Raw genomic sequence first — 576716 nt, forward strand, 5'->3', positions numbered from 1 at the left:
TGCGGAGCCCAGGCTCCAGACGTGCAGGCCTAGCGGCAATGGCTCACGGGCCCAGCAGCTCCACAGCATGTGGGATCCTCCAAGACCGGGGCACGAACCCATGTCCCCTGCATTGGCAGGCGGACTCTCAAACCACTGCGCCACCAGGGAAGCCCTAGGCCATTATTATTTGGGGTTTTCTGGCATGCGTAGCTGAACCTAGTCCTAGATGTTCCAGAAGTATAATATCCTATGATATCCCTCTCTTCCAGATGAGGAAACTGAGGCAGAGAGTTTCAGCCACTGGTCCAAGATTTCGCAGCTAAGAATGCCAAATAGTTTTCCACCCAGGTCAGATGTACCACGTGTGGTCCCATACCTAGCAGTGGCATTAGGATTCATTAAACTGACTCCAGTCGTTCCAGTTTTTGTTTTAGTAAGGCAGAATTTTAGAACTTAATGTAGAGATTTCTCTCTCTTTATAATATGCTAAGAACACAAAAGTAAAAACATAGGATTAGTATTATGTATCTGAATAAAACCTACTAGTCACTTGAGGATTTTAGACTGATCTATCAGAGGTTTTTCTAAAATGAGAGAATTTACTTCAGGAGGTGTATGCGGAAGAAATAGAGGACATCAGAACACGACTTTCGATGCTTTAAGCGCTTTTAATTTCTCTTACATACATAACTTAAACTTGCTTTCAGTTACTACCTCTGGGCCATTTCCATAAGCAATCTCAGTTTCCCGTAGGAAAGCCAAATTCTGAGAAACAAAACTCCCTCAAGAAAAAAGCTTTGATTTGTTTAAATATTTTTATTTTCTGGGAACAAAAATCATTTCTTAGATAAAATATATATTTTCAAACCGAGCCATACCGCCAACCTCAATTCCCATTTGAAATCCAAACAGTAGCTTGGTACATGCAATTTCTTTTCTCCAAAACAAAACAGACAGAACATACCGGCTCTGTACGGACTGGACCTGAGCCCTGGGCGTGCGTTCCGTTGCCACATTCTAGGGCAGCTCCTCTTCTTTTCTCATGGACAGCAAACCCTCTGGCTCTGCAGACGTCACCTGGAATCTTCCTTGACTCGACCTGTCTTGTCTCTTTGGTGCTTCTCAACTTCTGGAAGCTGCCTGCTGACGTCAGTGCCACTCATCCTGACTTCAGAGCCACAGTCGCCCCCATCACATCACCCCAGAGTGCCTGTCCCCTCAGTCACCTCCCTCCTCCCCCTTATCCCTGGAATAGGCCATCTCCCCTCAGGTGCCATTTTCCAGCCCTGGTTCCCACTGGGAAAGATGTGAGGAAAGGTCTTGGGAGAGGTAAGCGGATGGGGTCACCTACTCAAAGCAACGCCCTGTCTTTTCTAATTCCGAGGCAGGAAGACAGTGTGGCAGAAAGCCACTTCCATGCCCTGGTCCAGCGCCTGGTGCTCTCGTGAGAGGAGGGCAGCCTGAGCTCCAGGGGGGCCTGGAGCTGACCTGTGTCACCTGTGGGCATGCCTGTCAGCCAGGCTGCAGGGCACACGGGTCTTCACCTGAAGGGCCTGTGCTCTTCTTCCCAGAACTGGCAGCTTTCACACTGCAGGGGCAACCAGAAGTGGGTGACGTCCTCTTTGGAAGCAGCTAAGGCAGGACAGTTGTGCCCTGACCGAGCAGCGGGTGGTTAGAGCCCAGGGTGGTAGGTGGACTGTGTGGCTGCCCCCATCATACTGGTTCCTTGAGAAAGCTGGGGAAGCGTCAAGATGTTTGCCGGGAGGGCTGTCCTTCCCTAGGCTTTGGTGTGACTGAACCTGACACAGTAATTGAGCTAATTTTTCAAAACTTTGGTTTCCAGTTAAAAAACAAAACAATTTTTTTTAATATGGTCAGTTCTTCTCAGTACCGCCATCTTCCCAGAAGCATCTGGTATTGCTATGGCAACAGAAAGCAGGCCGCGTGCTTGGCCGCACAAGCAAAGGCTAATGTTGATGGAATTCAGAGATTTCCCTCTTGTGAATGTCATCCGTGGGCGAGCAGTATGCTTTAGTTTTGCAGAAGGCAGAGGTGGATGGAAGGAGCAAGAGAAGTGAGACTCTGGGCCGAGTGGAAACACACAGACCCACACCTCCAGTTAGGACAACGTGGAGTCACTTCTTCGTGATCTGTGCCCTTAGCTTCTGCGCGGGCACCACGCACACTCACGGGCCCTTCCCACCTGTGAGCTTCTGCTTCCCTCTCATCTGTCTCCACATCTCTTCCAAAATGCTCGTCAAGGTGCAAACCGCGTCCCTTTTCTGCTTAAAATCCACTGGTTCTTCCCTTTCGCCCACGAGGAAAAGCACTGCCTTTGTGGCTCCGCGTGCAAGGCCTTTCTGATCCTGGTCGCAACCTACATTTACTACATCGCCTCTGCGCCGTCCCTCAGGCACCGGCCCAGCCCCACAGCGGGTGTCCGGGCCCGGCTTCCCCGGGTGGGTCCTGCCTCTGCAGCTCCGCGGAGCCGCCCCCAGGTCCTCAGCCCTTTCCTCCGCGTTGGGCTTCCAGCTGATCCTCTTCTCCAGCAAATTCCCGGCCGGTGGGCTTTCCACGCCCCGTAGTTACGGCTCAGCGCGCCCAGCTGCGCCCACTCGGGCTGGGCTGCGGGGAGTGGGCTCTGCAGCCTGGGACGCCCCCTGGCTCCTCCCTCCCAAGCCCTACGTGTGACGGCGGACGTAGCTTAAAACCAGCACGGAAGGGCCAAGGTTAGAAAAGCCTCAATGTTGGTGGCGAAGAAGCGGGAGCCGGGAGTGCGGAGGCCAGAGGAAGGAGGCCTGTGCCCCGGGGAGCCGGAGGCCGTCTTCCTTCTTCCCCACGGGGGGCCACAATGTCACGGTCAGCTGCCCGTGAAGGGGCTGCCCCGAAAAGAGGTGGTTTGGGGCTGGAAAGTGGGGATACAGCCCACTCCCTCCCTGGCATCTTCCGAGGGCCGAGAACCGGATCCGTCCAAGCCAGACGCCGTGCTCCCTGGGTCCTCCGCTGTGAAGAGACTGGAAGGCCGTCCCAGGTGAGTGTTGACAAGCCTTGTCACTCTTGATTCTGGGGGCCTGTCCTGTGCGTCGTAGGGTGGTCGGCAGCACCCTGGCGCCCACCCACTAGACGCCAGTGGCACCCCCCAGGACCCACAGTGGTGGGACTCCAAAATTGTCTCCAGACATTCCCAGCTTTCTCCTGGGGGCAAATCCCCTCTGGTTGGGAACCCGGGAGACAGAGTTATTGGTCGCCAGGATATGGGGGATCCTCTCTGCCGGCGGGGGGGAGGGACTGGGGGAGGGGGAATCAAGGGGGCGAGCAGGGACTCAGCGCATGCGCAGTGAGAACGCCGCCCCGCCCCACCCCGACTCCGCGTGATCAGGCCTCCAGGTGCGCTGACACCCGAGAGCCTGGACGCGGGAGGTGCTGGCAGCGGCACTTCAAAAAGACGCCAGGGCAGAATTTCTCCTCCTTTTTTGGTAGCACGTGGCCTTTTGTTGCAGATGAAAATTCCACACACCTCCCCCTCCATCCTGATAGGGCCCTGGGGCACAGTAAGGGTTTCCCACCAGCTAAGAGCTACTGAAAGACAGAGGTAATATCTTTGCATTCCTTGCATTCAAGCACCAGCGTCTGCAGAGCAGGTTGGAGATGTTGGTAGGAGCTGCATAGCAGAGCCCCGTGGCCCCCGGTAAAGGGTTTGCGTTTTATTTAATGCACCTGGAATGATCTGTTGACTCTTAACAGGTGGAAATGCAACAGGGATACATGTAAATTCGTCCTTGAGTACAGAGTATCAATCGCACAATCTAGAACGGGGCTGCGTGGCTTGGCATTTGCACACGTTTGTCTTTTGCTGACACCCGAGAATGAACTGTGAAGTCCTGTTGCTCAGAATCTAATGCAGTCCTGGGGAGCTCGAATAGGAACCGGATCTTCAGGCTAAGAGCGGGAACCTTCTCACTAGGCTCTGCCTGGAGCCTTTTGTTCAGATTTCAATTAAAATACACCGTCGTCACCTGCTAACTACCTTTATTGGGTTGAACTATTGTTCTGGTGAGCACACCTGAGTCAGGCCCTCGGTTTCCCCGGCTTCCTTCCTCACCCACGTGTCTGCAGCTTCTGGCTCCTTCATCCCTGCTGTGGGCAGCACAACTTCTTCCAGAAGTCCCACAACTAAAAATGAAAGGGCAGCAAGTTCCTGGTGAGCAGAGGTGGGAGACAGGGCTGCCCTCCACAGATTCACACCCCCGCTGGTGGGATTTGAGTTCCCAGGGGATTCCACCAACAAATACCACAGACGGGGTAGCTTAAACAGCAGACATTTATTTCCTCACATTTCTAGAGGCTGGAAGTTGGAGATCAGGGTGGTTGGGTTCTGGTGAAGGCTCTCCTCCTGGCTTGCAGATGGCCATCTTCTCAGGTGTCTTTTTTTTTGCGGTACGCGGGCCTCTCACTGCTGTGGCCTCTCCCTTTGCGGAGCACAGGCTCCGGACGCGCAGGCTCAGCGGCCATGGCTCACGGGCCCAGCCGCTCCGCGGCATTTGGGATCTTCCCGGACCGGGGCACGAGCCCCTGTCCCCTGAATTGGCAGGGGGACTCTCAACCACTGCGCCACCAGGGAAGCCCAGGTGTCTTTTTTTAAATTGAGATATAGTTGTTTTACAGTGTTGTGTTAGTTTCTACTGTACAGCAAAGTGAAGTAGATAGAGTTCCCTGTGCTATACAGCAGGTTCTCAGTTATCTATTTTATACATATTAGTGTATATATGTCAATCCCAATCTCCCCATTCATCCCACCCCACCCCCTTTTCCCTCTTGGAGTCCATATGTTTGTTCTGTACGCCTGTGCCTCTATTTCTGCCTTGCAAACAGGTTCATCTGTACCACTTTTCTAGATTCCACCTATATGCGTTTATATACGATATTTGTTTTTCTCTTTCTGATTTACTTCACTCTCTATGACAGGCTCTAGGTCCATCCGCGTCTCTACAAATGACCCAATTTCATTGCTTTTTATGGCCGAGTAATATTCCATTGTATATATGTACCACTCTTCTTTATCCATTCGTCTGTTGACGGGCATTTAGGTTGCTTCCATGACCTGGCTATTGTAAATAGTGCTGCAGTGAACATTGGGTGCATGTGTCTTATGGTTTTCTCAGGGTATATGCCCAGTAGTGGGATTGCTGGGTCATATGGTAGTTTTATTTTTAGTTTTTTAAGGAACCTCCCTACTGTTCTCCATAGTGGCTGTATCAATTTACATTCCCACCAACAGTGTAGGAGGGTTCCCTTTTCTCCACACCCTCTCCAGCATTTATTGTTTGTAGATTTTTTGATGCTGGCCATTCTGACTGGTGTGAGGTGATATACCTCATTGAAGTTTTGATTTGCATTTCTCTAATAATTAGTGATGTTGAGCATCTTTTCATGTGCCTCTTGGCCATCTGTATGTTTGCTTTGGAGAAATGTCTGTTTAGGTCTTCCACCCATTTTTTGATTGGGTGGTTTGTTTTTTTGATATTGAGCTGCATAAGCTGTTTGTATACTTTGGAGATTAATCCTTTGTCCGTTGATTGGTTTGCAAATATTTTCTCCCATTCTGAGGGTTGTCTTTTCCTCTTGTTTATGGTTTCCTTTGCTGTGAAAAAGCTTTGAAGTTTCATTAGGTCCCATTTGTTTATTTTTGTTTTTATTTCCATTACTCTAGAAGGTGGGTCAAAAAAGATCTTGGTGTGATTTATGTCAGAGTGTCCTCTAAGAGTTTTATAGTATCCGGTCTTACATTTAGGTCTTTAATCCATTTTGAGTTTATTTTTGTGTATGGTGTTAGGGAGTATTCTAATTTCAATTCTTTTACATGTAGCTGTCCAGTTTTCCCGGCACCACTTGTTGAAGAGACTGTCTTTACTCCATTGTGTGTTCTTGCCTCCTTTGTCATAGATTAGATGTCCATAGGTGTACAAGTTTATCTCTGGGCTTTCTATCCTATTCCATTGTTCTATATTTCTGTTTCTGTGCCAGTACCATACTGTCTTGATTACTGTAGCTTTATGGTATAGTCTGAGGTCAGGGAGCCTGATTCCTCCAGCTCCACTTTTTTCCCTCCCAATTGCTTTGGCTATTCGGGGTCTTTTGTATTTCCATACATATTGTGACTTTTTTTTCTAGTTCTGTGAATAATGCCATTGGTAGTTTGATAGGGATTGCATTGAATCTGCAGATTGTCTTGGATAGTATAGTCATTTTAAGAATATTGATTCTTCCAATCCAAGAACATGGTATATCTCTCCATCTGTTTCTGTCGTCTTTAATTTCTTTCATCAGTGTCTTATAGTTTTCTGAGTACAGATCTTTTACCTACTTGGGTAGGTTTATTCCTAGGTATTTTATTCTTTTTGTTGCAGTGGTGAATGTGATTGTTTCCTTAATTTCTCTTTCTGATCTTTTGTTGTTAGTTTATAGGAATGCAAGAGATTTCTGTGCATTAATTTTGTATCCTGCAACTTTACCAAATTCATTGATTAGCTCTAGTAGTTTTCTGGTGGCACCTTTAGGATTTTCTATGTATAGTATCATGTCATCTGCAAACAGTGACAGTTTTACTTCTTCTTTTCCAATTTGTATTCCTTTTATAAATCAGATTTCTTCTCCGTATACTGTGGCTAGGACCTCCAAAACTGCGTTGAATAAGAGTGGCAAGAGTGGACATCCTTGTCTTGCTCCTGATATTAGAGGAAATGCTTTCAGTTTTTCACCATTGAGAATGATGTTTGCTGTGGGTTTGTTGTATATGGCCTTTATTATGTTGAGGTAGGTTGTGTCTATGTCCACTTTCTGGAGAGTTTTTATCATAAATGGGTATTGAATTTTGTCAAAAGCTTTTTCTTCATCTATTGAGATTTGATTTGTGGATACTGAAAAATTCTTGCACTCCTGAATTTCACTGTCAAGTGGGATACATTCCACTTGATTGTGGTGTATGATTCTTTTAATGCATTGTTGTATTGGTTTGCTATTGTTCTGTTGAGGATTTTTATGTCTATGTTCATCAGTGTCATTGGTTTGTAATTTTCTTTGTTTGTGATATCTGTGTCTGGTTTTGGTGTCAGGGTGATTGTGGGCTCATAGAATGAGTTTGGGAGTGATCCTTCCTCTGCAATTTTTAAAAATTAATTAATTATTTTTGGCTGCACTGGGTCTTCGTTGCTGCACACAGACTTCTCTCTAGTTGCGGCAAGCGGGGGCTACTCCTCATTGCAGTGCACGGGCTTCAGTGGTTGTGGCACATGGGCTCAGTAGTTGTGTCTTTTGGGCTCTAGAGTGCAGGCTCAGTAGTTGTGGCGCACAGGCTTAGTTGCTCAGTGGCATTTGGTATCTTCCCGGACCAGGGCTCAAACCCGTGTCTCCTGCATTGGCAGGCGGATTCTCAACAACTACCCCACCAGGGAAGCCTCCTTCCTCTGCAGTTGTTTGGAATAGTTTGAGAAGGATGGGTGATAGCTCTTCTCTAAATGTTTCATAAAGTTCACCTGTAAAGCCCTCTGGTCCTGGCCTTTTGTTTGTTGGAAGATTTTTTTTTTTTTTTGTGGTATGCGGGCCTCTCACTGCTGTGGCCTCTCCCGTTGCGGAGCACAGGCTCCGGACGCGCAGGCCCAGCGGCCATGGCTCACGGGCCCTGCCGCTCTGCGGCATGTGGGATCTTCCCGGACCAGTGCACGAACCCGTGTCCCCTGCATTGGCAGGCAGACTCTCAACCCCTACGCCACCAGGGAAGCCCTGTTGGAAGATTTTAATCACGGTTTCAATTTCATTACTTGTGATTGGTCTGTTCATATTTTCTATTTCTTCCTGGTTCAGTCTTGGGAGATCGTACCTTTCTAAGAATTTGTCCATCTCTTCCAAGTTGTCCATTTTATTGGCGTAGAGTTGCTTGTAGTAGTCTTTTATGATGCTTTGTATTTCTGCGGTGTCTGTTGTAACTTTTCCTTTTTCATTTCTAATTTTATTGATTTGAGTCCTCTCACTCTTGATGAGTCTGGCTAATGGTTTATCAATTTTGTTTCTCTTCTCAAAGAACCAGCTTTTAGTTTTATTGATCTTTGCTATTGTTTTCTTTGTTTCTATTTCATTTATTTCTGCTCTGATCTTTATGATTTCTTTCCTTCTACTAACTGGGTTTTGTTTGTTTGTTTGTTATGCTTTCTCTAGTTCATTAGGTGTAAGGGTAGATAGTTTATTTGAGATTTTTCTTGTTTCTTGAGGTAGCATTGTATTGCTCTAAACTTCCATCTTAGAACTGCTTTTGCTGCATCCCATAGGTTTTGGGTGGTGGTGTTGTTGTTGTCATTTGTCCCTAGGTATTTTTTGATTTCCTCTTTGATTTCTTCAGTGATCTCTTAGTTATTTAGTAGTACACTGTTTAACCTCCATGTGTTTGTGTTTTTTACATTTTTTTTCCTGTAATTGATTCCTAATCTCACAGTGTTGTGGTCAGAAAAGATGCTTGATATGATTTCAGTTTTCTTAAATTTTCCAAGTCTTGCTTTGTGTCGCAAGATGTTATCTATCCTGGAGAATGTTCCATGTGCTGTTGAGAAGAAAGTGTATTCTGCTGTTTTTGGATGGAATGTTCTATAAATATCAATTAAATCTATCTGGTCTATTGTATCATTTAAATCTTGTGTTTCCTTATTAATTTTCTGTCTGGAAGATCTGTGCATTGGTGTAGTGGGGTGTTAAAGTCCCCCAGTATTATCATGTTACTGTCAATTTCCTCTTCTACAGTTGTTAGCATTTGCCTTATGTATTGAGGTGCTCCTATGTTGGGTGCATATATATTTATAATTGTTATATCTTCTTGGATTGATCCCTTGATCATTATGTATTGTCTTTCTTTGTCTCTTATGATAGTCTTTATTTTAAAGTCTATTTTGTCTGATATGAGTATGGCTACTCCAGCTTTCTTTTGATTTCCATTGGCATGGAATATCTTTTCCCATCCCCTCACTTTCAGTCTGTATGTGTCCCTAGGTCTGAAGTGGGTCTCTTGTAGACAGCGTAAATATGGGTCTTGTTTTTGTATCCATTCAGCCAGTGTGTGTCTTGGTTGGAGCATTTAACCCATTCACATTTAGGGTAATTATGGATATGTGTGATCCTAGTACCGTTTTCTTAATTGTTTTGGGTTTGTTTTTGTAGGTCTTTTTCTTCTTTTGTGTTTCCCACTTAGAGAAGTTCCTTTAGCATTTGGTGTGGAGCTGGTTTGGTGGTGTTGAATTCTCTTAGCTTTTGCTTGTCTGTAAAGCTTTTGATTTCTCTGTTGAATGTGTATGAGATCCTTGCTGGGCAGAGTAATCTTGGTTGTAGGTTTTTCCCTTTCATCACTTTAAATATATCCTGCCATTCCCTTCTGGCCTGCAGAGTTTCTGCTGAAAAAATCAGCTGATAACATTATGGGGATTCCCTTGTATGTTATTGGTTGCCTTTCCCTTGCTGATTTTTAATACTTTTTCTTTGTGTTTAATTTTTTAAAATAAATTTATTTATTTATGTTTTGGCTGTGTTGGGTCTTCATTGCTGCATGCAGGCTTTCTCTAATTGTGGCGAGTGGGGGTTACTCTTTGTTGCGGTGTGTGGGCTTCTCATCGTGGTGGCTTCTCTTTGTTGCGGAGCACAGGCTCTAGGTGCGCAGGCTTCAGTAGTTGTGGCATGCGGCCTGCAGTAGTTGTGGCTCACAGGCTCTAGAGTGTGGGCTGAGTAGTTGTGGCTCATGGGCTTAGTTGCTCTGCGGCATGTGGGATCTTCCCAGACCAGGGCTTGAACCCGTGTCCCCTGAACTGGCAGGTGGATTCTTAACCACTGCGCCACCAGGGCAGTCCCTGTATTTAATTTTTGATAGTTTGATTAATATGAGTCTCGGCCTGTTTCTCCTTGGGTTTTTCCTGTATGGGATTCTCTATGCTTCCTGGACTTGATTGCCTATTTCCTTTCCCATGTTAGGGAAGTTTTCAACTATAAACTCTTCAAATATTTTATCAGACTCAGGAGTCGAGTCCTAGAAGGGCATTAATCCTAACAGGAGGGCCTCACTCTCATGACCTCATTTAACCTTCATTACCTTCCAGAGGCGCCCTCCCCCCACCGTGTACCATCATGTTAGGCATTTGGGCTTCAACCCATGGACTTAGGAGGGACACCAGTATTCAGTCCATAACAGTTCTGGCCTCTGATACTTGGAATTCCACCACTGGATGCTCGACCCTTTGATTAAACATTGCCATCTTCCTATAGCTCTAAGGTGATAAGAGGGAAACATGAGTTTTCTAGTGCTTTAGTTTATCACTTTCCCCCAGATAGGAATGATGAGAGGTACTGAGTACTTCTGAAAGGGAGGCCCTGAAATGAGTACAAATGCCACCTGCCTCACACATTCATCCAGGGCCGTGTCTGCGTACCACTGGTGGGTTGTACGTTTGTACACCCGTGGCCAAAACTGAGATGAAGGAAGTTGGATTTAGTGAAGAGCAGGGCTTGCAAGTCTCTTGGAGGAAGTTCCAGAAATGACCACCAGGTGGCAGCAACGCTGCTGAACTCGGAGGGAGTCTTTAAGCTCTGGATGACATGGAGAGGGGAAACTATATGAGCCTCCCAGCCCCCTTCCACCAGGTTCCACAGAAGAGCATCGGCCTTCATGGTTTTTAGTAGGTCCTGCTGATCTTGGGTGGCCTTGGCCTGCAGTGGTTTGAAGCAGGATTTTGGTTCCCGGCCAGAGATTGAGGTCAGGCCATAATGGTGAGAGCGCTGAATCGCAGGCACTAGACTAATGACCAGTGACATTATGCCCTGGCCCTCCAGCTTTGCAGAAATGAATTCCCACAAAGACAGAAAGTAGTGAAACAAGTAAAGTGTTTATTAGGAGAATAGACACACGGGCGGACTCAGAGAGAGTCGTGTCCTCGTGGTAGTTTAAATCACTTCTATGGGGCATTTCTTTCAGGTTTCCTTGGCCAGTCATCTTGCTTTGCCTGGATCTGAGTCTGTACTCGGAATATCTCAGGACCCTCCCGTGTGTGCATGCATTTCTTAGCCAAGATGGACTCCAGCAAAGAGGCCTATGGGTAGGTTGATATCACTCCCCTTTTGACCTCTGAGGAGCTTTTCTGTGCATGTATAGTCAGGAAGGTCTCCTTGACCTCAAGAATGAGAAATATGTGGTCTCTGTCTTTTATCTGTTTAGCGTGGGGCCCCTCTATCTCCTGCCTCACTGCTATGGGCCTCTCTGTGTGTATGGATGGACCTTAATCCCTGTACTTCTTAAATTTTTACTGACTACTTCATACCACTTGGGGGATTGTCAGCTCTCCCAAGGATTATGCAGGAGAGGGTGCTCATAGCAGGGGTCCTGATCCAGGCTTCCTGGAGAGAATATTCCAGGCAGAGAGAGCAGCTTGTGGCTCAGGCTTGTCTCATGGACACAACCTACGGCAGGGCAGCTGGAGCAGAGGGAGGGATGCGGCCGATACTCTGAGCTGAGACGAGGGGCAGGTAACAGCCAGATGCCCTGGGGCAGGAATGTCCTGGGAGTGTCCCTGGAGGAATTCTGGACAGACGGGGCAGCAGGAGGGCATCGCCCCTTTCTCTGGGGTCACTCCATGAAAGGACATCCTTTCTCTGGGACCTGGAAGGTGTGTCAGCCCTGGCCAGACCCCTTCCGCTGTGTGATTCTATTCATTTGCGGAAATGAAGATGTCTGATTGCAGCCACCATACAGTGACCTATTTATTCCTGAAAGTCTCATTCCCTGACTCCGTCTTCAGGGGGGTGAACTCTTTCTTGCGTGCAAAATATTCTCTCTTGACTTGGTTTACCCGAGCTGATGGCAGGGGTAAAAAAAAAAAAAACCTTCTCAAGATACAGGAGGTGTTCAGGGCCCTCTGTTTCAGAAAGAGCAGGCCCATACGGCTCTTTTCTGGCTTAGAGGAGGCCCGGGGTGTGGAGGCGAGCGGCACCGAGGCCCCAGACACTGGCAGTGGTGTGTGTGGTCCAGTGATCGCAAAATCAGAAAGGGGGAAAGACACTCAAGCAAGGAGACCGAACAGCTCAAAGACAGACTTCATCTTCCTTACAGATCGAAGGAAGCTTAGCCCTCTAATCTGCCTATAATCTTAGATCTAATCTGCCTTAAGAGGTGGCACTGAAAACCACTTTAAGAGGTGGCTCAAAGAGAATATGATTAAGTAACTGCTATGGAGAAGCACTTAACTAATGCAGGACTGTGTTGGCCTACATTTTTTAAAATTTTTTATTTTATATAGGAGTATAGTTGATTTACTATGTTGTGTTAGTTTCAAGTATACAACTAAGTGATTCAGTTATACATACACATATAGCCATTCCTTTTCAGATTCTTTTCCCACAGGTTATTACAGAATATTGAGTAGAGTTCCCTGTGCTAGACAGTAGGTCCTTGTTGACTATCTATTTTATATATAGTAGTAGTATGTATATGTTATACGTAGTATACGTATATGTTATATATAGCATGTATGTGTTATATTGTATGTACGTGTATGTATATGTCATGTATAGTAGTAGTGTGTATATGTTATACGTAGTATATGTATATGTTATATATAGTATGTATGTGTTATATTGTATGTATGTGTATGTATTTGTCATATATAGTAGTAGTGTGTATATGTTATACATAGTATATGTATATGTTATATATAGTATGTATGTGTTATATTGTATGTATGTGTATGTACTTGTCATATATATAGTAGTGTGTATATGTTAATCCCAAACTCCTAATTTATCCCTCCCCCTCACCTTTCCCCCTTTGGTAACCATAAGTTTGTTTTTGAAGTCTGTGAGTCCATTTCTGTTTTGTAAATAAGTTCATTTGCATCGTATATTTAGATTCCACATACAAGTGGTATCATACGGTATTTGTCTTTCTCTTAGTATGATAATCTCTAGGTCCATCCATGTTGCTGCAAATGGCATTATTTTTATTCTTTTTTATGGCTGAGTAGTATTCCATTGTATACATATATCCCACATCTTCTTTATCCATTCATCTATCAGTGGACATTTAGGTTGTTTCCATGTCTTGGCTATTGTAAATAGTGCTGCAATGAACATTAGGGTGCGTGTATCTTTTCAAATTATGGTTTTCTCCGGATACATGCCCAGGAGTGGGATTGCTGGATCATGTGGTAGCTCTGTTTTTAGTCTGTGTTCCTACTGCCCTGTATGGGTTGGTAAAGGTGCAAGTTGGTTCCTGTTGCCCTTCATCATAGAAAAGGGACTTCATCTCTTTGTTTAATATGGAATATTAGTAGGTAAAGCCTTTTTTTGTTTGCTTGTTTTTTTGCGGTACACGGGCCTCTCACTGCCGTGGCCTCTCCCGTTGCGGAGCACAGGCTCTGGACGCGCAGGCTCAGCGGCCATGGCTCACGGGCCCAGCCGGTCCACGGCATGTGGGATCCTCCCAAACCAGGGCACAAACCCGTGTCCCCTGCATCGGCAAGCGAACTCTCAACCACTGAGCCACCAGGGCAGCCTGGTAAAGCCTTTAAATAAAGCCACAGATGGGGACTGAAGGATGTGCACTGGGCGTGGCAATATGGAGGCTTGGGTACCACTGTAAGGATCCATTCCAGAGCACAGCGTTGTGGGAGCGAGGACAGGGCGCTGGAGGCCCAGACAGGGCTCCGCAGGAGGTCTTCTCTGAAGGAAAGAGAGAAATTGGGGGCTGAGCAAGGAACTGGCCAACCCCTCTACGTGCTGAAGGAAAGGACTCCGGGTGAGGAGGATGTGGGAGAGGCGGGCAGTGGCCAGCTGGAAGAGCTGATCCTCTGAGGACTAAGGGGAGGAGGAGGGGCTCTTGGAAGAGTCTCGATCCCACCTTCCCCACCTTCTTACTCTGTAAGGGTGAGGTTGGAGAGAGGCTTTCTCCCGCCCCGTCTTCCTCTGCTTACTGTGCACGTCTTTGTTTCTGAACTCTCCTGTCCTGTCCCCAGACTCCACGTCACCTGAATAGTTTTCACGTCTACATGAGCCACTTTCCCACTGGCCCCCTCCCCAGGAGAAGTTCCCCACTTCTGATTTTTGGCTTTCTACATTCATAATATGTCAAACAGAGACCCAGATGCAACATTTGAAATAATCACTAAAAAGATATTCACCATCAAGTGGGGCCTCTGTAACAAATGCACTTGAAATGTCTTATTTAACCAAACCCAGGGAACCATTTTGGGGACTTCCAGGATTTCCAGAAGCTAAGCAGGGGAGCTACATCTGGATTTTCTTTAAGTCAGATCCTGAAATTACTCCAGCTCCAAAGGCACTTGAATACTGTACATGTTAGCTACCTGCAAACCAAACAAGCTGTAAGTTCAGCCAGTGTTGACAGACCCTGACTGCACTGGAAGCATCAAAACATAAGAAAAACTCTAAAAAGCACCAGAAGACAATATCTGCTGGAAGGGGGAGAAAAAAGTCTATAAATTCAAATTGTTATTTCTTTTTAAACAGTTGGAAAGCTTGAAAAACATCATACTTCCCAGGGATGAATATGCTGCCATGTGGTAATGGTCACCTTTTATTTTTAAAACACAGCATCTTCTCAATACTCCTGGGGCCACTGCTTTCCTAGTGTAAGACTGTGATTCTCAGCCCTGGCTTCCCCTTAGAATCACCTGGAAAGATTTGACAATCCCCATGCACAGGCAACACCTCAGATCCCTGATTTAGAATCTTTGCAGGTAGGACCCAGGCCTCAGCATTTTAAAAAATAATTAATTAATTAATTTTTGGCTGCGTTGGGTCTTTGTTGCTGCACACGGGCTTTCTCTAGTTGAGGTGAGCGGGGGCTACTCTTTGCTGTGGTGTGTGGGCTTCTCATTGCGGTGGTTTCTCTTTGTTGCGGAGCACAGGCTCTAGGCACGTGGGCTCAGGAGTTGTGGTTCGCAGGCTCTAGAGCGCTCAGTAGTTGTGGCTCACGGGCTTAGGTGCTCCGCAGCATGTGGGATCTTCCCGGACCAGGGCTCGAACCCGTGTCCCCCGCATTGGCAGGCGGATTCCTAACCACTGAGCCACCAGGGAAGCCCTAGGCCATTATTATTTGGAGTTTTCTGGCATGCGTAGCTGAACCTAGGTTCCAGAAGTATAATATCCTATGATATCCCTCTCTTCCAGATGAGGAAACTGAGGCAGAGAGTTTCAGCCACTGGTCCAAGATTTTGCAGCTAAGAATGCCAAATGGTTTTCCACCCAGGTCAGATGTACCACGTGTGGTCCCATACCTAGCAGTGGCATTAGGATTCATTAAATTGACTCCAATGGTTCCAGTTTTTGTTTTAGTAAGGCAGAATTTTAGAACTTAATGTAGAGATTTCTCTCTCTTTATAATATGCTAAGAACACAAAAGTAAAAACATAGGGTTAGTATTATGTATCTGAATAAAACCTACTAGTCACTTGAGGATTTTAGACTGATCTATCAGAGGTTTTTCTAAAATGAGAGAATTTACTTCAGGAGGTGTATGCGGAAGAAATAGAGGACATCAGAACACGACTTTCGATGCTTTAAGCGCTTTTAATTTCTCTTACATACATAACTTAAACTTGCTTTCAGTTACTACCTCTGGGCCATTTCCATAAGCAATCTCAGTTTCCCGTAGGAAAGCCAAATTCTGAGAAACAAAACTCCCTCAAGAAAAAAGCTTTGATTTGTTTAAATATTTTTATTTTCTGGGAACAAAAATCATTTCTTAGATAAAATATATATTTTCAAACCGAGCCATACCGCCAACCTCAATTCCCATTTGAAATCCAAACAGTAGCTTGGTACATGCAATTTCTTTTCTCCAAAACAAAACAGACAGAACATACCGGCTCTGTACGGACTGGACCTGAGCCCTGGGCGTGCGTTCCGTTGCCACATTCTAGGGCAGCTCCTCTTCTTTTCTCATGGACAGCAAACCCTCTGGCTCTGCAGACGTCACCTGGAATCTTCCTTGACTCGACCTGTCTTGTCTCTTTGGTGCTTCTCAACTTCTGGAAGCTGCCTGCTGACGTCAGTGCCACTCATCCTGACTTCAGAGCCACAGTCGCCCCCATCACATCACCCCAGAGTGCCTGTCCCCTCAGTCACCTCCCTCCTCCCCCTTATCCCTGGAATAGGCCATCTCCCCTCAGGTGCCATTTTCCAGCCCTGGTTCCCACTGGGAAAGATGTGAGGAAAGGTCTTGGGAGAGGTAAGCGGATGGGGTCACCTACTCAAAGCAACGCCCTGTCTTTTCTAATTCCGAGGCAGGAAGACAGTGTGGCAGAAAGCCACTTCCATGCCCTGGTCCAGCGCCTGGTGCTCTCGTGAGAGGAGGGCAGCCTGAGCTCCAGGGGGGCCTGGAGCTGACCTGTGTCACCTGTGGGCATGCCTGTCAGCCAGGCTGCAGGGCACACGGGTCTTCACCTGAAGGGCCTGTGCTCTTCTTCCCAGAACTGGCAGCTTTCACACTGCAGGGGCAACCAGAAGTGGGTGACGTCCTCTTTGGAAGCAGCTAAGGCAGGACAGTTGTGCCCTGACCGAGCAGCGGGTGGTTAGAGCCCAGGGTGGTAGGTGGACTGTGTGGCTGCCCCCATCATACTGGTTCCTTGAGAAAGCTGGGGAAGCGTCAAGATGTTTGCCGGGAGGGCTGTCCTTCCCTAGGCTTTGGTGTGACTGAACCTGACACAGTAATTGAGCTAATTTTTCAAAACTTTGGTTTCCAGTTAAAAAACAAAACAATTTTTTTTAATATGGTCAGTTCTTCTCAGTACCGCCATCTTCCCAGAAGCATCTGGTATTGCTATGGCAACAGAAAGCAGGCCGCGTGCTTGGCCGCACAAGCAAAGGCTAATGTTGATGGAATTCAGAGATTTCCCTCTTGTGAATGTCATCCGTGGGCGAGCAGTATGCTTTAGTTTTGCAGAAGGCAGAGGTGGATGGAAGGAGCAAGAGAAGTGAGACTCTGGGCCGAGTGGAAACACACAGACCCACACCTCCAGTTAGGACAACGTGGAGTCACTTCTTCGTGATCTGTGCCCTTAGCTTCTGCGCGGGCACCACGCACACTCACGGGCCCTTCCCACCTGTGAGCTTCTGCTTCCCTCTCATCTGTCTCCACATCTCTTCCAAAATGCTCGTCAAGGTGCAAACCGCGTCCCTTTTCTGCTTAAAATCCACTGGTTCTTCCCTTTCGCCCACGAGGAAAAGCACTGCCTTTGTGGCTCCGCGTGCAAGGCCTTTCTGATCCTGGTCGCAACCTACATTTACTACATCGCCTCTGCGCCGTCCCTCAGGCACCGGCCCAGCCCCACAGCGGGTGTCCGGGCCCGGCTTCCCTGGGTGGGTCCTGCCTCTGCAGCTCCGCGGAGCCGCCCCCAGGTCCTCAGCCCTTTCCTCCGCGTTGGGCTTCCAGCTGATCCTCTTCTCCAGCAAATTCCCGGCCGGTGGGCTTTCCACGCCCCGTAGTTACGGCTCAGCGCGCCCAGCTGCGCCCACTCGGGCTGGGCTGCGGGGAGTGGGCTCTGCAGCCTGGGACGCCCCCTGGCTCCTCCCTCCCAAGCCCTACGTGTGACGGCGGACGTAGTTTAAAACCAGCACGGAAGGGCCAAGGTTAGAAAAGCCTCAATGTTGGTGGCGAAGAAGCGGGAGCCGGGAGTGCGGAGGCCAGAGGAAGGAGGCCTGTGCCCCGGGGAGCCGGAGGCCGTCTTCCTTCTTCCCCACGGGGGGCCACAATGTCACGGTCAGCTGCCCGTGAAGGGGCTGCCCCGAAAAGAGGTGGTTTGGGGCTGGAAAGTGGGGATACAGCCCACTCCCTCCCTGGCATCTTCCGAGGGCCGAGAACCGGATCCGTCCAAGCCAGACGCCGTGCTCCCTGGGTCCTCCGCTGTGAAGAGACTGGAAGGCCGGCCCAGGTGAGTGTTGACAAGCCTTGTCACTCTTGATTCTGGGGGCCTGTCCTGTGCGTCGTAGGGTGGTCGGCAGCACCCTGGCGCCCACCCACTAGACGCCAGTGGCACCCCCCAGGACCCACAGTGGTGGGACTCCAAAATTGTCTCCAGACATTCCCAGCTGTCTCCTGGGGGCAAATCCCCTCTGGTTGGGAACCCGGGAGACAGAGTTATTGGTCGCCAGGATATGGGGGATCCTCTCTGCCGGCGGGGGGGGGGGACTGGGGGAGGGGGAATCAAGGGGGCGAGCAGGGACTCAGCGCATGCGCAGTGAGAACGCCGCCCCGCCCCACCCCGACTCCGCGTGATCAGGCCTCCAGGTGCGCTGACACCCGAGAGCCTGGACGCGGGAGGTGCTGGCAGCGGCACTTCAAAAAGACGCCAGGGCAGAATTTCTCCTCCTTTTTTGGTAGCACGTGGCCTTTTGTTGCAGATGAAAATTCCACACACCTCCCCCTCCATCCTGATAGGGCCCTGGGGCACAGTAAGGGTTTCCCACCAGCTAAGAGCTACTGAAAGACAGAGGTAATATCTTTGCATTCCTTGCATTCAAGCACCAGCGTCTGCAGAGCAGGTTGGAGATGTTGGTAGGAGCTGCATAGCAGAGCCCCGTGGCCCCCGGTAAAGGGTTTGCGTTTTATTTAATGCACCTGGAATGATCTGTTGACTCTTAACAGGTGGAAATGCAACAGGGATACATGTAAATTCGTCCTTGAGTACAGAGTATCAATCGCACAATCTAGAACGGGGCTGCGTGGCTTGGCATTTGCACACGTTTGTCTTTTGCTGACACCCGAGAATGAACTGTGAAGTCCTGTTGCTCAGAATCTAATGCAGTCCTGGGGAGCTCGAATAGGAACCGGATCTTCAGGCTAAGAGCGGGAACCTTCTCACTAGGCTCTGCCTGGAGCCTTTTGTTCAGATTTCAATTAAAATACACCGTCGTCACCTGCTAACTACCTTTATTGGGTTGAACTATTGTTCTGGTGAGCACACCTGAGTCAGGCCCTCGGTTTCCCCGGCTTCCTTCCTCACCCACGTGTCTGCAGCTTCTGGCTCCTTCATCCCTGCTGTGGGCAGCACAACTTCTTCCAGAAGTCCCACAACTAAAAATGAAAGGGCAGCAAGTTCCTGGTGAGCAGAGGTGGGAGACAGGGCTGCCCTCCACAGATTCACACCCCCGCTGGTGGGATTTGAGTTCCCAGGGGATTCCACCAACAAATACCACAGACGGGGTAGCTTAAACAGCAGACATTTATTTCCTCACATTTCTAGAGGCTGGAAGTTGGAGATCAGGGTGGTTGGGTTCTGGTGAAGGCTCTCCTCCTGGCTTGCAGATGGCCATCTTCTCAGGTGTCTTTTTTTTTGCGGTACGCGGGCCTCTCACTGCTGTGGCCTCTCCCTTTGCGGAGCACAGGCTCCGGACGCGCAGGCTCAGCGGCCATGGCTCACGGGCCCAGCCGCTCCGCGGCATTTGGGATCTTCCCGGACCGGGGCACGAGCCCCTGTCCCCTGAATTGGCAGGGGGACTCTCAACCACTGCGCCACCAGGGAAGCCCAGGTGTCTTTTTTTAAATTGAGATATAGTTGTTTTACAGTGTTGTGTTAGTTTCTACTGTACAGCAAAGTGAAGTAGATAGAGTTCCCTGTGCTATACAGCAGGTTCTCAGTTATCTATTTTATACATATTAGTGTATATATGTCAATCCCAATCTCCCCATTCATCCCACCCCACCCCCTTTTCCCTCTTGGAGTCCATATGTTTGTTCTGTACGCCTGTGCCTCTATTTCTGCCTTGCAAACAGGTTCATCTGTACCACTTTTCTAGATTCCACCTATATGCGTTTATATACGATATTTGTTTTTCTCTTTCTGATTTACTTCACTCTCTATGACAGGCTCTAGGTCCATCCGCGTCTCTACAAATGACCCAATTTCATTGCTTTTTATGGCCGAGTAATATTCCATTGTATATATGTACCACTCTTCTTTATCCATTCGTCTGTTGACGGGCATTTAGGTTGCTTCCATGACCTGGCTATTGTAAATAGTGCTGCAGTGAACATTGGGTGCATGTGTCTTATGGTTTTCTCAGGGTATATGCCCAGTAGTGGGATTGCTGGGTCATATGGTAGTTTTATTTTTAGTTTTTTAAGGAACCTCCCTACTGTTCTCCATAGTGGCTGTATCAATTTACATTCCCACCAACAGTGTAGGAGGGTTCCCTTTTCTCCACACCCTCTCCAGCATTTATTGTTTGTAGATTTTTTGATGCTGGCCATTCTGACTGGTGTGAGGTGATATACCTCATTGAAGTTTTGATTTGCATTTCTCTAATAATTAGTGATGTTGAGCATCTTTTCATGTGCCTCTTGGCCATCTGTATGTTTGCTTTGGAGAAATGTCTGTTTAGGTCTTCCACCCATTTTTTGATTGGGTGGTTTGTTTTTTTGATATTGAGCTGCATAAGCTGTTTGTATACTTTGGAGATTAATCCTTTGTCCGTTGATTGGTTTGCAAATATTTTCTCCCATTCTGAGGGTTGTCTTTTCCTCTTGTTTATGGTTTCCTTTGCTGTGAAAAAGCTTTGAAGTTTCATTAGGTCCCATTTGTTTATTTTTGTTTTTATTTCCATTACTCTAGAAGGTGGGTCAAAAAAGATCTTGGTGTGATTTATGTCAGAGTGTCCTCTAAGAGTTTTATAGTATCCGGTCTTACATTTAGGTCTTTAATCCATTTTGAGTTTATTTTTGTGTATGGTGTTAGGGAGTATTCTAATTTCAATTCTTTTACATGTAGCTGTCCAGTTTTCCCGGCACCACTTGTTGAAGAGACTGTCTTTACTCCATTGTGTGTTCTTGCCTCCTTTGTCATAGATTAGATGTCCATAGGTGTACAAGTTTATCTCTGGGCTTTCTATCCTATTCCATTGTTCTATATTTCTGTTTCTGTGCCAGTACCATACTGTCTTGATTACTGTAGCTTTATGGTATAGTCTGAGGTCAGGGAGCCTGATTCCTCCAGCTCCACTTTTTTCCCTCCCAATTGCTTTGGCTATTCGGGGTCTTTTGTATTTCCATACATATTGTGACTTTTTTTTCTAGTTCTGTGAATAATGCCATTGGTAGTTTGATAGGGATTGCATTGAATCTGCAGATTGTCTTGGATAGTATAGTCATTTTAAGAATATTGATTCTTCCAATCCAAGAACATGGTATATCTCTCCATCTGTTTCTGTCGTCTTTAATTTCTTTCATCAGTGTCTTATAGTTTTCTGAGTACAGATCTTTTACCTACTTGGGTAGGTTTATTCCTAGGTATTTTATTCTTTTTGTTGCAGTGGTGAATGTGATTGTTTCCTTAATTTCTCTTTCTGATCTTTTGTTGTTAGTTTATAGGAATGCAAGAGATTTCTGTGCATTAATTTTGTATCCTGCAACTTTACCAAATTCATTGATTAGCTCTAGTAGTTTTCTGGTGGCACCTTTAGGATTTTCTATGTATAGTATCATGTCATCTGCAAACAGTGACAGTTTTACTTCTTCTTTTCCAATTTGTATTCCTTTTATAAATCAGATTTCTTCTCCGTATACTGTGGCTAGGACCTCCAAAACTGTGTTGAATAAGAGTGGCAAGAGTGGACATCCTTGTCTTGCTCCTGATATTAGAGGAAATGCTTTCAGTTTTTCACCATTGAGAATGATGTTTGCTGTGGGTTTGTTGTATATGGCCTTTATTATGTTGAGGTAGGTTGTGTCTATGTCCACTTTCTGGAGAGTTTTTATCATAAATGGGTATTGAATTTTGTCAAAAGCTTTTTCTTCATCTATTGAGATTTGATTTGTGGATACTGAAAAATTCTTGCACTCCTGAATTTCACTGTCAAGTGGGATACATTCCACTTGATTGTGGTGTATGATTCTTTTAATGCATTGTTGTATTGGTTTGCTATTGTTCTGTTGAGGATTTTTATGTCTATGTTCATCAGTGTCATTGGTTTGTAATTTTCTTTGTTTGTGATATCTGTGTCTGGTTTTGGTGTCAGGGTGATTGTGGGCTCATAGAATGAGTTTGGGAGTGATCCTTCCTCTGCAATTTTTAAAAATTAATTAATTATTTTTGGCTGCACTGGGTCTTCGTTGCTGCACACAGACTTCTCTCTAGTTGCGGCAAGCGGGGGCTACTCCTCATTGCAGTGCACGGGCTTCAGTGGTTGTGGCACATGGGCTCAGTAGTTGTGTCTTTTGGGCTCTAGAGTGCAGGCTCAGTAGTTGTGGCGCACAGGCTTAGTTGCTCAGTGGCATTTGGTATCTTCCCGGACCAGGGCTCAAACCCGTGTCTCCTGCATTGGCAGGCGGATTCTCAACAACTACCCCACCAGGGAAGCCTCCTTCCTCTGCAGTTGTTTGGAATAGTTTGAGAAGGATGGGTGATAGCTCTTCTCTAAATGTTTCATAAAGTTCACCTGTAAAGCCCTCTGGTCCTGGCCTTTTGTTTGTTGGAAGATTTTTTTTTTTTTTTGTGGTATGCGGGCCTCTCACTGCTGTGGCCTCTCCCGTTGCGGAGCACAGGCTCCGGACGCGCAGGCCCAGCGGCCATGGCTCACGGGCCCTGCCGCTCTGCGGCATGTGGGATCTTCCCGGACCAGTGCACGAACCCGTGTCCCCTGCATTGGCAGGCAGACTCTCAACCCCTACGCCACCAGGGAAGCCCTGTTGGAAGATTTTAATCACGGTTTCAATTTCATTACTTGTGATTGGTCTGTTCATATTTTCTATTTCTTCCTGGTTCAGTCTTGGGAGATCGTACCTTTCTAAGAATTTGTCCATCTCTTCCAAGTTGTCCATTTTATTGGCGTAGAGTTGCTTGTAGTAGTCTTTTATGATGCTTTGTATTTCTGCGGTGTCTGTTGTAACTTTTCCTTTTTCATTTCTAATTTTATTGATTTGAGTCCTCTCACTCTTGATGAGTCTGGCTAATGGTTTATCAATTTTGTTTCTCTTCTCAAAGAACCAGCTTTTAGTTTTATTGATCTTTGCTATTGTTTTCTTTGTTTCTATTTCATTTATTTCTGCTCTGATCTTTATGATTTCTTTCCTTCTACTAACTGGGTTTTGTTTGTTTGTTTGTTATGCTTTCTCTAGTTCATTAGGTGTAAGGGTAGATAGTTTATTTGAGATTTTTCTTGTTTCTTGAGGTAGCATTGTATTGCTCTAAACTTCCATCTTAGAACTGCTTTTGCTGCATCCCATAGGTTTTGGGTGGTGGTGTTGTTGTTGTCATTTGTCCCTAGGTATTTTTTGATTTCCTCTTTGATTTCTTCAGTGATCTCTTAGTTATTTAGTAGTACACTGTTTAACCTCCATGTGTTTGTGTTTTTTACATTTTTTTTCCTGTAATTGATTCCTAATCTCACAGTGTTGTGGTCAGAAAAGATGCTTGATATGATTTCAGTTTTCTTAAATTTTCCAAGTCTTGCTTTGTGTCGCAAGATGTTATCTATCCTGGAGAATGTTCCATGTGCTGTTGAGAAGAAAGTGTATTCTGCTGTTTTTGGATGGAATGTTCTATAAATATCAATTAAATCTATCTGGTCTATTGTATCATTTAAATCTTGTGTTTCCTTATTAATTTTCTGTCTGGAAGATCTGTGCATTGGTGTAGTGGGGTGTTAAAGTCCCCCAGTATTATCATGTTACTGTCAATTTCCTCTTCTACAGTTGTTAGCATTTGCCTTATGTATTGAGGTGCTCCTATGTTGGGTGCATATATATTTATAATTGTTATATCTTCTTGGATTGATCCCTTGATCATTATGTATTGTCTTTCTTTGTCTCTTATGATAGTCTTTATTTTAAAGTCTATTTTGTCTGATATGAGTATGGCTACTCCAGCTTTCTTTTGATTTCCATTGGCATGGAATATCTTTTCCCATCCCCTCACTTTCAGTCTGTATGTGTCCCTAGGTCTGAAGTGGGTCTCTTGTAGACAGCGTAAATATGGGTCTTGTTTTTGTATCCATTCAGCCAGTGTGTGTCTTGGTTGGAGCATTTAACCCATTCACATTTAGGGTAATTATGGATATGTGTGATCCTAGTACCGTTTTCTTAATTGTTTTGGGTTTGTTTTTGTAGGTCTTTTTCTTCTTTTGTGTTTCCCACTTAGAGAAGTTCCTTTAGCATTTGGTGTGGAGCTGGTTTGGTGGTGTTGAATTCTCTTAGCTTTTGCTTGTCTGTAAAGCTTTTGATTTCTCTGTTGAATGTGTATGAGATCCTTGCTGGGCAGAGTAATCTTGGTTGTAGGTTTTTCCCTTTCATCACTTTAAATATATCCTGCCATTCCCTTCTGGCCTGCAGAGTTTCTGCTGAAAAAATCAGCTGATAACATTATGGGGATTCCCTTGTATGTTATTGGTTGCCTTTCCCTTGCTGATTTTTAATACTTTTTCTTTGTGTTTAATTTTTTAAAATAAATTTATTTATTTATGTTTTGGCTGTGTTGGGTCTTCATTGCTGCATGCAGGCTTTCTCTAATTGTGGCGAGTGGGGGTTACTCTTTGTTGCGGTGTGTGGGCTTCTCATCGTGGTGGCTTCTCTTTGTTGCGGAGCACAGGCTCTAGGTGCGCAGGCTTCAGTAGTTGTGGCATGCGGCCTGCAGTAGTTGTGGCTCACAGGCTCTAGAGTGTGGGCTTAGTAGTTGTGGCTCATGGGCTTAGTTGCTCTGCGGCATGTGGGATCTTCCCAGACCAGGGCTTGAACCCGTGTCCCCTGAACTGGCAGGTGGATTCTTAACCACTGCGCCACCAGGGCAGTCCCTGTATTTAATTTTTGATAGTTTGATTAATATGAGTCTCGGCCTGTTTCTCCTTGGGTTTTTCCTGTATGGGATTCTCTATGCTTCCTGGACTTGATTGCCTATTTCCTTTCCCATGTTAGGGAAGTTTTCAACTATAAACTCTTCAAATATTTTATCAGACTCAGGAGTCGAGTCCTAGAAGGGCATTAATCCTAACAGGAGGGCCTCACTCTCATGACCTCATTTAACCTTCATTACCTTCCAGAGGCGCCCTCCCCCCACCGTGTACCATCATGTTAGGCATTTGGGCTTCAACCCATGGACTTAGGAGGGACACCAGTATTCAGTCCATAACAGTTCTGGCCTCTGATACTTGGAATTCCACCACTGGATGCTCGACCCTTTGATTAAACATTGCCATCTTCCTATAGCTCTAAGGTGATAAGAGGGAAACATGAGTTTTCTAGTGCTTTAGTTTATCACTTTCCCCCAGATAGGAATGATGAGAGGTACTGAGTACTTCTGAAAGGGAGGCCCTGAAATGAGTACAAATGCCACCTGCCTCACACATTCATCCAGGGCCGTGTCTGCGTACCACTGGTGGGTTGTACGTTTGTACACCCGTGGCCAAAACTGAGATGAAGGAAGTTGGATTTAGTGAAGAGCAGGGCTTGCAAGTCTCTTGGAGGAAGTTCCAGAAATGACCACCAGGTGGCAGCAACGCTGCTGAACTCGGAGGGAGTCTTTAAGCTCTGGATGACATGGAGAGGGGAAACTATATGAGCCTCCCAGCCCCCTTCCACCAGGTTCCACAGAAGAGCATCGGCCTTCATGGTTTTTAGTAGGTCCTGCTGATCTTGGGTGGCCTTGGCCTGCAGTGGTTTGAAGCAGGATTTTGGTTCCCGGCCAGAGATTGAGGTCAGGCCATAATGGTGAGAGCGCTGAATCGCAGGCACTAGACTAATGACCAGTGACATTATGCCCTGGCCCTCCAGCTTTGCAGAAATGAATTCCCACAAAGACAGAAAGTAGTGAAACAAGTAAAGTGTTTATTAGGAGAATAGACACACGGGCGGACTCAGAGAGAGTCGTGTCCTCGTGGTAGTTTAAATCACTTCTATGGGGCATTTCTTTCAGGTTTCCTTGGCCAGTCATCTTGCTTTGCCTGGATCTGAGTCTGTATTCGGAATATCTCAGGACCCTCCCGTGTGTGCATGCATTTCTTAGCCAAGATGGACTCCAGCAAAGAGGCCTATGGGTAGGTTGATATCACTCCCCTTTTGACCTCTGAGGAGCTTTTCTGTGCATGTATAGTCAGGAAGGTCTCCTTGACCTCAAGAATGAGAAATATGTGGTCTCTGTCTTTTATCTGTTTAGCGTGGGGCCCCTCTATCTCCTGCCTCACTGCTATGGGCCTCTCTGTGTGTATGGATGGACCTTAATCCCTGTACTTCTTAAATTTTTACTGACTACTTCATACCACTTGGGGGATTGTCAGCTCTCCCAAGGATTATGCAGGAGAGGGTGCTCATAGCAGGGGTCCTGATCCAGGCTTCCTGGAGAGAATATTCCAGGCAGAGAGAGCAGCTTGTGGCTCAGGCTTGTCTCATGGACACAACCTACGGCAGGGCAGCTGGAGCAGAGGGAGGGATGCGGCCGATACTCTGAGCTGAGACGAGGGGCAGGTAACAGCCAGATGCCCTGGGGCAGGAATGTCCTGGGAGTGTCCCTGGAGGAATTCTGGACAGACGGGGCAGCAGGAGGGCATCGCCCCTTTCTCTGGGGTCACTCCATGAAAGGACATCCTTTCTCTGGGACCTGGAAGGTGTGTCAGCCCTGGCCAGACCCCTTCCGCTGTGTGATTCTATTCATTTGCGGAAATGAAGATGTCTGATTGCAGCCACCATACAGTGACCTATTTATTCCTGAAAGTCTCATTCCCTGACTCCGTCTTCAGGGGGGTGAACTCTTTCTTGCGTGCAAAATATTCTCTCTTGACTTGGTTTACCCGAGCTGATGGCAGGGGTAAAAAAAAAAAAAAACCTTCTCAAGATACAGGAGGTGTTCAGGGCCCTCTGTTTCAGAAAGAGCAGGCCCATACGGCTCTTTTCTGGCTTAGAGGAGGCCCGGGGTGTGGAGGCGAGCGGCACCGAGGCCCCAGACACTGGCAGTGGTGTGTGTGGTCCAGTGATCGCAAAATCAGAAAGGGGGAAAGACACTCAAGCAAGGAGACCGAACAGCTCAAAGACAGACTTCATCTTCCTTACAGATCGAAGGAAGCTTAGCCCTCTAATCTGCCTATAATCTTAGATCTAATCTGCCTTAAGAGGCGGCACTGAAAACCACTTTAAGAGGTGGCTCAAAGAGAATATGATTAAGTAACTGCTATGGAGAAGCACTTAACTAATGCAGGACTGTGTTGGCCTACATTTTTTAAAATTTTTTATTTTATATAGGAGTATAGTTGATTTACTATGTTGTGTTAGTTTCAAGTATACAACTAAGTGATTCAGTTATACATACACATATAGCCATTCCTTTTCAGATTCTTTTCCCACAGGTTATTACAGAATATTGAGTAGAGTTCCCTGTGCTAGACAGTAGGTCCTTGTTGACTATCTATTTTATATATAGTAGTAGTATGTATATGTTATACGTAGTATACGTATATGTTATATATAGCATGTATGTGTTATATTGTATGTACGTGTATGTATATGTCATGTATAGTAGTAGTGTGTATATGTTATACGTAGTATATGTATATGTTATATATAGTATGTATGTGTTATATTGTATGTATGTGTATGTATTTGTCATATATAGTAGTAGTGTGTATATGTTATACATAGTATATGTATATGTTATATATAGTATGTATGTGTTATATTGTATGTATGTGTATGTACTTGTCATATATATAGTAGTGTGTATATGTTAATCCCAAACTCCTAATTTATCCCTCCCCCTCACCTTTCCCCCTTTGGTAACCATAAGTTTGTTTTTGAAGTCTGTGAGTCCATTTCTGTTTTGTAAATAAGTTCATTTGCATCGTATATTTAGATTCCACATACAAGTGGTATCATACGGTATTTGTCTTTCTCTTAGTATGATAATCTCTAGGTCCATCCATGTTGCTGCAAATGGCATTATTTTTATTCTTTTTTATGGCTGAGTAGTATTCCATTGTATACATATATCCCACATCTTCTTTATCCATTCATCTATCAGTGGACATTTAGGTTGTTTCCATGTCTTGGCTATTGTAAATAGTGCTGCAATGAACATTAGGGTGCGTGTATCTTTTCAAATTATGGTTTTCTCCGGATACATGCCCAGGAGTGGGATTGCTGGATCATGTGGTAGCTCTGTTTTTAGTCTGTGTTCCTACTGCCCTGTATGGGTTGGTAAAGGTGCAAGTTGGTTCCTGTTGCCCTTCATCATAGAAAAGGGACTTCATCTCTTTGTTTAATATGGAATATTAGTAGGTAAAGCCTTTTTTTGTTTGTTTGCTTGTTTTTTTGCGGTACACGGGCCTCTCACTGCCGTGGCCTCTCCCGTTGCGGAGCACAGGCTCTGGACGCGCAGGCTCAGCGGCCATGGCTCACGGGCCCAGCCGGTCCACGGCATGTGGGATCCTCCCAAACCAGGGCACAAACCCGTGTCCCCTGCATCGGCAAGCGAACTCTCAACCACTGAGCCACCAGGGCAGCCTGGTAAAGCCTTTAAATAAAGCCACAGATGGGGACTGAAGGATGTGCACTGGGCGTGGCAATATGGAGGCTTGGGTACCACTGTAAGGATCCATTCCAGAGCACAGCGTTGTGGGAGCGAGGACAGGGCGCTGGAGGCCCAGACAGGGCTCCGCAGGAGGTCTTCTCTGAAGGAAAGAGAGAAATTGGGGGCTGAGCAAGGAACTGGCCAACCCCTCTACGTGCTGAAGGAAAGGACTCCGGGTGAGGAGGATGTGGGAGAGGCGGGCAGTGGCCAGCTGGAAGAGCTGATCCTCTGAGGACTAAGGGGAGGAGGAGGGGCTCTTGGAAGAGTCTCGATCCCACCTTCCCCACCTTCTTACTCTGTAAGGGTGAGGTTGGAGAGAGGCTTTCTCCCGCCCCGTCTTCCTCCGCTTACTGTGCACGTCTTTGTTTCTGAACTCTCCTGTCCTGTCCCCAGACTCCACGTCACCTGAATAGTTTTCACGTCTACATGAGCCACTTTCCCACTGGCCCCCTCCCCAGGAGAAGTTCCCCACTTCTGATTTTTGGCTTTCTACATTCATAATATGTCAAACAGAGACCCAGATGCAACATTTGAAATAATCACTAAAAAGATATTCACCATCAAGTGGGGCCTCTGTAACAAATGCACTTGAAATGTCTTATTTAACCAAACCCAGGGAACCATTTTGGGGACTTCCAGGATTTCCAGAAGCTAAGCAGGGGAGCTACATCTGGATTTTCTTTAAGTCAGATCCTGAAATTACTCCAGCTCCAAAGGCACTTGAATACTGTACATGTTAGCTACCTGCAAACCAAACAAGCTGTAAGTTCAGCCAGTGTTGACAGACCCTGACTGCACTGGAAGCATCAAAACATAAGAAAAACTCTAAAAAGCACCAGAAGACAATATCTGCTGGAAGGGGGAGAAAAAAGTCTATAAATTCAAATTGTTATTTCTTTTTAAACAGTTGGAAAGCTTGAAAAACATCATACTTCCCAGGGATGAATATGCTGCCATGTGGTAATGGTCACCTTTTATTTTTAAAACACAGCATCTTCTCAATACTCCTGGGGCCACTGCTTTCCTAGTGTAAGACTGTGATTCTCAGCCCTGGCTTCCCCTTAGAATCACCTGGAAAGATTTGACAATCCCCATGCACAGGCAACACCTCAGATCCCTGATTTAGAATCTTTGCAGGTAGGACCCAGGCCTCAGCATTTTAAAAAATAATTAATTAATTAATTTTTGGCTGCGTTGGGTCTTTGTTGCTGCACGCGGGCTTTCTCTAGTTGAGGTGAGCGGGGGCTACTCTTTGCTGTGGTGTGTGGGCTTCTCATTGCGGTGGTTTCTCTTTGTTGCGGAGCACAGGCTCTAGGCACGTGGGCTCAGGAGTTGTGGTTCGCAGGCTCTAGAGCGCTCAGTAGTTGTGGCTCACGGGCTTAGGTGCTCCGCAGCATGTGGGATCTTCCCGGACCAGGGCTCGAACCCGTGTCCCCCGCATTGGCAGGCGGATTCCTAACCACTGAGCCACCAGGGAAGCCCTAGGCCATTATTATTTGGAGTTTTCTGGCATGCGTAGCTGAACCTAGGTTCCAGAAGTATAATATCCTATGATATCCCTCTCTTCCAGATGAGGAAACTGAGGCAGAGAGTTTCAGCCACTGGTCCAAGATTTTGCAGCTAAGAATGCCAAATGGTTTTCCACCCAGGTCAGATGTACCACGTGTGGTCCCATACCTAGCAGTGGCATTAGGATTCATTAAATTGACTCCAATGGTTCCAGTTTTTGTTTTAGTAAGGCAGAATTTTAGAACTTAATGTAGAGATTTCTCTCTCTTTATAATATGCTAAGAACACAAAAGTAAAAACATAGGGTTAGTATTATGTATCTGAATAAAACCTACTAGTCACTTGAGGATTTTAGACTGATCTATCAGAGGTTTTTCTAAAATGAGAGAATTTACTTCAGGAGGTGTATGCGGAAGAAATAGAGGACATCAGAACACGACTTTCGATGCTTTAAGCGCTTTTAATTTCTCTTACATACATAACTTAAACTTGCTTTCAGTTACTACCTCTGGGCCATTTCCATAAGCAATCTCAGTTTCCCGTAGGAAAGCCAAATTCTGAGAAACAAAACTCCCTCAAGAAAAAAGCTTTGATTTGTTTAAATATTTTTATTTTCTGGGAACAAAAATCATTTCTTAGATAAAATATATATTTTCAAACCGAGCCATACCGCCAACCTCAATTCCCATTTGAAATCCAAACAGTAGCTTGGTACATGCAATTTCTTTTCTCCAAAACAAAACAGACAGAACATACCGGCTCTGTACGGACTGGACCTGAGCCCTGGGCGTGCGTTCCGTTGCCACATTCTAGGGCAGCTCCTCTTCTTTTCTCATGGACAGCAAACCCTCTGGCTCTGCAGACGTCACCTGGAATCTTCCTTGACTCAACCTCTTGTCTCTTTGGTGCTTCTCAACTTCTGGAAGCTGCCTGCTGACGTCAGTGCCACTCATCCTGACTTCAGAGCCACAGTCGCCCCCATCACATCACCCCAGAGTGCCTGTCCCCTCAGTCACCTCCCTCCTCCCCCTTATCCCTGGAATAGGCCATCTCCCCTCAGGTGCCATTTTCCAGCCCTGGTTCCCACTGGGAAAGATGTGAGGAAAGGTCTTGGGAGAGGTAAGCAGATGGGGTCACTTACTCAAAGCAACGCCCTGTCTTTTCTAATTCCGAGGCAGGAAGGCAGTGTGGCAGAAAGCCACTTCCATGCCCTGGTCCAGCGACTGGTGCTCTCGTGAGGGGAGGGCAGCCTGAGCTCCAGGGGGGCCTGGAGCTGACCTGTGTCACCTGTGGGCATGCCTGTCAGCCAGGCTGCAGGCCACATGGGTCTTCACCTGAAGGGCCTGTGCTCTTCTTCCCAGAACTGGCAGCTTTCACACTGCAGGGGCAACCAGAAGTGGGTGACGTCCTCTTTGGAAGCAGCTAGGGCAGGACAGTTGTGCCCTGACCGAGAAGCGGGTGGTTAGAGCCCAGGGTGGTAGGTGGACTGTGTGGCTGCCCCCATCATACTGGTTCCTTGAGAAAGCTGGGGAAGCGTCAAGATGTTTGCCAGGAGGTCTGTCCTTCCTTAGGCTTTGGTGTGACTGAACCTGACACAGTAATTGAGCTAATTTTTCAAAACTTTGGTCTCCAGTTAAAAAAAAAACAAAACTATTTTTTTTTAATATGGTCAGTTCTTCTCAGTACCGCCATCTTCCCAGAAGCATCTGGTATTGCTATGGCAACAGAATGCAGGCCGCCTGCTTGGCCGCACAAGCAAAGGCTAATGTTGATGGAATTCAGAGATTTCCCTCTTGTGAATGTCATCCGTGGGCGAGCAGTATGCTTTAGTTTTGCAGAAGGCAGAGGTGGATGGAAGGAGCAAGAGAAGTGAGACTCTGGGCCGAGTGGAAACACACAGACCCACACCTCCAGTTAGGACGACGTGGAGTCACTTCTTCGTGATCTGTGCCCTTAGCTTCTGCGCGGGCACCACGCACACTCACGGGCCCTTCCCACCTCTGAGCCTCTGCTTCCCTCTCATCTGTCTCCGCATCTCTTCCAAAATGCTCGTCAAGGTGCAAACCACGTCCCTTTTCTGCTTAAAATCCACTGGTTCTTCCCTTTCGCCCACGAGGAAAAGCACTGCCTTTGTGGCTCCGCGTGCAAGGCCTTTCTGATCCTGGTCGCAACCTACATTTACTACATCGCCTCTGCGCCGTCCCTCAGGCACCGGCCCAGCCCCACAGCGGGTCTCCGGGCCCGGCTTCCCTGGGTGGGTCCTGCCTCTGCAGCTCCGCGGAGCCGCCCCCAGGTCCTCAGCCCTTTCCTCCGCGTTGGGCTTCCAGCTGATCCTCTTCTCCAGCAAATTCCCGGCCGGTGGGCTTTCCACGCCCCGTAGTTACGGCTCAGCGCGCCCAGCTGCGCCCACTCGGGCTGGGCTGCGGGGAGTGGGCTCTGCAGCCTGGGACGCCCCCTGGCTCCTCCCTCCCAAGCCCTACGTGTGACGGCGGACGTAGTTTAAAACCAGCACGGAAGGGCCAAGGTTAGAAAAGCCTCAATGTTGGTGGCGAAGAAGCGGGAGCCGGGAGTGCGGAGGCCAGAGGAAGGAGGCCTGTGCCCCGGGGAGCCGGAGGCCGTCTTCCTTCTTCCCCACGGGGGGCCACAATGTCACGGTCAGCTGCCCGTGAAGGGGCTGCCCCGAAAAGAGGTGGTTTGGGGCTGGAAAGTGGGGATACAGCCCACTCCCTCCCTGGCATCTTCCGAGGGCCGAGAACCGGATCCGTCCAAGCCAGACGCCGTGCTCCCTGGGTCCTCCGCTGTGAAGAGACTGGAAGGCCGGCCCAGGTGAGTGTTGACAAGCCTTGTCACTCTTGATTCTGGGGGCCTGTCCTGTGCGTCGTAGGGTGGTCGGCAGCACCCTGGCGCCCACCCACTAGACGCCAGTGGCACCCCCCAGGACCCACAGTGGTGGGACTCCAAAATTGTCTCCAGACATTCCCAGCTTTCTCCTGGGGGCAAATCCCCTCTGGTTGGGAACCCGGGAGACAGAGTTATTGGTCGCCAGGATATGGGGGATCCTCTCTGCCGGCGGGGGGGAGGGACTGGGGGAGGGGGAATCAAGGGGGCGAGCAGGGACTCAGCGCATGCGCAGTGAGAACGCCGCCCCGCCCCACCCCGACTCCGCGTGATCAGGCCTCCAGGTGCGCTGACACCCGAGAGCCTGGACGCGGGAGGTGCTGGCAGCGGCACTTCAAAAAGACGCCAGGGCAGAATTTCTCCTCCTTTTTTGGTAGCACGTGGCCTTTTGTTGCAGATGAAAATTCCACACACCTCCCCCTCCATCCTGATAGGGCCCTGGGGCACAGTAAGGGTTTCCCACCAGCTAAGAGCTACTGAAAGACAGAGGTAATATCTTTGCATTCCTTGCATTCAAGCACCAGCGTCTGCAGAGCAGGTTGGAGATGTTGGTAGGAGCTGCATAGCAGAGCCCCGTGGCCCCCGGTAAAGGGTTTGCGTTTTATTTAATGCACCTGGAATGATCTGTTGACTCTTAACAGGTGGAAATGCAACAGGGATACATGTAAATTCATCCTTGAGTACAGAGTATCAATCGCACAATCTAGAACGGGGCTGCGTGGCTTGGCATTTGCACACGTTTGTCTTTTGCTGACACCCGAGAATGAACTGTGAAGTCCTGTTGCTCAGAATCTAATGCAGTCCTGGGGAGCTCGAATAGGAACCGGATCTTCAGGCTAAGAGCGGGAACCTTCTCACTAGGCTCTGCCTGGAGCCTTTTGTTCAGATTTCAATTAAAATACACCGTCGTCACCTGCTAACTACCTTTATTGGGTTGAACTATTGTTCTGGTGAGCACACCTGAGTCAGGCCCTCGGTTTCCCCGGCTTCCTTCCTCACCCACGTGTCTGCAGCTTCTGGCTCCTTCATCCCTGCTGTGGGCAGCACAACTTCTTCCAGAAGTCCCACAACTAAAAATGAAAGGGCAGCAAGTTCCTGGTGAGCAGAGGTGGGAGACAGGGCTGCCCTCCACAGATTCACACCCCCGCTGGTGGGATTTGAGTTCCCAGGGGATTCCACCAACAAATACCACAGACGGGGTAGCTTAAACAGCAGACATTTATTTCCTCACATTTCTAGAGGCTGGAAGTTGGAGATCAGGGTGGTTGGGTTCTGGTGAAGGCTCTCCTCCTGGCTTGCAGATGGCCATTTCTCAGGTGTCTTTTTTTTTTTTTTTTTTGCGGTACGCGGGCCTCTCACTGTTGTGGCCTCTCCCGTTGCAGAGCACAAGCTCCGACGCGCAGGCTCAGCGGCCATGGCTCACGGGCCCAGCCGCTCTGCGGCATGTGGGATCTTCCCGGACCTGGGCATGAACCCGTGTCCCCTGCATTGGCAGGGGGACTCTCATCCACTGCGCCACCAGGGAAGCCCAGGTGTCTTTTCTTTAATTGGGATATAGTTGTTTTACAATGTTGTGTTGGTTTCTACTGTACAGTGAAGTAGGTAGAGTTCCCTGTGCTATATAGCAGGTTCTCAGTTACCTATTTTATACATATTAGTGTATATATGTCAATCCCAATCTCCCCATTCATCCCACCCCACCCCTTTTTCCCTCTTGGTGTCCATATGTTTGTTCTGTACGCCTGTGCCTCTATTTCTGCCTTGCAAACAGGTTCATCTGTACCACTTTTTTAGATTCCACCTATATGCGTTAATATACGATATTTGTTTTTCTCTTTCTGACTTACTTCACTCTCTGTGACAGGCTCTAGGTCCATCCACGTCTCTACAAATGACCCAATTTCATTGCATTTTATGGCCGAGTAATATTCCATTGTATATATGTACCACTTCTTCTTTATCCATTCGTCTGTTGATGGGCATTTAGGTTGCTTCCATGACCTGGCTATTGTAAATAATGCTGCAATGAATACTGGGGTGCATGTGTCTTATGGTTTTCTCAGGGTATATGCCCAGTAGTGGGATTGCTGGGTCATATGGTAATTCTATTTTTAGTTTCTTAAGGAACCTCCCTACTGTTCTCCATAGTGGCTGTATCAATTTACATTCCCACCAACAGTGTAGGAGGGTTCCCTTTTCTCCACACCCTCTCCAGCATTTATTGTTTGTAAATTTTTTGATTCTGGCCATTCTGACTGGTGTGAGGTGATATACCTCATTGAAGTTTTGATTTGCATTTCTCTAATAATTAGTGATGTTGAGCATCTTTTCATGTGCCTCTTGGCCATCTGTATGTCTGCTTTGGAGAAATGTCTGTTTAGGTCTTCCACCCATTTTTTGATTGGGTTGTTTGTTTTTCTGATATTGAGCTGCATGAGCTGTTTGTATACTTTGGTGATTAATCCTTTGTCCATTGATTCGTTTGCAAATATTTTCTCCCATTCTGAGGGTTGTCTTTTCCTCTTGTTTATGGTTTCCTTTGCTGTGCAAAAGCTTTTAAGTTTCATTAGGTCCCATTTGTTTATTTTTGTTTTTATTTCCATTACTCTAGAAGGTGGGTCAAAAAAGATCTTGGTGTGATTTATGTCAAAGAGTGTCCTCTAAGAGTTTTATAGTATCCGGTCTTACATTTAGGTCTTTAATCCATTTTGAGTTTATTTTTGTGTATGGTGTTAGGGAGTATTTTAATTTCAATTCTTTTACATGTAGCTGTCCAGTTTTCCCGGCACCACTTATTGAAGAGACTGTCTTTACTCCATTGTGTGTTCTTGCCTCCTTTGTCATAGATTAGATGTCCATAGGTGTACGAGTTTATCTCTGGGCTTTCTATCCTGTTCAATTGTTCTATATTTCTGTTTTTGTGCCAGTACCAAACTGTCTTGATTACTGTAGCTTTATAGTATCGTCTGAGGTCAGGGAGCCTGATTCCTCCAGCTCCATTTTTTTCCCCTCACAATTGCTTTGGCTATTCGGGGTCTTTTGTATTTCCATACAAATTGTGACTTTTTTTTTCTAGTTTTGTGAATAATGCCACAGGTAGTTTGATAGGGATTGCATTGAATCTGTAGATTGTCTTGGATAGTATAGTCATTTTAAGAATATTGATTCTTCCAATCCAAGAACATGGTATATCTCTCCGTCTGTTTCTGTCGTCTTTGATTTCTTTCATCAGTGTCTTATAGTTTTCTGAGTACAGGTGTTTTACCTCCTTGGGTAGGTTTATTCCTAGGTATTTTATTCTTTTTGTTGCAGTGGTGAATGTGATTGTTTCCTTAATTTCTCTTTCTGATCTTTTGTTGTTAGTTTATAGGAATGCAAGAGATTTCTGTGCATTAATTTTGTATCCTGCAACTTTACCAAATTCATTGATTAGCTCTAGTAGTTTTCTGGTGGCACTTTTAGGATTTTCTATGTATAGTATCATGTCATCTGCAAACAGTGACAGTTTTACTTCTTCTTTTCCAATTTGTATTCCTTTTATAAATCAGATTTCTTCTCTGATTACCATGGCTAGGACCTCCAAAACTATGTTGAATAAGAGTGGCAAGAGTGGACATCCTTGTCTTGCTCCTGATATTAGAGGAAATGCTTTGTTTTTCACCATTGAGAATGATATTTGCTGTGGATTTGTTGTATATGGCCTTTATTATGTTGAGGTAGGTTGTGTCTATGTCCACTTTCTGGAGAGTTTTTATCATAAATGTGTATTGAATTTTGTCAAAAGCTTTTTCTGCATCTATTGAGATTTGATTTGCAGATACTGAAGATTTCTTGTATCCCTGAATTCCACTGTCAAGTGGGATAAATTCCACTTGATTTTGCTGTATGATCCTTTTAATGCATTGTCGTATTTGGTTTGCTAGTATTCTGTTGAAGTTTTTTTGTGTCTATGTTCATCAGTGACATTGGTCTGTAATTTTCTTTTTTTGTGATATCTGTGTCTGGTTTTGGTGTCAGGGTGATCATGGTCTCATAGAATGAGTTTGGGAGTGATCCTTCCTCTGCAATTTAAAAAAATTAATTAATTAATTTGTGGCTGCACTGGGTCTTCGTTGCTGCACGCAGACTTTTCTCTAGTTGCGTGAGGGGGGGCTACTCTTCATTGCAGTGCACGGGCTTCAGTAGTTGTGGCACGCGGGCTCAGTAGTTGTGTCTTTTGGGCTCTAGAGCGCAGGCTCAGTAGTTGTGGCGCACAGGTTTAATTGCTCTGTGGCATGTGGTATCTTCCCGGACCAGGGATCAAACCCATGTCTCCTGCATTGGCAGGTGGATTCTTAACCACTGCACCACCAGGGAAGCCTCCTTCCTCTGTAATTTTTTGGAATAGTTTGAGGAGGGTGGGTGTTAGCTCTTCTCTAAATGTTTGATAGAATTCACCTGTGAACCCCTCTGGTCCTGGCCTTTTGTTGGAAGATTTTTAATCACGGTTTCAATTTCATTACTTGTGATTGGTCTGTTCATGTTTTCTATTTCTTCCTGGTTCAGTCTTGGGAGATTGTACCTTTCTAAGAATTTGTCCATCTCTTCCAGGTTGTCCATTTTATTGGTGTAGAGCTGCTTGTAGTAGTCTTTTATGATGCTTTGTATTTCTGCGGTGTCTGTTGTAACTTTTCCTTTTTCATTTCTAATTTTATTGATTTGAGTCCTCTCACTCTTGATGAGTCTGGCTAATGGTTTATCAATTTTGTTTATCTTCTCAAAGAACCAGCTTTTAGTTTTATTGATCTTTGCTATTGTTTTCTTTGTTTCTATTTCATTTATTTCTGCTCTGATCTTTATGATTTCTTTCCTTCTACTAACTGGGTTTTGTTTGTTTGTTTGTTATGCTTTCTCTAGTTCATTAGGTGTAAGGGTAGATAGTTTATTTGAGATTTTTCTTGTTTCTTGAGGTAGCATTGTATTGCTCTAAACTTCCATCTTAGAACTGCTTTTGCTGCATCCCATAGGTTTTGGGTGGTGGTGTTGTTGTTGTCATTTGTCCCTAGGTATTTTTTGATTTCCTCTTTGATTTCTTCAGTGATCTCTTAGTTATTTAGTAGTACACTGTTTAACCTCCATGTGTTTGTGTTTTTTACATTTTTTTCCTGTAATTGATTTCTAATCTCACAGTGTTGTGGTCAGAAAAGATGCTTGATATGATTTCAGTTTTCTTAAATTTTCCAAGTCTTGCTTTGTGTCGCAAGATGTTATCTATCCTGGAGAATGTTCCATGTGCTCTTGAGAAGAAAGTGTATTCTGCTGTTTTTGGATGGAATGTTCTATAAATATCAATTAAATCTATCTGGTCTATTGTATCATTTAAATCTTGTGTTTCCTTATTAATTTTCTGTCTGGAAGATCTGTGCATTGGTGTAGTGGGGTGTTAAAGTCCCCCAGTATTATCATGTTACTGTCAATTTCCTCTTCTACAGTTGTTAGCATTTGCCTTATGTATTGAGGTGCTCCTATGTTGGGTGCATATATATTTATAATTGTTATATCTTCTTGGATCGATCCCTTGATCATTATGTAGTGTCTTTCTTTGTCTCTTATGATAGTCTTTATTTTAAAGTCTATTTTGTCTGATATGAGTATGGCTACTCCAGCTTTCTTTTGATTTCCATTAGCATGGAATATCTTTTTCCATCCTCTCACTTTCAGTCTGTATGTGTCCCTAGGTCTGAAGTGGGTCTCTTGTAGACAGCGTAAATATGGGTCTTGTTTTTGTATCCATTCAGCCAGTGTGTGTCTTGGTTGGAGCATTTAACCCATTCACATTTAGGGTAATTATGGATATGTGTGATCCTAGTACCGTTTTCTTAATTGTTTTGGGTTTGTTTTTGTAGGTCTTTTTCTTCTTTTGTGTTTCCCACTTAGAGAAGTTCCTTTAGCATTTGGTGTGGAGCTGGTTTGGTGGTGCTGAATTCTCTTAGCTTTTGCTTGTCTGTAAAGCTTTTGATTTCTCTGTTGAATGTGTATGAGATCCTTGCTGGGTAGAGTAATCTTGGTTGTAGGTTTTTCCCTTTCATCACTTTAAATATATCCTGCCATTCCCTTCTGGCCTGCAGAGTTTCTGCTGAAAAAATCAGCTGATAACATTATGGGGATTCCCTTGTATGTTATTGGTTGCCTTTCCCTTGCTGATTTTTAATACTTTTTCTTTCTATTTAATTTTTTAAAATAAATTTATTTATTTATGTTTTGGCTGTGTTGGGTCTTCGTTGCTGCATGTGGGCTTTCTCTAATTGTGGCGAGTGGGGGCTACTCTTTGTTGCGGTGTGTGGGCTTCTCATCGTGGTGGCTTCTCTTTGTTGCGGAGCACAGGCTCTAGGTGCGCAGGCTTCAGTAGTTGTGGGATCCGGGCTGCAGTAGTTGTGGCTCACAGGCTCTAGAGTGTGGGCTCAGTAGTTGTGGCTCATGGGCTTAGTTGCTCTGCGGCATGTGGGATCTTCCCAGACCAGGGCTTGAACCCGTGTCCCCTGAACTGGCAGGTGGATTCTTAACCACTGCGCCACCAGGGCAGTCCCTGTATTTAATTTTTGATAGTTTGATTAATATGAGTCTCGGCCTGTTTCTCCTTGGGTTTTTCCTGTATGGGATTCTCTATGCTTCCTGGACTTGATTGCCTATTTCCTTTCCCATGTTAGGGAAGTTTTCAACTATAAACTCTTCAAATATTTTATCAGACTCAGGAGTCGAGTCCTAGAAGGGCATTAATCCTAACAGGAGGGCCTCACTCTCATGACCTCATTTAACCTTCATTACCTTCCAGAGGCGCCCTCCCCCCACCGTGTACCATCATGTTAGGCATTTGGGCTTCAACCCATGGACTTAGGAGGGACACCAGTATTCAGTCCATAACAGTTCTGGCCTCTGATACTTGGAATTCCACCACTGGATGCTCGACCCTTTGATTAAACATTGCCATCTTCCTATAGCTCTAAGGTGATAAGAGGGAAACATGAGTTTTCTAGTGCTTTAGTTTATCACTTTCCCCCAGATAGGAATGATGAGAGGTACTGAGTACTTCTGAAAGGGAGGCCCTGAAATGAGTACAAATGCCACCTGCCTCACACATTCATCCAGGGCCGTGTCTGCGTACCACTGGTGGGTTGTACGTTTGTACACCCGTGGCCAAAACTGAGATGAAGGAAGTTGGATTTAGTGAAGAGCAGGGCTTGCAAGTCTCTTGGAGGAAGTTCCAGAAATGACCACCAGGTGGCAGCAACGCTGCTGAACTCGGAGGGAGTCTTTAAGCTCTGGATGACATGGAGAGGGGAAACTATATGAGCCTCCCAGCCCCCTTCCACCAGGTTCCACAGAAGAGCATCGGCCTTCATGGTTTTTAGTAGGTCCTGCTGATCTTGGGTGGCCTTGGCCTGCAGTGGTTTGAAACAGGATTTTGGTTCCCGGCCAGAGATGAGGTCAGGCCATAATGGTGAGAGCGCTGAATCGCAGCCACTAGACTAATGACCAGTGACAAGGCCCTGGCCCTCCAGCTTTGCAGAAATGAATTCCCACAAAGACAGAAAGTAGTGAAACAAGTAAAGTGTTTATTAGGAGAATAGACACACGGGCGGACTCAGAGAGAGTCGTGTCCTCGTGGTAGTTTAAATCACTTCTATGGGGCATTTCTTTCAGGTTTCCTTGGCCAGTCATCTTGCTTTGCCTGGATCTGAGTCTGTACTCGGAATATCTCAGGACCCTCCCGTGTGTGCGTGCATTTCTTAGCCAAGATGGACTCCAGCAAAGAGGCCTATGGGTAGGTTGATATCACACCCCTTTTGACCTCTGAGGAGCTTTTCTGTGCATGTATAGTCAGGAAGGTCTCCTTGACCTCAAGAATGAGAAATATGTGGTCTCTGTCTTTTATCTGTTTAGCGTGGGGCCCCTCTATCTCCTGCCTCACTGCTATGGGCCTCTCTGTGTGTATGGATGGACCTTAATCCCTGTACTTCTTAAATTTTTACTGACTACTTCCTATCACTTGGGGGATTGTCAGCTCTCCCAAGGATTATGCAGGAGAGGGTGCTCATAGCAGGGGTCCTGATCCAGGCTTCCTGGAGAGAATATTCCAGGCAGAGAGAGCAGCGTGTGGCTCAGGCTTGTCTGATGGACAGAACCTACGGCAGGGCAGCTGGAGCAGAGGGAGGGATGCGGCCGATACTCTGAGCTGAGATGAGGGGCAGGTAACAGCCAGATGCCCTGGGGCAGGAATGTCCTGGGAGTGTCCCTGGAGGAACTCTGGACAGACGGGGCAGCAGGAGGGCATCGCCCCTTTCTCTGGGGTCACTCCATGAAAGGACATCCTTTCTCTGGCACTGGAAGGTGTGTCAACCTGGCCAGACCCCTTCCGCTGTGTGATTCTATTCATTTGCGGAAATGAAGATGTCTGATTGCAGCCACCATACAATGACCTATTTATTTCTGAAAGTCTCATTCCCTGACTCCGTCTTCAGGGGGGTGAACGCTTTCTTGTCTGCAAAATATTCTCTCTTGGCTTGGTTTACCCGAGCTGATGGCAGGGGTCAAAAAAAAAAAAAAAAGCCCTTCTCGAGATACAGGAGGTGTTCAGGGCCCTCTGTTTCAGAAAGAGCAGGCCCGTACGGCTCTTTTCTGGCTTAGAGGAGGCCCGGGGTGTGGAGGCGAGCGGCACCGAGGCCCCAGACACTGGCAGTGGTGTGTGTGGTCCAGTGATCGCAAAATCAGAAGGAGGGTAGTACACTCAAGCAAGGAGACTGAACAGCTCAAAGACAGACTTCATCTTCCTTACAGATCTAAGGAAGTTTAGCCCTCTAATCTGCCTATAATCTTAGATCTAATCTGCTTTAAGAGGCGGCACTGAAAACCACTTTAAGAGGTGGCTCAAAGAGAATATGATTAAGTAACTGCTATGGAGAAGCACTTAACTAATGCAGGACTGTGTTGGCCAACATTTTAAAAAATTTTTTATTTTATATAGGAGTATAGTTGATTTACTATGTTGTGTTAGTTTCAAGTATACAACAAAGTGATTCAGTTATACATACACATATAGCCATTCCTTTTCAGATTCTTTTCCCACAGGTTATTACAGAATATTGAGTAGAGTTCCCTGTGCTAGACAGTACGTCCTTGATGACTATCTATTTTATATATAGTAGTAGTATGTATATGTTATACATAGTATATGTATATGTTATATATAGCATGTATGTGTTGTATGTATGTGTATGTATATGTCATATATAGTAGTAGTGTGTATATGTTATACATAGTATACGTATATGTTATATATAGCATGTATGTGTTATATTGTATGTACGTGTATGTATATGTCATGTATAGTAGTAGTGTGTATATGTTATACGTAGTATATGTATATGTTATATATAGTATGTATGTGTTATATTGTATGTATGTGTATGTATATGTCATATATAGTAGTAGTGTGTATATGTTATACATAGTATATGTATATGTTATATATAGTATGTATGTGTTATATTGTATGTATGTGTATGTACTTGTCATATATATAGTAGTGTGTATATGCTAATCCCAAACTCCTAATTTACCCTCCCCCTCACCTTTCCCCCTTTGGTAACCATAAGTTTGTTTTTGAAGTCTGTGAGTCCATTTCTGTTTTGTAAATAAGTTCATTTGCATCGTATATTTAGATTCCACATACAAGTGGTATCATACGGTATTTGTCTTTCTCTTAGTATGATAATCTCTAGGTCCATCCATGTTGCTGCAAATGGCATTATTTTTATTCTTTTTTATGGCTGAGTAGTATTCCATTGTATACATATATCCCACATCTTCTTTATCCATTCATCTATCAGTGGACATTTAGGTTGTTTCCATGTCTTGGCTATTGTAAACAGTGCTGCAATGAACATTAGGGTGCGTGTATCTTTTCAAATTATGGTTTTCTCCGGATATATGCCTAGGAGTGGGATTGCTGGATCATGTGGTAGCTCAGTTTTTAGTCTGTGTTCCTCCTGCCCTGTATGGGTTGGTAAAGGTGCAAATTGGTTCCTGTTGTGCTTCATCATAGAAAAGGGACTTCATCTCCTTGTTTAATATGGAATATTAGTAGGTAAAGCCTTTTTTTTTTTTTTTTTTTTTTTTTTTGCGGTACACGGGCCTCTCACTGCTGTAGCCTCTCCTGTTGCGGAGCACAGGCTCCGGACGCGCAGGCTCACTGGCCATGCATGGCTCACGGGCCCAGCCACTGCGCGCCATGTGGGATCTTCCCGGACCGGAACACGAACTCGTGTTCCCTGCATCGGCAGGCGGACTCTCAACCACTGAGCCACCAGGGCAGCCTGGTAAAGCCTTTAAATAAAGCCACAGATGGGGACTGAAGGACATGCACTGGGTGTGGCAATATGGAGGCTTGGGTTCCACTGGAGGGATCCATTCCAGGGCGCAGTGTTGTGGGAGCGAGGGTAGGGCGCTGGAGGCCCAAACAGGGCTCTGCAGGAGGTCTTCTCTGAAGGAAAGAGAGAAATTGGGGGCTGAGCAAGGAACTGGCCAACCCATCTACGTGCTGAAGGAAAGGACTCCGGGTGAAGAGGATGTGGGAGAGGCGGGCAGTGGCCAGCTGGAAGAGCTGATCCTCTGAGGACTAAGGGGAGGAGGAGGGGCTCTTGGAAGAGCCTGGATCCCACCTTCCCCACCTTCCCCACCTTCTTACTCTGTAAGGGTGAGGTCGGAGAGAGGCTTTCTCCCGCCCCGTCTTCCTCTGCTTACTGTGCACGTCTTTGTTTCTGAACTCTTCTGTCCTGTCCCCAGACTCCACGTCACCTGAATAGTTTTCACGTCTACATGAGCCACTTTCCCACTGGCCCCCTCCCCAGGAGAAGTTCCCCACTTCTGATTTTTGGCTTTCTACATTCATAATATGTCAAACAGAGACCCAGATGCAACATTTGAAATAATCACTAAAAAGATATTCACCATCAAGTGGGGCCTCTGTAACAAATGCACTTGAAATGTCTTATTTAACCAAACCCAGGGAACCATTTTGGGGACTTCCAGGATTTCCAGAAGCTAAGCAGGGGAGCTACATCTGGATTTTCTTTAAGTCAGATCCTGAAATGACTCCAGCTCCAAAGGCACTTGAATACTGAACATGTTAGCTACCTGCAAACCAAACAAGCTGTAAGTTCAGCCAGTGTTGACAGACCCTGACTGCACTGGAAGCATCAAAACATAAGAAAAACTCTAAAAAGCACCAGAAGACAATATCTGCTGGAAGGGGGGAAAAAGGTCTATAAGTTCAAATTGTTATTTCTTTTTAAACAGTTGGAAAGCTTGAAAAACTTCATACTTCCCAGGGGTGAATCTGTTGTCATGTGGTCATGGTCACCTTTTATTTTTAAGAGACAGCATCTTCTCATTACTCCTGGGGCCACTGCTTTCCTAGTGTAAGACTGTGATTCTCAGCCCTGGCTTCCCCTTAGAATCACCTGGGAAGATTTGACAATCCCCATGCACAGGCAACACCTCAGATCCCTGATTTAGAATCTTTGCAGGTAGGACCCAGGCCTCAGCATTTTTTTTTTTAAAGAAACTGCTTTTTATTTGTTTATTTATTTATTTTTGGTTGTGTTGGGTTTTCGTTTCTGTGCAAGGCCTTCTCTAGTTGCGGCAAGCAGGGGCCACTCTTCATTGCGGTGCACGGGCCTTTCACTGTCACGGCCTCTCTTGTTGCGGGGCACAGGCTCCAGACACACAGGCTCAGTAGTTGTGGCTCACGGGACTAGTTGCTCCACGGCATGTGAGATCTTCCCAGACCAGGGCTCGAACCCGTGTCCCCTGCATTGGCAGGCAGATTCTCAACCACCGCGCCACCAGGGAAGCCCCCCTCAGCATTTTTAAAAATAATTAATTAATTACTTTTTTGGCTGCATTGGGTCTTTGTTGCTGCGCACGGGCTTTCTCTAGTTGAGGCGAGCAGGGGCTACTCTTTGCTGCGGTGTGTGGGCTTCTGATTGCGGTGGCTTCTCTTTGTTGCGGAGCACGGGCTCTAGGCACGTGGGCTCAGTAGTTGTGGCTCACGGGCTTAGTTGCTCCACGGCATGTGGGATCTTCCCGGACCAGGGCTCGAACCCGTGTCCCCCGCATTGGCAGGCGGATTCCTAACCAGTGCGCCACCAGGGAAGTCCCAGCCTCAGCATTTTTAAAGTCTCCCATGTGATCCCAGGTTGCAGCCATGTTTGAGAACCTGAGTCAGAGTTATCCCAAATGCAAGACTAGGCTGCTGGGGTGTAGTCCACGGGCCACCACCTGGTTCCCTATCTTTTCACATTAAGTCAGAGAGGAGATAGTATCTGTAGCAGGGTAGGGCCCTCATTCTAAATGACAGAGCCCATTTTTAAACCCAGAGGCTCAGCACTTAGAAAAGAAAAATCCGTTCCCACCCACCTTCCCGAGATTTCCTATCCCTCTCCTCCTTATGGTTGCTTTCAGGTTGGGTTTCTTTTGTTGTTAATCACTTGCTCTTCCAGGCATGAATGAAAGAGCATAAGTGCTAATATGGGTGGAAGCATCATGGGAAAGGTCCAGAAAAGGCGGAAGGACATTCAAGTGGGCCCGAGCTCTGCGCGTGGCCCCTAAGTGCTGTTATTTTGTGGGGGAGGTGTCTCGGGCTGGATCCTCACTGCTGGATGCTTGTGCCTTTGGGGTTGGCCCTGCCTTTTTCAGTAGTGGAGTCTGTTCCTTATTCTATGCCAGTGGTTCTCAGCCAAAGCAGCAGCGCCCTTTAGAGGAAATTTGTGGTATTTGTGAGAGGTTGTTTTTTTTTTTTTTTTCACTTGTCACAGTGATGGAGGCAAAACTGGCATTTCATGGAGGCAGGCCAGGGATGCTCGATGTCCTACAGTGAGCTGCTGAGGAAGAACTGTCCCCTCCAGCAGGACCGTGTGATGTCCCACTGGACATTTACGTAGGGAAAAACCTGTTTATAATGATCTGAGTCTAGAGGTCAGTTCTGTTTTACAAATAAAAAGCTTTTTTTTTTTTCTTTGCATTCTTAAAATAGGCAGTAAAATTTCCAGGAATGTGTAATACGAGGAAGAATCGTACTTTGCTTTGTTTGAAGCTTTAAACAGTGTCGTTCACTATTTTGGAAAAGTCATATCAGCAAACATGGGGTTTGTCTCCAAATGCAGCAAAAGCATTTGTTGCTGAATTCTGCTTATCCGTGCGGGCGTGTGACGGGTTCCTTATATTACCGTTAGTTAGGGCATTATATTATGTTTTGCTTTGGAAACTAGGAGAGTAGGTAGGATATGCCATCAGCATTTTATCTCTCGCAAAACATCTGTAATTTAAAAGCAAGCTTAGGATCTGATAGGATTGAGACCCTCGTCCTCGCATTTCAAAGGCTCTCACCGCGCGGCTGAACTGCCCACTCACGTCTGTGCCTGGGGAGCCTCAGGAAACAAATCCCTGAGAAACGTCTTTTAGGGGCCACTTGGGAGCCTCTTACCCTCAGGGCTGGAGAAGGGGCAGTTCAACCAGGTACCAGGAGGATCGAGGGCCGCGGGAGAGGCGTGGCCTAGAGGGCGCGGCCGCAGGGGTTGGGCAGAGCGTGGGAAACAGGGGGCGTGGCCTGGTCGGGAAGGGCGGGGCCTTTGGTGTCAGGGGGCTGGATTTCTGCGCTTTGCCCCTTGCCCTTCGGGTTTCAGCCCTCCTGGGGCTCAGGGAGAAAGGAGTCACGATCTGAGTTACCGACCCAGATTCACTTGCCTTCCAAGGATGCAGGATGGGACTTAGTCCCCTGAGCTGAGCGCCTTCCTGCCTACCCCTTCTTTTGAAGGTGAGGCAGCCGAAATTTGCCGTCCAACAATCCCTAAACGGACGACTTTCTGAATGAAGCTCATTCGTTTGGTTCAGGAATGAAAAACCGTCCACTCTGAGCAAAATGGTCAAGCCTCATCCCCAATGGCCGTCCTGCACTTTACGTCTTTTACCCCAGCCTGTGTATTCCGCAGCGGGATGGGGAGGATAACGGCAGGAACTTTCTCACAGGGCTTTTGTGAGGATTAAAAGGCAATATAAGGCTTCCCTGGTGGCGCAGTGGTTGAGAGTCCGCCTGCCGATGCAGGGGACGCGGGTTCGTGCCCCGGTCCAGGAAGATCCCACGTGCCGCGGAGCGGCTGGGCCTGTGAGCCATGGCCGCTGAGCCTGCGCGTCCGGAGCCTGTGCTGCGCAACGGGAGAGGCCACAACAGTGAGAGGCCCGCGTACCGCAAAAAAAAAGGCAGTATATGCAGAACACTTTAGCCCACAACGCAGCCCATGATGATAGGCGACAGATGGCAGTTATTGTTGACGTGTCCACAGACATGAGGATTCAAGACTCCCCCATGTATTCAAGGCCATTAAACAAATAAAGCATTTTGTGTGAATCTAAGGTCTGCACTGTAAGCTCCCCCGCCTTCTTGGTGGGGTGTGTGGAGTATAACTTGATCTTCCTGCCTCCTGGGTGAGCTTGGCTCTGGAGCTGGAGGGCCAGGAGCCTGGGAAGAAGTCTGGGGTTCTCTCCTCAGAAGCACTCTTGCGATCACTTTCTTGCTTTTGGACAGCCTCCCGTCAGGAGCAGAGATCAGAGAGTGCGTGGCTGCCTGTGGTCAGTGGTGTGTTTTCCTGGATGATGTCACCTGGTTACTTCTGCAAAATTAACTTTTGAATTTGGAGTTGAAGCCGTTTTGATTCCTTGACTCCCTCCACAAAAGCTTCCTGGTTGCTCTCAAATGCGTTTGCATTTACAGAACCACGGAGAGGGAAGTTAGTTCTAATTACAAGGCGGTTGGTGGAGGCGGTCTGGGTTTGCCGTGAATCTGGCTGTTGGAGGGGCATGGCCAAACCTGCTCTCGGTCCCCAGTGGATGTGTCCACTTTTTCTCATGGGACTTAGCTCAGGGATGGCCACCAGCACCTGTCACCACCCAAGGCATCTGGGTGGGGTGATTTGAGGGCACCTTCTCCCATGCCTGAAAATGGAAAATAGATCTCACCAAAGTACCCCTTTTCTGTAACCACAATTCCAGGGTCTTGGCTTGGCTTCTCGTCTGTGTACATATTTGTTTACATTGGAAAAAATTCAGTCTCAAGCAGCATTAAAATAAAAGCAGCCTCTTTAGTGCTGTGACACTATTAAAAGTTCTGTATTGTACCTCACTGCCAATGACATCACTCTTCTGGACTCCTCCGGCCACAGTTCGACTTGTCTTACTCCCTGGGTGTCCGTGTTTGTGCCACCTCCTCCTCTGCCAGACCAGAAGCCTTTTAAGGGCAGGGACAGTGTCCAGTCATAATTGCAGCAGTGACAACCACCACCCTAACTAACCTTTATTGAGTATGCTACATGTCACGTTCTGTCTTAAGAGTTTTCTGTACTATGTCACATTTAATCTTCTCAACAATCCTGTGAGGGAGGTTCCAATACTATTTTCTAGTAATAGATGAGGAAACCAAGACAACTCCAAGGTTGAACAGCCAGTAAGTGGCGCTGGTTGATGGATTGATTGGTGAATGAATCTGAGAAGCCCCCCATGGTTTATTTCTAAGAATCTGTTTTCAGGTGCAACCATCTGTTGGTTGAATGACGAGCTTCAAATAATATGTAGCGAGAGTCCATTAAGAGTGGTTTAATAAAATCTGAGAATCCAGGAGCTCACCCAACCTAACATCACCCACTTTACTTTTTAAATTTTTATTGCAGTATAGTTGCTTTACAATGCTGTGTGAGTTTCTACTGTACAGCAAAGTGAATCAGCTATACGTATACATATATCCCCTTGTTTCTGGATTTCCTTCCCATTTAGGTCACCCCAGAGCACTGAGTAGAGGTCCCTGTGCTCTACAGTAGGGTCTCGTTAGTCATCTGTTTTATACATAGGATCAGTAGTGGATATATTTCAGTCCCCATCTCCCAATTCATCCACCCCACCCTTCCCCTTTGGTAGCCATATGTTTGTTCTCTATGTCTGTGTCTCTATTTCTGCTTTGCAAATAAGATCATCTGTACCATTTTTCTTAGATTCCACATATATGCGTTAGTATATATTTTTCTCTTTCTGACTTACCTAACTCTGTATGACAGTCTCTAGGTCCATCCATGTCTCTACAAATTACCCAATTTCATTGCTTTTTATGGGTGAGTAATATTCCATTGTATACATGTACCACGTCTTCTTTATCCATTCGTCTGTTGATGGGCATTTAGGTTGCTTCCATGACCTGGCTATTGTAAATAGTGCTGCAATGAATATTGGGGTGCATGTGTCTTCTGGTTTTCTCAGGGTATATGCCCAGTAGTGGGATTGCTGGGTCATATGGTAGTTCTATTTTTCGTTTTTTAAGGAACCTCCCTACTGTTCTCCTTAGTGGCTGTATCACTTTACATTCCCACCAACAGTGTAGGAGGGTTCCCTTTCCTCCACACCCTCTCCAGCATTTATTGTTTGTAGATTTTTTGATTCTGGCCATTCTGCCTGGTGTGAGGTGATACCTCATTGTAGTTTTGATTTGCATTTCTCTAATAATTAGTGATGTTGAGCATCTTTTCATGTGTTTGTTGGTCATCTGTATGTCTTCTTTGGAGAAATGTCTGTGTAGGTCTTCCACCCATTTTTTGATTGGGTTGTTTGATATTGAGCTGCATGAGCTGTTTGTATATTTTGGAGATGAATCCTTTGTCCATTGCTTCATTTGCAAATATTTTCTCCCATTCTGAGGGTTGTCTTTTTGTCTTGTTTCGGTTTCCTTTGCTGTGCAAAAGCTTTTAAGTTTCATTAGGTCCCACTTGTTTATTTTTGTTTTTATTTCCATTTCTCTAGAAGGTGGGTCAACAAAGTTCTTGCTGCGATTCACATCAAAGAATGTTCTGCCTATGTTTTCCTCTAAGAGTTTTATAGCGTCTGGTCTTACATTTAGGTCTCTAATCCATTTGGAGTTTACTTTTGTGTATGGTGCTGGAGGCAGGCAGCGCTTGGCTGGGTCTTGGGCAAGGTAATGCTGGAGCCATGCTGAGCTTTTCCTTACCTGGCAAACATGCTCCAGTCTTTATTCCACTGGCTGAAACTGACCATCATCCTGGCCAGAGCTCTGGTAAGTCTGCAGGTCAACTGAAAACTTTGTATAGCTGCTCACAAAGAATTCTCAGCTTGTCCACACACAGGAGCAAATAAACTGACATGAACAGCTAGCTTGTGTATATATTTTAGCTATATTATATTTTATGTATACATCGTAATATATACATTATAATTTATATAATATAGTTGAGATTATGGGACATGATTGAAATGTTGGAACCTTTTATACCTAAAAAGTATAAGATAATGGCTTCCTATTGCTTTAATTTTGTATCTATATAGGATGATGGATTTTCACTAAACTTATTTTTTAAGTTTTAAAAAATTTTATTGAAGTATAGCTGATTTACAATGTTGTGTTAATTTCTTCTGTACAGCAAAGTGACTCAGTTATACATACATATATATGTATTCTTTTCCATTATGGTTTGTCATAGGATATTGAATATAGTTCCCTGTGCTATACATTAGGGCCTTGTTGTTTATCCATCGTCTGTATAATAGTTTGCCTCTAATAATCCCAAACTCCCAATCCTGCCCACCCCCTTGGCAACCACAAATCTGTTCTCTATGTATGTGAGTCTGTTTTTGTTTCATAGATATGTTGGTTTGTGTCATATTTTAGATTCCACATATAAGTGATATCATAAGGTATTTGTTTTTCTCTTTCTGGCTTACTTCACTTAGTATGATAATCTCTAGGCCTATCCATGTTGCTGCAAATGGCATCATTTCATCCTTTTTTGATGGCTGAGTAATACTCCATGGTATGTATGTACCACATTTTCTTTATCAAACATCTGTCAATGGACATTTAGGTTGTTTCGATGTCTTGGCTATTGTAAATAGTGTTGCTATGAATGTAGGGGTGCACGTATCTTTTCAGATTATAGTTTTGTCTGGGTATATGCCCAGGAGTGGGACTGCTGGATCATATGGCAACTCTATTTTTAGTTTTTTGAGGAACCTCCATACTGTTTTCCATAGTGGCTACACCAATTTTCATTCCCACCAACAGTGTAAGAGAGTTCCCTTTTTTCCACACCCCCTCCAGCATTTGTTACTTGTAGACTTTTTCATCATGGCCATTCTGACTGGTGTGAGGTGGTACATCATTGTAGTTTTGATTTGCATTTCTCTTTTAGTGATGTTGAGCATCTTTCCATGTGCCTGTTGGCCATCTGTATGTCTTCTTTGGACACTAAACTTATTGTGCTCATCATTTCATGATGTATGTAAGTCAGATCATTACGCTGTACACCTTAAACTTATACAGCACTATATGTCAGTTATACCACAATAAAACTGGACAAAAAGGGGGGCAAAAAAGATAATGACTTTCCTGAGTGTGCCCTGAAATATGTGATTACAATTAATATAATGAGTAGAGACATACTAACATATTACTAGTGAAGGCATCCCAGCTCAGTAAACCTGAAGTTTGAGAACATTAACAATCACGTGCTGGGCTTCCCTGGTGGTGCAGTGGTTAAGAATCCGCCTGCCAGTGCAGGGGACACGGGTTCAAGCCCTGGTCTGGGAAGATCCCACATGCCGCGGAGTAACTAAGCCCATGTGCCACAACTACTGAGCCTGTGCTCTAAAGCCCACGTGCCACAACTACTGAGCCTGAGTGCCTAGAGCCTATGCTCTGAAACAAAGAAAAGCCACCGCAACGAGAAGCCTGCGCACCACAACGAAGAGTAGCCCCTGCTCGCCATAACTAGAGAAAGCCCACATGCAGCAACAAAGACCCAATGCAGCCAAAAAATAAATTAACTAACTAAATAAATTTTAAAAAAATCAGGTGCTAAGGTAATAGTAATATTTGTACTTTTCATGAAGTCAAGTTAAATATTGGGAGGGGGCAAAAAATAATGATAAGCAGGTTCCTGAGATTTCTTACAGTCAATTCATAATCTTGGTATTATTTTCACTAGCTTTTCTCCTGATTTTTAAAATGAATACATATGGTGTAATGTTAGCTAGCATATTTCCCTCTAGACCAACAATATTTTTTTAAAATTGAGAACTCAAAAAAACAAAAACAAAAAAACCTAGTGATAAAGGCATTTTATTTCTATTTTACTAATACTGGAAATTTTAAAAAGAAAGTAATAAGAGCCTGTCTGGTAAATGAGGGTGGTGGAAACTGTATCTGGTTTGCTTGCTGTCAGCCATGGAGAAGAGGGTCAGCAGGTTACATGGGAAGGCACCATACTTGTGACGAATTTATCAGGAACTCACCATGCATCATCCCAGAGCTTTCAGAAAAGCAGAGCTTAGGTTGTTTCCATGTCCTGGCAATTATAAATAGAGCTGCAATGAACATTTTGGTACATGACTCTTTTTGAATTATGGTTTTCTCAGGGTACATGCCCAGTAGTGGGATTGCTGGGTCGTATGGTAGTTCTATATTTAGTTTTTTTTTTTAATTAATTAATTTAGTTTTGGCTGTGTTGGGTTTTCGTTTCTGTGCGAGGGCTTTCTCTAGTTGTGGCAAGCTGGGGCCACTCTTCATCACGGTGCATAGGCCTCTCACTATCGTGGCCTCTCTTGTTGGGAGCACAGGCTCCAGAGGCGCAGGCTCAGTAGTTGCGGCTCACGGGCCTAGTTGCTCTGAGGCATGTGGGGTCTTCCCAGATCAGGGCTCGAACCTGTGTCCCCTGCATTGGGAGGCAGATTCTCAACCACTGTGCCACCAGGGAAGCCCCTATAGTTAGTTTTTTAAGGAACCTCCATACTGTTCTCCATAGTGGCTGTATCAATTTACATTCCCACCAACAGTGCAAGAGGGTTCCCTTTTCTCCACACCCTCTCCAGCATTTATTGTTTGTAGATTTTTTGATGATGGCCATTCTGACTGGTGTGAGATGATACCTCATTGTAGTTTTGATTTACATTTCTCTAATGATTAATGATGTGAGCATTCTTTCACGTGTCTGTTGGCAATCTGTATATCTTCTTTGGAGAAATGTCTATTTATGTCTTCTGCCCATTTTTAGATTGGGTTGTTTGGTTTTTGATATTGAGCTGCATGAGTTGCTTGTAAATTTTGGAGGTTAATCCTTTGTCAGTTGCTTAATTTGCAAATATTTTCTCCCATTCTGAGGGTTGTCTTTTTGTCTTGTTTATGGTTTCCTTTGCTGTGCAAAAGCTTTTAAGTTTCATTAGGTCCCATTTGTTTATTTTTGTTTTTATTTCCATTTCTCTAGGAGTTGGGTCAAAAAGGATCTTGCTGTGATTTATGTCATACAGTGTTCTGCCTATGTTTTCCTTTAAGAGTTTGATGGTATCTGGCCTTACATTTAGGTATTTAATCCATTTTGAGTTTATTTTTGTGTATGGTGTTAGGGAGTGTTCTAATTTCATCCTTTTACATGTAGCTGTCCAGTTTGCCCAGCACCACTTATTGAAGAGGCTGTCTTTTCTCCACTGTATATTCTTGCCTCCTTTATCAAAGATAAGCTGACCATATGTGCATGGGTTTCCATCAACAGATGAATGGATAAAGAAGATGTGGCACATATATACAATGGAATATTACTCAGCCATAAAAAGGAATGAAACTGAGTTATTGGTAGTGAGGTGGATGGACCTAGAGTCTGTCATACAGAGTGAAGTAAGTCAGAAAGAGAAAAACAAATACCATATGCTAACACATATATATGGAATCTAAAAGAAAAAAATGGTCATGAAGAACCTAGGGGCAAGACAGGAATAAAGATGCAGACCTACTAGAGAATGGACTTGAGGATACGGGGAGGGGGAAGGGTAAGCTGGAACGAAGTGAGAGAGTGGCATGGACATATATACACTACCAAACGTAAAACAGATAGCTAGTGGGAAGCAGCCACATAGCACAGGAGATCAGCTCAGTGCTTTGTGACCACCTAGAGGGGTGGGATAGGGAGGGTTGGAGGGAGGGAGATGCAAGAGGGAAGAGATATGGGGACGTATGTATATGTATAACTGATTCACTTTGTTATAAAGCAGAAACTAACACACCATTATAAAGCAATTATACTCCAATAAAGATGTTAAAAAAAAAAAAAGAAGAAAAGAAAACACAACTTTTAGAAAAGCAGTTTGCATCTGGTTACATGTTCACTTACCATGCCCTCAGAGCCAAAAGCTTTCAACTTGGTAACAGTTACGGTTGTTCTTTGACTAGGAAGTAGTTATAGGGACAAGGTACAAAAAATAATAAGCATGCAGCCCTTTATTTAGTTTTGCAAAGTCTCTGCTTATAGTTCTGTATATTACATAACTGTGTTGTACAAATACATTTATTTACAAAAACACTCTAGCTGTGCAAACTTGTTGCTTTTTAAAAATGTCCAGGAAGTTCCATTTCTGCCCATCCCAAGATATATTTTTAAAGCATGCATAAAAATTAACTTTGGTGTGGGAAAACTACTCTATGTGCTGTCACATACAGTATTTTTGGTGTCTATTTATATATTTACAAAAATTGATCAGTTTACACAACCGTACAGAAGTGTACATTCTAAAATCCACAATGCAATAGTGTGGGTTACCAGGTCTCAGAAAACGAAGGAAGGATTTAGATACTGCAAAGAAAACAACTAGAGAATCCCAATATGTTAGAAAAGAGAAAAAAAGAAACAGAACAAAACTAGCTTGCTTGGGCCGGCAAATTATTATACATAATTTTCATGGCAGTGCAGTAGGGTTGATAACTGCCTTCTACATGTGCCTCTGTGTTGGCTTGTGTAGAAGTTCATTGGCTTATTGTCTAGCACACTACTTTCAAATGTACAATGCTACAGTATCAAAATGTTTTGGCAAAAAAGATCTCGAAAGGAACCATAAAGTTTTGACAAAAATAGAAATCTGTAATAAAGCTAAATAACACTAAAATAAAAGGAAATATTATAGTATCTGTTTTACAATTTGTATAGTCACACTTGTGTATTTCTCTGTTCACGTCTAGTCTCCGTAATGAAAAATATTTTTATACAAAACATACTAAAATTCTGCAATCATACATGTTTTACATGCTTAATACATTTTTTTCTTCTCTCACCACACCCTTCTCTCCTGCCATACTCTCTTTTGGTAACACATGCTTACTTCATTTAACAGGTATTGAATAGAGACAGTAAACACTGTGTAATTATAACAGCAACAAAGTAAAAAAACAAGTTTTACTGAAATCTGTTAATCCAGTATTTAGCACATACTTAGCATTAAACCTCAAACAGTACAGCAATACGTTACATTCTCTTGTGAAAACACTTGTCGAAGACTGTTAAAAAAATTTTTTTTTCTTAAATGCAACTCCGACTCGTGCCTAATAGTATTTGGCCTTTAAGAGGTTTCCTTTGCTGTGGACTGGGTGGCTTTGCTTGAACTTCCGCTCTGTGCCTTGTAGCTGGTGAGGCTAGGAGTATGGATGGTCCTGATGCTCTTGGCACCTTGATTCAGTGAAGCTGGGGAGGCAGGGGGGGGCGGGGAGGAGGAGAAGGAAGGAGGGGCTGCTCGGCCATTCTGAGTCTGCAGTGAGAATGAGAGATGGTGACCTTTACCTGTGTGAGCGGGGCTCTGAAACTTCAAGGAGCCATTAGAGACAGAGGGGATGAGGGAGGCAGAGGGAGCAGATCGTCCTGTTTGGGGGCTGAGAGGGTTAGAAGGAACCGATGGTTTAGTAGCAGGTGCATTAGGGAAGTTAGAGCTGTCACCACTAGAAGAAGGCAGGGAACTGCTTTTCCCAGAGCTGGGAGAAAGGGCTGGAATCTTAGAAGCAGGTAAGGAGGGGAAAGTAGGCTTACAGTCCCCACCAGCTTTCTTAGCACTTCCATTAGCCTGCAAATAAAGATGGCGGGAGACAGTTTGTCAGAAAGCTGGTAACACCATCAATCCACAGGGTCTGGCAACACAGCCCTTCTGAGAATCATTAAATCAAAGACACCAAACCAAACCAGTTCAAGGCCTGAGCTAAGTCTTGTCGTGCTGTACTGGACCTGGGAGAAACCCCCAAAGTGCAGAGCAGAGGATGTACAGAACAGGGAAGAAGGAAGAAGAGTGTTTGTGAGAACAGGCACATCATTCTCCTACCGTCTCCGGGTGCTGGGTGGAGACGTGAGGGTGGCGTGAGGGCTGTTATTGGGGCGGGGCTGAGGCATCGTGATGGAGTGTTAATGGGCCTCTAGTGCAATGCCGTCCACGTACACGTTAGTGCTGGTGACTTTCGGGGCAGCTTTGTCTGTCTCGGTTTCCCAAGGTATTCTGATGAACCACTACGCTCCCCCAAGGAAAGCCACCTGGCCCGCCACCTTGTGTTAACAGGTCAACTTTGGAGTCACAAAGTAAAAGATGTTTTATTGCAAGCATGCAAAAGAGTGGTGAGAAATTCAACAGAGGCTTTTAGACTCTCTTCATGCCCCCAGATCCAGGATGTCTACGTAAACCGTATCTTACAAAGAAAAATGCAATATTTGGTATAAACTAAGTCAGTGACTTGCTTCTTAAGCGCAAGAGTGTCCATCCAATATTGGGTTTAAGGTAAAACTACCTGACGATATTGGCGTGGATCCTGCAGTTTGGACTGCTTGCCAGGTTTGTCCAGGCTTCCGGGTCTGTTCTTGGAACTCATGGGAATCGGCATCCTGCTCGTCTGAGGGGTTCCCGTGGAGCCCTGAGGGGAGGAACAGCAAGGGGGGGGCAGAGAAGGGACGCGTGTGAGCGGCTCATCCCCGAGGCCGCCCCACTGTGCGCAGAGAAGCTCAACGTGAGAAGCCACAGCCCTACATGCAGGACAGATCTAGGAGACGGACATCAGGAGACACCACTGGGGTTAATTCGAAGAATCAAACAGAATAACACTGCTCCACTACTGATCAAACGGATTTTAATGTGAGTATCAGAGCAATCACTCCAACGGCAAATGGCCGACCCAGCGTCCTTGCGGTTTTCCCAACACCAGTCAGCAACAGAGGTAAAAACAGAATCAATTAGCTGTTAGACACCTAGTTGTTGTTGTTCTGAAGGCGAGGGAGAAAGTGTGAGAGAAAGGATCATTGCGAACAGACAACGAAACAAAACAAAACGAGCCACCTGAAAGGAAGCAAGTAAATCACAAGACACCTTTCGCTAATGGTGATTATGGCAGATTTAAGAAAGCAGCTGGCTCTTTTCATTTTCCGTCAGACCAAGATACCTTACGTGAAGCTGAAGGTACAGACGAGGGGGGCTCTAGGGCAGTGGGAGCTTCATCCAGGACTAGCAAGGACTGGGGACAGACCTCCTGGGCCATGTGGGATGAGCTTGCAACAGACTCTCTGTTGGAGGAACAGGAGGTATCAACTAGGGCTTTGGGACTCATCTCACTGATCGTATTTTCCAGCTGTTTGATGGTCTGCTCCAGGCTGTCCAACGTTCTGTAGGTATTTTTTCTGATTTCATCAGTTCTCGAAATCGGAGCTGTGCTCTCCAGACTGGGCTGCTCTAGTCTCCTGAGCATACTTTTAGGGGTGTCTTCGGATTGAGACCCACTGATCTCGAATCGCTTGGCTTCTCTGTGCTGCTTCAAAGTGCCGTCCTCTTCCTCCTCTTCATAGACCACCACCTGCAACGTCTTCTTCCCCGTCTTGGTTCCCGTGCGAATGGCCTGCGTGAGAGCGGCGAGCTGCTTTTTCGGGAATTTGAATTTGAACTTTTTCTTGGGGCTTTCAAACTGGTCATCGGTTGTGTCACCCTGGCTTTCTGAACTTGGAGAATCGGCTCGGTTGAACTTGCTCTGCTCGGTTTTATTCACTTTCTGTCCTCCTGACATTCTGGTCTCCGCTGAAAGGAAGTGTGGCTGGAGTTTACTCTCAGCCTCCCGCCCTGCTCCGAGGTTGCCCGAGGCCCCCTCCTTGGGAAACTTCTGGGAAGTGTGATTCTGGACCACAGTGTCTCCGTTCTCTTCCTCTTCCTCTATCTTTTCCTCTGTCATCATTCTCTCCAGTTCCTCATCGCACTCCTCAAATATGGTTGAAAGTCTCTTGTATGCGGACCGGATGTCCATGGGTTCATCAAAAATGATGATCACGGGTTTCTTGTCCAGGCACACGACCGGCTCTTCACTGTCAGTGCCTTCTTGCTGGGAAGTTGTCTCTTTTTTGGCGTCAATGTTGACCGTCTGTACATCTTCCCCCTGTTTGCTCACTATATCGCGGACCTCCCCACTGGAGAGAACTTGGACCGCGGTTCTGGTGATCATGAAGGCAATGTTGTCGGTGGTTGCATTGTCCTCAGTGGGAGAACCTGGTGTTGACTCCCCGTCCTCATCAGGCGTCACGTTAGTGTGCCTAGCTCCCTTCGGTCTTAGGACAACTTGGTCAAACTCTGTCACGGGAACCTCTTGGTCTTGAGTTTTGACATCACGAACAGTCGATTCGGTTGATCTAGTGGGAGAGGGAAGGTGACACTTATCTGTATTTTCTTGTCCTTGCTGACTCACCCCCTTTGTCTTCCCATAATTCATCTTCTGATTCTCAGTATCAGATACAGTGTACAGCAGCCCTGAGATTTTAGGTCCTTTGTTGATTTCATCTTCTAATGAACTAACGCCAGAGAAACTAGAATTGACCCTAGACACATTTTTCTGGGAATAGTTTCTACCATCTCTAAGTAAACTCTTAGTGGATATGGAACTTTCCTTCATGAAGATGTCAGTTTTGTATTCTGATGTTCTTGCTGCATCAGAAATACTATTCTCCATTCCTCTTTCCCACTTAGGATGGTCATTAGGTATGGAAGCCCCTGCGGTAACCTGGGAGGGAGAGCGGAGGAGGGAAACCACACAGAGTGATCAGAAATGGATCTGCAAAGGAAGGGAATTAATCTGCATGGTATCAGTTGGAACACAGATCTGGTGGACTCACCTTCCAGGATTCCATTTGGGGGCCATTTTCATATTCAACATCAGATTTCCGTACGTCTTCATGGAAAAATTCCAAATTCTGGTAGAATAGTGTAGGACATGTTACTCCACAAAACCACACCCCCCCAAAGTGGACTACAACTAGATCGTTTCTTTAATTACACTTCCAAAACATGCGGGCCAAGCACATTCGTTACACACCAGTCCAAAGCCTACAGCTCTGTTTACCTTGGGTGGCTTGGTTCTCCAACTTCCAAAAATGCCCTGTGTTTGCACAAGATGAAAATCTCAATTAGCAAAATATTTCAAGGAGTTCAAATTTTGGTGGGAGGAGCAGTTAAGAGAATAAAGGGACCAGTTCTGGACCAACACCTCCTCTTTTCAACACCTGATTGTGAGCTTAGCCGACTCTCAAACCAGAAGAGTGGCATGGCATCATAGAAAGCACAATACATGAGCAGGCAGATTTTGATTCTAACCCAGATCTGCCACTTAACTGTGTTATTTTAGGCAAGTCATTTCACTTCTGTGGGCCTCAGTTTTCTTGCTTATAAACCAAGGAACTAGACCAGGAAAGTTTTCACGTCTCTGCCAACTAGTTATTTCATATTTCAGTCTCATCTCTGCTTCTTGTTTGGGGATTGTCCTATAACGACTCTGCATTGCTTGGGTATGGTACTTTGAGATGGAAAAAAAACATTTTTCCCTGGTCAAATCACAGATTTGAAAACATACTTGCAGTTTGTACTTAAACTTGCCAAGTAAAGTGTCAAAATAACCTTCAAACTAATCGTAGCCAAGATGATCAAATCCTAGTTCAGAGTGACAGTGCTACCAATGCTGCCAAGATGTCATCTAAACATTTACAAAACAGATATTTGAGGCTCAAGTGGTGACTATGACATCATGATTCAGCTTTTTCTTGAAGAGACAAGAATTTTTAATATAATACCCATTAACAAAGACTCTAGCTTTCATCCATGAAGATCTGGGTACTCTACAATTTTTCTGCTTGGCCCTTTGGCGGTACAAACAAATCAAAACCCTTTAAAATTGTTTCTGTTTGACCTAGAAATTTCAATTCTCATTTCTGGGTATTTATTACCAAATAGGTAATCAGGTACAATATTTTAACTACATGATTCAGCTTTGATTCTCTGTATGCTCTGATGCAGAGGAAAGATGCACTTCTGAGGTTCTCACCAAGATTCAGAAGGTAAGAACCCAGCAGTGAGAACCGGGTATGGAGAACGCTCCACCAGGCATGGGTGTATCGGTAGCCTCGGGCCCTGCCACTATGCTACCACTAGCCATGCCTTGTCACTTCCAAGGCACTGCTGTCCTTTCATCTGGCTGTAGAAGCCCAAGAGGAAGAGGTGATTAGAACAGGATGGGACACGATCCCAAGAAGCCTGTTGGGTTAAAGTAATGACAACATAACGAAGTGCAAGAACCCAGGCCCCACCAAAGACAACCTAGAACGATCCTACTGCCTGGTTAAAACCAGAAAGAACGTCTGTACACATTCAAGCAATAACGCACAGAGACAACAAAGTCAGTATTAATCACATGGAAATATGACACGGGATCCAAGGTGCATTAGCCACCAAACACCTCCTGTTTGACTTCCCCTCAGCTGCATCAGGCCCCAAACAAGAGCAACGAGATTCAGCTGCTACAGTGGAACGATATAATCTCTTTGGTGAGATTTTAAATTTAGAATCAACAACTAATGCATCAAGTAAACGTTGCAAGAAGAAAAATAAATGAGGTTTCAGCTTAAGGTTTCAGCTCCAAACAGGGAGTCAGCATATCATGCTAGGACCTGAGTGCGACTTTACCCTTGAGTCAAAGGAGGAATTGGCATCTGCAGGGCTGCTGTTCTGCTGGCCTCATTTACTGGGGGGTTAGGGCTGGCATCTGTTCTGATTGGTCAGGGCCCATGTCATACCCATCGTTAAATATTTCAAATGCCACCCAGCAATATATGTATTTTAAAACAGATCTAGTAGCAGGAATCCTCCAGTGGAAAGTCACTAAGATAAAGATGTCAAGTGTAGGTTTCACATGACCTAGCATTTTTGGCACTGGGCTAGAAAATGAAGGCATGGATCAAAGTAAGTGCATCAACTTTGTCCAGGGTAACTTGTTCACGGTCGTCATGTAATCTCACAACGATATCTTAGGTAGTCTTAGATAGTCAAGACTCTGCAGGAAAGGTAGTTAAGCCTCATTAATATCTGTTTTGGGGCCCCGAGATTTGGGTTGTTCAGACAACTGGTGAAGCAGGGACCATATGCATTTGGGCAAGAAACCAAAATTAGAAACCTAAGTTATAGAAAAATTGCATGAAAGTACTAGACTAGCACTTCATAATAAGAGGAAAAAAGCTTTAAGAAACATTTGAGTTATAGAAGGGTAGATGAACAGCCCAGGAAGAGGTTAATAATGACAGTAATTTGGGGACGGGTCTGATAGTCACGGTTATTATGGAGTAGATCAGTCTACTGAGTATAATTATCCAGAAAAAGCATCTGTAATTAAACCTAGTGTTTAATGCCCTGGTGTTGGGCATTCAGTACAGACCTGCTTAGTATGTGATGGACCTTGACTGAGATCGTGTGATCGATGGAATATGGATTTCTAACTGCAGGGCAAGAAATCCCACGCAGCTTTTTAGCACATTAGCAGAATTCTACAACGAGATGATGATTGTCTCCAGAGGGACTTTCGAGAAGCTCCAGGTCAGTGTTTAAAAGAAATGGTCATACTGGCCCAAGTACAGCACATAACTCAGGACCCGCCAGGACCTTCTGTGAATTGGCTTTAATAATAAGGCCACAGAAGGAAAGTCCACAGACTGAAGAAGCAACGTATTTCCAGTGTGATAATTATGGGTTCAATTCCCATTAATAGGAGGTTTCCCTCACAAGAAGGATTTATGAAGACAATCTCCTAATCTCCCCCGTGCCTAGAGAGCCCCCATCCCCATCATCTGGTTAACAGCTTCACTTGCCAGATCCGTGGCACGTGGAGTTTACACGAGGGCTCTGGGATGGCTGGGAGCCAGGGCGGAGCAGGCACGGCTGAGAGCCGTAAGCCCCAGGACTGCATCTCTTGAAGGACTGTGCTAGAATAGCCCTCCGATTGTGTGATCCTGTATCTCTTTCACTGAGCTTACTTATTCCTGGACTGAGGTACCTATGCGGAGTGACTACTGGGCTATATATTATGGCTGATTTGTTTGACTTTATTTAAAGGCCGCTAGAACTTTGAATTCTAAGATACAAGTTCCTGGCAAAAAATGTTAAGACTTGAGTTGGTCATGATAAGCTTTTTACCCTGAAATTTAGACAGAGGCTTCATTTAAATAAGATGGCTCTATTTCCCAAAATCACAAAAGCTCCAGATTCAACTTACAAAGTTGAAGTTCAAATATGCAGGTTAATCTCCTCTCCTTAAAGTTCTATGTCATGAGTAGTGACCTTTGTTTCAGAGCCTGGACGTCTGTTTGGAAGCCATGAGAATGCCACAAAGTTTAGTAGCACTAAGACGATACTGAACTTACTGTCTTGGAAGGTACACTTTGAGAATTTCTAAGAGTAACAAAAACTCTGTTTGGCATCCTCGAACATGTGTGCAAATACATGTGTGTATGTTTCCATGGATACACCTATGGATGGCAGGTAGACAGCTCTGCTATGCGTTCTCTTCCTGGAATCTAAAGCTTTCACCTACTTTTAATGTAGATGTCTTTGGTCCAGAAGACATGATACAAATTAGACAAAGTGCTACCTACTTGGTTGATGTTTCCATTTGTCCCACCAGCATTGTTCTAGAAAATCTTGAAAGGTGTATGTATATCTTTGGTTTGGGAAGATAATGCCTGAATTCTGCATATACTGTTGTGTGCTGTGCACAGGAACACAGCGTCCACTCAGGAAACCTGAGCCAGAGATCTCTGGTGAAACCCCAAGCTGTGTCTCCATTAGTTTAAAAAAAAAAAAAGAAGGGTGAGGAAACGAGAAGGTACAGGAGCTCGAGCACAGAGCGGTATTAGTGTCAGAGCAAGGAAAGAAGGATGGCCCACCGGGTGGCCAACGTGTAACTGCCACGTTACCTTCTTCTCCTTGGGCAGGGCTGTGGCCCCCGGCCTAGTGTCTTTAACGTGACTGTCAGCCCGGGACTGCTCAGCGTGACTGTTTGAATTTACATCCATAAAGGAACACTTCTGGAATGCCTAAGGAATTAAAACACTGAGTTAACAGGGATTCGAGTGCAGCAAGGAGGTCAGAGGGAACAGGCAGGGAATCCAGCGGATCTCCCGGCCGAGACCCCGGCCCGGTCCTACAGGCGGCTCACGCCAGGGCGTCAGCGCCCTGAAAACCGGCTCCCCGTCTGACATCAGGTCAGCAAAGCCCGGGCCAAAGGCTTCCTTATTTTCTGGTCCAGGCTAAGGTTAAATGGATAGAGCCTTTGAAAAGAAGGCCCCTTCTGCCTGTCCGGGGTGAACCTGATTTGCATTTAGTAGGGCTTCTTTTAAAGGGCTCTGACCTTTAAAAAATGCTGAATATGTAAATGACTTAAGAAGAAGCTATCTTTTTTCCTCTTCATTATAAAAGGGCACAAGATATTGCAAACCATTAAACCTTGAAAGGAAAGTAATCCTTAACAATTCGTTGTCTGCAGTAGCAACAGACTCCTGTGCCCTGGGTAGTTCTGACTCATGTAGAATAAAGCAAGCTCTTTAGCTCGCAAGTGATTCTGAGCGGCCTGGGAGCTGCCTGACCCCCAAAGACTTGTCTCTGCAAACTAATGATGGATCGTAGTTATAGGAGCCCAGGGCCACTCCTGTGAACACTGAGTGAGGGAGGTCGGTTCTCAGAGAGAAAGCATCTGCTGTGTCTATAGGGCAGAAAAGAAGTCACAATATATATGATCGCGAGAGCAGGAGACACGGTAACCCAAGCAGCGAAATGTCCTGAAATCGGTGGTTCTCGATCAGGCTACATGACTTCCAGTTGAGAAAAAATACTGTTACCCAGGCCTCACCCAGGGCATAATTAAATCAGGCTCTCTGTAGGATTTTTTTTTTTAACTCCTCAAAGTATTCTAATGTGCAGGCAGGATTAAAGAGCAGTTATTGAAGTGAATAATTTCAACTGATCGCCTCGTATTTCCTTAATGTCAAACACTGTCATTTGGAAATAACTGCAGGCACATAGAACACCCCACACCTTCCCCAGGTGAACATTCCAGCACAGGTTTTAAAATGGTAGCGGAGCGGATGCCTGGGACCTTCCCCGGCCTGGTCTTCCATTGCTCTGCTGGCTCAAGGTCCCTCCTGAGACACCCACCCGGTCCTCGCAGGCCCTGGAGGTGCCCGGGGCTCTGCTTGCTAAGGCCACTCGGCATTTCCGTTGGGCTGGTAGACCCTGGACTCGGGAGCCTGTGGTTTCTTCTGATGCCTGGTGACGCAGAGCAGGAAAGCTGTTCCGTGATTACACTGGGGTGGGGGGTGCTGCAGCTGCTCCTTCCTGCCTCAGAGGGGCTGGCGGGTGGGGGAGGCGCCTAACTCGAGAGCCTGCAAAGGCTCCAGCATGGCCGCTGGCCGACTCTTTGATGCAGCAGGCTGGCTAATGAGGTTTGGTTACCTTAGGGTCAGAGTACTTCACTCACCACTGTTACCTGACCACCAATAATATAACAAGAAGTCAGAGACTCTGCCTTTGTAAAGCTTTCAGTCAAAGAAAGCATTAAAGATATTTAGATTTCAGTGGAGGGAAATATCCTCAAGTGATGGGCTCTAAGTGGCTAGAACAAAAATTACTTCTCTCGGGGGCTAGTGCAGGATTATTCACAAGCTTAAAAGCCTCACTTCTTTGATTATTAGTGCTTGTTGTTCACCTTTCACAAATTAGAAGTTATCTAGTGCTTAGTCATCCATTTGAAACAAACCACGTCATGATTTATTTATACCATGATTTATTTATACTTTATTTAATATTGGAGTATAATTGATTTACAATGTTGTGTTAGTTTCAGGTGTACAGCAAAGTGACTCAGTTACATGTATACCTATTTTTCAAATTCTTTTCCCATTTAAGTTATTACAGAATATTGAGTAGAGTTCCCTATTCTATATAGTAGGTCCTTGTTGATTATTTTATATATAGTAGTGTGTATATGTTAATCCAAAACTCCTAATTAGTCCCTCCCCTGCCGCCACCTTTTCCCTTTGGCAGCCGTAAATTTGTTTTCTTAGTCTCTGGGTCTGTTGCTGTTTTGTAAGTAAGTTCATTTGTATCATTTTTTTTTTGATTCCATATATAAGTGGTATCACATGGTATTTGTCTTTCTCCATCTGAGTTACTTCACTTAGTATGATAATCTCTAGGTCCATTCATGTTCTGCAAGTGGCATTATTTCATTCTTTTTTTATGGCTGAGTAATATTCCATTGTATATAGGTACCACATCTTCTTTATCCATTCATATGTCCATGGACATTTAGGTTGCTTCCATGACTTGGCTATTGTAAATAGTGTTGCTATGAACATTGGGATGCATGTATCTTTTTGAATTATGGTTTTCTCCAGATATATGCCCAGTAGTGGGACTGCTGGGTAGTATGGTAGTTCTATTTTTAGTTTTGTAAGGAACCTCCATACTGTTCTCCATAGTGGCTGTACTAATTTACATTCCCACCAACAGTGTAGGAGGGTTCCCTTTTCTCTACACCATCTCCAGCACTTACTGTTTTGTAGACTTTTTGATGATGGCCATTCTGACTAGTGTGAGGTGATAGATACCTTATTGTAATTCTGATTTGCATTTCTCTAATAATTAGGAATGTTGAGCATCTTTTCATGTGCTTTTGGCCATCTATATGTCTATTTAGATCTTCTGCCCATTGTTTTTTTTTAAATAAATGTAGAGTTTACAATAAATACTATCACGTGTTGATTAATCTTTATTAAGACATCACTAATAATTAATCAGTTAGAGAAAATAACTACTTGTTGGAGAAGGAAAGCAACAGTAAATACCCTGGTGGGATTTTGGAATTTTTTTGTCTGTGTGTCTTATCAGGATATTTGTCTTTCTCTGTCTGACTCACTTCACTTAATATGATAATCTCTATGTCCATCCATGTTGCTGCAAAAGGCATTATTTCATTCTTTTTAATGTTTCTGCCCATTTTTTGATTGAGCTGGGTTTTTTTTTTTTTTTTTTTTTTTTTGATAGTGAGCTGCATGAGCTGTTTGTATATTTTGGAGATTAATCCCTTGTTGGTTGCTTCGTTTGCAAATATTTTCTCCCATTCTGTAGGTTGTCTTTTCATTTTGTTTATGGTTTCCTTTGCTGTGCAAAAGATTTTAAGTTTAATTAGATCCCATTTGTTTATTCTTGTTTTTATTTTCATTACTCTAGGAGGTGAATCCAGAAAGATATTGCTACAGTTTGTGTCAGAGTGTTCTGCCTATGTTCTCCTCTAAGGGTTTTATAGAATCCAGTGTTACATTTAGGTCTTTAATCCATTTTAAATTTATTTTTGTGTGTGGTGTAAGAGAATGTTCTAATTTCATTTTCTTACATGTAGCTGTCCAGTTTTCCCACTTAATTGAAGAGGCTGTCTTTTCTCCGTTGTATATTCTTCCCTCCTTGGTCGAAGATTAACTGACCATAGGTGCATGGGTTTATTTCTGGGCTTTCTATCCTGTTCCATTGATCTACTGAATATATTTCTCATTTTGTGCCAGTACAATACTGTTTTGATTACTGTAGCTTTGTAGTATTGTCTGAAGTCAGGGAGCCTGATGCCTCCAGCTCCATTTTTCTTTCTCAAGATTGCATTGACTATTCAGGGTCTTTTGTGTTTCCATATAAATTAAAAAAATTTTTTTTTGTTCTGTGAAAAATGCTATTGGTAGTTTGATAGGGATTGCATTGAATCTGGAGATTGGCTTGGGTAGTATAGTCATTTTGAGAATACTGATTCTTCCAATCCAAGAACATGGTATATCCTTCCATCTGTTTGCATCATCTTCGATTTCTTTCATCAGTATCTTATAGTTTTCAGAGTACAGGGCTTTTGCCTCCTTGGGTAGGTTTATTTCTAGGTATTTAATTCTTTTTGATGTGATCGTAAATGGGATTGTTTCCTTCATTTCTTTTTCTAATCTTTCATTGTTAGTGTATAGGAATGCAACAGATTTCTGTGTATTAATTTTACGTCCTGCAACTTTACTGAATTCATCAATGAGCTCTGATAGTTTTCAGGCAGCATCTTTAGGATTTTCAGTGTATAGTGTCATGTCATCTACAGACAGTGACAGTATTACTTCTTCTTTTCCAATTTGGATTCCTTTCGTTTCTTTTTCTTCTGTGATTGCCATGGCTAGGACTTCTAAGACTATGATGAATAAAAGTGGTGAGAGTGAACATCCGTGTCTTGTTCCTGATCCTGGAGGAAATGCTTTCAGCTTTTCACTGTTGAGTATGATGTTAGCTGTGGGTTTGTCATATATGGCCTTTATTATGCTGAGATAGGTTCCCTCTATGCCCACTTTCTGGAGAGTTTTTATCATAAATCGGTGTTGAATTTTGTTGAAAGCTTTTTCTGCATCTACTGAGATGATCACATGGTTTTTATTCTTCAGTTTGTTAATGTGGTGTATCACAGTGATTGATCTGCAGATATTGAAAAATTCTTGCATCCCTGGGATAAATTCCACTTGATCATGGTGTATGATCCTTTTAATGCACTGTCGTATTTGGTTTGCTAGTATTCTGTTGAGGATTTTTGCGTCTATGTTCATCAGTGATATTGGCCTGTAATTTTCTTTTTTTGTGATATCTTTGTCTGGTTTCGGTATCAGAGTGATAGTGGCCACAAAGAATGAGTTTGGGAGTGTTCTTTCCTCTGCAATCTTTTGGAATAGTTTGAGAAGGACAGGTGTTAACTCTTCTCTAAATGTTTGATAGAATTTGCCTGTGAAGCCATCTGGTCCTGGATTTTTGTGTGTTGGGAGTTTTTAAATCACAGTTTCAATTTCAGTACTTGTGACTGGTCTGTTCATATTTTCTATTTCTTCCTGGTTCAGTCTTGGGAGATTGTACCTTTCTAAGAATTTGTCCATTTCTTCTAGGTTGTCCATTTTATTGGCATATAGTTACTTGTAGTAATCTCTTATGATCCTTTGTATTTCTGTGGTGTCCGTTGTAACTTCTCCTTTTTCACTTCTAATTTTGTTGGTTTGAGCCTGCTCCCTGTTTTTCTTGATGAGTCTGGCTAAAGGTTTATCAATTTTGTTTATCTTTTCAGAGAACCAAATTTTAGTTTCATTGATCTTTTCTATTGCTTTCTTTGTCTCTATTTCATTTATTTCTGCTCTGATCTTTTTATTTTTCCTTCTACTAACTTTGGGTTTTGTCTGTTCTTTCTCTGTTTTAGGTGTAAGGTTATGTTGTTTGAGAGTTTTGTTTCCTGAGGTAAGATTATATTGCTCTATACTTCCCCTTTGAACTGCTTTTGCCATGTCTCATAGGTTTTGCATTGTCCTGTTTTCATTTTCATGTCTCTAGGTATTTTTTTTAAACATCTTTATTGGAGTGTAATTGCTTTACAATGGTGTGTTAGTTTCTGCTTTATAACAAAGTGAATCAGCTATACATATACATATATCCCCTTATTCTCTTCCCTCTTGCATCTCCCTCCCTCCCACCCTCCCTATCCCACCCCTCTAGGTGGTCACAAAGCACCTAGCTGATCTCCCTGTGCTATGCGGCTGCTTCCCACTAGCTATCGGTTTTACATTTGGTAGTGTATATATGTCCATGCCACTCTCTCACTTTGTCCCAGCTTACCCTTCCCCCTCCCCGTGTCCTCAAGTCTATTCTCTAGTAGGTCTGTGTCTTTATTCCCTTCCTGCCCCTAGGTTCTTCATGCCTTTTTTTTTTTTTTTTAGATTCCATATATATGTGTTAGCATATGGTATTTGTTTTTCTCTTTCTGACTTACTTCACTCTGTATGACAGACTCTAGGTCCATCCACCTCACTACAAATAACTCAATTTCATTTCTTTTTATGGCTGAGTAATACTCCATTGTATATATGTGCCACATCTTCTTTATCCATTCATCTGTCGATGGACATTTAGGTTGCTTCCATGTCCTGCTATTGTAAATAATGCTGCAATGAACATTGTGGTATGTGACTCTTTTTGAATTATGGTTTTCTCAGGGTATATGCCCAGTAGTGGGATTGCTGGGTCATATGGTAGTTCTATTTTTAGTTTTTTAAGGAACCTCCATACTGTTCTCCATAGTAGCTGTACCAATTCACATTCCCACCAGCAGTGCAAGAGTGTTCCCTTTTCTCCACACCCTCTCCAGCATTTATTGTTTCTAGATTTCTTGATGATGGCCATTCTGACTGGTGTGAGATGATATCTCATTGTAGTTTTGATTTGCATTTCTCTAATGATTAATGATGTTGAGCATTCTTTTATGTGTCTGTTGGCAGTCTGTGTATCTTCTTTGGAGAAATGTCTGTTTAGATCTTCTGCCCATTTTTGGATTGGGTTGTTTTTTCTAGGTATTTTTTGATTTCCTCTGATTTCTTCAGTGATCCATCGGTTGTCTAGTAGCATATTGTTTGGCCTCTGCATGTTTGTGTTTTTTTTTTCTTTTCCTTGTAGTTGATTTCTAATCTCATAGCACTGTGGTCAGAAAAGATGCTTGATACGATTTCAATTTTCTTAAATTTACTGAGGCTTGCTTTATGGTCCAGTGTGTGATCAATCCTGGAAAATGTTCTGCATACACTTGAAAAGAATGTGTATTCTGCTGCTTTTGAATGGAATGCTCTATAAATACCAATTAAGCCCATCTCCTCTAATGTGTCAATTAAGGCTTGTGTGTCATTATTGATTTTCTGTCTGGATGATCTGTCCATGGCTGTAAGTAGGGTGTTAAAGTCCCCCACTATTATTGTGTTACTGCTGAATTCTCCTTTTATGGCTGTTAGCATTTGCCTTATATATTGAGATGCTCCTATGTTGGGTGCATATATATTTACACTTGTTATATTTTCTTCTTGGATTGATCCCTTGATCATTATGTAGCGTCCTTCTTTGTCTCTTATAACAGTCTTTAAAGGCTATTTTGTCTGATATGAGTATTGCTACTCCGGCTTTCTTTTGATTTCCATTTGCATGGAATACCTTTTTCCATCCCCTCACTCTCTGTATGTGTCCCTAGATCTGAAGTGGGTCTCTTGCAGACAACATTTTTAAGGGTCTTGTTTTTGTATCCATTCAGCCAGTCTATATCTTTTGTTTGGAGCATTTAATTTGTTTACATTTAAGGTAATTATAGATATGTATTCTTACTGTCATTTTGTTAATTGTTCTGGATTTGTTTTTGTAGGTCTTTTTTCTTCCCTTCCTTTTGTTCTCTTGTGATTTGATGACTAACTTTAGTGTTGTGTTTCGATTCCTTTTTTGTGTGTATTGTAGATTTTCAGTTTGCGGTTACTATGAGGTTTTGATATAGCAGTCTGTATAATATATATGAGTGTTTTTAAGTTGCTGGTCTTTTAATTTCAAATGTATTTCTAGTATCCTGCACTTGTACTCTCTCTCCTCACGACCGCTGGTTTTGATATCACATTTGTGTGTGAATGATTTCCTGCCTTCACTGGTGAGCTTTCCCATTTGTAATATTCTTGTTTCTAGTTGTGGCCTTTTCTTTTTCACCTAGAGAAGTTCATTTAGCTTTTGTTACAAAGCTGGTCTGGTGGTGGTGAATTCTCTTAGCTTTTGCTTGTCTGTAAAGTTTTTGATTTCTCTGTCAAATCTGACTGAGAGCCTTGCTGGGTAGAGTAATCTTGGTTGTAGGTTTTTCCCTTTCATCACTTTAAATATTGATATATCATGCCACTTCTTTATAGCCTGCAGAGTTTCTGCTGAAAAATCAGTTTATAACCTTATGGGGATTCCACTGTATGTTACTTGTTGCTTTTTTCCTTGTTGCTTTTAATATTTTCTCTTTGTCTTTTTGTCAGTTTGATTAATATGCGTCTTGGTGTGCTCCTCCTTGGGTTTATCCTGCCTGGGACTCTGTGCTTCCTGGACTTGGGTGACTGCTTCCTTTCCCATGTTAGGGAGGTTTTTAGCTATTATCTCTACAAATATTTTCTCAGGCCCTTTCTCTCTTTTCTCCTTCGGGGACCCCTATAATGCAAATGTTGGTGCACCTAACGTTGTCCCAGAGGTCTCTGAAACTGTCTTCATTTCTTTTCATTCTTTATTCTGTTCCACAGCAGTGAATTCCACCATTCTGTCTTCCAGCTCACTTATCCGTTCTTCTGTCTCATTTATTCTGCTATTGATTCTAGTGTATTTTTCATTTCAGTTATTGTATTGTTCATTTCTGTTTCTTCTTTGTATCTTCTAGCTCTTTGTTAAACATTTCTTGCATCTTCTCGGTCTGTGCCTCCATTCTTTTTCCAAGATCTTGGATCATCTTTACTATCAATACTCCAAATTCTTTTTCGGGTAGATTGCCTATCTCCACCTCACTTAGTTGTTTTTCTGGGGTTTTATCTTGTTCCTTTGCCTGGAACATATTCCTCTGCTGTCTCATTTTGTCTAACTTTCTGTGATTGTAGTTTCTGTTCCACAGGCTGCAGGGTTGTACTTCCCATTGCTTCTGGTCTCTGCCCCCTGGTGGATGAGGCCTAAGAGGCTTGTGCAGGCTTCCTGGTGGGAGGGGCTGCTTCCTGCCCACTGGTAGGTGGAGCTGCATCTTGTCTCTCTGGTGGGCAGGGCCTTGTCAAGGGGTGTGTTTAGAGGTGGCTTTGGGCTAGGGCTGTGTTCCCACCCTGTTGGTTGTTTGGCCTGAGGCATCCCAGCACTGGAGCCTACAGGCTGTCAGGTGGGGCAGGTAAAAATGGAAGCCTCCCGGGGAGCTCACACCAACGAGTACTTCCCAGTATGCCCCCACCAGTGTCTTTGACCCCACAGTGAGCCACAGCTGCCCCCCAACCTCTCCAGGAGACCCTCCAAGACTAGCAGGTAGGTCTGGCCCAGGATCCTATGAAGTCACTGCTTTCTCCCTGGGTTCCAGAGGGCACAAGACCTTGTGTGCGCCCTCCAAGAATGAAGTTTCCATTTCCCCCAGTCCTGTGGAGTTCCTGTGACCAAGCCCCACTGGCCTTCCAAGCCAAATGCTCTGGGGTCTCCTCCTCCCAATTCTAGACCCCCAGGCTGGGGAGCCTGATGTGGGGCTCAGAACTCTCACTTTTGTGGGAGACCCTCTGCACTATAATTATTTTCCAGTTTGTGTGTCGCCCACCCAGTGGGTATGGGACTTGACTTTGTCGTGATTGCGCCCCTCCTACCGTCTCATTGTGGCTTCTTCTCTATCTCTGGATGTAGTGTATCTTGTTCTGGCAGGTTCCAGTCTTTTTTTGTTGATGGTTGTTCAGCAGTCAGTTGTGATTTTGGTGTTTCTGTGAGAGGTGAGCTGACGTCCTGCTACCCCACTATCTTGTGCTTTCTCCCTCCATATTTGTTATTTATACCATAATCTGGGGGCAAATGCTACAATGAATGGCCCCAGCATCTGCCTACACATCTTAGGAGAAGCACCAATGCCCAGCAACATGTAGCCTTGACATACCAGTGCCTTAGTCAGAGGCCCTCAGTGGATAACTGATGGAGGCCTCCACGCTCTCAACTGTTTCATGAGTCAGTAACTTTATAAATCTATGGTTCCTATGAATGAAATTCTCTGACCAATCTAAAAACCTGTAAGCAAACTGTTTGATGGAGGGGATGTCTCAGGCCAGTCTGAGTTTTAATGGGGCTGGACAGGGCTCACACACGTGACAAGTAAACCAGCAGCCCTGTTTTCCCTGGAAAACCCAAGGTGCCTCATGTTGGCAATTACTTCCATGGGCAGCAGAAGAGCTGAGGTGGAAGTGACACGGTCAGGATGTTCTCCCTCCTCCCAATGAAGCAGGCAGATCCCTGGGCCTGCACAAAATCATCGGTACCTTAGTGAGCATGTTCTGGAGCCCGAAGGAGGTTGTGACCTGACCATCAAATGGGCAAAAAAACCCCTACGTTAATTCATGGATCAAAATGAAATACTTTATGAACAGACTGTGGTCTAGGAATTGTGTTTTATGACTGACTAGACAAGTTCTTAGAATGTACACCTAGGGCAGATTCACACCATGATCTGAATGTGGGATCGGCTTTGGGTGTAGCCCTGTACCCGCTCCTTAGTCCTAGGAGTAGACTGTGGCAATTAGTTAACACATAAAAATCTAAAAATAAAGTATTTCTCAAATAGAACAAAGAAGACGGGAAACAAAATTATTAAGCTTTTTGGAATATACCTAAAAAGAAGACATTGACACTGACTGGAAACTTGGTATGGAGGACAGACGGCCACATGATTCCAGGCCTGTCATTCTAAGAATTAAAGCCAAAGAAGGGGACACCACTTGAAGGGGGCTTTAATCAGTCCTTGGGAAGACAGGACAATGGCTGGTATTTCTAATCCCCATCTTAAGTGCTTTTAAAATGAAGCAGGGACTATTTTCACACTGAAAGAAAGGAAAGGAAAGGCAATCCTAGCAGCCAGAGCTAGGAAAGCTTGGAATTGATTTTTTGGTATAAACTTTCTGAGTTGTTTTGTGCAATGGTCATTCCTTACACGTCTTAAAGATGCCTGAGAGCCTAGTTCAGTGCCACCTTGGAAAAGTGGAGGCCAAGGCCAGAGATGCAGCTTACATGGCCCAGGGCCATGGGGCTCTTCCCCAGCCCTCTCTAGCTAATGAATTGGTGACAGATGCAGCCAGAGTCCCAGATGGGAAGGGCAGGCAGCCACGTCAGTTACCTCATCCACATACCTGGAGTTCTGCCATGATTTTGTCTCCTTCTTCTTCCTCCTCATCCTTTGAGGAGGAAGTCGTGACAGGTGGTGGTGATGGGGCCCAGGCTGAAGCAGGCTCCTCTGCTGGACACTTTGTGGCTCTAGCCTGCAGGCTTGGTCCAGCATCTTCACTGCTTGCCTGAGAAAGATTCAAACCACAGATACGGGCTTAACACCCCCAGGTGCTGGCAAAAGAGGGGCAGATCGCAAAAGAACACACGTTCTCTCACTGCCTGGTGCACTGGCTTCCTAGCTCTTCAAATCAAGCTGAAAGGCTGCTTTGTCTACGTGCATTTAGTTTGGGTTTTTCTTTGCCCAAGGTGTCATTTTGGCAAACGGATTGAAGAGTTATAATAAGATTGTAACTTAACTTCAGTGCCTTTAAGAAAGGCCCTCCTTGGAAATTGTATTTTACATTTAACATACATGACAAAACTTGCCAGGTTAAGTGGAAGTTAAAGCTCTCTCAACCTCCTTCTGAAGACTCCCACAACTATGTTAGCTAATCTCAGTTACCTTTGTAAGATGATCTTTCTTTTGCTTGCTGCTCGGGCCCCCGTTTTCAATCTTAGTGTGCTTTGCTGGGGAAGTAGCTGGTGATTTGCATTTCACATAGTTACAGCTAAAGGTCAAGTAAGGATAAAACTCCTGGTGCTGAGTCCTGTAGCACTGGCTGACATTTTCCCATCTGTGCAATTTTGTGCAATGGTCATTCCTTACACATGTCTTAAAGGTGCCTGAGAGCCTAGTTCAGTGTCACCTTGGAACACAGTGCCACCTAGTTCAGTGGCACTTCCTTGGAGACCTAGTTTATTCTCTACTTCTCTGCCTCACTACATTTCATGTTCTAAATGAGAGCAGAGAAGACTTTGTCTAAGGGCAGCATCTGAACCCAGAGACCACTTTACCAGGGCTTCACCCATCAGACCTTTGTGGTGGCATTCTCCTTCCTGCTGGTGTAGACCACATCGCCGGACCTCGTGGTGGTGAGCCCCGATCCTGGCAGGTAGCTCCTCCGTGGAGGTGGGGGAGGACGAGGCGGGGACTTAGCCCCCAGCTTGTCCAAGTCCTGTTCTGAATTTGGAGAGTCTTCTGGAAAACAGTGTGTCATTGCAAAATTATCTTTCGAGATAACATCCAGAAAGTCCAATGTATTTCTAGAAACTCAGTGCAATCTGACTTAAAAATTTCTCTATTCTCTCCATAGTGCAACAACTGAAAATACAGGCCCTGAAGCCTGACTGGCTCTAAGTCCCAGAAAGGCCCTTCACAAGTTAATTAACCTCTCTCTGCCTCAGTTTTCCCATCTGTTAAACAGGTATTCTAATAATATCATCTCCACCAGGGTGTTGTGAAGATCAAATGGGCTTGATATACATAAAGCATTTAGAAGAGTGCTTGGCTTATAGTAAATGCTATGCAAGTATTACCTCTTATTATTAAACAAATCTCTTGTTACCCCAAAAAGTTGAGTGTTACTTGGAGAGATGAAGGTTCAGAGCTCCCTGCATGGCTTCCAGAGCCTTCATCCCTGAGTCTGGAAAGCAGTGTTGGCAGGAAGGATTCATGTAGAGGAGGTTAGAGTAGAATCTGGCCCAGGAAGAGCCAGAGGCAGATGGGGTCAGAGGACAAAGTCAGGGAGAAAGTGGATCTTTTTTTGGTCACGGTTATGTGGTTAGAAAAGGTTCTCTGCTAAGAAAAGGAGGCAGCAAATGCAGAAATGAGAGAGTTATAAATCAGTATTGACACCAAAGGTTGGGAGATGAAGCTGTCTGCTGAGCTTTTCCCAGAAAAATGCCCCCCAAAAGGCATTTCTCTCTCAAAACGCAAAGAGCTTCACTCCTGCCCTTTACCAACATTCTTCACTTCAGCCTTTTACCAGCACTCTATCTAAGAGCTCACAAAAGTGGTAAAACAAGAAATTTGGGATCAGAGCTTCCAGCTGGCCTTTGTCCCAACTCTGGGGACACACAGGCCTGCCTGGCCTCCCAGGAGTGTGTGTGTCTTTTCTGAGCAACTGAAATAGAGTTGTTTAGAGGAGGTGCTTGAGGACTTCCTACTGAAAGTTGTAACGAAGATTTGGCTAAGTCATCAGGGTGACAAGCCAGTGATTATTTGTAGTGGGCGGTTCCTGTCTTATGCAGAGGGTGCCAGGTTACAGGCCACCAACACCACTGGGACATGTGTCTTGTCCTAGGCCTGGCCTCAGGATGGCTGCCTCTGGGGACGGGCACAGGCTGATGGGCCCTGGAGGTGGGCTCTGGTCTCCCTCTCATGTGTAATGACAAAGGCTCCCTCTTTGACCAACTTGAGATACACTGGGCTGCAAGTAAAACAATGTCTTTGTCCGTAATTTTAAGATGAGAATAAGGCACACAGTTTGTAATTGGTTGAAGATTTAGCAGGTTGAGATTTTTAACAGCTTTTTTATATTATTATTGACACACTGATGCTTAATTTCCATAGTTTCAGTTGGTTAAATATACCATCTAATGGTTTTGATTTAAAAAATGTGATTTCTCCTTGTGATCTAATATCCCTCTGGGAGCTCATAAAAGCTGACGTTTTCTAAGAAAACCTCTCAATTTAAACGCAGGTCTCATATTCTCCCAGCTGGTGCTGTGAAGGGTCATAAATTCGTAGGAAAGGCAGAAACTGGGGAGCTACATTTTTCCTTAGTGAGCATTGTTCTAGATTCCTAACGCAGAACACAGTTTCCCTACTATGTTTATAACTAAAAAGTAGTAGTCAATAGAAAAACAACAACAAAAACTAGTAGGGAGGCTCTAGGGACACCTGGGGCTTGTTTTTCCAATTATTTTTTTCTTTTAATTTATAACGTTTTTAGGAAGTGAGAGATTGGTCCCACTGGCCAGCATGTGCCTATGTGGGTGGCACCACACTGACCCAAGGGTGAGCAGCCCACAAAGCTCTGGTAGCGCCTTACCTGAAGGTTCTAGCTTGTCCACTGGAGTGTCACCCTTTGGCTGTGGGCCCGAGGCTGGTGGCATCTCCAGGTTTGGAATTGACTTCATAATATTGGCCTGGGCTTCTTCTAGAAGCTTCTCAAATTCTTTTCCGTTATAGTGGTCCAGATTTTGCCTTTTCTCTTCCCATTTCCTTTCTGCTTTCTGAAGGACAACAGCAAGTAAAGAAAGTTTTGAGATTTCATGTCAGGGTGGGAGGAAGTATAACACAGTTAAAGTGTTGGTAAAGTGATGCTCTGGTTTCTGTGTCCAGGGACACTTCTGCACATCAGACAAACCTGACCCTTGTGCTGTCTGCTACATGTTTTAAACAGGCTGCCACTGAAGCCCAAGTGGTATTTATTCACAGAGAAGCAAGCTCAGAAACCCAATCATTCATTCATTCAATTATTACTGAGCACTTACTACATACTCTGCCAACACTCATGGCAGGGACACAGGGATATCAAAGGCATGTATCCCATAACTAAGGTTTTGTTTTTCTACACTTAGTTTTCATTGTAGAGGAGATGTTCAAAGAAACAGAAACAAACACCAAAACACTCACTAATCCTATGTCTTAGTTCCACTGCTGTCAAAGAATTGCTATATGATCTTCTGGGTCACATTCTCCTGTTTACAAAATGAGGGGCTATTGAGATGATCTCTAAGCTCCATCAGGTTCTACAGGAGGAAGAAATATATAAAATGCATTTTTAAATACCCATACAGTTTTTTTTTTTTTTTTTTTTTTTTTGTGGTACGTGGGCCTCTCACTTGTGGCCTCTCCCATTGCGGAGCACAGGCTCTGGACGCGCAGGCCCAGCGGCCATGGCTCACGGGCCCAGCCGCTCCACGGCATGTGGGATCTTCCCGGACCGGGGCACGAACCCACGTCCCCTGCATCGGCAGGCGGACCCTCAACCACTGCGCCACCAGGGAAGCCCCCCATACAGTTTTTTAAAGAGCATTTTCCTGGGATTTTGAGATGCCACATTAATCATTCCAGGAGGACAGAGTGGAAATGAGCACCAGGATTAGTGGAACCCCATAATGTCAGAATTGGAGAAGACCCAGGAGATCACAGAATCAATGTATTTCACACACGAGAACACTGGGGCCCAGTGAGATGAAGGATCTGCCCGAGATTCACTCTCTATGAGTAACAGCCACCACCGTCACCATCCTTATCCTCCTCTATTTTTCCTTCGTAGCATTTATTATCACCAGAGCCTGGGCTTGGTCCCTTCTGTTCACTGCCAACCCCAGAGCCTATGAAGGCCTGGCACATACTAGGACTCAGTAACATCTTTTGAGTGAATGAAGCTCCGTAGCAGGGCTGTCAGGAAGACTCAGGCCTCCTTATTGTGGATTAGAGCATTTCAGAGATGACTTGTAAGTGTGCCGTCAAAACTTACTTAAAATATACACATAACAATGGTAACTATGCCTAGTGGGTTCTCAATAGACATTTTTAAATAAAAGAATCATCCTACTGACATGCTTTAAATCTAGAGATGTTTGAGGTGGCAGATCCACTAATTTTCAGGAGGAAATGTGTTTTTGGTCCCCTCCCTGACTCTGACAGGCAGAATCATCATCAGCCAATCACATTCCACCCCACCGTATGCATTCTGTAAGCAGCTAACTTGGATTAGGGGGCACAGCCACTGACTCTGGAGCAGAGAGCAGCTACCTAGTGTTCAGAGGCCTGGCGGCCGTGACTGTGGCCTGAGTGGTTTTAAGAGGTCATCTCCTCCTGAAACCAGTTATCCACTGCTGACTTGCAAGAGAGGCAGGAATGCTTGGGACCAGGTGGCTAAGGACACAGTAATGAGTGGAGGAAACATTTTAGGGAAGAGGAAGGAGAGAGCCAGGGAAACGCAATGTGCTGCTTGAGCACCTACACCAGCTCTTGATGAAAAGAATATTTAAGAACACAGCAAGTTTTCTCTCTATATCGTGTGACCTTGAGACCTTCTTTCTCTTTCCTTCTGAGACTTCTGTAACAACTTCCTATCCTGCACCCTTAAGTCGAGACCCCCCTACCTTAATCTATTCTGCATATTGTTTCCAGATTAATTTTCTGAAGACGCCATTTTTTATCACTGGTCCAAGCTACAGCATTTCTCTGATACCCATGAAATGAACCTTGGCCCCATAGGAATGGTGAGTAAGCTGCCCCAAACCAGCTTCCAGCCTGTTTTGCCAGCCTTATCTCCTCTTTCTTGTTCCACTTCAACTGGTTTATCCAACGTCCAGCCTTTGCCCCAGGATCCCTCTATCCTAGAATGTTCTTACCACCCTCTGCTTACCCAGATTCTACTTCATTTTCAAGGTCACTGGCAAACCCTCCCCAGCTCACACTGGCTCGGGAGGGCTGACTGTCACCCTTCTTCCCACCAGCACGGTCACTGATGTCAGCAACGGTGGGAGTCTTTCCACCACAGAAACTGGCAGATACTACAAATCGGGCTTCTCCCATCAGAATGCCGGTTGTTAAACACTTAACAGCACACCACTGCCTCACCTTCCTACAGGTTGGGTGCCTGAGCCTTGTCTGAAATCTGATGGCTTCTCTCTCAATCTGGCCATTGAAACCCATTTACAGTTTTAAAAAACCGATATGTATATAAAATAGAAAGTTATATATATTTTTGATAAAAATATAAAATTACATTTTTGATAAAATATATATTCGATAAAAATATATCTTTGATACATATATGCATTATCTCCACAACCAGACTGTACACTCTTGGAAGGAAAGGACCACATCCTTTCCTCCTTTATGGAATTAACGAAAAATGGAAATAGGACTCTACCTCGATAGACACTGCCCTGTTCTTGGCACTCACACTGTGGATTTCGTCCACGAACAGGCTCTGCACGCAGGAACCATTCCCGGGCATCTGCGGGGACTGCAGAGCTGAGGTCACCTCCTGTGTGACAGCGGGAGGGCTGGCCGGGTGAGGCCCAGGCCCGCCTGGCAAGTGCTGGGCAGGGTTCAGCAGCGCGGAGGAGAGCTGGGACGGCTGGATGACCACAGGAGAGCTCTGGGCGTGGTGAACCGTCAAAGGCACCACTTCCGACTTCACGTCGCCGGGGACGCCCGCACCGGGGAGGGGCTGGCCCGAGGCGCGGGGAGCCTCCTCCTGGGCCCTCAGGACTTTTGCGGCCGTGGCCTTTTCCATCACGACATACTGTGCGGCCTGGGCTGCATCTGTGCCTTTCAAGAGCCCATCAGTGACATGCCTGGGAGAAACCATGCACAGCAGCATGAACTGGTGAACTAGGTAACGTGCATTTTAGTTGTATGGTATGCTTGAGTGCTGTGTCATCCCAAAGCCAGGCAAGGTGGTGTTGCAAAATTAAGATTCTAAAACCGGAAGTAGCAGCTTAGAGTCGAGGGTTCCCATAGCAACCTAACTGCCTCCTAGTTACCTCCGGCAGCTGCTTTCCTACTTTTTCCCTCAGGACATGGTCTGTCTTTCCCTTTCCACGTGCACTGTTGTGTCCAGACTGATGCAGTCCTGTCACTGTTTGTGGGGTGGTGACGTCAAGTGGACACATGATTCTAACAGTAACTCCTGCACCCGATCCAGGCCCGGGCAGCTCTCACCGATGCTCAGTTCTAACCCAAAGCTTCCTAAGCCCTCCATTCTGTCCTTTCACTGCTATACATCTTGGGAGGGTGGTTTATATGCCAGTTCCTTTTGCTTTGCTCTTCCTACAGCTCAGCCTGGTGCCATCTGCCTGCCCCACCTGGACTTGACCAGCGTTTCTGCAACATCAAGAGTGACTTCGAATCTAACCGCCGGGTTAGTCCTCCTCTGCTTTGTGGGGTGGGGTCATTTGATGCTGTCTGTCCACCTCCACCCACGGTCCAGTGGAAAAGACATGACCTTCGGGGTCAGACAGGCTTGTGTTTGAGTATCAGTTCTACCACGTTCTAGCTCTGTAATGCCGGGAACTTCACCTTTGTGAAGCCTCAGGTACTTTTCTGGAGATTATAATAATGATGGGGACGATGCTGGTGACAGTGCTGTTCAATGCCTTCCTCAGGGCTGGGTGCTATGATCAATGTAGTTACATGGAAGACTTTGTCACACATGGTAAATTAGTCCCTCACTCCCTTCTTAGCAAAATGCTCTTTTTTTTTAAATTTGAAAGAAGACCTTGCTTTCTACGACTCTCCTCTTGTATTCACTTGTTTCTTTTGCTCTTTACCTACGCCGTCCCTTCAATCCCAAATCCCTAAGCATCTCTTTCCTTCTCATTCTATCCCTTCAATCCCAAATCCCTAAGCGTCTCTTTCCTCCTTTCCTTCTCATTCTATCCCTTCAATCCCTAAGCGTCTCTTTCCTCCTCATTCTATCATAGTCATTGCTTCCGTTTTCAGTAATCATCTTCATGAAGGCCACTTCCAACTCCACATCTCTCCTCCCTCCGAGTTAGGCAGGGACTCCCCTAACTCTGCCTCTTGAACTTCGGTCCACATTCTAAGTGCCTCATGGGCAGCTCTGTTTTGCTATCCTTCCAGCACCTCAAATTCAACACATACCAAATCCCTTCAGCATCTTCCCAAGCCGCTAAGTTGCTCTGAACTGTGACTGTCACCTGCTCTGTCTTCTCTATCAGGCACCAGGACGTGTGCCTGTCCTCGGGGGTCGTGCATATTCCTACCTTCCTTCTTGTGTCTTCCACAGTGCTGAGTACAGCATGTTACACAGGAAAGATACCAAGGAAAGATTAATAGTATAAAGGCCTGTGATGAGCAGCTTGATGGCAGCTAATAGTTCTTCTATTTTTATTGTTAAAGTTACTTAACTGGCTTTATCTATCATTCCCACCACTGAGCATTTATGGGACAAAAAGTCCTATAACATTCAAGACACACAATCCCATCTTTTTTTTAGATGGAGATAAGACAAATACTTAGCTGCATCTGTGCTGGCTCTAAAATTTTTTTAAAATTGTTTTTCAGGGAACAGGAGGGAGGGTGGGCAATGTTACCAGCCAGCCTGCTCCCTCTTTAAACACTTAATAAGGATGGTTTGTTTTAGGCTTTGTGGGTGGGTTACCACATTTAGGTAAGAGCTTAATTAAGAATTCTTTGACATATTTTTATCCTACTGGAAGAAAAAGTTCACTCTGGTAATTTAAAATGAGTGAACCTATGAGAAAATGCAATTCAGGTACAATTTCTTCCTGTACCCAGGCAGACGAGGTCTCTGCAGGAAGAGGCCATTGTTGTTTTAATTCAGATTATTTTTGGCATCCTGGAACTTACACAGGTGATTATAGCGTGCTCTGTAGTGTTAGCATCTCAAAAGAGGTTCTTTTTGAGGTCACTGTTACTAGAAAAATCTCACTTGCTCCCTTATAGTTAATAATTCATCTAAAAGTCAACTGCACATTTAACATATTTCTCCTACAAACCTGATCACAAGATTATAGTGATTAAAGATTTAGTGATTAAAATTCTCCCAAGAATTTATATGTTACTTCTGCTTGTGACCTGCTCTCAAATCTGGTCCAAGATCTAAAGGGTAACATCTCTGTAATATCCAAGTTCTACTTAAGAAAGATAAAAGGAAAATTCAGGACTGCCACTACTGGGAAGTGGTTCATGGGTGGTAGTCGTGTCTTTCCCACGTGGGAAAGGAAGTTTGATAAGGGCAGGGGTCCTGTTCAGCTTATTATTATATTCTTGACACCTAACATCACCAGGGCTGGAGCAGACGGCTGACTGCTTGGCTGTGAGATCAGAACCAACAAGAAGTCTGGCGTCAAACTATCAGTTCTCACCCCAGCCCCGCCCCCCGCCCGCCCCGGAAGCCGCGGTCACCTGCGCAGCATGGTCAGGGCGTCGGTCATGCCGCGCACTCTCTGCAGGAGACTGTCCAGCCTGTGCGGCTCCTCCTTCAGAAAACGCACGGCCTCCACTTCTATGCGCAGGATGGCTCGCATCTTGTTTTGTAAGGTTGGAAATTCTCCTGTGGGCCAAGAGCAGCCAGTGAGCTGTAGGAAAAAGCCAGAGCAGCAAGCCCCGACTCTGGACAGGGTTGAGAAGCGTGGGGTTCACCCACCACAGGGCAGCTCACGTGCCCTGAGGCCAAGCTGGGCTCAGCGTGACCTGGGCCAAGGCAGAGCCCCAGGCCTCATTTCCTGCCTGTATGTCTGGGATAAGCTCACGTGGCCCTTGGGTTGTGTTTAATGAATCTGGTACAGGTGCCTGGTGCACTGTAAGAGCCCAGAGAAGAGATGATTCTTAAGAGTCATTCAGTCCTAAATATTACAGCCACCACTAAAATATCAGCTCCCAGAAGACAGGGATGCTCGCGTGTTTGTTCAGTGATGTATCCCAAGTGCCCAGAACAGTGCCTGGCACACGGAGGTGTTGGATGAGTACCTGCCCATGTGCATGAGTGAATCCTTCACTGTCTGATGGATTTTCAAACACCCCAGGAAAGAGGTTTCAGACTCCCCCCTCCCCCGCAAGGAGGACACTCACCTTTCAGGGAAGCTACTGCCTCTCCCACCTGGTGCAGGAGGAAAGCCCCGTCTTCCACGTCTTTTAGAGTAACCACGCGGCTGGCCAAGGCAGAGTCCTTCTTTAAATCTTCAACGAAGTCTTCCAGGTGACTGGGGGGAGTGCAAACCACAGATGGAGTGAACACTGCGGCCTTCCATAAGGACAGTGCCGGAGCAGAGGGACCCCTGAGCCTCACAGCCTGGCCGCCCCTCCTGCACTGCATCCTGGCCGCTGCCTCCATGCCCACGGAGGCGACGGAAGCAGCTGGTACAGGAGTAGCTTGGTTTGGCTTAAGATATTCTGCTGAGGTACGAGGCAGGTGCGAGGCCGTTTTCCCGGGGCGGCCCAGGTTGGCCGTCTAGCTGACCAAGGACCCACTCTTCGTTTTCAGTGTTGCTGATGCCAACTAAGGGAGGGTGTGTGCACTCTGTGATGTGACAGAGGAGAAAGAGGGACAGAGGGGGCAAAAGGAGGAGCCCGGACTGCTTTAGGTCCGGCTTCTCAACCTTGGCACTTGGCCTTTGGGGTCAGGTAATCCTTTTCTGTGTGTGTGGGGCCTGTCCTGTGCACTGTAGGATGTTTAGCAGTGCCCCTGGCCTCGACACACTAGATGCCAGGGGCAGCAACCATATGCCGACAAATTGGACAACCTAGGAGAGGTGGACAAATTCTTACAAAGGTACAACCTTCCAAGACTGAACCAGGAAGAAACAGAAAATATGAACAGACCAGTCACAAGCACTGAAATTGAATCTGTGATTAAAAAACTTCCAACAAACAAAAGTCCAGGACCAGATGGCTTCACAGGCGAATTCTATCAAACATTTAGAGAAGAGTTAACACCTATCCTGAAACTATTCCAAAAAATTGCAGAGGAAGGAACACTCCCAGACTCATTCTATGAGGCCACCAGTACCCTGCTACCAAAACCAGGCAAAGATACCACAAAAAAGAAAATTACAGCACTGATGAACATAGACATAAAAATCCTCAGCAAAATACTAGCAAACCGAATCCAACAGTACATTAAAAGGATCATACACCATGATCAAGTGCAATGTATCCCAGGGATGCAAGGATTCTTCAATATCCACACATCAATCAGTGTGATACACCACATTAACAAATTGCAGAATAAAAACATATGATCATCTCAATACATGCAGAAAAAGCTTTTGACAAAATTCAACACCCATTGATGATAGATGCCAGTAGCAACCTCCCCTACTTGTGTCTGCAGGCACTGTTAAATGTCTTTAGGGGAGAGGAACGAAATTGCCCCTGACCGAGAACCTCTGGTTTATACCAATTGTCCTGTCAATAAGGATTGAGTGTCCTCTCCAGGCTACAAAGAGAAGAAATTATCACAGATCTGATTTCTGGGGTGTGTGTGCACACACTTACACACACCTCTTAGGGTACTGCCAGTTCCAACAGAACTAAATTAAGGTCTCCTACTTCAGACAAACACCAATAATAACATCCTGTTGCCTCGGCCCATTAATAACCCCACCCTAGATGGGGTGCATCCTTGCAGTTTGCCTGTAACTCCAACAATAGAAAAACCCCTCTTAAAGAAACAGGAAAAGAGCTTTGATTTGAAGAACCACTAGGTGGCAGTAAGCGAACATCTAGTCCACTACCAGAGCCTTGAGTGTCCTGGGGTAGGCAGCAGGTTGAGAAAAGTACCAACTTCCAGTTATAAGATAAATAAGTACTCGGGGGTGTAATGTACAACACGATAAATGTAATTAGCACTGCTGTAGGTTATATATGAAAGCTGTTAAGAGGAAATCCTGAGTTCTTATCAGAAGGAAAAAAAAATTTTTTTCTGTTTCTTTAATTTTATATGTTTATGAGATGATGGATGGTCACTAAACTAACTGTGGCCATAGTTTCAAGATGTGTGTAAGTCAAATCATTACGCTGTACTTAAACTCTTACAGTGATGTATGACAATTACATCTCAAGCTGGAAGGAAAAATAATTTGGCAATTCCATAAAAATATTAAAAGGCTATGTTTTTTTTTTTTTTTTTTGCGGTACACGGGCCTCTCACTGCCATGGCCTCTCCCGTTGAGGAGCACAGGCTCCGGACGCACAGGCTCAGCGGCCATGGCTCACGGGCCCAGCCGCTCCGGGGCATGTGGGATCCTCCCGGACCGGGGCACAAACCCGTGTCCCCTCCATCAGCAGGTGGACTCTCAACCACTGTGCCACCAGGGAAGCCCTAGGCTATGTTTTTTTAAAAGAACTTTTCAAGAAGAACCTTGAGATGTAGTTGTAGACAATCGGGCTGTCACAGAAATGTTTCAGACAAGTAATAGCCTTTTTACCTCATGGTGGGTGATTAACTGTCTGTCTATAAAGGCATGAACTAAATAAAAATTTAGAACTAAATAAAAATTTAGAGGTTACTCTTGAGATGATGCACAGTCGTCAAATTTTCTTCTTCAGGAAAATAATAACTCAAACTGATTCCTTCCTCTAGACTGAGAGGGGTATTCTAATTTTAATCAGGCACATTGGGTTGGCATCTGAGGTGACATAAGCTACAGCTCAAATATCAAATAGCTGATAGAGCACAGTACTCTCCATCATGTTGGAGGCTTCTGGTGATTCTGGTCATGAAAAGAATTTGGAAGCTGCTCCCTTACAGTCCCATTTTGGGAGGTTTAAGCTTTCCAAGAAACAACAGAATTACCTATATACAATGGAATACTACTCAGCCATAAAAAAGAATGAAATTTTGCCATTTGCAGCAACATGGATGGACTTGGAGGGCATTATGCTAAGTGAAACAAGTCAGAGAAAGACAAGTACTGTATGGTATCACTTATATGTGGAATCTAAAAAATACAACGAACTAGTGCATATAACAGAAAAGAAACAGACTCACAGATACAGAGAACAAACTAGTGGTTACCAGTGAGGTGGGGAGGGGGGGAATGTGAGGGTTGGGGAGTGGGAGGTACAAACTAGTGGGTGAAAGACAGGGTACCAGGATGTATTGCACAACATGGGGAATAAAGCCAATATTTTGTAATAACTATAAATGGAGTATAACCTTTAAAAATTGTATAAAACATTTAAAAAATAATTTTTAAAAAAAGCCTTTATGAAACTCAAAAAAAACCAACACTAGAAGAACCCACGCAAATGATTATTCAGTATACTAAAAGGTGAAATTGTTCTATGATAAATCTTCATCGCATAACAAAACATACATTAACATAAAAGATGGGCCTGCCCCAGTGACTGGGGCGTAATAAAACTCTGCTCATTTCAATAGTGGGACTTGATAGATGCTTTCAATAAGAACCTCACAGAAGATGGGTAACATACAAGGAAGCATCTTTCATTCTGGATCAGACATACTTTACACATTTAAATTCTTCTTTTGTGATTTTAACTACCGTTGAATAATAGGAGGATAATTTTGGCGCTGTGTTATTTTGGCTATTAGTTTTAATTTATTGAGATTAAATGCAGACTTCCCATTTATCATTGGATTGTGCCACTGGCTCCTTTTAATTTTAGGCATTGCCAAGCCCTATAGAACAGTGTGATGCTCCGGCTTCAAAGAGACTAGCTCAGACTCCCAAGGATTGTTGAATTTCCTGGGCCTGGATGGAGGGGCACTAGCTAAGTGTCCATGGATACCCAGAACCAGCAGAACTCTAACTGTACACAGTAGATGCTCAATAAAGAAAGAGGCTGAGAACACCGTCTAGGAAGGGCCTCCTCCTCGGCAAAGACAGGCTTGCCTTCCAGGTTGAACAGCTAAGCGCGCAACAAGGGACCACACTCACCACAACTTCCGGACGACCTTTTCCTCTTCGTGCAGGTATTTCTGCCTCTCCTGTTCCACCAGGACCCGCTGTCGCTGCACAGGGTCCTCCAGTCTCTTCAACGTTTCAATCACTTTGCTGCTGATTTCCTGCTCAGCCTTCCTCATCATTGCCCTCAGCAGCTCCTGGTTCTGTAGCTGTTGGGCAAAAGAAACCACCCTCCGTTGGCTCTGAGGGCTGACAGGGGTGCCGGAGCTGCCTGACAGGCTCCAGGCGTGGGTTTGGATAAACAGCCCCACAGCTGAATCTCTCTTTATTTCAGTGAGAGAGGGAAGGGAGCACAGACCGTATATAATATTGCGGCTTCAGCCAACGTCCGAGTTTTAGAAGCCAACTGACAACCAGACTTCCAAGTCCCTGTCTGCAAAAAAAAAAATAGGGTCCTTTCTATATGCTGGTAGTGCATCCTGGCAATGGGTGTAAAGTCTCACTGACATGTTTTCCTAGGGAGAGCCAAGAGTACCAGCTCTGGAGCCAAGCTGACTTTGGATCATACCCTAAACCTTCTCCCGGATGCACTGTGAGACTTTGGGCACATTCCTTATCTCTAAGGATGGGGATTCACTTCCTTTGCCAGGGCTATTCTGAAAATTAAATGAGATACTGTTTGGTACAGAAAGATACACAACGAAAGTTGATTGGAGTGTGGACTATTTCAGCGTATCAGTTAGAAGAGAATCTGTGTCCCTCTTGTTAATGGGTCCATGGACCAAATGCCCTGTAATCACAGACCATCAAAACACAGTACTTGAGGATGTGGCAGAGGGAAGGACTGGGAGTGTGGGATTAGTAGATGCAAACTATTCAATATTATACACAGGATGGATAAACAACAAGGTCCTACTGTATAGCACAGGGAACTATATTCAATATCCTGTGGTAAACCATAATGGAAAAGAATATATTAAAAAAAGAATGTGTGTGTGTGTGGGTTACTGAGTCGCTTCGCTGTACAGCAGAGATGGGCACAACACTGTAAATCAACTATACTTCAATAAAAAAATAAAATAAAAAACTCCCAAAACACAGAACTTGATGTTGACGGTGGCAATGATAATTTCCAGACGAGCCCAAGGCTCTTGGCAATTAACTAATTTCCCTGGATTATACGTAGCTTGCTTGCAAACATAAGCCCACAATTTCCATATAATTTTCCGTGTAGTTTCCAGAGCACTCTTGTTTCTCACCCCAGACTACAGGATGTGTGAGTTTGAATCCAGGCTTCACAACAATCTAGCCAAACACTTGAGTCCTGTTTCCAACAAGGCGTCAAGTGCTTTCCCGGGGCAGGACAATTTTCTGACAGCACATACATCAAGTGAGTTCATTCAATCAGCCTCAAAACCAGTAATTATATTATACCTATTATATTATCTAAAGTTCCCCTGAAATTTCAATTAGCCGTTATTGTTTTCTTCGTTTTCTGGTATCGTGCACTGTGTATCACCTCATAGGAATAATGATGCCTCTGTCAACTGTCCATCATCTGTGCAAACAGAGCAGAAATACCATCTGACCATGTTACTTACCACCCGCTTGAAACCTCATCATGGCTTCCATTTTCTCTGAATAAAAATAAAACGTTTCAACGTGAACCACTCAAGCAAAACCACCATCATGTTCGAACATCAACATGGCACCACAATCAACTGGCCATCCAGAGAGAGACTGCCTGGGTTCATTTCCGAGTTTTCCCACTTAGTAGAGATTAGTGCTATTATGTTACAGTAAGTCCCCTACACACAAATCTTCAAGTTGTGAACTTTCAAAGATGCGGACGTGCCCCTGTATGCCAACTGTTGTACTGGACTACTGTACTTTTCAAGGTACTGTACAGTAAGATTAAAAATGTTTTCTTTATTTTTTGTGTTTTTTATGTATTATTTGTGTGAAATGTATTATAAACCTATTACAGTACAGTATTATATAGCCAATTGTGTTAGTTGGGTACCTAGGCTAACTTTCTTGGACTTACAAACAAATTGGACTTATGAACGCACTCTTGGAACGAAATGTGTTCGTATGTAGGGGACTTACTGTATTAATCTCCCTGTGTCTCTCCAAAACAAAAAAAGGGATAGTAATAGTTCATATCTCACAGACTGGTAATGGAGCTTCGAGAGGCAATAAAGTGCTTGCAGTCATGCCTGGCACAAACCGAGCTCTCGGTGCAGATGACCTGTTGTTATCAGGGGGCATCACCCTGGGGGCGGGACCTGCTGGTCTGTCTGGGAGGGAACCAAATAAAAATGTGCTGCCCTTGGGTTACCTCCTCTGTATGAGTCATGATCGTGGTCTCACACTGTTCTTGCTAATAATATCTTTTTATTAAGGTCTTAAAAACAGTCAATCTACTGCTGAAAGGCAACACGTTTGGAGACGATGCACAGATGGTGACGTCCCCCCACGCTCTCTGCAGCTACAGCTCTGCCCACAAGGTGTGGGGCAGGCTGGCACTTTCCCACATCGCCAGCCTCCTTGCACTGTGTGCAGCTGGCGCTCTCTCTGCTCTAGCCACAGGGCCATCCTTTCATTTCTTCTGATTGCCCACCCTCCTTTCTGCCACAGGGACTTTGCATGTGCTACTCCCTCTACCTGGTTAATTTCTCTCCACAGAGTCTCCAGGACACAAGTGCTGGCACATGGCAGGCATTCAATAAATATTTGTTGAATGCGTGAACTGAGTTAAGCAATAATGTTGGTAATAACAGACAATGTGTATCCAAAATTCTTTCCCGGATGGTAGAAATGTGGGGTGACCCATGGGCTCAGCTATGCCTTGAGCTCAGTTGCTGATGTCCTGACTTGCTCTGACTGCAGTTGTTAAATACACACAGTAACATCAGCTGTTATCAAAATGGTACGCTCAAGTTCAATGCCATGTGTCAGATCCCACAGACCTATTTCCTTTGGGGGTTGAGGGTGAATGGTAATGGATACGTAAGGCACAAATAAGACAATTAAATGTGTCCAAAAATGAATGACGCCGAGTTCCGTCCCTGAAAGCTTCTGACTGGTCTGAGATGCAGCCTTGGCACCGAGAATTTTTTAAACCTCTTAGATGATTCTGATGTGCCACCAAGGGTGAGCACTGTGGTCTAAGGGCTCAGGAATGGACAGATGACGTCACTGTGCCATGTGCTGTGTGGCACGGCCCTCTGCACCGAACCCTCCTGCCCAAGCCTCACAGACAAGCTCCAATGAAGTTATGGTCCAATCAGCAGTGGATATTGACAGTGGCTGTGAAGCCAGAAATTATTGCTAGAATATTTCAAATTCTTAAAATTGAAATTTGAAAGATGGGAGAAGTGAGGCCCTGAGAACTTAGGAGACTTGTTAAGAGTCACTCAGCAGTTGCAGGGGGGCAGAATCAGCCTGAGAACTGGGTCTTTCAAATTCAACCCAGTAATTTTCCAATCGCCATCTGCTAGACGCAGTAGTACTACATAGCAATGTCTGCTTTATTCCCAGCCACAAGCAGTTTCTGGCACACAGCAGGTACCCAACACATATTTGAGGTATGAATGACAATACAATTGACCCTTGAACAACGCAGGGGTGGGGTGCCTACCCTCCACGCAATCAACAGTCCGGGTATAACTTTATAGCCCACCCTCCATAGTCACGCTTCTGCATCCGCAGGTTCAATCAACTGTGGATCATATGTATAACGTTTCTGAGATGCCTACAGCCATATCAGAAGAACACAACTGCATGTAATATTCAAATTATTCAACTGGTAACAGGGTCAGATCACACTTAAATTATTCCACTCAAAGCGGAGGCAAGGAGAGGCTTGCCTCGAGTTCCAGGCTGTATGATCTTCCTTCCCAGAAAGAGGGGCTTCCTGGAGCCAGCTAGAGAGAGACTAAACAGGGAATTCCCGTAGCACACTGGCTGGCACATGGGCAACAATGAGTTAATCATGAAGGAATAAAGACGTACACAGGTGCTCTTTCCACTGTCCCCTGCCCTCCCTGCCTGGAGTCCTTACCACTGTCTCTAGGACTTCCAGCATGTGTAAAAAGCAGTGCTGAAGGCAGGAAGTGTGCCTACATCTCTCACTAAATGCTTCGAATAAACTAGTCACCAGCACTTTAAAACATGACATTTAGTTTTGCTTAGCAGGGATTCTAAATTCCAATTAACTTTAAAAAAATCTATTTAAGGTACAGTTTACAAACTAGAAAATATACCCATTTTAAGTGCACAGGTCAATGAGTTTTGACAAATGTATACACTGATGGAAGCATCACTAAAAAGGGAGACAACATTTGTTCTCACCCTAGAAAATTCCTTCATGACACTGCACGCAATCTCCTAACCCCCAGCTCAAGGAAACCACCGATATGCATTTTGTCCCTCTAGATTAGTTTTTCCTGTTCTAGAATGTCATACAAATGGAATTGTACACTATGAAGTTTTTTGTGTCTGGCTTCTTTCCTTCAGGATATTGTTTTTGAGATCCAGCCATGCTGTTGAGAGTTTTAGTAGTTCATTATTTTTCATGCTGAGTGGCATTCTATTGTATGGATTTAGTACGTTGCATGTACTAACATTTTAATGTTTTTACATATTGACTTGATTCTGGTGATCTTGTTTATATTCACTTATTTCTGGAAGCATCTTTTTCTAAAATTTATTTTTGGCTGCGTTGGGTCTTCGTTGCTGCACGTGGGCTTTCTCTAGTTGCGGCGAGCAGGGTCTACTCTTCATTGCTGTGCAGTGTGGGCTTCTCATTGTGGTGGCTTCTCATTGTGGAGCACGGGCTCTAGGCACGTGTGCTTCAGTAGTTGTGGCACATGGGCTCAGTAGTTGTGGCTCGTAGGCTCTAGAGCACAGGCTCAGTAATTGTGGCACACGGGCTTAGTTGCTCCGCGGCATGTGGGATCTTCCCGGACCAGGGCTCGAACCCGTGTCCCCTGCATTGGCAGGCGGATACTTAACCACTGCACCACCAGGGAAGCCCCTGGAAGCATCTTTTTTGATTTGATATTACACAATCATGATTGTGATTTGCGAGTAATGCCAATTATAGTTTTAACTTTCCCATCCACGTGCCTTTTTTTCCCTTTTCCAGCCCTACTGCACTTGCTAGGATATTCAGTACAGAGTTAAACAGAAGTGAGAGGAGGCTTCTTTGGCATTGGTCCCGATTTTATGGAGAATGTGATAGTGTTTCACCACTAACTATAACGTTTTCTGTAGGATTTTCAGACATCCTTTATCAGGTTAAGAAAGTTTCCTTCTACTCCAAGAGCGCTGAGTGCTTTTATCATCGGTATTGAATTTTGTCACATGTTTTTTCCTGCACTTACTGAAATGATATGATTGTCTTCTTTATTCTGCTAAAAGGTCAAATACATTGACTCATTTTTTTCATATTAAAACAATCTTGGACTCCTGGGATAAAATCCAGGATAATGTATTATCCTTTTTATATATTGCTGGATTCAATTGCTCATATTTTGTTAAGGATTTGTTACATATATTTTCATGAGGCATATTGGTCTGTGGTTTTCTTTTCTTATAATATCTTTGACTGGTTTTGCTCTTAGTGTAACTCTGCCTTCGTAAAATGAGTTGGGAAGTGTCCTCTCTTTTCTGAAGGAGTTTTTTACTTTCAGTGCTTTAAAGATGTGATTCCATTGTTTTTTGACTTAACTTTTGTCTCTGAGAAGTCAGTGTTCTTATTTATGTTTCCCTGTATGTAATGTGTCCTCCAACTCCCCCTGGCTGCTTTTAAGATTTCTCTCTTTATTCTTGGTTTTTAGCAATTTGCTTTTGCTTTTGGTGTGGTTACATTTGTGCTTATCCTTTTAGGAGCTTATTAAGTTTTTTGGCCTGTAGATTTACAGCTTTCATCAAATTTGGAAAAATTTCAGCCATTGTTTCTTCTAGTAATTTTCTCTTCCCCCTTGACCACTTAATATTGTCCCAAGAACCATTAAGTTTCAGTTCATTTTCTTCAGACTTTTTCTTCTCTACCCTTCAGTTTGGACATTTCCATTGCTATCTTTTCAAGCTGACTGGTATTTCGTTTCAGCAGTGACTAATCTTCTATTAAGTCTGTTGAGATATTGTGTTTTTCAGCTCTTGAAAGTTTTACTTAGAGTTTTAAAATATCTTCCATTTTTTTGGTCTCATTGTGTTCATGTTTTTCTTTGAATCCTTGAGAATAATTATCATAGCTGTTTTAAAGTCCTTGCTGATGACCTCATTATCCCTGTCATTTCTGATTGGTTTCCACTGACTGATTTTTCTTAAGCTTATGGGTCACATTTCTCAGCATCATCACCTGTCTAGTAACTTTTGACTGAATGCAGGACATGGAGTTCTGGATTTTGTTGTTTTCCTTTACAGATGTTAGACTTCCTTTGGCAGACAGTTTAGTTCCTTGTGGACCATTTTTGTTCGTTAGAAGCTGGTGTTTAAGCTTTGTCAGGGTGAATCTAGGGTAGCCTTTACTCTAGAGCTAGTTTAGTCTTAAGACTGAAGCATGGGCTTCCCTGGTGGCGCAGTGGTTGAGAGTCCGCCTGCCGATGCAGGGGACATGGGTTCGTGCCCCGGTCTGGGAAGATCCCACATGCTGTGGAGCAGCTGGGCCCGTGAGCCATGGCCGCTGAGCCTGCGCTCCGCAACCGGAGAGGCCACAACAGTGAGAGGCCCGCGTAACGCAAAAAAAAAAAAAGACTGAAGCATGGCCTTTCTCTGATTGCTACCGAATGCCCCAGGTGATTAATAAAACCTCTTTGTGTCTGCTGGTTAAGACATAAACATCTCCCTGTGTGAGCTCTGGGAAATTTCTGGTGTACAGCCTCCCACTCTGTGTCTGGCTTAGTGGCCTTTCACAATACACAGGCTTGGATGACTAGCAGACAACAGATCCACAGATTTACGTAATTCCTTCTCCACAGACCTTCCCTTTATCTGGTACTTTGCTCCACAACTTCTAGCTGCTTCAGCTCTTTACCCTCAACCCAGCTGGATGGTCAGTGCTCTGTTTGGGTTATCCCTCTCTGCGTCACAGTCTACAAAGTGTCCCCAGACAGAGAGCTGAGGAAGTTATAGGTTTCACCTCCTTTCCTTCCGTCCTCCTAAGGATCACACTCCTGTGTTGTCTGTTGTCCAACGTCTGAACAGAGTTGTGTCACCCATTTATCTATGTTTCAGTGTCCTAGTTGTCACGAGTAGGAAGGCAAGTTCAGTGGTAGTTGTCCCTTCATCTCTGGAAACTTCAGTGTATTCTGTGCCTGGACGTTTCTATAAAAATACTCAGACAGAAGTAACGCTCTTCGCTATTAAACATTTAAGTGGACCAAATAAGTTATCCATATCAGCTTTACTGAGAAGCTAGAAAACTGCCTAAACCTAATTCCACCCACCTCAAAATGGACATGGACCTCACATACTCATGATTTCTCAGGTGAAATGTAAGACCAGCAGTCTTGCCAACAGTGTAGTTTAATTGAACTGATTTGCTGTCCAGCAGTGACAGTAAACAGTGGCTGTACAACAGATCAGGAAGCTTCCTAATAGCCAGACCCCAGAATGACTCCTGACCACCCAGGTTAGCTCCCCAGGCTGTAGGGAACCAGGTGTAGGATGCCTTGTCACAAGCACATGTTATCTGGGAGATGTTGCCCCATCTTAGACAGCCTCTGTGTGCAGGTCTATCTAGGGCTTGATACATTGTATGGCAGCCTGATTGTCAGCTCCTGTGCTAGCTCCATTTATTATTTCTGCCTGGTGGGGAGAAATAGGCCTGCTCAGCATGGGCCAACCTCTCGAGTGCTTTTCTCAGGGACACACGTTCCCATGACCGTTATTTTGAATGTCAGAAGATAAATGAGACTCTGGCACATTTTTATGAGGCACTATCTTATAAAAAGACACCTTAAGATAACTGGGCTGAATTATATCATTTCAAATACAATGGCTCTGTGTCCTGCTATGTTTCTTTTTTATGTTGATGTTTTACCTCTTCCCTCTCTTGGGAACACACAGTAAATTCTCAGTAGTCTTAAAAATGGAACACTAAGTTCAGAATCTAATTTTTAGTTTATCGGGAAGCACAAGGAAGAGATAAGGGACAAAGAAAAAAATTGTGGGAACTGGAGAAGGAGGCCAAGTCTCATCTGCGCCCCCGCCAAAGGAACTTGAACGCGCTCTTCCAGAAATTTCTCTCTCCCCTCAAGCCCACAAAGAGGAGCAGAACTGCAGCCACTCCTGTGGATACTGGCTGACCTTAGTAAAACCCAAGTATTGTGGCATTTTGGAAAGAAGATGTAGCTCATCACTTTTTTTGTTTTTTTCCTAAATCATACCAGAAAAGGTAATAGACAAAGACAATCATCTTTTGCAGGGCACATTTATGAGGTGCCAGACCTTCCCCTGCCTCTTTTTCCATTGTTGCCAGCTAACTGCAGGTGCAGCTTTTACCTGGGAGTGGGACCATCACAATATAAAAGTTCCATATAGCTCTTATCATTTATGACTAAGCAGAGAACATGTCTGATTAGCCACTGGGAATGAGGCGCATTGATTAGAATCAGGGCTTTGAAGTCACTGGGTGTGTTTTTCATGCTTACAGGGTGTTTCTGCTTCACCCCTTGTGATAGCTGGCTGAGACCTCAATTTCCAAAAGGCATCTCAATGGACTGAGAGTTCATAATATCTGAGAGCAGTAGTTCTCACCCTGGAACGTTCTAGAACCACCAGTGCTTGGCCTTTGACCCATACCAATGAACTCAGACTCTGGCAGGGGTGTTTGGGTATCAATATTTTTGTGAAAGGCCTCAGGTGGTTCTAATGGGTAGCCAGGATTAAGAACCGTTCTCTGGGGCTTCCCTGGTGGCGCAGTGGTTAAGAACCTGCCTGCCAATGCAGGGGACACGGGTTCAAGCCCTGGTGTGGGAAGATCCCACATGCCGCGGAGCAACTAGGCCCATGAGCCACAACTACTGAGCCTGCGCGTCCGGAGCCTGTGCTCCACAACGGGAGAGGCCACAACAGTGAGAGGCCCGCGCACTGCGATGAAGAGTGGCCCCCGCTCGCTGCAACTGGAGAAAGCCCTCACACAGAAACGAAGACCCAACACAGCCAAAAATAAAAAAACATAACAACAAAAAAAAAAACCCGTTCTCTGAGACTGGTAATTCACACGAGACTAGTGAGCAGAAAGACGGGAGCGAAGTTTTCATGTTTTCTGTGATCATTTCCTCAGGCTCCTTCACCTCCCTCAACATTGTTTTTGCCCTATTTAAATCTACACGCCCCACAGTGCCTGCATCAGATTTCTGCTGTGGAGAATAATCCATCAGTTCTGCAAATGAAACACTCAAATAGACTATGCTTGACGGTCTGGGATTTTCCCATTGATTTAATTATCTAATTACTGGAGCCGGCTGCCAAGCACAAACAGATTTCATTCGTTTTCACTATTTTATAACACAGTTTAAAGAACGTTTGAATTTCTAATTCAATTTTTGTTCTTTTGAGACTGTTCTGGAGTTTCGGAGCTCTCTCATCATAGCTCCATTATTGGGCTTATGATCATTTTGGGGGGTTGAGCTTTACTTTTGGTGTATAATACATGTGCTGAGGGGGACTGGTGCTGAGACAGCTTAATTATTCTAAACTGGTTTTGTCTCAGATAGACTCCCCTTAAAGCTGATGGGGGCATGGAGGATGCCAAGACCGAGGTAGAAATAAGAGCATCCAGGTTAGGAAACAAAGTGCTTCTCTTTCCCCACGTGCCTGTGCTTTAGAACTGTACCAACGTCTCAGCTCAAGAGCACACCTGCTCTGTGTCCTTTACCCAGAAAGCCAGGAAAGCTGAGCAGCTCTGGGGCAATAAAGAAAACTGCGTGGTTAAGATAGTGTCCCGGACTTGACTATAGAACCTCTTTGTTTGAGAAGCTGTGATTTTGCAACTGAGCCTCCCCAGTTCATGGGTTACAAGGAGTGGCAAGTTGTGGGAGACCCCTCTCTCCTGGCCAGAGGACCAAACACTGCCGGCCACCAGCAGGGTGATGCTGCAGCCTCACACATCACGGCCTAGGTATCAAATTCGCCACACTTCAGGGCAATTCCACCTCTGCCCCAAACCAGCAAATGCTCACTTTTGAAAGCAGTAGGAACTACCATACCCACGACGCATTTAGGAATTTTTTTCTTGTGAGGGTCCAACTAGGAGTGCACAATTTCCAAATGACCAGCAGGTGGCACTAAAAGGCAGATGCAGCTCAAGATGGGGACTTAACCTCCGTAACCCCCAGGTAAGAACCTGGGAGCCCACAGACCCTCTCTGGCCTGCACATGTGTCATCTGGCCTGCAGAGTACGAAATAATTGATTTTTAAATTACCTTCCAACATTTTTAGAACGAGTACAGGTATTTCCTATAAAACCTCCAGATTCTCTTGAAATACTGAAACATCTAGAAACAATGGACACTCATTCTCTACCAGGTCAAGAGCTGCCTGGAGCTGAGTGGCGACTGTCCTTTAGAGGGGCCAACTTGTCACTGTCCCTCGTCCACTCACTTAAGTAACCGCCAGACACTGTGGGCACTGGATTTTGGCACCCTGCGCACACCCTCAGCCCAACCTGTACACTTCATTTCACTGCAAAGTGTCTTTAAAATCACAAAGCAAGGAGAAGCAAACGTAAAGGATGGGGAACTTACCCGGTGACGCAATTCAGAAGAGGATTTAAGCGAATTTGCATGGGCTGTCCAGGAGTCTGGGACGTTGCCTGAGAGGCACAGTAGCCTTTGGAGACCTGAGCATGAGCAGCCTGGTCGGTGACGGGACCTCAAGGCAGGCTCTCAAGCTACCTTCGCCTTGTGTTTGTTCTCCAGCAGGTAGAGGGTAAGGGGAAATCATCTTCTAAGCTTTAATCAAGCTGTGGAAAATGCAGGACTCACGCATCGGCGAGCTGAAGGGAGAGAGCAGCTGTGCTCTGCAGCCCCTTCCTTCCTGGACTCACCAGCACAGGAGCCTGCACCCCACTGAGGGCACCACAGCTGTGTGGCTGCCCCTGGCTACGTGTGCCTTTTACTAACATTTGGACTGTGAGCTTCTCGAAGTCCAGGAGGATGCCTGGGTATAGACTAAGCCAGCACTACATCCACATTCATCAACCTGCCACCAAGGGCAGAGAGGTGTGAGACTGATCCGTGGACAGACAGATGATCTCATAAGGATACACCCTTCCCAGTTCCTCACCACCCTGCCTCGTCATATTTATGGGGTTTGTTCACCAAGACTCGTGACACGAAGGGTCATTTTTCCCTGCCCTTTGATTCCTGTGTAGTTCATATATTCCTAACAATGCGAATGAGTAAGGAAAATACTGTGGCGCACACACACTATCCAGATAAAATGCAGGTGTTTTCCTCAAGTCATCCACGATGGCTCCTTTTCCTTATGAATTCACCCTCCGGTCCGAACTCCTATTTCTAAGTACATCATAGCTCCTTGCAAACAACCTGAGCTGCCCGCAGCACCTTTGCACATGCTCAGTGGGGAAGAGCAAAGAGCCGAACACTGTGAAGCAGGAAGTCATAACTGGCTGTTAGAATGCCCCACGGGCTCCTCTGCTTTCAGCGCTCCTCCAGAAAACAGAGGCTTAATGCTCTTTTCATGTGTAAAAGCACACACAGCTTAAAGAAGTGGCTGTAGACAACCACTGCAGTGGAAGGCTCTAGACCAAGATTATGGGTGTGGGAGAGGAGACCACTGCGGAATGGCGCCTGCATCCTGGTCCTCAGTTATCCCTAGAAAGGATGCTGGAAAGAACCCCGAGAAGCTGCCATGGGGCCAGGAATGCGGAAGGAGGCGGATGGGAGGAGGAGGAAGCTGACTGCGGGGCAATTAAGTCAGCGGACACCATCCACAGGGAACGTGGTCTGTACCTGGAGCTGCCGCATCTGCTGGAGCTGCAGCCTGAGTTCGGCCACACTCCTCTTCATCTCGAGCAGGCTCATGTGGGCGGCGGAGGTGCCGGCAGGCGGGAGCTGGCTGGGTGGCCCCAAGGACTCCAGGGCGCCAAGAGGCTTCCCGCCGGAAACCTGGGGAGTTCCTAGGAGAAAAGAGCAGCAGAGTCGCTGAGAATGGCAGGAAGGAAAGGCTAAGCTGCAAGTCCCATCCCAAGAGACCACCGGTAACTCTGGAAATGCCTATTTCCTTCATGATGAAAAAGTGACATTGGTTCTCTAAAGGGCAAAAAGAGGGGATCGAATTTAAATAGATGAAGGAACGTGCATGCAGTGGTATAGCGTGTAGTCTGTAGAAGTCATGTTCTAGAAGTTTGGTGCTATAGGAAGGGAGGTCACAGAGCGGTATGTACAACATGATGCCACATTAAGGAACCTAGCTGTCTGTCTATCCATATATCTTCTTTAAACACACGGGTTTGCACAGAAAAAAGACAGAGGTACATACAACAAAGCGTTAATGGTAACTCTAGCTGCTGGTATTCTGTGAGTTTCCTATTTTTGATATCACTACTTTTTGTAGTTTAAAATTTGCATAGTGAACATCTATAATTTTTTTGAGGGGGGCTGCATCGCATGGCTTGTGGGATCTTATTTCCCAGACCAGGGATCAAACCCACACCCCCTGCAGTGGTAGCACAGAGTCTTAACCACTAGACCACCAGGGAATTCCCTATAGTTTTATAATAGAAAAAATAACTTAAAACGCTGGGCCCTAACACAGGCTGCTTACTGTGACTCTTCCCTACAGGCAGATGTATCCCAAGAACACCCACTTAGTTCTGGGCAGAGATCTGGCCGATCACCAAGGGGAAGCTAATAGGAACTGGGTACTAATCCCTTCGGGTTTCCAGCCCAAAAGAAGCAGGACCTCTGCATACATCTCCTTTAGTGAGAAAATCAGGCATGATGCGAATATTCTTTAGAAGAATCAAAAAAAAAAAAAAAAAAAGGCAGCAGAGAGAAACTCTTTCTCAGCAGTTTTGTTGCTGCCATAAACTTTTGCTCCCTGAGTGCAACTTAAATCATCCTCACGTAGTTCCTAAGTCCACCTGGGAAGGGCCTGATTTGAGCAAGTCTGTTTTAAAAATGTCCCCCAAAGGATCCAAGTAGCACTCACAGGATCAGCAAGGTGTGGGAATCAAAAGGAGATGCTATTTCCTTTTTAGGACAATGCAATTCTGTGGAAGAGGCTTCAAGTAGAGAGTAGACAAGGAATCCACAACACACAGACACACACACACTCACTCACACCTGAAGGGGCTGTTCAGCTCTCTTTCCTGTAAGGGACAAAGTGGAAGGTTTGCTTAGTCCAGGCCGGCCTTGCACGGCACGACCCTCTCGCTGCTCTGTGTACCAGGAGTGCTTAGAGCACAGCGGCCTTTCTTTCCATCTAGGCTCAACAGCCATGGAAACCCGTCCTTCCCCAGAATGCACAGCCCCGCAAGCCTCCCAGAGCTGCTGCCACGGCTACGGATGGTGCGCCAGTGAGCAAGGAAGTGCCTCGAAACTGTCCTCTTACTTGCGTGGCCTCAGCAATGCCAACGGAGAGCTGATGGAGCACCAAATTCCTCACCCCTGGGTGCCCGTCCCAACAGAACTGGTCTCCCAGCTCTCATGGCCCCCTTGGAGAGTCGGGGGAACACGTGGGAAATCATGTGAAGGATTTACAGAGGAGACCCAGCAGACCAGACGGTGAGCTTTTTGTTATCTTTATGAGCCCAACTGGCCACTTGCGTCATCACCAGTCATGACTCTGACCGACTTCTGACCATCCCCCAGATCAAAATCACCCTCGAGGGCTTCCCTGGTGGCGCAGTGGTTGAGAGTCCGCCTGCCGATGCAGGGGACACAGGTTCGTGCCCCGGTCCGGGAAGATCCCACATGCCGCGGAGCGGCTGGGCCCGTGAGCCATGGCTGCTGGGCCTGCACGTCCGGAGTCTGTGCTCCGCAACGGGAGAGGCCACAACAATGAGAGGCCCACGTACCACCAAAAAAAAAAAAAAATCACCCTCGAAAGAGCAAGATTTGCCATCTCTGTAATTATTCCAAAGAGTGTCCTCTAACTGTGAAGGTCCTCAGTGAAAGAACATCCAGTAACATTTCCAATAATAGCAGCCTGTCCGAGTTAACATAGCACCTTCGAGAACAAGTATTCTGAGGGGATGACAATGAATTGGAAGTCTTCCTTTAACACTCAGTCAAGTTACTTTATCATCACTCCACATTCTCAGGCATAGGTGTGTGTGTACACGTGTGCAAGCACACCCACCTACCCTCACCACACAACTTCATCTGTACAAATAATGACACCCTCGAGGTGTTTCTCCAACAAAAGTGACACTGCGCTAGCCAGCTACTCCTGTTCGGTTATGAGAACTGTCCTGCTAATTCCTCAGCCAAATGAAGGCACATGTTCCCTCAACAATCGTGCTTCTCCTCGTATATTCTGATGTCACCGTTGCACCTCGCCGACATCCTCCATGGAGGAGAGGCTCAAGTTTATGTGCCAGCTGCGAGAACTGAGTACCGATAACGGGTTTAAAATATATCTTTCACAACCGAGTTTCTTTATGGAATCTATGCTCATGTATAAAAGTTCCTCATCTATAACCGCTTAATCCACTAAATCCGGTTTCCAGCTCCATCATTCACTGCACTGGCCCTTTAGAAGGTGGCCAGTGGTCAGCTGTCAATCCAACAGACGCTGGGCTGCCATGATGGCACCCTGATGTGAGGCTGGGCTTTGTCAGTCACTCCTCTCCTTCTCAGTAACTGAAACTTTCCTTTCCCTCGTCTTCTTCCCTCTCCACAGCCCACTTGGTCAGCCTCGTTCCTGATTTCTTCCTCGGCCAACCTTCTGAATCCTGGCCTGCTTCTTCTCTCACTGGACATGACTTCAAGGGAGGTCACTTCCACAACGCCACCCACCAAGGTCCTCCACATCTTTGCCTCCAGCACACAATTCTCTTTACATCCCCATCCCCATACCTTCATGTTGCTACAGGACTTTTCCACAAGCAGGTTGAATTCATTATTTGTACTCATTTCTCCCAAATCTCTTTTGAATTCATTTTAGCCAATGGCACTATTATTCACTCAAGTATTTAAACCAGAAACCTGGAAGTCATTCTCAGCATCCACTTCCTAGTTGTGTGACCTTGGGCAACTGACACTCTCTCTCTCTCCCCCCCCCCACCCAGTTTCCTCATCTGTAAAATGGGTGTAAGGGTGATTGTGCAGGATGATGGAATTCACACATATAAACTGTTCCGCCTGGCGTCTGGCATAGAAGGACCCCACTGTGGCTGGCTGTGATTATTATTTTTTTAATTTTTTTAAAAATTTAGTTTGTTTATTTTTGGCTGTGTTGGGTCTTCGTTGCTGCACATGGGCTTTCTCTAGTTGCGGTGAGTGGAGGCTACTCTTCGTTATGGTGCACGGGCGTCTCACTGCGGTGGCTTCTCTTGTTGCGGGGCACGGGCTCTAGGCACACGGGCTTCAGTAGTTGTGGCTCGTGGGCTCTAGAGCGCAGGCTCCGTAGCTGTGGCGCACGGGCTTAGTTGCTCCGTGGCATGTGGGATCTTCCTGGACCAGGGCTCGAACCCGTGTTCCCTGCACTAGCAGGTGGATTCTTAGCCACTGTGCCACCAGGGAAGCACTGGCAGTGATTATTTCTCTAAGCAGAGTGAGGGGGAGGAGCCCCACCTGGAGTGGCAGCAGGTGGCAGTGGTGACAGGCTGAGAGCTATAGGCAGGTGCCCCAAAATCTATGGACGGAGCTGGATCTGGTGGGTGGGGACCCCGAGTGGTAAATGAGTTCCACTTCAGATTAGTCACGGGACCTGGGACCCGCTCTCCGAACCCACATGTGGGGTGGTCACATTCTAGTCCAGGGAGGAGAGTCAGCAATCAGTTTATCCTCAGAACCTCCCTTCCCTGCACCTCCCCCTCTCCAGGCAACGGCCTCTTCTTCCTCCTACCAAGGCCGCTCTTAGGTAACTTACTTCAGTCAGGTATATCTTAATATAAATCTTATTAAGTACACATTTGATGGGAATTTAATGGGTTTGGGGTTGGCCAGACTGGCTGCGAATCTTACTAGCTCCACAGCTAACATCTTCTTTACAGGGTTATGTGTTTAAATGATATAATACACTATAAAACACGTGCTATGACTGTGAAATGGGAAGTTCCTTCTGTTCTCTTATACCCACGGTACACCAAATATTCCTCAAGTAACAGGAAGTCTGGGTTTCCCTTTTTCATGTACCTTTGGCCAAATGAGCTTCCTTGACTTACTACATAATTCCGTGTACTTGTCTACAGAACAGCAATAATACTTCTCGTCGCTAACTTGCTAGGATTCTGGAAGAATATATTTTGCACATCGTACAAGGCTGCTATGGCAACGAAAGCCCTGTGGACCACATGTAGCCCTGACAGATTAGAATGAGAAAGACCAACCTCAGCAGAGACGCAGGGAAGCAAACCCACGTGTGTGTTGCCAGTGGCATCGAAAATTGGCCCAGCCTTTCAGAAGAGAAAACTGGCAGTGTGTCACCAGTGCTACTCAGCTGTTTGTCCCTTTGGATTTATTAATTCCACTTTGGGAAATGCATCCCAAAGAAATTACACCTGCTCCTTCCCCCATGCTTCAAAAAAGACATTTGCAAACTTTTTCAAAATGAAGAAATGAAGCAACCTACATTTCTTTAAAGGGACTGGGGCACCTTAACACAAAAGGATGAGGTATCATGACAGGTTGGTGGAGCATGTTGATGTGTGTCATGTGTGTATGGATGTGTGTTCAGTGTCCTCATCTGGAACATGGGAATCATGAGTGTACCTATCCCATGAGGCTGCGTCAGCGGGTAACAAGTTCAGGTTAGAAAAGCACTTAGAACAGTGCCTGGTACATAGGAGACTTCACTAAATGCTTCCTATTATTACTATTAATTATTATTTTACCAAAAGGGAAAAGGAATAAAGAAGAATACACAACAGCATGTACATATCAATTAGAACAATGGTATTGGATATGAATAATTTCTAGAATAGAATCCAGAGGAGTAAAATGTTTTAGTGTTTGGTAGCTTCCTCCTCCCAACCCCCCAACTTTATTAGTTACAATTGACATGTAACACCATACAACTTTAAGGTGTACAATGTGTTGATTTGATACACTTACATATTGCCATATGATTATTATCTAACTCGCCCATCCTGTCACATAATTACCATGTCTTTCTTGGGGTGAGAACATTTAAGATCTATTCTCTTGGCAACTTTCAAGTATATAGTTCAACACTGTTATCTATAATCACCATGCTGTACCTTAGAAATTATTCATCTTCTAACTGGAAGTTGGTACTTTTTGACCAACATCTCCCATGTCCCCCACCCCTGGCAACCACCCTTCTGCTGTTTCTACGAGTTCAGTAAGTGCCTTTTTTTCTGTAGGTTCATAATAGATCAGAAAATAGATGAATAAATATCTCCAAAGCAAACTGGCAGTTGCTATGAAGACAAGCTCAGCAGTTTCCATGAAACAATTCTCTGGCTGCCACCAAGGTCACTGACTGATTTCTAAGTAAACCAACCAATGCCATGAGGACTGGGAATGCTGGAAGAGCAGCCCTGCTGGCCTTACGGCTGAAGGGCCTGAACTTGGCTGGCGCGGAACCAGGACCAGTAGACGCGTCTCAACTTAAGTCTCCAGTTCTGTCTATTCTACCACGTGGCACTACACTCTGTGGCTTCCTCCAAATGGGGGGTTTCACCCAACTCGCCACATGCTTACTGAGTAATTCAGTAGCCAAGCATGTCCCTGGTGACGATTTCTATTTCTAACCCAAGGGAAGGGAAGACTTCATATTCTTGAGAGAGGCCCACCTTGAGTCCGCAGGATAAGATGGACATCAAATATACCTGGATACTAGTAAAGTGCACAGGGACTGTAACTGGGGTCTCTTTGAGGGGATGCTGGCATTTGAAAGCAGGCCCTGGTCCAAGTATGCCTTTTTCTCCTGCCTTGACCCATGGGGGCTCCCTATCAGCTCGTGCCCCTTTCTCATCCGGCCACATCCTGCAGCTGGGCCGAGGCCCTTCCCCACTGTAGAACCTTCCACTGCCTTCCCTCTGCACTTAGAGTAGTATCTAAATTCCTCACCACAGCATCTGTACATGCTTTGCTCTCTACTTGAATGCCTCTTTCCTTCTGTCCTCATCCTTTTGGCCTCAGTTTATTTTACTTCCTCAGGGAAATGGCCTTGGCTGAGGCCAGCTCTCTTGGGTAAACATTCATCCTGCACTTTTCCTTAACACTCAGCACACATATAATGACCTGTCACAGATCCATTTTCTGCATCGGATTAGGGAGTAGGGAGCCCTGTCCTAGTGATGTCCACTGTCCTGGTCCAGTATCAGGCATAGAAGCATTTGTTGGATATATGGCCTCATAAATGAATAAATGAATGAGGAAGTGAATAAATGAATGAAGACTGAAGGGAGAGGACTAAAGACTCCCCCCTGCAAATTAATGACTCATCTGGAACTTCAGCATTCAGCAGGGAAGGGGTGGTGTAGGGAGTTACCCCAGAAGCCTCTGAAGTTGCAGCACATAGGTGACCTGGGGAGAGGTTAATACATCTGGAAGCAAACCAGGCTCGTCACAGGCCGCCTCCAGGCCTCCTGCAGGTCTGGAGAACACTCACCTGCTCCATCTGTGTGGTTCTTATTGGTTGTAGTTTTCATCATTTTCTCGCTGAAGGAAAGAAAAAGAGAGTCAGCGATACAGTGTCCCAAATGTGTTTCCCCCCCTTCCATTCACTATTCTAAGCAATCAGCAGCAGCTAGTGAGGGTATTAAGCAATGAAGGTATTTCAGCATCAGCACCACTATTGGCCGCGATGGAAAAGGCTTCCCAGGTGTGCAGCTGAGGCACGCTCATGGCTCTCAGATGACGGAGGATGTGGATACATGTGGATGGTGGCGGCAGGCACTGCACAGTGGTCCATGAAGCCACATGCACTGGGAAGCCCATTTACCCTTTTGGGCCAAAGAATTACCAGAAATAGACAAGCAAACAAACAAACCATGATTCATAGAGATGTGGATATTTTCAGCCTTGAAATGATTACAAGAAAACGATTGGAATGAATGAATGATCTTAATCATTAAAGAGAAACAGATTGAATTACTTTGAATTGGTTTGCTTTCTTTTTTTTTTTTTTTTTTTACCTAGATGCATCTTTGCTATTACTTGTAAGGGGCCCTTTAAAAAGCGCAGACTGAACAAGGCCAGTTAAACTGGCAATCTGCTTCTCCATGGCTTGCATCCTCTCTCTGTAAAACAAGAGAATTGTTTGTTAAAGCTTATGTTGACTTTCAGACTGGTTTGTCTAGGTGAATGATCATCTGAGGGTTATAAAAGTTCCACTTAGCAGGCCTCCAAAGTTCACCCCAACCTGGCTTGGGGAAGCTAACGAGCCTGCAAATTCCCACTGAGCTCAAGATTTGATGGTCAGAGTTTAGTATTAACCCGATGACCTTACTGCAAAGACACTGGACAGACCAGCAGAGGCCCCATGGAAAATGGAAAAGCTTGGAAATAATTCTCTTTGCACATCTTTGTGTTTTTGAGCCTTTCTGCCCTTCTTTTACTACTTGACCTCTGCACCAGCGGGGCCCTAGGCCACTTCTGAGCTGTGCCCCTCCCCGCAGCTGGAAGGCTGCTGACTGATTTTGGTGTAAATGATGGAGATGTTCGTTGTGTGTTTGGAGTAAAATTTGTTGTAAAGCCCAAAAGCAACACAAAGTGAATGTCTCTTACGAACATGGAAAAGTGTGCTTGAAATCTATGTCTTCCTTGAGGGTAGAGGGTCCTCAAATCAATGTCATAGGAACCTGGGGGCTTTTACAGGATCAAAAGCAGGAAAACAAATACCCCTAACAAACAACTTGGTTAACTCAAGACCTAAATAAAAACTCTTCCCAATTTTGATATTATGCACAGATACGACACCTCTCTGTTCACGGCTCTACAGTGCTACGCACGATTCATGTAGCTTTTGAAACTGGCTCACATTTCTGTACCTCAGACAATGGCGGTGCCATGGAACTATTACCAGTATTCCCAACACATTATCAAATCACCACCACAGAGTGACCTCTGCTAAGGACAGCTAACACACATGCAATGGCATGTGAATTCAGTTATACCTACTTGGTCGTTCAAGACAATAAGAGAGAGAAGGGAGAAGAGTTAGAACAGTGTGGACACCTGGACTACCATCGTATCCCATCAGCAAGTGTCTAGTCCCAGCCTGAGACAGAAAAGGGACCCCATTCTTCAGTGGGGCTCTCAGTCCCATGGGCCTCTTGTAGTATGAGCAATGGTGATGATTCCTGGGCTACAAACAGCACTTTCAGACACTGTGGCTTTTAAATACAAGCCAACTACTTTATCTGGTACCCAACAGAAAGAGTCATGGTGGGCTGTTCTTTCACTAGAACAAAATAACTGGCTATGCTGGGCTTCACGAGAGACGCTGTATCTGTATCTTGAACTTCATGGCAATCAAGAGGACTTTCAAGGGTGATTTTGTTCATACACAACTTTTTGGTCTTGCATTTTGCCTTTGGAATACAACTCTTAGTGCCGTAAAAAAAACATTGAGATTCATTTCACAATTGCAAGCTTCTGACTTCAGAATTCCATGCATTTTCTTTAGTTTAAAATGGATGGTTGTGTCACAATATTGGGTTTCTTGAATGTAAGTCATGCAGTCTGGAGAGTTAATGGTTGTCAACCCACTGGGGGGAAAATTAAGTATTAATAGTATGATCTCTTGGTTCTAATAGTGTGGAAAGAAGAAATCTCAAACAGCGAGAAGAGAAATGCATCTACTCGGAGTGACTTTCCAAGTGTTTCCAGGCATAGCTGTGAACGCTAAACCTCTGAGGTGCGGAGCGTTTTCAGTTATACGTGTATTCTTGGTGGCCTGTCTACCATTAAGCAGTGCATGGCCAAAGAGAAAAATAAGAAATTCCACTCAGGAAAGCAGGTTAGTAAATACCCATTGGAGATCCCAAGTTTATCAGACCCAAGTTGCATGGCACCTCGGAAACGATGGGGTGGTGGCTGGTCTCCATGTGTCGGGGGTACAGACTCACACAAATGAGCTCTTGGGAAATGGACCACTTCTGGGGGGACCTGCTGAGCTCCAGGTAGAAGCTGTCCAGAACCCCCATTCTTCCCACAGTAATGCCGGAAGCCAAACTCAAGACCCTAAGAGCGGTGGAGAGCTACCCCTAGATGTACGAGTTTACTGCTCTTATTCACTCCTAGGCAAATGCAAAGGATTTCATTTCTTTTAAAATGGCAGGACATTCTTAGGGTCTAGACAGCTTTGGTTAGGAAGAGGCTTAACGGGTTCTGTGAAGCTGTAGTGCCGGATACAAAGGTGCTGAGACAGACTAACTACACTCAAGAGACAATCATATTAAGAAATGTAAACAGTAGGTAAGTCCACAAAAGCAGAGAATAAGCAAGAGTCTGGTGGGGGAGAAACGGCAGATGGATTCCAGTGCTGGCCTAGGCACGGTCCCGATTAGGGCTAAAGCAGTGTACTCTCTGCTCCCTCTCTGGTCACCAGCTTTCATTAACTGGTCTAACAAAGGAGGGCAGCAGCATTAAAAACCGAAACAAAGCACGAGAATCATTGCAGATTCAAGACCTTGACCGTCAACAGATTCATCACCGTGGTGAGAACTGCCGAATGGGTCAGCACAGGTGGGTCCTCTCAAAGGGGTGTCCACAGGGCTTCGTACGTGCCTTTGGCATCCTCCTTGGCTCAGCAGGTACTTGGCTTCTCACCCATCTTCCCCTAGACAACGGTTTTAGGATGCAGAGAAAGAAAACCCACAAACGGCACCCCACTCTCCTGACTACCCAGGGATGATGTGGACGTAGGATGAGGGTCTGGAGGCTGTGGAGCAAAAGCCCTACGTTTAGTCCAGATATCCACACACTTGTTCTCCTTTTTGTATCTGTGAGGACAGGACTGGATGCTCCTTGGGTGGCCTCCTCCAGGCTATGTCACCAGTGGGGTCACCAGGAAGGAGACATGATGTGTCAGAACCTTGAGAGTTCAGTACACTTGAGCTTGACGGGCAAGGGAGAGCGATTCTCTCCCCCTGCTCAGGAACCAGTGCATGCCCCAGGCGCTGTGCACACGGATGGCACATGCGTGTTCCACCGTCTTGGCCAAATCCACTTCACAGAAATACAATTCTTTTGACACATGGTAATGAGAAAACTTTTTCCCTCCTGTTTAATCATCAAAGTGTTTCTGGTTTCAGGATTCATTTGAGGGAGATTATCTGACTTATAAATTCATAAATAAGATTGTCTTTCCATTTCATGGTTGGTAATCTGGAAACAATTTTATGGTTTAACTAAATTTCAGCAACTGGAAACTTAGGCAGACTTCTCCCATGATGAAATGTTATGAAGTATGTTTTAATGGAAAAGGAGAAAAAAGAGAAATGCAGTGGAAGAAGAGAAATTAAAACAACCCTGTCATTTTACTGCAGTGGCAATTTTGTACGATAATCATCAGAATACTAAAGATGTTTAAGTTAATCCTTGCCAGTATCACTTGGTTTAAGGTATTCCAGGGGCAGGTATAATTACTGTTGAAAAGATGGTTTAAAAGTGATTTCATAAACCATTTTATATCATTCCATAAACCATACTTATGTGATTAGTATGTATGGTTAACTAGTCATTTAGTGTCATAAGTCAGGCTGGCTGAATGAATTTTCTCGGGGTCCAAGCATAATATTAATAAAAAATTCAAATCCAATCCAGAGAATGTGCTGATCCCAGTATTAAATTCCTGTTGCTACAACCAGCTTTCCTGTGAGCCCCATGTCTGCCTGTGAAGATGAAGCTAAACCCAGTCTGCTCGTGGTCTGCTCTCTGTCTGCAGAGTCCAGGGAAGGAAAAAAAAAAATCTGCGTTTGGGGAGATATTTTTAGCCAGTGAGTCCATTCATACGACTTTGATTTAAGTTTTCACTTTCAATGGTTTTTGACTGGGGACTTGTCTTTGGACTGACTGAGGCCTCCTTACGCCTGAATTAAATCTTTATCATTGTGTATCTAGGTAAATTAATGGCTATTAAAAAACTAGTAGTGGGCTTCCCTGGTGGCGCAGTGGTTGAGAGTCCGCCTGCTGACGCAGGGGACACAGGTTCGTGCCCCAGTCCGGGAAGATCCCACATGCCACCGAGTGGCTGGGCCCGTGAGCCATGGCCGCTGAGCCTGCGCATCCGGAGCCTGTGCTCCGCAACAGGAGAGGCCAAAACAGTGAGAGGCCCGCGTACCGCAAAAAAAAAAAAAAAAAAAAAAATCGTAGGCAACAGTACTGCCTGGGTACCACTGCATGCTGCTTAGGGATAACAGCCACGTCTTGCACCTTTTCTTGCATCCTCAGTCCTTAGAGGAGGACTGGGCACACAGAGGCTCATGAAGTATCATCTATAACCCTGACCTTGAAGACTGCTATCTCTCCCCCTGCCCTCTGCTCATGGAGAAAGGAGACTAGGGCTGTTCTACCTTCCCATTGCCACTTCAATCCGTCATCGGTCCAAACGCTCAGCATCTCCCCTGCTTCTGAGTTCTGAATTACTCATCCTTAAGTTCCCTACCAGCATCCAGGAAATTCCCTCACATCCTTGGATGACCTCAGCACAGGAAGTTGGCCTCCTGGCTGCCACACCCCAGGCCATGACCTTTTACAGCTTCAACATCCGCACCAATAACCCTTTCAGAAATTTGGCACTAAGATCCCCAAACTCTTCTTCAGACGTTCTCTGACCTTAAATCCTTACTTGATACAGTTTTACGTTCTAGATCTGAAACTCCAAAATCTCCTTTAAGAATAGCAATCTTTGGTTGTCTTCTGTTCCCTTATTCACACAAACCAGCTCTTTGCCTGCATGCTGGCCTTACCTCCTTCATTGCCAGCCATCAATACCGTGTGGGGGGCTTCCCTGGTGGCACAGTGGTTGGGAGTCCACCTGCCGATGCAGGGGACACGGGTTCGTGCCCCGGTCTGGGAAGATCCCACATGCTGTGGAGCGGCTGGGCCCGTGAGCCATGGCCGCTGAGCCTGCGCGTCCGGAGCCTGTGCTCCGCAATGGGAGAGGCCACAACAGTGAGAGGCCCGCGTACCGCAAAAAAAAAAAAAAAAAATACTGTGTGGGAATTCCTTTTAATTTTCCTGCTCCTTACCTGGTAGACCCCCTCACATACTCTCCACTGTCCTGACCTCTTTCTCAGCCTGGCTGTCCCTCTGCTGGTATGACTTTGCCCCTGAATGACTGAGGAGCAGAACAGATGAGAAGAAATTGACTGGTGTGGTGGCAGTGAGGTCGAGAGCAAGGGCTGGAGTCTGGGCATCTTCGGATACAGCTCTGATAGCATCCTCTGCTGTCCCATGTGGAATGTGAGAGACAGCGTCAATGAGACACCAAGGCTTTTGGCCCAAGTAATGGATGAAAGAAGTAGTCATACCCGAGATGGGAAGAGAGGAGTTCGTTTTTGGACATGCTGAGTTGACCAACAGACACTCAAGGGGAGATACAAATCAGTGCTCATAAATCACTGCATGTCTCTGAGTCTCAGTTTCCTCAACCATCAAACTAGGATAACAACTGCCTTAGCTGTCCCACAGGGCTGTCCTCCTACAGTGACATGGGGAAGGAGGGCAAAGGAGAAAATACATGCACCAGCACATTATAACAGGCAAGACCTTATGGGTACGTAAGGCTTCCTTTTATCCCTTCAAGTTCATTCATTCAGCAACGATTCTTCTGGCATCAACTATGCCAGACACAATTCTAACTGCTGGGGCATTAGTGATGAATAAAACAAAGGGCTTGGTGGAGTCAAGGTGGTGGAGTGGGAGGACACAGCGTTCACGTCTCCCCACAACTAGGGCACCTGCCAGATGCTGGTGGGGGACCTCGACACTCAAGGAGACGGGAGGAACACCCGAGCGACTGGGTAGGACATGGGGGGGATTGAGGGGGGAGGAAAAGTGGAGGCCGATGGGACCAGTGCCCCTGAGGGGTGTCTGGGAGGGGGGAGAGGTTCCCACACCTGGAGGGACCCTCGGGGGCTCGGAGGATCAGGGGAGAGTGCAGCTAGCATTTCCCTGCCCAATCAGGCCCCGGGAAGCCTGCTGGGTCCCGGGCTGGGTTCTCTGCCTTCTGGGGCCCTCTCCAGCCATGCTGGTCCTAGGGGCGTAGGGAGGGAGAGAAGAGGAGGAGAGGCAGACAGGGAGGGGCCCTCCAGGATCGGAGGATCAGGGGAGATGCGGCTAGTTTCCTCAATCCACCTGGGCCCTGGGAAGCCTGCTGGGCTTCCGGGCCTGGTCCCCTGCCTTTCAGGGTCCCCTCCAGCTGCATGGGTCATGGGGCCAGCTGGGGGGTGGCAGGCAGTGAGAAGAGGAGAGATGAACAGGGAAGGAGCCTCCAGAATCAGAGGATGGGGGGAACGCACCTAGTGTTTCCCCACCCACTCGGGCCCAGAAAGCCTGCTTGGGTCCTGGGCCTGCTTCTCTGGCCTCCGAGGCCAGAGGCACTCCTGGGCCCCTCCAGCCATGCTAAGCCTAAGCACCCCCCCAACCCCAGGGCCTTTCCCAACCGTGCGGGTTCTAAACCTAGACCCTGCCCCGGCCTAAACCTCGCCCCTGCCAAAGCCCTGCCCCCCATAGCCAAGGCCTTTTCCAGCTTTTTTTTTTTTTTTGCTATTGTGGTTCTGTTTTACCTTCTGGCTGTTCTTTCATCTATATTTTTATTTTTTCTAACATATCTGTTAGTTTTCTCATCTTATTTTATTTTTTACTCTTTGTTATTATTCTGCTCCTTTTTTTTTTTTTTTTTTTTTTTTGCCACCCCGTGCAGCTTGCAGGATCTTGTTTCACATGCTGGGGGTCGGGCCTGAGCTCCTGTGGTGGGAGCTCTGAGTCAGGACCACTGGACTAACAAAGAACCTCAGACCCCAAGGAATATTCATCAGAGTGAGATCTCCCGTAGGTCCTTATCTCAGCACCAAGACCCAGCTCTACCCAACAGCCTACAAACCCTAGTGTGGGAAGCCTCAGGCCAAACAACCAGGAAGACAAGAACACAATCCCACCCATTAAAAAAAAAATTGAGATGACAAAAATATATGTTACAGATGAAGGAACAAGGTGAAAACCTACAAGAACAAATAAATGAAGAGGAAATAGGCAACCTACCTGAAAAAGAATTCAAAGTAATGATAGTAAAGATGATCCAGAATCTTAGAAAAAGATGGAGGCACGGATCGAGAAAATACAAGAAATGTTTGACAAAGATCTAGAAGAACTAAAGAACAAACAAACAGAGATGAACAATACAATAGCTGAACTGAAAAATACACTAGAAGGAATCAATAACAGAATAACTGAGGTAGAAGAACGGATAAGTGAGCTGGAAGACAGTAAGGTGGAAATAACTGCTGAGGAGCAGAATAAAGAAAAAAGAATGAAAAGAATTGAAGACAATCTCAGAGATCTCTGGGACAACATTAGACGTACCAACATTTGAATTATAGGGGTCCCAGAAGAAGAAGAGAAAAAGAAAGGGTCTGAGAAAATATTTGAAGAGATTATAGTCAAAAATTTCCTTAAGTGGGAAAGGGAATACCCAACCAACTCCAGGAAGCACAGAGAGTCCCATACAGGATAAAACCAAGAAAAAACACTCCAAGACACATGTTAATCAAACTAACAAAAATTAAATTCAAAGAAAAAATATTAAAAGCAGCAAGGGAAAAGCAAAACATAACATACATGGGACTCCCCATAAGGTTATCAGCTGATTTTTCAGCAGAAACTCTGCAGGCCAGAAGGGAGTGGCAGGATATACTTAAAGCAATGAAAGAGAAAAACCTACAACCAAGATTACTCTACCTGGCAAGGATCTCATTCAGATGAAGAAATCAAGAGTTTTACATACAAGCAAAGTTAAAGAGAATTCAGCACCACCAAACCAGCTTTACAACAAATGCTAAAGGAACTTCCCTAGGCAGGAACACAAGAGAAGAAAAGGACCCACAAAAACAAACCCAAAACAATTAAGAAAATGGTAATAGGAACATACATATCGAAAACTACCTTGACTGTAAATGGATTAAATGCTCCAACCAAAAGACACAGACTGGCTGAATGGATATAAAAACAAGACCCATATGTATGCTGTCTACAAGAAATCCACTTCAGACCTAGGGACACATACAGACTGAAAGTGAGGGGGTGGGAAAAGACATTCCATGCAAATGGAAATCAAAAGAAAGCTGGAGTAGCAATACTCATATCAGATAAAATAGACTTTAAAGAATGTTAACAAGAGACAAAGAAGGACACTACATAATGATCAAGGGATCAATCCAAGAAGAAGCTATAACAATTATAAATATATATGCACCCAATATAGGAGCACCTCAATACATAAGGCAAATGCTAACAGCTATAAAAGGGGAAACTGACAGTAACACAGTAATAGTGGGGGACTTTAACACGCCACTTACACCAATGGACAGATCATCCAGACAGAAAATTAATAAGGAAACACAAGATTTAAATGACACAATAGACCAGATAGACTTAACTGATATTTATAGGACATTCCACCCGAAAGTGGCATAATACACTTTCCTCTCAAATGCACACAGAACATTCTCCAGGATAGATCACATCTTGGGTCACAAAGCAAGCCTCAGAAAATTTAAGAAAATTGAAAACATATCAAGCATCTTTTCCGACCACAATGCTGTGAGATTAGAAATCAATTACAGGGAAAAAACTGTAAAAAACACGAATACATGGAGGCTAAACTACTAAATAACCAAGAGATCACTGAAGAAATCAAAGAGGAAATAGAAACATACATAGACACAAATGACAATGAAAACAGGATGACCCAAAACCTATGGGACGCAACAAAAACAGTTCTAAGAGGGAAGTTTATAGCAATTCAATCTCACCTCAAGAAACAAGAAAAATCTCAAACAAACAATCTAACCTTACACCTAAAGCAACTATAGAAAAAAGAACAAAGAAAACCAAAAGTCAGTAGAAGGAAATAAATCATAAAGATCAGAGCAGAAATAAATGAAATAGAAATGAAGAAAACAATACCAAAGATCAATGAAACTAAAAGTTGGTTCTTTGAGAAGATAAACAAAATTGATTAACCTTTAGACAGAATCATCAAGAAAAAAAGGAAGGGGATGCAAATCAATAAAATTAGAAATGAAAACAGAGCAATCACAACTGACACTGCAGAAATACAAAGGATTATCAGAGACTACTAAAAACAACTATGTCAATAAAATGGACAACCTGGAAGAAATGGAGAAATTCTTGGAAAGGTACAATTTTCCAAGACTGAACCAGGAAGAATTAGAAAATATAAACAGACAAATCACAAGCACTGAAATTGAGACTGAAATTAAAAATCTTTTTCCACAAACAAAAGTCCAGGACCAGATGGCTTCATAGGCAAATTTTAGCAAACATTTAGAGAAGAGTTAACACCTATCCTTCTCAAACTCTTCCAAAAAATTGCAGGGGGAGGAACACTCCCAAATTTGTTCAACGAGACCACCATCACCCTGATACAAAAACTAGACGAAGTTATCATACACACAAAAATTACAGACCAATGTCACTGATGAACATAGATGCAAAAATCCTCAACAAAATACCAGCAAACAGAATCCAACAACACATTAAAAGGATCATACACCATGATCAAGTGGAATTTATCCCAGGAATGCAAGGATTCTTCAATATACGCAAATCAATCAATGTGATACACCATATTAACAAATTAAGGAATAAAAACCATATGATCATCTCAACAGATGCAGAAAACACTTTTGACAAAGTTCAACACCGATTTATGATAAAAACTCTCCAGAAAATGGGCATAGAGGAAACCTACCTCAACATAAAGGCCATATATGACAAACACAAGCAAACATCATTCTCAATGGTGAAAACCTGAAAGTGTTTTCACTAAGATCAGGAACAAGACAAGGATGTCCACTCTCACCACTCCTATTCAACACAGTTTCGGAAGTCCTAACCACGAGAATCAGAGAAGAAAAAGAAATAAAGGAATCCAAATTGGAAAAGAAAAAGCAAAACTGTCACTGTTCGCAGGTGACATGATACTATACATAGAAAATACTAAAGATGCCACCAGAAAACTACTAGAGCTAATCAATGAATATGGTAAGGTTGCAGGATACAAAATTAATGCACAGAAATCTCTGGCATTCCTATACACTAATGATGAAAAATCAGAAAGAGAAATTAAGGAAACAATCCCATTTACCACTGCAACAAAAAGAATAAAATACCAAGGAATAAACCTACCTAAGGAGGCAAAAGACCTGTACTCAGAAAACTATACTGATGAAAGAAATCAAAGATGACACAGACAGATGGAGAGATACACCATGTTCTTGGATTGGAAGAATCAATATTGTGAAAATGACTATACTACCCAAAGCAATCTACATATTCAATGCAATCCCTATCAAATTACCAATAGCATTCTTTACATAATTAGAACAAAATATTTTACAATTTGTATGGAAACACAAAAGACCCTGAACAGACAAAGCAATCTTAAGAAAAACAGAGCTGGGGGAATCAGGCTCCCCGACTTCAAACTATACTACAAAGCTATAGTAATCAAGACAATATGGTACTGGCACAAAAACAGAAATATAGAACGACCAAAGATAAACCGATGCACATATGGTCACTTAATTTATGACAAAGGAGCCAAGGACATACAATGGAGAAAAGACAGCCTCTTCAATAAGTGGTACTGGGAAAACTGGGCCGCTATATGTAAAAGAATAAAAATTAGAACATTCCCTAACACCATACACAAAAATAAACTTAAAATGGATTAAAGACCTAAATAAATGTAAGTCCGGACAGTGTAAAACTCTTAGAGGAGAACAGGAAAAACACTCTCTGACATAAACCACAGCAAGATCTTTTTGACCCACCTCCTAGAGTAATGAAAATAAAACCAAAAATAAACAAATAGAACCTAAGTAAACTTAAAACCTTCTGCACTGCAAAGGAAACCATAAACAAGACGAAAAGACAACCCTCAGAATGGGAGAAAATATTTGCAAACAAAGCAGCGGACAAAGGATTAATCTCCAAAATATAAACAGCTCATGGAGCTCAATATCAAAAAAACAAACAACCCAATTACAAAATGGGCAGAAAACCTAAATAGACATTTCACCGAAGAAGACATACAGATGGCCAAGGGTCACGTGAAAAGATGCTCAACATCACTAATTATTAGAGAAATGCAAATCAAAACTACAATGAGGTATCACCTCACACCGGTCAGAATGGCCATCATCAAAAAATTTACGAACAATAAATGCTGGAGAGGGTGTGGAGAAAAGGGAACCCTCTTGCACTGTTGGTGGGAATGTAAAGTGATACAGCCACTATGGAGAACAATATGGAGGGTCCTTAAAAAACTAAAAATTGAACTATCATATGACCCAGCAATCCCACTACTGAGCATATACCCTGAAAAAACCATAATTCAAAAGGACACATGCACCCCAATGTTCATTGCAGCACTATTTACAATAGCCAAGTCATGGAAGCAACCTAAATGCTCACCGACAGACAAATGGATAAAGAAGGTGTGAGGGCTTCCCTGGTGGCACAGTGGTTGAGAGTCCGCCTGCCGATGCAGGGGACACGGGTTCGTGCCCCGGTCCGGGAAGATCCCACATGCCGCGGAGCGGCTGGGCCCGTGAGCCATGGCCGCTGAGCCTGCGCGTCCGGAGCCTGTGCTCCGCAACGGGAGAGGCCACAACAGTGAGAGGCCCGCGTACCGGGGGAAAAAAAAAAAAAAAAGAAGAAGATGTGGTACATATATACAATGGAATATTACTCAGCCATAAAAAGGAACAAAATTGGGTCATTTGTAGAGATGTGGATGGACCTTGAGCCTGTCATACTGAGTGAAGCCAGAAAGAGAAAAAGAAATATCGTATATTAATGCATTTATGTGCGATCTAGAAAAATGGTACAGAGGAACCTATTTGCAGGGCAGGTATAGAGACACAGGCATGCAGAAGGGACATGTGGACCCACTTGGGGAAGGGGATGGTGGGACGAATTGGGAGATTAGGATTGACATATACACACGACCATGTGTAAAACAGAGAACAAGTGGGAACATGCTATGAAGCACAGGAAGCTCAGCTCGGTGCACTGTGATGACCGAGATGGGTGGGATGGGGGGGAGGTGGGAGGGAGGGGATATATGTACACACATAGCTGATTCACTTCATTGTACAGCAGAAACTAGCACAACACTGTAAAGCAACTATACTCCAATAAAACAAACAAACAAACAAACAAATAAATAAATAAAACAAAAGGCTTACCCTAGTGGAATTTACATTCTAGGGGTTGAAAGTAATGGTACAACATACTAAATAAGTTAAAAAAAATAAAAATAAAAATAAAAAAATAAAAATAAAAAATTTATATATCTATCACTGGCCAAAAAGTTCGTTCGGGTTTTTCCATACAATATTGTGGAAAAACCTGAATGAACTTTTTAGCCAAGCCTATATATATATATGTATATAAATATATATAAATATACAGATATTACTTATTTATAATGTAATAATATATTATTTGTAATATCAATATACTAATTAGACGGTTATGTGTATGTGCATAGGTACGTGTGTAGGTGTGCCTTGCTGAGCTGATGGCCTTCGGGTGAAGCCCTGACGTCAGGGAGGAGCCATCCAGGTAGATGAAGGTGGAAGGAAGCACAAGGCAAAGGAAGAGTAAATGCAAACTGCCAGAGGCAAGAAAAGTCCCAGGAAGTTCAAACACAGGAAGCCAGTGAACGAGGTCATGGCAGGAAACGTAAGAAACTGAATGAACTTGACACACAGAGGAAACAGGGACCACCTTCCCCCACGGGGCTCCCTTGTTAAACAGAGGCGCCCCTTCTCTTTACCCCCATAACCCAAGGAGAACCGCATCCTGCCAGCTGCAGAATTCTAGACTCACACAAATGTCTAGTTAGGGGGAACTTATTTTAGACCCCCCGGGTTTTCTTTCCATTCTGGTCTTGTGATCTTGACTGAAGACAAAAAAAAAAAAAAATGTGTGGCAGGCCCAGCAGGCTGGGCAAAGCTCAGCCACACCCGGGCCTGTGCTCCTGACGGGCACAATGGCTGACTTCGGTGAGGGGAGGTTTCTGCACAGCATAGCAATTGCACCTGGAAAAACTCCAGGTCGCCTTTAATCTATTTCACAACCTACTGTCTGGGAGGGCTGTTCTGGCTGAGACCAGAATGCGGACCTAAGCCAGCCTCTGGACACACAGTGCCTCAGACACACAGTCTCCAAACGGCCTGTGCGCTAGTGCTCCTTTATGCAAAGGGGCTATGGCCTCACGGTGTTATGTCATAAAGTCTCTTATTTATGGAGAACTTTCCAGTTCACAAAGCGATTTTACACCCGTTTTCATTTCAACAGAACCCGCAGGAGGTCCTAGTTACCATCCCCTGGTCACAACAAGGACACCGAGGCTTACTGGCAAGGCAGGGTCTAAGGAAACACAGCCGGTCATGCGTACCCCCTCCCCGATCCAGGGCTCCCAGCAGGGCTCTGGGCCACCTCCTGTGACTCACCCACCATCTGGGGTGAGGCTCCACTTCCCAGCTGACGAGAGCCTTCGCTCCCCAGGGCAAGCCTACACCCTGCCTTATGATATCATCTGCTTTGCATTTTCTTCCTCTTCCCTGAGGGCAATTTTTAATATTCCTGCTCTGGAAGTGACAGAGCTTTTTTTTTTTTTTTTTTTTTTGGTGCAGGTACAAACCAGTATGAATAGCTGTCTGTTCATGTTCTGGCTACTTGAATACAGACCTGTATTTGACCTTCCAATGAGTGAAGGTATCAGAGGATACGGGGTGATGGTCTCTTGAGTGATCCTACGGGGGCTGCAGAAGGAAGCTCCCCACTCCCACCTTTTTTTTTTTTTTTAATATATTTATTTATTTTTGGCTGCATTGGGTCTTCGTTGCTGCACACAAGCTTTCTCTAGTTGCGGCGCGCGGGCTTCTCATTATGGTAGCTTCTCTTTGTTGTGGGGCATGGGCTCTAGGCGTGCAGGCTCAGTGGTTGTGGCTTGCGGGCTCTAGAGCACAGGCTCAGTAGTTGTGGCACATGGGCTCAGTAGTTGTGGCTCGCAGGCTCTAGAGCGCAGGCTCAGTAATTGTGGCACAAGGGCTTAGTTGCTCCGCGGCATGTGGGATCTTCCTGGACCAGGGCTCGAACCCGTGTCCCCTGCATTGGCAGGCAGATTCTTAACCACTGTGCCACCAGGAAAGCCCTTCCCACCTGCTTTTGATCCACAGATTCTCAGGGTGGACTTCAAAGAGATAAGATAATGATTCCTAGGGAAAAGAAGGAAGGCATTTCCTATACTTGGTCTCTCTCATGGGTTTCTTTTCTTTCTCTCTCTCTTTTTTTTTTTTGGTCTTCTTAGATCCCTGTGCTTGTTCCAGGAGTAGGGACACACTGCCTTTATTACAAAGACAAAAAACAACTGAGGCTGCATGATAGTGAAAACATCATTTGACCAAAGAAGTAGCAATCATTGGTCCTTTGGAAAGTGTCCTGTTTCTCCTTCTAAAAGTCTGCAATTAAGAGATCGGGGGCTTCCCTGGTGGCGCGGTGGTTGAGAGTCCACCTGCCGATGCAGGGGACACAGGTTTGTGCCCCGGTCCGGGAAGATCCCACATGCCACGGAGCGGCTGGGCCCGTGAGCCATGGCCGCTGAGCCTGCGCATCTGGAGCCTGTGCTCCACAACGGGAGAGGCCACAACAGTGAGAGGTCCACATACAGCAAAAAAAAAAAAAAAAAGAGAGAGAGAGAGATCGGATCCCTTCATCCTACATTGTTGGTGGGAATGTAAATTGGTGCAGCCACTTTGGAAAACAGTTAAAAAACTAAAAATAGAGTTGCCATATGATCCAGCAATCCCACTCCTGGGCATGTATCCAGAAAAGATGAAAAGTCTATTTCAAAAAGGTACATGCACCCCAACGTTCATAACAGTACTATTCACAATAGCCAAGACATGGAAACAACCTAAACGTCCACTGACAGATGAATGGATAAAGATGATGTGTTACATACAGACAATGGAATACTACTCAGCCACAAAAAAGAATGAAATAATGCCATTTGCAGCAACATGGGTGGACCTAGAGATTATCACACTAAGTGAAGTAAGTCAGACAAAGACAAATACCATATGATATCACTTACATATGGAATCTAAAATATGACACAAATGAATTTATCTATGAAACAGAAATAGACTCACAGAGAACAGACTTGTGGTTGCCAAGGGGACAGGGGGTTGGGGGAAGGATGGATTGGGAGTTTGGGATTAGCAGAGGCAAACTATTATATATAGGATGGATAAACAACAAGGGAACTATATTTGGTATCCTGTGATTAAACCATAATGGAAAAGAATATGAAAAAGAATATGAATCACTTTGCTGTAGAGCAGAAATTAACACAACATTGTAAATCACTATACTTCAAGAAAATAAACTTCAAAAAAGAGATTGCATCCCTTCAGCTCTGAAGATGGACAGGGAGAAAGAGTAGGTATTACTGGCAATACATGTTGGCCCTGTAAGAGTCAACACAGACTTTTTAAGACCCACAATTTTTGGAAGTTCAAATTAATGCTTAGACCTGGCTATATTTTTGAATCACTTCATTCATGAAAAATCAAGTCCAAAACTCAAATAAGGACAAGTGTAATCTCTGTAAACTCCACCGGAGAGCAGGACAACTAATCACAAGAGGGGTTAAATGGTTGGGACACCACGGCAGCCCTAGATTATTCAGCTGTTGGGCCGTCAGGCTATTTAGATGAGCCCCATCTTCAGGTTGGGTCATAGTCACACCGATTCGGCAGTGAGTTGATCTTGCCAGGCTGAACCTGTACCTAAACATTTATTCCTCTTCTCTTTGAAGAAAGACGTTTTAGTTTGCAAGGAAAGGGGCTTATCTGAATCTCACAAAATTTAGGTTGTTCTGACTTAGTTTCTGGTTTCAGACCTAAGGCGTCTGATTGACAGCACCTCGTGAATATTCAAAGGAGATATAGGGGTGCATTTTAATGTCACCTAATTAGTGACAGAGGATGGCTTTCCCTTTTGAGAAACTGATTTGTTCAAAGTTAACACAGAGCTTGTGGCAGTCCTTCCGCCGGTATTTTTGATAGAATATCCCTTGGATAAGAGTAGGGCTATCTTCAGACATTTGTCAGTTGGTTGAGTATCACGTTTATCAGACAGCTCTTGAATGAACTCAGCAGCCTAAAGAATGACTAGCAAATATTACTTAACCATAAAGTTATATTCCTGTGAATGAAATCATAATTCAATTTATCAGCACCTATGTGCTCTGAGACTGCCAAAACACCATATCTAGATGTCACTTTTATAGGAAGCATAATGGTAGAAATACAGCAAATTTTGGATAGAGATCAATCTGTCTTTCCAAATGGTATCTTTTCATTCCATTATGTAAATTCCTTAAATGCGAGTCCATCCTGGCATTCTCATGAAGGCTTCCAGCCCAGCCTAAGTTCAGGAAAGTGCTCCCGTTTCTGAACTCACAGCAATTACTCTCTGTATCACTCCTTTGGAATTAATTATGTACAAGCCGTCCCCAAATTATGGTAGGCTTGTAACTGCAAAGTTTTCATCTACTTTCATTGTTTAGAACTTGGAATAAAATGGTGGATTTCCAGCTGGCCCATGGAAGCCTCTTTAACCTACAGTGTATTATTAGTCCTTTCATTGTTCCTCATTGTTTTCAAGGAAAACGTGTCCTGACTTTCCAGCTGAACTTGGGAGATGCTGGGAACAGATCTCCCCCTGCAGCTCCAGCCTCAGGGAAAGGCACCGTCCCCCTTAGTGACCTGTAAAGCCTCCTCCCTGCTCTCCACTTCACCAGGAGACACTGCCACTCTTAGGGTGACAAGAAGATCATCCCTGGGCAACACCTATGAGTGAAATCCTATTGTTGTGGTTGTTCTTAAAAACCAGTTATTTAATAAGCATTCGTAGCTCAGAAGCTTCCTGCACTTAACTGTGGCATAGCTTACACGTTCGTATTATGCTTTTAATGTTTTATGACTGTCTTCCCGGTTCGTATTCCTTGCAGGTGGGGACACATCTAAGTTTCTTTGTACCCTGCAAAGCAATCAGTCCCCAGCTAAGCACACAAAGAGGAGCTCAATAACCGTTTATTGATCCCTAATTAGAGCTACCCAGGAAAGCAATTCAGACAATAACTGAATCGGTCAGGCACTGTTAGGCATCAAAACAAGCATCAGATGACCTAATAATTTCAGCGCTACCTGGTTAGGCGTTCTTATCATCCGTCATACAGCTCAGGCACAATTTTAAGAAGATGCTGTAATCCTGGCTTGTCTCTTGGCACCTGGTCCCAAGACAATGTACGAACCCCACCATTCTCCTGATATGCACTGAAAAGTGGCTTTGATAGTCTAAACATTCTCATTTGGATCTTTCCTCCCACCTAATTCCATTCTCTGTGCACATTTACTTTTACTCTCTCCTGTATCCGCCCTCCCCACACCCCCCCGCCCACCTGCTTTATATTTTTCCTAGCATTATAGTTAACAATTATGTCTCCCTGCTTCCTCTGGCACAGTCCTTGTTCTAGCCATTTCTGTGTATTCATCTCTGGGCTTAGTAGCATTTAGTGGAGTGCTTTGTTCAAAGTAGGAACTCAGCACTTACGCTACGCCAGGCATGGCACAAGACACTTAACTGTAATGAGCTGTTCCATCCTATGAGGTAGGTGCTATTATTATCTCTGTTTTACAGACGAGCAAGCTGAGGCAGAGCAGGACTCCGTGATCTGTCGAAGTTTACGACGGCTAACAAGCGTTAGAACAGGCACTTGAACCCAGGCTCTCTGGCTCTGGAGACCATGTTCATAAACATGGCACATGGGCTTCCCTGGTGGCACAGTGGTTGAGAGTCCGCCTGCCGATGCAGGGGACATGGGTTCGTGCCCCGGTCCGGGAAGATCCCACATGCTGCGGAGCGGCTGGGCCCGTGAGCCATGGCTGCTGAGCCTGCACGTCCGGAGCGTGTGCTCCACAACGGGAGAGGCCACAGCAGTGAGAAGCCCGTGTACCACAAAAACAAACAAACAAACAAACACATGGCACGTGACTGCCTCTCAATGAATGACTGATCACAGGTTGATTGAACCAAAGATAACAGCAAGTTCTAACAATAATGAAGCTGCTTTACCAAGAGAGAAAGGGTAAAACTGAGGTAATCATCATCAAGATCCACGTTTTGGATTTGACAGCATTTGACAATGTCTGGAGACACACATCTTCGGTTGTTGCGACTGGGGCAGCATTTCCGGGGAGTTTGCTACTGGCATCTAGTGGGATGCGGGGAGGCTGGAGATGCTGCTAAACACCCTAGAATGCACAGGACAGGCCCCAAATACCAAGAGTGCAGAAGTTAAGAAACCTTGCTCTGGGAAGATCCGAAGTCTAACTACATACGAGATGTCTGATATGGCTCCCTTTTGACTATACAATCAGGAAAAGGAAAAAAAATTAACCATTCTTTTTCAGAATCACCTCTCTAACAGGATATCTAACATAGTTTAGAAAATCTTCAAAGGCATGCCAGGCACTGTGAACATTTTAAATGACACAAATATGAATTCAGACTTTCAATTAACTAGTAAACCAAGGATGCATCCTATTCCTCAAAGCTACCAACACAATAATACTTAATGCTCATAAAATGAGAAAGCGAAGTAAAATGATTAAGAACAGACCCAAGCTACCAGTTAGCATGCAGGCTTCCTCCTGTACATAGAAATTTTCCTTCCCTTTCATTCTAAGGCGTGGGATTCTACTTCTCTAAATCTGCGATGCCTTAGATCACAGCAGATGTCACGTGGCTTCTTTTCCTCCACATACAAGTGCCCAGACAGGCAAGGATTTGCTCCAAGTGAATTCTTGACTAGTTTGTTGAATTTAGCTACTGTAGGTGCAGAAGAGTGTAAAAATTATGATCTCAGTTCAAGTTTACCATGTCTTGAAAAATACTTTATTAGGGGGAATCTGTTATACATTTGGAAGGAGAGCTATTAGTCACTTTGCAGTGAGCACCCTTGAAGTTTGAGTGTTATTTCGATAGAGATATTTCACATTATATGAGCCAAGCTATAAATACAAAATAGCAAAACATAAATGTCCTAGAGTTTTACAATTCTTAACGGCTGTTTTATGTGTCATGGATAGGGACGATGATGCTGTTTAATGAAGTACTTTTATAACCCTGGCAAGACAGAGCCTCACGCCTGCAGTCACCTGTCACACACTGTCTCCCTTGCACAGGGCCTCTTAGTCACATGGACCCACTCCCTGCCTGGAGGCCTTGTTGAAAGGAAATCATCTGGGTAAAACCACCTCAGCACTCAAGGTCATTTTCCTTCTAGAAGCTCAGACTTGAGAATTACAGTCGGCCCTCCATATTCGCAGGTTTTGCGACTTCAGATTCAACCAACGGCAGATTGAAATTTGCACATTGGTTGAATCCGTGGATGTGGAACCACAGATATGGAGGGCTGACTGAACTATGCCCTTTTAAATAAGGGACTTGAGCATCCATGGATTTGGGTATCCACGGGCTCCCGGAACCAATCCCCATGGAGACTGAGAGGCGACCATACTACTCTGAAGGTCAAAGCAGTTGTAATCCACTTTCCTACCCCAAAGTCCATGGCCGTCTTGGGAGGAAGATGCTACCACCATATATATTCTACACTATTTTTTCCAGATCTCCTGTATATAATTTGTCATCGCTAGATGCTTTGTGGAAGCATCTTTATAAGAAAAGAGATGCCAAATTCATTAAATCAAAGCACATGAGCTAAGTACAAGACCAAGGTGAAACTACTTTGTCTTTAACTCATTTTCAAGTCAATAGAGCTATTACAAAATTGCGTTAAAAAAAAGCTACTGTTGGAAGTTTCCTGAGTACAGATGAGAAAGAAAATTTTTCTGATTTCAAACACTCTGCAGTTAATGGGCTATTTCATAGAAGTGGTCTTCTGAAGAGTATATGAATCCAGCAGTGCCCCAAAGAAAGCATCTCTACAGATTTCTCAGTCTCCCTCCTGTGTTTTTGTAGCTTCACATCTTAGATGTAAAATTTCACTTGAGAGTTTCATGTAAAAAACACTCAGATTTGCTTTTTAATATTATGAAATTGCAACAGAAATTGGTTTGGCACCTTATAGGACCCTGTACTCATGAAGTTACTTTTAGGGGATGAAGCTTCTTTACAAATACTTGCACAGACTAAATATATCTAAAAGAGCACCAATGTATAGGTGTAACAATGGATTATAATCTTGTGCTTCAGTAATTGTTTCTGGTGATCTTGTTTTTAAGATTTTCTTTGACATGGTACTCACATTCATTTCTTTCAAAATGAAATCTACCAAGAATGTTCTCTTCTTTCTTCCCCTATTTCTGTATAATTGTGCTAATATACTAGCTGGGACAGTTATATTTTAAATGACATGTATATATTTAGCAGCATAATTATGCAAATTCTACCATGTTGATGATTGTAAATATCCTTTCAGAGCAGCTACTTAGCATTTTGTCTTGGTTGAAATGCTTAGAATTCACTCTCAAATTCACTTCTCTGCTGGGTGAAGGTGGGGCTCATAGTTCTCACCCACCAGGCAGAATACTGCACAGTGGTAAAAAGTATGGATTCCTTAATGTACCTGGACATTCTATGCCACTTACTGGCTTTGTGACCTTGGGCAAGTTACATAACCTCTCTGAGCTCTGTTTCTGCATCTGTAAAATAGGGATGATCATAGTACATACTGCACTGGATCATCATGACGATTACATCATATGATGTATGGAAACTACTTAACATCGTGCTTGGTCCATAAAAGACCTTAAATAAATGATAGCTACCGTCAGTGTTCTTATATTACCCAGCAGTACTACATTTCAGCCTAGACATCAAGCTTTCCAGGAGTTTAGATTTGCAGCTGAAAAAGAGCAAGTATGGCACATTCCAACCTGTCTAGGTAACAGTGGGGTGGTGGGTAGCAGTGTTAGCAGCACGATGTCCAGACTCAAGTTTTTACGAGAGAATCATTCTTTACATACTTTTGTCATGTGCCTGGGTTGAGTTAGTGGGAATGCTTAGGTGTTTCAGTAATACCAACTCTAAATGTAGACGGTGTGTGTGTGTGTGTGTGCGCGCACGCGCGCGTGTGTAGGGCTACAGGAGAAGGGAATCTAGCCTGTGGTGAGGAATCACCTAAGCAAGATGTGAGATAAAATTCCTCCTCTGCTATTTCACATTTACAGGAATGAATTCAAAAATGTAAAATTATATTCTGAATTACAACCATATGTCAGAATACGGCAGTGATCATGACAGTGTATTTTAGGTGAACATTAATCTTTAGTCAACTTTCCTAATCCTTGTTTTTCTAGAAATAAGAACTTGGATTTTCTAAAAGGAGTTGCTAACACATAAGACAAACCCATAGCATTTTCTGAGCTTTGATAAAAAACAGAAACCTCTGAGGAAGCAGAGGCCCTGAAAATATACTGATGCTACCGAAGGCTAAAATTCTTCAAGACTCTGATCAGGAAGCAGTACAGAGGCAACTCCACATAGCAGAGGGCCCTTCAGTTTGGTCCCACCATAACCCAATCCTGGGAACTGGGTTCAGTGATGTTCAGTTATATACACGTGGTACCCACATGCATGACGATGAACTAGGTGCTGAGCGAGAAGCCAGACGCCATCGTTGGCCAAAGTGTGCCTGGCACTCAGCAGGGTGCACATGGCTTGATGTGGAATCAAGCTCACAATCCTCTCATTCCCACAAGGTGGGTCAGCAGGGTGGTGGGGGAGGATGGATCCTGGCCCTGGAGATGGATAGTTCTTACTTTTTCCTGGACTAAATTCTTATGACTCCAAGTCCCTTCCTATCAGTGACACACATTTCCCAACCAGCCACTCACAGCCCGCCGGAGCAGATGTGTTACCCTTTCTTAGAAGCACAGGGCGCAAGCTCCCTAGCCTTAAGGCACGTCTTGGTAGATTTCCCTCCGGTTGTGACACTGGTCTGTTCAAAGAGCCTCAGTGTTTATCTCACACCCCTCAGCTTTCTATGGTCATGGGAGGCATCCCTTTCTTTGATTCTTAGAATTTAACTTCCTAAGGACTTTGGAAAGGAGAGAATAAATACCTTTTTCTGAGTCTTCATTTTTCTTAGTCCTGCGTAATCAAGCCTGTCACCGTTTTGTTTTGTTTCCCATGCCGCAGATTTTTTAATAGGAACTATTCTTGGAGACAGTTTACATCAACTCTACCCACTTGCCATTGGCCAGAACCCACTCGCATGGCCACACTTAACTGCAAAGGAGGCTCGGAGATGCAGATAGTTTTGAGCCCCAGAGGAAAAGAAAACACAGTTTGGTAACCACACAGCCTCGTCTCTGCCACCATCCACCATCTACTCTCCTGTCAGCAAAGACCTGCGTCATCCCTCTTTCCACACAAAGAATATATACCCTCCCTCCACAAGGGAGACAATGCAAAGTCTCATTCTGTCATGGAATCCAGCACCATGTACAGGATCTCTGGGAAATGTGCAATCTGCTCCATCAGTATCAGATGTGGCTCCTGGTGACCTTGCAAGCAGTTAACTAAAAAGCCAAGTTATCTGTAGCCCTTACAACCAGTACTATAGCAGCAGAACAAAGACGATTTGTAACCTCTTGTTCCTTGAATATTTGGTAGCTCTTGTCTATAAACCACTTCACTCTAGTTCAAGCCAGTCACTGTTGCTGGTTTTTTTTTTTTTTTTTTTTTTTTTTTGCGGTACGCAGGCCTCTCACTGTTGTGGTCCCTCCCGTCGCGGAGCACAGGCTCCGGACACGCAGACTCAGCGGCCATGGCTCATGGGCCCAGCCGCTCCGCGGCATGTGGGATCTTCCCGGACTGGGGCATGAACCCGTGTCCCCTGCATCGGCAGGCAGACTCCCAACCACTGTGCCACCAGGGAAGCCCTTTTTTTTAAAGCTGTGTAGAGAGGGTTAGAGCTTTTTGGTACATTGATGATCCCCCAACTTCCAGGTTTATTCTCTTTCCATCTTCCTGGAATCTTTCTTCTGGAACCAGATAAGAGACGGCCCTTTCATGATAAAATTCTGCCAGTTGAGGACAGAGCTTTCCGATTTGTGTGATTAAGACCGTGATATACTATCACATTCCAGTCACAATTTTGGCCTTCTTTTTACAAGGTTATGTAGTAGAAAGTGACATGATCGGTTTTGGTAACGAGGAGGGAACAGTGGTTGCAATAAGGTACTGAGTGGCTGAATATCGGAATTTTATTTCTCACGCCCCTTCTGAATTCCCATATGACAACAGGTCAAATGCTTAACCTCCTTTGGACTCAGTTTCTTTGACTAGATTTTTATGATTATAATTATTATGTTGCCTTCTGTCAACCCATTCAGGGTAGAGAAATTCCCTCTATCAAGAGTAGCTTTTCTGGGGCTTCCCAGGTGGCGTAGTGGTTAAGAATCCGCCTGCCAATGCAGGGGACATGGGTAAGATCCCACATGCCACGGAGCAACTAAGCCCATGCGCCACAACTACTGAGCCTGCGCTCTAGAGCCCACAAGCCACAACTACTGAGCCCGCGTGCCTAGAGCCTGTGCTCCGCAACAAGAGAAGCCACCACAGTGAGAAGCCCCCGCTCGCCGCAACTAGAGAAAGCCCGCGCGCAGCAACGAAGACCCAATGCAGCCAAAAATTAAAAAAAAAAAAAAAAAGATTAGCTTTTCTATTACTCTACAAATTTGAGGGTTTTCAAGATGTAGTATGAAGGTTCTGGGCTGGTAAATTATAAACACATGTAAACTTAAAAAGAAATTTAAATATCTGGAGTGTCACATCCACTAGAAAAATTTTGCTGATCTCTGTACCACTCCTGAATGAGTATTACATTAACACCATCCTATTTTTATGCAAATTCATATTTTTATCACTCGGGATGACAGACAGTGACACACCCTTTTCATTTCTCATAACCAGATGAGAAAACAAAATTGCACTTCACAAGAACACACACTGCCATTTCAAACAGTTAATGCTTGAACCACTCACTCATTTTCAGTGGTAGATCAGTTATGATCAGCTTTTGATGATTTGTCTGAATGGTTTCTGAAATCGTAATTTTCTTCTGAATTATTCAGATTTACATTAATGATGCTGCTGTTAGATCCACACTCAGGAGGCCCGTTCTGACCTCTCTTGCTGGGGTGCCTGCCTGCCTTTAGCCCGGCTACTGCCCAGCCTCACTCGACCACTGGATTTAGAAACTCTTTGCTGACGACAGTCCTCTGGTTCTACTCTTCCCCCCCTCCCCACCAACGGCCAGTACCCACAGGGCACAGTGCTCAAGGCTGGCACTCAGCTGACCACTGTTCTCTTGGTTTGACTTCTGTAAAGCAGCCCTCAAAACCAGCACATGGGCATGGACCACCCTTGGCCACCCTCACCGCCTTACCTGGTCTCCCTGTCTTTGGGTATCGTAGCCGTGCTATAAGCAAACACTTGCTTCTCAACTAGAGGAGGGCCGAGGTCCACAATTCCGGCTAATCCTGGAGTGGTCCGTGGCTTCTCAATGTACACCAAGGTGCCAGGCTCCTTTTTGAAGGCCTGGCGGCTGGGTGAGACCCGGTCTGACTGCATGGTGTGGGAGGGCCCATGGGCGTTATGGAGACCGTGCATCTCCACCATCCTCAGGTCACTGACTCGGTGAGGAGAGGCCGGGGGCGTTTTGGAGCCCAGAGTAGGCAAGAGGCTCTCCGGATACTTCCTTGACTTCTGTCTGTACAGTGACTGCTCCATGTGCATTTCCGCTTGCAAAGAAGGGCTGCAGTAAGCACTGGCTGAACGAACTGCAGCGCGGTGATACCCGATGCCGTGATCAGGGACATCCAGCGGGTGCCCGCCGTGCGAAGAGGCTATGCTCATCCTCCCCTCGTGATAAAGGTAAGGATCGGCGTAGAAACCCTCGTTTCGGTACATCGCGAGGCTCTTGGCGCTCATGTCTTCATCCGGCTTCACGTCTCTTCTTTCCAAGATGGCGCTGGGGCTGGGAGAGATGGATCTGGAGACCGGCAGGCTGGAGAGTCTGTCCCTGGGGATGGTGGCGTTACCAGGAATGACCATTGGCCGGGTGCCTCCGTAAGGGATTCTGGATGGAGAGGGAGGCATGGAATGTGGCACAAGAGTGGACGGTGGCGAATTTGGGATGGTGTGGGGTAGGAGAGCCGTGGGTCCAGGTCGAGAGGCACCAGGGCCATCTCCTCTTGCATAAACGATTTCTCTCTGCATCTGAAAAGAAAACAAGAAATTAGAAAATCTACTTTGATATTCATGTTTTTAGAGACATCTCAGTGTGGTTTCCCTGATGAAGCAGGCTGAATAGTGGCCCCTGCAAGATGTCCACACCCTAATCCCTGGAACCTGTAACCATGTCCCCTTACAGGGCAAAAGGGTCTTTGCAGATACCCCCCCCCCGCCACCGTTAAGGATGTTGAACTGGGGAGATTATCCAGGTGGACCCAATGCAATCACAATCACTTATGTGAAGGTAATGCAATGCATTCACTTATATGTGAAAGAGGCAGGAGGGTCAGCGTCATGGAAGGAGATGTGATGACAGAAGCAGAATCAAAGAGAGAGAATGGGAAGATGCTGTTACGGAGTCCAAGCTCATACTGCTCGCCCCACAACAGGCCAATAAATCGAGAGATGAGGCGTTGGGGCACAAAGAGTGACTTTATTTGGAAAGCCAGCAGACAGAGAAGATGGTGGACTCATTCCCCAAAGAACCATCTTGCCTGAGTTAGAATTCAGGCTTCTTTTATACTAAAAGGGGAGGGAGTAAAGTCAAGCATTTCCTGCTTCCGGTCAGCCTCCAGAGGGGAGGTGTTAACTTCTTTCTCTCTGCAGAAAGAAATCACAGGTGGGCCTGGTCAGGATGTTTCCTGTGAGCTACACAAAGGTATTTTTAGCTTAATGCTTACTACCTGGGAGTCAGGGTTCCCAGAGATGGGCCATTATGTATATTTTAAGCTTATAGGCAATATCCCTTTAGTGACTAACTTGTAATAGAACACAAAAGGTTCTTCCCTATAATAATTCCCCATTGTCAATGTCCATTCCACAATCTTGTGGGAAAAGGGAGGAAGACCACTCTGGCTGGTTACTTCCTGTTGAACGGAGGTGACGAATATTCCTTAGAATCTTCTGTCAGCCTTTGTTTATCTACAACTATTTGAACCCGATGAAACCTATTAGCACTTTGTTGTCTAATTCATAATTGAACTCGGGGTTTTGGTTCCAGTTCCTAATACATATAAATTCCTGTGCTATTTATTTGGACACAATTAAAGAAATTGGTTGCCCCTTCTCCAGCTGCAATGGAATTCCCATCTACTTCAGTTGGATGGGCAGACCTGTTGGAGTGAAACTCATGAGCAGAGGTCAGTATAGAGTCTGAAGTTTTAATGTAATTGGCAACCGCTAGGTCTTTTAGCATTTATAGATTCTCCTGCCTGGGCACACACCTGGAATGGAGTACCATACAATATTCTAAAGGTGTTTAATTTAAGCCTGCTTCTGGGAGCCACTGATCTGCAGCATGACAACTAGCAAGGTTATCCCAAGTTAAATGTCTCCTGACATTTTAGCAACATTCCTTTCTGATATATGATTCATTTTCTTGGTTTTTCCCGTTCATAGTGGTCTCTAGGATGAATGCAGTTTTAATGCCTTCATCCAAATCAGGGGATAATTTCGCTAAGGAGGGCTTTAACCGCTTCAGAGAGTTTCTGTCCAGGTGGGATATGCTTCCACCGATCCTGAAAAGGTGTGCACACAAACACTAGCAGGTATCTGAGATTTCCTGAGGCTCGAGGCCTTTGAGTAAATATTTGTCAGTCCTCGGTGGGGCAGGTTCCTCTGTGTTGAGTCCCCACCTGGGAGGTCTGACAGCAGTCTCTGGGTTATGTTTAAGACTCTGGGGTAAAGGGCTTGGTCTCCTTTTCCGGGATGTTCATGAGCATCATCTGCTGGCTTAAAGCATGTTCTGGTGGGACTCAGATGTCACGCTACTGTGCTGAAAAACTTCAGGGTGAGGCCTATCAGAAAGTCAATCAGGTCATCCCCCCACTGTCAATTTCACCCTGGGCTCCTGTGGGGAGTTGGGTGCCCAAGGCCAAGGGAGTCCCTGGGTCTCTTCATTCAGAGCGTTCCTCTCTACCGTGAGAGGCTCCCATCTTCTATTGTTCTTCTGTTTCAGCAGAGGGCAATCTGTTTTCCACTGCTGCTGCCCCGCACAATAAGCATATTGTTCCTTCCCCAGTGGTGGCCTACCTCTCTCCGGGTTACTTGCCTTCCGGGAATCCAATGCCACTGCCAAAAAAAGTGGCGTTTCAGGGCTTCCCTGGTGGCACAGTGGTTGAGAGTCCGCCTGCCGATGCAGGGGACACGGGTCCGTGACCCGGTCCGGGAAGATCCCAAATGCCACGGAGCGGCTGGACCCGTGAGCCATGGCCGCTGAGCCTGCGCGTCCGGAGCCTGTGCTCCGCAACGGGAGAGGCCACAGCAGTGAGAGGCCCGCGTACAGCAAAAAAAAAAAAAAAAAAAAAGTGGTGTTTCGTTTTGCATCTTTCTTCTGTTGTTGTTCCCTCAACACTTTAAAAGCAACATCTACCAATTGAGAAGGGTTCATTCCAAATGTACCATCAATTTTTGCAATGTTCTCCTGAAATCTGAGGCACTTTGCCCCAAAAGGTCAAATTTACCATTCTAATATTTGCAGGGGCCTCGGGATCTGCATTAGTATGATGTGTGTAGGCCTGATAAATCCCTTCCAAAAATTCAGAGAGGTCTTCATTTGTTTTGCTGAATTTCTTGAATTTTGTTCCAACTCTTGCCTTGGTTTCCCGTTTCAAGGCCCTGCCAAGATGCACTAATGAGTAGTGCTCTCATATGGGCCTTCTTCCCTCACTGGGGTCTCCATTTGGTTCAGCCGTGGGTGCTGGCAAGTGGGCTTCAGGTGTAGAGCATCCTCTCTAAAAGGAGGGCTGCAATCTTTCCAAGTAAACAAGTTCGAGAAACCCAGCCAGCTGGTCATTTCCATTTAGGCCCCCCATGAGATAACGGTGTAAGGAAAATAGCCCTGTCCCAGAAGTGGCTCCAGGCCCAAATTGGGTGCCCTGTTGGGTCTTAGATGGCGATTCCAGACCAAGTCCCTGTGCCCCAGAAACTAGCACAGGATTTTCTTGTTTTGTTTTGTTCTTTTGGCCACGCTGCACAGCTTGTGGGATCTTAGTTCCCCGACCAAGGACTGAACCCAGGCTACTGCAGTGAAAGTGCCGAGTCCTTAACCACTGGACTGCCAGGGAATTCCCAGCATTTTCTAATTGATCCTATAAGGAGGTAAGTGCTGAGCCCCAGTGTCAGGAACTGGGCCTGGATAGGAATGGAAGGTGGTGTAAGGGTTGGATATACTGGCATAACGGCCAGAGCAGCTGGGACAGCCAGCTCAGCCAGAGGAGTTATGGTCTGAAGCAACATGTCCTCTCATTCCCTTCCTTATTTTCCCTGGGAATAGTACAAATGCTTGCACATAAAGGATTTCATTATTCTGGCCTGTTTCTTCACAAAATAGCTAGAGTGTCATTCAAAAGCCCCTGTAAAACTATAGATAGCAATTGATCATCTAGCCATTAAAAGGATGCCTTTTTGCCTCGGCTTCAACCACCTGGGATTACAGTGCAACTGAATAGAAAATTGACTACTGCTGTGGCTATGACAATAAGGTAATTACTAAAATTATGACTGATATCATTTACCAGGATGTGCCAGAATTTTAGGAGTTCCATATAATTTCTGGAATATATATGTTAGTAACATTTACCCATACAGTACAACCTAAGAAGTTTTATCACCACCCATTTGACAATGCCTCCCACACACTTCATCACACCAAATAAGCCCAATTAGTTTAATATTCCTCTCTGAGATGGAGAGAAAACAAGTAATTTGAGATGTTGCAGAGACCCTCCAGAAAACCCCAACGTTAGCCAGAGGTCAAATGAATCCCACTTAGAACTTGATCTTTGGGACATTTGTCAAAAATATCAAAAGTTTTAACCAGCAATAAAAGATCCCAATGGCAAATACAGGTCACTTAAACAAAAACTCATGATCTATTACCAAAAGGAGTTCAATATTTTAAGAAAACTTTGTCCTCTTAGAGAACCAAATTCAGATTTTGTACCACTTTACCTTCAAGATTTATTTTCTTAATTAAGTTCAATCTTATCTTAGAACTAAGTTCAGTTTCAAGGTACGAAAATCTGGAGAGACTATTCCAGACAGACATTTCCAGAACATTATTCCCAGAGAGTTTACCCAAAACTCTTCACTTCATTTACCTTTAATTTACTTAAAAGCTTTGTCACATTATTTTTCTTGCTGACAAACTTTTTAACAGGAATAATAAGGTCTCGTTTGATTTCTAGTAAACCCAGGTACAATGAAAGTATTATACCTAATGTTGATGGCTCTAATGACATACCTGTATCAATCCAACAAGCTTAAGCTAACTTTAACACCAGATATTAATTCAATACTGAATATTTCCTAGATGACGTGAGCCTGAAACTCATTCTGGACAGTTTCTTTTATATTTGAGTATTCACTTAAGCACTTAATTTCCTTTAAGCCAATTAAATAGAGCTCTTTTACAAATTATTTCTGGCAGTGCAACACATCTATAACACGTGTACAAACACACACAGGGACGTCACAGTTCCCATTCCAAAATTTTAGCCATGAATCAGGTACAACAATGTAAAACCCATCAGTTACAAAAGATTGGATGCAGATGGGGTTTCTGGCAGATGGGACAAATCAAGGTCACCTGTACAGATAGCTAAACCCTTTTTAGTAATATTTATGGAAAAGACTTATTTCTATTTGTAGCTTTTGGTGATTTTACGAACCAAGTGGAAACTTTCTCTTCCTCGGAATGTCCCACTCTTGGACAAGAGCAGACAGGTTTTTTTCCCCTGTTCCCTTTCTCCATTTGACATCAGTAAAAGTTTCAAGTATCACAAAACTGATTTGGCTGTAAACGGAGAAAATGGTACCAAACAAAATGAAACCAAAAACCCAAAGAACAAACAGAAAATCCTAAATAAACCTTCAAGTTTGGTCTTGGGTTTTTACATATACCAACGACACAGGAGACCATAAATGACACAATTAACACAGCAAGGGTAACAGTACATGGTGCACAGGGCCCCAAGATAACCCTGCCTAACCCCCCTGTAGAGATCCTAACAGGTACTGTGGCTACATGCTATTATAACAAAATATCATCTTCCTCTGACACATGGGTTCAGAGCTGTAATCAGATCCCTTACCCAAAATGCACCTCAGAGAACTTTCTTTAGGAATAATTGAAACATTCCCCCCCCCTTTTTTTTTTTTTTGCGGTACGCGGGCCTCTCACTGTGGTGGCCTCTCCTGTTGCGGAGCACAGGCTCCGGAAGCGCAGGCCCAGCAGCCATGGCTCACGGGCCCAGCCGCTCCGCGGCACGTGGGATCCTCCCGGACCGGGGCACAAACCCGCGTCCCCTGCATCGGCAGGCGGACTCCCAACCACTGCACCACCAGGGAAGCCCGAAACATTCCCCATTTTTAAAGATAGAAATTCAAGACAAACAAAACACAAATGGCACACACACATGCTAGCATCCAAAGAAACAAACAAACCAGTTGACAAATAGGGTAGAAGCCCAACAACTCTTTCCTCTCTCCAACAGGGTATCCCACTCAAATACAGAACAAATTGGCTTATCCCGGAGAAAAGGCCCCAAATGAAGAGGAAGCAGAGTTCCCGGCTATACACACTGGAGCGACTTACCCTACTGTATGGAAACGGTCGGCTCCCAGATGTCAATTCCTTGCTCCAGCTGCCAAGTGCTGGGGCAGCCGGTGCTGCTTCGAGGAACTCTGAAGGGAAGACCCTCAGGACAAGTGGTCCCGGCAGCTGCTAGGGCCTTACTGGAAAATTCCCCAACCGGGGCCGGCTGGCCAGGAGCAGCAAGGCTGGCTGCCCCAGATTTGTCACTGAGTCCAAGCTCATACTGCTCTCCCCAGGCCAGGCCAATTAATCAAGAGATGAGGTGTTGGGGTGAGGACTGGCGACTTTATTCGGAAAGCCGGCAGACCGAGAAGACAACGCACTCACGCTCACCCCCTCCAAACAGCCGTCTTGCCTGAGTTAGAACTCAGGCTCCTTTTATACTAAAAGGGGAGGGAGTAAAGTCAAGCACTTCCTGTTTCCGGTCAGCCTCCAGAGGGGAGGTGTTGATTTCTTTCTCCCTGCAGGCATTCACAGGTGGGTCTGGTCAAGACGTTTCTTGTGAGCTAAAAAAAACTATTTTAACTTAATGCTCCTTACCTGGGAGTCAGGGTTCCCAGAGATGGGCCATTATGTGCAATTTAAGCTTATAGGCAACATCCCTTTAGTGATTAGCTAGCTTGTAACAAAACACAAAAGGTTCTTCCCTATTACAAGGCTACACTGCTGACTCTGAAGATGGAGCAGAGAGCCATGAACCAAGGAATGCAGCAGCCCCCAGAAGCTGGAAAAGGCAAAGAACGGGATTCTCCCCTAGAGTCTTCGGAGGCAGTGTGGCACTGCCAATACCTTGGTATTGGCCGGTGAAACCATTCTGTATTTCTGATCTCCACAACTGGGAAATAACAAATTTGTGGTGTTTTAAGCTACTAAGTTTGTGGTATTTTGTCACAGCAATCACCAGAAATGAATACACCTGAGGTAGAGCTCAACATCATGGAGTCTGAGGGAAAAAATAGTGCAGTGGTTTAAATACTGAGGTCATAGCTTCTTAGAGACACTAAGAAACTATGTGGGTCTAATGTACCAAAAGGGCTAAACTGTCTTCTAAAGCTCATCTTGGGCACATTTTCTGAGTGGTAGCCCTGGAAAGTAGATAGTAAGCATCTTTCCCATCTTTTCAAGCTGATACAATATAGGGACATGGCCAGAGAAAGGAGATGCATGGGCAAAGTTTGGAGGGAAGTTTTACTCATTTGCTGATGCCTTACTATGAGAAACAAGATCTGAGAGGTCAGGAGGAAATAATGATTCAGGAGATGAGTGCCATTGGAGGCAAATTCAGAGTAGGGATGGCAAGAGATAGAAGAGGGAAGGGAACCCCAGGCATGGCGGGGAGGAAGAATGCTAACAGTACCCCCCCTGGGGCTGCCACGTGATGATGATGAGCATGCTGGCAGAGGTCGTCATAAGACCCGCAGTACTTGCCCAGGCAGCAGTGATTTCTGGGCTGTTTCATTACCACCCAGTTCAGGAGAGTTAGGACTCTCCCACTAGCTCTCCTTTAGAAGAAACAACGACTAAAGAATCAATGACTCAAGAATCATAGATACAGAGAACAGATCAGTGGCTGCCAGATGCAGGAGGTGGGTGCCTGGGGGGCTGGGGGTATGTGTGTGAAATGGGTGAAGATGGTCAAAAGATACAAACTTGCAGTTATAAAATACATTTGAGTCCTGCGGATGTAAGGTCCAGCATGGTGACTGCAGTTAATAATACTGTATTGTATTTGGAAGTTATGAGAGTAGATTTTAAAAGTTCTCATCACAAGAAAACAATGGTTAACTGTGTGTGGTGATGGATGTCAACTAGACTTAGTGTGGTCATTTTTTCACAATATATGCATCTATTGAACCATTATGTTGTACCTCTGAAACTAATACAATGTTATATGTCAATTAGATCTTAATTTTAAAAAAAGGAAGCAAGTTAATGGCAAAAGAGGAAACTAATTTGCAAGTGCACTATTGTATTTAGCAAGGGGCAGAATCAAAAATACCAATGAATTCAGGATGTGAATAGGTGGTACTTTTTGTTTTGATCAAAGCCCAAGAGGGTCATGCTCACTGAGATTCTCCAAACGGCTACAGGGAGGGGACGGACAGCCAGTGGCACCTCCCAAGCCCTGTCTTCTAGTTTGATTTGTGCTATCACAGAAGCCACATTTCCATTTGGACTTCTCAGAGATGTGACAGACAAGGAGGGTATAAATGATTGGAGGGTGGGTGAGGTAGGGGCGTGAGGAGAGAGGAGATGGACTCAAATGGACGAAAATCAAGATAAGCAGCTGAGAGACCCATAGTGTGGGTGAGAGGAGACATAGAAGAGGGAACAAGAAGAAGGTTGAAAAGGAAACAGAGCCCAATGCCCTGAATACATATTGATTCCTTACCTTATAAATTCATTCACTTAGTAAACAATGTTTACCAAGCACTTGCTAAGAACCAAGCATGATTCTAGGACACAGCTCTAAACAAGCCCGTAAGTTCCTGCCCTGGAGGGGAACTTCCTGCTCTTGAGAGGATACATTCTTACCTACATCTGGTCATGAGGATGCAGGGGATGGTCTCCTACAGCTTCCTCATCTTGTCACTGGAAGGACCCAGCAATGCAGAATCCCTGACCCGGGGAGTTTTACACATTATGGTGGATTTCATAATAGAAATGACTGACAAAAAAATGAAAGCAAAATGCAAATATTAGCAACCAAGAGGAGCTCTTTGAGGGGTACATTGTCCAAGCACTATTGAATTGGCTCCTGAGCCCCCTTAGGGGATCCCAGAGTATGCAGGCTCCTCACTCGACATTACAATTTTATCTCCACTACCCCTGCCTCCCCAACACACACACACACACACACACACACACCACACACACGCACACCACACGCACACACACCACAGCAGACAAGTCTGTTCTCCTCCTCTAAACCGGACTTGGGATATCCTCAGGCTGTCCTCACCCCGGGACCCTCACCCCAGTTCCTAGCCCTTGGGGAGTCACACCTAGGGTGAGGTCAAGGTCAGCCTCCAGGTGTGTCCGCTCCACCACATGGCCCAGTCCTGATGCTCCAGCCCACGCACTCTCAAGGCTCAGGGGCTCAGGGCCATAGACCAGGAGGGCATTCCCAAGGTCACTGTGTGATAATATACCTGATTCCCATTCCAGAATGGCTGGAGCAACCATATAACCAAAGTTTTGTATTAGATCAACATGGATCCTCTATAAATACCTCTCCCACCCTGTCTTCCTCAATGCAGGGCTCAATGAAAAGAAAGGTCAGGCTCAGTGGTAAGCAAGGCAGGGCTTCACAGGTGATAAAATACAAGAGGGACTGGCTCAGGGCTTCCCTGGTGGTGCAGTGGTTGAGAGTCCGCCTGCTGATGCAGGGGACACGGGTTCGTGCCCCAGTCTGGGAAGAGCCCACATGCCGCGGAGCGGCTGGGCCCGTGAGCCATGGCCGCTGAGCCTGCGCGTCCGGAGCCTGTGCTCCGCAACGGGAGAGGCCACAACAGTGAGAGGCCCGCGTACCGCAAAAAAAAAAAAAAGAGGGACTGGCTCAGCCGGCAGTGCATATTTGGCCAAATTCCCCACCCAATCAGACCACACAATGCAATAATCAACCCAAACACACGTAAAGATATATTCAAACATGCCACTGTGTATAAAGCGTCACATGGTGCTCAAGGTCAATCAGGTGCAACAAATAGTAGGTACTATTGTCATTATTGTTATTCATCCCCCCTCCCCCCAAAGAATAGGGTTTCAAATGTCTAGAACCCACTTAGGATGAACAATAATCCTAACGGGGTTAGTCACTACTCCCTGTCCTCTCTTTCCTCCTCATCCGGCTTCATCTGGATTTGGGGGATCCTGAACCAAATGAACACATAGAGAACCCCCCCTTTTCTGGTAAGAGAGCAAAATGAGACATCAGTATTCCTAGGAGTACAGAACTGTCTAGAAGAATAAAGAGTATTAATGAAAGGAAAATATAAAGTTAATTTTAATTAATAAAAATTTGAGTAAATTTCTTTTAAAACAACAGAGATGCCTGGATAGGTGTTTTAAAAACATGTTTGGTGATGTGAAAAGAAATGGCTAGGAGGCACATTATATAACTAAGTGAAATGAAGTTATATAAAATTTAAAATAAAACACATGCAAAAAAACTCATTAGAAAAATCTCTTAGACTTTCTGGACGCCTTGTGCAGATGAATTCAGAAAGAAATGTAACAATTAATTAACAAGAATTCAGATACACTGTGCATTCATATGGGAAATGCAGGTGATAGTAAAAATATTTAACATCCAACAGCCAGTATCACATGAGTACCAACCAGCCAGAATGGGACCTCAGCCAACGAGGATGGATCGTAGCCATAAGCAATCAACATTACGTACCTGATGGTAATGCTGTATGTCAGCCCTGTCTTGTCTACTTCAAAATAATCCTGCCTTTATCCAACAGGGTCACTGAATGAATCACTGTCCACCTGAGTTATCCACAGTGGAGGTGAATACAAGCATTCTGCTATGCCAAAACAGGTAATCTAAGGATGAATGTCTCCATCAATATGGGTGCCCTAGAGGTTGGAAGCCTTTGGCAAAATTCTTCTTTTGGTTTGCCAACCCAGGACTGACTTTCCAAGACTGAGTTTTGAGAAGAATCTTGATAATTTCATTCTTGGCTCTACATGGAGCCCAAGTAGAGAATGACATCATCTTCCCATGATATAGTAGGGAAATGTTTTAAACCTGCCGCTTGAATAAACCCTTAAAATTAGATAACTTGGGTTCACACACTAAAGGATACAGAGCAACCAAAGGCAAATCACTGTTAGGATGAGGCAGAAGGTATGGGGAGACAAAAAGAAAGAATCTTTCTGAAGTCTTCAGTGTGATCTTCCAAGGAGTCCACTTGCTAGTCCAATAAAAAGTGGACTTTAGGGGCTTCTCTGGTGGCGCAGTGGTTGAGAGTCCGCCTGCCAATGCAGGGAACGCGGGTTCGTGCCCCGGTCTGGGAGGATCCCACATGCCGTGGAGCGGCTGGGCCCGTGAGCCATGGCCGCTGAGGCTGTGCGTCCGGAGCCTATGCTCCGCAACGGGAGAGGCCACGGCAGTGAGAGGCCCGCGTACCGCAAAAAAAAAAAAAAAAAAAGTGGACTTTATGCATAGGAGATATGCTCATTGCCTGACTGACTGAACCAGGATGACAGTTAAGATTCTATAATTCATAGTTTAAAAAAAATCCCAGCCCTTTGTATTAGTGTCCTTTCTATGGAGGTATCTTCCTAGAATCAGGCACTTGCATGGTCTTGTTTTGTTTTGTATTTTAACTGTGTTTTGGCTAATGAGTAAAGAAATGACATTAAATACATGCTAGGTTTTTCCTATACTATTACTCAAAGTCAGACCTTTTAGGAGAAACTTATATTAAACTTTAAATGTAAAATAAATAAGCAAAACACACACATACACACCCATGCCCACAGTTGCTATTCACCTTAATATACCTGAATCCTTTATTCTCCCACCAGTTCTTCTGATGGTCACTAATCTTCTGTATCATTTCATCGCTCTTAGAAAGTTGAAAATATCTGATATGTTATATCACTGACACTTTTAGCTCAGAAAATTTCAACCCTAACGTCTTTATATGAGCTTTAAAGAATTTCATTTTACAGCAAGAAAGAGATGACCTAAATACAGAAATAAAGATTCTTTTAACACCTCCCCAGACAAAGAAAAAATTCATTTATTTGCACTAGATATATTGGCAACGCATGAATGAGGCTGTTCCTCATCGTTCATCTGTTTTGTTGGGCATTGTCTCCCTCCTTCCATTACTGCCCAAGCTACGGCCAGCTCTTGGTTGAGTGAGTCCTTCCAATTCTTGTAAACAGCATAGTTTCTTCCAGAGCCTCTGCACCGTGGCCCCAGCTGAGAGGCCGCTGCCCTGCTCATAGCACATGACTCAATACACTGCTTGGCTTACCCTCCTTAAAGACCAGAATGAATCTGGGGCAGTTTCAAATTAATCTACCTGAAGTCTGAGGTAGGAATCCTAACATACCTATATTTCGTTTCCCCCCAAACACCGTAAGTTAAATCCAATATTACTCATTTACAAGTTTCTCGAATATAAAAGAGGAGGAGAAAAAACTTACAATGGCTTCTGGGAAAAAAAATAAAATCTAGCATGAAAAATGTTTCTTTCAAATGATTTGGGAAACTGTCTCATGTAATCATGTCTCTTTATGGAGCATTAAAAAATATATATATATATATATACTTTGCGGAAGGGAATATCATGTACAGTTTATTGTGTTTCAAACCCCACCCTTCCAAGTCTAGAATGTGTAAGCACACCACTCAATCAGACCATACAATGAAGTCACCAGACAAAACTGCAAATGGCTCTTAGGAGACTCTTTCATCCTCAAAGAATTAAAGCCACTTACTTTCTCTTAAGGAAATCACCTGAACAGCTAACGCCGGGAAAAAGCACATTGGCTGAGCTCTCAGTCACGCGATTCCTTTGTTTGCTGGCTTCATCTCAACCCTCGGTTCCACACGTGGATATTTTAGACAGCTTTCTCTTCAGAGAAGAAATCACACACACAAAAACACAGATCCTAAAATGTACCCTGGTGTTCACAACCAGTAAAGACCATTCTGTTTTACCCCGGTCTTCTGAGCGAAGCTGCCACAGGCATGGATAAAAAGACGTCCTTCTCATGATAAGCCAATTTCTCCTCCCCTTGGATATTAGTCACTGAATAACCTCAGCCCACATCCAACCACAGGCTACCGCACGGGTGACTCAGTCCTCTAACAACTGCTCGCACGGAAAACACACACCAACAAATGAACTCAGAGAGGCCTAGGTAAATGGGGTTAACAACGAAGGAAATATTACAAGACAGATCTTACTAAGGCGAAGAGGGTCACGGACACAAGCAAACGACCAGCCACCAACAAACTAAATCATCAGAAAACCCAACATGCTCAGTTGCCCCAGGTCCAACTCTCTGTGTCCTGCTGCAGACGGGGGGCTCCTGAGAAAACCCAGATGGGCCAGCACCCAGTGCCCATTCTGCTGCCAGACTTCTCAAGCCCGTGGGTTGACAACCGAAAGAAACGTGAGCCTTTCCCCCTGTTTTATAACACCGGAGGGTAAACACGAGGGTGACAGAGGAGGCTGTCTATTAATTAACCAGGTTGTACCAAGCTGAACTTTGAGTAGCAGCCAGGAATCAGACCTAGGCAGCACCAGGCAAGCGAGTGCAATCATTCTGGAAAACATACCTGAAAGGGGTGGGAAAGAGACAGAGGCCCAGCCAAGGCCTAGCAAAGAGGGTATCTGGGAAAGGGAGCCCGAGTCCTCCTGCCTTACCCTCGACAAGACAGAGGAGGGGGAAGGCCGGGGCAGTCTCCAGAGACCCCCGTGGGCAACCGCTGTCAACACAGCTCTTTTCTTCCAGAGGAACAGGAGCTAGGAGGGCTGTGTTCCCAACAAGAAGTGGCTTGTGCAGCCCTCAGAAGAGACAGGTATTAACATAACACCAACAAAAGGTGAGAGCGAGGAAGCATTTCCTTAGCTCCCAGGCAGGCCCTATTTAATCACCATCATGCTTTCTGAGCCCTCGGGGACTGAATGGGGCAGAAAGCCATTCCCGTGGGAACCCAGGGACATACAGCTCCGAAGGCTGGGCTGGAGGCCCTGCTGGCCTTACGCCACACCCCACAACCATGTGCATTTTTCAAACAGTTTAAGGCCTTTAGAGGTCGTTCTTGCCGACCAAAAGAATTCCATGATGTTTCTTAAGTTCAAATCCAGTCAGTGTCGCAGGCTCTCTCTAAAAAAAAACCTGTTTACTGCTATCAAAAAGCTCTGATTAAAGGAAGGAGAACATGGAGCCCATGACATTGCTTTCCTTCTAAGATGTCTCATTTGAAACAATATATGGATGAAGTTGTTGTAACAGATGCCACCTAAGAGGTCGGAGAAGAGTAGACGGAATGTGAAAAGCCTTGTTTTGATTTTTAATCTAATTGGCAAGAGTTTGTTATTTCTCACCAGAGTATGGGAAGCACACTGTCTTGGCCCCTGACACATCTGGTATACATTTGGCAGGTCTTGTTCCCTCAGTCAAACGCGTGCTTTCCAGGAAGGGGGGTGGAGGTGAAGCTGTGGTCCCACCCCGACTGCCTCCCCAAAGCCCCAGTTGTAGGGCATAAGATGTCCTACCCAGCAGCATTCTTGTACGAATGCACCTGGCTCTTCGTATGTGTAGGACCGTTAGGGAGGTGAACGAATGTGGAGTGTCTGGGTTCTGCTGGCCCTGCCCCCTGGCCCAGAAGCACTGAGCTGTCACTGCTGTTGGCCACGTGAACCCCGCCAAGCTCAGCACGGGAGTCCACGTCTGCCGCTTTAGCAGCAGGTGGCTTCTGTGGACCTTGCTACCTTGAGAGTCGGTGGGTGCAAGGTGAGACATGGTCCCGGTCACCTCTCCCATCTCTTCCTTCCTGCCATGTTCAGGGCAATTTTCTTTTACACTCAAACTGCTTCAGGGCACCGTCTGGGCAGGAGAGGCATGGCTTGGTCAGGACTAGAGCAGTAATCCACCGTCAGGAGTGTGAAAGCTGGCACCATCCCGTGGTGAATCGGGATGAGTTAAATGCTCTCTAGTAAGGATTCAGAGCCCAGCTCACCCAAGAAAGAGGGGAGTTCAGGAACCCAGTGCCGGCTGGGGGATCAGGCAAGGTAATTTCCTAAACAGGATTCTGGTGCCACAGAACTCGGCTTCACCTGGGTGGCCTATGCCCTCCAGAGAATGGCTCTTACAGGACAACTTACTGCAAAGTTTGGCTTATTCTGGGTGAACCCAATCACCAACATCCCACGCTCTGGTTCTGTTACTTGGCCAAGTTCTCAGCTGCCTAGCTCGGATGCTACAGCCCTTCTGAACCTGCACTTCCCAGCAGTGTGTTAAGTGTCCTACTATTCATTCTCCCTGTTCCTTTCACTGACTGGCACTATAGGCAAAGTGGAAGCAATTTATTTCTAGTGAGTATTAAGAAAAGACATGCTAATAAATAGTCAGCATTACCTCAACGGGAAATACTTTTTATGCTCTGGTAAGGCTAACGGTCTTGTGAAATTTATTCCTATTTCCCCTTTCGCATTCGCTGCTTTATTGGCTTTTTTAAAAAGTACATATGCTAAAAGAAAATCTAAACCACTCTTATAAACACAAAGATGCTATTGTGAAGGGGAGTGATTTTGATGCTGGAAAAATTTCAAATTCATCTTTCTTACACTGTTAAAATTGGAAAGATGGTCCTTTGGAAGGTCTATTAATGTTTCATTTGGTCATAAATGGAATGGTTCCCAGACACGAGACATACAGACTGTTGCCAAAATTATTTAATTCTCAGGAAAGACACGGTGAGCTTCTGGCTATATTTAAGATGAGTGTTATTCCCACAAATATTTTGACACAGCCAACTCTGCTGAGCCCTCCTGCCCCAGACCCGCTGGCTGACTTAATACCGTGCCCAGTGGTGACTCAAGATCTCAGGATGGAAATGCATAACAAGTAACGTGAAATAAATCATGTAACTTCCAAGCCACAATCAGTAACTGTGCAGAGCTGCAGCACAGATAAAAGAACAATGTCCTCATACCGACCTTCAATCTTCTGTTGGGATATTCAGGCAAGGACAACCTCCTTTTATATCTAAAATAGTTACAGTTTGTAAAACGATATTTTCTTGCTACCACTTGCAACGGATGGTACAAAGAACTCCCATTATTTATCTCATCTCTGCACATCCACCCCTTTCCTGCACAATTACTTTTATACACAACTCCCTTTTGGTGCTCTGAGATAAGTCATCTCCATCACCCAAATACAAATGTTCAGTGCCTTAGATTTTGTTTTTCTTTTTAGGACAAGTCTCTAAACTCCTATTTCACTGGTCAACATAACATCCTACAGTATATAATATACTGTTTTATTTATTTATAATGTTTTTTATTCTACGAAGGATTTTACTTTTTTTCCCCTTTTTTGGCCGCATTGCAAGGCATGTGGGATCTTAGTTCCCCGACCAGGGATTGAACCTGTGCCCCCTGCAGTGGAAGCGCGGAGTCCTAACTGCCAGGGAATTCCCCTCTCCTCCACTTCTCTTATCTTGGGATGACAGCCAAGAAAAATCTAGATAACTCCATGGGGTGAAGGTACGATGGAAGATGGCTACACACACACACCATCATCATCATCATCATCATCCAGCAGTTTGCTGTTTAGACAGTGCTTTCAATGGTGATTTTATTTCACGAGCCACAGAACGAAGTGAAATGCATGGGTCAGGAGGTCTGGTGTCACTCTCCACATGTGAATGGTGAGAAAATGGAAGTGTGGGGAGATAAGAACCTTGTCCAGCTTCACAAAGGACTAAGTAGCAAAGCAGCAAGAATCCCCATCTTCAGCCTCAACACTGTCACTACTTCCTTCTCTGTTTAAGTGTGAAATCTCATGTCCTTCAGGTCGCTGAGGAGCTGTGCAAGGACTCATGCTCCCAAGGTCTTCCCTACAGAATTACTGAGGGTTAATGCACTTGAGTTTTGACCATGAGCGGGCAGTCTGGTGAACTCCGCTCGAGAAGTACCTCATTTGCTCGCCTTTCAGGTCCAGATTTTCAGGGCAAAGGAAAAGAGTAACAGGACATCTCAGTGGCTTTAGGATATAATGATACAGGTACTCTCTTGACTTACTATTAATTTTTACCTTCCTGCCTCAAAATTAGTTATATAATTAATTATACATTGTATTTAACTAATATACATATTAGTATACATTATGCTTATATATACTTACATATCCTCATATATTATATACCACTAGTTAATTCTCACTATATGGGTATCATTACATCACCAATTACATACGTGTAAATACGTGTATGTACACATATACGTATATGTATACACACATATATATGTCTTCATTAATCACAGACACCAGATTGCTTATGGGATAAAATATCTGGGCCTCATCTGATTAACATTCTTTACCATTAGGACCCCGATTCCGCTACTGGGTGACATTCCTGGGACCACACCTCTCAGATGCGTTCCACCTCTGTCACCGTGCCCTATGTCCCACTTACCTTTCATTCAGGAAACGGATCTAGGTGATTATGTTGTAAGTGAAAGAAAGCTGACACAACATTATATAGCTTTAGGATGCTCACAACAATGTAAGAATTTTTTTAAAAGTTTAGTTTGATGATACAACATATCATCGCCGTATCCAAACCTAAACAGCGAACTGACAACGATCTACCTAGACTTTTACGCTCTACAGCTACAGCTTAAAGGATAGATATTCTTCAGAGACCATTGGAGAAAATGCTGGTAAACAAACTGATGGATGGATGATGCCAAGTTGGAAAACAAATGGTCTTTTATTCTCCGTCTGCCACTGCCCTCTCACAATGTAGCTACTCAAATCGCCATCAGCCCCTTTCTCAGGGCTTCAAACAGCCTCGGCTTCTTAACACCAAGGGTTCCCTGGTAGATTTAACCCCTTCGGGCCCGCTTCCTGTCCCACTGCCCCTCTCCCCTTTCTTTCCTCACAACTGTTCTGGAATCAACTCTGTGCACCTGGGTCATAACCGTGGCCCTTCTATTGGAATCGTCCCGTTGCCTGCATTCTGCTCTGTTTTCATACTGATCGGGGTAGGATATGTGCTGGTTCTATTACCAAGTGATAGAACAAACAACACAATATAAGGTGAGCTATGTCAGCAGAGCCAGTTTTAAAGGGAATTTTATGGATGGCTTCTGATGAAAGGTGTTTTAGCCGTGCCATTATTCTTGATCCTCAGGTGCACAGTATTAGCCAGTGTCAAAATTTATATGAAAAGAAAGGGTTGTGTGAGCGGACAGCCCCAGAGGATAACACTGAGGGACAATAATTCAACAAACCCACCAAGTTCAATTTTTCCCTCAAAATAAACATGAAAGAACAATGATGGCGATCCAGATCAAAATAACCCTTGTGCATATTTTTCCTGGGTTCAGAAGAGCCACTTTCTTTCTACTCTTAACAGCAACTCTTGAAACTAAAAGAAGTTCCATGGGTGTCCCAGGTATACTGAGTATGTGAACTGGCAAAATTCTCTCATGTATGACTGGGAATAGATGCCATTTGTTATATAATTATATAGGCTTGTGAACTTTCCCAGTTCTCATTAGTTATGAAAGAACTGAAAAGGTTCCAGGTTTATAAATTACATGAATATATGTTTGAAGACCCATCTGTTTTCCTTGGGTTTAGCTGGAGTCTGTGGCAGCAAACCAAGGACATCTGCTAGTCTGGACCAGGCCAGTGGCCCCGAGTGTCCCAGTCAGGTGTCTCTCACCAAGTCAATGCAGTACGTGGAGAAGGAAGAACACCAGACCGGGTATCCTGGAACCTGACTTCTTTTTTTTTTTGCAGTGCACGGGCCTCTCACTGTTGTGGCCTCTCCCATTGCGGAGCACAGGCTCTGGACGCACAGGCTCAGCGGCCATGGCTCACGGGCCCAGCCGCTCCGCGGCACGTGGGATCTTCCCGGACCGGGGAACGAACCCATGTCCCCTGCATCGGCAGGTGGACTCTCAACCACTGCGCCACCAGGGAAGCCCCGGAACCTGACTTCTGATCCAGGTGTTAAGATCCGGTTCTTTACCTGTAAGCAAGAAGTCTGATCTCTTGTTGTCTCTCAGGCCCATTCCAAAGGCGACATTTTGTGGGTCTGTGAAATATGTGGGTAGTCATTATGTATGCAAAGCTATGCAAAGCCCAGGGTTAAGGCTGAGGAAGGAAAAAGAATCTTGAAGCCACAGTTCCTACCTTTTAAGAGTAGAGAAGATGAAGCATGGACATGAGTAATAAAAATAAGACAAAAAGCAAGAATAACTGTGGCAAGTGTCAAATAGGTGCAACAGACAAACCCTCTGGAATCTCTAGAAGAATAAGATTTTTCTGGCTGGGATAGTTGAGGAACACTTTCCTGAAGAGGTGAGATTTAAGTGAGTCCACAAATTATGAGCAGAATTTCAGTAGGGAAGAAAGAGTTTCCTTTCTTAGGAATTCCAGGCAGGAAGAAAGGCATGGTCTTAGACCAGAGGTGGGGAAGTGTCAAGTGTCCTCGGAAATGACTAGACCTCTGATCCGACCAGCAAATTATTCTAGGGCAGTGGTTCTCCAAATTCAACGTAATTCAACAACATCAGAATCCCCCAGAGGGCTTGCTGAAACACAGATTAATGCGTTCCACTTCCCATTTAACAGGACTCGGGTGGGGCCTGAGAATTTGCCTTTTTAACAAGTTCCCAGATGATGCTGACCTGCTGGTCCAGGGACCACTCTTTGACAAAAACCGCTCTAGGGAGTAAAGGGGAGAGGCAAGCTCACATCCAAATCTCCATTCTGTTGTGGGCTTGGTTAAAGCCTAATTCAGAAAGCTGACCTTACTCAACTTTGGGTGACAATCATAATTACCTAGAGTTTCTCCATCTGTAAATATTGGCAATTAAATCTGCCAGGAGAAGATGGAGATAGGGAAGGGAAACTAATATTTTTGGAGACTTCTTACTTATCAAATGCATTTCCATTTAATTCCTAGCACACTCCCATCAGATAAACAATATAATCCCCATTTGACAGATGAAGGAACAAAGTCAAATACCAGGACCAGAACAATCTCAAACTCTAGGGTTAAGAAATCAGTGTAGAGACCTGACTTTCTCTGAATGGTTCAAGGTTCAAAGGAGGGCAGTGGTTCAAGAATCACTAAGGTCAGTATTATTCCCGTCTAAAATCAGGTCCAGAAATACCTGAATGAAGTCATCTGGATTGAATGTTGCAAGAGGCATGAGAGGAGAGTAACACAGATCAGACCATATTACTGTTATCTACAAATGTGGGTAGATAACTGCCTTCCAAACATTGACTCCAGGGCACCCAGGAGCCCCATGAGAGTGCTCCATTTCAAAGGAACACCTTTGTGTTTTCAGTTCAAATATCAAGTCAGCCAACCAGCCAGCCAGTGGACAAGGCTTGGAATCTGAGATGGTCAGCAAAACCACTGCCTCTCCTTATGTGGATAAATAACAGCCTCAAAGACAACCAGTCTGGGAGTCGAGCACACCCTGAGGCTGGGCTTGGCGTGCTTCTCTGCCCAGGCCTTGCCAGGCCTCACCCTGTATTGACAGTCCCTGCTCCCCGCTAGGTTCTGACCAGGCCAGGAGCCTCCCTGCCAGACACAAGAGCTGCTTCCCTGCATCCAGGGACACACTGCTGAGCCTTTGAGCATTCCTACCCTTGAGCAATGCGCTGCATTCCTGACTCGTAGTAACCACGGGGAACCAAATGGACAGCTACCGGCCCCGTATGTAAGGAAGTCGCGTGCCACGTGACAAAATGCCCACCTCAGGCAAAAGGGCAGCCCCGATCTAGCTGTGTTCCCCCCACCTCCAAACACTGCCCCCCTAAAGGAAAGAATCCTATGACACAGGAGGTGAGGCAGGTGACAAAAATGCGTTGTCATCTACGGGATGCCTTCCCAAGTTCATGATTATCAGGGAGAGCTTGCAACTCCCTTCAAAGAGAAACAGGCTCCAGGCTGACCCCAAAGTAGCTCATCCTCCCCCACTGCCCAAGCCAACCTCCAGCTTTCTTTTTCTTCTTCTTTGTATTATCCTTTCTCTCACTTTTCTTCCTTTCTCCGAAAAGCAACATTGGGGCAAAATTTCTCCAACAGGCGACAGGAAGATATGGGTCGATAAACAGACAAAGGGAGTTTCTTAAAATTAGAAGACGTTGTCTTGATTCCAGACGTTGTCTTGATTCAACTCTCAACTTGTTCAATGTGCTGAAGCCCACAAAGTAGTTTCCAAAGTTTTTTTTAAAAAAGATTTAATCATCTTCCCTCTTTGATCAGTACCCTTCTTCACCATGATACAGAAGGACAGCAGGGTGTGGTGGAGAGAGTGCTGGATTATGAATGAAAAGACTTGGTTTCTGTTCCCGAGGACCTCCTTGGGCTGTGGTCTCAGGGCAGTGACTGTGGTCCTGACACTGGTTCTGCTGCTAAGTGAGTTCGGGAACACCCTCTGTACTTACCCTGCTGGTGCTGTGAACATCAAATGAGCTGAAGTACCCTTATATGACTTTGCATGCAGAAGAGCATGGTCCACACACAGCATGACGAACATTCACGGGCTCACCCCATGAATTGTGACAGTGACACGAATAGAATGGCTAATCCCCACTTTAACACATGCACAGGAGGGTAAAGAGAATGATACACTCTCTTCTTGAGATACAATAGCTCACGAAAGAAAGAAGATTCTGAAAGCAGCCAACACAAGAACACCATGCTATATTATATTCCAAAGATCTCATCCTTGAGACAAAAAAAGTCCATTCATATGCAAGCAAATAACATTTCAAGGAGGCGCTTTTCCTCATTCCCATCCCCACATGAATTGGTGATCCTGACCCCAGATCAGGAGACATAAGACTCTCCATCCACTTGATACTGTTTCAACTAGCAGATTCAAGTATTAATGACTTATAAAAATTGTGAGGGCTTCCCTGGTGGCGCAGTGGTTGACAGTCTGCCTGCCGATGCAGGGGACACAGGTTCGTGCCCTGGTCCGGGAAGATCCCACATGCCGCGGAGCGGCTGGGCCCGTGAGCCATGGCTGCTGAGCCTGCGTGTCCAGAGCCTGTGCTCCGCAACGGGAGAGGCCACAGCAGTGAGAGGCCCATGTACGACTAAACAAACAAACAAACAAACAAACAAACAAATAAATAAATAAATTGTGAGATGGGTGATGACCCACATCTTTGTTTTGGATCCTTCTTCTTCCCTTCCTATTTTATCAGCAGGGAGAACCTCTCTTTGGGAATGAAAAGAGAATCCATGTCATCACTTGACTGTGGCTGGAATAAAAGCTTTGGTTGGTGAGGAGGAAGCTGAACCAAGTAGCTAAAGGCAAGCTTTTGGACGTGCTCAGAATTTCAAGTATACAGTCCATTTTAGTCTGGTCCCACATTAAAAACAGGGACCCATGTGCTTTAGAATACCTCTTGATAGAAAAACATTTACCTTGTGGTATTGCTCAAAAAATGATTTTTGACCTTTCTTTTTTTTGGTATAGTAAAGTGTGGTGATTCAAAGCAAACGTTGAAATTTTTGTTATTGGGAATATATGTGGAGACGGCCTTGCATGTATATGCACTGTCTCTACATTTAAAATATAAAAGTACATTTGGGTAGTTTTCATATTATTAAGATGCACTGTGGGGGCTTCCCTGGTGGCGCAGTGGTTGAGAGTCTGCCTGTCGATGCAGGGGACACGGGTTCGTGCCCCGGTCTGGGAGGATCCCGCATGCCACGGAGCGGCTGGGCCCGTGAGCCATGGCCGCTGAGCCTGCGCGTCCGGAGCCTGTGCTCCGCAACGGGAGAGGCCACAACAGCGAGAGGCCCACATACCGCAAAAAACAAAACAAAAAACAAACAAACAAAAAAAAAAGATGCACCGTGTATATGAGTACATATCTGTAGATAAAAATTCTCTGCCCAAATTAAAAATATCCAAATACCACGTTTGACTCATTTTTATGCTCTAGGCACAAAGTGATACTGAACAGAAACTTATTAGCATTTCACCAAGTTTCTTCAGATCATTGTTACGAATAATAAAAAATACAGAAACATTTTAAAACAACGTATTTCAGTCTTAGAATGGTCAGATTAACATAATTATAGCCTTAAGTTGCCAACAGTGGCACATTTCTCATTTTCATGAGAATGTAGAGGTTCTAGTGGATCGCAAGCTAATAGGTTCCTTGGTCTAAATATATACAGTAAAATCTGCAGCAAATTTCTGAAGCATTAACATCTGAACCCTGGAGATATCTAGTGAGTAATCTGCGCTGGAGTAGAGCAGATTTTTTTTGTTTGGTTCTGCAGTTACACAGCTGCTAGGAAACATATTTTTAGATTTGCTTTTCAAGGCAAGCAAAAATGATACCCACTTTGTGGATATGGAACCAGAATGTTCCCTCAGTCCCTCTGGCAAGGGAGTAGGGACCCACCTACAGAATGTTCCATTCAGTTGCCTTCCTCCTCGGAAGGGAACACAAGGAACAGCCCCAGCCGCTCATCTGTATGAAGCCTTCAGACCCTGACGGTGACACCCAATGCCTTAGAGGCGTTTGCTTTGAAGTTTAAGTGCCTTATAGATCAGGTCCGCACTATGTCTCATCATTGGCTACCTCATCATTGACATCATTACCATTTCTTGTTTCGATTTTCCTTTGGCAGCTCTTGATACCATATCAAGGGACAGGTTCAAAGAGTTTAATCAGAACAAGGGAAAGCATGACCTTTGATCTCACAGGAACAGAAAAAAATAATAAGGGCTTCCCTGCTGGCGCAGTGGTTGAGAGTCCGCCTGCCGATGCAGGGGACGCGGGTTCGTGCCCCCGTCCAGGAAGATCCCACGTGCCGCGGAGCGGCTGGGCCCGTGAGCCATGGCCGCTGAGCCTGCGCATCCGGAGCCTGTGCTCCGCAACGGGAGAGGCCACAGCAGTGAGAGGCCCGCGTACCACACACACACACACACACACACACAAAAAAAAATAATAATAATAAAAAGAAAGAAATCAAGTACATGTGGCGACCAACCAACTGAGGGAAACAGTCTTCGTATTTCAGGAATATGGGGTGAGTTAGTGCAGCCTGAGCAAGGAGCAGTGGTCCTCCAGCTGGAACGATGCACTCGGCGTTCACACCTTTCATCTGGACAGGTCTTAAATAAATAAATCTGCACGAAAATGATGTACTGAACGGCTTTTCTTTTGGGCCAAGTAACAAGACAGCGGAGGTCCTGAGGACCCTTCAACAAGACTTGATTTTACTCTGACATCACCACGGCTCACGGCTGTCAACTGCATAACCTTTAATGACGTTTTGCCCTGTCCCCTCCGTGTTTTGGGCTTTACCTCAAAGCCTTGGTTTCTACACTTTGCTCAGTTACAAGACACTATCACCATTTCGGCCACATCCTCACACCGGCTGTATTATTTACTCTTTAACGCTTTTCTTTTTTAAATTTTTTTAATTAATTTTTTTTTTTTTTGCAGTACGGGGGCCTCTCACTGTTGTGGCTTCTCCCATTGCGGAGCACAGGCTCCAGACACGCAGGCCCAGCGGCCATGGCTCACGGGCCCAGCCGCTCCGCGGCATGCGGGATCTTCCCGCACCGGGGCATGAACCCGTGTCCCCTGCATTGGCAGGCAGACTCTCAACCACTGCGCCACCAGGGAAGCCCTAACGCTTTTCTTGATGTCAGTGTTAAACTGACCTTTTCTTTCTTACCTAGTTGTGATGAACGATCAGATTCATTCACTCTCAGGTTCTTTGTGCTACTTACCTTTCCAATACTCCATACAACAACATTATATAATCATTAAAATGTAGGAATCTGTTTTTCTATGTGCTGTCAAAAATCACTGGTTCCAAGTGAAGAACAACTTTCGAAGTCCTCTGAGTAGGGAAATGTGGGAGTTTCCAACAGGGTTATCATAGGAGCCATTGCTTCAGCAAAGAGGCTGACTTTTGCAAATAATGCTATAATACTTCCCAACTCTTTTAAGCCAAGATTGCTTCATTCAAAGCATCTCATAATTTGAAGCAGCTGCTGTTTCTTCAGTTGACTTGATGGCCTATTCTCTTTCAATAAAAATATTGGATAATCTAAATCTGGTTAGCTCAAAATCCGTTTAATTTTTGGGGCCAGGCCCATGCATTTCCAATTAATGAGCTCTGGTCCCACTGCAGGGCTGGGCTGCTATCTGAACAGGAAGCGGGGACCTGGCTACACTTAACTGCAACACGGACGGCTCAGGGAAGTCAGACGTAGAGTCTTTTCCTAAATCAACCAAGAAAACACACCTTGGGGGACCCAGCGGGGTGAGAACTAAAGCAGGGGGGCACTAGAGATGGAGAAAGAGCTGGTCTGAGGTTTTTGTCACTTCCTAATTTTGTGATCTGGACCAAGTCACTCCATCCACGCCAGGCCTCCGGAGTCTCAACTGAAAGGTGAAGGGTTATAAAAGATGATGTGTAAGACCCTCTTTCCACCTCTGAAACTCTATGATTCCAAGTCAGCCAGGCCTGTTTCTTGAGGTAACATCAATGACACAGATCAGGTGTATTTCCCCAGCCCCCAGTCTGGAGTAGCAGTTCAAGGGTCTCAGGAGCAGATGTATCGCTCCTGCAAATTACATGCAGACCCCATGGGCAAAAAGCAGGACAGAAAGGAAATGGCTTAGCACCAGGTGATTTATAGCTTAAAAACTTTTTCTTCCCTCTTAAGAAAAATCAACATTTGCTTTTCCCCCTACAAATACATATATAAAAGTAACACGATTTATATAAAAGCATTTATATAAAATGCTGAGAAATTTAAGAAAAAGTGTAAAGAAAAGAATGGTCCCCAGATACACACTACTATACATAAATTAGATAAGCAACAAGAATTTGCTGTATAGAACAGGGAACTATATTCAATATCTTATGATAACCTATAAGGGAAAAGAACCTGAAAAAAAAATGTATGTAACTGAATCACTTTGCTGTACACCCAAAACTAACACAATATTGTACATCAACTATACTTCAACTTAAAAAAAGAAATAAAAGAAGAATGGTCCCCTGGAAGCTCTCTACAAATTAGGATCTTGGACCAAGGGAACCTGTGCTGAGGTGGCCGGATGCAATCTCCTATAGTCTGGGCTTCCCTGATGGGGACCCACGGAGAAGACAGAAAAACAAAACCCCAGGAAGAAAGCAACATGTGGGTGCAAAGAATACAACCTGAAAATACCAGGACTTAATAAACTCCCCGTCAGAGGCAATTTCTGTGAACATCTGTATTTACAAAAGCCAAGCAGAGAGATGCGGTTTGGATATCAAAGGGCAGAGGGTGTGGCGTAAACCCCTCCCGATCTCCCCAGCAGTGGCTAACAACCCAGCCCGTGCTGCAGGAAGAGGGAAGTCCTGTTCTGATCCAACGTGCTGGTTGTTGGCCAGCCCTAGATTTTACACAGCCATGGAACTGGAAGCAAGTTGCCTTGATCCTGCAGCCCAAGTTCAGGGCTGTGATGATCAGCTGCATCCCTGTTGATGCTGTCGGCAGTAATTACTTCTCACTGCAAATCACCAGGATGTTTTTGCAGCTGAGTGGATGTCTCAATCTTCGGGCAGTTGCGGGGTAGGTGTGTTGAGGAGAGCAACAGTCCCTGCCTCTGGGGTGGCTTGGCTAGCTGCCCTGACTCCAGAACCCTCCACCTCTGATGTTCTGTAACTTTCTTGCTGTCCTTCTCCTAACAGCTCTGCCAGGAGCCTGAAAGGGCAGCAGGCAGGCACATGTAGGCAAATCTCCATTCCAAGACACTTTCTCACTTCCAAATCAGGCTCATGAATCAGCTCCCTGCCCTATCCCGGGAAGCCGGTTTTTATGAGTGACGCAACACATGAAGCAAAGAAGGAAGCAGGAAGGAGGAGAGGGTAGTTCACCCACAGTGCTTTTTGCAATCCCCACACGATCTGACTTTCACTGTGTTCTTCTTACTCCAAGTAAGTTGCAACCAAGTCCCCGGATAAACAACCAGTCTGATACTAGGGTTTTGGATGCTACAGATCGAACCAAAAACATCCCCAAACTGTACAAAATAATTTCTCTTGAAGCCGAATAAGCATTGCTCTTTGATAATTATTATTTTCAAGATAAGTTATCTGAATCTGACTGCAGACTGGGAGTGCTTAGCTACTGGTAAGGAAGGGTGTGCAGTGTGGGATTTAAAAACAGGGACTATAGACACAGTCAGCCTGGGGCTGAGTCCCAGCTTTGCTCCTTACCAGTGTGTGATTTGTCACTTAATCTCTCTCAGCCTCAGTTTTCCAACCTTAAAATGGGTATAAAAGTACCTATGCCTTGGGGTTATAATGATGACTAAATGAAATAATATATATTAATTGAGACCACATTGGTTAACAACTTCTCATCCATAACAACTTCTCATCCATACTAACTCATCTATAAATTGAGATAAAGATAAACAGATCCACGCACACATGTACCTTTAAAAGGAAACAGACTGCCTTAAGAGGACATTGCTCTTATTAAATGGCTTTAAAAGAAATAAATACAAAACATTGTGACTGAACTATTACAAGAATAAGACAGAATAGTTATCTCAAGTAAATATAATTTCTGCCAAAGATTTTTTTCCAGGTTTTTCCATTAAACCTGATAATAACAGGCTTATATCTGTTATATAAAAATTGCAGACATTTTTAATGTTATACATAAAGCTTAAATTGATATTTCTTAAAGAATTTTTTAAAACCCAGATAAAAAAGCACTTTATATTTTATTTATTTATTTATTTATTTTGCAGTAGGCGGGCCTCTCACTGTTGTGACCTCTCCCGTTGTGGAGCACAGGCTCCGGATGCGCAGCCTCTGCGGCATGTGGGATCTTCCCGGACCGGGGCAAGAACCTGTGGCCCCTGCATCGGCAGGTGGACTCTCAACCACTGTGCCACCAGGGAAGCCCGCACTTTATATTTTAAAATGTAAAGTGATGTTCACAAGGAAAACACAACAAATAACGTTTTCCTTGAATGTTGAAAGAAGCATACTAATCCCCCCTCCGCTCCCCCCAATTTGTACCATGCCTTCAAATGTTCATTTGTCTCAGAAACCGAAGGCAAGTCAAATACCTTTGTGAAAACACTGAAAATTGTCACAAAACACATACATCAATGAGATCTGTACTAGCAAACAAGGTTGACACTTGAAATCCTTTTCTAAATTATAAGGTTAAACAGAAACTAGATCATGAGATTATAGATTGGAGACAGCCCAATGTAACTTAAGTGGATTTTAAAAAACAGACTAATGCCAATAACAAAGAAGTTTCCTTCTAAGCAGTGTGCAAGAAGTTAAAATAAAAACCCAGCATTTAAATTCCACATTGCATTGAACTTGAATACAGAAAAGTTAACTCAAATGGAGGTAAGTGTGCTACAGCAGGACCAAAAAATTCTGAAAATCCTATTTGGTTATAAAGGCACAGTTCTTACCTTACATCTTCCACGAACCGTTCTCTTCTAGAAGAAACTTTCTAGACGTGCAGAGACCCTGAAACCACCCATCTCTCAAACGCTTCCAGCTCTGCCTGTCTTGATGGTAACTAAATGCCAGGCTTGGGTTTTTTACAGAGGGAAGTTTTAGTCAAAATATGTGGTTTAAAGGAGCTGTATCCACCCTTGTTAAAACTATTTCACGGACATTCAGAGGTTTTGCTTCTCCTCTGTGAAAGTTAAATCTGAGTAGGAAGGCATTTTTCCTGTCCCGGAAATCAGCATAACTAAAAACCAATGCTGAGTTAACAAGAAATGTTTCTTCCATGTGTTCCGTCTGGCAGAAACGGCAAGCCATATCAAGGGAACACGTGATGTTTATAAATACAATATGGCTCATGTTGTCATAACCTCTCAACGACCAAAAAAAAAAAAGTGCAAGGAAAAGCAAGCAGCCACACAGCAGGAAGGATGAGATTTGTAACACTTGGAAGCTGCCTATCAGATATGCATATATTACTCTTTCTTGCGTCTTAAAAAATAAAGCTGGAAGCAGGGAGAAAGGAAGAAAATACCTTCCTCTGGATAGCCACTGTATTAAAATGTGTTTGCCCAGCTCATCATTTCAGTAAGAGTAACTCCTTACCAACTGCAACAGAAACATCTTTTCGCCTGTCAGAAAGACACGTCATAAAAGGGACACGGTGAGGTGCATCCCTCGAACGCCAGTTCCATAGTGTTAACTCCAGCACATAATAGGATGAAGGCAAGATGGCACATAGCCTGTAATGGATGTGACAATTACAGATGTCTGTATCATTACTGATTACTGACTTTCTGATCTTCTACTAGAGTGGAAGATCTGTGAGGGCAGTTACCATACTTGGTCACTGTTATATCTTCGGAGTCTTGTACAAGAGCCTGAACCACTGGAAGAACTCAATGCATAAGAGTTGGGTGAGTGGATTAGCGAAGCTTCACAATAACGGAAGTAGGTTAACTGTTCCAAAATCATCATCCCTACTTGATAAGTTTGGAGGTATTTGAAATACTGATTCCCATTCAGTCTAAAAGCAAGATCTGTCCTGCTGAGTTATAAATACAGTAAACCAAGATCTGTCTTATTTAATTCGTTATCCAGAGATTTGCTTACTTTCTACCATGGGTGAATTTAACTCTTGAAAATAAAATGCAGGTATGTGTGCATTTCTGACAATCACTTAGTTTAATCTGACAAATCTGTTACTCTCATCTTAAATTATAGGGTGATTAACTGTGATAAAATTATATTTATAGGATGGGTAATTTTGTTAGAATAGACATTCTTAGTTCTCATTTTGGTCAGGAATTATTCCTGGGATAAACAAGGGGATGTGCTGTAAATCTCAAATGTTTACATGTGCAAATCACTGTACTGGTCTTGGCAGAGCAGGTATTAACTAAAAGTTTGTGATATGAAAAGTGCGGACATGAGCCCCTTTTCCAACCAGACATTTAATGAGAATTTCCTCAAAGCAGGACATTTTCTCAGGGAAACAGAGAGTGTGAAGATGAATGGAATAGGGGCTTTGCCCCCTGAAGCCTGGAGTTTAGAATAGAATTTAAGATGTGCACATCAATAACTACAATGCAGACAGGAAAAGCTGAGGGTGATCAGAGGCGGGGGGGACAGGTGAGGTTCTACGGAATCAGAGAAAGGACAGTAGCGAGTGAGGCTTGGAGACGAGAGGAGTAAGGAAAGGCTTGAAGGAGACAGTGGCTGTCGAGTTAGGTCTTCAGAAATGGGCAGCACATGATGTGGAGAGAAGGGAACCCTCGCACACTGCTGGTGGGATTATAAATTGGTGCAGCCACTATGGAAGACAGTATGCAGATTCCTCAAAAAAATAAGAATAGAACTGCCATATGACCCAGCTAGTCTACTTATGGGTATTTATCCAAAGAACACAAGAACACTAATTTGAAAAGATATCTGCACCCCCATGTTCACTGCAGCACTATTTACAATAGCCAAGATATGGAAACAACCTAAGTGTCCATCAGTGGATGAATGGATGAAGCTGTGAAATGTACACATGCATATGTGAAATGTACACATGCATAAACATACACACATACATACATACAATGGAATACTACTCAGCCATAAAAAGAAGGAAACCCTGCTGTTTGCAACAACATGAATGGACCAGGAGGGTATTACGCTAAGTGAAATAAGTCAGACAGAGAAAGACCAATACCATATGATTTCACTCATATGTGGAGTCTAAACAAAAATAAAAACACCAAAAATCAGTGAACAAACAAGATAAAACAAAACAAACTCACAGATACAGAGAACAGATTGGTAGTTATTAGGGGGAAAGGACGTTGGGGGAAGGGTGAAATGGGTGAAGAGGATCAACTGTATGATAACGGATGGAAACTAGATGTGTGGTAGTGATTGCTCTGGAGTCTATACAGATGCCGCCCACCTGAAACTTACATAATTAAAAAAATGGGTGGCCCGTGGACATTGATGATGAAGACAGCAGTGTGGGGAAGGACAGTAGTGAGCACTGTAGTGGTAAGAAGGTCAGTTCTGGGCTTCCCTGGTGGAGCAGTGGTTGAGAGTCTGCCTGCCGATGCAGGGGACAGGGGTTCGTGCCCCGGTCTGGGAAGATCCCACATGCCGCAGAGCGGCTGGGTCCGTGAGCCATGGCTACTGAGCCTGCGCGTCCGGAGCCTGTGCTCCGCAACGGGAGAGGCCACAGCAGTGAGAGGCCCACGTACAGCAAAAAACAAAAAACAAACAAACAAACAAACAAAAAAAGTCAGTTCTGGAGCTGGCCTGTCTGGCTCCGAATCTAGCTCCATCTCTGATGAGCTGTGTGGCTTTGAGCAAGTTCCCTAACCTCTCTGATTCACAGTTTCCACATCTGAAACAGGGGATCATAACAGTTCATCTCACACTGGGGTTGTTTTGAACAAATGAGAGTGATTATGAGCACAGAGCTCAGGACAGGACTCGGCACAGAGTGTTTCATGACTGTTAGCTATTAATATTGCTGCCACTGTGTGAGTGCAGGGGACACCAGGGTGGCCAGGTCAAGGAGGATCTTGAGTGGATGAAAGAAAATTAGTTAGGACTGGTTTCTGAAACTTCTATTTCTAAGGGATTCTCCTGTCTTCCATTTCTGTAGGATTACTTTATCCTTCCCCAAATCCCAAATACTTCTTCTCAACCAGAGCACTGCCCTGTAGAAAAGAGGGCTCTGAGCTCTGTGGAAGGGCCATTTCAGACATACACACTCAACGGTTCATACTTCTTCTTTCTCTTTCTTCCATTCTTTCTCTGTTTTTTTTTGTTTTGTTTTTGTTTTTGGTGGGATATCCTTTTAGCCCAGTCAGAATAGAATAGAATGAAGCATGTTCAATATAAAAAGATGCCAGGAAATAGACACATAACAGAATTAAGAAGTGAGACAAATATTTAAAAAGGATATTTTACATGTTCTAAAATCTTGTTAAGAGCATCATTTCAAAACTTGCAAAACCTGAATGGAATGTCAAGGAAGGGAGGCTGTGGGCTGAGTACAAAGAGTCAGAAAGAACTGGGTTCAAATCCCATGTCTGACATATACCAGCTATTCGGGCCTGGAAAAGACGTCACTGGCCTCAATTTTATCATCTGTAAAAACTGAGTCAGTTTACATGCTTTCTAGAGTTGTTGACTAATTTAAATAACATGTGAAGTATTTAACACATTGCCTTCTACGTGGGCACAAAAAGGTCTATTATCATATCTAGAAACACAATGGTATAGAATGAATACTACTTTTTAAAAGAAAATTTAATTAAATTAATTAATTTATTTTTGGCTACACCGCGCGGCTTGCAGTATCTTAGTTCCCCGACCAGGGATTGAACCCGCACCCTCAGCAATGAAAGTGCCGAGTCCTAACCACTGGACCGCCAGGGAAGTCCCAACTGAATACTACTTGTAACCTGACTGATTCCACAAAGAAATTAATAGAGTTCACAGAAATCATTACAATTTTGCACCCCCCGAAAAAGTCAAATTGGAATGTATGACAGAAAGAAGATGAAAGTAGGAAAATTAAAAATAGAGGCCAGGCACGAAGCCAGCACACCACCAACACTCACGCTGTAAATGCCTGTACGCTAGCTGTGGGTGAGCCATGAATTTAATTCTAAGCTTTAGAGTAGCAACACAAAGAGGGAAAATGATCACTTACAAGATTCAAAATGTCCATATGATAAAAATAAACCAGGAGAAGCACAACTATTTCTGGTGATGAGAACAGAGAGATATTTTTACAGTGGGTTCTCGTTAATGACAGAAAATGAATAACACACCAGTTGTAGCACCATGACTCTAGCACTCAAAGCATCTGCTTAACAAGCATTTACACTCGCCACGGATGAGGCACCAAGACTGGCTTTCATAGATGAACACGAGCTGGTGTGTGCCCTCGGAGAACTTACAATCTTGTGCGATAAGATAAGCATGCACCTAAAGGATTGAAACACCAGGAGAATGTATAGCATGCCTCCCCAAAAAGGAAAGATTAAATCTGACAGGAAGGCTTCATAGGGTAGACGGCCTTTTATTTGGCCTCTAAAAGCAAGTTTTTACTTTTTCACATTTTATTATGGGCATTTCCACCATAAAATAAGTAGAGAAAATAATATAATCAACTCCCATCATCCAGCTCTGACATTTTTCAACATTTTACCAATTTTGTTTAATCAATTGCCACTTCTTGGGTTTGTTTTGCCGGAGCATTTTAAAGCAAACCCCAGCAGTCATGCTGTTTTAGCCTGTAAATACCTTAGTGTGTCTCATTTTTTAAAAAAAATAACCACCAAGCCATTATTATACCCAACAGAATTACTGGTTATCCCTTAATATCATCTGATTCCTAACACATGTTCAAATTTCCCAAATGGCTTCAAAGATGTCTTTTACAGTTGGTTTGCTCCAATCAGGATCCAAACATGGTGCACACATGGCCTTTGGCTGTTAGGGGATAGAAGAGACCTGAGAAATAGAACAGTGTCCCCTCCCACCCTTTTTTCATGCCAGCAGCTTGTCGACATAATTGAGCAATCATCTTGTAGTATGTTTGATGCGTGGAATTTCAGAAGGTATAGACAGTAAGTCCCCTACATACGAACCTTCAAGTTGCAAACTCAAAGATACGAACGTGCGTTTGCATGTCCAATCACCTAAGTTAGTTCACGTGTCTGGCATACATTGTCAGGTGTGTGCATCTCCTACAAATGGCTGTGCTTTTGTGTACTTTACTGTACACTACTGTATAGAGTACAGTAATCAGTATCTTTATTTCAAGCCCAGGATGTCCGGAAGCAAGCATAAGGGCAGTGGCGATGTAGCTGGTACGGTACTATACAGGTGATTGTGTTAGTTGGGTACTTAGGCTAACTCGGTTGGACTTAACGAACAAATTGCACTTAACGAACTCGCTCTCAGAACGGAACTCATTTGTATATAGGGGATTTACTGTATGTGAGGAAGGACAGTGCTTTTCAGAGACTCGGAGCAAGAACTGAGGGGACTCAGGTTGGCTGTTGGGATGGAGATGATATCGACCATCGCCTGTGATATTCTTTGCACAATGGCAAGTTGCGCTCAGGGACCTGACTTGGCAAATAGCTGACTGACTGGAGTAAAAAGAGCTGGGGAGGCCGGTTAAAGGCTGTTGTGTAACCGACTGATAGAAACATAAAGAACGCCAGAACTACAGCATCAGAGCGGTGCTGCTAAGAGCCTGGGATCTGCAGCCAAGCTGCCTGGATCAGATCTCAGCTCTGCACTCTCTTGCTGTGTGGCCTTGGGCAGGTGTCTTCAACAGACCTAAGCAACTGTTTTCTGAGCTATAAACACAAGGGCTTGTACCAATACCTGCCTCAAAATGGCGCCTTGAGGATTTACATGAAATTACCCGTCAACATGCTTCATCAATGCACAAAAAAGTTAGCTATCGTGAGAGTAATGGTGCAGGCCAGGGCGGCAGGATGGTGTGTAAGAGTCCTTGCAGAGTGAAATGGATGGGCTCTGGGGACTGGTGGGATGGGGTGAGAAACAGGAGTTAGGCCATTGAAGACTCACTGATAACTCAACTTCTTAAATCTCTTCTCTCTCACCCTTCAAAACACACAGGCACATGCACACACATACACACCATGCACAGTCATGTACTCATTCACAAAGACAGAAGAACAAGGAGGAAAAGGCTTGGGGCTAAAAAAAAAAGATTAGGATTTTTTTTTCTTCTACAGGATACACTGGAAACACTGGAAACACTGGAAGAATAACCATGTGGAGACAACCACTTGAAAGTTGAACATTGGTCTTGAACTCTAGAGAAATGGCAGAGTTAGGGACAGAGTTTTAAGGGACACCTACATTGACCTAATGGTTAAATCAGTAGTAAGACAAAAATGACAAATGAAAAGGTGCAGATGAAAGAAAAAAAGCAAATTAAAACACACACACACACACACACACACACACACACACACACAGGTGAAGGCTGTCTGAAGGCACTGAAGACCAGGTAGAGGGCAAGAGGAAGAAGAGTTAGTAAATGAAGGAGGCTGGGGTGTGTTTGCATGTAGGCAAGGGATTTAGAGCTGGCAGTGTAATGGGAACCAAGGTTTCTAAGGAGACCACCCGTCAGAGTGAAATGCAGAGGTCAGATAGAAGAGGTCTGGGGGGCAGTGAGTGAGTTGGCCATTAGGAAGTAATTTAAGATGCAGGGCAATTCTGGGGAATGCATTCTCTATGCAAATGTGGAAGCTGTCTTACCTGCAAGTAAAAATTAAAGACATACAGGAAGGAGAGAACTGACGGACTGGAGCAAAGAACCTTGGGAAGTAATCTCAAAGCACACAAGAACGTGGAAAAGCCTGAAAACTGTGGAAAAGCCTGAAAACTGTGAAAAAGCCACTAGGTTCGGTGAACAGGAAGTCCCTGGTACCCTCTGAGAGCCACGGAATGGAATAGCTCATCTTCTGAGTTGTACATGTGTGAATTACAAACCCATTGAGTACATATGTAATTTTGGCAAAAGGGCCCGTTCCATGTGGTGAGCTCAGCCCCTTGGGAACTTAATTATCAAAGCTACTATCTAATGTGATGAAACAAAAGCCAGGCGATTCATTGAGATCCGGGTGATGTGCACCTACATGTAAAGAATCAGGGGATGCTCAGTCCCAGCAGAGAACCACAAGTCTCATTGGATAGACTAGCTTCAAAAATGCTCAGCTCAGGAAGAAACGAAAACTCTAAATTGAAAAGATACATGCACCCCATTGTTCACAGCAGCACTATTTACAATAGCCAAGACATGGAAACAACCCAAGTGCCCATTAACCGATGACTGGCTTAAGAAGATGAGGGGTGTGTGTGTGTGTATGTGTGTGTATACACACACACACACACATATATATATATATATATATACATAATACACACACAATGAAATATTACTCTTCCATAAAAAGAATGAAATATTGTCATTTGCAGCAACATGGATCGACCTAGAGAATATTATACTTAGTGAAGTCAGACAGAGAAAGACAAATACTATGATATCACTTATATGTGGAATCTAAAAATATTACAAATGAATCTATATACAAAAAACAGAAACAGACTTACAGACATAGAAAACAAACACTTGTTTACCAAACGGGAGAGGGAGGGAAGAAGGGAGGGACAAATTAGGAGTATGGGATTAATAGACACAAACTACTATACATAAGATAGATAAGCAATAAGGATTTACTGCATAGCACAGGGAACTATATTCAATATCTTGTACTAGCCTATAATAGAATATAATCTGAAAAAAATAACTGAATCCCTTTGCTGTACACCTGAAACTAACACAATATTGTATATCAACTATACTTCAATTAAAAAAATAAATCAATTTAAAAAATGCTCAATGAAAAACTCGACACGTGTTTTCCCCACCAAACATCTATTCCACGCACGCCCTGAGGCCCAAAACCTCGGCGTTAATACTTTAGTTTTCCATGCTTCATGACTAACACCACTACCATCACTGCTCTGATAACTGACCATTTTGGATCCGGAGTCTCACATTTTCTCTTCTCTCACAGGCAAGATATTAAATTCATTGTCTAAGGAAAGACTCCGAGGCCACCACAAAGTGCTGGCATTGCCGCTGTTGTACCTCTGCCTGGTCCCACCCATGTTTTCCGAGACACGCATGTGTATTGGTAACGAGTGGGCAGCTGGGAGGTCTGGCCCAGGCTGCCTCTGAAGGCTGGTAGATGAAGACCAGTGACATGAGGTGCAGGGCTGCACAACTGCCTCAGGTGAGCAGTTATCATCAAATTCCTTCCCGGCCACGTGCGTGCTGCAAACACACGAGAAGATGGAGCTCTCCACCCACCATGCAGCTGGGTTTAGTCTACAGCAGTTGATCCTTGCTCTGTTCTCTATTTCTGTTCTTTACCATGAGCAGTGGGCTTATGCAGCTGCGTTCCTGGCAGGACTCAACACAGCTTCCTTTCCTTTAATAGCAAGGCAGCCACCTTCATCAAGAAGGAGACAGAATTCCAACCCCCAGAGCCAAAAGGTGAGGCAGAAGGAATTCCAGGTCTTTTAGCTTCTGGAATCCATCAATAGGGGCCAAGTTGCAAACTGCAGGCACGATCACACTGAGTTGGTTTTAAAACTGTGTTCTATTTCTCATTTCTAAGTCGTCTTCACTGAAACCTGAAAGTTTTTCTGTGGGTTGGATGGTGAACATTCGTTTCTCCTCCTCTAGGGCAAACAGTCTGACTTTCCTCCAGAGAACACTGCTGTCTAAAGCAGGCTGTGGGCCACTCGGAAAGTGACCCACAAAGGTCTCGTCTAAAAGTAAAAACTGAACAACTCTACTGAAACCCAGAGCCAAAGTTCTGAATCCTAATAGACTCTGTCCAGATGGTTAATACTTGATTTTCTCCATGCTCACTGCTGCTCCTTACAGAGATACCACATCTGCTCAAGAGTTAAAAACAGGTGTCCTCCCCAGCCATAAACAAGATATTCAGAGGCGATTCTGGGGCCCCTATGTGGACTGCACGTAGCAAAAACAGAACTCTGAAACTCATGAAACTTTGAAGGCTAGATGTCTCACAAAGTAAGGATCTCCAAGGGAGCAAGGACTCTTATAATGTCACTGAGAAAGAGAATGAGGTCATGAAAAGCAAAGTGTACCATAATATTCGGCGCAGGCTTCGTGAATAGAGTGATTCCATCGGTCTTCACATGGAGCTGGTTTATATACTGAAAGTGTAATGCCTAAAAGCAAACCTCCAAATCCTAACTTTCCTGAAGTAGCAGCACAGCCTCCACTTCAAATCACAGATTATTTCTGACATAAAAAAGCAGCCGTGGAGAATGTAAGAGGCCTCTTCCTCCAAAAGTGTATAGGCTCTGATCCTACAATGTCATCACCACTCATCTTCCAGTCCAGAACGACATGGAAATTCTCCCAGCACTTTCTGTTTCACCTCCTGGCCTCTTGGTCCTAAACTCACAGACCCTGTGTGGTAGGCAGAACAAAAATGTCTTCGTCCTAGTCCCCAGAACCTGTGACTACACGGAAAAGGGGATGAAGGTGGCCAATCAGCTGACCCTAATACAAGGAGATTATTCTGGAGTATTGGGCCCAATGTTATGACAAGTGTCCTTAACAGAGGAAGAGGGAGGGCTGGAGGTGTGAGGAGGGAAGCAGGGTCAGAAAGATGCTATTTGGCTGGGTTTAAAGATGGAGGAAAAGGGCTACAAGATGAGGAATGGGGGTGGCTTCTAGAAGCTGGAGAAAAAAAAGGAAACATATTTTCTCCAAGCTTCTGGAAAGGAATGCCAGTGACCTCTTGATTTTAGTCCACTGGAGTTATGTTGGACTTCTGACCTCTAGAACTGTAAGGCAGTAAATCTGTGTCATTTTAAGCCACTAAATATGTGATAATTTGTTGCAGCAGCAGTAGAAAAACTAATACCCACTGTCAGGAAGCACAGACCTTGAAGAACACTACTGCAACTCCAGGACAGACAGTGCCTGGGTTTCTTTGGCAATAGAACCTACTCATTTACTTTTCTTCTAGTTTAACTCTTTTCAGCATCCAGTGCTAATCCTCAGAAAGGATGATATAAAATGGCGAGGCACCTTCTAAATTTGTGTGGGGCGACGGGTTGGGGTAGGGGGAAGGTGCATCTGGAGAAGTTAATCTTTTTTTCTTCTCATTTTTACTGCAGAGGAATGTAGCGCTACTGTTAGAAACTCAATCCCTTTCTAATGGACTTGCATTAGTGTGATTTTACAATCTGTCTTTTCAGTTTCCCTGTTCTTTATTCTTCAAAATATCCCTGTGTGCTTTGAATGTTTGGATAATCTTCTACGATGATCTAAATCTAGAGAACTTTAGCTCACAAAGCATGCAGATTTTTGTACTTTGCCCTCAACACAATTCAGGTGACATTTGATCATATTTAACACTATTTGCTGTTATAACAGCAAACAGTCCTGAATTAGGAGGTGAATAATTTAATTAGGCTGCTAGGACTTGGAATAGCAGATATAAGGATATTAATAGATTCTACATGCAGTTGTGCACGGGCTTTGTTGTTGTTGGTATGTTAGTCTTGTTTTTAACTGGAGAAAAAACAGCAAGAGATCCTCTGAGTAAGTTAATGTATTATGGACCAAGAACCCTTTCATGTACAGATTTTCAGGACCCCCCTGGAGTAAGGACATAACTAAACTCCATTCTTAGAGATGAATTAGGATGTGTGAAGCCCTGTTTCAATCCTTTTACTCCAAATGATCAGGAGATCTGATTTCTCTACCAATGAACAAATAATGAATTATCAGACAAGAAGAGCAGTAAGAAGCCCCCAAATCTGGTGTTTGGGTGTGATTACACAGGGACCAAATGCCAGAAGGAGGGATGGTTCAACCCACAGAATTAAAGTAAAAATAGAACAGGGACACTTACCCTCACGTCTCCGTTCACAGTTTTCGGTGTGTGGTTAAATGCATGGGCAGGATCCTTGTTGTACACTTTGAGAAGGGATCTGTCCTGAATGTTCCTGGAATCAAAAACATCAATAACTATGGCAGATGAAAGGAGCCTTATTTTGGCCATTTCCTTCGTCTGCCCGTAAGAATCAGGTAAAAGACATCCCCAGACAATCTAGCCGTTGTGTGCAATCAACCAGGCAAAAAGTTCTTTTACCATAAAAATAGACAAAAATAAATAAGGCAAAGGAGAAAAATGACTTCAGCTTTTCTTTCCTTTCCTTTTTTTTTTTGGTTCCTCAGGAAAGTATTATTCTTTCTCCGTAGTTCTCAGCCCGTAAACATCGGGGAGCATAAACCTTCTTTCAAGATTCTGGGCAATGAAAGCTAACACTTTAAGAAACAATAAAGCTCCCATATTTACAATACATTCAAAGGGATTTGGTTAATATTTAAATATTTAATTGTTTACTTTGCCCAGACACCTGGTTTTCTGCTTATCTCACGAATACATGCAGAGGAAAAATGCTTTTTTTTCCTTCAAACACCTTAAGCAAGGGAAAGAAAATGTATTTGCAGTCCAGAAAAAAAAAAGTACCACAAAGATCAAAACTAGTATCTTTACAATGCCTTTTTTTCTTCCATAGTGGATTTTTTAAGGCATTTAAAAATTTTATTGGATTCTTCTCTCCAGAGTGGATTTTTAAAAATACTGTTCTACATACAAGTTGAATTACAGGAGAAGCAGCGGATAAATTCTTCCACTGGTCTGTCTCTCCCTCTGAAAACACTTAGAATCCTGGAGTCACCCTGGAGTCCCTCGTACTGCTGCAAAGGACAGAACCACAACTCGCTAAGAGCCTACCTCCAAATTATTTAAGAGCTTAGGAATGTCTACGAAGTCCTTCGCCCTCCATCTGCGGCTTTCATCAGCAGAAGGCACACCCCCAGGAACGTTTAGCCCTGTCTACACTGTGATTCCTGCCAGTGGCAGCATGGTGAGCTCAGGGAACCCTGTGCAGGAAGACATGTTCCTTTCCTCCATCTGCAGCCACATGTTTTGTGGGCTGATCGCAATCACTGGGATTATTGGGTTGTGTTTCTGTTTTCAACGAAGTGGAGCATCCTTGGACGAGGCTTGCTTCCCTCCACCAAATATCCGTCAGTGGTTGCTTTAAAGCAATGACTAGCCCCGGCTTGCATGGTTGCTCCAAATTTCAAGCAGCTCATTAGAAGTCTGCTTAAGGGGAGGCGTGTGGTCCTTGTTATTAGAAGTGACTAAGTTACTAGGAGGGGAAGAGGTTGCGGAAGAAAAGGATGTGGGGATTCACTGCAGGAACTCACCCTGTGGCTGGGAGGAGGAGGGGGCAAAGTCCCAAGGGATGATGTAAAGAAACTGAAAACCTGACTTGAGCCATGAAAAAAACTTAGTGTGGGTCTGAAGGTACTTAAAACACAGGAGGTTGATTTATTAATTTAGAAACATGTTCATCCAAGATGAACCAACACAACAGTAAAGGCCCAGCTTGCGTTTACCATGGCAACATTTACAACACAGAATTTCAGCCTAAACTCTCTGTAGCATTTCCCTAAGGAAAAGATGGAGAACCCAACACCATGATGAAAGAACCAAATGTTTAACAAATATACCGTCGCTTCGAAAATACTGGATGTGAAATGAAATTTGTCTCTGGGTTTAGAAAGACTAAAGCCAGTGTCTTCAGGTAAAATCTACACGCTACATTTTTTTTTTTTCTTGCAAGGAGCAAGATTCTATTTAATGCTGATGGTGAAATAAAATAAAATAAAATATACTTGAGGCATTTTATGCATAAAAGCAAAGAATAATAATTCTTTGGAAAGGACATACATGTGATCATCTCACATAAATATGATAATCATCACCACATAAACACATTTTATCCACTTAAATATTTTTAGATCCACTTTTTATATGTAAATCAAAACACTGAAAAGTAAAATTATAGACAGATTTATAAACCAATGACTTTCCACTTAAAATATTTTAAATGAGATTTTTAAAAGATCAGGCTATCAGTACCGCAGCCTAAGAATCAAGGAGACCATCACTTTTGCAAATAGAAACAAACTAACTGAAAATTATTATTGTTTAAAGTGATCACTTCTCTCAAGCTCTGCTTTCATTTATTGGGTTGGCCAAAAAGTTCATTCAGGTTTTCCATGACATCTTACGGAAAAGCCAGAATGAACTTTTTGGCCAATCCATTATTTTATCAACTGAATTTGCATCAAGGAGGATCATCTCAGTTTGGAAGTTCTGGGTACCTTTTCCTCTTTGCCGTCTCTCCCATTTCTCTTTTTGTGACTACGTCACAACATTCCCAAAGAATGTGTGCAGAAAGTCTTAGCAGTCATACTCTGAGGCTTGGGAAAGCCTCTAGAAAATCATGACTCATTGTAATACAAAAAAAAAAATTTTTTTTTTTTAGATGTAGGGGGTAGGAGTTTATTAATTAATTAATTTATTTTTGCTGTGTTGGGTCTTCGTTTCTGTTCCAGGGCTTTCTCTAGTTGTGGCAAGCAGGGGCCACTCTTCATCGCAGTGCGCAGGCCTCTCACTATCGCGGCCTCTCTTGTTGTGGAGCACAGGCTCCAGACGTGCAGGCTCAGTAGTTGTGGCTCACGGGCCCAGTTGCTCCACGGCATGTGGGATCCCCCCAGACCAGGGCTCGAACCCGTGTCCCCTGCATCGGCAGGCGGATTCTTAACCACTGCACCACCAGGGAAACCCTGTAATACAAAAATGCTTGCACGGGCTGCAAGACAGTGGGGTCCAACTGCTTACAATAATCTCATCAGCCTTGAGCTCCACAGTCAAAAGTGGCCTTGTGTAGTTTCATATGTATTTATCATTACCATAGCCCTCAAGTTCTATAACTGCAAAACGCAGAAATTCAAGAAGATGACTGTCCATGTTAAAATACTACATGAGATTATATGACTGTGAACATACTCTCTAAATATCATGTGATTACTTCATGTTTAAGTTTATGTTTTGTAAATTCAGGACTTTTTTGGTGACAGCTCGATTAATAATTTATTTCAAAAAACAAAAGTAAATTTTCTGAAACCCATGAATATTTAAACGTTTTTAAAAAGCAGGAAGGTTGGGTAACAGATATAGCACCTATACCTTAGGGCACGTGTCGAACATTGAAAGCTCTCAACTACTCATATGCTTTGGTACATGCCTAAATATGTCATTTCAGATCACTGTTAGATATTTATCAGTTTACATTTATTATGCACTAAAGGCATATTTTTTAAAAGTAGTTCCTATTAATTCCATGATGAAGAAAGAGGAAAGTCTGCTATCCCCACAGGGAAGGGATCCAGAAGTCCAACTTGGGGCCCAGATGAGTTGAGGGGAGAACATTCTGAGGAAATAAAAAATTCTTGGCCAAGAATATGGACAGTCAGGTTTGGGTCTGGGCTTAGAAATTAATTGGCTACATGATCTTGAGTAAGTCTTACTTTTATGCATCAGAGGTTCTGGTCCCATCAAATGAAAGGGCTGGATGAGTCACTCAATCATTTTTTTCCACTCTAGAATGTTCAGCGGCTATACTAGCGACTGCTGCTTGTGTTGATTTAAGTCCTGTTTCTCAGGCTTGTTTGGCTGGAAGAGCTCAGATGGGTCCCTTCTGTTCTATGCACAACACCACTGCGGTCGATAAAGATGTTTCTCTTTCCGTGCCACCTGCCACAGCATGACTCCATTTAGCCTCGTTTTAGAGTACATTTTACTAGAAGCCCAGGAGAAAGCTCACCAAGAAAGTGGGATCCTTTAGGAAAGGCCAACTATTTAAGAAACAAATGGAAAAGGAGAATGCTTCTTAGCCTCCTTTCTTGTGGACAATAGCATAGAATCCACTGCTTTTATTCTAACTTGTTCGTATAAAGAAAAAAAAAAAAAAAGAATAGGCCAGTGAGATCATTACCTAAAATGTCTACAGGCTCTGTCTGTGATGACAAGAACCCTTGAGAAGAAGTTGGTTAAGATCCACCTGTAAGTATAACCTTCAACTCATATGATCTTTCTGGGCCTTAGTTCCCCTAACTCTTAGATAAACAGCAGACTGGCTCCTTTCTTCCATTCCTTTCAGATGTAACATGCAAAGATCTGTGTGGGAGAAGTCTGTCCTCACCTTTGTAAACCAAACTTTGTCAATGAGTTCTAGAAAACCAGATAGTGGTTTCACACCTGGGTAAAATAAACCTGCCCATCAGGACAACAGGTGTGCTTTCTTCACTGGAACACAAAGAGATAAGGGGTCGGTACCAACCCTCAACGCAAGATGGTGGACACACGCACACGAACAAATGACGTAACTGCTTACCTGACATCATTTAACTCATAATAGACATTTCTGCTTTCATCTTTGATGTAAATGGCGACACTGGGCGACTCCAGCATTTTCATGGTGAGCTGCTGTGGAAAGGCACTTACGAAGAGAGCACGGATTGTGTCTGCACTTGTAATTTCGTTCGGCATCCTGAGCTGCTTGGTTTCATCTCCATACTGGAGATAAAGAACCCCTGCACACAAGATGGACACAGTTATCAGTCACAGACCAAGACTCACACAACACACAGCACAAGCTAAGCCACTTCTGCCCTACCACAGGCAGGAATGTTCTGGACACGCTTGCAAAGCACGTCACAAGAGACATGTGTTTGGAATTTCCAAGAAATGCGCTCTCTGGTTATGATGTAAATACCCACTTTTATTCTTTGGAGTCTGGGCAGGTGTTAAAGAGGCTCATTTTCAACTATTTTAAAACCAACAGGACAAGAAGCTAACCTCTGGTAACCTAAGGCAAAAGACAATACTCAATTCCCTTGAAAGGTATATTTAGGAATTTGACCCCATAGGGTGAATTTTTTCCCATGTCTTTCACTAACCAGGAACACAATCATTATAGCAATAGGTAAATGACATAGGTTATATCTTTATGTCCATTCAGAACTGTTTTAAGTGGAAATGCTACAATATTTCTGTGGCTCTAATACATATTAAATGTTTATATCAAATGAAAATATCTACAGTACAAGAGTCTGGTGCCCCAATATGTCAGAAAGAAAATGGAACAAATCAGTTACACAAAGAAGCACAGGATCACAGCATTTTAAACTTCCAGGGGGCATGTGGCTCCCCATGAACCATGCCTCCCAGCCATCATGGCCCTGTGGAGTGTCCCTTCCCACATGGAGTCTGGGCTTGGCCATGTGACCTGCTTTGGCCAATAGGACACTAGCAAGTGTGATGCAAAATGGAAGCTCGATATGAGTTTGCACAAGGGAGCTTGGCTTCGTGGTGAATGTGGTCTTGGACGCTCCCTCACGGAACCAAGCGTCCGTGGAGCCCAACCAAGGCCACATTAAGAAGAACGGAAGCCCTGACTGGCGGCCCCCGCTGAGCACCCATTCTCCAGCCAGGACCACTGGCCGGTCATGTGGGTGCACCATCTTGAGAGGGGAACCCTCAGTCCCAGGAGAGCTGTCCCAGCCGATGTCCCGTGGAACAGAAATGAGATGCCCCCTCCAAACACTGCCCAAATGGCAGAATCATGAGCAAATAAACAATTGTGGTTGTTTTAGGTCACTATGTTTAGGGTCACTTGTTCAGAGATAGATAACTGCGCCGGGATGGAAGATCCTGACATTTCATTTGATTCCTACTTCTTGTGAGAATCTCCTGAGGCACTCTACCAGGACCAATAGGGTAATTTTTGGCAGGAGAGACTCAAAACAGAAGAGAATGTGACTTGTGCTTAAATATGGCAGTTCAGGTAACCAATTTATGTCCATCTCCTTCTGAAATTCCATTCAGATGACAATGAAGAATTAAAAAAGCATAAATCAAAGAATTAAGGGGAGGAGAGAGGAAACAACAGCAGACAAGAGAAAGCTGACACCTAGGCCTTCAAGCACAGAACTCTGCATAACTGCAGGGCCAGGGAAGTTCAGGAAAAGAGGCACCAGATCCTTCTGAAGCTAAGAATGCAGAGTGCGTGGGAAGCATGAGGGCCGGCTGAATCCTTGTAACGGTGCAGCGAGCTTCCTCCAGCCCCCCGTCTACCCCATTCAGCCAAGCGAGTCCCCAAAGCCACAGCAGAACCACTGAAGATGTTGAACCAACGGACTGGATTCTGGGTCACGAGGCACAGGGGAAGGTGCATGAGGTGCCCTCCGACAAAATTCCGGCAAAGGGCTGACATCTTGGTCGGGAAACTGGAGGAAAGCTGACTGTCCTCCAGGAACAGACCAACAGATTTTTGAGGGTAAGGGTTAGATTCTGTCCGGTCACTCCATTGTGAAGCGCCCTGGGCCATATATAAAAGCTTCCAGTGAGTACGACCGTGCCTCGCTTACGCGTGAACAGACTAGCAAGGGTTAATAGACATTTCATAAAGCCTCTTTCATGTGAGAAATAAACGGAAAACAGAAACTCAGAAGAGATGAGACAGTCCAAGAAAAGGGGAAATTTGGAGAGCAAGAGCGGGCTCTGGGGACCATGAGAACAGAAATGACAAATTCAGAGGAGAAGAAAAAGTTGAGGAAATCTCAAAAAGGGCAGCAAAACGACTAAGAGAGGGGAAAAGGTGAGAACCAGTAAGAACAATAGAGAATTACTTCAGAGCCTCTCAATTTCTAATAATGGGGATTTGGGTAAGGAGGTCAGGAAAAACAGAGCAGTTTTCCAAAAGTATTATCAGATTTTTTTTTTTCTCCCCAAACTGAAGGCCATGAGCTTGGAGACTGAAAGTGTTCATGAAATGCTCAATACACTCAGGCTTGTCACTGAGGCGTTCCAGATGGCAGGGGAAAAACAGAGGTTCCTACAAGTTCCCAGCGGGTGTGGAGAAAAGTCACAAAGGAGCAGAAGTCAGAAGGGCATTCGCTTTCTTAACAGCAGCCCAGAAACCAAAGACAATGGAGACACAGCCTCGAAAATCCGGGAGGAAATATGTTTGATCTAAGTCTATATTTATCCAAACCATCAATCAAGTTTTTCATGAAAGTCAGCCTCCCAGCGAGGCCTCCCCTCACCACCTTCTCCAAAATTTCAGCACCCACTCTGTCTCGTATTTCATACCCCATCCCTGCTTCATTTTCTTCCTGAGTGTTTTTCACTATACACTATAACTCATAGTTTCATTATTACTACTGTTTATTGTCAGTCTCTCCTGCTGAAATGGAAGCTTTGTGAGGCCAGGGATTTTTTTTTAAAAAAATCCAATTCCTCTTGTCTCCTTTTAATTTTTTATTATGTAATTATTTATTTATTTATTGGCTGCACCTCATGGCTTGCGGAATCTTAGTTCCCCGCCAGGGACTGAATCCGCATCCTCGGCAGCGAAAGAGCAGAGTCCCAACCACTGGACCGCCAGGGAATTCTTTAAAAATGTTTTTTGTTGTTGATGTTCACCAGGGTATCCTTAGTACCTGTGATACTACCAATGATATAGTAGGTTCTTAATAAATATTTGTTGAATGAATGAATGAGTGAATAAATGATTTATTAGTCATCCAAAAGGAATGTTCATTTTGGGATCCATCTGGGCTATAAGAGCTTTTGCTGCATGAGGTGAACAGCCTAGGAATCTCGTTCCTGGTTTGGATACACGAGAAGCACATTCTGAAGTGGCCATTTCCTTGATTGGAGTAGACCTTTTGAATGATACTTAGCGTCTTCAGAAAGTTAGTTTTCTAGAATTTCCATTCTGTTACATGTTTTTAAGTGTACAGAAAAAGCCTTTCAAGCCTGTCTGATCATAGATTGTGCAATGTCTTTGCCCCAAATGGGAGATGTGGTGACTGTCCATGTGATTGCTAATGTCATACCCAAAGGCCAAAACCACTCTTGAGGTCTGAGCCCCAACTATGCCTGGGTGGGGCCCCTGTACATGGGCCACTAGTGGCCTCACTACAGTCAAATATCACGGCCTCATTCCCCAAAAGGGCCTGGTTTTCATTCCCACATCTGCATTCTGTACGTGTGTGTGCTTGAAATAGAATTTGTAGGCTGCTCTGAGTGAGAAAAACAATTGGGCTTAAACTACAGTTACCTCAGGGTCTGGCTGGTGCAGCTGCCAGCTGGGTACACAAGTCCAGTTACAGATCATGAAAATCCAAAGAAGATGGAAAAGATGCCTTTACAAACAGAGGAGAATAGTCTTTTTACACTTGGTTCAGCCTGCCTTCTCCGTTCAGGAAAGGTATTTAGAAATGCTTAAACTCAGAAGGAATTCTCTTAATCTACGATGGCGTTTTGTTGGCACGGTGATGAGATTCAGCATGCTCTGGCATTCTTCCCTCGCTGAGTTAGTGCTGGCTGTTCCAGATTCAGAGGAAGTCTGAAGGACTTTAGATGATAAACTCCCTTTTTATGAGGAAGGGAAGAGGACATGGGAAATGCATTTATAGGATGTCTGCTGTGTGTCAGGAACGGTACACATGTAATTTCACTGAATCAGCATCTCTGATGAGGTCGCTGTTATGGCCCCATTTCACAGATAGGGAGAAGGAAGCTCAGAAGGTCCAAGTAACTTGCCACAAGTTACAGGTGGTAAAATGGCTTAACTAACTTATATATCCCACTTTGTCCATCCGCAGAAGCCACAATCTCTCCCTGGAAGCACACAGCCTCTAAAATTTTGCATTTAGCCACATCCATCTCCTCCAGTTGGCCTCTCTAGACCATCTTAGCTGTCCTCACACTTTTAGCCTGACCATCTGCTCGAAGATGTGGAAGCATGATGGGGGCAGCTTGGAAAAAATATTCCTGTCTTGAAGTCAACTGAAGTCAATGATGACACGTGGTTAGAAATAATGCACGTGCTGGGGGAGCAGGGGAAGGCCCAGAGCCCTGAAAGCGAGAGTGTTGAAAGGAATCTCAAAGCACTTGCAGACCTTCTGAGAAGCCTGAACACTTGGGGTCTTCCATCTCAATGGCTCTGCAAATGGAACGTGTGTTTGTCACCAAGAACTCTCGGTGACAGTCTGCAAAAAATTAAGTGCACTTGGCAGGTCACATCGTGTTACACATCCTCATAATTTTCTGAATCTCAGAATCCATTCCAGAATGCGGGACATCTTCTAAAATGCTCTTTATCTTCATATGGCATGCAAGGATTTTCACTGTGTGACCTTGCTAAGAACTGAATATTTATGTTCCTCCAAAATTCATGTTAAAATCCTAATGTCCACTGTGATGGCATTTGGAGGTGGGGCCTCTGGGAGGTAATTAGGTCATGAGGGTGGAGCCCCTTCCCCAATGGGATTAGCGCTCTCATAAGAACAGACATGGCAGTGTTTCTTTTCTATCTCTGCCCACTGGCTTGTGGGGATACAATGAGATGATGGCTAACTGCAAACCAGGAAGTGGGTCCTCCAGACACTTTGACCTCGGACTTCCCAGCCTCTGCAACTGTGGGAAATACATTGTTGTTTAAGACACCCTGTCTTCAGTAATTTGTCACAGCCGCCCAAACCAACTAAAACATACCTCAGTCTCCCATCGCTGCCTTATTACCCCAAATCACGCCACATTCCTAGGACATCATAGTTGTACTGGACATTTTGCTGCTCTGTGACTTTATGACGCATGCTCACTCCCCACGCTGTGCCACCCACTTGGGGGACTTTCCCACCACTTCTGCTTAGCACGTGCTCTATCTCTGAGCCAACTTCCCCAAACACCCCGCCAACACTTTTCCATTAAGAATTGAGGAACTTTTCTCAAATATGTCTTATTGAAATTGCAAGCATGGCTTTTGCATTTCTGCGAAATTCTGCATTACAATTAGCTATATTCATCAAAGGGTAATAGATAGTAAAGTGTTAGGCACATAATAGATGCTCAGATATCTTTTAGTTGAAATGAATTCAATTCTCCCGGTAACGTGGACAACTTAATCAGACGTAGGCTTGCCTTCTGGAATGCCTTCTACAATTTCCCCTAAATGGCATTTGCTGCCGGCAGATGATGGTGACAATTCCAAATGACCTAAATTCCTCCGCTTCTCCAAATCCAGTTTAAGACTAGGTGATCAATACGCATTGTAACTGGCAAATGGCTAATGCCCTAAAAATATAAAGAGCTCTCAGAGTACGTTCTGATGGAAAACTAACAATTTTCACCTTAATAAGAAAAACATAAATATTAAAATAATAAGATAGCTTTTTATACCCATGAAATTAGCAAAAGTTTTTACAATAAAATAAACAGTGCTGACAGGAGCTGGGAAAATGAGTTCCCTCACAAACCACTGTTGGGAAAGAAAGTTGATACCACTTCTCCAAAGAGCTATTTGTCAATATGCGTCAAAAGCCCCCAAAATACACATATGGTTTGAGCCAGTAATTCAACTTCTACACATTTATGCACAAAGATATACTTACCAGGATGCTCAGTAAAGCATCGTTTATAAGAATAAGCGGGGGCGGGGGGGGAAGGAAGAGTGGATTCCAACATTAGAGGATTCATTTAATAAATCAATTCATATAATAAATCCATTCACTGGAACACTACACTGTTATCAAAAGGAATTCTAAAAGAAAATGGCAATGAGAAAAAAATTTGTATTTTGTCAAGTGGCAAAGTATGTTATAAAACAGAAAGGAACTAGATGTTAAAAAATCAATTAATCACCTTAATGGCAGTGATGGATCCAAGTTTTGTGGGTCCTGAAGCTTATTACAATTTTGAGGGACCTCCTTCAGAATAAGAATAATAAGAATACAAAGTTAGAAACATAAAATTCATTATGAAAGTAAATCATTTATTTATAGGGGCCTGAACCTTGGTTTCATCAGGTACATGGTTAAGTCTTCCTACTTGTTGAATGTCCAGAGAGGTTGTCTTTGGGTGGTAAGTTCTTGGGTGATGTTCTTTTCTTCATGATTTTCTATATTTTTTATATTTTCTCAAATTAGCATGCTTTGATTTGATCATCTTAAAAGATGACCCTCACAGATCTAAAGAGACTGGCCAATTAGGGTTCCTATTCAGTTAATTGGGTAATTTTTTAAGCCAGAAGTGATGGGCCAAGGGAGGGGAACATATTAAACTATAAGTGGCGCTGGTAGAATGTAAATTGGCATCTGAAATGGGGAAGACATTGGTATTTAATACAAGCAAAAGATTCTAGGATAGTTAATGTCGTGGTGTTATCCTTAAGAGGCTGAATTTAAGAGTCTTATGATTTAAAAAAGAAGTGTAACGCACTGAGATGTACCTTGGACAGACTTGTAGAGATGGCTTTATTCATTCAAGAAACCAGCCTCTATACTGTGCCAGGAATGGGAGGTACAGTGGTAAACCAAGGGTCACACCCTGCGTTCTAACCTACACAGTGGTTCCATAAATGACACTGTTATGTAGAAGTTAACAATTCAGGTCCAACACCAGCTGACATTTCGTTTCAGACACAGCAGCAATTTGAAGACCAGGTCACATGTGTTTCTTGAAAAGTCGGAAACATTTCACATCCCGGAGAGGACTCATGCTGCCACGCCCCTTCCCATGGAATAGCTTTTCAAGTAGATGACAAAGCAAGATGCTGAGCGTTGCCTTGCATGGAAGAAAAAGATAATAGAAAATCTGTTCTCCACAGGAAGTCTGGATGCTCTTTTTTTGGGGGGGGGGGCGGGGGGGAATAACTTTACTCTCAGATTTTAGTGTCTTTGATTTAGGTAAATACCAAATCTTTGCTGCAGTAACTGAAATGGATTATATCAATCAGATATTTTCTTATTTCTTTCAGACATGTGATATTTAAAGATAAGGCAAGACTTTGTTAAGTCTTTTAACTAATTTATCTTCTATGAGTTATAACTGGAGAACTATGAAGACCCTCTGGAAAGTCTTAATGAGGGACTGAAAAATTGCAACAGCAATTTTAAGCGAAATCCTAATTTAGAATGTGCTTTAAAGAGTCATAATTGTGGAGCAACACATGTTAGAATCATGACAGGATGTGTTAAAAAGTAAGTTTGTATAAAAGTTAAATATGATAGAGTCTTGCCCACCCAACAACCTGACTGACAGCAGTCAGCGGACAGAGATCCTTCTGGGAGGTACTCATTCTTGACACAGAGTCTTAGTAACGGCACCATTAGTGCTTAATCCCTTAACTTGGTTTTGTTCCAGACAAATTAGTACAGTTGGGACTCAAGTGAAATGATAATACTGTTGAAGTGAGCATCCCAAAGCATTTCTCTAAAAAACACTGATACCTGTTGATAACTTTTGGAATTCAAGCTGTGTTAAAGACGTGCATATCTAAGATGCTGATTGCTGGTGCTACGAGCCAGTCCTTCCCAGTGGGTCTTACTGCCCTCTTACATGGAGAGTTAGACACTTGGCTATGAAGAGGTTACAGCACAAAGTCACTCAGAGCAACAGCAGTCGGGTCAATAATTTAATCTTGGGGCTTCCCTGGTGGCGCAGTGGTTGAGAATCTGCCTGCCAGTGCAGGGGACATGGGTTCGAGCCCTGGTCTGGGAAGATCCCACATGCCGCGGAGCAACTGGGGCCGTGAGCCACAACTACTGAGCCTGCACATCTGGAGCCTGTGCTCCGCAACAAGAGAGGCCGCGATAGTGAGAGGCCTGTGCACCGTGATGAAGAGTGGCCCCCACTCGCCACAACTAGAGAAAGCCCTCGCACAGAAACAAAGACCCAACACAGCCAAAAATAAATAAATAAATTTATTTAAAAAAATAATAATAATTTAATCTTAAAGCTTACTCAACAATTAAGGCGAAACATATTATAAGGACTCCCCTGGTGGTGCAGTGGTTGAGAATCCACCTGCCAATGCAGGGGACACAGGTTCGAGCCCTGGTGCAGGAAGATCCCACGTGCCGCGGAGCAACTGGGCCCGTGAGCCACAACTACTGAGCCTGCGCGTCTGGAGCCTGTGCTCCGCAACAAGAGAGGCCGCGATAGTGAGAGGCCCGCGCACCGCGATGAAGAGTGGCCCCCGCTCGCCACAACTGGAGAAAGCCCTCGCACAGAAACGAAGACCCAACACAGCATAAATAAATAAATAAATAAATAAATGCATTAAAAAAAATACATATCACTTATAACAATATGCCGATTTTGAGGAACAACAGTTAGAGGGAGTATTTTCCTACCAGATATCAACACTGTTAGGACAGTGTGGTTCTGGCACAGGGATAGAACAAACAGGACTATGGAACAAAATAGATTGCCTAGAAGAAGACACAGGTTTTATGAAAGCTTGGTATGACTGAGGTGGTGGTACAAGTCCATGGAGAAACAAGTACTCAATAAACAGTGTCAGGAGAATTGGTGCAACATATGGAAAAAGTAAAAAATATCCTTTCCTTAAAACATAAGTAAAATAAATTCCTAATGGACTAAAGACCTATGTGTGAGAAGCTAAACTATGAAATAAAATAAAACATGGTGTTGTATCCTTGCATACTGGTAGAGGGAAAGACTTTTAAAAGAAATAAAAACTATAAACCACAGAGAAAAGTATTGCCTTTTTTTTTTTTTTTTTTTTTTTTGGTTGCACCACATGGCTTTCTGGGTCTTAGTTCCCTGACCAGGGACTGAACCTGGGCCCTCGGCAATGAAAGTGCAGAGTCCTAACCACTGGACTGTCAGGTAACTCCCAGAAAGTATTGCTTAATTAAAATGAATATTCTGTACTACAAAAGACACTGAGAACAAAGTAAAGAAGACAAACCAGAGTCTGAAAGAAGATAGTTATAACTCACATGCTCTACCAGGGATTAGTAGTCCAAATAATTAAAGAATCCTCATAAATCAATAAGAAAATAGAAAATGGGCAATAGTGCAATTTTTGCATAAAAATGGATATAAATAGGCAACTCATGGCAGAAGAAACCCCAGCAGGCAATAAATATAAAAATGCCCAATCTCACTAGTGATTATGGAAATAAAAATGGAAAAATTGATGTACTATTTTATACCCACCAGATAGGAAAAAGTCAGTAAATCCAATAACCTCAATTATTGGTGAAGTCACGGGAAAATGGGGTCTGTTATTCACTGCTGGTGAAAGTGCAAATTTGCACAATCATTTTAGGACACCTGGTAAAATGTCAGATGTGCATACTGTAAGCTGGCTATTTCTTGTAAATTATCCATCACAGATAAAAATCTCATGTGTGGTCACCGGCTCCATGGTGCTCATTGTGGCACTATTTCTCATTGATTTGTTCTCAGTGGTTCATTCATATAATGGAATTGTCAACAACAGTTATAATGAATGAAGTAGAACCACATCTACCAACATGGATAAATCTCCAAAAGGTAAAGTTGAGTGAACACAGAAAGTTACAAAAGGATACATGCAGTATGATCCCATTTATGTAAAGTTTTATAACACACAACATATTAATGTATATTGTTTATGCGTGTACCAAATATAGCACAAGCACCAAAACCTGCATGGCAGTTATACTCTCCAACTGCAGGTGTCGGTTAGCTCTGGGAAAGAAGAAGGAGGGAGGAGAGAAGATGGGGTTTTACATTTTACTTCTTTAAAAACATATGAAGCCTGAAGCTATTATAGAAATATTACCTTTCGTTTTAAAATTTGAGGGCCACCAGAGGTCAGCCTAACTATATTTTGATAAGCTTTGGGTGGGGGGGGATAAAAAAAATAAAATTTGACAACTTACATAGCACTTGCTGTGTGCCAGGCACTGATCTAAACCTTCTCCAAATAGATTAACTCATTTAATCTTCTTTATGAGGTTGCTATTGTAATTATCCCCATTTTACAGATGAGGAACACTGAGGCAAAGAGAAGTAACCTGTATGACTCACCCAGCTAATGATCTTAACCACTGTGCCACTCTACCTCTTAGGTGTCAAACAGATGCAAGTATCTGTTTAATTTTGGTAATGTCTACTATATTATTATATTGTTAGGTTTTCTGTACTTTTTCCAGCCAAAAAAATTAAAGAATAAATCATTTTTTTAAATGTTAAAATAATACTATCTAAAGAGTGTTGTTTCCACAGAGCACCCAGATCTGACCTAGGAGCTTAAACCTGGATGTAGTTATGGAAATTTGGAAGTTTTCCTTGGCTTTTGATAAAAAAGTGGGTGTCGAAATTCTATAATACAGACCCTAAGAGTAAAGGCCACAAAAGGAAGCAGATTTTCTTGAAGAACACAAGTATAAAAGTACAATAATCATGGTCCCAGAAAAAAATTAATTGGCCTTTTATGGATATGAAAAGTGCAACTTTTACAGAATTTCCAATGAATGTTTTCCAAGTATCAGAAAGACTTTGACTATAAATCAAAATGTATATATACCCATCCCACTAGGAGATTTATACATCGTGCATGGTCTTCAGTCATACTGATTAGCAGATTTAAGCCCAGAGATTATGGATATTAGTGAGAAACCATCTGAGTTAATCGGAAATTTATTTTCTTCTATGCTAAATTATTAGTGTCTTACATAATAATAACCAGTAACTATTATGGATGAATGAATATATGTTTAGAAAACTTTTCAGTATGAAATATTGGTTTTTATATAAATTACATGTAGATTTAAAAATACCCACCCATATATAGTGTTATGAATTTTATTGTTCATAATTTCTTTTATTTTCTATTATTATATGAAAATTATTCTACTCGAAAAGATACAACCTGTCCGGTCCCTGAACTGGGGAAGAAAGACAATGGGAGGTGTTGATAGGACAAACTTCTTTTCTCCTCTGGTAAGCAAACCTCAGGATCGTCAACAATTTCCAGAGGAAACTTTCAGGGTAAATGGGAACCGTGCTGCTTCCTTATACTTTTACGTCCTAAGTCACGTGAATGACAAAAAATAAAAATTATCCTTTGATGACAAATGTTGTAAACAAATGCCAGTAGACCGATATCTGTGGATTCCATTTCATTAGACAGACTCCCCACTTTTTCAAATGCATGTTTTAGAAGCAGTAACTGTGGGATGCTTGGACCCCAAAGAGCCTTTGGTACTACCTCTTCCTACATCCTTCCCTTGCTCACTCTCATTCCTGGACTCCACATCTTGGTCTCCTCTGGAGGCCCAGCCTTCCGCCGGGGCTCTTGGCCCCAGTAATTCTAGTCTCTGTCCATCTGTGACTCTCACGGGATTCATCTGTTCCCCAGAGCCTCAGTGAAATATTTGGGGGATAAAACCCATCTGTCTGCAAGGAGCTGGCCTTTGCCACCCTCAGGCCTGGGGGGGGGAGGGGCACCCACGCAGGTAATGGAGCCAGAAAGCCGGGAGGACCTTGGTCGAAGGGTGATACTCTGAGCACAGGCAGCTACTGACGAATATTCCAGAACACTCACATCTCACTCTTTGCTTTTCTGCTCCCAGGTCTGTGGAGAAGGCTATGCAGTTGGAAATATGACTGACTGGGAGATGAGGCACGCACTGAGTGGCTGGTCCTCCTTGGGGCTGCTTTTTCTCAGCTTCTTAGGTGTCAAGGGCGAGGCTCAGAACTTTTTGTAGAGTGGTGAGAAAGAGGGCATGGGCTATTAGGGGAATTCACATCTCACCGGCCTTCATTTCAAAGCTCTTAAACAAGAGACTTGCTCCGTCACATGAGAAACATAAAGGAACTAACCCATCCACTGCCAGCTCTCATAGGAATGATCAGCTTCCCTCAATGCCTGTGATCTGATTCTTTTTAGTTGAAGCATAGTTGATTTACAGGGCCGCGTTAATTTCTGCTGTGCAGCAAAGTGATTCAGTTACACACGTCTGTATCTGATGGAAGGGAAGGGCTTATGTTTAAGTCCTGATGGAATGAGGGTTGAATTACGTGCTGGATGAGGAGGTGGCAGAGGGGCCCTGTCCCGGGGGCTACACTTTGGAGCACCGCCTCACCCCCACATCGCATGTGCACCCCAAGTGCTGAGGGGGGGATCTAGGCTCGGACGCCTGCAGGGCACGTTGAGGGAGCTTGTGTTTGCAGTCGGGCATCACTCACAAGTGAAATGAGAAAAGAGCCGGAGAGTCAGGAGGAAGGGGCACTGCTGCAGGTAGGGGCTGAGGGGGACCCCCCTTTGCCTCATGATCCAGCAGAGGACTCTGAGAATTTCAAAGACACTAAAAGCAAAACTGCCCTTCTACGTTGTTACAAAGGTATACTGGTCAAAGCATGAGAGGCTGGAACATATTCTATCTAATAGTTTGTCGGCTTGATTTACAGCTTTAAAGATATTTAGACACACAGTGTGGGAGCCTCTGTGATCTTGCCCCAGGCAGGCTCTGTGACACAGAAGGATGAGGAACGTTTCCTGAACATTGGCCTCAGCGCTAGGAATGGAATCTTCTAGCGACAGGTGATTTGACATTTATGTTTTGAGCGGTCCTCACGCACCAGGGTAACTGAGTGTCTTCTACCTCGCCAGAGATTTGCTTACTTTATTTTTGGTTGAATGTTGGCAGGAAAGCTGAGTCATGCGGAGCTGCTTTTAGTGTCTCCACGCTGTATACACTGATGAACTGCTTCGGTGACTATTTAAGCTTCACATTTTTACCACGATGAGTATGTGCTAATTATTCGGTTGTTTGTTCACCACTGGGTTCTTCTGAGCTTTTCAACAGGCTTTCCCAGGCTGTGATAAATGTGCCCCTCCCCCACGACAGGCCACAGCCGCCCTATGGACCCTCCCAGACACATCCAGCTGGACTCCAGCCTGGAGTGGGCAGTGATGGAGCGAGAGGTGGGTGAGGCCCTCCCAAGGACTGTCCCTGGCCGCCTGCCTGCTCCTCTCGCCCTGTGTCTTTCCTGCTGCTCCTCCTGTGTCCTTGGGCCCAGGCCAGAGGGTGTGGCTCTTCTGGAAGCCTCTTCCGTGTCTCCTGTCTTTGGCCCTCTCCGCACCCTGCCCCTCTGGGGAGATCTGGAATGCCCTCCTCTCAGCCCTGGCCAGAGGAATAAAGGGGGTCCTGAGAGACACGGCATTCTCTAAGGGCCGGATGGGCGCTCAGGATCACAGTCGTGTGTTCAAGGGTGTGAGCCATGGAGAAGAGAGAACGGGGTTGAGATGGACCTGCCGGTCAAGTGTGCCAACCTAGGTCACCTGGTGGCCCTTGTCCTGGTTGGAAGGGGGCTTTACAAAGCTTTTGTAAGGTTTATCTAATCTCTGACAGAGGTATCCTTGTATGCCTGTTCTTGCTTTACAAGCAAGTGGAAAAAGAGAGTTGCTGCCAGTGGAATTCTAGGTGCAAGAGGGTAACAAGATGAAGCCACAGTCTCTCCCCCCAAAGGCCCTGCCTCCAGCCCGCAGTGGCTGGCTCTGGGCACTGGTTCCCATGACATGGATTTCCAGGGCTGGGCTGGACAATCTGAGCTTTCCAGTCTGCCCTCAAAAGACCCCAAGAGACTTTATCGTACCTTTACCTTCTGTTTCCTCTGGTACTTGCTGAAGAGGCATTTAAGGGACATGACACATGGCTATTTCCTCTTCCTCCCCATTTCCCTTTGAAGTTTCAGTGCTGCCTTTTGAAAGTAGCTTCTGTTCTCCACCACACAATAAAGAACAGATGTCCGAGGGTGGCAAAAGTAGCTCTGGGAGTGGTGGCTGGGAAGGGACGGTGATGACAAAGTGGTCCTGCTCAGATGCATGTCCCCAGGTCTTCCCATCACTGCCAGCAAAATACAAGCCCTGCTTCCAGACGTACCATCAATAACCTTTCTCCCTGCTTTCAGAGGTAAGAGTCCCCCCACCCCACCCCTAAATGCCTCAAGATCAAAATGACAATTGTTGGTATTCCTACTGAAAGCCCTGGGAAAGAAGTGATAAGCCCATAATACCTCTACTTGCTTTAAGAGCTTAAAGAATTTATCAAGCAATCGTCTTGGGCTGCCCCATCACAACAGGCATTGGACAAGTAGAGTCCCTCCCCTAGGCTAGAAGTCACCTGGAGAAACAAGACCCAACCCAAATTACTATCACATCCAGGCATCTGTGCATTCTCCTGGCTTTATCTTCTATAATAGCAGTTCAACTGATACATAAGCATTATGCTTTAAAACAAGCATAACAGAAGGCAGAATCATAGACTCTGTACCCTTTCCACAGGAGGAGTACTTCAACCTACACAGTGTGTTTGTGCCGTTTAAAACAACTAACAGCAGAAGCAGACTGAATTGTTATTTTGATCCCACAATGAAAACTTCAGGAAGGGAGAAACGTTGGTGAAACTCGGGGCTGTTTCAGATTTAGAGCAGCAGCACTGAATTCACTTAAGCAGAATTAGCATGAAAGACAGATTTCGGTCCTTCTAGAAGTACTTATTGAGTACCTGGGTGTAATACAGGTAAGCTGTACAATGGTAAGCTCAGAGATCTGAGTTTCTACTGATGTACAAAAGTTTCCTAACAGTCTTTTTTTTTGGCTGTGTTGGTCTTTGTTGTTGCACGCGGGCTTTCTCTAGTTGCGGCGAGCAGGGGCTACTCTTCGTTGCGGTGCACCGGCTTTCTCACTGCGGTGTTTCCCTTTGTTGCAGAGCATGGGCTCTGGGTGCGCGGGCTTCAGTAGTTGTGGCACGTGGGCTCAGTAGTTGTGGCTCACGGGCTCTAGAGCGCAGGCTCAGTAGTTATGGCGCACGGGCTTAGTTGCTCTGCGGCATGTGGGATCTTCCCGGACCAGGGCTTGAACCCAGGTCCCCTGTATTGGCAGGCAGATTCTTAACCACTGTGCCACTAGGGAAGCCCTCTACTGATGTACAGTAGACAATAAGCTCATAGACGAGACAGTGGAGAATGTGTCAAATAACAGGGAGTAAAATAAAACAGAGTGTGGGGGGCAGAGAGAAGTGGGGCGGGAGTGGGGCATTGCTATTTTATTCCCAGTAGTTGGATGTCCTGCTGATAAGATATTTGAAAGAAGGGTGGGAGCAAGGCTTGCAGATATCTGGGCGAAGAACAATCCAGACAGAGAGAGGAGCAAGTTTTCTTAGGGCAGGAGTGTGCCTGGTGCGGCCCAGGAACAGTAAAGGACTAGTGTGTTTGGAGGAGAGTGTGAGAGGTAGTGAATGGATGAGATGAGATTAGGAAGGAAGCAAGTGGTCAGACAGTGTACACCCTTAACTCTCGATAAGCTAGGAAAGGAAAACAACAGAGGGTTATGAGTAGAGGTGAGACAAGGTGAAGGTGTGATTTATTTACCAGGGCTGCTTTGTTAAGAACTGACTAAATAGGACAAGGGTTAACTTCAGGAGACCACAGGAATTATGGTGGTTTGGACCTGGGCAGAGTATTAGAGGTGGTAAAAAGTGGTCAGATTTCTGGATATAGTATGAAAGGAGAGTGAATAGGATTTCCCGACAGATTGGATGTGAAATGAGATTTTTAAAAAAAAGAGTCAAGGAAAATGACAGGGTTTTGGTGTGAGCAGCTAGCAGGGGAGGGCTGCAATGGACTGATGCTGGAGAAGCAGGTTTTGTTGGGGGAATTAGAAGTTCATTTTTAGACCTGTTAAGGGTGAGATGTCAAGTAGGTGATGTGAAATATGTATCTGGGGACTTCAGGGGAGAGGTCTGGGCCAGAGGGGTCATTATCATTGTTATGCACTGAATGTTTGTGTCCCCTCAAAATTCATATGTTGAAGCCCCAAACCTTAATGTGACAGTTTTTGGAGGTGGGGCCTTTGGGAGGTGATTAGGTCTGGATGAGGGCATGAGGGTGAGGCTCTCATGAAGGGATTAGTGCCCTTATAAAATAAAACACCAGAGAGCTTACCTTCTTTCTCTCTCCATGCATAGGCACCAAGGAAAGGCCATGGATGGGCACACTGAGAAGGTGGCCATCTGCAAGCCAGGAAGAGAGGCTTCACCAGAACCTGACCATGCTGGCCCTGATCTTGGATTTCCAAGCCTCCAAACTGTGAGGAAATACATTTCCACTGTTTAAGCCACTGAGTTTATGGTATTTTGTCATGACAGCCTGAGCTGACCAAGACAATCATATAGGTGACATTTGGCACCAGAAGGTTTGATCAGACCACTGAGGGCACTAGCATAGCTGAGAACAGAAGTGGTCTGGGGGCTGAGGCCAGTGTTTAAGGGTGAGAAATTGAAAAGGAGTCAACAAAGAAGATCTAAGAGGAGCGGCCGGTGAGGTCAGAAGATGGCTGAGAGTGAGAGGCGTCCAGGAAGCCAGGAGAAGTTCATGTCTTAAGGACAGGAAGTCCTAGCATGTCGAGTGCTCACAAGTCAGATGAAAAGAGGGCTGACTTACACGGGGCGGTCACTGGTGGCCTTGACCACTGCTGTTTGTATGGAGTGGTGGGACTAAAGTTCTGAATGGACAGGTTCAAGAGAAACCACAGGAGGGGAATTGGAGACAGTGCTTATAGAGAACTTTCTAGTCATTCTGTCACGTAGCTGGAAGGTGATTTTGTAAAATATGGAGAACTTAAGCTAAAGCATTGGGTAATCCAGTCTCAAAATAGTCCCAAAGGATTGCGGAAGACTGTCAAAGCAAGTCATATGAGACACTGCTCAAATGCCGTCAGTAATACGAGAAATATTTTTAGAAGATTCAGATTTCTTTTTTTTTTTGACCAAACATTTTTGTGGTATTGTTACAACCTTAATGGAAAATTATAACAAATGTAAAAAATTGCAAGGGATCTTTCTTTTAGAATTCTGCAGACACAAACAACTTTTAGTCACAGTGGTATCTGGCAATCCAGCTAGAGCTTGTTTCTTCACAGATATTACTAATCTACCCTGGGCGATGACTTCTCTTGTTTACAAGGCATGTTCTGTGCATGAGTTGGATGTTACCTCCATGATCTCTGTGGTATGCTTGGCCAGAAGCAAAAGCATCAATTTCCATTAGCAACTTCCTACTGATATGTCTAGTCTCCAATTCTAAAGAGAAACTAAAAATATTCAGTGTTCACAGCTAGACACAAGGAAACATCCTAGCGTCTGTTTAGATGTGAGGTGTGATGCAAATGGAAAAATAATCACATTGGAGTTTTAATTTTCCATTGTTTTCTTTTTCTCTGTCCAAATAGGGTTGCCTAAGATTACTGAGTGATGCTTGCAAATATAATGGAAAAGGTTGTCCCAATTAAGAAAATCACATATGTGCATATGCACATATACATGCATACACACAATTTCTCATAATGAATAACCAAGGAGTAATTATTAATATTATGAAAGAATTCACCAAGCATACCTTTTAAGTAGTAATTAGTACTCAAATGCACTTAAAATCACAATTATAAATTATTTGACCAAGGGTCTTGGGAATGTTAGTGAAATAAAGGGGATAAACCAATCAATTTAAAGCTAAAAGGTAAGATTCAGTAACAATTCAAAACAAAACAAAAAAAATGGTCTTAAGAATCTCAAACACATATGCTCCTTGCATTCCAAAACACCTGTCATCTGTTCTATTCCATCTCCTTGAGAGTTAGGCTGACCTCTTTGTATCCCTCTGTATACTCCGCATTCAGTAAGTACTCAGCAGCATACAGCAGAAAATTTTTTAAATGTGTCCATTTAAATAGAAAAATATTGATGAATTTGAGAGGAGTTGCTTTCTCAGGAACAGATTTATTAATTAAAGTGTGGCTTATTTGACTACATTAGATGGGATTTCAGCCTTAACTTGACCTGACACATACACCTTGCTGATATCTTTACTGACTTCAGTTCTACTGGTATTTTTTTTAATAGAGGGTCCCTCTCTTAAATAGTAAATTTAAAAAAAAAAGAGTTTCGCAGTGAGTCTTGTACATGCCAGAAGGCATTAAGAACGCCTCATTAACAAAAGAGGAAAAGAAAACATGCTCAAAGGACTTTCAGAAACAGATATTTTTGGTACTTTGGAGGAAAAAAATTACAATTTGTCAATAAAGAATGGAAGGAAGAAAAATGTGGCTTTTATGCTGAGAAACAAAATTCAGGGTTATCCAGTTTCTAATTCCTGTGCCAAACCTGCTGTTCTAGATGACCATGGTCCAATCATTTAATTCTCTAACTTGCTCATCTGAAAATTCTATAACCTTGCAATTCTTCAAATACTATCCAATTACTTTTGGCTATTTGATTTTCACTTAATTTAAGGGATGAAATGTAAGTGATGGAGAACATCTCCAAACTTTAAAATCAAAGTTCCCTTTTCAACGTGGAGGAATATGTAAACAAAATTGTAAATTGTTACTGTTAATAAAGACCCAAGGAAACTGCCGATGTGGCTCCAAACTTTGCCATTAAAATGTTGCATGATCTTGAAAGTTATCTAATGAGTCTTTTTGCAAAACAGCTTTATTGAGGGAAAATAACATACAATAAATTGTACGTATTTAAAATGTACCAACTTGGAAAGTTCTGATATACGCATATACCCATGAAACTATCACCACAATGAGGATAATAAATATCTGACTGCTCCCAAATATTCCCTCGTCCCCTTTGTGATCCTCCTCATCCCCTGAGGAACCACTGATCTGCTTTCTGTCACTATGGAAATTATTTTGGGATCGGACACATTGTATATAGATGTAACGTGCAAGAAAAGGAATTTGCCCCCCTGTTGACTCCTACTTCATGGAATCAAATAAAATAATGTATGTAAAAGTGTTTTCAAATATAAACAACTACATTATCTACTCCAGTTCGTTAATTCATTCAACACGTACTTACTGAGCAGCTAACTATACGTAGGCACCATATTAGGAGCTTGTAAAAGAGCAGCAAACGAAACAAGACATTTGCTCTCTTGGATCCTTTACGTGAGTTGGGGAGAGTCAGGGATGTGCTAGTACACACACGAGCATATACCACGTCAGGTGGTAATTACGAACAGTCCCCAAATTAAAATGGTTTGACTTACGATTTTTTGACTTTATGACGGTGTGAAAGTAATATGCATTCAGTAGAAACCGTACTTCAGATTTTGAATTCTGATCTTTTCCTGGGCTAGTGATATGTGGTAGATAGTCTCTCATGATGCTACACAGACGCAGAGCTGCAGATGCCTGTCTGCCATGTGATCACCAGGGTGAATGACCAAGACACTTACAACCGTTCAGTACCAGACAACCATTCTGTTTTTCACTTTCAGTACAGTATCCAATAAATTACATGAGCTATTCAACACTGTATTATAAAACAGGCTTGGTGTTAAATGATTTTGCCCACCTGTAGGCTAATGTAATTGTTCTGAGTATGTGTAACATAAGCTAGGCTAAGCTGTAGTGTTCGGTAGGCTAGGTGTATTAAACCCATTTTCAACTTATGCTATTTTGCAGTTATTATAGGTTTATCAGGACATAACCCCATCATAAACCAGGGAAGATCTGTAGTTCACTAAAGGAAAATAAAGCAAGTAAGAGTAAACCTAACAGCAAAGGAAATGGTATTTCAGAAACTGTGGCCAAGAACCCACTTCAGATAGGATGACATGTAAATAAAGGTTGAATGAAGAAGGCACCCTTGTCACAGATGTCTAGTTGAAGAACATTTCAGAAAATATAAAGCCTCGGGGAGCAATAAACTAGGCTGTTAAAGGAACTACCAAAACCTTGGCCACCGGGGGCAGACACCAAAAACAACAGGAACTATGAACCTGCAGCCTGTGAAAAGGAGACCCCAAACAGAGTAAGTTAAGCAAAATGAGAAGACAGAAAAACACACAGCAGGAGAAGGAGCAAGATAAAAACCCACCAGACCAAACAAATGAAGAGGAGATAGGCAGTCTACCTGAAAAAGAATTCAGAGTAATGATAGAAAAGATGATCCAAAATCTTGGAAAGAGAATGGAGAAAATACAAGAAATGTTAAACAAGGACAAAGAAAAACTAAAGAACAAACAAACAATGATGAACAGCACAATAAATGAAAAGAAAAATTCTCTAGAAGGAATCAATAGCAGAATAACTGAGGCAGAAAAACGGATAAGTGACCTGGAAGATAAAATAGTGGAAATAACCACTGCAGAATAAAATAAAGAAAAAAGAATGAAAAGAAGTGAGGACAGTCTCAGAGACCTCTGGGACAACAGTAAACTCACTAACATTCGACTTCTATGGGTCCCAGAAGAAGAAGAGAAATAAAAAGAGACTGAGAAAATATTTGAAGAGATTATAGTTGAAAATTTCCCTAATATGGGAAAAGAAATACATAATCAAGTCCAGGAAGTGCAGAGAGTCCCATACAGGATAAATCTAAGGAGAAACAGGCCAAGACACATATTAATCAAACTATCAAAAATTAAACACAAAGAAAAAATATTAAAAGCAGCAAGGGAAAAACAACAAATAACATACAAGGGAATCCCGATAAGGTTAACAGCTGATCTTTCAGCAGAAACTCTGCAAGCCAGAAGGGAGTAGCATGACATATTTAAAGTGATGAAAGGGGAAAATCTACAACCAACATTACTCTACCCAGCAAGGATCTCATTCAGATTCGACAGAGATATTAAAACATTTACAGACAAGCAAAAGCTAAGAGAATTCAGCACCACCAAACCAGCTTTTCAACAAATGCTACATGAACTTCTCTAGGCAGGAAACACAAGAGAGGGGAAAGACCACAATAACAAACCAAAAACAATTAAGAAAATGGTAATAGGAATATACATATTGATAATTACCTTAAATGTAAATGGATTAAATGCTCCCACCAAAAGACACAGACTGGCTGAATGGATACAAAAACAAGACCCATATATATGCTGTCTACAATAGACCCACTTCACACCTAGGGACACATACAGACTGAAAGTGAGGAGATGGAAAAAGATATTCCATGAAAATGGAAACCAAAAGAAAGCTGGAGTAGCAATTCTCATATCAGACAAAATAGACTTTAAAACAAAGACTATTACAAGAGACAAAGAAGGACACTACATAATGATCAAGGGATCAATACAAGAAGAAGATATAACAACTGTAAATATTTATGGACCCAACATAGGAGCACCTCAATACATAAGGCAAAGGCTAACAGCCACAAAAGGGGAAATCGACAGTAACACAATAATAGTAGGGGACTTTAACAACCCACTTTCACCAATGGACAGATCATCCAAAATGAAAATAAATAAGGAAACACAAGCTTTAAATGATACATTAAACAAGATGGACTTCATTGATATTTATAGGACATTCCATTCAAAAACAACAGAATACACTTTCTTCTCAAGTGCTCATGGAACATTCCCTAGGATCAATCACATCTTGGGTCACAAATCAAGCCTTGGTAAATCTAAGAAAACTGAAATTGTATCAAGTATCCTTTGTGACCACAACGCTGTGAGACTAGATATCAATTACAGGAAAAAATCTGTAAAAAATACAAACACATGGAAGCTAAACAATACACTACTTAATAACCAAGAGATCACTGAAGAAATCAAAGAGGAAATTTTAAAAAACACCTAGAAACAAGTGACAATGAAAACACGATGACCCAAAACCCATGGGATGCAGCAAAAGCAGTTCTAAGAGGGAAGATTATAGCAATACAATCCTACCTCAAGAAACAAGAAACATCTCAAATAAACAACCTAACCTTACACCTAAAGCAATCAGAGAAAGAAGAACAAAAAACCCCCAAAGTTAGCAGAAGGAAAGAAATCATAAAGATCAGATCAGAAATAAATGAAAAAAAATGAAGGAAACAATAGCAAAGATTAATAAAAGCAAAAGCTGGTTCTTTGAGAAGATAAACAAAATTGATAAACCATTAGCCAGACTCACCAAGAAAAAAGGGGAGAAGACTCAAATCAATAGAATTAGAAATGAAAAAGGAGAAGTAACAACTCACACTGCAGAAATACAAAGGATCATGAGAGATTACTATAAGCAACTCTATGCCAATAAAATGGACAACCTGGAAGAAATGGACAAATTCTTAGAAAAGCACAACCTTGCGAGACTGAACCAGGAAGAAATAGAAAATATAAACAGACAAATCACAACCACTGAAATTGAGACTGTGATCAAAAATCTTCCAACAAACAAAAGCTTAGGACCAGATGGCTTCACAGGCGAATTCTATCAAACATTTAGAGAAGAGCTAACGCCTATCCTTCTCAAACTCTTCCAAGATATAGCAGAGGGAGGAACACTCCCAAACTCATTCTATGAGACCAGCATCACCCTGATACCAAAACCAGACAAAGATGTCACAAAGAAAGAAAACTACAGGCCAATATCACTGATGAACATAGATGCAAAAATCCTCAACAAAATACTAGCAAACAGAATCTAACAGCAAATTAAAAGGATCACACACTATGATCAAGTGGGGTTACCCCACGAATGCAAGAATTCTTCAATATACGCAAATCAATGAATGTGACACACCATATTAACAAACAGAAGGAGAAAAACCATATGATCATCTCAATAGATGCAGAAAAAGCTTTCGACAAAATTCAACACCGATTTATGATAAAAACCCTCCAGAAAGTAGGCATAGAGGGAACTTACCTCAACATAATAAAGGCCATATATGACAAACCCACAGCCAACGTCATTCTCAATGGTAAAAAACTGAAACCATTTCCACTAAGATCAGGAACAAGACAAGGTTGCCTACTCTCACCACTATTATTCAACATAGTTTTGGAAGTTTTAGCCACAGCAATCAGAGAAGAAAAAGAAATAAAAGGAATCCAAATCAGAAAAGAAGAAGTAAAGCTGTCACTGTCTGCAGATGACATGGTACTATACATAAAGAATCCTAAATACTCTACCAGAAAACTACTGGAGCTAATCAATGAATTCGGTAAAGTAGCAGGATACAAAATTAATGCACAGAAATCTCTTGCATTCCTATACACTAATGATGGAAAATCTGAAAGAGAAATTAAGGAAACACTCTCATTTGCCACTGCAACAAAAAGAAAAAGATACCTAGGAATAAACCTACCTAAGGAGACAAAAGATCTGTAGGCAGAAAAGTATAAGACACTGATGAAAGAAATTAAAGAGGATACAAACAGATGGAGAGATATATCATGTTCTTGGATTGGAAGAATCAACATTGTCAAAATGACTGTACTACCCAAAGCAATCTACAGATGCAATGCAATCCCTATCAAACTACCAGTGGCATTTTTCACAGAACTAGAACAAAAAATTTCACAATTTGTATGGAAACACAAATGACTCCGAATAGCCAAAGCAATCTTGAGAAAGAAAAACGGAGCTGGAGGAATCAGACTCCCTGAGTTCAGACTATACTACAAAGCGACAGTAATCAAGACAGTATGGTACTGGCACAAAAACAGAAATACAGATCACTGGAACAGGATAGAAAGCCCAGAGATAAGCCCACGCTCATATGGTCACCTTATTTTTGATAAAGGAGGCAAGAATATACAATGGAGAAAAGACAGCCTCTTCAATAAGTGGTGCTGGGAAAACTGGACAGCTACATGTAAAAGAATGAAATTAGAACACTCCCTAACACCATACACACAAATAAACTCAAAGTGGATTAAAGACCTAAATGTAAGGTCAGACACTATAAAACCCTTAGAGGAAAACATAGGCAGAACACTCTATGACATAAATCACAGCAAGATCCTTTTTGACCCATCTCCTAGAGAAATGGAAATAAAAACAAAAATAAACACATGGGACCTAATGAAACTTAAAAGCTTTTGCACAGCAAAGGAAACCATAAACAAGATGAAAAGACAACCCTCAGAATGGGAGAAAATATTTGCAAATGAAGCAACTGACAAAGGATTAATCTCCAAAATTTACAAGCAACTCATGCAGCTCAATATCATAAAAACAAACAACCCAATCCAAAAATGGGCAGAAGATCTAAATCGACATTTCTCTAAAGAAGACATACAGATTGCCAACAAACACATGAAAGGTTGCTCAACATCACTAGTCATTAGGGAAATGCAAATCAAAACTACAATGAGGTATCACCTCACACTGGTCAGAATGGCCATCATCAAAAAATCTACAAACAATAAATGCTGGAGAGGGTATGGAGAAAAGGGAACACTCTTGCACTGTTGGTGGGAATATAAATTGATACAGCCACTATGGAGAACAGTAAGGAGGTTCCTTAAAAAACTAAAAATAGAACTACCATATGACCCAGCTATCCCACTACTGGGCATATACCCTGAGAAAACCATAATTCAAAAAGTCATGTAACACAATTTTCATTGCAGCTCTATTTACAATAGCCAGGACATGGAAGAAACCCAAGTGCCCATCGACAGAGGAATGGATAAAGAAGATGTGGCACATATGTATACAATGGAATATTAGCCATAAAGAGAAACAAAACTGAGTTATTTGTAGTGAGGTGGATGGACCTAGAGTCTCTCAGACAGAGTGAAGTAAGTCAGAAAGAGAAAAACAAATACCGTATGCTAACACATATATATGGAATCTAAAAAAAAAAAAAAAGAGGTTATGAAGAACCTAGGGGCAGGACAGGAATAAAGACGCAGACGTAGAGACTGGACTTAAGGACATGTGGAGGGGGAAGTGTAAGCTGGGACGAAGTGAGAGAGTGGCATGGACTTATATATACTACGAAACATAAAATAGATAGCTAGTTGGAAGCAGCTGCCTAGCACAGGGAGATCCGCTTAGTGCTTTGTGACCACCTAGAGGGGTGGGATAGGGAGGGTGGGAGGGAGACGCAAGAGGGAGGAGATATGGGGAACGTATGTATATGTATAACTGATTCACTTTGTTATGAAGCAGAAACTAACACACCATTGTAAAGCAATTATACTCCAATAAAAATGTTTAAAAAAGAAAAAAAAAGGAACTACCAAGATGTCAGTAGTTGGAGCAGAGGGACGAGAACAGGGTAGCGTAAGCAGATGCCAGATGGTGGAAAAGCCTGAACTCATCCAGATGGTGGGTGGCCTTTACTTTGAACAGGTGATGGGTCATGAAGCCCATGGGGCAGAGGAGTGATGTGATGGGACTCGGGGGTTGGGATGACCACCCAGGTTGTTGTATGGAGATTGTTGGGGGCAAGAAAGAAAGCAGGAGAACCAGTTAGGAAGCTACTGCAATAGGCCTAGCAAGAAGTGGTGGTGGACTAGGGGCAGAGGAGGTAAAAAGTGGTCAGGCTCCAGATACATTTTGAAGGTGAGCTGATAGCTCATGATATATCTGCCCACAGTGGGTTTTTTTGTTTGTTTGTTTGTCTTTTTGCGGTACACGGGCCTCTCACTGCTGTGGCCTCTCCCGTTGCGGAGCATAGGCTCCGGACGTGCAGGCTCAGCGGCCATGGCTCACGGGCCCAGCCGCTCTGCGGCACGTGGGATCCTCCCGGACTGGGGCACGAACCCGTGTCCCCTGCATCGGCAGGCAGACTCTCAACCACTGCGCCACCAGGGAAGCCCTGCCCACAGTGGTTTTAAGAAATATTGATACTTAATAATGTTCCCAACTATGTAGTACTTACTATGGTTCAGGCATCACACTGAGCAATTAACATAAACTAATTTGCTCCTTACAGCAACACTGAAGTAGGTTCTACTTCTATTCCCATTTATAGATGAGGAAATTGAGGCAAAGAGTAGTGAGGTAATTTGACCAGCATCACATAGTGGTAGATGATGGAGCTGGGTTGTGAACCCGAGCAATCTGGCTTCAGAGTCCGTGCTTTAAGGATATGCTATCTGACTTCTCAAGGTTAATGTATAAGAGAATTAATAACTATGTTGACCAGGTGAACCTTACTGAATCAAAAAATTGAGAAAAAATATTTTAATGGCCATTCACTAAAATATTAAGAGCCTCAAACAAAAATTTCAGAAATATCTTTTGATCTTTTGTTAAGAAAAAGATAAACAGGGACTTCCCTGGTGGTGTGGTGGTTAAGAATCCACCTGCCAATGCAGGGGACACGGGTTCGAGCCCTGGTCCAGGAAGATCTCACATGCTGCCGAGCAACTAAGCCTGTGCGCCACAACTACTGAAGCCCTAGAGCCCGTGCTCTGCAACAAGAGAGGCCACCACAATGAGAAGCCCACGTACCGCACTGGAGAGTAGGTCCCGCTCACCGTGACTAGAGAAAGCCCGCACGCAGCAACAAAGGCCCAACGCAGCCAAAAATAAATAATAAAGATCCAAAGAAAAACAATTAAAAGAAAAAGGTAAACCAATTGTCAGTGGAGCCACTTTTCATAGGTCCACTTGGATAAGGCAGAGCTCCCTGGTCACTCTTCATGACCATGGCCATGTGAATGGTGAGTGCTGTTAAGACTGCACTGAAGGTGACCCTTTGGAAAAGCACCGACTCTAAAATGGGGCTGGACATGAAGAATCAGAGCACTAGGGCCATGGCTGCCTGTCTTTTGGGGAATTCTTTCTTTCTGGTACTTTCCTTTTGTTTTTGCATTGTTGAAAGAGTAGCTATCTTCACTTTATCAAGGGCACAACATAAACCAGTGGTCCCCTTTTTAAATTATCACTAGGAATTTCTGGAAAATTTTCTGCTTTTCATAACCATCTCTCTAGTGCCAATCTTCTTCTGAGATCTCCTGGGAAATGGGTCAAGATTTTGCAGATGAGGTGATTGAAGCCTAAGAAGGAGGCAAGATTTGCCCAAGATCTCTGAGTTGTTCCATAACAGAGCTGGGATCATAATGTTCCTGATGTTTTCATAGATGGCAGTGAGCTCAGCCCGTGACAGGTGTTTCTGTTGTTTCATCAGATAAAACTGTTGTGGAAGAGCTGGGCACACACATTCTGAAGGCTGTGCACAAAGAGGTGGGTGATCATCCATGTTTTCAGAGTCTAAGGCTACGTTTTGCTTAATGTTCTCTTTGGGTTTAACTTCAAGACTTCCTGCCAGTGCAGAAAGCTGTACACATTAAGGAAAGTTGGATGGTTCAATAATACACCTGATTATAATTCTAACTTCAGGAAGCAACACATTTCAAATCTTTTCCCAGTACATTTGCTAGAGTCATCCTAAGTACAACAGATGAGGCATAAAATCTTTTATGAGCCAGTAAATAGAAGCTTCTGCTGAACAATGTTTCAAGTAAGATCAAAGTACTCCTTCTTTTCAGTCCTATAAAATGGAGAGCTTTATTTAGCCATTTATTCCAGACTAAAAGAAGGAGAAAAAGTTTGCTAGATCAAAGATGCATCTTCAGGTTTCTTTTATTCACACCTGTCAACAAACAGGAGAAACTAAGCCCTAACACCTCTTTCCTAAGGACCCATTAACCTGTGTGTGTGTCTGTATGCGTGCTCGTGCATGTGTGTGTGTTCTCACCACATGCTCTGTGAATATGTGTGTGTGTGAAAATGTATGTTAGAATACTTGGGCTTCAAGATCATTTTAGCATCAGGAGAAACAGAAATAAGATTTACAAATGGGAAATTAACCAATAGTTCGATAGACTTGTGGTTTTCTTTGATGTTCAAAATACCACCTCCTAGAAAAGGGAAACCTCCTACACTGTTGGTAGGAATGTAAGTTAGTACAGCCACTATAGAAAACAGTATTGAGGTTCCTCAGGAAACTAAAATTAGAATTGCCATATGATCCAGCAATCCCACTCCTGGGCATATATCCAGACAAAACTATAATTCAAAAAGATACGTGCACCCCTATGTTCACAGCAGCACTATTCACAATAACGAAGACATGGAAATAACCTAAATGTCCATCAACAGAAGAATGGATAAAGAAGATATGGTACATATATACAATGGAATATTACTCAGCCATAAAAAAGAATGAAATAATGCCATTTGCATCAACATGGATAGACCTACAAACCATCATACTAAGTGAAGTTAAGTCAAAAAAAGAAAGACAAATACCATATGATATCATTTATGGAACCTAAAATTTGACACAAATGAACCTATCTATGAAACAGAAACAGAATGGACATAGAGAAGAGACTGGTGCTTGCCAAGAGGGAGTGGGGAGGGAGAGGGACAGATTGGGAGTTTGGGATGAACAGATGCATATCGGTATATATAGAATGGATAAACAGCAAGGTCCTACCGTACAGCACAGGGAAGTATATTCAATATCTTCTGATAAACCGTAATGGAAAAGAATATGAAAAATAAGGTATATATAGGTAGAACTGAGTCACTTTGCTGTATAGCATTAACACAACATTGTAAATCAACTATATTTCAATTAAAAATTAAATTAAATTTTAAAAAATCACCTTTTTCTCATCCACACAGGATAAGATTTAAAAATTATATTTCTATGCTCATAGATTTACTGAGAAAACATTAAATTCGAACGTTAATTGATGCTCTTTATTCTTCCAGGTAACACAACCAGTTGAAGTATGGGCTCCTGAGATACCCAGCTTCACAAGGACTGTTTAGCACTGACAAAGGAAAAGGGAAGACATGAAAGTTTTCTACATTTTTGGGGGGGGAGAAATATTTTTTTAACACATTTCTTTCCTTCCTTCCTTCCTTCCTTCTGGCTGCGTTGGGTCTTTGTTGCTGCACGCGGGCTTTCTCTAGTTGTGGTGAGCGGGGGCTACTCTTTGTTGTGGTGAGTGGGCTTCCCATTGCGGTGGTTTCTCTTGTTGCAGAGCATGGGCTCTAGGCGCACAGGCTTCAGTAGTTGTGGCACGTGGGCTCAGTAGTTGTGGCGCACAGGCTTAGTTGCTCCGCAGCATGTGGGATCTTCCCGGACCAGGGGTTGAACCCACATCCCCTGCATTGGCAGGCAGATTCTTAACCACTGTGTCACCAGGGAAGTCCTGAAAGCTTTCTATTTTGCAGTAAGTTTTTGCCCATAGTTTGAAAGCTTTCTGTTTTTCCCATAATTTAGAGATGATTCATATTTCATTCCATAAGAAGTCAAAATATTTCACCTTCATAATGCTGCAAGCATTCTCTTTAGAAAATTAACTTATTTCAATATTCATCATGCCCAGGAGGGCATAGTGGAGTTATAAGAACAAAGGCTTACACATCAGAGAGCCCAGGGTTCAAATCCTGGCTTTGCCACTTCCTGCTATGACCTTTTGTATATGTCATTCACCACCATTTAGGCTCTGCTTCATCAATGAAAAGGGGATAAAACGACCTTCTTTCAAAATTATGATAAGAATTAGTGACGTTAGTAGGTTTCCAGACACACAGCAGATACTCAGTAAGTGATTTTAGTATGAATTAAAATAGTATTGTTGGTTTAGATGCTGTCCTACCTTTTCATCATAAAGACACTTCAAATATTTGGTTTTCTGTCCCCTTAGGTAACAGGAAGCTTTCAGAATGCATTTACTCTGATCACGCTCTCTGGTCTTACCTTGTTTCTCTCTGGTATTTTTATTTTATTCTGCTTTTAACTCCCTTAAAGAATTCATTGGGATTGACACTTACTTACAGTTTTCTGGAAAACACAACTACCAATTTATTTTTCTCACCATCGCTTCACATACTCTGCTTCTTCCTCCTAGGTTTATTATACTTCTTAGTAAGTTTTTTTTCATTTTTTTATTTTGAAATAATTACAGATTCACAGAAAGTTGGAAAGAAATATACAGGGAGGTCCCACGCACCCTTCCCCTGCTTCCACCAATGATGACCTCTTGCATAATAACAAAACCAGGCCATTGGCATTGTAACCACCCACAGAGCTTACCCAGATTTACACGTGTGTATAATTCTATGAAATTTAACTCTGTGTAACTACTACCCCAATCACAATACATAATTGTATCATCGTAACAAGTGCCCCACATGCTACCCCTATGTAGAAACCCCTTAACCCCTACCAACTACTAATTTGTTCCCCATTTGTATAATTTTATTTAAATAGTGTTTTATATAAATGGAATAGTACCTTTAGAAATTGGTGCTTCCCCCACCCCCGCCACAGATACTGAATAATTCCCTTCAGGTACATCCAAGATGTTGCAAGAATCAACAGTTTGTCCCTTTTTATGGCAGCAGTATTCCAAGGTATGGAGGTACTGCATTTTACTTACTATTTGCCCACTGAAGGACATTTGCATAGTTTCCAGCTGTTGGTATTACAAACAAAGCTGCTGTTAACATCCATGTACAAGTTTCTTGGTGAATATAAGTATTCATTTTCCTGAGATAAAAGCCAAATACTGTAATTGCTGAGTCATACTATAAGTCCATTTTTAGTTTTTGGTTTTTTTGTTTTTTGCGGTACGCGGGCCTCTCACTGTTGTGGCCTCTCCCGTTGCGGAGCACAGGCTCCGGACGCGCAGGCTCAGCGGCCATGGCTCGTGGGCCCAGCCGCTCCGTGGCATGTGGGATCTTCCCAGACTGGGGCACGAACCCGCGTCCCCTGCATCAGCAGGTGGACTCTCAACCACTGTGCCACCAGGGAAGCCCCCATTTTTAGTTTTAAAAGAAACTGTAAAACTGTTTTCCAGAGTGACTGTACCATTTTACATTCCCACCAGCAATGTATGAGTGACCCAGTTTATCTGCATCCTTGTTAACACTTGGTGTTATCATTATTTTAAATTTCAACCACTCTGACATATGTGTAGTGATATCTCGGCACTACATTTAAATCTGCACTTCCCAAAAAGGTAATGATGAACATATTTCCATGTCCTTATTAACTATCCGTACATCCTTTCCAGTTGAAATGTCTCTTACTGTATTTTGTCCATTTTCTAATTGGATTGTTTGATTTTTTACTGTTGAGTTTGAGTTCTTTGTATATTTTAAATATTAGTCCTTTGTCAGTTACATGACTACAAATATTCTTCTCCCAGATTGTAGCTTATATTTTCATCTTAACAGGGTCCATATTTTTGGACACTTTTTTGGAGAAGGTCTATTTTATCAGTTTTTCTTTTTATGGATTGTGCTTTTGGTGTCACGTCTAAGAACTCTTCACAAAGCTCCAAGTCCAGAATAACATCTCTTATCTTTTTCTAAAGGTTTTTATAGTTTTACATTTTACATTAAAGTCCATGATCTAGGGCTCAGCATATTGTAATTTTCAGCATACAGATCCTATCCATGTTTTGTTAGATTTATACTTAATATTTAATTTTCTTCAGAGCAATTGTGAATGCTATTATGCCTTTTATTTTAGCTTCCAGGTGTTTGCTCTTAGTATACAGAAATGCAATTGAGTTTGTATGTTAATCCTGGATCCTGTGACCTTGCTGAACTCACTTATTCTACAAGAGGGTTGCTGTCATTGTTGTTGTTTTGGTACATTCTTTGGGATTTTTCTATGTAGATAACATCACTTGGAAACAGAGAGTTTTATATTTTCTTTTCCAAATGGCATGTTTTTATTCCTTTTTCTTGTCTGCTGAACTGGTTAGAACCTCCCAAATTATGTTGAATAAGAGTGGTGAGGTTGGACATTCCTGCCTTGTTCCCAAACTTCGAGGGAAAGCTTTCAGTCTCTTGTTATTAAGTATGATGTTAGCAGTAGGGTTTTTTTTTTGTAGATGCTCTTTATGATGTGAGAAAGTTCCCCTCCATTCCTAGTTTGCTAGGAGTTTTTAAAAAATCATGTATGGGTATTGGTTTTTTCAAATGCTTTATATGTGCCAGTTGATATAATCATATGATTTTTTCTTCTTTAGCCTGTTGATATGGTAGATTACACTGATTGTATTTCAAACACTGAACCAGCCTTGCATACCTGGAATAAATCCCACTCAGTGGTGATGTATTTTTTAATACATTTTTGCATCTGATCTGCTAATATTTTGTTGAGGATTTTTGTGTGAAATACATATGCTACTAGTTCTTTCAGCCAGAGCCTGTGAATGCTAAATACTCTTAATCCATTTACCTGAAAATGTCTTCTTTTTGCCCTTACCCTTAAGTAATAATTTTGCCGGTTAAAGAAATATTCATTAAAAGTGATATTTTCCTCAGGCTTTTGAAGATATTATTCCACTGTTTTCTGACTTCTTCTTGCTTTCTCTTTTCAGTATAGTGGTTTAGCATGTGGGCTCTGCAGACAGACTGCCAGGGTTCAGATCCCGGTTTTGCTGTACCGTGTGTTAGATTCGCATATCTGGCATAGAGTGAGTGCTTAGTAAATATTAGCTGCTATGGTGATTTCTTATATGTAAGCCTCCTTCATTAGACCCCCTGCATGGCAGGGATCCTTCTTACTCTAATTTCAAAACACCTACAGAATCCAAATTCTTCTCACCGCTTCCACCGCTAACCTTCTCATCTCCCCACATCATGCCAAGACTCCTAACTGGTCTTCGCAACATGTGCCCAGGCCCCCTTTAGTCTATTCCAAACCCAGCAGCCACAATACAATCTTTAAAATGGGAGCGATGCCACTGCTCATAATTCTGCAATATAGCCATTCCCATCACGATGAGGACAGCACAGCCCAAGCCTTTGCTGTTGTCAAAGCCCTATACTGTTCGGCTCCCGTGGCTTCTCCAACCTCATTCCCTACTCCTCTGTTACAGAGTGACTCCAGTCACAGTGGTCGCCTTGCTGTTCCTTGAATGCTCTTGGTGTGCCCTTGTTCAAAGTCTTTGCATTGGCGGATCCCTCTGCCTGGAATTCTCCTCCCCGAGACATCTGTGCGGCTCACACCTGCACGTGCTCTGGATCATGGCTCACATGCCACTTTCTCAGTGATGCTCTCCCTGTCCATCCTTTTCAGAATGACAACCCTTAACACCTTCATCTCTTCAGCACTCCCTACACCCCTGCCCCTATTTTATTTTTCTCCTTCGTATTTATACCAACTATTCTCTATTTTATTTGTTTATCCTCCACCTCTCCCAACAGAATAGAAGCTCTAGAAGATCAGAGGGTTGTGACTCTTTTTTTTTTTTTTTTTTTTTTTTTTTTGCGGTACGCAGGCCTCTCACTGTTGTGGCCTCTCCCGTTGCGGAGCACAGGCTCCAGATGCGCAGACTCAGCAGCCGTGGCTCATGGGCCCAGCCGCTCCGTGGCATGTGGGATCTTCCCAGACTGGGGCACGAACCCATGTCCCCTGCATTGGCAGGCGGACTCTCAACCACTGCACCACCAGGGAAGCCCCAAGGGTTGTGACACTTTTGTTGATTGCACCCAGGGCTGTCTTAGTAGGAACTCAGTAAGTACTTGTCAAAAGAATGATTTTCTTTCTTCCTACCTAATACAGCACCATGTGTATTGCAGGTATTTAAAATGTACTCAATTAATATGTTAAATTGAACTCTTTTCCTCTTAAGAAGGTTCCTATATTACTTGACCCTTTTTATGAAGGCAAATGAAAGCACATGAAAGAACGCTGCTCTAGAATCATGCAAAACCAAGGGAACTCTCTCCTCCAGGAAGTCTTCAGCACTGGCCCCGTCCATCTGCCTCTGCCTTGTCAGTACAACAAGCAGTACCAATACCTGGGTGTTAACTGACCATGACTGGGGCCAGGGTCCCCCTGGGGCAGACAAGGGCAGGACGCTGGTGCGGGGAACACCTGAACTGAGGAAACTGGGACATGGTAGAGAGAGGCATGAAGTCCTGGGAAGAGTCCAGCTACCTTTCCATTGTAGGCTCTACCGACATTTCCAAGTGTGTCAAGCTGGGTGATGAGGTGGAAGATAAAGGTAGTTCACCGATCAAATAGGGATCAAAAATAGGAACTGCGCACAGCAAAAGGCAAGACAGTCCCAGCTTGCTGCAGGAGGATGTGTATCCCCATACTTCTTGTGAGGGTCCTGCCAGTCACGTGAGCTGGAATTAAATACTCTAGTTCAAGGACGTGAACCAGGCCAGACATTTAAGGCCTCCACATTTTCCTGTGAAAGTATGAGGACTACTTTCTCTCCCCTACTGTGAACTGATTAAAGCGCCCTCATGTGGTGCTACATTGTAATGACACGTTAAAATCTTTCCTAGGGCACAATATTACCCTGAATCAGTGATGCCCTGACCAGAAGCGCCAGCATCACCTAGGAACTAGCTAGAGCTGCAAATTCTTGGGTCTCACCCCAGGTCCACTGAACCACAGATGCAATAAGCAGATCCAGACGTCTGTGTTTTAATAATATCTCGGCTAAAATTTGAGAACCACTGTCCCAAATGATGTGTCATGAGAAAGGATGCAAAAAGGATTGGCAGGGTGGGTGCCATCTTACTCAGGGGAGGGCTCTCTGGTGAGGCCATCTGAGCTCAGCTCTGAATGAAGTGAGGAGGGGCCATGCAGACATCGGGGCCTGTGAATGGGGGCTGAATCCAGACAGAGAGAGCAACATGGGTCTATTCCTGATGTGGCACAGCCAGGAGGCCAGTATGGCTGGGTGTATGCACAGCTTCATCTGTGTACTCTTTGATTTATGTATATTTTAAAGACCTTACATGGTTACCATGTGTCTTTAGTTTACTGAAAATTCCTTGAATACAAGAACCAGATTTCATATATTTTTTAAATAACTCACCATGACACCTTTAACAGTGCCAGGAACTGAACAAATTCTTAATAAATGCATAAATACATGAATGGAGAAAAAAAACTGAGAAGTGGGCAAAACTTGTGGAGGAAAAAAAATGAAGGATTTATTTTTATCATGTTTAGCTTTAATATTACTGGGAGACATTTAGCCAGAGATATCTGAAAGCCAATTAACACCTTAGAAAAATTCTGAAAGTGGAAAGTTGGTGGGAATATCATTTTTAATGACATCACCAAACTCCTGAGACCTCAAACTCGGCACGATGACATTCGGAGCTTTTCTTGATGGAATCCAGTTAAGTCACTTAGATGTGAAGCAACTTGCATTTGCTAAATCTGAGGATGGGGCTGGGGAGATGTCAGACAGAAAAGTAGTCATGCAAGATGAATCTGTCCCAGGAGTTTAAGATTTTCCCTTGCAACGCTAAGAAACCAAGTTGATGCACTGAGCAAAGGTGGAAGAGGATAGAATAAAACTCAAAATAAACAGAAACCTGGACGAATCTAATTTTACTGTCTTGAAGAAAGAAATACTTTAAGTTTGTGACAACTGCCATAAACCTGACTGTCCCGTCATATGAGAAAGGAAGTAGGAGGAAAAGAGTGTCCTGAGTCTCTGTGTTAGTGTGCTGGGGCCACCATAACAAAGTTCCACAGACTGGGAGGCTTCACAACAGAAATCTATTCTCTCACTGTTCTGAAGGCTAGAAGTCTGAGACCAAGGTGTCAGCAGGACTGGTTTCTTCGGAGGTTTCTCTCCTTGGCTCAGAGATGGCAGTCTTCCCCCTGTGTCCTCACATGGCTTTCCCTCTGCACCTGTGTCCTAACCTTCTCTTCTTATAAGGACACCAGTCCTATCGGATGAGGGCCCACCCTTGTGACCTCATTCTAACTTAATAACCTCTTTAAAGGCCTTTCTCCTAAGACAGTCACATTCTGAGGTACTAGGGGTTAGGACTTCAACATACGAACTTGGAGGTGGGGGAACAGGGGAAGATACAGGTTGGCCGATAACAGCCCCTCAGAGAGCGGCTCAAACTGATAAGAAACTAAAGACCATCGTGGTGGCGCCTTGGCACTCACCTACTGTCGTGCTCAAAAGCAGCTTCTGGAATGAAGACTGGACCTCATGCAGATAGGTGAGGTGCAGACAGGACCTCATCTCCAGACCCGAAGCCACTGAGCTGCAATCCCCTGTCACAGAGCTTACTTGAGAAATTCGATGGAAAATCACCAATTCCTTTGCCTAAGAGGATATACATCTACCCTCTAACAACGCAGATGTGAATTTCCCTCTGTTCTTACACTCTGCCTGAAATAGAAGAAGCTGTCACAAATCTCAGTTTCCAGATGTCAGCAGGCAGCTCTCTGGAGGCCACGTTTAGGATGAGGGCACCAAGGATGGACTTTTACTTGGGTATATGACACAAAGCTGGCTTGCATCTTAATATTATTTTTAGCAGTTCATAGAATCATCTTTAAAAGCAGGTGCAAAAAATGTGTGCGAACTCTTATAGAATTAGATGCATGTAAAGGATTATGTTTTTAAGTCAGCTTTGAAAAAACAAACTAACTTGGCAAGAAACTCTTAAGGGTGCAATGAATTTTGCACTTACCAGAAAAAATAGCAAGGCATAGTCAATAGATTTTAGGTAGAGTTTTTGAGGCAAAGGAAAACAACAGCAACCGGTAAATGAAATTTTTTCCCCCCAAAGTAGTTCAATGTCTCATCTCTTGTTCCAACCAAACTGTAGCAGAGTATATCAGCATACATCATCTCAATCCAGATACTTTCAACCTCATCCCTGGAGACAGTACAGAGTAACAGCTGGTATTATTAGGAATTTGGAATTCGGGGAGAGATTCCTTCTTCAACTCTCTTTTTCCTTTCAAGCCTTCAGCCATGACATGCTTCTCAAATTTTCCTCTCTATCTGAAGTTACCCACCCTGATGAGATGATTAATAGCCAAGGGCCAACCACCTGGGGGGCCAGGTGAATTATCAAGACAGTATGAACTCTTTCCATGTATCAGATTAGATCACTAGAAACCTACAGAGTCCAAAAGACATAACCTCTAATAAGATGGTTTCGTACTATGTCCTTGGATTTTGAAGTTTTAGACAAAGAAACTTTCCATAAAACAACTGTTAAATGTAACTGTCTATTACATAATATGACATCAACAGCATTAAGATACAGGAGTTCTTGGATTATAATGTTCTAAATGGGCTGCTATAAACCTCTTCTTAAATCATGAAATTCACAGAGCTCATTACGTTTCTCCTTTTACCTTCTTCTTTTGTCTCGGTTGCAATTACAGCAATTATTCTCATCCTAATTTTCCTGGCACACATATTATGCCCAACTGCTACTTGTATTAATTCTTGTCTTAATGGTTCTTATACACTATTACTGTTTTAAGCCAAATCAAATCTATTTTGGATGTAGAGAAGTATATTTATACCTTATACAGATAAGACTTGCCTTGCTTTCTTCTGTTGTCTTATGAAACTTGATGAAGAGTTCTTTTTTGAATAAGGGTATTTTAACATCAGAAAAAAAAAGCATAAACATTATCTAGGTCTCTGGGTTTGAATGGGGTTTCATGGCTGTGACAGAGAGAGAGATATAATTCACACTGGCTTATAGGCAGATTGATTTTCTGAAATGGCTTAGGAAACCGAAGTCACCTTTCCAGCTATTTAGCCCTATAGCTCCACCTGCAGTTTAGAAATGTTTGCTGTTAAGTTTACAAAAAGGTGACCTGTGGTCCAGGGTTAGCAACACCCCAGCTGTAAAGGAGGGAACAGAAACAGTACACCCCAAGTCTCCTGCAAGTCTTTTCATTGGTACTCAGCCAACAGACGGCAGACCCTGTAAATTAATGGTGGCTTGGGGAGGGCTCCGACCCTTAGATTCCACCAAACCTTCTATTCACCTTCATTGATGCTTTCCTTACCTGCACCCTGTCTGCAAAGCAATCCTCGAGATGTCGGTAAAGGGCACGGAACTCTGTAGGTACCGCATTAACTAAATCATTTCCTCAAAGTCTGAGAAATCTGTTCTAAAGTTTCAACCCAGGAATGTTAATAGCAAGGGATTTCGAAAGACATCTGACTAACTTTATTTTTTAAAGTAAGTACAAACAAATCATGAGTCTACACAATCTTTTGCAAGAACATTCTTTCATATGGGTGAATTTACGAGCCAAGTGGGTAAACTTGGATAAGTACTCCCTTCTTTCAGAAAACCTCATATATGAAAATCCAAGCTTATAAAGGAAAATTGGGGGGTGATTACTTCTATCACAAAAACATGTTTTGCTATACCAGAGGAATTCTTGAAATATTCCTTTCAGTGGTTAATTCCCAGTCCCAAATCCATTTTTTTCTCCCTTAGCTTAAAGATTGATTCCCTTTTTTTAAAAAAGTACCTTTCAGGACATTCATGATATCAAGTGCAAAAAAACTAAGAGACAATCTTTTTGACTCACCCGATATAGCCAAATAGAAGTACTCGAGGACTCCTGTCATTGAAAGGAAATTTCTTCGTAACTTCTCTCTTTCCTTATTCTCCAACGCCCCTTGGTCTACTTAATGTTTTTTACTGTGTGGGTGTTAGCAGTTCAGCATAGCTCATTTGCCAAATGAAATCTTATATGAAAGTACAACATTTACAGTAGAGAAAACTCCACAAAGCTTCAGAGCTCTGAGGAACACAGTTGGGGAACCACACCTCCAGTTCATTCTCCAGTTCACTGCCAAGGCTCTAAAAGTCATCAGTCTGTACCTACCACTATTTGCCATATTTTCTAGAACGTGAAGAAGGGGCAGGCACTACAACTCCTACAAAAACAGCAAATCAGACCCCATGTATCTGTCAGAGTTCAGTTGCAGAGAACTGAACCAACTCCAGCTTTAAGCAAAAAAAACAAACAAACAAAAACCCCAAACAGATTTATTAAATGGCTTGTGGAATCACTGAGCTGAATGTTCACTGGAGAACTGGGATGTTGCAGAACCCATTTGATGAGGAGGAAGCTTCCGGTCCACAGTCACAGCCCTGGACCACTGTGACTCCACTTTGGAAGTCAGGAAACTGCTGGTCCTCCTGAAAAGCCAGACCACACCTGTGCCCTCAGAAGGAGAAAAATGGATGCCTGGCACCCTGACTTTCAACCCTATCAAGTGAGTGACTGCCTAGAGACCTCTCAGCAAATGATGCTAAAGAAAACCCAAAGCCTCCACAAATGCCTTGGTCCCTACTTCCAGAACCCAGCGCATCTTCTATTCCAGAATGGGTCTGCCTTCCAGCCTCCAAAGTAAAGGGAGGCAGGCCAGAAGGAGATTGGAGTGGACCACACCAGACGGTCACCAAATCCTCCCACCCTGTCCACTGAGTTCCCAAGTTAGAGACGATCCTCTGACCTTTTCTTTGATTGCACCTTAAAAAGGTCAGGAATGTGCCCCAAAGCTACTGACCTGCAATCAAACTCTCTTCTGTAAATTTTAGTTTTTATAATATTACATGTCAATCACTACTGGCACTCAGGAAAACAAATTCCATAAGTGCTTCACTTACTCTATAGAGCAATACACATCTTTCCATTTGTCTGAAATTCATTTCTTTTTTTAACTATCCTAGGGATACCTCTTCATGCTCAATCTAATACGAGGCTCACAGTCTTTGCCCATAAACCTTCTTGGTTTTCTGCTTTACAGATGGATGTTTCCTCCATCTTTTTCTCTAACCTCCTACCCACTCTTCTGCACAGGAGGGGCGATTCTAACAACAGAGAACCTTCTGTTCCTTAAATATATCCCCACCAGCAAATGGTCACCATCACTGTTACCACCTTGAAATAAAAGAACAGCCACGAAGAAGTGACACACGTTGGGCAAGTTCTCCCTCAATCAGTCTAAAATCCTCCCGAGCCTTTTAAAATCATTCTTGCTTGTTGAGTCTGAGTGTTTAACAGGTAATTTGTTACAGAAATGGCAGCACCTCTGGCTGCCGGGCTGGTAAGGGAGGTGTCTTTTCCAAAGCTAACCATTCAGGATACGGTCAACCAAGGCATCTGGCTGCATGGGAGAAGGAAGTTGCTGTTCTTGTTTTCACATGAGTTTTATTTTCAGATTCCTGAGGGTACACAGAAGGGTGGGAACATCTTGTGGCTACCCTTTCCCCCGAGGCCGACCACAAAGAAGCCAGACAGCAGCCCCTGCCCGTGGTTGTATTCCAGACAGACATTTATAAGACAGCAATGATTAAAAGGAAACAACTCCATCATTAAGACCCAGACCTAATATCAGTGGGACAATTTTTCCAGGAAATTATTTCTAAAACTCAAATCTACTGCAAAACTGTTTTTACTTTCTTTTGTAGACTTCCTTTCTCCTAACGGTCTGTCTTTTCACTAAAGAGAGAGAGGTAAGCAGAAATGGCATAAATTCCACTGAGAATAATTTCATTTGGTCTCTGGATGGGTGGAGGGCATGGGGACCCCACCACTCTGTACAAGTGAAGATTTAGAGGTGATAGATTTTTGGAACCCGGTCACGTTATAAATCAGAGCCGCTGATCAAATTCTATCTTTATCTTTCTGCTTTGTAAATCTCCAAGAGTGACTAGTTGGTCCTCAGCATCAGAAAAGATGTCTGGGCTTTGCTGTCACTTGGTCCTGCCTGAAGTGCCAGAATGAGAAGCTCACATCTTGCATGCAGGACAGCACTGGAGAAAGAATATTATACAGACACCAGCGATGTCTAACTTCTCTGTCCTAAACAGCAGCTTAGGGCTAAATCTTCTCTCTCTTGCATGGCTTCCAAAAGCCTCTGTGCAATGCACCAAGCCCAGCCTCCCCCTGCTCCTCCCTTTCTACTACGCCAAAGTAGTAGAAAGGAGGGATTATCCAAGTGGAAAAATGATTAAGTTGGCAGGTTTATCTCCAGGCACAGGCTACCTAGAGTGAGAGCAAGGTTGCATCCCCTCCAGGGAGCAGGAGTGGTTGGAAGATTGGTCCAGATGGGGCTCCCAGAGCTGGGGAACGGCTCCAGTGACACACTGAGTATGTGCAGAAGGGAAGCCTGGGAGCTGGGCTTTCCCAACTCTGCCCCTTCTGGGCTCTGTGGCTGGAGGTCACCCCATGAGATGTGAAGTCCCTGGGGTGACACACAGGTAGCGACTGGGGTGAGGAGAGTGAGGCACTCTCCTCAGGTGCAAAATTTAAGGCTCCTCCCCACCAAACTCAATAATCAAGATAAAATAATATTTTAATGAGACATTTTTAAAAATCAAAATTAATGCAATAACCCATGATGAACCAACTATGACTATTTTAAATAAACACAAGATCAACAGGACTTGGGGGGTAGATCCTAAAATTCTGTGGATTAAGATAAAAGAAGAGAGGGCAGACAGCAGAAGCAAGAAGAACTACAATTCTGCAGCCTGTGGAATGAAAACCACATTCACAGAAAGATAGACAAAATGAAAAGACAGAGGACTATGTACCAGATGTAGGAACAAGATAAAATCCCCAGAAGAACAACTAAATGAACTGGAGATAAGCAACCTTCCAGAAAAAGAATTCAGAATAATGATAGTGAACATGATCCAGGACCCTGGCGAAAGGATGGAGGCAAAGATCGAGAAGACACAAGAAATGTTTAACAAAGACCTAGAAGAATTGAAGAACAAACAAACAGAGATGAACAATAAAATAACTAAGGGAAAAATACACTAGAAGGAATCAGTAGCAGAATAACTGAGAGAGAAGAATGGATAATTGATCTGGAAGACAGAATGGTGGAATTCACTGCCGCAGAACAGAATAAAGAAAGAAGAATGAAAAGAAATGAAGACAGCCTAGGAGACCTCTGGGACAACATTAAACACACCAAGATTTGCATTACAGGGGTCCCAGAAGGAGAAGAGGGCTAGAAGGGGCCTGAGAAAATGTTTGAAGAGATTATAGTCGCAACATTCCCTAACATGGAAAAGGAAATAGCCACCCAAGTCCAGGAAGTGCAGAGAGTCCCAGGCAGGATAAACCCAAGGAGAAACATGCCAAAACACATAGTAATCAAACTGACAAAAATTAAAGACAAAGAAAAATTATTAAAAGCAACAAGGGAAAAATGACAAATAACATACAAGGGAACTCCCATAAGGTTAACAGCTGATTTCTCAGCAGAAACTCTACAAGCCAGAAGGGAGTGGCATGATATACTTAAAGTGATGAAAGGGAAAAACCTACAACCAAGATTACTCTACCCGGAAGGGATCTCATTCAGATTCAATGGAGAAATCAAAAGCTTTACAGATAGGCAAAGGCTAAGAGAATTTAGCACCACCAAACCAGTTCTACAACAAATGCTAAAGGAACTTCTCTATGCAGGAAACACAAGAGAAGGAAAGGACTTACAATAACAAACGCAAAACAATTAAGAAAATGGTAATAGGAACATACATATTGATAACTACCTTAAATGTAAATGGACTAAATGCTCCAACCAAAAGACACAGGCTCACTGAATGGATACAAAAATAAGACCCATATATATATGCTGTCTACAAGAGACGCACTTCAGACCTAGCGACACATACAGACTGAAAGTGAGGGGATGGAAAAAAATATTCCATGCAAATGGAAATCAAAAGAAAGCTCAAGTAGCTATACTCATAGCAGATAAAAAGACTTTAAAATAAAGAATGTTACAAGAGACAAGGAAGGACACTACATAATGATCAAGGGATCAATCCAAGAAGAAGATAAAACAATTATAAATATACATGCACCCAATATAGGAGCACCTCAATACATAAGACAAATGCTAACAGCTATAAAAGAGGAAATCGACAGTAACACAGTAATAGTGGGGGACTTTATATCAATACAATCGTACCTCAAGAAACAAGAAAAATCTCAAATAAACGATCTAACCTTACACCTAAAGGAACTAGAGAAAGAATAACAAACAAAAAGCCCAGTTAGTAGAAGAAAAGAAATCATAAAGATCAGAGCAGAAATAAGCAAAATAATAGCAAAGATCAATAAAACTAAAAGCTGGTTCTTTGAGAAGATAAACAAAATTGATAAACCTTTAGCCACACTCATCAAGAGTGAGAGGACTCAAATCAATAAAATTAGAAATGAAAAAGGAGACGTTACAATGGACACTGCAGAAATACAAAGCATCATAAGAGATTACTACAATTAACTCTGTGCCAATAAAATGGACAACTTGGAAGAAATGAACAAATTCTTAGAAAGGAATAACCTTTGAAGACTGAACCAGGAGGAATAGAAAATATGAACAGACCAATCACAAGTAATGAAATTGATACTGTGATTAAAAATCTTGCAACAGAGGGATCCGGAGGAAGATGGCGGAAAAGTAAGACGCGGAGGTCACCTTCCTCCCCACAGATACATCAGAAATTCATCTACACATGGAGCAACTCCTACAGAACACCTACTGAACGCTGACAGAAGACCTCAGACCCCCCAAAAGGCAAGAAACTCCCCACATACCTGGGTAGGGCAAAAGAAAGAAGAATAAACAGAGACAAAAGGATAGGGACGGGACCTGCACCAGTGGGAGGGAGCCGTGAAGGAGGAAAGGTTTCCACACACTAGGAGCCCCTTCGCGGGCGGAGACTGCGGGTGGCGGAGGGGGAAAGCTTCGGAGTAGCCGAGGAGAGCACAGCAACAGGGGTGCGGACGGCAAGGCGGAGAGATTCCCACAGAGGATCGGTGCCAACCGGCACTCACCAGCCCGAGAGGCTTGTCTGCTCGGCCGCCGGGGCGGGCAGGGCTGGGAGCTGAGGCTCGGGTATCGGGTTTCGGTCGGAGCGCAGGGAGAGGACTGGGGCTGGCGGCAGGAAGGGAGCCTGAAGGGGTTGGTGCGCCGCGGCTAGCCCGGAGGGAGTCCGGGGAAAAAGTCTGGAGCTGCCGAAGAGGCAAGAGACTTTTTCTTCCCTTTTGTTTCCTGGTGCACGAGGAGAGGGCATTAAGAGCGCTGCTTAAAGAAACTCCAGAGACAGGCGCGAGCCGCGGCTAAGAGCGCGGACCCCAGAGACGGGCGTGGGACACTGGGGCTGCTGCTGCCGCCGCCACAAGGCCTGTGTGCGAGCGCAGGTCACTGTCCACCCCCCCTTCCGGGGAGCCTGTGCATCCCGCCACTGCCGGGGTCCCGGGACTCAGAGACGGCTTCCCCAGGAAAGCGCACGGAGCGCCTCGGGCTGGTGCAACGTCACGCCGGCCCCTGCCGCCGCAGGCCCGCCCCGCACTGCGTGCCCCTCCCTCCCCTCGGCCTGAGTGAGCCAGAGCCCCCGAATCAGCGGCTCCTTTAAACCCGTCCTGCCTGAGCGAAGAACGGACGCCCTCCGGCGACCTACACGCAAAGGCGGGGCCAGGTCCAAGGCTGAGACCCGGGAGCTGTGAGAGCAGAGAAGAGACAGGGAAATCTCTCTGTGCAGCCTCGGAGTCAGCGGATTAAAGCTCCACGGTCCGCTTGATGTGCCCTGCGTCTGTGGAGTGCATGAATGGACAGTGAATCATCCCAAATTGAGGAGGTGGACTTTGAGGACAAGATTTAAGATTTTTTCCCCTTTTACTTTTTTTACAACGAATTATCCCAAATTAAGGAGGTGGACTTTGAGAGCAAGATTTCAGACTTTTTCCCCTTTTCCTCTTTTTACAACAAATTATCCCAAATTGAGGAGGTAGACTTGGAGAGCAAGATTTTCGAATTTTTTCCCCCTGTTCTCTTTTTGTGAATGTGTATGTGTATGCTTCTGTGTGAGACTTTCTCTGTATAGCTTTGCTTCCACCATAGGTCCCAGGGTTCTATCTGTCCGTTTTTTTTTCCCAATAATTACTTTTTTATTTTTCATAATGCTACTATATTTTATACTTTATTCTGTTTTACTTTATCGTCTCTTTCTTTTTTTCCTACCTTCCCTTCCTCCCTCCCTCCCTCCGCCCCTTTCTTTCTTTCTTTCCTTCCTCCCTCCCTCCCTCCCGTCTGTCTTTCTTTCTTCCTTTCTTTCCTCCCTCCCTCCCTCCCTTCTTTCTTCCTTTCACTCTTTCTTTTTCTTTCCTTCCTCACTCCCTCCCTCCTTTCTTTCTTTCCGTCCTTCCTCCCTCCCTCCCTTTCTTCCTTTCTTTCTTCCTTCCTTCCTTCCTTTCTTTCCTTCTTCCTTTCTTTCTCTCTCTCTTTCTTTCTTCTACTAATTCTTTCTTTCTACTTTTTCTCCCTTTTATTCTGAGCCGGGTAGATGAAAGGCTCTTGGTGCTGCAGCCAGGAGTCAGTGCTGTGCCTCTGAAGTGGGAGAGCCAACTTCAGGACACGGGTCCACAAGAGACCTCCCAGCTCCACATAATATCAAGCGGGAAAATCTCCCAGAGATCTCCATCTCAACACCAGCACCCAGCTTCACTCAACGACCAGCAAGCTACAGTGCTGGTCACCCTATGCCAAGCGACTAGCAAGAGGGGAACACAACTCCACCCATTAGCAGAGAGGCTGCCTAGAAACATAATAAGGCCACAGGCACCCCAAAACACACCACCAGACGTGGACCTGTCCACCAGAAAGACAAGATCGAGCCTCATCCACCAGAACACAGGCACTAGTCCCCCCCACCAGGAAGCCTACACAACCTACTGAAACAACCTTAGCCACTGGGGACAGACACCAAAAACAACGGGAACTACGAATCTGCAGCCTGCAAAAAGGAGACCCAAAACAAAGGAAGATAAGCAAAATGAGAAGACAGAAAAACACACAGCAGGTGAAGGAGCAAGATAAAAACCTACCAGACCTAACAAATGAAGAGGTAATAGGCAGTCTACCTGAAAAAGAATTCAGAATAATGATAGTAAAGATGATCCAAGATTCTATTTCCATGATCCAAAATCTTGGAAATAGAATAGACAAAATGCAAGAAACAGTTAACAAGGACCTAGAAGAACTAAAGATGAATCAAGCATCAATTAAAAACACAATAAGGGCTTCCCTGGTGGCGCAGTGGTTGAGAGTCCGCCTGCATATGCAGGGGACACGGGTTCGTGCCCCGGTCCGGGAGGATCCCACATGCCGCGGAGCGGCTGGGCCCGTGAGCCATGGCCGCTGAGCCTGTGCGTCCGGAGCCTGCGCTCCGCAAGGGGAGAGGCCACAACAGTGAGAGGCCCGCGTAACGCAAAAAAAAAAAAAAAAAAAAAAAAAAAACACAATAAATGAAATGAAAAATACTCTAGATGGGATCAATAGCAGAATAACTGAGGCAGAAGAACGGATAAGTGAGGTGGAAGATAAAATAGTGGAAATAACTGATGCAGAGCAAAATAAAGAAAAAAGAATGAAAAGAACAGAGGACAGTCTCAGAGACCTCTGGGACAACATTAAACGCACCAACATTCGAATTACAGGGGTTCCAGAAGAAGAAGAGAAAAAGAAAGGGACTGAAAATATTTGAAGAGATTATAGTTGAAAACTTCCCTAATATAGGAAAGGAAATAGTTAATCAAGTCCAGGAGGCACAGAGAGTCCCATACAGAATAAATCCAAGGAGAAATATGCCAAGACACATATTAATCAAACTGTCAAAAATTAAACACAAAGAAATCATATTAAAAGCAGTAAGGGAAAAACAACAAATAACACACAAGGGAATCCCCATCAGGTTAACAGCTGATCTCTCAGCAGAAACTCTACAAGCCAGAAGGGAGTGGCAGGACATAATTAAAGTGATGAAGGAGAAAAACCTGCAACCAAGATTACTCTACCCAGCAGGGATCTCATTCAGATTTGATGGAGAAATTAAAACCTTTACAGACAAGCAAAAGCTGAGAGAGTTCAGCACCACCAAACCAGCTTTACAACAAATGCTAAAGGAACTTCTCTAGGCAAGAAACACAACAGAAGGAAAAGACCTACAATAACGAACCCAAAACAATTAAGGAAATGGGAATAGGAACATACATATCAATAATTACCTTAAATGTAAATGGACTAAATGCTCCCACCAAAAGACACAGAGTGGCTGAATGGATACAAAAACAAGACCCATATATATGCTGTCTACAAGAGACCCACTTCAGACCTAGAGACACATACAGACTGAAAGTAAGGGGATGGAAAAAGATATTCCATGCAAATGGAAATCAAGAGAAAGCTGGAGTAGCAATTCTTATATCAGACAAAATAGACTTTAAAATAAAGACTATTAGAAGAGACAAAGAAGGACACTACATAATGATAAAGGGATCGATCCAAGAAGAACATATAACAATTGTAAATATTTATGCACCCAACACAGGAGCACCTCAATACATAAGGCAAATACTAACAGCCATAAAAGGAGAAATCTACAGTAACACAATCATAGTAGGGGACTTTAACACCCCACTTTCACCAATGGACAGATCATCCAAAATGAAAATAAATAAGGAAACACAAGCTTTAAATGATACATTAAACAAGATGGACTTCATTGATATTTATAGGACATTCCATCCAAAAACAACAGAATACACATTTTTCTCAAGTGCTCATGGAACATTCTCCAGGATAGATCATATCTTGGGTCACAAATCAAGCCTTGGTAAATTTAAGAAAATTGAAATTGTATCAAGTATCTTTTCTGACCACAATGCTACGAGACTAGACATCAATTACAGGAAAAGATCTGTAAAAAATACAAACACATGGAGGCTAAACAATACACTACTCAATAATGAAGTGATCACTGAAGAAATCAAAGAGGAAATAAAAAAATACCTAGAAACAAATGACAATGGAGACACAACGACCCAAAACCTATGGGACTCAGCAAAAGCAGTTCTAAGGGGGAAGTTTATAGCAATACAATCCCACCTTAAGAAACAGAAAACATCTCGAGTAAACAACCTGACCCTGCACCTAAAGCAATTAGAGAAAGAAGAACAAAAAACCCCCAAAGTTAGCAGAAGGAAAGAAATCATAAAGATCAGATCAGAAATAAATGAAAAAAAATGAAGGAAATGATAGCAAAGATCAATAAAACTAAAAGCTGGTTCTTAGAGAAGATAAACAAAATTGATAAACCATTAGCCAGACTCATCAAGAAAAAGAGGGAGAGGACTCAAATCAATAGAATTAGAAATGAAGAAGGAGAAGTAACAACTGACACTGCAGAAATACAAAAGATCATGAGAGATTACTACAAGAAACTCTATGCCAATAAAATGGACAACCTGGAAGAAATGGACAAATTCTTAGAAATGCACAACCTGCCAAGACTGAATCAGGAAGAAATAGAAAATATGAATAGACCAATCACAAGCACTGAAATTGAAACTGTGATTAAAAATCTTCCAACAAACAAAAGCCCAGGACCAGATGGCTTCACAGGCGAATTCTATCAAACATTTAGAGAAGAGCTAACACCTATCCTTCTCAAACTCTTCCAAAATATAGCAGAGGGAGGAGCACTCCCAAACTCATTCTACGAGGCCACCATCACCTTGATACCAAAACCAGGCAAGGATGTCACAAAGAAAGAAAACTACAGGCCAATATCACTGATGAACATAGATGCAAAAATCCTCAACAAAATACTAGCAAACAGAATCCAACAGCACATTAAAAGGATCATACACCATGATCAAGTGGGGTTTATTCCTGGAATGCAAGGATTCTTCAATATACGCAAATCAATCAATGTGATACACCATATTAACAAATTGAAGAAGAAAAACCATATGATCATCTCAATAGATGCAGAGAAAGCTTTCGACAAAATTCAACAGCCATTTATGATAAAAACCCTGCAGAAAGTAGGCATAGAGGGAACTTTCCTCAACATAATAAAGGCCATATATGACAAACCCACAGCCAACATCGTCCTCAATGGTGAAAAACTGAAACCATTTCCACTAAGATCAGGAACAAGACAAGGCTGCCCACTCTCACCACTCTTTTTTTTTTTTTTTTTTTTTTTTTTTTCGGTACGCAGGCCTCTCACCGTTGTGGCCTCTCCAGTTGCGGAGCACAGGCTCCGGACGTGCGGGCTCAGCGGCCATGGCTCACAGGCCTAGCCGCTCTGCGGCATGTGGGATCTTCCCGGACCAGGGCACGAACCCGTGTCCCCTGCATCGGCAGGCGGACTCTCAACCACTGCGCCACCAGGGAAGCCCCTCACCACTCTTATTCAACTTAGTTTTGGAAGTTTTAGCCACAGCAATCAGAGAAGAAAAGGAAATAAAAGGAATCCAAATTGGAAAAGAAGAAGTAAAGCTGTCACTGTTTGCAGATGACATGATACTATACATAGAGAATCCTAAAGATGCTACCAGAAAACTACTAGACCTAATCAATGAATTTGGTAAAGTAGCAGGATATAAAATTAATGCACAGAAATCTCTGGCATTCCTGTACACTAGTGATGAAAAATCTGAAAGTGAAATCAAGAAAACACTCCCATTTACCATTGCAACAAAAAGAATAAAATATCTAGGAATAAACCTACCTAAGGAGACAAAAGACCTGTATGCAGAAAATTATAAGACACTGATGAAAGAAATTAAAGATGATACAAATAGATGGAGAGATCTACCACGCTCCTGGATTGGAAGAATCAATATTGTGAAAATGACTCTACTACCCAAAGCAATCTACAGATTCAATGCAATCCCTATCAAACTACCACTGGCATTTTTCACAGAACTAGAGCAAAAAATTTCAAAATTTGTTTGGAAAAACAAAAGACCCCGAATAGCCAAAGCAATCTTGAGAACGAAAAACGGAGCTGGAGGAATCAGGCTCTCTGACTTCAGACTATACTACAAAGCTACAGTAATCAAGACAGTGTGGTACTGGCATAAAAACAGAAAGATAGATCAGTGGATCAGGATAGAAAGCCCAGAGATAAACCCACGCACATATGGCCAACTTATCTTTGATAAAGGAGGCAGGAATGTACAGTGGAGAAAGGACAGCCTCTTCAATAAGTGGTGCTGGGAAAACTGGACAGGGACATGTAAAAGTATGAGATTAGATCATTTCCCTAACACCATACACAAAAATAAGCTCAAAATGGATTAAAGACCTAAATGTAAGGCCAGAAACTATCAAACTCTTAGAGGAAAACATAGGCAGAACACTCCATGACATAAATTACAGCAAGATCCTTTTGGACCCACCTCCTAGAGAAATGGAAATAAAAACAAAGATAAACAAATGGGACCTAATGAAACTTCAAAGCTTTTGCACAGCAAAGGAAACCATAAACAAGACCAAAAGACAACCCTCAGAATGGGAGAAAATATTTGCAAATGAAGCAACTGACAAAGGATTAATCTCCAAAATTTATAAGCAGCTCATGCAGCTCAATATCAGAAAAACAAACAACCCAATCCAAAAATGGGCAGAAGACTTAAACAGGCATTTCTCCAAAGAAGATATACAGACTGCCAACAAACACATGAAAGAATGCTCAACATCATTAATCATTAGAGAAATGCACATCAAAACTACAATGAGATATCATCTCACACCAGTCAGAATGGCCATCATCAAGAAATCTACAAACAATAAATGCTGGAGAGGGTGTGGAGAAAAGGGAACACTCTTGCAGTGCTGGTGGGAATGTGAATTGGTACAGCCGCTATGGAGAACAGTATGGAGGTTCCTTAAAAAACTAAAAATAGAACTACCATACGACCCAGCAATCCCACTACTGAGCATATACCCTGAGAAAACCATAATTCAAAAAGAGACATGTACCAAAATGTTCATTGCAGCTCTATTCACAATAGCCCGGAGATGGAAAGAACCTAAGTGTCCATCATCGGATGAATGGATAAAGAAGATGTGGCACATATATACAATGGAATATTACTCAGCCATAAAAAGAAACGAAACTGAGCTATTTGTAATGAGGTGGATAGACCTAGAGTCTGTCATACAGAGTGAAGTAAGTCAGAAAGAGAAAGACAAATACCGTATGCTAACACATATATATGGAATTTAAGGAAAAAAATGTCATGAAGAACTTAGGGGTAAAACAGGAATAGAGACACAGACCTACTGGGGGTGGGCTTGGGGATATGGGGGGGCTGGGCTGTGACGGGGCAGGGGAGAGGCATGGACGTGTATACACTGCCGGGCGTGGGGTGGATGGATGGTGGGGGGTGGCCGCGTGGCGCGGGGGGATCGGCTCGGTGCTTTGTGGCCGCCTGGAGGGGTGGGATGGGGAGGGTGGGAGGGAGGGAGACGCAGGAGGGAGGGGATGTGGGAACAGATGTATATGTATGACTGATTCACTTTGTTGTAAAGCAGAGACTAATAAAAAAAAAAAAGAAAAAAAAAATCTTCCAACAAACAAAAGTCCAGGATCAGACGGTTTCACAGGTGAATTCTATCAAACATTTAGAGAAGAGCTAACACCCATCCTTCTCAAACTCTTCCGAAAAATTGCAGAGGAATGAACACTCACAAACTCATTCTACGAGGCCACCATCACCCTGATACCAAAACCAGGCGAAGATACTACAAAAAGAGAAAATTACAGACCAATATCACTGATGAATATAGATGCAAAAATCCTCAACAAAATACTAGCAAACAGAATCCAACAACACATTAAAAGGATCATACACCATGATCAGGTAGGATTTATCCCAAGGATGCAAGCATTCTTCAATATATGCAAATCAATGTGATACACCATACTAACAAACTGAAGAATAAAAACCATATGATCATCTCAATAGAAGCAGAAAAAGCTTTTGAATTTTGTCAAATTATGATAAAAACTCTTGATAACTCTTGATAAAAACTCTCCAGAAAGCAGGCATAGAGGGAACCTACCTCAGTATAATAAAGGCCATATATGACAAACCAATAGCCAACATCATTCGCGATGGTGAAAAACCAAAAGCATTTCCTCTAAGATCACAAACAACACAAGGATGTCCACTCTCGCTACTATTATTCAACATAGTTTTGGAAGTCCTAGCCATGGCAATCAGAGAAGAAAGAGAAATAAAAGGAATCCAAATCAGAAAAGAACAAGTAAAGCTGTCACTGTTTGCAGATGACATGGTACTATACATAGAGAATCCTAAAGGTGCCAGCAGAAAACTACTAGAGCTAATCAATGAATCTGGTAAAGTTGCAGGATACAAAATTAATGCACAGAAATCTCTTGCATTCCTATACACTAACAATGAAAAATCAGAAAGAGAAATTAAGGAAACAATCCCATTCACCATTGAAACAGAAAGAATAAAATACTTAGTGATAAACCTACGTAAGGAGGTAAAAGACCTGTACTCAGAAAATTATAAGACACTGATGAAAGAAATCAAAGATGACACAAACAGATGGAGAGATATACCATGTTCTTGGATTGGAAGAATCAATATTGTGAAAATAACTCTACTACCCAAAGCAATCTACAGATTCAGTGCAATCCCTTTCAAATTACCAATGGCATTTTTTACAGAACTAGAACAAAAAATCTTAAAATCTGTATGGAGACAAAAAATACCCTGAATAGCCAAAACAATCTTGAGGGAAAAAAATGGAGCTGGGGCTTCCCTGGTGGCGCAGTGGTTGGGAGTCCGCCTGCCGATGCAGGGGACACGGGTTCGTGCCCTGGTCTAGGAAGATCCCACATGCCGCGGAGCGGCTGGGCCCGTGAGCCATGGCCGCTGAGCCTACGCGTCCGGAGCCTGTGCTCCGCAACGGGAGAGGCCACAACAGTGAGAGGCCCATGTACCGCCAAAAAAAAAAAAAAAAAAAAAAAAAACAGAGCTGGAGGAATCATACTCCCTGACTTCTGACTATACTACAGAGCTACAGTAATCAAGACAATATGGTACTGGCACAAAAACGGAAATACAGATCAATGGAACAGGATAGAAAGCCCAGATAAACCCATGTACCTATGGTCAACTAATCTGTGACAAAGGAGGCAAGGATATACAATGGAGAAAAGACAGCCTCTTCAATAAGTGGTTCTGGGAAAACTGGACAGCTACATGTAAAATAATGAAATTAGAACACTCCCTAACACCATACACACAAATAAACTCAAAGTGGATTAAAGACCTAAATGTAAGGTCAAACACCAGAAAAGTCTCAGAGGAAAACATAGGAAGAACACTCTTTGACATATATCACAGCAAGATCTTTTTTGACCCACCTCATAAAGTAATGAAAATAAAAACAGAAATAAACAAATGGGTCCTAATGAAACTTAAAAGCTTTTGCACAGCAAAGCAACCTATAAACAAGACAAAAAGACAACCCTCAGAATGGGAGAAAATATTTGCAAATGAATCAACGGACGAAGGATTAATCTCCAAAATATTCAAACAGCTCATGCAGCTCAGTATTAAAAAAAACAAACAACCCAGTCAAAAATTGGGCAGAAGACCTAAATAGACATTTCTCCAAAGAAGACATACAGATGGCCAAGAGGCACATGAAAAGCTGCTCAACACATCACTAATTATTAGAGGAATGCATATCAAAACTACAGTGAGGTATCACCTCATACCAGTTAGAATGGGCATCATCAGAAATTCTACAAACAAATGCTGGAGAGAGTGTGGAGAAAAGGGAACCCTCTTGCACTGTTGGTGTGAATGTAAAGTGATACAGCCACTATGGAGAACAGTATGGAGGTTCCTTAAAAAACTAAAAATAGAATTACCATATGATCCAGCAATCCCACTACTGGGCATATACCCTGAGAAAACCATAATTCAAAAGGACACATGTACCCCAATGTTCACTGCAGCTCTGTTTACAATAGCCAGGTCATGGAAGCAACCTAAATGCCCACTGACAGACGAATGGAGAAAGAAGATGTGGTACACATATACAATGGAATATTACTCAGCCATAAAAAGGAACGAAATCGGGTCATTTGTAGAGATGTGGATGGACCTCGAGAGTGTTATATAGAGTGAACTAAGTCAGAAAGAGAAAAACAAATATCATATATTAACGCATATATGTGGAATCTGGAAAAATGGTACAGATGAAATGGTTTTCAAGGCAGAAATAGAGGCACAGATGTAAAGAACAAACATATGGACACTAAGGGGGGAAAGTGGTGGGGAGGGGGTTGGGGAGGATGGTGGTGGGATGAATTGGGAGATTGGGATTGATACATATACACTAATATGCATAAAATAGATAACTAATAAGAAACAGCTGTATAAAAAAATAATAAAATTTTACAAAAAGATAGAATGACATTGTACAGATCCCAAAGGAAACGCTGGCCTTCCATGTGGCACCAAGAGTGGATTTGCAGGAGGTCCCAGCTCAGTCTCCATCTGTAGTCTCTGAGGCCTGGGGTCCTGTTTGCGCTTCGCCACCGAGATGCTGGGGGACCCCGCTGCTCCTGGTCCAGGGCTCTCTGGGGAGCTTGCTCTTCCCAGGAGCCCATGTCTGTGTGTTAAATACAGCCAGGCACACGGGAATTTTCCTGAACACAAGGCTAGCAAGGCCCCTGGCAGGGAGATTGTGTTTAGACTCTCCCTGACTCACACTTTCCTGTTTATTTCCCATCCCGGCTCAACTGAATTATGCTGTGAAGGCCAGGTGCAGCCGCAAGGACATTCCCAAATTGGCCACAGAGAGGCGGTCAAGGGCAGCACCAAGCCGCCGGCCCAGGGCCAGCCTCATTTTCTGACCCCAGGGCTCCCCTCACTGGAGCAAACTTCTCATTCCTCTCCTCTCCCTGTGTTCCTTTGTTTCTATCCATGAGTTGTGGAAATCACTGGCCAAAAACATTCTCCTGCAGCTGGAAGAATAAGTACCTCCTATGCATTTTGAATCTGCTGTGACTCGCCAGAACTTCACAGCAAGGTGTGCTCAGCGTAAAGCAGCATTTCGCCAAACTGCAGCCACCCCATGAGAAAACACCAGCCACCCTCAGCAATTCCTAGGGCAAGGCTGCCATCAGCTCCTGCAGCCCCTGGACCCAGAGACTTGCTTCCTAAAGGCAGCCAGTATCTACCTGCATTGCCAACTGCACTTGGCTGTGGGGCAAATTCCTGCCTGCAAGACAGAGGGTCCATTATTCCACAGACTCGCTGTTCCCCAGGTATGGGGAAGCGCACAGGCATTTGTTTTTATCTTTCATTCTACTTTGCAAAGCACAGGCTATCTTTACAGAGACCTGAACCTCATTCATTTCCTGCAAAGCACAGAGGAGAAATTCCACTCCTTGGCAGGCTCCTGTGCTCCTGCCTCAAGCATGAGTGGGGTTAAGAGAACACTAAGCTCTGTAGTCCAGATGGAAAGCCCCAGCCTGTGTCATCTTGACACTGCCCCAGCCCTGTATGCTCCCTGAGTGCACCACACCCCTGCAAGTCCCATGCCTTCACTGGTAAATGGAGTTAACAGGAACTGCAGGGGCTTCCCACTTCTGCCATTTAATTAACTATGCAACCTCAAAAAACAAAAACCAGATTTTCTGGGGCTTTCATCTTTCATTTGTAAAATGACAACCCTGGATGATTAAACTAAGATGAAGTATACAAAGTCTAACGTTAAAAATTAATATGAGTAATACAAGTAATAACAGGGGTTTTTTGTTTGTTTGTTTGTTTGTTTCTGTTTTTGCTCAGAAGAGCTAGGACAATGTCTGAACCCAATCTGCTCTGGTTATCATCTGCAACCGAGGAAACAAAACCAGGATGCCTCCCCACGTCCCTCTCTTTCCTTCTTCAAGCAAGGCATCTGCTCAGTTTTAAGAGGCAGAATGCAGCCCTCTTCTGCCGAGGCCAGACCCTGAAGCCTTCTGCGGGTTGACCCTGTTTCTGTCCCCTCTTTTCCTGACCACAAACGTCTGAAAAACACAGGTACCGACTCAGAACCTTGAGATGGCAGGTTAAGCGTATGAAACACCAGCACAATTTGCAGAAAGGTCTAAATCTTTATGGCCCTGTACCTTTTGTTAAGGGGCTAGGAGGAAGAAAGAAAGCACAGCAAGATAGAAAGTGAATATCCAATATGAAAAAGCAAATGATAAGTGAAGGCAGAGGATAGAATCCTGGTTTTCCTAAAAGCTTATTGAAAGACAAGGCTATGCCAAACTCTTACCAAACCCCTCCACCCTTTCGTGTGGTGGTAGAGAAAACAGCCCTGTGTTTCTGGCTTTCCTTACCAGTCATGGGAGTGTTGGCCACCTTGTACCTCTTCTTCCTGGAGCCATTCATGTCCTCCCCTGGACTGCCAGACAGTGGAGTGGGGCTCACACCCCATCCGTCCACAATTCTGAAACTGTGCAGGAGGTTCCCTGCAAAATGAGGCTCATTCTGTAATCCAGACCTTGCTATTCCTTATACCAGGAATATCGACAGGCACTGCTAGTCTCTTGTTTGAGTGACTAAGCCCAGCCAGTTCTGAATGTGCCCAGCCCCAAAGACCGGTTGGACTTGCTGCTTCTTCAGCAGGTAACTCCTCAAGGCTTGATGTTAAATCAACAGAGTTTCTGAGTAGTTTGTGTGTTTACAAATCAAGATCAAATTAACACCCAGATGATGCAGGGGTATGTGTTCAGAAGTATAAACATACACACATGCAGTAATAAAAATTAGAAACTGCCTTTTGAAGCTTACCCAGAGATCTTTCTTTCGTCTGGTTGGTCGACCTCACCACTGGAAGGCTTGCTCGAGTCCGGCTGCCTCTGGAAAAAGGACTTGGAGTTTCTCCCTCAGACATGGCTTCCAAAGAATCTCCAGACGCCTCTGATAAATGCTCTACTGGGTCACCCAAGTTGGGAGGTTGAGGACTGTGAGACAGTTTGGGGCTTCTTGTCTGCAAAAGGCGTTTGAAAGAAAGTGGAAAATTGCCTATGATTAATTATGCTGAAAATATGTTTAATGCCATCAAGGTCTACTAATCTGGAAAAACAACATGGCAACGAGAAAAAGTCCATCAGAAGGACTAGATACAAAAATAAAGACAGAGTGGGTCAAAGTATCAGTTGTGAAAGTGAGTGAGAGAAAGAAGTCCATGAGTATTCCATTAAGATTTTTATCACTGGACATCTACTGTGCAAATGCCATTTCAAGCAAGGCATTGAAGACAAGCCACATTACAGGGAAGAACGATAGCAAATCAATTCCTTTGGCCAAATTCTAGTCGTTGTTATGATCACAGCAGATGGGACTGTGCACATTTGTATCACCTAACACGGACGATGCACTTGCACCAGAGTAAACTGAACACACCCAGTTCTTTAAACTCTTCTATTAAGACTGTTTCCAAAATCAGTAAAATATCATTGTGAGGGAGATATTTCCATCACAGTTGATTTTTTTTCTTTTGAGGCAGAAATCCCATAATTTGGATTATGTCTAGTTTTGGTTATTACTTACCTCGCCAATCAACAGACAGTATCTATAATAACTTACACACACACAATACAAGATTTAATTTCTCTCTTGGTTATCTATACTGTAATGGCAAGGCACTGAATGTGTAAAACACTCATCATCTATGTTGGTCAGTAACGTTCCTTGAACATATACTGAGCACTGTGGGCGATTCAGAGACAGACAGACGTCATGTTGCCTGATGTGAATGAGTTTCAAAACTAATTGGTGAAATGAATGAAGGACAACAAATAACACAAGATAATGTAAAATTAAGTTTAAACCACGAAGTGTGTGGTACGTCCATTCATCCTTTCAACAGACACCTATTGAGGGCCTACTATGTTCCAGGCACCTGCTAGGTACCTGCTAGCACATGCTAGGTACTGGGAACAGAACGACAGGCAAAAGAGACATGATCCTGCCCTCATGGTACTTACAGTCGAGTCAGGGGACAGACACTGAAGACATTGACAGTGTGTAACCCAGGCTGGGGAGGGGGTGTATGTGGGTGCAAAGTTGGAAAAGCAAGTAAACTGTGACCTCAAGGATGAGGGAAGTTGGGAGGAGGGGGGCAAGCCAGGGGGTGGGGTGAAAAGAAAAAGGCATTCCAGGTGGAAGGGACAGCATGTGCAAAGTCCCTGAGGCAGAAAGAAGTGGCAAGTACTGGAGACATGGTGGGAATGGAGACCAGAAGAGCCCAGATCTCATGGAGCCTTGGCGTCAAGGGGAGAATTTTCAATGTGACTCTAAGATACCAGAATGCCACTGAGGTATCTGAGGCAGGGAAAAGGGGGAGGTGGCCAGGATCAGATACATTTTTCATAAGATCATTTGGGCTATTGTCTGGAGGCTGGAGATTATACGTGTAGAAGGTCAAAGAAAGGGAGTCAGTGAAACTGGGGGACTTAAGATGAATGAATGCATGGTCTCAGCTTTCCCCCTCCCAAAGCCTGCCCCTGCTTTCATTACAATTCCAGGCAAACTGATCTGAATTAATCAGCAGGTGAGTTTTCTCTTGCTAAGATGCCAAAGGTGCTGATGGGCTGGTCGTGGGACACAGGCAGTCCCCAGGAGCCAGGTATTTTTTTTTGGGGGGGGGGTTGCATTCCTTAATGTCCTCTTAAGTCTTCCTAAGGATGCATTTTGAAGTTAAAAACACCAAAGCACTTAACTGTCAAGGTAGGACCAGCTTTGTGGGTGTACAAGCGACCTAGCATTTAAAAGTGTTCTGGGCTTGGTTTCATGCTCTGCTGTGGCCGTCTTGAAACCCTTAATAATTTTTTGGAACAAGATACACTAAGAGTTATATATAGCCGGTCCTGCCTCAAGGCTTCAGCTACAGAACTCTTTCAGGGATGCGCCAGGTGTGCCTGATGTTCTAGGGGAGCCCTTTGAGGATGCGATGATCAGTTCCTTTCCCTTTTCTTGCTAAAAGTACCAGGAGACCCCTCTTGGCAGGAGCACTACTGTATTTATCTAGACACCCACACCTGCTACACCTCTTAGGACATTTCCACAGAAGAAAACAGGAGTAAGGTCAGCACATAGCCCCCTGCATCGAGGTGGCCAGCCTCGGTGTTCCACAGGAAACTCTCAGCTCAGATGACATGCCCACATCATGGCCAGAAAGGACACCCATGAACGGTTAACTTGTCTCTTTGCTTTGGGTTAATGTTTCCGTGCAAGGCCCCAGAGTGGTTTCTTTTTCATAAAGTCTGCTTGGGTTACAAAGATTGGGATCTGGCTTTGGCACTCCTTAAGAGTATTACTAGACTTAAAAAAAAAACAACAAACCTAAATCACTGCCCAGCTCACCAAGAGTTATGTAAATTCATATGGTCTTCAGTGAAGTAGACAGCTGGTTACTATGCTTAGCAGAATATCAAGCTCAAATGTCCTCAGCCCTGACTTAAAAAAAAAAGAAAGAAAGAAAGAAAGAAAATACATTCAGTTTAGCAAAATAGCCAAGAAATAATATTACTTGAAGCAACATGGCTACAATGACAACCTCTGGTGTTTGGTCATCTTTGCAGCCCACGGAAGACACAATGCATTTGATGAGTTGTCATTTTCCATTGCAAAAGGCAATAATCCTTGAAGAAAATCAAAATCAAATTTCTATTTCTTGTTCAGGGTCATCGTGGTCGGAGTATGTATAAAAATAAAGATATAAGGGCTCAATCCTTTTTTTTTTTTAACCTTCCTAAACACAGCTATTCAGTTCCAAATATAAACTCCTGCTCTCGTTAGCATGTCATTCACTTTCTCACTGCAAACTATCACTGCATATTAGCAATCTTCTCACGCCGTGCTCTCCCCTCAGATGCCAGCTCGATGCTGAGACATCATTTAGGGAAGAAAAGAGACAATGCAAGTTGCTGACACTGGTGTCAGATACCCTATGATCTGACGTATTAAAAAAAAAAAGTCAAAAAGCATTTGAAACAGGGACTTGGTACTCAGCACAGTGCAAGGCTCAGGAGGTTAAAAGTGCTGTATGTGGTTCTTGAGCTCATAACGCATTTAAGGTATATTTTGGGGCCAAGGATAATATACGTTTGACAGTTGGACAAGAGGCACTAAGAGATGTGTCACTGGGCTTCCCTGGTGGCGCAGTGGTTGAGAGTCCGCCTGCCGATGCAGGGGACGCGGGTTCGTGCAGGGGACGCGGGTTCGTGCCCCGGTCCGGGAAGATCCCACATGCCGCGGAGCGGCTGGGCCCGTGAGCCATGGCCGCTGAGCCTGCGCGTCCGGAGCCTGTGCTCCGCAACGGGAGAGGCCACAGCAGTGAGAGGTCCGCGTACTGCAAAAAAAAAAAAAAAAGGCTTTCAATCACCAAGGGATGCTGGGGTAAGAGGCTTCAGGCAGACCCCTCCTCTTGTGTCATCCGTAACATGTGCAGACCGGTTCTCTAGGAAGACTGTCTTCCTAGCGAAGGGGTGCGGGGAGAGAGGAAGGAAGTCACAAATTCAGTGCCTGCTGCACTGTCACTGACTGTGTGGTCATCTCATTTAACCCTCACTGCTACTTCATAATACTGGCTACAATGAGGAGACAAGTCGTGGAAGCAACTTGCCCGAAAATTCTAGTTAGTGAAGGAACTGGGACCAAGTCTGCAGGATTCCAGAGCTGACAGGGGTAAAGTCATTTAACCAGGAGTCTGTCGGCCAGCTTGTACCAAAATTGGGCAATGTACAATCTCACTAAGTCATAATTTCCTCTTCTGTAAGACCAGAGGTTGACTGGTTGGTAGTCAGTCCTTTCAGGACTAAAATTTCATCACTCTAAGATACACACCACGAAGAAGAAGAAAAATCATGTCACCCAGAAAACTTCAGCTTACTGAGATTCCTTCAAATGGTTTCCCCCAAACGATTTCCCCTATTGCATTTGCTCTACAGAAATATGTAGCTAGCATTTATGTCCTCAAGTGCATGCAACACAGTTGCAGAGCATTACTTTTTTTTTTTTTTTTTTTTTGTGGTATGCGGGCCTCTCACTGCTGTGGCCTCTCCCGTTGCGGAGCACAGGCTGCGGACGCGCAGGCTCAGCGGCCACGGCTCACGGGCCCAGCCGCTCCGCGGCATGTGGGATCTTCCCAGACCGGGGCACGAACCCGTGTCCCCTGCATCGGCAGGCGGACTCTCAACCAGTGCGCCACCAGGGAAGCCCCAGAGCATTAATTTTTAAAAGGCTGCCATACATGCATTTTAAGGTCATGAACAAATATTTGCTGAAGTTTCACCATGGGCAGTATGCTCTGCTAGGAGATCCAATTGTTCTTATTATATGCAATGTTGTATTTGGGGACTAAAAGCAAAGAGAAAAGAAAGTTAGAGCTGGAGGCATTGATGATGTTTCGTCATCCCCATTTTTCAGACCCTGTAAACTCTAATTTGAAATGCCAAGGTCCAGAAAATAAAGCCTGCAAATGTAAGATGCTAACTGTTGGCAACAGTGGGGTGTCTGATTAGCCAGGGCGCACACTTCGCATCAGATTATGTTCTATTTTAAAAAGAAAACCCAAAGTTGCCTTACTGAAATTTTACTTCATTTTAATGAATGCCCAATTTCCACAGAGAGTTCAGAAATAGAGTAAAGCTTCCCACATGCAAATGCAAATGTATTCAGAATGATTCATTATCCTAATACTCACTAATTGACATGGTTAATTTAATCATGACATTCAGACACTTTCACCCCATTTCTTGCACTTGGGAAGCTTTCAACTCAAAATCCAGTCAAAACTGTGACGTCAACTGAAGAGATTTTTCTAGGTGTTATGTACTCTTGTGAAAGATAAAAGGAGCAAAATATTTGAAGTTCACAAACACTGGAAGATCCCCAGACTTTAGTTTTCTTTACCATCCCTGCTTTGCGTTCCTCTAACCTCAGGAGAACGGACAGATTGCCGCTATGGAAGGTTTAAGCTTTGAAATTTGCTCAGAGTCCTTTTTAGAACCACAACGCAGTGCTTTTGCTCCCTTCTCCGGCCCTCCTTGTTTCCAAAGTCTAAGGCCTCTGCTGGGTTTGGGTCGGGGGATGCGAAGACCAAGAGCTCCCATAGGGGATTCCATAAACCCATCCAGGTGGCCGCAGCAGCCGAGGACCTGCCATTCTCAGGTGCATCCGGGGACCCACACCCTGGGGTGCTTCTAAAGCAGCGGGACCGGGTCTCCCCACAGCTCTTTGGCTACTTCTCACAACTTCTGTGGCTGATGGCCAGAGTGACGAAATGTGAGCCAACATCTCCTCGGGGCCAGTCTTATCCTGATGGCCAACCTGGGGAACAGACCGAGGACATCCCGGTTCTAGAACATGGCAGATTGATGTGAGAACTAGAACACAAGTGTAAGAGAGAACTGTACTTAGTTTTGTAACAAATGTGTAATTTTTTTTGGCGGGGGGGGGCTGGTGCTAATGACTCAGGACAAGAAATCAGCTTTTGTTTTTAATAGAAAACTTGGGTGCAAGCACAAAAGGTTCCTGCTGGTAACACACACACACACACACACACACACACACACACACGATACAGTGTTGAATGTGTATCTGGGTGCTTCGTGGGAGTAGTTTGTGGACACATACCAGGTTCACCGGTAACCACATATTTCTGGGTCTTATAACAAGAAGGACATACATGCACACATACCTCCCATTCTAATACCACCTTCCAACTGTGCATATCTGAGATTCTCATAAAGACGGACTTAGGTTTAGCTCTGTAAGTCAGTATCTCCCTTCCCCAGCTTGGACAAAGGGGATACATTTTTCTCTAGGATTTATTTCGATGAATTATCCTTGATAAACTCAGTTTATACCCTGTTTCTTCAAGGGTAATATTTCAAGCCCTTCCTCCCTCTTTCCACCAAAAGGGCACCCAGACATTTTTCATGATTTTCACCTGTGAAAACAGAAAAGATGTTTGGTCTGGACTAAAATCAGACGATTCAGCAGTTGAGCAAAGTACAGCTGTGTCTTTTGCTTCCCCGTTGTTCCTTCCCTGTGCCTATTCGTTCATTAACAGATCAGAAGGATGAAAAGGCCGTGAGGCTGGGGAGTCAGCTCCCCTCGTCTCCCCGGCCAGAGCCGGCCACAGGCATCCCTGCGGCAAGGCGGGCAGTGCCCAGAGCCGAGTGAGACAAGCAGGATCCCTCTGCCAATGCGCCCTCACCATGCAAAGCCCCCTCCTGCAGACGCCAAGAAACGCATGACAAGGACATCTCTGTTCAGACAAGGATGCTTCCTCATTATTTCAAGAAGCATCACATGACACAGACACTCTCTTTCGAGGTATCTGTGCGTCAGATGACTCTTCTGAGATATTCTCAACTTATCTTGTCCTCGTGGCTGTCAGCAACAAACATGATGGAACATCTACCCCTGTCCCCAACTTCCCGGGGAAACTGCCAAGCCTTTGTGTTCCAAGGTCTTCCCAGGTGGAAGGGCTGTGATCAGTGTCTCAGTGCTACGGAGGTCACCCCAAAGACTCCCTCCCTAGATTGGGCTCAGAGGGTAAAGGTGTTTGGAAGATGAGTCTGGGGTTGCCCACCCCCGACCACCCCCCCCAGTGTGAGAGGAGAAAGGTTGCTAATTGGGCAGGAAGAGGGGGCTGAGTGACTTTGCAGGGCCAGGAAGAGGACGCTAGCTTTGTTGGTGGTGATGGTGATGGTGATGATGTCCTTTGAACTACGGAGGCCTGGATTCCATTTACAGGGAGTGGCCCCGGGTGGATGAGGGGTGTGTGGTGTGCTCGGAGTGGCTGAAGGGTGTGCCTTGGCTTAGCCTGGCAGACAGCCCCACGAGCCCACCTGCAAACAGACCACTAGGAGGCCGTCTGCTGAGTCCCTGGAGACCCAGAAACCTCACCCACTTCTATCAGACTAGATGCGATCCCTAGGATTTCTTTATGACCCCAAGTGACGAGAATACATTTCTCAATAACTGCTGAAGCCAAGCCAGATTAATTTGATATACAAAAATGAAGAAAAGTGTTACTTACTACAGTTGAGGGTCAGGGAACAAATCTGTACATATTACATCTTTAATAGAATAAATAAATCTAGAAACTTAGAAGGCTGGTTAACAAATCACAATGAAGCCACACTATGGAATACTATGCAGTCATAATCAAGGTGTTTTTAAGAACTTTTTTTCATAATCTAAGAAATGGAAGGAACACACCCAAATACTAGCCTTGGTTTCTTTTACACAGTAGTATTATGAGTACTATACTTTCTTCTTTATTTCTCCAAAATGAGGATAATATTGCTTTTGCAAATCAGAGATTTACTGGGTAAGCATGATATTTTTAAAGAGTGCATCAGGGGAAGGGAAGACTTTCTCACAAAACATTTAGAATCCAGAAGGATTCTTGTCTATGGTGACCTGAAGATACCCATGCCCATCTGGGCCTCTCATGTGTTATTTCCCACAATTAGATTCCAGGTAAAAGGTTTGTCCTCATAGATGGCCCCTGAAATGAGGACACAAATTCATGGGGAAAACATGGGAACAAAGACACATTTCCATTTTCATGCCATGCAAAATTTTGCAGGAATCCAAAATGGCACAGACTTCCACTTTCAAAAAATAAATGATTAAGAAAGAAGAGCCCAGGGCTTCCCTGGTGGCGCAGTGGTTGAGAGTCCGCCTGCCGATGCAGGGGACACGGGTTTGTGCCCTGGTCCGAGAGGATCCCACATGCCGCGGAGCGGCTGGGCCCATGAGCCATGGCCGCTGAGCCTGCGTGTCCGGAGCCTGTGCTCCGCAACGGGAGAGGCCCCAACAGTGATAGGCACGCGTACCTCAAAACAAAACAAAAAAGAAGAGCCCAAAGCCATCAACTCAATTTTTTGGACATGCAGATCATGCACTTCACCTTTTAAGGAGACAGACTCTCCTATCCAGAGCTCCGACACCCTTACAGTAACTGCATTTTAAGGCTTTTACAATTTGACTCGAGGTAAATTTGGAACTTTAGCAATTTTCTACGATCTCTTGGATATTTTCTACTTTTCAACCCCTTCATAATGTGTAGATGATGCGATTCTTCTTCTTTTTTCCTTTAAGAGGTTTAGCTGTGCCTGGAGAAGAGGCCAAAGTGGGTTGACCCACAGATAAGGTGTAGCCTCTCCCACTTCCAGGATGTTTGGATGTCAACCTGCCACCTGCCTGCCTGGTGGCCTACCTGGGATGTGACATAGACTTGCTTCTGATATAACACCTGGAATCGGCTGCTCTCTGACTTCCCTTCAAAGACAGAAAGAGATAAATCTTATTTAAAGACGATGAGGCCTGGCTCGCCATCATCTCTCTTCAGCATCCTTCCATCAAGTTAGAAACTTACACCATCAGCAAGTTCTAAAACTGGATCTCATTAACTCAGCACTCCCCGCCCCTTTCAGACGCACGTTCCTACAATTATTATTTAGTGTTGTGCTTCATCTTGAAGGAGCTGATGTGAAATAAAAGGCCAGCTGAAGAATACTGCTGTTTTCCTGTTGATCCTGTCTGTTAACGTTGATGGATGTCCCTTTTCTGAAGGCATGAGCAAACAATGTTTCTTTTAGAATTTAAAACAAAGAAAATAAATCTGCCTTGTGAAGGAGTCATAAGTATTACTTTGTCCTATAATGAGAAGTACATCAAATATATATAAAATACCGCATATATCGAAAAGTCGAAGCTAAATTTAATGTTCAAGCTAATCAGACTTAGCCATATTCATAACTTTGTCTCCTCCTCTTATGAGGTTTTCCCTTTCCATTTTTAGTTTAGCCACCTGAAGGTAGATGTGTCTTTATCGTGAGCTGCCTTAAGTCAATCAATCCATTTCTTTCTCTTTCCTTTTACTGGTGAACCAAGACCGTGTGCATTATAAACAAACAAACAGTTTCCGAGGCTTTGGCTCCTACCCTCTGCATTGGGAGGGGCCTGAGCAAGGCAGCAGGTGCCTTTGCAACTCAGAGTGCTTGGAATGCATTTAAAAGGCTTCAGGATAACAGGTGTCCGCGTGAGGATGTGTTATTACAGAGATGAAAGGAAAGGGACCTGCTTGCAGGCTTTGAAATTTCAAGTAAAATACAACCAGCATCACACTTAGTGCTAAATATGCACCTTAGAAGGCCTCCTTACAAAAGCCATTATTAAGCTCATCTCTGCAGCCCAGACTTCAGTTTGGAGAGGATGTGGGACCCCAGGCCCAGGGGTGATGCCCCTAGAGCTTAACTACATTGTTGTGAAACCAAAGAGGTTTCCCCGATAGCAGAGGCCCCCCTTCCTCAGCCTGTCCTGGGAGATCTGAACATGTCCATCCTCACAGAGAAGGAGGAGCTGGCCTTCAGTATCAGCGGGGATACTGTGGTGCCCGAGGTCACCAAGCTTCAGTGCTTGAGGCCAGACCCTTTCCGGACATCTTGGGAGTAGAAGCTGCTGTTGGTTTTCACACTCTCCTTTCTAAACACACACGGCCCATTACCACCACCCACTGCCCTCCCAATTTCCCTGCATTGATTTTCAAATGAAAAAACACCTTGTGAAAATTCCGACGAGCTTTTCAGGCCCAAGGTTCTTTTTCCCTCTAGTTCTGCTATAAGAAAGAATACCAGAGTTTGGAGAGATGGAAGGAGAACAAGATTTAGAATGAGAGGACTTTAGTCTTTTTATCACACTGTTCTTGCAGATCACAGACTCCAATCCTGCCATGCACTGGCAGTGCGACCCCACAGGGAAGCTCTCTGAACCTTAGTTCTCACTTTTATTAAAAAAAAAAATTTGAGTATCTGCTTGAGTTGATTGTGGTGGGGAGTCACTGAGGAAAAAATGCACAGGAATTTGTCAACAATAAATGATGGGAAGCATTCACTGCTCTTACGTACTACATTCTCGTAGGGATGGTTCTACATGGCTTGGCTCCCCGCTGTGCTCGGGAGGTCCCATGGTTTGTGGGGTCCTATGTGAGAGGAGAGGATACACTCAACCTCTTCCTGCCACCACCTCGCCTGAAGTCGGTAAATGATTACTTCCAACTTCAAAATAGAGATTGTGCCATCCTCAGAGGCTCTGGGAGTCACTCTTTATCAAAGAGAAGGAACACCTTCAACGTCCCACCTTAACTTTCATCCCACTCCTTCTTCCAAAAACACCATCATCACTGTAACTTGTGTTTAAGGACTTTAAAAAAAAAGCTCTTGAAAATTTCTCACATATCCCATTATTTGCTGATAGGTCAAAAAATAAAAGTTAGCACTGAGAATTTATTTCAGGCTTTAAGAAAAAAAGAACAGTGAGAGGGACCCCAAACTCTGTAGAAAACCCTACATCACGATGTCAAGTCTCTGTTCTGAAACAGAGTTAAGGGCAGCATGTAAAGTGGTGGGAAAGAGCCCTCCATGCTTCCTTTTCTGCATTCCTATTTGGTGCATGATATGTGTGCAAGGAAATCAGAAAGACAGCTCTATTTTGCATGAATTACAGAGCTGTGAAAACAATTAAGAACTCGTGGAAAAAATTAATGGTAAACACCTCATCAGAACGGAGCTGGTGTAGAGCAGGACCATGGGTCTCTGTAGTATGTGTCCCCCAACTTTTTCTTCTATGTCTATTCATTTGGGCAGGAACTTTCTAATTTGAGCTTGTGACTTTAGAAAAGATCAAAGAGAATGATTATTAGGAAAAGGAAGGTGAAGAGGTCACTGAAGACTGACCGAATGGCCAGGAAGTCACAGATGCACTAAATCCAGACCATTGGATGCTTCCTAAGCACAGTGTGTTTTGGGTCTCACAGTAAAGACCAAACGGTTTTCATCTGGGCAAGCTCTGGAGACAATAAAGAAACAGGCCCCGTTTGGGGGACAAAAAGGATACGGGTGGCCATGTGCCAATGGGTCAGTGGGTACAGGTATCCAATGCCAAGCCAGGTGTCCAAGTACTGGAAACTCTCCACTCCCTTCCAGGTGTAACATTCTAAACTGACCTATTATGAAATAGGGGACATTGAGGATTATGGGGAAATAAATAATACATTGAAACTGACTCTGGGGCCTGACTACCTGGAGTCCCAACTCTAACTTACCTGTTATGCGGCCCTGGGCAAGGTACTGAACTTCCCTGTGCCTTGGTTTCTTCATTTATAAAATGGGGACCATAGGATGCCTACCCAATGGGGCTGGTGTGAGAGGTTAATGCTTGTAAAACACTGAGAACAGTGCTTGGTGCCTAGTAAATTTTATATAAATATGTCTGTTCCTATCATTTTTATTATTAAGATGTATGCCAGTGAAATGGTCTGGACCCCATACTGGATGTTTCGGAGCCAAGCGAAAGAAGAGTCCCAGAGCTCTGAGGCTGTTAGAAGGATAGGTTTCTGTTTCGCCTCCAGAACCTTTCTGCCTTGAGAAAGCTGCTGGGGCCAGAGCCGCACTTTTCAGAGGACTGTGCAGAGATCTCTGAATTGCCGTTGCGTTACTACTCATCCCACAACTCAAACTGGAAAAGTTGATGACAGATTTCGAAGCAAGCATGCAATTAGTGTTCATTTTTAATATTCACTCTCATGATTTAAAAAAAAATGCACAAGTTTGGGAATGCTGCAAGCATTTGGCTCTGAGAGGTTTAAACCCAGGCTCAGGGTAGACGGGGACAGGAACAGGCTGACACTGATTAGAATGCCACACGCAGCTGAGTGAAAAGGCATGCGGCGAGGTAAGACTCAATGCAGAGAAGAAAAGGTAAAGTACTAACTCGCTGAGATGATTCAATTTTCATCAAGTACCTTTGAATGTCAAGTTCTGCCTGAAGAGAGATCAGCATGTGCTGCAAAGCCTGTGTATCAGGAGAAAAAGAGAGAAAAAAAAAAAAAATAGAAAAGAAAAAGGGTGAAAACAGGAACAGAAAAAGAATAGTTGACCCAAAGGAATCATCTATTTGTTCATGATGACAATGCAGCACCATGAAGCCCTCTCCCCAGACAAAGAAAGACGGAAAGGTGGCAGTTCCATCCTTAGGATTTAGAGAGATATGGTGAAAGCCAGCCCTGACTGGCAGTGAGTTTTCCCTGACATGTCTTACAGTGGGGCCCTTCTAAACTCACCTGGTCATTTGAGAATATGTGACACTGGCTTGTTGTCCTTGAGGGTGTCTCAAGGTTGCAGGCAGGTGACCAGAACCAGAATGAAATAACTTCCTCAGTCAGAATGCAGTCTGGTGGTGAGCCCCAGGCTGCCATCTTGATTGGCACTGGCCACTGGGCCACTGGCCACTGGGCTGCTCTATGAAGACAAGAGTGCAGGACTTTTTGTGCCTGGGCTGTGCCACACCAGCTGACAAGACTTCTTCACGAGAAGATCCAAGGTGAATACTTACAGGAACAGAAGATCAGAATTATAGTTCAGAGAACAAATTCTGACATCTGAACCTGGCTGACCCTGGAGGATGTCTTCCATTTACTATGCTTACTGTACCACTATTTAAACATTTCAATTCTTATTGATCCACTGACTAACTTTCGGACAACTTAAGTTTTTTAAAAAACCATGATGGAAACATGGTTTTGTGTTTTAAAAAATGAAAACTTCATAATCCTCATGCAAGAAGAATGACTTCCACTGCATCCAAAATCAGCCATGAGAATGAAAGGCAGGGTCTCAAAGAGATATCTCTAGCACCACGTTCATGGTGGCATTATTTACAATAGCCAAAAGGTGGAAGCAACCCAAATGTCCATCAACAGATGAACGGATAAACAAAATGTGGTCTCTACATACTGAAAGACATTCAGCCTTAAAAAGGAATTCTGTTACATGCTACAACACTGATTAACCTTTAGAACATAACACAAAGTGAAATAAGCCAGTCACAAAAAGACAAATACTGTATGAGTTCACTTACGTGAGGTATGTACAGCAGTCAATTCATAGAAATAGAAAGTAGGACGGTGGTCACCAGGGGCTGGGGAAGGATTGGGGAATAGTTGTTTAATGCATGCAGAGCTTCAATTTAGCAAAATGAAAAGAGTTCTGGAGGTTGGCTGTACAGCGACGCGAACGTACTTAACGCTACTGAACTGTACACTTAAAAATGATTAAGGTGCTAAATTGTAAGTCATGTATATTTTTCCACCATTCAAAAGAAAAAGGCAAAAAAGAGAAAAAAATCAGCCAATGAGGTGTCACAGGTTGGCAGCTCACTTCATAAGTTACTGCATATGCATACAGATATATCCATATGGATAACCAGCACACACAGAGCTCCTAAATCCCATCATAACTGAATTATACAATATCCATGATTCATACACCATGATAGACTTAGATATAGATATCTACTATGTGTGTATTTCCTTTATTTCTGAATAATTCTGTATTATTTAGAACCTAGTCTCACACATATCAGACACAAATGTCCACAAGAAAAAGCACACTTGAATTCAGAGGGCTATCTCCAAAAGCCAAAAGACAGGTCTCCAGACAAGAACAGTACTAAAATATTCTACCCAGAATGCACTTGGGGGTTAAAAAAAAAAAAAGGAAAAGACCTCAAAGAGACTTTTAAGAGAATAGGGGAGTGACACCGTTAGAAGAACTATTAGCTAGACTGACCTCATAAAAGCTCTTTTCGAGGTGAATATATTCTCCTTTGAAAGGTGAGGGTTGCTGTAGGGCCTCTGATTCTCCTGCTCCCAAGTTTACAGGTTTCCTCAACTATGAAAGAAATACCCCAATGTAGACCACAAATAATAACACCCTGTGGGTGCATGATAAATAAAAGTGCAAGATGCAAACAGGATGATAGATTTGAAGAGCTGTTGTGGACAGACAAGGGGCAAAGAGGTACAGAAAATCACAGTTTCCATCTCAAGGAGACGGGGAATAAAATGGGCTGAGGGCAGAGGACCTGGGGGGACACAGCCCTGCACACAGGCGACAGAGAACAGAAGGGGCTGGAGGAGACCAGCGCCCCAACTGTGAGGCTGCCAGGAGGGGCAGAGACTCCCAACCTCTCTCTGCAAGGCGACTCTCAGCAGAGGAACCTGCAACAAGCTTAGAAAAGCTGGACACGAGGGGACAAAGAAAGTCACTACAGCAGCTGCTTTAGGTGAGAATCACCTGAAATCCAAGGAAGAAAGGGCAAGAGAATCACATAAATGGTCAAACGCTCCACGCTTGGAGCAAACCCGAACGTGGCTGCATCTTTCTTGCCTTCGTTGACTAAGGTCAAGGAAATGCAGAAGCTGGAGGAGTGTCCCTGGGTCAGAGCAGGAAGGACCCAGGGGTGCTGGGGAGGTCCACCTCAGAAGATGCAATGGCTCCTACAGAGAAAGGGACTGGAGGCCACAGGAACATTAACCTCTACACTGATATAAATTTTCTCAGGATTACAAAATGAAACTCACAGGAAACCTTTTCACTTCTTGCCAGGCTCCATCTGCATGGAAAGTATTTTGAGCCCTACAGGTTTTGAGCCCGACAGTAAGAAAGCAGAGAAAGAAAACTGGATTTTATTAGGCCACTCACATACTCCCGTTAAATCAAGTGGGTGGAACTTAGAAGCCTGAGTTATGGATTTGACTCTAAACTAGAAAATTGTTCTTAAAGAAAAAAAAAAAGACTGGGTGGGAAAGGAGCTGAGTGTCTGAAAGTCACTTCACAGATTTATAATGATAATCAAGTACTTTATCAATATAGTGAGGTTACATCAAGATTAAGGGAAATGTAACTGGAAAAAAACGACAGCTCACCACCACAAGGAAACAGCTGGAGCGGCAAAAATAATAACGCTGTAAAAATGAAACAGAAGGACACTTTAATTACCTCAAAGACTCCTAATAAATCCAATGGCTATCCGAAGAGGAAAATGGCAGAGAAACTACAGATGTTGCTCTTATACTTAATGGTACTTGGAATGTCTTTGAAAGGCTAAGTGTAGCTGGAAGGAAAACAGGTTCAACAGCTTTTTTTACCTTAAGAATAAAAACAATGCTGATGAGCCCAAGAAGAGCTGATCAGGAATAGCAAATATTGGGCAAATGCCTAGTATACAGATGTGGCAGAGAGAACCAAAGATGAACAATAAACATAGTATTTATAACACTGATGGGGGATATTTATTTTCTTTGTTTTGCTGTGCCTGAGTTTTCTATAATAAAGAGTTATATAATAATAGAAAAATCAAAGAGTATGGACAAAGGTGGTAAAAGTGAAATGTAGGTCTCTACTGAGCAACAATGAGAGAAAAACTGCAAAAAGTTGGAGATTGCCAAATTCTTTGAACTCACAAAAAAGTTCTGGTTTTATTCAGAAATTGGAGATTTTTCTGATACCACTTTCCCTTTAGTCAACTTTTGACTACTTGGGAGTGGTTTAACCAGTCTGAAGACTAACTGTGGTTAAAGAAAATGCATTCAGGAACAAAATGAAAAGATCTAGTGAAAACATGTCTATATTAGGAGTTCCCTAGAGTTTGTAATTACACGGTAATCACTGAGTTGTCCACCATATCTTCTAACATGAAGATCTAATTGCCAGAGCCTCAACTTAGATTTTTATTCATGTTTCTAAATTTATGGAAGCACATTTCCTCTTCCTCCTCTCTTACTGTCTTTGTTTTACAAATAGAAAATTATCACTCTTAGTTTCCACTTAGTTCAAGATTCGAGGGATGCAAACTGCTATGTTTAATCACCTTTCTGAAAGCCTACTACTGTCTTCCTGCTTTTGAAGTCACGTGACAGCGATTTATTTTCCTTAAGCCAGACGTTCCTTATCTGTAAGTGGGGACATTAATAGTATTTAGTCTCATGGTTGTTGTGAGGATTAACTGAGATTGAGGCATGTAAAACATCATGCACCATTCTTGGCACAGACTAAGAAGGCAAATGCTAGGAATTTGAAACTTAGAAAAAAAAAATTGCGTTGTCAAAAAGATGCCTTACTTAAACAAATAACCAGGCAATAAATGTCAAATGTCTTAAAATTTTGTACACCGTTTTGGTTCAGCCATTCTACATCGAGCAATTAATCATAAGGAAATCTACAATAGCCCACAAGAAAGCCCCACATGGTGTTGTGTTTGTGTATTGTAAGGTGTGCACACAATGGAACCAACCAAATCAAGCAACACTAAGAATGATGAAGTAGCCGACTCTAACAACACAGAATGAAGTTCACACATATAATCATGTTTGAAAAATGGCACGTTTGGTTTTCTTTTGAGTCTATATGCCTAAAAAAAAAAAAAGATACATAACAAAATGTTAATCCGGGCTTCCCTGGTGGTGCAGTGGTTGAGAGTCCACCTGCCGATGCAGGGGACGCGGGTTGGTGCCCCGGTCCGGGAGGATCCCACATGCCACGGAGCGGCTGGGCCCGTGAGCCACGGCCGCTGAGCCTGCGCGTCTGGAGCCTGTGCTCCGCAACGGGAGAGGCCACAACAGTGAGAGGCCCGTGTACCACCAAAAAAAAAAAAAAAAAAAAAAAAGTTAATCCATGTGGGTTGTGAGAGGGTAAATGATTCTTTTACTCTTTATCTGTTCTTTCTAACATTTCTAGAATTTACAAGTATTACTTTTGTAATAAAAAATACGAAATTATTTTTAAAAGTCACTTGGGATTTGGCATCAAATTATTTGTGCTTGCTTTTCTGATTTGCTTCTACCTCCAAAAAACTTAGCATTGAATATGAGTTGAATAGCTACAGATGAATTTAAAACAAAAGGAGAAAAAATATTTTATTCTTTTGAGAGCCTTAAAAATGAGGAGAGCAATAAGATTTTATCCAAAGGCATTGCCTCTATTATCACTTGTAATCTCGCCATTTTGTTTTCTCATGTTGATTAGTATCAGTCGCACCACAAGGGGGCGCCTTGAACTTAGCAAGTACGATAATACAGTCGCCAGCATGATGGAAGGAAGCAGCTGACGTCCCAAGCTTAGGAGGAAACAAGACGCACTCCACACTGACTGCTTTTCGTCAGTCTTCACCCTTTTCAGTATACCTCACAGAGTCCCCTGTACAAACTCACTTTGGAGGTACATAACCAGTCTTTGAAAGAAACCACAATGGGCTGACAGCTTGTGTAGCTGCTACCAATGACAGAAGGGAAAGAGAGTTGATTTAACATTAGCAGCCACTGTGACACAAAACTAAAGAGCCCAACAAAAGCAAATGTTGGGGAAACAGTCTTAGAAATAATTCTATCCTAAAGACACAGAGTTCTATCAGTAACTTGGAGACCAAAGCAAATTCAGGTTATTTGGGATAAAAAGAAAAAAAAAAGTTACTCAACTGAGAAACCCAAGTGTAATATAATTCTTCTTCTAAAAATGTTTAAAATATTAGAGATGGAATCAAATTAGGTGGACTTGTGAGGCTTTCTAAGTCATGCTAAGATTTATAATTGATATAAGAATGCAGTTGACCCTTGAACAACTTGGGAGTTAGAGGCATTACACCTCCCACGCCCTGCATAGTTGAAAATCCATGTACAACTTTTGACTCCCCAGAATTTAACTGCTAATAGCCTACTGTTGACAGGAAGCCTTACTGTTAACATAAACAGCTGATTAACACATATTGTGTATGTCATATGTATATCTACATATATTTTATGCATTCATGACATACCTCTTTCTTAATTTGGGGGGATATTTCTAGGCTATGTGGTTCATTTGCAAGTTTTTTTCAAACTGTTGCAAATCTCAAAAAAATTTTCCAATGTATTTATTGAAAAAAATCCGCGTATAAGTGGACCCACGCAGTTCAAACCCATGCTGTTCCTGGGTCAACCATAAGCTTAAAATGTAGGATGAAGTCTGAGGACTCTGAAGGATAAACACACAAATAAGGCTGCAACATGTCACAGAAAGAGTTCAGGGTAGAAATCTTAAGAATTTCTAATTAACTAAGAATCTTAAGAAATCTTAAGAATTTCTAATTAACTAAAAATCCTAAGTAATTCTGTAGTGAATTTAGGACAGTGATTGGGAATACAACTTTTGTTTTCTTTTGGAAAGAAAACTGGGCTTGAGCCTCCGTTTCAACACTTAATATCTGTGAGACTTTGGGCCATGTACATTGGAAATGCTACCTTCCTTGGTCATGTGTAGCTTCCTCATCCATAAGATAATAGAAATATTAATAATAAGACTTAAATTACAGTTTATTGTATGAAATAAGATAACTTATGAAAAATGCTAACCCCAGGGCCTAGCATACAATAAGGCAGCACGTGACTTAATAAGAGCCTGATAAATAATAGGATTGCCACGGCTCTTACCCAGTATATGGCCAGGGGAAGTGTCTTAACCCCTCTGTGCCCGTGTTCTCATGAGTCAAATGGTGGGAAGGAGTCTGCTTTAAAGAAAAACAAAACCCAAATAAACTTAGTATACTTATGCATACAATGGAGTGCTGGTCTTCAAAGTAGTGGGTTTGCAGGGTCGCACAATTTTTTCTATGACCTTGCCATTGTCTGCAAAAACAGATTGTGAAGGAAGCAAGCAAACCTGCCACATGCAGGGCAGACATTCAGCTAGTTCTCCCTGGAGCTGCACCACCATGTTTTCGTTTTTTAACATCTTTATTGGAGTATAATTGCTTTACAATGGTGTGTTAGTTTCTGCTGCATAACAAAGTGAATCAGCTACCACCGTGGTTTATGGTCACTGCTCCCATAGGACAGCCTGTGCCACAGCGACTGTCAATTATCCCAAGACTAACCCTGGTCGTACATCTTCCGTTTGGTGTCTCAATCTCCACCCTTCCCACCTCCTAGAGCAGGAGCCTTAAGTGACGCAATAGATCTATGAGGGATTTGAAAGAGTCGAGTCTCATGGAAATGAAAGGTGTCCATAGGATAACAAACGCTGCGGAGAGCTATTTATAAGACTGACTGGTGTCTCATGAACAGATCTCCGAGTCCCTTCCTGACCCTCCACGTTCCCACATAACAAACAGGGAAATGGAAGTCAGCTGACTTGGAAATATGCCTGCCAGGTGGAAAGTGTTTGGGAAGAGTTAACCCGGGTCACCTCCACAAGGGTGACAGGTGTTCCCCCGCTGGGGGCAGCCTGTGGCCACCAGGATGACCGGCTCCTCGGCTGCTCTCACAACCTTCTAGAAAGGAGGAAAATCTCCATCTGATACGAAATTTTTGTTGGGCAGGGTTTCTCTTCCATTTTCACCTCTTCCCCTGGAACACAAAACTCAAGGTAATCAAAAATACTCCAAACCCCTCAAGAAGAAAAAGGCCTTCCATACCGGAACTTTCCATTTCTCCCTCATTATACAAAGGCTTTGCAATCCATTCCACCCTTGCTTTAATAGGGGCCAGTCCGGGAAAGTGCTGCAGAAGCAGCAGCTTTGTGCTCTGTGCCGGAATGGCAGGTGCCAGTTAACATTTGCCTCGGCCGTGATCTGACTGGACCGTGCCTTGGGAGTAGTCTTCTCGGGCTCGAGACCTGACAAAAGGTAAGAATTTTCAGGGCTGGGGGGAGGGATAAATCAGAAGCTTGGGATGAACATACACACGCTACTCTATATAAGGTAGATAACCAACGAGGACCTGCCGTCTAGCACAGGGAACTCTACTCAATACTCTGTGATAACCTATATGAGAAAAGAATCTAAAAAAGAATGAATATATGTGTATGTATAACTGAATTACTTTGCTATACACCTGAAACTAACACAACATTGTAAATCAACTATACTCCAAGAAAAAATTTTAAAAAATTTTAAAACCTCATCGAAATTAAAAAAAAAAGAATTTTCATAGGACGGAGAGGTAAGAGAATTTAATTTTAATAGGGAGGGAAGGTGGGGTAAGAAACGGGTCATTTACTGAGGCCAGTTGGGAATGCAATTCTAATTCCCCTTTTTCTCCCACAGAAAACAGACACAGAGTCTGGAATCTCTCAGATCCCCAAACCTGCGTCAGAAGTGTGCTGATTCACACCTCCCCAGGCGCTGGCATCCGCACCGCTCTGAGACTCTTGTCCTCCTTGACCTATAGCGAGCAGAGGCTGGCCTTTCCACACACATCTACTCTGGAAGATTCCAGGATGGCTGGCAGAACTATCCAGGGGGGTCCTGCACACTGTGTGAGGTGCGGGTATGACTCAGTGGTCCAGAAAGCACTGGGCCGAGAGTAGGAGATGCCCACGCAACCTAAGGTAGCATCAGCCTGGTCCTCAACTGCCTTACGTGTAAAGCACAGCATCAACCTCTACAGCAGATCTCAGCTCTAGACGCAACTGCCCCTCAACACCCTTGTCACACCAGAGAGCCCCTCACAGGTCATTCCCAAGGAAGGCTTATTAGCATGTTGGGCCAGAGCTGCAAGTGCTCCATCTCCAAAGGCTCCACGTGCAGGTGGGAAGAACCTGAAGTCAGAAGGTCCTGGGTTCAAGACCAAGGTTCTGCCCTCGTTAACTCTTTTACTTTGAAGGAGTGATTTAACCCGACACTAGGTTTTGTATGGGGCCCATTAAACCAACCGAGTCTCCCTTTGCACATCTGCAAAATGGCAACAGCCATCCTGCAGACGTCACAGGGTCACCAAGAAGCACGAATGAGGTACAGCAGACAAAAGCACTGCTAACTGTAAAGCTCTAAAAATAATAAAGCAGCGGTGTTATTGTTAAAGAGAAGGAACTTGAGGCAGGCGCACAGAAGAGAGCTGCTAAAATGTTTTGCTGCTCAAGGATGAGGTTTGGCGATGCCTGTGCCCATCCCAGCTGGCTCTGCAGCAGGGACACAAGACCTTCAATGCGCAGCTTCAATTTACGAGCAGATGAAAATCAAGGCGGCGGATGTCAGCACTCCCATCCCCAGCTGGGGGCCTGGGCCGCGACCTGAGACTTGTTATCCTGAGGTCCCGAGACCCATCTTCCCGTGGAGCTGCAACCCTTCCCGACCCCAACCTAACTCCTGGTTGGATCTCCCGTTCTCTGCTGCCACGGGTGTGTGGAGCCCTGTGGATGGGGTGTGGCCAACCTTCCTAACCCAGCCCACACTACTGACAGCTCAGTGCTGGCCTCCGGCCTCATTTCCCAGCTTCTGGCCTATTATTCTCCAGAAACAGCCTAAATACATTTTAGGGGCTGAAAATTATTGTGAAAACAAATAAGCTTTACTGGGAGAAAACTCCCTTCTTATACAAATACTCTTCTTTTTTTTTTTTTTTTTTTTTTTGCGGTACGCGGGCCTCTCACTGTTGTGGCCTCTCCCGTCACGGAGCACAGGCTCCGGACGCGCAGGCTCACTGGCCATGGCTCACGGGCCCAGCCGCTCCACGGCATGTGGGATCTTCCCGGACCGGGGCACGAACCCACGTCCCCTGCATCGGCAGGCAGACTCTCAACCACCGCGCCACCAGGGAAGCCCCCAAATACTCTTCTTGACAGTTCCATTTCACTGCTAAGAGCAAACAAATAAGAGAGTGATGCCATTTCTTAAATTCAAAAGTGGATTACTGTTACTTAAATAGACAAGGAACACAGGCTATGATCAATAGCTAGTTTGTGTGATCAAACATCATCATTATAGCAAATACAACATGATCGAGGCCATAATTACAAATGAGTATTTTTAACATTGCAATTAAGGTAAATAATCCGTGGAGAAACAAAAACACCACCACCGCCACCAACAAAACCCCCAGCTGTAGCTCTCTAGTATGATTTTGAGGTTACAGGAGTACTGTTCATACATTCTTCTAGGTGGGTGAATACTACTGGCTGTCATTTTTAATATCCAGTCAAATTTTTTCTCATAAAATAATCTTTTGAAATGGAAGGTTGGATCCTAGCAGTTCTTCTTGAAGAAGTTTAATACGCACCCCTCTAATTACAATGAATTAAAATAGAATGTGTGCACATAACAATTCAACTCTAAACAGGCTTTCTTAATTGCTTGGAAAGAGCAGAAGTAAAAAGTTGGAAACAGGCTCTAAGTACACAAACAGCCTCTAGCCTTACACTGAAAAACTGACAGACTCTCAGAAGAGAGAAAAGAGCCCTTTAGCAAAATTAAAAGTTGTAGAACTCCTATTTATCATGGTAAATATGGAATTTTGTGAGTTGGGCTGCAACCACAGTTCACAATCAGCAGGACACTGGGTAGTGCCATTAAAAAGCTTTCAAAAAACTCATTTAAGAAGATTACCGGGGCTTCCCTGGTGGCGCAGTGGTTGAGAGTCCGCCTGCCGATGCAGGGGACACGGGTTCGTGCCCCGGTCTGGGAAGATCCCACATGCCGCGGAGCGGCTGGGCCCGTGAGCCATGGCCGCTGAGCCTGCCCGTCCGGAGCCTGTGCTCCGCAATGGGAGAGGCCACAGCAGTGAGAGGCCCCGAGTACGGCAAAAAAAAAAAAAAAAAAAGATTACCAACTACCCTTCTAGAAGTAGGGCACAAAAACCTTAATGCAGAACTGCTTTGACACTCCTCCCATCCAAACTTCACAGAAATACGTTGAAAATATATGTTGGAACAAACCCGATGAGGAATGTGTTGAAAGAGAAAGAAAAACAGAAATTGTGACTTACAAACAAAATACAGAGCTACTGTAAAGGTGGTTTTCACCATCCATAAGCTCCCAATGGGTCACAGGCATTTCCATCCGGACCATCTGCTTGGGTTGCCCCACCTCCTGTCCTTGAGAACACCGGGCAGGTGCAATGCTAGAATGTTAACACCACAGGGTGAAGTGGCCTTCTCTTCCCTCCTCTGAAGGAGGTCGGGTTTGGCAGCTCTGAGGTGCAGTAAAGGGGATGGGGGAACTGCAGTCAGGGAGCAAAGAGGAAACCACATCACTGAGATGAGTACTCCTCATCGGGCTGAATACATCCTGTGTGCAAATGTCTCTCTTCTTCTGCCAGGAAGACCCACGAGGCTGCCATGGGTCTGAGGCTGCCGTGGGTCTTAGGCTGCTGTGTAGGCGCATGTGGTCATTCTAGGGCTCACGGGGAGGCCTCAGCATCATTTTCACCCTCCAGCACTCCCTGGAGAATCCCAAGAAGTTGGCCAGCCACCATCCTCCCCTCTCCGGAATTCCTGCCAAGTCACACTCCCTCCATGGGTTTGCACCCCCAGGCAGGAGGGTTTAGGATAAAGTTGAGAAGGTCATCCACAATTTTCAGACTATTTGCTCCATGGTATTTCAATTCTTAGCCAAAGATGTCTGGCATGGGATCCCCCTCTTTTTGACCCCCTGGCCTCTCTCATAATTTACCAAGTATCACGATGGCCTTCTACTTCCTTCACAAAGTTAATAAATCCCACTTGCACAGCATCAACAAAAGCACAGTGGCAGTTCCTTTGCCTCTGGGTACAGCTACTCACTCTTTCAAGGCAAGACTGCAGAGCAAGAATGACCTTGACTCTCCATTTACTTCGATTGACACTGACCTTCTCAACATAGGGCTGATTCTGAAATGCGACTGAAGAGCTTTAAAATCCAGAGCAGAGGACAGAGTTTAAGCAGGTAAAGCATTTGATTCGTTGGCAATTAAAAAAAAAAGATTATATATTTAAGGGAATGGTGGGGCTCTGGCCACCATAATCTACAACAGGCAGATCAGCGCCCATTTATGAGAAGCGTAAAGCATAGTTTTTAAGTTTTAATTAAAGTATACACCACACCTTGCAATTAATTGCATGAAGTGCAGAACTATTATGTGGCCCGTGACTGTTCCATGTGGAACACTGGAAAGAAGGTAGACTTTCTATGGACTCAATCACTCTTTAAAGATTATCTTGGGACTTCCCTGGTGGCGCAGTGGTTAAGAATCCGCCTGCCAATACAGGGGACACGGGTTTGAGCCCTGGTCGGGGAAGATCCCACATGCCGTGGAGCAACTAAGCCCGTGTGCCACAACTACTGAGCCCGTGTGCCACAACTACTGAAGCCCATGCTCCACAACAAGAGAAGCCACAGCAATGAGAAGCCTGTGCGCCACAACGAAGAGTAGCCCCTGCTTGCTGCAACTGGAGAAAGCCCACGTGCAGCAACGAAGACCCAACGCAGCCAAAAATAAATAAATAAATAAGTAAATTTATTTTTAAAAAAAAAAGATTATCTTGGTGAGCCACCCTCCTCCCCATTCATCATGCAGATCTTTGATCAGCTGAAAAGATTTATGATGAAGTGGAATCCGATGTTCAGCTCTGTTGCAGATTTGTCTGCTCACTCCTTTCCTACTCCAGCGTTGGCTCAGAGGGGGAAGGCAGGCTTCCATTGGGCATACAGAGCTGTCATGCTGATAGGCAGCCCTTGCCACCCAGGAACAAGGGAAAACAGCCCCGCTGGGCAAGTGATCCATCCCAAGATCGTCTGGAAGGCTCATTCCTGACACAGAGCTGCATTACACCACCAGGCAGGAGAACACAGCTCTTCCCATTGTGCCACCATCCACCAGTGCATATGGACCCTTGTCTTGTTCATCAACCACAAGGGTAGAATCTGCCCTATGAGCAAGCAGGATGGTAGCTTGTGGGTGGGTTGCGAGAGGAGGAGGGTGATTTCGTGGGCACTAAAGAACCATCATCTTGTTGCAGGAATGCCCCACGCCCCCACCAACCTGCCAGCAGAACCCTGCAGATCCCTAGCCCAGCTAAGCAGGGGCTTTGGACTCCATCACTAAAAGCACAAGATACCACTGAGAGAGAAACGACCGCAGCCTTATCAGATAGTTAGAATTAGTGTCAATAATTCAGGAGAGCCTTTCTTGAGAGGAGATTTTGGTAAGGTGCGGGAAACGGGATCCAGAAATGAAATCACTTGTGCAAAGGCAACTATTCCTTTCTTCATTGTTTTTCATGAGTTCACGAGCCTAGACCCAAGGTAGGAAAAAGTCCAGTATTCTCACGGGCTCTCCATCTCCCCGTCTCCTACAGGACGAATCTTCCCATCTTACACTGGGCAACAGGGTCAGACTGTGGTTGAGACTGTTAGTATCCCTTTCCTGCCAGCAGTGGCAGAGCACAGCTTCAACCCCCCATATGGTGAATGACCAGATGAAGACATGAATGATGCTGACCTTGGACTGAGCTGGGAAGGGTAGAGTTACAGACACCGGCAGGAGCTCCAGAAGACAATGAAGCCCAGGGCAGGGAAGAAAATGAGGACTCTTAGACGGGAAGGAAGGAAGCCAGCTAGAAAGCTTCGAAGGGTTAGATTCCAAAAATCTGTTTACAAACCACATATTCACTCTTCCGAAAAATAGCAGTTGAAATATATGGCCCATTAAAGTCTCATCAACCATAAACATTACATATCTACTGTTAGCTAGCTCCAGTGAATGTAGGAGGATGGGATTTGGAAACCAGCTGTTTTATGAAATTTCTTTTGGTTCTAACACTTAACCTCATGCTAACAAGACTAAAACCGAGGCTCACTAACGCACTACAGAGGAAATCCACATCCTGATTCAAGGTCAACTCTTAATGGGTTAAAAAAAAATGTACTGTGTCCCTCCAGAGATGTCAAAAATTAAATAATGGAAGCAGAGTTTCCTTGATTCTTCTCTGAAGGAGAGTTTTTCTTAATTACTGGTGTTTTATGGTTGTCTTGGGTAGTCTGAACTGATCGTGAAAACACATCAAAAGTATGTAGTCCATAAAAAGACGTTTTAAAAGTACAAACGGGCAAGATAGGTTTATCCAATAACTGTCTCAGAACGAAAATGCAATAAAGAATTATCTTTACATACAATAGAAGTCACACTAACTAACTTTGCTTCGGTTGTTTCATGATCTAAATCAGACTGCCTCCCCTCCTTCTCATTTCACAGAGACTAGCCCACAGCTGCTACTGGAGTTACACGATATGGAAGATTATTATCCTTCTGCGTTGATGTCATCATTGTTTAGAGGCCAGGTCATAGTTTTTAAAACCAGGAAGCATCTGCAGCATATAAAATTACTTTCAACTTCTGAAGCTTCTAGGCCTAAAGCCAAAAGGTAATGAGTTACCTCAAAAATATTTTCTTCTCTTTCTTTAACAACAACAACAAAAATATTTGGGGGATAGGGGGTGAAACAAAGCGATGTGCACCACGTAACCCAGGGGTGATGAGTAACTACCTATCATGCCTGCTTTTAGTCTTCTTATTTTCCGTTACCTGTCTTTTCCTCCAGGATCAGAATCCTTTTCAACATCAGTCCCCCCAAAGGCCTGCTCTTTGGCGCTCTTTGGGGGAGGGAGGAGGTAAAGGCATTCTGGACCCACAAGCTTTTCATTACTGCTTAAAGTTCTTTTCTGCTGACCATGATTGCACATGGACTTGCCAACGATCTCTGTTCAGGAGAGAGATTCAATTCTTTTTAAGAAGAAAAATCATTGGGTGCTTTCTTTCTCCATGAAACTCTCATAATCGAAAGATGTTCCAGGCATCCAGCAAGTGACTCATTTTCCCTTAATGGCTTTCAGATACTGGCATGCCCCTTCCAACGTTTACAATTCCACTACTCCAAGCAGAGGAGGTAACACAGCCTCAGGTTATACGAGGAAGGTGCCACGTCAGTGCGTCTGGAAGAACCAGCTGGCCAGGTGGCGCAGGAGGGTGTTTAAGAAAGGGCACAGGCTTGGAGTCAGACTGTCCAGGATATATACACTGCCTACCAAGTAACTTAGCCTGACTGAGCTTCAGTCTTCTTGTCTGCAAAATAGGAAACCACCACGTAGCTTATCCAGAGTTTCAGTGAGGAGTAAATGGAATCAATTCTGTGCCTGGCACATGGTCCATGTGCAACAAATACTTTTGCTTTGCTCATTCCAAAAAATCCTGCTAGAATACACACAGATCTTAGGGGATCCCCAGGCTGTGGGGGTGGTTTTCAATAGTACACATTGGCTGATTCTGGTGGTCATTTTCTCTTTCAAATGACCAAGGTTACACGGTCTTCACAAAATCTCTAAGTGAATATGTATCTGTTGATAATCAGTGTGACCTCCTATAGAAATATTGGAGCCCAGCTTATTCTGCATGCTTGGGCCTATACCACGGGAGCTGGAACTTGCCCAGAGCACCATGTACCCTTGCTGGGGCCCCATGTTTCTCCCCGAAGTCATTGGTTTTCATTGAACCCACTGCCCAAGGAATGGGTATGAGACTTTGGTCTGCTTATTTTTGAGATCTACTCTTAACTTAGATTTTCTGGTTTCCTTATCTACAAGATCCTACAGAACGTGCAAGAGGTGGCTTTCCTGACCATATACAATATTTCTTTTTTCCCCAAGACCTAATTCTTAAGCTCTCACTAATTTTTAATTTTTTTAAAAATGTAATCACTTCCCTTTATCCTTAGGTACAAAATAATCTTAAAAGATCTCTTATGCCCTTATATAAATCATATATATGTATATATGTGTGTGTGTATATATATAGATAGATAGATACACCCTCATATAAATAAGATACACTTAGATAAGTAAATAGAAATACTTATATACTTACATATAATAAGATACATAAATAAATATATACTCATATAAATGAGTATTTATACTCTTATAAATAGAGTATAAAGCAAAGAGCTATCTGTTGTGAGCATATACTCAAGGTCAACATATGTGTCCATTTGCTACACTATTCTAAAGCCACTGTATCCACGAGCAATAACAATGCACATGCACTTACAAATTTCTAGCTACTTGTGTATATCAAGTTATATAGCAGGAAGTTCCCCAAAAGTTGCATAAAAGTCAAACAAATATTAATGGAATTATAGTTTTCATTTCTTAACTAGTTAATTATTAGGACTATACCAATGCTTTATTTTCATATGTAATTTATCTTCAGTTAAATTTTCACCATTTAGCGTACGGCTGTAAAATAACTTGAGTCTAGTATGTCAATATTGAAATGAACTAGAGTAACTTCTCTTTTAGAAGTAACTTTATTGGTAATCCTTTCAGGATAAGAATAATCATACCCTAAGTTCACTGGGTAAGTAATTACCTCTTAGTTGTATAGCAGTGTTCCCCAGGTCAAGGAATGATATGTGAACGGCATATACACAGGGATCCTATCCTGTTTATTCACCTCAAAACTCAGCATTTCTGGGGCCTCCCTGGTGGCGCAGTGGTTGAGAGTCCGCCTGCCGATGCAGGGGATACGGGTTCGTGCCCCGGTCTGGGAGGATCCCATATGCCGCGGAGCGGCTGGGCCCGTGAGCCATGGCTGCTGAGCCTGCGCATCCGGAGCCTGTGCTCCGCAACGGGAGAGGCCACAACAGTGAGAGGCCCGCATACCACAAAAAAAAAAAAAAAAAACTCAGCATTTCTTCACAAAACCGACAAGGAAATTGAGTATCTTTTTGTGTATGTGCGTGCTTTGTACTTTGGGTTTTGTTTCTTTTTTTAAAATTAGTACTCTCTCTTTTATTCTATTACATTTTTTTCATTCTCCCTCCCCCCATGCTAATAGAGTAATACCCAGCTATGAAAACAAAATGTCTTAAAAACAAAAATTGTGATGTAAAAGTTTATGGCTTTTTCCACAGCATAACCCGGATCATTAATCTCCCGCTCACCCAGTGCCAAGAGTGGTCAAAGCTGGCACGTATGTAAAAAATAAATGTACCAAGTTTCCATGTCTTTCTTCCTCTGAGAAGTGTGAGGAAAGTGTTAAGACAAGTCCTCCAGGGCAGAGGACGTGAAATAACCTAAACGGCTCCCCTTCCTCCCATCTTCCAGACCTCTGAGTGTTTATCTGGTGGAGCCTTCAAGAGCGTCTGGTGAGAAAGATCACGTACTGTGTCTTTGAGGAAATAAATCCACATCTCAAGCTTCGAGGTCTGAAAATGTCCATGGAAAACACACCTTTCTGGATGCCAGGTAGAGGGAAATCAATTTAAGAAAGTAAACATCTCTCAGCAAGTGGCTGCCACTTTTGTCCTTCGACTTCTCTTGTGGATCCCGCGGCTGCCTGAACTTGAAATGGGGGAGACTTGAGGTCTCGAGACCAGTGAGCGATTGCTGTAATTTATTTTTAAAGTAATCATCTGGACTCCTATTCTGTGCCTGAACACTTACTAAGCCATCTCACAGTTACTGACAACAGTAAAAGTCTAACCGGGAAGTCCCTTCAGATTCTAAAACTTTTCAATCCAGACATATTCACATGGGTAATAGTAGTGTGGGTATATTTTACTAATTAAAAATGAAAAAAACCTGAATGCCCATTGACACATAAATGGACAAAATGCGGTCTATACACACAATGGAATATTATTCGGCCTTAGAAAGAAGGAAATGCTGAAACTTGCTACAATATAGATGAAACTTGAGGACATTATGCTCAGTGAAATAAAAGCCAGTCACAAAAAGACAAATACTCTATGATTCCACTTATGTAAGGTACTTAGAGTAGTCAGTTCACAGAGACAGAAAGTAGAATGGATGGCCAAGAGGCACATGAAAAGATGCTCAACAACACTAATTATTAGAGAAATGCAAATCAAAACTACAATGAAGTATCATGTCACTGGTCAGAATGGCCATCATCAAAAAATCTACAATACAGCAGAAACTAACACACCATTGAAAAGCAATTATACTCCTATAAAGATGTTAAAAAAAATCTACAAATAATAAATGCTGGAGAGGGTGTGGAGAAAGGGAACCCTCCTACACTGTTGTTGGGAATGTAAATTGGTACAACCATTATGGAGAACAGTATGGAGGTTCCTTAAAAAACTAAAAATAGAGCTACCTTATGATCCAGCAATCCCACTCCTGGGCATATATCTGGAGAAAAGCATAATTCGAAAAGATACATGCACTCGCATGTTCACTGCAGCACTATTTACAATAGCCAGGACATGGAAGCAACCTAAATATCCATCGACAGAGGAATGAATGGATAAAGAAGATGTGGTACATATATACAAGGGAATATTACTCAGTCATAAAAAGGAACGAAATAATGCCATTTGCAGCAACATGGATGGACCTGTAGACTGTCATACTGAGTGATGTAAGTCAGACAAAGACAAATATATGATATCACTTACATGTGGAATCAAAAAAATGGTACAAATGAACTTATTTACAAAACAGAAATAGAGTCACAGATGTAAAAAACAAACTTATGGTTACCGGGGGGGAAAGAAGGGGGGGATAAATTGGGAGGTTGGGATTGACATATATACACTACTATATATAAAACAGATAACTATAAGGACCTACTGTATAGCACAGGGAACTCTACTCAATACTCTGTAATGGCCTATATGGGAAAAGAATCTAAAAAAGAGTGAATATACGTATATGTATAACTGATTCACTTTGCTGTACAGCAGAAACTAACACAACGGTGTAGATCAACTATACTCCAATAAAAAAAAAAAGAAAGAAAGTTAGAATGGTGGTTGCCAGGGGCTGGGGAAGGGGTCTAGGGAGCTGTTGTTTAAAAGGTATAGTGTTTCAGTTTTACAAGATGAAAAGGTTTCAGAGATTAGCTGTATAACACTGTAAGTATACTTAACACTACTGAACTGCACACTTAAAAATGGTTAAGATGGTAAAAAGTTTGTTATGTGTGTTTTACCACAATTAAGTAGTTAAAAAATAATAAAATCCTGTCAACCGTCAAAATAAATAAAATGAGAGAGAGAAAAAATGTGAACAAGAAAGAGTAACCTCTAGCCAGGGTTCTCTACAAAGTATCTAGATATATAAGGAGGGCTCAAATGGCAAATTATTCCTAGCATATCATTTGTGATGCGGGAGCAAGTCCTTGCCTGTGTATTTAGTGAAAGCTAAGTCTTACCTTAAGGGCTCGCTCCAGAGGGACATGGCTCTGGACCCAATCAAGTTCGAATGAAGATCTTGGCTACATTTCATTTGGCCTGATGGTCCCTTTGGTATTTCCCCAATCTTTTGATTCCTTGAGATATTTAACCATGCTCTTACCCCAAATGCTGGACTATGTATGGATGCCCTTTGGATAGGCTCACTGAGGTAAGACTGTGCTCAGTCTATGCGGCCCTTCTTATTCGAGGTGAGTGTGATGTGCAGGCAAATACTGTCGTATTGGTACCAAGTGGGCAGTTCCATGCTGGGCTGAGGGGAACTCAAGCCAAGCACTACAACTGTCTCTCAAGTACCATCTGCCATAGCTTTTCACTGACCCTTCTTACGTACCGAAGGAAGACACAGGTGTTCATTTTCAGTGCAAACTGTCAGCGAAGCAATCACTATGCTTGGTGTCTCGCCCACACTGCTTCTCTGACTGGGGTCTGGGACTAATAAGGACCCATGTTTGTTTAATCAAAAAGAAGCAATCCAACTGCCTGTTCAGATTAAGATGGATCTACCGCCTGGACAGTTGATATGGGATTCTCGGAGATCGTCTGCAGGGCCGATTCTGAGATAAGAACAGTTCTTTACTGTAGCAAGTCTTTGAATCCACCGTCTGTTTTAACTCAAAGGAGGATCCAAGACACAAATCCTACCATTAAACATATGGAAGACAGATAGAAAGAAATCTCATTTATTTTCTCTCCACATAAATGGTAAGGTCTCTCCTTTGAACTGTAACATGTACAAATAAGGAGATTTTAAAGCAGGGACTGTTCTCTGACCACGTTTAAGCACAGATCTGTGTAAAATAAAAAGTTAAAAGTTATATTCCTACTATTAAAAGTTCATCCTCTTTTAGAAAATACTTAATTAGCTCAGGGGGAAAAAGATCCTTCACTACTCACATTATTAAGTAAAGGAAAGCGTTAGGTTTCCACATTCCCCAACCATAAGATCAGAACTGACTCTTGGAATCTACCCCAAAACCTCAACTTCCTGCTCTGCAAGATTTACCTCGGAGAGTGAAGAGGTCCCAAACGTTGCCAAAAAAGACCTTTAAATGAAATCAATCAGATCAGGGAAACCCATAACTCTATTTGATATGCCACATACTAAAAGACATGGCACAGAAACACTAATACTTTCCTGGCTGATCTACAAATGTGCAAATAGATACAGTAATGTCTTATTTACAGAACATTGCCACAGAAGTGAGATTTCCAGATAAGATTTTTAAAATACCTTTTTAGATGCTATTTTTTAAAATTTAAATTTAAATTTTAAATTTATTTATTTTTAATTTGGCATACACCCAATCTTTCTAAGCTTTGTATCATGGCAAAAGTTAATTCTTTTTTGGATGATACGCTGTCGGTATGAACATTAGTTCTGATGTTAATAGAGACAACTGAAAACAGAGGTCCCTTCATTAAGTAGCCTCAAAACGGGGTGCCTATGAGTGGAGTAGAACAGTGGCTAACCTTCCCCTTGCTTGACTCATATCTGAAACTACTGCAACTCAAACATACTGGAATTGGAGAAGGAAAAAAAAAAAGCAGTTCAATGGAACCAAACCGAGCTCCGGAACAGACTCAGAAACAAGCAGAATCTGGCTCTCACAAGGTGGTATTTCGAATCAGCGGGGAAAAGATTAATTATACAGTCAGTGGTAGTGGCGCCACTGATTAGCCACTTGGAAAAAGAAATTAGGCTGGATGCCTATCAAACTCCTTACCTCAAAACAAACTTCAGAAGGGTCAAATATTACAACCTAGGAAAGTTAAACTCTAAAGAAAAGTACTAGAATAAAACACAAACAATTTTTTAATATGTAATATTTCAACAGGGGTGCCCTTTCTAAAAACACAACTCTAAAGGCAGACATATGAAGGAAAAGATTTCTAAATCTGATTACATGCAATTTTTAAATTTCTAGGGAAAAAAATTTCCGCCAACAAAATTCAAAGACAGACTGGAAAACTATTTGCAACAAGTATGATAGAAAGTTAATTCCTTAGTTTATGACTCCGTCTTGCAAATCAATGTAGAGTCATCATCCAACTAAAAACGAGCAAAACCACAAACTGAAATCTTATACACACACAAAAATCAACTAATTAATAGGAAAATCAACCTCAACATCATTTATTTTAAAAAGATAAATCAAAACGAGTGTCTTTTTTTTTCACTTATTAGATTTGAAGAATTTTTTAAAATTTGATACCCAGGGTAGCAACAATAGAGAAAACAGCATCCTTATATGTTGCAGGGATATTTAAGTTGGTTCAAACTTTCTGGTAAAATCTGGTACATGTTTTGATCAATTCCACTTTTAGAAATTTACCCTATAGAACAGCTGGGGGAAAAGACTTAGATACATGAACAGAATGAGAACAGTGACCAAAACACAGGTGTTGCAGGTTGAGAGAGGTGGAAACAGAGAAATGATCATTGATTTAAAATTACGATACTCTATACGGGATACTGATTTAAAATTATGATAATCTATACAGCAGTAAACAATCTAGACATTAAGGAATGAATTGATTCTGTATAACCTGATGTGGTCATACAGAAGATCGTCATATGTGGTCATATCTCGAAGATGCACCATTAAGAAGCAAAGTATAGAACAACTGTATATAATTTATATAAATGTAAAAAGAAGCTATGCATGTATCTACTGGGACATACATGTACCATCTTTAGAAAGGATCCAACAAGAAATTATTAACAATGGTTACTTTTGGATAGAGGGACTGAGAATTGAGGGTAGAAGCTTTTAATTTGTGGGTGTATGCATGGGCTTCAGGTATGATTTGAAGATTTTACCATGTACTTATGTTACATTTAATTTAAAAAATTAGCCTTCTTTCTGCTGTCCGCCGCCATCTTTGTGTTGTCATAGTCTTCTACGAAATTGGGCAAGTATATAAGGTAGGTGGCTGTCTCTCTAATTGAAATGTTTAGGTGTAGGGACAATCATTTTCTCCACATCTGAATTTATGGCTATATTCCAGATGTTTGTGGCTGCTGTTCTCTGTGCTGGTGACCCTGGACACATCTGAACACAGAGCTCAGCGGCTACTCTCAGGTCTACAGCGGATGGTGCTTCTCAAAAACAAGCTGACTTCCTGCAAAGGCCACAGGGCTATGCCCTGAAGCATAATTTCATGCTTGTAATAACAGTCTGGTAGACTTCCTTAAATTTTAATTATTTGTCCAAGATCTGTATATCGGCACTCCTTTCAAGCAACATTAATTATTATAAAGGGCAATCTTCTAGGAACAAAGAAGGATATTTTTACTCTATGCAACTGTCTTTAGTTCAGAGTCCCAGAATGTTGACACTAAAAGGAATTTTCGAAGCCATCCAGTTCAACCCACACATTGAAGAGACTGGAACCAAAGTTAAATGCCTCGTCTGAAGTCGCCAGTTAGCAACTGGCAGAGCCAGTGGGAAATCCTTGATCTCCCGAATGCCAGTTTTGTGCTTTTTTGCTCTAAAAACCATATTGAGGAAATCTAAACTACAGCCTCAGTTCATAAAAATAAATATTAAAAGAGCCACAGGATATGACATAGAGTATGAAAGGAAATATACTTTGTTTTCCTGATTCAATTTCCTACAGTTTTCCCAGGAGTGTTGGGTTCAGATAAGGGAGAATCTATACTTATCTAGAAGTGGAAGTAATGAGATAAACATCAAGTCTCCACTGAAAAGGAAAGCAAAAGGAGAACTCAACTCCGCATAGTGATTTAAATACAATTTAAATAAAAACAACTTTGTGAAGTCTCTTTTTCAGGAATAGAGGAGTAGGAATCACCTTGGCATGACAATCTTCCAAGTGACCTCCTGATCGTCATCTCAACAGGGGTTTAATAAAGATTTTGCCTACATGCAGAAGACATGAAAAAAGGAATCCTCTTACATACGATGACAGAATGCTTCTAGAAAGAAAGAATAAGTTCATTTGCAAGCTGGGACCCTGAGTCCCATGGTAGCCCAGGAAGAATGCATTTCTTGGTTTTCCTTTGCACAATGATGACTGCTTATTTTGACAGGAGTAGGAGAACGATAACAAGCAGCTCTAATGCATAGGGACGTGGCATCCTAGTGAGCATAACACAATTATCTACAAGGGAGGAAAGAGCAAAGCAGTCAGAGAACAGGATGTGTATTTTGAGGATTATATGACAGAGAACTATCTCCACATAACATGTGTCAGATACATTTTCACGCACACACAGTCAAAGAATATTTCCACCATTAAAAAGCTGGATTGAATGCTGAGTTATTTCTGCTCACTTGAAAATAACTTGAAAATAATGTCCAAGCAAATCCTATGATTCCTTGTGAGGTGGCTATCACAGAAGAAGAGAACTTCATTCAACTAAATGTGAGATAGTCAACTCAATGACAGAAGGAAGCTGTCTGGAGAGTTCTTTTGATGGCAGTTTAAGGCCAAAGAAGGCTCCCAGGAGTAGACTTCACCATGAATCAGTCTGTTTGGGTCAGGGGAGCCTTGCCTGGCTTTGGCGGTGGGGATGGGAGGGGAGAGACGCGAGTTGGGAGAGAATTAGCACAGCAATTGTGGTTGAATTCATGCTCCTCCAGGATAGTGAACAGACCAGGCAGTCCTCCTTCCTACCTGATCCCAAACGGCCTAGAGATCAAGTCCTGATTAGATTCTCCTTTCATTCTATGTAGAACTGCACAGCCTGCAGTAGGACATCATGATACTATCAATCCTTGGAATTAGCTAGACTGATGAACACACTCTCAACTATGACCCTGTTATCCTGGCAAGCAAGGGACAGCAGAGAGAAGATGGCGTCAGAGGACAGGAAAGGCTCTGTCCTGTGAGACAAACACTGGCTTTGATGGGACACTGCTGTTCCGCATGCTAGGCTATGTCTCCCATAATTACACCCCCTAAATGTAATCAAATTGTGGAAAACACTAAAAGTCTCAGGCAGACCCGGTGCAGTCTTGGTCTAGAACTTTCTCACTGTGCCATCCTGAGTGAGTTAACCGACCTCTAAGGACCTTCCTTTCCTCTTCCATAAACTAGTGACAATAATACCCACTGGAGAGCTGGGGAGATTAGAATTGAAACACATATAACGCACGTGACCTAGTTCCTGGTTATTGGTACAAGTAGTACCAAAATTCCTGATTATCATCTTACCTGTGAGTTTACTAGCTTCTGGACCTAGTAATTCAACAGGTCCATGGAAGGTTGAGGCCAAGCCCCAAACACACTACTTTGACAGTAAGAAAGCAAATCCTTTACAAAGGATGGCACGGGATTTCTTTACACTTAGAAGGCTGATTTTCTTTCAGCTGGAATTTTAGATTCAGGTAATAACTAATGAACTATATTTGAAGATTTTTTTTGAAAGGCCAAAAATTGGGTGGCAATACCCAAAAGGGGAAAAATATATTCAATGACTGAATTGCAATGTTACAACCCAGAAAAAAACATATTTTCTGTGCTAATAAAGAGATGTCTAAAAAGGGATACTATATGTAAGAAAAAGAAGTTAAGAAGAGATGGAGAAGGTATGGGAGGAGAAATGATTATTTGAGAAGCTACTTTGTGTACCTGATTCCTATCAGGGTCTTTCACATGTAGTATTTTATTCAGTTCACACAAGCCTGAGAAAAATATGTTTCTTCAATTTATAGATAAGGAAACCAAGCTTGAAAACTTGCTTTAAAAAGCTGGTTCAGGCATAAACCTGGATCTAAATGTGTCACTTGGACTCAAAGTTTTCCTTCTCCATGAAAATAAAATTTATTCTAGAAACATTAGTTTACATTTTTCTAGATGTTGTTCTAAAAGTGTTTCCACATGATTCTGTTAAGATGAAATTACAATTCCTTAAGAGTCATTTGTATTGTAAGAATCAATTCTGTCTAAATTTCAAAGCCACAAGAAAAGAACCGAGGAAATAAAATGTCTTAAAAATTGACAATCGTTTAAAAGGAACATGTAAAATATATAAGTTATATTATGTGAAAAGAAAAGCCATTTCAAACCAGTTTTAGGTTAGACACAGAGGAATATCTTGAGCATCCAGGTCAAAATTATAAAATAAATATGCTCAACATCTTAAAAACTTGATAGCTGCCTGTCTCTGAAGGATTAAATTCAGCCAAGTTTGAAGGCAATAATTTCATGAGCTTGTTTCCAGAATGTGTACATCCTACAGGACTTGAAGAGTCTGTCTGTCCTCCAGAAGGAAGGGGCCATTCAAGTCATTTGTTTCAGTGCCACTTAGGTGAGATGCCCCAGGACTGGGGGATGCGGGCTAAGAAGGTTGCTGAAGTCCCATAATGGGATGGTAAGTATTCTGAAGGGTACAGCCAAAGGCCTTGAATGTCAGCTACCAGAATCACCTGGGAAGGTTCCTGAAGGAATCTTTGACAGAAGAACCTAGAAAATAACCCACATTGGGACAGAGACTACTCCTCACTTCCGGTGACTCTTATGCCGGATTCAGCATCTGTTGGTTGCCTTGTAGACTTCAAATTCACTTAAGTTAAATTTAGAAAACACTTTGAGAGATTACAATGTCCAATTCATTGCTGAAACTTGGCAAAAAGTCTAGGAAAAAGGCAAATGCAAAAATGTTGAGTCTGCAGATTAACAAACTGCTATGCATCCTGCTCCCACAAAGCGAGGTGTGCATGAACAGTCCAAGCCAAGATGATAAGCCATAGGTCATGGAAGAAATAATGTGTGCACAGCATCCACTTTCCAGACCCCTTTCCAAGCATCAAAATTGCATTCCATCATTATGAGGAAGTCTTTGGTTTCTAGTAAGAAATAGCTTATGAGATACAGTATATCTTTCAAAAATGCATTACTTATAAATACATTGTTAAATTACTGAATTGAATAAATTAGTATGAAAAATTATAACAAATACAAAACAACACTATGGAATCTCATAGAGTTTGGTCCAGGTGATGACTAACAAATCCCAGGGTTTACAATAGTCTCTGAAGCACTGTTGAAAATGTTATCAATTACTGGTTGGTTCACTGAGTAATTTTGTTTTCTCTTTTTTTTAAAGATTTTTTTTTTGACGTGGATCATTTTTTTAAAAGTCTTTATTGAATTTGTTACAATATTGCTTCTCTTTTGTGTTTTGGCTTTTTGGCCACGAAGCATGTGTGATCTTAGTTCCCCGACCAGGGATCAAACCTGCACCCCTTGCGTTGGAAGGTGAAGTCTTAAACACTAGACCACCAGGGAAGTCCCTAACTCAGTAATTTTGTAGTAAAAGCTGTGAAAGAATCTGGGTGAGGCGATGCTTACTGTGCTTGCTATATATTCTAGAAGAAGCAACTGAGAATACTTATGCTGGGACAGGTGACATGGGACTTTTTTTTTTTTTTTTTTTGCAGCACGCGGGCCTCTCACTGCTGTGGCCTCTCCCGTTGCGGAGCACAGGCTCCGGACACGCAGGCTCAGCGGCCATGGCTCACGGGCCCAGCCGCTCCGTGGCATGTGGGATCTTCCCGGACCGGGGCACGAACCCGTGTCCCCTGCATCGGCAGGCAGACTCTCAACCACTGCGCCACCAGGGAAGCCCGACATGGGACTTTTATGGCAGACTTCTGTCTGTATAAGTAAAGGCCCTCATTTGAAAATAATATTTTTTATTGTGGTAAAATATATTACATAGAATTTACCAATTTAACCATTTTGAAGGGTGCAGTTCTGGCATTAAGTACATACACATTGTTGTGCAAGCATCACCAACATCCTTTCTGTCCCCATTAATCAGTAACTCCCCCTAGTCCCTGGCATCTACCATGCTACTCTTGTCTCTATGAATCTGACCATTCTAGAAATCTCACACGAGTGGGATCAAGCAATATTTGTCTTTTTGTGACTGGTTTATTTCACTCAGCATAATGTTTTCAAGGTTTTTCATGTTGTAGCCTGTGTCAGAATTTTCCCTCCTTTTTAAGGCTGAATAATACTCCATTGTGTGTATGTACCACACTTAGTTTATCCATTCACCCAATGATGAACACTGGGTGGGTTGCTTCCACCTTTTAGCTCTTGGGAATAATGCCGCTATGAACATGGGTGCACAGATTTCTGTTTGAGTCCATGCTTTTACTTATTTTGGGTATACATACAGAAGTAGATTTGCTAGATCCAATGGAAATTGTATGTTTACTATTTTGAGGTTCTGTCATCGTGTTTTCCACAGCGGCTGCAGCATTTCAGTCCATCAGCAATGCACGAGGGTTCCAATGTCTCCACATCTTCACCAACACTGTTGTACTTGCATGCTCTCTTTCTCTCTCTTTTCCTTCCTTCCTTCCTTCCTTCCTTCCTTCCTTCCTTCCAATAGCCATCCTCAGAGTGTGAAGTATTATTTCATTGTGGCTTTGATTTGCATTTCTCTAATGACTAATGACATTGACCATCTTTTCATGTACTTATTGTCCATATGCATATCTTCTTTGGAGAAATGTTTATTCAACTTCTAATAAGAAACATAAAGTGGTCCCTGCTCCCTGCTCCGGGCTAGAGCTCCTAAAACCCTTGTAATTTCCTAAGTGATATGAGCCATAGGAGCATCTTTTGTTATAATATTTGGGTTCTGTCCCCAGCTCCTACAACAGCTCCAGAATGATAAAGGTGAAAGGAGCATCTTTTGTTATTAATAACAAGCCCCTTTCAAGCACGTTGGAGTTGTTAACGAGATGACTTCTGGAAAGCCCATGGGATGAGGGTGCTGGTTGCCAGGGGCATCGACCCTGTAATTAGAGAGTTGGAACTTTTAGCCCCATCCCCCAACCTTCAGGGCAGGAAGACTGAATTTATCACCAGTGGCCAGTGATTTAATCAATCACGACTGTACAAAGAAGCTGCCATAAAAACCCTAACCAAAGAAATCTGGAGAGCTTCTGGGCCTGTGAACAAGAATGCATTCATGTTCTGGAAGGGTGGCACATGCCAGACTTCACAGAGACAGAAGCTCCTGAGCTGAGGACCCTTCCAGACCTCACCCTACGCACCTCTTCTTCTGGCTGTTCATTTGTATCCTTTAATACATCCTTTGTAATAAATAGGTAATAGTAATTCAACTGTTTCCTTCTATTCTGTGAGCCATTTTAGCAAATTATCAAACCTGAGGAGGGAGGAATATGAACCTCTGACTGGTAGCCAGGCCAGGCAGAAGTTGCGGGTCACCTGGAACCCACTACTTGTGACTGGAGTCTGAAGCAGGATGGGAGGCAGACTTGTGGAACTGAGCCCTTAATCTGTGGGGTCTGTACTAACTCTGGGGAGTTAAATTGTAGGATAAGAAATTGGTGTCTGCTGAGAATTAGAGAATTGTTTGATGTGGAAAAACCCACATATCTAGTGTCCGAAGTGAAGTATTGAGAAGGAAGAGTTTTTCCTTTCACAACTCTTTTGTCCATTTTCGAATTGGGTTTTAAAAAAATGTTGTTACTGTTTAGTTGTAGGAGTTCTTTATATAAACTGGATAGCAATCCCTTCTGAGATAAGTGACTTGCAAATATTTTCTCCCATTCCATGGGTTGCCTTTCGCTCATAGTGAAAGTGACACTTTGTGCAACATAGTGTCCTTTGTTGCACAAATGTTTAAATTTTGAATCCAATTTAATCTATTTTTTCTTTTGTGGCCTGTGTTTTTGGTGTCATATCCAAGAAATCATTGTCAAATTCAATGGCATTAAATTTTTCCCTTATGTTTTCTTCCAAGAGTTTTATAGTTTCAGCTCTTATATTTAGCCCTTTAATCCACTTTGAGTTAATTTTTGTATATGGTGTGAGGTAAGGCTCCAAGTTTTGGATATTCAGTTTTCACAGCATCATCTGTTGAAAGACTGTCCTTTCCTCATTGGACAGTCTTGGTATGCTTATTGAAAATCATTTAAACAATAATTTTTTAAAAAGCATTTTCTAAGTAAGCAACTCAAGCTCATAACAGAGTCTGTACCATATCTTAAAGCAAAATCTGCACAGGCCTTTATATTTAATATTTGCCTATTAGTTATAGATAATGCAACAATGTGGTCCTCCTACCCTGAGCCAGGTCCTGGGTAAATCAACAAGGACAGAGTGCTGAACAGGATGGGATCACATACCCATGTCCACGTTGTGAAGGGTGAGACAGACACAGAAACCCACACTTAAGATCTTTTGTGCTAAGGGCAAGATTAGGAGGTCTGCACATATTCTAAGGGAAAACAGCAATGCTCTACAATGCTTGTTTTGTAGAAAAGGTGCTTGCCAAACATAATTCTTAAATACCCTTAGCCAAAGGCAAAACTGAACAGTAGAAAAACATTGAATGTTGTGCTGTCTGAATATGTTCTTCATGCTCTTTTTCTTGCTAGAGGCCTATTACCAGGGTGCCTGGTGCCCAGGAACGTCCCCCTTTAAAGGGTACAGTTTAGCACAGGGAATGTAGCCAATATTTTACAATAACTTTAAAAGGAGTGTAATCTACAAAAATATTGAATTACTATCTTGTACACCTGAAACAAATATAATATTGTAAATCAACTATACTTCAAAAAATAGTTTTAAAAATTGCAAAAAAAAAAAAAAAGGTGTACAATTGAATGGTTTTTAGTATATTCACAGGGTTGTACAACCACCATGGCAGTCAGTTTAGAACATTTTTATCATCCTACGATAAAACCCCATGCCCACACGCAGTCAATTCCCATCTCCCCCGAACTTCCTCAGCCCTAGGCAACCACCAGTTTACTTTTTATCTCTGTGGATTTGCCTATTTTGGACATTTCACATAAATGGAATCATATAATAGGTGGTCCTCTGCGACCAGCATAATGTTTTTAAAATATATTCACGTTGTGACATGTATCAGTACGTCGTTCCTTTTTATCACCAAATATTATTCCATTGCATAGATATGCCATCTTTTGTTTATTCTTTCATTAATCGATCGATGGACATTTGGGTTATTTCCACTTTTTGGTAATTATGAATAATGCCGCTACGAACATTCATGTACAAGTTTTTGTGTGGATTCCATCTGCATTTTAAGAGAAGATGATTAGAGAGGAAGTTCTTTCATTCAAATGACACAGGACTTCAACAAAATGCTCAAGATTGGGAAATCCATTTTAGCGGTATTCTAGCCTCCAACAAATCATTCTAAAAATGACAACCCTCTAAGCCTGCAACCTTCTAAGTCATGCTTCATTCAACATTATCATTCATTCTACAAATATTACAACTATTTGCCAGGCAATGGGTTGGAACTGGAGTTATAATGGTGAACAAGATAGACATGGTCCGTTTACAGAGCTGAGAGGCATCAAGGAGACTGTTAATTAAGCAAACAAATATAATAAAAGCTTATAAATACTACCATAAAGGAATGACACGGTCATCAGAAGAGAGCTGAGCACACAGTTGTAGTAGGAAGAGGAAAATGCCAATTAAAACTTTCTTACAAAAGGCTAAGTCCTTAAAAAAATATACAAATACATACAGTTGAAAGCGATCCAACGGGTCATCTCCTTCACTGCCTAAGTCCAAACTCAAACATTTTATAAATACATCAAATGTACTCATCCCCAAAACATAATTGCTCATAATTTTAAAGACCTCTTAGGAGGAGACATACATCCTTCCTCACAACCTTATCTCAAAGTTTAATAAGGGTCACACGTCCTTCCTTTAAATCTTTTCCAAATCCTTTATTCAGGTAAGTCTTTGCCCTCTTTGTCATCAGAAGAAATATAAAACATATCACAAATGTACTTTAAAAAAAAGTCCTTCAGGGCTTCCCTGGTGGCGCAGTGGTTGAGAGTCCGCCTGCCGATGCAGGGGACACGGGTTCGTGCCCCGGTCTGGGAGGATCCCACATGCCGCAGAGCGGCTGGGCCCGTGAGCCATGGCCGCTGAGCCTGCGCGTCCGGAGCCTGTGCTCCGCAACGGGAGAGGCCGCAACAGTGAGAGGCCCGCGTACCGCAAAAAAATAATAATAAATAAATAAATAAATAAATAAATAAATAAATAAAAGTCCTTCAGATACTTAACATTAATAACTTATCGCTCAACATCTTCCACACTGAATTCAAGTTTTGTTTTGCCTGGATGCCTTATTTTTCCTAATTTGTTAACCATCCTTGTGACTCTTTTCAACATCTTCAACCACTCCTTTTCTTGTAGAGCTAAGACTAGATCCTTGCTTACCCAAGGCTAAGGCCTGAACTTAGTACAAGGTACTTTGTTACCTGACCTTGAAGGTTGGCTTATTGATTTTGAACTTTACACCCACAAGGCCTTCTCTTGAACTATTCTTAGAGGGTAGTTGGCCCAGAAAAAAACAACTTACAGGGCTCAGAAAGAAACCAACTCAACACTGCTTTGGGGAAAAAAACGAACCATCAGATAAACTCAAAATGTCTGCCTTCTGAGCGTGCATTCAAATCATGATCATCATGACCCTTACATATGAAAATGTAAGTATTACCCTTCTGCCCTGACATCACCTTCCACTACTTCATTTTCGACCATGCGTCCCAAATGGCCAAGACCATTCTGACCTAAATCCTTCCCACCTCCCCATCCCCACCAACAGCCTGGTCATTTTCTGTGTTTCTTGCACATCCTACAGGTTATAGAACATTTTGAATAAGCACTGGATCTGGTACTGATCACTTTAGAACATGTCTTGCTATGACCCTTTTACCTATTTCGCCATGAACGTCAGTTCGTATTTAAACACACTTTCAATATGCTCCAATGTGGTAGCCACTCAGCCCGAAAGTGGTGTAGTGAAAAATAATCTTTTCTTTGAGGTTCTGTTAAGTGTGACCAGTGGAGGGGCATCGTCAGCTTTCCTAAAATCAGACTGGATCACATCCACTCTCCCTCAAGCTACCGGGCTGCCACTGTGTCACAGAGAGGCTGACAGAACTCTCTTTCAAATCACACTAGTACCCCTGCTACCTTTCAGTCTGCAGGGTGTTTCCAAATCAATGTTGTGATGATACCTGCTACATCTCCCCCACCCCAACCCTGATCCCCTTTTCTTCCAAGTCATAAAAGCTTCCGGCTTTGTTATTTCAAGGTCATTTTCTCTCCGTGTTACCTGGAAATGGCATGCTGCTCTTTCCCTAGTTCCATATTCTCTCTACAACTGGTGTTCTCTGAGGCAATCATTCTAAACAATTATTCCAGTACCCATTGGTGCCTACAGATTTTAATATAAGCAGTCTGCTAAAACAGCCTTCCGCCAGTTCTTCTAATAATGTTGCCCCGCCCCATTCCCAGTCAATATTATCAGACTCTTTTAAAGCAAAGAAGTTTTGTGTGGTTTTTTTGGCGGGGGGCGGGAGGGAAGGTAGACAACTTGACCTATTGCTGTCATTTAAAATCAACTCCCTCCACCGAACAGAGAAATGACATTTCCCTGTCTTGTTGCTTCTGATGTATTTAAAGAAGGTTTCCCTTGATGTGTTCTGAAAGTTGCTTCTCATTTCCTGCTAGAGCTTTCTTTGCCTGCTTCACTCTGCTGCTGTTTCTTTGTACTCCTCCTTGGCCCTTTGCCAGCCCCCTGCTTTGTGGCAGCATTCCTGATCAAGTCTCAGCTATTCAAGCAGTTCTTTGTTCACCCTGTTGGGTTTCCTCCCACCTTCCCTACCTTCGTTAGACTGGCCTCTCATTGTTTCCTGTAACCGAATTTCATTAAAGCACCTTCAGGGCCACTGGGATTCTCCTGTCTTTTTCTATTCAATCTCTGTAAGTGAGAGTTTCCTCGTAAATACCTGAAATCCTCTTTCACAAATTCAACTTTACTAATACTGCTGACATTTAGCCACTGAAGGTCCTAAGAAATACTGACATCTTTCACAATTAGACACTCATCTAATTCCTAGGTTTGTAAAATTTCAAACAGGCCAGTCATCCTGTTTGATTTTTCTTCTTTCTTCTCCAGAATGACCACCCTGTTTCTCTAGGAGTTGATTTGGCTCTAGAAGGCAGAAGAGGGCAAGGAGATCCCTGACACCGTCCAGATTTATGACTTGCTCAGAGGTTCAGAAAGCCTGTCCACCTCTTCTCTTATATGAGAGATCGGCATCAAAATTCCTTGAAAGGGTTCCCTTTGCTTTTTCGAAAGTGTTTCTTTGGAAACTACAACCTTTCTGTCTGATGACCTCATTTTATGCCCTCTTAAGTCACCCAAAGAATTGTGCAAAGGGTAACACAGACTTACTTTTCAAGTTCCTACCTATTCTTAGACAGTCCACACTTTGGAGTCTTACATAAATTACACGTGAGACAAGTCAAACAGGGCCTTAAGTCAACAGGAGAGATTCCTTTATCCCTATTTTTCCTTATTTCTTATATTTCCTATGTTTTAGGCAAACCCATGAAACACTACTTACTGGCTTAGTGCATTTGCCTAAGTGCATTTTCCATTATGATTTCTTTGCTAATGACTGATTCTCCAAACGTGCTCTAGTTCCTTTTGGTAGCCTACTAATAATCAATAATCAAGTAACGGGACTTCCCTGGTGGTCCCGTGGGTAGGACTCTGAGCTCCCAAAGCAGGGAGCCTGGGTTCGATCCCTGGTCAGGGAACTAGATCCTGCATGCATGCCACAACTAAGATCCTTCGTGCCGCGACTAACACCCAGCACAGCCACAAAATAAATAATAAATGAATAAATATTTTTTAAAAATCAAGTAACTACCCCTTACTAAATGCCTACATTAGGAGAGAGGCACAGTACTAAGCACATTATATGAAATACTTAAATGTCAATAAAGCCAGTAAGATAAGCATTCTTTTTTTTTTTTATTTGGCCGTGCCACGCAGCATGGATCTTAGTTCCCTGACCACGGGCTGAACCCATGTCCCTGCATTGGGAGCACGGAGTCTTAACCACTGGACAGCCAGGGAAGTCCCAAGATAAGTATTCTTTTTTTTTTTTTTTGCGGTACGCGGGCCTCTCACTCTTGTGGCCTCTCCCGTTGCGGAGCACAGGCTCCGGACAGGCAGGCTCAGCGGCCATGGCTCACGGGCCCAGCCGCTCCGCGGCATGTGGGATCTTCCCGGACCGGGGCACGAACCCATGTCCCCTGCATCAGCAGGCGGAGTCTCAACCACTGTGCCACCAGGGAAGCCCTCAAGATAAGTATTCTTGATCCTAGTTAACAGGTGAGAAGATGAAGCCTCAGAGAAGTTAAATAACACCTGGTTTACTAAATACAGGAGTGTTCACAACGCAACTTCTCACTGATGTGTTCCATCAGAGGGGATATTGTATCGCTGCCCCCTCAGGTCAGTAAAAGGACGAGAGATGTACTTACACTGTAAGACAATTTACCTTTCTCCTTTGGCTCTGGAGCAAGGGGAATACTCTATGGGGTCTTACCCACAGAGGAGATTTTTTTCATTACTTAACAGTAAAAGGATTCTTATTTTCCTCTGAGTAACAGGCACAAAGGGATAGATCATATAATACAGTATGAATGTAATATCGTGTAAATCATAACAATGCTACTAGTGAACCCTAGCAAAAAATGCCATTAGTTTTGAAACTCGGAAAGATACATACAGAAGGACAGTGATTTCATATCCCATGTTGCAAATTCAGTTAATAAAACTGGGATCCCAGCTTACACGGTGGTATCTATGGTGACCAGTTCAGTGCATATAGAATTGCATGGATCCTAAGACAAGCTATGAATAGAGATATAAGTGTGGGTCTCAAAAATAAAGAGATAAAGCTATATATTATTTATGTTGTTCCTAGGACATTTTGTAGATATAAAGAAGAGAAGAGGGATACAGTCAGGGAAATTTGAAAACAACGTATCAATTCCTAATTTATTCCTAGTAAATAAAAAATAAGGACATTGACATCTCTGTTAATAGAGCTGTTTGACTGCTCAGTGGCCGAGTCTGGATCCCAATCAGAGTCACAAGGTCACACACAAAGATGACTAACATTCCAGAACAGAGTGCACCATGATAGCATGTAGTAAACAGAGCACACTAGCTCCCAGAATCCTGGAACTGAAAAAAATACAATACATAGATTTAAAATTACACTCTCTACAACTAGAATTTCAATCCTGGCTCTGCCATTTGTTAGCTGTGATCCCAGACAAGTTACATACATCCTCTTTGCCTCTATTTCTTCATCAGTGAAATGGGAATAAAAACAAAGGGTATTTGAGAGGTATTAATACATAATAATGTGGAAAGTATGGAGGACTCAATGAGCAATTCCCTTAAATTTATACTGAAAGGGGATTTTATACCAGTTAATAAAAGAGCAGAAATACACTAAAAATCACAGAGGTAGTCACATTTTGGGAAAGACTGTTGAACATCTCACTTTCTTGATATGTCCAAATTGGGCACCACAGTGATGCTAGCCTGTTGAACTCACATTGCTGAAACATCTGTTATTTGGCATCTTACTTTGCCTTGTGAAGGCAACACCCATGGAAAGGTTTTCTAAAATGCTGACAATACTCAGTCTAGTTCTCACCAAAGGAGAAGCGAAACTAATTTAGAAGACTACAACTAGTTTGCACCCTTTCTAATATAAATGCAATGACTTTGCACTTTTCATCTTCCAGAAAACAAAAACCAAACATTTATGCTCTCTTCTGAAAATGCCAAGAAACCAGTATAATCCAGTGAAAGGAAATCTAAAAGTGGTATGCACAAAACATTTCCAATGTGGACAAGCATTTACCACCTTACTCTGCCTAAATGATTAAGCCTCATTTACAAACCATCAGCTGTTCCATCCCTCTCTTCCCTCGTTACCAACAAAACACCCTTCTACTTCAACTGTACCTTGCTTATATATAAGAATTTTGAGAACCAGTATTCATTCATATAATTGGGAAAGGAACCAAAGCAATTTATATTTTCATTCCTCATTGCAAAATAAGAATGCCACAAACCAGTTCGTGGAGAGCCCAGCTGAGAAAGTGCAAAAGCATGAGTAGGAAAATCCATTTTTGTTTGAGATGATACATGAACGACAAGTCAAGAAGCATGACATTTAGTAACACAGCACCGGTCACAGCTATTTGTTGTTGGTAACCATGCCCCTCACACCTTTACATCTGAGAAATGTTAGAGCACGCTGGGAAAAATGAATTCGATAAGTACAATGCCTGTGTTATAAAGAGCTTTTGTCTGTTCTTCTCAAACTAGGCTATCACAAATATTTGCATTGCATGAGCTAGACCAAAGTATTCTGCCGTCAAAATTTTTAAAATAGCACTCTTTTTAATTCTTAGTGGGGGATGGGGTAGAGGAAGCCAGTAGAATTTTTGTGATTTAAGGTTTTCTCCTATAAGATGTTAATTTCAAGATCCTGGAGATATGTAAGACGACAGCTTATAGGAAGGAAACTTTACAACTTATAACATCTAATAGCATCAACCAACAGGTACTCTAGTGATGAAAGAGCTTGATGGAAAAGATAAAGAAGTAAAAACTGGGTATAAAGTAAAGGTCCCTTTACTTTCGCAGGTATCCAAAGTCTTCATAGTGGTACTTTCTTCCAGACAGTCCTAGAACTTGCTGAAACAGAAACACTGCTCCCAGCAAGGCCTTAGCAGGGAAGGTCGCAGCCCCTTTAACTGGTATATTTACAACTTAAGATAGTCCCTTTCTGGGGCTCAGTGATGAGTTATTCATCATATCATACATGTATGTGAAAAGATTTCAATGTCTAATAACAATAATAATTTCATATTTTAAAAATTAACACAAATATCTTACAGCCATTAAAAATAAAATGACAAGACATTAGGTAATAATAACTACTATTTTAAAAATATGCGAAAAAAACAGAAAGACATTTTTGTCTATCTGTAGGACAGGATTTTTTAAAATGCTTTTTGAACTTTTTGAATTTCCATAATGGATGTGATTTACTTTAAAAAAATTATTTCCAGAGGACTAAATATTAATTCTCACCTTTACTTGTGATTTACTCTTCAAATAAGTAAAAATGAAATTTAAAAAAGGGACAGGGGCTCCCCTGGTGGTGCAGTGGTTAACAATCTGCCTGCCAATGCAGGGAACGGGACACGGGTTTGAGCCCTGGTCCGGGAAGATCCCACACGCCGCGGAGCAACTAAGCCCGTGCACCACAACTACTGAGCCTGCGCCCTAGAGCACGCAAGCCACAACTACTGAGCCCGTGTGCCACAAATACTGAAGCCCGCGCGCCTAGAGCCCGTGCTCCACAAGAGAAGCCACTGCAATGAGAAGCCCGTGCACCGCAACGAAGAGTAGCCCCCGCTCACCGCAACTAGAGGAAGCCCGTGCGCAGGAACGAAGACCCAAAGCAGCCAAAAATTAATTAATTAATTGATTGATTAATTAATTAAAATAAAAAATAAAAAGGGACAGCTATTTTTTAAAATCTATTAAAAAATAGCTGAGCTTTAAAAAAATTACTAACCTCAAACTGAATAAAGGCTGATAAACAAAAAAACCCCACTTTTATCATTTCTCAAATTGCTAACATAGTCGTTTAAATAAAAACCATGTTCCCTAGTTTTTTCCTGATATGAGAGTTTGGCTATTGGACCTATGGACATCCATCTTCCCCACCAGCTACCCCACCAAGCAACTTCAGGACAGTTGGCCACACAGGGCATAGTTTAAACAATGCACAGGGCTTCCCTGGTGGCGCAGTGGTTGAGAGTCTGCCTGCCGATGCAGGGGACACGGGTTTGTGCCCCGGCCCGGGAAGATCCCACATGCCGTGGAGCGGCTGGGCCCGTGAGCCATGGCCGCTGAGCCTGCGCGTCCGGAGCCTGTGCTCCGCAATGGGAGAGGCCACAACAGTGAGAGGCCTGTGTAATGCAAAAATAATAATAATAATAAAAAAATAAAAAATAAACAATGCACAGTCATAACAAATTGAAGGCATAATGATTAAACCATCAAAAACACTTTCCAACGATTCCTTGACCCACATGGATCGATCTTATCTGTCAATCCCAATCCACTGTCCACTTCACCACACTCAGTTTAGATTCTGTGGTCCAACTTTGTGATCAATTCCTTGCCAGTAATCTTCATCTGCCTTGACCCTCTCTTCTGCCACTGCACCAGCCTGGCAATCAATACAGGTTCAACCTAACTATTTGCAATAGTTATACATATATTTGATGAAGTGAAACCAAAACATTTTAGCTCTTACGAAGATGATCTATCCTTTAGCTGAGTAGCTCTAAGTACATGAACACCTAGCAATTTTCTGGAAATTACTTAGCTGGAGAATATGCTATTTCATTGACAATGTAACACATAAACGGAACAAGACTACATACACTATGAACAAAATTTAAAACAAAAATCTGAGTGTAATTACTTGGCATTCCCAAAGGAGGCTTTTCCTTACAAATTCATTCAGAGAGAATGGCTTCTCTCTCAAATGCATGGATGCCATGGTGGGTAAAACCTCTGAGAAGGAGGCAGGATAAGTCCCTGAGGTGGCTGGGAATGGTACCCTCTGTTCATTCTGGGTTGATGGGTCTAGAAAAAAGCAACCATGGTGTTCTCTTAGAAACCTCCTGAGCAGGCCTGGGATCTGGACCTGCCTGCCCTCCGGGGGATGCCTGGTAGAGAGACAATCCTGAAAGATGCTAACATACATAGCGTGTATCAAAAGGAGACTAGAGGCTACAGCGCACAACTTACGAAAGAAAGAGGCAGAAGACTGGTACTGCAGTCAAGGGACAAGGGGGAGAAGGGCATGTCCTAGAATCATCCGTATGCCATCTCCTCTGAACTCCAATGTAGGGAATAATGTTCAGGATAAACTCTTTTTGTTATCAAAAGGATGACTAGAATTTTGAGCCAATTTTTCAATAACATGCACATTTTGTCTAACAAGTTATGCAATGGACCCATGAGTAACCTAAAACAGTGTATTGAGGAGGGAGGTGGCAGTAGCCCACCCTTGTCACCGACAGACCCACAACTGTAAACCATCAATGCAATCAACTAGAGTGGACAAGTGACTTAACCAGTGCATACTTTCCCACCTGTAAGCTCAAATAATTCTAGAACCCTGGATTTGAAGAACAAGAACCCCAAATCCAGTCCCAGAAAACATAACTCAAAGAACACAAACCCATACAAGAAAACAGCACGGGATAGAACGACTACAAAATACTGAAATCGAATTTAGGAGAGAAACTAGCAGATTAACAGATTTCTGCATTTTCTTCATCACCACGCCAAAGTGTACACACATGCCCATACATGTCCACTCAGATCCACGTGCAGACCAAAACTTCTGCCCCATGACATCACTGTTTTCCTCACTCTGCATCAAGAGCATACTTTTCTCTCATCTTATAGCCAGATCAGACAGATCGGTACATTATAGGATCAACGGGTTGCTTGTAATCAGTCTTGTCTGAGAGGTATAAGAGGATCCATCCATAGTGTGGTGTAAAATGTAGTCAGTAAGGGGCATGGTGGCTAAGTTGCCATTAACTACCTGGGAGCTTGGTGGAGAACCCTGTGTTCTCTCCGGGCTCTCATCTGTAAGTTGAAGGGCTGAGTCCAGGATGACCCTCCCGCTCTCATTCTTAGATGCTCACCCAGGGACCAAACACACCTTTCTTTCTCATCTCATCTCATCTCACTTCCATATACGCCCCCCTAATAATTCCCAATTTATCCGTAACTCCAGGAACTGACGCCAGCGGACAGAGCTGAACTGCCATAGCCTGTCCGAGTTTTCCTCCCTGAAATCAAAGAGCTAAGCTCCAGACCTGAAAAGGAAAAGAAAATCCCAAAGACAAGACTCTACCTTCAGAGAACTTGCAAATCATGGTCCCATACGTCTGTAATGAGGGAATGTTGAGAGAATGAAGACCAGTCAGAAAACTGAGCCTCAATTTACTGCTCATTTCCAGGTGACTTTGGCATTGTTTCTTGATAAACAGAAAGGAGAATTTCTAGGATTATTTCAAGTTGAGATGGTGGCACCCGACCAGCACCTTGATGATCACCGGCTTATACTTTCCCCAACTCAAGTATCGGGCGGGGGTCGGGGGTCGGGTCAAGCCATGATCAATCCAGGAAGGCAAGGCTCTTTCAAGCAGTCTCTGAATAAAAGCAGGTGTAAGCATCATTATGAACACACATGATGATTTTAGGCTTCTATCCAAGCAGCAGTACAAGTTTGCAAGACTTGACAAGACCAGCATACAAACAAGTATCAACATCACCTTTTAAAAAAGTACGGTCTAAGACACAAAGAGTACTGAAGAAGCAGAACTACAAAATAAACAACTAATGAGCCACACCTTGGGATGAAAAATCCAAGAATTCTTCATAATACTCCCACCCTGCATTCAACCGTTCATCCGTATTTTCTTCTCCATGTTTACACCAGCTCCTCAGCCCAAGATCTAATACTTAACTTTGTAACATGGTATCATTTATAATAAAATTACTTACAGCATTTTATTATTTAAATTATTATTCTTCCTTTGGTTTCTAGAAACATTTTTGTTCATAATTCTAACATTAACTAGGGCACATGAACTCTGGTCCTTTAAGAAGAAATATGACAAACACCTTAAGTCACTCATACAAACACACACATACACACACACACACACACACACACCAAAAGAAGACATTGCCATTTGGCAATCTTAATGTCACACGGATTTTTCTTCCAGAGAAAAAGATTCAGTCAATACTTTTTTCTTCCCTAGCACAGCTGGTTTTTAAATGGCATTATAAAGCAGATGGAATGCTAATAACCAAAAGCCAGAGGGCTGATTAGGCTGTTTGCAATCTGTGCTTCACAAATAAAGAACTGTTCCAGAAAAGCAAAGATCACTTAAAATGAATTGTATTCAATAAAGAGCTTCAGTAGGGACACCAGGGCTAGCTATTATTGATTGCCATAAAATTCTCTGGCAAAGGAGAAATGCAGCCTTGTCAGAGATTTCTCCTGGCATGGAAGGACTGACTCAGTTGAACTCTGGGTCGGCTTATTTGGTGAGCCGCTGCAGCACGCATGAAACTCCCTGTGCACGTGTATTAACTGAATGGATGCACATGTCACTCCATTAATCAGATGTTCAGTAAAGTGCTTCTGTGCCAGGAGAAGGCCAGGCTCATGAGGAAACAAAGGTCTGAACCCAGGTTCATGTCCTCACAAATGAAAGAGGGAAGGATCACTTGTAAGGCACATCACCTCGTCTCTCTCTGAAGCATCTAAAAAAGTTGTTTTATTCAGTCACGAATCGCTGGTCCGTAGCGTGGTCTGTTCATTCCGAGCCTCCCTTCTACCTCTGCTTCACTCTGAGCAGATGTGTGTACGCTCTTTTCCAGATTCTCACCTGAGCAGCCAGTGAGGCAAGACCCAGGGCAGAGCTGATGCTTCTTGGAGGCGTGACGGACATCCACCCACCCACTCTGCATGCTATGAAGGACAGTAGCTCAGATGTGACTGAAAGACCCTTCTGGCCCATGTGCACAAATTATTCCAGAATGCCTGAAATTCCGCTCACTGGACTAACTCCTTGGCCAAGGCAGGGTCTTCTTTGCAGCGGTCTCCCTGCCCTGTGCACTGCCATTCTCTCCTTCCGGTGACTGGTGTCCCCTCCCATCAGAGGGCAGCGTGGGCTTCCCACTGCTGGCTGTACCACTCAGGCCTCACCACTCCAGTCACCAGCAACGCCTTAGACCAGAATCCCTGCACCTTGGCCCCTGCTGCAGACTAACCGAAACTGAATTTCTGTGGTGGAGCCCACTCCTCTGTCGTTTTTGGTTTTGGTTTTTCAATGATGGTAAAATAAACATAAAATTACCGTCTTAACCATTTTGAAGTGTATGGTTCGGTGGCATTAAGTACATTCACGTTGCTGTGCAACTATCACCACCATCCATCTCCAGAGCTCTTTCCATGTTGCAAAACTGAAACTCTGTACCCATTTAATAATCACTCATCATTCTACTTTCTGCCTCTAAGCACTTCACTACTCTAGGTACCTCATAAAAGTGGAATCTTATTTGTCGTTTCATGACTGAGTTATTCACCCATGAACCTGAAGGTTCATCCACGTTGAAGCATGAAACAGGATTTCCTTCCTTTTTAAGGCTGAATAATATTCCACTGTATGTGCAGACCACCTTTTGTGTATCCATTCTTCCACCTTTTCTGTATCCATTCTTCCACTGGTAAACACATGGGTTGCTTCTACCTCTTGGCTGTCATGAATAACCCTCCCATGAACACGGGTTTACAAAAATCTCTTTGAGTCCCAGCTTTCAATTCTATTGAGTACACACCATGAAGCTGAATTGTTGGGTCATACGGTAATTCTGTTTGTAACTTTTTTTTTTGAGGAACTACCACACTGTTTTCCTAGCAGCTGCATCATTTATTCTGTAGTTTTTAAGATGTTCCAGGATGTCTGTGATGAGAATGAGAACGTGGAAAACCAGTGCTGGGCCCGTTAGAACAATTTCCATCCTATTAACTCTGAAAACAGCCCAAGTTGGTACTTACAGTTTAATATGGGCCCCCTGAAGATAATATTTCAACCAAAAAGGAAAGAAAAGTGTAAACCAGGATTAAGAGAATTTAAAATGAACTTTTGCTTTTGAGTCACACTTCAAAAACAGCACAGCCAGCCTAAGATCTAAATTCTTTATTGTCCACAACAGACAGGAGAAAGTAATCAGCACCAAGCATACAATTTATACAATTTATATCTGTGATTAGCCATTCTATGTCTGATTTATGGATCTGGGGTAGATGGGTACCAATTTATTTTGCCTCTACAGAGCTCTATGCATGAAGTGTAATTACAAATTTCTTTGCCTTTTCTGTGGTGTGTAATTAAAATCACAACCTTCTTGGAGACTTGGAACAGGATGCTTTCTTGTCCTTTATTCTTCCCTCAAAATAAAAATAGATGCCAAATAGAGTTTCATATTATATGCAAAATAAGCCCACTGGTTCCAGCCACATAACTCTTGGAATCACTACTTTTACCTGATGAAACAACCAGTGTCAAGATGATAGTAATTCCAAAAAAATCTGGAGTTTTATATGCTTAAATTATATCACCTTTCTGTTGTGTCACATCACATTATTGTATCAGTAATATAGGCTTTAGCTAATGCAAAGAAAAACTTCCCTGAATGTATACTTCACAGAGCTAGATATATGAATTTTCTTGCAGGTAAATTAATTTCAATAAATGCCAAGAAACTTAAAGTGCTTTGGCAAAGACAGATGGCTTTTATGCTGGCTTGGGAAAACCACGGCTTTGAATGAAAGCAGAGCCGCAGACCATCCATTCAGGCCCCTTGCTGGGGTCTTGCCCAAGTGCAGTGCTAAGGCTCACCCCGGGGGGTTCCTCCCAGCTCTACGCACCTGCAGGATTCTCACGCCCTCCCCAGGGCCTGCTCCAGCCCTGCCCGCCTTCCACCTCCTGCTCTAGTGCATGCGGCCTTGGCTTCTATCTGTGGCTTCCTTGTATGGACTTCTGTGAGCCTGCTTCACATCTTACCTCCCAAATTCTACTGAATGTTTCATGAAGGAAAGCAAACCTCGAAGTTTTTTTCTGTTACGTCTTATTTTACTATCTCCTCATTCCTGCCCACCCCGACCCTGAACACACACACACACACACACACACACACACACACACACACACACACACATCTGAATGCTGGAACTGGACAGAAAAAAAAGAAAAAAAAAACTGGGTATGTTGAGTAATAGGAAAGCTAGAGAGCATTGTTTTTTTATGGTTGTAAACATCTCTTTTTTCATTATACAATGAAGACACAGACATGTGAAAAAATGTTGGAAAAGGGAGAAAAAGGTGAAAACACTACCACAGCCCCATCACCCTAACTCCCCAACCGTGTAAGAATCAGAGAATATTTCCTCCTGCCTTCCGGCCTACGCCTGGATTCATTTCTTAGCTGGTATCATACTTCCCTCGCTCTGTTCAGAGAGTGTATGAATTTTTCTTGTGTCTCGAGTCTCTCTTTAGACTCTCCTCTCAAAAGCTTCTCTGCTACCGCCTCTTCCTTGCAGGTGTTTTCTGGGGCTCATCTCTGCTCTCTGTGTAAGCTAATCTCATCCCCATGACTACTGCCACACTGGTACCTGCAGTTTCCAAACCATGTGCGCAGCTGCCCTGACGTCACAGCCAGTGCACAGATGCACTGTGGGATGCATTAAATTTCGGAGGGAAACACAGCCATGTTCAACACTTGTTGAACACTGTGCAAAATACGAGCTTGAGGTAGCTCCTGGTTTCAACATGAGATCACTTACATTCCCTTGGATGATGTCATTTTTTCAAAGTGGGGTCCTGAGAAGTAGTTGTGAGAAAAAGCAAGATTTGTACAAAAATCAAGGTGGAACAAGAAATGGTGTCCCATCTGTTTCCAATGCTTGAGAAGCTGTGCAGTATCCAATGGTACACACATCCCATTGCTAAGTTTTCTCCAGGGAAACAGAACCAGTAGAGTGTGTGTGTGTGTGTGTGTGTGTGTGTGTGTGTGTGTGTGTGTGTGTGTGTGTGTGTGTGTGTGTGTGTGTGTGTGTGTGTGTGTGTGTGTGTGTGTGTGTGTGTACAGAGAGAAAGAGACTGATTTTAGGAATTGGTTCATGCCATTGTAGGGGTGAGCAAGTCCCAAGTCTGCAAGGCAGGCCAGCAGGCTGGGGATGTCGTGAAGAGCTGGTGATGCAGCTGAGTCTGAAGACAGTCTGGAGGCAGAATTCCCTCCTCCTCCAGAGATCCTGGCTGTTCTCTTAAGGCCTCAGGAAGATTGGATGAGGCCCACCCACATTATGAAGAGTAATCTGCTTTTCTGAAGGTCTACCGATTCAAACGTTAATCTCATATAAAAATTACCTTCACAGCAGCATCCAGACTGGTGCTTGACCAAATAAATACATGGATACTATGGCCAAGCCAAGTTGGCACATAAAATTAACCATCACTTAAGAATGAAAAAGATATACGTATTTCCTTTCAATGTGTACAATTATATTTTCAATCGGCCACTAAATTGTTAGGACATAAATTCTAATTAAGTTGTATGGACTCTACTGCCTAAATGAACAGAGCTGTTAGGTATTTCTTTTGGCCTAGGGGCACTGAGAATATCGTGAACAGAAAAAGCTTAAGAACGCACCTATATGCTTTGTGACCACCTAGAGGGGTGGGATAGGAAGGGTGGGAGGGAGATGCAAGAGGGAGGAGATATGGGGATATATGTATATGTATAGCTGATTCACTTCGTTATAAAGCAGAAACTAACACACCATTGTAAAGCAATTATACTCCAATAAAGATGTTTAAAAAAAAAAAAAAAAAAGAACGCACCTATACATTGATGGCTGCAGTCCAGCCTGTATTCCCCAAATCCAGACATACATATTCTAAATGTTTGTGAATATACATGTGTCCTAAATGCACTTCAATATACAGGTAGATTCTAGGGACTTCCCTGGTGGCACAGTGGTTAAGAATCTGCCTGCCAGTGCAGGGAACATGGGTTTGAGCCCTGGTCCAGGAAGATCCCACATGCCGCGGAGCAACTAAGCCCGTACACCACAAATACTGAGCCTGCACTCTAGAGCCCACGAGCCACAACTACTGAGCCTGCATGCCACAACTACTGAAACCCGCACACCTAGAGCCCGTGCTCCGCAACAAGAGAAGCCACCGCAATGAGAAGCCCGCGTACCTCAACGAAGAGTAGTCCCCGCTCGCCACAACTAGAGAAAGCCCGCGCAGCAACGAAGACCCAACACAGCCAAAAATAAAATAAATTTCGCGCAGCAACGAAGACCCAACACAGCCAAAAATAAAATAAATTTATTAATTAATTTAAAATATATATATATATATACATGTAGGTTCTAAATTCATGTCAATATACATGTATATTCCAAAGAGGAGAATTTCCACAGTTACCTCACCTCAAATATTCCTAAACTCAATTTCTTATTTCCTCCACGAAATCTACTGTCAGTCTGACTTCCAACAAAGTTTTTTGTTGTTGTTGTTGTTGTTTTGCGGTACACGGGCCTCTCACTGTCGTGACCTCTCCCATTGCAGAGCACAGGCTCCAGATGCGCAGGCTCAGTGGCCATGGCTCACGGGCCCAGCCGCTCCGCGGCATGTGGGATCTTCCCGGACCGGGGCACGAACCCGTGTCCCCTGCATCGGCAGGCGGACTCTCAACCACTGCGCCACCAGGGAAGACCACCAACAAAGTATTTTTTAATCCTCACCACTCTTCCTCCCCATTAACTATCCAGTCCACCCGCATCATGGCACTCTCTTGAAGCAGTATAATACAATGATTTTTACCTATGTCACAAATTATGGGCTTATAATTTTTTAGTGGATAATGCTTATTTTTCACTTCTTCCCTGTCTTCGTATTTAGAAAAAGCAGTCAAGATAGTTTAGAGACAGTACTCAGCCTGGTGATAAATAAGGATTCTTTTTAAGGGAAATTCTCCTTGATTTAGAAAACAACAACACTCTAAAATACTGCCTCTATGAAACATTCTGAAGGCAGAAATTTCACGAAAGTGAGCCTTGATATGCTGAGGCCATCCCCTACTCATGAACTTGAGCACCGCCCACTGACCCCCCGCGCCCGCCCTCCCTCCGTTCTAGTGATGAGCCCAGCCCCACCCAAAGAGCTGAGTCTGTGGGTGGCTTACAAGACAAGTGTAACATTTGACCTTATAAAGCAAAAACCAAAGGCAGAAAATGCTGAAAAAAAGAAAAAACCCAAACCAAAACATTCATTTTAACTGTTTTCCCCCGAGAGCATGAGCATCTTTGAGTGAAAGATAGTAAATTATTACTGTACAAAAAACTTTGATTGAAAACTCTCTCTTTCACTTATTTCTCATAATTAAAGCTGGAAACCACTAGAAGTTATTTCCTCTATTATTTCATTTTTGTTGGCAATATCTGCTCTATTGAATAAAGATGTGTTCCATGATGCATAATAATATTTATGGAACTGCACTCCTGAGATACCAAGGCAATGTGATTTTTCCCTCTCAAGGAGGGGAACTTGTTATTCATTGTGGGCAGTAGGTTTGCCATTTAAAAGAAGCCAACCCATACCATTTGCAGCAACATGGAAGGACCTAGAGATTATCATCCTGAGTGAAGTTAAGTCAGACAGAGAAAGACAAATATCATATGATAACCCTTATATGTGGAATCTAAAAGAAGGGTACAAATGAACTTATCTGTAAAACAGAAATAGAGTTACAGATGTAGAAAACAAACTTATGGTTACCAAGGGGTAAGGCGGAGGGGGGAGGGATTAACTGGGAGATTGGGATTGATATACACACACTACTATATATAAAATAGGTAACTAGTAAGGACCTACTGTGTAGCACGGTACTCTGCAATGACCTATATGGGAAAAGAATCTTAAAAAGTGTGGATATATGTATATGTATAACTGATTCACTTTGCTGTACACTTGAAACTAACCCAACACTGTAAATCAGCCATACTCCGATAAAAATTTTTAAAAATAAATAAATAAAATAAAAGAAGCCAACCCATTCAAATGGGGCTTCTGGCTCCAGCTGAGTGAATGCTGCTATCACCAGCCCTCAGGATACCTAAAGAAGTAGGCAGCCCTGTAAAAAATTCAGTATTCTAGTGAAAACAAACATCAAAAGGCTAAAAATAAACGATAACTCAGAGAAAGTCCATAAAATATTTGATTAATGCTAAAACCCAGGAAGTATTATAGTCTGAATGTATTTATCCAATAGAAAAACAAGTTCGCACTATGAGATTTACAATGAAGGCAGCAAGAAATAAATAAACTCAAAACTGGGGCTTTGGGGATGAGCAACAAACATGATGTAAAAACACATCTGACAAAGGAACACCACAGTGAAACGTATTTATATTTCTCTGTGAAAGTACTTTCTTGGTTTATTCTCCTTGGCCAATGTATACACTTTTGGACAATGAACTAGGGGAAAACCTACAGGCTGACTTGTATATTACAGTATTTTTTCATATACGAATTTCTCCACTCAGTCGACATTTATAATAATTTATAATTCCAGCATTTTCTAGACTACACAATCTCACCAGCCCCCGAGACAGAGTAAACATAACCTGATTTTTCCAACACTATTGCTAAAAATAAAAGGACCACACAGTCAGTATCTCACGCCTAAGAACCATTGGAACAGGCAGTTTTCTTTAAATTCATTTCATTCAAAGCCTTTGGAAAATTAGCAATTCTCCATGGAAGACCACAAAATACTGGAACGAGAAGGGAGATACGCGGGCATCTAGTCACTGGCTTGGAAATATATTATTTTTTTAAAATTTACAATGTTGTCTTAGTTTCAGGTGTACAGCAAAGTGATTCAGTTATACATATGTATACATACATACATATATATATATATTTCAGATTCTTTTCCATTATAGGTTATTACAAGATATTGAATATAGTTCCCTGTGCTATATAGCAGGTCCTTGTTGTTTATCTATTTTATATATAGTCGTGTGTCTATGTTAATCCCAAACTCCTAATTTATCACCCCCTCCTTCCCTCTTTGGTAACTGTAAGTTTGTTTTCAATACCTGTGAGTCTTACAAAACAGAAACAGACTCACAGATCTATCATTGTATCATTTTTTTAGATTCCACATAAAAGTGATATCATATGATATTTGTCTTTCTCTGATTTACTTCACTTAGTATGATAATCTCTAGGTCCATTCATGTTGCTGAAAATGTACTATTTTTAAAAAAATCTGAGCTGGGAAGCTCTCCTCTTGGTAGGTAAAAGTGATGACATTTTGGTTGAAGAAGCGGGTGGGGTCAGGGGCTTCCCTGTCTTCTCAGGTTGCCCTCCGCCCCAGTCTGCAAGAACAAAGAACCATTGAAGGGAAATGGGGTGCATTCTGAAGCCATTTTGATGGTCTTTTCTAGAAGGAGAGCATCAGGAGTTGATGGCGTCAGCTAGGCATGGACACAGGGTATTTGGGGAACAAGTCTACTCCGTACTGTAAAGTAAGTTCAAGAACATTCAGAATTTCAACCGCTTAGTATTTTGAAGTGTAATGTTGAAGTTTATGGTCAAATCCATTACCTCACACAGGGTGACAACTCATCCTGGTTTGCCCAGGACTTCCCCAGTATGAAAACTGGAAGTCCCATGTCCCGGGAACCCCCTCTCTGCTGACAAACGGGGGACAGGGCAGTTAGATACTCTACCCTCCACATAATACTATAAAATCGCCCCTGCTGGCAGCTGACCTCACTTTGAAGTGCCTCCAACCACAGCCATCCAGCAACCGATGAAGAGCCCAGACTGAGGGATACCTGTTGGAGTAGACGCATTACCTAAAGCAGATGAAGGAAACCTGGTATTTCCTACATCATCAGGATGTGTACTGAACATATGAAAAGCACTAGCTGCAGATGTTCTAGACTGGGCTCCACCTCATCTTTAGGTAGAAAGGGATACCCAAAGCGTTTAAAGAAAGCATTTTCAGTTTAGTAGATAACTATCTTCTTTACTGTCATCATTACATCAGATCTCTTTTAGATAAACTCCTTTTACCCACTATTAGATAATATCACGATAAACTTTGCAGTTACCGTTTAAATGATCAAAAGTTAAAATCATCGCAAATAACAAAATATGTTTAGTATAATCTGATACTGTTTCACTGTGCATGTTTTTAAAATACTTAACTCCCATTCTGGCAACAGACAAAACGACAATTGTTTCCATCAGTGGATATCTCACTTGAAAACATACTAAGACTCAGAGCCCAGGGGCAGGAGATCCAGCTGACGTGCTGAGTCAAGGCAGGATGCGAACAAATCTGCCCCCTGTGAAAACAGAGAAGTGCTGTTTTCAGGATTCACCAAAGCTTCACCTCTTCCTTTCAAACAGTCTCCAACACCCAGGATCACTCTCTAGAAATGAGGTGGAAAAGCATGTAGTTTGCCCTGTGTTCTATCTCCTCTAACCACAGGATTTCCTCTTTTGAAGCAGATCTGACAAAGACAGAGAAGAATTCCTGTTTGTCCTGGTAATCCTGTGAAACGCTTGGGCTCGTTTTCACCTTTGAAAAACACCCACTCTCTGCCTCAAATTTGGTTCTCCCTTTCTTTAAGATAGCAGCACTGATTTTCTGCAGTTATCTTTTTCTTTTTTTGTTTTTTTGCAGGACGCGGGCCTCTCACTGTTGTGGCCTCTCCTGTTGCGGAGCACAGGCTCTGGACGCGCAGGCTCAGCGGCCATGGCTCACGGGCCCAGCCGCTCCGCGGCATGTGGGATCTTCCCGGACCGGGGCACGAACCCGTGTCCCCTGCATCGGCAGGCGGACTCCCAACCACTGCGCCACCAGGGAAGCCCTGCAGTTATCTTTAACATCAGTAGCTGAGGCAACTGCTCCTGACTGCTTTGTACCACCTTCTCCTCTTTGTAAGGTTCCTGTACGTTGCATCCCTCCCCGCACCTTTAACCTTTTCCACACCCCTTCCTTTCTCTGCATTAGCCTTTCAGAGATGGTTCTGGGTATTGCTGGGTCCCTCAGTGCTAAAAATGGTCAACATTAAGGCTAGATGAAGAGCCACCCAAAAGACACACATGGGTTCCCGGGTAAACAACAGGCTTGTTTTGTAGAGAGCAGACGTGATCAAATAACACATCTGAACCTCCATCAACAACCACGGGAGCTAAATGGAACTGCAGCAGGGCTGCTTCCACACACAAACTGTGCTTGCAGCACCTGTGAAAGTGCCTCCCTGGACAGATGACACAACTTTGCCGAGCTAAGGGGTTATTCCTCTGTAAAATGGTCCTGAGCTGCTGCTTAACTGCCCCGCCCCAGGGGTCTTCACCCTGTTATCAAGATGCTTACATTTCAGGCAGAAATGTTAGCACAGATAGTGGGGCTAGTCCTCTGCAGAGCCACGCAGTGGGTGCCCTTCATTTTATAACATGTACACAGACCTAGAGGAGGAGGTGCATAAGGCTGAACAAGGCAGTAAGGATTTATTTTCTAAATGAAAGTATGGAATAACAGGTGTTTTTGAAGCTCCCTTGCTGAGGATTGCCTTTCAGATGCGCATAAGGTTGGCCCCATCGTTCCCAAGGACGCCCACCAAAACCATTACAGCAGCTCTGTAAACCAACACTCAGCTCCAGTATTATGGCCTGTAACCTTTAGCCTGATGGCAGTTCCAAGCTGGGCACTGTCATCTGATGAGAAAACCCCCATCCAAAGAATCCTCTCTCACAAGGCTGTTTCACCAGGTTTCTACAAAACAGTCAAAATGAACACAGTTCTGCAGGTGGTACCCAAAGAAGCAAAACAATCATTCTCTAAATCTTACCCCGTTCTGTAGAAGGGCACCTGACATGAAAACACACCAGAGATTCCTATCGACTTCGTACTGAAAAGTTCCATTTGGCTCTAAACCCAGGCAGCTTTAGCAACACAACCCACTGATATTTCCACTTCCTTTCCTCTTAATTGGACTGTTGATGAGCCGCACACTCAACATTAATGGGCTCTTCTGACCACAGTCACACCGCTCACCCTGTAATAAGAGCATTTGATCACCAGGCTATTCTTCCCACTCCTGCCAACGAGAGCACTCCATCCTGCGCTAATATCAGTGCTTGCCAGCAGACGGAACGCCAGCTTCACTCTCAGCTCTACTGACGACCAGGGCGCCCAGCACTGTCCTCAGAGAAACATTTATAAGTCTACCCTCCCAAGTTCCCTGCAAATCAACTGCAAAACTGCAAAATATGTCCCAGTTTCCTGTTGATCTTCTTCAAGAGGTTCATCGGAGGAGATGATGGAGGGAAGGAGAACACTGGTGGTGCTAAATTTCCCTTCTCATGTTATTAAACCAAGTCTCTCTTACCAGTTTCCACACCTGGCATATTCATTTTTTTTTTTCCCCCGGTACGCGGGCCTCTCACTGTTGTGGCCTCTACCGTTGCAGAGCACAGGCTCCGGATGCGCAGGCTCAGCGGCCATGGCTCACGGGCCCAGCCGCTCTGCGGCATGTGGGATCTTCCCGGACCGGGGCACGAACCCGTGTCCCCTGCATCGGCAGGCGGACTCTCAACCACTGCGCCACCAGGGAAGCCCACACCTGGCATATTCTTAAATGCTGGTTTGCAGAAAATCTATGACTTGGGGTTCCACTTTAACTTTCCCACAGCAGAAAACATATTCAGCCTTCCAGGCGCTTCTATTTATATCCATTTTTCCTGAAATGACTTGTGGGTTGGCCCCCATTAGCTGGAATCTTCTTGCTTTTGTGCCAAAAGGCTCCGTGTGGGAGCAGACATCCTGGGCATAAGTCTCCCTCCTTTGGAGGAAAAGCCTTGGCCCTGAAGAGGAGGCCCAGGTTCCACAAATAAACTGTTGGCATCATCTGCCCCTCCCTGTGTCACCTTAGGTATCCAGAGAATCCAACACCGGCCCAGGGAGGAACATAAAATTCCGCTGCAAGAAGAGTCCACTTTGCAGGGCACAGAGCTTCTTATCAGTGGGCCATAGGGTCAGTGAGTCTAAAAAAGCTGCTGTGTTTCTGCCCTCTTCCCCCTGTCTCTGGGGCTGAACAAAGTTCAGGAGTCATCTGTCAAGTCCGTCACTTTTCTTGTCTATAAAAAGCCCCTACCCATTCCAACTGCATTTCTTTTTCACCTTTAGGAAGTAAAAAAGGAGACATTTTTATTTTCTAGAAGAGCCTTGTTTTTCCCAGATGACAGAAAAGAGACGAATGATTTTTAACACCCTGGCTCCAGAAGAATATGTGTCTCTCAGTGAGATACAAGGAATCCTAACTCAAACTGAGAGGCCACCACTGCAGTACTGCCCCCCTACACGGGATCAGTTATCAGGGTTTGAAGGTGATTCTTTCAGGTAATCAGGTAGAAATAGTTACATACAGCTGCAACCACGGGCTAAGAAATGTAACATAATTGGCGTCACTGATTCACTCAGAAAACAGCTCTGTATTGGTCCCGTGGTCTTTTTTTCTTATCACCGTCTCCCAAGCAAATATCAAAGAAGATTACAGTGGATACCTACAAAATTACTGATACCTTCAGCCAATATTTACTACTTGACTCCTGTGTACAAGGCAAGGTGTGAAGCTCAGACACATGTCCAACTAAGATCAGTTCACTGTCTTCAAGGTGCTTAGACAACAGCAGAGTAGCTGGCAAAAGAAAGCTTCCTTCCTCACCTCTGCAAACATAAATCAGTCTCATTCATCCTCCCAATGGTCACAGGGCACAGGCTATGACCTAACGCATATCTGATCCTGGGGCTGCATTATACATGCAGAGCACAAAGCTCTGAATTTGGGGTCACTATGGATCCCCCCAGATAGCCTGGGGTCCCCTATTATGATTGCTGGCATTATGGGAAACAGTAGCTTTTGACTTAAGGAGACCCCCTGCTCAAACTTTATGTATTTAAATTACTAGTAATTGACATTTGAACATTTGACAATATTCAATTATCCATGTCTTATGAACGTTTTGGAGGAACCTTTGGAATGAGGTCTCTGAACTCAGTAGAACCCCACTGGGTTCAACTGGTCTGCTTGAAAACAGAAACAAGAGAGGAGGATGTCTAACGTGTGATTTAAAACCATGGGATGTGTGATGGTTAGTTTTATGTGTCAATATGACTGGGCCACAAGGTGCCCGGATATTTGGTTAGATATTATTCTGGGTGTGTCTGCGAGGGTGTTCTCTGGGTGAGATTAACATTTGAATGCGTAGACTGAGTAAAGCAGCCTGTCCTCCCTAGTGTGGGTGGGCCTCAACCAATCAGCTGAAGACCTGAACAGAACAGAAAGGTTGACCTCTCACACACAAGAATAAGTGGGAACTCTTCCTACCCTTCTGCCTAAGCTGGGACAGCAGTTTTGCCTGCCTGAGGCCTTGAGCTGAAACATGAGCCCTTCCTGGGTCTTACACCCACCCCTTTCAGACTGGAACTTCTCCCATTGTCACTCCTGGGTCTCCAGCTTACTAACTCTAGATCTTGGGACATCTTAGCCTCCATAACTGAGTGAGTCAATTCCTTATAATAAATTTCTCTATATATATGTGTGTGTGTGTGTGTGTGTGTATGTATGTGTATATATATATATATATATCCTGTTGGTTCACTCCTCTGGAGAACCCTGACTAATATAGGATGCATAACTTTTATTTCCTTAAAAAAAAGGAAAAGTTTTCACCTAGACTAGGCAAGAAAATAACAACCTCAAGGCTGACCACGAGTTGGCTTTCCAGTCTTCAGCTTGTCCTTGTCTGTGCTAACCTGCACGACTGGAGTCACTCAGAGCCATCATCATCTTTTATTACCTGGTGGCCTTAAGACATATTACTCTGAAAGCTTCAGTTTCCTCATCTGCAAAATGCAGATAACAGTGCATACTCACTGGGTTGCTGTAAGGATTAAATGAGTTATACACATAAAGAGTTCAGAGCAGTGCCTGGTACATGGTAAAAGCGAAACAAATGCTCATGGCTGGTATTCTTGTTACGTATAGTTTTTGAACAGCCATTTATTTGGTGGGTTAATAAGACATTTCCAGAAAGACTTTTCCTTTTTCATATCCAATTTAGAAGAACGTGGAGAGCCAAGAGAAAAAACTGGGCAATAATGATGCCAGAATTTAGGAGCCATAGCACCAACAAATGTAAAAGTAACTATGAGCTCTCTGCCATAATTTTCCTTTGGGAAAGCAGTTTCTTAAAAAAGACTAATTATTCACATTGTACAAGCGCAAACAACAATTTGTCTGCCCCTGGTTGTAAGGATTAAGGAGAATAGGCTGCATCCTAAGAAGCCCCTGTATGTGGGTACCAGTGTGGTACAGAGAAATGCAGTGCATCAGTGTGGAAATAAGCAGCCACAAAGGAGTCAGCCTGTGCCAGCTGCCCAGAAGATGGTTTATCTGCATCATCTGCTTTAATTCTCTTATTTCAGGAAGTGGACATTATCCTGATCTTGTAGATGAGGAAACAGGAGACTAGAGCTTACTTAATTCGACTTAGGATCACACAGAAAATGGTAGCCATGATTCAAACCCAGGTCAGCTGGACTCAAATCTATGACAATTTTGTAAATTTCTACCAGTGTTGGCCAAAGTGTGTTCTGTGGGTCTGGATGTAAGGAGATGTAAGGCAGAGAATCCCACAGCCAAATATGTTGGGAGAAAGGCTAAGTTAAATAAAGGTTAACCAGGTTGTCTTCATTGCAGGTCTTTTCAGAGACTTCAGTATGCAAACCTATACGGTGGATGCCACAGTGTGATATAGTGTGCGATATCTGTCACATCACGGAAGCCTCTGTGCGTGTGCGTGTGCGTGTGAGATGCTCTACTGTTCCCTGGAACAGTCTGGTAACCCCACAGTCATACCATCTTGCTTCCACCACGGCATCAAGGGCAAACTCTTTCTTCTTAACACCAGGATTTGTTTTCACTCTTCCTTCCACTCACTAACATTTGCCCTGTGTTTTCACACCATTGCTATTCGTTCATTTATAAAGTATGTTATGCTAGACATTATGCCTGGGACAAAGAAAATAAATGAGCCCTGGATATCAGCTGACATTTATCAGACACAACCAAGAACTTACTTTAGAATCCTGTTTCTGAGAGAGAAGGGCGGAGGAGGGGGATAAAAGAAGCAATTGGACGGATAAGCACAGGTTTTTCTGGCTGGATTCAACACCTTTGTCCCTTTCAGAACACAACAGACAAAGCTCAGGGCCCAGGTTTGAATTAAACCATAAGAAGGTTGATGACTCGCCCTGTTCTCCATTCAGCAGACCTCACCTCATTCTCAAAGGGTAGGGGAATTGCTTGTGATTTTGAACTTGGCCTGCGTCCAGTTGTCCAGACCACCCCATTACCGCTTCACTGCAATCAATTATACTAGGTCCACAATTCCTTTGATTCCCTTCCAATCCAAATTCCTCCTTTCTGGGGTGACTCTCCACAGTCTAGCCAGTGTATTATCGATTGGCGTATGGAATCCGGAATGGCATTTCCATACATTCCTTTTCCAGGTTCCATTCTGAAACACATGTGCTATCAGTTAGCATAGGAGGCTGAGGAGGGACACGGCTGAGGACACGATGGGAAGAAGAGCCAGGGGTTCACAAGGACGGCTCCATACATTGCCCAGCAATAAAGGACACAGTCCCCAAACCACAGTTTTGACATGTCCTCACAGATGAGATAAATTGATTTATTGTAACCGATTATCTTGGGCTGTAGTTTTCTTTTACCATTTGAAATGTCAACGGTCAGTTAAATATGGCTGCTGAAATCAAGAGGAATTTTCTAGGGCTCACGCCAGAGAAACCTATGGATTAGCAACCTAGGACTCAGGAGACTTAACCATCCTTTGTCTCCCGCAATAAAAAAACCACTCAGCAGTTACTTTAGCAGGTCCATGGGAGGTTTCTCTCCACGGGGAGTGAGACAGCCTTCCTGCTCTGGCGTGCTGGGTGCAGACGGACACGATTCTATCGCAACGGGAAGGAAGGAGAGAGAGAGGGCATGGGGTCGGGCAGTGTCTACACGAAGGCGGCCCCCCAGAGCGTTAACTCTCTTCCAGGTGTGACAGTAGGAAGCTTGACACAGAAATAACCCCACCAGCAGCCACATCTTTCAGGGATTAATCACACCCACCATCCATCCCTCCGAGCTCACAAAGGCTTTAGAACGTAAGAACTCTTGAGAAGGAGTCTGACCTGGAGCTCATGGAAAAGAAGAAATTAGACTCACGAGTCAACAACAGTTTCAAAAAGGAGACTTGTAAAGAACTTCAGAATCTAAAAGATGATCCGATATTGTGCAGGAAATATCTATTATCAGAACAGAGGACCAGAAAGAAGCTTCTGTGACGGGGGAATAAGATAAAGTAAGACTTTTGAGAGAATCACAGACAGGAAAGTTGTTGCCCCGTAATTAAACAGCTTAGGCTTTAAAAAGTGGGGACATGACAGAAATCAAAGTATAAACGTCTAGGTTATCGAGTGTCTGGCAGGGGGGAGCTGTCAATCTCCCCCTGCAGGAATGAGCAGTAGACATGAGGATGTAAAATGCAAAGGTTCAAGAGGAGAGGTACCTCAAAATACACAACAAGAGGAGAATAGACAGCTAGATATTAGACAGTTAAAGTGGCGAGACCAGAAATGTCACATTCCAAACTGTGGAAGACGAGATGTCCCTTTGCAGGACACAACAGAGAACAGGAAGTGAAAGGAGACACCTGGCTCCAGGGCTACTGACCAAAGCAAAGTTATTTTTATCACTTGGAAGATGCTGCTGCTGAAAGCAATGTTTCCCAGGCACATATGTGATATGTGTCCAGCCTGCCCTGATGCACGCTACGGCTTCAGAGAATCACTCCTGCTAAAGGCCGACTCTACCTGCAAGTCACTAAGACACGCCAGTGCCCAGAGAGGCAGCTTTAAATACCATGCCATGGAGTTGTGGAGAGAATTCATGTACATATACACTTATTATTCTTCCATCATATCTTTCGGGAATCTACATTGCTGCTAAGAGGAGGCTGTTTGGTTTTCTACTGTGGCACTTAGGTTGGGAGCAAAATGATTCTCTACTTCAACTCCTTAAGATTCCAGAAGGCTCATGTACCACTGAGGGTTGTACAGTATCAAAAATGGAACAGCCATGCCCAAAGTTGCAGATTAGCAGTGCTCTGGGGAAGCTGGATCATGCATTGATCCTCTATGAAGACTGAACTTCCAGGTCAGTTGTGGTGGGTCTTCAGAGTAGAAAGGGCACATTATTAAGCTGCTGACAGTGACACCACCTAGCCCTGCCTGAAGGGTGATCAAATAAGTAGCTTCTATTCTTTAAAAATAAAAATAATAATAATAATAAGGTACTATTTTCCTGGAACAGGTACCAGTAGGTTAGCCAAAAAATCTTAATAAGAGGTTATATCAACCAGAATTTGGAGATAACTTTTTTTAACTTCATTGCTATGATAAGAGACTCCCCTTGCTTTATTTCCTTTTTGGGAGTGATCTCTTTCTTTCCTATCTAGATGTTGAAGACTTCTAAACATGTCCCAAACATGTCCGTCCAAGCCAAAGTCTCAGCTGAGTCCCAGAGCTATACTGCCAGCTGTCTAATGGATGCTCCATGGGCTCCACAAGGAGAACGTATGTCCAGGCAGAACTGTGGCATCTGGTCAACCTCCCCGTAACCCCACCTGCTCCTTGTCCTGGAATGACGTCACCACTCACCCAAGTAGATGCTGTAATCATCCTACCTGTAAGATGTCGCTCTAATGTGGTGTTCTCCTCCCCATCACAAGTATTTCTACTTTCATTGGTTTAATTTTATTTTATAAAGACTGATATACTATTGAAAGCGTGCCAGTCACTGGTCTAAGAACTTTACAAGACCTTCATCATCTTTTGCCTTCATCACCAGAACCTCTTACCTGTCTCCCTTACCCGTCTGCTCTTCCTATGGCAGTCAAAGCAGCTTTGCCTACAATACAAATCTCATCACAGTACTTCCAGACTCTAAGCGTCTGAAGCTCCTCATTTTCTATACTCCTTAGCATAGCCCATAATGACCTTTTTAAAAAAAAAAAAAAAAAGTATTTGTTTATTTATTTATTTTTGGCTACACTGGGTCTTCGTTGCTGCACGCGGGCTTTCTCTATTTGTGGCGAGCGGGGTCTACTCTTCATTGCGGTGCGCAGGCTTCTCATTGTGGTGGCTTCTCTTGTTGCGGAGCACGGGCTCTAGGCGTGTGGGCTTCAGTAGTTGCAGCACACGGGCTCAGTAGTTGTGGCTTGCAGGCTCTAGAGTGCAGGCTCAGTAGTTGTGGCGCAGGGGCTTACATGCTCCGTGGCACGTGGGATCTTCCCGGACCAAGGATCGAACCCGTGTCCCCTGCGTTGGCAGGCAACTCTTAACCACTGCGTCACTAGGGAAGTCCCCGTAATGACCTTTATTACCTTCTCATCACGTGTTCTTCACTCTCTTCACACTCTCTATGAAGCTTATGTTGCAACCACAACAAACTAGGCACCTGCCCTCACCTTGCTTTTCCCTCTGCCTGTGAGGGCTTTCTCTACCTGGAATCCCCACCATCCTGCAAGTTTCAACCAGGGATCAGGAAGTTCACTGAGAGAAGCATTTCCAAGCCTGGAGAACCCCAAGGGCAAATAATAAAACCCCAAGTGGACCTAAAACCAAACCCCAAGTTAAAACAAAACAGTTCAGAATGGATGACAGTTGCCTGACTTTCTTAAGCACATGGTCGGGCCCAAAAAATAAAAAACGAGAACCTAATATAAAATTGCAAATGATGAAGCAATGAAAAACTGGAATACTTTTTCCATGCAAAAAGGAAATGTGGAGGAATTATACAGCTGTAGTGACAGAAGCAGCTGTTGAGTCAGCCAACTCGGAGAAGACAGGCATGGAAATCAGAGATTGATGATTTATGCTAATTTACTTATATTTGGTCTGAGTACTCTCTATTTTGTACTTCTAAACCTCTTGTCAGCATCATTTCTGGTTCTACCCATTTCCAGCAAGTTTCATACAGCATTTTTTTCCAACTGGCTCTTCTCTGCTTTTACAGATTATGATGAAAAGAAATGTGAAAATGCAAGTGAAACCACAGGCCACTTTCAGAAACTCCCACGTATGCAAATCTGAATTCCATGAACTCAAACACAAGTGTTAGGGGTCCTGTGAGTGAGAACTTCTGCAAATTAACAGGAGCACACAAAGATGACCAAGACATGACCTTGAATTCAAGGACTCACAGTTTTGGAAGAAAGACTCACAGCCAACAGTCTGGGACGTTCGACAATCCGTCTAACACCCAACTTGAGTGTGTCCTTCCAACTCGAGCCTCCTCAGACCTGCCCTGTGTCAGTCAATGAAAACGTGAATCTTCCAGCTGCTAAAACCAAAACCTTGTTTGTGATTACTCTTGACTTCCCTCTTCCTCTCATGGGAAGAAGAAGGTCCACAGTCTGACCAGCAGCAAATCCCATCACCTCTAAAAACCAGGGTCTAATGGCTTCTTACCCCTCAAGCCACCACCCTAGTCATGGTCCCTGTTGTCTCCTATTCAGGGGGCTCCTCGTGGGTCTTCCTGCTTCTACAGACTACCTTCCACAACAGCCGAACTCAGTCTTCTTTAAAAAAAAAAAAAGTATGTAGGTCCTCCAAATGTCCAATGGCAGCCTCTCTTAACTAAAAACTCAAGTCTTTACCACGGCCCCTTAGCTCTACTGACCTTGCCCAGCTCTGTCTCCAGACCCACCCCACACCGGTCCCTCAGCCACATCAGCCACATGGCCTCCCTGCACCCTGTTCCTCAGAGGCCCACTGCCCACCCCCGGCCTTTGCTGTTTCCTCTGCAGCCTGGGCTCTTCCTCTGACGGATACCCACCTGGGGGCCTCCCTCCCTCCCTCCTCCCTGGTCTCTGCTCAGACTATCCCTTCAGTTGAAATTCCTCCTCTATAAAAAGCACCCCCTGCCTCTCCATTTCCCTTATCCCACCTTATTTTTCTACACAGCCTTTATACCACATGGCATTTCTTAGATGTGTGTATTGCCTGCCCCTCTTCTCTGAGAAGTTAGTGCTGAGAGGGCGGGTCCTTTGTCCTGTTCACTACTGTGTTCCCACACCTGCACAGTGGTGTGTGATATGCTTTTATTAAATACATGCTGAATAAATGAAAGGGTATAAGAGAAGCAAGACGTATATAATAGTTGAAATGCCAGATCAAAGGTAGTTCATTTAGATAGGGACTCATTACGCTAAAAAAAAGAATCATTTGCCTTCTCTGAAAGTTTCTTTTAAACAATGAGCTTCTCTCTCTGAAGGATTCCGTTTTAAAAAAGTCAATTCACATGCTACTCTACAGCTAGTGCAGAAGAGACGTCTATTTGATTCTTCATTCAAAACACACTGTGTAGTGACTGACAAGCTGAGTATTAGACACAGCAGAGTGAAACAGCAACTGGTCATCGCCTGCCCTCATGGAGTCTCTACTGTATTATATTCAGGAAGATAGAGTGTGACTATACAACAGTGAATGTGGAAACTTTGTTGCCCATTTTGCAAGCAAAAGACTTGTGGAATTCGGAAAAGGGCAAACCACTTTCCAGCTAGGGTGATCGTGGACCTGGCTGGGTTTTCAGCAGGTGGAGAGGGTTGGGCTTTGGGGAGAGGTAGAGAGAAGACCTAGGACTACTTGGGATTCGAAGTGGAAGGTGCTTGGAGCACCGAGGCGGGAGCTGCGCATGGGACTGCGATGATCTGGGGCAGCTTGCAATTAAATGTCAATTTTCCTGATACTGAATACCTTGGCGTAAAGTCACTTTCAATATGCTTTATGATCAATTTATATTAAAAAGGATGTCAAAAGTTAATAGCCTTAATATTAAATGCTTCAGCAAATGTTCTAGGCATCCTTAAGGCTTTTTCTGGGTGTTCTTAACACTTCATTATTTAGCGCATTATGAAAATGTCATGTTACAAAAATAATGACCTGGGTCTAACTTTAACACACCAAGACCAAAGAGAAATATCAGAGCAGAGGGCATTATCTGCTCCAGATGCGCTGGATTTTACTGGCTGAGATGGCAAAGCTTTGAAGCAGCATTAAGAAGGTAGGTGCCACCCAAAACGCAGACAAGAGTTGAAATACTGAGAGCAGCCTTTGTAATGTGACCGGAGAGGGATATATTTATACCACACTTAACCAAAGACAATCTTGCCAAAGACATGAACAGAAGGAACCTGTGAACACATTGTGACAAGTGAATAAAGAGGTGGAGAAGAAAAAAAAACATGGACAGAAAGTTCAGAATAGACTCAAGGGGCCATGGTGTCAGGTCTAAGGATGAGCATTTAACTTTCAAAAGAAATCGAAATAATTCTTCCAGAAGTGACCTAAGCAGCCATCTCTTTTCTCTACAAAGCAGGGGATTCATTTCGTTATTATCATTTAAAAGGAATTTTAATGTGAAATAGTAACTGACATTGTCTTAGAAGCTCACATTGTCTCCAGTAATCCCCACCCCAGCTCCAGACGCCCCCAGGAGGGAGGGGAAGAGGCAGCAAAGCATCACTATTTGCACAGCCTTAGCATCCCCAAGGTAAGAGTGAAGCCACGCTTTTTTTTTTTTTTTTTTTTTTGCGGTACGCGGGCCTCTCACTGTTGTGGCCTCTCCCGTTGCGGAGCACAGGCTCCGGACGCGCAGGCTCAGCACAGGCTCCGGACGCGCAGGCTCAGCGGCCATGGCTCACAGGCCCAGCCACTCCGCGGCATGTGGGATCTTCCCGGACTGGGGCACGAACCCGTGTCCCCTGCATCGGCAGGCGGGCTCTCAACCACTGCGCCACCAGGGAAGCCCTGAAGCCACTCTTAAAAGGATCTGGAACACTTGGGAAGTTCACCCTTTTTATATCCGAAATTAAACCAATTAGGAAAAAATCTATAGGCAGAGTTGTTGCTGGATCCAAGCTTGCCTAGGTTCTGGGAGCACAAAGAGAAGGAAACCAGGAATGGCTTGGCGGGGGAGGCAGGGAAGTTGGAGTGGGAGGGAGACTTAATTCTAGTTACGTCTCCTAAGGAGGTGATAGGTAGAATCCAGAGAGAAAAGCCCTGTGGCTTGCAGGATAGAACTCAGCACCGAGTGGGTTCTGGGATGATTGAGGAAGACCTGGAGGAAAAGAGTGCCTGAGGAAATACCTCTTCTCATCTCCTCTGCCTTCATTAAATTGTAGTGATTCTCAAAAACAACGGCAGCAACAACAACTAACATGTGTCAATGGCACTTAAGCCGCCACGGGAAAGTCACAAATTTGCTGGACTGGAAATCCTGAACTAGGATCCCACGTGCCACGTGGCACAGCCAAAAATAAGAAAGAAAGAAAGAAAGAAAAAATAGGAGGATGCTGGCACCTCTAGGTGAGACCAGTATGAATTTAACAGCTACCCATGCAGGCCGACAGGAGCCGTGACATGATCTTTCTGAAATAAACATATAGGAAAGTTCTAAATAAAACAAAAAAATAAAACAAAAAATAATATCCTCTCAATTAATGTGGTGGTCACATTCCTGGAAAATTCAGCATGTATTTAAAATGCTTTTTGTATACGTATGTATACAAATATATAATGCTTTATACATATATATGTACATGTATATAAACATTTTACATAAAAACATTTATTTATATGAAATATAAATAAATAAAAATACAAAAAGTATACAAAATAGGTTTAGATTTTAGTGATATAAACACTTTTTCACACCCCCTCCCCGAAACATCTGGCCAGTGTGTTCTGAAGTCGTGGCCTCACAGGGGACCATTCTTCACAGGGTGAGACAATCCTATGAATTGCAGGGCATCTAGCATCCCTGGGTGGCACCCATGCAAATGCTACCCCCCTAGCTGTTGTGATAAGCAGAGATGGCCTTGCAATGGGTGGTACTTTCCACTGCTCTAAGCTGTAGCAATACTCCTCCTTAATTTACAAGTCTCTCCCAGTTCTCCTTTTATTCCCAGGCAGCAAAGGATACTTTAATATCAAGTTCTTCAGCACTTTAAAAATCCCAGCATATCATATTGTCATTTATCTTCTTCCGTGGTTATTAGCAAATATGTCTGAAATGGATCACTCAGCTTTTGACATAGTGACAGAGAGCACCACCTTAGCCTTTAGTTGTCCCTGACTTGTTCCTGAAGAAATAGCTGCCAAGATGACAACACGATACACGCCATATGAATGCTTATTTTCAGATGTTAGCAATTATTTTTTGCACATAATCTATATTTAGACCCAATTAGCAAGCTTTCTTTCTATACTCATTCACCTAAGGCCAATACAGTACTGCCCTGTGAGGGGATTTTTTTTTTAATGAAAAACAAAATCCAACCCGCCCCCCCCCCAAAAAAAAACCCCAAACAACGACTGAGGTGACCTGAAAGTAACAAATCAAAGATTTTAAAAGGAGAAAACGGTCTCCGTGATTTAAGACTAAAAATGGTCACAGAAAAATGACGTATGCTGAGTTATATTTTCGACATCTCGTTATGAGATAATCTTCCCATAAATCAATGAGAACAGCCTCAGCTTTCAATGCCACCCAGTCACGAACAAATATCCATGGGTGCCTGCTTCACACCAGGGTCTGTGCAATGTAACACAGCAGAACTTCTTGAAATTTCACGTGTGTTGTAATCACCCAGGGGGCTTGTTAACATGTGGGTTCTGATTCGTCAGATTAGGGATGGGGACTGAGATTCTGGATTTCTAACAAGCTCCCAGGTAATGCTGACCCTGCTGGTCAGCAGACCATGTTTTGAGTAACAAGGAGCTTTAAGGAATCAAATAAACAAACACAGACCCTGCCTTCTAAGAACTCATGGTTTAGGTCAGGAGATACATATATACCTTCCAAGTAAACAGAAGAGCTACCTGCTCTAAGAGCGACACAACACATAAGGCGCTATTCAAGGTCAAAGAATGACTCTTGACTTGGGGATGGTTGAGTGTCTGGGGAGAGATGGTGAAGAAGGTGGCATTTAGGCTGGTCCCTTAGTGGAGGTAGGCTTGGGCACGTGGCCACAGAGAGGCTAGGGCTGGCAGAGGGACCAAGGCCAACAAGGGACAGCATCAAAAAGTGTGGTGTACTCAGGTGAGGAAGGAGAGGTCTCTTCCCATTGGGAGGTAATGACTACCGGAGGTGTGAATAAAATGGTGGAAGACGGCATTGGAAAGCCAGGCTGAAAGGAGACTGACAAGCACCCAGGACACCCAGTCAGGAAATCTAGATCCGAGCTCATGACAACTATCCACAGAGCAGCAGAAGAGACACACAGGGATGAAGGACGAGAAACAGAGGCTCCAGACCAATGAAGGGGCTACTGAAATAGTCCAGAGAGTGCTAAGGAAGGTCTGAAATAGAGACGGTCATAAATCTTTGATAAGAAAAAAAAATGCTGAGCCATTTATATCTGAATTTCCTATATTGGGCTTTGCTTTGAATAATGATCTACCTTCTCCCAATTTGACAAGCAAAGCTATAAGCATTTCTTAAAAGGTCTGGGAAAAACAGATAAGTACATGAATTAAAAGTTATAATGGTCTTGGAGCACTCATTCCTGGGCTATATCAGAAATAACTAAGAAATGTTGTCATTTTTTTTCTAGAGACTTAAAATTTAAGTTGGTTATTAGTGAATCATTTCCCATCTAACACAAAATACTCCGTCATTTTGCAATCTCAGAAGAGTTGGTCTCAGTGTCATTAACCATATTTTCCTTGACTCCTATGCCTGGCACTCTGTTAGTTTTAGGTCACCTTAGAAAGAGATGTATTTCCAGAGAAAAGGGTCTGGCTTTGAAAAAGAGTAAGAGGCTGCCTCCAAAACATTAGTTTACAGGGTGGGAGGATGCAAGGTGTTCCAAGGTAGAAATTATTATAACTTTAAATCCCCCAATTTTCACGTTATCAGGCTTGCTATCTTGTGATTTGACACCACAGTAATGTGGACAATTTCCAAACTGTGTCTACCTTTTGGATATTAAAGTTTCAGATCACTGACTCTTTTCCCCTCTCAGCAAGAGACAGCAGAAGCCCCTGAAATGTGCAGCGAAGCGAATGGAGATTGCAAAGTATCCATGTTCCTTTCCAAATCCCAATTAGGTGAAAATTCTTCTAAGGAATAGTTTCGCCCTGAAGCAGCTTGTGGAATTGTACAGGGCAGCAGGACCATGTTCTAACATTAAGGAAACAGATACACCGACTGCATTTCTGTTTATGAAATACATATTCAGTAGTCTCTTTTCTTCTCGGTGTTGAGAGTGTGTAGCAGCCATGAACTTGCCTAATGGAAGCAGCAAATGGCACGCCCCTCGAGGGGCGGAAAATGTGTCATGTTAGTGTTCTGTCTCCATCTCACTGACGTAAAAAAATTGGAGTCTTGCCAGGTCATGGAAGCAACCTAAATGCCCATCGACAGACGAATGGATAAAGAAGATGTGGTACATATATACAATGGAATATTACTCAGCCATAAAAGGAATGAAAGTGGGTCATTTGCAGAGATGTGGATGGACCTAGAGACTGTCATACAGAGTGAAGTAAGTCAGAAAGAGAAAAACAAATATTGTATATTAATGCATATATGTGGAATCTAGAAAAATGGTGCAGATGAACTGGTTTGCAGGGAAGAAATAGAGACACAGATGTAGAGAACAAACGTATGGACACCAAGGGGGAAATGGGGTGGTGGGATGAATTGGGAGATTGGGATTGAGATATATACACTAATATGTATAAAATGGATTAATAAGAACCTGCTGTATAAAAACTAAATAAATAAAATAAAATTCAAAAAGAAAAAATGGGAGTCTTTAACTGATTGACTCTTTTTTTTTTTTTTTTTTTTTTTTGCGGTACATGGTCCTCTCACTGCTGTGGCCTCTCCCGTTGCAGAGCCCAGGCTCCGGACGCGCAGGCTCAGCGGCCATGGCTCACGGGCCCAGCCGCTCCATGGCATGTGGGATCTTCCCGGACTGGGGCACGAACCCGTGTCTCCTGCATCGGCAGGTGGACTCTCAACCACTGCACCACCAGGGAAGCCCCTGATTGATTCTTAAAAGAAGTATTTATCTGAGTAGACAGTTGCATTAAGAACTTGAATGGATGCAAACTAGTGGAGGGAAAGAGTGAAATGAACATGAAATAGGAGGAAACTGTCTGGAACAACCTGGCAGAGATGAAGCCCCAAGGTGGCCTGTTCCACCCACCTCCTCTTGGGGGGAAGCGGACTATGACAAGGACTGCTGTGGGGACTCTCACGACAGGTGCTAGCGATGCTCATAAAACAGACCCTGCATGGTTTTCTCTGTCCCACGTGTTAGTTTCATGCATGGGCACCAAGGTGACTGCTGGTAGAGAGAAGCTATTAATCGAAGACATTGCTGATGACGCAGTTGATGAAGACAGACAACAGGGGGCTTCAGAGGCTGAAGTCCACACACAAGACATCCTGGACCTCTAAGCCCCACGCACATGCTGGGGGGTGGAGATCCAGAGTGGAAGCTTTTAAGTTGAGTCCCTCTAATCCTGATGGCTGCCAAGCCCAACAAACACACTTGATGACAAGTTAGAAGAAAAGTCCCTGAGCATTTGTGTCATTTCCTGGGGGTACAATGAAAGATGCAAAATGCCAGGTGCTTTCCTCTGATTAGTGAGAGGGAAGGGAGGAGAAGGCAGGGAGGGGGGCGGTGAGTTCAGGGGCGGAGAAGGCAAGACAGAGTTCACTTAGTTACTGCCATTGAAAAAGCCTTTCCGAGCTTACAGTTAGATGCATTTTGAAGTGCAACTTGCAGCAAGCAGAAGTCAGATTTCTGGTTCATAGGCTGCTGCAACTAAAGTCCTAGATGTCTGTATATTTCTAGAGATTACTTAAATAAGAATATTTTAAACCAGGTTTTTTGCTTGTTTCTTCTTAAACCCAAGGATGTGCACTGAATCCCCTCCCCATCGCAATAGGCAGTGTCTGCCACTCAGGAGCTAACGTCCTGAATTTTAACTTGGCTCAGGCTTTGATCTCTTCAGACGGTCCACCTCAACCACGACCTGGGAGTTTTTCCTTATCAGGGAGACAGGGCAGTGCAACAGTTTTCCCAATTTTTGGAGCCAGTACATTAACTACACATGTAATTCCGCTGCAGATAAGCATTGCACCAGGGATAGTCTGGGGCAAGTCCCGCCAGGCTTTTAAGAAGTTAATGGCGTACGTTTAACTCTAGATGAACTGTCGGGACACGCACAGCCTTCCCACCCTTCCCTCTAGCCTGGTCGCAGTTCATGGAACAAACCCTTTGCCTTCTGACCAGGGAGGCAAGCAGACCCCCCTCCAGCACCAGAACCACGAGGGGCTTGGGGAAAGTGTGCTGGACCAGCCCAAGCTGCCAGGGCAGAGGAAGGCATACTTGGAGGGGCAGAGTGTGCGACTGAGCTCCAGGTTATTGGTCCACATGGGTCCAGTTCAGTGCCTCCTGGCCCCACCTTCTGGAGTTTTCCATCAGTTAACCAATGCCCACAGCAAACTGTGGTGACAATTTAGTCCTCACTCCAAACTGCATCAACTTAATCCTTTGGGGTCCTTGTTTTTTTGTTTTTTTTTTTTATACCATCATAATAATCCACTTCATACCCAGAATAATGCATTGTTTTGACTGTTTTATTTTCTCACACATGCTCTCCTTAACTCTCCCGTGAGTCTTTCCTGATTAGGCACAAGCTGGAGGACTCATCAAAGCATCTCCGTTAGAGACCTGGACAAAGTGTTTCAAGTATTATTGAATGTTTAAGCCACTAAACAAAAACACTCTAATGTTGCCAGAGAAGTAGGGACACACATTAACTATGATTTACCTATAGCCCTGTGTATATATATGGGAGAATTTCATATGTAGTAGATGAAACTAAAGCCTTCAGTCTTAGACTCTGGGGATCCCTTGCATTTTAACAGTAGCTCCTGATTTTAAAAATGTGCAAGGGATATATGATCCTTTGTAGGATTCTGTTTAAATGGGGGTAGTAAAGCAAGACGAAATGGGTTAATACTAACTCTGTGGTAGTACATAGAAATAAACATTGCAGTTTGACCAAAAACATACTTCTGATAAAAGTTCATGAGTAGACAGGAACATAAATGTCACTGTCCGCAAAGACTGCCTTAGAAGTGTCCCCATGCAGGGACTTCCCTGGTGGTCCAGTGGTTAAGAATCCTCCTGCCAACGCAGGGGACACAGGTTCGATCCCTGGTCCAGGGAGATCCCACATGCTGAGGAGCAACTAAGCCCGTGCACCACAACTACTGAGCCCACGCGCCACAACTACTGAGCACGCGTGCCACAACTACTGAGCCCACGTGCTACAAGTACTGAAGCCTGCGCGCCTAGAGCCCGTGCTTCGCAACAAGAGAAGCCACCGCAATGAGAAGCCCACGCACCGCAACAAAGAGTAGCCCCCTCTCGCCGCAACCAGAGAAAGCCCACGTGCAGCAATGAAGACCCAATGCAGCCAAAAATAAAAAAAACTAAAAAAAAAAAAATAATAATAAGTGTCCCCACGCGCCAAGGAGGAATGGGAGGAACAGAAGAAGTGGGATGGTTGGTCAAGGTTTTTTAAGATAAAAGCTGGTAGGAACTTCCCTCCCACTGGGGATCGGGCTCTAGGGCTGCCAGTGGGTACGTGGCAAGAAAAGGCAGCCTGCGTCCCCTTGTCTTTGACCATCTCAGGGGCTATGCTTCCTATCCCAACACCAACTGCAGTCAAGGTAGAGGTGGTGGCACTGAACAACTTAATATAAAACAGAACCGATACAGGTGATGGATGGAAACCAAGCTTTGAAAAGCGAGGACAGTTGGCTATCCCTACTAGGTAGATTTTAATCCTCTCAAAATAAAAGGTCTTAAGAGAAATGTCTGTCCATATTATGCTTTGAAAAGCCTTCTTCCTGTTGTATTACGCCGGTCGCCAAGATGAACTCAGCAAAGGAGCAAGAACCACCCCCTTCTCCCTCTCTTTCTTTGGAACCTATAAAACCTCACCTGAGAGATGAATGACAGGGGATGTTTACAGGCATGGTTTTCAGGACACTTTCAGAATTCCAATAGATGCTAACTTTGGGTCATGTTTCCATTGTGAGAAATTGTGATGAAAATCAGATTTTAAGAGCTGTATTTAATTTTTTTGAATGCAAGGAAGACGCTTTCTTCTACAGAGGAACACACGCCATGTTACATGAATCTTCACTCCCCTTCAGGTAATGACTCCACTGCTCACCGATGCTTGGCGCTCTCCTCCTCTCTCTGTCTTCACTCTAATCTCTGCCACCACCCTGGGTGCTCCAGTGCTCTGAGGACCAGCCTTGCACACCCTTGCCTCCAGGATCTTGGGTCTCTCTCTCTTTTTCTTTTGGCCGCGCAGCCCAGCTTGCAGGACCTTAGTTCCCTGGCCAGGGATCAAACCCGTGCCCCGTGCGGTAGAAGCGCAGAGTCCTAACCAGTGGACCGCCAGGGAAGTCCCTTGGGTCTCTACTTTAGAGGATCCTTGCCAGCTCTCCACCCACATTAACGGCCATCCCTTGGAGCTGAGCCCACAACTGTTGCTCCGGGTCTGAAATGTTCAGCTTTCTTTTATCCTCACTTCTGATCACAGCCTTTCAGTTCTCACAATTGCCTCCTCTGACTATGTCTTGTCTTCTTACAGTCTCCTCCCTGTTAAGCATCTCTTCCTAAATGGACTGGATGCTGTTATCTATCATGTCTCCACACTTTTCTCAAACCCTTCATCTCCTTTGACCCACACAACCGAACCTCAACCTTCACTCAGAACTTCTCTGTCCCCACACCGGTCTGCTGACGACGCTGAAGGAAGTTCCCCAGCCTCGCTGCATGGTGCCCCATCCTGCCTGTGGTCCCCAACCTCGCTGGGCTCCCATAGGGCACTGGTGATCATCCTTCTCAACATGTCCCTCTCCTTCTCACACAAACACTCCCTCAAACCTTGCCCATTCCCTTCAGATTCCTTTCTCACCAGCCTCTTCTCCATTCTCAGCAGAAGATCTTCACCGGAAACATCGAAGGCAGGGGGTAAGACTTCCCCAACTTCCAACACACCACAGACAATCTACATTCAGCCTCCAGACATCTTCCACTGACAGTGGAAAAGATCTTCCCATCCCTCCTCTGCCTCCTCCTTCCCCTCTTGAAACAAATCCATCCACCAACTTTCTCGTGCCTTCGGGCTCTCTCCTCCCAGGCTCCGTTGGGTACCGCACACTTCTTACGATCTTCTATGCTCAACTCCCTCCTTTCACAGTAAGGTTCCCAGAAAGAGCATCTCTATTCCCCACTTCACCTTCCTGACCTGCCAGTCAATTCCTGACCCACTGCTCCTATCCCTTAACTGAAACGGCTCTTTCCAAGGTTGCCTGGCTTCACCGTTGCTGAATCCAACAGCGATGGCAATATCCTCACCTTAATGTCTTAGTATCATTATTTTATTTATAACATTGGACTTAGTCACGTTTATAAACTTGGAATGGGATGAGGCAGATAAAAGCCAGTAGAGAGAAAGGGATAAAGAGTATAGGAGGAAAAAAAAAAGAAATTTGGGCATGCCTGGGCACACATTAGGGGATTAATACATGGCAGCTATGTAAGTGTGATGGGCATCTAGAAGCTGCTTTTTATAAGATGAAACCCAAACCCTTCTCGTTGGACTTGCCTGAAATGCACATTTGATCACATCGCTTCCCTAAGGATGATCTTCCACTTGCTTCCCATTGTCCACAGGATGAAATCCAGACTTCTTGACCTGATGTCCAAGCACTTCATTAATCCGGCCCCAGCTCCCTCACTTCCCAGGAGTCCCCACATACGCGCTGAGTTGCAGGCTCATTAAACTACTTATAGGCCATTTCTTGGACACATCATGACTCTTTGTTTCCCCTTGACTCTTTTGTGTCTGGCAAACTCTGACTCATTCTTTAAGAATCAGCTTCAGGGTCAGCGTCCCTGGGCAACCTTCCCTGGTCGCCTCTGATCTCCTTGTGAGGTGTCCCCCACTCAGGTCCCACTGCATGTTCTATCCCTCGAGTCAGCACCTACATCCTATAGAGCAACCCTGTGCCACCTCCCCCAAGAGACTTGAGGGCAAGGGATGAGCACTGTCCACACGTGCAGCTCCATTGTCTGCCACGTGGTTGCTGTCCAATGCAGGCAGACCTTGTTTTATTGTGCTTCTCCTTATTGCACTGTTTTTACAAATTGCAGGTTTGCGGCAACCCTGTGTTGAGCAAGTCCATCAGGGTCATTTTTCCAACAGCATTTGCTCCTTTCATGTCTCTGTATCACATTTTGGTAATCCTCATGATAGCTCAAATTTTTCATTATTATTATATGTGTTAGGGTGACCAGTGATCTGTGATGTTACTACCGCAAAAAGATTACAACTCCCTGGGGGCTCAGATGATGGTTAGCATTTTTAGCAACAAAGTATTTTTAAATTAAGGTATGAACATTGTTTGTTTTAAGACATAATGCTATTGCACACTTAACAGAGTACAGTGTAGTGGAAATATAACTTTATATGCACTGGGAAACCAAAAAATCTGTGTGACTCGCTGTACTGCGATGTTTGCTTTATTGCAGTGGTCTGGAACCAAACCCACATGGAGTACAGTATGCCTGTATATAAATGCAGTAGGAATGTAAATACAAGGAGGATGCAGGGAAAATGCTCATAGGGCGGCTGCCTTGTATGGATTGCAATGAATAATAGAAGAAAAAGCTGGGCTTCCCTGGTGGCGCAGTGGTTGAGAGTCCGCCTGCCGATGCAGGGGACACAGGTTCGTGCCCCGGTCTGGGAAGATCCCACATGCCGCGGAGTGGCTGGGCCCGTGAGCCATGGCCGCTGAGCCTGCACGTCCGGAGTCTGTGCTCCGCAACGGGAGAGGCCACGACAGTGAGAGGCCCGTGTACGGCAAAAAAAAAGGTAAAGGAAGATCTAGCCCTGGGAGCATAAGCCCATCAAAATCTTAGTTTTACAAATCTGTGAAATAGGAAAATACTCTGTAATATACTTTAACATTTCCAAATTAAAATAATACACAGGAAGAAAAGTAATCATATATATGTTGTCCAACCTCCATCCCAATATCTTTCAAATAAACAAGCTGGGTTGGCAACTGCGTAATTAGAGGAATATTAGGAAGTGGGCTTCTAAGTAGCATGTCCGCTACATTATTTTGAAATCCTGTAGTACTTTGCAGCAGATGAGAATAAATTTCAAAGGCTGGTTGAATTTCAACTGGCAAGATTATATTCTGCCAACTCAGCTCTTCTCCAGGCTTTTGAATTGACCTAAGATGCCCTTCTAAACCCATGTGTTTCTCTGGTAGCTACCAAATACCAAAGTGACCATTTAAAAAGAAAACCAAGGGACTTCTCTGGTGGCCCAGTGGGTAAGACTCCAGGCTACCAATGCAGGGGGCCCAGGTTCAATCCCTGGTCCGGGAACTAGATCCCACATGCATGCCGCAACTAAGAGTCTGCATGCCACAACTAAAAAGCCCACATGCCACAACGAAGATCCCTGTGGCGCAACTAAGACCAGGCACAGCCAAAATAAATAATACATACATAAATAAATAAATATAAAATGTTAAAAAAAAAAAACAGCAAGTACACGGTAGGAAATTCACATTTTAAAAAAGTTATATAAAAAAAAAGAAAACGAAAAAATCTCTCATGTTAGTAAGTGAGCTATACTTTATACATTTGAATTTTAACCAGCTTGGAGAATCAAATTATGGTTTTATTTAATCAATTCTCAACTCATAAAACTTAAAGTAATTCATTGGTTACAGAAAGAGAGGTATGGGATTTGAGAGATTATCAGAGGTCAGATGTCTAGTTCGGTTCAATCATGAACAAAGCAAACATTTTCTTTAAAAATGTTAAACCACTTCTACTAACAGGCTTTAAAAAATCCTATTAACTAATTTCTTTGATTTCAACAAAATTCACTTCCGTATTCACAGCAGGAAGTTATAGAGTTCAGGCTATAAGCATGAAAGAGTATAGTATTTTTTTATAATGAGTTTGGGAACAAAATATAAAAGACAAACAAGCTTCCCCCAAAGAAAAAGGCCTTTAATTGCATCTACAGTAGTTTCTGATTATTTCCTGTAATTAAAAACTTGATTTGTCAGCCTAGGTCTCCTCAAATATCAATGTGGTCCTTTTTAACTCACCAAAGTGCTCACTGGACTAACATTCTAATTGAAGACAAGTGAGAAGAGCTTCTGAGAGATAAAGTGCAGGATGCTGTTAAACCCAAATCCACAGGCATGGACTGGGGAATTTTGGATTATTTGCTTGAATCAAACATAATTACACATCCCCCTCATTACGATTTAAAGCTGACCAGGTGGTTATTCCAATACTGCTAAGCAGAAGAATCAAGAGAGGGCGGATATTTTCTGTTCATCAATGCTTCCATTCCTGGAGGGGACAGAATGCTTTGCTTGAGAAACTAACCTTAGCACTCAGAGTCCGGAGTAAAACAAAATTACCGAGAATTAGGATTTTTAACATTCCTTCAGAGAATCCAGAACTGTCTGGGGAAGACTTCTGAAGTCTTCTAAAGCCAGAATCAGCCAAGGATAAGGAAGACTTAAGGGGCTAATTGTCCTTGAAACTTTCTGCCTTGTTTCCCATCAAATTAAATCTATAACAATACCTCCCTTTGATTCTCTCTTCCTGAATTGTAAACTTCTAAATGTAGGGTCCTTGTCTGGCTCATTTGATGTGTACAAATATGTATTTGTTGAAACTAAATAAATAAACCTTCTAACCTGTAATAATAGAGGAAGCGTAAACCTTATGCTAAATTAATAAGAAATCCTGTACAATTGAAAGTTGACGATAGCACTTAAGGTGTCTTAAAATATGTAGAGTATTCCGGTTGTGAAAAATAAGTGAAATTATACAGAGAGCTCTTAAAACTCAACCATAAGAAAACAAACAACCCAACTAAAAAAAAAAGAGGCAAAAGATCTGAACAGACACCTCACCAAAGAAGATATAAAGATGGCAAATGAGCATAAAAAAGATGTTCCACATCACATATCATCAAGGACATGTAAATTAAAACAACAATCAGACACCATTACACACCTACACTGGCGAGGATGTGGAGCAACAGGAACTCTCGCTCATCGCTGGTGGGAATGCAAAACGGGGCAGCCGCCTTGGAAGACAGCTGGTGGTTTCTAACAAAACTAAACATACTTTTACCAAGTGATACAGCAGTTGTGCCCATTGGCACTTGCCCTAAAGAACTGAAAGCTTATGTCCACACAAAACATGCATGTGGATATTCATGGCAGCTTTATGCACAACTGACAAAACTTTGAGGCAACTAAGATGTCCTTCAGTAAGTGAATGGTAAATAAATGGGGGGACATCTAGACAGTGAAATATTATTCAGGACTAGAAAGAAATGAGCTATCAAGCCATGAAAAGACATAGAGGAAACTTAAATGCGTATTACTAAGTAAAAGGAGCCCATCTGAAAACGCTACACACTGTACAGTTACAACTATGTGACATTCTACAAAAAGGCAAAACTATGGAGACACTAAAAAAATAGAATAAAATTTAAAAATCAGTGGTTGGGGCTTCCCTGGTGGCGCAGTGGTTGAGAGTCCACCTGCCGACGCAGGGGACACGGGTTCGTGCCCCGGTCCGGGAGGATCCCACATGCTGTGGAGCGGCTGGGCCCGTGAGCCATAGCCGCTGAGCCTGTGCATCCGGAGCCTGTGCTCCGCAACGGGAGAGGCACAACAGTGAGAGGCCCGCGTACCGCAAAAAAAAAAAAAAAAAAAAAATCTGGTTACCAGGGGTTGGGGGTTGGGTTAACAGTGATTAGCCAGAGCACAGAGAATTTTCAGGACCGTGAAAATATGATACTATAATGGTAGATACATGCCATTACACATTTGTCCAAACCCACAGAACATACATCAAGACTAAACCATAAGGTAAACTATGGACTTCAGGTGATTACGATGTGTCAGCGGAGGTTCGTCAGTTGTAGCGTATGTACCAGTCTGTTGTGGGGCAGGGGGTATGTAGGAAATCTCTGTACTTCCCCCTCATTTTGTTATGAACCTAAACCTGCTCTAAAAATATTGTCTTAATAACAAATATATTTTAAAAATACATCAAACAAGGCTCATCTGAGGGGAAGGCTACAAAATATCTGACCAGTACTCCTCCAAATTGTCACGGTCATTATAAACAAGGAAAACTTGAGGAACTGTTAGCCAAGAGAATCCTAAGAAGACACGACAATTAAATGCACTGTGGGATCCTGGACTAGAAATAGGACATTTGGTAAAAACTATGGAAAACTGAATAAACTATGGACTGCAGATAATAATAATATCTAGCAATACTGGTTCATGAATTGTGACAAATGTACCATTTAAGATGTTAATAATTGAGGAAACTGTGTGTGGGGTAAATGGGAACTTTTAAAGGATCTTTGTGATACTAAAATTGTTCTAAAATTAAAAAGTTTATTTTAAATATGTAAGTGAAGTTTTGAAACTCACATTATTTTCTGCCGAATAGTGCCTTGGCAGTCTAGGCTTTTGTGTGTGTGTGTGCTTTCACTGCCAAGTCCTAACCACTGGACCTGCCAGGGAATTCCCAGAAGTCTAGTTTTAATAAATAAAAAATATTGATTTGAAATAAGCTATCAACACACCGATCTAAGGAACACTGACCTTCACATGTGTTGAGATCACACTATTTAAGAATAAACTAATTTTTCTCGTGTATCTCATATAACAAAAAAAAAGAATGTTTTCTTAAATAGAAAAATATCGCGGGACTTCCCTGGCGGTCCAGTGGTTAAGATTTCGCCTTCCAATGCAGGGGGTGCGGGTTTGATCCCTGGTCGGGGAGCTAAGATCCCACATGTCTTGTGGCCAAAAAACCAAAACATAAAACAGAAGCAATATTGTAACAAATTCAATAAAGAGTAAAAATGGTCCATATCAAAAAAAAAATCTAAAAGAAAGAAAAAGAAAAATATCTCTCCTAAGTTGAAGAATTATAATTAAATTAGGGTTTTTTTAATTGAAATAATTTGAAAAAAAAAATTTTTTTAAATAAATTTTTTTTAAATGGAAATAATTTGTTTACAGATGGGGAAAGGTCATTTTCAATTTATAATCTAGGCAAATTTCAAATTAACGGTGAAGTTCAGCACCCTCCCATTTGACCTGACAGCAGGTTATCACTTTATAATACCCCACCAGAGTGGTACGTTTGTGACAATTGATGAACACACATTGACACATGGTAATCACCCAAAGTCCACCATTAGTACCCCAGATTATTCCAGAAATTCCAGCAAAGCAAAACTGTTTTACTTCTTTCAATTTTCTATTACATTTTTGCAAATGTTATTTTGTCCTTAAAACACGTACCTCCTTCCTTTCCAACTCAGTCAACTCATGGTCTTAGTCCCATTTAGAATTTGTTAGCATGAACTACGTGAAACTGCAGATATTCGCCTATTTTAAGTGTCTATTTGCCATAGCTAAGTGTCAATTTCATGTGGTTCCATGTGAAAGACTTCAACCTTCCTTTTCTAGAGAAGCGTCACCAATAATCTGAGCACAAAGGACGAACATTGACCTCTTCAAACCTATCCTCCATGGCGTTAAAAATGGTCAAGGGCCCACACGTTCACTTATTTTAGGGAGTCATTTCTTCAACAAGATGAGCTCCCTGAGCCCTGTACACAGTGAAATTTCAAATTAGTTTTCAAAAAGTCACACATTAAACCTGGAAAACCAAATGACCGAGACCTTCCTTAGAACATCAGATCTGCAACCTTCAGATGAAACTGAGCCCTTTCACTACCTCTCACTTTCTTCTGTCGACTAGTAATATTATTTTCACTTTTTCCCATAATAACATGTTTATCACGTAATTCTTCCCCTCTGGTACTGCAAAAAGAAGAAGCAGGAAGCTTTTTTAACTGGAGTCAGTTGGTGAAATTTTTTTCTGTTTTGGATTTATTACATTTAAGTTTTGTAAGTTGTCACATAAATTCCAAATTCTTCATGATAGGCTCTAATTTAATTACTCTTTTTAATTGTAATACAGTAAATATTTTAATATTTATATTTAATATGCAGAATTCATAAACCTTTGATTTATAATATCCTTCTCATACACTCTTTTGCAAACATCCGTCATTCCTTTACACAAAGACTTCATCTTCTAGATAAATTTTCCATATAAGCATTAATCAGTAGCATCTCCCAGTTAAACGGTAGCACCTCCCTTGTGTAATATGGTAGATTTTACAGTGATGCATTAAAGACAATTATGTCTGAGTCAAATGCCATTAATGCTAGAGGACTATGAAATCAAGGATGCTACTGTGGTATACGATGGACCCTGCAAATCTTTTTCTTCTTTGGACACACCTACAAAACACAGATATAAAGGACCAGAAGAAGAAAGCGTATGTCCTACAAAGCAATCTGCTTAAATGGTACTAAGTTCAATTTTGTTGAGTTTCCACTTTGCATTTGTGCATCAAAATAAACCATACTTTGTTTTAAAGAAAGAAAGCACACATCCTTATACCCACGCTGCCCTATCCCGAATCATGCCCATTAATTTGAGTTCAACCCCAGCAGACTCAACTGTCTCACCTCTTCTACTTCTACTTCAATCTCTTTTTTATTTGAAAACAAAGAGATGAGTGGCCACTTGATGGAGGCAAATTTCTGTCTAGCATCATGTTGTAAAGCATGGGGGTGGTAACCCCCAATTCATTCTGCAAGGAATATCAGGCTGTTGGAATTAGTGGACTCCAAAACCGTTGTGCTTTGGTACAATTCTGATTTTCTGGAACGTACCTTGTGCCTTGAGCTGGCATCGGTGATTTACAGTAGCCAACCTATGTGTGATGGAGCCAGGAGCAATACTGGCCCTTGTTATGCCAAAGCCATGTGTGAGGGAAGGAAACCAGGAGCTCTTTTGCCTAGAGTAGTAAGTCCTTAAAGGTTGAGGTGATGCAGTGTAGTTTTCCTATTGATCCTGGGAGACTTTGTAAATTATGTGATCAATTAATGCTTTCTGATGGAGAGGGTAACAATTATGACATGCTACACATCCGGCTTGGATTTTCTACAATGGAATGCAATAATTTTCTACAACTGAATACAACTGAAGGGATTCTACTTGCCCTTCACATAGTTAACCTGATCTCTTGGTGTAAGTAAGGTAGAAGAATTATAATTATTTCTAAGGGTGTTACCACAAGGTAATTTTACATTTACTGCTTAAAGACAGCCTCTAAGATGGGGTTTGCCGAACAGGGATCGGAGAGCTGAAATAGGATGAATTTTCAGTTTTAAGAGGATGTGAGCGAAGTTAATTTATATCCTGTATTTTGACAACTTGAGAATATGCTCATGAAATGTTGACAAATTTAAAGGATTCGAGTGTACCAAAAGATGCTACTTTTGTCTAAAAATATCTTTGCATCAATAAAATACTGAAAATTATCAACAAAAATGTGAACAGGGATTACTTCTTGGGGGTAGGTTTACAAGGGAGTATTTTTCATATTTTTCCAAAATTTTTACCCCGAATAAAATTAAAAATTTAACAAGCATTGATGCCACCGCCCCCCCTCAAAAAAAAAAACTTAGTGATGACTTTCCTAACAAAACTGAATCTTGGGTTTAGAATCATTCCCTCTGAAACGCATGTTATATTGGGCGGGTGGAATGGGCCAGGACAGAAAGGATGTGGCATGAAAAGGTACAGAGAGTGTGGAGAAGGTCGAAATGCAAAACCTGAGTTCACCTGACAGGCAGTTGCTGGGCAAGACTTTCAAGAAAAAAGCTTTCAGGAGAAGCTTTCAGCAAAGTTCATAGTATTTCAATATTTTGCCCAAACAGACATAATTCGGGAACTGCTCCCACCTATAATTTCTTTAGAGATGACCAAGAAGCTGCCTGAAACAACTTAGGATCCCATGGCAGGGAGCCTGAAGTTCCCTGAGGCTCAAGAAAGAGTTTGCATGGCCTCTTCTTAGTCACCAGAACTTCACACATAAATGAGGTGTGTGACACCACCTCATCTCCAACCTGTTTATTAACCTCTAATTATAGAACTAACACACACTGTAAACCAGCTGAGATGTTAAAGCCCTTGACGTTATGGTGCTGTTAATTTGTAACCTGAGGCACAGGATGGGGATTACCGGCGGCCCCTTGTAACCTGAGTTACCTTACTAAGAAATTAAAATGTGTGTTGGACATGTATTCATTCTATATTCTTACTTTCTGTAAGATCTAGATCATTAACTCTGTGCCCATTTCCTCTGCAGAAACTACTTTAAGTGCCTCAAATAGGAATGCAATTTAGAGATAATAAGATCAGAGTAAGTTTTTCAAAGACACAACATCGTTTTTCCCAATATGCATTTTGGATGGTATTTGTGAAGCCTTTCCTGACCTGGACCACAGCATGGACTTTTAAAAATGTTAAGCTGGACACCAGTGAAGGCTAAGGAGTCTTCTTTCTTGGGCACACAGAGAACTTATCCTCACTACTAATTATACAAGAAATCTTCGCAAGACTGAAAGTAGAACATAAATGCCAAGCATCTGAAACATTCATTTTGATTCCAGAACCCTTTCTGCAAACCTGGAGAACTTTGGGGATTTCAGTTAAAATATCCTCCGTGTTACTGAAGGGAACACTTATACAATTATAAACAACTGTATTTACCTGCAGAATTGAACTCTTTTTCTTCTATTTTATTTGCAAAGTAAGAGGTGAAAGTGAGGCATGGCTAGGAGGGCTTGAATCCTACACCCTGAGGGAGAAAATTCATAATCCCTTAAAGAACAACATTTAATTGAAAAGCCCTTCAGCATTTCAACATCAGTTTTGCTATTGCTGGGCCTTGATCTATGTAAATAATTTCGCTTACTTTCTTAGAATATTTTGTCTCTATTAAGTCCTCCTCACTACTTTCCTAAACTTCTCAAAATCTGCTTTATTAAAATATAGTTTTGTTTTTGCTGTCATCAGCCAACAAAAGATGTAGAAAATTCCCTAAAACCTTTCTGTTTGCCCTCATGAGATGATTGTTATAGCTCATCAAATTTGGTAAAATGCAAAGAAGTCTCTGACAGAGCATGCAACTTTTCTGGTTGGGCGCCACTGTATGCAGGGTGGTCCTGTGCCCTCACCTTCTCTCTCTGGCCACTCCCCTTAGCCAGCCCATCCACTCCCTCGGCTTCAAATGACCTATGGATATGTGTAATACATACAGATATATGTCAATGGGCCACAAATCGGTCCCTCTAGCTCACACATCTCTCACGCATCTCTCCTGGGCTTCAACCTGTGCTGTTTAACTGCCTAATGGATATCTCCCCTTGAATGTACTCTATAATCCCAAACACAGCACCCAGCACCAAAGTCCTCAAGCTCTCAGACTGCTCCCTCATCTTGAGAAACACACCATCATCCACCCTGATGTCCACACTAGACACTGAAGAGTCACCCTTCCCCACTCTCGGTCCCCCGCCCTCTCCGCCATTCACCACGTCCCGCTGGCTTCAGCTCCCTCATACACCCTGAATCCAATCCGCTTCTCCCCATCCTCCCTGCCACTCAGTCGACCCCGAATCAGGCGCTCCTCCTCTCCCGTATGGCCTTCTGCACCAGCCTGCTGCCTTCCAACAGCCCTGGACTCCCATCCCATCTCTACCCTGCAGTCAGTGGCCTTTCTAAAAGCAAATCTTCAATGGCTGTCTAGTGCTCTCAACATAAAATCTAGACACGGCCTCCTGGACACGGCCTCCTGGCTCTGTTCATCCTCTCCCTACCCTTTCCAACCCCCACCCCTGTTATACCTGTGCTCATGTGCTTTGACCTTAATTCAGTTCCACTAAAGACTGATGCTCTCTTTTCCCGCCAGGTCTCTGCAGATGCTGGTCTGTGGAAGCCCAGCCCTCTCCCTGCTTGGCCAGCTAACTCAACTCCTCTTTTGCAGCTCAGTGGAGGTGCTTCATCCTCATGGGAAAGTTGCCTAGCCCCACAAGTATGGGGTTAGGAGCCCCTCCTCTGTGCTCTCATGTCACTAACTTCTGTTATCACAGCACTTCTCAGAGTCTATTTTAACCGCCTGTTTGTTGGCTGGCCCGCTGGCCCGTGAACACCAGGTTCCCCTGCCTCTCTTGCCCCTTTTGTCTCTCCAGTGCTGAAGAGAACACCCAGACCCGAGTCAGCACGCAAACACTGAGAGAATGAACAAACGAGACCCAGTATGAGGAGGCTGCCACTGACCAACGCCCACTACAGGCTGAAACCTGCCAGATGCTTGGACTCGATTATCTCTTATCCACACAATACTCGGCAAGCTCTGTATTATTTTTGGACATTTTACAGATGAAGGTCAGTGGCATTAAACAGCTTTCTCTAGGTCACACAGCTCGTACGTGCACTGAAAACCAGGTCTGTGTAGCCTCAAAACGTCCTCATCTCCTTGCGAACACTGCCTTTCCCGGTAGCCGGAGCACAATGACCAGAGGCCTAGGCATCGGCCCCTCAGAGTAACTCTAATCCATCTTCCACTGGACAGGCCTTCAAAGATGAAGACTTGCCAGAAGCTAGTGGCTGAGTTGACCCCTGGCACCCTCACTGTGGCTGGAGCGTGCTTCTCCATGGCACCTGTGACCCTCTCCCAGGTGGTTCCTCAAGGCCTGCTTCTCCTCGCTGTTTTCACGCAGAGCCTAAGAGATGGCGTCACCACGCTTTAAAGCATCCCACCCATGACACCCCCCTCGAAGTGCCAAGACCAGGCCTCCGCAGGACAAAAGGCACAAATCATACAGCTGCCATCCACAAGGATCACAAGCACAGCCAGCACACGCTGCTTTACCACGGGGGCCACTGGCCTCCAGGCCTGGCTGCTGGCTCTAGTCTAGTACAGCCTCCTCTCTTCTTCTTCAAAGGCCACCCAGGGCAGCATCTCCCCCACTTTGCCTCCGAGGCTTCCCTCTAGAAGGACAACCTGCCACAGACCTTCCGGCACCGCTGCGTTGTGAGAGCCCCTCCAGGGCCTGCCTCAGAAACATCTGAATTATTGGAAGGAAATTCAGCAATTCTGAAAAAGCCATGCTCTAGAAGTAACAAATCCAGGCTGAGTAACTGACACAGCCTGTATTTGAAAAGTTGCCACCTTTTAATCAGGTTAGAGTTAAGACTTGGTTTGAACAAAGTGAGAATCTCCAATCTACATAACTAGGGATGGGACTGTAGAGTCAAAACATTTGACTATAGATTTGAAAGTTTTTGAAAAACTCGCACCCAGGTTTCCACAGGATTTAGTAGGTATCTCAGGAATAGGAAAGAAGGCTCTCAAGCTAAGCAGAACTAGATGGAATTGGACATTTCTGAAGAGATCTTCCGTATTCAAAGGACATCAAAGCTTAAATGCCCTTTGTGTTTCTGGGTTCTGCCTAACGACAAGAAGATGGAGGGGCTTCCCTGGTGGCGCAGTGGTTGAGAATCTACCTGCTAATGCAGGGGACACGGGTTCGAGCCCTGGTCTGGGAGGATCCCACATGGCTCGGAGCAACTAGGCCCGTGAGCCACAACTACTGAGCCTGCGTGTCTGGAGCCTGTGCTCCGCAACAAGAGAGGCCACCATAGTGAGAGGCCCGCGCACCGCGATGAAGAGCGGCTCCCACTCGCTGCAACCAGAGAAAGCCCTCACACAGAAACGAAGACTCAACACAGCAAAAATAAATAAATTAATTAATAAACTCCTACCCCCAACATCTTTAAAAAAAAAAAAAAAAAAGAAGAAGATGGAGCATCAGCAAACGGCATTGAACGCCGTTTGCACTATTATTAGAATAATAACATGTAAAATGATCTGAAATGAAACAGCACTGGTTCCATTGACCTTGCGGGCCAATTCACTGATAGTTTCACTAAATAAGAGCAAAAGCAACAGTACTCAAGCTGTTGAATTTATGAATTAAATTCAACTTCTCTTCCACATTCTGAGCAGGTCTGGGCAGAAAGAGAAACGGTCGGGACTGGGGCGGCAGGCTGCCGCTCCTGCATCGTTTAGGACAACACGGCCAAGTTCACTGGAGGGTGGAGCTGAAAAGGACAGGTTAGAAAAGAATATCTATCAAAGAAGCCAAGAAAGTAGAAGTGATGGCTGGGACTCCCGCTGCCATAATAGCGAGTACACTCAACTTTGGAAAATTCTATCAGGAGCCAATTACACTGGTGCTGAAGTCAACCAAGCCAGTAGCATCAATTTCACCTGCATTTTTTTTTTTCTGGTCAAAAAAAATTTTTTTTCATTGAGGTATAATTGACCAATAAAATTGTAAGATATTTAAAGTGTACTTCATTCACCTGCATCTCAAGCAAAAGCTTAATGGGCAAAATAAGATACTAGAAACCACTGTATTATTATACAATCAATCCTCATTATGCACAGATTCTATATTTACAGACTCACCTACTTGCTCAAATTTATTTGCAACCCCCAATAATACTCCCAGCACTTTTGCTGTCATTTGCCAACATTCACAGAGCAGGGAACAGTCTGAGTTGCAGGTAGAGCATGGTCCCAGCTGGAGTCTAACAAGGCTACACTCTGCTTTCTTGTTCCAGCTCATACTGCAAAAAAGTGTCCTTTTTTGCAGGCTATGTAGGGCCACAATTTCAGTTTTTTTGCCTTTTTTTGGTGTGTGATTGCACTATTTAAAATGGCCCCCGAGGGAATTCCCTGGTGGTCCAGGGGTTGGGACTCGGCGCTTTCACTGCCAGGGCCCAGGTTCGATCCCTGGTCCGAGAACTAAGACCCACAAGCAGTGCGGCCAAAAAAAAAAAGGCCCCCATGTCTGCTGAAGTGTCTGGCGTCCTGAGTGTAAGAAGACTATGACGTGCTTTATGGACAAAATGATGTGTCTTAGATAAGCTTCCTTCAGGCATGAACTATAGTGCCAGTGGCCATGGGTTCAATGCTAATGAATCAACAATATATCCTACATAAGGTGTTTTTAGACAGAAACAGACACACAAGGCTTTGTGTTGACTAGTTGACAAAAAATGTTGAGGGCTTCCCTGGTGGCGCAGTGGTTGAGAGTCTGCCTGCTGATGCAGGGGACACGGGTTCATGCCCCGGTCTGGGAAGATCCCACATGCCGTGGAGCAGCTGGGCCCATGAGCCATGGCCGCTGAGCCTGTGCGTCTGGAGCCTGTGCTCGCAACGGGAGAGGCCACAACAGTGAGAGGCCCACGTACCACACACACACACACACACACACAAAAAAAAAGTTGAGACCAGAGGCTTACAGGAACCTAACCTGAATTTCCCCTAGAAAATTCAATATTCATGAATTCAGTTTTTACTAATTCAGTGTCTGTAGCAACTTTATAGAACATAACTACTGTGAATAACAAGAATCAACTGTGTTTTCAAATTACAGCAAAAATGCCATAAGTACATAAAACAGGACTTGGAGGAAAAAGCAAAGGGTATTCATCTGTAGTAGGTTCTTTTTTACTTTTTTCAGGTTTAAGAATTTGCCAATTTCTGATCAATGGCTTGCGTTGGGAGAACATAGCCAGCTACTACTTACGTAGTCCTCTATAAATTGTGATGTTTTATTAGCAATTAATCATAATTATTATGATTAACTGCTAAACATAACGTATATTTTTCAGCTTAAAAAGGAGAAGGTTATACTTCTTAACCACCTGCAAAATGGGCTTCCTCGAAATGAGGATTTCACAGGTGTATGATTCATATTCATTGGAGAGTTAAGACTTCAGGACTTCAAGTCTAATCTTAACCTATTCTGCAAACTAAGACTAATATGTGCTCACTCTGCAAAGGTGATCTTCAACAAAAGCAATATGAAATGTTAGGCCACTGCTTCCACTCAGGAGCGGAGTGCTTACGCAGCCTACAACACATTGCCACTGCTCTCCAAGACCTATTTTTTATGGAAAGCTCAGCTTCAACAGCGTGATTGTTAGAATAAAAACAGACAAATCCTCTTAACAGAGACAAAGTAAAAGTTGTTTACCACAGTTTTAACTAACCACTGTCATCTGATTTGGGTATCACACTGTTAAATCTATGACCAAATTTTTAAAGTAAGCAATAGTTGAATTTCCTTACCACCAAATCCTAGAACACATAAGATATTCCCCCCAAGTTATCCACTACTATTGAACCAATCTGAAAATAAGTATCAGTCACCTCAGGTCTTCCCCTGACACAAATGTTTCTAGCAATTTGCATAAAATCAGTTCATATATATGTGTGCTGTTAGAACGACATTGGTAGGATGTGGAACGGAAACCATTGTCTTATTATTTATGAGGTTTCAGTTGTTTTTTGTTTGCTTGTTTAACGTATGTAGTTCTAACATATTGGTACTGTATTGGAAAATTTGTGGCACTATATGTCTGCTCTAGTCAGGCTCCAGATCTTCAATGTTTAAGTTTGGGAGTACTATCCATGTTCTCAAATCAACATAGGGAAGGGATGCACCATGACCCTCTCAAAGATAACCTGGGGTTCTAATTAAGCATGTGGTGTGGGACAGTTGTACACAGAAGAAAGAAAAAGGCCTTTCTGTGGGATCCTCACTGGGTTGGGATAGTGAGCTGGATGTGAGAGATTCTGCCAAAAGGGGGAACTGGTAAAAAAAAAAAAAAACAAAAAAAAAACCCAACCATAACATGAAAGTAGCAAGGGTATATTTTGCTTCAAAGAAGACTGTTAATGCCTAGCACGGACTCCCTAAGAATATCTCTAGAGAAAGGGGAACGAAGGCGAGAGTAGTAACTTAATGTTTATTTTTCAAATGTTTTTCCCTGTTCCCATTTGGCAAAAGTTAATAAGACTCTGATCTCTTGATAGCAACCACAGGAAACTTTATCAGTCTCTAAACATAATTCTTACTCTCTCCCCTGAGCTGGGGAAAGAGGAGAGGCGTCTCACATAGAAAATGCCAGCTTCTCTCTCTTGTATATGTAGTGTGGTTAAAATAACTCATAGAAAATGAACCAATTTTAATATTTTTTCTTCCCAAAGGCTGCTCTCCATAAGTAGTCAACAGGCCAGCTGTCTAAGGGGCAGAAAGGTGTGGACTTTTACATAGTGGAAGTCCCCTGACATTCCTCCTGCAGTCAGAGACCTCATTCTCAGAGCCCAGAGCCCACAGAAAGAACTGGGGTGGAAGATATTCCCATGTTTGCTCTTTTCATTAAGACTTTTCAAAGGACACTTTATTCTAGCATGTATTTAGAGGAAAAAGAAAGTTAAGAATTTTTCCTCCAGGCAAATAACTCATAAGGAGAAAAAAAACCTTCAATATGATTTATTTCACAGGGATCATTAAAGAGTATGTGAAAACAGATCTCTGCTAAAATTCCAGGATGGCTGTTAATGGTTACCTTGAAAGAAATAAGTGAAAAATTTCTGAAGGGAAAAATATTAACACATTAATTATTATGTGTTAAAAGACAATTATTAAATAAAAGACAATTATTAAATAAATCTGTTACTATTTTAACAGCTATCTCAATTTCACTAGAAGGTGGCTAAAATTTGTGTATGTACATTCAATTTGACTAGAATTTGACAGGCAACCTCCCCATTTTATTCTCAACAATGACAGAGTGGCTTGGTGAAGGTAGGGCTCCCGAGAGTGTGACTTCAGGAATTTATACTCTTTTCAGTGGTCTCTCCCTGAAGACTTCTAGAGTTGAAAGAAACCTCAGACATCATTTCATCATCTATGCAATTTGAACACTTTTTCCAATAGATGAGATTACCGAGGTCTAAGAAATTAAGTGACCGATGTCACACATTGCGTTCGAAATAGGACAAGGTTGGATCAGAGCCCTCCTGGTTGTGGCTCCATCACTAACCGGGGTCTGTAGTGAGCATCACTGCCGTCCCTAAGTGAATAGTGATTCTCCTGATGGTTCCCTCTTATCTAATTTTACTGCCTAAACACATTGCCATCTGTTAGAGGAATGGGACCCTGATCGTGTGGAGAGAAGGGAGAGAGAGGCCTGAGGGACCTTCTAATGCCATTGCTAGTAGACATACGACAGAGGGTAGAGCAATGCCAGGTTGCCTCCCCAGCCCAGAGCTCCGGCCCACATTTCTCAATCTTCTGAGCATCTCCACAGGCCTTGCTCCCTCTGTGCTTCTTGTGACCAGCCGAAAACAGAGGTGAGTTCTGCATGAACCTGACAATGAGTGCTACTTTAGATTGTATGGGGCCAGGTCATATTTTTGAATGAAACAATCTTCATGTGAAGAGGCGGGGAGGTGGGGCGAGAAATATACATATATATTTAGAATGAGCTATGCACAAGGGAAAAGTTTGTTAAAAGGCCCGTGTGTGTACAATTTCATTATCCCTATTCTTTACTCTCTTAGTAAAAGGCCAGTGTTCACTAGTGAAATGGTTATTTTTAGAATGGAAATTAGCACTTATGGTCTGGAATCTCAACCAAGATTCCAACAGCTTGTTGGTTATATTGTGAGGTTTTTCCAATATCTATAACCACGAAACTGCATTCCTAGGCAAGTGATTACAAAGCTCAATTTATCTGAGTTCCTTACCCCAAAATGTGTTCATATTTTTCCCTTCAGAATGATATATTTTATGTCAATCAAAATAGAAAATAATCCTAAAATGAAATGGCATTTAAAAAAATAATGTTGATGCCAAATTGGAAAAGAAAGCTTCAAAAGTGCTTTGAAAGTGGAACCAAAGTACCAATTAAAAGAAAAATTACAGGCAAATTAAGAATATGCTTTTTCCATTGACACTGAACCTCAGTAATTTTCTTCACAATGTTTCGAAAACCCTATAATTCTCAAGAGAAATCTGGCAATCTCACCCATTTCCCTTCAGCAGAATAAATAGAGAACTATATGTTGTGGGTTTTAGGTCAAGGAAATATTACTCTACAATGGAAATGGGAAGGGGGGCACGTGTCAGGATTACTCTTGTGTATCAGCAAAAAGAAGAAATCTAAACTACGCTTCTCCACCACGCAGTAGCTTAACCCATCACCTTTATTTTTCATGCTTGCTAATTGGCAAAAAGATGAAAAAAAACAAAGATGTCACACTTCATGTAATTTAATGACAGTGTGCTCTATTTCATCGGAGTGTGTGCACATGAATTGCCTTTATAACAATGGAGGGATGGTTTGTAAGTATTTTATCTAACATCCTGCTTGTAACAAAAAAGAGTCATCAGAGCCTGATAAGGGGATGAGCGTGAGCCACCCAGGACAGAATGCATGCGAGTGTCACAAAGCTGGAAGGGACAGTGCTCAGTGGCCAAACTTACTCATTACATCAACAACAATCTTGGGTATCAGTCCAGGATCATCGCAAACATGAAAGAGTTACTAAGAGAGATGATGAAAACGGATTGTTCTCTTTTGGAAATCAAAGAACGTATTGAGCATTTTCCATTGCCAACACCTAGGCAAGTTAGGGAAACAGACCAGATCAGTGACTTGGGTTGACCCCCGCACTCAGCAATCTGACTTGGGTTCTGGTTCCATCACCCACTGCTCTCTCCCACGGTGGGGGAGACCCCTCCCTACCTGTGCTGATTTAGGCCTGAGCCCACGGCGGGTGGTGACATGTTGGAAAGAGATGAGGGGCCCTCTCCTGGTCTCTTACAACCACAGAATTGAGGTTTATTTAGGGTTTTCTATAGCACGGGGCCCCAATCTTTAGGTGAGGGGACCATCTGATACTCTGCTAGTTTTGAAAGGGCCCCTTGATAACATCTGCATTGTCTGAACATATCACAGAACCAAACCTATTCTATGGTGGCGGACTGCCCAGAACAAAGACCAACAACTCTTTGTCCCAAAGCAACATTGCTCCAAGAGAAAACCAACCCCACTCATTCTGCCTTCAGTGTTATAAACCCTCAGTGAGTGGCTGGTCGGATCCAAATATTAACCTTCATGTTTCGGCCGGAGTAAAATTTGCTATATGCTTTCTGATGAATGTTTAAAGCTATGTTTAAAATGGACAAATCTGGGCTTCCCTGGTGGCGCAGTGGTTGAGAGTCCACTTGCCGATGCAAGGGTCACGGGTTCGTGCCCCGGTCCGGGAGGATCCCACGTGCCACAGAGCGGCTGGGCCCGTGAGCCATGGCCGCTGGGCCTGCGCGTCCGGAGCCTGTGCTCCGCAACAGGAGAGGCCACAACAGTGAGAGGCCCGCGTACTGGGAAAAAGAAAAAAGGACAAATCTTGGCAGGAGGTCAGCAAGTCAATTAATGGACAGGGAGAAAGCGTAGTGCAGTTTTACACCTCATTTTAAAGAGTAATTTCAAATATAACATGTTGTCGACATATTGGATATAGGGGACAGTTAGTTTGCTCAGTTTTATGAAAATCCAGTATAAGAAAACTGAACTTTCTACCCAAAAGAACTAGGGAGCAGATGATTTGCACCAGAATCACTGACAGTTTAGTTTTTTGTTTTTTTAACAGCATGGCCCCTAGTCACTTGCTCTTAGTCTAAGGGCAGTGATGTTTAACTGCTGGAGAAGGGAGCTTTAGGGCAGGAAAATAGAGTTAAAGAGACAACTACCACTGCCAATTACAGGGTAATCAGAAAGCACACCACCTCTTTAATTAAATGTAAGACAATGGGAAATGCGCTTTGATTTATGAAAGTTCAACCGACACCCAAATTTCAAGACTCCATTTATTGTGCAACGCTAGGCAAACTCTGTAGCAGTGAGCAAAAAAACATCAAGTTGTTTCTAGACCAACATATGCCAAGTGTGACACCTAGATGAAAAGAAAACAGATCTGCTTCAATTGGTGCTTTTTCTCTCTTTATAGCATTACTACTCACATTATTACTCAAATTAAGCCTTAACTACAAAAATAATTTGACTCTTTAAAAAAGGCTGGCTAGCTGTATTAGCAGGCTAGCATTCTTTTAAGACCAATTCAAATACCTCCTTCTCTCTGAAGTCCTTCCAGGTTCCCTTACTTGGGGAGAACTCTTTTCTTCTCCTCCGGGTCCCTATAATGCCTTATTCATATTCCCCGCAGAAGATTTATTCTGTCAGTTCTATAGATATGAGTCTCTGCCACCAGACTGAAGGTCCTTGAGGACACAAATTATCTTTATTAATCTTTACGTTCCCACCAGCTTCATGAGTTCTTCGCTCTTGGTGGATGCTTGATGAAAATTTATTTTGTTATATTTATGGAGAAGAGGAAAAACAAAAAGTTATAAATAACTCAGTTTCTGGCTTCCCTGGTGGCGCAGTGGTTAAGAATCTGCCTGCCAATGCAGGAGACACGGGTTCAAGCCCTGGTCCGGGAAGGTCCCACATGCCATGGAGCGATTAAGCCTGTGCACCATAACTACTGAGTCTGCGCTCTAGAGCCCGCGAGCCACAACTACTGAGCCCGTGTGCCACAACTACTGAGCCCGCGTGCCACAACTATTGAGCCCGCATGCCTACAGCCCGTGTTCTGCAACGAAGAACAGCCCCCACTTGCTGCAACTAGAAGAAAGCCCACGTGCAGCAACGAAGACCCAATGTAGCCAAAAATAAAAACAAACAAAAAAAGTTTAAATATATATATATAAATAAATAAATAACTCAGTCTCATTGTAATCAAAGCCAACAAATTTCTACTCCAAACTTTTTACCTCCAATGACAAGCTACTCACATGATCACAGTAGCACACTGGCAGATTTGGGGGGGGGGCGGGCGGGGGGATTCCTGTCATCTAGTCACAGAGGACACTGTTTGTTGAGTAGCATAATGGTCAAAAGTACTGTTAGCTGAGAAAGAGAAAAGATGAAGCATCTGGAAAACCAATAAAAAATGATCAGTCTTCACAGTTGCACAGACTTGGAATTGAATGTAATGTAGCCTCCAATGTTCTGTATAAAAAAAGCATCTTTTGGGAATTCCCTAGTGGTCCCATGGTTAGGACTCTGTGCTCCCACTGCCGAGGGCCAGGTTCGATCCCTGATGAGGGCACTAAAATCCCATGAGCTGTGCAGCGAGGCCAAAAAAAAAAAAAAAAAAAAAGCAACTTTGGCCCTTTTCTTTTGGAATTCTATTGCTTTCTCCTTCCTCTCCTCGAAAGATAAATTTTAGAGGTCTTTGATTTCCTCTCTGGTTCCACCTATTCACACTTCCCTGACTCCTCAATCCTACCCACAGACTATGTCAGTCCCTCATTTGACATTTCTTATCTTTTATTTTAAACACTCACCATCCTTGTAATTACTTAATACTTTAATCCCTGCTAAGAAGATGGAAATTTTGTCCATCTTGCTCGCTGAGTTATGACCACTGCCTAGCACAGTGCCCAGTACAAAACAGATACGCAATCTGTTTATTCAGTGAATGGAGGATAAAAGGGAGGAGAGGGAAAGGAGAACTTTCACAGGAAGACGGCTGCAAGACAATGACATTAAGACAGTGATGGTGGGATGTTCAGTATCTCTTCACCCTCTACTCTTCCCACTCTGAGCTGCTTCAGGAAAGAAGAGTCTTTGTTCAGACACTGTCTTGGGATGAAAATGAGCTTAGGAAAGAAAGCTAAGAGGAAGGCTGAATATAGGACGGTGCATGCTGTTGTGGGATTAAGGAGTGTGAACTAACATGAGGGCAAAAGTGTTGTCAGTTACAAAAGATGTTTTCATCTTTTCTTTTCTTTTCTTCTGGCCGCACTGCATGGCATGCGGGATCTTAGTTCTCTGACCAGGGATGGAACCTGTGTTCCTTGCAGTGGAAGGGCGGAGTCCTAACCACTGGACCGCCAGGGAATTCCCATGTTTTAATATTTTCTAAAGGACCACGTTCATCCACACTGGCATTACCAAGATGACTGTTATTTGACCTGAATGAAACACTGGTGGCTCTGAAACCATGGATGAGGCCAATTTAAGCATTACTTGTGGTTGAAGACAGCAAGTCTTCAGGTCCAGAAAATTAGGAAGGCCATGGCCAATGTCTTTGAGATATCAAGACCAATGTTGTAGTAAATTCAGATTAAATTTTAAAAAACTTTGCTGGTAATCAGTGTCGGGTCAGACAGTTCCTTCCCCTGTTCTTTACAGATCCCCTGTGTTGTTTTTATAGTACTGGCCCTTACCCCAGCTAACCTCTGAAACAAGTCTTTGAAGGAAAAGAAGGAAGCATGTTATCCCCCACAGTTCAGTGATTTCGTGGAATGTTCTGTCTGTGCTTTCCTTTTTCTTCTTCTTTTTTTAACTCTAAACCTGGTATGACTAGCTCAACACATTATCACAAAGTTTATCTTCCATCTCCTTACATAACTGTGTCAACCTGATAAAATCAGAACCTGTATGCTTTTGTTTCATTTTGCCCACCCCTTTCCCAAATTACCATTTGGTTATATGTTCACTAGCAGATCCTTTTATAAGGCATCTTTATCCTGTCCCTCTCCAGGCCTGGAAAATATAACAAAAACAGGGAAAGACTGAATTTCAAGCAGCCTAACACAGCTCTGACCTTTATTATATATGTTTTACTCAGCCTGCTCGCCTCAGAGCAGAGAAAGAAAAATCACCCTGCACTTCTATGGATTTGAGGTGTATGTATGATGGACAGAGTATATCTACCACGAAATCTATGATTACCCTACACAACCTTAAATACTCCTCCCAAACCTACTGTTCAATAGATTAAAAAATTAGTTTTAAAATAAAAAATGTTAGAGGCTCTCCACAGAATTGTAAACATAACTCCACTCAGTTGGGTAATAAGGCCAGCCGAGAACAATGCAGCCAAGAAAGAAACAGCTCCTCAAACCTAAAAAACTTAATGCTTAGTGGTCAGTCTTCCAGACGCACAGGGGAGACAGCTAATTTATCTCTGGCCGGAAAACAAGATATTCAGAGGTTCTGATGTCTTTTGAGAGTCAAGAGGAGTCAGTGGTGGCAGAGGCGGCAGAAGGGGAAGCCCATTTTGGCCTTGAAGAGCCCAAGTCCCTTCCGTAAGACATTAAAGACACCGTTCACGTGGGCTGAAACCCAGGCGGGGACAACGCAGCAGCGTGGCAAGGCTTCCCCACAAAAGCTCAGCACAGCAGAAGGACCCAAGCCTTTCTTTTCAAGCCTTTTTTCCTTCCCCAAATTGGCCTAGCATTTTGCACCTTTTCAGTTCGAAGCCACCTTCATGCAGACACCTGCCTCCCAGCCACCAACAAACAGGAGTGGCAGTGAATCTCTACAGTTGGAAAATGTATAAATAGATGCTAATCTCCTATGGACGTTTACACAGACAGAGAGAGAGGGGAGAAGAGGAAGGACGGAGTGGGAAAGAGGGAGAGGGAGAGTGAGTGAGCGTGCCAGGCTCCAGGTGAGGCCCAAGCACACACATGCACACACTCATATATCACGAGTGTCTGAGATGGAGAAGCAGGAAGACTGATGTGACTTCAGCTCAAGGAGGTGCTGAGACACAGAGAGAGAAGCCTTCCTCTTGGGACCACTTCACATGTGGACCTTGACCCCCCTCCATGATAAAGTTACGGGTGCTTTAGAAGGTACCCCAGGAAGAACTCCCATTTTCCCTAGCCCCTTACATTGAGACTCCCATGAATATTTACTCTTTAAGATGGATCTGGAGAGAACCATAATTCAAAAAGACACATGCACCCCTCCATTCATAGCAGCACTATTTACAATAGCCAGGTCATGGAAGCAACCTAAATGCCCATCAACAGACAAATGGATAAAGAAGATGTGGCACATATATACAATGGAATATTACTCGGCCATAAAAAAGAACGAAATAATGCCATTTGCAGCAACATGGATGGACCTAGAGATGATCATACTAAGTGAAGAAAGTCAGACAGAGAAAGACAAATATCATATGATACCACTCATATGTGGAATCTAATTTTTAAAAATGATACAAATGAACTTATTTACAAAACAGGAACAGATGCACAGATATCGAAAACAAACTTATGGTTACCAGGGGGGAAAGGTGAGGGTGGGGCGGGAGGGATAAATCAGGAGCTTGGGACGAACATACACACACTACTCTATATAAGATAGATAACCAACAAGGACCTAGGGTAGAGCACAGGGAACTCTGCTCAATACTCTGTAATAACTTCTATGGGAAAAAAATCTGAAAAAGAACGGATATATGTATATGTGTAACTGAATCGCTTTGCTGTACACCTGAAACTAACACAACATTGTAAATCAACTATACTCCAAGAAAATTAAAAAAAAAAAAAAAAAAAGACAATCATCAGCCTCTAAAACAGCAACAGCCCACCTACCTAATTGGTAACAGAAGCCAATGTTTCGTCACAGCAACTTGTCCAACTGGGTCAATGAATATTTTGCCTTAAAGTCTTTTCCTCCTTGTGTGGCATTCTCTGGATGTCGGAAATGATATCTGAATCCTCTCCAGAGCAATCCGTCTGATACTCCCAGACAACAAACACATCACTGGCAGCCTTCTCTTCAATAACAACCCCATTCCTTTGTCATCTGTCACCCTTCCCTCCCCCAATCCTCCGTAACTCAAACGGGCTTAACACTGTGATGTGGATCCCATACATTGCAAGGATCTTTGCATGCCTTTTTTTTTTCATATGCACACGGCATTGAGGAGCTTCATTCTCCTATGACACTGGATCCTTGTAGGTCAAAAACTAGATTTTCAAAGCCCAGATCATGTTGTCTGCTGTGTCTGGGCTCAGTTGCTGTAAAGAACTAAGGTCTCTAAATTTAGATTTTTCCCATGGCTTAGCTCAGACAAATGTCCTTTCCATGCCCCATGAATGGCAGCAGGCCCTGTAACTCTCTCTGGCCGTCAGCTGGCCCCAGTCTCTCCTCAGGGCCCCGGCTGCAGGTAACCAAGCTTACACTGCACCCCAGCCTCCAGCAGCCCCGCCCACACCTCTTCACAGGTGGGGTCTGCTCCCTTCTCCCACACCCCTCCTGAGACAGAACCGCTGCAGAGGCGTCATCTTCCCAGACTGGCATACAACCCAGGAAGGCCCTCGCCAACAACACAGCCCCTCAGAATGGATAAAGAAGATGTGGTACATGTATACAATGGAATATTACTCAGCCATAAAAAGGAACGAAATTGGGTCATTCGTGGAGACATGCATGGACCTAGAGACTGTCATACAGAGCGAAGTAAGTCAGAAAGAGAAAACCAAATATCGTATATTAACGCACGTATGTGGAAACTGAAAAATTTCGTATAGATGATCTTATTTACAAAGCAGAAATAGAGACACAGACGTAGAGGACAAATGTACAGATAGCAAGGGGAAGGGAGGGGGACAGGATGAATTGGGAGATTGGAACTGACAATATATGCACTATTGATACTATGTACGAAATAGATAACTAATGAGACCCTACTGTAGAGCACAGGGACCTCTACTCAGTGCTCTGTGGTGACCTAAATGGGAAGGAAATCCAAAAAAGAGGGGATATATGTATATGTATAGCTGATTCACTTTGCTGTACAGTAGAAACTCACACAGCATTGTAAAGCAACCATACTCCAATGAAAAAAAAGTCAGTCATGGAAAAAACAAAACAAAACCAAAAACACCTTAACACAGCCCCTCGACCCCCAGCACAGGGGAACGGCTCCCATCTCACGTACCCACCCCTCCATCGCTCACCCCCCACCTCCCAGCCTGGGAAAGAAGCGCTTACTAGTCCCAGTACAGAATTAGAACTCAGGACCCACTTCCCACAGAAACAACAGAAAAACCAGAGCACTGGAGATCAGCTAACTTGTAGACTAAAAGCACTTCTACAGCACTATTTGAAAGGCGGGTACCATACAACCAGCTTAGAAGATACACTCTTATAGCCATAAACAGTCATATGGGGAATGACATACATATAGTATAAGGGCCGAGAGGTCTTGGTACGTTGTTTCCGTGGCATCGAGCACCACTACCCATAACTGACACACTGAACGGTGACTTCGTCATAGAGCTCGGTAACGAGGTCTCTTCTATGAAGAGGCATTTTGAGCCTCCACCTCCAATACTGTGAATCTATTGTTACTTTACTTTTCCTCACGAAAGTCCGGCAGACTAAGGTAACAAACAGACACCTCTGTTCACTGACAGAACAGGTGAGGTGAGATAATGTCACATTCCAGTATTTAACAATTTCTATCAAGTCTAGAGAAGACGGGGTAGTCTAAATAAAGCTGAGAGTGGACTGTTTTACATCTCAAAATTGTCTTTTTAAATATGCTTGTGCCTTTTGCAATTCAGATGTTGACTGTGGCACAAATGAATACAGCAAATACTTTGTTTTGTTTTTCCTGGTATCTCCCTAGTCAGAGGTTTCCTATCCACCTAGAGAGAGCCCTTCTAAGGAATATGTATGAAAACACGCTGCCTGAAGCATAACTGCTCCTTTGTTGCATCCCCTTCCTAACCCATCCAAGAGGTCCGACCCCTGTCTTCATTTCTCCGGCTGGCACCGCACACACACAAAATCCAGGTTTATGACTACAATGAGACTGCTTTGATTCAAATGATCTTTCCTTCCTACTTAGGTTCTTCCAACGAGGTCTAAAGCTTTCTGTTTTCTTTACAGGGTGAGAAAAACAAATCCAAGGAAGGCCCCTCGGTTTTCTGTTGTGGGGACAGATCTGCAGGACCAAAACCACAGGCAAATTCTGGATTCAGACACCTGAGCTCGTTTGAGCAACGGAGCCAAAACAGATGGAATGGTCTGGCCCTTCACAGTCCAGTTACACAGGAGAAAGAATCTCAACTGTGGGAGGGGGGTGGGGTGTGTGTGTGTGTGTGTGTGTGTGTGTGTGTGTGTGTGTGTGTGTGTTGGGGGTTGCGCCTGGGGGCAGGGAAGGAAACAGAACTCTGTTGCGTTTCCTCTCACACTCCCCCTCCTCTATCTAGGGGAGAAAGAATGAGGGGGGTGGGAAGCACTGAGATAGGACACTTTCCACCACGCCTGGGAGTGACCCCTCTGCAGGGCAGTTGGAGGTGGGACCCGAGCAAGGGAGTCATCCCCAGGCTACCCTGTGAGTATGGCATCTTCAGGGGTGCTTGGACTCTTGGAAGGGGTGAGGAGGGGAAACACAGGGCTCACTTACAGATTTCAGGACTTTCCAGAAGGGACCCCCAAATAGGGTCCATTTTTAGTGCCAAGTATTTTGACAAAGTTCTTATTAGGGTAATTCCGAGCGATCTGGCAAGCGTGCTTTTAGTTAGGAAAGACTATGAGAAATCTCCCAACTTAATTTGTGAAAAATCTGCGCTTGCATTTTCCTACTGAAAGAAACGCTGGGACTTCCCTGGTGGTCCCGTGGTTAAGACTATGCTTCCACTGCAGGGGGCACAGGTTCGATGCCTGGTTGGGGAACTAAGATGCGGTGCGGTCAAAAAAAAAAAAAAAGAAAGAAAAGAAAAGAAACGCTCACAAACACAGACACACAGATAGATACCTCTATTTTTTAAAAAAATAGCAGAGTCCTCTGCAAACACAATCCCCTGATGACTGACTTGAGCTGGAATCTCATCACAGTTGAACAGGACAGAGGCAGCTTACTTTCTGCCCACATGCGTCTGTTAGAATCAGACAGGGCTTTATCTTCGAAGAGCTGCCCCTGAGCCCTGGGCTTTGAGGGAAAAATCACTTGCTGGAAAAAGCTATCACCTTTGTGATGACACAATGCTGATAGGTATCTACAGGCTCATTAAACTGTAAGCCCCCCAGATGACAGGGATTTTCTGAGCACTGTTTGCGCCTGGGCTGGCTCTGGTTTTAGTCACCATAATGCTCACCTTCAATAACAGACTGTAGGCCGAGTCACAGGTCCCCATTCTCAGCCTGGATCTTTCATAAATTTGCCTCTTTTTTGTTTAACATGGGTATACTATTTTTATTTTACTTACATTTAGATTTCACCAACACTGAACATAAGTGTATGCTGGCCCTACGTTCGGACTTCTGAAATAAAGATAAATGGGCAGACAGCTTTAATAAGGGTGTAATGTATTAAACACTGCATAATAGATGAAACAATTAGAGGAAATCAAGGGGGTGGTGTAACTATATACCTTTACACACTGAGTAGCACAAGTAGAGGGACAATTGGAGGAAAAACCTGTTTAGGGCTAAACTGAGAGGTCCTTGCAAATTTGCCTTTTTATAGTCACCTTTCACTTACTACAACTGTTAGCCTCAGACTTTCAAAGCCAGTCAGAATTTCAAACATCCCATCCCATTATGTGTGTGTGTGTGCACGTCTGCATTTGAGGTCTGGATAACACCATAAAAAAAATTAACTATGTGATAGTTTCCCCTTTTACCTACAATCACTTTCCTTTCCCCATCCAGAAACTGTGTGGCATGTAACACGTGTCACAGACACAGTACTCGTCACCAGAGTTTTTAACAGAGAGAGAGGCATGAGCGCAGGGAAAGGCGCTGCCTGGGCGGGACCACCATTCAGCTTCTTGTGGCGCCCTGTGTGGTCCACTGAAGGAAGAGCCAGAAGCGGAGTCAGGAGGCAAGGCCTGAATCAGGCCAAGGAGCATCAGAAGGCAGGATACTGGGACACAGGGGAGCCGTCAGGGTGTGTGCCCAAGCCCCCCGGGACTCCTAAGTTATCCTGCCTTCTCCATATCCTTCTGTCCTTCCTCAAGAAGGGTCATAGGGCTTCCCTGGTGGCACAGTGGTTGGGAGTCCGCCTGCCGATGCAGGGGACACGGGTTCGTGCCCCGGTCTGGGAAGATCCCACATACTGCGGAGTGGCTGGGCCCGTGAGCCATGGCTGCTGAGCCTGTGCGTCCAGAGCCTGTGCTCCGCAACAGGAGAGGCCACAACAGTGAGAGGCCCGCGTACCGAAAAAAAAAAAAAAAAAAGAAGGGTCATAAACTGGGTAAAATTCTCACAAGACTCTCAGGAAGGCTGAGCTGTTACCCTGAATAAGTCACCTAAGCTTTCTGGCTTCCGTGACCTCACCTGTCACTTGGGGAATGGCTGGATACAACTTCCTGCTCCTGTGTTCTCTGATTCTCTGAGTTAGAGTTTCCTCTGAGTTAGTTTTAGACAAGAAAAGGGTCTTGGAGCTGCGTGAGGGAATCAGGGGTCCAGCTGGATCCAGGTTCTGATCAGTCTTGGGGAATTCGGAGTGTGGTTCCAAGTCCGCCCCCAAGAATATGCTTGGCACTTCTGGTCAACCAATTCTAATGATAGCTTCCTTTGCACTTCCTCATAGACCCAAGTTTTAAAAGCCATTAGAAAAACGGGTAGGGGACTTCCCTGGTGGTCCAGTGGTTAGGACTCGGCGCTTTCACTGCCGTGGGCGCCGCTTCAATCCATGGTCGGGGAACCAAGATCCCACAAGCTGCGCGAGGTGCAGCCAAAAGAAAACCAGGTAGAAATAGAAGTGTCCTCTCTAGAACAGGATGCTCTGAATCGTCTATTCTGGAAGGGGGCAGAACTCAAGTCATTACCCTTCCTCATCACGCCGCCAACACCATGACTGTGAATCCCCTGACCTCACTCCACTCGTACCCTCTCTGAAAAAAAGTTTTTTCTGGCCATCTTGGTTAAATACATGTATATGTACTCAAACTCCTTTGCTCTGCCCGGTCCTTGGTCCCTTCTTTCTTCTCCACATCAATGACTAGCATCTTCTTTCTCCTGCCCATGACCTTGTGCGTCTTATTCTGTAATTATTCCCCACAGACCCAACATTCCATACCTCGATCCCCAGCTCTTCTGCTGCCAGCAGCTCAAAACGTCTGAACAAGGCACATTGGGCCAGGGAACCAACCTCCAAGACTGAGAGGGCGACAGAAGTCTGAACCGAAGTGTTCCCGTGCTCAAACACAAGGCGAAACACACACACGGCCCCCAAATCTCATGCTGCCAAGCGTTTCCAATAAAACTTAAAACTCAGGTTTCTGAGACTACAGTTGGTTCAGTTCCTTCATGAAAAGTCAGTTTTTCCTTCCATCCTACCCCTCCGTCCAACTTGGTAACCGTGACCCATTTCCTAAAGCTTCTTTTCAGAACACCTTGATTCTGGCAGTGGGAAGTCAGGCACATGAAAATGATAGAACTCATCCAATGAATTCCTGTTTTAGGGCTTTTCATTCTTGAAATTTTTCTTTTTCTTTTCTTTTTTTAAATGCGGGCTTCAGCCAAAGTCTCTTTGCTGCCCCTGCAGCCTGAAAGCGTTTTCCTCATGGGAAGAGAGCTGGTCAACCTCTGGAGCAGTGGGAACAGGTGAGGTTTCTACTGTGCACGCTCTGCAGGTTCCCACAGCAGCTCAGCACTGCCTGTGCATAGGGGTTAAGTCAGGAGGGGACGAGATGGCACACGCCAGAACTCCTCTGTGCTTCGAAAAGGTGATCCAGACCGGCTCAGAAGCAGCCGTGCATGTTTTGAGAGTCTCCTAACAACTTGGAACCAAAGGGGGAGGAGGAAGGAGGAAAAGCAGCTTTTTTGGTTTCTGAGAAAATTCTTAACCGGAAGCACGTAGTGTTCTATTCTTTGTGGCATTTCCAAATCAGAATTCCACAGACTCAGTATTTTCAGAGTCCAGTGTGGTAAATAAGAAGGATTACACCTCACCTGGAGACGTTCTGTAATAATCAAAGAAAAACGCTTCCTGCCTTTGTACAGAAAATGAAGAGATTTTTCATCGTAAAGAAAAGAAATTTAATTACCACTAAATAAGGTTTAACTGCTGTGGGCAATCATCCTCGGCACTGAAGCATAATTTAACTTAAAAGAAACCACAGTGACCCATGACCCTCTCCGGCTCTCTCCCAGCACTAAGTGGCCAGGAAGAGCTCAGTCCCAGGTGAGATGCCCAGGTGGTCAGGAATGCATTACACAGCAGAGGAGAGACCCCAGGGAGGGGTGGCAACCCCCAGAATCAGGCCACTTCTGTACCTCGCTCTTGTCCGCTGCACGGCAGGACCCCTGGCAGCAGAAACTCAGGACGCCTCCTTCCTTGCTTGGCCTTTTTACAGGAGGGCACACAGATGGCTCCATGTCCAGATCCGAAAGCAGACATCGGCAGTTACCTGCCCGATCCCCGGGCAGCGGGACCTGCCCGCTCTACACTCCGCTCACCTTCGGCCGTGCCCCCCCTTCCCGGAAGCTGGCCTGCCGCACCCCTGACAGACAGAGGATTTGGAGTGTGATTCACGGATAGAAAATACCGGTTTTTCATAGCTACGTAAATGCAGCCTGGGTGGGGTTTAGATAAATCTGGATGTGGACGCCAAAAAGCAGGGCAAGATGGGTCTCTTTTCCATAAATTTCACTTGGCCAAATGGGCTCGGCCTGCCCACCACTCATTAAAAAAGATTCGAGTCGCACGGAGTGGGAAGGCAGCATCTAAAGTTCATCAGCACATGGGACTTCCCTGGTGGACCAGTGGTTAAGGCAGTGGACCGCCTCCCAGTGCAGCGGGTGTGGGTTCAATCCCTGGTAGGGGAGCTAAGATCCCACGTGCCTTGCAGCCAAAAAACCAAAACATAAAACAGAAGCAATACTGCAATAAATTCAATAAAGACTTTAAAAAATAAAAAAGATGATCCACATCAAAAAAAATGAATAAAGTTCATCAGCACAATTGGCAGTGCAAGTTCAGATGCAGTTTCAGATCTTAGTTCACATGGAAATGTATTTATAGCTTCTCTACCATCATGAGCCAGATCCCAAACTGCCAACTGCTTCCACATCAGCGTTTGATCAAATTGCTTCATCCTCAAAGGCAGTGCAGTCATGGTGAATATGCTTCATCTTTGGCCATATCTGCCTCAAACCCCACCAGGCTGGATCTTCTAGGACAGAATCAAGAGGTGGGGAGGCTATGACGCCCACGGGTTGAGAACCACCCAAAGGGCACATCCCCGATTTCCTGATGGCAGGACCTGTGCTAGGCCCTCCACCCCACCTGACCATTCTCAGAATGTGGTCTCCAAAGCATATGAGCCGGTGTGCAGGGGTCACTTGGCATCAGAAGCCTGGATCCCACAAAGTGTGAGGTTAACCCAATTCACAACACTTTTTTTTTTTTTTTTTTTTTTGCGGTACGCGGGCCTCTCACTGTTGTGGCCTCTCCCGTTGCGGAGCACAGGCTCTGGGTGCGCAGGCTCAGCGGCCATGGCTCACGGGCCCAGCTGCTCTGCGGCATATGGGATCTTCCCGGACCGGGGCACGAACCCGCGTCCCCTGCATCGGCAGGCGGACTCTCAACCACTGCGCCACCAGGAAAGCCCTTCACATCACTTTTCTAAGTATTTCTTTATTTGTAAAGTAAGGGCGTTGAATGCTACCTACTCACCTTTCCAGCATTTCCATAATTTTTACAAACAAACCCAAAGTGAACAATGCCCAGTATTAAAGGTGCTAGTGGGATTCACTTTGTCTACACTGCACGGTTCAGCCAACCTTCCCTGGGTGCCATCTGGTGGGCTCCATGTGGAAGCTGGTGGTTTCTGCTGTTGATAGTATCTATCTGACCTCATATCAACTATCCCAAAACAAAAAAGCTGAGTTGGACTGAAATACAAATTAATGACTTCTCTTTTTTAGTTGAAAGCAGATGAAAAGGCAAAAGTTTGATGTATCACAATGTCATTGGAAAAACCCAAACTCAGGGACGCATGACGCGTGTATCCTGTTTCAGGCAGTACTTCATCGACTTAATGCCTTTTTTGTGGTCAAGGGGGAAGCATTTTAGTGACCTAAGAGTGAGACTGATGGAAGTGTTGAGAATTATGAAAAATTCAAACAAAAAAAAGAACAGAAGTACCAGCCTTCGGCCTTTGGGTTAAGGACAAGAACTGAACACACTGAATCCTGTTTCTGGACACCAGGCGAGGGCTCCTAGGTGGGCAAGTCACAGACTCTCAGGATTCTGTAACCTGCCTGCACTGGGGACTCTATCATGGGTTATGAGGGGCTCTGGAGAGCCAAAAAGCCCCTTTGGAGACAGTCCCAGAGACGGAGGGAGGGGAGACTGGCTTAGTTCAAAGTTCCGTCCCCGCAAAGGGACTTCTGCCTAAAACAGCATCTGAACAAAAGCTAAAATTATTCTGTACTCTTCTGATTACAACCCTTTGCACTGTAGTAAGAATAAAGCCCAGACTCCTAACTAGTACTCCAGCTGCCTCTCCCAGGTCACCTGGTTCTTCAGACACACAGGGCGCTTCCTGCCTTGGGGCCCCTCTGCTCACTGCTCCCCCTTGGGGCCTTGCCCCACTGTTTGCATGCCGGGCTCCTCCTCACACAGTCCTCATTTCCTTCACATTTTTTCTCAATCTGAAGTCATCCCTGTATCTGTTTTCTCCTCTGCCTCCCCCTCCCATCCGCTTTTTAGAGTCTAAGCTCTCTGAAGGCAGTGGCCTTGTCAGGCTTGCGGTAATCAGGGCACCGGTCCAACCGAGAGACTCAATCCATGCTGATGAATGAATGAATGAATGACAGGATGACAGTTCATTCTTCCTAAATCCGACAATCCTGAGTCACTGTGCATCTTCATGCTAATCAAAACTACCTTATTATTCTCACACTCAATAATTCAAGAAGCACTTTCACATTCCTAATCCTCAAAGCCACTCTCTAAGGCCTCTGTGCGGGTCAGTGGCAAGTCACAGGCTCTGGACCTGTTTGCCTTGAAGTAACAGAGTAATCTGGGACAAGTCAACTCCCAGCTTTGAGTCCTTCTCCATAAAGCCAGGATGTTTTGTGAGGCAGCTCTATGCTCCCTCCCACCTTGAACAACCTATGAGTATTTAAGACTTTGATGGGTAGACACTGATCCTCTCTTATAAAATGCTTTGTGAGATGTTTCTGTGAATTGAGCATCTACTACATGCCAGGGACTGGGGTAAGTACTTCTCACACTGTCTCTGATCTGCAAACCACCTGGCTGGGTAGGAGGTCTTAGCCTTTTTTTACAGATGCAGCAGTGGAAGCTTCCTTAGATTAAGGGACTTGCCCAAGACCACACAAAGAATAACTGGCAGAACCAGTTCCCAAACCTAACTCTGTCCAACAACAAAGGCCAGATTCCTCGCACCAACAGTGCCCCATGGAGCAAGCCTACACAGAACAAAAACGGTGCGACGTGAGTCAGGCAGGTAAGGGAGACACGTGTGGGATGGAAAGTAGGGGGCTGCTGGGACTTCCCTGGTGGTCCAGTGGCTAAGACTCCACACTCCCAATGCAGGGGACCTGGGTTCGATCCCTGGTCAGAGAACCAGATCCCACATGCATGCTACAACTAAAGATCCTGCATGCCGCAACTAAAGATCCCATGTGCTGCAACTAAGATCCAGTACAGCCAAATAAACATTAAAAATAAAAATTAAAAAAAAAAAGTAAGTAGAGGGCTGTGATGACCCCAAGGATCTGTTACCTTCCCCCCCCCATCTTAATGGGACAGCTGCAACGTAGTTCTAGTAGAAATTTCAACAAAGGAATTTAAGCCCAGTGTTTACTGATCATCTGATTTCTTTTTCCCCTCCTAATGTAAGAAATCTGATTCGCGTGTAAAAACTCCTGATTCTACCAAGTTTCGGTGGCTTATCAACATCTGTAGAAGCCCTTGCCCAGGCCTGTCTGGAGAACCCGGCCCCAGGCCTGGTGCCTGGGATCCATACTTATTCTGGCCTGCACCAGGAATTTACCTATGAAAGTTGCCCAATTTGTCCCTTCAATTCCAGTAAGAACTTTTGCAATCTCTCGTAAAAATATTGGCAACGGGAGAGAGAGTGTTTGCAGGTTATTATGCAAAGGGTGTGAGCCATGCCATTTTGTAAATTTTAATTTTCTAAGAACCACCAGGTACTATTCTTCCTCTAGGGTGAATTCTAAAGGTCTGTACACAGAGTGCAGGTTTCTGAAGGAAGGGATTTGATGCATGCAGGAGGCCTTCCTCTAACTCCAAGAGGAAGGTTGCTTCGTGAGTGCATTCCTGACGTGCCAGCTCCAGGCCTGACTTCAGAAAACCTGCTAACAAGTAACAAAATGATCTGCTGTTCCAACCGCTCAGATTCTCCAAGACCACCCTTTGGAGTAATGTTGAAATGGCAAAAAAGGTAGGAGGTGGAAAAGAATGTGAGACCACAGAGGCAAGAGGTAAATCATCCCCTGAGTGATTATCATTCCCTGTTTGGAAATCCACCCTCGTGAAAGGAACAACGCTTTTCATAACGGACACCTCCAGGGTCCCAGGAAAATGCTGTAGGTTTGCAGCAGAACTGCTGGGTTCATATCCCAGCTTGGTCGCCTAAAGAATCAACTAGGAGTTTGGGATTGACATACACACACTACTATATCTAAAACAGATAACCAGCAGGGACCTAGTGTCTAGCACAGGGAACTCTACTCAATATTCTGTAATAACCTACATGGGAAAAGAATCTGAAAAAGAATAGCTATATGTATATGTATAACTGAATCACTATGCTGTACACCTGAAACTAACACAACATTGTAAATCAACTATACTCCAATATAAAATAAAAATTAAATTAAAAAAAAAGAAGCAACTCTCTAGATTCTTCTAAGCCTTGGTTTCCTAATTTACATTTAGAGGCTTATGAGATAACTTGTGTGAAAGTCTCAGCATATAGTAATAATTATGGGCATTAGAATGTATTTATTTGCAGTGGTTTGAACACATACAGGGAAATTTTTTAATGTATTATGTTGGCATGCATAAAGGCATTTGAGATTTGGATGTATATGTCTTAAAAAGCCAGTGGCATTTAAAATCTGGAGGAAGAAAATATTGTATTTACCCCATGATACCGAAGTTTGGTCCATGTTTCTAATGATACAGAAAAAGTTCAGTTAGGCTTAAGAGTGACCTGCCACCACCCTGGGGCTACAGTAATTATATTCTCTTTAATGGAATTGCTTAACTTATAGCTCTCCTCGTTTTGCACATCACAGCCACTATCCTACCCTTTTCTCTCTAAGCATAGTTATTCCTCATTATTTCTTTGGTTAACCAACTAATGCCAGGCATACACTTATTCACAAACTACCACATTAAGAGGCATTTATTTTATATCGGTTCTCTTTTGCAAATATTTGCGTTTAGCAGAAGAACTGTGATATCTTATGAAGCAAAAATATATATATCCGGGAAAGAATGTGAAGTTTCAGAAGTAGCTTTGGAGAAGGAGAAAGGAAGAAAAGTCTAATTACAGTGGAGATCTGTACTGATTTGTGTGAAGGGAATGTAGACATCACTTGCAGTTTTAACGAATTCCGGCCACCTGAATTAAAAAGGAGCTGGAGTTTAAAATAACGTCTAAAGCTTTCTTCACTGATTTGGGAGCATTAAAAAATGTTGTTTCTTTTCTTTTAAAAGGCAGCCTTTCACAGGATGCTTTCTATTCTTGACTTGTAAAAGAAAAGCCTTTTCAAATCTAGATATTCTGTATGTTAGAACAGGGCTTTTTCTTTTTTCACCGAGGAAACTGAATCATAGTTGTATAGTTACAGACTTAACATAAAAGCCTAAGTACGCTTTATCCCAAACGGATCCCCACTAACAGGCAAGGGGTAACGTTTGGTTGTAAAGTATTTTCATGTGGACGTGAAATGAACGTTTTATACCATTGGTGAGAGGATGACTTGACCAAGGGAAGGTGAATTTAGTGCTTTTGTTGACAAGTTCAGGCAGCTTAAACATATTTAATCCAAACACACATGAGGCTCAGAGCCCCAAACGGCATTTATTTAGAAATAAATAAATAAATGGGATCGTGACCGGAATAAAATGGTTTAGGGGAAATTCTGCTGGGAATAAGACTACTAGTGCCATCAGAAGCAACTGCTCCCAAGAAGAAGGAAAAAAAGAGAATCACCTCCTTCTTCAGGGGACAACTACATCAAAGCACAAATCTGCTCATGGGTTGGTGCATGAGAAAGTCACTTTCTCAGCCCACCTGGAAACGGTTGGCCTCCAGGGAAGTATTATACACATGATAAAAATATAAATAGTAGAGAAGTCTGGAAGTTAAAAATAAAAGCTTCCGTCCTCACCAAGCCCACTGGTCCCTCTTTCTGATTTATTAGGTGTCATTCTAGAAATGTTTAATGGAAAAATAAGTACCCAGAAAATGGACATGCTTTTCCATACAAACAGGATCCAGCCTTTTAAAAATAAATGGGATCACACTACCTACATTGCTCCATGAATAATACTGCTTATTTAATATAGCTTGGTTACATGTCCACACCTGCACATCCAGCCTACTTCATCTACTGTCATGACTGCAGAGAACTGTATTATCTGAACATACCATAACTGATTCTCAAGCACTCAAACTGACAGAATAAACTGGTAAGTCTTTTTGAGAGAAAACTGGGCAATACCTTTCAATGTGAGTAAGCCCTGTAAATGAATAGTAAAAACCTAGTAATCTGACGTCTAGGAATTTGTGCTTCAGATTTACTGACATGTGCACAGCCACATAGAAGGTCACCGCGGTGCTGTTCATAACAGGCAGAGAAAAAAGAAGCAATCGAAACAGCAATTAAGAAGGGTCAAGTTAATAGATTATAGAGTACTACTTTCATTGCTCTGAAGAGAGAATAGCTCTAAATCAGTTTGGGCTCTTCTCACCATTGTAAACACACACATAGACACACAGATACACACAGAAGCACACACACACACTCCCCAAAGAAGAAACTGAAAATGGTCCTTTATGAGTCAGTGGGCTGGAGCCGCCCTCTTCTGCAGTCTTAAAATTTACCCTGAAAAAGGATTCGAATAAAGGTACAGTTAAAGTTGAAGGGGGCCCATGAACCTTTCCTGGTGCAAAATTCAAACAGGATGATTTTTAAAAATTGTCCCTCTGCACCAGCAGGCTACGTGATGGTGGCACATGTACCCGACTAATGCCTATTGTGACTTGACGTCCATGTGACATTCTCAGGGGTGTTTACAAATATTCTTAATGTCAAAGACTGAAAATGACCAAGGGTCCATCCGAATCTGTTTTGTCAGCTATTCCAAAAAGCGTGTGTGGCAGCAGCTTTCCTTCCGAGGGGCAAGTAGTAAGGCCAAAGAACGTCCCTTCCGAAAAGTTCACAGAGCGCACTATGGATCAGTAAAAAAACACCCCCTGATGGGGTCTTTGCTTTCTGTCTTGTGCCATCTGAACAGCTTGGAGGACGGTGCCACCGTCGGGTTTACGGGGGCTGACGTGACCACCTGCATTTGTGAACCCTGGTGAAAATGCTGATGGGACACCCACTCTCACTTCTGTTGCTTAGTCTTGAGCAAGCAGACAGGGGTGGAAGTGAAGTGAACCATGTGTGAGGGGAGACCACAGGCTAGAATCCTAGGGCTGCGAGAGGCCAGAAAAACTATCACCTGCCTTTACCTTGGACTGACTGTCCTCAGGTCATCACATAAAATCAGCTGTACGCTCCTCTCTGGAAGATCTCTAGAGAAGGGATTTCTCCAAACGTGTAAAAATACTTCACATTCACATTTGCCATTCGTACGAAGGAGTAGTTCAGAATTCTTCCCGCTGCCTGTAAGTCTGGACGCAAAAGCAGCGGAACTTCCTGTCGTTGGTATAAAGCTCACCCCAGTCTCCAACCTTTGTCCTCCTCTGGTCCCTCCCTCCCTAAGGTCGCCCGGAATTCCATCCTTTCCACCACAACCCACGGGCCCCGAGGCCTCCAGGTGCACAGATGCTACACAACCGTCTGCACAAACCAAGGAGGACTTGTTTTGGTTGTACAGGGGACAGCAGATTTGGTAACCTCAGAACCCTGTCTACCTTGATATTATGCTTCCAGGAAAAAAAAAAAAAAAAGCCTTCTCTCCCATATTTTCTCTCATCAGGTTACAAGTTAAATGCACAAGATGGGACGTTTACAAGAAAGCAATCCATATCGGATTGATTTCTGAGGAAATTTCACCCTGAATGGGATAGGGAGGGTGGGAGGGAGGGAGATGCAAGAGGGAAGAGATATGGGAACATAAGTATATGTATAACTGATTCACTTTGTTATAAAGCAGAAACTAACACACCATTGTAAAGCAATTATACTCCAATAAAGATGTAAAAAAAAAAAAAAAAAAAAATTTCACCCTGAAATACACAATGGCCAAAATTCATACTCAAGAGCCCAGCCATGGTGTTTCACAATTCATCATAAAAACAAATCCCAAACTCAGGTCCCTGAGGAATTTTTGCTTCCAGTGAATTATGTTTCTCCTGCTTAAGAAAAAGTTAAGGAAAGAAAACCGAGAAGAGGAGGAAAGGCCCTTCTCAGTCCACCTGCTGGTCCCTTCAGGGCTTCGCACTGAAGAGAAAAGCAACATCAACTGGGATGCCACCATTTTCCAGGATGACTTTTTTTTTTTTTTTTTAATAAATAGATTTTTGGAAACAACTCCCCATCAGCTTCTAAACAGGAGTGTTTCTGACAAAGTGAAATTGATGAATAGCAAGGACAAGGGCCTGGGCCTTAAGCAGCTTCTAGCTTCACCCCCACTCAGAAGAGCTTTACGCACACCTCCCCCAGAGCAAGTCCTGGTTCCACTTCCTGAACTGTGAGATTTCAGTGCCCTTCTTTCTGAAGAAAAAATCTCCCAAACGTTTTTAAAAGAGAAAAGTATAATACAGTTGACCTTTGAACAACATGGGTTTGAACTAGGTCAGTCCACTTTTTTCAATAAATACATATGTATACCGTAAATGTATTTTCTCCTCCTTATGGTTTTTTAACTTTTGCTTTTCTCCAGTTTATTTTATTGTAAGAATACAGTATATTATACATACAACATACAATATATGTGTTAAATGGCTGTTTATGCTACCGGTACGGCTTCCGGTCAGCAGTAGGCTATTATTAGTAGTTAAATTTGGGGAGAGTCAAAAGCTATACGTGGATTATATACCCACATTGTTCAAGGGTCAACTGTATTTAAAGATCACTAATCCCTGTGCTAAGAGGCTTTTAAAATTCAGATGTTACATTTTATTGGTAATATGAATAGACCTACATATGTTCTTCAACAGGAAACCTTGCTACTAGTGAGTAATGGAGACAAGATTCGAACCCAGGAAACCTGGCCCTTGAACCCTTGTGTGCACAACCGCTGTGATTCAATAAATCTTTATTAAACCCCACTGGGTACAAAACCTGCTTCTAGATGCAATCACTACTTATGAGTCAGCAGATAATCTCTGAGCAATACAACAATTAAGTGTCATAAAAAGCTTAATGGACTTCTAAAACAGAGTCTGTGGGGAAAAGAAAATTATAAGAATATACATGAGTGACTCCGAACCAATGTGGAATTTCAGCACCCTGTGGCTGTTTGATTTCATGACTGGTTTCTACTTTCAACTTGCAGGTGGTGGTTCATATTTGGAACTGAAACTCTGAATGAAATCAACCTTTGCTTTCAGACTCAGAGATCTGCCCTTGAGATAATCAGAGCTTTTCCCAGGGTCCCCAAACAGCACTGGGCACCATACAGCCTGTTGCCGTTCAGATGACCACATTTAATGAATTATCTGGGACAGAATGAGCTCGCCCTCAGCAGCTCAGAGATGAGAATGCCTTCAGGATTCCACTCGATGATTCTACCCACCACTCCTGCTAAGAGCCTTCTTTTAGGAGTGGGGAACCCAAACAATTCTGAACGGTCTGATGTGGACAACTTGGTAACATCGGACAAGTCATTAGGAAAATCCTGGAACTAACAGAGTGTTTTCTCTGGCTGGAAACCCTGCTGTTAAAAATAACACAAAGAAAAACATATTTGTCTCTGACACACAATGGATGTAGAATATAATTATGGGCTGTTTTGGTCTGGGAGGTAGACAAGGGAGGGAGTTGCCAAGGTCTAGAAGACAAAGGAGAAAAGACAGTGTGTCCGACCCCAAGCTCTCTGTGGCCATTCCCACGGCCTCCTGGTGACTTGGTTTCCTGCTCAGGTAACAGCAAAACCTGACTCTTCTTGCAGGGCCCAGAAAAATCACAGGCAGGTAAGAGTTAACCATGTAAGTCTCTGAAGTGATAAGCTCCTATCAGTAGGTGCCAGTAAAAAGTAAATTAATATCACTTCTCTAGCCTGTCGAGAAAAAAATGTCGCATATAATTAATGTAAAAACGTGAATATCCTAGCTCCTTTGACACACTTAACATTTTGTATTTTAATTACTTTATAGAAATAATAGTTGCCACTGGGAGTTATTTCAGGAACACATTAAATTTTTTTAGAGACCCCTAAAAGGAGAAAAAAATAGCAGGAAATGTAGAAGGACCGCTTATCGTGTTGTATATTTCAGTATCTCTCTGAACCAGGGTTTCTTGATCTGTAAAGGGGGAATGAAAAGATTCTGCTAATCCCACTGGGCTGTTACAATGATAAGATGAAGGAAAAGATGAAAACACTTTACAAACAGTCCAGGACCACAAAAGTAGTAAATAAAAACAATCATCAACACGTGGAGCATGTATTCTGAGAACTGTGCAATATATATTTTGTCATTTAATCCTCACCACGCCACAATTATCACTGCCATCCTATGGAGGAGAACACTGAGGCTTAAGGACATGAATTTACTTTTCTAAGGTTGCACAGGTAGGAGGTGGATTCAACACCCAGGCATTCTGATGTTAGGGGCAGAATTCTCTGCCACTCGAATTTTCTGCAATAACTGTGGTAACCCAACCATTTAACATGAATATCAATGCAGGTGCTAATCTACATTAGCTGATGGCCAAATTTCAGGAGGCTCTCATTCTCAGACATTAGTCAGTTTTTAAAATAGTTTAAATCCTGTCCATGTGCTCCTAAATAGTTTTGCTTTCAAAAGCCCAAATTCCCATTGCACAGGTTATCTTTATTCTTAACTCTGTGCTTTCACCTTATGCAGTGTATGAAAGAGAAAAAAAAAATGTGATTTTCATTGCCTTTTAAGCCTTGGTGGACCTAACTACTCATATCGCACCCTGATGTCCCCAAACTAACCCCTTTAAGTCAACTTTGCAGACACACAGCTACCTTCAGGGATTGTTATCACATCCATATCGCAGGCAGGACTGTTTACTCAGTCTTGCTAGTAACTGATGCAAACAGAAAACCTCGTACCACCAAAGTAAGGTTTCCTTCTGAAAGTACGCTTTAAAAACGAATTTTATCAAGCATTCCCCCACCCTAGAAGCCTTTATCTGTCTTAGAATTTACAATTCCTGCTTCCCTCAAGTCCAGAAACTCTGATATCTCAAACAGGATATTTTTCTAGTCTTATAAAATGCCTCTGTGAGAAAAAATATACAGACACACTTAAAAAAAAGTGCAATGTTCATAAACCTGTTTCTGTAATATTCCACGGGTTGTATTTTTGGCATTTTGCAACTTGAAAATACAGAAATACACATAGTCCCAATTTCAGTTCTGTTCGAAGAGTTAAAGAAAAAAATAAAAAAGAGAGAAAGAAACCAACATCTGGGAATAATCCACAAATACAGAGAGTATCTCAATTCTCAGATCGTCCTTCTAATCTTTACCTACGCATTTTTACAGCATTATTCACAGGGCAAAATCAGCATAACGCATAATGCATCACTTGTTTTTCAGCTCTATTCAAAAATCTCAGTTCATTCAATAAAAAAGCCCTGAAAAAACAGCCCTGAAGCATGAGCACTCAAATATTCAGTGTGGGAAAGCCATGCTTATTGATTCAGTGCTTCCTGCCAAGAGAACAATGCAGAGAAAGAGACCTCAATGTTTCCAAATAATTTCTGGCAATAACTCAGAAGAAAAAAAAACCCGTATTTACCCATACCTGGAGCTCCACAGGTGAAGCGGCCGTTAAAGCAGAAAAATCTAATTCGGCTTCTGGAAGTTTTTGTCTCTAATGGACTCCGGGGTCATCCTTCCGAGCTGTCAGGTAAACCCCCCTCCATGTCTCTACTGTTTTCTTTTGCCGTTTTTCCCAGTGAAACTCTTTTGTCATTTGCATAAAAGCTACTTCCAGCCTATAGGACTTTTTGAGTAGCTACTTGTTAAATTGGCTGTCTTGACATGCTCTTTCAAGCATGACATCATAAATCTCCACGGAAACCCTAACCCCACCTGCTTACATGCCAACGTTACCTGTCGGGCGAAGACTTAAACAATCATCTGAAATTGTTCATTAATGAAACCTTTTTAAGGGCTTTGCATCTCTGTACAGTATAATTTGTGCTGTTGGCAGAAACTCTGCCAAGAACGGTGGCTTCATTTTCAAAGCCTGAGCTGTTTTGCAGAAAACAATGATCAAAATTACAGGCATTCGTTGTTAATCTGCCACTCCCTGTCCAACAATGCGCTTAATCGGTCGAAGAAAAACCTACAGTGGGCCATGTGCCTCTCTCTGCAGGATAAAGTTACGTTGAAAACTTGGGTTTTGAAAAACCTTCTACGAATACTTCTAAGGCTTTTCCACTCCTCTCTCCAGCAACCCCCTTCCTGCTTTTCACCAGCAAAACTTGCAAAACAGGTTCTTTGCTGGAATGTGAGTGAGAGAGAGAGAGAGAGAGAGAGAGAGAGAGAGAGTGTGTGTGTGTGTGTGTGTGTGTGTGTGCATTTTCTCTTGGCCTCTGTGTTTGCAGAGGTGGTAGGAGAAGGTGCTGAGAATTTTTTTAACTCTTTCCTAACATACTCACATCTTTTGTACGTTTGTCCTAGTTTATATATGTTACCACAATAGCACTGAAATCCATGTTCTTGACTCTTCTTGGGAAGGGTCAGTAGGCTCTAAGATGTTCAAGCCTTTCATTCATTCACTTTTCACTATCCCATATTTTATGGAGTCCCCCAATTTGTGCCCAATCCCTCTTGGTGACACTGGGCTCAGCACCTTTTCTTCTCAGCTCTAAATTCACCCCAGACACACCGCATACCCTCAAGTCCAAGATCCATGATGTCGAAAGGTTTGAATGGGACTTCCTCCAAATCTGTGAGAATTTATAATAATATTGTCAAATGGCTGTCGAGTGCCATCATGGAAAATTCTTCAGTGGGGCTGAGCAGGGAGCTGGGAAGCACCTGAAGGCAGCTTCCAGTAGCATCTACTATAACACTGCAGGGTCCTGGGAGGAGCAGGGGCTGAGAGTGCAGCCTGCTCTAATTTGCCATAGCTCCTGCTGCAAACTGCAACAGGCTCAACAGCTCTGCCCTCAAAGGTCAGAGAGCAAATACTAACCCCCCCACTCCCTGGCCCCATGCTGAAGCTGCCCAGGTATTTGCAGAGAGGGTCACAGGTAAAAGCAACATCTTCACAAACTCAGAATGGCTCTTTGCATGGAAGCAACAGTAGATGCTTTGGATCCCCAACCTTGACTCTTCTGAGAGTTTTGCATCACCATACTTCACAGTCCACAGATAGGATTCACCTTCTAAGGGAACCGAGAACTACATGGGTTTAAGATAGCAGCTCGAGTTGGAACACTGCTCAGAGGCAAGACTACGTCAGAGATTCAATTACTGCGTCTGTGAGATGAAAACACATCCAGATGAAGGCCACGCTCGTGCTTTACCCAGTGGGGCACAGACAATGCAGAACACACAAAAACAAGAAATAACCAGATCTAGGCTTTGTTCGGTGAAATTCAAAGATGGAGTGGAGGCTCTATTCAATTTTAGGGTTATTCCTCAAAATTCCATTAGGGAGAGAAGCATGGGAGAGTTGATGCAGCCATCAGAGTGCTTATAAATTATGCCACATCTTCCCTTTGGGTTATTTAGGAAATGACAATATCTCAGCTTTTACTTACGGAATTCAAGCTTGGAAAAGAGAGGGAGAAGAGTCAGAATCTGAAAGTCAGGCAAGTGGAGACAGTCCCACAAATAACTCAGATGTAAAAGCAAATAGATTAACCCATTCATTCATCACTGACCGAAGACACTGTATCCAAAACAATGACATCATTATGATATGTGACAATCCTGAACTATTTAGAGTGGGGAAAGTTTTGAGCAGTAATCTCTGCAGTAAGGACAACACATGTGAGGGCTGTGCAGAAAGGCCCAGATTTGCTGAAAGGTGACCAGTCCATTTCTGATTTTTCCTACCATCCCCCAAATGAGGAAACCATCAAGTAGGATGAAGCTTTAACAGCATTGCAGCATTGCGATTTGCCTAATAGCAACGTAGCACCACAGTAACCCAGTCAAAGCTCAATAGATGCATACTCCTGGGCTATTTTGTTTCTAAATTTAGCAACATTTTAGGTATCCATGATGGACTTGGATGGCATATAAATTCTTTCTCTTGAATTTGTTTCATCAAACCTATTTTATAACAGACATTGAAAACTGCTCACTGAAAAAGTCCATGGAAAGATAGGAACACAAATAACTGGGGAAAGACACTGGCTTTCACCACTGATGGCCTGAATTTTTGTTTCTTAAAAACATGAGTTAGAAGTGTCACGTAGAAAAGGAATACCACTTGGAGTAGGAAAAAAATCGTACTTTCGTAATGAAAGTAACCAATCCTTGTGTCATTTAAGCCTCATAACAGTAGTATGATGCAAGAATGATGGATATCCCCATGTTGAGAAAGGGAAAGTGAGCCTAAGAGAGGTTAGGTAACTTGAGTGATGGCTACTAAGCATTGGAATCTCGATTTGAATCCAGGCAGATCCAAGATTTGAATCCAAAACTCATGTGCTTGGTAATTCCCTGGCGGTCCAGTGGTTACGAATCCATGCTTCCAAGGCAGGGGACACGGGTTTGATCCCTGGTCGGGGAACTAAGATCCCACAGGCTGTGTGGCGCAGCCAAAAAAATAAAATAAAATAAAAAACAAAAACCCCACCAAAACGCATGTGCTTAACCACCAGGCACTGCTCTCCCTAGTTTAATAAAATTCCTTGTAATTGACATGACACCATAAAACTTCTAGAAGACAGGCAAAACATTCTGACAAAAATTGTAGCAATATTTTCTTAGATCAGTCTCCCAAGGCAAAATAAGTAAAAGCAAAAATAAACAAATGGGACCTAGTCAAACTTACAAGCTTTTGCATAGCAAAGGAAACCATAAATAAAACAAAAAGACAACCTACAGATGTGGAGAAAATATTTGTAAATGATGTGACCAACAAGGGCTTAATTTCCAAAATATACAAACAGCTCATACAACTCAATATCAAAAAACCCAAATAATCCAATCAAAAAATGGGCAGAAGACCAAAACAGACATTTCTCCAAAGAAGACATATGGATGGGCAACAGGCCCATGAAAAGATGCTCCACATCGCTAATTATTTGAGAAATGCAAATCAAAACTACAATGAGACGTCACCTCACACTGGTCAGAATGGCCATCATTAAGAAGTCTATAAACAATAAATGCTGCAGAGGGTGTGGAGAAAAGGCAACCCCCTTACACTGTTGGTGGGAATGTAAATCGGTACAGTCACTGTGGAAAACAGTGGAGGTTCCTGAAAAAACTAAAAAGAGAGCTGCCATATGATCCAGCAATCCCACTCCTGGGCATGTATCTGGAAAATGTGAAAACTCTAATTTGAAAAGATACATGCACCCCAGTGTTCCTAAACAGCTCTATTTACAATAGTCAAAACATGGAAGCAACATAAATGTCCATCAACAGATGAAGGATAAAGATGTGGTACACACACACACACACAGACACACACACAATGGAATATTACTCAACTGTGAAAAAGAATGAAAATTTCGCCATTTGTAACAGCATGGATTGACCTTGAGATTATCATACTAAGTAAGTCAGACAGAGAAAGACAAATATGTGATATCACTTAAATGTGGAATCTAAAAAGTAACACAAATGAACTTATTTACAAAACAGAAAGACTCACAGACATAGAAAACAAACTTATGATTCCCAAAGAGGAAGAGGGGAGGGATGAATTAGGAGTATGAGATTAACAGCTACAGCCTACTATATATAAAGTAAACAACAAGGCCCTACTGTATAGCCCAGGGAACTATATTCATTACCTTATAATAACCTATAATGTAAAAGAGTCTGAAAAATATATATACACATATTTATAACTGAATCCCTTTGCTGTACATCTGAAACTAACACAATATTGTAAATCAACTATGCTCCAATAAAATAATTTGCTTATAATTGGAGATATTAAATAGTAACTAAACTAAGCTATGCTGAAAAGATTTATTTAGCAGACTAATCTGAAAATATATACAGCCGTCCCTTGTTATCCACCAGTGACTGGTTCCAGGACCTCCATGGGTACCAAAATCTGTAGATGCTCAAGTGCCTTATACTAAATGGTGTAGTACAGTCAGCCCTCCGTATCCTTGGATGCAAAACCTGCAGATAAAGAATGTGGACTATACTGGATTGTAAAGGGCAACACAGACTCTCTGCACATCCTCTCATATATACCAAGTCAACAGCTGGTATGGGGGCTGGAACAGTCCAGACCAAGATGTTCCATCAGCATAGCAGCGTTGGCGGAGCAGTGGCATTTGTTTAGCTCTGGGCTGTGTGGAGGCCTGCAAGGGCTTCACGGAACAGGATTAACATGTTACAGCTCATAACCCTGGGACAAACAGAACCACTACGAAACAGATAAGGTTAACAAAACAGCAGGCTCTCAAAAAGCATCTTCAACCTGAAGTTCTGCTGTAAAGAAAAACTGACCAATGTTCAAAAGAATAAAACAAGGATACATTCTGTAAATCAAGAGCACACTAGAGTATCACCAAAAGCATAAGAACACTTGGATTTTTTAATGAAACAATGGAAACCAACTGTGGTAATTCCCTAATGCTAAGTCCTTGATCTGTGGCTCTGTTTTTGTTTGTAGATGTCATTTGCTTTAGAAATTATCCATTCACATTTAGTCAGCTTTTTCTATGGTACTGAGGTGATGATTAATTTTATGTGGCAACTTGGCTAGACTATGGTGCTCAGTTGTTTGGTCAAACAACTGTCTAGATGCTGCTGTGATGGTATTTTTAGATGTGATTAACATTTAAGTCAGCACACTTCTGAGTCAAGCAGATTGCCCTCCATAGTGTGGGTGGGCCTCATCCAATCAAAGCCTTTGCCTTAAGAGCAAAGACTTAGAGTTTCCAAAAAAGGAATTCTGCCTCAACACTGTAACACAGAAACCCTGCCTGAGTTTCCAGCCTGCCGATCTTGGACTCAAGGCAGCAACATCAACTCGTACCTGAATTTCCAACCTCCCAGCTTGCTCTACAGATTTCAAACTTATCACTCCCTACAACTGTGGGAGCCAAGTCCTTAAACTGAATCAGTCTCTTTCTCTCACGCTCACTCTTGTTCTATCTCTAACCTATGGTTCTGTTTCTCTGGAGAACCGTAATAGAGCAGATACTGCCAATACGCTTCTGTCCAGTCTTGTTTCCTGGCTCAGGTCCTGGTCCTCTTCTATCTCTGACTGTGTAACAGTCACTTTCACTTGGAGCTCCTACCGTCACGTCAAGTGCGATTTGTCGAGACTAAAACTTTTTTTTTTTTTAATTTATTTTTGGCTGCGTTGGGTCTTCGTTGCTGCATGCGGACTTTCTCTAGTTGTGGTGAGCGGGGGTGACTCTTCGTTGTGGTGCGCGGGCTTCTCATTGCGGTGGCTTCTCTTGTTGTGGAGCACAGGCTCTAGGCGCATGGGCTTCAGTAGTTGTGGCACGCAAGCTCAGTAGCTGTGGCTCATGGGCTCTAGAGTGCAGGCTCAGTAGTTGTGGTGCACGGGCTTAGCTGCTCCACGGCATGTGGGATCTTCCCGGACCAGGGCTCAAGCCCGTGTCCCCTGCATTGGCAGGCGGATTCTTAACCACTGCGCCACCAGAGAAGTGCCAAGACTAAAACTCGAGTAACTGTTTAGTATTAATGAGTGTGAATGGTATATAATAAAGAATAAACATATTTGCTATCAAATTAAGATGAAGGAATATAATCAAGTCCATTGGTTATTATACTAGATATCAAAGGACTGAATTTTCCTATTAAAGACAAAGACTGATACATTAGGCTAAAAAAGCAAGCCAAGTTATATGTCATTTCTAATACATACTCATTAATAAAATTTGAAAATAGATGGGTAAAACATACCAGACAAATGCAAACAAGTTTAAAGCAAGAGTGACAATGTTAATATTAAGAAAAGTTAACCACACACTAAACAGAATGTAAAAAGACATAATTTAGGAAGAAGGGCTAATCATCGCAAATTTGTTTGCAACAAATAAAACTATAAAGCAAAAATTCTTAAGAATGCAAAAACAGGATAAAAATACAAGTATAGTGAGTGATTTTATTATACTTTGTTTAAAACTGAATAGCAGTAGAATAACAAAATAAGGACTGAGAGCAATGAGTGATAAAAACAACAAACCTAAAAAACAAACAAACAAACAAAACAACAAGAAACCTGACATATATATGTGCATGCATGGGCATATATAAAAAGCACAAAATAGGTAATTTTCCGTGAATATTTATGGCACACTTACATTGACTGCATATTTGACTATTCAAAAAAATGTTTTTTAACAAATCCTTAAACAAATTTAAAGGTAGGAACTTTACAGGCTGCATTCTCTGATCACATCCAGTGAAATTATAAATAAATAATGATAACCTCAACTACTTGGAAATGAAATATTCCTCGGCAATCCTTAAATAAAAGAGAAAAATCAAAACTGTAATTTTCACCTTTCTTTAAACAATGAAACAGAAAATATTTCATACAAAACTGTAGGACAGGGAATTCCCTGGTGGTCCAGCGGTTAGGACTCCACACTCTCACTGCCAGGGCCGGGATTCAATCCATGGTCAGAGAACTAAGATCCTGAAAGCTGTACGGCACAGCCAAAAACAAAAAGAAAAACAAAACAAACCAAAAAAAAACAAAAAACACCCCCTGCAGGACATGGCCCAAGCTGGCATCAGGAAATATTTGCCCTTAAATGCCTTCATTATTAAATAAGAAATACTAAAAGTAAGTGAACTCAATACACATTCTAAGAAAGTATAAAAGACAACAACGATAACTTAAAAAACTAGGAAAAGGCCATTAACTATAATAAAAGCTGTGAGTAACAAGATAGCAAACAATAATATGGAAAAGAAAAATAAATGCAAACTGATTCTTTGAAATAACAAATAAAGCTGGTAAACCCAAGAGAGTACACAAATGACATTTGTTCTCTAGAAGCCTGTATGGGCACTAAGCTTCCTGGTACTTAACCAGAAGTAAAACAGATGTTGTACAGAGCAGCTGGAGAAAGAATCACAGAGATGGGACAAGTACACAGCTGACTTGGAAGAGCGACGGTTCTCACACTTTTAATATTCAGCACTCTTTCATATATGAGAGTGTTCCGGTCTAACTGAAATGGTTAAAAGCTAAAAGGAAAGAAAGAAGGAACAAAGGAATGGGAAAGGAGGGATAGAGGGAGGCAGAAGGACCCAAAAGATGGAATCCACCCGCAGTAATTACAGTGCACACACCCGTTCCTTTCTCAGGTACATCGCTACCTCAAGTATTACACCAACCACCTGCTCTCCCCTCAGCATCTCGGTGCTGTCCGAGTAGAACTGTTGACTGCCCCAATGGTGGTCTCAGTAAGTACTCGTGAAACAAAGTCCTCACACATGCATTAACCCCTAAGTACCTCTTAGGTGCAAGCAGGAGATGGAGCGAAGCCTCTTACTTAACTGTAGTAAGTTGCACCTCCCTCCACACTCTGTCAAAAATCAACACCTCGCTTCAAAGCTCCATCTGACAGCCCACAACTCACTCTTCACGATTCACCTTCACACCTGCACAGGGTCTGAAAACCTCAGATTAGGGCAAGGGAAGGAGAAAGAAAAGGCCAGACACGACAAAGATGCCGAGATGGGAAAACAAAATGAGGCTGGCGCAAAGCAGGGCCCTGCGAGGGCAAATCTGAGAGCCTTTCAAAAGGAGGACACTATAGAATTGTGTCGAAAAATCCACTGAGCTTCAGACCAGATCTTCCCCCCCATATTCCACCTCCAACATCAGATCCCAAGTGTTAACACTGGTGTCCTTTTCTCCCCATTCCTCTTGTGATGGTGGCTGTAACCTTCAATGGTACTCCTCTAGATCTTCAGTGGGTCACACAGTATGGACGGATGCAGACAGCTTAGTGACTTGCACAGGAGCTGGCACAGGTGGGAGAAGAGTGGGAACCGGGAACCAGAAACCAGGTTTTGGGGGGCCTCCCTGGGTGTTCCTGCCTTTCTGCTACACTGCTGCAGTTCTTCGTACCTTCATCCTTCTCGAATGAGTTGCCAAGTCATTCTCATTTTTTCTTTTCCTTTTTAAAAATGTTATTTATTTATTTATTTATTTTTGGCTGCGTTGGGTCTTCGTCGCTGCACACGGGCTTTCTCTAGTTGCGGCGAGTGGGGTTACACTTCGTTGTGGTCCATGGGCTTCTCATTGCAGTGGTTTCTCTCATTGCAGAGCACGGGCTCTAGCCACGCGGGCTTCAGTAACTGCAGCACACGGGCTCAGAAGTTGTGGCTCTAGAGTACAGGCTCAGTAGTTGTGGTACACGGGCTCAGTTGCTCCGTGGCATGTGGGATCCTCCCAGACCAGGGCTCAAACCCATGTCCCCTGCATTGGCAGGCAGATTCTTAACCACCACGCCACCAGGGAAGTCCCCATTCTCATTTTTTCATTCGTATATCTGATGTTTCATCATCCTTCCCTTCCGGCTGAGCACCATGCCTACTGACACTACCTTGGACGTTATCACAGCCACCTGGACACTCCATCCGCTTCCAGCCAGCACCCAGGCTTTTCACATGGTCCCTCCTGCGTAGCACTGGAAAGCTAACCTTCAAACTTGGCTTTTATTCCAGTTCCGGGTTCAAGGCTACAGCGGTACCCTGTGTCTGCCATTCTGAGCTTTCTGCCAGATATTCAAGGTCCAGTACAATCTGACTTCCCTTTACTTAACTCCACTGACCTCCCCCACCTTGTCCAAATGGCACTCCCACCTCACTTAGACTGGCCTACTCATTGACTCACCAGGGAGCCACCTCCATTCTTGTCACATCACTGCCTCTCCTGGCCACTCCCCTCCATCAGAATGTCTCCACACCTTCATCATATCATTCAGACCATAATCTGTCAATAACCTTGCCATAGATATTTGCTGAATACCTACTATATACTGGGCATTGAGGAAATAGATAATTAGGACAGTCTCCTGTCACCAAGACCCTCAATTATTCCATGAGACTCCATTCAACTTCTCATCTCCTGTATGCAATCTTCCCTCTCTGAAATCTCCCACTGCTCTGAATACAAGCTTTCTCATAACATTCCACCACTTTCTAACATGTCCCATAAAACAAGAGTCCCCAACAATAATTCTTCAGCAAATAGGTTTGGGAAACACGGCCTATTTCATTCCTCACCAACCTGCTCCCAAATCTCCAACCTGGGATTCACAATGCCTTCTGGCATATTAAAAGATCTGACCAGCCCTGCAATGTAGAAATTCATTTAACTTTGGTTAACCAAGAATGTCCCCAAATTAGAAACTTTCTCCCCATTCCCCAAACAGCTATTAACAGCCCAGGGATCTAGGATTCTGTAGAACATACTTTTACAAAATGCTGGTCTCGATCATTGCCGTTGAGAACGTACACTGTTTCGTGCTGCCCTAATGGCACTGGCCTTGACTTCCCCAGGAGAATGCTCTCCTTGATGAGAAGAGTTTTGACATGCATTCAACACCTGCTACAGCAGAGATATATTATCTCATGTAATCAGCACCCCAACATGATTATCTGTCTCATTTCTATGGTTAAGAAAAAGCCTCAGGGAAATGGTCTGACTGGCCTGCAATCACACGGCTGAGTGTCTTAGCATATATCAACTCACTCATATTGGATCCAAAAGTTGGTACTCTTTCCACTAAAGCGATGTACACTTGGCAGGGCAGGTATTGTGTTTTGTATTTTTTGTATACTGCCCAATGCCAAGCTCATAGTGTAGGACCATGATAAGTAACCATCTGACTGAATTAATCCAAGAAAACACTGCAGGGGGAAGGATGAATAATGGCGAAGAAGTGAGCTTGATGAGTGAGGAGAGTTAGGACAATTCAGATGTTTGCAATATAACTTCTGCATCAATGTGTGGACTGCACCCCACCGGTCTTTTCTGGATTCCTCAATACCAACATTTCCATCTAATTTGGTGGCAATTTTCTCTAGGTTTTACTGATTATCACTTTCCAGGTGTCTCCTGCCACCGCACGGCTCTACTTCGGCTTTTGACTTCCCCCAACTTTCCCACCTACTTACTCCCAGGCACCCTTCAGCAGATTTTCCGGTAGAATCTTATTTTGATTCTTTTTTTTTTTTGCAGAGCCCTTCTTAATATAGCACTGCTCTCAAAATGTGTTCTCCTGCTCTTCCTCAACACTAATTAAAATGAAAGCTAACGCGGGGGTTGGTGGCACCCAATTAAACATGGATCAAAAGCCATGCGTTATGAATGATCCCTATTCAGTATTCTTTCTCTCTTTTTCTGTACCCTGTATGATTAATGTAAACTCGATGTCAAGTTCACAAGTAAAAACGACACCCCCTTGAATTTAGTCTTTTTTCACTGGGTCCCCACCACACCTCGTACTACGTAATATTCCAAATCTGCTGAAATACACCTCCCCCACCCTCTAAGCCACAGTGCAAAATATCAGTCTTCTGGGAAATATTTCCAGGCCAGCTCCTTCATCTGATTCCTTGAGTAGCATCATCTGTTAAGTATCATAATGCTCCTTCTGCTTGTTTTTTTACTGTTGTTTTCCATCACATCCAACTTTAGATGACTATTGTTTCCCTTTGACATATCTAATAGTATTTGAAATTTCTGAGAACAAGACTTTTTTTTATACTGATTCTTTCAGTCCTATCATATTCTTTATTCACGAGCCTCTGGTAGTTCATTAAATACATACTCACACATACACTAATATACATTCTCCAAATACACTGTGTAATCCCATTATGACATGTGCTCCTTTCATCTGAAGGCACTGCTCTGGCAATAGAAACATTTTCTCAATTTTCACCTTTCTCAGATACACACCACGATTGATGCCATGGCTTCTCTTGTGCCAAATTCCTTTTCTTCCCCAAGAGGCTGGTACTTCAGCCATTCTGGGATCACCACTAAATTTCTTACATATTGATGCTGGGCAAACTGCTCCCCCATTCCAGTCCTTCCTTATTTCTTCAACGTTTTGGAGTATCTTTAGATTCTGTCACCGATCAGAAAGATGGGATAATCTGGAGGGTAAGAGCAAGGCTCCCAAACCCAGGTAATAAGATTAAGTCCTGGTGCTGCTGCCTACCTGCTGTGTCACTTTGGGCAGGATCTAACTGCTCTGTGCCATTCTGTTAAGTAAAGTTCATAATAAACAGTGCCTACCCCATTGGGTTTGGGGGAGGATGGACTATACTTATATGTGTAAAGAGCAACAGAGTCACAATTTTGGTGGCTGCCAATAATATGTAGTCCTTGTAGGTCTTCTCCACTTTTCCACCACGATAAATAACAGCTGAGAAAACAGTGCTAAAGAAAAACTGAACATTGAACTAAGATTCTCTACGTGCATGGCAGTCTGTGTAAGGGTATTTCTTCCCTCTTCCTGTTTTGACTTGGTATTATTATTTGCTCTGCATACACTGTATTAGATTTCTTAACTGCTAAGAAGTTGTTTCCCTTTCCCTTAAGATTTAGGCAAGAAATTGGTCTGTAAACCCCAATTCGGTCATTAGTTTAAACAGCTAAATATGTTTCTGATGCTAAACATGGCTATTCTACCGTCATCTTCCACTTTGGATTAGAATAAAGTAATAGCTCGAAAGAGGAAATTCTTAGCTGGGGGTCTATCTCCTTTACTATAACTTACAAGCTTTTCATTTGTTTATCTATTTATTTACAAAACATGTATAATTGTATAAAACCTATCCCCCTACAATGTTAGCCTTTTACCAGATCCCAAGCCCTCCACTCCGTCTATGGTCTTAGTGTATCTTTAGTTCCCATTAGCCTTCCCTTCCAGGCTTTGCTGATACATTGATCCATGAATATCAATGCATATTTGTGAATTTTGAACACTTCACATATCTGGGTTGATCAGGGTTAAGACATATGGGATAGACAAAAATTTGATTAATTTGGAGCTTTTCATACATGACGGAGGGACTACATCTATCCCCAAGGTATAAACTGAGAGCCTGAAATCCATGGCATGAGGCATGATCCAATGTGATGGAAGTTCTGCTATGACACAATTAAATTCATCAAAAACAAGTCTAAAGATGTCATTATATGGGGATTAAGAGAGACAAACCATTATGGATAAAAAAAGCTACAAGGATATACTGTACAACACAGGGAATACAGCCAATATTTTATAATAACCATAAATGGAGTATAACCTTTAAAAATTGTGACTCACTATCTTGTACACCTGTAACATATAATACTGTACATCGGGACTTTCCTGGCAGTCCAGTGGTTAGGACTCCATGCTTCCACTGCAGGGGGTAAGGGTTGGATCCCTGATCAGGGAACTAAGATTCCGAAAGCCATGCAGTGCGGCCAAAAAATATATATAGGGGACTTCCCTGGTGGCGCAGTGGTTAAGAATCCGCCTGCCAATGAAGGGGACACAGGTTCAATCCCTGGTGTGGGAAGATCCCACATGCTGTGGAGCAACTGGGCCCGTGTGCCACAACTACTGAGCCTGCACTCTAGAGCCCACAAGCCACAACTACTGAAGCCCGTGCACCTAGAGCCTGTGCTCCGCAACAAGAGATGCCACCACAATGAGAAGCCCATGCACTGCAATGAAGAGTTAGCCCTGGCTCGCTGCAACTAGAGAAAGCATGTGTGCAGCAACGAAGACCCAATGCAGCCAAAAATAAATAAATAAAATAAATTTATAAAAAACAAACAAAAAATATATATATATAGTACATCAACTATAATTCAATGAAAAAAGGTGCCATTACATGCAGATGTAAATATATGTTAATATATTTATATTACATATAAATGTGATTGATGCTAGTGTACAGATAGGCATAAAGTGTTATGTACAACAAAGCAGATAAAACCATTCATTACATTTGGGAAAGCTAATATAAGGAAATGGGGGTGGGGGAGGATTTCTTTCTTAAACTAAATTCCACAGCCAAAATCTGCATAAACCAAATATCCCTGTAGGTGCTAGAACCAAGATGCTGTGGTGAAGGGAAGTGACAGATGCCACTTCTGGGCCAACATCTTTAAGAGGCTGTGCAGAACCACTGGCTCTCTCTTTCCCTGTCATGGTGACTTGGAATCCATGTGTTAAGATGGCATCACCACACCATGGATATAGCCTGAATCACAAAGTCATTGCAAGGACAGCTTCTCTGGAGAGGTGTGCAAATAACTGACTTTGTGTGCATGAGAAATAAAACGTCCTTGTGTCATATCACAAAAAACCTACAGGGTTTACTTGTTACGCAGCATAATCAAGACCATCCTGATTAACACGTCAGTTGTAAGGTATACCTCTCCTCTTGGCTCCTTTCTCTTTATAACTCCCATTTGAATGGGGCCAGCCAGCTACTGAAAGCTAGCATGCAAGGGGGAGAAGTCAGCAGAGGTAACCTGCACCCTCGTCTGTGATCTGTGACATCAAACGCCTTCCCCACAATAATATGTTACTTGCTTTGCCCTAAAATCGTGTTACCCTCATTCTTCAACTGGGAGGCACACAGCACAGCCCTTGAAATCACAGGCTCCCTGCGACTGGCAGTATTTTGATCTGGTAACACTGCCTCCTCTCATCTATGAACTTGGCTTTTCATCCAGAAAGCTTCCTCTACTGAAGGTAAGGTCAAGATCATATAAATTGTTGGTAGCAAACTTTCCTTTTTAAAAACTATTTCACTTTCTACATTCTGTGTATACGTCACAGAAACATTCCATAGGTCCTTATAATTTCCTTGTTTTTTGCAAGACGGAGGCTTTTTGGGGTTTTTTCCCCCTCTTTCTTTCCATTGTTGATACCCTTAATTGTTCTCAGTGAGTTACTAAGGAACAGGAGTAAGAATGCCTTCATTCTACTACCTGGAAACAGTGTTCACTTCTCTCTTTTTTTTTTTTTTTTTGCGGTCCGCGGGCCTCTCACTGCTGTGGCCTCCCGTTGTGGAGCACAGGCTCTGGACGCACAGGCTCAGCGGCCATGGCTCACGGGCCCAGCCGCTCCGCGGCATGCGGGATCTTCCCGGACCGGGGCACAAAGCCCTGTCCCCTGCGTCGGCAGGCGGACTCTCAACCACTGTGTCACCAGGGAAGCCCCAACAGTGCTCACTTCTTAATACCTGCTCTTCTGATTCAAAGGCAGTTAAGACTTCTCTTGTCTTCTGTCTTTAACTGTGTGATTTTCATGATTCTTGACAAAATCAGTTATATACCATCTGAAAAGGAGATGTCAGTCAAAGGAATGGATGTTTATTTTTTAATTGATGTAGAGTTGATTTACAATATTGTGTTAGTATCTGGTGTACAGCAAAGTGATTCAGTTATATATATGTTTTTTCAGATTATTTTCCATTATAGGTTATTACAAGATATTGAATATAGTTCCCTGTGCTATACAGTAAATCCTTGTTGCTTATCTATTTTACGTACAGTAGCTTGTATCTGTTAATCCCATACTCCTAACTTATCCCTCCTCTCCTCCCTTTCTCCTTTGGTAAACAAAAGTTTGTTTTCTATGTCTGTGAGTCTGTTTCTGTTTTGTATATAGATTCATTTGTATTATTTTTTAGATTCCACATATAAGTGATTCACATGATATTTGCCTTTCTCTCTCTGACTTACTTCACTTAGTATGATAATCTCTAGGTCCATCCATATTGCTGCAAATGGCATTGTTTCATTCTTCTTTATGGCTGAGTAATATTCCATTGCATATATATACCACATCTTAAACCAAGTGACTGTTGATGGGCACTCTGGTTGTTTCCATGCCTTAGCTATTGTAAACAGTGCTGCTATGAACATTGGGGTGCATTTATCTTTTCAAATTAGAGTTTTTGTCTTTTCCTATGTATGCCCAGGAGTGGGATTGCTGGATCATATGGTAGCTCTATTTTCAGTTTTTTAAGGAAACTCCATACTGTCTTCCATAGTGGAGGAAGGGATAATGTTGAGCTTGAACTTGAAACTCTTGTTCCAAGTTCCATAGTACAGCTCTTCACTAATGGATAAAGTTCTTTAGAGGCTGTTTAAAAGACTAGCATGGGGCTTCCCTGGTGGCACAGTGGTTGAGAGTCCGCCTGCCGATGCAGGGGACACGGGTTTGTGCCCTGGTCTGGGAGGATCCCACATGCCGCGGAGCGGCTGGGCCCGTGAGCCATGGCCGCTGAGCCTGCGCATCCGGAGCCTGTGCTCCACAACGGGAGGGGCCACAGCAGTGAGAGGCCCACTTACCGCAAAAAAAAAAAAAAAAAAAAAAAAAAGACTAGCCTGAACTAGAACTTGAGATGGTTCTGAGTAAACAGACTGATAGATATCTTCCTTATCTTCACTTCCACAGCTGGCAGCGTAATTACATGCAGGCTCCAGATATGCTGGACTACATACAGTAGACAGTGGAAGTGGTGCCCCACTCACCAGGCACGGAGAAAACAGCTCTAGTGCCATTTCCACATGGACACACAAGAGAGACACTAGGGAGACCTGAGGGGCACTCAGAGACAGCAACAGGTCAGACAAAACGCCTCCTGGACTTATGAACCCCATTTCAGATACTGTCATTGTTCATGTGCTTATCTCCTTATTTTAACCCTCCACAATGTTCACGTTAAAGGAAAATAACCTTTATAGTTCTCTCACTCTTTGTACTAAATGGAAGAACACATTAGACTTTTAAGTTAAAATGTACAGTGGTCCCTGGGAGCCATGGGGGATTGGATCCAGGACCCCCCTCGGATACCAAAATCCAAAGATGCTCAAGTTCCTTACATAAAATGGCATAGTATTAGCATATAACCTATGTACATCCTCCCATATACTATAAATCATCTAGGTCACGTAATACCTAATACAATAGAATGTTATATAAATAGTTGTAAACATAATGCAGAGGCTATAGAAGTAGTTGCCAGAGCTCAGCAAATTCAAGTTTTGCTTTTTGGAGCTTTCTGGAATTTTTCTTTCCCAATATTTTCTATCTGTGGTTGGTTGAATCCAAGGATGTGAAACCCGCAGATACGGAGGGCCGACTATGTTCCTCTTTCCTCCAAAGATTTGACCACATTAGATATAAGAATACACATAAACTAATATTCTGTAGAATACTATATACCTAGTTAGTTAAATAGAAATTCTGTGTGTAACTAGGAATAAGGACTGAAAATTTATTTTCGGAAGGGTTTCTGAGACTAGGAGTGGACAGCTGGCTTCTGTAGGAGAGAGGCCAGTTGGACATCTGTTTCTTCACTAGAAAAGACATGAAAGAAGAGCATTTCCAAACTGTAGAGTCACACAGTGACGATGACCGAGAGAGATGGCTGAACTACAGACCTTTCTGAACTCAGAGCTATTTCAAAAAAGTAACTTCCTGTAAAGGTAAAATATATACTGGAATCTATTTTCTATGGTTATCTCATATGCTCGGGAATTGAGTAAGATTTCTCTTTCTAAAGAAATGGCAATGGAATGAATGTCTCTATTGCCTGACCCACTGTGAGCTACATAATTTGTTATCAAAACTTTAGAAAAATGAAAGGCAGAGGAAGCAAACACCAAGGTCAATAACAAGTGGAGAGACCACAGACTTGGGAAATTCAGACCCTGGCTGACCTGCTGGCTTCTTGACTTGAGGGAAATTGTTTAGCCTTCCTTAGCTTCTTAGCCTCAGTCCCTTCTGACTGACCAAACTGTCATCAATCTCTTTACCCCTGGATTCCCCACTGCTATCTGTACCAAACAAATGGTACCTATCACATTCTAATCGTATTGGAAATATTCACTCATTCATTTATTCATTCAACAAAAATTAATCATGCCTAATTTCAGTTGTGTGCTCCCATAAATGCTGGCTTTACAGAGGTGATTCAGACAAAGTTCTTGCTCCAAAAGCATATTTTAGATGGGAGAAGAAACATAAGTAAAAGCACAATAAAGGCATGATGAGATGCTACAATACAGGTACTGCAAGATGCTATGACCAGCTCAGCAGGTGTGACATTTAGGCTGGATCTGGAAAGATTAGTCTCTGTATGTGAATGCCTTATATCTTTTACTGACTTGAAGGCAGGGGCCATGCCTCTTTGTCTGTATTTCTCACAATGCCTTTTCCATGGTAGGTACCAATTAAATATATATGGGATGAATAAGTGAAAGAAATCCAAATTGGAAGCTTCTAATGAAGGAAAAATACAAGCGAATTTCAGAAATATAACAAAACTGTGCTCTGACAATGGGAAAAATTAACTCCTTCAGGTACTCAAATATGTGTTGATAAAGAAGTGAAATGACTTTAAACACTAATTTGAAAATAAGAGCCTCCGAGGCTCTTCTTCTGGACATCACAAATCAGAATACTGTAATGCTAAGAGCTGCCACTGAAACAGAAAGAGAATCCATCATTTTCTTTCTCAATACTCTGTGATATAGGTATTATCTTCCCTTGACAAATGAGGTAACTGAAACAGAAAGATTAAGTCATTAGCTCCAAATCATACAACGAGCATATGGTGGAGACTGGATTCCAACCCAGTCCTGCCTGACCCCAGAGCCAAGCCTTTTTGCTGCCAGATGATGCAGCTTCACAGCCTGACTGCCTCACAGGAAAAGACATGAGTATGCTGGGGAGTCAATAAAGATTCCGTCTACTATTATGCAGATAAGCTCTATCACGCAATACTGTCATCTGCATTTTTTTAAAGATAGTAGAAGAGAGTAAAGGAAACCTTTGTGCTTTTCAATAATTTAGACTGAAGAAAATTCTTGACTGACTTATTTTCAAAGTCTCCAGTATAAGTTTTCAACCAGGAATCTTCCAAGTGTTTGAATTCATATTTCAAAACATAAGGCGTGCTCTGATTCTCCTGATGTTTGATACCAAGGCATTAGAACCTGAATTCCCTTAGCACCGAGATATTTCACGTATAGTACTGGATACAGCATTTTCGTCACGTTATCCTTGACTTCTCTCACTGGCACTCCTCACTAAGGCCACTTTTCTGGGAAGCAACCAAGAAAACAGCCACCAGAAGACTATGTGGTGTTTAGAAACTCCATATCTGGAAAGTGCATCAGACTTGTGATATGTGCATTCCTCCTTATGGCCGGTCACGTGATCTTTCTGTAAAGGAAGCCTGGAATAATCCATTGTCAGAAGGTCAGGGAGGAACAAAGTGTGCTGTGGAGAAGAGGACAGGAAAGAGGAAATGGGCGGTAGGAGAAAAAGAATGAAAAAGACAGAAGGTGAAGTGCTGTCTATAGGAATTTCCTAAGTCGTCAACTAAGCTTCTCTCTAATGTTTACAGTGCTGATTAAGGTTCCTTTGCAACACAGCAGCAGAAGGAAAAACGTACACACAGATCCACACATCACAACCTTTCCCCTTTTGGATAGTCAGCTTGGAATACACAAGAATTCATCTCAAATTACCCAACGAAGGGGCAACTGACCAGCCGTGGCCAGACTACATCATGGCGGAGATGCAAGTGACAGGAGATTGGAGCTTGAGGCCACTCAGCCACATTCATTACTCTCTGTCTTTTGACACCATCGCCCTTTACAACCTTCTGGTTATTTTTAGGTTCCCCACATAATAACTTTATCCAAAGCCATCATCATCATGGTAGTAGCGACAATTATGACATCACAAATAATAACAGTTACAGCAATTGAAAAAAATTTTAAATGGAAAATTTACCATTTTTGACAGACTAATTTCTCTGCAAAATAATACATTTTAACTTCAAAAATATACATTTGCCTTGCTCACTCAACACAAATCAACTCTCTAGCCTCCTTCACCCAGATCGCTGTCCCCTATAGTCTCTTTCTCTCGCTCTCTGTCTCTCTCTCTCTCTCTCATACACACACACAGACACACACACACACTCACACACACACACACACAGGTCCCTTACACCTCATACATAGACCATACTATCTGCTCTATACGCAATGATTTTCAACTAATAGAACAGTGGAATAAACAAGGATTTAGACATAACTGGATTCAAATTCCAACTTTTCTTTAGCAAGTTGTATAACCGTAACTGTCCTGAGTTTCCTCAATCTGAAGAGCACTGGATAAAGTATGATGCTTCACATATTATGACACAGAGAGAGGCACAAACTCCATTAATTAAATGGACAGTGTCCAACTATCAATAGAAAATAGAGGTATTTTTGTTATATGTCAACTATATCTCAGTAAAACTGGGATGGGGAGATAAATTTTAAAAATAAATAAATAGAAATAAAAGAAAATAGGGGTATTTTCTATATATGCTTGAAATGAAGATGGCCATCCTTTTCTTATTTACTGAAGAATTAATCTGCTCATCTCTACATCAGCCCGGATTCTTCTTTTGTTTCTCTTCTTCTGGGCCCACTGCCTCTTGGGAATGTGAACTTTTCAACATACAGTTCATGAGGCTTATTTCACATTTTTAGGCACTCTGATGAAGATTTCATAGAAGAGAAACTTCCATTTAAAGGGGCACAGGAGATTGAGGATAAAGTATAGATTTAAATTACTCAGGCTGGTGCCAATCTCCATTTCCACGGACGATCAAAAGCCGAGTTAGACATCGCTTTTGTAACTAAGTGGCAAGAGAGCAGACTTAAAACACAGGGCTTGTCTCGCTACCTGTCTCTCTACTAGTTTCGATTAGTGTCGAAATCAATAACAGCCTGCCCTTGTCCCGACCAGCCCGATGGCTAAGTGTGCTCTGCGTCTGTTACCACGGTCTCCATCCGCAGATGGAGACGCCCATCTGTGAGGGGTACAGAGGAGGGTGGCCCCCCATCTCCTGTAACCCCAAACCCACTCTGTCTGCTAAAAAGTAACTATACACAGCCAAGAAACAAAAACATCCCGAGCCACAGTCGGGTGATATCTGTGTGGCTGTCAAGATAACCTGAGAAAACAGGTAGCTGATGACAGCAGAAAGCCAAGCGTGCAAAAGGAAAACATCTCCGATTAGAAAAGAAAAAAGAGCAGAAAACAAAACCCTAATGTCAGCTTTTTAAGGAAAAGGGGTTTATCACAAGTCTACCCCTTTGCATGCTCTGTTTTAGCCTGAAAAATCTATGTACGTATGTATGCATGTATTCATTCATTCACTGTGCCCAGAACTCAGTGCTATCGGGGTACACATTAGTTGGTCCCGTGCTTTACTCAGTCAAGTGATACCCGTGCATTGCCTGCACTTTACATGTATTTGTGGTTGAAGCTGGGACGCTCTTTTAGGGGAACTGCATACTCTCCGGGTCTCTCTTCTCTCACCTCCGGTTCTCTTACTGTTGCTGGTAAAGAGGGCTGAGCCGTCAGGTCAAACCAATCTGCCTCCTTCCCATAACCCCCAAAGAGATCTGGGACAACGCAACAGTGGGCACAATCCACTCAACTATTTGTTTCCCCTTTAAACTGAAGGTCTTTACTTTCCCTCATGTTCATTAAAGAATGAGCTTTGCACGGGGAGGGGGAATCGGATGAAGGTGGTCAAAAGGTACACACTTCCAGTCATAAAATAAATAAGTACTCGGGATGTAAAGTAAACATGATAAATGTAATAACACTGTTGTAGGTTATATATGAAAGCTGTTTAGAGAGTAAACCCTAAGAGTTCTCATCACAAGCAAAAAAATTGTTTTTCTATTTCTTTCATTTTGTATCTAAATGAGATGATAGATGTTCACTAAATTTTCTGTGCTAATCATTTCGTGATGAATGTAAGTCAAATCATCATGCTGTATACTTTAAATGTACAGTGCCATAGACCAATTATATCTCAATAAAAGTGGAAGAAAAAGAAAGAAAAAAAAAAAAAAGAATGAGCTCTGCAGAGTGAAATGACAGCATATTTGTACCTGGTCTCTCAGCCTCTCCTGGTGGCCCATGATGGCTGTGGCATGATGCGGGTATTTCTGCTTTAGATGTTCTAGGAAAGCTTCTCTCTTACGATCCATCTCTGATGTCTGCATTCCCAGTATTTCTTTGGAACTTCGAGGTCCACCTAGAGTGTGTCTCCTTGGGATGTTTCGGGAAGATTTGGAAGCTGAAACACGACTGTTTCCATTAGAAAGGCGTTCCTTGGTTCTGCGACATTCTGCATCTTCTAAGGATGCTACCTGCAGATTGCTCTTTCCTTGTTCTGAAAAACAAAAAAGATACAGCTCACAATTAATGATTTCACACTAGAAATCTCATTTACAGAGCCCCAAGAGCATTTGTGGCGGCTGTTAAAACATGAATGCAACTTAGCACATTTGTGTGTGTGTGTGTGCACGTGTGTGTGTGTGTGTGTGTGGCAAGAAGGGGAGCAAGTCAACAAGCGAAAGAAACGTGCAAAACTGCATCTTAGAAATCAAGATGCTGTGGCAAAAACTCTACAATTTCTGACTCCTTCCCTGAGGTTATTCAAAATGAGAACCCCTGGTCGGACTAGTTTGCAGGCAATTTGGGTTACCCTTCACCTTCATCTGTAATTACAGAAAAGTTAACTTCCGTGATTTTGATTATTTCTTTCTTTTTTTTTTTTTTTTTGTGGTATGTGGGCCTCTCACTGCTGTGGCCTCTCTCGTTGCGGAGCACAGGCTCCGGACGCACAGGCTCAGCGGCCATGGCTCACAGGCCCAGCCACTCCGCGGCATGTGGGATCCTCCCAGACCGGGGCACGAACCCGTGTCCCCTGCATCGGCAGGCGGACTCTCAACCACTGCGTCACCAGGGAAGCCCTATTTCTTTATTTTTAAACACAGTTTCATCCTGGTAACAGGATTTTTTATATTTTTATAATCTGAAGGTGGTTTCTAAAACATTTGTTTTATCTCCAAGACCAAAAATAGCCGTTATCATCATGGACATGTGAACCACTTGAAAATTCAATTTCTCCCTGTTATCACAAACCAAGCAAGCAGAAGAATATTATTACAGGTAATAATCAAGGAGATGTAAAGGCTTAGACATGTTTTACTTGAAACAGACTTTATCTGAAATACTCAATGAAAAGGGAAGAGAGATGGTGCATTTTGAAGGTCTTGACCCAGATGCCTGGCCTCTGAGCTGGCCAGGTAGGAACAAGTGATTCCTACTTAGAACTGAGCAACTGAGGCTGGCAAGGACCATGCATAGGGAATCTCCACTCATTCTCAGTAGATGGCAAATGGAGTGTCAGGTTTGAATATTCCAGTTAACTGAGAAAGAGGAGTTACTTCCTTTTTTTTTTTTTTAATGAATTTATTATTTATTTATTTATTTATTTATTTATGGCTGTGTTGGGTCTTCGTTGCTGCGTGTGGGCTTTCTGTAGTTGTGGCGACTGGGGGCTACTCTTCGCTGCAGTGTGCAGGCTTCTCATTGCGGTGGCTTCTCTTGTTGCGGAGCACGGGCTCTAGGCACACGGGCTTCAGTAGTTGTGGCACGCGGGCTCAGTAGTTGTGGCTTACAGGCTCTAGAGCGCAGGCTCAGTAGTTGTGGTGCACGGGCCTAGTTGCTCCGCGGCATGTGGGATCTTCCTGGACCAGGGCTCGAACCATGTTCCCTACAATGGCAGGAGGATTCTTAACCACTGCGCCACCAGGGAAGTCCCAGGAGTTACGTCTTAAAAAATAAAAAAATAAAAAAAAAACAGAACAAAAAACAGAATAGGAAGAGAAGTAATAAGCATTCTGAAGTACTTCAGAAGCTTGCAAGTTCTCTTCATGGAGAGCAGTTCATATACAGTAACACAGACGCAGGCAGAGTAAGGTATCCTTGTCCACTGAATTCCCTGGAAAAGCACAGGGCTGGGTCTCAGGAGTCCTGCCTTTAATCCTAGACTGAGGACAAACGATGGGACCTCTCTCAGCCTCACTGTCTTCATTATTAAAATAAGCATGGTTGAACTGGTATTAGATATGCAAATTTAAATCTTTTAAATACTCTCTATTTGTTAATTTTTAAATTATTTTTTGGCTGTGCCACGCCACACAGCATGTGGGATCCTAGGTCCCTGACCAGGGACTGAACCCACGTCCCCTGCCTTTGAAGCACAGAGTCTTAACCACTGGACTGCCAGGGAAGTCCCATTTTTAAAATTTTTAAAATTTTTTTATTATAAATATACTCTAAATTATTTTTTTAAAATGTTTCCAATTTAAGAGTGTATTTGCTAATTATTTATCTTTAAAAATTAAGTACAGAAAATACACCTAATATTTAAGAGTTCTAGGATAGAGCCTCAGAGAACTAAATCTTGACACCAGTGATATAGACCAACACGTGTCCAGAGTTTACACATAAACTAGCTCCTCCAGAGGCAATGACACCAATACAGTTTCCCTCTTCTTTACCTAGAAATGCTTGCGTCTAGAACCGTAGGTACGACACCCTTGGTTCGGCACAGAAAATACTGTCATCTTTGGCTCTTTGTCCTGCTCTGCTTTTTCACCCCTAGATGTGTGTTCTGGGAATAATTCTTCTCATTTACCCTTCACTTCTCATTACCTGGCTAATTACAGCATCTCCATCAGATACTGATGAGGAAAGGGAAGGAAAAACATAGCCCAATTAGTTCATTCTCCTTTTCATTCGTTTCAGCTGTACGTTTAGAAGGGGGAGAAGATAGAACTATTGGATTAAAAGACATTGAAAAAACCAAATACATAAAAAGGCTCTGGGACTCAGTATGAAACCAGGGAGGCTCAAATCACTCCTGAAATAATGGAATTGAAATCTGGAAGAATGGGTGGAAATTGTTCCCTTTTTCTTCAAATGATGAGAAGAGTCTTCCACTGAAAATCACCTTGAACATGGGAGCACCTCAAGTTACGCAATTATTGAGTGAAGTATTTTTTCAACAGGGAAGGGGATGGCGGTAGGAATTACATAGAAGCCCTGAGTACTAGGCCCTGTTCCACTGCCTACTCTACATGTGGTTTTAGCCTAGCCGTCTGGTGTCTGTCTGTCTTGATTTCCTACCTGCAAAATGGAGAGTTCAATAACATTACCTGTGCTATTGATACTGCAGGATCAATAAGAAAATTGTGAGAAGAGAACTTGACTGTTTATTATGAGCTTTCATGCATGTGTTTCTTTGGAATTTCCCTTAGCACCCAGCCCATGCTAATCATTAGTAAGCATCCCATAAAGACCTTTGGGTTGGAAAAAAAAAAAAGATATTGGGAGATGAACTACAATTCCATTCACTTAGTTTACCTTCTCATTATATGGGCTCACGTGACGGCTACCTTATTTGTGGTTTCTTCTCTAACAACACAGAGGTAACAGGATCTACGGGATAAAGCCAGGTGCAGAAAAGGCCGTATCTCAGGTTGGTAAATATGTGGGCAATCTGAAGAGGTTCAGCCTTATCTTTTTGAGTGAGTGTGTGCATGTGAGTTTTGTATTAGCCAAAATTGTTATATACGTGATATAACACAGCTGACTTCCAAATGGATTTTTTATGATTACTTTCTTTTTCTTTTCTTTTCTTTTTTTTTTTTTTTGACCGTACCGCACAGCTTGTGGGATCTTAGTTCCCCAACCAGGGACTGAACCTGTGCCCCGTGCATTGGAAGCACAGAGTCCTAACCACTGGACCGGCAGGAAATGCCCTTGATTACTTTTGACATCATGAAAATAATATATTTTAAAAGTCATCCAGGACAGCTAGATTAATTAGCAGGATGGAATCGCTGGGAAGGTGATTTCTTCACCTGGACATAACACACAAATATCCACATCCACCCATAAGGATAAACACTCCTGTTCTTCAACTACCAACAAGGACAGAAAGTTCCATTCGGCCTTGTTTTGCCACACAGACTCACAAGAACTATTCTGTTTCATCTCAGGATCCTCAGAAGGGGTCAAAACAGCCAGAACAGCAATCCCTTGGAGACTGAAAAGAGTTTTGCACGTTCTTTGAGATAAACTGGGAAAGGAGCGGGGAGGGGCGGAGCTGGAGTTCAGAGTCCATCCGTCCGTCAACATCCACTTCTGAGCAGCCCCCAGCTCTGCGACCCTCCAACCCCCACCCTTCTTAACACTGCCCACTAAGAAGGTCACGTCAATCTTAGGTTACTTCTCTATTTTTTCTGTCTTGTGGATTCTTCTAAAATGTCTCCAGGTGCTTACGGAGGTTTAAGGCGAGGTGGAGGACAGCAGCGAAACGGCACCAGTGCACTGCCCCCGGCAGACACCTAAGTGCCCTGGGCGCCCACTCCCTCCCCGGCCTCGCCGGCCTGCCCCTCACTCAGCTCTGGGCCCCATCTGCTCACGGGTCCCCACCAGGCCCCTGCTCCACTTTCACGGCACCCATAACAACCCAACGCTGTTCGCGCACGAAGCCTCCCTGTCACTGGAGCCTTTCCCACCGTGAGACTCAGTTCTTGGAAGCTACCGACTCCCATGCCCGAGGGAGAGGAGACTGCTCTCCCGTTCCGGTCATCTGGGGAGAATGGGATCTTTCAGCCGAGGAGGAAACAAAGGGGAGCAGCAGAGGGTGTGGAGTCACGATTCCACAGCGCGGAGTCAGAGATCTCAAGGCCCGTCAATTCCTCACCATCCACGTGGACATGCTGTCCAAGGCGTGGTAACAGAAACACAGTGCTAACCCTTGCCTGGAGTGCACTTTGGTGCTCACATTTAAGTCTGGGTGTGTCGAGCTGTTTGCTATTCTGGGAATCGGTGTCAAATAAATAATGAAGCTGGAGCCTGGAGACAAGGCTTCCGGTTTTCCCTCCCTGCACCTCCCCAGCCCAGAGCCATCCCTCCGGCAGCTCGTTTCCAGCAGGGCCAAGAGCAAGACAGGAGCTTCCAGTGGAGAATGGCCCCTCCAACCTTTCCCAAGCAGGAGTGGGTGGGGATCAAGAGGGCAGAAGTGCCAGGGGGAGACTCTTCTGAGTTTCAAAGGGCCTCCTGGCTGGGATGGAGACTTCTGGAAAGGAAAAGTAGAAAGTGGGGACATGGGGAGGGGCAGGTATGTACCAGGTATGCCGGGGAGGCGGAGGATTATGGAAGATGGGTCATCCAAAGGTAGACACCCACACAGCAAATCATCCTGCAGGCGGGAGACTGCGGGGGCTGCCGAGACTGGCTTCTTGGCCCCCGCCTCGGGTTGCCTGGGCTGGGTCGGCTGACCTGCAGAACGGGATCTGGACCTGGCATCATTTAGGCATCCCACGCCTGCCTGCTACCTGAGAGCCAGGAACAGGGCTGATGGCTTGCCTGACATTGTATTCCTAGGTCAGATTAGGCAGGCCCTGGCCTCCTAGGGAAGGAGTCCCCCACTGCTTCACAGTGGCTGCTGGTCAGCTGTCTCTAAGGTGTCACTTCTTCAATTGTGCCGGGATGCTCTCTTGCATCGGCACATGGCGGGGAGTTGCAGCTTTGACCCGCTGTACAATCTATCTGGATCTACCATGGCAGCAGCCACATTTTGTTTGTCCATGTATTCAAACCATAATATCCTCCTGTGCACACAGAAGAAAAGTGCATTTTCCAGTCCCCTTCATCTAGCTGGGGCCTTGTTCTAATCCCGGTCAATGCAATGTGGGCAGAAGTGATGTGGGCCACCTGTAGTCCTGGCCCCTGACCTCCTGAATAATCTTCCGTGCCCTTTCTCTTTCCCCTTTGGCCGGTTAAATGCAAAAGCTCCAGCAGAAGCCTCCCAGAGCCTGGGGAATGGCGTCATAACTAGACAGAAGGAACCTAGGCCCCAGGGTGGTCTGGAGGTAAACCACCCAGCAGATCCACTCGGCCAAGAGTCCACATTCCACTGCGTTCAAAAAAATTAACCTTGATTATGCTAAGCCACAGACATTACTGGCAATCAGGTTATCTGACTCCTATGTATCACATATTCTGTTAGGGGCCCACAGGATTCCTCAGTTTGCAGCTCTCTTGTTAATATCATAAAGATCACCACCAGAGACAAATTGGCACAGAAATTACAGCTGAAACCAGATCATTATGTACATTCCTCTAAAAACCTTACAAAATTTTTTAAAAAAGAGGTTTCTGGTAGAGATTTTAGACAAAATAGCAACAGCCCCTCCCCTACCCAGGAAAGCATTCTTGTCTCAAAGGTTGGTTTGCTAATTAATTGATTGATTCATTTTTTGCAAATATTTATTGAGCGACTGCTCCAAACACTGAAAGGAGTTAGGAAGTGTAGTGAAATGGCGATCTAGATAGACTTAATTCCCTTCCCTCAGAGAGGACCCACATTATAATTAGGGGGACAGACAACGAACAGATAATGTGTATATAAATGTCACACAGTGATAAGTACTCTGAAGAGTAAAGCAGGATAAGAGACAGAAACTGATGGGGCAATTTTAGAGGAGACCGGAGCAGAGACCAAAATGTCTGGGACTCCCCAAGCTTGCATTCTGTGGAGCTCCCAATACTATTTTTTTTTCCAGCTTCATTGAGATATAATTGACCTATAACCTTGTCTGAGTTTGAGGTGTACAATGTATTGAATTGATACACTTATATATTGTGAAATCATTACCACCATAGTAAATACTAGTATCTTAAGACACAGGAGAATCAGGGGTGGTAGAGGTAGGCAGGTGGCTGACTGCACTTCACTTGCACAGGAGGTTTCAAGACCTTTGGGGCCAGAGCAAAAGCAGTCGCCTCAGGGCCGCTGTGGGTGGACAGGCATCCCCAGGAACCCCGAGGACCCCTCTGAGGAGTCCAGGGCCTTCAAAAGAAGTGTGATACGGTTAGATTCAAATTCAACCGCTAATTACTAAGCACCTCTCTGCATTTGCAAGTACCCTTTCACACTGTTATTACTCACTAGCTGACGATTTAGCCCTGGGACCCTCAGTTATAAGAGCTATTCTCGAGGTGACCATATGCGCCCAGTTTGCCAAACAGTTCTGGGTTACAACTGTCGTCCCAGCGAAATTATTTATAGCATTCCCCCCTTTCACTCTCAAAACTGTCTCGGTTTGAACAAGTTACATGATCACCCAAGGGATCCTTATCTATTGTAGATTGATAAACTCAAAGCCCTGGGGTGGTATAATTAGCCTTCTGTTCAGCGCCAATTTCTTGATCGCCGTCTCATGCCTGGTGCTCAGTTAGGTGCTGGGGATGTGAAGACAAAGAAGGTATGCTCTCTGCCCCCGAACACCACACTGTCACCGGCATTACGATGCCAAATACGATCAAGTGTGCAAGCATAGGAACGGGCGTGTGGTATCTCGGGTGATGCGGGCATCAGAGGCCCGGCCTCCCTTGCGTGGGCCTCTCGCGCATCAAAGAACGGGAGATGAGGCCACTCTCCTTCACAGCACCATTTGCACCCAGGACTCAACCGGATCTTAGAAATCTAACCGGGATTCTTAGCTCCCTTTCACAATCTCTCCAGACACCCCTTCCAGCCTCCCTGACCTCTAAATGCTGGTGTGCCCTGGGGCGCATCTCTGGGACCTTTCCTTCTGCACATGGACCCAATCCTAGTCCAGCTTTCACAATCCCCGGTCCCCTCTCCTCAATTCCAGCCATGCATATCCAAATCGCAATCAACATGTCCACTTGGATGCCTGATAAGCCTCTCGATCCTACCATATCCAAAAGGTTTTCTGCTCTCCACCCACTTCCAGGCCATTAAACACCCTCTCAGCTCCTCCTCTCAAACACTTTCCCATTTAGGTAAATGGCAACTCCCCAAAGGCACAGACCAAAAGTTCTGAACTCATCTCTGACTCCTCCGTCTCTCTGACACCCCATATCCAATCCCTTGGCAAATTTGGTTTCATCCTCAATACTCTACTACCCTAGCCGCTGGTCCAAGCTAGGGCCTGGTTTACTGTGGAAGCCTCCCAACTGGGCTCCCTGCCCTCCCCCACTCCCACTGGGGTGGTTCTCAGTACAGCACACCCAGGATCTACCCTTTATGAGACCACTCAGACCTGCCGGCAGCTCCCACCTCCCTTGAAACAGAAGCCCAAGTCCTTACTACACTCTCACAGGCCCTACCTGATATGGCCTAGAATGATCTCTTAACCTCTTTTCTTCCCGTCCTTTCCCCACTCTGTTCTTTGAAAATGTTCTTCCTTCTTTCGGATGTTTGTTCAAATATCACAGCAGTGACGTTCTCCCTAATGACCTTACTATGGGTTCACCCCCTGCCCGCTCCCCACACTCAACCCTCCCTTTCCCTGCCTTATTTTTCCCCACGGCCTTATCTCCACCTAACAGAGTTACTAGCTAAAATAAAAGATGCCCAGCTAAATTTGAATTTCAGATAGATAACGAATAATTTTTAGCCTAAGTATGTCCCGAATACTGCATGGGATATACTTATACTAAAAAATTATTTGCCGTTTATGTGAAATTCAAATTGAACTGAGCATTCTGTATTTTTCTTTGCCAAATCTGGTAACCCTGCCACCTAAAATGCCATCTCTTTTCCTTATTTGTTCATTGTCTAGCTCCACCACTGCCCTTCCCCCCAAACTTGGCCCTCAGAATAAAAATTCAATGAAGGCAAGTGTTTTTAGTCTATTTTGGTCATTGCTGTATCCCCAGCAGCTAAAACAGTAACTCCCAAGTAACAGATGCTCAATATTCATTGAATGAATGAAGAAAGAAAGTGATCACACTCAGTCTGACGGTCTCCAGCCTCTGAAGTATCTTCGAATGGCTACGGTTGTTTGAAAGTCCTTTCTTAAATCGGTCCCACTCTTGTTGCCCCTCTAGATTATGAGTATTTTTATTTCAGCAGAAGCCCAGAGGTTGCATTCCTGCTGTAGGATCCTGTCTATCAAAATGGGGAGAGAAAGGGAGGCGAGGGAGCCCCACTGAGGAGAGCGTGGTGCTTTGGAAGCACAACCACAGCCGGCTAGTGGATGGCTATGCGACTGGGAGTCTCCACGGTTTACTGGTCTTAAGGTTTCCTGCATTTCACTGGGGGCGGGGTGGGAGTGTGTGTGTGTCTATCTCTTCTAATTGCATTTTCTTCTGTCTGGCTTAGTTTTGCATTTTCGGTGCGGATGAGTCATTTGTTACTTCCCTTTTGCCTTTTTAAAAAACACATACCTTTCACCCTGTGCAGTTGCTTCTCCCACGCACATCACAGCAGCCCCGCAAACACCGTTACTAACTGGCCCCCGGATGAACCTGGGGTAGGCTGGGGGCTGGGGGCTTCTCGACTATTTGGTGTCCGAACATGCTGCCTGTATGATACTGCAGGGTAGGCTCTGGAATCACAGACGTCAGACACTGCACAGAAAAGGAGTCCTTTCTCCACTGCAACCCAACCCCACTGCAAAATTTCTTTCGAACAACATAAGCTTCTGGAAATTCCCTACGGAAAAGACAAGTCTATTATAAACACAAAGGGAAACTGCTCGGAGAAAATTTACCAAAATTATCTAACAGCTCCCATCTTTTGAATGAAAGCATACAGAAGATTCACCGAGTTTTCCATCTCTCCCCCACTTGGACAAGTGCTCCCCTGATGTTCCGATCTGGAAAAGAAAACAGCCCAAACTCTGCGATTTAACTCTCAAATACGACAAAACTTGCATCCAACGTGCCTTTGCCTCATGGAATCCCCCAACCAATGAATGGAAGTGTTGCCGTCCCACAGAGAGCTTTCCAGAAAGAGCTCCTCTCTCCCACGGCTGGAGCAGTGAGTATAAAAAGCTGCTTTTAGTGATATATTTGTCATTGCCTACAGATCTAGCACGTACTGACGGCTTACGGGGCTACAAACGTGACATCACCCCGCCACTTCTTTTGCTGCTTAAGCAAATCCTTCCAGAGATAAAGTCCAGCTCACAGCTCTCCACTCAGTTTGGGAAACGCACCACCCCAAGAAATACGCCTTTTCTGTGCCAGGCGCCCGGTCTACAGTTCTAAAAAGCAGCAGCCAGCGGCGAGGGACACGCGGAACCGTAACTCCATCTTTGAATGAGCCTGTTACTTACCCTGCATCTGTCTGCTGTCTGCTGAGTAAGGAAGGCACGGCTCACATTTCTGGCTTTCATTTTCTTCCATTGTCCCTGCCTACGGCCCAGGCCCTTCGCTGGTCTTTAAACTTCAGAGCGCAGTTCTGAAAAGGCTCCCAGAAAGCGCCTGGAAGGGGGCCCGGGGGTGGGGAGGAGGGGACGGTGCGAAACCCCACCCCAAACTACTCTCCACTCCGGTACAAAGTCTCTCTCGCCGGGGAAAACTGCATTCCAGCGCCGGGCCTCCCGCGTCCCCCCGCGCGCGCGTCCCCGCGTCCGTCCGTCCGTCCGCCCGCCCGCGGGCCGGGCCCCCGAGGAACGCGGGCTGTGTCCCGGCCAGCCCCGCGCCGCGCGCTCCCGTAGGCCCCAACAGGTGATGCGCTCTCCTGCCCGGGACCCGCACGGCCTGTGGCCCCTGCCACCAACTGCGGCGACTCCGCAGCCTAGGAAGGAAAACATTTCCCAGGATCGCCGGCAGGAGCCTTTGCTGGAAGCCGCTTCTCCCGTGTCTTTAATCTCAGCCACAGAATCAGCCTTCCCAATAGGCTGATATCCAGAGAAATAAACAGCCGACTGCGGAACGTCCCAAATTTCAGTGAAATCCCATTTTAAAAGGACAGTGAGAAAGACAGGGTATATGCTGAAGGTTCTTGAGTAAACACTTTCCGGCACCAACTGTTTAGAGCTTGATTAACAGACACAAGCAGCAGCTGACTTTTCACGCAATCAATTTCAATCTCTTCAGCTGGACTTTTAAAAGTTTGTACTACTTTCCCTACACTTTCTCGACTCTTCTTCCTCTCCCCAACACACACACACACACATACACACGCACACACACACATGTTGATCACAAATCTGAAAAGTAAACTAGTAAAATCAACCTTTTGAATCTCTCCAGTCAATTACTTTAAAATATTTGAATGGATTCAATGCTTTTCTTTGGAAGAGTTACATCCAACTAACTCATTCTCCCCTTAAACTACCTACAAATATTTATTTTGTTCTTTACCCAGTCCTTGAAACACTGGCACATTTCCCAGAAAGTGAAAAGAGGAGGCACAGTATCCACACACAAAACAACAACAACAACAACAACAAAACGCGAAAATAATCTGAGCAATGTGGGTGCTGCTGTTTCAGATATGGACAAGTAACACACTCACTGGTAGGGAGAGCATGATATTTTAATCTGTAGGAGCCCCATCGTTTTGGGGGGTGGGGAACACAGTGGTTAGGCCGCTGACCATAACTTGACCCAGTTTACAGGTCATTCAGGCAAGGTTTTAGATTAATTTAGATGAAGAATGTGTGCAGAACAATGGCTGGCCTATCCTCCAGATTCTGACCTTGAGTCACCTGTGTGCTTTGGCAGCGTGGGGGACATATTTTGGCCATTTAGGAGAAAAAAGATTCGGAAGGCTGTAGAGGACAAAGAAAAGTCATCCTGCCAGGAAGTGAGCTCAACTCACATCAGGAAGGGAAGAAGAGACCCCTCAACTCCTAAAAGAATTTTTCTTGAAACCCAAGAAGTGGTGGATCATCCAGAAAGTTAAAGCCAAGCCTGGTAGCACGAAGGCAGGCAGCTGGGTTTGAAGGGGCAGGTAACTCAAGGACTCTGTGACTTTGCAACAGAATGACCTGGTAATCTTGCTTCAAGGAGGAACTAATCTTACACAGTTTCTGTACTGGTAGCCTGCGGCAAAAGCCAGACGAATCTCCTTTTAACCTGACTATTTCCTTGGGTACAAAGTGCTTATGAAGGAGGGATCTGTGTTCAGGCCCCCAGGTCCAGATTATCCGGATCCTTGTACAGACGTTGTGTATTTGTCTTCAGATGATTCATGCCAGAAAGGATGGGGGCAGGGTAGACGGAGAGAGAGAGCAACACTGCAGCACCAGATCATCAGCCTAAACCAGATGTCCCTGGGCTTTGGGCTCTGACACCAACCCGACTTCATTTGGTGTGTGAAGAGCCTGCTTCTGGCAGTTTCCACCTGTCACTTGACACAGTACAGAAGCAAAAGAGAGTGCAGGGTCCTAGGATGAAGGAGGTAGCAAGACACCTCCAAAGGCAGTCCTCAGCAACCAACAGCACCCTGCCCTACCTGGGGCCCTTCAAGACTAGCTCAATCCAGGAAGAAAAGATCCATTTTGAGATGCAGATTATGCCTGCCTGGGGCTGTCTGGAAAGTGAGAGCAGCTGAGCTCCTCTTGATGATTCCCGGATAAGCAAGATGGGGGCAGGTCTCCCAAGCATCCTGAACTCTGCTTAGTTTCCTGGCAGCCCGAGGAACCCCCTTGGGGGACCACGTGTCTTAGCCGATCGAACCCTCCCCTCCTCCAAAGCAAAGCAGACTGCTGTCTCTGTAGACGTTCCTCGAAGCAGAATTCTCTGGGGAATGCACAAAAGAGAAAGGCATTAGCAGTGAAGATCATTAACATAAATCATTAAGAACCATGAAATTTAGACATATTTCCAGTAAAACATGTTCTCCTGAAGTCAAACTTTCTGACCATTCTATGGGGAAAAGCTTCTTCTCCACTCATTACTGGCCCTTTGTTCCTCCTCCTTGAGCACAGGAACTGGTAACACTTTGAGAGGCTCTGTGTTAATGCCATGGCACTATTCTATATACATCTCTCCCCAAAACACGCAGCCCTTACTAAGAACTTTTTGCTGATTGTCAGTTTCTCTGAGAGGGGTCTCTGGAAAACAGTAACTGTATTCTACAATCTACATTAGCTTAGTAATTCATATCTTCATGAAACGCACTATTATTGTCATTGCTGTTACTGTGGAGATGTTCTTTCTGGAAGAAACACTATTTGAACTGGATGTGTACAAGACTTTTCAGTTTAATTTAATTTCTGGATTAAAAAATTGCTAGGACAAACCAATCTGCCTACTGCCAGACTTTGAAATTTGCTGTGAAAGGCGTAAGGAAAGCGGGAAGAACTTGACATATGATTTTCCCGCAGTCACATAGAGAGCTACAAGAGGTTACCAGCAGGCTACATTTTCAACTCCATTTCAGTTAACCAGGAAGGGTGCAAGACGATTTCTTGGTTAATGGCTCCATGTGTTGGCAATTCATGACTCAAAATGAGCTAAGACACAGAGACGTGTCATTTAGAAGGAAAGATGGTACTTCCCTGGCAGTCCAGTGTTTAAGGATCCACACTTCCAACACAGGGGACGTGGGTTCGATCCCTGGTTGGGGAACTAAAATCCCACATACCGCGTGGTGTGGCCCCCCCAAAAAAAATCATATCATCTGAATAAAGACAATTTAAAAATAAATAAAATAAAAGGAAAGACAACTGATGAGATAAAAGAGTGATGTAAGGGCAAATGGTGATTTTGCACTCAGAGCAAAACTATGACTGAACTGGGCCATTACTGGTTGTGATAACAGAATTTCAACAGGCATTGCCATGCTGGGCATTAATCACAAAAATCATAAACTGTTGTGTATGACTTCTCGGCAGGCCTATTTAATTACAGGGCTGAGGAAAGCATGTCAACTGCCTTTGTGTAAGTTTTTCAAGAGAGAAATCATGGCTAGAATCAAGCATTTGTGGAATTGTGCTGCTATGTTTCAATTTTTGTTTTCTTTTCTTTCTTTTTTTTAACTTTAAACTCTATTAAGAACACGAGAGCTTAAAATGATATGACATTGGGACACAAAAGAAATAATTATTGCTGGGCAAAGTCATAAAACATAATTTTCCAAGGCACTGATAACTGTGAAAGTCAAACAAAACATTGTGAAAAACAAGCAACAATGTTTCAACCAGAGACCTCATGTCTGATGTGTCACCCACCTCCTTTTCTAAAGGACACACTGTTGTGTGTCACTCTGTAAGTCAGAAATAAAGGACTTTTGACAACTGGGAAAACATTTGCTTAAATGGGTGATCTGGTGAATGAAATGCAGGATCTTCAATCCTACTGTTGCCAGCTGTGTGTCAGCTGGGTAGGGTGACCGTATACTTAAATATAAACCAGAGCACTTGTGAGAGGGAAAGGGGACACCATTAATAATGACAACAGGACAAGATGCAGAAACTAGGACTGTCCCTGGCAAACCAGCACAGATGGTCACTTACGTGTAGTCCAAGATAAGCCCTACATCCTCCTCTGGTTTCCAAATGCAAAATGAACATAATAATGCTGCCTGAGTTTCCCAACACAGACCTCAAAAGAGAAACTTAAGCATTAGTTAAAGGTGTGAGCCTCATCTCTGTATTACAAGCCCCACCAACAATTTCACATCAAGAAACACAAATTCTACAATATGATATTCTGTATGATTCATCCATCAAAACAGAATTTTCCTTTCTGTATTTAGGGCAAAGATCTCACAGATGGGACCAGGTAAGCATTGATAGCTCCAGCATCTCTCCAGAGAATAACCAATCTTCTTCACAGTTCTTAAAATCCCAATTGCTCCAAAGAGACCCTGCTGGCCAAGGAGAAGGGAGGCGGCCAAGAGCCCCCCGCTCCACTCAAGCCTCTCTATTCCGATATCCTGGAACTTTCCTCCCCTGCGTCATAACAAATTCCTCATGCGTTTATAAACATAAGCCACACTTAGATCCAATGTGTTAATGCTTTAAGCAGATTTGCTTTCTTTTCAAAAGAATCCATTGATGTTAGTTTTTATTGGGGTTTCTTTTTATCTCTTTTAAGTTGCTAGATACAGGAGAGCACAGACCTCTTCTGCAAAACACTGCAGCTAAGGGGCCATGTGTGCAGCACGTCAGGGTGCAGCTCACGCGGGGTCACCGCAGACCCAGTCTGGATCCCAGGTGGCAGCTTTTAAGTGAAAACTGCAACTTGTATACGCTCACGCCTTTTCTCCCAGAGTGAACTAAACCACGACATAATCCACAGAATTCCTAAAGGCCCAGGATGGAATCCACAGGAATGAGAGAACTTCCACAGACGTAAGCACCCTGCTGGCTTCCTCGCTTTTCCCAGTGGTACCATTATGAACCCTTTCAGTATGGAGTGTTTGGTGAGGCCTCACTGGAAAGGGACTTCGCTGGCCTATTTCTGCTTTTGGGCTTCTCCACATGGCCTCCCTCAAAAGCTGCGGTGAGCCGTCGGGGGTCGGTGGGGGGGAACAAGAACTAAGGGGAGCCAATCACAGAGCCAGAAGACTGGGATCCTGTGGTTCCCTTCTCCCCACTGGCCTCCCCCATTCTGCAGATGAGCAAACTGAGGCCCGGAGCGTTAATGCCAGTCAGGGTCCTGTCTCTCCTGTATCCTGGTCAGCCTTCGCCCTGTTAAACTTGCTGAATACTTAGGATCTTTTGTTTGTTTTAATTTTTATTGGAGTATAGTTGATTTACATTGTTGTGTTAGTTTCAGGTGTACAGTGAAGCGAGTCAGTTACACATATACATATATCCACTCTTTTTTAGAGTCTTTTCCCATATAGGGCATTACAGAGTATTGAGTAGAGTTCCCTGTGCTAGACAGTAGGTCCTTATTAGTTATCTGTTTTACATATAGTAGTGTGTACATGTCAATCCCAATCTCCCAATTTATTCCTCCCCCCTACTTAGGATCTTTTATCCTCTTTTCTCACGACCACCTTAGGGGGTCTCTCAATTATTCTAATTCCTTTTGCTCTACTGAAATGAAGATCAAGCCAGGGTTGGTAAAGGGGAGGTTATACCAGCTTCTAAAATCCCTCTCCCCTCGACTATAGAATTGAGTCTGGTATTATTCGGGGAGCACTGCTGTACAAGCCACGCGGCATCAGGCATAGCATCCTCTCTGCTCATTGAGACCGGGTGTGTGCTGCGTGTGCCAGCTGGTGTGCTGGTTCTGTACCGCCATGGACCATCCCAGGTGGGCAGGGCTTCCCTGAGGAGGTGAGGCTGGGACCAGCCATCAGAGATGCTGGAGAGGAGCCTGGACATGGTCAGCAGGGGAAAGAGCCCGTGAGATGAGCTGGGGGAGGCGTGGCCAGGAAGGCACACCTGTACAGTACAGGGGTGGGGGGTGGGGCCCTGAGAGCCTGCCCTGGAGGTGACCTTGATTCAGCAGAAACCAGGGCTACAGACGTGCGTCTTGGAGCCCTAAGGGGAGGGGATGGTCCTTACTGCTCCCTCCCCTGAGCCTCTGCTCTCCTCCACCTCTACCTCTAGAACTCGGAGCTCCTCGGCTTTCCTACCAGGGCAGGGGAACCCATTTCAAACTGGACTGATGGTCTCCATATGCTTCAGTGCCAAGTAAACGCTGAACTAGACTTTGTTTCAATAATGCATCTAGACTTGTTTTTTCAGTTTTCTCAGCAGTTCTTAGCTTTGGTGAGTAACAGCCACAAACTTTATTTGTAAGAGAGCCACCGACAGCTGAGAATGGAAAGGTCAGTGCAAATACACGGCCCTTCGGTTCCCGTGAGGTGGGAGGGAGGGGAGGAGAGGGGGTGGGGGGCGACAGGGCTGCGCAGTGACACCAGGATGGCGCGGAGCCGGCCGAGTTCACCCCGCACATGGAGTGCGGCGCTGCCGATGCTCCTAGGACGCGGGGTGCCCCGGGGGTGCGATGGGGTGTGGGATGCTGCAGCAGCCCCGCTCCAGCCCGAGCCTCAGCCCTCCAGCTTCTTCACCCTCTAGTTTTATGGTCAATTCCTGAAAGCCAATCATGTGCTTCAGAACTTAAGTATTTTTACAGCGATTTCATTTTTCTCTCTCCCAACCCGGCCCCTAGAAGTTAAGAGGCGGGGAGAACTTCTGTTTCTTGCAGATGGGAAAAACAGTTTTAATAATGAAGGACCTAATTTCTGGGGCCAAGTGGGTGGGTGGGGTGTTGAACTTGGGGAGGGAGATGAAGACCTCCGGCCTTTACCAACCACTCCGCGGCTCAGCTTCTCTGCCTTCCAGCCCGGGGGGTGGAATTTTGTGTTCATCCCCATGTGCTTAAAATTCGACGTTTCCCAGGTTATGCTGTTTTGCTATTGAAACATACCTTTTTGCAAACTTTACGTTCTCTGGAGTGGACAAGGTTGGGATCATAATTAGAAGTTGGGCCAGGGTTTCCATAACACTATATTAGGAGTCTAATCTGTGTACCATGATTGATTTCATAAAAATAAAAGGAATGAAATGATAACAGGTAGTTTCTACCTGGTCCCTCACATATACACATCCGCCATTCAACACACCCACAGCCAATATGCATAAGAACCCCAGGACCCTGATAAATGACAAACTGGTGTGTACAGTGAAAAGAGGACCAGCAAAGCAATTTCCAGGCTTGCCCAGCTCACAGGCACCTTCTGAGGAAGGCGCTGGGGAAGCTTCTCTGTGCCACCCCCAAGCCTGACCTTGGTCCAGCCACTAGGGATCAGCACCCTGATGGGAGAGCCTGGTGGGAGAGCTCGGATGCTCTGGGCTGGGGAGGGGTTAAGAGACCCAGTCAGGTCTTCCCTCTTCTTTCTTACAGAATTTGAATATGAGCCATATAGAAAAGAGATGGTTTGCCCAGGACTTTGGGTGTTCCCAGGATGCGGAAATTCTGGGCTTAAAACCTGGGAAGTCCCAGGGAACTTGGGTTGAGTTAGTCACCCCAGATGCAAGCATATGGTGGCCGAAAAGCTGAGACCCACAAACAGAGACGTTAGCAGGCAAAAGCCATGGACAAGAGAGAAAGAGAGAGAGAGAGAGAGAGAGAAGAGAGAAGGGAGAAATAAAGAGTAAGCAGGGACTCCCCTGGTGGTCCGGTGGTTAAGACTCTGCGCTTCCAATGCAGGAGGTGCGGATTTGATCCCTGGTCAGGGAACTAAGATCCCGCATGCCACGAGGCCAAAAAAAAAAAAAAAAAAAAAAAAAAAAAAAAAGAGTAAGCGGCAGCCACAGGAAAAAAAGACCAGGTAGGCATGAAACAGCTGTACGAGGACAAGGACAGATCCCTGTTGGTTTTCCAGAGTTGCTGTCATCCTCATCCTCATCCTCATGTAGCTACTGCTGTACCTAAGTCAAAGGTACTGCTGTACCTAAGTTCTTTGACATAAATGTCAAAGAACCATGTCCAACTGCTCAGGATGCCTGGCAAAGCCATTCCCTAATCTTCCTCCCTCCTCAACCCAGCCTATGTGTAGTTCTATCCCCTGTCATCTGAACAGGCCTCACCTGTGAAAATCAGGACATCCAAGTGAAGAGTTTACAGAATCACTTCTGAAATAAAATAATGTAAATATGGTTTGGTACATCTTCAACACACACACTTTCTTTGTCCTATCTTTTTAAAGATTTAAATTGCCCTTGGTTGCAAGTTTTTACACTAAAAGATTTATTTCAAGAGGTTCCCCAAATTCTAAAAGTAAATTTATATAGACTGGATTGAGGAAAAGAACAAAACCTACGAAAAGCAAACAGTGGGGACTTCCCTGGTGGTGCAGTGGTTAAGAATCCGCCTGCCAATGCAGGGGGCATGGGTTCAAGCTCTGGTCCAGGAAGATCCCACATGCTGCGGAGCAACTAAGCCTGTGTGCCACAACTACTGAAGCCCACGCACCTAGAGCCCACGAGCCACAACTCCTGAGCCCGCATGCTGCAACTACTGAGGCCCACGCACTTAGAGCCCGTGCTCTGCAACAAGAGAAGCCACCGCAATGAGAAGCCTGCACACCGCAACGAAGAGTAGCCCCCTCTCTCCACAACTAGAGAAAGCCCACATGCTGCAACAAAGACCCAACGCAGCCAAAGATAAATAAATAAATAAATTTATGAAAAAAAGGAAAAAGGAAAGGAAACTGAAAGTTACCTTGTTTAAGGCAGTATTTCTAAAAGTTCAGCCATTTATTTTCTGCAACCAAATTTTCACATTATATTATTATGGACTTTATATTGAGTCACTTAAAAAGTTTAAGCTTTTTGTCATCTATAATATTGTTAAAAGTATGGGTTTGATAAATAATTATATATTTTCTTACACATAGTAGAGTAGACACATAACTGGTTTTTAAAAGTAAAATGTTTTGTTTGTGTAACTCTTAAAAGTGCCTCATAAGACACTGCAGTGTGCAGTACTGGTTTAGGTTAAAGGTGACCAGTCCATCCATGGCATCATTCATTCATACCATCATTTGTTCAAGAAGTTATCGAGCACTCCTTTGCCATTGGTGGATGTTAAGGATGGAGGAATTGATAAGACAAGCCATAGATTTGTGAATGTTTATCACACTGCACAGTCTTTATTTGTTCATAGGTAAGCCTCTGTCATTAGACTGTAAGGTCCCAAAGGAGTGAGAATAGCCTTAGATCATTTTTGAATCCCCAGCTCGTACCACAGCCCTTGGCCCACTGAGACACTGAGAAAATGTTTTGGATGGTGGGATCAATGAAGGAATGATGATACCACGTAGACTAAGAAGATAATATCTATGTTGACTTAATTAGAGAAAGATGAGAAGATTTCTAGTAAAGGTATAAACCAGGGGCAGGGAAGGAGGAGCAACCATATTTATCAAGAACAGGAAAGACGGGAGCGAGGGTGCCATGTGGTCTCAAAGAATAAATAGTGTGTCACCAGGCGAATCTCTGGGGAAAGAGCATTTCAACTCAGGGAACCCAAGTTCAATAGCCAATGCCTTGAGAGCATGAGCTGTGGGGTATGTGTTGGGGGGTGTGGGGAGTAGGGGATGGTGACAATGGCCGAAAATGAAGACATTTTAAAAAATTAATGGTGGGCAGAAGACCCGAATAGACATTTTTTTCAAAGAAGATATAAAGATGGCCAACAGGTACACAAAAAGATGCTCAGCATCACTAATCATCAGGGAAATGCAAACCGAAATCACAGGGAGATCTCTCACACCTGTCAGAATGGCTATCATCAAAAAGACAACAAATAATAAATGTTGGCGAGGACGTGGAGAAAAGGGAACCCCTGTGCACTGTTGCTGGGAATATAAATTGGTGCAGCCACTGTGGAAAACAGCATGGCTGTTCCTCAAGAAACTAAGTATAGAACCACCATATGATCCAACAATTCCACTCCTGGGTATATATCCGAAGAAAACGAAAACACTAATTCAAAAAGATATATGCACCCCAATGTTCATAGCAGCATTATTTATAACAGCCAAGACATGGAAGCAACCAAAGTGTCCATCGTTACATGTAGGGATAAAGAAGATATGGTATATACACAATGGAATGTTACTCAGCTATAAAAAAGAATGAAATAATGCCATTTGCAGCAACATGGATGCACCTGGAGGGTATTACTCTTAGTCAAGTAAGTCAGACAGAGAAAGACAAATATTGTATATTTTCACTTATATGTGGAATCTAAAAAATAAAGCAAACGAATGAATATAACAAAAACAGAAGCAGATGCACAGATTCACAGATACAGAGAATAAACTAGTGGTTACCCATGGGGAGGAAGGAGGAGGGGCAAGATAGTAGAAGGGGATTAAGGGGTACAAACTAGTAGGTATAAAATAAATAAGACGCAGCACAGGATGTAATCTACAGCACAGGGAATATAGTCAATATTTTATAATAATTTTAAATGGAGTATAATCTATAAAAATATCAAATCATTATGTTGTACACCTGAAACTAATATAACATTGTAAATCAATGATAGTTCAATTATTTTTTAAGTTTTAAAAAATAAATAAAAAGTTGGTGATGGGGATGGGTATTGACAGAAGACTGATAAAACAAGTAAGGGCCATTTTGAGGGTTCCTGCATTTCAAAGGAGAAGTTTAAATTGTAATCTGTAGGCCATGAGGGGTGAATGGACCAAATCGTGCTTTAGAAAGTGATTCTGTTGGCACAGTGGAGGCTGTATTGCATGGAGTGGCGGGGAGGGGGCGGGTGAGCTGCAGGGCAGTTAGTCTGGAGCTATAATAAACGAACCGTTTCATGGTGTGTCTGCTGGGGTCATGGGCACTGTCTCTCTGTTACCCCTTCCCGCCTTCTCTGCGTATTTGTTCACAAGAGCACATGCTCTGCGATCTGCCCACTCTGATTTAAATATTCTCCCAAGGAAAAGCTCACCGATTTCACACAAGTCTGAGTCACTATGATACAGAAGTTACGTAGACCAGCATCTATGTTTATCCAATAAGAAAAAAAAAATCAACGACAATAAGTGTGGCCTGGTGAACAAAAAATCCAAAGATAACAAAACAGAGGCAGTAAACTAATAATTAACAAAGTGCTGTTTTATTCAGGTTCTCAATTTACACAGAAGCAAATTCATGCTCACTCTTGAGCTGTGTGATCTTGGATGAGTGGTTTTGTTTGTTTTTAATAAAGCTGATTTGCCTTTTTAAAATATTTTTTTCCTAAATTTATTTATTTGTTTTTGTTTTGTTTTGTTTTTTGGCTGCATTGGGTCTTTGTTGCTGTGCATGGGCTTTCTCCAGTTGCGGTGAGCGGGGGCTGCTCTTCGTCGCGGTGCGCTGGCTTCTCATTGTTTTGGCTTCTCTTGTTGCAGAGCAGGGGCTCAGCAGTTGTGGCACATGGACCTAGTTGCTCCGCAGCATGTGGGATCTTCCCGGACTAGGGCTCAAACCCGTGTCCCCTGCATTGGCAGGTGGATTCTTAACCACTGAGCCACCAGGGAAGCCTGGATGAGTGGTTATTTAACCTCTCTGGGCCCTGGGGTTTCTCACCTGTAGAATGAAGGCTTTAGGCTGGATAAATTCTGAGACCCCTCGCCATGATAACCTAATAAATATCTCAGTTCTTCTACTACAGCTTTTGCAGACAACCCAGGCTCATATTAGGAAGGAGGATGATAACTCAGGCTGGAGCCTCTTCGTTCTTAAGCAGCTCTTCCATCCAGGGCCCCAGCTGTACTGATGGGAGGGAGCACAGAGTTGCTTATGCTTTATTCCCAGTGTTCTACCTTGAGTACCAATGCCATCTGCACATACAAGCTACAGCCTAGTTCTTGAGGCCTCGTCTTTACACAGAGGCCGAGCGGGGTACACACTGATCTCTAAGGTGAGGAGAAGCACATGGCTTTAGTCACCTTGAGCTGCTCATATTTCTCCAGGAGTGTCAGCATGGAGACAGCGCAGACCCTGAGTCCAAGCCTGAGTCTCTGCTCCATCCCTTACTTGCTGTGCCAACCTGGGCAAGTGACTTCAGTTTTCCTACCAATAAGATGGACATAATAGTAGTACCTACCTCATAGGGTCGTTATGAGGATAAAAGAAGAACGGTGCCCGGCACCTCCTAAGTGCCATTTTAGTGTGGTAAATGAATAAATAGAACCTGATAGGCAATGCTATCAATCTCAGTGATAACATGATAAACCATCCTTTATCATCCCCATGTGGGTCATGATCCCTAAGAGAGCCAGACAGGTGACTAAGTCTGGTGGGTCAAAGTAGAAAGTGACGCAGAAAGTGGGCAGAACCCTGAGATCCGTTGGTATTCATCAGGTCATTCCCACACGGTGATACGCGTAGCTATTTCCTCTCTACTAAATTCAGGGAATTTATTTTGGCATTTTTCTTCAAAGTCTGTAGAGCTCTCAACAAAAATAAAATGCAGTGACCTCAGTAATCTAAACATAATGGAAATATCAAGAATAGATTCGGATGAGGCATGCCCAGTGACATTACGTTTGCAAGACTGACTGGGAAAATTAGAACATGTTGAAATTTAGTGTAGGAAGCACCTGCCAGGAACAAACTTGTTCCCCAGTTAGAGAGACTGGGCGTCCCCATCCTTGCCCCATCAGTAACCTTTCCAAAAAAAAGGTTATAGGCCTTTATAACCAAAGCATTTTTACCACGTTGAGGTCAAAATCCATTTCACGCAACCCTGGGGACGCAAAGAGAATTAGCCAGAGAATCCTGCACAGCTGGGGGCGGAGCGGGGAGGCAGGAAGCCTGGAATCTGATAAACACAGTACTCATGGATGACAGCACTGTGAAAACACAGTCAGGGCAGGTTCATAGCATGGTTAGAACGGGATTTGGTCACCTCAGGGCTATCTGGTTATATAAGGGAGAAAACCCTTAAGCAATATAGCACAGAAGTAGTATCTATGTTTGGATATTCGTTTAACAGGTCCACAAACCAATTCAGAGCAGCTACAAGATCCCAGCAGGGACGTAATGGGAAGGACACGGGAGTGATGTTAGATGCGGCTGGACACGTGGTGGTCCCATGCGTTCCATGCACAAAGAGACTGCTTTATCCTGTAAGTGCTGCAGAGTCATGATCTCTGTTTTAGACAAATCTGTGTGGAGAATGTATTTCAGAGAAGCAGGAAAAGGGACTACACTAAAGTGTCTATTATAACAGTTCAGGGAAAAAGATGCAAGAATCTGACCTAAGGAGGAAGTAAGGATTAAAAGAGCAGGTAGATTTTTTTTGGATCATTTAAGAAAGTATTTATTGATTTGAAACATGAGTGCTTTAAATTTCAAGGGAAAGCTGAAGGCAAATTTTCATTTAAAAAAATTTTTTTAGTTGAAGTATAGTTGATTTACAATGCTGTGTTAATTTCTGGCATAAAGCAAAGTGATTCAGATATATACACATACACACACACGTGTATATACCTTCTTTTTCATATTCTTTTCCATTATGGTTTATCACAAGATATTGAATATAGTTCCCCCGTGCTAGACAGTAGGACCTTGTTGTTTATCCATCCTATATATACTAATCTGCATCAAGAGCAGGTAGATTTGAGAACTACATAGGAAGTGAAATTGGCATGGTGTAAAGATGAACTGCATGTGGGGTGGCAGAAGTTGTTGGGAAGGTGACCCTGTAGAGCTGAACAAACTCAAGTGACATATCAACATCCCATCTAGGTTTTTACACTGATGTATTTGGGTCAGTATGACCACAAACAGACCCAATTCTTTCCAAAACAACTTCACTGTTCTAATAGCTTTCTGTTAGTACATTCTTTCACTGTCAGCAACTCAGCATTGCATGTTCTAGGAAAGGAGGAAAAATCCAACATCCTGCCAAGACCCTCTTTTTTTATAAAGTTAGGAATAGCTCTAGGCACATCACATGGCATTAATTTTGCATTATGTGCAATCTGATTGATTACTGTGTGCCAAATTATGAATGGTTGCCAAGAAGTCTCAGGACCGTTTATCAAAAAGACGCTGTAGGTATGAGTTATAAAGGAAGGATGTGGCAGGAAAATTGGAGTCAACGAAAAACGTATTAGTCATGTAGGTGCTTTTACAATTCTAAAATTCCTGTGCCTAGTGATGTGTTCAATTTGCCTTGAGTGTGATTTCTAGAGCTGTGTGCCAACCCTCTGCTTTAACTCCACATTAAAATGAAATACGCCAGATGTTACGTCCAGCACCCAGCACGGTGCCTGGCCCATCACAGGCACTCTGGAAATATCTGTCGGATGAATGAATGAAAGTAAAGGCAACGGTGGGCAGATTTCAATCCCCAGGGCCTGAAACCTGGCCCAGGAGCTTCATGAAGTACGAAGAGACTACAGAAGAGAAACACAGCCTTCTACGCCTCTTCCCTGGATCCAAGCACCTCTCGGGCTGGCTTTGGGGCTTAGGATCTGCCTGGACCTGCAGCTGCTTGCATCTTCCTTAATTATGTCACTTACTTACTGCAGAGATAGAGCAGTTAGTCCAAGGGCACGAGAGAAGCAGGAACTCAAATTCCTGTGTAGATATTCGGCCACCAGAGGGCAAGAGAGTCAAAAGCCTGCTTCTGGGTGTCAGCGTTGCCCTTTGCAGGGTGGAAACGTCCATGCTTCCCATGCAGCATTTCTTTTCACTAACAGCCCCCAATACTTGGTACAGCAGGAACAGTAGTATGATTTCACCGCTGAGCTATTTGAAATAGCCACCTCTGGCAATGCTTTCCTCTTGTGCTAATCATAATTTAAAAACGAAACCAGAACACAATCAGGAACATTTTCCACCGCTGACCAAGCAAGTCTCAGGCTACTGCTTTGAGCGGCTTCCTGTGCAAACTGCCCAGAAGCCCTGGGGCCGGACATGCTCCTTAGAGGGGCCAGGAGGTGTGCCCAGAGGCCCTACGGGTCAGGTAGGAGTGCCAGGTAAAATACAGCATGCCCAGTCAAACTGGAGTTTCAGATAAACAATGAATACTTTTAAAATATCAATCTGCCCTAATCTGGGGGACAATCTGCCATTTTTATTTACTGAATCCAGCAACCCTTCCTGCATGGGGTGCAAGGATGCTCGCTCTTCCTGGACCTACTGGGTACTTCACTCTTCTGCCTTTGCTCACACCACCTCCCCCGTGTGGGATGCTCTGCTCACTTCACCACCCGTATCACACTCCTTACTCGAGGGCCGGCTTGGATGTTACCTCTTGCTTCCTCTTCAGTGCTGTTAGGGCGATGCTTACCTACGCGGTGTAGCTTATCGCGCCTGCCTAGCATTTCAGGTAGGTGTGTGTGTGTGCGCCAGGGGATCAGTGATTCTCAGTGGGGGCCAGAAGGGAGGGGATAAATATATGGAAGTTCCTATATATGGAAGCAAAAGCAAGGTTGGAAACCACTGCACGGGCTTCCCAGCCCTCTGGGGGCGAGGCCTCTATCCTGCCTGAAGCTCATCTTTGTGTCCTCTGTGTCCAGCACAGAGCCCAGCTCCTGGCAGAAACTCAACACAGTTACATTTTTTTTTTTTTTTTGCGGTACGCGGGCCTCTCACTGTTGTGGCCTCTCCCGTTGCGGAGCACAGGCTCCGGATGCGCAGGCTCAGCGGCCATGGCTCAGGGGCCCAGCCACTCCGCGGCATGTGGGATCCTCCCAGACCGGGGCACGAACCAGTGTCCCCTGCATCGGTAGGCGGACTCTCAACCACTGCGCCACCAGGGAAGCCCCTATATTCTTAAAATAATATAACAGCAAAGCCCTAGTTCTTATATATATATATGAATCTCCCATGGCTCCCTTTTGGGCCCATTTTCTCTCTTAGCCGCCTCTCCTCCTCATTTGTTCTCCCCACTCTGCCACTTCCTCACCCACCTTGGAATCATCAGACTCCACAACACCCCTACTTTCCCGGGAGCACGTTCACGCGTCACCTTACTGGCTCTGCTGCCCCCTGATCCGCCCCTCCCCTCTGTTTTTACCCGCCTTCCTGCTGCTGGATACCCTGGAAAAAACCCTTGACCAACAACTGACACCCAGAGAGCCTTCAGGATGGGGCAGAGGCATACAGCCGCCTCCCGCCCGAGAGCCTGGTGCTGCGGGCGCCGTGTCCCGGGCAGCGGGCAGCGGGCAGGCTCAGAGCCACCATCCAAGGACGACTCGGGTTTCAGTTTAAACAAGGACACGTGCTCCTGGGCCATCTGCCTAATGTCTTGTTCAGGCAGGGTCTGGAGTGAGAAGAGATGGCACCCGGACCTGGTAACTGAGGAGAGCTTAGTAAAGGGACTGCAGTGTTTCCATAGGGGTGGGAAGGGTCCAACACGTGCCCACAAGGGATGCTGCAGTCAGCACGGGGATGCTTACCTTCTCTAGGCCTGAAAAAGCAAGAGGGGGGAGCACTTCGTGCAGCCTGGAGAGAGAGAGCTCCAGGGGGGCTGCCTGGTTGAGTGTGGTCTTCCCAGAGGGTGACCCTGAAGGGGGCGGGGCGGAGGGGAGGGCCCGTCTCATTCTCCTTGACCACCAGTTTTTATTAAGTGGTTGTTGAACTGAATTAAATAGCAAATTCACCAGTTTTGGGGTAGAAACAGTGTGAAGAGTAGAGACACTGTGGTCCAGAAAGGTCCATAGATCAGCCCTCACTTCTGCTCTGGTCCCCTCTGATACATGTCCAGGGTCTCCCTCTGGCCTCTGCGTGGAGCAGGAAATGTCACGAAATCTGGGAAAATGGTGCAACACCCATAATGCACAGGGCGCTGAGGAACATGGAGGGATGAGGTGGGTGGAGAGAGAGAACAGGTATATGAAATCGATGCAAATACAGCTCACCTGTGCTAAGGCCCAAGCGAGCTCTACAGACTCCTGGGTTGGAAATTGAGAAGAGGGTGAAAATAAAGGCCAGGATTGGTGGGGAAGGTCTCCTAGAAGGGATGGCAAATTATTTATAGTCTCCTTGGAGATTTTTAATAAAAACAAACAGCAAAAGACACAACACAGCCATTATAATGGCTCACAATAAATGATCATGTTGGCAGGGAGGCACTTCTTCCACTCCCTGACTTTCCAGAAAGTGGGATTTTCCCCCAAACCCTCTCCCCAGCTCCTCCTTCTCTCCCAGAGAGCACTGGGGCTTCTCTAGTCTAACACTGTGTCTCCCAGTCTCTCCCTGGGCCCCCATGTGGGAAGGCTTGAGATGGTCCACATGTGTCTGGTGAGAATGGAACTGGTGAGAATGTTAGCCTCATTCTGGGGTACAGCCCACTGCTGCCCTAACCCTCAGCTATATTTCAGCATTGACTTTATCAAGGAACCAAGTTAATATTTTAGTCTCCTTTCTTTTTTTGATTTTTATTTATTTTTGGCTGCACTGGGTCTTCGTTGCTGCACGCGGGCTTTCTCTAGTTGCGGCGAGCCAGGGGCTACTCTTTGTTGCGGTGCGCGGGCTTCTCATTGCGGTGGCTTCTCTTGTTGCGGAGCACGGGCTCCAGGCACGCGGGCTTCAGCAGTTGCAGAATGAGGGCTCAGTAGTTGTGGCGCATGGGCTTAGTTGCTCTGCGGCATGTGGGATCTTCCCGGACCAGAGATGGAACCGTTGTCCCCTGCGTTGGCAGGAGGATTCTTAACCACTGCACCACCGGGGAAGTCCCCAGTATTTTAGTCTCCTTTTGTCTTACACTTCATTTGTTCAGAACTTGGGTAAGGAAAGTGGGGCCTTTTTAAAATCACAAACTCTCCCTTAGTATGTGTTAGTCATTGTTCTGAACTCTTTAAATGTGCTTTCATATTTAATCCTCCCTACAGTCCTAGGAAGAAGGTATTACTATTATTATTATTTTGCAAATGAGGAAACAAGATATTCATTAGTTCGACCAAGCTCCCACCCTTAGGAAGGGGAGGAGCTGGCATTCAAGCTCACTTCCACCTGTAGAGCCCCAAAACTACTTCCAGGTGATGCTGCCTCTGCTCGAATTTCTTTTGTGGTATAAGCCTCTCATTTTTTTTCTAACCAAGTATAAAAATTCTCTTTAAATCAACAAACCAGAGTGCACGTATGTGACTATTCTTTTTGTGAAGAAAACACAGAAGAGGGAGAAACCACCAAGACAAAAGAAATGCCCTTTCTTGAGAGCTGAGATCTGCTCTCACCCTTCAAGTGTTAAGGATAGAACATTTTTTCTCATCCACTGTTGACACAGGCACAGCTATCTGGATTAGGGCAGCCAGCAGCATACTTATCTCCTCAAGGAGAGACAACTTAAACCATTGTTCTTGTTCAGGTTATATGGCAACGAATTCGAGAATTCTTCCCTGTAGCTAAAGGAAGACAAGTATTATGTGACCTGATGGTGGAGAAGATGAGGAAGGAGTTTCTCATGCTGTATTTATAACCCAGCAGGACAGAAGGCGATCCATACGACAGCCAAGACCCTCCTGTCTACATAGGGCTCAGTGTTTAGATCCTGGAGGGACACTGCCAAGGTTTAAACTGCCAAGTTTAAACTGGTCACTAGCACAAAATCTTGTATCAGACCTCTACTGCTTCATAGCCAATACTCTCTCCAGATGGAAAACAAGCAAGACCCCGCAGGGCCCTCCGGGTACAAAAGTCCATCCTTATCTTTTAGGGGAACCACTGACCAAAACTGCTGGCCCTGGCCAGGCCCGACAGCAACCACTTGCATGAGTTATCTTACAACAGGAGGTCCTGGTAAGTAATGCGGAACTCACAAGCTACCACCCACTGGAAGAATTTGGGAAAGGTCAAAAGGAGAGAGAAGATGCCAGTCCGTATGTCCAACCAACCTCCCAGAATCCTTTGCGCTGGAATCCATCTTGGCTGAGTGATGCACGCACCACCAGGAAGGACCCTGAGTCAGACTATGTGCCAGCAACATGACTGGCCAGAGACAACTGGGAAAGTAACCCCATCACCATAAAACCCGAGGCTGCGAGCCACGTGGCAGAGCCGTCCTCCTGGGTTCCCTCACCCTCTGCTCTCCGCCCGGCGCCCCTTCCCAATAAGGTCTCTTGCTTTGTCAGCACGTGTGTCTCCTCGGACAATTCACTTCCGAGTGTTAGACAAAAGCCCACTCTCAGGCCCTGGAAGGGGTCCGCCTTCCTGCAACATAGCCCCATTTCTTGTTTGTAGGAAAAGGCTTTAGTCTCCTAGGCCCTTCCTGAGTTCTAAAGAGCAGGCACAGTCAGTAACTAATTAGGGAAGTGAGGGAATGCAGAAACAAAGGAAAAGAAAAGTAATGACAACACTTCAGCAATAAAAGAGAGTCCTAGTTCCTCCTCAAGGGATACACATAACAACCTGAAGGATATCTTTGAGTTGTTCGGTAGGAACCAAAGACACCTCCCGACCCACTCCAGGTAGAGGATGCTGACTACAAGCTGAGCACAAGCACTTACACCCCAGACTGTTGACACCAGAAGGCTGATGATTAACATTCCAGAAACATCACCCTGTTACCTCACCACCAACCAATCAGAAGAAGGCACCCTGCAGCCCTCACCCCAAATGTTGCCTTTAAAAATGCTTCTCTGGGGGCTTCCCTGGTGGCGCAGTGGTTGAGAGTCCGCCTGCCGATGCAGGGGAAATGGGTTCGTGCCCTGGTCTGGGGGGATCCCACATGCCGCGGAGCGGCTGGGCCCGTGAGCCATGGCCGCTGGGCCTGTGCGTCTGGAGCCTGTGCTCCGCAACGGGAGAGGCCACAACAGTGAGAGGCCCGTGTACCGCAAAAAAAAAAAAAAAAATGCTTCTCTGAAAACCACTGGGGAGTTTAGGTCTTTTGAGCATGAGCTGCCCAGACTCTTTGCTGGCCCTGCAATAAATGCTGTACTTTCACCACAATCTGGCATCAGTAAATTGGCTTTGCTGCATGGTGGACGAGCAGACGTAAGTTTGATTTGGTAACAAGGTAAATCCACAGGATTTCAATAAAACCAGAGCTGTAAGGTTGGTTTGAGAGTAAGGGAAAGTTACCTGAGGGATTTTTGCACCTAGAGCTTTTTAGCCATTATTGGGGTAAGCTTCCCAAAGTCTTGAGGAAGGCACTACCTGAGCCACTGTTACATCACTTCTGGTCACAAACACAGAATGAATTCATTAGACCCTATGGTTTTCTCCAGGCCTTTAGGGATCTTGCTAGTCCTTATCTGGGTGTGACCTTTAGCTCTGGTTGGAGGACCCTAGCATGGCCCCATGTCACCTGCCTCCAATATGCTTCTCTTAGAAGCCTGGGCCATGAACAGGGGGACGTGAAGCGCTTAACCTCGTGGAGATGTCTTTGGAAAATGAGGTCACAATGACTATTTCACTGCTTTGGTCTTTGATCGCCATCTGGATTTCTTTTGCAGGAATTTCAAAACCATAAATACCTCTCTTGAATGAAAAACTTTTCTATTCTGTGCATTAAATGTTTCTTACTCCTGACCAAATCAATCAGGTAAAAATGCAGGTCTTTAAATCACATTCAACAGAATAAAACTGTGCTAGGAAAAAAACAGTGGTTCAAGGTTGCCTGATAACTTTTTAATATGACAGCAGGCCAAACCAATATGCTTGTGATCCTTTCCTTACCATGAAATCACCTGTTCACCAGAGCACTTAAATGATACAGATTATACAGTGTTTTCTTATAGAATTCTAACCATATGGTAGCTAATCAGAGAGTTCTGGCTGGCGTTTCCTGGAGTACATGCCAAAGGATGGGAAGATGTTAAAAAAAAATAACTAGTCAGCAGCCTGCCTACCCTTAAATATGACACCTTCAGTAGTGCATTCTAATTCTGGAATTCCTAGATAGCGCTGGGCTTTCCCAGGACATATGGGGGAATGGGGAAATCTGTGGGTAGGAGAAACTTTGGGGCTCCTTATGTTTGTCAGCCAGGGCAATCCTGCCACGGGAAAGCTCTAAAGCTAACTTCTAAAGCTAACTTCTAAAGCTCGGTGGGAGTCCAAGGCTGCTCACCACTCTACCATGAGCTAGGTGGTTCAGCATCCCATGCACACCAAGCTGTTTTGGGAAGTTCTGGCTTTAGAAGAAAAGGATGAAAAATGGCTGTAGCGTAAGACCTTCCTCTATTAGGCAAAACCTTCCCCTACTATTTTACTATTGCTGGTTAAGAGTGTGTGTGTATGTGTGTATGGCAGAGGGGTGGAGAGTGCCAAAATACTTTAAATTATTATATTCATCGTGGGAATTTTGGAATTTTACACCAAGGCAATTAATTATTGTCCGGAGCTGCTTCCTAGTCTCTGGGTCACATTTTCAAAGTACTTTTAGATGAACCGTTTTGGGCTCATCCTGTGATTTCTCTACCCCTTCAGTCAACTAGTAGTAAGAACATCTGCCTTTTAATGAGTGCAGACTTTGTCTCAGGATTTATGTTGAACGTTTTCATAGGTGGCATCATTTATCCCTTTCAACAACCTGATGAGGTAGGTCTCATTATCAGCCCCGTACTACACATGAGGAAAATGAAGCCTTGACAGGTCAACTAGGAAACCCACAGATACCAGGGTAATGGCAGGGTTCGCAATCAGGCAGTTGGACTGCAGAGCCCAGGCTCCCAAACATCCACTGTACTCCTTCAAGTACTCAAGACACTGTACTCAAGACAGTGTCTGGTCTCCTTGAGGCCGGAAGGAACCACCAGAAAACACCTACTTCAATAGCTGACTCCTGATGATCAAAGTATAAACACATGTTACAATTGATTCTTTAAGGCCCCACCTCCATCTTTCCTTCAGGACAAAGGAGAGTTGCATTTTAGTTAGAAAAGCACCAAGAACTAGCCAGAATAGGCAGCAGCTGCCGAATGGAGTGAAGAAATCTTGCAACTTCAATGCCAGTCAATTCCACAAACAATTACTGACTGCCAAATCTGCACCTGGTACTGTGCCAGAGGCCAGGGACTGAAAGATGCAAATGAGGGATCCTTTTAAACATGTTATTTATTCATGGCTGTGATCCTCATACTCCTGGGAATCCCCCAGTGTCATCCTAGAAAGTTCTTGAAACCTCATTATTATTATTATGGCTTGTCTCTTTGAGGCTTCAATTTTACTCAAAGACTAGAGATGGGGTAGGGGAATTAAGTAATTTAATAGCAAAGTAACTTACAACACTTCAAACAAACATTGAAAACAAACACAGATATTATGGAGTTGAATAAAAATATTGCCTTATTTTTAAGATAAAACGCTGGACTTCAAAGAAACTGCATGCATGAGGTCACCTCCCTCAGGGTTACACCCTTGAGTTCCCAAGGGTACTTCTTCTCTTTTCTCTCTGATAGGGTTTCCTTCATAACTGGGTGGAAACAGTTAAAAGTACAGAATGTATTAATTAGGGAAGGGACAGCTAAAAGGCAAAGAATGTATTCATTAGTGAAGGGAGACAGACACATAGAGACAGTGATATTTTCTAGAAGCTGGACCTTCCAGAATGAGAAAGGAAATAGATGACCTGGGAGGTGAGGTTTGGGGTGGGGGAAAAACTGTGAAGAGGTTGATTTTGACTAGCTCAGTCAGCTACAAAGTTATGTGAGGGAATATAAAAGAGAAAAGAATGAGAGAAAGAGGCTTAGTGAACACACAATGCTGTGACTATGGAGGAAGCTCAGGTTAGGAAAAACTGAGTGAAAAATTGGATCCATAATCAAGTTTTCAGAAACTGTTTATGGGGACTTCCCTGGTGGCTCAGTGGATAGGACTCTGTGCTCCCAATGTAGGGGGCCTGGGTTCGATCCCTGGTCAGGGAACTAGATCCCACATGCATGCCGCAACTAAAGAGCCCACGTGCTACAACTAAGGAGCTGGTGAGCCGCAACTAAGGAGGCTGCCTGCCGCAACTAAGACCCGGTGCAACCAAATAAATGAATAAATATTTAAAAAATAAAATAAAATCCACTTCTTATTCTTTTTTTTTTTTTTTTTTTTTTTTTGCGGTACGCGGGCCTCTCACTGTTTTGGCCTCCCCCATTGCGGAACACAGGCTCCAGACGTGCAGGCTCAGCGGCCATGGCTCACGGGCCCAGCCGCTCCACGGCATGTGGGATCTTCCCGGACCGGGGCACGAACCCATGTCCCCTGCATCGGCAGGTGGACTCTCAACCACTGCACCAGCAGGGAAGCCCCACTTCTTATTCTTTAAAAAAGAAAACAGAAACTGTTTAGGAACAGATCCTAAAGACAGTGGGCAGAGGTCAGGGTTGTGAGGAAAGTTTCAAAGGCACATAAATAAAGCTATCCTAGAACTGAGACAATGCTGGAAGAAGAAAAGAGGAGGAGGTTATGATGCTGGAAACACAATCTGAGTCAGTGTAGAGTTGAGAAAATGGAGTAAAATGAACTGGGGAAAAAAGGATGAAAAGTGATTAGACAAAAAATCATAGCTGAGGAAAACCAAAGAGATACAACTTGTAAATAATAGGTATCTCTGGAGAAGACCAAGGAAGAGAAAAAGGTATAATTCTATCCAGAGATCATTCAAGAAGCTTTTCTGAAATAAGACTTGTATGTACAGATTGAAACGTAGACTAAGAAAAAAATGGATGCATATCAAATAAATCATGAGAGGAAGTCAACTCTGGAAGGCAGAGGTGATAGCACAAAGGCTTAAGAGATGTCAAGTGTGACTCGAGAATTTTTCACTCAGCACTGTCATCCAAGTAGAAAGCCAAAGGATTTTCAATTTTAAGAATTCAGGTAAATAACTTCTGTAAGCCCTTTTGCAGAAATATTGGAAGAGCAAACCCCAGTCATCTAAGAGAAGATTGAAAAAAGTGGAGTCAAAGAGCTGCCTTGAGGACAGAATCCATCTGGTACTAAAAATTACAATTTCAGAACATAAATTTTATGAACAACGGCCATTGAATTTAACAACATTGCTAACATGTATTGGAAAGTGGAGGGGAGAGAGAACAGAAGTTAGAGTACGTATGTTGATTTCTTTGTTTTTCACATCAAGGGTCAAAGGTCATTCCTTAAAGCTAGTAAATCAGGTAATAGCTGTACGGATTAGTACTCTGATTTTTTTAAATCATGTGTACAGGTTATTTTTTTAATTTTTTAATTGAGATGTAATTGTCATATAACATTGTGTAAGTTGTAAGGTGTACACCATGCTGAGTTGATATATTTATTTATTGCAATATGATTACCACCACTGCATTACCCTCACATAATTATCACTACTTTTTTGTGGTGAGAACATTTAAGGATCTAGTCTCTTAGCAACTTGGCAGTTTATAATACGGTATTGTTGACTGTAATCACTATGCATTAGATCTCCAGGACTTATTCATCTTCTAGTTGTAAGTTTGTACCTTTAACAGCATCTCCTCATTTCCTTCATCCCAGTGCCAGTAACCACCATTCTACTCTCTGTTCCTTTGAGTTTGGCTTTTTTAGGTTCCACATATAAGTGAGATCATACAGTACTTGCCTTTCTCTGTCTAGCTTATTCCACTTAGCATAAAGCCCTCAAGATCCATACATGTAGTTGCAAATGGCAGGATTTCTTTCTTTATCATGGCTGAATAACATTACTACAGGTTACTTTTTAGGATAAATAAAAAATAATAAAACAACAGTTACAAGGAAGAGCTTCAGGACTTCCAAGGAGAATGCTAAAGAGAGAATGTCTTGGAGGGGATTCTAATTAAAATTTTACCAACCAAAGAGTGGAACTGAGTAGTGTCCTGGTATATGCACTTGTAAGTTACTTCAACTGGAATTCCTTATACTATAGGGTTAACACATGGCATATATTCTGGGGGCATCGATATTACTCAAAATTGGGATCTTACTTGGGGTTTTATGGGCACACAGTGCAAGTGTGAAGACTTTCACATTAGTGACAGTTGGGTAAATGGTGATCCCAGGAGTCTACTCTTGAGCCAAGAATGTCCCCTTTTAGATCATAAATAAATGGAGACCAGAGGTTGGAAGGGGAACCTCTCCTTGAGGGTCTCCTGTTTCATTTTAGGTCAGTGATTTGAAAAATACTATACAGCACGTGTCTCTTTCTCTTTTTGCATATAGAAATGCCTGTTTTATAAATGGTACATGTATCTATATTATATACAGTAGGTAATGAGAGAAATACTTTTTTCTCTGAGATCATATAGTTTTTGCCCCTCCACCAACCAAGAGCAGACTGCACCAGCACGTCTGTGATTTCCTTCTTGTTTTAATGACTATCTGTGGGGCTAGGGCCCCAAATCTAAAAATGAGTCTAATTAGGAAAAAGAACAATGTTATACTGCTCCTGGCTCTGAGTCGAATACTTCCAGCTATGGGACCAACTTTCCTGTTCCCATCAAATCTACTCTTTTGGCCAGTGACCTCCCCATTAGCTGGAAGCCTGCCCGGACAGCAGTCAGGACATTGAAAGTTTCCTGAAGCCAGGAAGCAGCACTGGTTCCATGTGAGGCTTCCATGACTTGGAGTAGCAGACTGTGTCCTTGGAAGGTTGGAAGGTGCTTAGTCAGTGTGGGTGACAAACTGAATATGCTATACAAATGGAAGCTTATTTGCATTAGAAAAAAGATCTGGGCTTTCAGAAACATCTCTTCATGAAAAGGATTTTGCTAGGTATACTAAAAAAAAAAAAAGATAGCATCTAAAACGAACATCTGTCGAAACAGCTGTGCCTAAAAGCAGATTAAGGTACAACTGCCACATAAAAAGTGAAAAAGGGAAATATCTTCCCATTTTACTCTGATGGAATTTAAAATCCCTCCCATTTATTACCAAGTCATTCCACTGGGATTCATCAGCACATTTCAAGTCCCACAGGTGAAAAACCACTCTGTTATAAACCAAACATAAATATTCCACCTACCTGTGGAATGCCTCAGAGTTCTAAAAACAACATGCATCCCACACAGCCCTGGGTCTCTACTCATTGTCCTCTGTTTGAAACGGAAGTGTCTGTCATTGAACATAAGCACAAGAACAAGTAAGTGGCAGCCGTCCTGCCGGACATGTCCCTCCCTGGTCAGTGTGGCTGTCACTTAGAAGGGGGTGACTGCCCTTGGAGAGGGCCCAGAGGAGAGACATTGTTGTTATAAAGATGGTGAATGATGTAGAAACTGAGCCTTGCAAGAAATGTATTTAGGGAATTGGAGCTATTTCGTTTGCAGAAGAGAAGGCTTGTGGAGACACGGCAGTTGTCTTAATACATTTGAAAGGCTGTCACGCGAAACACAGAATAGATTTACTCTGTGTTGCTGTGAGGTGCAGAACCGGTGTCAGCAAGTGGGCTCATTTTGATTCATTCTAGGAAAGATCCTCTGTCTAATTGGATTTAGTAACAAAGTTTGTTGATTCCTAGAATAGAGGGGGAGCTCCCTGCCACTAAGAATAACCAAATAGAGGCCAGATGAGCATTGCTCAGCAATTGTGTGTGGAGATTTCTCATTCTGGAATGCAGGACCAACCAAATGACCTACTTGTACATGCATACTTAGTTTAAAGCCTTTTGTGTAATTTTTGAAACTTAGAGAATAATGATTTGGGGGTTATTATTTTTAAGACAAAAAGAGTAATTTAGCCCCATTGCTTCTTTATTCCTTATTCTCTTTGTGAAGATAAATGAGAAGCCAATGATGAACAGAAAAAGGGGAGGAAGATCAGAGGGTAGAAGGAGAATCCACGGCCTTCCATTATCCTCTCTTTCTTGGAAATTAGGCTATATTTGAATAATCATATCAAATTGAAAGCATTGCACAACTGAAGTACATCAAAGACCAGCTCTCTCTTACAAACAGTCTCCTAAAATCTCTCACGGGACCTGAATTTTCACCAGCAGCACTACAATGTTGGTACAGAATGATAGACCCCTTGTTTTCCTTTGCTCTCTTCATGGAAGTTCTCTCAGATCTTCCAGTATATTTGAGCTCCTCTGTAACTGGTTAATATGCTACCTTAAGAAAAATACAGGCTGTATTTACAGATTAACTTTAAAGAACATGCACACCTTTATTAAGCTCATCCTCAACCAAAGGAACAAACAAATACATGCAAAGAGCCAAACCACTTCCCAAACAAAACAAAATTAAAAGTAAATAAACAAAGCCATCATAATCTCCTTGGAGAAATGAGTCACTTCTGAAGATGAACTGAAAAAATATAGAACTCATCTCAACACCAAATACCAAATAAGAAAAAAGACGCAAAGAAACCCCCCCCACCTTTTTTTGTGCGGTACGCGGGCCTCTCACTGTTGTGGCCTCTCCTGTTGCGGAGCACAGGCTCCGGATGCTCAGGCTCAGCGGCCATGGCTCACGGGCCCAGCCGCTCCGCGGCACGTGGGATCTTCCCGGACCGGGGCACGAACCCGTGTCCCCTGCATCGGCAGGCGGACTCTCAACCACTTCGCCACCAGGGAAGCCCAAAGAAACCCCTTTGATGGAAAAACATATTTGTGGTCTTCTAACTGGATCCCCATTGGTACTAATTATTTCCACAATTCTCTCAAAGCCCACTTAAATTCCACCTCTTCCATGAGAAATATGAAAAAGTACATGACAAGGGCCACCTGAATATTTCACTAGTATTTCAAAATCTGTATACCTGGAGTTGAACTTGTAGTTTTATCCTCATGCCCTGGTCCTCTCTAGTGTTACAAGACTTCGACAACTGTTACCAAAACAAAAATGAAGGACATCCCTTACATTTCCCTTTCTTTCACCCCAGTATACTATTAATAACTAAATTCTACTTTATCCATCTCCTAAGTACCATTTGAATCCACCCTACCGCTACCACCCTGGACAAACGCATCATCTTCTCTGTCTTAGACATTTGCAGAAGCTTCCCAATCAGCCTCTGCAGGTACACGCTTGCTCCATTCTAGAACCAAAATGATCTGAAAGACAAAACTTATCTCTGATAGCTTCCTTCTGCCCTTAGGATAAGTTCCAAACTCCTTAGCCTTAGGTCCTGCATGATCTGGCCACTTGGTGCCTCTCGGGCTGCTCCTCCTGTCGCTCCCCCGTTGTGCTCGAGAACTCAAGTCCTGACACTCCCTGCCCCTCCAAAGAGGAGGCCACACTCTTACCCATCCCAGAGCTTCATGCATGCTATTCCTTCTGCCTCTCCCTTTCTCCCTCTCTTTCTTCTTTTTTTTTTTTTTTTTTTTTTTATGGTACGCGGGCCTCCCACTGTTGTGGCTCCTCCCGTTGCGGAGCACAGGCTCCGGACGCGCAGGCTCAGCGGCCATGGCTCATGGGCCCAGCCGCTCCGCGGTATGTGGGATCCTCCCAGACCGGGGCACGAACCCGTGTCCCCTGCATCGGCAGGCGGACTGTCAACCACTGTGCCACCAGGGAAGCCCCCTCTCTTTCTTCTTCTAGCCAGATCCTCCTCTTCCTTCAGATCTCAACTCCACATCCTCAGGTAAGTAGTCCCTGACCCTTGCCCCTGTAAGTCCCCTCCTAGAAAGTCTCACAGGTCTTTACAGCTCTCCTTTGTAACCCACATCATACTTTTATGTCCTTGTTCATTGTCTGGTTCCCAAACTAGGTTAGAAATTCCAAGATAACAAAGACCCTGTCTGCCTCAACCACTGCTGCATCCAGGGTACCCAGCATCTACTTTGTGCTCAAATAGTCGTTGAATGAATGCATTGATGAATGACGTGCTCTCTACATCAGTGATTCATAAACTTCACCGTGCAGAAGAATCACCTGGGAAGTGAACTGGCAGATGCATGATCAGTCCCGGAATCTACCTTTCAACAAGAACTCAGGAGATTTTGATGCAGACTGTTTCTGGCTCACACTTTGCAAAGCAATACTCCAGGATACAGAGAGCAAAGGGGAGAGAACCAGAATTGAGGCTAAAGAGACAAAAGGGAGCAAAATGTGAGAAGTTAAATAACAAGAGGTGATTTATGTAACTGTTCCAACAACCACGGAAAATCTGAAGGACTAAATGACAGACTGTCAGATGTATTCCTCAGACAACGAGAGCCCAAAATGGATCGAAGAGGCAGCTACCTGACCTGGCTGGAGGTCAGAGGAGGTATTAAAATAGGAAAATTAATTGGATCTTGTGCTGAAGGATGGGTAATGTTGGAAAGAAGAGGAGGAGGGAAAATGGCATTGTAGACAGATACGCAAGTAGGAGCACGAGTTCAGAGGAAGGGAAGTCTAGGGCAAGAAGTGAAGCACTTTGCTGAAAAGAAGGTTCAGAAATTGAGTGGTTGGGGACATGACTGGCAATATAGGGAAGGGCCAGACTGTAGAGGTCCTTGAAGTTAATGAAGGGAATCAGAACAGGCCACCTCAAAATATGCCACTTTGGCATAAGGATTATTTTGAGTTGAAGGCAATTGAGAAATAGCAGCTGCAGGAGGAACTCTCTGCCCTCCCCCCTTTCGACCTAAAAGCAGGGCACAAACTTCCCTTTGTGAAGGGGTCCCCCATTCCTGTACCAGGAAGAGGAGAGCAGCTCTCATCACTGGAGACAGTCAGCACGGAGGTGAGTCTGCATAAACAAACCTTACTAAAATCACCCTTATCTTCCATTACTTTCTCCCATGTATTTTCTAGTCACTTTCCCACAATTTATCATCCCTCGAAGCCCAAGGAAAGAAAGTGTTTGTTAAAATGGTATATAAGTCCCTGAGTCTCACCACTTCTTTGAATTTTTCACTTCTTTTCTGAGAAATCTCATGCATGTAAAATATTAATAAAATTTATATTCCTTTTTCCTCTTAATCTGTTTTTTTTTCTTTTTGTCAATTAAATTTGCAGACCCCACACACTGAACCTAAGAGGGTAGAGGAAAAGTCTTTTTTTTCCTCCTCAACAGAATCTACTTGCTAGAATTAGAATGGAACAATCTATTATATGGTGGCTGATTGAATCAAGGGGGGAGGGGTGTGAAAAGGTGCAAAGGAAAACCCCAGAATTTCACCCTAACTAGATCCTGTTATTGTGCCCACAACCTGCTCCTGAACTTCTACATATGGAATTTGCCGGTGGTGCAGGGGTGGAGCTCAAAAGACCAGGCTGCATGTCCTGGTTCTATCACTTCCAAGCCAGATGGATTGATTTACCTCATTTCAACTGCAGATGCTTTATCTGTGAAATGGGGATATGATTAATTGCCATCCTTACAGGGTTGGGAGCAACCTTACTGAAGCATTTGTAAACTGTAAGTGGCTTTGTAAATAGAAGGCATTATTAAATTCTATCAATACATAAAGCAATAAATAGTTCTAAAGGAGATGTAATCTTTATTTTTTCCTTAATTACTATGCAAGTGACACTCAAGGAACCATTAGTTGTAGGAGATGATGTGGGATAAAATGGTGAAACAATTATGAATGACTCATAATACTTTTTTTTTTTTTTTTTGCGGTACGCAGGCCTCTCACTGCTGTGGCCTCTCCCGTTGCGGAGCACAGGCTCCGGACGCGCAGGCTCAGCGGCCATGGCTCATGGGCCCAGCCGCTCCACGGCACGTGGGATCTTCCCGGACCGGGGCACGAACCCGTGTCCCCTGCATTGGCAGGCGGACTCTCAACCACTGCACCACCAGGGAAGCCCCATAATACTCTCAAGTGTACACTTTGTCTCACTGGCCTTACTCCATTTGCTTTCCTGAGAATAAATATCTTAAACCCCAGCAGTACATCAGTGTCACTCTCTGAAGGCTAAATACTGCACAAATTTATATCTGATATTTATGAAAAGTGCCAAACCTGTTGATATCTGTACACATATTAAAGATTTAGCAAACAGATGCTCCTTCTTGCAATCAGACAAGAATTTCTAATATTCTAACAACTTGTTAATCAACCGACATATGGTATCACTTTAGTAAACACAACACTCGGATTTTGCTTTATAGGGCATTTTCTGAGAGATATAATGGTCCTGACTCATCAACACTATTCACTGGAAATCAAGGGAAGCTAGCCTCTGCCACCACCTTAAATTTAATTACTTGGGGAAAAAATAAATATGGGCATTGATTTGGATTTTGTGGTTTTTTTTTTTTTTTTTTTTTTTTTTTTTGCGGTATGCGGGCCTCTCCCTGTTGTAGCCTCTCCCATTGCAGAGCACAGGCTCCGGACGCACAGGCTCAGTGGCCATGGCTCACGGGCCCAGCCGTTCTGCGGCATGTGGGATCTTCCCGGACCGGGGCACAAACCCGTGTCCCCTGCATCGGCAGGCGGACTCTCAACCACTGCGCCACCAGGGAAGCCCATGCATTTTTTTTTCTGAGTTGAGATTTTTTAAACGGTCATCCTTTGAGATATTTGTAAAAGTAGTAGAATACCTTTATTACACAGATTTACACATATATGTGTCATATGTCAAAAATGTCTATAGCTCCTGTATTAGTTTCCTAGGGCTGCTGTAACAAATTATAGCAAACTAGGTAGCTTAGAACAAGATACATTTGTTTTTTTCCAATTCTGGAGGCTAGAAGTCTGAAATCAAGTTGTCGGCAGGGCTGTGATCCTTCCAAAGCTTCTAAGGAAGAATCTTCCCTTCCCCCTTCCAGCTTCTGGTAGCCCCAAGCCTCTCTTGGCTTGTGGCACATAAGTCACCTGCACGTGGACATCTTCCATAACAGTTCCACACAGATCTGATCTTATGAGATGATCCTATAAGGCACGTGTGAGCCTTTTCTCCCAATACTGTTACTGTTGCAGAATTTCCTTCTTTTTTATAGCTGAATAATATTCCACAAAATCAAAATCACTTTTTGCCTCCTAACACCCCATATCCAATTTACGTAGTAACATCTTTTAACACGACCTTGAAAATATATCCCACATGTGACCCCTTCCCCCTCCTCTACTGCTCCCACCTTGTCAAAGTCACCATCTCCTCCCACATAAGCTGTTGGAAGATGCCGCTAACCCATCGCCCTGTGAAGAAGTTTGTAGTGACTCCTTTTTAAGGGATAGCACATCAAATCCTCAATATTCTCTCGCTACTTTTAATTATTCTGCATGCGTATGCGCGTTTGTGGGTGGGTACGTACCTATTTGTCCCTTCTCAAGGGATTCCCTGAGATTGTACGCTAAGCTTTAAAATCAAATTAATTTGATCAATTCAAGTTATAAGCAGTTTATAGAGTCTTAGAGCCTTGAATTTAACCTTGGGACAGACAATGGGCTTTTTAACCAATGAAATGTAAGCAAGGGAAAGACAAAAATGTTGTACTAAAGAAGTACCCAAATGCAGATATTTCAGAGTGAGATATTAAGTGATCTGATTACGCAACTTAAATATTTTAGCAGAGCTGTAACCCAAATGTACTAGTTTGAAACAGTATGTTCTGATGTAAATTATTTGCTTGGGGGAGGCAAGAACACCCTCTTCTTAGGAGGATGTAGTTTTACTAAGTAGGAAGTGGAATCCTTGCTCTTCAATCTTCTGGAAGAATCATTTTCTGTGACAGGAAATTGGGTGTGTGGGCGTGCATGAGGCTGCAGGCGTGTGATGGAGGGGTGCTGGGGGGAATGGGGGTGTCCTCCTCTCTCCTAGGCTCTGGTGGTGGTTTGGTGTGCACTCTGAGACATGGAGATGCCTGACGCACACCCTGTGATGAGGGTAGATCTAGCCAGGTCACACGGCAGCAAGCCTGGAGCTAGCAGACCTGGAGACGCCTGGGTCTGGGGACTCTTGAGCAGGAGTAGTGACAATAATTTGTGCTCCTCGTCGAACTGCCCTTACATTTCCGTGGGATGCCCAGGAAGCCTGTCTCCATTCACAGTGAGGTCCTGCCCCTGCTGGGCTGTGAGTCCCTTCTTCAGAGGCAGGGTAGTGGTGGACTTGACAGTGACCTTGCAAAGAACAACCAGGCCCAGAGATGGGACATTTCCATGGTGGGCTACCAAGGCTGAGGCCACGGTGTCTACAACTAGTAGAACATGATGTATGTCACAAGGGACGTGGTCCTGAGGGTACACGAAAGCCCCGACGGGATGTTCAGAAATGCCTGAGGGGTACATGGAAATCGGTAATCTCATGGCAAATCCACGCAGCTCAGGCTTCATATTGGAAATTTAAAAGGTGATATGACTTTCTTGTAGTCACAGGCTTGGGAGGCAGAAGACTTGAGTTACTCAAACTAATGCTAACACCAATATCAATAATTTGGTTGATATTTATTAAGTATTTCCTATGAACCAGGCCATATTTTAAGCTTTTTAAGTTTTAGAATTATCTAGGAAAAATTCCATTTTTAGAATCAGTTTCCACTTTGAATGGCTACAGAATATTTTTTTTATTGTTGTCATTTCTCCTTTATTTTTTAAAGACAATTTCTATAAAGTAAAATTTATACATGTTAGTGTGTTCATTAGTGACAGTTTGGATACACGTATACAGTTCAACACCAAAATCAATATACGAAACAGTCTCATCCACCCAAAATTGTCTCCTGCTTCCTTTGAGGTTAACCTCTTACAGAACATTTTAATGTGACAAAGTTGAACTATCCATTTAGATAGAGGATTGAACCAGATCAGTTTAGAAGTGGAATCCTTAGTCTCTGTAACTCTTATGATATCATCTAAGTAGTCTCGGTAACTTTTGAGTCTTATGTTTCTGTGAATGATCTTGTTAATTAACTTCATTGACACATTAATTTGGGGGCAGAACAAAGGAAAAGTCCATGTTCATTTAAGAATGAGCCAGGAAGGTGAAAGCAGGTCTGAAGCATCATGTCAAAGGGAGAAAATAGTAGCAAATAAATAGACCCTAAACACCTTGAAGAACAAGATGCACAGAGATTCTGAGTTTGAACTTGTGGACAGATAGGGAATCATGAACAGCACTGGACTCTTTGGTCAACTGTCGGGCCTTAAACAAGGGTTATTCCCGTGTAGGCACTAGTAATAGCCAACCTTTATTAAGTACTTACTATGTCCCTTGTATGCTCTAACCACTGGACAAATGTTGACTCATTAAATCCTCTCAAAAGCTCATTGAAATAGGTGCTGTTATTGTCTCAGTTCTACAGATGAGAAAATGGAGGCACAGAAAGACTGACTAACTTTCCCAAAGTCACACAGCCAGTACATATTGGGGCCAGAACCTGAACCCAGAGAGTTTGGCTCCAGGGTTTGTGCTCTTCTAAGAACTACACAGACTTCTCAAAATCAGGACTGAGCTGTTGACTTCCAGAATCCTGGAGCAGGCTATTTATCCTGTTGCTATGAATCTGGACATGAAAGAATACCTTCTTGGAATAGTAGTAGTAGGAAAACAGCTCCTCTAGGAAAGACAAATTATTGGACAGCGTTTCCTTTAAAACTTTTCTCCTTGTTCACCACTTCAAGGCAAGTCACAACAAACCTTTATATCTCATTCAAATGGCTGCTCTCTCAATAAAAACCCAGAATGTCAAATTTATTCAATTCTTTTCTGTACCAGCCTGTGTGAATTACACACTCAGTACAGTAGCCAACACTTTTGGGTTTAAATTTTGATTCCATCACAAGCCAACAATAAGACTTTTGTCAAGTCACTTGCCCTCTCTAAGCCTCAGTTTTCTCTTTGGTAAAATAGGGATAAAAATAGCACCAACCTCAGAGGATGTTGTGAGGATTAAATTAAAACAATGCATGTAAACTGCTCCCCACAGCTCCTGGTTGGTAGGAAGATTTCAATAACTCTTACCTACTTGTTATGATTTGGATTATGATGTTGATCATCATTATTGAAGGGAAAACAGTATTTTATTTTAAATAGTTCAAATGCTTTTTATTAAAATTTTAATAAGATTGTTTATTTAAAAAGAATTTCTGAGCTTTTTGTAAATATCTAGGCTAGCAAAGTCCCTTCCAGGCACACTATACCCCCTACTCATGAGATCTTTTCAACAAAAATGTTTCTTGGAACTTTTCTTGTCAGGGCAGTATATTTTGGTGTTACAAGTTCACTACAAAATGATGATGAAGGTGATGATGATGGTGATGAAGATGACAGTAACAAACCTTTTCTCTCCGAGTACTCACATTGGAACGGTACCTAATTCGGCTGAGGATAATTCTGAAAGTCTCTGAGTGAATGAACTGCATTACGCCTTGTTTGGCAAATTGGTCCTGTCAATCTAAGCTTCTAGCTCTCCTAAATGGGTTGGTAAGGCTCAGTTTTGCTGATGCAGGTTAGAGAAAAGAGGATGTTCAGAAAACAATGGAACTTCGCTTTTCCACGGATATTACCCTGAAAAAAGCAGGTCCATCTGGGACCCTCCTTCAAGGCAGTTTTATAGTCAGAGCAACCAGAGGACGTGAAACTATAAACCATACTATTTTAAAAATATTTCCTAACTTTCAAACCTTGCAGACTTTTCTTCAAGTTTTTATGGCGCCTTTTAGATGAACACAACTTTAGTCAAGTCAGAATAGAAATGGATGGTGACAACTTCAACCTTTTGTTACCTATAGCAGTACAGGTGGCAAGAATATGAACAAAAAGTCTGAAGTGGAGAGCATCTTTTGACCGTTGTATCCATTCACCACTGCCTTTGTCCTCTCTCTGTCATGGAACTTGGGCTTATTTACTAAGCGCTCGTCCCCAGACTGTAGTATGAGGAAAGCTGCCAAAGAAGAATCTCCCCTGGGAACGTCTCCAGACAGCACATTCCTGCAAATCCCAGGGACTCTCCATTTCACAGCCAGGAAAATAAGGGAGTCCCCAAATGAGGCAAATTTCACACAATGGACTTGGGGACAGATGGGAGAGTGTCTCTGTTTCCTTTAAAAACCAAAGAACAGGGGCTTCCCTGGTGGCGCAGTGGTTGAGAGTCCGCCTGCCGATGCAGGGGACACGGGTTCGTGCCCCGGTCCGGGAAGATCCCACATGCCGTGGAGCGGTTGGGCCCATGAGCCATGGCTGCTGAGCCTGCACATCCGGAGCCTGTGCTCCGCAACAGGAGAGGCCACAACAGTGAGAGGCCTGCGTACTGCCAAAAAAAAAAAAAAAAAAAAACCAAAGAAACAAACTAGCACTGGAAAATGTTATTCTAAGTTTAGACTGGGATTTTGTATAATGCATGAACATGTGCAGATAACCAGACCCAATAGCCTCTATAGTAGGACAAAATCTGTACATTTTCCATGGTTAGCAGAGATGAACTGGCATAATATATTCAACTATTGCTATTAAGTATAGCTTGTTTCTGGGGGAAAAAAATCCCTTAAAGCCTTTTGAATATTAGTAAATTATCTTGAAAAAATAGTAATGTAGTGAGCTTGGATTTTTCCCTGTTTTACGAGTGTTGGGTGCTTTATTGCCTATAAATGGCTCAGTGTTAGAAGTGCCATGTACAGGCTGACACGAAAATAAGATGGCGACCAAAATGAGAACAGAAACTTAATCCCATTTTTCTAAGAGAAGCACCCCCTCCCTTGGAAGAGTCCTGGCAATCTAGGATGCCTGACCCTGGCCCAGTGAACCCAGGATAGGTTAAGTCCTCAGTAAAATTTGACTGACTTGCTGACTGATGGTGTACCAACACCTTTTCCGGATCGGTATTTCGTTCCTTCATTTACCATGATTTTTAAAAAAATTTATTAAATAATGGCTAGGCATTGGGACATAGTAGAGAACAAAATAAATTCCCTGTCCTCACGGAGCTAGCCTTCTGGTCGCGCAGACAACAGTAAACAAGGACTGATAAATGCAGCGAAGCAAAACAAGGCAGGATAGAGGGTAGAGAGTGAGGGCAGTGTGCTTTGCGGGGCAGGGGCTGGAGGTAAGGGAAGATGTCTCTGATGAGGTGACACTGATGCTCTGGGGACCTAAATGAGGTGGCAGAAGGAGCCATGCTGGCACCTAGAGGAAAAACGTTCCAGGTAGAAGGAACAGCAAACACACTCAAACGTCTGGAGGCAAAGCATATCTGATAAACACAGAGAGCACCATGGAAGTCTCTAGGAGAGACCAGAAAAGACAGAATAGAGAGCAGAGTGGTAGAACACGGTGAGGAAGGTCCAGCCCCGGCCAAACCGTGCACGGGGTCTCGTAAATTTCGTGCCGAGCGCTGATGAGAAGCCGTAGTGTATTCATCAAGAGCCCTCTTGCCCCAAAGCTCTGAGTTTTAATGCCCCTGCTAATTTAAAGGTAACTAAAAATAAAAGTGGCCACAGCACAAAAATTCAATATGCGGAGGATCTTTGGAAGTGTTGCTGTATCTCAGGCTTCTGAAGAGTTAACTAAGCTCATCAGAGCGGCCAACCTTCCTGCCGGGTTCCAGGCCCTGCTGGCAGCCGGAATCTCGTGAATTATGCCCCTTCAGCCCCTGGATCGCGAGCTTGGCAAGCACAGCCAAGAGAGGACTTATATACACCTTCAGAGCTGCTGTTCGATGGTCCAGATGAAAAACGGCCTCTTTAGACTGTGGGGTTTTTCTTTGCTTAAAAGAAGAATGATTTCTCCAGCAACTGAGAGGTGGGGTGCTCTGGAATGCAGGGTGTCGTTGGATGCCAACACATGTGAATGCTGACAATGTCAGGCAGCAGCCAGGGAGCGCCCGAGACTGGCCTATAGTGAACGGGCTGAACGAGGGGCGGCCCCTTCTGCTTCTGCGGGGGAGCCAGGAAACCCTCTGATATACTGGGCTGGCCGGTTCCTTCTTCCCACCTCCCTTGATCATTCAGAAAGGAACCTCATTCTTTAGTTATCAGCTCTTCACTCTGCCATGTTTCTCTTTAAAAAGAAAATGCAGGGGCTTCCCTGGTGGCGCAGTGGTTGGGAGTCCGCCTGCCGATGCAGGGTCCGCGGGTTCGTGCCCCGGTCCCGGAAGATCCCACATGCCGCGGAGCGGCTGGGCCCGTGAGCCATGGCCGCTGAGCCTGTGCGTCCGGAGCCTGTGCTCCGCAACGGGAGAGGCCACAACAGTGAGAGGCCCGCGTACCGCAAAAAAAAAAAAAAAAAAGAAAAAAAGAAAATGCAGGGATCCCATAGAGAGAGAGACTTCTCGACATGCCCACCCCTCCACAAAAGGTCTCCACAGCCCAGATGAAACGGCCTGCAGTACTTCAGCTCCTGCTGAAAAGTTTTCTTTGGAAGGAGGCCGCGCTCTAGTCAGACAAACTCAGCACTGAATCCCAGCTTATCTACCTACTCGCGTGTGTCCTTGGGCAAATTACATACTTTCTGCAAGCCTCGGTCTCTTCATCTGTAAAAATAATAATTCCCTCCTTATATGTAGGCTTTAGGGACTGGAAGTTACATACCTGTAGCCTTACCTACATCCATATCTACATATTACCTAGCGTCTAGTAGAAACTTAATTCTTGATGGGCATAATTTTTATTACTATTAATAATAATTCATTTAATTACTATTATTAATAATAATCTAACATTTTTATTACTATTACTAATAACAATTCAAATCTTATAATTTTGAGGTCCCTATGTTACATGTCCCTAGAGACTCCAAGGGTTCGATTTCAGCAGCAGTCTGAGAAAGAAAAGTCTTCCAGAATCAGGATCCTGATGGTCTGTCTCTCCATTAGCGAAGTCTGAGGTTTTAAGGGAAGACACAACGCCTAGATCAGGGAAGACAAATGTTTCATAAACCTGTTACCACCCTCTGCTCCAGGACTTCTTCCATCCATCACATTTTTCTTTACCACAGAGTCCTGTCCGGAATCCTGCTCAGAATCCTTCTCAGCTCAGTACCCGCAGCATCCTCTAACAATGGCAACTATCAAAGGAGATAAAATCTAATTCCTATACTGGGTCTAAATGACGACTAGAAAGTATTGGTTTTACTTCTGGGTATACATCTGGAGAAAAACATGGTTCAAAAGAATACATGCACCCCAATGTTCACTGCAGTGCTATTTATAATAGCCAAGACATGGAAGCAACCTAAATGTCCATCAGCAGATGAACAAATAAAGAAGATGTGGTATATATACAATGAAATATTACTCAGCCATGAAAAAGAATGAAATAATGCCAATTGCAACAACGTGGATGGACCTGGAGGTTATCATACTAAGTGAAGTATGTCACACAGAGAAAGACAAATATCTTTGATGTCACTTACATGCAGAATCTAAAAAAAAAAAAAATGATACAAATGAACTTATTTATAAAACAGAAACAGACTCAGAGACTTAGAGAATGAATTTATGGTCACCAGGGGGGAAGGGTTCGGGGGAAGGACAGTTAGGGAGTTTGGGATTGACATGTACACACTACTATATTTAAAATAGATAACCGGGCTTCCCTGGTGGCACAGTGGTTAAGAATCTGCCTGCCAATGCAGGGGACACGGGTTTGAGCCCTGGTCTGGGAAGATCCCACATGCTGCGGAGCAACTAAGCCTGTGAGCCACAACTACTGAGCCTGCGCATCTGGAGCCTGTGCTCCGCAACGGGAGAGGCCGTGACAGTGAGAGGCCCGCGCACCGCAATGAAGAGTGGCCCCCGCTCGCCACAACTGGAGAAAGCCCTCGCACAGAAACGAAGACCCAACGCAGCCAAAAATAAATAAATAAATTTTAAAAGAGATAACCAACAAGGACCTACTGTGTAGCACAGGGAACACTGCTCAATATTCTGTAATAACCTAAATGGGAAAAGAATTTGAAAAAAGAATAGATCCATGTATATGTATAACTGAATCACTTTGCTGTACACCTGAAACTAACACAACATTCTTAGTCAACTAGGCTTCAATATAAAATAAAAATTAAAATAAAAAGAAGGGAAACACTTAAAAAGAAGAAAATATTGGTTTTGTGTGCGGGGGGGAGTAGGATCAGTGAGGAGAGGGGTTTGTTGGTGGATATAATCACATAATGGAAGGCCAATGAGTAGTTCACAGTTGTCAGCGTTGGGCACAGTGGAAAAAGCTTCGGGCTCTCGGAGGCGGGAGCGCCAGGGTACCTGGCCCCTCACAAGATCACCATCCCATGCCTGGCAGAGAGGGGCCTCTCCATCTCAAGCTGGGTTTTTCATGTGTAAACTGCAGGAAAAATAAAGACACCTTGGCTTTTGGCTGTTAACCAACGAACGACTGCACAAATACCATGACAAAGTTTTCGAATTCCACAAAATTCTGAAAAGGACACACACAGGGCATTGCTTTGCTTCACAGTTTTGTTACATCTAAAGTAACACACACACACACACACACCCCACTCGTGCACACACACACACAACCTTTCCAATGTCTCTCGTAGGTGTAGGTGTTATTCGGTGCTTTTTATCAGGAAGATGAAAGGGGTTCTTGGCAGCAGAGATTAGAGAGGTCCAAGAAAGACAGTTTTACCAGTTTACTGTCATCAGATACCTTTGTTACCCCTTAAAAGTAAGTGTGTTTTCTGATTTTTTTTTTTTTTTACCATTCAAGAAATGTATTTTCCTTCTGAAAATAGATTATGTAAAAGCCAAAGCTATACAGTTAACTTTTAACTTCTTCAACTATCATTCCTTTCCAGAAAACTTTCTCTTTCAGCTAACAACAACCAAACTGTTGCCTCTGACCCAGGCTGTTCCGAACATGGATTTCAGCAGGTCCTCCCTTGAACTAGCTTTTACCAGCAACAGGAAATGCCTTCCCAGGACATCCCCCCTTTTGGGAATAGTCTGATGGGTTTTCCTGGTGATTTATTTATCAAGCAAGGAGGGAACGAGGGAGGTGCTTTTCTCTCAACCTAGCCACTCCATTTTAGTAAAAAGTATCTTTGAAATTTTAAAAATGATTTGCCCAAAGATCTAAAAAAAATCGTTTGAAGCTGTAGGAAAATGATTTTCACAAAATTAGCATTTAGTCTTCTGCTGGGGAGGGTGCGTGCAAGAAGGAAAGGTAACTGAATTTGCGGTACTAAAGGGTGTGTCTTGAATCATGGATTTTATAAACTGTCTTGTCATCTTAGCCTCTGACAAAAAGCAGCAAGAGTTCACACAAAGAAAAAGCAAAGGCTTGAGAAACTCGCTTAATAAAGGTCCATCGAACTGCCTTTTCCTGCTGTAACTAGGCGACTGGATAGTCTGAACTCAGTGTTGAAAATTTAATATTTAATTTAATATTCAATATTACTTTTTTCCTCTGCTCCTGCCTTCCACCATGTTCTGTCAAATACCTTTTGCCTGTCCCTTAATGACAACTCTGCTAGATGCTATAGACTGCTGGTCGCTTCCCCCTATACAAAATCCAGGTCAGTTTAAAACGCCAATCTCGTATCCAATCAAAATCTGTCCCCCAGCACAGGCTGGGCTGTGGCTCTAGGGACACCCCGTGGGGACGGGACACGGTCTGCCTCTGGGCCCCTCTACCCCACCCTCCTCCAAAATCTGACTCCTCAGTGGGTTTGGGGCAGTGAGAAGGGATCAGATGAAATCTCTCTGGGTGGTGTTCTTTGCTTCTTGGGCTGACACGGACAAGCTCTTAGCATCTACTGTGTAAATGTGACTCTTGAGCACCTGACTGAATCTTCTGGCTAACTTTGCAGGGTCTACACAGTCCCTAGAGATGGGGGAACAGGCCCTTGTTCAACCTCTTCCACCCACCCACCCCCAGCTCCCACTACCAGCAGCGTTCCCCTGCCTCTGTCCCCGTCCCCACCCCCAGCCCCATACATGCATCCTCTTAGAAACTTGGGAGCCTTGTTTGCTAGTGGAGAACTTTCAAGATGGCGCCAGCCTGCCCTCCCCCATGGTCCACACAAGAAACTTACCCATCCTTGCCACCCACACACTGCAAGTACCACTGGCTTCATGGCCAGTTCTTTTCTCTGCTTTGCTCTGCCATCTTTCTCCTATTCCCTCTCCCCAGGTCAACCAGGCACAGAAGCTGATTGGCTGGCCTGTCACCTAAGCAGAAGTGGCAAGCGAGAGGGGTGCCAGTCTTCCCCTCTTGCCAGTACCCTTCTCTTCAAAGTCAATCTTCCGTTGGCTTTTAAGAAGGGAAAAGCATCCCTCCTGTCTCCAGGGGAGAGGCGGCTCTGTCACAGTGCGTTCATGGCATAGTCCCCGATACTACAGGAAACGCTTCTCTCCTCCTCTCCCCTTCCTGGAACACAGGTGTTGCTTCTAGTAGCTGGGCCTGTTCTTCCTGAAGCCCTGGGGAAGGTGTCTGCTTCCACTTGTTGGGGGTTGTCTTTGGTGTGTGGGATACTGGGAGCCTGTGTTCTCAGATTCAGTCCCTAGTTATGGATTCCAAGGGAAGAGGAAAAAGGCCCAGTTAATATCCTCTCATATCACCATCCAAACATCTCCTGAAACGGACCTCCATCAAACCACAAACCTTTCCAGACTGCCCAGTTCATTCACCCATTTAACAAATATCTCGAGTGCCTACCCTGCTCTGGGAACTGTTGGAGGCACCAGGGATACAGCAGCAGCGGGACGGACGGGTGACCTCTCTCAGCTTACAGTCTACTGGAGGTGAACACCTTAAACAGGTATATGCAACGCAAGATGACTTCAGATAGTGCTAAGCGCTCTGCGATAGTAAAATGCGGGTAGAATGGTTACAAGGAGAAGGGTGCCATTTAAGGTTGGTGGCCGGAGAAGGCTTATCTGAAGGGGAGATCACCGAAATGGACCTAAGTGATTCCCAAGCAGGGCAAATGCAAAGGCCCTGAAAGGAGAGTTGGTTTGGCATGTTGAAGGAATTTAAGATAAGCAAGTGGTGGTCTTCCCATTCTCATCTTAGACTTAAACATCCCAAGATGCTTCTCCCTGTCCTCTGCTTGCTCCAGGCTAGTACATGAGATAAAGAACTCCACTGTTCATTCTGGTCCTAGTCCACCTGTATACGTGAGGCCATTACAGCTGTCTCTTTAGACTTAGAAATTTTACTTTTCTTCATAAATGAGCATTCCATCCATTTATTTGGGTCACGTGCCAGGAAGCATCCTTATCAGTAGCTCTGGCCAAACTGTCACCCATGTAGACATCAGCCACCAGGAACTGGAAAAACAGAGCTATAAGACTTCCCATGCCTAATATCTTCCTAATGGGGTTTACAGATGAATTTACTTGCACACTAAAATTTGTATGTTACATCTTAAAGCATTATAAAATAAAAATATGCTATTGTGAGGCTTACTTACTAGAATAAAATATGGATCATGAATGAAAAAGAAATAAGGTCCAAGAAAGCTCTAAGGTGCCATTTCTCCAGTTGGTTTATTACTTTGAAATAAGAGAACTCTCACTAGAATTGCCCATTTTGTTAAAATTGCCTTCATAACATTCATGCCCCAAATAGCCTATTTCTTAGCGGCCTGGACTTTTGGAACTGAAAGATGTCTTTGACATTATTAAGGAAAACCCTGAGATGTCAGAGGAGATCACAGACATTCAAGAAGGTTAAGCAGCACTCCGAACTCACAGAGCATTCATAATTGCCAGAGTTGAACTTGAATTCAGACTTCTCTGCTCCAAGTCCACTAGTCTTGCCACCACACTGCAGGACCTCTAAGCTAAGACATGTTACGTGATACACATTATATCAAACACCAGGGCCAACTGTGTTCTCAGCATAGTTCGACTATGGTGGAGGCGGCCTTCAAGATGGCCCCCAATGATTCCCACCTCCTGATATTCACACCCTTCTAGAATCCCCTCCTATATTATACCAAGGTTGGTCTAGATGACCAACAGAATATGGCAGAAGTGATGGTATGCCACTTTCAAGATTGGTGATAAAAGACTGTGGCTGCCATCTTGGTCTCTCTCTCGGTTCACTTACTCTGGGGAGACCCAGCTGCCATGGTGTGAGGATGCTGAGACAGCTTATGGAAAGACCCACATGGTGAGTAAGCGAGATACTCAACCAATAGCCAGCAACACATGAATGAGCTTGGAAGCACATCCTCCAGTCTCATGTGACTACAGTCCCAGCCAACAGATTGACTGCAACCTCATAGGAAATCCTGAGCCTGAACCACCCAGCTAAAGTGCTCCCAGATTCCTAACGCAAAAAACACACAAAAACCTGTGAGATAATAAATATTTGCTCTTTAGGCTGACATCTTGAGGGGTCACTTTTTGTGCCGCTAAAGGTAACAGATACAGGCAGAGTGCTTTAATTCTTCTAAATCATCCTCAGTACCATGGGATGGGCTGTATTACTCAGGGATAACTCCATCTTCTCAGCCCTTCTCATACAGGAGAGAGACAGACACACTTGCTCTGTTCAAGGACCTGCCTCAGCTCAGTCTCTGCCAACTGGGATGTAGAGGCGAGAGTGGGGTCCTGCCGAACACCAATACCACCTCCTTAAGGACAACTCACGGCAGGTGTCAGCCTGTGTTCAACTTTCCTTGGAAAACCTGGAACAAAGGCCTGGCAGTAGTTTGATGTTCACAGAGAAGAGTGAATATAAAGCATGGCTTTAGGCAGACTTCCTTTAAACATGCACAGTCTTGCTGCTATTTTCACGCTTTCAGAGATCTGCAAATTTCCAGAGGCTGCTCTTTCCCTGCCCTGGATTTGGTGGAAAAGATTTTTGAAGATGTCAATGAACTCAAATTTCATACCGTCTTAACCTGTTCCAGGTATGTGGATACTTTCTTAAGAATTGCAATTTAGGGCATGGAATATACTTATGCTGGTGTGCCTTGGGTCTTAAGGGCACCACCTGGCATCTGAGTCGCCCTACCCTTGTTCCTCTGCTAGACTATGTCTCTTTCCTTCTTCAGATATCAGTTTGAGTGCACTAGATTCGTAAAGTTTTTCTAAAGAGATGCTATCTAGTTAGTATCATTTCTTACCCTTCTCCTTCTTACCACTAGTCCTCATGCTTGAGTAGATCTGAGCTTGGTTCAACATCTGAGCTTGGTTTGTCTCTGGGGCTGTCTTTTCCGGCTCCCCACATTAATTCTCTGAATTGAAGGACATTCAAGACTTTGAACAGTGGGGGCTTAATAAATGTCACCAAATAGTGCCAGTGCCTGAGAGGCTGGCATGTAAGGAAAGAGTTGAATCATGGTAATCATGGCAATTCAACTTGGGTCTGAACTTTCTTTAGGGTGCCTTTGAATATCGTGTGCTACCTCTCAACTTTCCTGTGAGGGAAAGAGAGAGAGAGAGAGAGAAAAGGAAGGAGGGAAGGAAGGAAGAAAGGAAGGAAGGAAAGAAGGAAGAAAGGGAAAAGGAAAGAGGGAAGGAGGGAGGGAAGGAAGGAAGATCTGTGATCTACTAGTTATATAGATGGGAACATAGGGACACAAAAGTCTTGTGGGCATAAGTAACGTCTTTCAAGAGTTAAAACCCAACCATCACACAGTTAGAGGTGAAGGTTGGGTCAGAACTACACAAAGGTATGACTAACAGTGAGATATGAGGGAATCTTGGAAGCTTTCTTGCCCCTCTGTAGCCTTCCCTCCCACAATGCCTGAAATCCACGATTACAATACATGTCTGCATTACAGTGATAGTCTTTTGAAATGCAAATACTCTTAGGAGTATTAACCAGCTCTCTGTTCTTAATATTTTATGCTGAACAGGTTTACCAGAACACATTTCCGCAGGGCTCCTAGAGGGTAAGAGTTTTATGGAAAAGAAAGAGGTAAGAGTCAGCCAAACTTTGACCAAGAGATAGCTTGTGAGGGCAACTGTTTCATTGGGGAGACAGAATTGCTCACTCATTTCTTATAAAGACTTGATGTCAGATGCGAGGCTGTTTACATTTTGTAAAGTTTACAGGTAAGGAACTGAAAGTTAAGCACTCTTAGGAATTACAAATAGAAAAGTTGAATTTTAGAATAAGAATTTATAGCGTTGTGGGGACTTGGTAATTAATGGTATTAAATTCAAGCACTTTGGGTACTACCACATTGGTATTTCAATTTTAGCCACAGTAAAGCCAGGAAGTGCAAAAGTTGAAGTTCTCACGGCAAGAGTAATTTATCCCTATTACGCACTCTTGACAGAATTCTTACAAGCCCTAGAAATTTGTGTTTCTGATATACTCAGTTTGCTGAGCTCCTTTGGCAAAAGAGGACAGCACAGTTAGCTCCTTCTGGGCAATATGGTTACATTTTCAGCCTCAGGATAGGACTCATGGCATTTAGTTTGAAAGGCAGAGAGGAAAATCCATTTGTAGAACTTCTTGAGAGACATAGGGGCCAAAATAGAACAGGGAAACCATTGTTTTACTTTTCTCTATGGAAAGAGAGCATTCACGTGTGACATAACACGTTTTTTTCTAATTGAAAGTTGAAATTAAGAATACCATTCACATAGCATCAAAAATGTGAAATACTTAAAGATAAATTTCACAAAAGATGTGCAATACATGTACACTGGAAACAACAAAATATTGCTTGAAAGGTTAAAAAGACCTACATAAATGGAGAGACATATATTGTGTTCGTGGGTTGGAAGATTTAATATTGTTAAGATGTCAGTTTTCCCCAAATTGATGTATTCTGATTGACATCCCAGAAGGTTTCTGTGTAGAAACTGACAAAATGATTCAACATGTATATCCAATGGAGAGGACCTAGAGTCACCAAAACAACTTTGAAAAAGAAGAACAAAGTTGGAGGACTAACACCATCTGATTTCATGACTTATTGTAAAGTTATAGTAATCAAGGCAGTGTAGAATTAGCAGAAAGACTGACAAAGAGATCTCAGAGTAGAGAAGTGAGAAACAGATCTACATGTATATGGACAACCGATTTTTGAAAAAGATACAAAGGCAGGTCTATGGGAAAGAACAGTCTTTTCAACAAATGGTGCTATAACAATTGGATATCTATATGCAAAAAAAGCAAAGAAAAACTTCAATTGGTATCTTGCACCAGATAAAAGAGTAGTACTACATAAATCATAGACCTAACTGTGAAACCTAAAACTATAAAACCTCTAAAAGAAAACAGAAGAGAAAAATCTTTGTGACCTTGGGTCAGGCAAAGATTCCTTAGATCTGACACCAAAACCAAAATCCATAAAAGAACAAATTGACAAAATGGACTCATCAAAATTGAAAATGTCTGCTCTTCAAAAGACACTGCTAATAGAACAAAAAGATAAGTCGGGGCTGGGGGAAGATCTTTGCAAATCGTGTATCTGATAAAGAATTTGTATCTAGAATATATAAAGAACTCTCAAAACTCAACCATAAAACAAAACAAAAACAAAAACAGGGCTTTCCTGGTGGCACAGTGGTTGAGAGTCCACCTGCTGATGCAGGGGACACGGGTTCGTGCCCCGGTCCAGGAGGGTCCCACATGCCACGGAGCAGCTGGGCCCGTGAGCCATGGCCGCTGAGCCTGCGTGTCCGGAGCCTGTGCTCCGCAACAGGAGAGGCCACAACGGTGAGGGGCCTGCGTACCGCAAACAAACAAACAAACAAACAAAAAACCAATAAAAAAGTGAACAAAGGATTTGAACAGATACATCTCCAAAGAAGATACAAGGATGGCAAATTAGCACACAAAAATATTCAACAGAATTGTTCATTAAGGGTATACAGATTAAAACCACAATGAGATACATAGATTTTAGAATGGTTAAAATTAAAAAGACTGACAATTCCATGGGGTGGTGAGGAAATGGAGGTGCTAGAACTCTCCTACACTGCTGTTGAGAATGTAAAATGGTGCAAGCAATGTGGAAAGCAGTTTGATAGTTTCTTAAAAACTTAAACATATACCTACCATGTGATCCAGCCATTCGACTCCTAGGATTTACTCAAGAGCAATGAAAGTGTTTAAAAATGAAACTGGGATTTGTTTTAATCAGGTCTGGTTAAGACATGCAGATGTAGAAATGACTGTCATGAAGGAAGATGGTTTACTCACAGTTGCCTAGAAACTGGAGGCACGGCACACCATGCAGGGGTACCACCCCAGGAAGCACTTGGCTCAATCAGGAGGCAAAAGGAGCGAGGTGGAGATAAAGGCAAGAGCTTTTACTGTGGTGTTTTCAAGAAGAAATGAGCAAGTCAGGGTAAGCTGGCCAGGCGGGATCAGGACTGGCTAGTATGAATGATTTCAACAGCCTCCAAAGTGTGGAGGTTGCTCCTAGTTGTCTGATACCTGGCCTGGGGGTCGTTAGTGCAGGTGGATAGTGGCCCAGATTGTAAGAGCACCAAAAAAGAGGCATTGGGGAGTAAGTGCTCTGGATTGATTAGCTTGCACATGAAATGCACACTTGACTGGGGGGCAGCCTCTCCAAGATCACCAGATGTCGTCACATCAGAAACACATGGTTAATACAGAAATCAGATGTCCATGCAAAGACTTTACGTGAATGTCCATATCAGCTTTATATGTAATAGCCTCAAACTGAAAACAACCTAAATACGTGTTAACAGCTAAATGGATAAACAGATTGTGGTATATCCAAACAATGGACTACTACTCAGCAACATAAACTATTGATAAATAGTTTAAAATAGGAATAAATAAATAGGAATAAACTATTGATAAATGCAACAGCATAGATGAATCTCAAAATAAGTATGCTGGGTGAAAGATGGAAAAAAAACAGAATATGTATGATTCCATTCATTCTAGAAAATGCCAACCAATTTATGGTGACAGAACACAGATCAGTGGTTGCCTGGTGACAAGGTAGGATAGGGAGCAACATTAAAAATGGGAACAAGAAAACTGTGGCGGTGACAGACATGCCATTATCTTGATGGTGGTGATGGCTTCACGGTATATACATATGACAAGTCTTATCAGATCGTACAATTTATTATTTTTTGAAGATGAAATGAATCTTTAATAAACTCCAGTAGACAAAGACTTTCTGAATTTCAAAGTGGGAGAACATATCACTAAGGAAAAGATAGATGGGTTTGGCTTTATAAAGAGTTGAATATTCCATATGTCCTCAAATAGTGCAATTTAAATGTGTATTTATACCTTCATAAAGCTATTTAGAACAACTGCCTTTCAAGGTAATGTTTTACATCCTAGTCTCTGAGGTTATCTTATCAGAGTACAGAAAATCCTTACCCCAATTTGAGGTACCAGAGGGGCCCAAATGATGTCTAGATATGTCCACAGATCCAGGATCTCTTGGGAAGCAAAGGATTCCCAAGACTGGACTAGGATTTTATACTCTTGGGTTTTAGATCCAGCTCCACCACTGATTTTCCGTGTGTGTCACTTTAGGCAAAAAACTCCGTTTCTACGGACCTCAGTTTTCTTGTGTTTAACGTGGGACTTAGATATTCTCTGAGCTCGTCATCTCGGACAATCTGTGATTCTGAGCTTCTGAGCAGTGGACTCAGCATTGCGACTTAGGGTTACATGGATCTGCCCAAGTCGCCCTGCTGAGAGAGTTCCAGATAACCCCTGATCGGATCTCTAGTGAGGTCAGCCATCTGCCAAGAGCAAAAAGGAAGACGAGGAAAGGGTGCAGGAGTGGCAGCTTAACAAAAGTGGCCTGGCAATGCACGGAGTGTTATATGTGGAAAACACATTTCACGTGAACTATACCACCTAAACCAATGTTAGGTGTGCAGATCAGAGGCATTACGTGCATTCACATTGTTAGGCAACCGTCACCACCATCCACCCCCAGAACTCCTTTCATCTTGCAAAACTTAAACTCCGAACCCGTTAAACAATAACTCCGAATTCTCCTGCCCTGAGTCTCCGGCGAACCACCATTCTACTTTCTGTCTCTATGAATCTGACTACTCTTTTTTTTTTTTTTTTTGGCGGTACGTGGGCCTCTGACTGTTGTGGCCTCTCCCGTTGCGGAGCACAGGCTCCAGACGCGCAGGCTCAGCGGCCATGGCTCACGGGCCCAGCCGCTCCGTGGCACGTGGGATCCTCCCGGACCGGGGCATGAACCCGTGTCCCCGGCATCGGCAGGCAGACTCTCAACCACTGCGCCACCAGGGAAGCCCCTGACTACTCTCGGTGCCTCATATAAGTCGAATCATATGGTACCAAGCGCTCTTATATTATCTCTAATCCTTCCAAAAAGTAGAAATTATCCTTTCTTTAAAAAATGGTGAACAAACTAAGTCTTTGAGTGGGGAGCTCTGTATCACACAACTACCACATCAGTGGGCCAGGACTGAAACACAGGTCAGCTAGTTCCAAAGCCCTAATCCTTCCACTACTGTAATCAGATAATAACACAGTCAGTGAAAAGGCAGTGATCTAGCAAAGTGGGGACAGAAGATGGAAAACAGTATATAGGTCAGTGGAATTACTGCCAGTCCTGATGAGACTATAATAGGCCTCTGAAACCTCAGCGGCTCAGTCTCCCCATCTCTATAAATTATGTGTGTGTGTGTGTGTTTATTTATATTACTTAGGTTTATTCCTAAAACCAAGGTGAAATAAAAATCAGTTAGAGAAAATGTGTAAAGCTCCAAGCTCTTCCTGAAACAAGCATAATATCCTGTAACCACTGTCTATGTTTTTATTACTTCCCATGTTTAGAGTGAAATGTCTCTAGAAAACACAGAATAAGATTCCAGACAGACATGACCACAAGTGGTGTTCTTACCCTCAAAAGCGTAAACTAACCCTTTCCCGGCTGCTGTTTCAGCTGCTGGTGGATCCTAGGGTGCAGGATTGCAATCCTTAATGTTACATGAAGGAACATTTGCTTCCAAGACCAGCTGTAGTCAATCAACCCCAGAGTGAACCAGACAGTCAGTCCCACGGCCAGACCTCATGGTGGAAAGGATAAAGGGCCTGCCTGTGATGGGCCTACTGACTTTAGGGTAACAGTTCATGAAGGTGACAATAGGCCCTAAGGCCCAAGGACACTGGATTTGCATCCAGCAGGCACCCTATTGAGTAAGTCAGCTTTGTTGAATTCAAGAATTTATTTTTTTTTCAAACAAAACTGTTCTTAGGTTTATTCTTAACTCCAGCATGCATGAATTTCTTTCTGTTTCTCTATGGGTCTTATGTAATTTATTTATTCATTAATAAAGAAACTTGAGAGCATTCCACAATTTCTAGGAAGAGATTGTTTTTAATGAGAAAAAAAAAATCCAAACTTAGAGTCTTCCCTTCTTGCTAAAACATTTGGCATTGCTTTTAAAATAAAGCAATACAATCTTTCTTGACAAAGAGAACTTGTACTTTTTAAAGGGAATAGGAAGTACAAGGTAAAGTTTTTTTTTTTTTTTTTAAGTATTAGACAATAAATGAAAAAGGCATAATATGTTCTGCCTTATTTAGTCCAAAAGGAGATTTACTGCATGTTGAGGGGGATTGTGAAGTCTCATAGAAGTAACATAATCTCCCCTTTGTAAAGACCATCATTACACTGAAAGCCACTGCCTATTTCTGTATCCTTCATGCGGAAAGAGCTAGAAAATGCTATTTCACAAAATAAGAATTTTTTTTTGTAATTCATTAACTTCCAGTTTTGACACATACAGCAAATACTTTACATACGTATTCACAAGGAAGGGTTTTTAAAAGGCTAAGTACTTATCCCGTAAATGAGAAAGAAAGGAAATGGGAACGGGTGCTGTCTCTAGCTGTGGATATTTACCAGAATAATAGCGTTTTATTTTTACAGCGCCTCGCTACCATTTGCAATCTGGGCATTTACAGCAAATGCACACTAGTCAAACCAGAGTTTAAAATACATAAAAGCACATCAGAAGAAAATCATACACTCATTGCATGATATACTCAGTGCTGAGAGAGGGAGAGACAGAGAGAGTTTATTATCCATAGCCAAGAACCAAAGCGTTCTTGCGACGGTGGAAGTTAAGAAGTAAGAGGGAGGAAAGAAGGAGGCAGTACAAGAGAGAAAGGCTGTTCTAACCTAAAATGTCAGGTCTGGCCTATGGTCACAAAACTTCACTACTTTGGTTAACAGCAAGGGACTTAACTTTTATCTGAAAACTTACATGATCAGGGTTAGTACAGAAAAAACACCAAATTTGGAATTAGATTCACGTCTTAGCACTGCCACTAACCCATTGTGTGACCTCAAGCAATCCACCCATCCCTTCTGGCCCTCAGTTCCTGAGCCTATAAAATGAGGGGACTGGATTAAATCCTTCCCTTGGGTCTATATAGCATTATTTTTATTTTATTTTTTTTGGCCACACTGCGCGGCATGTGGGATCTTAGTTCCCCAACCAGGGGTCGAACCCTCAACCCCTGCATTGGAAGCTTGGAGTCTTAACCACTGGACTGCCAGGGAAGTCCCTCTGTGTAGTATTATAAGCCCATGGTTCTCTGGTAAAGCCACACAAAAAGCTAATAGTGCATCTAGCAAAGGACCCTCAATGGGACAGTCAGCAAAATTTAGGGAGGAAATTAAGTAGAGAGGAAGACAGATGTGTTCTTTCCTGAGATAAGAGAGCGTTCTCTCTCCAGGGAGCTTTTACATCCTCATGAAGCACTCACACCCAGATGACCCCACTCCCTACAGCACTGGGTCCATCCCTCTCTTAAACATGTCACAGCATTGAATTGTTGACACACCTCTCTTCCAGCTTGTATCATGGAATCTCAAAGCATGCCTGGCATGTGCTACATGCTCAATGAATGAACTCGAGGAAGATCCCTCCTCTGGCCAGATTCTAGCCCTGCCTGGGGAGAGTGACATTGGGCAAGTCACTTTCTTAGTCTCTCAAAGCTTCCGTCTCCTGATTCTTAACATGAGGTTTTTATTCAACCAGGTAAAATATGCCAAATGCGATCTGAGTAGCACGAACTACTGTGGAATTGCAAAGTATGTGATGTCTGTCTTTACAGAGCTCTCACAAATACAAGAACTGGGACATTTCTCTAGGACTTAGTTCTAGCAATTGCCTCAAGTGTGCCTCGCTCCTTCTGACTTATCATCTCTCTCTGTTCAGCTCCAGGCACGATGGGCTTCTGAACATCTGGCTTCATCTCCAGGATCCGGAGGTCTGCTCTCAGCTTCTCCAGTCTTCCAAGCCTCATCCCCTGGCTCATCTTACTCCTGGCCCCTGCGGATAACATGCTTGTCCATTTCAGGTGTGAGCTGGAATCCAGAATTCTCAAGGCTGCCGACCAGGCCAGTCTTGCCTCTGTGTCTCCCAGGAGGGGTAACACTCTCCTGTTCCAACTACTGAAATCCTCATGGGAAAATGATGCCCTTTTTTAAGATGTCAGCTCGGTGAGATCATCCACTTATTGAGAATAAGTCTCCGGAAAGACATGAAGAGCCTAGAGAAGGAGGGAGGGGAAGAGGTTCCCCATGACAATGACCTTGGAGGCAGACATGCCTGATGCTGATATATCTGCAGTCATTTTGTGGCATAATCAATTGATTATTATCTTTACCTCATACCACCCCCAGGCCAATTTATGCTGATTTCTGCTCCTGGCAAATGAGAGAGACCTGATAGCTGAACTCCACCCAGACAATTGAAAGAATGCATGAAAGAGTAGAAGGAGGGAGGGAAAGGTAGACCTGAAAATCAGTGGGACCTCCAGGATTGCTTCTAAACAAGCCCTTCTGTTCCCATAGATCTTCCCCAGTCGGGCCCACACTCTCCAGTGGACCCAGAATCAGACCAGTCCCTGAAGATATGGAAGCAAGACTTGCCCATCCTCTTAAACAAATTCTCAGTGTTGGCTCTCTTCTTAATTAGGGACACATTGGTGAACAAGGTCTTCCTGCCTTCTAAAAAAAGGCTTAAGAAAAATACAGAATTTCTTGCAGTCCTACTGAGAAAGAAAATCTGTCTTTATTTTTTTCTTCTTACCTCCAGACACTTCAAGCTCACACATGAAATCCAGTATCTGTTTATAAACAAGCCACCTCTGTTTTCTTACATGAAAACACACACACACACACACACACACACACACAAACTGTTCTTGAGAAGCAAGTATCTGTTGTTGATATTATACCCTTTTCTAAACGGTCAGTTCTATCAAGTCATTCACACCGGGCATCTATAAAATCCAGGAGGCCTTAAGGACAATGTCATAGGGAAACCCAATGCCAGGCAGTAAGCAGGGGGTTTACAAAACCCAAAGATTCTCACTTTAGCACAGAATGAGGTTATCTGTGTCAACAACAATAAGAACTCACTGCGGATTTCATATTATTTTTTGACACACAAAAGAGATTAAGGCCTGAGGGTCAGGAATAAACATTTTAAAGAAATGAAAATATATATTCAGATTAAAAAAGTATACATCTTTTCTTAGTACAATTAAATATAAGTAAGTGGGAAAAATACTAAGTTTAATGTTATTTTTAGTTTTAGAAACCGGTGTCTTTCTATTTAGATGTAAAAGATTAGCATCAGAAGTAGCAGTTCTTCTACATAACACTACATAGTGTTCTATAAAGCTCAGTTCAAGTATGTGCGAGAAAAAATTCTAATCTATTCATAGGAATGAATGCTGTAGTTAAGAATGCAAAATAGTTTTAGTCATTTAAAACAAAGAAAGAAAAAAAATCTCCTTTAGGGATAAATATTCCATATATGGTTTTTATTCAAAGGCAACTTATTTTTAGGAAGCTGGAGAGAAAAAAAAAAAAAAAACCTCCTTAGCTCTTTCGGACTTATATGCTCAAAAGTGACTATTTATATTTAAGACAATATTTTAACCTTATATTTTTAAAAACCAGTGTTTCAATAACACTTACATTAAGTTTAATAGCTTTTATTTTGTATTTTCTAAAATATGTCACTGCAAAGTGAATCTAGTCACAGAGTAGAAAGTTCATTTTGCAGATGACTAAATGACTTTGTTCAATGTACAGCTCTGACATTACGATGATTTTACCCCTGTTTAGACACAGCACATCTGCTGGACAACTTACTCTCTAAAACTCTGATATTAACTGGACCCTTCCAAGAATTCCCAAAGTGGTGCTTTCAAGGTTTAGGGAGGCTCTCTAAGAATTGACAATATAGATCACTTTGAAACGTTTTTCTTTTCCTAGAAAACAAAATGAATTTAGACAAATAAAGATTTATCTTCTCTTCACTCCCACCCTATCCTCACCGAATTACAAAAATAAAAAAAAACTAAGTTTGCAAACTTTCAAAAGGAAACAGGGTGCTTGTTTGATCACTGCAATGAAAACAGTGGTAGAACAGAACAAGACGTCCTACATTTGTCAACCAGCAGAAGCTATTACCCAGACTCTTCCAGAACTGCTGAGAAAGGCTAATTAAAACTGCAGATCCTGAGACCTCACCAAATCTTTTTGTATTGGAATCAGAATCTCCAGGAATTTTTTTTTTTTTAAACAAGATGCGTAAGTGATTCTTAGGTGCATTGAAGTTTGTAAGCCAAAGCATAGGACGTTGAAGAGACAGAGATCCCTAAAGAAGCACCAAGTGTTTTCCAAGCAGCTCTCTCTCTTACACATATCTGTTTTGTGACTCCTTTCTTCCTCCATATTTGGGAGGTAGAAAGGTGGGTCGTCCTGGCCTATCTTCTCCCATCAGGGCTTAGCAGAGGAAGGATGAGGCTACTGTATTCACCTTGTTTGATATTTCAGTCAGGGAATAAATAAATTCTTGATAGTGATCAGAGTGTGTGAAATTAGCGACTGCAGGTCCTCTATAGATCAAGTTGAAGGTTCCTGCAACAGTGGCTAGATTCTCTTTGAGATAATTTCTAAAAAGAGAGTATTTCTCTATAAACCTTACACAACTTAGAAACTTAGTCTATAAATGATAACGGGCAACTTTGGAATTTTCTTCAAACGTCAAAGTGTATTCACACCAAATACTTTGAGAGGTGCTGAAAAAACAGAAAAATGTGCAGGGGGAGCCTCAATCATTGTATCTTTCCTGACCAAATGTTACAAATGCAAAACTTAGTGGTTGATTCTTATCACAGGTAGATGCTTGTCTCCTTTCATAAGGTGAAGGTTGAATTTCTTTTTTTTTTTTGGCCGAGCTGCTCGGAATGCGGGATCCTAGTTCCCCAACCAGGGATTGAACCCGTGCCCCACGCCCCCGCAGTGGAAGCGCAGAGTCCCAACCACTGGACTGCCAGGGAAGTACCTTGAATTTCTTACAAAGGCAAAAAAAAAAAAAAAAAGCATAAACATATGCTGGTTACTCAGTCAACGATTATTTTCTGGCTTTGCTTTTCTTTAAGTCTTGTTTATATGATTCTTTTATAAGAATTAATGGCCAGAATAGCTCTTATAAAAGGTCCACCTGTATAGGTGTGTAAAATAATTATAATTTAAGCTCCTGAGTAATCTTAGATTATCAACACTGGATGTGTTTGTGAGCAAGGCCTGAAACTCCAGTGAAACAGACAACGAAGAATAGGACAGAGTTAACCTTGACCAAATTGTTTAAGGTTGTTATCCTGATTTTCTAACAATTCAAGACCTGTTTATGTAACTGCTGCCGATAGGGCAGAAATAAAATAAATAGGAACCGCAGAGGTAGGTTTTGGGAACAGAGCCAGTTCACGTGGAGGGAGACTTTGCTTGCCTTCTTTTCTCTGTGCGACTCCAAAAGAGACCCTCTACAATGTTCAATCTCATACTAAAGCAAATTCCAAAGTGTTCTTTGATCTGCAGCGAAAACCCAAATAAGATGATAATCATTAACTCAAATGAGTTCCCTGTTTACAAAACCATTGTGCCCACTTGGCAGTGGTAAATAACTCTTTGTCCAGGATTGGAAAACTCACAGAGAAGCAGGATATACAAATTATAAAGGATGTGAGAGGTGGGGTTAAGAGGGAAAAGCAGATGCACGGAGTAACTTGGAGGACACTAACTCAGAGACAGGCTACGGTAGGACCTAAGGAAGAAGTAAGCACAAAACATCTAAATATAGCAGAACTGTAGGAAATCGTCCCAGGGGGATTCGATCTGCCATTGTACTCAAATCCTGCCATTTCAGTTTGGATCTATAAAAAGACGTCTATTAAAAATACATCACCTCCTTCCTATCTATTCAGTAAAGATACTGATTACATATCCTGTTTTGTACTGGTGGCCCTTAACGCTGGGATTTCTGAATTTCTTACTTTAAAAAGTCAGTCTCATTTACATTGCTTTCTCTTTGTGAATTTACATGAATCACAAAACTGAGTCAATAACATTTTCCCCTCTCATCCTTGTAACCAACCGTGGAAGCATGAGGGTAGAGCAGATGTGAGGCTTGCAAACACATTTTAAAATCTGCATCCCTTCTACTCTTACCAGGGCTCACTCTACATTTATTTTTGCTTTGTATCTTTCCTTTTATTTCCTTTTGCCTTTGCTTTACAAGAGATGCTACATCAATATTCTTTTGCTCGGTTTTCCTAACGTTAATCAATTAAAGGCTTCTGAATTACTGATATGTCATAGATGACTGATAAAGTGAGATACATACTTTGAAAATTTAGTCCCTTACTGAAGACTGAAAAGGACCATACTTTAAAGTTTGAGTGTATGCATGAATAAAAATAAAATTCTTTATTTAATAAATTTTTTCTGATCTTTAAATTTTAGATTTTTAAAAAACAAGTATAGTTGCTTTATAATTGTGCTAATTTCAGGTGTACAGCAAAGTGATTCAGTTATATATATATATACACACACACACACACACACACACACACACACGTATATATATCAGATTATTTCCACTATAGGTTATTACAAGATATTGAATATAGTTCCCTGTGCTATAGCATATCCTTGTATATAGTATATCCTTGTTGTTTATCTATTGAATATTTTATATGTCATAATTTATATGTGTTAATCCCATATTCCTAATTTATCTCTCCCCACCCTTCCCCTTTGGTATCCATAGGTTTGTTTTCTATGTCTGTGGGTCTGTTTCTGTTTTGTAAATAAGTTCATTTGTACCATTTTAGATTCCACATATAAGTGATATCATATAATATTTGTCTTTGTCTGACTTACTTCACTTAGTATGATAATTTCTAGGTCCAACTATGTTGCTACAAATGACATTATTTCATTCTTTTTGATGGCTGAGTAATATTCTATTATATATATATACATATACATATATATATATACATATACATATATATATATATATATATGTCACATCTTCTTTATCCATTCCTCTGTTGATGGACCCTTAGGTTGCTTCCATGTTCTGGCTATTGTAAACAGTGCTGCTATGAACATTAGGGTGCATGGATCTTTTCAAATTAGAGTTTTTGTCTTTTCCAGATATATGCCCAGGAGTGAGATTGCTGGATCATATGGCAACTCTATTTTTAGTTTTAAAAATTCTATTATAGTTTCTTATTTATTTCTGGATCCTTTGTTTTTTCACTTCTCTGTCTAGATTGTGTAGGTTCAAGTCTAATGATGCAGACAGCCAACATGTGCATTACTTTTTACTCATCCAAAGGCTCCCTGCTCACACAGGAGGCCAGGGTGTGAAGAAGGCCGCCGCATCTCAGTGCTGACTGGCTGAACCATTCAAACCCTGGTTCTTAGTGAGACTGAGTATGGGGCACAGAGGGGAGGTTCACTAGTAGGTTACAGCAGCAAAATACATAGAAGTAGAAACAGAAGGTAAGTGAGCCCCTAACACGGTGGGGCACAGGTTTACAAGCTGACAAGATAACCGGGTCGTTACAGCTGCTGTGACCAGAGGGCAGCAAGACTCCAGCTGCATCCTGCACCGCTTTCCTGTTCCACCAGGTTTCCATGTAGCTATGGAGACACTTCCCTCCTTATTTCTTTATTTAACTTTAAATGTTCTTCAACTAAGGTAAAGTGCATATCACTGTGCCCTTTGCAACCCTAAAGAATCTACCTGAAACAACCAGAGAACTGCTCCCTACTATTTCTCCTCTGTGCCCTACTTCTTTTTTTTTTTTTCTGCGGTATGCGGGCCTCTCACTGTTGTGGCCTCTCCCGTTGCGGAGCACAGGCTCCGGATGCGCAGGCTCAGTGGCCATGGCTCACAGGCCCAGCCGCTCCGCGGCATGTGGGATCCTCCCGGACCGGGGCACGAACCCGTGTCCCCTGCATCGGCAGGCGGACTTGCAACCACTGCGCCACCAGGGAAGGCCTAAGTTTTAATAAGTCAATTAAAATAACATTAAAAAAAATAAATATAACAGCCCCGTAAGCTTGTACTATATGTATATGTTGATCTTGGCTCATTCTGAATGATCAAAAGTAGAGATCAGATTCAATTTGCTTTTATCATCTATGTCTTTTTGGCATCAGAGGTTCAATGGGCCCCAGATATGTATTTGTTAGAGAACAGTGGCTGAATATCACTAGACCACAGCTGTTCAACCCAGTGACTGGACTCAGAATTCGGAGGAAATTCTCTGGAGTCATGATCTGACCCTCTCCAGTGGAATCATCTGAGGGTTAAGAACCATGCTAATTTACAGTGCCAATAACCATCTGAGGGTGAAGAACATTGCTCATAAATTCTTTACCCAACCAACCCAAATATTTAAATGCTGTTGCAAGATCAACACTAACTCTCCCGGTTCTCTTTTTTTCCCCCACCTATTTGTTCTGGAAGAAAGAGTCATTTTCATTCTTGTCCACAATACATCTAAAGTTTATTTCTCATGGAGATATGTGTTGCTTTAAAGTGTTGCCAAAACCACACCCCCAAAGGTTCAACATCCCCTTAAAGAAATCACCCAGTTCTTATTTCTCAGAGTGGCTGCCATGAAGTCACAAAAACCCCAAGAGCCTCAACACACAGATCACAGAGGTGTGAGCGTGGAGTCACCTGTGCCAGAGCCACAACTGAAAGGAGCCGAGATGCCTCCTCCAAACAAGTCTTCCAGCTAGAACACACCAGCAGAGATTAGAACACCTTCTCCCACTGAACACCTGGGGGCTTGAATCCACAGTCAGGGCAGGAAAAGGATCTCATTGCAATTTAAGAATTTGCATTTCTCTAAGTCCTGAGCTGATCCTCCCTGCCATCCCCCATCCCCCCACCAAAAACAACCCCACTTCCTTTTGTGCAATTTTGTACCAAGCAGGCAGGATTATTCTTCAATACAATGGAACTCTCTGGACCTTGAAGAGGATATTCTTTGACCCAGAAATCATTCCTCCTGTTTCCAAGGGGCGTCTTTTACTTCCTCCACACTCTCTCCTGTCCACTTACAGTCTGGGAAGGCAAGCATTCTACCTGTTTGTGCATTGAACCATTTTGTTCCCATCACTGAGTAAATCCTCAGGAGACCCTTGAAGAAAGATTCAATTTCTTAATCAAGTAACTCTTTCCATTATCAAATTTAACATGCCAGCACTGCTCAGTGACTGCATGGAAAAGATTAGTCTGGATGACTGGAAAAATTCTGTGATCTCCTGAACATTACAAAATAAAGATTTCGAAGTTGGAAAAGCGGAGGAGGACAGTTTTTTTCTGCAAAATTGTGGCTATTGCTCTCAAATATGCTGTAGCCTATAGTATGAAGAGAACTAAAATTCTGGAACTACTTTAAAATTATTTATGCTGTGATAATTTTTTTTTTTTTTTTTGCGGTACGCGGGCCTCTCACTGTTGTGGCCTCTCCCGTTGTGGAGCACAGGCTCCGGATGCGCAGGCTCAGCGGCCACAGCTCACGGGCCCAGCCGCTCCGTGGCATGTGGGATCCTCACGGACCGAGGCAGGAACCCGCGTCCCCTGCATCGGCAGGCAGACTCTCAACCACTGCGCCACCAAGCCCTGCTGTGATAATTTAATAGTAAAATTAATTTTTCTCATAGGAATCCTAATACCTATGCTTACTCATGATACTATTTTATTTTTTAATTGATATACAATAAAATTGACTTTTGTGCATGTGTGTTCTATGAATTTAACAGTTCTATGAATTTAAACACATATATAGTTTCATGTAACTGCTACCACCATCAGGATACCTAAAAGTTCTATCACCCATCAGAATTCCCTCTTATTATCCAGTTGCAGTCACAATCCCCTAATACCTAACCACTGATCTTCTGTTACTATACTTTTGGTTTTTGAGAATGTCATACAAATGGAATCATATATTAGGTAAACTTTTTTGTCTGGCTTCTTTCAATCAGCATAACTTTTATGATTTATACAAGTTGTTTGATTTATACAAGTACGTGTCAAAATTTCATGCCATTTTACTGTCGAGGACTATTCCCCTATATGTATTGTAAAACAATTTATAAACAGAAACCTCAATTAAATAGAATAGGGAGACCAGAAGGGGGAGCTCTCATACCCTGTGTCCATAGCCCAACAGGAAGATGAAAGACCTGGCAAGGTTCAGCCAATGACAAGCCATGGACTCTTCGTTTACTGTAGCCCTCCCAACTTCCTTTTCCCCTCTGTAAAAGCATTTTCCTTGCCTTGCCCTTCCAGGACTTGCACTTGCCTTGCAGACTCAGACTGCAGTTCTCTGCTGATACCAGATAAACCCGTGTTTGCTGGAGAAATACTTGGCAGTCTATTCGTTTCAGGTCAGCAGTATTTATCACAGTATGTTTAACCCATTCATTCTCTGAAGAAGATTTGGGTTGTTACCAGTTTTTGGAGATTATAAATAAAGCTTCTATAAATATTTGTGTCGTTTTTGTGTGAACACAAGTTTTCATTTCTCTAGGGTAAATACCTAGAAGTGGGATTGCTGGATCATATTGTAAGTGTGTGTTTCACCTGACAAGAAACTGCCAAGCTGTTTTCTAGCATTTTGCATTCCCACCAGCAGTATGTGAAAGTTTCATTTGCTCTGCATTCTCACCAACACATGGCATTGTCAATCTTTTAAATTTTATCTATTCTAATAGGTTAATAGTGGCATCTTATCATGGTTTAACTTGCATTTTCCTAATGACTAATGAAGTTGAACACCTTTTCATGTGTTTATGTGCCAGCCATAAATGCTTCTTTATGGTTAAGTGTTTGTTCAAGTCATCTGCTGCTTCTTAACATCTTTATTGGAGTATAATTGCTTTACAATGGTGTGTTAGTTTCTGCTTTATAACAAAATGAATCAGCTATACATATACATATATCCCTATATCCCCTCCCTCTTGCGTCTCCCTCCCACCCTCCCTATCCCACCCCTCTAGGTGGTCACAATACTCTTCTATGTGGTCACAAGCTGCTTTTTAATTGGGTTGTTTTCTAACTGTTGAGTTTTAAGTGTTCATTATTCTTGTCTTCTGTTCATTATTCAAGTCTTCTGTCAACTGTCTGATTTTAAAATGTTTTCTCCCAGTCCATAGTTTGCCTTTTTATTCATTCAACAGTGTCTTTTGCAGAGTAAGTTTTAATTTTTGATCAAGTCTAATTTTTGATCAAGTCCAATTTTTAATAGTCATTATCTACAGATTTTTTAAATTTCTATTTTTCAAATCTACATTAAGAATATATTAGTTTTACATTTTAAGTTATGTTATTTAAAGCAAAACAAATGCCCTTTGCAATTAAAAAAAAATCTCAACAGAATTCTTTTGTGCTTTTGAAAGAACTGCCGAATATGAATTGACATGTCTACTTAAACCTGGCTTTTTAAGACCATGAGTAGAAAAGAAGTGGTTTTTAATTTAATTTAATTTTTATTTATTTATTTTTGGTTGCATTGGGTCTTCATTGCTGTGCGCAGGCTTTCTCTAGTTGTGGCGAGCGGGGGCTACTCTTTGTTGCGGTGCGCAGGCTTCTCATTGCGGTGGCTTCTCTTGTTGTGGAGCACGGGCTCTAGGCACGAGGGCTTCAGTAGTTGTGGCTCGCAGGCTCTAGAGCGTGGCACGTGGGCTCAGTAGCTGTGGCACACGGGCTTAGTTGTTCCGCAGCATGTGGGATCTTCCCGCACCAGGGCTCGAACCCGTGTTCCCTGCATTGGCAGGTGGATTCTTAACCACTGCGCCACCAGGGAAGTCCCAAGAAGTGTTTTTAAATAAGATGTTATGACATCAGTTTAATCAGAGAATACATAGATAATTAAACCTTAATGCTTCATAGTCATTAGGTTGAACAAGGTATTTTTTATGCTAAAACCTTCCAAATACAACATACCATCTTCACAGTTTTAAGGTTCAGGCTTGGCACATCCTGGTAGAGTTATAAATGGCTTACGATACTTTACGTAATAATATGATCTTACTCTATGTTTTAAAACTACATACTTAAAAAATGAACTCAGTTCACAACAATTTGAAAGAAAGTCTGGGCAAAAAGTGCTGGCTCTCGGCCCACCTTCATGGTGCTAGACATTTCAGGAAAAGCAGGTTCGTTCAAATGTGGTGCGTCCTTTCAAAGCAGGTATGGGTGGAGCATCAGGCTATTTGCCAGGTGTCGTCTCTGTTCTCAATCACCACTGGGAAAGCACTTTCCTGAGGGCCCAGGGATGCTTTGCTACAAGCTCGGGCATCTGCAGTCATTGGGTCTTGGCAGGATTCAGTCATCAACCTGCCCAGCTGCCAGGGGCAGACAGAGAACTCTAATCCTGCCGGCAGCAATGAGGTGAACTTGAGCCTCTGCAATCTGCAGGCTCCAAGGTAGTGTCCAATATGACAACAATCTTTTTACTTTTGTAAAGGTACTAATAATGATCAATGCCTTCTCCAATGTGATTCCATGGGATGCATTTTTAAAACATATATGCCAGAACTTACACACTAAATGACCACTGTCCCCTTCAAAGGAGTCACCTTATTTTAATGATGCCACCATCATTCAAACCATCTTTGACGCTCCACTTTGGATCCTGACACCAGGGTTTATGGTACCTTTAAACTAATCTTTTCAGTGGTGGCAGGATTTTGACCTTTAGGGTAGGCCTAATGTCTTGAAAGTCATCAAAAAGTGAACAATACGAATAATTCAGCCTCACTCTGAGCTAATTTCAAGGGCCAGCCAGTGTGTCCTTATGGCATAAAGTGCTCAGCTAGTGTTTTCTAGAAGAACCAGGCTTAAAATATGTTGTCATTGGTGGTTTTCTTTGTAAATAATAACTTGAGATTCTAAAGTAAGGAAGCTGTTGCCTTATATTATTATAAACTTATTAAAAAGGCTATATATGGGCTTCCCTGGTGGCGCAGTGGTTGAGAATCCGCCTGCTAATGCAGGGGACACGGGTTTGAGCCCTGGTCTGGGAGGATCCCACATGCCGCGGAGCAACTGGGCCCGTGAGCCACAACTACTGAGCCTGCGCGTCTGGAGCCTGTGCTCCGCAACAAGAGAGGCCGCGGTTGTGAGAGGCCTGCGCATCGTGATGAAGGGTGGCCCCCGCTTGCCACAACTGGAGAAAGCCTGCGCACAGAAACGAAGACCCAACACAGCAAAAATAAATAAATAAATATTTTAAAAATGTGTGTATTATTTTTTTAAAAAAGGCTATATATACTCAATAAATACAAATGACACACAAAAAATCCTACCTAATGGTAGGCTTATCAATATAAGTTTATAGCCTTCCGATATGACCATTCATTTGACTATGTTCTGGTATACCTGTTTCCTCTTATTTTTTTTTTTAAGCAGTCTGAACATCTTATAGTCACAGTGGGTCTGTATAAGAATACTGTGATCTATAAAAGACAAATATTGCATAAACGAATATATCCATATAATGAAGACTTGGGCCTTGGAAGGCCCAAATTTTTAAAATTCTATAATTTTCAATAGTACTTTTAAAATATATTCTACTTCCCTGTTCTGTCTCTTCTCTAATTTATCCATTTTTTGAGGACTCAATTATCAAACATAGATTAGTCATGTTTTTTGCAGAATCCAGAAACTAGAGCACAAATCTGAATAGTCCCCAGAGCACATGGAGCTATACACATTGTTTGTCCCTGTACTGCATGGATCCACATTGCTATTTCTAAAATAATTCCTTTACTTCCTTTTATCTCCTATTTGCAGTGGGCTCTCCGCCCCTGTTTTTCCTCTGCTCATCTCCTACTCTAACGCCCCCTCTTTGTTTGCGTCTTCAGTTTCCTGGGAAGAGTAACTAGGATGTCAAGCCTATTAAAATTGTGTCCAAATTAAGTATATAGTCCTTGACGAATAAACTGGAGAGGAGTACTGTCTCATGTTTTCAGCGTGAAGGTTGTAATCACGTCTACACTGATTGCCCAAAGACCATCTTAATTTACTTTTCTGTTTTGGCTAAATTCTGCATAGATGAAGTTTCAGATCACAGCCTATGGGTAAGTAAAGTGTCACTGTAAGTGCATTTGATGGCTGGAGAAACCCAGGCTCAGAAAGCTTAGCAGCAGAACAATGACTGGAGCCCGTCTCTGGACTCTGACTTTTCTTTCTGCCTCCAGGCCATGGTCCATGCTGTTTTCACTCTTGGGGCTGCCCCACCAGCTCACCCTGCCATCTCCCCGGCTGCATGGACATGGGAAGTCTCAGGTCTTTCCCCTCTTCCAGCCCTGCCCTCCTTGAAAGCTGGAGATTGCACTGGAATCATGTTCAAACTTCCTGGCTTGCACACCTGCTCTCCACTCTCCATTCTTCTCCTGCCTCCCAGACAGCCTTAAAACACTGAGAACGTGAGACTTGGAAACTCAGCCCTACCCAGTCCCTCAGCCAATCCCACCCAAGGCCAGCAGGCTGAGAACTGGCACAAGGTGGGCGCTCTTTGCTCTAACTTCAGTATGAAGGGAATCTAAAGACCCACTGTTCTCAAGCCCCCCTCCCACCCCTACCCCCACCCCCCACTGGCTTAGTCCATGAAACAGAGCATCTGCTGTGGCTTACAGAGTTTTTTCTCTAGTTCCCTCACCAAGACGGGGACCATAACCTGATTTGCAGTCTGCTTATTAGGAATCTCCAGCCTCCTCCTCTTGAAGGAGAGAGAAGAGAGTTGGCTTTTCCTGGTCACCAAAAATGTGCCAGGCACCATGCTGGGTAATCTGTGTGTGGACTGAATTATCATATATTATTATTATTACCACTTCATAGATGAGGAAACTGAGGCCTACAGGAGTTAGATTACTGGTCAGAGGTCATAGAACTGGTGTGTTGGAGCTGCCTTTCTGAAAAGAAGCCTTTCCTATCTGTATAGATTTGACTCCCAAACCTGATCCAAGATGAAGTTCCTACCTTCAGGTACAACTTACTGAATTCATCATCTTCATTGCCTACAGGTTCTTGTTTTCACACCCTATTTATCACATTATCCCCCCTTGGACATCAACCTGGTCTATCTAGATACAAACGAATGCCCTGTACCTTGCTGGATACTGTAAGGTAGACGTCTGGCCGCCTACCATGAAGGTCAGCCCAACTACAAGGCTTCTCCTTTTGCCCTGGTAGCCTGCCTCGTCCTTGATTCCTTGCCTTTTCTGCAGACTCCTTGCTGAGGTTTCAAGCTTGCTTAATGCTTTTTACCTAAGCTGTAGGCCAGCACTTTCTACCTTATTTTCCATTACTGCCCCATGCTTGGCTTCAGCCAAATGGAACTAATTGCTATTCTATAGGCATCTGTTATGTTTTTCTGTCTCCCTACCTTTTTTAAAAAAGACAATTTTAAAAGAGCATTTTAGGTTTACAATAAATCGAGGGAGAGGTAAGGAGATTTCCCATATACCTCTGTCCCCACCCTGCATAGCCTTCTCCATTATCAATATCCCTCATGAGAATGGCACTTTTTTGTTTTGTTTTGTTTTTTTACCAAGGATGAATGTACACTGACACTGTCTTTGCTTTTTCTATTGTTTGCTCTGCTAGAAATGCCCGTAACAAAGCTCCAACAGCCACCTACCCTCCCTAGCCCATCCCAAATCTCTGCACATTTAAATCTATCTTTAAGGTCTGCTGCATGTGCCTTCTCCACGCATCCCTACCTTAGGCACACTTCCACTCCAGCTAGAAGCAAGCACTGTTTATACAGCCTCCCAGAGCACTTTACTTGTACTTCTCCTAGGGCACTTCACCAGAATTCAAACATAAATCGCACATTGAACAAATCAGCTATGTCAGCTGTAGTCATAAAAGAGCACTGTTGGGCTTCCCTGGTGGCGCAGTGGTTAAGAATCCGCCTGCTAATGCAGGGTACACGGGTTCGAGCCCTAGTTCGAGCCCTCCTCCTCCTCTCTCAACTTTCGGTCCCAGAGACCTTTTATATCCCCTTTGTAGCTAAGAAAATTTTAGGTTATGGAACCCATTTTTGATAGCCCTTTGAAAATCTGAACCTTGATTTGGTATTTAACTTTGGCATTTCCTGTCTATTAGATCTAGGAGTCTTAGTAAAAACTTCCAATTTAATATCCTGTCATACGAGCTAGAACATAGCTAGTTATACAGATAGCCTACTCCTTTAGGAGACTATATACTGCCTCAGGGCAGAAACAATATCTGATTCATCTTATATTTCTCACAACATTAAAATTGAGCACCCTCCCTAGTAGGGAACATGTAGTTACAGCTTCCTGGGATGGGCACCCTTGGTCCAATATTTTCTTATAGCTACTAGTGTTCAAGACCAGCCATGGGGCTATTTTCACATACCCTGTTAATCAATCCCAACTCAAAACTACTAAAGATGTGACAGACATTGCTCAGTGTTCATCAGATCCTATTTTTTTCCCCTCTTGGCAGCCATTTAGGTTTCATTTTTCAGTCTCCTCTTGGCAGCCGTTTAGGCTTCATTTTTCAGTCTCCCTTGCAGTTAAATGGGGTTGTATGATTGAGTTCCAGCCAATGGGATGAGGACAGAAGAGCCATACACTACTTTCAGATCTGGCCCCAGGTAACCTCCCAGGAAGTCCTCTGTGATTGGCTCCCTTTGGTGGGCTGAATGCAGAGAAGGCAGGGTTCCTAGAAATAGCAAAGTCACATGTTGAAGTAGCTTGGGTCCCTGAGTGACTGCTTAGAGCAGAACCCTCACGCTTTGTTCATCCTCACACCAATGGACTATGTTGTGAGTAATAAACACACATTTTAGTGATGAGCCACTGAAATGTGGATATTGTTTATTATAGAACTATGCCCACTAACACAGAGGGCTAGATTCTAATAATATACTCATGAAAGCAACCCAGGGAAATTCTCCTAGGAAGAATTTTGTCAGCTGTCCTGAGAAGGTACCATCAGTGGTCCTTGGGTTCTGGGTAACACGATCTATTCCTTTCTGTGATAGTTCACATGCCCCCACCTGAGATACAAATTTCTAGGTTAAGTGACTTCATTTTTAGTTAAAAGAAATATAGAGCAATTCCATCCTCCTCCCATCATTTTCTCAGAAAGGATAAGTTTGTAGGCTTAGAATTCATTTTTAATTAAAAAATTGTTACTGGAAAAAAAAAATTGTTACTGGGTTTGAAGTTGTGGAGTGGGCACGATTGTGGAATGCTAACTTAGGGACTTGACCTCTCTTTGAAAGGGCTGCAGTTCGGGACATGGTAGGCTGTATTTCTGGAGTAGGAGAAAGACAAGTTCATTCAACCATGCAAATTAAATTACAAGACTTGGAATCATTATTTCTGTGAAAATGTGATCTCCATACTGTGTTAGTTCTGACATTCTTTTCAGATTTTCACCATAACAGTTCCATTTGGCCTTTAAATAACACAGGATCAGTGAAATGTCTCTGGCGAAAGAGATGATGTATTAAATTCCAAGGTTGAATTTGAACATCTTTGCTTCAGCGTTCTAAAGTTAAAAATACCTTGAAAGAAACACATGTAATCAAACAACAGGGGAACCATTATTGATAAGTACAAAATCCTAGGTCTGCAGAGCTTAAATTAGTCTCCAAATCCACCTTGGATCTCAATGTGTTACCCTATTTTTAATAAAATATAAGAAAGGTGATTGCATATCTTCTACTTCTGTTTCAATATTTAATAACACTGAACTGTGATAATTCTTTATGTTTGAATTAAATCATTCATGTAGTAATCTAAAGATGTATATTTTCATTCTTCCATGAGGAAGAACTGTTATCACTGTTTCATCAATCTTGAAAAATGTTAACTTTTTATCTTTTAGGCATACCAAGGGAAGATGGAAGCTTGTACCCTTAGGTTAAAGAACTTCAGTTTAAGGAGCTGTGACCACCAATTGCTTCACTGATTTCACAGTGGCTTTGGGATTCTTGACGTAACCATAAACTAGATACAGATTTTATAGAAAAATTGCTGGAAGAGTTGATGATGGTGATCAATCATATGGTATTGAAAACATATTCCAATGATGATAGATTTAATATTTATTGAGAACTTGTATATGCCAGTCACTAGGTGCATGAAAAGGTAATTCCAATGGATACTGTTCTGATTTTTATAAGCATCTGGATGATTTATCTGTTTGGGGTGGTTCCTGGATATTTTTTTTTGCAATAATTTAAATAATGCTAGAACTCCACGGCACTCTGCCAACTCTATATGTTTGCTGGAAGTTCATTTAGGGGGTTGGATACCACCACCATCAGCTGCTGTGATACTGATTTTGCAAATTAAGAGTTCATGGATACACACGAGATGCTACAGAACATGAAACCTAGTAACTGCCTTACAATTGCCTATAATCTGGTATCCAGTCATATCCAGCCTTCCCAATGCATGTCAATCACACATATTTTAACATAGGAAAGGAGTGTTGCTCAAGTTATACTTCAAATACCCAATAGTCCCAAATCAAGTAAGTTTACATTGAAAGGTTACGTTATAATTTATATACTGAGGGCAGAGGGGATGTGCAAAGAAACATTTTGTGTGAGAGATGGCATGAGAGAATGATCAACAAGTTTCTCAACTAGTCTGTAGATGTTAAGGATGCAGGTCCTATGAGAAAGGAAGAAGGAGGCAGGGGGCATCAAAGGTAACGTGGAACAGTGTACATGGGCAGAGACCCATGAGACCTGTGACCATGAATCCAGACCTGATTAAGAGCAACGATGGGCCAATGGAATGCCATGATAGAGGAAAGAAAGAAGAGCTCAATGAAAAACTGGAATGAGATGGCCAATCTGGACAGGATGAAAGGAAGTTTAAGCCAGGTCTCCAGGGATTCTCAAACAGAATTGTGAAATAAATGAGACAGAGAAGTAGAAACGGTAGGATACAAATATATAGGACAAAAAATAGTAGAGCCATACAGTACAGGGATGGCTGTGTAAAATCAAGATCACCAATGCGAGTGGGGAAGAATATAACAGCTTTAGAATTAAAAATTAATGATTATGTACTTTAAAGACTTTTAAAATATTTTTATTGAGTAGGTCTCCGTATTCACTTATGCCACTTGTAAGTATGAAGTCTACAATATACCAGTGGCCAAATAGGATCTTTAAGTGTCCTTTCCAACATCAATGCTAAGGTCTTAGGGAAGGGGTATGACTCCCCCTTCCCATCATCCCCATTTCCAGCAACTTGCTGATTTTTAATGACCTTATATTTCTGACATCCTTGACCAAATAGAATAAATAATAGGTAATGACTATGAGTAGTTTTTCGTCCTGCTTCTCCTCTAATCTATTTATTCCCCGATTACACTGCAGCAAGGCACATAATTGAAAGCTTAAATTAAAATGCAAAAATAACCGACATCCTAAGGCAGAATCATCTGCACCAGGATTTTCTGTACATCTCCCACCAGCTCAGGATGGCCCACCTCTAGCACTTACTTCACCCCACGTGACCCTAGCAGAATGAGGTCGCTTGTCTACACAAAGAGGGGGAAGATTACTTGGAGAAATGTCCTCAGACTAAACTTTATGTAAAGTAGGCTTAATTCAGATTCTCCTGAAAAGAGCTATGTTGCCTTTAATGGCCAGGGCCAGTGAGCACCTTGGCTATAAGGACTTTGGTAATATCACTAAACATGCAGTATTTATTGTTAATGAGGAATTATTCACGCAGTTTATGAAACTATTAGTGACTGTTTTATCTTCAGCCTTTGGCCCTAGCTTCTCCTGGTTCAGGCTTGATAAGCTTGGGGCTTAGAGCTTGTCTTAATGGGTGACGGAAAACTGTGCTCCATTGCTCCTGGGACTGTATGCTCATTAGTCCCAGACGCCAGTTAAAAGCTTTGTTAGAGAACTAGAGGAATGCCACAGCACAGAGAGCGGCCTGGAAGCCCCTTTCACATCCAGCATGGGTGAATAAGCCTCTATGGCTTGCCAAGCCACACATCAGTAGGTCATGTGCATCAGCACACAGGATCAACACAAGCAGCACAAAAATTCCAAGGTCAGCACTTTCTGGAGCCAGCCCTTTTCATTCCAACTGATAAGGATTTAAACATTTTCATTAGCCTTGCTGATCTAGTCCTTCTGAATGACAAACATACTATAATTTATTTTTAAAGGCAAGTAACATAATTCAGGGTACAGTCCCTACTTGATGGTTTTTCTAGAAGTTGTAATTATTGACCCTTGTATATCTCTCCTGTGACCATCAGGGGTCAAGTCGAGGTTAATGTTCTAGCAAACCACTTAGGATCTAGACGAACAACTGTTTTGGTAGGGATTACTGCCATGGTAAACCACCAATGAGGGCTTGAAACGGTAATTCATAATTAAGAAAATAAAAAGACTCAGTGCCTGTGCTCTGATCATGCACCTAACAACTGACTCCACCCCAATCCAAACAGAGAATGAAATCCAGTTAAGGGATGGGTTTATTTTTGTAATAATTTGTTTTAGATATTTAATCTAAAATAATACGGTGAGGCCTCGGAAATAACTTTGGGTATCAAGTGTTGAAAGAACATTTGCTATTTTTTTAAATGAATCCTTTGTCTTTACTGTGTCTTATTATTAAGTTGTTGCTTCCAAAGAGAATTTTGGGGCAAAATATCTCAAAATTATAGCATGTTCAATGGAAGTTTTGAAAACTGCCAACAGTGTATACTTTGAAATATGTCATGTTTAGATAGTATTCAATAACTAACATTCTCTTTAGTCAACTAATTGTTTTGTTTGGCAATGTATTCTTTGACATCCTGTGGAAGAATCAGATCAAAAAATATTAACGGCAAAAAAAAGGTTGAACACAGTCCCTTTCATATCTATGGACTTGCTAAGATGCTACGGTGAATGACAGAGAGAACAGGAGAGCCTCTTGGGAAGATTAAGGAACTTTGATTCCTAGGATTTGGTTACACAGCTGTACACAGGCTGTAAGATTTTTTGGGGAAATTTTCTCAAGATAGTAAAAAAAATCACAGAATTATAGAGCCAGAAAGGGCTTTGGGGTTTTCATCATAACCTTTAAAAATATATATCCTTCTGGTCTCTCACTAAGAAAAAGCAAATGATGCTTGAACTTTTTCAGAAAACAGTATTTGTTCCTCTACAGGACACTCCCTGAAAAATTTCTCAAAGTAGGATATAGCCCCTCCTCACCCCATTATTCTCAACACACCAGGCTGTGGCTGAGTTTATCGTAGAAGTTCAAAGGAATGCAATTCCTCAGCAGTTATACAGCAAAATATTCAGAGTTACATTAATAATTTTCAAGCTGATCTTTGGATAAACTACATTTCTACAGAAGCTAGCAAGAAAATTTTTGCATGGAGAATATGATTTGTGAAATTCTTAGGCTTTTTTTTTTTAATGTCAAAAAGGCCAAACTAGGAATTCTTGTTCTGAATTTTTTTCTCAAGAAAATTTGAAAACTTTCCCACTTAGAAATGCTTAGAAAAAACAGATAAAAGGACACTATTCTTTTAAATGCACTACTACGCTTGCAAAAAAAGAAAGCAAGAGTGAGAGAAAGAGCATGCAAGAGAGAAGGCCGGGTGTAAGATACGTGGATCTAAAAAGCAGTATGGTAAGGGCACAAACAGATTGTGGTCTGCATCAGGGAAACTTACATGTCTCAGTAACCCAGAAGGTTGGGTTTAAAATCCTATGTAAGGGTACGGACAGGTGATAGAGTCCCAGCAAATGGACACGGTAAAGATGCCTGTCTGTCTCTATCTAGATACCAAGTGAAGGGAAAAGATAGTGCCAGAATTTATAATCAGGGTTGTTTGTGTGGTCCAGGAATATGTGAATCAAGAAATTAGCCTAAGGCGCAGTGGTTGAGAGTCCGCCTGCCGATGCAGGGGACGCGGGTTCGTGCCCCAGTCTGGGAGGATCCCACATGCCGCGGAGCGGCTGGGCCCGTGAGCCATGGCCGCTGAGCCTATGCGTCCGGAGCCTGTTGCTCCGCAACGGGAGAGGCCACAACAGTGAGAGGCCCGTGTACTGCAAAAAAAAAAAAAAAAAAAAAAAAAGAAATTAGCCTAAGGATTCATCCTAGGACACAAAAAGCAAAAACAAATGCAAAATGTCTGAAGGGGACACTGGTTGCATGTTTTTATACAGTATTCCCTACTGAGGATGAGCTCATTGTCCTAAATTATTCATCACACGAAGAAACAATCCACCAGAAGAATCATACCACCAGACACAACAAATAGAAGACTCTGAACCCTAAGGACTTTGGATAAATGAACAAAATAAGAGATTATTTCACATAAATTTTAAATGACTAACACTAAAAGGAATACAAGCCATATGAAAAGAAAAACACAGTATTAAAATAATGGTAGGTAGACTATCTAGAAATGAAAACTATAGCTATGGTATGAGAAATTCAATGGAGAGGTGAAACAGCCGTATAGACACAGCTGAAGACATAATCAATGGTCTGAAAGACAGGTTTAAGGAAACAACTCAGAATGCAACACAGTGAGATAAAGGGATAAATATAAAATTAAGAGACAGCATGAAATGAACAAAAAATTCATGGCTAATATTAATTTCAGAAAGTGAACAGAATTATCAAAGCATCAATATTCAAAGATATAGGCCTATATATGTCCTGGAATTGATTAAATATATGATTCCTATGAGTTAAGAAGAAATCAAGATAAATAAAAGACAAATCCACAATGAGATACATTGTAGTGAAACAGCAGAACTACAAAGAGATCTTAAAAGAGATTTAAAAGTATCCAGAGAGAAAAGATAAGTTGCACCAAGGGATAACAATAGGCACAGCAGACTTTCAAAACCAAAGATAAGTAACAGAAATCAATAGAATATTTTATTGGGTTGGCCAAAAAGTTCATTTGAGTTCTTCTGTAAGTTGTTGTGGAAAATCCTGAATGAACTTTTTAGCCAACCCAATAAAATGAATTAGAGAAAATACCTGCCGATCTAGAATAATATACCCAACTAAATTATGGTTTGACTGCCAAGGGTATTTGCCAATTAATGACAGAGATATCCTAGAAAACCAAAAATTGTTTATTAGTTGAAAAAAACTAATAAACTGATAACATTCTTGCAATACTGATTTAAAAAGAGAGAAAGGGACAGCACAAATGACTATATTAGTATGAAAAAAAGGAACAACTACAGATAGGTAGACATTGTTAAAAAAGAGAATATCAGGAACAATTTTATGTCAATGCATTTGAAAATCTAGCCAAAATGGTCAATTCACTATAAATGTAACTAACAATTACTCAGGAAGGAAGAGAAAACCCTAATTGACCAGTATTAAGAGAAATGGAATCACTAAAGTCTGTACACACACACACACACACTCACACACACACAGACCTAGGATTTTTTCAGATACGTTCTATCAAGTTTCAAATTAAAAGTAATCCTAAGCTTATTTAAATGTTTCCATAGAATAGAATAAGCTGATAATCATTTTTTAACCCATAAGAAGATAAACTGATATAAAACAAGTAAGAAAAATTACAGGCCAGTTTCATCTATAAATATAAAAATTCTAGGCAAAATATTAGCAAACCAAACTTAGAATGAATATTTAAAAAAATTATGATCAAGGCGTTATCCCAGAATACAGGGATGGTTCAATTTTAGAAAACTTATTAATATAATTTACCAATTAACATATTAAAAGGGGAACACCATAAATTCATCTCTACAGATGCAGAAAATATTTGAAACTCAAAATACTTTCCTAATAAAACATTTCAGCAGAGAAGAATTAGAAGGAAACTTTTTCTTAACCTGATAAAAAATATCCAGTAAAAACTCAAGAAAATATACTTAATGGTGAAAAAGTCAAAGGGATTTTATATAAAACTCAGGACAAGACAGGATGCTTGCTGTCAATGCTTCTATTTAACCTTGTGCAGGAGTGCCTAATCATGATAGCAAGTAGAAAAAAATATATATAGAATATAAATTAATCAATTAATTAAATCTTTCACTTATACTCAGTTAAATTAAAATAAAACATATCAATGTTACAAGAATGAACAGAATTGTTATTATTTGTATATATGATTATTTAGAAAATCTAAGTAATTGATAAACTTTTAAAACAAATGAGTTCAACATGGTTGGAAACAAGAGTTAAACAAAAATCTAGTATGTTTCTATGAACCGTCAGCCAGTAGTTAGAACATTTCAGGAAAAAATAAAATTGACAATAAAAATAATTCACTTCAACAACAATCATGAACCTAACAAAAATCTGGAAAATATTTGTAGGGAAAATTATAAAATATGTTGAAAGACATGAAAGTAAGCTTAAATAAATGGAGAGCTAAATTATGTCCTTGAATGGGGAGACTCGAATTTATATAGAGAAATCACCCCCCAATAATCTATAAATTCAATGCAATTGTAATCCAAATCACAACACTGTCTTTCATGTAACCTGAAATAGTGCTGCACATACATTCATATGGTGTAGTAAATATTCAAGAATAGGCAATGCACATTTTTGGAAAAAATAGTTTAAAATGGTTCATTTATTATAAGATTGTAATAATTAAAACATGGTATTGGTACAAGGATGGAATGGAAAAAAGACATATGAGGGTCTCAGTAGCACTAAATGTCACTGGGAAAAGATGGACTAGTTAGAAAACTGTACTAGAACCAAAAAAAAAAAAAAAAGCAAAGATAAAATTTGATCAATACATTACACCATACAGAAATATAAATTCTAGACAGATTAAAAACTTCATTGGGAAAAAAGTATAGCTGTAAAACTTTTTGAAGAAAAGATAGAAACATAGATTTACAAAATCATATAGAAAATATTTAAGATTTCTCATCATACAAAGCATAAAGGAAAATATTGACAGATTTAAGTATATTAAAATTTTTAAACTTCTATATATGATAGGTAGCACAAATAAGTGAAAAGATAAGTTATTGACTAGGGTAGATATTTGGCAATTATATGCCCCCCTCTCACAATTACTGTCCAGAATGTAAAGAAAGTGCCTACAAATCAATAATAAAAGACAATTAAAGAGAAAAAAAATGGGTGAAATATGCCACACATAATTCTCAATGGAAGTCATTGGAATGCTCAATAACATTATACAAATATACTCAGCTTCACCAGTAATTACAAAGTCCTTGCACCCAGAGATTAGCAAAACAGAATGTCTGATAATACCAAATGTTGGAAAACATGTGGGGAAACAGAAAAATGCTAAATTAGTGGTTCTTAACCCTAGCTGTACATTAGAATCACCCAGGGAACTTGAAAACTGTCTTGGCTCCCATCCCCAGAGATTCTGGTTTAATTGGTCTGGGGTGGGACTTAGGCATTGGTAATTTTAAAGTGCTCCTTGGGTGATTCTTTCTGCAGGTGGCGTTTAGAACTACTGCTCAACATTGTTGGTGGTCAAATAAACCAGTAGAGTTTGCAGAAGAGCTTAACAATCTCTAGGGAAAATGTGTACCCTTATGACCTGACAGTTCAACTTCTCGGTTGAACTCTTCTTGAGAAATCCTAGCACAAGTGTAAGAAGATACATACAAAGACCACTGCTGTACTGTTTAGATAGCAAAGCTGCAGAGACGATGCAAATTTCCCTCAGTAAGAAAATGGATAAATCAACCTTCGATGATTTATGCAATGTGATACTATCCTGCAGTTATAACAACATCAACTAGATACCTATGTATCAACATGGATACATCTCCAAAACAACTTTGAATAAAAAATGTTAGAGAATATATAAATATATAAAGACAATGCTTTATATATCTTAAAATTTGAACACAAAGCAATAGTATAACCACAAACAGATGTTAGACATAACCTCACATAGATACATCCATGTCTGGACCTAAAAACCCACCCCCTCATACATATACAAACCCACACACGCAGTAAAAATACTAAAGTATAGTACATAGGAATCATATATAGCAATTTAAGGATAATTATCTCTTGGGAGGGAAGAGGGGGGAAAGGCGGGGATAGTGCTTTGACTGTATTTGTAATGTGCTTCATTTTATTTTACACATTATCTGAACTAAAGATAGCAAAATAACATATTTAATCTTGGTGGTGTGTTTGCAGATAATCGTGATACTATTTTTGTGTGTTTGAGATATTATACATTAAGATATTTAAAAGGCGAAAGAGCAATGCAATTGGCATGATCATGGAGCATATCTTTATTTTTGAATGATTAAAAAATAATATATTAAAAACATAGAATTGAAAAGTAAACAAAAAGCTATTGGATTTGCAGGCCAGAGGCTAGAATTCTCATCCTAGTTCTGTAGCTAATTAGTGATGTGAAAATCAGTTTTTGACTTCGGTTTCCTCTTATATAATGTAAAGGAGTTGGATAAGATGATCCAAGATCTATCCTAGTTTCAAATTTCTGTGAATCCGAAGTTGTGAGAGGTTAGTATTTCTGAATTCAACTGTTCTCTCTCCTCATCTAATATACTCACTCACCCTATAGCCCTATATTTGTTCCCAAATGTAATCATGGATTATTCCAGAGAGTGATGCCCTAAATGATACTCAATAAACAATCATTGAATCAAAGATGTAATCAAGGCAGCAAATTATCTTTAAATGTTTCCATGACCCAGATTAGAAACAATATCAAAAAGCAAAAAAAGTGTTATTAAATCCCCAATGACTTCCATCTCCCAATTAATAAATGTATTATTTCTTTATTCATTTACTCATTGATTATTTCATATGTCATTTGTCCTGAATCATCATCTACAAACCAGCTTATCCCAATTTGTCATATGTTAATAAAATCTTTATAACAGTAGATATTAATAGTAAACCTTACTTAAAATATATGTTTTATGATTGCAAAAAAACAATCTGAACCCTCTCCCTCCATATTACCCACCTTCTGGTAATTTGAAAGACTTTGTTCTATCTTCTAAGTGTATTATTTGCTCCCAATGAGAACCTGGCCCAACATGAGCAGTTAAAACACGTTTGCTCACGAATATGCTGTTTTCTCCCCAGGATTTTGATGCTTTTAAGCCAACAAAGTTTAATTATCCCCATAACCCTGCAGAAAGTGAAGCATAGAGAAGCATGATGTGGGGTGAAGCCACACTTTACGTAGAGTCTAATGCAGAGCAGAAAGAAATGAAATCCATTTCCAATACATGTCCTAAAGCTCACTGCTGAAGCCCCAATTTCTCTTGCACTCCACCCCAGCCCACTGCCTAGGTTCCACCAGAAATGTTATCCATGAATTAAAGTCATACAGAAAGGAACCTGGACAATCCATAACCTTGGTCATTAGACAGTTGAATGAAAGATACAAAGACAACAAACAAAAAGAAGACAGGATGTTAGTTGATAGGAACATTCTTGGATCTTTTTTGTTCCTCCTCCATTGAAATGTGTGAAGGAGGCTGTCTACATTACCTGCATTACAGGTAAGGCAGGGAAGATTTAATGTCAAGTGTCATAGATATTTAGTATCACACCTGGCAAAAGATGGCAGTCAATACTCGTTAGATGTCATCATCATCGTCGTCATCGTCATCACCTGCTAGTACCACAGGACAGGGTACTTCAGATTTGTACAGGACATAAGTTTATAAAAGAGCTGCTCAAAGCAAAGGAAACTTTCTCTTTACAAAAGGAAATTTCTCCAAGGTTGCAGAGATGACCTGATGGCTTTTGAAATTCAGCAATGTAACTTCCATTATTGAGGGGGAGAAGGTCCACTCTCACTTAGCAGATAGATCATAGACCACTTAAAGAAGGCAAAATCTTTTTCCTAACTAGTGAAGGAGGAGTGTGACAAGTAGGAAAGCTCACATTCTTCACGGGTCTCCTCTGTAAGGGTCAGGCCTCCAAACTGCCGTCGCTGATGGGTAGCCAGCATCTGTAACAGGGGCTGTTAGGACAACACGATGCCCCATAAAAGAAGCACAAGTCCTTAGGCACAACTAAATCAGGAAGCAAGTAATTCCTCTAAAAGCAACAACCGGGACTTCCCTGATGGCGCAGTGGTTAAGAATCCGCCTGTCAATGCAGGGGACATGGGTTCGAGCCCTGGTCCGGGAAGATCCCACATGCTGCGGAGCAACTAAGCCCATGCGCCACAACTACTGAGCCTGTGCTCTAGAGCCCATGAGCCACAACTGCTGAGCCCGTGTGCCACAACTACTGAAGCCCATGCACCTAGAGCCTGTGCTCCGCAACAAGAGAAGCCACCACAATGAGAAGTCCACGCACCACAACGAAGAGTAGCCCCAGCTCACCACAACTAGAGAAAGTCCGCAGGCAGCAAGGAAGACCCAACACAGCCATAAACAAACAAACAAACAAACAAACAATTCTACCTATAGCTAATTTTCTAAAAAATAAATAAATAAAATAAATAAATAAAATGAAAGCAACAACCTACCAGGATGGCAAAGACCAGCCTCTCATCTGGTGGCATTTTTCACAGTCCCCAGCTCACCTCTCTCTTTTGGGCCATCCAAGATTACACCATTACCACTAACACTTTCAAAAGTGGGACAGAGACTCCCATTGCTATCAACAGGACTTCACTCTTGCACTACATTTAGCTGCTACACAACATGTAGGGAAAATTTAAAGGATACCTATAGAACTGAAATAACACCCTCTCCTAAGGGAAAATAACAGATGGCTTGGCAGATAATGATCTTTAACTGACAGGCTACACAGTAATGAGGCCAGTGCTGGGAGAACTTGGCTTTGGCAACCAGTGATGAACAGGAATCATGTTTCTTAGAGGACAAGGCAGACAGTCTCTACAGACTAGGGGAAATTGGAGGGAGGAAGGAGTGCAACACGCTCCATTCATGGAAGGGACTTTCACCATTATCTTTCTTTGGAATACATCGTTTCAGACCAGCTGGTGTATGGAAAGCTGGGGCCCGGAGGATGGCTTTAGTGGTGCAGTGGGGGAACTGGAGTGCAGAGAAAGCACAGATCATTCCTATGTTCATTGTTGTCCGAAGATCAATCAGACATGGCTTGACTTTGAAAGCAGCCAGTTCTTTGTTTACGATTGCCAGGGAGGGAGCACGACACCTCCTAACAAATTGATGCAGTTACCACATCAGGAAGTCAGGGCAGAGGGACAGGTGGTGGCAATTAGGAATCTGGAGGGAAACAGGACATCTTGGCCACTTGTAGTTTCCTCCCTGATGACTTGTGCACCGTCTACCACATCCTGCTAGATCAGCTTGACAGCTCTTGACTCCTGGAGTCCCGAGCAGGTAACAACATATGCACAGCTGGAGCTCAGCTTAATAGTGTAATCAAGAAAAGGTAATAGCAGCTGAAATATTTGGATGTTTCAATGCCCTTTCGCCACTAAGATTTTTTTCACATTTGCTACATTGATTTCATCATATTTTCAAAAGGGGTTCACAAGAGTCAGAGTTGTAGCAAATTTTACTTTGTAGATTTACAGGTTCTTCAGCAAATCTCCCTTAATATTCCAGAGAAGTCAACCAAAGTTGATTTGCTTGCTAGGGTAGCCATGCTCTTTTCAGAAGACATTTTTACTGGCTTATTTTCCAATCTAAAATAGAGTTTATATTACTGGAGGAAATGAGGCAAAGGATATTCACTTGAAACATTAATGAAATTAAGTGATTCTTGGCATCATAACATAAACATTTCTATAAATACTACCTGCTAAACAGTGTTAAGAGCACAACACTTCATATCTCATCTTGCAATTAATTTACGGGCTAGCAAAATCATTTTACTTATATTTAGAATCCAACTGTTAACTTCACTGAGATTACAATATGCCAAAAAGATGCTTATTAGGAGATTAAAAAGGAAGAAAAGAAAACAATAAAGACAAAGTACTTACTTGCAGTGATATTTTTCAAGTAATCCTGAATTTCAAATTTGGCTTTTTTTGTTTAAGAGCAAAGGCTAATCTGAGCTATAATCCTTTGGTCCTCAGGGTAAGCTCCATTCCTCCATAGGACAAATCTTTGAGAAATCTTCTTTTGATATTTATTTCTCCAACTATCCAAGCTCTACTAGGAAGCAGTCAAAAACAAAAGACTGTCCTTTAAAAAAGAAAACCAAAATGAAAAAAGCCCACGAAGTCCAGAATGTAAGCAGCAAAGGAAAAATAAAACTTCTCCCAAACTAATATCTAATTCAGAAGAGTAACTGCTCCCCTATCTCCGTTTGTAGGCGTCCTCTCGTGTTTCTGGTGACATTTCTCATCATCCAGCCAGTGCCGTTTTACAGCAATGAGAGGATGTTTGAAGAGAATGAACTCGTTCTCTGAAGTTCCTTGTAGTAAAGGAAAACATATGGAGGATTTCCTGCTGAGGCTTCCCTACCGAGGCACAAATTCGAGGGGGTGTGGAATTTACTTGTTAAGGCTCTCCGTTTTCTAGACTCAGCAGTATCTGCTCAGCAATGAGCCCACATGGGCTGCTGCTGCTCTGCAGAGAACTCTCTTCTTCTGCAATAACCCCACCAGCCCAGAGGACTTGGAGGAAGAGGGTCAACAGAATGTTAGTGCCCTGTTTGTCACAGTCCCTGTTCCAATCACATCCAACCTCTGGGACAGGTAAACGCACATAAGCCCATTCTGCTGAAATACAAGCTTCTTTCCCCCTTTTTTTTCTCCCTGTCTCTTCACATTCACCTCCTGATTTCTCACCGGAGATAAACAGTTTCCATGTACGTGCACGTTGTGATCAATGGATCGTATTCTGAAAATTAATTAAAAATGTTACCAGTGTTTTCTTTCCCCTTCTACACGCCTTCTCCATTTGAAAGTATGCTTCTTACAGCACAGGGAACTGTATTCAATATCTTGTGATAAACCATACGGAAAAGAATATGAAAAAAAGGTGTATATAGATATATGTATGTATAACTGAGTCACTTTGCTGTACAGCAGTAATTAACACGACATTGTAATTCAACTATACTTCAATTTTTAAAAGTATACTTTTTTTGTCATGCTTTTTTTTTAAATTTTAGGAGTATAGTTGCTTTACAATGGTGTGTTAGTTTCTGCTGTACAACAAAGTGAATCAGCTATGTGTATACATATACCCCCTCCCTCTTGGACCTCCCTCCCACCCTCCCACCCCTGATCCCACCCATCTGGGTCACCACAGAGCACTGAGCTGAGCTCCCTGTGCTATACAGCAGGTTCCTACTAGTTAGCTATTCTACACATGGTAGTGTATATATGTCCATCTTAACCTCCCAATTCGTCCCACCATCCCCTTCCTCCCCACCCCATCCACACGTCCGTTCTCTATGTCTGCGTCTCTATTCCTACCCTGCAAATAGGTTCACCTGTACCATTTTTCTAGACTCCACATATATGCGTTAATATATGATATTTGTTTTTCTCTTTCTGACTTATTTCACTCTGTATGACAGACTTTAGTTCCATCCACATCTCTACAAATGACCCAATTTCGTTCCTTTTTATGACTGAGTAATATTCCGCTGTATACATGTACCACATCTTCTTTATCCATTCCTCTGTCAGTGGACATTTAGGTTGTTTCCATGTCCTGGCTATTGTAAATAGTGCTACAATGAACATTGAGGTACATGTGTCTTTTTGAATTATGGTTTTCTCAGGGTATATGCCCAGTAGTGGGCTTGCTGGGTCATATGGTAGTTCTATTTTTAGTTTTTTAATGAACTTCCATACTGTTCTCCATAGTGGCTGTATCAATTTACATTCCCACCAACAGTGCAAGAGGGTTCCCTTTTCTCCACACCCTCTCTAGCATTTATTGTTTGTACACTTTTTGAAGATGGCCATTCTGACCAGTGTGAGGTGATACCTCACTGTGGTTTTGATTTGCATTTCTCTAATAATTCGTGATGAAACAAGATGAAAAGACAACCCTCAGAATAGGAGAAAATATTTGCAAACGAAGCAACTGACAAAGGATTAATCTCCAAAATATACAAACAGCTCGTGCAGCTCAATATCATAGAAACAAGCAACCCAATCAACAAATGGGTGGAAGATCTAAACAGACATTTCTCCAAAGAAGACATACAGATGGCCAAGGGGCACATGAAAAGAAAGTATACTTCTAAGGACAGCACATCTCAAAATATGTTACACAAAGATGCTGGTTGGCTCAGGAATATTAAATTGCACATATGATGAAAGCAGCGCTCTAGTAAGCCACTCATGCCTACAGAGGCCTGCCCCCTGATCCCACACATATATACTCTTTAGTTTGAAAAACAAAACCAGAAACAGCGAACATCTCAAAACCTCCCTTTAAGGCCACTATTTGGGGTGATGGTGAAGACACTACTGCTCATCAGAGGAGTTTTACCCTATTAATCTAGCAATCCCATTGACAAAGCATCAACTAGGTATTAATCTCAATTATCCTAGCTATTGGCTCAGACTTCATATCCAGCTTCTATATTACAAACTGGCATTAAACATCCTCTAAAAGTAAGTTCCATGTGATCTTTCTTTCCATGTCAATGTCGTTGTGCAAGAATTTACTTTGTGGGGCAGATGTTTCCATAAGCCCAGCTGAGTGACAGCATGAATGATTCAAGGAGGTAAAGACAGGAATACAGAAGAAGGTGTGTAAGGTGCACGTGGAGCTATGGCCTATCTGTGTGGTGGGGACAAAGAAAGCTTCTGTGGACTTAAGAAAAAAAATGTTTTTATTATCTGGAAGCATGCTCTACATAAGAGATCCACAAACTATGGCCCAGGGGCTGAATCAGGCCCACTGCCAGTATTTGTAAATAAGGTTTTATTGGAACAGCCAGGCCCATTTGTTCACATACTGTTTTGGCTGCTTTCATGCTACAGTGGCAAAGCTCGGTAGTTATGAGAGACTGTATGGTCCACACAACCTAAAAGATTACTGTCTAGCTTAAGAGATTACTGCAAGCTTTACAGAAAAAGCTTGCAGACCCATCTTCAATATGACAGAGGGTCACTACCATGAATACTTAGGCATTTTTTTCCCTGAGTTGTATCGTCAGAGGTATCATTATAATTGTATTTAAGGAATGTCCCTAAACGTTCTCCCACTCCCCCTAGAGTAGACGTGGCAGGAGGGCTTCTTGGGGTTACAAGGAGGGGGTGAAACCCCGAGCTCCCGGGGGACAAAATGGATCAGACCATATAAGGGTGGTGTAGGATGACACACTTGGAGGCAGAATCCGGACACCATCAAGGAGGGAAGCCAAAGAAGCAGGGCTGAGAGTGAGAAGCACATAAAGCCATAGGTGGAGGGAAAAACAATGAACATTAATCACAAGTCAGGATGTGGAGTGGGAAATGGCTGCAGCAAGCTGCCAGGACTAAGACCTTGAGGGAAAAAAATAAGGATGCTGGACGCCTTCTTTCAGTGGCCTGGTGGAAGGGTGACTCCATTGTCCCAATTTGGACTTTCTTAGCTTTAAAATTGAAGGTTCTGTCATCCAGGGACCTCCTCAACCCCAAGGAATCTGGACAGTTGTCTGCCCTAATCTGGGGCTGGGCAGAAAGCTGGGAAATCAACCTGAAAAGAAAACCCTCAAGTACGGTAGCTGGGCCTTTCCAGCACTTAGTCCCTCTGTCCTTAGGGGGCTTGTATAAGAAGCAGGGAGCCGCTGCAGTGCTACAGGGGCCACTGGAGCCACTGGAGAAGAACAGGGCATCTGTTTCCAGTGAGCAAGTGATTTCACTGTGACAACGTGCACCACGTGAACAGGAAGAGAATAACCTCAGAACAACCTGTGAACAAGTGTGAGATCATCCGTCCTACTGGACAGTTGTTGGCCTTTTCACCCCGAAGCCAGCTTGCATTTTTTCCAGAATAGCTGACTTGCATGATTTGATTACTGCCTGTCACTTTGAAATCTCTGCTTCAATTTTCCCAAACTCTCCAGCCACCCCAAATCTTGCTCAGGTTTTAAGTTTAATTCCTTCTCCTTAAATAAGGAACGCTGATCCAACTTTCTAGGCCCCGTGAGCGTAGCTGTGTTTTCACTCATCCATCTGTCAGAAAGTCAGCCCATTAACAAATATTTCTAGAGCTGCTACTATGTGCCAGGCACTGTGCTGAGCTTGGGGTGAAGGATTGAATCAGAAAGGTAGGGTCTCTGACCTCACGGAGAGGAAGGGGAAACCCAGAAACAGAGAAACAGGATAATTTCAGACTGTGATATGCTTTGGGAGAAACACATGCGGTAGCGTAACTGTGGGGTGGGGTGAAGATTCTGCCCTAGGTAGGCAGCCAGAGACAACCCTTCTGAGAAGGTGACCCGTCAGCTGAATGCCGCAAGCTGAGAAGGATTGCGTTGTCCTGTGAACTATAAGATCTGTAAGTTCAAAGACAGAGGTCAGAAGGAACTTGGCGTGTCCCCCAAAGTAGAAAGGACACTGGTGCAGCATAGTGGGCAAGTGGGGGATGGTTGGAGACAGGCAGAGACCAGCTGGCCTGTGGTCTTGTAGGACGGATGAGGAAGTATGGACTGTTCCCAAGGGCAGGCCAAAACTAGGGGAAGGATTTAAGCACCGGAATGTCCATGATCTGATTTAGGTTTTCAAAAGGACTTCCCTAGCCGTGCCATGGTGGATGGATTGGAGGGAGGTAAGAGTGAAAATGAGGAGATAGCTAAGAGATGGTGTTGGCTGGGATAAAATGGTACCATTGATGCTCAAGGGGAGAGAATGGCTTTGAGATGTAGTTTGGAATATAGCAACTCTGCCCCCCAGAAATGGTCACCTGACATCATCCCACTTGGTTGTTCAGGCGTTAATTTTTCATTTCCACCCACTTGAGGGAAACTCCAGTGAGCAGGGACCTCATCTTCTTTCATCGCCACGGCATCTCCAGCACCCAACACATGCCTCCCACAGAGAAGGCATGCATGGCATTCGGTCAGCTGTGTGTCAAGTGTGTCGCGAGTGAAAAGCCACAACAGAGCAGGATGGGTCTCGAAACAACAGAGGGAGAAGACATCGCTCCGCAAAAGGCATCTTTGCTTCTGGAGTTTGAGCATTTGGGGAGATAAACAGAGCAGCTCACAGCGTCTTTCCCAGCTCCTCCTAGAGTGCTTCCTTTGGGGAAGAGCCTGCACCGCCGGAAAGGATGCTTTTCTCAGATGCCCTTGCAGCCAGGGTTCTGCAGGCTTCTGCGCTCTCACAGACGTGGATTTGGTCCTGATGTAAGTCGGGAGGAGCAGTGGTCCAGGAAGCATCTGTTTTGCAGGTGCGATTAGGAGGCCAATTGGCGACAGGTGGGGCCAGCTTCCTGGGCTGTGACCAGTGCAGTCACACAGGGCCCACGTCTAGAGGGGCCCACACTTGGTTTAATGCTTTTTGTTTCTGTCTCGATTCTTAATTAACTCTGAATGAGGGGCCTGAATTTTCATTTGGCGCTGGGCCATATAAATTACATCGCCGGTCCTGCCAATGGTTCTGGGGTCAGCCTCTTCCATTCTGGAGGGAGCCAGGGCCATGTGTTCCCAGAGCTGCAGGTGTGGCAACAGCCTCCAGTGCTCTGGATGTTGCCTCAGGGGCCATGATCCAGGAGTCACAAGCTGGGATGGTGGCTCCCTGGTCCTCATCTTCCTGGTCATGACAGAGGGAGGCTGGGTCTGCTGGAGGGGGTTATTTCAGGAGCCATTTTTTGAGGCCCAGCCTAGACCCTGATCCCCTGGCTCTCCAACAATTTTTGTTTAAAATAGAGCGGATTCCATTATCTTCAACCATAGGAATCCCTCATTAAGGACACACCTGGAGGAAAAGCCTGGCTTCTGAAAGAGCTTTCTCAGTGTTTTACCATCAGACTTTGTACTGGAGAGATGTTAGAATTTAGCGGTCATGTTGAGATTCCCTGCTCTGGACGTGGTGTTTCTGAGGCAGAGAACCTGAGCTGCTGTTTGGCAGGGATGGACAAGGGCACATGAGTTACACCCTTTCATTGTGAAGATGCATTCTTTTCCTGACTGGTAGACTGTTGACTCCCACTGGTGGACCTAGAAGCATACCTGTCTACAGTCTCACTGGGATGCCACTGTGACAGGCAGAATGTGAACAAGCTTTCCGTCCAGGTGTTTCGGTGACCTGTGGCTGCCACAACAAGATACCACAAACTCGGTGCCTTAATACAAGAGGACTTTATTCTCTCACAGTTCTGGAGGCCAGAAGCCGCAGATCAAGGTGAGGCTGAATCAATTCCTTCTGCGGGCTCTGAGGGAGGATCTGTTCTATGCCTCGCTGCTAGCTTCCGGCGGTTGCTGGCAAGCCTTGGCATTCCTTGGCATTCTTCATTCTAACCTCTGCCTCCTGGGTCTGTACATGGCTTTCCCCTCTCTAATCTTTGTGTTCTCATGTCTTCTTATAAGGATACTAGTCATTGGATTCAGGTCCAACCCTAATCCACTATGACCTCATTGTCACTTAATAACCTCGGCAAAGACCCTATTTCCAAGCAAGGTCACATTCTGAGGTTCTGGGAGGATGTGTATTTTGTGGGGACACTATTCAACCCACCCCACCAAGGTACAGATTGCAGCCTATGGAACAAAGTAAGGCTATCTGGCCTACAGAGAAGTCAAACATCTTGGCTTCATGGCTACTTGTTCCCGGCCAGCTGAACCAAACGGCTACAGACACATGAGGTTAGAAGGACTTACAGGTAAGCATACTGGTGTGGAAGGAAGAGAAAGACACTGCAGTTTGTTTTACCTTCAGACACATCCTAACACTCATAGTATGTGTATAGGTACCTACCACTCTGTATACATAGTAATGCCTGGCTTTCTTCCAATGCATTTGTGGTCAGAAAATCTTAAAGTTACAGGGAAATGCCCATAATTGACCCCAAATAAACCCTCAAAACTACCAACCCCCTCATCTAAATTTTTTCCTCCGTGAATGCACCCCTCTGATTTTGTTCTGCCCAGGGGAAATCTCCATAGGACCATCAGCAAAGGACAAGTGTTTGTGCAGAGCAGAAAAATGTCAGACACAGTCACTGAAACTAATACCACTTCACTCATGTACAGTGTGATGACTTTTTGCATTTCCAAAACAAAAAACAATTTAAGCTATTTTAGATGCTTTTTTTTCTAGTTCAGTGGGATCTAATTCTTTAAAGTTGAAGAAGCAAGTATTTTCCCCCAAAATGAATACCTAAAATGACACTATAAAATATAGCTTTAGGATGGAGATTTTTTTTTTATGGGCATAGAAGAGATGATTGCATTACTGAACTAGACAAAAAGCCATTCCATCAGCGCTCCTTTACTGTTTTTCACTGTACAAATCTTTCCATGAAGAGAATTACATTTATCAGGCAGCACTGAGCCTATTCATTCCCTCCTATTCCACTAATTAAACTATAATACAATCACTTGGGTTACCCATAACCAATCTTTGGAAGATTAATATAGGATGCTATTCTTTTGTTCATATTTGGCCTCCGCAGGGTAATGAGACAGCAATAAAATTTATGCTCCCATAACATGTAAGAATTGTATTTTGCACCAAATAGCTAACATCAAAAATAATTACTGGTATAACAAACCACATAACACAATCATTCTTGGCATACATTAATGTGTCACTAAAATGTCAATACAATGCCCATCGTAGCTATTAAAAGTCTGAATATTTAAGTTAATAGAATGCATAAAGAAACAAGTATTAAAAGTATGTCATGTCTGAAGAACATAATTTGAAAATAGGTTTTGGTGAATAGCTGTCAAATTACCTGACTTTTAATATGCACTTTGAGGAAACTAAAACTTGCATTGTTCTAACCTATTTATCCCCTGATAATTTAAAATTCAAATTTACAATGCAGAAACATTACTGGAGTAATAGGCACTTAAAACCTGTGCCATTTTGCCATTTGGTAACATTTAACATTTATTAATGAATTATTTCCCACAACACTTTTCAACAAAGGTTTATAATGTATTTGCTTTAGGTGGAGCCACAGGAAGACAGGAAAAAAGCTATTGGTCAGGACTTTGCATATATATGCCCCAATCTACATGTATTTTTCTTCTCCAGCCGCATAATTACATACTTTCATTTCACTGTTAAAGGGATGCCAACCTGAAATTTGTACGTTTTTATTGCCCAATCATGACAATCACTAATAGTGAATACAAACTCTTTTGGAAAATGAATCTTCATGTTTTTATGCTTTTTTAAAAATCTTTTGCTCCCTGAGGCCCATGAATAAAATCACAGATCATCCTACTTTACATATGTAGAGAGGAGAGCTCTGAACATCTGTGCTGATATGTCCCTTTTTTTACAATGGATACAAACATACAACTAGTCCATCTTCATATGAAGACAGAGATTAATTGATTTACCAATATTGAGAAGGAAAATTATGAACTACAATTCTCTTGTACAAACTCAACTCTGTAAGACTGTCTCAAAGTCCAGTTTTCAACCACAGTTATACCAGAGCCATTCTGCACTTGACGGGTATGTAAAAAAATGATGAATGAAAAAAAGAACATATGAATTGTCAGCTGCAATCAAATGGAATTTTTATTTCAATAACCCCCAATTCCAAACTGTTCTCAAACCAAATCCTCTATTGCTCTAAACCCTCTATCATAGCTTCATCTTTTATCATTTTCTTTTTATTCTTTTTATATTTATTTCTGGATCCAGCATTGCACTCATCCTTTAACTGTTAAGCTTTCTTTCTCTCCTTGTCAACATTCTTCACTTCCCCCTGAATGTCCATCTGGATTTCTGTTCATTTCAGATCCCCTTCAGCTTACTTTCCACTCCATCACCCAATTTCCATCTATTCGCCTTTTGGCTGGTTTTCTCTGGCACACAGAGAATTATTGACAGAAAGTGGGAAGCATCCAGAGACCATAAAGCTGTGGATCAATGTAAATACTGCCCAGTAATATAGCCAGTGAACTCTACTCTCAGTGTTAAAACTCCCAGTGTTTTTTAACTCCCAGTGTTAAAAAAAAAAAAAAAGACCACAATTCAACTGAAAAGTTAATGAACTCAACTAGCTACATAAAGCAAGGTAATTATCACAATGAAAAATTAAAAAGGCCACTGGGAAGGTAGACAGAAGAGTTAGTATGTTTCTTTCCATTTGTGACATTAAATAAATTAAACATCCATAGTGGCATTTTGTTTGTTTTTTTTTTGTTTTATTCACAGTGTTGATCCCATTTCTCTGATCTTTAAGGAAAAGAGTGATAAATAAAGTAAAATGCAAGCTATAGCCAGTTTGGGGAGCTCTTTGCTTTTTCAACCCCCTCCCCCCGCCCCCATCATCATTATTAGATGTTACCAAGATTTCTATCTACATTTTAATCCAGGGGACATATTTAGATCTTGGCAAGTCTGAGTTGACTTATCCAGGAAAATTCAGTGACATGGCAATAACTGCTTTTTAAAAAAAATAAATTTATTTTTTAAATTTATTTACTTCTGGCTGCATTGGGTCTTTGTTGCTGCGCACAGGCTTTCTCTAGTTGCGGCGAGCGGGGGCTACTCTTCGCTGTGGTGCACGGGCTTCTCACTGCGGTGGCTTCTCTTGTTGCAGAGCACGGGCTCTAGGCACACGGGCTTCAGTAGTTGTGGCTCATGGGCTCAGTAGTTGTGACTCACAGGCTCTAGAGCTCAGGCTTCAGTAGTTGTGGCACGTAGGCTTCAGTAGTTGTGGCTCGCAGGCTCTAGAGCGCAGGCTCAGTAGTTGTGGCGCACACGCTTCGTTGCTCTGCAGCAATGTGGGATCTTCCCAGACCAGGGCTCGAACCCGTGTCCCCTGAATTGGCAGGCGAATTCTTAACCACTGCGCCACCAGGGAAGCCTACAGTAGCTGCTTTTTGGAAGTTCAGGTATATTATGTCTATTGCATTCTCCTTATCCATTAATTTTATCATTCCATGAAAAAGCAATCGAGTTAGTAAAAAACATGATTTCTAACTCCAGGTTTTTCTAACCTTTAGTTGGCTTAAAGGTTTCTTTTCTCTTAATATTTGTTCAACTGTTTCACAACAGATTTAAGCTAGGCTTTCAGGGTAGTAAATTCTAAGATGTATTTTGCTAACATCTTTTAAAACTTAAAGTGCCACATTTTTTCGACTCCCTCTAGCTCTTATTTATTATCCAGCCTATGATGTCTTTTTAAGCTCAAGAGCCCTTCAGTCATTGAATTCTAGTTAATAACACGATTATCAGGTGGCTTTATCTGATTTTTGCCACCTAAATAATTTTGGCTCTGAGGTAATCCTAGCATTTCTGTCCCTGCCTCAATCAAGGTTAGTATTTTTCTGAAGATGTGTGGTTTCCTTCTGTTATAAACAATCCCTATGGTTACACAGTTGCTCACAACTAGTGGATAAAGTAAAATAGTCTGCCTTAGGGTAAGAGGTCAAATGTGACATCTGGAGGCTTCCAGAACCTTCCTGGCTGCTAATTCCCACAGCATCTTTCTCTACCCCCTCTTCCCTGCCTTGACGTAAGATGCCTGCTGGGTGCTCTGAACCCTCTCCTAGGTGCACCCCCCAGACCTGCTTCTGTGTGAGCAACTCCACTGAGTCACCAACCATGTCGCAGAGTAATGTGATCAAACCATGAATTCCTCATTTATTTTTTTTCTCTTCCACTTTATCAGTTCCACAACTAACAGGAAGTAACGTATCAACGATATCACAGCCAGCGCCTTGCCAGAACTATTCTGCCCCTTTGCAACACTAAGCAATATTCTTCATCCCTTCTGTGAGTGCAAGGGCCTTTTATCAGGAGAAAAATTCTGATTGCTAGGAGATTTGGTGTACCAAGACATTCCAAGATATACCATATATATTTATATGGGTTATGAAATAGCTGATGGGGACTTTGCAAGAGGATTTGGTTCTATCCTTTGCATTTAGGCAGAAAAATATGTGAACTGAGCAGAGCAGATTGTGATGTATTCTGTTGTTCATCTGGCATAGACTCTTGATAACAGAAAGGCAGACAAGCTGAGATATTCAATGAGAACCTTTTTCCTGGCTTATCATTCAGCTAAAGGTAAGTGAGTTTCCCCACCCCCATGACTGAAGCGTAAACACACAGGGGTTTTATTCTGTCATATAAAAGAAGTCAGCTCATAGGCATTTCAGGGCTTGAATGGGAGAGACACATACTCAGGGACCCAGTTCTCTTTTATCTTTATAACCTAGTATCCAAGAGCTGGCTTTCAGAGTCAAGTCACCTCCTGGAACAAAATGGCTGCTGGAGTGCCATCTGCTAAATCTACATTCTAGGAAGGAGAAAGGGAGGAAGATGTTTGTGCACCCTCTTTTAATTAATTAATTAATTTTTACTTTTTAATTTATTGAATTATAGTTGACCTACAACATTACATTAGTTTCAGGTGTTCAACATAGTAAATCAACATTTTTTATAGATTACACACCATACAAAGTTATTGTAAAATATTGACTATATTCCCTGTGCTGTACACTGTATCCCTGTGACTTATGTATTTTATAACTGGTGGTTTGTACAAAACAATTTCCTTCAGCTATTTTGCCCCTCCCCCATTGCTCTTCCTTTTGGTAACCACTAGTTTGTTCTCTATATCTGTGAGTCTGTTTCTGTCTTTGTTATATTTATTATATATTTTTTTTTGCTTTTTCGATTCCACATGTAAGTGAAAACATACAGTATTTGTCCTCCTTTGTCTGACTTATTTCCATGTTGTCACAAATTCTTGCCCCCTCTTTTTGAAGATGTTTTTCCTGAAGTCCTGTATAACAGACCACTTCAGTCTCATTGGTTGGACTATAGTCACATCCAGCAATTCCACTTCAGGGTATTTTTCCAAAGAAAACAAAAACACTAATTTGAAAATGTATATGCGGGCTTCCCTGATGGAGCAGTGGTTAAGAATCCGCCTGCCGGGCTTCCCCGGTGGCGCAGTGGTTGGGAGTCCGCCTGCCGATGCGGGGGACGCGGGTTCGTGCCCCGGTCCGGGAAGATCCCACATGCCGCAGAGAAGTTGGGCCCGTGAGCCATGGCCGCTGGGCCCGTGAGCCATGGCCGCTGGGCCTGCGCATCCAGAGCCTGTGCTCCGCCGACGGGAGAGGCCACAACAGTGAGAGGCCCGCTTACCGCAAAAAAAACAAACAAACAAACAAAGAATCCGCCTGCCAATGTAGGGGACATGTGTTCGAGCCCTGGCTGGGGAAGATCCAACTTGCCGCAGAGCAACTAAGCCTGTGCGCCACAACTACTGAGCTTGCGCTCTAGAGCCCAAGAGCCACAACTACTGAGCCCACGTGCCACAACTACTGAAGCCCATGTGTCTAGAGCCTGTGCTCGCAACAAGGGAAGCCACCGCAACGAGAAGCCCACGCACCGCAACAAAGAGTAGCCCCCGCTCGCCGCAACTAGAGAAAACCTGTGTGCAGCAACAAGACCCAACACAGCCATAAATAAATAAATAAATAAATAAATAAATAATTTTTTTTAAAAAGAAAATATATATGCATCCCTATGTTCATTGCAGCATTATTTGCAATAACCAAAATATGGAAACTCATTGATAGATGAATGGATAAAGAAGATGTGATATATATATATGTATAAAATTATATATATATATATATATATATATATATATATATATATATATATATATATATATAAATAAAATGGAACATTACTCAGCCATAAAAAGAATGAGCTCTTGCCTTACAGCATGGACGGACCTGGGGGGTATTATGCTAAGTGAAATAAGTCAGACAGAAAAAGACAAACATCGTAAGATTTCATTTATATGTTGAATCTAAAAAACAAATGCACAAACAAAACTAAAGAGAAACAGAATCGTAGATACAGAGGACAAACAGCTGGTTGCCAGAGGAGAGGTTTGGGGGGTGGTGAGTGAAATAGATGAGGGAAATTAAGAGGTACAACCTTCCAGTCACAAAATAAATGAGTCATGGCGATAAAATGTACAGCGCGGGGAATACAGTCAATAATAGTATAATATCTTTGTACGGTAACAGATGTTAACTAGACTTATCATGGTGAACCTTTTGAAATGTATAGAAATATCGAATCACTATGTTGTGCACCAGGAACTAACATAGTGTTGTAGGTCAATTATACATCAAAAAACACACCCATAGAAAAAGAGATCAGATCTGTGGTTACCAGAGGCGGGTTGAGGGGGAATTGGATGAAGGTGGTCAAAAGGCACAAACTTCCAGTTATAAGATAAACAAGTATTAGGGCTGTAATGTATAATGTGATTAATATAATTTACACCGCTGTATGTGATAAATAAAAGTCGTTAAGAGAGGAAATCCTAAGAGTTCTCATCACAAGGAAAAAATGTGTTTTCTTTTTCTTTTCTTTTGTATTGATATGAGATGCTGGATGTTCACTAAACGTATTGTGACCATCATCTCATGATGTACGTAAATCAAATCATTATGTTGTACGCCTTAAACTTATACAGTGCTGTATGTCAATTATATCTCCAATAAAACTGGAAGGGAAAAAGGCACAGTATGACTGATTTGCAAGTGAAAAATACTAGGCTAAACACTATGCAACTGTCATTTTTATAGGCAAAATGACCTAACGGTGGCACTTTCATACGGCTCAATCTACTATTTACACTGGGATATTTGGATCACTGAATTGTTTCAGAAAATCTTGATGACTCTAGCTCTTCAATTTAACTGAAAAGCAGCTCCCAGGCATAGGAATACTATTATGTAACCAAAACATGAATCAATGAAAACTGCAAATGTTTTCAAATCACATTCAAATCCTGGATTTAAGCATCCTCCAGTGTAGCCATCTCCATAAGAATCGATGCCCTGGGCGGCTGCCATTAACTATTACTTAAATACTTAAAACTAGTTTTAATGAAACTTTTTTTTTAACAGCATTTAAACTTGTGAGGGGATTTTATGAATAATCTATAAACATATTACAAAGCTCCATTAACACCCATTTGAGAAAAAAACCATGGAACTCGTGCCAATCCTGTGTGCCCTCTGCTAGCATCTCCTCCTGAGATGTCCTATCAGCTGGGCTCATGCAGGAGTGTCTGCTATTAACACAGGTTGCCGCTTTCTCCAAGCTGTGACTATATTTTGACCTTGACTGTTATTGTGATTTGAGTGAGCAAATGGCAGTTTGTTGTTTTAGTTCTTTTGGACAATAGTAACATGTGGAACATTTTTTTTTTTTAAGAAAAAGAAAAAAATCATAAAACCTTAAAAAATGCTTGTTAGCAGAGCTAAAATTTCCAGCAAAATGGCCAGGAAGTTCCTATTACTGAACACCCCCTCTAGGTCCCCTGGATATATTCTTTGCATGTGTTTTCTTAGAGCAGTTAATAACAGGCTTGCAAAGCTAATTTTTTTTTCCTAGCCCATTTTACAAGAAACATGTCAACAAACAATTTCCCTAAAACTGATACTAAAAGGAAGAAAATGGAGAAGCAAACTAACTGGGATAATTTAGATTATTTATAATACAAATTGCACTCTACTAGAAATATATCCTCTAATGTAAAAATTGACATCCTTTTAAAACTGTTTGGAAAGAGAAGAGTTAATAATATTTCTTGCCTTTAAGGCAACTCTCTAAACTGGGCCAGGACACAAACTAAATGACAGTCTTGCTAAAAGCAATATTCACTTTATGTATTAAGTGCTAGCCTTATATAAGAGTGAAAATGCATCCTAGTTACGGTAAAAGCTGAGGATCGGTAGATAGACTTGAGAAAGTGTATGTTATAATCTGGCAACTTTTAGTTATGTTTATTTTGTTGTCATTCTTTTTTTGATAATTTTGGGGCCCAAAGTATGGAATCTACAGTATTTGGGGGAGGATAAATCTCTCCAAATTACTACTGCTGCTTCCCTGACTCAGTACCAGGAGTTACAGAGAGTTCTCTCTGGGGACCTTTAGAACGTACACCCACAAGGCTGTCATCTGCAGAGACACCTTTTCTTCTCTGTCCCTGAAACAGACGTGCACCCTGGTGTCCTCAGAAGTTACTGGCCAAGTACAGTAACAACTTGGGCTCATTACCAACATAACTCTCCTAACAGCAGTCTCATACCCTTGTTTCCTGGTGGAGTGATGAAAAAACCCTCAAAGATCTGAAGACCACCGCAATAAGACCCACAGATCTTGCAGGGTGATTGCTAAGAGTGAGGACCAGAGAGAAAAGGAGGCCAAATAAAGAAATGGATTGTCCTAATGACGCATTAATAGCTACCATCACCCTCCTACCAGGTAGGATATCATTGGCCAGCAAACAAAACACAAGTAAATAAAATTAAGTCTTCCTTTTCAGGAAGGTGAAAGCTTGGCTGTGTTGCAGGTGGGAATAACCTCCCCAGTGGCAGAACTAGGAAACTTGACCTCTGCAGTGGATAATATCGATAAAAGCCTTCCTCGTATGAGCTGGGAAATGATTTGCTGACACAAGAGTAGGATTCATGAGCGGGATCAGAGAGGGAGCCTTGAAGCTTTTCTTGCTGTTGTTTTTTCAACCATGGGTGGACTCAAGTGGGTGTAGTCTGGTCTTGAACCCCTGCCAAGACGGACACTGGCAAATTCAACCAGAAGTGTTTTCTCTCTCTCTGTCTCACGGCCACACACACACACACACACACACACACACACACACACATTCTCTCTCTCTCACTCAGACAGATGAGAACTACAAACTGCTCTCATTAGACAGCCAAATAGTCTGGAGTCTGAACAAAGAACGACACTATGGAGCCCAAGTTAAACCCACTTCCCATCTCCCCACAGAGCTCAGAGAATTTCCCCTGGTTCCAGAGCTGCCAGAGAGTGACTGGCATGGATCTTGCTCCACTAGAGTGTCTGAGCCCTTAACTTGGGCCTCTGGTCTCTGAGGACATAGCTGGGCAAAACCCTCCCAGGCCAGAAGCCACCCCTGCAGAGCTCAGCTGAGCAGTCCTGGCTCCCTCCTACTGGGTTTTTGCAAACCTCAGTTCCATATTCAGACGTCTCCTTTCTCTAGGCTGTGTAGCCTAAAACCACTCTCTATCCTCTCCCCTCACTCTAAGTTAGGCAAAAGAGTTCCATCCCGTCCGCACTTGGGCGAGTTCTCAGCCCCTACACTGAGACAGGTCTCTGCAACCTCTCCTCCGGTCCCACCCTGCCCAGGGCCCCCTCAGCTTCGCTGTCTCCATAGAATCCACGTGTCTTAGGGATGGCTACTCCTCTTCCTTTCCCTCAGAAAGCCAGAGTTTACCAGGTCCACACCCACACCCTCACAGGTCACTGCGTTATTGTCTGGAGCTATCCGGCCTTTCCTCTGCGTCACCCTATGCCAAAGGCCGCTGGCAGCTTGTGGGAAGGCAAGCGGAAGGGAGGGGAGGACGCCCTGGGCTATGGAGACCGCGGCTTCCAGTTCCAGGTAGTTTCCCTGGAAGAGAATGCAGGTACCTCCCACGCTGCTGTGGCCCTGGCCTCACACAATCCCCGCCCCCCAGGCCCAAGAGAAGGGGACCACTTGCGGAGAAAATGATCTGCATAAACAACAATTTCACTCCAGCTTTCCCTGCAGATGGTCCTGATTTGGAAAAGGCATGCAGACAGTCTTTGAAATCTGACTTCTATTTTTTAGGCCACTTGGAATTCTTCTTTGTAAGCCTCACCGTCCCCAGGACAATTTACTAACCTGACATCCCTAGCTTCCTCTGAAACCTAGTTCTCTTTTCTTAATGTCTTATTATTTTTAAAAAATCACCAGATCCTAATTTCTGATTCTCTGTTTTCCCTTCTCACTTCCAAATACAATGAGTCATCAAATCCTATAATGTCTTTTTTCCTCTCCATTTGTACTGTCACCATTCTAACCCAGAATCTCATTACCCCATACTCTATCATATGGTCATCTCTGTGTTTTAGGTTTCCCCAACAGCCCCTGCCCATGACTACCAAATTAATACCATTTGACACATTCTCCTCTTTTCTTCGCACGCACCGATGCATTCAGTGGCGCGCCATCACCTGTATGCAATGCACTGTGCTGTGCATTACTAAACTCATTTATTTCCTTCCAACAGATATTTGTTCCGTACCTGCAGTGTCTTCTACATCATCCTTGGCTCTAGGGAAATGAATAGGAAGACCCATTTCTCTCTTGCCTTCTAGAGAAGGGGGTTGATATTTAAGATAAATGCTCAGAAAGAGAAACTGTGAAAGCACAGAACGAGGGAAGCAAAGCTGGTCTCTTGGGTCGTGGAAAGCCGCCCTAGAACGACATTTAAGCTGAAGCCTGAAGGGGGAATGATGATTAATTAGTGAGGCGCAGGCGAAGGGGACCGTGTACGCAAAGGGCCTGATGGGGTGAAGAGTCTGATGCATCTGTGGGAAGCGGGGAGGGGGCAGAGAGATGTGGGGAAGCACCGTGGGGAAGAAAGGCCAAAGGTCACCAGGGGGCAGACCACGCAGCTCCTGGGAGGATGCGCTGAGGAATCTGGGCTTTATTATAAAAGCAATGGGAAACCACAGACAGGTTTGAAGCAGAGAAATGGAACCATTTATTGTGTTTTAAAAAGATCACTCCAGCTACACAGTGGAGAAGGTTTGAAGAAGACGCTGCTGGGTGACCAAATGGGGGGGTGGGGTGGGACTGGAGGCAACAGATGGGGTGGGTTGGACCAGGGTGGTACCATGGTCGTCAGTGGAAACAGAGAAAACATGTGGATTCGAGAGAGAATGAGATGCCGGGATCAGCAGTGAGGAGAAGGAAGAGATGGGGAGGGAAGTTAAGCAGGAAGTCCAAGTTCTTAGTCTTTAATGAGTTGGGGGCCCGGGAGAAGAAGCAGGTATGAGTGTGGGGGAGCCTTAGGTGCAAAGCTGAGCTTGGGACAGTTTAGTCCAGAGTGGATACTTCTAGCAGGCAGTAGCATACATCGGTCTGGAGCTCAGAAGAGAGGTCCCAGTGTGAAACAGAAATTGGAAATTCATGGGTGTATTTGGTGATTGAGACCATGGGGATGGATGAAGTTGTTTAGGGAGACCTTGTACAGTGAGAAGAGAGTAGCCTAGGCCTGAGGCTCAAGAAACGGCCACGTGGGAAGGCTGAGGAGAGAAGAAAGAGCTTGCAAAGGAGGCTCAGAAAGAGAAGCCGATTACGCAGGGGGAAAGTAAGAGGGTGCAATGCCCAGAAAGCTAAGGACAGAAAGTCTGTCGAGGTGTTGGATGCAACATGGGGCCACGGGGGTCCTTAGTGTTATTTTGTTTTTTCATTTGTTAGTTTGAATTCCATTTGGGTTGGTCCCCTATATCTTAGTTGATATTTAAAAAAATTAATATACAGTAAAATTTACTCTGTGCTATAGAGTTCTCTGGGTTTTGACAGACGCAAAGAATCATGTATCCACCACCACAGTCATGAGACAGAACAGTTCCTTTGCCCCAAGATTTCCTCATGCTGTCCCTTTGTAGTTCAACCTTTCTTCCCACTCCTGGAAACCACCGATTTATTTTCCACTCCTAGAGTTTTGTCTTTTCCAAAATGTTGCATGGAATCATATATATGTAGCCTTTGGGACCTGGCCTCTTTCACGTAGCAACATATATTTAAGAATCATTCATGTTATTACATGAATCAGTAGCTCATTCCTTTTCATTGCTGAGTAGTATTCCATCTTGCAGATACACATACCACAAATTATCCATCCATTCACAGGTTGAAGGATACGTTGGCAATTTTCACTTATTGTTGATTACAAATAGAGCTGTTGTAAACATTCACATGCAGGTTTTGCCTGAACATAAGTTTTTATTGCCCTTGGGCATGTGATTGCTGAGTTATATGGTAAAGCTGCTATGTTTAGCTTGATGATCACGAGTATTGTAAAGACTTCACAGTTTTGCGGAGGTGGTAAGGTCACAACAGGATTGGAGAGGGTTAAGACGTAGGAGAGGAGGGAGGAGGGGGATACAGTAAGTGAAAGCAAGGCTCTGGAGAATTCTAACTGACAGGGAGATGCTGAACAGGGCTGTGGTTGGAGGTTATGGGAGGGAGGGTTTGAAAGATAAAACCCAAAGATAAAAAAGACTTCCGTGTGTTTAATGATGGTGAAAAGGAGAAAGCAGACAGGGAGAGTCTGAAGATGAGGGAAAGAGAAGAGCGTGGGGGAGAAGGGCAGAGTAAGATTGCTGAGAGGCTGGGAGGGACTGGTTTTTGATTTGAAGGAGGTACCCACTCGGTCTTACTGAGAGAGCAGAAAAGCCACGAGCCTTTCAAAGTCCTACTCTGACCTTAAAGTGACCTCACAGGGGACAGTAGAGGACGAGGTCAGACCTTTCAAATGACCCAACCACATAAACCCTTGACCCCAACCGGACTGTCTCATGATTACATCATTCTCCCTCTCTTCTCTAAGAGCCGATCACCATCTCTGGAGGAGGAAGTCTGTCACATTTGCTTGTCCAGCAGTGATGAAGCAGGTGCCAGGAAAAGAAGAAAAGCTACAGATTCATCCCCAGAGGTATGTTTTCGCCTCGTTTTCTATAAAAAGACTCTTCTGATATTGAAAATTTGATCTCAAGGTCACAAATAACCACGAAGTCACCAAACAGTCCCCAGGTCACAGGACCTGGGTATGTACAGGACTTGGGGGCAGGTGACATGATCATGGAAATTCCCCTAACCTTGTACAGTCTGGCATCTTAGCCAGGCTTCTTGATAAAATAAACATGTTTCCTTGTTAGAGACCCTGACATTGACCCCTGATCATTCGAAGTGGTGGTGACTTTTCCTCTGACTCATTAATGAGTAAAGCAGGCTATATTTTTTCCTCATCTATTTCTACCCTTAAAAAGAAAATAGGGCTTCCCTCGTGGCGCAGTGGTTGGGAGTCTGCCTGCCAATGTGGGGAACACGGGTTCGTGCCCCGGTCCGGGAGGATCCCACGTGCTGTGGAGCGGCTGGGCCCGTGAGCCATGGCCGCTGGACCGGCATGTCCGGAGCCTGTGCTCCACAATGGGAGAGGCCACGGCAGTGAGAGGCTCGTGTACTGCAAAAAAAAAAAAAAAAAGAAAAAGAAAAAAAAAAGAAAATAGTGTAACAAGAATGACCCATTCAGAAAAAGAGCATTCTATCACCCAGAATGATGATGATGCACGTTGTTGGGTAGATGGTGGATGAAGTGATGGACTTAAGACCCTCAGGGGATATTTGAATGACTCCAGCCAATCACTCAGACTCCATAAAGCCTCACCGTGGTACGGAGCAGAGCACTTTGTGAGCCAGGACTGATAAGTAACACAGGGAGTTGTTGGATAGCCGGTTTAATGCCTTCAAAACTCATAGGAACCAATACACGTTTTGTGGAATAGTTCTGTACAAAAGAACTTGCTGCAGTAATCTCATTTTAATGTACCTGAAAAAACGAGGGGTTTAACATCAGGAAACATAACCTCTTAGTTTTGGAAAAGGCTTGAAGACAGTCGTAAGTCTAATATAACCAGGGAAGAATTGTGCAGATGGCAAGTTGGGCTGTGAATCCCGAAATAATCTACACAGGTGACTAGTGCTTTAATGACTTTTGGTTATTGTTTTGATTTTCTCAGCCACACTGTTATATACTGCAAGCCTGCCATACTATAAATACATTTGTGTATACCTTTGAGAAATTCCTTCCAAAATACTTAGCACCATTAACGCAGGGCTGAGAATGTTAGGAAGTAGCTCTGTGATTATGAAGTTGCTGCTTGATTTTGAATCACTCCAGAATTTCCAGAGCAGCCACTCTATGCTGGGGGCTGGGGATCTGGTGTGGGTTACAGAGAGAGACCCTCCCCTCAAAATGCTCACAGTCCCTCTTACTACTTCTCCACCACTCCCCCACCCCTGTCACAAACGCCCTTGGAAAGCAGAGACTAGAATCCAATGTGATTTGTGTCATTGTGGAGCACAGGAAAGGGAAGCTTAGCTCTGTTTGGAAAGTCTAGAGAAGACGTGTTTAAGAAAGTGTCTACAGTGACTGAATCTCAGTGAGTGATCGAGGTGTTCCCAGTGGAGAAGGCAGAGAGCAAGGCAGAGTGGCCAAGAGGCGTTAGAGCACAGAGACTTTTCCACATATGAGCGATATCGTATGGTATTTGTCTTTCTCTATTTGACTTCCTTCACTTAGTATGATAACCTCTAGGTCCATCCATGTTGCTGCAAATGGCATTATTTCATTCTTTTTTATGTCTGAGTCATATTCCATTGTATGTAAGTACCACATCTTCTTTATCCATTCATCTGTCGATGGACATTTAGGTTGTTTCCATGTCTTGGCTATTGTGCTGCTGCTATGTGCTGCTATGTTCATAATGCTGCTATGAACACAGGGGTGCATGTATCTTTTTGAAGTATCTAAAATATGACACGAATGAACCTATCTATGAAACAGAAACAGAAACATGGACATAGAGAACAGACTGGTGGTTGCCATGGGGGAGGGGGTTGGGGGAGGGGGGAGTGGCAGGTTGGGGTGAGCAGATGTAAGCTATTATATACAGAATGGATAAAGAACAAGGTCCTACTCTATAGCACAGAGAACTATATTCAATATCCTATGATAAACCATAATGGAAAAGAATATTAAAAAATGTATATATATATATATGTATATATGTATAACTGAATCACTTTGCTGTACAGCAGTAATTAACACAACACTGTAAATCAACTATACTTCAATTTAAATAATTTAAAAAAAAAGAATACAGAGACTTGGAGAACGTGAGTTTGGAAAGGACTCCTTGAGCCTGGCTGAAGCAAAGCCATAAACCTGTTCTCCAGGGAAAAGCCATTCTCATCCTAATCCTTGAAGTTTGTCCTATGCCAACACAGTTTTAGGGCCACTGGGAGATGTGGAAGGGGAATGGACCCGGGAGCCCAGAGCAGGGACACCTGGGCTCCCTCGTCCATAGTGGACAGTCCACTCACATGGTTTGGGGAACCAGCAGATGCCCTGCTCCGTCACATCCCATCCGGGAAGCCCCGGGTAACCTGATGCAGCTTGGCCTGGGGTACAGAGGGAATGACTCACAATGTGCTCTTTCTAACTCCAGTGCATACCCCTATTAACCCCTCCTACTCTTAAATGTGTAAATGTGAAGCATGCTGAGATCTGTCACCATGAGCGAGAAGACTCTGCTGTGATGGAACACGGCTGTAATATGCTCTCCTTCGTGGCTGTTGCAGACTGAACGTTCGGGTCGCCCCCAAATTCAAATGTTGAAACACTAATCCTGAATGTGATGACTGTAGGAGGTTGGGGCCTTTGAGAGGTTATTAGGTCATGAGGGTGGAGCCCCCATGAATGGGATTAGTGCCCTTATAAAAGGGACCCCAGAGAGGTCTCTTGACCCTTCTCCATGTGAGGACGGAGTGAGAAGATGGCCATCTGTGAACCAGAAAGCAGGCTCTCATGAGAACCTGACCATGCTGCACTCTGATTTTGAACTTCCACCCTTCACGGCTATGATAAATAAATTTCTGTTGTTTATAAGCCACCCAATACATGGTACTTTCTTATAGCAGCCTGAACTAAGCCTAGATTGTACAAATGGACTTTGCAGATGGCACTAAATAGATGGTCAGAATTAGGATTCTATCTCTGCAGAATGGAATAACGTGAAACCAACTAAGGGGTATAAGGGTTAAATCTATGGCCTTTTGCCATTCATTCATTCATTCATTTATTCACTAATTCATTTATTCAAACATTTATTATGTTTGCCAAGCACTGCATGAGCAGAGAATATCTGGGCTAAAAGATAACTAACTTAACTAAAGATATCACAATAATAAAACTTCATATATTTGGACCCCTTTAGTTAACAATTTGAGACTCATTTGGAAAGTATGTAAAATTTAACACTGAAATAAATACTTACTAAGCCAAAGAGTAACATAAATATAGTCATAGAAGAATGCGCAAATTATGTAGGACCGGAATTTTCAAGGACCCCCACTTCAGAGGTACTTTTAGAAGCACACAAAGAAAACACATTAAAAACAGACCACTCTTAAAAATTTGTCTCAGTGTTTGTTAAAGAACTGTCATTAGGCCAGATTTAACCTGATCCTAGTTACTATCAATCTGTCAAAGTAATAAAACTACATTTCTTAAAGCTTTTCTAGGATTCATACTTCCAAATAAATCAGACCGTTTTTTCTGCCGCCCTTAGTCATGGTTGGTATTAAAACTTTTCCTGCAGAGTGGCTTTCAGTTAAGGATTAATAGATTTGCTGAGTTTGGAGACCACAGATATCATGCATGAATCTCCAGATTAGATGAGTGCCCCTATCCAGGGCCTTAGAGGACAGTGGGGTGACCTAGGTCCATGTCATGGAAGCACTGTAACAACCCCCCTGCACCAGCTGGAAACCTCCATGTCTTTTAGGCAATTAGTCCCCGATGAACGGATGAAGGAAATACAGGCATGAGGTAGTTGAACTGCTGGGTCGAGGTCACCCCATGAGGGACTCATGGGAAACTGGGAGCACGGACTGGGCTGTATCTGTTTCAATGTCTGTGACTGTTTTCCTCCCATTCCTGGTGATAAGAAACTTCTATTTTTATTACTAATTTTGATGTTCTTGAGCTTGAGATGGCATTTCTCAGTCATTCCCTCTCTTCCCTTCATTAATATTTGGCGTATCTATTATATAAAAACACACATTCCCCATTAAACAGCAAAGTTATGGCATTTATGGAAGATTAGCCAGAAAATATGAAACTAAAGCTTTATTCCAAGTTCACTTAAACTGCATCCTTGATAAAATTCAGGATTCTTACAAGAACCAAAAAAAAAAAAATTAATCTGGACATACTCCTTATTTAAAATCTTGTACACATGGAAATTTCCAAAGGGGAAATAAGAAATAATTAGGGAAACAATTATTCACGTGTCTTTGTTGACATTAAAATATTCTGGCTAATGTCAATCTGATAACGAAAGAGTATCTGTACTCTCCAAAAATGAGGGAGGCTATACTGGTTTGAAATACTTTCAGAAGCAAAAGGAATGCCTAATTTGCTCAACTGCCAAAAGCCTCTGGAAAAAAGCCTCCTTTGTCAAGGCTCTTTTTTGGAGTTACTTCCACCCTGTTTTCAGTATTCTCCTCCTTTTAAAGCCTCACTCTATTAACAACCAGCACCAGACCACCACATCACATAGAATCTCACCTGCCCAGTGCTAGGGGTGTGTGTGTGAGTATGTGTGTGTGTATGTGCGTGACAGAGAGAGAGAGAGAGAGAGAGAGTGTGTGTGTGTGTGTGTGTGTGTGTGTGTGTAGGGGGCAGTGAGGGCAGCCAGGGGGCTTGCCTTCAAGTGACATAACGAATACACTTAAAAACTGAGATTATATGGCTGTGTATTTATTTGTGGGGTGGGGAGACTGATGGAGATAACTGGTCAAAGGTGCTAAAGACTTTGCAGGCTACTCCTTGGCACCTCTAGGAACCACTGTTTTCTCTGATTCAATCCAGAATTTCACAGGTGTGAGTTAAGGCAAAGGCAAAGGAAGCAGCAGGGCAAATGAGAGCACCCGCAATAGGGTGAGATGTTGGTGGCAAAGGACCGGAAGTCATACCCTTTTCCCAAAAGGATTTCTGACTTACACTGAGGACCAGAAGCCAAGCCAACAGAGATGATCTTGTTGTCTGGGTGTCATGTCTCCTAAATGATTCTGAATTTATTCCTTCCCTGTGGTCAGGCTGCCCGATATGCACTGAGCAAAATAACAAGCTGATTGGCAAGGCAATCTAATATTTCAGTGACCCATTTTTTTTTCTCAAATGTTTGTAGCTCTTGATATTCCACAGTTTAGGAACCACTGAACTATATATCATTACCTACATTTTGCTTAAAAGTAAACTCTGCCATTTATATCCTTGCAATATGCTTTGTCAGAGGAGATAGTAAAAACAACTCCACCCATTTTGGTAAGAGGTTTGTCAGTAGGAATCTGAATCAGATGCAGCGGACAAGCTGGGGAGACTCTACAGGTTCATGTCTCTTAATCACTTCTTGTGCCTTATCTAAGCCGACCTCTCTGCAGCATCCAACACTTGCAGGTACTTCCTCCCTCTTGAAATGGTCCCCCAGTTGGTCTGACAGCAAAACAGCAGCTTGGTTTTCCTCCTGCTCTCTGAGTGACTTTTCTTGGGTTCCTATGTGTAGTCCATTTCCACATTTGCCTGTCTCTGAAAGGATGACATTCTTTATTTTTCTGTTCTAGGTCCTCTTCTGTCTGCAGATCTCATTCATTTTCATGGCGCTCATTACTAACCATAAAGCTGTAGCTCCTAAATTTCTTTCTCTCACCAAGATGGAGAGAGTACATACAAAGCATTTACTGTCAGGCACACAGGAAGGGCTCGTTCTCTTACTCAGCTATTTATTGACAGCTTATATGTCCCAGGCCCCATTCTAGCTGCTGCAGATACAGAAGAAAGCAAAGCAGACAAAAATCCCTGCCTGCATGGAGCTTACATTCTAATAAACAGAATATTGTAAGCAAGATAATTAAGTAAAAATAAGGAAAATGTACAGTAGTTCAGATAATGCTACATGTTATGGGGGAAATATGATGCAGAGAAGGTGGACAGGGAGTGCATGGGTGGAAAACACTTGCCCATTAAAACTGGGTGCCCGGAAGGGTCGGACTGCAAGGATGATGTGTTGAGCAAAGACCTGAAGGAGACAGAAAGCCAACTGTGGCGATTCCTGAAGAGAGTGTTCCAGACAGGAAGAAGGCAAATGCAAAGACTAAACAATTAGTAACTATAACGTGTTAGCTCTTAGGTTTCTCTCCCGAGGTCCAGCCTCTAACTAGACATCTCCTCTAGATGTTCCCGGGGCACCTGAAACTCAACAGGTCTTCAGATAGACTGATGATCATCAACCTGTTTGTGGTGCCCTCCCCTGCGATCCCTGCCCGGGTGAACAGAACCATCAACACTCACCACTTGAGGCTGAAACTCAGGGCAGCCTCAGCTCCCTCCTCCCCCTTCCCCTCTATGGAACTAGTTGCAATTTCTTAATGAAGTAATTTTAGATTTACATTTGGCTTTAAATTTGCCTTATCAACTCACCAATTAAGCAAACATAATTTAATTAATAGTCGATGAATAAAATATTGAGATGTATGTCCAAGTACTCGGAAACGTAAAGTGCTATTCCTCTACTGCGTCGAGGTGCTTGGGAAGATGTGGAGACCAATTCTCCCCCAGGATATATAAAGGCCCATCTACTACCCTAACTCTTACGTCATGAAGCTAACTAGCGATCATTGAGCACATCCTCTTATATCATTCAGTTGTATTTTTCATAAAACCAAGGCCTGGAGAGTCTAAGTAGTCTGCCAGAGGTTATGCAAATAGCAAACAGTAGGGTCTGGATTAGAGCCAGGCAGGGTGATGCTCAGGTGCTGTGTATGAGCAACGTCCTCTAGGCCAGGTGCCCGCTGTGATCAGGAAACCACGACTGGAGGAAAGCAGGGAGAGGGACCGCAGTATGGCCCTGGAAGGAAGGCTGTGCTCATGCCATAGGCCCTGCTTCCCTCCTGTCCCTCTTTAGGAAAACTTGATCGTGGTATCTCACACATGCTTTATTTTTATAAAGTAAAAATTTGTAAAAAGGTGGCAAACAAATAACAGACATACTCAAAAATGCTGAAGCCCCCCCAAATTGGGACAGAAGCTGGTACCCTGGGCGAGCACAGTAAATTCCTTGGAGGATAAGTTATCCGCACTCCTCAGTCATTCCTGTCCACAGGCAAGTGGGGACAAAGCCCCATGGCTTTCAATGACAGAAAGCCTCTTTTCATCTTCCTGTACTAATTCTGGCAACGTTAATGCCGTGTTTAGCCCTGTCTTTACCTGCCTGGGAGATCTGCCAAGGGGGTACACCTCTAGCAGACTTGACCCTGTGAAGTCGGAAGATGCTCTTCTGGGCCCAACTGGGCAAGGCTGCAGCTTCTCGTCCTAGGGGAAGGAACACCAGCATGTAGGCAGTTTCCAAGGAGTTCTAAAACCCTGCCTTAGTTTTCAAGCATGCATCAACCTATTAGAGTGCGCAGATAATTTTATGGGCTCAGGTGAAAGGTGAGGCAGGAAGCTGACAGGTCCCATGTCACAGGAAGGAAGCAGTGGGGGGAGGGGGCACCAGCAGGAGGCGAACAGCCAGCACGAGTCAGGTCCTCTGGACTCCCCAGCACGTGTGGGCCCAGGGTCAACCCAAATGCTGCGTCCAGCTCCCTCGTCCCAGCTGTTATCTGTTTCCCAAACAGAAAATAAAAACTCTGGACCATGACAGCCCAATGCAGCACACATCAGGTGTCCTATAGAGACATTCCTGCAGGCTTGAAATTAGCATAGCTTTTAAGATAGCTCTATTCACAGCATCAGTTTCGGCTTCCTAGCTCATTTTCTTTAGACGCCATAAAAGCAAATAAACAATCGGGGGAAATGATACGGGGCACCAAACATTCTGTCCCAGGCTTATCTGCATGTACCCTTGTCTCTCTGTAAATTGCAACCATAGTGTAAAGATCACAGAGTTATCAAATGGGCAGGAGAAACAATTTTCAGCACATCCACAACACAATCTTCCCACTAGACTTAAATAAATCAGCTTTATTTTTGACTGTGATGTAAACCCCTGTGAAAAATATAGAAAGGCTTTCAAACAGGCTTTCATGACACCAACTCAACCCATTTGTTACCCTAATCATTGTCATATTGATACAACAATAACAATAATCTCTACAGTTCAGGACCTACTTGTTTAAAAATAATTTAAAAATAATTTTTAAAACAATCTGTCTCTCTCTCATCTGTCTCTCTGCATGTCGTGTTAAGATTAAGTTAGCCATCGTGCTTTCAACGGGAAAAAGCACTTGCTGAACTATTAATACTCTAGAAGTGTAAGGAGAATGTTTAAATTGCCTGGAAAAAAAAATCTGATCCTTAAAGACCATTTACATACCGAAAATGCACATATAAAGTCGATGTGCTATCTAGAAATAATTTTTATTTATACGTTAAGTCTAATATGCTTGGTTAACCTAATTTAAATCACTATGTAAAGTTGGAAGAAATTAAAATGTTGTTTCTTTCAGAACCTTAAAATTGAGACGGGCTTTTCCTCCTAATTATGATTAATTAGTGAGGTTTTATTGTAACAATAAATCACAGGGAAGCTTCTCGTTTCATGGGTGGTTGATGCGATTCTAATCAGAATTGCTGACCTAATGCTTGAGGAAGGATTGGCTGCTTCTGGAAGGACCCATTAATGACTTAGGAAAACAGATGTGCCACTGAGCAATGTTAGTCATGCCAAGGACAGAGTATCCCTGCTTATTCCTCCATCCTTTTTAATAAAACCAAGGACAAACATTGACCCAGGAGCACTGGATAAACAACCAAACAGCTTAGAGTATCATCAGAGTTTGAAAAAGCCTGCACAGCCAACAGCCAATACCAGTGCAATGAGCCTGTTTTCACCTCTCACCCTGCTAGCCACAACTGACACACCTACAAGAAACCTTAAACAAAAATAAGAAAGGTAGAGAAGGCCTTGGAAATCCAGATATTTAATTAGGGATCCTTTGGTTGTATGCAACAGAAACCCACTGACGCTAGCTTAAGCGAAAAGATTTAAAGGATGTGGCAACATTTCATAGAAGACACAGAGATGCACAGAAGGACCACAGGAGAGCCTGGACTCAGCAGTCTCATCTGTCTCTCTGCAAGTCTCTTTATGTTTTTCTCCCTGTAAACTGTTTTTCTCTGATTCTCTATGCACTGGGCCAAACTTGGACGTGCCAGGATATTTTGGTCTAAGTACCAACAGAAACTTCCTATCATCTCTCAGATCCAATTCTAAATTTTCAGAAGAGATTATCTGTTATATCAGTGTTTCATTTCAGTAGTGTCACCTATAGTCTGGCACTGGGGATGCGAATATTACTATAGACCTCGGGGCCACGTCTGTGGGTGATAAGGATGTAGATGTGAGCTGTGCCACCATCCCAAAAGTTATCTATGAACAGTGTCAGGAGTGGCACTCCCCTTTGCAAAAGATCAATCTGGGTGCAAGAAAATGTTCCATCAAGGAATGGGTCATCTCTCATCCAAGAGCAACCATAGATCTTTTACAGGAAGCCTGTTTCATTCAGTATTTCAAAGGAATAGGAATAATCAGATACCTTATGTGTATTTAAATAGGCTTACCTTATTTCCTTTTAATGACAATATGATACCATGAAGGGGAAAATGGTATTATGCCATTTATTTTCTAAGGGAAAAGGAGATGGTTATCCTGCTCATACAGAGAGAAAATGATAAGAGGTGGTCATTTGATAAACAGTGGAGGAGGAGCACTTAATGGTGTGGACAGGAAGTGCCCAAAGCCAGCTCTGGTGCTCAGAGTTGCCTCATGGACCTACGATAAATTCATAGGCCCTCCTTGGGGGTGTAAGTGACTGCTGCTCTCCCATTGCCCCTACACTCTGTCTCTATTCCAAACCCCACAGTTACACATCCCAGGGCATCTCCTCTTCTCTGCCTTTCAGTATTTGTTTTCTCCACTCATGTCTCTTTCATAGTTGTCTTTTCCCACAATCCCTGCACATAATGGACATGATAAATCCTTTCCTGAATCAGTCCATCAAAGGAGGGATGAAGGGGTTAACATAACCCTCCAGTGTGTTCCACAGGCAAGAGGACCCCAAGTGCCATGGCATTGACCACACTCTCATGGAATATGAAAGCCATGGAAGGAAACTTAGAAACCAACGACCTACTGTGCCCTGCATCCTACTCGAGGAAACTGGGGTTCAGAGAGGGTCACTCAGCTAGTCGTAGAAAACACCAATGTTAGAGCTCAGGAACTTGCCCACACATTGGCATTGCTGGTGAATGTCCAATGTGAAGATTCTCACAGGAGAGAAAGTAGTTCATTCAAAGTAAATAGATTTGGCTTTTGCTGGGGAGAATCCTAGAAAGTTGCCAGTCTAATATGTTAAAGCTGCATAGGGAATTTCCTGGCGGTCTGGGTTCTATCCCTGGTTGGGGAACTAAAATCACACAAGCTGCATGGCACGGCCAAAAAAAAAAAAGCAAACGTCCCTTCTGCAGGTGGCATGACTTCTCAGGGTCCCCAGAGGACCGCTCCATCTGGGCTTCCTCTCTGTAATAGTGGCTAGTCCCCAAACCCCAAGGCCCAGTTCAATTCCTTGGGCCAAATTCTTCCCTAAATAATGCTTCTTCCCTTGACCCTCATAGTCCTTTACATCTGAATCTCCTTTAAATAGCATTTTTGCTATCAATTTTTAAATAGTAGTTTCAACTTATTATATCTGAGAGTATAAGAGCATCCTTTTAAAAATTTCTGAACTCACAAGATTTCAAGTCTCTCTACCTCTTTTCTAGTATTCTCTTAGCATAATAAGGAGATCAGGCTTTAATTGTATGTTATTGGTTAGGACAGGAGAGAGCAGGGGAGAGAGGACCCTGAGTTTGGGTTGCAACTCTCCAACTTTTGAGACCTCTCAATAAGGCACTTAACTTTTCTAAGCTTCAGTTTCCTCATTGTAAAGGGGGACTGTTAGGGAGGTTGAAAGAGCTGCTCTGTACACTTGAGAGTGAATGTGATTCCTAGAGGCAGGAGAAGTTCCCCAAGAGAGTGAAAGAAAAGATTCACCTGCCCCGGATCCTGTCCCTCTTTGCTGGGTTTACTTACTCTCCGTCTGTGTTCTTTTTTTTTTTTACATTCTTTTTTTTTTTAATATTTTTTCCATTACGGTTTATCAGAGGATACTGAATACAATTCTCTGTTTTATACAGTAGGACCTTGTTGTTTATCCATTCTATATATATAAGTTTACATCTGCTAATCCCAACCTCCCACTCCATCCCTCCCCCAGACCCCTCCCCCTTGGCAACCACCAGTCTGTTCTCTATGTCAGTGAGTCTGTTTCTGTTTCACAGATAAGTTCATTTGTGTCATATTTTAGATTCCACATATAAGTGATATCATAGGGTATTTGTCTTTCTCTTTCTGACTTACTTCTCTTAGCATGATAATCTCTAGTTGCATCCATGTTGCTGCAAATGGCATTATTTTGTTCTTTTTTATGGCTGAGTAGTATTCCATGGTATATATGTACCACATCTTCTTTACCCATTCATCTATTGATGGATATTTAGGTTGTTTCCATTTCTTAGCTATTGTAAATAGTGCTGCTATGCACATAGAGGTGCATGTATCTTTCTGAATTATAGTTTTGTCTGGATATCTGCCCAGGAGTGGGATTGCTGGATCATCTAGTAATTCTATTTTTGGTTCTGTCCATGTTCTTAATCTCCATCTCCCAATCCTCCAAACTGCTTCCAAAGTTACCTTGATATCATAAATTTGATCATGTCATTCACCCCCTTCTCAACAGTCTTCCAGGTCCTGCTGAATTATCAGTGTTTGAAGCACAGCTAAGGCTTCTGTGGTGGTGGCTACTTAATAATGACACTTGTCATTTGACCTTTGAATGACCTAATGATCCTTGAAGCTATCTGACCACATTTGTCAGGAAGCACACACTGCCCCTCAATGAATCTTACAAAGGGAACATGTTACTGAGAACCTCAGATTAAACATCTCAATAGCAGCACACAAATGACTGTTATTATGACTTATGTTTACCTTATACATTTAGGAAAGAACAATGTTTATTTCTTCTTTCCTGATGAAGTGACCAATCTTCCACTTAGGATGTCTGTACTAAATTAGTGCTTCTCAAGATATCTCTCCTCTGGAATTGGATTTTATTATTAAAACAGAGTAGACATTTCCCCTTTTTGCTTTTTAGTAACATTCATAAAAAGTAATGCTGAGGAAGTACTTCTGAATCAAGGATTCTGTCTGCTGAGTTAAAAGATGGTGAAATAATAAGCAAAATAATATTCTATTATTTTTGTCATTTTCCAAATATATTTTCCTTATCTCGCTTCTCTCTCTCCTTCTGTGCCATACTCCCCCATTCCTTCCTCAATGTTCACCACATTTCCCACCTACATTCTGACGATGATGGGGAATAATGCCTTTTCAGGGTCATTGCTGCAGTCATGGTTCACGTTTGGTCATCTGATAACTGATGGCATTTAGTTAACCATTCAGTGCGGTGTAAATATGCTCTTCATCTTGTGTAAATCCACACCAGGCTGTATGTACAATACTTGATCTTTTACTCACTTTCTGACATTAGAAGATCAACAAAGCAGAAACGTGACTTCCCAAAACATGTGCTTCAAAATCAGAAATCATTAAGCAAGGTGTCTATTTAACAAAACATTAAGTTATAAAGAAAGATTTTAAAACGCCTCCTCTTCTCTATTTTTGCTGATTTCACTAAGCAATTAAGGGTCAGATCTGGAGAAACACTGAGATTACCTGAGTACAAGTGGAAAGAGGAAAGTTAGGCTTAGGACGACCAATGTTTAGTGCATGAAGTTCAGCTGGGTAGAGTTTTTTTTTGTTTTTGCTTTTTAAATAAATTTATTTATTTTACGCTGCATTGGGTCTTTGCTGCTGCACGCGGGCTTTCTCCAGTTGTGGAGAGCAGGGGCTACTCTTCGTTGCGGTGCGCGCGCTTCTCATTGTGGTAGCTTCTCTTGGTGCGTGGGCTCTAGGCACGTGGGCTTCAGTAGCTATGGCTCGAAGGCTCTAGAGCGCAGGCTCAGTAGTTGTGGCACATGGGCTTAGCTGTTCCGTGGCATGTGGGATCTTCCCAGGTCAGGGATTGAACCTGTGTCCCCTGCACTGGCAGGTGGATTCTTAACCACTGTGCCACCAGGGAAGTCCCTTGGTAGAGTTTTATATGTATAAATGAACCAGTGAGTATAAAAGTACTTATCAAACCACTTTTTTTCCCCAATGAAGGTTTTACAAACAAAACTTGCAATATTTTGTGCACTCCTGATTCACAAATAGAGAAGAGGATTACATAATTATCTGCACAGTTTTTAGAATTTCTAGCAGTTTAGATGGATAACTGGAAAAGAAACAATATCTCAGTAATTGGGGATTATACATTAAGGGAAGTTCTAATTCCCTCAGTGATGGTACACTGTTCTCTTTAATCGGTTTCAATAGGTATACTAACATATATAGTGATTTATTTAGTAGATATAGTATCTACTTTCTCGAATACTCAAGACATGATGATTATAGCAATATCCTTACAAATATTAACAAGACTACAATGTCATCCAAGCAACATGACTACTTGTTGAATTCCACAGAGACATGCTTTCAGTGATGCATATACATGCCCTGAGTATAAAACAATTTATATTCATTCTAGAATTCCAATTTCTAATGCCCATTTGCATAGTGTTCTCTATATAGTTTCCCCTTTTTTCAACCTTTCTCTCATCTGATAGTATGCAAATGGAAATGAGTTGAAAACACTTTCAGCAAAACTTGAACAAATTAGCACTGATGTTCCTTCCCCCACCCCCATGGGAAAACAGGTGGTAGCTCTTACACTTTATGTTGAGTTTTAACTATTGTGTTTCTGCTTGGGTCAAAAAGCAAGATATGGCCAGAAAACACACACCTCTCAAATGTATCTGGCCCAATTATAACAAGAACTAGTAACCAGTAACTTACATGTTAATGTATTATCCATAGACTTATCTACAGAAGACACATTTTATTAAAATTAATGAACTGCTGTATACCAATCTATCAACTGCTGTTTGATCATAGCCCTCCATAGATATAAAAATTAAATAATTATTTATCATAATTTTTCTGTCTAGGTGTGGTAGTGTTTTCTTCTTAATGCATCTTTCTTAAGAACTGCTGGGTTTCTTGACTTCAGATATTAATGTCTTTTGATCAGCTCTGGAATATTCTCAGCCATTATCTTTTCAAGTAATGCGTCTCTCTTAGTCTCCATATGGTCTTCTTCTGGACATCCAATTAGACTTATGTTGGACCTCCTCATTATATTGTTTGTGTTTTTAACCCTTATTTCATATTTTCCACCATTTTGTCTCTCAGTGCTGTATTATTAGGAATTTTAAAAGTCTATCATGCTAGTGAGCCATTTAACAAGTCCACTGAGTTTTTTCTTTAGTTATTATATTTTTCATTCCTAGAAAATCTATTGTTCAAATGTTACAGGTCAATATTGTTAGAATCTATTCTTTCAATATATATAATACACTTATTTCATAGTCTATATCTGATAATTCTAATATTGGCAATTTATGTAGATTTTGAAATTCTGCAATTCTTTTCCCTTTCTGACTCTTGTTTATGGTCACTTGTTCCTTTACATATTTTGTGAATTTTTATTGGGGGCTCATGTTTTTGGACTTCTACCTGTGGGAATTCTTAGATACCTGGATATAAAGTTTCTTTTTTCCAAGACACCTTCTTCTCCATTGGAGGTGTCTATTAAAATCTCCTGGGCCACAACAGATGGACAGACACCATTACAGCAAATGATGGGTCTGGCTTTCAGTTATTCCTTTGCATTGAAGCTTTCTTGTTTTTTGTTTTTTGGCCTCTGAGAAATTGCTTTGTTTTCCTGTCAGATTAACCAGGCATTACAAAAGATATATATGGTATTTTTAAAAAATCTGGTGTTTTTAGCTTTGTTCTCCTGGGAGGGCATTCTCTGAACATCTGTTCTGTACTATTTCCATTATTATTTGTTGTTGATTCTTCTAGTTACAGCTATTTAAAAATCTTTGTGAAATTAATAGATAGGGCGCAAATAGAACAGATTTGAGGTTTTCCTAGTGTATTATCTTTAAATAGTCAAGATGCGTCTTCACAAATCTCGAAGAATGAAAATAGACGTTTCACCATAAAAAAATTCACATTATGTTGTGCTAGAAATTGAAGTAGCAAATGAACCCTCACCTTCTGAGAAAGAAGTTCATAATCAAAAAACAGAAAACACTACTCTCAGGGATATATGAAGAATAGCCAGCCAAACAGTAATAAGCCATATAAAATAATTCTGTGATATAAATATTAAATTGTAAATAAGAATGAATGATGTTGAAAGTCTCTTAATGGCTCCCCATTGCTGAATCTTTCTTCTTAAAGTGTAATAGGGGCACCCCCGTGATATGTAATAGGGGCACTCCCTTGATATGTAATAGGCTTTTGTGGATACCTAAAGCTATAAGTTAAACACAGTCAAAAACATTTTAATTCTGATGGTAATTCAGTTAAATATGATGTTATATTAAATATAACATGGGGGAATTCCCTGGCAGTCCAGTTGTTACGACTTTGCCTTCCAATGCAGGGGGTGCAGGTTCGATCCCTGCTCGGGGAGCTAAGATCCCACATGCCTCGTGGCCAAAAAACCAAAACATAAAACAGAAGCAATATTGTAACAAATTCAATAAAGACTTTAAAAATGGTCCACATCAAAAAAAAATCTTCAAAAAAAATATAGCATGGTCTAGAGTTCAGGCTTGCATAATTTTAAATATAAAACATTTCAAAGAAAATTCCTAATTGGGGTATTTGTTTGTATCCACAAATGGGGGCATGAATGCATTTGTTCTGTTGAGAGAGATTGTTTAGAATACTCTGGCCTGGAGTTTTAAAAGAATGTTCTCAAGTTAGTGTACACAAGCCTTAAGATTTTGGTCCTACCCTTGTCCCTGTGTTGACCCTTGAATGTTGAGGTGCTCTGGAGTCCTGGGCCACCTTCTCTTCTCAGACATGGGCTACAGTCTCTTTTCTACATCCTCCATAGGTGATTTCATCCAGTCCCATGGCTTTAAATAATATTTATATATTGGTGATCCACTTTTCTGTATCAGCAGCCCCTGCCCTGCCCTGATCTCTAGATCCACGTTTCTAATTTCCTTTCTGGCACTGTCTCTTGAATACTGACTAGCCGGTCCACATTCATATCACAGACAGAACTTTTGACTTTCTCAGTTCCTTGCCTTGCTTCCCATTACTCTGTGACTTTGCCTTGTTTACTGTTTATCACAGAACCCACTTTATAAAGTAAGCCCTGTGGAACCACAGCCTTCATCTGTCATGGCCTTCGAGTTGGTTAGAGTGTAGAAGAACACCTGACAAATAGTAGGGGCCCAATAATTGTTTACTGAAGGAATGGAAATATGAACATCTTTTTCTCTTCTGAAATCATTCCAAATAGCCCTCTCCCTCCCTCCATCTCTTTTTCCCCCAGTTCTGTTTTACTCTGTCAACACTGGTCTACTTTGCCATTTTATAAATGCAATGTGGTCTTTTATAATCCTTTCTTCCCTACCTGGTAAACTCCTATTACCTGGGGGAAGTAGCCTGCTCTGCTTTTTCCATGCACTCATTTCAATGTTGTATATAAACCTATTCAGAGAATTCTATTTAGATCAGATAACCTGGATATCTCAATATGATCTTCCTCAAAGTCAATAACCATGTTTTAGGTTTTGTTTTGTTTGTTTTTTAATTTTCTAGTATTTAGCACAATGCCAGACATAGAGTAGATAGTCAGTGAGTTTTTTTTTTTAGGTGAGTAAAGGGATTGTAGCAATTATATTATCAGAAAACAACCTAATTACCAAGATCAAGTATTAAAATATAGGCTCAGGCTTCCCTGGTGGCGCAGTGGTTGAGAATCTGCCTGCTAATGCAGGGGACACGGGTTCGAGCCCTGGTCTGGGAGGATCCCACATGCCACGGAGCAACTAGGCCCGTGAGCCACAACTACTGAGCCTGCGCGTCTGGAGCACGTGCTCCGCGACAAGAGAGGCCACCATAGTGAGAGGCCCGCGCACCGCGATGAAGAGTGGCCCCTGCTTGCCACAACTGGAACAAGCCCTCGCACAGAAACGAGGACGCAACACAGCAAAAATAAATAAATTAATAAATAAACTCCTACCCCAACATCTTTAAAAAAAAAAAAAAATATATAGGCTCAAAAAAGTCTATCTAACATATATTCAAATGGAACTTCTTAAGTTTATTAATTTCAAAGTAATGAATACATATAATATACCCACATATTATACATATTCATAATGCATATGATAAGCATATGCAGATATAAGCATAATATGATAAGCATGTCAAATATAAGGATAATATTCCACGGTCTGAATAAATACTTATGTTTAAAAAATTAATTTCCTGGGCTTCCCTGGTGGCGCAGCGGTTGAGAGTCCGCCTGCCGATGCAGGGGACATGGGTTCATGCCCCGGTCTGGGAAGATCCCACATGCCGTGGAGTGGCTAGGCCCGTGAGCCATGGCCACTGAGCCTGCGCGTCCGGAGCCTGTGCTCCGCAACAGGAGAGGCCACAACAGTGAGAGGCCCGCGTACCGCAAAAAAAAAAAAAAAAAAAAAATTAATTTCCTTTAAAGTCTAACTTGTGTATTTGTAAAGATGAATTATCAAGAAGTACAAAATATAACAAGAATTCTATTCTTGACAGATAACATTCAACTGAAACTTCTTCTATAAGAAAGGATTCTTTACTTGTTTGTGGTTTTCTCTAGTTTATTTTGGCAATGTAAATGTATACTTTGGAAACATGGAAAATAAAATGAACCTGAACCCATTTGAGATTTTTTTCCTGTTGCAAAAAGGCGGGAAAAAAACACAGAGGTAGAGCTTTTGACTTAATTTAAGACCCTAGAGATGATTAACTCAAGAAGCCATAATAGTTAACCAGATATAGCAGCATCACCAAGAAGGCCTCTCTTCTGTGTAGGTTTTCAAATTCCCAGACAGTCATCCTACCCATATCTGGCCATGAGCTAAGATGTTTGGTATTATGTGATTATAGAAGAGATAAGTGCCTTGTAGGCAGATAGACAAGTAGAGATTCATGGTAATTTGCTCCTAAATGGCCACGATCAATGAAACTATTCTTAAGAACATATATGGCATATAATGATATACAGAGATGATTTATTAGCTTGGAAGAATTTTTATAACTATTTCACCAAATAGCAAGGTAACCACAAACTCTTTCATCTACATTAATTCTGATTTTTTTTTCAAATGGCCAAATTCTGATTGCTTAAATAAACCTAATGGAATAGAAGGATTTTGAAGATAATCTGGCTCATTAGACCTGACAACTCAAAGCTGGAAGCAATATACACAACAAAGTAAAAATCTGAGTATAGGGAATAAAAGTGAAAAAGTAGCTCAGGTAGTAAAATATTCTATTGAGGTTGGCAAATTTCTCATTTGTGATTATATACAATCTCTTAAGCTTTTTTTTTTTTTTTTTTTTCCCGGTACGCGGGCCTCTCACTGTTGTGGCCTCTCCCGTTGCGGAGCACAGGCTCCGGACACGCAGGCTCAGCGGCCATGGCTCACAGGCCCAGCCGCTCCGCGGCATGTGGCATCTTCCCAGACCGGGGCACGAACCCGTGTCCCCTGCATCGGCAGGCGGACTCTCAACCACTGCGCCACCAGGGAAGCCCTCTCTTAAGCTTTTTATAGAAGAAAAACTTCACTGGGACACAGATCTAAATTTTGGAAGGTACTGAATAATACATATTTTAGAAAAAGATTTGTAAAAATAGTTTATTACTTTAGGTTTCAACTCTAGCTAAAGAAGAGAAAGAAAATCATTTTATGATTTTCTAACATTATCAAGCTAAGAAATATATTTCTTTTTTTTTTTTTTTTTTGCGGTACGCGGGCCTCTCACTGTTGCGGCCTCTCCCGCTGCGGAGCACAGGCTCTGGACGCACAGGCTCAGCGGCCATGGCTCACGGGCCCAGCCGCTCCGCGGCACGTGGGATCTTCCCGGACTGGGGCACGAACCCGTGTCCCCTGCATCGGCAGGCGGACTCTCAACCACTGCGCCACCAGGGAAGCCCTAAGAAATATATTTCTTTATCAGGTTCATTAGAGATAAGCAACCAAACATAAACATAATAAGAGATAGTGCTCACAACTTTTCAGTATTAAATGAGCTCTGATTATAATTTAATTACATATATAATATCCAATAAAGAATTAGCACAACCATTGGCCATTCGTTGCCCAGTAATCTTAAACTTGGAAGAAGCAAGTAACAGAGAACTAGGAGTGTAGGCTGCATAGCATAAGAGATGTTACCTATCAGAGGTCAAAAGGAGTCCATGTCAAGGAAGCAAACATTTGAAGGGAAACTTCATGATGTTCTAGTAGTTTTTGCCTTTTCCATGTAGGCTAAAGGAAAGGGAAAAAAGCACTGAGTTGGAAGACACTGGCTCAAACAGTGCACCTTCAGTCTTGATCAAAAGAAGTAACTCTAGGCTTTTTCCATATGTACCAAAAGAGAGATAAATTAGATGATTTTAAAGTTTTTATCCCACTCTAAAGTTCTGAGACTGTTAATTCTTTTTTTCCTCAGTGGCCTATGCTTCTTTGGTACAGGGGCATTTCATTTTTGATCAGACTTGTGAGTTACTGACCCCTCTAGAATAAACTGACTATGTCAAAGTAACTAATAACATACAGATTTACTCAAAGAAAACCCCAGATTAATTTTAAGAGGTGGTCTCATACTCCTTTTCTGACATATTACATTTTAACAGCATCAAGTAAGCAAACAAGATATGGGAATACATGTTATATTTCTTCTCATCTTACTAGGTAGAAGAAGACAAATATAGATAAGATTAATCAAGGAAAGTAAGGCGAACTCTAGAAGAAATTGTTCATTTTCAATATTCACACAGTCATAGTGCATACTGTGTCTAGTTGAAGAAAAAATGCCATTAAATACTGGTAAGCAGAATTAAGTATGTTTACATTTTATTTGTAAAACAACTGTCCAAGGTAGGCCATGTGAGTTTCAATAATAGGTTGGAGAGAGACTTACTGAGCTATACAGATGCGTAATGCATGACTCTGGACTGAATGGTATCAATAAAGAGTTGAAAGTATGATTTCCGTAACGGTGTGAGCATGTTACCACTGCCTTGTTGAAGGATTACTGTGCACTTGACCTCAACTCTCCTCTAAAGTGAGAGGTGTTGGTCACAAAGGCAACCAGATAAAAGACATACACGATCAGTACAAAACCACTGCTGCTTCTGGAAAGTACTAGATAAAGTGCAGGGCCTACCAGTGGTTGATGACTGTTCACTGGTATTATCAGCTTGTTACACGTAAAAGCAGTCCATTGAGGACACCTTTTAGCAACACTGCCTACCTAAAGACATGATTACCTTCCACATTACTTCCCCGTGCAAAAGTCTAATGTACAAGGGCTTAATGTCACTGGAGTCATCAGCAGTATCCAGAATGAATCTGAACCCTACTAGAGAGAAAACACACTTGTGCTCCAGTTATTAACCTTTTTGACTTACAGAGGTGGACAATACTGGACACCAGGTACCCAGAGACAGTCTCAGTCGATATGTGCTTTGGCAAATAAGATGCACGTGGGGTTACCCCATGTGCATACAGAAGAGCGTAAGGCATGCAATCAGGGGTTGATCATGGAGATTTCCTGGTGGGAGTACATGTGTGATATCTGTGAAAAAATACAGTTCCACAGCAACTGAAGGTAAACAGAGACCCCATTGTGCTTGACTTAGAGTATTCATGTAGCACATGTGCTCTTGAAAGCTCTGGACACACATTAACTAAGTCATTAATCCTCACCACGACTTCACCCCATAAACCACATATTATTATTCTTTAATGGTTGACGAAACTCAGTCAGGAGAGATAATTGCCTTGCTCAAGGCCACGTAGGTAGCCTGTGTTAGAAAGGAATTAGACTTGAGTGATTTTTGGCCTACAGGCTTGTACTTGGACCACCAGGTCACATGAGATGGAAGAGCCTTTCTAGAATTGTACGCAGAGTATTTGTGTTTCTGTGTGTGTGCGCACCCATACACACTCAAGTCTGTAGGCAAGAGTGTACATGTTGGGATTTCAAGGTCCTATATTCAGTGCATCCTTTCATGCCTCAATATTCGAAAAACATTTACAGTATTGTGATATATTTATTAACTCTGAAATTTGTTCTCTTCCCTCTTCATTTCTTCATTTTGTCTGAGAAACAGCAACCCTGGGCAACAAATCAAAGGGCTGAACACAGAAGAGCATATTCTCAACTACAAAATGTCACCAGACAGTTATTTTCAGGGACCAGTCCATCCAATCTCAAGGTTTTGATTAATTTTTAATAACTTCTTTGATGAAAGAATTGTTTTTCTGTCTAGAAAGGTGCTTTAGCATGGTGGCGAAGTGTGTAGGTTCATGAGTCAAAAGCGCTAGAAGCAGAATTCTGGTTCTACCTTTTTCTGCCTACCTTACGATCTTGGGAAAATAACTGAAACCCTTTGTCTCAGTTTTATCATCTGCAAACTAGGGATGTCAGAGGATTGTTTTTTTTTTAAATTTATTTATTTATTTATTTATTTATGGCTGTGTTGGGTCTTCGTTTCTGTGCGAGGGCTTTCTCGTTGTGGCAAGCGGGGGCCACTCTTCATCGCAGTGCGCGGGCCTCTCACTATCGCGGCCTCTCTTGCTGCGGAGCACAGGCTAGAGACGTGCAGGCTCAGTAGCTGTGGCTCACGGGCTCAGTTGCTCCGCGGCATGTGGGATCCTCCCAGAGCAGGGCTCGAACCCGCATCCCCCGCATTAGCAGGCAGACTCTCAACCACTGCGCCACCAGGGAAACCCAGAGGATTGTTTTAAAGATTATATGAGATAATATATTGATAATGTGCTTAGAACTGTGCTGGCCACGTAGGATGACCTCAATAAAGGTTGAAGTCTACCATCATCATCATTACAAATGTACAGGAGACAGAAGATATTTTTTCAAACCAAGATAGTGGTCAGTGCTCCTGCCACTTCTGAAAAAAATGCTTTCCTTTATTTAGAAGAGTTAAGAGGCTACATAAATGAATAAAATCAGGACAAGACAATTTGAGGGAATATACCTAAACAGAATTCAGGGGAGTACAGAAAACTTGGGAAGAAATGTCACATTCTCAGATGTTGACTCGTACCCTGATTCTGAATAAAATTGTTGGTACATCTCAACATACACTTCAACATTCATCTTCCATGTGGACAGTTTTCATCATGAAGAAAGTTCTTCATGGTGAAAATTAGATATTAATGCCGTTGTCCTAAACTTTGTTGATTGTCAAGCTTTTCTGTTCTAGGGGCCAATATGGACTATTGGCTCAGAATGAAAAGCACACCAACATCACAGTGATGTGGTTACTCACATCATTAAACTTGGATGAACTGTACCTTCAAGCTGGAACAGACAAAGATAACTACATCAGGTAAATAAAGCACACAGATCTACTGCTTATATATAGAAAATAACCCCCATGTGTTTAGGTCTCAAAATAATCGAAGAAAAGCTTCTTCGAAATTAAAAATATGATGATGATCAAACTTAGAAGAGTTGAAAGGTAAGGTCGAAAAAAATCTAGAAACATAAAAAGACAGAGATAAAAAATATAAGGGAAAGATAAGTATGAGAAAATTGATACAGTAGAGTTAACAGCCAACTCATAGGAGATCCATAAAGAGAAAATTAGAGCAAATACAGAGGAAGACATTATCAAAGTAATAATAAAAAAGAATTCCCAGAACTGAAGACTATTACTCTTTAAATTGAAAGGGCTCATCAAATATCCAGTAAAAGTGAATGGGAAGAACCCCACACTTTTAAATACTTCAGAGAAGTTTCAGAACATCAAGGATCAAGAGGATATCCTCAAAGCTTCAAGAGAGAGAGAAAAAAAATCACCTACAAAGGAATGTGTGAACGACATGGGACTTCTCGTCAACACTTCTTGATCCTGAAAGGTTATGGAGAAAAGCCTTGAAGGACTGAGGGATACAGAGAGAAGTATCTGAAAATGAGTTTTATAAACAGGATCAGATCCATTTGTCCTTGGGAGAATCGGAAATGCTGAGGACAGAAGACTAAACAGAGTTTTAAGGCTGTAAGAGAAAATGATGACAGCACACTTTTTGGCTTAGCAATGAAAATATTTATGAACTCTTATTACTTATACACTTTATTGATTTTCAACTTTTAGAATTAGCCTATAGATAAACCATGGATTATGATAAGGAAAAAATAACTGTTATCAACCTTTTTAATAAGAAAACAAAAGTACAGAAGATAAAATTTAAGAGGTAGAGAGGGGGGCATAGAAAAGAAGTAAAGGGAAAGCTCACTGCACTAATTTAAGGAATAAACTAAATGAGAGGCTAACTTTTTTTTTTTTTAAGTTAAAAAGGCACTAGAATACACATACATTACCAAACAAATTACACAAGGGAAAAAAGGAAGTCAGGTCCATGAGAACTTACATAAAGAGACTAAACTAAACCTTGTGAATCACATGAAATAAACTTTCTAAAGAACGAACACTAAGATCCTATCGCCATGGGTAAGAACGCATACCAACTCAACACAATCTAAGATAGCATGACTATTATTTGGATTTCTTGATCTTATAATAACCACTTTAAGTAAAAGCCTAATACAACATGACTATCCTATAAAGAGAGCCTTAGCCCTGTTCTCCAACAATTAAAGGTTTCTATTGGTTCTGTATGATATGACGTGTGGCCATGAAAAAAGGATTCTGATTAAAAAGAAAAACAAATATACAGTCTGATGAGTATTGTCGTTCCAAATAATCCAGTCCTGCTGCCAATTTCAAAATTCTTGAAGTTTTCCTTTTGGACAGTCTGGATCCTCCTCTCAGGGAGACTCAAAGGAAATACCACCATATTATTTTTTAACCTGCCCCCAGTTTATTTTTTACAAAAACGTGCATTTATCTATATGGACCTTGTACCTTGATAATCATTCTTGGTTTCAAATAACTTTTAACTAACCCCCAAACCAAATTTGTTATTAAAGAAAAACTATTTTCACTCACTAAGTCCATTCAAACCCCATAGGTTGCTGAAAGAAGGTCAGTATTTTGAGTAATCTTTGGGATAAGCATTTAGCCTTAGATTGTTTGTTTAAAAACTCCCTCCCCAGTATACCCGACACAGACACAGATATATATATATATATATATATATATATATATATATATATATACCATATAAATGTTTGGACACTCTTCAGATTGAGGTGATTGACATTCCGTTTTAAAAGAATTTTTTAGACTATTATAACATCAAAGAGAACTTTCCTTTTAGGCAGCTGAAATTCAGCCTATTAAGCATTTTAAAGTCCTTCAGTGCTCACTGTATGTGTCTTTTATAAAGCATTTTGGTTAACGAAATAGTTTTTGTACAAACACTTCATTGATCACAGGGGATAAACCAATAATAAGCCACATTAAGGGAAAAAATTTAAATTTCCAGACAGAAATTTGCATCCTTAAAATAGCACCTGGCACAAAAAGGTATAACTGCATATTCATTGGTAACAGTTTTTAATAGAGAAGAGGTCAGGATTAAAATTATACAATGAACTTATTTTTTTCTACAAACTAAAAACTTCTATTTATAAGAATGAATATATTAAAACAATTTTTTATTTTAGTATAAAGTCACAGGGCTAAAAATATTACATTTTTGATAGAGAGTTCAAAATGTATTAAAATAACTATTATAAATGTTGTTTAGTGATTGAATATGTGGCTCTTGGTATAATGAAGGAAATTATGATGATATTTTAAGCTACGATTTCATTACCCTCTGTGATTATATACATAAAAACAATAAATGGCTTTATTTGGTTGCTCCATTTCTCAATTCCATGTCAAAAACTCAACAATATTCTTGTTCAGTGAAACATTCTAATAATCACCTGAGAAGACTCATTTAAATGCTTCAGGTAACAACGTTAGCAGAGATTTTTGTCATGCTTGGCCAGGAACCATATCGTTAGATTATCATTTCAGATACAAATTCATTTTTCAAAGAGACTGCAAAAAACTAAGCATGCAAAAATTCTTTTGCTAGTTAATGATGTGTTTTTAGAACATATTATTTCTTTTTTTGTTTCTTTTCATATAGATAAGCAATAAAAAAGAAACTTAATATGTGTTATTAACTGGATTAATAACTTAATATGTGTATATAACTGGATTAAGAAAGACTGTGAAACACAACCAAGAGTAACATCTCTCATTCTCGAAGAGAAGGGAAAGCAATCAGTTTTTCTTTGATCATTCCTTAATTCACGAAAGAAAGTTCTAATACCTCCATCTTCCTAATTACTGGTTATTTTAGCAAGGCACTCTAGGATTTTAGAAAATGTCACACTCACACGGATAAGTTTTTGAAACCATAAAAAGTCTTATTCAAGTTACGTGGCAGTATTATTAAGAAAGAAGTTTCTAAGCCTAAACTGACAAAAGCAGCTGATTTAAAACATTACCTTTGTGTGGCGAAGTCTTCCGCTGGGCAGGAGTGGCTGCCGTTTGCACCTGCTGCTGTTTGACCAAATTTCCTTCTCTTCCAGTTTTCAAAATCTTCTCTCCTAAGCTGTTTTTTTTCTGTTTGCTGTTTAAATCATCCCTTCTAGATGTTGGCAGCTTAGAAGCTGCATTAGCAAAGAAAGGTCTAGCCAAGCGAGAGGGTTTGGACATTTTAAACAGCAGAAGAAAAAAAAAACAAACAACAATAAAAAGAACCAACCCCAGAATGCTACCTGATGGGGCAGCAGCTTCTAAAAAATCCTTTGAGCTTCACTTTTCAGCTGCCACAGTTAACAGTATAAAGTGCTGCTGGATAGAAAGTGCTGGGCTTGCCACTTGGATTTCTTTTAAACAAAAAGCCATCATGCAGTCACATAGCCCATTTACTTGACCTGTGGAATGTACATGTGTGTTTTGAAGATGCCGGTGACAGTTTTGCAATGGTACATGCTCCAACTCAGAGTGAACAGCAGATGCTGGAAGAGGGAATGTAAAATAGACATACACGCACACACACACACACAACTTCCTAGCATGCACAGACTGGATGACACTGGACAGCTCAAAAGTGGAAAAAGAATGTATATATCACCCCACCCACTCAGGTACAATATATGAAAATAAGCCAGATGTGCACGGTTTTTTCTTTTTTTTTTAACATCTTTATTGGAGTATAATTGCTTTACAATGGTGTGTTAGTTTCTGCTTTATAACAAAGTGAATCAGCTATATGCATATGTATATCCCCATAGATATGCAGTTTATATTACGATGAAGTGCATACCACGTTCAGATCCAGGCATTAGTTCAAGCAAATATTTCCTTACTTTAGCACATTTCTATATTATATTCCAAGGGCTGACCATATAATGAATGCCCACCTACAAATTACTTCTGCTGTTTACAGAACTTGTGTAGAACCGTGGAATAGAGAGAAAACAGAAGAATGAAATTTCCATACCTGATTGGGCTGCCATGGGATACCTACTAATTCATGATAAGGGGAGTTGTGTGTCAGTGAGATGTGGTGTGGTGTGCGTGTGTGTGCGTGTGTGTGTGTGGTGGTGGGGGCGTCTGAAGAAAAGATATAAATTATTTCACCTTTTAAAGAGTTTAGACTTCATTCTAATGAACAAATGAATACTTGTAATTATCATGTTTTCTGAAAGACCAATAGTAGTGATATAAAAACAAAAGTGTGTTCAAGGGGTCATATTTTCTGAGGCTGAAGACATTCCTTCCACCAACTGAACACACAGCCTGTATCAGGGGCACACAACCCTTTCCCCACTAAGGGCAACCATTTTCCTCTTAGTTTCCCATGTCAGCGATTTTTATGACTGGGGTTAAGCTGTTTCCAACCTCAATTATTCTGTTTTCCCTTAGGGAGAGTCTACACAAACTCTATGAACTATAAAAAGATTCTGGGAATATGTGATCACACTACTTCACTCCCAGTGTAAATACCGTGCTATTCACGGTTTATAGTTGATTAATGCTCAGCTACTTAGCACTTTTCAGAGGCAGAATTATGAGCTAGAAAGAGTATAAATTTTGGAATCAATCGGACCTAAAGTTACCTCTAAATTCTAATTGTGGGCCTGGCCCTGGGCAAGTTTTTTTTTTTTTTCATCAATAAAATTGTGTGATAGTAATTTAACCAAAGTGACAAATCTGCACCTTGTCTGTCTGGCACATGATAGCACCCAATAAATGTGAATTTCCTTGTTGTGTCCTTCTAAAAGTTTACAGTTTTAATGATTCGCAACAGGTCTAGTACAGCCTTATAAAATATGAGAGCTACAAAATCAAATCCTTGACCCAGACCAGAGAGACCACTGTAAGATTACATTCCTGATTTCCAACCCGTAGATCTGGGAGAAAGCAATGTGAGAGAAGACCCTTGATAACATGAGAAATGCGTCCTGCCAAAAAAATGAACTACTCACTACATTTGCAAATACTGGGCTATCATAAAATCCATCTCTTTAAATACCAGAAAGTATAAGTACCAAACTTAAGTGACCCCTTTACTCTTTATAATTCTGTCCAAATAGGATAGTTCCATGCTCTAATTTATCCACATTATCTTTTACTTCTGCCTGAGAACCACTGCTTTCTTAGGCCTCTGTGGGTTTCTTCATTTTCTTCATCAGCACTAGCAGTCAGCTTTTTTTTCAAGAACAGATTTCATAAAGAAACTGACTCTGACCACATCATAGACAGTCAAGTGGAGAACGTCAGAGTTGAGACATAGGATCTGGCAGTCAGAAGAGTTCACTCACCAGCCAAGTGACCGCTCTTAAGGCCAAGCTCACATTTTAAATCATGCCTCAGAACCATGACCAACAACGACATATCTTGGACCCTGAGGTGTGCAAAGCACATGGCTGCTGAAGACCTACGGCACATGGCAGTGACTGTAGCCTGGGCAGCTGGCTGGAAGGATAAGGACAAGGAAAGAAGCGTAATGTCATCCTAACACCATTGGAAGCAGGTGGTTTACCTGTGTAACATGGATAGAAGCATTTCTGAGGAATGGAACTATAGCTCATTACAGTGCACTTTCATTCTCTGGGAGAACCCAGTATAATTAGACACATTTTATGAAGGAGAGAGAAGACACAAGGTCGACTATGGAGCAGGCTACTTGTACAGGCGGGGATTGCATTAGTCAGGTTCTCCTGAGAAACAGAACCAATAGGACCCATCTATCTATCTATCTACCTATCTATCCTTTAAACATATTACATATACACACACTCGTACGTATATGTGTATATATATAAAAAATATACATCCTATTTATATATATATTTAGATCTATCTATCCATCTATCCTGTTAAACATATATACACACACATATATATGTATGTATATCTGTATATACATAACATACATCCTATTTATATGTATATTTGTATCTAACTATCCTGTTAAACAGATACACACACATATGTATGTATGTGTGTGTGTATATATATATAAAACATACATCCTATTTATATATATATATATATCCTGTTAAATATACACACACATATATATGTATGTATATGTGTATATATATAACAAACATCTTATTTATGTATATATTTTTATCTATCTATCATTTTCTATTCCATTTTTAGAGACCACCTGTCATGAGCAGGTTACCTGGTAGGCCCCTTATGGGGGTTCCAGGGAAACTGTCTGAGAACACCAAACCTATTTCACTTGTCAAGTAATCAGAGTTTCAGTAAACATACTTGGTTTCAGCTGTAATACTTGTCTTACCTTGTCACTCAGACAATAGACTTTACATGTCTGCAGGAAAAATGCATCCATTTAAATAGCATTAGGGGGCTTCCCTGGTGGCACAGTGGTTAAGAATCCGCCTGCTAATGCTGGGGACATGGGTTCAAGCCCTGGTCTGGGAAGATCACACACACCGCGGAGCAACTAAGCCCATGTGCCACAACTACTGAAGCCCCCGTGCCTAGAGCCCATACTCTGCAACAAGAGAAGCCACTGCAATGAGAAGCCTGCGTACAGCAACGAAGAGTAGCCCCTGCTCACCGCAACTAGAGAAAGCTCGCACGCAGCAACGAAGACCCAACGCAGCCAAAAATAAATAAATAAAATAAATAAATTTATTTAAAAAAATCAACAACATTAGTTCATCCACAAGATCAATATTTTAAAGCACACTGAAGAATACCACATGGTTCAACATCTTTCCTCTCTACTCACTGGAAGTGTCCTGGGATGCTTTGTCACTTCGTGTATATCAAACCCTCAGGCCATCATAAAGTCTGGTCAACAATGGTGGTATATTTTTACTTTAAACCAAGAAAATAAGTGACAGCTGACACAGAAGCATTTGCTTGCCCATGCAACCCCAAACCAGCCCAACAAAACCTTTAGAGAAATGGAAGATAGAAATTAAGAGCAGAGGTTTTATTAATTTTTTTCTCTTTGCCTCATTTCTGAAAAGGATCTTAGTTGACTTACAAAATACATACACTACTAGACGGAACTTAAAGTGAAGTTAAAATAAGAAATAAATAATAATAGAGGCTGGAAGAAAAGTCAGAACATGGAAATATATTTCCACACTTCAGACAGATAGTAAATTTGGCTCCGAGATTCCTAGCACAAAAGGGAAAAGGGAAAGAGGAAAATTTGTGGTCTATGTTACTTTATCATTGTTTGATTCCAAAGTTAGGAAGCTGCCATTGGATCACAAGGATTCTTGTTTGAATTGTGAGTGAGCTCAGGGCAAAGACCAGCCCATACAGAACAAACCCTCCCTTTCTCTGGGAAATAGTACACATCTATGAGCTTGTTCCAAGAAAGCTCCTTTAATCTACAGTAGACAATTTCTCTCCTGTGATCAACAGGCAACTTGTCCATCTACTCCAGATCCTAACAACACTTCCAGACTAAGATCATTCCCTAGCTGAGTTTTTGGACTCAGGCTTACTTTGAATTCTTGGGCTTTATTTCCACTTGTTTCCCACAATGACCTAATCACAGCATTGGTCAACACTCTGGACGTTGATGTTAGCTTTCTACTTAAGGCTCTTTGTAACAAACTTCTTACATGTACTGATGATGACCTTGACCCCCCAGGCACTCTAGATTTTCTCCCTGAGTCTCACAATCTCACTCTCAGTACCTCTGAAATTGACTGATAATCCTCTTCAGAAAGACGCTTTCTTTCTTCTCTAAAATTCCCTATTTTCAACTAGCCACTCTTTCAGTATTAGAACGTCTTACTGAACCATTTTTAGTATTATCACTAAAAGTTCATCACTAGGGTTCATTGTACTTTTGCTCTTGCCAGACCCCCTCCCCACATATATCTTTATTTAGCTTCACATCTGGATGCCTCTAGCTCCGCCCACTCCCCTAAAAACCCACATTCTGCTGACATAATTCCTCACGAAAGAGACAACATTATGATGTTTGGAGAACGGGGCTTGGGTAAACCGGCCAGCTCTTCCCAGGAACTCTCTTCCTCCTGGCTCTGACCCTGTGCTATAGCTCCTGAATTCTGATTTTATAACCACCCAAATTCCTCCTATAGGTTTTGAACAAACTTCATTTTGTTTTGACATGGAAATTGAGATCATCCATAAGGGAATATGCTCCCTCATTTCTTCATGATCCATAAGAGAAGTCTTGCATGATGAGAGTTCTGTGTCCTGTCTAACTGGGGTTTTCCCCTTGATCTGGAGACTTGCATTGGCCCTGGCCACCTTCCCAGGCAGCCACACTGCCTCAGAAGTTGGAATGATTAGGGTCTTCCCAGTGCACCTTGGAGTTGGAGTTGCAGACAGGGACTGAGTTATCCCAACCTGCAGGATGTCCCTTGGGTAGGTGAGAAATTGTAGATGACAATGCATGTCCAATTCAGAGGGTAAAGGCAACGGGTCCCCCAAGACAATAGCGATGCCTCCCAAGATGAAAATACTACAGGCTGCTACAGGACCCTGGCTCTCCTTGAGAGAGTAGTGATCGTTAATAGTGATTGTTAACACTTATTGTGCATTTTTTATATACACAACACTGTTCTAAGTCATTTATCCCTCACAGTCACCCTAAGAGGAAGAAGATGAAGAAAACTGATGACAGATGTTAGGGTTTCCTGAGCAACACTTTCGTCGGACAAATATGAACATCCCTGGTCTCTGGACCACCATGTTTATGGCCGATTTGGTGTGTGCTCTCATCCCCATTTTACAGATGAGTAAACTATGGCACTCAGAGTCCTAGAAACTCACCTCAAATCTCACAGATTGAAGGGACTGAAGCTGAGATTTGAATGCAGTCTGGCCTGAGAGTCTGCCCTCAGCTCTAGACATCACAAAGTCTGATTGTAATTCACACTGCACAGCGAGTGTGAACATTCAGTGCTTGTTTAGTCACAGCAGTGACCTGGGAAAAGTGCCTCTGTCCTCTTAGATGTCGTGCCAAACCCCTGAATGCACCGCAAGCCCGTAGCTGCAAGAGGTTCCTGCAGAGAATGTGTGCCGGCGTCTGGAATCGTGGGGGTCAAGCAGTTCCAGGCTGGAAGCACAGATCCTGCTTTGGGGAGTAGGTGGGAGAGCGGCCGCCTGGAAGGTGTGAGTGAGGAGCTTCTGGGGTGGAGCCAACAAGCCCGTGGAGAAGGTTGGGGGAGAAGGAACTTGAGGGGGCGGCCACGCTCTCCGAGGAGAACATGTGCTTGAGAACCAGCACCTCCCAGGCGTCTTGCCCTTTCCTGTCCCTGCCTCCTGCTCTTGCTTTCTGGCCACACGTCAAGCAAAACAACTTGGTAAGGCTGGTCTGCCTTCGGAGCTCACCCTGCCTATAGAAACACCCCCATTTGCTATGTCGCCACAGAGAAGCCACTTCACCTCTCACAGCCAAATCACCTTGAAAAAGGTGTCCTAGTATCTGTTCTGTTTCTATCACAGGGTTGTTGCAACGATCAAGTAAGATAATGAATATGAAAGCACTTTGACAATTGTAAAATAACACATGAATTAAAGGTAATAATTTTTGTGGATGTAAATGACTAATGTTCCTATCTGTCCTTCCTGAAGACTACTTAGGTGTCCCAGCAGAGTCTTTCACATAGCAGCGGGTCAGCAAGCTTTTTCTGTAAGGGGCCAGACGGTAAATATTTTCAGCTTTGAGAGCCGTATGATCCTTGCTGGAACGATTCAACTTTGCTAACAGAGTGTGAAAGAAGCCACTGACCAAACATGAGTGATTGGGCAAGGCTGTGTTCCAATGAAACTTTATTTATAAAAACAGGTGTGACAGAGTTACCTGTTATTTGCTGATCTCTGTTCTATAGCAGCCAATTAACCGTCTGTGAATGACAATATCATTCTGATTCCTATCTCCTTGACAAAAACCTGCTCTATGGATTCCTTGCCTCATTCTACGTCTGACTGAGCACACTGTGCTCTGGCTCCAAATCTAGATGTGAACAATTTCTCAAATTACCTCCCTCTCCTTAGACCTTACATCACATTCAGGGACTCAAGGTAAGTCTCACGAAGGTCTCCGTGAACAGCCAATATTGATTCTAACAATGACAAAACACAGCAGGACCAGCAGTAACACCCACCACTTTGGCCGGCTGGATTCTACCATGCTTTGCCATTTTGTACCGATAGTTCCTTTATATAGGTTGCTAGATGTACGGAGGAAGAGTTTGAATGCCTGAATAACTGAGTCTGTGGTCTGAACGTACCTTGTAAAATTTTTCATGCTTAAGATTCCAGAAAAAGGCTTGTATGTTCAGATTCTTCAATTTCCTAGTTAAACGCGACAGAGAGATTTCTTGATTTAACAACTCTAATTTCTAAGAATCCTTTAAAAAGCATTTTTTTATGAGCTCAATAAAAGTTGCTTTACACCATGATGTCACCCATCTGCACTTCTATATTGTAAAAGAACCTTAAAGTTATTTAGGACATGCTTCGGTATGTTATAAAATTGTCAGTGCCAAGAAGAACTTTTTTGGTTTTTACTGCAAAACATTCCCATTACAGAGGAGGCAGAACAACTTATCGGAACCAAGCGTAGATTTGGAAGCAGTCTGAAAAAGTTGTCCAAAAATGTGTTAGACGGCCAGGTTGTGATAGAGGCTGGAATTCAGTAGTTACAGACGGTTGGTTTCCCATGTGCCATTTTAAGAATCATATCTGCTCTAAGTGCAAGTTAAAATTTTATATTTAACAGTAGAATCCTAAAGTAAAGATAAGCTATTTCTTATTAGGCTGGATTTCAGTGATATTATTGAAAGTATAACTTAAAATATAACAGCTTGAAAACACTGAGTAACCTAAAAGTTATTCTTATGACTTATTGGTAATAATAGTGTATTCAGATTCATCCGTGAGGTTTTAAAATACTTGTAATTCTAATGGGCAGTACCTTTTACTCTAAAATGCACATGAGGCAATGGTGATGGAGGACACCACCCACCTTCCTTTTAAAGGATCCTATCTAGGGGCTTCCCTGGTGGCGCAGTGGTTGGGAGTCCGCCTGCCGATGCAGGGGACGCGGGTTCGTGTCCCAGTCCGGGAGGATCCCACGTGCCGCGGAGCGGCTGGGCCCATGAGCCATGGCCGCTGAGCCTGCGCGTCCGGAGCCTGTGCTCCGCAACGGGAGAGGCCACGGCAGTGAGAGGCCCGCGTACCGAAAAAAAAAAAAAGAATCCTAACTAGATCTATATAGTTCTGAGAAGCAAAAAAAATACAAAACCAGATAAATCCAATGAAGACTTGAAGGAGGCAAGCAACACACAATGATTATTTGGTAAGTGCATGAGCTTAATTCTTGCAGTAACTTAAAAAGGTGATGGGGCTCCATGTGTATAATTTCAAATTATCTTGCTCATGTTCTTAGTTATTATAAAACACCCAACATGTTGAATATTCCAGGTTAGTAAAAGCCAAATCTTAAGAAAGGAAAAAGTAAGAAGAGGTTATTTCAGAACTTCCAGGCACTTGTGGAAATACAGAATGACCTTTAGTTCAATAGATACCTGCTGCTTTTTCTGAAATACCAAAGAAATCCTTTTTGGTTTCCATAGGCTTTAAAATGCTCTGATTTAATGGTGGTAAGGGGTTCAAGAAATCATGACGTGAATAAGAAAACTGAATGAATTAACAATGTGCTATATATTCAATAACTTTTGATGCAAGATGAGGAGAAAGTGCATCCATTAAACATTAAACATTTTGAGATGTGCTCCACCACCAAAGACAACACAAATGTTTTTAAATGTTTAAAGATTACAATTCTCTTCTCTTTATTCAAACCACAGTAAATTTTACGCAAAAGTAATAAAGAAACCAGCCACCAAGACATAGTGAAATTAAAAAACGGCTCTTTGAATATAAGATTGCACACCTTTAAAAAATATTCAAGGCCAGCAGGCACAGGAAAAGATGCTCAACATCATTAATCATTAGGGAAACACAAATCAAAACCACAGAGGTGACCTCCCTTGGTGGCGCGGTGGTTAAGAATCCGCCTGCCAATGCAGGGGACACAGGTTCGAGCCCTGGTCCGGGAAGATCCCACATGCTGCAGAACAACTAAGCCCGTGCACCACAACTACTGAGCCTGTGCTCTAGAGTCCGTGAGCCACAACTACTGAGCCCATGAGCCACAACTACTGAAGCCCGCACGCCTAGAGCCCGTGCTCCACAACAAGAGAAGCCACCGCAATGAGAAGCCCGCGCACCACAATGAAGAGTAGCCCCTGCTCACCGCAGCTAGAGAAAGCCCGTGTGCAGCAAGGAAAACCCAACGCAGACAAAAAAAACACACCACAATGAGAAATCACCTCATGCCCATTCGGATGAATGTTACAAATAAACAAACAAAAATCCCCCCAAGTCAGAAAATAACAAGGACTGGGAAGGATGTGGAAAAATTGGAACCCTTGTGCACTTTTGGTTGGAATATGAAATGGTGCAGCCAACTGTGTAAAACGGTATTGGTGGTTCCTCAAAGAATTAAACATAGAATTACCATATGCTCCAGTGATTCTCTTTCTGGATATATACCCAAAATAAATGACAGCAGGAACTTGAACAGATAATTGTCATCCATGTTCATAGCAGCATTATTCACAGTAGTCAAAAGATGGAAGTAACCTAATTGTCCATCGATAGATGAATAGGTGAACAAAATGTGGTGTATGCATACAATGGAGTATTAGTCAGCTTTAAAAAGGAAGGAAATTCTGACATATGCTATAACATGAATGAACCTTGAAAACATTATGCTAAATGAAATAAGCCAGTCATAAAAGCACAAATATTGTATGATCCCATTTATACAAGGCACCCTAGGGTGTCACATACATAGGGAAAGAAAGTAGAACACTGGCTACCAGGGGCTGTGGAGGGGGTTGAATGGGGAAGAGTGTTTAACGGGTAGAGTTTCAGTTAAGAAAGATAAAAAAGTTCTGGAGGTGGATGGTGGTGATAGCTGCACAGCGATGTGAATGCACTTACTACCACAGAACTGGACACTTAAAAATGGTCAAAGTGGTATATTTTATCACAATAAAAATTATTCATACTCAGATTTGTACACAGTTGGCACTGCAATTTCTCCTTGTGAAACTAGGGCTAGACAATGGTCCACCTTCTCCCTCTCTCCATTTTTCTGTAGCCTCTGGGCAATGCCTAGATGCAAATTCTGTTTTCGCAAGATGGATCTAAGGAGATGTGCAGAGTCATTCTGCTACCAGAAAAGAGATGTGATTTTTTTTTTTCTGTGAGGCCAAACCATGGCTGCCAGCAGACCCAACAAGTCCCCTTGCACTGTCACACAGCCACATTGCAAACAGAGGATGCAAAGCCCTTGAAATTGGAATTTAATTCCGTTCTCTCTTCCTTACTTTAACAAAGACAAATGCAAGTGACTGCTGTAAGGGTAAAGAGCAAGACTAGAGATGGATTTGCCTCAGAAAGACTCTAAAACCACCCTTTCAGAACTTGTCTCCTATCCCTGCTTCCCTGCCACTGTCTTTTCTTTTCCTTAGAGAGCATCACTTTTTCTTGAAAGGAATAGCACACCCTCCTCGAAGTGAGGGAGAGGTTCCCCTCATGGCTTTAGAATCCTTGCTAGCAAATGCTTTGGCCTCAACTTTCCAAAATTTGCCCTGAATTATATTATAGAAGCTCCTATACCAGAGTGTCCTACTTTTTTTCTGAGTGAATAAAGATCCACTGAGCAGTCTGCATTTGTTTTATGAAGCAAAAGAAGCTCACCCCAGTCACCGAATACTCTTTAGAGTGGATGAAAGAAAGAATTTATGCCATGCTGTGCAAGAACAGTCTGTAACCCTCATATCTCTGCAGACCCGTGTTCACACACAAGGCAATGTAGATATTTATGCAGAGAAACAGAGCAGCTCTTTTTGGATTGTTTTGCAACTCCAATCCAAGGTAGGATTATTCAGATAATTGTTTTCCTCCCTAAAAAAAATATCATAGATGAAAAATGTACCCACTTATGGGCAGTTAAGAAAACTGTGAAATACAAGTTCATTTTCCATTATATTTTAATGTCATTTCACAGCCCTTGGCTTCCTTCACTTCTGTTTCTTTGACGTCTTTGTTTATGTCCTCAGGAGACCCCTAATTATAACCCCTGGAAAATCTGCTGTTTGGAAAAGCTCTTCATGGGATATTTACAACATAGAATTTTTTTTTTTAGGTTATGGCAAAGAGTTTATTACACAATTAAATTATTAAATTATTAAAATTATTGTTTTAAATTATTAAATTTTATTAAAATTATTTATAATAATAATAAATATTTATTATTATTAAACAATTATTTATTATTTAATTATTATTAAAATTAAAATTATTATTAAATTATTGTTTAAAATTACAATTATTAAAATTTTAAAAAATCAAATATAACACTTATTTATGGAAGTGGGAAACTATTGATATACCACATAAATGATATTTAGATTTTTAGGTACTACTCAGATAATTTTTTAAAATTTTGAGATACAGCAAATATAAAAAGGATCTATACTAAAATGTAAAGATAAAAAAAAATACAAGGACACCCACACACACCTATTACCAAGCTTTAGATATAAAATACTACCTTTGGAGAATGTGAAATCCTCTAAGTGCTTCCAATTGGTCACATGCCCCTTGGACCCTGATGTGACAGCTTTGCTGGATTAAGTTTTAATGATTCTCTTGTTTTTCTTCATAGTTTTGCAAATGTGCATATATCTATAAACATTATATTGTTTGGCTTTTTTTTTTTTTTTTTTACTTTATATAAATGACCTCAAATAATATTTGTGCTTCTGTGATTTAGTTTTAGCTCAGCACTATGTTTCTTGAGATTCCTACATGTATGTACATGACAAACTGTAATTCATCCATTTTCACTTTATATAGTGGCCCATGACTGGAGCATATTACATTCTGCAGTTGATGAACATTTGGTTTGTTTTTAGTGTGAGGAAAGGATCCGTTTTTATTTTTTTCCACATAGATAATCAAGCAATCAATTACACCATGCCATAATACATCCTTTCCCATGGATCTGCAATGTCAGCTCTGTCATTTATTCACTTCCATTTTTGTGTGAGTCTTTTCTGAATTCTTGAATATGTTTTGCTTATCTCTTTGTCTATCCCTTAATAGACAAATATTCTTTTGTCTTTCCTGTCTTAATGATTAGAACTAAATAATAATAAAATAGCTAATACATGTTGACATGTATGATATGTCAGATACTGTTCCAAGTACTTTTTACATGGTAACTTATTTATTCCTCATCATTACCCTGTGAAGTGGGCACTGTTGTTACATGGATGAGGCAACTGAGGCTCAGATAAATAAATTGTATCTAGGCAGGATTAGAAACCCAATCTATCCAAACAGATTGCGCAAATCTGACTCATATAAATCATGATATCTGGTTGGGCAAGGGTTCTTCTTAAGGAGTGTCTTGGGTATTCCTAGTCTTTTGCTCTTTCACGCAATTTTATAAACATCTTGCTACGTTCCACCCAGAACAAAAGCTATTATATTTTTCACTGGTTCTAACAAGGAAAGGTCCAGGACCAGATGGCTTCACTGGTAAATTGTACCAAACACTTAAAGAATTAATACCAACCCTTCTCAAACTCTTCCAAAAAAATATAAAAGGAGAGAACATTCCCAAACTCATCTTGTAAGGCCAAAATTATCTTGATACCAAAACCAGATGAGGGCACTACAAGAAGAGAAAATTACAGGCCAATATCCCTGATGAACACAGATGCAAAAATCCTGAACAAAGTATTAGCAAATTAAATTCAGCAGTACTTTAAGGAACACACATCATGACCAAGTGGGATTTATTCTAGACATGTAAGAATGATTCAACATCTACAAATCAATTGTGATACATCACTTTAACAAAATAAAGAATAAAAATCATATGATCATCTCAATAACTACAGAAAAACCATCTGACAAAATTCAACATCCTTTCATGATAAAAATACTCAACAAACTGGATATAGAGAGAATATACCTCAATATAATAAAGGCCATATATGACAAGCCCACAACTATCATCATACTCAATGGTAAAAAGCTCAAAGCTTTTCCTCGGAAATCAAAAACAAGATAAGGCCAGTCTCCCCACTTTTATTCAACACAGTATTGGAAGTCCTAGTCAGAGCAATTACGCAAGAAAAATAGAAGGCAGCCATATTGGAAAGGAAGAAGTAAAACTACCTCTATTTTATATGATATGATATTATATACAGAAAACTCTGAAGATTCCACCAAAAAACAGTTAGAACAAATTTGAAACTTCAGTAAAGTTGCAGTATACAAAATCAATATACAAAAATCAGTTATATCTATACACTAACAACAAACTATCAGAAAGAGAAAACTGTAAGACATTGACAAAAGAAATTGAAGAAGACACAAATAAATGGAAAGATATTCTGTGCTCATGGATTGGAAGAATTAATATTGCTAAGATGTCTATACTCCCCAAAGCCATCTACAGATCCAATGTAATCTCTATCAAAATTCCAATAGCATTTTCACAGAAGTAGAATCCTAAAGTTTGTATGGAACCACAAAAGACCCTCCACAGCAAAAGCAATCTTGAGAAAGAAGAACAAAGCTGAAGGCATCACACTTCCTGATTTCAAACTATATTACAAAGCTACAGTAACCAAAAGAGAATGGTATTGGCATTAAAACAGACACATAGATCAATTAAACAGAATAGAGAGCACAGACATAAACCCATGCATATATGGTCAACTAATTCATGACAGAGGAGCCAAGAATATACAATGGGGAAAGGATAAACTCTTCAATAAATGGTGGTGGGAAAACTGGACAGCCACATGCAAAAGAACGATACTGGACCCCTATCTTACACCATATACAGGGATCAAGTCAAATGCATTAAAGGCTTGAATGAAAAACCTACAACCATAAAACTCCTAGAAGAAAAGAGGGTAAGCTCCTTGACATGGGTCTTGGATTTGAAACCAAAAGCAAAGGCAACAAAAGGAAAAAAACAAGTGGGACTATATAGAACTAAAAAGCATCTGCACAGCAAAGGAAATGCTATCATGGTAATCATTTCTCAATATATCAAATGCACATGTTGTACACCTTAAACTTACACGTTACATGTCAATTACACCTCAATAAGGCTGAAAATTTTTTTCATTGGTATTACATTGATCTACAGATAAATTTATGTGATTGAGTCTTCCTATCCATTAACATTATATTTCTATCCATTTATTTAGGTATTAAATAATTTATTTTTAGCATAGTTTATAATATTCTACAAATTGCACATCTTTTGTTAAATATATTCTGGGTACCTTATCTCTGCAACTGAAAAAGGTATCATTTTAAAGTTACATTTTCTGTTTGTTGCTGCTTTGAGGAAACACAATTGACTTTACACAGTTTATGGCTTGCTTATGGTAATGATAGAATAAAAGAGACCAGATTTACCCTTCCTCTTCAAACAACTAGGAAAAAAGACAAAATATATGAAACAATGGTTTTCAGACATTGTACAATGCACAACACAGGAAAGTGATTGCTGAGAGAATAAAAACAAATGAGGTGTGCCCAACAAATGTCTGTGGTTACTGTCTGGGAGAGTTTCCAGACCACAGTGAAGGGAAGGGACACTCAAACTGAGGCCAGCTATCTCTCTGAGTTGAGGAGACAGAGTTCAAAGTTCAGGGGAGCAAAGGCACACTTTTTAGGGCAATATCACAGGAGGGTGCTGCACAGAGATATGGAAATACATGGAGTATTTTCTCTGATCATAACACAATTAAATTAGAAATCAGTAGCAGAAAGCTATTTTTAAAATCTCCAAATATTAAATAACCCATGAGTTAAAGGAGAAATAGCAAGGAAAATTATAAAATATTTTAAATTGAATGAAAATGAAAACATGACATAAAAACTTGAATGATGTTGCTAAACATGCTTAAAAGGAAGGTTATGGCATTATATATAGCCTTATATTATGGGTATTTTTGCCAGAAAATAAGAAAGGTATCAAACAATGATCTAAGCTTCAACCTTGAAAAAAATTAAATCTAAAGTAAGAATAAAAAGGGAAAAAGCAATGAAGAACAAAAATCAATGAAAAAGATAACAGAAAAGTAATAGAGAAAAATCAATGCAACCAAATGGTAATTCTATGAGAAGATCAATAAAACTTATGAGACTCAAGACAGCCTAATTGAGAAAAAAGAATTACACAGATTATCAATATCAGGAATGGAGGCGAGAGCATCACTACAGAAAGAAATTGTTATGAGTAACTTTTTACCAATAAATTTAACAACCTAGATGAAATGTACAAATTGCTTTAAAGATATAAACTATCATAACTCACTCAAGAAGATTTAGGTAATATTCCTATATCTATAAAGAAAATTGAACTGGTGATTAAAAACCTTTCCATGATGAAAACTCCAGACTGAGACGACTTCATTGTTTAATTCTAAAAAAAAAATTTAAGGAAATAGAGCACAAATTCTACTCACAATTTCCCAGAAAAATAGAAGCAAAGGGAATATTTTCTAACTCATTCTATCAGGCCAAGTTAACATGATACCAAAACTAGATGACATTATCAGAATAGATAGAAAACTACGGACCAAAGTTTATTATGAACATATATGTAACAGTCTCTAAGAAAATTTTAGCAATTTGAATCTAGCACTATATAAAAAGGATAATATATTATGCTAAGAAAGATATAACCCAGAAATGCAAAGTTACTCTAGCTTTTGAAAATCAATCAATGTAATTCACCATTTTAACAGATTTTAAAAAGAAAAAAAATATGATCATCTCAGTAGAACCAGAAAAAGCATTTGAACAAAGTCAACACTCATTCACAGTAAAAACTTTTAGTAAGCTAAGAATAAAAGAGAGCACCTTTTTTTTTTTTTTTTTGCAGTACACGGGCCTCTCACTGTTGTGGCCTCTCCCGTTGCGGAGCACAGGCTCCGGACGCGCAGGCTCAGCGGCCATGGCTCACGGGCCTAGCCTCTCCGCGGCATGTGGGATCCTCCTGGATGGGGGCACAAACCCGTGTCCCCTGCATCGGGAGGCGGACTCTCAACCACTGCGCCACCAGGAAAGCCCGAGAACACCTTTAATCTGATAAAAGTCATTGATTAAAAACAAAAATAACAGCTAACATCTCAATGCTGAAAGAATGACTGTTTTCTCTCTGACGAGATGTTTGCTCTTATTTCTTTTCAGCAATTTACTGAGGTATTTTTGCCAGTACAGCAACACAAGAAAAAAAAAATACATTCAGATTAGAAAGAAAAAAGTAACACTGTCTTTATAGATGACATGATTTCTATGTAGAAAATCCAAAAGAAGCTACAATAAAGCTACTGAAACCAATAAGTTTAGCGAGGTCACAGGAGACAAGATCTATACATAAAATTAACTGAATGTTAGGACTTCCCTGGTGGTCCAGTGGTTAAGACTCTGTGCTTCCACTGCAGGGGGCGTGGGTTCGATTCCTGGTTGGGGAGTTATCCTGCATGCCATGAGGCATCAGCCAAAAAAAAAAAAAAAAAAACTTTCTCAGACAAACAAAAATGGAGGGAATTTGTTCCCTGTAGACCACTCTTGTAAGAAGTGTTAAAGGAAGTTCTTTAGAGATAAGGAAAATAATACAGGTCAGAAACTCAAATCTTCATAAGGAATATCAAAGAAGGAATAAGGGAAGGTAAATAAAAACTTAAAAAAATAAAATTAACTGAATATCTGTATTTTAGCAAGAGTTATTGGAAATTAAAAAATTTAAATATCATTTACAATAGCATCAAAAATGTGAAATACTTCAAGATAAATTTAACGAGATATGTGCAAGACTTGTATGCCAGAAACTACAAAATTTTGCTCAGAAAGATTAAGGAAGACATAAATCAATAGAGAGACATACCATATTCATGGATTAAAGGCTAGCTATTGCTCTGCTTTGAGTTATCTGTAGATTCATTGCAACCCCAATCAAAATCCTAGCCAGCTTTTTTGTAGAAATTGGAGAATGATTCTAAAATATATAGAAATGTAAAAAAAAAAAAAAAAAAACGGGCTTCCCTGGTGGCGCAGTGGTTGAGAGTCTGCCTGCCGATGCAGGGGACGCGGATTCGTACCCTGGTCCGGGAAGATCTCACATGCCGTGGAGCGGCTTGGCCCATGAGCCATGGCCGCTGAGCCGGCGCGTCCGGAGCCTGTGCTCTACAACGGGAGAGGCCACAACAGTGAGAGGCCTGCGTACCGCAAAAAACAAAAAAAAAACACACACACACAAAAAAAAAAACTAGGATAGCCAACACAATTTCAAAGAGGAAGAGCAAAAGTGGAGGACCTATCTCCATAGTGTCAGATTTTATTACACAGCTACATTTGTCAAGAATGTGTTTAGAATAAGAATAGACATACACATGGATGGAACACAATAGAAATTCCAGATATCGACCCATAAGTGTCGGGTTAATTGATTTTTGGAAAAGGCATTGAGGCAATTTAATGGGGAAAAGGATATTCTTTTCAATAAGTCACACTAGAGTAGCTGGGTATCACAGGCAAAACACAAGACTCAAATCTCACACCAAACACAAATATCCACTCAAAATGCATCATAGATGTTAATGGAAAAGCTTAAAACTTCTAGGAGAAAACCTGACTTTATGTTAGACTAAGATTTCTTAGGTAAGATGCAAAAACTATGAACCACAAAAGAAGAAACTGTTAAACTGCACTTTAACGAAATTTTTTAAAATTCCTCCTTAAAAGTGACACTTACATAGGTAATCCAAAGATTGAGAAATATTTTCAAAACATATATCTGATAATGGAACTTGCATCCACAATATATAAAGACCTCTTACAAATCAATAATAAAAAGACAAATTCATTAGAAATGAGTAAAATATTTGAACACTTAATTCACCAGACAAGATTTATAAATTGCAAATAAGCACATGAAAAGATGCTCAACATCACTGCTCATTTAGGAAATGTAAATTAAAACCCTCTTAGAATGGTTGAAATTAAAAATACTGACAATACGAAACATTGGTGAGAATGTAGACCAAATGGAATTCTCATACATTGCTGGTGGAAATATGAAATGATACAACCTCTTTGGAAAACAGTTTAGTAGTTTTTGGTAAAATTTGATAGACACTTATCTTATGACTAAGCCATTCCACTTCTAGGTTTTTATGCAAGAGAAGTTAAAACATGTCCACATGAAGACGTGTACTCAAATGCTCATAATAGCTATACTCATAAAAGTCCCAAACTGGAAGCAACCCAAATATCCATCAACTACTGAGTGGGTAAAAATAATGTCCATGGAATACTATGCAAAAATAGAAGGCATAAACGACTGATAAGCAAAATACCATGAATGTCAAAAGCACTGATATAAGTGAAAGAAATCAGGAACAAAGACCTACGTACTGTATGATTCCATTTATTTTATGGCCAAGGTAGATGAAGGGGAATGACTGCAAAAGGGCAGGATGGAAATATTCGGGATGGTAGAAACGTTCTATATCATGGCTATGGTAATGATTACAAGACTGCATATATTTAACAAAACTTGTGAATTGTATACTTAACATTTGTGAATTTATTATTTGTATATTATACTTCAATAAAGCTAATTAAAATAAATTAAAATAGATAAAGGTTGGGAGATTTTGACTATCTACCTTTTTAAACATAAAAATATTATGAGTGATTGATTTTTACACATGTATGCACCTACATAACCATCCATCACTTGGTTCAAGATGTAGATTGTGTCCAGCTTCTCAAAAGGGTCTATCATGCACTTTTTGAGCCAATACAGACTCCCTCACCAAGGACTCTCTATTCTGATCTCTATCAACAGAGATTTATTTTTTGCCTTTTTATGGTGCTTCATATAAATGGAGTAACACAGTATGAATGCTTTCATTCCTATATTCTTTGCTCACTATTAAGTCCGTGAGATTCATCCATATTGTTCTATGTGTTTGTTGTTGTATATGGCCTTTATTATGTTGAGCTAAGTTCCCTCTATGCCCACTTTCTGGACAGTTTTTATCATAAATGGGTGCTGAATTTTGTCAAAAGCTTTTTCTGCATCTATTGAGATGATCATACGGTTTTTATTCTTCAATTTGTTAATATGGTGTATCACACTGACTGATTTGCATATATTGAAGAATCCTTGCATCCCTGGGATAAATCCCACTTGATCATAGTGTATGATCCTTTTAATGTGTTCCTGGATTCTGTTTGCTAGTATTTTGTTGTATATCTTTGTCTGGTTTTGGTATCAGGGTGATGGTGGACTTGTAGAATGAGTTTGGGAGTGTTCCTTCCTCTGCAATTTTTTGGAAGAGTTTGAGAAGGATGGGTGTTAGCACTTCTCTAAAGGTTTGATAGAATTCACCTGTGAAGCCATCTGGTCCTGGACTTTTGTTTGTTGGAAGATTTTTAATCACAGTTTCAACTTCATTCCTTGTGACTGGTCTGTTCATATTTTCTGTTTCTTCCTGGTTCAGTTTTGGAAGGTTATACCTTTCTAAGAATTTATCCATTTCTTCCAGGTTGTCCATTTTGTTGGCATAGAGTTGCTCTTAGTAGTCTCTTAGGATGCTTTGTATTTCTGTGGTGTCTGTTGTAACTTCTCTTTTTTCATTTCTAATTTTATTGATTTGAGTCCTCTCCCTCTTTTTCTTGATGAGTCTGGCTAATGGTTTATCAATTTTGTTTATATTCCCAAAGAACCAGCTTTTAGTTTTATTGATCTTTGCTATTGTTTTCCTTGTTTCTATTTCATTTATTTTTGCTCTAATCTTTATGATTTCCTTCCTTCTGCTAACTTTCGGTTTTGTTTGTTCTTCTTTCTCTAGTTCCTTTAGGTGTAAGTTTAGATTGTTTATTTGAGATTTTTCTTGTTTCTTGAGGTAGGCTGGTATAGCTATAAACTTCCCTCTTAGAACTGCTTTTGCTGCATCCCATAGGTTTTGGACCGTCATGTTTTCATTGTCATTTGTCTCTAGGTATTTTTTTATTTCCTCTTTGATTTCTTCAGCGACCTATTGCTTATTTAGTAACGTATTGTTACCTTCCGTGTGTTTGTGTTTTGTTACGTTTTTTCCCCTGTAATTCATTTCTAATCTCATAGCGTTGTTGTCAGAAAAGATGCTTGATATGATTTCAATTTTCTTAAATTCACTGAGGCTTGATTTGTGACCCAAGACGTGATCTATCCTGGAGAATGTTCCATGCACACTTGAGAAGAAAGTGTAATCTGCCGTTTTTGGATGGAATGTCCTATAAATATCAATTAAATCTATCTGGTGTACTGTGTCATTTAAAGCTTCTGTTTCCTTATTTATTTTCATTTTGGATGATCTGTCCATTGGTGTAAGTGAGGTGTTAAACTCCCACACTACTATTGTGTTACTGTCGATTTCCACTTTTATAGCTGTTACCAGTTGCCTTATGTATTGAGGTGCTCCTATGTTGGGTGCATATATACTTATAATTGTTATGTCTTCTTCTTGGATTGATCCCTTGATCATTATGTAGTGTCCTTCCTTGTCTCTTGTAACATTCTTTATTTTAAAGTCTATTTTATCTGATATGAGTACTGCTACTCCAGCTTTTTTTGATTTCCATTTGAATGGAATATCTTTTTCCATCCCCTCACTTTCAGTCTGTATGTGTCCCTAGGTCTGAAGTGGGTCTCTTGTAGACAGCATATATATGGGTCTTATTTTTGTATCCATTCAGCGAGCCTGTGTTTTTTGGTTGGAGCATTTAATCCATTCACATTTAAGGTAATTATCGATATGTATGTTCCTATGACAATTTTCTTAATTGTTTTGGGTTTGTTTTTGTAGGTCCTTTTCTTCTCTTGTGTTTCCCACTTAGAGAAGTTCTTTAGCATTTGTTGTAGAGCTGGTTTGGTGGTGCTGAATTCTCTTAGCTTTTGCTTGTCTGTAAAGCTTTTGATTTCTCCATCGAATCTGAATGAGATCCTTGCCGGGTAGAGTAATCTTGGTTGTAGGTTCTTCCTTTTCATAACTTTAAGTATATCATGCCACTCCCTTCTGGCTTGTAGAGTTTCTGCTGAGAAATCAGCTGTTAACCTTATGGGGGTTCCCTTTTATGTTATTTTTCGTTTTTCCCTTGCTGCTTTCAATACTTTTCCTTTGTCTTTAATTTTTGCCAATTTGATTACTATGGGTCTCGGTGTGTTTCTCCTTGGGTTTATCCTGTATGGGACTCGCTGTGCTTCCTGGACTTGGGTGGCTATTTCCTTTCCCATGTTAGGGAAGTTTTCGACTATAATCTCTTCAAATATTTTCTCAGGTCCTTTCTCTCTTCTCCTTCTGGGACCCCTATAATGCAAATGTTGTTGTGTTTAATGTTGCCCCAGAGGTCTCTTAGGCTGTCTTCATTTCTTTTTTCTTTATTCTGTTCTGTAGCAGTGAATTCCACCATTCTGTCTTCCAGGTCACTTATCCGTTCTTCTGCCTCAGTTATTCTGTTATTGATTCCTTCTAGTGTAGTTTTCATTTCAGTTATTGTATTGTTCATCTCTGTTTGTTTGTTCTTTAATTCTTCTAGGTCTTTGTTAAACATTTCTTGCATCTTCTCAATCTTTGCCTCTGTTCATTTTCCAAGGTCCTGGATCATCTTCACTATCATTATTCTGAATTCTTTTTCTGGAAGGTTGCCTATCTCCACTTCACTTAGTTGTTTTTCTGGGCTTTTATCTTGTTCCTTCAACTGGTACAGAGCCCTCTGCCTTTTCATCTTGTCTATCTTTCTGTGAATGTGGTTTTTGTTCCACAGGCTGCAGGATTGTAGTTCTTCTTGCTTCTGCTGTCTGCCCTCTGGTGGATGAGGCTACCTAAGAGGGTTGTGTAAGTTTCCTGATGGGAGGGACTGGTGGTGGGTAGAGGTGGGTGTTGCTCTGGTGGGCAGAGCTCAGTAAAACTTTAATCCTCTTGACTGTTGATGGGTGGGCCTGGGTTCCCTCCCTGTTGGTTGTTTGGCCTGAAGCAACCCAACCCTGGAGCCTACCTGGGGTCTTTGGTGGGGCTAAGGACATACTTTGGGAGGGCTCACACCAAGGAGTACTCCCAGAACTTCTGCTGCCAGTGTCCTTGTCCTCATGGTGAGACACAGCCACCCCCTGCCTCTGCAGGCGACCCTCCAACACTAGCAGGTAGGTCTGGTTCAGTCTCCCCTGGGGTCATTGCTCCTTCCCCTGGGTCCTGATGTGCACACTACTTTGTGTGTCCCTCCAAGAGTGGAGTCTCTGTTTCCTCCAGTCCTGTCAAAGTCTTGCAATCAAATCCCACTAGGCTTCAAAGTCTGATTCTCTAGAAATTCCTCCACCCGTTTCTGGACCCCCAGGTTGGGAAGCCTGACGTGGGGCTCAAAACCTTCACTCCAGTGGGTGGACTTCTGTGGTATAAGTGTTCTCCAGTCTGTGAGTCAACCACCCAGCAGTTATGCGATTTGATTTTACTGTGATTGCGCCCCTCTTACCGTCTCATTGTGGCTTCCCCTTTGTCTTTGGATGTGGGGTATCTTTTTTGGTGAGTTCAAGTGTCTTCCTATCGATGACTGTCCAGCAGCTAGTTGTGATTCTGGTGTTCTCACAACAGGGAGTGACAGCACGTCCTTCTACTCCGCCATCTTGGTTCCTCTCCTTCAGTTTTTTATATCATGAATAAAGCAGCTAAAAACATTCTTGTACATCTTTTGAGGAACATAAGCACTTATTTCCCTTAATTATACCTGTATGTGTTGAAGGGAAACTTCTCAGTTACAGAGTTTATATGTATTTAGCTTGATAGATGAAGAGAAATCGTTTGTCAGAATGGTTGTAAAATTTTACTCTTTACTCAGCAAAGAAGGAGAATTCCAGTTTCTTCATATGCTCAACTACAAAGTTAACTTAGCTTGATCTTACACATAGCAATTTTACCAACTGCTTTATTAACTCTAATAATGTATGAATTCATTTGGATTTCCTAGGTAGGTAATCAGCAAAAAATGACATTTTTGTTTCTTCATCTCTAATCCTTACACCTTTTATTCCTTTTTCTATTCTTATTGTGATGGCTAAGCTCACTAGTACAATTTTGAAATGAAATGGTCATAGTGAGCATTTGGGTCTTATTGTTGAATATAAAGATAATTATTTTAATACTTCAATATGGTCAGATTTGCTGTAGGATTTTTGTAGATTTTTTTTTAGTTTAAATATATTTCCTTTAGTTTTTAGTTGCTATAAATTTTGACCATGAATGATTGCTGAATTTTATCATGCACTTTCATTTATTTTTCTTTTTGACTCTTTTGGAATAATCATAGTTTTGCTCCTTTAAACTGTTAATGTAATGATTTACATTAATAGTTCATTTATATTGATTGTGATTTCTGATACATTTAGATTTATTTGTATTCTCATACGTTGCCCTTTTTATTTAGTTTGATTTTTCTTTGATCCTTTTTCTTTGTTTAGACTTTTTCGTCTTCTTTCTTGTAACCTTTTCTTCTCTAAGTTTGGAAAGATACATGCTATTTTTAATGTTTACCTTATGTGTTTAAATATTTATCTTTAATAACTCTAAAAATAATGAATATTGGGCTTCCCTGGTGGCGCAGTGGTTGAGAGTCCGCTTGCCGATGCAGGGGGCATGGGTTCGTGCCCCGGTCCGGGAAGACCCCACATGCTGCAGAGCGGCTGGGCCCGTGAGCCATGGCCGCTGAGCCTGCGCGTCCGGAGCCTGTGCTCTGCAACGGGAGAGGCCACAACAGTGAGAGGCCCACATACCACAAAAAAATAAAAAAATTAAAAAAAAAATGAATATTTTCCCTTCCCCATTCTTCAGAACAATAGCAATGCCCCAGAAAATATTATTTCAATCATCCCCTCCTTATTTATATGCTAGTGGGGTCTAAGATTAATTGTCCCTTTTTTTTTTTTTTTGTGGTACGCGGAGCTCCCACTGCTGTGGCCTGTCCCGTTGCGGAGCACAGGCTCCGGATGCGCAGGCTCAGCGGCCATGGCTCACGGGCCCAGCCGCTCCGCGGCATGTGGGATCCTCCCGGACCGGGACACGAACCCGTGTCCCCTGCATCGGCAGGCGGACTCCCAACCACTGCGCCACCAGGGAAGCCCCTGTCCCTTGTTTTTTTAAAGTATAAATTAAACATCATCATCAGTATAATTGTCTGTTTTTTAATAGTTTTATAGTTGCTTGTTTAGATTGATTCCCATGTGTATTTAAGAGTTAAAGTCTTTTAATCATGTTTTATAATAGCCTATGAATTATGTACCTTTTGTTAGATGTATTCCTAGATAGCGTACATTGATTGCACTATTGAAAATGATATTTTCAAGTTTTATTTTTTATTTGTTCCTGTTATATGGAAACATAAGTGACTTTAAAAATTACTGAAGTATGCTACACATACTAAAAGAGGCAAATCTTAATACTCGTATCTCAAATTATCATTCTGATGTGTACAGTACATATCTTTAGTGAGGTCCTATTGGTAAAATATGCTCCAGGTTTTTTTAATTATTTTGAAAAAAATATCTTCCTTTTACTCTCATCCTTGAAAGATAATTTGCTAGGTATAAAATTCTAGCATGACAGTTATTTTTCCTCATATCCTTATAGATACTTCTACTGTGTATGGCCCCCATTGTTATTGAGATATCAGATATAGTCAAATTGTTGTTCCTTTGGATGATTTATCTTTTCTCTGTGAAATCTGCCACTATATTTCTTTCTGAAATTTGTCATTATAATTGTTGAATTATCTATTTTTCCTATTAATCTTCCAATTTTTGCTTCATGTATTTTGGGGTTTTGGTGTTAGATTCCTACACATTATTTGTCATTATTTGTTTTGTAAATGTTTCATGTCTTTTCTTCTTCCTATTTTCCTCCTTTACTGCCTTTTGTGTTTAAGAAACATTAGTGTACTACTATTAATTTCTTTATATTTTTGTATTATTAAAAATTTTTTTTTTACTTTTTATTTTTTTGGCCATGCCATGCAGCATGTGGGATATGAGTTCCCCAACCAGGGATTGAACCCACATTGCCAGCATTGGAAGCGTGGATTCTTAACTGCTGGACCACCAGGGAAGCCCCCTTTATTATTTTTAAGCTTTATTTTTCAGTTTTTTTTCTTAGGGGCTGCTCTAGGGATTCATACCAATTTATCATGATCTACTTCAAGTTAATACTGACTAAATTCTAGTAAAATACAGCAGTTTTTCTCCAATATAGCTTTATCCCCCACCCTTGCGCTAATATTGTCATATATAGTGCATGTGTATCTGTTATAAGCCCAATAATACAGCGTTAATTTATGGCTTCATATAATTTTATGATTTTTACAAAAATTAACAAAAAAATTTAGTCGTCTTTATCTTTACCTACATGTTTACTGTGTTTGATCTCTTCATTTCTTCCTTTGAATTTAAATTACTGTCTGGTGTCATTTCTTTCATACTGACTTTTTTTTAATGTTTCTTGTAAGGCAGATTTGTGAGTAATGACTTTTCTGTCTTTGATCATCTGGGAATGTCTTTATTTCCCCAAAGTTTTGAAGGACAGTTTTGTTGGAGAGAGAATTCCTGGTTGAGAATTTTTTATTCCAGTACGTTGAATGAATGTCATTCCACTACCTTCTGGTCTCAATTGTTTCTCATGAGATGTCATATATTAATTATTTTGTCATTCTCTGTACACAATAAGTTAATTTTCTCGTTACTTTCAAGGTTTTCTCTTGATCTTTGGCTTTTTCAGCAGAGTAATAACTGTGATGTGTCTAGTTGTAGAGATTCTCTCTTTATCCTACTTGGGGTTCACTGAGCTTCTTGGGTCTGTATATTAATAGTTTTCATCAAATTTGGAAAGTATTGGGCCATTAATTTTCTGCCTGTTTGACTCTCTCCTCTCTTCCTGGGACTTCTACTGTATGCATATTGGTATATTTGATGTTGTCCAACAGGTCTCTGAGCTTTTGTTCATTTTTCTAAAATATTTTTTCTATATAATATTCATATTGGATAATTTCTATTGATCTATTTTCAAGTTCACTGATTATTTTTTCTAGCATCTCAAACTGCTGTTGAAACCATCCAAAATATTTTACATTTTGATTATTTTACTTTTCAAATCTAGAATTTTCATTTGATTCCTTTAAAAACAATCTAAGAGACTTTCTTTTTAAAAATCAATTTTAGGTCTATAGAGAGAGTACACAGAAAGTATAGACACTTCTCATATACCCTCTATCCCCCTGCACAAAATTTTCTCTATTACTAACATCTTGCATTAATGTGGTACATTTAAAATTGATAAACCAATTCTGGTATATAATGATTAACTAAAGTCCATGGTTTAGATCATGGTTCACAATTTGTGTTATGCAATGTTATGGATTTTGCCAAAAGCATAATGTCATGTGTCCATTTTTAGAGTATCATACAGAATAATTTCCCAGCCTTAAAAATTTCCTAATGTTCCACCTATTCATCCTTATTCTCCTCCCTTTTCCTTCTCCTATCAGGCAACTACTGATTTTTTTAGTGTCTATAGTTTTGCATTTTACAGAATATTGTACAGCTGGAATCATACAGTATGTAGCCTTTACAAACTCTTAATTCATTTAGTAACATGCATTTGTGTCCTCCATGTCTTTCCATGGCTTGATAGCTGATTTCTTTTTATTGCCAAGTAATATTCTGTTGTATGGATATACCACAATTTGTTGCTCCATTCACTTATTGAAGGACAACTTGGTTCCTTCCAGTTTTTGACAATTATGAAAAAAGCTGCTATAAACATTCATGTGAAGGTTTTTGTGTAAACATAATTTTTTCTACTCATTAGGCAAATACCTAGGCATGCATTTGCTGATCTTATAGTAAGCCCACGTATAGCTTTGTAAGCTTTGTAAGGAATTGCCAATTATCTTGAAAAGTGAGTGTACCACTTTGTATTTCTTCTGGCAATGAATGAGAGTTCCTGTTGGTCCGCATCCTTGTCAGCATTTGCTGTTGTCAGTGTTTTGGATTTTAGCTATTCTAATAGGTGTTTAATAGTATCTTATTATTGATCTAATTTGCAATTCTCTAGTGACAAATAATGTTGAGAATAATTTCATATGCTTATCTGTCATCTGTGTATCATGTTTGGTGAGGTGTCTGTTCAGAGACTTCAAGCATTTTAAAATCAGGTTGTTCATTTTCTCACTGTTGAGTTTTAAGAGTTCTTTGTATTTTGGATGTAAATCTTCAGATCTATAGATCAAGTTAGGAAATTGAACCTTCCTACCCATGAATATGAAATCTCTCTTCATTTATTTAGATATTTGACTTCTTCCATCAGAGTTTACAGTTTTTTCCTCATATAGATCCTGTACATAGTTTGTTAGATTTATACCTAAAGTATTTCACTTTTTTGGTGCTAATGTAACTGGTACTGTGTTCTTAATTACAAATTCCAATTGTTCATTGCTGGTATATAGGAAAGCAATTGACTTTTTAATATTAATTAATTTATAAAAATACTAATTTATGTAACTAATGCATAACACATAACCAATTATCAAGATTAACATCAACTTAATTTAATATTAATTATTAATAACAATCAATTAATATTTGTATATCATATAATTATTATACAATGTTAATATATTATATATTGTATTAGTTTATATATAATTATCTTAATATTAATATGATTTAATATTTATATATTGCATCCTCCTACCTTGCTATAATTGCTTATTAGTTCCAAGAACTTTTTTTGGTCATTTCTTTGGGATTTTCTCACTTCCAAGATCTCATTATTAAATTTCTTGCTTGCCCATTGCTCACTCAAATGGGACCTCAAGTTTAAGGTGAACAGCACCAGATTTTTCCAATTCATTTCCTATCAACTTTGCTACTTTTACTGACAAAACTCTTGAGTGTGGGTTTTCACCTTTCATTCCAAGTCATTCCTCTCTGACAGTTAAACTTCTGGTTTTCACATCCAACCCCACTCATGTGAAACTATAGATAGCATCAACCAAGCTGCTGCTGGTAGTGGGGTGTCTGGACTAACTCCAGGTATGAAGATCACAGATTTCTACCATTCTCACTCAAAGTTCTAGCAGTTTTTCATGAATAAATGCTTCACAATTATTGTTTGTCTTAGGTCAATTTCCAGGGCCCTGATATATTTTTGAAAATTTTGTCCAGTTTCTACATCTTTTTAGGGGAATGAATTTAATAATTTTTAAGGCAACTTTTAAAATCTTTCTCTGTCATTCTTGTCCTGCAGTTTCACAATAATTTATCTAGCTGTGAATTTATTTTTACTTTACCCTGCTTTGGAGTTTTTGGTCTTATGAATCTGAGAATTGCTGTGTTCTATTATTTCTGGAAAATTCCCAGCCATTATTGTACCTTTTCTTTTTCTTTCGAGATTTAATTGTTTTACTTTTGGTGGGAGGGCATCTTGATTGAGATGTAATCCACTATCTTCTCAAATTTTGTTCTGCCCTGATTTTCTATTATTTCTTAGGCTAGGAGTTGACAAACTATGATCCATGCACCAAATCAAGTATGCTGTCTTCTTGTAAGTAAACATCCAGGCGCATCTGTTTATGTTATTATCTATGGGTGCTTTGTACTACAATGACAGAGTTGAGTATTTCTCAGAATGTCATTTTGCACTACAATGGTAGGGTTGATAGAGCCCTTGTGGCCCACTGACCCTAAATTATTTACTCTCTGATCTTTTACAGGAACAATTTGCCCACTCCTGTCCTATACTTCCAATTTGACATGTGTTCTACCTTCCCTTATATATTTTCTTCACCTTTAAACTCCTCTTTCATGCTTACCTCCTCTGTCTACATGGCATTCTTAATTATTACTATTAATCTATCTTCTAGTTTACACATTCTTTGTTCAGTTAATCTAACCTGGTGTTTAAAGCAGTTTCTAATTTCAATTATTATATCTCTCATTTCCATAAAGTTATTTTTTTCCAAATTCCACAGTTTAATGTCATGTAACTTTGACACTTGCTATATGCTTTTAGTTTCTTGAGAGTATTAAAGATATAAAACTTACATATTCCTGGTATAAAAACTCCACTTTTGAAATTCTTCACTTTGCTGTTTCTCTTGGCTCTTGCTAATAGTGTTCTATTCCCTTGTGTTTGGTAATTTTTGTGTGTGTGAGTTCATGTTCCTTGGAAACTTTTTTCCTAAATGTGAGGCTTAGGTTTAAGATGCATTCTTTTAGAGAAGATTTGCATTTCTCCTGTCAAGTACCTGGGAGACTATCAACTTGACGCCACTTTGAACTCAAATTCTGCCCTTTTTTGGTGGCTACAATGGTTACCTGGTAGGATTGAGGTTAGGCATTTTGAAGATGGCTATTTTCTTTCTCCTGCTCCTCTCAGAGTGAATGAAGGCTGAGGCAAGCAATTATCTCTATTAATTCTCTATGAGATGTGGGATTTTTTTATACTAATCCCCCTTCTTGCTTTTTATCTATGTCTCTGGTCTATCTTCTTACTCTGCTCTCATCCTAGGTTTTGTTTCTTATCTGCTGTGTGTAACCATTGGAACCCAGGTCCCAGGTCACAAGGAATAGGTAAACACCTCAGAATAAATTTCTGTACTTCTGTGGAATTGCACTTTCGTATAATCTGTGGACTTTGCAGGTATTCCTTTATGTTCATAACAGCTCAGGTATATATGAAAATTAATTAGATGTTTTATTTGATCCCGAATTTTAGACATGCTATATCAGGAAGTGTTTCACTTAAAGTTTAGTGCGTTGCATTGTTTACGTGAAAAAAGAAGCCATTTTAAGGTTAATTCCTAATTACATGTTCCTAATTATAAAGAAAAACCATTATACCTTAATGTTGGTATCTGTGTGGAACGGGAGGCAATATATTGAGGAAGGATTCTTATGTGGAAGTAGAAGACTCTCTACTTCATCAATCAAATATCTTCATTGTTTCTCTTAGTAAACATTTCTTGTGACCTCCTGTGGGCAGGCCTATATGCTAGCTGCAGTAGAGGATTCAAGAATAAAAAGTTATAGTTCTGTATTGTATAAGTAATTACATTTGACATTTCTCAAGGACTCACTAGGAGTTTTTAAATGCTTACTATTCTCAGTGCTTTACATACTTTATCATGTGAAATTTCATAAAAAATATATGAGGTATGCACTTTAGTGACTATGCTTATTTTTAAATGAGGAAACTAGGGTACAAAGAGGTTAGATAATTAGGTAAGGTAAATACCTAGTAAGTAATGAAACCAGGATTCAAACCTTTGCAGTCTGACTGCAGAGACCATGTCATTAACTACCATACAATAATATATGATATGGTACTATATCATACTAAACTAGACTAGATGAGACTATGTAAGAAGCTTAGAGTCTAATAGGAAGATAATACGTATAATAAGTAGAAAGAATAAAGACTACAGAGATGATTTGCTAAACGTCACTATAACAGCATAGATCAGAGGATCACTATAGGGCATGGTGAGATGTTCAGGGAAGCTTCAGGGAAGACTTGGAGCAACATCAACTGTGCATGCTGAGATACAAAAATTATGGTGTCAAGTGGTGCCCTTATAATAAATTGTTAACCCTATTTAATGGCATGCTAAGAAATAAACAGAGCACACTGGAAGGTTTAAACCTTGAGTATCTCTGAAGAATCAGTAAAGCATATCCTGTTTCTTTTCTCCATGCAAACAGGAAGACAGCACTTCCCAGAATAATCTGAAGTTATGCTGTGGGCTTAGCATGAGATTCTGGTCTAAAGAATGTGAGTGGAAAGCATGTTGTTATGTCCAGGCCTGGCCCTGAACTTCCCTGACGACAGTACAAACCCTTTCCCTTCCTCTGAGACTGGGGAAGCTATAAGGTGGAAGAAACCATTTAAAGGAGAACCCCCAGAGGAGTCACCGGAGTCTACATAACTGTGACGTTAGCAAGAAATAAATCTTTTTTTTTTTTTTTTTTTTTTTTTTGTGGTACGCAGGCCTCTCACTGTTGTGGCCTCTCCCGTTGTGGAGCACAGGCTCCGGACGCGCAGGCTCAGCGGCCATGGCTCACGGGCCCAGCCGCTCCGCGGCATGTGGGATCCTCCCAGACCGGGGCACGAACCCGTGTCCCCTGCATCGGCAGGCGGACTCTCAACCACTGCGCCACCAGGGAAGCCCAGCAATAAATAAATCTTTAGTGTTTTAAACTACTGAGATTTTGAAGTTGCTTGTTATAGCAGTGAGTTTTAATTACCCTAACAAAGCAGATATGAATGCAGACCAGCAAAATCAATGCATAGTCTTTTACAGGAAATGCCTTGGAGGATTCAGGAAAGTATCTTAGTAGCCCTCAAAATTTCCTTTTGCTTCATTATTTCCTATCTTTTACTTTGTTGGTTCTAGGGGTTTTCAAGAATGACAAGGTCATTTGCATGATAATCAAAAGAAAATGATACTTGATTTAGGACACTTAGATAATTATATACTATTGATTGTAGGGTCAACATCCACTATAACAACAATATTATTATAATAGCTAATACTTACTGAAAAATTTGTATTAATTTTTGTCTTGTATATTTTGTGCCTTATTTTGTTTAATTTTCAAAAAATATGAGTATGATATAACTCATTAGCAGCAGTTCAATGTGATTTTAACACTGCTTAAAAAAAATCTTAGTGCTCAAAATGACTTTCAAACTCCTAGAAAAAAACAGTACCTTTTTCATATGTGAAGATATAATTTGGCCATATTTCGTCAGCACTGATTTTTCCTAAAGTTTTGAGAATCTTTCCTGAAATACAAAAAAATACTTTTCCATCAGACTTGAGATTTCTAACTGAAGCTCATGAGTTAGATGTTGTATTGATCTAATATACCAGTAAGTGGCCAAATGGTACAATTTATCATGTCCACATGGGATTATGGGAAATTCTCTCTCCTGCTCTGGGTCCCTGTATATACTTGCTCATTTCTCATATAGCAGGCTAATGATACAGGGGCTCTCATTTCAGTCTTTTGTTTCCAACAAGCAAATGCCTGTAAACAAGCAATAATTTCTGAAGTAGTATGCTTTCTCCTCCACTGTTTAAAGCAATGATTTGTTTATTTCAAACTGTAAACTCTATTTTCTGCCTATAAAACAAATTACCTTTTGCATGAATATGAGAACACGCTGTTTCTCTAAGTTAGCTAGTAAAAATCTCTCTCTTGCCATCGCGAATTAAATAGGTTATAAAATTCCATTACCTTAAGTGCATCCAAGTGCCCCTGGTTAAGAGAAACATTTCTACAGATGTTATTTATTCAAAATCAAAATTGTCTCCTCTGGATAGCTGTGAAACAAAGAGTCATGACCTTACACAAGGCAAAACCAAAACAAAACGAAACAAAAATAAACAAAGCTCAGTTTATGTAAAAATGATATAATTGGGCTTCCCTGGTGGCGCAGTGGTTGAGAATCCGCCTGCTGATGCAGGGGATATGGGTTTGTGCCCCGGTCCGGGAAGATCCCACATGCCATGGTGCTGCTGGGCCCGTGAGCCATGGCCGCTGAGCCTGCGCGTCCAGAGCCTGTGCTCTGCAACGGGAGAGGCCACAACAGTGAGAGGCCCGCGTACCACAAAAAAAAAAAAAAAAAAAATGATGTCATTAAGCTCTGCTGAATGTCTCGGTATTTCACCTACTGCTTCTCAAGAAAATGCAACAGATGACATCTTATGCACATTAATGTTCCTGCTCTATAATCCAGTGGGAGGAGTATGTTGAACACTTTCAGTGACACATCCCATGGTTAATGGCATTATCTTGGGTACCGATTCTGAGTTTCACTATGGACATATGCATTTTTTCCTCTACTTTCAGATTTCTCTCTTCAGTTTCTTCCTCCACCTCCACCTCCCTTCCTTTACAGCAATCCTGGCCGACCTATGGCCACGTTTCTCTTCTCTCTCCACATTCCAGCACCAGCTTCCCCTTCTTTGCCTCATGCATAAAATTCACTGGATTCTCATCCAGTCTCCATAACCCCCATCCCAAACACAGCAGGACATTTCTGAGTCCCACCTGAGATGGTAAGTGAAGACTATCTACACACCACAGAGCCACTCAAGTGAGCAGACGGTACAGAGCTTTCAGTCACATATGGCCAATTCTCATTATTTGCAGTACTCATGTTCTAGAGTATCCATGGAATACTGAGTTAGCAGGTACTAAACCACTGCTCCTAGGGCAGAACACAGGGTACAGTTCATGACAGCCTCTGGTCACAACTTTTTCATCAAACAATGAATAAATAACCTTGTTTTATGTGTTTCAGTCAAAGGACATCTTATTTAACATATCTGGTTGACTCATGAACATGGACTCACCGCCAACAGCGCTGTAACTCACGCCTGAACGAAGCATATCGAACACATACTTTCTCTGTAAGGCACGTCACAGCCTTCCTGTACTTGGGGTTGCTAGGGAGAACGACCGCACTTCGCTTGGGGGCCATTTTAAATGGTGATGTCCTCAACGCACAGCACAAAAATGTGAAAAATGTGACACTAAGGCCATGAAAAAGACACTTTCTTACAGTATGAGCCAAACAGGGAGCCAGAGGGTGCACCTCAGCTAGGAACGTGTGTGCGTTTTCGGCAACTTGTCCCTGAATGACTGTGAAAGCACCTAAGTATTGATTTAATATATTTTAGTGAGCAGGTGAATTTGCATATACAGACTCTGTGAATAATGAAGATTAACTGCATTTCAATCATAAAAAATGTTATGGGCTAAGATGCTATCAGTGACCAAAAAATGTTCTAGTTTTAAAAGGTACATTTTTCTACTGACTGAGGCATGTGGAAATCAGTGTCGGCTTGATCTAGCCAAAGTTTAAATATTTTGGTTGACTGAAGTAAGTCAGAAAGAGAAAGATAAATACCGTATGCTAACACATATATATGGAATTTAAGAAAAAAAAATGTCATGAAGAACTTAGGGGTAAAACAGGAATAGAGACAGAGACCTACTGGGGGTGGGCTTGGGGATATGGGGGGGCTGGGCTGTGACTGGGCGGGAGAGAGGCATGGACGTGTATACACTGCCGGGCATGGGGTGGATGGATGGTGGGGGTGGCCGCGTGGCGCGGGGGGGATCGGCTCCGTGCTTTGTGGCCGCCTGGAGGGGTGGGATGGGGAGGGTGGGAGGGAGGGAGACGCAGGAGGGAGGGGATGTGGGAACAGATGTATATGTATGACTGATTCACTTTGTTGTAAAGCAGAGACTAATAAAAAAAAAAAAGCCTTCAATTCTCTTGTATCTACTGGGTGCTCCTAAGTTACAGTTCATTATAATGGGCATTACATTCCTCTGAAAGCTCTGACTTAAAAAAAAAAAACCCAGGGCTGCAGAATTCCAGCAACTAAACACAGAGTTCAGTATTGTCTTTAGGGAAATCCCTCATTCAAAGGCACAAGGGAGAATTTTCCCCACTCATCTGAAAGACAGAGACTACTGTCTTACCATCGAACCCCTCGGATTTCTGTGACTAAGGAATTTCTCCCTTGCTGTGCTCGTTCCTGCCTGATAGTTTTATGCAAAATGGCACTCTCTGAGCTTTTGCTTCTTGGCTAAGTTTTAGCGGGATCAAGGAAGCCACAGGGCTGGTGTCTGTGACAAGGATGGGCTTAGAGAAGGCTCCCTTGGAGGACTGCTGGAAGGCTGAGCTGGGGTTACTACTATTTTTGGCCACACCACATGGCATGTGGGATCAGGGATGGAACCTGAGCCCCCTACATTTGAAGCACAGAGTCTTAACCACTGGACCGCCGGGGAAGCCCTGAGCTGGGGTTTCAAATGGTGAGGTTTGACAAGGAGCCAAGATCCTGGGTTTACCTGGCTTGGTTTCCTCTTTATTTTATTTTATTTTACTTTTTTATTGTTAGTTTCTGCTTTATAACAAAGTGAATCAGTCATACATATACATCTTTAACGTTTACACTGTGACCCGTTTCAATGGGAGTTTAACACCATGTTTCAAAGTCCTTTGTGATGGTGAATCCCGAAATATTCTCAGAAAGTCAACACAATCCTTTACCCAAGGACTCACAGCAGACCTGCAACTGTACCACCTGTCTACAGAAACACCTTAGGTCTGCTTTAGATCACAAAATGGAAATAAATTTTCAAAGTGTTATTCAACTTGCCTTTAGGTTTTCTAGTTAAACGTAGAAATTTCTGCCTTTTTTTCTTTACTTTTTTTTAATTTGGTCGAAGAAAATGTCACTGTCAATTCTGTCTAAACATGCAATCATTCCATTGGATACTTGGGGAAAGAAAACCCACATGAAACATCTACCCAGATGTGATGGGAGAAATGCTGGTTTAGAAAAGCCTTTGTTCTGTGGCCGAGGCTGCCATGGTTCTCCCGTCGCATCGATTTTTACTCACACATTTTAATGAATAAAAACATGCTGACCGACAATCCACGAGAACCACCAAGTACCAGTTACCGAGGAACAGAACAGCTTCAGTGAGAGGTGAAGAAGGGCAAAAAGCATCACAAAATGAGTTTAAAATTTCTTAAGTAGAACACTGAGTTGAGAGTTTCATTTCCCCTACAATTGATTTCTTTTGCTTCAAAAGAAACCCACAACTTGTTGGCATCTGGTTTCTGCAACGTTAACACAGAGGCAATAGTACGGGCCAGCAGTCGGTTCTTTAGGCTGTTAGGGGGTCATGAGTATGCTTCCTTGAAGACAACTGCCCAGGAGAAAATAAGAAAATACCTCCCCCACGTCTGGAGGTCCCGCATGTGATGTTATACTGAGGGGCGTTATGATTCACCTCTGCCTGGCTCACTAGCTGTGTGACCTTGGCCAAGTGACTTCATCTGCTAAGGCCATGTTCCCTGAACCGCAGACTGCAGTTTATTACCAAAGGTTATTATCACATTGAATTGTTACAAGATCTCAATAAGAAAATGGATTTACAGCCTTTGAGTGCCTTGCATTCAAGAAGTAGTCACTGTCGACTTATTATTTCTGCATCATAATTCCATCTTTCTGTCATTCTGCACTTCCTGTGCCTTCCCTCCACGGCCAACTGAAGCCCACGCCCCAGGGAGAAAGAGTTTGGGGTGACAGATGCCTCATGAGCAGGAGAAACTGTCAGGGCCAGGAAAGCAGTCAGAAACCAGAGGGAAAAAGAAGCTAGCAAAATTTGAAGTGTCTGTATTACAACTCAACTGGTTTTAAAATTTCCATTTCTTTTCAGCAAATGTGTTTTCTTCCTCTCATGGAACTAAGAACATATGTGCTGCCTGGCAGATGATTTCTGCAACTCTTAAAGTCAGGATCGGAGAAGGCTGACTCACAATTTCTTACGCTGCACGTGTGAAATCTTTCAAAAAAACGTGGAGGGGGGAAGAGCCACAGGATTTTGGATGATGCTCTCAATTGCTTTTCAATTAAATTGGTAAAAAAAAAAGAATCGATTGATTATTTGCTTCTATTTCTGACCCTTTTAAACTATTTTTTAAAGCAGTATAAAGAGATGGGACGGAGGAAAGGTAATAACACGGAAAGGAACAGAAAGAAGGTAACATTTGTAGAGGGTTGTAGTTTTCCCATCATCTGAATTATTTGATCTTGTGGCATCCCTGTGATGCAGGTTTTACCTGTGACAAGGACAAAGGCTCCCAGAGATTATAGCCACTGAGACTTTGTATTGACTCTATTCATTGAGTTCTTTGTACTACACCACATACTTTTTTTTTTTTTTTAGATTCACACAGTTCAGCTTCGATTAAGATTTAAGTAACAAAGTATAAGGAACTAGAACGTGACTCCTGTTAAAAGAATACGTTTGAAGAAATGTTCTTCGGCAATCACTGTAACTGATCAAGCATGTGATAGGAGTTATTTTACTAGATACGTAGTCCCTGATATTCATGCAAAAACACCAGATCAAGGACCTTAGCTATGCAATATGCTGTACGAGGGGGAGGGATCAAGTCTGACTACCTGTGGACAAACACACAGACTCATTCAGTATCTTGAGTTGTCTTTCAAAGAAAGTATTTGACATATTGTATACAAATTAAACAAGAAGTCCAATAAGGATCCCTTATTGCCCTTTTCAAGGGCAATAGACCTGACAAAGTATTTTCTTTAAGCACTTTCTTCATCATGCCTTCAAGGGATTGCTCCCTGCAGAAGGCCTGCGTGTGGTTGGTGGCAGTTCTAGAAGCCAGGGCGGGACTTGTGGTTGAGGGAATGGGGAAGGCTGGGAAGCAGGACTTGGAGATGATGGACCCTGGCTTGAATGGCTGCAAGCACAAGACTGAAAAGCCCCCAACTCAGAAAGCAAAGGAGCTCCGACAACTCCTGCAACAGAGGCCAGAGGAGGAGTGAGGATTCAGAAACACTACCTACAGGCTAACTGGCCGTCACTTCTGATTCACTTCAGAGATTCTGGGCTCACCACTTAATGACTGAGTGACCTTGTGCAACGCACTTAAACTTTGTGGAGTTTCGTTTCCCTGTGCGTAAGTGCGGAGAAGACACCTCCTTGTGTGTAGCTGGGAGGATTAAAAGATACCACGTATACTGCACAGCACACGCACACAGTAGACGTTGAACAAATAGTAGTTATTAGTTTGAATCATTGTGATTATCCACAATCCGGGGACTGTTAACATCACCAATGCTATACTTTGAAACATGTTTATTCTTTACATTCCAACAAACTAGTTCAAAGTCTGTTTTTCAAATATATTACCTAGTTTGGGCTTAAAAAAAAAAAAAAATCCCTGTATATGTTCTGCTCTGCTTATCAAAGGCTCTCCGAAATGTTGACTCAAGGGTAAGTCAATTACACAGGATACTGTTCTGCCTTCTATTCTTTTTAAACCACATTCCATGTGGTAATGGGTCAATTTCTTTACTTCCTCTTCCCTCTTACCACATTCCACAGCCCAGAAAGTTGCCAGTTAAGTTTTAACCCTCCTTTGAAAGTGAATTTTCATCTCTACTCTTTTTTTAAAAAGTTAAAGTAGTTGCAAGTTCTCTGAGTGCCCTCCGGACCCAATCCATGCAACAAAATAGTAACAGGAGAAAATTATATAAGAGTGCTGGGGCCCGAGTCCGCCCCCTCCCCCCGCTGAGCGTGATGACTTTGCGATGAACTACGCATCCATAAACGGGTGACTCTTTGATCTCTGGCTGCTTGTACAACTCTAAAGAGAAAGGCATTCTAGTCCAAACCACACAAAGAGAGAGGAACACAGGTTATTTATGGGAGCCCACTGACTCTAAGTTTAGCCTGGCTCTTTCAAGATTCAAATACACACATCATTTTGACTGCCAGATCTCCTCCCTCCCCTTACGATGTCTAATGGGGCTGTAGTGTTGGAATGTCTGATCTCTGGCTTCTCCCTGGGGTGAGAAAGGTAGCTGGTTTGGCAGAGAGAAAGACACAACAGTATTTATAGAGACAGTAGAAAATTGACTCCATATGCCTACGAAGGGAAATCAGAGTAAATCACCGGGAGCTAAGAGGACTCCTGAACTCCCTTTCTGAGGTTTAGCTTCTGGCTGAGAGTAACTAGGACCTACTAACCAGCTCTCTAGCTGTACAAAGTCCAGCATCCACAGGTTCTCTCTTATTTGATGGTGTTCCACCAACACTGTAACTCTACAGAAGGGGAGGAAACGCCCTCTTTGGTTCCCTGAATTCAGAAGCTATTCTGTAAGTCTGACTCTTGTATTACTCAGTGAATTTCCTGCATCAGAGCTGGTACAAACGTGGAAGCCATGAATTACCGATTCTGAGGTTGCTGAAACTAAGTTCAATGACTTCTTGCCAGTGACTCTCAAGTCATGATGTTCTTGGGTAACAGGCAGTGTGGCTGAGTGTTGATTCACACTGCTCACTAAAGCAAATCCAAGTTGATAAGGATGGTACTGGGACAGTATCTATCTATTCTCTTTCCTAGCTTCCTCTGGATCAAATATCAAAATTTTACAACGTTGTGTTGGAATGGTAAGGGCTCTGTGAAGACCTCTGCAATGGGAGAAAACTCAAAATGGAAATTGCTTTTATTAGTATAAAGTATTGAACTGGTAGATTTATGATCAGAATTTGGGCCAAATGAGTCCAGCTAAAGCTGGAGGTCAATTTGGTCATCCCACCGTTCCAGACACCCAAGTCCACCTCCATAGGCTGATCTGGGCAAAGTAAAAGAACCTCAATGAAACTGGCAAATTAATTTTGCTACTTTTGTGGGACCCTGAATTTGATCAAAATCATATCATGGGGTAGGACTAAAAGGGTTCTTATTTTTGATTCATTCTATTCACGCCGTAGACACGAAGTCATCAGATACCTACAGAGGTTCACAAATTGTTTACGAAAAGTTCATGATGTTTGAACATTCTCTTATTCTTTAGTCATCATGATGGCTTCAAGCCAGAGTCTGAACACAAAGACAGGCATATAAGTGAACATAAAACATAGCCTGAAAAGCAATACCTATATCGACGGCACTGCCTGCAAGCTCAAAGAAAGAATGGATAAAAAAAATAAAACAGCTGCATATCCGAATGAATACACATTGGAGGAAGAGTGAACGGTTCAACTCAGACATTTTGTTCCTCAGGGCTTAGGGAGGAATTAACAGAAGCCAAGTTTTAGAGACAAGCCTTTAGCTCATAATTCGTTCACTGTCAAGATGATGAATGCTCGCTTTATGATTTAATAAAAAGATAGACCTACCTAGAAAGAAGATGAGGAGGAGGCGTCCTCCACCGATAAGTAGCACAGTGTTTTGGGGCGACACCCAGGGGCTCTGGATTGGGACTCCAGCTCCGTCTTCTGGACACACGGTGCACAGGACAACCAGTACAAATTCAGGACCTCAGTCTCTCCATCTGAAAAACACAAATAATAATGTCATGGTTCCACCCAGCAACTGCTGAGTAATTAGAGATTCATGCTGATTAAAAAAACACAGGAAGAACAAAGAGTACAATGCATACATGTATGATGTGTAGCACAGAATGCCTCGTAATCCCACACACGCCTTTGTACAAGTTACCCAAAGTCAGAGGTTTTAACTTCCAGTTTTTCACAAAACCTAAATTAGACACTACCGAATAATGGAAACACATTAAACTAGATCAACCATGAAAATAAGGGCAGGCTTGGGGCTCCCTGGTGGTGCAGTGGTTGGGAGTCCTCCTGCCGATGCAGGGGACACGGGTTCGTGCCCCGGTCCAGGAGGAGGATCCCACATGCTGCGGAGCGGCTGGGCCCGTGAGCCATGGCCACTGAGCCTGCGCGTCCGGAGCCTGTGCTCCGCAACGGGAGAGGCCACAACAGTGAGAGGCCTAAGTACCGCAAAAAAAAAAAAAAAAAAAAAAAAGAAAGAAAAAAGAAAATAAGGGCAGGCTTATGTAGTTGGGGGTGGAAGGAAATCAGGAAGGCCAATTGAGAATCAGAGAGGCTGAATGAACGGCTGGGCCACCTCTGATGGGCCTCTCTGCTCCCTTTGTTGGGAGTGATGGGCAGCTCTGATTGCTGGATTATTTCAAGAGCCTGCTGCACAGAGATGCCTGGATACCATCAGCTGTACCAAATGGGAAATAACCACGGGATTCAGGACCCGTAGCAGGAGGCTGGGCCACTGAAGAACATGAGTTGCCCAACATAAAGATACTGAAATTATGGATGAGATCAACAGGCACCACGTCTGCAGAGGAAGATTCCAGGATCACTGAGGAACCCTCCAAAATAGAACTTGACTTTGCCATCTTTCCCTATAGTCAGCAGATTTCTATGCTGCCAGAAGTTCTGCTGGTTTAGTTGATGTCACTGAACTGAGTGCACACAGAATAGTACAACCCTTTAGGACATTTCCCCAAATGGAAATCTGTTTACATCGATCCTTCTTAATAACCAGAGAAACACACTGCTAAGTGGAAAGAAAATCATGAATGAAACTATGAAAAAAATTCATTGAACAAAATTAAAATGTGTCACAAACACATTTTTAATTGTTGACCCTAAAATAGCCATTTGCAATCATCTGGTTGTTAAAAAAATAAAAATACTTGGTACTACCCAAAAATCTTGTCTTTGAATAAAATAAAGAGGCCCCTAGAATATTTTGAGTATTGCTACCCAGTCTGTAAGATTTTGGAAGAGAGAGTTTGCTTAGTAAATATTGATTTCAATGTTCCAAATTATTTCAGAATTTAGAGACTTCGAGATAAGAGGAATATGAAACTGAGTCTGAATGAATGAAGTGTTATTGTTTGATACTGCAAATTACTATTAGTAGCAGAATTATGGAAAACATTCTACGATTCAGAGTGACACTTTAATTACCAGGGGTTATCCTGTACCAGCATAATCTTTGTGAGAAAAGCAGTTGTAAAACTTGCTCTTTTTTGCAACTGAATTTCTCCCTCTGGTCCACTGGCTAACGATGAAATTTTCTCATTTGAGGAATCCAAACTGGTTGCACTAGAAAGAATGTAAGAATGTAAGATGAAATTTCTCCTAAATGTGAAATGATGGTACTCAGAGTTAAAGAAAAATTATTTGAAGAGTATAAAGGTCAGAGGATCTTGTTAATTTAGTTCCTATTAAATAAAGCATTTAAACTCTTTGCTAGATATTGCTGGTTTAATGTGAAACAAGGGTGATATCTGAAGCTGAAGAAATGACGTCATCCCCTAAAACATGCATGTTACATCCTCAATGCCCGATTCTAATTGTGTAAAGGTATGTACTTTTTTTTTTTTTCCATGGCTCACGGGCCCAGCCACTCTGCGGCACGTGGGATCCTCCCAGACCGGGGCACGAACCTGCGTCCCCTCCATCGGTAGGTGGACTCCCAACCACTGCGCCACCAGGGAAGCCCAAGGTATGTACTTTTAACTGAGTTGGATTACAAAAGTATACAGTGCTAGAAATTATTACAATATATTCAATATTAACCACGCTTAGAACAGTGTTATGAGTTCTATAGTAATTTAATAAATCAACAGAGGGCAGATGGAATTTTTATTAGCCAGAGTCTTCTAATACATTTTCTCTCTATGATGAATACTGAGGGTGGGGGAGGGCAGCAGGCGGAGCTGTCCAAAATCCAAGGCTCCTTTCTTTTCTAGAGAAATTCTCTCCACTGTACAGACTTGTTGAGAGAATCTGTCTTCTCATCCTCCAATCTAAGGAAGCTGGAAGAGTAATCATTCTCAGATCTTTTCCCTCCCTTTCCCCCATCACTTTTCAGCAGTCCTGGCCGCCAGGGCCCAGGCAGGTGACCTGAGCTCCTCTCTAAACCCCAAGGGAATGACTCAAAGACAATGGGATGGTTATACATAATGGTAGTGGCAAGGATGTCAGTGGCCTTGCCCTTGTCACACTGCTCCTGCTCTTTGATTGTCAGAGCCCAGCTGGCTCTGCCCAGGGTCCAAGATGGGCCTTAGCAGCTCAGAGTCTGCAAACCCTCAGTCTCCTAGGCCAGGTCAGCTTCCTGCAATTTCCTGTGATTAGGAACTCTCCCTAGAGCAAATACACAGCCTTCATCTGGTTCTTCTGAATTTTCCTGTTTGAATCACTCAAGAGACTAACCAAAACAAACACCACCAAATACACATACAACAAGGCAATCTAACTTATATATATTTTCATTTTAAGATGCAATGCAGAGTTTTCTTACCGTTTAGTATTAGTGGCCAGAAGAAAAGTCAAAAAAAAAAAAAAAGGAAAAAAATTATATATGGCTATTTTAGTGATAGAACTATTCTCAGAAAGGTGACTATAAAACTATCCCAGTGAAAGAGATTCAATTGTGCATATTTGAATACATATCTAAACATACTGTCTTTTATACTGTAACTTAGTCAGTGCCTCCTTTTTCTCTTGGAAATATTTCCAGAGTCTAAATAAAGAACCCTAATTAAACAATGACTCAGCTCTGAATCGTTTTTAAGTCAGTAATCTTTCTCTTTTAGAATCATGCCGGTAGTTTTCCTCATAGAAGGCCCTCTATTTATGGTAGTTCTTTATCAATCCACAGGATTAGTGTGACTTTTTATGGGTGTCCAGGTCCTTAACCAATTCTCCCCTTTTATTCAAAATTAAATTCAAAACACCATGTCCTGGAAACCCAACTAGCCTTTCAACTGTATCAAACATAGTTAAAAGATTGAAAAGCATGAGACAACACCTTAAGATTTATCCAAAGACACAGCCTCCCCTGGCTGTTGGTCCCAGTGCCTTATCTGAAACATGGGGAATCACTGCAGATACAGGCAGAACATCGTTCTCCATCCATCTCCCATGTAGTCAAATCAACACCGGGAGGTAGAAGGATGTAGGAAAAATAAATCAGGTCCTAGAGATAGGTTCTCTGGGGGAAAAGTGCACAGCCACCGATGCCTGAAGTTATGGACTGAGATCAGATAGTCTCTTGGAGTTCTTTTCTGTACTAAGGTTTGATTTTATTAAGTTAACACGTTAGAAATAAAGGTATTTCAGGATAGGGCCCAAACTGCAAAGTACATAAAAGTCAGGAAGTGAATCACAAAGAAAGAGAAGCACCAGGGAAAGAACATTTGTTTGAAGACTGGTAAGATTAAGTCTTTTTTTTTCTTTTTTCTTTTTAATACAAATGAACTTACTCATGTTTGAAGGCAAAGGAGAAAGAGCCAAGTGGAGGATAAAACTGAAATGAAAATAGTTGAGAGAAAGTTCCTGGGGGTTGGTATGGATAGGATCCAGAGCACTGGCAGAGAGTTTGGTTTTAGAAAAGAAAATGAAAGCACCTCCCCTTTTCCTCCTGGCTTCAGGGTACCATGAACAAAAGTGGTCAATGTCTCCAAAGGGTAGTCACTCAGGTATGGGCATGGCTTTCCCCTCCCTCCATCCTCCATCAGTCCCTGTATATTCAATGCAATCAATTTGGCACCAGGAGGGAGAGAGAAGCTAGAAAGAGAAACAGGACCCCAGAAATAGGTACTCTGGAAGGAAATACACGACCACTGATGCCTGAAGCCTTTAATTCCCTTCACAACTGGAATGCCACGGAAATGCTGTCAGACAGTCGAGGGCCTGAGCTTGTTGAGTCTGTTTATCTGAAATTAGATGTAAAGTAGATGTTTGAAAAAAAAAAAAAAAAGTAGATGTTTGACTTCCAAGGAATAAAATGAACTGTCATGGTAGAGAAGCTTTCATACAGGAAATATTATCCCGAAGCCTTCCAGCTTGAGCCCCTTCCCTTATAACTACCTACCGCAAATTATTTTCATAATAAAAATGAGCTCCCAGAACAAACTAATTACATGGGAGAGCAACTTACACTTTACTGCAGTCTTCACAATATATTTTTTCATCAAATATGAATTAGCTAAAGTAATTAGGAAAAATGATTAGCAAAGCTCTTTATTGAATATGGATCCGAATCATTAAAAAAAAATAAAGCATTTCTTTTGAAAATGGCTTTAAGCCTACATCTTCTCCCAAGCGATCATCTATTTTCCCTTCAACAATAGCTTTTTGGGGACATGCGGTAATCTGAGATAATATAACTCTTCTCCCGAAATAATACCTAGTTCTCTTTTCCTTTCATGACAGAACTTTTTCTAAGTTGGTAGAAAGTCTTGAAATGTGTCTGCTTCTTTTCAAGAGAACACTGAAATAACAAACTGCTGAAATCCCAGTACAAATCATCTGTAGGTGAGACCTGGGAATTACTTCTACTTTTGAAAAAGATTAGATCACCAAGCTATGCTGTTTTTCAGTTCTCAAGCAATGCTGGGCTTCTGAGAAATAACAGTGGTTTTGAAGGCATTTGCATCTCCTCTTTATACCTTTACTTTTTAAAATATTTTGGATGCTTAGAAGTAAACAAGAATAAAATCCATCTGACTGAAATTACATTTTCCAATGTGAGTGACGTAGGTTTAGTTGGAAATTCCACAATATAAGTTCAAACTAGCATCTCTCTTCATTTTTTTTTTCTTTTGCATTCTTGGCACTCAGGCTTGTAGAAAATTTTGACTGCTAAAAAAACCTCCAAAAAAACAACAAAGATGGAACTTAAAGTTCATTTATGAATGTATTAAATTTTTATTTTATGCATACATTGAGATAAAATTGACTGGTATTACTTCCTGTTATTTCATGAGAATATCATTATTTAGATCTTCACGGAAAATGCAGCTTCTGAGCACTTTGGTGTGACTATTAGCATTGCAGCTGAATCAGCTGATTTTTCCCCCATCTTTCCTCCAACAGACATTTATCATGTGGCTATTTTGTGTCAAGCACTGTGCTTGTTGCTGGGTACACAATAAAAAGGAAAATTGCCTGGTTCTAGTTTGTATGCTCACTGTTTAGAGAGGGCAGATCCACTGCAAGAGGTATTGGTCCAATGCTATACCCTTGTAGAGAAATTGTCTCCTTCCTACGTAATAAAGCCACTTTGTCCCTATCTTCCCCAAACCTCACCCCTTCCCCATCACTCTGAAGCAAGACGGGGTGCAAGCACAGCTACAGTAACTTGACTTTCACAGTCTTGCTTCCTGAAGGATGTAAAGATAAGATGCTTTCTAAATGTCTTCGAAATTATTGCATGTTTGCTTCACATAAAGGCGAGAAGGGCTGGGTAAGGTTCTGGGAGTGTCTGGACATAGTCAGAGGATAGAGGTGGGCAAAAGAAGGAAGAAAAGGGTCTTCTTGTCTATGAAACAGGACACATGCCCCTTCGCTAGGGGTTCACATCAGCACTGCAATACCAATTTGAATTTGCAAAGTATATTTCCATCATTTGTGACATTAATCACAGCCTCCCAGGCTCATTTTGTTACTTCCATTTCACTCCAGAGAAATAAGAAACAAGAGGTTAAGTGACTTTCCCGAAGTCAATAATAGACCTGGGACCAGGATTCAAAGTTTGTAAATTTCTCTCCTGTGCCGAGCGCACTCAACCATACGCTTAACTTTGCCAAAAAATCAGGGCTCAGTTTTGCTGTTTAACTAATTAGAATTAAGACACATTAGGCAAGAAGGCAGCACCTGTTCATAACACAGTGACATTATTTCATTGCTGTTTCAATTGAAAAACTCAATGTTCTTCCAAACTTCTCAAAGCTTTTAGGAGACAGTCCTGGATCACCACCTCAACCTGTGCCTATTCCCAAGTATCATATATTTGCAAAACTGCTCTAAGAGGGCCTCCCTGGTGGCGCAGTGGTTGAGAGTCCGCCTGCCGATGCAGGGGATACGGGTTCGTGCCCCGGTCTGGGAGGATCCCATATGCCGCGGAGCGGCTGGGCCCGTGAGCCATGGCTGCTGAGCCTGTGCATCCAGAGCCTGTGCTCCGCAACGGGAGAGGCCACAACGGTGAGAGGCCCGCGTACCACAAAAAAAAAAAAAAAAAAAAAAAAAAAAAAAAAAAAAAAAAAAAAAAAAAAAACTGCTCTAAGAAAGTACTAATACTAGTGAGGAAATAATGAAAACTTTAAGAAAAGGGGAAATGCTCTCTTAATAATGGGAAAGCTGTTTACCCTAATTTGGCTGGGATGGAATTGATAGAGTAGAAAATTCACTTGAGGAGTACTACCCCAAAATCTGAGATTATGAACATGTCAGGTTCCCTAAGCTGTGATGGTTCCAGAAATTATTTTATTGTTTCTTCTTTCATTTTCCAAATTGACCAGTTATTTCCTAAAAGCTAACAGAGTACCAGGGAACTGGCTCTTCTGTTATTTCGTCTGATGCTCTGGGAGGCCGTAAGTTCTCCATGCCATTCCCAGGGCAATGCTTGACACATGGCAAGAGCTGAACAAAACATTAATCTGAGTGTGAATCCGTCTCTGGTATACCGTACTGACCTCGGAGACTTTTAAATTTTAATAACATGGACTGGAAGCGAAGCTTTACGTAAGAAAGCAAATTTTCTTTTTTACAACCTAGGGCAGGAGCATTCCATAATGCATTCTTATTTAAATTTGCATTCTTATTTGAGACAGTGAAACCAGCGAAAAATGGCCATTTTAGATGAGAAAATGAATGGCAACATACTCCCAGTAAAACTGAATTTGGTATTGGTTTTAAGGGGAAGATCCAGTATATTCTTAATGATGCTGTCAGATTTACTAATCATTGCTAAAGCTTTAAAGTTTAAATGCCACCTGAGGGCTTTCTTGAAGCTCCTGTACAGGGACAGAAAGTGTTGTGTGGTTTGGATTTGACTTTGGTCAAGACTGAAATGATGAGCAACGGACGCAGCTTCATACTGCCCCCTGGTGGTGTCATGCTCAACGATGCTCAGAAACGTCCTCAAATTGGGGGTCAACCCCAGATAAGATCTTTGGCTTCCACAGCAACCCCTTCAAGAAAGCCTTCTGGGTTTAGACTTATAAAAATTTAGTCTCAGGCCTCTCCTCAATTTTCATACATCTCTTCTGCTCCGCTTCTCCAAAGCCTGCCCTGTGCGGGAGATTTAGGATTTCAACGAGGTCCTAAAATCAGCACAAAGGAAGTTTCCTATTGTCAGCGTCCCTGGCCCCCCCATTCCTCAAATGCCCACACCCTCACACTCCCAAGCCAGCTATAGGATATGGCAGCTAAAGGACCACTGAGGTCATGTTTGGCTTCAGCAGCATGAACTTGTGGTTTAGAAACCAAGGAAGGCTTTTCCACATGAGGCTTTCTCTAGGCTGGGTTAGGAATACAACACAGTCATTACCAGGTTAGTTCAAAGAGAGCTGGTTCTGTCATTCACATCTCTCCCTTTTCCTCTAGGGATCCTCAAATCTACCATGAGCTGAAGCAGTCATTAAACTTGGAGTAGGACCCCATCCACCCAGGAGAAACAGGAAGGCTTTTAACCTCTGGAACATTTCTTTGTTCTCCTGAATGCCTAGGAGCCCGGGCTGAGTCCCAGGAAGACTCAGAAGACCTGCTTCCATCCAGCATGTCTTTAGAAAAGTCTGCCCACACATAGCCAAGCTCCTGACTCTGAGACATTTGAGATGACTGGACAGTGACCTGGTCACCAGAGCTTCACAAGGAGGTCCTGAAGGTTCTGACTGCTTCCAGCTGGGACCAGGGGCTGAGCAAACAGCCCAGCACAAGAAAGGAGTGAAGACCATAGCAGGAGCCCCGAGGCTTGCTATTCAGTCAACATATGCAGCTGGGGATGAAAATAAAGCTATCAGAGTCCATGGAAAGAAGCGACTGCAAGTGTCTTAAATGACATGTTTGTACAAGGAAGCGTGAAGTGGAAGCTGGCTGTGACATCACTGATTCTGTTATCCTGAAGCGCTGACTCAGTTGATCTGGCTGGTTAAGTGGGTCTGCCCTCCCTTCCTCCACCCTATCTACCACACCCCTTCCTATAAGTCCCTTCTGGAGTTGCAAGCTCGGTGGAGTGGGACAAGCTGTGTGATCTAGCCACAACCCCCAAACTGGCTCTTCTGGCCCATTTGTAGGAACCAACAGAGATACTGAGCTTCACAGTGACAGGGAACAATGGGACCCCGTGACAGCTCATATCCTGACCTCAAAGGCTCCCTCCAGACCACTGGCTGAGACATCCCAGCATGAGGGTGGCCAAGAAAAAATGATGGAACTTGGTTCCCCTGACGTTTGTTATCTGCCAAGTAAACATATCTTATGGGGACCATCCCTTATCCTGGTGGATCCTCACCTTCACATCATGCCAGCAGCATATTCAAGTGATTTCTTCTAGAAGCTCCCTCCATCTGCCCCACCACTTTCCTGTTTCTCTCAGGTCTCATTTCACATTTAAGAGGTCATTACAGGGTAAGCAGGGTGTTTCATCACCTTTTGGTTCAGTCACACAAAATATGGATACATTTACTGGAAATTCAAGGCCCGTCACTTCTATTTCTCTGCTGCTTTGTCAGATCCATTATAGTTTTAGTCTCTCCACTTCGTAAGCTTTTGCTTTTTGAATGCACTTCTGAATACATATTTGCCAAGACAATTTCCACAATGAAAAAGCAATAAAGACTTATAAATCCACCCGGGGAGCACAACCCAAAGCACTCCAGCTTGTTTCAATGTTGTGGTTTGGAGAGTATTCTTCTATATTGTTACAGTCAGAAAAGTAATTTTACCCGAGGAGTAGCTCATGAAATGATGGGTTTTTGGGAAATCATGCAACTTGGCTTCATGTCATTATTTTAATGGATCGCAAGGCAATTTATCCTTCCTACTTTCCACCATGAAGAGCTAGTTAGATTGTTGTATTTAACTAGATAAAGTGTTTCAGCTTGGTATTCGAGTCCTTGTAAAATGTATCTGCCTAACTATTCCTCACTATGAAACCCTGACCCCCCATAGATACTTTTCCTTTTGGATCCTGATATATATGGTGTTTATTACCAACGTAAAGTGTGTACACATGTTGTTCCTTCCCACAAATGCAGTTCCCATTAACTTCATACATCTAGAACCTATCCACTTTTCCTGGTCCAGCTCAAATCCAGGGCAGTGTGCAGAAGTCACTCCCTTTGCTGAACTTCTCACACACACAGAGGCACGTGATCTGTCACTCCACTTCTGCACCCATCAATTTCTTCCCTAATTAGATTGCAAGCTCCTTGGACTTTTATATTCCCATTAAGCACTGAGCCCAGGGCTACGCCCATCTCGGGTGCTAAGATGATGGAGGACATGGAAAATAGCAGAGAAGCCAATGTAAACAGGATGTGGGAAGGTCATTTTTCAGCACAAATCTGAGCTGTATGTGACATTAAATGCTGTCCAGGTAGCCTCAGGGTCGCAGTATCTGACCTTTCCTTTCCTGTACAGACACAGGCTAGGTTTGCAAAGCACAACTGTTAGTAGAAATCGGGAAAATACCCGAGCAGTTTGATGACTCAATCAACTTAGCACAACTTGATGATTCTAGTTCTAAACGTAATTTAAGCAGAGAGAAGGGTCTCCATTTCTCACTTTGCTTTTCATGTACAGACGAAGTCAGATAACTCTTGATTCTCCAGAGGCAGGTTCTCTGTTTTACTGTCACTTTATCTCACTTGCCCGTGACTTCCTCATTTATAAAATGAGGGATCTGGAATATTAAATTGTTCTGCAAGGTTCTTTCTACCTCCAGCACCTACACCCTTATAACCTACTTCTTTTCTCTTTAGCCCTTCTTCTCTCTCTGACTTTCACCTTATTCATCAATTTATTACCCATAACACCCATTGCTACCAGGTGAAAAAGTCATTTTGTCTGTTCATCAGGACCTCTTGTAAAAATGATGTAGAGCAGCAATTTAAAAATAATTAAAACACAATTCCTCAGTTTTCATTTGATCATGGATCTGCCGTTCCTCCTATAGTAATTTAGATTTTACAAAGCTAGTAGTACTTTAAACAGATATGCCTCCTTTGGGGGAAAAAACACGGAAAAAAAAATAAAGTGTGTGCTTTTCTTTTTTTTTTTTTTTTTTTTTGTGGTATGTGGGCCTCTCACTGTTGTGGCCTCTCCCGTTGCGGAGCACAGGCTCCGGACGCACAGGCTCCGGACGCACAGGCCCAGCGGCCATGGCTCACGGGCCCAGCCGCTCCGCGGCATGTGGGATCTTCCCAGACCGGGGCACGAACCCGTTTCCCCTGCATCGGCAGGCGGACTCTCAACCACTGCGCCACCAGGGAAGCCCTGTGCTTTTCTTAAATATAGTTTAGATAGCCTCCTTTCTTTTCAGCACCCACAGATATGACTCATCATTAGAAGAGAAAGGTACCCATAGAAACCGAATTAGGAAAAGAATGTGGATTCTTGCAATTAAATATAAACCAAAAAAACCACCTCATTTTTAAAAGGATATTAACAATAGTAATGGAGTTATACTGATATTTACTGGAATTAAATAAAAATGATTTTTAAAGGCTTTAATGAAAAGAAGTAGAAAAGGGAAAGGTTTAAGGAGAATTCACAAGTAAAACTATGAAAATCCAATCCCTTGACTCAGGTGGGACTTTTTATAGCACCTGCTTAGTTGGGAAAAAAATGCCATGATTCACTTTTGAAGTTAGGAGACAATACACTTAATCAAAGAGTCCTTCTCTTTGTATCGTTTATCATCAATGAATTAATCCCAATAAATATATTTGCAATACACTCAGCTCCTTAATATCTCTAAACTTCATTATACATGACATAATGAGAAGGGTGACAGAGTTATTCAAAAGTATTTAAAATATTATAGTAAATTTTATATTCAGACAAAGGTTTAAAGGTCTATTGTTTTCATAATACAAATTCCAGAAAGTTGGCTCTGAAAATTCTCAGTGGCTGGTGGATCTTGGGCTCCAGTAACTGCTCTAGAATCGAGGCAATGGCTGCATTCTGGGTGTCCCCTTGGAACAGTCACTAGCCCTGTTGAGTTTTGAAATCTGGAAAATGAACTGATTTGGTATTTGATTTCTAAGACTGTTTATAATGACAAACGTGTGTACCTCCATGCCACATTATTTTCTGTCTTATAGACCTAAGAAGACAGCTCTAAATTTCAGGGGAATCTAGTTCTACTACACACACACACACACACACACACACACACACACACACCCTGCATCCATTTTCTCTGATGAATATAATTGCAACAACTGTCTTCCTTCCAACTTTGGTAAAATATTTAAATTAAATAAATTACTGACAGTGAACATCACTTATTTCTGCAAAGCTGAGGTATGATATATTTCGTTGCTATAATCTAAGTTTTTCTCTCCAGTTACTGGAAGTTATGTTTCACAGGACTTAGCTTGTGCTGATATTTCTGGAAGAGTTAATGAAGTAGAAATTTTCTCAGAAATGAAAATAAAATTAATGGAAATTTTGCTTTTCATTAATCACATCACCAAATCAATGTTTTATATCAAGCTATTCTGTAACAAGATTCTAAATTATGTTCCCAAGAATTTCTATGTAAAACATTTCCATATGGTAAGAGTCTGTAAAATTTTATAACACATTCACAAATCATTGTGACAAGGAACACTGGTATTAATTTCTTAAAGTCAATGTCATTTTTCTGATATAATTTTATGATTTTATTTCCTCATGCCTTGAAACTTAAAAAAAAAACAACTGAATGCCTTCTTAGGAAACAAAAAACAGATACAGAATTAGCACCATAAATGAACAGATTATATAGTTCTCATGTACACATTTTTTAACCTAAAGTGTCCATTCTTAGTCTATATTACAGCACTCGTTTTATTTCTCTTGTGGTACTTATAGTCTGCATGCATTTTGTAATTTATTTGTTTGTTTGGTCTTTAACTCTCCAGCTATAAAGTAAGCTGGTTCAGGAAAACAAAACTTCTCCAGGTAATGACAAGCAGAAAGAGATAAAAATAAGGGAACTAGGGTCACAAAAATGTTGAAATGATGGGAGGAGGACAAGTAAAGTTTGCCACTAGCTTTAAGAGAGTCAGGAACTTTCTGGAAGTACAGGAAATGATTGGTGATAATCATAGCTGCCTGAATCACCAAAACCAGTAATTATAGCAATACCAAGAGCTGCTGAAAATCTCACGTCTACTAGAGCCCAGACACCCGCCCATGGAGTAGCACTGTGGCTTGGGTCTATTTTCCACATCTTGTGAGAATGTGTCTCATTGGCAGAATCTAATCTGAAGCCCTCCTGGCAAGGGATTCTGGGAAATGAGTTCTCAGGCTTCCAGCTCCCGTGATAGTGGGCGGTGCATAGAAGGGAGTGTTTCCAGGCTGCCTACAGATAATTCCATACAAGCTCCAAACGTGAAGCATCCATCCTGCTTTCGTGTACTCTCTCTACTGAGAGAGTTCATAAACTTTTTGGTTGCAGGATCCTTTACACTCTTAAAACTTTCTGAGGATACCCATGAGAGTTTTTGTTTATATGGCTTATATCTACCAATATTCACCATAATGGAAAACTAAATTGTGAATATTTAACGGTGTTAATTACCAATTCATTTAAAATAACAATAATGAAATCTTTATATAGTAACATACATATAATACTCCTTGTGAAAAATGGCTATATTTTTTTCCAAAATAAAACAAAAAATAGTGAGAAGAGTGGCATTGTTTTATATTTTTGGAAATCTTTTAAGTATCTGGTATAATAAATGATAGCTTCTCTATCTTCTTTTAAGATATTAAGAACAAGAATGAAAATGCAAGTAACTTTTTAGGATTGTTATAGAAATAGTTTGGCCTTTGAAGACCACCTGAAATTTCTCAGGGACATGCAGGATCCCTAGACCACTTTGTTAACCACTGCAAAATCACATCCTTAGCCACTAGCATCATCATCTGACACATGACAGATGTGTAAAAGGCATGTGATGAATGAATTAATGAGTAAAAGGACATTGTATTCTTGCATTGTTCCTTTTGCAATGCTCACAGGCTGAACAATCTGTGCGTGTTTTCAAAGGAAGACTTTCTCTCGCATTCATTCTCCTCATAATTTTGTTGCTGGAAAAAAGGGAGCATGTGAGGCCAGATTTCAGAAGTGACATAATTTGATTCAAACCAGCCTAAGGCAAAATTGTGAACTAGATGAAGTGTTCAGTGTCTCCCTTATCCCTTGTCACAGAATCAGAATATACTTATCAGAAGGGACCTGAAAGATCATTGTCCATCCCAACGCTTGAGGCACCATTTTTTTGAAGCTCCGCCTTCTAAATTGGATGAGATGTACTGGGAGGTGGGGGTGTAGCATTCGGTAGAATGTCAGAAGTATTCAAAGCCATGGAATAATCCTGGAATATCACTTTTACTTAAAGTCTTCAGGGTAAATACTTAAGCAATTATATTAAAACAAAGGTACATTATGAAATGTAAGATAAATTGATGGTTTGTCTCAACTCTTTTCCTCTTTCTGCCACATGACTTGCAGAGCAGTAAAGTAGGCATTGATTTGGGGCTTAGCCATGTGACATGCTTTGGACAAGAGAGCTGGGGCAGAAGTGACAGTGACCTTCTTCTGACCCAAGACTCTACGAGGCATCATGCATCTCTGATCGCCCCTCTTGTGATCCACCATGAGAACATGTTTCAGGCGGTCACTAGTCCAAAGGGAATGAGGAGACCTGGGGAGCCAACCTGAACCCAACCCAAAGCCTGGAGCCATGCCAAGCAAACCTGAAGAACCATGAGCAAGACAAATACATACTTGCTGTTTTGCCTCTTAAGATTTTGATTTTGGTTGTTACATGGCAAATGCTGACTAACACAGAAATTGATACCTAGAAGTAGAGTGCTAGCAACAGAAATCACTGCAGCATTGGCTATGAGATCAGCTGACAGGAAATAAGGAAATCATTATAGGAGAATGGAAAAATTGTGACCTATGTTATGGAATTGACAAACCAACTGATAAGACTGTCCTCTGTCATAATTTAGAGCACAGATAATATTCATAAGAATGTGCTGGGTGAGAAAGTTTTGAGGCAAAATGTTGACAGAATGAGTTGGTTCCTTTGGTAAAGTACTGTAAGAAAGAGACGAATTCAGAAAAGGCCAGTTTGCGAACAGAATAGAGAGCCCAGAAGTTTTGGGGACTTGTAGGGTGGGAAATGAAACTGTTTCTTATCAAATCAAAGATGAAGTTGGTAAGACACTGCCTCAGGAAAAGAATGGTGGGTGTGGCTTAAACACAAGGAATTGACTGGAATCAAATACATGGAAAACCTGCAAAGCTTTTGAGATAATTATATTGGCAGAATTACTGCCAGCTTTAGTTAAAAGAACCTATGACTGTTAGGCTGTAAAAAGACCTAAGGGCAACCAACAGTCCACAGGCAGGGATGTGGCCGAGAAAGCTGCTCAGCTACCAGGAAGGATATATTCAATACAACCTTCTTCAGATGTGGCCATGAAAGATGATCCAAAAGGAAGGACCTCCTGGCAGGTAGAACCAAGAGCAACAGAGAACCGCGTACTGGGGGCTGCTCCCAGGGAGCAGAACTGGGACCAATCAAGGAACGCTCTCTTGTTTATGACCTAGCAACATTTTCACAGGGCGATTTCAGAATTACAGTTGTTTAGTGAGTGCTGTGTGCCTCCCATTCTTGATCTGTCAAATGTGTTTGGCATTAAACCTTTTCCTCTTGAACAAGGAGCGTAAGATAAAGTTTTGGCTGCCTAAATCTAGCAATGCTTTCTAAAGAGGAAAGCTATGGTTATAATTTTAAGATGAAGTTGTTAAAATTTCAAAGAATTATTTCAGGAAAATTTCTCTAAAATGAAGACTCAATCTAAAATGCTATAATTTGAAACGAATATCTGAATTAAACTAAATTTCCTTATAATTTCAAAAAGTACCCAAACAAATCTCATATAGATGCTATCGATAAATGTTTTCGCCAGTTTAAAATCACTGCCGTGTGAGCAAGCGATAAATTTTCTGTTGTCTTAAAGGATCCCCTGGCACATAAATGACATTTTATACTTCGGTCTAAATATAGTTTTATTTAAAATTTTTAAGTAACCTTGAGCAATTGACCATATAACTGAAGTTCCTTTATGGAGATAATGGCTAATATTGAGAAGGCAAATGAAGCCTAGTGATATCAGATATTCTATTTTATTTTATTTTATTTTTGGCCACACTGTGTGGCATGCGGGATCTTAGTTCCCCAACTAGGGATCGAACCCGTTCCCCCTGCACTGGAAGCACGGAGTCAACCGCTGGACTGCCAGGGAAGTCCCAATATCAGATTTTAAAATAGCAAATTAACCACATCCATTTATCTCCTCTCTTTTGTAAAACCTAAAAAGGCATTAACCATATGGACATGAAAACATGGAGTAAACAGCAAAGGTGAGAAATTTTAACAAATATTAGGGAAGGGAAAATGAAAGAGGAATGATAACAGGTTGTGCAGAGCAGAATTACGGCTCAAGAGCCCACCAGGCCAATAAGTAGCCAGCTGATTCTCTCTACAGAAGTGATGGAAGCAGAGCTCTTGGAGACACCAGGTACCAGGAAGCTGGGGGTTTAGAAGGGGAAGAAGGCCAAAGTAGGGGGACGGTTGAAAGAGCAGTGGGCTTCTCTGATGCCTTACAAGATGGCTGTCCCCTTCCTTCTCCACCCACACAACACACTCTGCCCACAGGAAATCTGACGCACTCTTTCTGGATGAACCCAGGACTCAAAGCGCCAGGTGGAGTGAAGACCGCCAGGGAGAGAAGCACTCAAAACAAGATGAGGGGCTTCCCTGGTGGCGCAGTGGTTGAGAGTCTGCCTGCCGATGCAGGGGACGCGGGTTTGTGCCCCGGTCCGGGAAGATCCCACATGCCGTGGAGCGGCTGGGCCCATGAGCCATGGCCGCTGAGCCTGCATGTCCGGAGCCTGTGCTCCGCAACGGGAGAGGCCACAACAGTGAGAGGCCAGCGTACCAAAAAACAAACAAACAAACAAAAAAAACAGGATGAGGTGAAACTCTACATGTTGAATGGTGGGATCTTTGGACACCTTCCTTGGTCTTGCTTCCAGAATGCCACCAGCCACTTAAATCGGATGATTCAGCTCTGCAGACACTTAAGACCTCAGAGAGGTAGTCTCCAGATAACACCATCGGTCATCTGTTTGCATGGTCCCCTGATCACCTGAGATGCTCACCTGTCAGCACAGCCAGCCCTCCCCACATGAACCCTCCATCTAGCTTTCAGACCCCCCACTCCTCAAACAGGACAGACGGCCGAGGTTATCAGACCCTGAACAAAGCCTCCTCCTGAAAGAGACAAAGACGAATGCCAAGAAGAAAAATCACGTCAGAAAATGAGAAACTGCAAAGAATAGAGGAAAACTTGAAATATGTTCAACCCTATCATCAGACAGAGAAAATACTGTCTCCATAAAATAAACCCAGGAGGCCATAAAAGAGAAACAATCAGTGAATAAAAAAAGAATTCTTGGAAAATAAAATAGCCAACATTTAAAAAGGTTAATCATGAAAAACTTAAAACACTGATAATCAAGCTGGAAGATAAAGTTAAATAAATCCTCCAGAAAGCAGGGCAAAGAGGTGAAGACTAAGAAACAAATAATTTATTTTTTTCTTTTTGGCCACACCACGTGGAACTTCCCCAACCAGGGATCGAACCCATGCCCCCTGCAGTGGAAGAGCAGAGTCTTAACTGCTGGACCGCCAGGGGAGTCCTATTTTAAAATAGAAAATCAGTTGATATCAGCAAAGGAACATCCCAGGTTGAGAGCTTTGCAGCAGCCCATCCAGAGACACCAGGATGCGCGGGCCCTGGAGGGAGCGGGGTTTACTGTGATGCTGTCAGTTGGCTTCCCCACTAGAGCACCGGATGGGAGGGGACAGCTGTGTCGGGAGAGGGGCAGGGCTAGGAGAGGCAGCACAGCTGACCTGCTGAGGGTCAGGCAACCGTGCTCTCAAATCCTCTCGAGGAAAAGAAACAAACAAAAAATATGGGTTTTGCGTGGTTTTCTGTATCTCTGTTTTATTTTACAATAAAATGGAAAAAATTACCTTAAATCAGAAAAAAAAGAAGGGCACATAGGGGACTTTATTACAATATATTTTCCCTTAGGAAAGGCATGAAGAGAAAAAGGTTTTAAGGGAGCATAAAATGTGGGATTGTACATGCCCCGGGAATTAACACTCTTCCACCTTAAAATATAAATTCTACTAGAGTGAGAATGAGCAGAGAAGGATTTGAGCATTAGACCTGCCACTCACTGGGATTGGCTACGTAAACTTGGGCACATCAGTCAACTTCTCTGGAACTCAGCGAGAACATCAAAATCACTTCTAAGATTCCACTGAAATCTCAAGTCCATAAATCTAATGAATGTTGGGAAGAGTAATATTTTTTCTCTTCTATTTTCTGTGGTTCAAAGTGATTTTATATAAGAGCATTTAAATCAAGACTATATATAGGGAGGGCCTTACCTGGTGGCGCAGCAGTTAAGAATCCTCCTGCCAATGCACGGGACATGGGTTGGAGCCCTGGTCCAGAAAGATCCCACATGCTGTGGAGCAACTAAGCCTATGCGCCACAACTACTGAGCCTGCACTCTAGAGCCTGTGAGCCACAACTACTGAGCCCACATGCCACAACTACTAAAGCCCACATGCCTAGAGCCTGTGTTCTGCAACGAGAGAAGCCACTGCAATGAGAAGCCTGCACACTGCAATGAAGAGGAGCCCCCGCTCACCGCAACTAGAGAAAGCCCACGTGCAGCAACGAAGAACCAATGCATCCAAAAATAAATTAAAAAAAAAAAAAAGACATATAGGGACTTCCCCAGTGGTCCAGTGGTTAAGACTACACCTTCCAATGCAGGGGGTATGGGTTTGATCCCTGGTCGGGGAGCTAAGATCCCAATGCCTCAAGGCCAAAAAACCGAAATATAAAACAGAAGCAATACTGTAGCAAATTCGATAAAGACTTTAAAAAAGGATCCACAACAAAAAAATTGTTTTTTTTAAAAAAACCAGGAACTTCCCTGGTGGTGCAGTGGTTGAGAGTCTGCCTGCCAATGCAGGGGATGCGGATTCGATCCCTGGTTTGGGAGGATCCCACATGCCACAGAGCAACTAAGCCCATGTGCCACAACTACTGAGCCTGTGCTCTGGAGCCCAGAAGCCACAACTACTGAGCCCGCGTGCCACAACTACTGAAGCCTGCGCGCCTGGAGCCCATGCTCTGCAGCAAGAGAGGCCACCGCAATGAAAAGCCCGCACACCACAATGAAGAGTAGCCCCCGCTCTCCACAGCTAGAGTAAGCCCACGTGCAGCAACAAAGACCCAACACAGCCATAAATTAATTAATTAATTAATTTTTTTAAAAAAAACAAAGACATATAGTCATTCATTGGAGACACGACTTTGAGGGAAAGATGCAGCTGGGTCTCTGCCCCACTGTTCTCTGCCTAATGTTCCAGGTATTTGGGAACTCTGCCACCATCCATGTGCCGTGCTCATTTTGCTACCCAGGTAACAAGCAAGTAGAAGTAACTTAAGTAAAGTACATTAAGATCGCTCTCCTTACCAAATCCTCACAGGACAACTGGAGAGCAAATGGCAGGTAGAACATGATGGTTAGTCCCGTGACCTCATAAGAGGATTTTAAAACTTTGGTTAAACAAGAACTTAAGATGATTCTTAAAAGTAAAGAAAACAATACAACTCCTATTTATAGTTATGTCATCTTTCAGCCTGCATTTTCTATGTGTGTGTTTAAAAGCATTTTGTGTATTAGTATATGCTTGTAGAGTAACATGTGCACATTCTACATAGATGGAGGTACATCTATTACTGGAAATATTTGGAGTCTGTTATTTCTACAGCTAGTCCCTTAATTCTCCATAGCATTGTGCTTCAAAGGCCAAAGGCATATACAAACCTCCAACATGAATTCAATGTGAAATATTCACCATACTTGAGAAATTCCCCTCTAATTTAGGTTAATTAATCAGAATAACTTCAAGCCAGTGTCAGAAAAGACATCCATACATTTCCTTTGTTTTCTGTTCAGAGAAATACGTTTCTGATCAGAAGAGGGGGAGCAAAGAACCTGGGAACATTCAGAAGTTTCTCTTTCCTTGAGGGAGGTCAGGCTGCAGGTTAAAGGAAGGTGCTGCAGCCTTAGCTCTTCCAGAATAAAGACACGGTTTAAGAGTCTGCAAAATCTTGAGGATGTCTCTGACTACTCAGCTTGGATCTCCGACTCAGGACGTTTCCATTCTTCGTCTGAAATCACCATGATGATGATCATTGCCGTTTTATGAGCACAATGTGTCATCCTACTCCCCTATCTGTGCTGGGGTAAGCAGTCATGTTTAAGGAAAATGTTTGAGAAATGAGCAGTGGCAGAGAAACTCAGTGGGAGTATTGTGATAATGGAATTCTAGTCTACAATTACTAGGAGACCACAAGTTTTTCCAAAGGATAAGAAATAGGGGATGTCATTCTTAAGGAGTAGCTTGTGTGCATCTAATGAACTCAGACGTGGTCCCAGTGGTAGTAACTGCTCCTGAAGCTCTCTTTTCAGCTTAGAGGGCTGCGGAGTGAGCAATTTGAGTTGCTCCTTGGTCTATGTGGTCTCTTCCAAATTACCTGGCATCTGCATTAATGTAAAAGGAAACATCATTGGGAACAGCTATTAATATAGGAAATAACATTACCTTTAAATCATGGTCACAGGGAGCTGGGCAATGAAATCTTTTACAGGTGTTCATTAAATTTTCATTCTATATGACACTGGTGAGGGCTTTAAAACATATAAAAATGGAGAGGATTTTCATTTCCAACTGTTTTGCTTTTCAGGAAGCTGGATTACCTTAGTAGGTATCCACCAGTCCTAACCCTTGCCTTTCTTCAACTAACTAACTTCCTTCCTTCCTACCTTCCTCTTCCCTCCTTCCTTCCCTCCCTCCCTCCCTCCCTTCCTTCCTTCTACACTAAGCTACTGGAGTGTGACAGAAGGAACATTGGATGAAATCAGAAAAGACCTCTCTCCTCATCTAACTCTGCCACTTATTAGCTGTATAACCTTGGGCAAGTGTCGTAACGTCTATGAAGCTTAGTTTC

At 42.7% G+C, this 576716-nt stretch overlaps 1 protein-coding gene across 8 annotated transcripts; it reads right to left on the reverse strand.

Moving 5' to 3' along the window:
* Positions 1-54312: 54312 nt before the first annotated feature.
* Positions 54313-389311, reverse strand: KIAA1217 (the record flags this gene model as incomplete). Of its 8 annotated transcripts, XM_079700162.1 has the most annotated exons (21): positions 54313-55931; positions 56641-56763; positions 57286-58881; positions 58994-59071; positions 63113-63232; positions 73922-74083; positions 74873-75036; positions 76892-77075; positions 79736-80165; positions 82762-82909; positions 83428-83558; positions 87261-87436; positions 99219-99385; positions 106015-106064; positions 106541-106645; positions 131158-131990; positions 170878-170971; positions 175283-175481; positions 231993-232191; positions 379174-379457; positions 389242-389311. In XM_079700162.1, the coding sequence occupies 21 exons, from the start codon at positions 389309-389311 to the stop codon at positions 55437-55439; spliced, it is 5808 nt and encodes a 1935-aa protein (XP_079556288.1). The 8 variants fall into 8 exon arrangements, with proteins under 8 accessions (XP_079556288.1, XP_079556289.1, XP_079556290.1 ...); XM_079700163.1 differs by lacking the exon at positions 106541-106645; XM_079700164.1 differs by lacking the exons at positions 57286-58881; positions 106541-106645 and having other exon boundaries at positions 74873-75033.
* Between the last annotated feature and the right edge of the window lie 187405 nt (positions 389312-576716).

Source organism: Hyperoodon ampullatus (assembly GCF_949752795.1).
Source record: "Hyperoodon ampullatus genome assembly, chromosome: 3".
Lineage (NCBI taxonomy): Eukaryota > Metazoa > Chordata > Mammalia > Artiodactyla > Ziphiidae > Hyperoodon > Hyperoodon ampullatus.